At 53.3% G+C, this 563100-nt stretch overlaps 9 protein-coding genes and 2 long non-coding RNA genes across 32 annotated transcripts in view; 6 read left to right on the forward strand and 5 right to left on the reverse strand.

The window, feature by feature from the left end:
- Positions 1–1996: 1996 nt before the first annotated feature.
- MPPED1 (metallophosphoesterase domain containing 1) lies at positions 1997–79953 on the reverse strand. Of its 2 annotated transcripts, none has more exons than XM_027591814.2 (7): positions 79857–79953; positions 67169–67485; positions 59038–59219; positions 30525–30750; positions 8853–8968; positions 6798–6911; positions 1997–4422 (listed from the first exon to the last, which is right to left on the reverse strand). In XM_027591814.2, the coding sequence occupies exons 2-7, from the start codon at positions 67390–67392 to the stop codon at positions 4304–4306; spliced, it is 981 nt and encodes a 326-aa protein (XP_027447615.1). In that variant the 5' UTR covers positions 67393–67485; positions 79857–79953; the 3' UTR covers positions 1997–4303. The 2 variants fall into 2 exon arrangements, with proteins under 2 accessions (XP_027447615.1, XP_027447616.1); XM_027591815.2 differs by lacking the exon at positions 79857–79953 and adding an exon at positions 75038–75264.
- A 41591-nt stretch (positions 79954–121544) lies between these two features.
- LOC113922894 lies at positions 121545–128035 on the forward strand. Its single transcript, XR_003520102.1, has 5 exons — positions 121545–121754; positions 122298–122418; positions 123514–123579; positions 126243–126398; positions 126851–128035. It is a non-coding gene; the product is annotated as an uncharacterized LOC113922894 (long non-coding RNA).
- Positions 128036–136453: 8418 nt separating this feature from the next.
- SCUBE1 (signal peptide, CUB domain and EGF like domain containing 1) lies at positions 136454–279370 on the forward strand. 2 transcript variants are annotated; one of them, XM_027594583.2, is made up of 23 exons: positions 136454–136640; positions 139745–139876; positions 157894–158022; positions 189333–189467; positions 215777–215902; positions 220023–220139; positions 222790–222879; positions 239287–239403; positions 245143–245265; positions 247493–247609; positions 249132–249254; positions 258195–258314; positions 258604–258708; positions 259602–259715; positions 260534–260671; positions 261910–262113; positions 265133–265294; positions 266679–266846; positions 268515–268676; positions 270098–270295; positions 271761–271913; positions 272252–272331; positions 273847–279370. In XM_027594583.2, exons 1-23 carry the CDS (start codon positions 136553–136555, stop codon positions 273997–273999), a joined length of 3054 nt encoding a protein of 1017 aa, XP_027450384.1. In that variant the 5' UTR covers positions 136454–136552; the 3' UTR covers positions 274000–279370. The 2 variants fall into 2 exon arrangements, with proteins under 2 accessions (XP_027450384.1, XP_027450385.1); XM_027594584.2 differs by lacking the exon at positions 222790–222879.
- Positions 279371–291271: 11901 nt separating this feature from the next.
- Positions 291272–309106, forward strand: TTLL12 (tubulin tyrosine ligase like 12). The gene is made up of 14 exons (XM_027594578.2): positions 291272–291607; positions 295411–295583; positions 297487–297685; positions 298450–298609; positions 298696–298829; positions 301156–301232; positions 302509–302625; positions 302718–302912; positions 303269–303380; positions 304184–304335; positions 304743–304824; positions 306611–306679; positions 307267–307405; positions 307743–309106. Exons 1-14 carry the CDS (start codon positions 291431–291433, stop codon positions 307892–307894), a joined length of 1938 nt encoding a protein of 645 aa, XP_027450379.1. The 5' UTR covers positions 291272–291430; the 3' UTR covers positions 307895–309106.
- A 3270-nt stretch (positions 309107–312376) lies between these two features.
- On the reverse strand, positions 312377–322523 carry TSPO (translocator protein). 2 transcript variants are annotated; one of them, XM_027595694.1, is made up of 4 exons: positions 322447–322523; positions 315125–315338; positions 313336–313474; positions 312377–312815 (listed from the first exon to the last, which is right to left on the reverse strand). In XM_027595694.1, the coding sequence occupies exons 2-4, from the start codon at positions 315304–315306 to the stop codon at positions 312627–312629; spliced, it is 510 nt and encodes a 169-aa protein (XP_027451495.1). In that variant the 5' UTR covers positions 315307–315338; positions 322447–322523; the 3' UTR covers positions 312377–312626. The 2 variants fall into 2 exon arrangements, with proteins under 2 accessions (XP_027451495.1, XP_027451494.1); XM_027595693.2 differs by lacking the exon at positions 322447–322523 and adding an exon at positions 320357–320441.
- Positions 322524–327624: 5101 nt separating this feature from the next.
- On the forward strand, positions 327625–338043 carry MCAT (malonyl-CoA-acyl carrier protein transacylase). Of its 2 annotated transcripts, XM_027595530.2 has the most exons (4): positions 327625–328070; positions 329450–329537; positions 332485–332702; positions 336332–338043. In XM_027595530.2, the coding sequence occupies exons 1-4, from the start codon at positions 327651–327653 to the stop codon at positions 336740–336742; spliced, it is 1137 nt and encodes a 378-aa protein (XP_027451331.2). In that variant the 5' UTR covers positions 327625–327650; the 3' UTR covers positions 336743–338043. The 2 variants fall into 2 exon arrangements, with proteins under 2 accessions (XP_027451331.2, XP_027451332.1); XM_027595531.2 differs by lacking the exon at positions 332485–332702 and having other exon boundaries at positions 336332–336548.
- A 3556-nt stretch (positions 338044–341599) lies between these two features.
- On the reverse strand, positions 341600–358209 carry BIK (BCL2 interacting killer). Its single transcript, XM_027594577.2, has 5 exons — positions 358158–358209; positions 345096–345236; positions 343535–343642; positions 342693–342810; positions 341600–342096 (listed from the first exon to the last, which is right to left on the reverse strand). Exons 2-5 carry the CDS (start codon positions 345227–345229, stop codon positions 342010–342012), a joined length of 447 nt encoding a protein of 148 aa, XP_027450378.1. The 5' UTR covers positions 345230–345236; positions 358158–358209; the 3' UTR covers positions 341600–342009.
- A 16953-nt stretch (positions 358210–375162) lies between these two features.
- On the reverse strand, positions 375163–375485 carry LOC113922818 (NADH dehydrogenase [ubiquinone] 1 alpha subcomplex subunit 1-like). The gene has a single exon (XM_035721864.1). The coding sequence runs from the start codon at positions 375464–375466 to the stop codon at positions 375254–375256; it is 213 nt and encodes a 70-aa protein (XP_035577757.1). The 5' UTR covers positions 375467–375485; the 3' UTR covers positions 375163–375253.
- Positions 375486–382961: 7476 nt separating this feature from the next.
- On the forward strand, positions 382962–414749 carry TTLL1 (tubulin tyrosine ligase like 1). Of its 7 annotated transcripts, XM_027593963.2 has the most exons (13): positions 382964–383098; positions 386933–386964; positions 389341–389414; positions 391863–391979; positions 397525–397582; positions 397844–398052; positions 398938–399118; positions 400101–400235; positions 400847–400955; positions 404972–405115; positions 407137–407223; positions 409550–409713; positions 414449–414749. In XM_027593963.2, the coding sequence occupies exons 4-13, from the start codon at positions 391958–391960 to the stop codon at positions 414576–414578; spliced, it is 1239 nt and encodes a 412-aa protein (XP_027449764.1). In that variant the 5' UTR covers positions 382964–383098; positions 386933–386964; positions 389341–389414; positions 391863–391957; the 3' UTR covers positions 414579–414749. The 7 variants fall into 7 exon arrangements, with proteins under 7 accessions (XP_027449763.1, XP_027449759.1, XP_027449764.1 ...); XM_027593960.2 differs by lacking the exon at positions 397525–397582 and having other exon boundaries at positions 389341–389432; positions 414449–414748; XM_027593956.2 differs by lacking the exon at positions 397525–397582 and having other exon boundaries at positions 414449–414748.
- Positions 414750–416018: 1269 nt separating this feature from the next.
- LOC113922726 lies at positions 416019–425332 on the reverse strand. 2 transcript variants are annotated; one of them, XR_003520048.1, is made up of 4 exons: positions 425149–425332; positions 423600–423683; positions 417093–417202; positions 416019–416153 (listed from the first exon to the last, which is right to left on the reverse strand). It is a non-coding gene; the product is annotated as an uncharacterized LOC113922726 (long non-coding RNA). The 2 variants fall into 2 exon arrangements; XR_003520047.1 differs by having other exon boundaries at positions 425035–425332.
- Positions 425333–436260: 10928 nt separating this feature from the next.
- PACSIN2 (protein kinase C and casein kinase substrate in neurons 2) overlaps positions 436261–563100 on the forward strand; it is a 133038-nt gene continuing 6198 nt past the window's right edge. For 2 of the 11 annotated variants that reach the window (XM_027593245.1, XM_027593255.1), the window contains exons 1-9: positions 436261–436388; positions 529825–529962; positions 548613–548769; positions 550635–550870; positions 552118–552273; positions 556355–556530; positions 558208–558328; positions 559779–559784; positions 561090–561211. In XM_027593245.1, the coding sequence (XP_027449046.1) occupies positions 529903–529962; positions 548613–548769; positions 550635–550870; positions 552118–552273; positions 556355–556530; positions 558208–558328; positions 559779–559784; positions 561090–561211 (1034 nt within the window). In that variant the 5' untranslated portion in view covers positions 436261–436388; positions 529825–529902. Of the gene's footprint in view, positions 436389–436848; positions 436869–437661; positions 437683–442541; positions 442601–454592; positions 454614–485974; positions 486091–529824; positions 529963–548387; positions 548521–548612; positions 548770–550634; positions 550871–552117; positions 552274–556354; positions 556531–558207; positions 558329–559778; positions 559785–561089; positions 561212–563100 lie in introns of those variants that run through there. The other 9 variants (XM_027593253.1, XM_027593256.1, XM_027593247.1 and 6 more) reach the window with 8 other exon arrangements.

Here is a 563100-nt window from a genome sequence, read left to right on the forward strand (position 1 = left end):
AAATAAAGCCTATAGTGTAATGGTGTTGTACTGGCGTTCATTTCCCAGTTTCGGTAAAAGCATCTCAGTTATGCAACATGTTCACATCAGGGGAAACTGGGTGAAGGGTATCGAGGAACCCTCCGTACCACCTTGCGACTCTTCTGTGAATCTAAAATTATTTCAAGATAAGAAGGTATTTTTTTTAACCGGAAAATCATGTTCTGTGGTTCAGGGCCCAGCCACGCTCCTTCCTCCGGGAAGCTTTCCCCGATCTCCCCTGTCCACTGGGCTTGCTCTTTCTCAGGGCCCCCAAGCCTGCCCCCTCTGTCACCCTCTAGGCCCCAAGCATGTAAGGCCTGAAGGGTTCCACTTCTTTTCGGGGATTAGATGAGCCTTCCAAAGTACACTGCGAGCTTCCAGACAGCAGAGCCTGACTCTCATGTCTTGGAGACCTTCATAGTCTGTGCCTTCCATGGGAGGGTGGGACTGAGGGCCCCCAGGCAGGCTTGGGCCCAGCTGGGAACTGTGGGTGGCATTAGGGGAGAGCACTGAAGTCCTTGTCCACAGAGCTTGTCACCTCCACTAGTTTATTCCAGGGGCTGGGCAGGGGTCTCTTGTGGAAAGTGAAGTTAAGCAGGGGAGACAGCTCACTAGACTCTCATGGACAATAAGAGGGTTATCTGAGATGCCACCCTATAAGTGTGCATGAGCCCTGAGTCCTGAACCACCAAGAGCTGAGGCACTGGGTGCCCGGGCCCCTTTGCTGTGGGACCCCCTCCACCACTTGTCCAAACCCCAGACAGCCCAGCTACACTGAGGGCGGTAGGAGCATGTGGCTCAGCAGCGGCTGTGTCTGGAGTCTCAGTGAGGACCCAGGCACTACAGGGGGACCCACAGCAGCTGCCCCAGAGGGTCCCTGCCCCCGCCCGGGAGGCCTGCTTGGGCTCACATTGGTCAAGGACAGCAGCCAAGGCTACCTCAAGTCGAGTGGCTCCTCCTCATTGCCCTCTGATGGGGAGCCAAGGCCCAGGGCGAGTTGTAGGCACCTGCAAGGCCCTGGTGGAGGGGCCGGGGACAGGCGGGACAGTCTGAGGACAGGAAAGGGCCCTGGAGAGGCTGACACCCACAGTCTGCCCCAGGCGGCTCCTCCTGCCCTCCATGCACCCCTCTGGGACGTCTCTTCCAGACCCATGGCTTTGGTCATGACCCACAAAAGCAGATCTCGGAGAGGCTCCTCCTCCTCCTCCGGGTCCATTTATCCTTCCAGCCACTGGACCCTTCCCCTGAATATCCCAAGTGCACCTCCAGCTCCAGTCCCAAATAAAACTCAGCATCCCTCCTCAAACCTGTCCTTCCAACTCTCATCCACCCCTCCACGACCGGCAGCCAACAGCCACCGTCATCCTTGGCTCTCCCGCACCTCACCCCCACATCCATCCCTCAGCAATCCTACCTTCTTGATCTATCACCACCTCCCTAGTCCAAGGCAGGCCCATGGAAGTGATCAGTGCACGTGGCGTGGCTGGATGGATCAGTGAATGGGGATGTGGCCGGGTGGATGATGGACGGATGGAAGGACGGATGGAAGGAAACGGTGGGACTTTTGCCGCTTAGGCAGCTTTGAGACTGAAGTCACTATACCCGTCAGTGCTTTTCTTGGGCAACACTCAGACCCTTAGTTTGACAAGGGCTGGGTTCAACATACTGCTTCCGGGAAGGGCCCAGAGCTAAGACCACCTTGAGGTACACTGTTTTGAGGAATCGGGCAGTCGGGATACTTGAACGTCACAGGGCACAGAATAGCCCATGCCAACCACTTCTGAGACTGCCCCACCCCCGGGGAAGCTGGAGCAAGCAAAAGGATGCCAGTTGCTGCCACATGGAAGCTCCTTGGCCTCTGGACTCTGTCCAGGACTCAGGACTGGGCCGGGAGGACACCCTTCCTCCCCCACGTGCCTCACACGACATCCAGAGACATACACAGGAAGAGGCGTCACGTGGACATCTCTTTCTTTTTACAAAGACTTTATTGTCTGACATGCTTGACAAAAAAAAAAAAAAAAAAATTACAGCCACAATCAAGTTATGCCAAAATGATTGAGGAGCACGCCATCATCTTTCGTACCTCAAGGACTTTTAATGAATTTTCTTTCAAAGTAACAGCTGCCTTCATAACTTTTCTTTTCCACATAAAAATACACCATATTCTGAAGGTACCTTAGGAAAAAAAGATTTTAGGTTTATAGTTCTTGGTCCGCATAGAAATTCGGTAGCAGTGACTAAAAGGGCCTGTGTCCTCATCCCACGCGTGCCCACGCGCCACGCATCCGGGCTTCCCCAGAGACCTTGTAAACATCCGCAGCCACCAGGAACCACTGGGCCAAACAGATTCCCGAAGTCCCACACCCCACAGAGCGCAGCTGCCTCCGGTCCGCGTTGCTGCTGCCAGGCTCCCCTCGCCCAGGGTGCCCCTCGCCCCTTGGGGAGCCCTGTGCGAATAGGGAAGGAATCATGGTCTCCCGGGATGCCAGGGTGCTGGGCTCAGAGAACAACATCCCTCAGCACTCCAGGGGCTCTCTCTGAGAGACAAACCAGAGGGGCTCTGAACAGGACCCTTAAAAAAAAAGGAAAAGAAAAGGGCCTTGGGACCATGCATTGCCTTGGCGGGGCGGAGCTTTGAGCCACGGCAAAGCAGAGGTCATGGAGCGAGCCAGAGACCAAGGCTCAAGTGCTGCTTTTGCCCGCTTTGAACAGCGCACCCTCGGGCAAGTCACGTCACCTCTCTTATCTCAATCTCCTCACCTCTAAAATGGGCCAACAGAGCTGACCTTGCATGACCACCTGTGATGAATGGAGATTGTACCTGCAAAGGGGCGTGCTAAGTGCTGGCTCCCAGGGCGGGGCCGAGGGTGAGGGAGTAAGGCCCTCCCCTCAGGCGCCCGATTTAAGGGGCTACCGAAAAGCTCAGCAAGAGAGAGAAAGGGTGCTATTTAATACCATGTCTTTAAAAATCAAAATTGATTCAGAAAAATATCCATGATGAACAAAATATCAAAATTTTCAATAAAGATAGAATCTGACGCTGCACGGCGATCCTGCCTCTCTGGCCTCACTCTGATGAGACCCTGCTGGTTCTCTCTCCCTCACGGATTCAGCCCCAACCACCCCCCCACCCAGCCCAAGTCCTAATTTAAAGAAAAAAAAGAAGCCACCCTGCGTGGAGCTGCCAGAGCCCAGGGCCCACTCTGCCAGGGGGCCACCCTCCCGTTAACGGGACAGACTGGCAAGGACCAGGAACCACTCAGCCCCTTCGGCTGTGGGCCCACCAGACAGAACCCAAATGGTGCGCGGGAAACCGCACTGAGGGATGGAACCCCACTGGAGGACAGCAGGGAGAAACATGGGTCCACTTCATTAAGTTAAGAAGGACGTTGTGTGTGTGCAGGGGCGTGCACGCCCACACGGGCGCATCCACGTGGCAAGGTGGCCTCGGTCTGCAGCCCCTCCAGCCTCCCGAGTTCTGCAGAGCTGCGAAGCCCCCGCAGGAACAGGGCCCATCCGTGACTCAGGAACCTTCCATCTGGTCCTGGGCACTCACATGGCTCGTTCTGTAGAACCACTCCCCCAGATCCAGGCCCCGAGCAAGCACCTGGGATGCTCAGGCCATTGTTCAAGACGGCCAAGAGGCCCACAGGAAGAAAGCAGGGTCACAAGATGAGGCAGACAGCTTGTTGGCCTGGCCAGGTGCAGTCCGAATTCCTGAGACGTCCCTGATCGCTCCCTCGAGGGCCTCAGCTGTGAAGCAGCCCCGTCTCCCCAACCCCGGAGGGAGATGGCGGGCTACTTGCACATGGGCTCTAAAACATCCCACCCACCCCCAACCCTGGGGCTTGCAGCCACACAGACCCTCAGTTAGAGGGAGATTTTTGTGCGAGAACTTCCAAAGTGTGTCCAGGAGCCGCGGCTTCCCAAACCCACGAGGGTGTCCAACTGAGAAGGATGAAGAGTCCGTCAATTCCCAAGCAGGACAGGACCGCAAGCTTGTTAGGTCCCTTGACAAGGTACACGCGGAAATGTACACGCAGAAAACAGTAATGAGCACAGAACCCCTAACAGGGACCCACAGGGTCCTGACTCCAGGTGACGGAGGCTGAAGAGTCAGGGGAGATCTTCTTCATTCCAAAGCCTCAACCCATCTGCTGGGCTGCTCCCCACGGCCAGACGGGTTGTCTGCATGGAAGGAAGGGCGGCTGGGGGTCCGTGCTCTTGGCCAGGCATATGGAGCTGATGTGGGCAGGAAGGGCTGAGACAGCAAGGGCAGTCAGGAGTTCCGGGGTGTGGGGAGGTCAATGACTATGGGTGGATTCACAGGCTGGTAGTTCACGGTGCACACAGACGCGTTCACATAGGTGGTCGTCCCATCTGCCATGACACCGTACCCTGGAAAGTAAGCACACAGCCGTCAGGGCTGAGGGGTAAGGCCGGGACCCAGGGCAGTGAGGTGGCCTAGTGGGCATGGTAGTAGAGCACTCGGCTACAGCAGGCGGAACACATCCGGGGCAAGCTACCAAAACCCTCAACTTAGCCTCTTCATCTATGGAGGTGATGATGACAGAGCTCCTTCCCAGGCTGCGGTAAGGAGCAAATGAGACACTAATCCACATATAGGGTCCAGCCCAGTACCTGGGAAGCACATGGAGAGCACACAGTGAGATATCTTCAGTGATCATTATCACCATCACCACCACCATCATCACCACCATCACCACCACCACCACCACCACCATCACCATCACCACCATAACCATCATCATCACCACTACCACCACCATCACCATCACCACCACCATCATCACCACCATCACCACCACCACCACCACCACCATCACCACCATCACCATCACCATCATCATCACCACCATCACCACCATCACCATCATCATCACCACCAGCACCACTACAACCACAATCATCACCACCATCACCACCATCACTACCATCATCATAACCATCATCACCACCACCACCACCACCATCACCAGCATCATCACCACATCACCACTACCATGCCATCACCATCACCACCATCACCACCATCATCACCATCATCACACCATCACCACCATCATCACCACCATCATCACCATCATCACACCATCACCACCATCACTACCACCATCATCACCATCATCACACCATCACCACCATCATCACCACCATCATCACCACCATCACCACTACCACTGCCATCACCATCACCACCGTCACTACCACCATCATCACCATCATCACACCATCACCACCATCACTACCACCATCACCACCATCACACCATCACCACCATCATCACCACCATCACCACTACCACTGCCATCACCATCACCACCATCACTACCACCATCATCACCATCATCACACCATCACCACCGTCACTACCACCATCATCACCATCATCATGTACTTTCTTCTCTTAGCCTCTGCTGCTATTATACTCTTTTCCTGCCATGCCTACTTGTCCGAATCCTCATCCTCCAGCTCAGATCACCCCCAAGCCAGAAAGGACATTTCCCCTCCTCTTGCAGGTTACCCATTCTTTGGATCCCCCAAATGCAATTGTGCAGGAATGTGGTTTGGATCACACACCACCTGGGATCTGAAGGCATTCCATGCCCATAGTTGGGCTACAGAAAATGACAGCCATATTGCTATCCCACAGCACATGGGTTGTCCCTCCCATGACTTCTCAGATTCTGCCTTTTATTGCCTATCTGCTGCCTCTCTGTGATCTCCTTGGGGCCAGGGGAGCTCTATCTGGTCACTCCTGCCCTCCAACAACACCTGGCAGTGGCCCTCAGGGAAAGGGCTGAGACTTATTTGCTTCTGAGTTGGAAAATGATCTGATGAGGACCAAGCATATGTGAGGCTCAAGAAGCTGGGAGACAACTCTAGGGGAAAACATATAATCAGTCCCCATGGCCCATGGGAGCCCATGTGCTTTCTGGTAGAGTGGGGGATGGGACGGGGAGGCCAGGGGCAGGTGGGAGGAAGGTTCAAACGGAGCAAAAGAGGGGTCTGCCAGATTGATGAATGAAGCTCCAGGGAGGAAACCCAAGGTCTAATAAGGAAAGCCTTGCATGCGGGACGTGGGGCTGTGGGGAGCCAGGGCTGGAGCTGACACCACCCAGCACCATCACGGCCATCCTGCCCGCTGCCCCCCGAGGGGAAGTAAACGCCCCCTACCATTCGAACTATGTGGACACAGCAAGTGGCCCCAGCCCCCCAGGAACGGAGCCAGAACGCCAGGTCTGTTGTGCGTGTGGTGGGGGTGGACATAAGGTACCACCAGAATGTCTCAGGCAAGCAAGTGGCCCTCCACATTTATTAAGCACCTCCACATTTATTAAGCACTGTATGCCAGGCTGTAGGGATGTAGGCGACAAGACCCGGCTGCCAGCCTTAAGGGGCTCACAGCGTGCCTACCCAACCTAACATATCGTCCATGTTCCATCCAGTGTCCCCTCCTCCAGAGAGCTCCCTGCCCACATCCCAAAGACTTCCCAGGCTGGAGGCATGGCAGAGTCGCAGCGCTCCAAGGGGGTAAAACTTACCCCTAAGTCTTGCTAGATTTTACAACTGTCTTCCCATCATTAAACATTTCAGCAGTAGCTAACTGATGGCCAAGTGCAGATAAAGCATTTACAGAGTGAATGTCAGGAAGGGGCTGAGAGCAGGGAGGAGGTGACTGGCTTGAAGGGAGGTGAGGGGGCCCCTCTACAGGGCCCGCAAGCAGCCCCTCCCCCACCCCCCACGCCGACCTTCGTGGATGTGGCCAAAGACATGCAGCCGCGGCTGGACGCGCCTCTGCACCGTGTTGAGCAGCTCCACGCAGCCCACCCGCTGCATCTTCTTGGGGACCCAGTCCAGGAAGCCTGTGTAAGGAGAGGACAGGAGGGCAGTGACGGGGTCCAGGCAGCCAGGCCCCCAGCCCCCGCAGACCCCACGCCACAGCTTTTGCGACTCAGGGACACGAGATCCTGGACTCAGGGATCGGGCAGAACCCGCCCCCCACTTCCCAGCAAGCTCTCCCAAGGCCACCTTGTCCCTGGCCTTCAGGGAGGGAAAGCCCGTGGCTCTACCACGTGCCGCCTGGGGCCTGGTCACCTGGACCCACTCCTCTGCAGGGCCACCCAGAGAGCCATGCTTACAAGAGCCCCGAGTGGGCCAGGCACCTAGGGTGGCAAGTGAGCACCACCCGCCCCACGACCCGTGCTCAGAGCGGCCTCAAGGGTGCCATCCACCCATTGCAGAGACAAGCACACCGAGGCCTGAAAGGGACGGGTGAGGCCCAAGGGCACCCTAGTGGGCTGGCAACAGAGCAGAACCAGGAGCGAGATTTCCACATCGGAAACTTTCAAAACAAACATCACAAAATCACGAAAATGAACTCCATTCACCGCAGCCTGGCTCACGTGGCTATGTCTGGGTCTGCTCACACCGCCAGCCTCCCGGAGCCGCCCCATATGGTGGCGGCTTATTATCCTCACATGGCTACACAAACGAAGAATAATTGATGACTCCAAGCGAGCAGCTAGGGTTCATCGTGGCCCCTCTCTGTTTGGGTGGGTGAAACGGGTTTCTGCATGCTCGGAAGGGGAAGGGGGATCCTCTGAGTCACTGACTCGGGCAGGCTGCTGCTGCCACTGCCTTAGTGATCAGGGAGGGAGGGAGGGAGCGAGCGAGACAGACAGAGGGAAGGAGGGGGGGTGGGAGAGACACAGAGAGAGAGAGGGAGGGAGGGAGAGAAAGGTCCCACCAAGCCTGGCCATTCTGTGCCCCTCTAACCCCGCAGCCTGCAAACCCTGGAGATGAGCATGGCTCAGCTTCGCCCCTTGCCCAGCATCGCCCGCCCTGGCCCCAAATGCTGTGAGAGTGATGGCAGGTTCTGTGGAGGCAGCAGGAGGAGGGGGAGGCTGGAGGGGCTGGGCTGCTGGGAGTTCGGACAGCATTCTAAGGCCTAGGTGAGCCATGAAGGGTTGTAGAGGGATGGCATGGCATAGCTGCCGATTCAGAGAACTCCCTCCTACTGATGTGAGGAGAGTGGAGTGGAAGCGGCAAGACTCGGGGCTGGGGGACCAGTGAGGAGACCATGGCAGTCATCAAAGGGACAGAAGACGTCGGCCTGGACCCAGGTGGGGACAGGCATGGTGGAGAGGAGAGGAAGGAGCTGGGATCCAGTTTGGAGGTGGAATCAGAGGGACGTGCAGATGGACAGGAAGTGTGTGTGAGGACGGGGGGAGGGGAGGCCTGAGAAAGCCGCCCGATGGGACAGCCAGGGGGGCCCAGAGGCAGTTAGATTGTGTGAACAGTGACATCAGCTTGGACCAGGGAGGTGGCAGTGGGGCCTGGGAAGAGAGTTGTTGAGGGTGGAACCCACAGGCCCTAGAGACTGTTGGGATGGGGTGAGGGGTGTGCAGGATGAAGCCCAGAGGGTGACCTTGAAGGTATTGTGCCCCCAGGATGCAGGTCAAGGGCCCAGCCCCGCCTCTCCACGTCCCTGAGCTCCAGTATGCAACGTGTGGAAAATGGGCAGCTGATTCTGACCTCCCTGGGGGGCTGCGAGGAGTCCACGGGTAACAAGCTGAACCCCTAGCACATAGTAGGTGCTCAGGAAATAAGGGGGGCCACGGGGTGAACTGTCCCCAATGCCACAGCAAGTCAGACTCAGAACAGAGCTCATCCGGGCTGATCTTTGTGCTCAGGCGGGGCCAGACCCCGCCCCTCTCAACACCCACACCCTCTGCATCCACTCCCAGCACAAGCAGGCCCACTGGGGGCCGGGCCAGCCAAGGCGGGGGGCAGCTGACTCTTACCCAGTGGTGGTCCATGGGTTATCAGGATGTCTACGCCTTCAGGAATGAGGTTCCATTTCTCTAGCAGTGCTTGGCCTCGAGGCAGGTTAAAGCCCCAGCCATAAAACCAGGGCTGCCTATGGAAGAAGAGCAGGCAGTTCAGAGAGGGCCACTGAGAGAGTGGGGCGGTCACAGGAAGGGGAAGCAAGTTGCAGTGCCGAATGGTCATCAGGACAGGCTTGATGACTAGAAGCTCAAAGTAAAGGTGGAGATCGCCTGGACTTAGCCAGAATCCTGACCAACTTGCGGGCTGTGGGATGTCTCTGGCCTCCTCTTCTCTTTTCCCCTTCTTTCAACACAGTTTCTGTTTTTCTAGGATGAACAAATATTATTTCTGTGATTTTTTTCAAAAGGAAAGTTTAAAAAGAATCAGCTTCAGCCAAAGACCTCTCTTGCTTCAAGCTCCTCTAAGGAAAATCAGAGAAGAACATGCTCACTCGCCTTCCTGCCCACAGTTGGGGCAGGTTGAGACCAAACCCAGAGAGAATGGCTTCCAAGTAGAGGATGCTGATTGCTGCTTTCCCCCGAAGCTCCCAGCCAGGCTCGGTCCACCCCCAGCTCTAAGCGCAGGGCCAGAGCGACCTAGGCCAATTAATGGAATCTCAACTCAGACCTAGACTGAGCAATGCAAGTGATTCCCTTGGATTGGTTCAATGGTGAACATGTAACATAGATCCTTCCCATTGGTGAGGATCCCAAATATTTCTTCGTTTGATGATGAGAGAAGAGGATGCTCTCATCCCTGCATATCAACCAGTGAGCTTCTCGCCTTGGAAGCTGTTAATAGCTATTAAGCTGTCCCAAAGGGCCATGGCTGGACCACATGGCCCAGGGGAGCCCACCGGATCAAAACTGCACCAGTCACCCACCATACCTCTGCACTTCTCAGTTATATGGGCAATATAAAGCCATTTGATTGGGCTTTCATTTCTAACAAGAGCATCCTTACTATGACTCTCCCTTGAGCCTAAGTCATTATAAGATCCCACGTTAACATAGTCCTTTAGTGTTTACAAAGTCATCGTCATCATCACTACCACCATCATCATCACTGCCATCACCATCATCACCACCATCACCACGACCACGATCATCACCACCACCCTCATCACCGCCATCACTATCATCCCCACTATCACTACCATCACCATCACCACCATCACCACCATCATCACCATAACCAACATCATTGCCATTATCACTACCATCATGATCACCACCATCACCATCACCATCACCATCACCATCACCACCACCACAACCACCACCATCACCATCACCATCACCAACATCACTATCGCCACTGTTGTGGGTCAAATTGTGTCCTCCAAAAACATATGTTGAACCCCCAGGACCTGTGAATGTGACCGTATTTAGAAACAGGGTCCTTGCAGATATAATCAAGTTAAGATAAGGTGATACCAGATTAGGGCATGCCCCTAATCCAGTGACTGGTGTCCTTACGAGAGGGTCATGTGAAAACACAGAGACACAGAGAGAAAAGGGCCATCGACAATGGAGGTAGAGATCGGAGTGATGTTGTCTACAAGCCAAGGGGCGCCAAGTACTTCTAGCCACCATAAGAAGCTGGGAGACGGGCATGAAACAGATTCTCCCTCAGGGCCCTCAAAAAGGACAAACACTGGTGACACCTTGATCTCAGACTTCCAGCCTCCAAACTGTGAGAGAATAAATGCCTATTGTTTTAAGCCCCCCAGTCTGAGGTGATCAGTTATCATCACCTTCGTCACCTCTCCACCGGTCACCTCAGGGATCTTCATGCCAGCAGCGAGGGTGGGCAGATGGGTCTCTTTCTTTCTGTTTCATGGATGAGGAGATTGAGAACAGAAATTATCACCTGCATTTCCCACATACCTACTTTCTTGTCAGGTGCCATCTAAGTACATCATAGGGATGGTTTACCTGTTACAAGAACCCTGTGAATTAAGGACTAAGAGTATCCCCATTTTACAGACGAGGAACCAGAGGCTCAAAGAAGTGAGCTAGCCTGGGATTTGGGTGTGCTGACTCCTGGGCTGGGCACCTCATTACCACTCACCTCCAGCACATACCATACAAGTCAGCAGTGGGGCTGGGCTTTCATCTTCAAGGTCTCTCTCACATGCACAAAGCTGCCACTAAAATCCCTCTTATGGCCCATATGCCCTTCGTGGCGAGGCTGAGAGCTCTGGCTATTGACCCAATGGCTCTACCTGTTGGCAGCCACCCAAAGCACCTCTATGGAACCCTGGGCATCTCACGGAACACCATTTGAAAACCCTGATTTAGCCCCACCATGGTACCTTCTGGATAAGAAGACAGAGGTTCAGTGAGGGGCAGTGAGGTGCCCAGGGTGGGGCAAGTCATGTTTGAACCCAGACCTGACTCTCTCCCCTCAGCCTTCATGCCTGCAGTGCCATCTTCTGGAACATGGGTTTGTGAAGGAGGAAGATGGGTGACCAGGGTGGCCGTTTGGGAGTCAAGAGTCCTTCTGCCATTTCAAACACGCGCAGAATCCCCTCCACCGCTAGCCTTGCTCACCCGGGACTCCTGCCAGGAACGCTGGTTCCCTCCTTTTCTCCTCCTACCCACCCCTGACCTCACGCCATGTTTATTCTTCAAAGCCCTGTCTGCCCCAATCTTCCTCTCACCTTGCGTGCCCAGCACCAGCCCGGAGGAGGGGAATAAAGGAACGAATGAATGAATCCATGTGTTAACAGATGTCAAATAGGACTTTTCCTGTTGCCTAGGGATCGCAGCCAAAACTTCAAAGCTGAGAATGATGCCCCATAGTCAAAAGAGAGCCCCCAGCTACTGCCGAGAAAAACTTACTAAAAGTGGGCAAAGCACACCAGGCCACCATCTCCCGAAGCCCTTGCTGGCCTAAGTTTTGGCCTTGAAGAAGAGGGCCGTGGCCCCTGCCTTGTTCTTGTAGGGGGAACCGAGAAGATTGTCTCATACGTAGATATGAGTGGGCCCCAGGAGAACCACCTGTACAGGTGGGGACCTGGGATCTGCACTCTGAGGCTCTGGGAGGAGAAACAGATGGTAAGAAGGTCACAGAGGGGCTGTGAGCACCCCCAGGTTTGGGCTGTCCAAGGGATTCCCAACCGTAGGAAGTACCTGCCAAGTGAGCAGACCAGGTGTTTGGGGCTGGGGAGTAGCATCTGGGTAGGCTGGCCTGGGGACAGTCCCCTCAGAAGACATCTCCTATCACTGGCACACCCACATCGGCCAGCCTGCCTGTGCACAACCACAGAAAATGCAACCCCCCCCAAATATACACAATTTTACACCCAACTTCAAGGCAATCTTGAGGTGAGACAGACCTGGGTGAGAATGGGTCCACCTCTTACTACCTGTGTGACCTATGGCAAGTAACTCAACCTCTCTCTATGCCTCAATTTCCCCATCTGTAAAATAGGGATAAAAATACCATCTCAATAGGGCTGTTTCAATGGATTAAATCCATTAATCCACGTAAAGGGCTTAAACAGTGCCTGGTTCAATGCACTGCAGCCGCCTTCATCATCTCCATCACCATCATCATCCTCCCCGTCTCCTTCATCACCATCACCACCAGCATCACCACCATCACCATCATCACCATTATCAACACCACCTCCACCACCATCACCATCACAACTACCACCATCATCACCATCATCACCACCATCACCACCATCATCATCATCACAACCATCATCACCATCACCATCACCACCACCATCACCATCATCATCGTCACAACCATCATCACCATCACCACCATCACCACCACCATCACTACCATTACCATCACCACCGTCACCATCACCACCATCATCTCACAACCATCATCACCATCACCACCACCATCACCATCACCACCACCATCACCATCATCACCATCACCACCGTCACCACCATCACCATCATCACCATCATCACTGTCACCACCATCATCATCACCACCATCATCACCATCACCATCACCACCATCACCATCACCACCACCATCATCATCATCACCACCATCACCAGCACCATCATCACCATCACCACTATCACTATCGCCATCATTATTGTGGGCCCCTCCTGAAACCCACCCATGGAGCGTTCATGAAAAACCTTTGACCTAGGGCAGAGTTTTTCAAACTGCATTTTGATGGGTCACAACAACATTTTTTTAAAAAAGAAAAGAAAGCATCAAAAAAAAAAAAAGAAGAAGAAGAAGAAGAAGAGAGAGTATCTCCTAGCAGGGAAAGGATACTTCAGTTAAATATATTTATATTTAAATAGATACCCACGTATCTATTTAAGTGTACTGAGTCACAATGTGAAGTGCTTTTCCTACCATGGTTCCTGGTCAGAAACAGTTGACAGTCGTGCTCCAGCAGCCAGCTGGGGCGGCTCCTGCCTTAATAGGCTGAGCTCCCAGCTCTGTAATTTCTGAAGCCCTCAGACTCTGGGCATCCTCAAAGCCCCCCTCTGGCTGAGTCAGGGCAGAGTGACTGCAGGAGAGGCTGCAGCTGTCTGGGAGCTGCTCCGAAAGCCAAGCCTAGTGGTCCTCCCAGGAGCCCAAAGCCCTGTCAGCCTCCAGGGGAAAAAGCAACGTGTTTCTGGCGCTGCCTTCCAAATACAAGATCCATTCTTCAAAAATCTAATCAAATATTTACAAGACAGGATGAGGCCTCATCTGCATGGAGAGAAGGCGTTTGTTAGTTCCTGTGAGCCACAGCAAGGGGTAGCTTCCTGAGAGAGACACTTAGAAATCTATCAGAGACACCACAGACCCCCACGCAAGCCTCCACCTGCCCCAGCTTCCCCTCACCCAGCACTACCGAGCCTTCCCCTTGGGGTGGCGTTTCCCCATAGATACACCTGCCTAGTTCCTGGAAATACACCACCTCCAATCCTGGGAAGGTGGAATCCACCCTGCCCCTGGGGAGACCCTGAAAGCTTGCTCAAGGTACCGAGGTTGGCATCAAACATCTGATTCTGCCCCCGGGCCAGCGACTTCACCTCTACCGGCAGGATAGTTGATGCCTATGCCCCCAGATCTTACCCCATGAGGGCTGGGGGTCCACAGGGGGGAGGGAAAAAATGATAGAGGGAGGAGGTTTAAGAGGCTTAAATTATACTTCCACTATGAAAACTCCTTCTAAATACCCAGGAGCTCCATCAATGGGAAAAGGGGAGGTTCTAGCTTTTATTGAAATTTTAGGAGGAGCAGGAAGAGTCAAGTCATTCATGCAAACATCCAAAGGAGCTATTTGCCAGGATGGCCCGTGGGTTGGGGAACACCCTCGTCAGGCTGGGAGCTTTCTCTGGCACAGCAGGAGAGACAGACTTCACGATGACCTCACCCCTCAGAGGCCGAAAACATCTCGGCCCCTCCTGTGGATGTCCATTCAGGTTTCTGCCATGGGAAGAGGAGACAGAAGTGTGGTGGCAGGCCTTCTTCGAGGTGAAGTGGGCCCCAGATGCTCCCAGCCTTCCGCGTCTGGTCACTTGACCTCCTCATCTAGTAAGGCCCTCTGGGGCCAGAGCTGAAGTCCAAGGCTGTTCTGGTTTCCAGACAGATGACAGGACAGGCAAGGGCTCACAGGGCTACCCAAGCAGCCAGGGTCCAGCCCAGTCCCTAGTGGCCCACCCACCTTGGGGGGGCAGCCGTGGTCTGAGACCATCAAAGCCCAAGACGGGATGCCCAGGCCCTGCGAAAACCCCGTGTCTGTCTCCAACGCGACCTGGCGCCTGGACCCAGGCTCGCCCCACTGAGGGCCAGGAGCCCGATGTCCGCATGCCATCCAGGACATCTCAGATCCCAAGGAGGTCGGATGAATCAGAATTCCAACTGAGCAATGGGAGGCGGCTTTATGTCCTGAATTTCTGTCTTTCTGTTCTAAAGTAACCATTGGAATAATTTTCTTACAGAATGATAGTTGCCATGGCAACCAGAGCAAATTTTCCTTTTCTGAAACAGATGTCTCATTTAGTTGAAAATTAGAATGTGAACAAACCCATGGGAAAAATTAATTCAAACTTTAACAGAGCGCTGAATACAATGTAATCTCTCAGAGATTAACCCCTTAACAGCTTTTTTGTGTGCTTATGGTAACCTTCGAATCCAGTCTCATTAAGCCCGCTTAGCCAATATAAATGACCTCCTCGTGGCCAATCATTAAACGATTTCCCCCTGAAGCGTGAATCCCAGGTCCCCCAACGGCAGACGGGAGGGGGGCGACGCTCGTCTACAGAGAATGCTGAAGCCAAGTGCGCTCTGCTGTGCCAGGTAAGGCGCATGGCCCCTGGGCAGGGGTGTACCCAGGGGTCACCCAGTTAGCATGGGCTCTGGACACCCCATTTCCCGGGGACGCTGGGGTGTGCAGGCGGAGGAGGCCTGGAGTGCCCTGGGGTGGGGCTGGGCCCAGTGGTGCACCCAGGCCATGTCTGAGGGCTGGCATCCGGAATTCCCTTGACCGGATGCCGAGGGGCACTGCGGGGACAGCAAGGGGGGCACCTGCACAGGCACAAATCCAGAGCCTCTCCATGAGCCCCCAGGCCTCACACCCACTCTGGGGGGCAGCTGCCATCACTGCTCCATTTCACAGATGCGGAAACTGAGGTGCGGGGAGGTACAGAGACTTGCGCAGGGTTACCTGGTGACCAAGGGACACAGCCAGGGCTCAAACCCAGAGAGCAGATTCCAGGGCCTGCGCTCTCGGCCTCCAAGTCAGAATTATGCAAATAGGACCAGGAACCCGGCCTCCCCCTACCCAGCAAGCCCCCCTCACCAGCCACTTCCACATCTCAGCTCAGTTAACCCTCAGGACAAAGTCCTGGGAGGCTCCCACTTTAAAAGACAAGGAAATGACAGCACAGAGAGGCCAAGTGGTGTGCCTGAGGACACACAGGAGGTAAGAGGGATGTGGACCAGGCTTCCAGGCTCCTGCATCCTATGCCCAATAGGTGGCTGACCCAGAGAGGACCCTCCTGGGGAGGCCAGGCCTCTTCATTGGCAACTGGCTGCCTGCCCCTCTGAGCAGCTCCTGAATGTCCCCTGCCAGGTCCCAGCCCAGGCCTTGGCTCTGCTAGGCTCCCTCTGAGCCTGGCTGGACAGACAGGAAGCAGCTTGTGACTCTGGTGTCCCACCTCTCAACTGTTCCCTGTAGGTGCCTCCTCTACTCCAAAGCCTTCCATGGCTCCCTGTGCCTGGAAGACAAGCCCAGACCTCACGGCCCCGGGCTCTGTCCCAGCCCACGTCTTGGACCATCCTGCTCAGAGGTCCCACTGAGCTCACCACATGCTGGCCGCAACAGTCCTGTTTGCTGAACACTGCCCAGCCTTTCTGTGCCTCTGGTTTTTGCTCCTGCTGTTCCAGCCATCCTAAAAGCCCTTCTTAGCCTCTCCTCAGAGTACATGACCCATTATTTGTGAAGGCTTGGCTTAAAGGCTCCCTCTTCTGGGAAGCTTCCCCTGATCACCTCTATCCCCCGAGCACAGGTGACCCTCCCTGCTCCGAGTCCCCTCGTGGTGGCTCCCTCAGGGCAGGTTCAGATCAAATCGTCCCTAAATCCCTCTTGTCCAAAAGATGGCTGAGCCTAAGTGGACTCAGGGACGGTTGGCTCACGGTGTGCATGAATGAATGAACGCATGATGGAATTAATGGCCAGGTACTCTACCTGGCCGGCAGGCAAGTGGGAAGAACTAAGCGTTCGCCCTCTCCTCTGTGCACCCTGCCAGCGGGAGCCCCCACCCTGGAGCCCCTGGAGTCATGAAGCCCCAGGACCTATAAGAAGCACAAGCATGAGAACAAACAAGAACTCTCACCACCCACTGAGCACCCCGGTCTCTCCCACCCTCCCATGACCTGCCCAGGGGGACTCATATGCCCATTTCACAGATGAGACCTCAGAGGTAAGGCCAGGCTCACTGTACTCACACCCTCTGCTGCATCCTAGCTCACCTCCTTCAGGGGGACCTTCCCTGCCTCCCCCAGGCAGCCCACTCCCTAGGGTTGGGGGCTGAGGGCGGCTGCCCTGCCAGGTAGAAGGGGACAGCCTCTTACGGCACACCTCGTGGGCCGGGTGTTCTCACTTCCGCTCCTCATTCTACCGGGGTGAAAGCTGTGGTCTGAGCGGGGTGGGGACCCAACTCCCTCAGAGAAGCTTCTCTCAGGGATGGCTAATACTAAGAGCATCTCAGATGAGGGTACCACACGTCACTGGCCCCAGGAGCTGCCCGGGATGCTCTTAGCACCCCAGGGAGGCTGTGCTCCCATTCTGCAGCAGGGGAAACCGAGTCAGTGACACACCAGGGTGGCCCAAGCGAGTTCACCCCCACAAGGGGTCCCCGGACATCTGAGGACATCCCACAGTCCGAGCAGCTACTGCCACCTGCCCAGCTCTGAGGGAGAGAGGTCTGCCTTGTCCCTTGTCCCTGCACCGCCCCGAGGGGGAGCCTGAGGGAGCCGCCTCCGCAGCAGGGCCAGCTCCCCCCCGCCCGGGACCGTGGCCGCCAGTGAGGGGGCAGGGCGCGCAGGCTGGCAGCACGTCCCCAAGGACTGCCAATCACACACCTTGCCCCGCACACAACAGTTCCGGCAAGTCAGCAGCAAGATAAGTGGAACCGAAGAATGGGGTCCTTTGTCATTCCTAATTAATTTCCCCCCCTTCCGAGGTGCGGAACCATTCATCTTTTGTTTCGCTGGGACCGCGCAGAAGGGAGAAGGCAGACAATTCGTTTCAAACATTAATCTCATGTAGAATAGTGTGCATATGTGTTGAGGGGCCCTCTGTAAAGAAGATAACAACAACGTGAAATCAAGAAAGATAAGGACAGGGAAGGGGCAAAGGAGAGAGTCCATGTGAGAGAGAAAGAAGAGTGGATGTGTGTGCGTGTGTGGTGTGCGTGTGTGTGTGTGCATGTGTGGTGTGTGTGTGTAGTCTGCCTGTGTGCGTGTAGATGTGTGTGTGCATGTAGGTGTGCGTGTGTGTGCGTGTGTGTGGTGTGTGTGTGCATGTAGGTGTGTGTGCGTGCGTGTGTGCATGTAGGTGTGTGTGCGTGTGTGGTGTGCGTGTAGATGTGTGTGTGGTGTGCGTGTAGATGTGTGTGCGTGCGCGTGTGTAGGTGTGTGTGCGTGTGTGGTAGGTGTGTGTGCGTGTAGGTGTGTGTGTGCGTGTGTGGTGTGTGTAGATGTGTGCGTGTGGCATGCGTGTAGATATGTGTGTGCGTGTGTATGATATGGGGGTTGTGTGAATAGGCATGTGAGTCTGTGGCTGTGTGTGTACATGTGTGTAGTGTGCAGTGTGGGGGTTGTGGGTGTAGATTTGTGCATGTGTGTAGCTGCATGTGTGTGCCTGTATGTGGGGGGGTGTGGTGTGGGGATTGCGTGTGTAGCTGCGGGTGTGTGTGTGCAGTGTGGAGTGGTGTATGTGCGTGTGTGCATGTATATGTGTATAGTTGCATAGGGGTGTGTGTGTGTGTTGTGTAGTTTTGTGTATATGTGGTGTGTGTGGTATGTGGTGGTATATGTGTACGTGTGCGTATGTGTAGTTTGTGTGTGTACAATGCGGGGCTGGTGTATGTGGGTGTGTGCCTGTGTGTAGTTATGTGGGGGTGGATGGGTGTGTGTGCGTGTGTGTAGCTGCGTGCATGTGTGTGGTGTGTGCGTGTGTGTGTAGTTGCATGTGTGCAGTGTGTGTGTAGTTGTGTGCATGTGTGTGGTGTGTGTGTGCACGTGTGTGTGTAGTTGCATGGGGTGGAGGGGTTTGTGTGTTGTGTAGTTGTGTGCATGTGTGGTGTGTGTGTGGTATATGGTGGTATATGTGTACGAGTGCATGTGTGTAATTGTGTGTGTGTGTGCAGTGTGGGGGTGGTGTATGTGGGTGTGTGCGTGTGTGTAGTTATGTGGGGGTGGATGGGTGTATGTGTGTGTAGTTGTGTGCATGTGTGTGGTGGGTGTGTAGTTATGTGGGGATGGATGTGTGTGTAGTGTGCATGTGTCTGGTGTGTGCATGTGTGTAGTGTGCATGTGTGTAATGTGTGTGTATAGTTGTGTGCATGTGTGTGTGGTTGTATGCATGCGTGGTGTGTGTGCGTGTGTGTAGTTGTGTGCGTGTGTGTGGTGTGTGTGTAGTTGCGTGCATGTGTGTGGTGTGTAGTGTGCATGTGTGTGGTGTGTATAGTGTGCATGTGTGTGGTGTGTAGTGTGCATGTGTGTGGTGTGTGTATGTAGTGTGCATGTGTGTGGTGTGTGCTTGTGTGCGTCGTGTGCATGTGTGTATAGTTGTGTGCATGTGTGTGTAGTGTGATGTGTGTGTAGTTGCATGCATGTGTGGTGTGTGTGTGTAGTTGCGTGCATGTGTGGTGTGTAGTGTGCATGTGTGTGGTGTGTGTGTAGTTGTGTGCATGTGTGTGATGTGTGCTTGTGTGTGTGTGGAGTGTGCGTGTGTATGGGGTGTGTGTAGTTTTGTGCATGTGTGGTGTGTGTGTGTAGTTGCGTGCATGTGCGTGGTGTGTGTGTAACTGTATGCATGTGTGTGGTGTGGGTAGTTGCGTGCATGTGTGTGGTGTGTGTGTAGTTGCGTGCATGTGTGTGGTGTGTGTGTAGTTGCATGCATGGGTGTGGTGTGTGTGTAGTGTTTATGTGTGTGGTGTGTGTGTGTATAGTGTGCATGTGTGTGGGGTGTAGTTGCGTGCATGTGTGGTGTGCGTGTGTGTGGTGTGCGGGTGTAGTTGCGTGAGTGTGTGTGGTGTGTGTAGTTGCGTGCGTGTGCATGTGCGTGTGCGTGGTATGTGTGTGTAGTTGCGTGCGTGTGCGTGGTGTGTGTGTGTAGTTGCGTGCGTGTGTGGTGTGTAGTTGCGTGGGTGTGTGTGGTGTGTGTGTGTCGTTGCGTGCGTGTGTGGTGTGTGTGTAGTTGCATGTGTGTGTGGTTGTGTGTAGTTGCGTGCGTGTGTGGTGTGTGTGTGTAGTTGCGTGCATGTGTGTCGTGTGTGTAGTTGCGTGCATTGTGTGGTGTGTGTGTAGTTGCGTGCATGTGTGTGGTGTGTGTTTAGTTGCCTGCATGTGTGTGGTGTGTGTGTGTGTGGTTGCGTGCGTGTGTGGTGTGTGTGTAGTTGCGTGCATATGTGTAGTGTGTGTGTGTAGTTGCGTGCATGTGTGTGGTGTGTGTGTAGTTGGGTGCATGTGTGTGTAATTGTGTGCATGTGTGGTGTGTGTGTGTGTAGTTGCATGGGTGTGTGTGGTATGTGCTTGTGTGTGTGTAGTTGTGTGCACGATGTGGTGTGTGGTTGCGTGCATGTGTGTGGTGTGTGTGTAGTTGTGTGCATGTGTGTGGTGTGTGTGCAGAGACAGCACAGCGTAGGGCCAGGAACCGTGAGGAATTTCTTCCCGACATCAAAATTCGTCAGCTGCGTGTGGCGTGTGGGGCTGACAACTCTCAGAATCCAGGGAGGAAGGAGAGGGGGTGTGAGCAGCAGCGGCACCCTTGGTGGTGGCCAAGCCGGGTCCCTTGGGGACAGGCTGGGCTGTGCCAGGTGGCTCCCACCCTCCGGTCACTGTCACGCCCGAGGGAGGCGGCAGGCTCAGGTGGGGTGTGCGGCCAGCCCCAGAGGCAGGTTGGCTCCATGGCTTCCACTGAACCCAGGCCATTCCTGACCCCATCTGGGCTCAAGACAGGGGAAGGGGGGGCAATACCACCAAGGTCCCTGGTGCCCCAGCCAACGGCTCTGCGTGCCCCCCTCGACTCACCCTTGCACAGCCCTGCGAGGGGAGAATCCGAGTCTGATTTCCCAGAACAGGACTCAGAGCTCAGGGAGAACTCGCCACTGCCAGGGCCAGGGATCCGGGGAGCCCCGTCTGGGCTCTGCAGCCCACAGGGGCCGCCCGAGGGACGGGGCCAGGGGCCAGCGGGAAAGCGGTGGCCCCTGAGGCCGCCCCGAAGCTGACCAAGTCCACCCACTTGGGCTGGACCCCCGCGCTGCTCTGCTAGGGCTGAGATCTCGGGCCAGTTCCTCGACCTAAGCCTCACCTTTCCCGTCCATAAAGTGGGATGAAAGCAATCCTGTCTGCCCCGTTGCTCGCCAAGTTGAACAGGACGATTCTGCAACAGCTCCCGGGGAGCTTGCGGACCGAGGGGGTCTCAGAGTCTCGGCTACAGAAGAGGAGGGAAAGCCTACCCGTCTGGCCTGAAGGAGGAAGAGGAAGGCCACAGCCTCGCACTAAAACCACCTAGAAACGAATGAGGAACAGTAATAGACACAGCTTTAGAGGCGCAGGACTGGCAGCCTGTGACCCAGGACACGTGGGTCTTCGTGGCCCTGAAGTAAGCAGCAGGGAGCCTCAGGCGGTCAAGGGGAGGGAGCGGGGCCTGCGACCCACCCTCTGTAAAGCCGGGCCCCCAGAGGGCTTCTGGAGACAAGCGGAGAATGGGCCAGAAAAGGCGGCCCACTGACCACAGGGCAGCAGGATGCTGCACCAGACGGAGGAAGATGCCCCTGACCTCCGGCCTCCGCGTGGGTCCGCGAAGCCCAAGAAATGAAAGCAAACCGTCCACGGTTGTGTGCACCCACAGTCGGAGGCGGGCACAATCCTGTCTGAGGGGCTGCCCAGGACGGCCCCAGACAGAGCTTCACAGAACCTGAGCGTGCAATCCAAACGTCCAGCGCCCCGAACACCGTGGACAAGCATTGGAGGGAGACTGAAAAATAAACGTTTTTCGAAAGAATAAAAGTTTTTTCTTAAGAGAAAGAGCGAAGGATTCTGGGTGAGTGGCTGGAGCTGCACCAAGCCAGGATTCCTGGGGGGGGGGGGGGGGTGCCTGAAGCCGGGGGGCTGTATCGAGCAGGGCCGGCGTCCCTGTGGCCCCAGCAGCCTCTGACCGCAGCCGGGCACAGCGGGTGCCGGGCTGCCACAGGACTCGGGCCTGGCCAGGGTCCCAGGCCTCGGCCACGTCCTGGCGAGAGCCTCTGCGGGGCCAGGAAGAAGCCAGGGTTTCACTCTATTCGCCTCTAGTCTGTTTTCTCCAAAAGACCTATTTGATGAAGTTTAAAAAAGAAACCTTTTAGCATCTCTCTGTACCCAGTTCAGGTGAGGGGTGCCCTCCGTCCGGCCACCCAGGCCTAGCCCAGCCCTCAAGCAGTGGGGGACCCTAAGCAAGTCCCTTCACTTCTTGGGTCCCAGGCTCCTCAGCTGTCCAGTGGGGACAAGGGTCTAGAAGATGATAAGCGACGGGAGCACGGGGCCTCGGGGACAGCCTGGGCACAGTTCCTATAATGACTGTCCCACCGGCAAGCAGAGCCTGGCTCCCGCGGGTCCCAGCCTTAAAACTCCCGGGCAGCTCCTTGCGTGCCCCCACCCCACCCAGCGGGGCTGCCCTGTGCACACAGGGAAGGGAACGAAGGACATGGAAGGCTCAACCCCTGCCCATACCCCGTCCCCGGGGCGGATCGGTGGGCAACCCCTGGCTGTGCAGAACACCCTGATCTCACCCCCCCAACCCCTGCTCTCGGCAATCCAGGCAGCGAGCTGCAGAGGGTTAGACGGTGAGTGGGACCACTGTGTGCTGAACGTCTCCTGTGTGCCAAGCAATTTACGCACACGACCCCCAGAATCCTAAGAGCAGCCCTACGGGGTGGGGGGGGGTTATCCCTCCCGTCATTTCACAGAAAGCCAAGATTCTGACCCAAGATCACCAGGCTGGGCCCCGCCCACCAGCAGGAGTGTCGAGCGGGGCCTTACCCAGCCCTGGCGTTTAAAGAGAACTGGTCCCCGAGGCCCCGGGCTCCCTGCGAGAGGGGCAGGGCACCCCCGCACTCCTGCCTGCAGGCAGCGCCAGGCCTCCAAGCTGAGCACCAGGATCCGCGCCCAGACGCCCGGCAACGGCCGGCAGCCTCTTCTCAAAGTTTAATGTCTCAGCAGGTTTATATTCCTTCTTTCAAAATACCAGAAGTAATTAGACCAGATGGACGAGCTGCATGCCAATTTCACTCCCTCCCGCACTCCTGTTTTTTTTTTTTTTTAAATCAAGGCCGTTTTCAGTTAAATGAGAACAAAAAAATGTATCCAAAACCCATAAATGAATACAGCATGTATACAGAATTTTTTTCCAACACTTAAGATTCTGTGACAGCTGAGCTCTTCCTCTTCCTCCGTGGCTGGTTCCCACCCCTTCCTCTAAGCTGCTCTGCCCAAGGCTCAGTGCCGAGTCTGTTCCTGAGGGGACCAGACGTGGCTTTCCTGTGACTAGAAAGTCACAGTGCCCTGGGGGCGGCATCACAAACACACCGCCCCCCACGAGACTCGGGACCGGAGGCCCGCAGTGACGGAGCCTCTGCTGGTGTTGGGGAGGGCACGGGGTCCGGAGACGGGGGGCAGGCCTTCAGCCTGGGGGTGAGGGGCAAGCAGCGTAAGCAGGGAGGTGGCAGGGTCAGGCTCTGCTCTGGAGGGACCGGCACCGAGGAGGAGGAGGAGAAAGGACCCCGGAGGCGAGGAGCTTGGGGGCACTCCTGGAGGAAGGTCCCAGAAAGACACAGGAACACCACGCCAGACCAGGCCTGAATGTTAACTGAGTTCCCACAGCCTGGCATCTGTCACTTGCCCATCCATCCAACCATCCAAAAACGATCGATTCTGATGAGCCAGGCGCGGTCCTAGCACTGGAGTGAAGACCACAAAAACAGAGTCAGGTTCCTGTTCTCGTGGAGCCTCCAACGTTCTAGTAGGAAAAGAGGCTCGACAGAAAGCTCCTGCTAGAGTCATGAAGACCGCACGGTCCGGAGCTAAGTGGACCCAAGGAGGGGAGAGGCCCAGACACAGAGCCCAGGCGCGAGGTGGAAGTGGCTGGTGCAGGGCATGCCCTGCATGGAGACAGACTGTCTCCGCTCAGTGCTGGGCCAAGCAGGCATCCACGTGGAGACACCCAAGATGGGACCCCTCCTGCTCACTGTCGATGCACTCCCTGCTGGCGGGTCCAACCCCCACGCATCAAAGGCTAAATAGCAAAGCTTCCAGAAGACAACATGGAAATATCTTCACAACTCCAGGGAACGGGAGATTTCTTAAACAGAACCCAAAAAACACTTACCACAAAGAAAACCACGAATATGTTGGACTACCCCCACATTAAGAACTTCTGGCCATCTGAAGTCACCACTGAGAGAGAGAGTCACGGAGGATGAAAAGCCACTTGTCACCTTACAACGGACAAAGGGCTCCCATTCGCAATACACAAAGGATCTCTACGAACCAATAAGAAAAAGACAGACACCCATTTTTTTTTCTATTAAATGGGCAAAAGACGTGGGCAATTCACAAAAGAAGACATCCAAGTGGCCGGCAAAAGATGCTTGGCCTCCCTGGCCATCAGGGGAATGCAAGCCACACGGGGAGGCCAGCAAGCAGAACGGACGTAATTTAAAAGCCCTACAATACCAAGCGCTGGCAAGGACGCAAGGCGAGGGGCCGCTGGATGGGGAAAGAAATCGGCATAACCGCTCTGACCAACGGTTTAGCAGTTCCCCTAAAGAACCGCACAGCCCGTGACCTGCCCCCTCCACTCCTAGTGGGTGTGTGGGTGTGAGCGTGTCACGTGCGTCCGTTCAGGAGCACGGATCTCTGTACCCCAAGAGACGTGTTCGAGGATAACAGCCCCAAAGCCAGGGTGGCTGGGTTTACAGAAAATGGATGAATACGTTGCGGTATATTCATAAGATGAAATCCTACGTAGCGGTGAGAAAAGCCCCAATTACACCTGCCCATGCTGACATGTGCAGGAAGAATCTTGAAAATATAACATTGAGTGTAAAAAGCAGATGCAATGCGCATCCTGTTCACTGTGAACTTCAGCTGAACAACAAAGAATTTCTTAGGGTAAGTAAGTCCCGAAGATTGCACGGGACACACTCATACTACAGATTATTCTCTCTGCCTCATTGACTGCTGCAGGATGGGGTTGGTAAGGCACCCTGTCACGGGGGGGGGGGGGCACGGGCGCGGGGGCACGGCAAGGACTGTGGGGGACAGGCATGCAAGCATGGGGCCGGGGACTGCCCTGGGCCAAGGCTGGGTCAGCGCGGGGTGTCAGCCATTACGGACCCCCCAACCACCACCACCCTCATCCTGAGCTCCTGGACGGCAGAGCCAGGCCTGATCCATGTCTGGGTCTCCAGAGCGCTGCAGGGGACCGGGCACAGGACGGCCTTGTGGCCTTTGGAATGCGTGGCCCAAGGAAAATTTGGAAGGATTCTCTCTCCCAAGTGGAGCGTCTCCCGGTGGCACCACTTAGAAGAAAAGCCAATTGTGGTGACCACGAGTTTGCTTTGTTTTCCCTTCCTTGCTTATTCCGGACAGTCCTCCATGTCGAGGCCAGCCTGGTCACAATGCCCCCACCCCTAGTGTAGCACCGAAAGGACTCTCCCCGACCCCCCACCTGTGCCCCCGAGAGCATGCCGGCGCATCCTTCTGAAGGGGAATCATCAGCACAGGCAGAGAAACTGGGGCCCTCTAAGCAGGGAGGGGTTAGGAGGATACCAGGCCCAAACACAGTGGGTCTGTGCTTGCACACCCCTTGTGACAGGCAGCTCACCACTCAGTAAGGTCACATCACCTCTCTTCTGGGCTCCTGCCTGTGGGACAGTCTTCCCGCACTGATGAGAGCCTGCCTTTTGTCACTGTCTTCTGTGCCCCTGCTCTGCCAGCTAGGGTCACACTGAACAGGTCTCCCCCTCAACCTGGGTCAGCCCTGCCCACATGCTCCAGACACCGTTTCTATTTGGACGCTTATGGCTAGAGCTTTATTCAATCCCCGTCCCCCCACTGGTATAATTACACTTCTAAAGCTGGAGAGAACATCTCCTGTATTCTCCGTGTTAGTCAATGTGTGGAGAGCAAGGAAAGGAAAGGGAAACCCGAACATCTGAACTTAGTAATCATCACCACCATCTTGGCCAGGCTATCCTCCTAATGAGCCGCCATATGTCCAGGTGGTCGGTGCCAAGGGGCTGAGCCTTGGCAGACAGTTGGGGGGTGCACAACCCCTGCACCAGGCAGAATCAGCAGCGGGACCAGGAGGTGCTACAGCTGTGAACACCCCCCCAGGGGCAGTGTCACCTGGGAACAGCACAGAGGAGCCTGGCGGGGCAGTGTCCCCTTGTGCATTTGGGACACCGAGGCTCGGAGATGCGTGACTCACCAGGTCAGACATGGAGTGAGAGTCAGAGCCTGGGGACGCCCCTGGTGTGTCTGGGCCCAGGGAGCGAGCACTGGACTGACAGCCTGCACATATGAGCACTATGTCCCTTTTGGACCTCAGCTGTGCTGTGCGGGGTCCCAACCGGTTGATGACACAGGGTGACAGGCAGAGGGACCTGTGACCGAGAGCTGAGCATCGGCCTCCAGAATGCCCACGGCCCTGCCAGCCTCCTGGTCCTTGCCTGAGCTGTTCCCTCGGCCTGTCACACCCTTCCCCAACCCCCCACGCTGCATAGCTGCTTGTGTCCCCTCAGCCGCAGCCCCTCTCCCAGGGGAAGCCTTCCCTGACCCCAGCTCCCAGCCCCTCTCCTCCTGGCCCTTATAGAATCAAGGATTTGGTGGCTGATGTGTCTCCTACGAGGACATGAACCCCGTGAAGGCCGAAGCTGCACCTGTCTGGTTCACAGCATGTCCCCAGGGCCGAGATTAGTGTGTGGCATTCAATACAGCCTTGACAAAGGAACAAAGCAATTAACAGGTGACCACGAAAACACTGACTGGATCCACTGGCCTCAATATCCTCACGGGGCCAGTAAGGCCTAGGGGCATCAGAAGGCTTTTTGGAGAACCAAGGAACCCATACAGAGCCCATTGTTCTGGGCCCGGAACGGAGTAGGTGTTCATACAAGGACACTGGCTTCTATGCTGGAGCAGGAAGAGCCCAGATTAGGAGTCCAGACAACCAGTCATTATGTGGCCCTGGGCAAGCCACAGCCCACCTGCGCCTCTACTTGCCCTTCTGTGAAATGGGATAGAGTCCTGGCCCGGCCTTGGGGGCTGCTGAGGTATCAGCTGGAGTAGAGCTAACCTCATCCCGGCCGCCACCCCAGGAGCTCCCAGTGATAGTAATTACAACCAACCTGCAGGGCCTTGCTCTGGGCCAGGCCTTCATCTGGATGGGCCCACACAGACTTCACAACTGCCTGTAATGTGGTAGTATCATCTCCTCACTCTACAGAGGGACCAGAGAGGCTAAGGCACTTGCCCAACGTCACACAGCTACATATTCATAGTGTCCCAGTTTGAACAGCCCTTCCCTTACCAACCAGCCGCTGGCCATGGTTGTTGCTGTGACACCCACCACCTGCTCCCAGCCCCTGATGGGGCCCGAGGGAAACCAGGGCAGCTGCTGAAACACCAGCCCATGGCCTGCATGGGGAGCACAGACAAGGTACCACTTAGCCCTCGGCATCAACGGCTGCCCAAACCGCATCCAGAGGAGTCTGGGGGAGACTGGCACAGAATGGGACTCAGAAATATGGCTCCTCTCCTGCCCTCTCCACTTGCAGAAACCACAGTTCAAATCCCCCCTCCGACAGGAAGCCCTCCTGGATCTCACCAAGGCCTCCTGGGGTCCCTTCTCTGGCCTGAGCCTCTCACTCCCGCACTCAGTACTGGGCTCCACATGGCATCAGGCAGTGGGTGTGCACCCAGCCAGCCAGGATGACAGGTAAGGGGGTCAAGGAGAAAGCAGTAAGGCCCCAGGAAAATTCTGGAACTAAAGGGTCTAGAACTGTCCAGGCTGGAAACCCCAAAAGCCAAAGTCAGTAGCCATTGGTGGCCCAAGCACAGGGCAGCTGGACCTCACTCAGGCCTCGGGAGCACCAGCACATGGCCTCTAGCTGGCAGAGGGGCAACAGGGCTGGCCCAACACCCTGGCCCTCCACACACCCATGAGCCTGAGAGCAGGCTGTCAAAGGAGTTGCTCAGCCCCCAGCCATAGCGGTGCACACAGCTGCTCTGGGGGAAGGGGGAGGACACTGAGTGACACCTGCCAGTCCCCATCCCCTGCTTGTCCTCCAGCCCACATATTGGGTTCTGGACAAGGCGGTGTTGGAAGGCTGGCCTCTGCAGTAAATTACAGCAATGGGGTCTCCGTTCATGGAGAGCTTGTTGGTACAGGCACCAGGCCCAGCTAAACCCTCCTGACACCTTCACAACCACCCTCTGCAGGACGTGCACTGTCACTTCCATTTTGCAGGGAAGGAAACTGGGGCACAGAGAGGTTAAGTGACTTGCCCAGGGTCACACAGCTCATAAAAGTTGAGGCCAAGACTTGAGCCCAAGCAGTTTGGTTCTAAAACCACACTACCTCCTACAGAATAGAATATTTTTTTAAAGCGTTGTGTATGTATGTGGACGTGGAGGGGTAAAGGGGTGTTCAAAATACTGGGCAAGGAGATGCAGTCCAGGCTGCCTGGTCTGGTACCTGAAGGCCTCCCCCTTGACCCTCCCGACTTCCCTCTTGCACCTCACGCTCCAGTCTTCCAGCATGTTCAGCCAGACTCCTTCTCCAAATCTGGGCTCCAGTGGCCTGCCAGGCAGATTCAACGGCCTCCTCTCCACTCCTGGCCTTGGCACCAAGCTCCTCATGTCCTCAAGCGCCCCCCCTGGTCCTTGATCATCAAGACCCCAGACACGATGAGGACCAGAGAGATGGCAGCAGGCACCTCCTGTTGCTCAGGGGCAGTGGGACAGCCCACATCTTCCCTCTGCCCCATGAGGAGGCCTTGGCAAGATGGAACCAGGTCCTAAACCTGCCAGCAGCCTCTGGCCACCAGGTGTCACCACATGGCATCCACCAGGCAGGCCAGGGTTTTCCCAGACACGCTGTGTTGGTAACATCTCTCCCCCAAAGTCCCTGCACCCATACAGTCCCGTGTGCCCCCAAATCATCCCTCAGCCTCCCTGCATGTACTGTTCTGATGGTGCAGCTTCAGGCCGTTACCCCTCCATAGCTGTGAATGCCCTTCTCCTCCTTCACAGCTCAGGTCACCTCACCTCCTCCAAGGAGCCTTCTGGGATCACGCCACACTTTCAAGGACATGTGATCTCTCCCCACTGTGTATGGTACCCTCCTCACCCTGCCAGCACTTGGCACCCTGTGGCTATTGCCAGCTCTAGGCCCGCTAAGGGCCACTTGGCCTGTCCACCTACAGAATGGGGACAATAAATCAGTCTGCTCAGGGCTGAGTAAGAATTAGAAACAATGCTTATGGAGACTTTAGCACAGGGACCGGCTTACTGAATTTGCTCAAGAATGATTTGCTGCCCACCACCATCACCATCACAACTACCATCATTATCACCATCATCATCACCACCTTCACCATCATCACCATCACCATCATCATCACCATCATCACCACCATCACCACCATCATCACCATCATCATCACCATCACCACCATCACTACCATCATCATAACCATCATCATCACCATCACCACAATCATCATCACCATCATCATCACCACCTCCACCATCATCATCATCATTACCACCTCCACCACCATCACCATCACAACTACCACCATCATCACCATCATCATCACCACCTCCACCATCATCACCATCACCATCATCATCATCACCATCATCATCACCATCACCACCATCACTACCATCATCATAACCATCATCACCATCACCACAATCATCATCACCATCATCATCACCACCTCCACCATCATCACCATCATAATCACCATCATCATCATCATTACCACCTCCACCACCATCACCATCACAACTACCACCATCATCACCATCATCATCACCACCACCACCATCACCACCATAATCATCACCATCAGCACCATCATCACCACCATCACCATCACAACAACCATCATCATCACCACCACCATCATCACCACCACCATCATCATCACCATCATCACCACTACAATGGCCATCACAACCATCATCCCCATCATCATCTGCATCATCCTCACCAGGGCTCTGATGGACACACTGACCATCACACAGAAGAGTCATGACTCTTTCTCACCATGATCCCCACTGAGCCAGGGATGAGGCCTGATTATTCTGTGCACCCAACAGAGAGTAAGAGCTTGATATGTACTCATGATGGAAACAACTGCCATCCGTGACACAGTAAACTAGGTCTTCGGCCTTCCATGAAAATTACAACTGCCTTTCCTCAGCCTGGCTGATCACTCGTCACCCCTCACCCATGCAACTCTGGTGTGTGTCAGGGGACATGGGCAATGGGGAGATTCCTAGTATACACAATAATGGTTGAAAGCAGGGGTTCTGGAACCAGAGTGCCTGGGTTTAATCCCAGCTTTGCCCCTTCCAAGCTGCATGACATTTGGCAAGATCCTCAAGCTCTCTGTGCCTCAGTTTGCTCACCTGGAAACTGGGGATAATAACAGTACCCATCTGTATGTGAGACAAACAGCACAGAGGACACAGCTGATAGAACTACTTGCCAGTTAGATATGGGGGCCTGCCGGGGGCCACACAGGGGTGTGGGAAGAGCTGAGATCTGGAGCTCCCTGGTGCTTCCCCAAGCCCCACTTCCCTCTGCGCCTTCAGCCCCAGCTCCCCCAGCGCCCCTCCCGAGGTCGGGAAGGCACCCAGGGCGCACTCACCATGGCGAGCCGTAGATCCGGAAGCCCCGCACAGTGACCTCCGAGTCCTGCAGGTAGATACAGTTGGTCAGCAGGGACTGCACGTTCTCATAGTTCTCTGGCTTCAGCTTCGACACAGACGGGAAGTAGTAAAAGTCTTGCTTGATGAGGTCAGCCATGAACTCCTGGTCAAAGGTCAGCTCATGGTTGCCGGCAATGACGATCTTGTACTCGTAGGGCAGGCTACCTGCAGGGGTGGACAGAGACACGCAGGACACCGCTGTTGGCCTGCTGAGAGCCACCCCCCAGGCGGGGGAGGGCGGCGGGCAAGAGGCACCGGGATCCCCAGCGGAGCAGCCCCCGCTGCTCGGTCCCCCATGCATGCCCTGGGATCAGAGGCAACGGCAGGTGGCCCCATCCCCCGTGCTCCGGTGGCAGGTAGGTGACAAGCCACCAGACCCAGACCAGCAGGAGGGCCCCTGGCCTCATCCTCAGGACTTACCCGCCTCGGGTTCCTCTGTCTGAGCCACTTTTCCCCTGAAAGGAGACCCCACCCCGGACCTCCAGGCCTGGCCCCCCAGCCTCGCTGTCCCAGGCCACTCACCACGGGGGGGCCTGACTCGGGAGCCACCACCCTCCACCAGGAAGCGCAAGTTCCTTGCAGAGCCTGTGTGAAACCTCTGGAGACCCCACACTCGGGGAAGGGCCAACCCTGACTGTCCAAGCCAAATGCAATCCAAACAAAGCTGTCTATGCAGACCATATGCTGAACCAGTAACAGGTCCTTCCAGCTTGGCTCTGTGCAGAGCCCCGGGCCATTCTTCCACACCTTACTTCCTGCCCTTTCTTCCTCTGGGACCCCACCTTGCAGATGCCCTGAGCAGGTGTGGGTGCTGCCTCCCGCCTGACATGGCTGTGGGCCGGGTTCCGGCACAGCCGCTCCCCCTCCCACTACCACGGCCCCTCGGACTCAGTAAACCACCACCCCCACCCTTGGCCCCCACTGCCCCCCAGAAACCAGCCTGACCCCAGGCTCGGGTCTCTGCCTCCCCATCGCCCACCTGCCTTAGTTGCTGGGCTCCCCGGGCCTGGAGAAAAAGTCATGATAGTACCTGTGGGCCCCGATTTGGATGAAAATGTCATGCTGAAGGTGAGCCAACCTGGAGGCCCAAGTCCTTCTCCTGGACCCTCCAGCCTTCTGTCTGGGGGGGGGGGGGCCTGGTGACATGTCGGGGAACCCTCCCAAGGGGCCTCAACCTCCTGGCTCCCGGCAAATGGAGAAGGAAGAGCAAGAGACCGCCTGGCTGCTGGAGATCCACCCCTCACAGCGCTTCTTCTCTGACCCCGGGTGGCCATGACCCCCACAAGAGCACACACAGCTGCAGTGCTCAGTTCGGGAGCCCGCTGGCTTCAGGTCCAATCCCAGCTCTGTCACCTCTCAAATGAGCAAGTCACTCAACCTCTCTGAGCTTCAGTTTCCCCTGACCACGGAGGGTGTGCCTGGGGAATGCCCCTTCCTGGGAGCTAAGGACCTCTCTGCCCCCACTCCTCAGGAAGAGCAGGGCCTTCGTGAAACTCTGTATCCTCTGCCCTGTGAGTGCTCTGTCAGGAACCCAATTCCAGAAATGGCCCAACTTCTAAGGACCGTTTGCCTCACTGAGAACTGACGCCCACAATATCGGATTGGATGGGACAGACGTGTGGTCAGACTCGGCTCCCGATAGGCGTTCTAGGAAGCAGTGTGCTTTTCCCAGCCCTGTGTGAGCTCCGGGAAGGGGCAGGGCGAGCCTTGTGGCAAACAATCAATCATGAGAATGATAAACAATAATACAACGATGTTTGGGGCACTGTAACTACAACTATCATGTTCTAATTGCAACGGAACAGAAGAGTCCAGAACGTAGTTAGAATCTTATTTCTTCACACCCCTGCCTCACCCCTGAGACCAGGACCTACACATCCTGTCTGGTCTTGAGCTCTGTGGCCATGGCAAACTGCTGCCTGAGGGTCACCTGAGTCCCAGCCTGGCCACGGAGCAGGGAAGGGAGCAAGACAGAAGTTTGCCCAAAAACTGGCAGAAAACCATAATCTTGCTCATCACTGCCTCTCCCGCCGCCCCAGAGTCCTTCATAAGTTTGAGAAAAGAGGGTTTTCTCTTCCTTGGCGTTTATCTACTCTGGGAGCCCCGAGACAACGTCAGGCTCTATGGCCTGGGTCCCAGACCCAGCTCTGCCACTCACCAGCTGTGTGCCTTGGTTTCCCCACCTATAAAGCAGGAAGAAGAACACCCACCCCTCCAAACCGCTCCGGGGTTTCAGAAGACACTGAACAGAGACAAGCAGCACTTGGTATTCACAGTGTCAGCTTCCCCGGGACTCCGTTTGCAGGCCAGACGTGCCCAGAGGCACATTTCGTTTGGCACAACTTTTCTATTTGAATCTGGTTGCCAACATAAAAAATGCAAAAAAGTCCCAATAAAATGCCATCCTTTGTTTTCTAAAAATCAATCAATCAATTTTAAATTTCATGCTCCTGGCCCAGTCAAGTGCTGAGTATCTGTGCCTCCGTTAGACCGGAAGCCAATGTCCGTCTGCCCCAGTCCCCACCTGTCCCTACTACACACACCCCGCCCACGTCACTCATTTTGAGGAACTGCCCACTCCTGGCAGGCCCCTGCCCCTCGGTGCTGCCAGTCAGGTGGGGGGGGCGCTCTCCAGGCCCTCTGCCTCCCCACTGTGCCCACCCTCCTACTTGCATCACAGCCCACCCTGCTGGGCCCAGCTGAGGGGTGCAGAGTATCTGTTTGCTCCCCAAGCCGAGCCGGAGAGCTGCAGGGGCGCAAGACCCGATGTGTTTGCTTCGCTCGTCCCATCCCTGGCAGGTCCCAGCAAAAATCTGGCAAATGAAGCCGCCGACAGCAACACAGGGTGACATGGAGCAGAGAACCCCTCGGTGGCCCTGCTCCGGCTGCCCGCGGGGAGGGAGGAGGTCTGCGGGGGCCTGAGCATCTGGGGGAGGGTGGTGGAGGACACCCCAGAGAAGACCACCATCTCCTGGACCCCATCGTTGGGCCAGCCACCCTCGGTAAAGCCTGGCCCCTGCAATCCGCAAGGAACTTTCTGAGATACGCTGTGCAGCTGGGGAAAATGAGGCTCTCGGGTCAGGAATCTGTCCAGGTCCCACAAAGCGGTGAGCAGGGGAGGGGTCACTGGACATGGGTCCAGGTGATCCCACATCCCTGGGTCAGCGACTCCAACTCCTTCAAGGCCGCCAGGCCACGGAGTCAGCCGGGGGCTCTCGCTGAGCCCCTTCCCACACGGCAATCGGAGGACGAGCGGTGGCCTCTGCCCACCGCCTTGCAGATCTGACTCTACGTTTCGACTTCAAGTCTCCCATCCATCCCACTCTGAGCACCGCCCTGGCTGCGGGAGCCCTGCTCATGTATTTATGTCCTGTCTCCGACTGGGGGTGTTACTTAAACTAATTAGCAAATGACTCCAACTGTACAGTTTCATTTATTTCTGTAGCTCTGGACTACCGGGGACTGGGGAGTGAGCACGAAGCTGTCAGCTCTCCCCTGTTCCTCCCCCGTCCCCAGAGGAGGGAACCGAGGCTTCTTCCCTCCCAGGGAAGAGTGGATGGGGGGTCAAGGCTCCTGTATACAAAGCCAGGTGGGGACAGGAGCCGCAACTTGCTGCCTGATACCCTCAAATACTGTCTGGGCTCTCCCTGCAGAGTGGGTGCCACGGCTTGGAGGCAGGGGGCACGTCCACTGGCACACACATCAATGGTCCAGCACCACGCCCCTCTGAGCTCGAGGTCTAGCCACAGACGTATGTGTCTGGCCACCTGGACCTGGCAACTCCCCAGCTGTGCACGACCGTCACAGACACTGAAGTGTAACTATCCCCATTTTCCGTCTGGGAAAGCAAGGCTCAGAGAGGTTGCCTGAGTTTACACAAGTCACGAACAAAGTGATAACTGCAGATGGCACTGGACACTTGACAGACCTTGGGGCTTGGCCTCATCAAACTCATCCAGAACTGGCACCCCAAACCTTCAAGCCCACTGCCTCCCAGTGAGTGTGTGGGTGGGTGGAGGGATGGAGGATGGACGGACAGAGACGGACAGATTACGGACGAACAGACGGATGGTGAGAGATGGATGAATACATTTATCAGCCCACCCACCCTGAGATAACTCTGCCTGTCTTCTTTATACCAGCCAACCCCCGACCCCTGGGTGCTCTCACCTTTCCTCCAAACTTTTTCTCCAACTGCCCCAGCAGGTCATGTTTTCAGACCCATGTCCCTCCCCCACAACCCTGAACGTCCATCTCTGAATCTTCTCCAATCGGACCTGCTCTCACCCAGGTGGGAGTGGGGGAGCCAGAACTAAAGCTCTGGAATGGCCTGACCATCGTGGAATGGTGTAGAGAAGTCCCCTCCTCTATTCTAGGACTGCTACCTCTGTTGTTACTGCCTAAGGCTGCCTTAGCCTCCAGGTGCTCCCATGACCCTGCAGCTCTTACCAACCTGACTGTGGATAAAATGCCCACTGACCAGTCAGCACAGGCTTTCTTGCTTGGCTTCTGCCTCCCCCGCCTCTATCTAGGCTGTGAAGGTGGGGAGTGTTTGGGGTCCTCAGTGACTCATTAACTGGAAGCGGCTGTATGGGTAAAATAGATGAGATGAACACAAACTCTTCAGCACACAGACGGAATTAATGCTGTTGTCTCTGTCCTTCCCGTCCGCAGGGAAGAGGGCTGGCCTGCAGGGGCGGGAGCACCTGCCTGACAAAGTGCCAGAAGGGCTTGAACCCCAGGAGAGGGAGTGTTCTGCAGGTGGGTGAAGCTAACAGAGGGGAGAGATGGGTCCTAATGCTTTTTCTTACCCACCTCCCCTCATCGGCCCCTCAGAAGCAAGTAATCCAGTCAGCCTGTCCCCAAAGCCCGTCAAGCCAGAAACTTGCTTTTTTCCCGGAGGCTGGGCCCCGCTGTCATACCACCCCCACCCTGGTCAGCTGTCCACAAGCTCGGATGGAGCATGAGTCCTGTTCCGGACCCTAGAGAGACACCATCAGGGACACCTTGATGAACAAGACTCAGTCGTGAGTTCAGTCCCAGAAGTGACACACGGAGGTTCCAGTCCACATCACAGAGGGGACAAAGGAGGAAACTGGAGCTCAGAGAGGGGACGGGCACCGCCTGAGGTCACACAGCAAGACGGCGGAGAGCCGGGACGTGAACCCCTGCTTCCTGCCTCTGGAGTGCTGGACATTGGCCACCCCAGCCTCTCGCGGGACATGCCTGATGAGCTGTGGACCAGAAAGATACGAGGACAGATGAGAGGAGCCGATCATGGACTGGACAGGCTGGTTAGATCCTGGGCCAGGTGGCTGATCTCCCAACCTGATCTCTGAGAAGCCCCAAGTCCTCGTGGAAACCAGCCCTGCTTCCAGAACCGCTGGGCGTTGTCCTACCTTTGTAATCTGCACGACAACGTTCAGACCATCTTCCCCAAATACTTCCTTTCTTCTCGGCCAGATTATCTGGGTTCCTGGCATTTGTAGCCATGGATTTGTTGGTGGTAAAAAGACGATTAGGTACGAATCAGCTGAGCAGTAGAGGATGACCATATTGTTATAACTTTCCATTTGCCGTATACATCCTAATAGATACGCATCCACATACGGATGCCACACGGCAGCAAGTGTGCACGGCGTTCGGGGCTCACAGAGGGACAGAAAAAAAAAAAAACCTCTGCTACTTGCACTTCCAAGATTAATCTCCTTCCAAAAGGTTACAATTCTTCTTCGCTAACACTTACCCGTCCCGTTGAACAGAAAGTGCTGCCCCCAAACTGTGTAATCTGTTAAATTCAACAAGATACGCGCACGCTTCTCGGTAATCTATGCCATTCCCGGAGCAGTGCATTGAGCCCGGCAGAGTTTTAGTGTTCTCTAAATGCAACGACAATCAGGAAAATGCCCACTTATGGCTTTTTCCGCCCATTCCTATCTCACAGAACACAGCAGAGGGGGATGGAATAAAGAGACAGCGTAAGGATCTCTGATTGCATTTTGAGTACATCTTTGACAGTTCTGTGTTTAAACACTTGCCAGTGTCTGGGAGACTCACATTATTAGCAGGCTTCTTGGTATGGTGCACAATCTAGAATAACACTGGGACGGAGCAGGCTCCACGACTCAGCTTTGAGCCCCCAGCGGGTCCCGACACAGCTCGGACGCCTTAATGCCGGCGATGCACAGCCAAGCACACACAGAGGGCGTGGGCCAGCAGTGCAGGGAGATGGGGAATTCTGCCCGAAGCCGGAACAGGCAGGAGAGGTCTGAAGACACAGGCCTGGGTCAGTGGCCAGAGCCCAGCGACAGGAAGACAGGAACACGCTCAGGGGCTATGCCTGCAAAATTTGTTTTCTGCTGCCCTGCTGTGAATATTTCCTGGTGCTAGGCAGTGTCATATAGGCCATTTGCATTTTACATGCAATGCTTCTAGATTTTCCCCACCTGCCAGGTAAGAAGCAATGTAGTGGACGGGTTCGCCATGGAGCCCAAAAAGACTGAATCCGAGGGGCGCCTGAGGGGTGCCTGGGTGGCTCAGTTGTTAAGCAGAGTCTTCTGTTCAGGTCGTGATCCCAAGGTCCTGGGATCAAGCCCCGCATCGGGCTCCCTGCTCCGCGGGGGGCCTGCTTCTCCCTCTCCCACCCCCTCTGCTTGTGTTCCCTCTCTCGCTGTCTCTCTCTGTCAAATAAATAAATAAAATCTTTAAAAAAAAAAAAAAAAGAAGAAGAAGAAGAAGCCTGAATCCGATTTCCACCTACTGGCTGATTGGCTGGGGGTGAAAACTCTCACTTCTCTGAGCCTCAGCGTCTTCATCTATAAGAAGAAGTTAGGGTTCTTGCAAGAAGCACACTAGGCAGATTGTAAAGCGTCTGTGTTGTACTTACCTTGGGGTTTGTTTTAATCAGGTATATATGATAAGTAAGACATGCCAACATGGAAATGACTGTCACAGATAAGGAAGTTTATACTCACAGATCCCTAGACACAGGCGGCATTCAGGGCCATACCGGCCACACAGGGAAGGCAGGGCAGGTCAGGAGGCAGAGGGAGTGAAGAAGAAACCTGGACCAGAGCCTTTGCTGTGGTTTCCAAGGGACAAGAAGCAAGTTTAGGACTGGCTAGGCTAGACCATTCTGGCTGGCTCAGGGGCCCGGGGGCTGCCCCTACCTGTCAGGTGCCTGGCTCTGGGGTGACTGGGGGCCCCGGGTAGGGGCTGAGAGCCAGAGAGCCTATAAAGGGGAGGGTGGTTGATGGAGGCAGGGGCTCTGGGTTGGTCGGTTTGTATAACAAAAGGCATGCTCAAAGGCGGGTCCTCCTTTTACTCTCTCTAGAATGGGTTAACCCTGGGACCGGCAGTGCCTCCAGGCCCAGCAAGGCCCCAAGATGTCAGAGCATCAGAATATGGAAAATTACAGGCATACTGATACAACCTGGATGCCAGCCATTATTGGCGCCTTCCAGGGCTGTTAAGAAGACCAAATGTGTGTTCTATAATGCAATCCAGACATGTTAGCCAGGAAGATAAAGATGAAAAAGGGGGCTAGGGAGGTCGGACCACCTGCCTGGGGTGCTGCTGGCAGGTCAGCCTACCCAGAGTTGGGTGTGGAGACCCCAGGGTGGGAAGGACCCATCCTAGGACGGCAGACCCCGCACCGACCTGCAAGCGGGCCTTGCCCTCCCCCCCCGGCCCGCTGTCCGGCGTGGGAGGGCTCTGGATTCCCAACTCAGTACTGCTGCCCATATTTAAGAGGCAAATGCAATTTTTCTTCTGTTCTATCCTAATAGCCAAAATGTTTAACTTTCAAACATTTGTTTTTCCTGGGAAATGTTTTAAAAACAGGAACATTCAGTCCTAATCATCTTTAAAAGCTTGTTCCAACTGCTACCGCCGAGCACAGTGACTTTAGGCTGAAAGGGACAACCAGAGTCTCTGCGTCCTGCCTCCCAAAAAGAAGGCCAAATGCAGCCAGAAAGATTTAGTATGAACCTCCCCAGAAGCCACAGCCTGGAAGAACATGCCAGGGCAAAGGTGTTCAGGAAAGGCCCTGGGGCCTCAGGTGGGGGCCAAGTTGGTCACATTCAGCACTTGAGGCTATGGCACCCCCTCCGGGCCAGGCCCCTGTTGGTGCTCTGACCTCACCTTGCACAACACGCCCATCCCTGCCCTGCCCTGTCCAGGCGTCCCTCGGCGGCTAAAGGCCTCCTGCCTTTTGCTCCTGCTGTTGCATCCACCCTGGGACCCCTCTCTGCCCTTCTTTCTGGGGCCACTCCAATTCCGCTCACCCTACACAGTCAGCCCAAGTGTCGCTTCCTCCAAGATGCCTGCTATGAACACCCTCCCTCACCCGATCAGGGCTCCCAGCCCTGCCCAGCCAGCGCTTTTTCTTGCTTCCCCTACCAGCGTGGGCACCCTTCCGGGACCTGCCCAAGCCCTCTTCCGTGCCAGGCACAGGGCTGGGCAAAGGTAGGTCATCACACACATTCACTGAGTCCACAAGGTACAGATGATGAGGGTTAGAGGGGTCAATGACTCACCGAAGGTCTCCCAGCCGATCCTCTAAGGACGTCCTGGAAGGTGAAGCTAGTTACCATGAATGGGACTGATGATCATGAAGACGCAGACCAGCCTGGCAGGTGACGGCCTCCAGAAGTTGCGAGCCGTGTTACCTACCCCCTTGCGTTCCATGAGGAGGTGATGTGCAAGACTTGACCTTCTGAGAGCCCTTTTTCAGCTCTCTGAGACCTTCCAGGCAGGTGTGTGAGTAATGCTGGGGTGGGGGCTCCCCGGCGGGGGTGTCATAGGGTAAGACAGTGGGGCCAAAAGGGTACTTTCACAAGAATGGCATCTGAATGCCCACGTTCCTCTACTTGTTGCTAACAGCCCATGCAATCAACAGTAAAGCAATCAAGAAGGCATGACCCTCCAAGGACAAAGGTTTGGGAGTTGGAGGGATGGATGAGTGGACTGGCTTGGCTGAGCAGAAAAAACTGAAAGCAAAGCCTTGGGAGAGGGTTGGGGGAGGGGAAGGGAAAGGTTGGGGGAGGGGGCCACTGGAAGCAAACCCAGCTGTGGCCAGAGGCCCGGTTGGCTCAGAGATGCAGACCCAGGTGTGTGGTCTGACCTAGAACCTGTAGGAGCAGGTGGGTCTGGACCCCTCCCCCATCACAGCCATTCAGGAAACCAGGCCCTCCCTGCCTAGTCTCCACAGAAGAAGGGGGTTTAATTTCAAGGGAAAATAACAGCTCCAAAGAACCCCATTTAGGGACCATCAGACCCAAGGGAGGATGGGCAGCAATGTGGGGACTGAACAAGAGGAAGATACAGTGAAAGCATAAACATGGTGACTTTCGAGACCCCAGGCCACTTCCCCACTCAGCTCGCAAATCCTGGGAGCCAGGCTTGCAAACGGGGACCCCATTTCTGGGGAGAAAGACAGGGCCAGGAGGGAAAACCTACAGACACAGACATAGGGGGTTCTCCCAGAGAGATGGCCAGGTCCCCGTGATGGCAAGCTGCTCCCCTCCCTGCACACACACAGCTTTCAAATGCACAAACACACAGGATCATCAGGCCTCAGAGGAAAACCTCCAGGCTGAACGCGGACTCAGAGACCAAAACAAGCAGAAGAAAGGAAATTGGAGAAAATGGGACTGATGCAGGAGAAATAACTTAATATATAATTAACACCCTCAGTGAGATAACAGAAGATATTGCACCCATGAAATTCTAGCAGGGTGCTCTTCACAAAAGAAATAAAATCTTAGCAGCATTTTAAAAATTTGGTTTAAGAGTGGGAAGATAAAGTCGAGAAAATCTCCCAGAGACTGGAACAAAAAGACGATGACATGAGTACCAAGCGAGAAAAGATACAAAACTCAGTTGTATGAGTTGTGGAAAGAGATGTCACAGATAAAAGAGAAGAGGGAAATTTTTAAAAATATAAGAATATGAGAAAATGTCCCAGGATTAAAGGACAAAGTTTGCGCCATTAAAAACGTTGCCCAAGTACCCAGAAAAATGAATGAAAAAAGGCTCACACCCAAGGCACACTGCCCAGACACAAGACAGCTCCTACACTAAAGATGAGGTATGCAAACAAGAGTGGGGTTCTCACTGGCTATACCAGAAGTGACAAGAACGGTTTTGGAGCAATGCCTTCCAAATCCTGAGGGAAAATCATGTGCTGCCTGGAATTCTAGAGCTAGGCGAGCTATCAGTCAAGACTGAGGACAGAATGAGCACTTTTTCTGACATGCAACTTTGCCAAACATTTATGTCTACTGCATTCTTTCTCAGAAGGCTACTGGAGGGTGTGTTCCACCAAAACGAGGGAGTAAACCAAGAAGAAGGAAGCCACGGGGTGCTGGAATCTGGGGCTCCAGGACGGAAGAAAGGCGGAGACTCTGGGATGATGGCAGTACGCAGGCTCAAGAGTCCAGACTGGGCCAGGGGCCAGAGGTTCAAGGGAAAATGGGAAAAAGGAGCCAGAAGATGGCTTAGCAGGGGCTCATCACACTGCGGGGGGGCATTTAGAGCTCTGCAGGGGGCACCTGGGTGGCTCAGTCGGTTAAGCATCTGCCTTCAGCTCAGGTCACGATCTCAGGGTCCTGGGATCGAGCCCCACATCGGGCTCCCTGCTCAGCAGAGAGCCTGCTTCTCCCTCTCCCTCTGCCTCTCCCCTCCACTCATTCTCTCTCTCTCTAATAAATAAAATCTTAAAAATAAAACAAAAACAAAAACCTCTGCAGGACACAGGAATGAACCACAATGCGTACAAAGAAAAACAAGAAAGCACACAAAACAATTGACTACTTTAGAAAAAACAACAAGTTGCACAACGAATATTTAACCTAAAACTGTCTTAGAACAATATTAAAAGGACAGGAGAAGAGATGTGCGTACATGGGTGGAGAGGTTAAGTCTCTAAATCTTCATTTTTAATTGTAAGAAATTAAAGAGTAACATCTAAAATTGAAAAATAAAAGACAGTCATAGAAGTTTGTTACTTAGAGACACGCTGGTAATAAAAGCTACCAGGATTACATGGACAATGGGAATGGGGACTGAGGAGGGGGATGGGGGGGGACTGCTGGTTTCATCAGAAGCCTCCTAGCACGTTGTGACTATGTATACGTATTACTTTAATGCAGATAAAACTTTAATTAAGTAAGAAGGCAACAGGAGGCCAGGCATTCCTTGCCCACTTCCTAATTCTCTCCAGGGTAGCCTGACCTCTCACTTGCTCTGCCCATTGCTCAAAACCTAGACCCAAATCAAACCAAGGCCCAGTTAAGATAGATTGAAAGATAAAACAGGCAGAAAACTTTAACTGGTTGATTTCTCCGATATTCTGAGCATCTAAGTGCTGGGATTACTCTGGCAGCCAGGTTCAAAGACAGGTGATCTGGCCAAGCAGCTCCTCACCTGGGCAGGTCAGGCAGCCATTAATGACATCACAGGTGTCACCTGCTGAGAGTCTGAGACACGCTCCCTCATGCCCTATTTCTAACTCTCAAAATAACAGTCTCACAAAATGGGCAGCATGTTTGAAAGATATAGATAGAAACTGGGGCTCAGTGAGGTTACACAACTACACAATTGATAAGCAGGGAAGTGGGAGTCTGAACCCAGACCTCTCTGAGTTGAAGCCCAGAACTTCCCCTTCTCTGTCACAACCAACACATATGACAGGTGCCAGAGGTTTTTTTTTTTACTAAACATTCCTCCAAAAAAAAGACTGTTGCCATATATTTAAGTCCTTACACGATCTCTCTTGTTATGAGGAGCTCTGAATGATTTTATTTTAAATAACATAATACTTTGGAGAAGATCTTAAAGCCCCTGTAAACAGCCTATGAAGGCCATTTTTAAAAGTTCTATAGATCTTAGAACAAATTAAATGAATTCACAAAGATACAGGATAAAAAACAATGTGCAAAAAAACTCAGTTGTGTTTCTATATACTAATAATCATAATCAATCTAAAAATAATGCCAATTGCAACAGCATCAAAAAGGACAGAATACTTAGGAATAAATTTAACCAAAGAGGCAAAAAATTTGCATGCTGAAAACTACAAAACATTTGCTGAAATAGATTAAAGAAGACACCAAATGAAAAGACATCCTATGTTCATGGATTGGAAGGATTCATATTGTTAAGATATCAGTACTACCCAAAGCCATCTCCAGATTCAGTGCAATCCCTACCAAAACTCCAATGATGTTTCTTGCAGAAAACCCATGCCAAAACTCATATGGAATCTCAAGGGACCCTAAATAGCCAAAATAATCTCAAAAAAGAAACACAAAGTTGAAGGTCAAACACTTTCCTATTTCAAAACTAACTAAAAAACTATGGTGATTAAACAGTATGGTATGGTCTAAATACAGATGCTGATCAATGGAATAGAATAGAGAGCCCAGAAACAAATCTTCACATATATGGTCAAATTATTTTCTTTTCCCTTTTTTTTTTAAGGGAGAGAGAGGAGGGGGAGCGGCAGAGGGAGAGAGAAAACCTTAAGCAGGCTCCACACCCAGCATGGAACCTGACACAGGGCTTGATCTCATGACCGTAGGGCTTGATCTCACGACCGTGAGATCATGACTTGAGCCAAAATTGTATGGTCAAATGATTTTTAACAAGGGTGCCAAGACCACTCAATGGGGGAAAGGATAATCTTCCTAACATGGGGTTCTGGGAAAACCGACTATCTGCATCCAAAAGAATGAAGTTGAACCATTACCATACACCACATACAAAAATTAACTCAAAATGAACAAAGACCTAAAAGTAAGAGCTAAAACTACAAAATTCTTAAAAGAACACATAGGGGCAAAACTTCATGACATTAGATTTGGCAATTGACTTCTTAAATATGATTCCAAAAGTGCAGGCAACAAGAGAAAAAAAATTTCTAAATTAAAGTCTTCTGTGTATCAAAGGACACTACCAACCGAGTGAAAATGGAGAAAAATACTTGCAAACTGTATTTCTGATATGGGGTTAATATCATAAGAACATATAAAAACTTGCAATTCAACAAGAAAAACGTAGGCAAAGGAGTTGAATAAACGCTTCTCCAAGGAAGACATACAAATAGCCAACGAGCACATAAGATGTTCAAACATTACTCATCATCAGGGAAATGCAAATCAAAACACAGCAAGATACCACCTCACACCTATTAGAATGGCTATTATCAAAAACCCAGAAAACAACAAGTGTTGGCAAGGATGTGGAGAAATGGGAACGCTTTTGCGCTGTTGGTGGAAATGTCAAATAGAACAGCCGCTATGGAAAACAGTATGGCAATTCCTTGAAAAATTAAACATAGAACTAGCATACAACCCAACAATTCCACTTCTGGGTATATGCCCCAAAGAACTGAAAGCAGGGTCTCAAAGAGATATCTGTACACCCATGTTCATAGCAGCATTATTCACAATAGCCAAAAGGTGGAAGCAACTCAAGCATCCATCGACAGAAGACCAGATAAACACAATGCGGTACATCCATACAATGGAATATTATTCAGCCTTAAAAAAGGAAGGACATTCATTCTGACACATGCGTGCACCATGAAGATATGCTCAGTGAAATAAGCCAGTCACCAAAGAACTAATACTGTACAATTCTACTTATATGAGGTCCTTAGATTAATTGAATTCATTGAGACAAGAAGTAGGATGGTGGTTGCCTGAAGCTGGGGGGAGAGGATATGGGGATTTATAGCTTAATAGGTATGGAGCTTTGGTTTTACAAGATGAAACCAATGGTCACACAACACTGTGAATGTGCTTGATGCCATTGAAATGTACATTTTACAAAAAGTTAAAATGATAAATGCTATGTATATTTTACCACAATTTAAATTTTTTTTTAAATCTCAGAAGAAAACCAAGGACCTGAATCCCAGACAACTAGAATTGTGAGCTGGTAGAACCGTAGGTTCCTGGGACCTTAGAATCCTAGAAATGCTGTCTTTAGAATCTCAGAACCCTGGAGGCCAATCATCCTAATTGTGGAGGCAAACAATTTTAGAACTTCACAGATCATCATGGTTTCGAGGTGGAAAGGGAGTAAGTGGCCATCTAGAGCCTCGGCCCCCTCACCACCATCACCCCCCTGACCCCGCATCAAAAAGTCCCAGATGAGAAGCTTCAGGACAGGAAGTCCACACCTGCTTCTACCTTCCCAGAAAACTCCCAGCATGGATTTCTCTTAGGGTTTGACAGCCCTGGATGAAAGGCAGGGTTACAGGGTCAGACACCTAGCCCTTGTGCTACTGAATATTTTTCCAAAAGGTTTCACAGGTGCCTTCTGGCTACAAACAACTCTTTTGAAGAGGAGAAAATACAGCCCAAAGCGATGTTCTTTGCAGTAGCCACTGAAATAAGTACTCCAAAATGATTAAGACTGCGGATTCTTATTTTTTAAATACTTCTTTGTAAAACCCACCACTTTAAAGCTAAAAAGACATTTTGGATGTTAAGATATGCTAAAGTAAAATCATCTTGCCCCTCTATTTACCCATTCCTTTAGTCCACAACCCTTTTAAGGCCCTAATAAGTGCTGGGAACTGGGCACAGAGTGGTCCCCACACAGCCCCTTCTCCTGCCCTCTAGTGTGGGAAAGACACAGGCAAGCAGTTTGGGATCTGTAGTGGGGGTGATACCAAGTCCTACGGAACCATACAGCACTAAGCTTTCCTTTCCCTGACTGGGAGTAAGGGAGGGGCTCTGAAATGGTGGATGAGAGACATAATCATAGAAATAGGTATCAGGGATAATAGCAGCTCCCCAGGCAGACGAGGTAGGGAAGGGCATCGTAGGAGGAGCACCACACACAAGCAAAGGCCTGAAGGTGGGAAAATCCACCTGCTAGGTATCTGGCAATTGCTTAGAAGCCCAGGGCCGGTGAAGGGGGGGTGGAAGCAGGCCTGGGAGGGACAGTTGGGATCACACCCACAGGGGACCCAGCTATCAGGCAAAGGTCTGGACTTCATCCAGGACACAGCAGGGAACCAATGAAGAGTGCTAAGGGGGAGGGGACACAGTTGGATCAATGAACGAAAAATTCTTTAGAACTCCAATATGACAAACGGTAGTCTGGAAAGTGACTATTATGAGAGGTTGGGACATTACCCAAGAAAGTCCCGGTTTGTCAGCTCAATGCTTCCCCTTCAGTGTCGTGGCTGTCAAACCAGCCCAGAATTAGCTCCGAACGGCCTTCACTGAGTCTCAGATCTTCATTTGCATCGTGCACACGCGGAAAGGTGTGAAATTCGTCTTCTTCTTAAGAGAATTCAAAAAAACAAACCTATACGCTTAAAAAAATCTGCTTTCTTTTTAAAACAAATTTCAAAGAACTAAATCCTAACTTTTAAATAACTGTAAAAAAAAAGGAAAGCATCTTTGGATATTAATAATAATAATTAAAGCTGCCATCAGCTTTAGCATCTACTTTGTGGTGGGCACTTCAGATGCATTCATAAAACATCCACAACAGAAACAGTAGCTGAATTTATTATATTTTTATCCCTTGCCAGGTCCCATACTGAGCCCAGATCACCCTTTGCCTCACTGAGCTCTGTCAATATTAGACCCCTTTTATAGATGAGAAAACTGAGGCCAGTCTCTCCAGACCCACGTGCTTAGTTAAGCAGGATCCCAACTGCCATATCTTATGCAATCCTCACAACAGCTCCACAAAGAAAGTGTATTACCCCACTTGGTACCTCACTTGTAGATGAATACACTGAGGCACAAGAGTAATGATTATCTCGAGGCTGCCCAGCAGCCTTAGCATGTGGCCAGGCAGGGCTGGGGAGGGAGTCCACCTGCTGCTCCAAAGGCAGCATCCTTCCCAGTGGCTCCTCTTTCATGTAAGGAATTTGATTTAATTTATAAATAATAAATAAGAGTGCCTAAGGGGGGGGGGGGGGCTGGTGCTGTCCGTGGTGCTGAAGTGCAAACATGCATGAGACCAACAAGATCCCTACCTTGGAAAAGTAGAAATTTGTGGGATATTGGCAATAAAGGAATAAACAATTACATACCAGGTCAGGTGGGGATCATGGATATGGAACAAATAAAGCTGGGTGAGCTGGACAGGAAGCATCAGGGCGGGGGAGCTGACCAATCCAGGGAAGGTCTCTCTGAAAAGGTGACATCTGAAAGCCAGGACCTGGGTGACCTCCAAGAAACCACATCCCTGCACTGGACCTTAGTCTCCTCATCTGTAAATTGGGGACAACATTACAAAGAGCCCAGGCTGCCTGTTGCAAGGGAGAAGCACCTTTAAACTGTAAACTGCCTTTAAACTGTAAAGCGCCAACCAGAGGAAGTCATTATTGTTGTTAAGCTCCTGAGACTTGGAAACTTTGTAGCAAAACGTGTTTTTCGGATATGAAAGGATATGAAACGTAGGGTGTTGGACAAATTCTCCCATCCTGTCAGCAACTTACATATGACTTTGTTTGGTTGGCCCTGATACCATAAAGTGTTGCTCCTGGTCATGAACATCAAAACAGTCTTGAAAAGGAGGGATTTGCTAATCGAAGAAGCTAGGATTTTCTGATACACAGGGGAAGTTCCCTGTGTATCCCACATTAAATGTATTCCCACATTTAAAAAAAATCACCTTAGGTATTAAAAAATAATAAAAATTTAAGAAAGAGCATAGACCTTGGGTTAGAATCCTGATTCCACTTTTATTTACTGTATAATACTGGGCAAGCTCTTCACCAGCCTGAGCTCAGTTTCTTCATCTGCAGAGACATTAACAGCAGACAGCTCAAGGGGTTGTTTAGCTGTGTCATTCTGTACAAGAGCAATTAACCCCCTGTAGCTCTTTAATTTCAAATTAATTAAATTAATTACAATGAAATAAAACACAAAATTCAGCTTCTCGGTCACATTAGCCACATTTTTAAGTGCTCGATACCCTCATGAGGCAGGTGGCTACTGGACTGGACAGCACTGGTCTAGGGCTACTGCTCACCACCTGGAAGCTTGTAAGAAATGTAAAATCTCCAGCCCATCCCAGACCTGCCGAATTGGGATCTGGACTTGAACCAGATTCCCCCTCCAGGGGCTTCTCATGCACCTGAAGACTGAGAAGGACTAGCTGTGAGGATGATGCGAGAGACCAGGTAAGGAGACACCCCACAAGCAGAGGCAGCTCAGTAAAAACAGCAGCAGTGGGACAGGGCAGTTTCCACACCCTCTCTAAGTGGTGATCCCAATCTCCAAACCAAACCAGACACAGAACTTCCGATAAAGTCTGTGCTGAGTCCAGGTGCAGGAGGCAGGCGGGGGAAGGTGTGGACAGGGAAATGGTGGGATCTTCCAGACATTTCAGAAGTTTGTGTGCACACGGGGATAGAATATTTCATTTCTGTGCTAGCCAGGATGTTCTGGCTGTTGACTATTCCTGTTTTGGAATGAGGTCCAGCATGGAAATGACATTTAAAAAAAAACCCACAGGCTTATTTCATATCCGAATACATTTCTCCACGTTGGTAGAAAAAAAGAAGCAGCAGCACACCAGCAAGAAAATCTTGCTTTCCTAACTCTTGAATGATCAAGCCGGTATTTCTCTACCAACCAACCATTTCCTCCAATGATTCCACAGCCTTGAATAAGCACTAACGAGTGAAGATGCTCTGCAGCGGGGAGAGGGTCATGGAGGGAAACCCAGCAAAGGCTCCGGAGCCCATGTGATTATTAACACGACATCCCTCCTCCACATGACCACCAGCCTGGGAGACCCATTGTACAGATGGGGACCTGAGACCCAGGGCAGGTAAGTCACCTGCCCCTGGTCTCACACCTGGGAGGCAGGTGAGTTGTGAGTTAAACCCAGATGGGTCACAGGCTGCCATTTCACCTTGTCTCCGTCCTGCCATGGTGTTTTCTTATGTATATGTCTCCCTAGTAGAAGTCTTGTTTGTTTTGCTACCCACTACATCCTCAGTACCTAGCACAGGATCTAGGACAAGACAGGTGCTCAATAAACGTTTGTTGAGTGAGTGAATGATTGCAAACCAATGGCAAGTCAAAGCTCCAGCCTCAGACCCTTGGTTAGCCTGCCCCTTCCCCTGCCTAAACCCACACTTCCCTTGACCAAACATTGCCCAAATGCCAAGGTCTCCCTCAAGTTCCGCTTCCTACATGAAGCCACCTGACCTTCCCTACCTGGTTCCTATCCCCCATCCAGTCTCTGCTTTCCCCATTCTCTCCCTCAAGCCCTCCATGGCAATCCAGCCATGTGCCTCCCCGGGGGTCTTCAAAGGTGTCCACCAGCACTGCTGACTCAGAGCTGCTGCCTCTGCCCAGAACGCCCTCCCTAACTGGCTCCCCCCATTCAGGTCTTTGCTCAAATGTCACCTCATCAGAAGGTCCTGCCCTGACCCCTTATCCTGAGTCCCCAACACACTAGAGCTCTCTTTAACCATGACCGGTCTTCTGTTTGTTCACTACTGCATCCCCAGCGCCCAGAATCATGCCCAGCACCATAACAAGTGCTCAGCAAGCATACGTTGAATAAACAAGTAAAAACTGGAAACAATTATTATTAATAATCATGATGATGCCTACTCCAGGGCAGGCTTAAAAACAAATTAGAAGTGAGACACCAGACACCAAAGATATGTAAGATGGCAGTGGGTGCGTTCCAGGCACCTTCAGGGAAGAACGGAGGTGTTGATTAATTTTAGACTGAGTTAAGTCAGATGCATATTAAAAATTTATGAGTAACCACTAAGCAAATTGAAAAAGAATGTAAAATTTCCAAACCAGTAGAGGGAAAAAAAGAAACTTCAATCAATCCGAAGGGGGTGGGGCACAAAATGAATGCCAGACATGGACACAATTAATATACTGAGAAACGTCAAACAAAGATTCATTGTTATTGTCTAAATACAAAAATCTTTACCGAGATCCTCCTGCACAGAAATGACAGGGACACAAGTCTGGTTTTCAAGACACTCACAGCTGAATGAGATAGACATCCAACATGACACAGGGGATGGATCAATCAGAGGGCCTTGCACATTTCCTCCTCCCAGTGATCAAAGCCATTTACCAAATGCATCTCCCTTTTCACTTTGGCCCCCAGGAAGCTCAGGCTCTGATTTCCAGCTCAGAGGGTCCATGTAGCCCTGGGCCTGCCTTCTGAACTACTCTAATTTTTTTCTTTTTTTTAATCTTAGCTTTTAATTTATCCTTGATATTCTACCATTTTACTATTCTTACTGTTTTTATAAAAAGCATCTCAAATCTTTTGGCAGAAAATGGGATATAGATAAGCAAGGAAAAAATCCCCCAAAATAACAAAATAAAACAAAGGAAGAACTTTCAGGGAGCCTAAGCCTTCCAGAGATGTGCATCTGTACCTTGTTTAAATATAAATTTTTTGTTGTTGCTCTTAAGGCAGAAATTTTTAGGATGATGATCTTGCAAAACATGTTTGAAATACACACGCATGCGCGTGCGTGCGCGCGCGCACACACACACACACACACACACACACAGTGTGAATGAGACACCAGTAGGTCTCATTCATTTCCAAAGCCATTCTGTTTTGTAAATAAATAATTAGCACTTAAGGGGCGCCTGGGTGGCTCAGTTGGTTGAGCGTCTGACTCTTAATTTTGGCTCAGGTCATAATCTCAGGGTCGTGAGATCCAGACCAGTGCAGAGTCTGCTTGAGATTTTCTCTCTCCCTCTCCCTCACCCTGCCCCTCCCTCTCTCTAAAATAAATAAATAAATAAAATCTTTAAAAAAAAAGATAATTAGCACTTAAACACACCTTTCAAGGGGCTTATACCTTAATATGAATCTGTTGTAATTACAGCTAGTCAAAATCATTAGACCACAACTTAGAATTCTAGACTTTTTTTTCGTCTTTATTAGAAGGTAATTTTCTCTCTTTAGCCCCTAAAACATACTTTGGCTTTGTGAATAATTTTTTTATGAATATAGAAATTTAATTTTTTAAATGAGCACCAAATCTCTGCTCTACCGTTCACCAATTTTTCATCTGAGCATCAATCTTACACCTAGGCAAGCACCTGCTTATCAGCCACGTTGGCCCCTGTGCCACCTGCAACCAAAATCCTCAGACACTGACCAGCTCCTGAGCAGAAAGTTGCCAGAAATGACATGGGGACAGAAGTCCAAGAAAATTTTTGTATTAAATATTCAGTCTTGAGTCTTTGCAAGAATCACATGTTTCTGGAAAGGTCTGAATCAGGCCATGGTGTCCAACTAATGAGCAAATGAATGAGGACCCACTTTAGGTCGACTGGACATACTCAATGAGGACCATTGTAAGATCTTAAAAAAAAATGAAAAACAAAAAAAGCAACAAGAGTTGGCTGAACATTTTGATTGACGTGACCGCATTATAAAAATTTCTCTTTTCTTTTCTTCCTTCGCTTAACCAACACTCGTTGGGTGTCCGCCTCATGCCAGGCAGGGATCCCCTCACCCTCCGCCCATACCTCCCATCAGCAAATCCTGCTGCTGTCACCTCCAAACTGCAGCCAAAGCCTGCACTGCGCTCTGCCCCCAAGGCTGCCCCCAGGTCCAGTCCCAGCTCCCCTGGCCTCTCGCCAACACCTGTGTGGCCTCTCCTGGTACCCGGCGTCCTCCCTGCCTGCCACAGCCCGGCTCCGCCCAGCAGCCAAAGGAGTCTTTCGAAACACTGGGTCGGATCATGTCACTCCCCTGCCTCAGCCCCAGTGGCCTCCTTGACACTTAGAATAAAATCCACGTCCTCGCCCCGGCTGCAGGCTGCCGGTCAGCAGGCCGGGGCCTCCTCCCTGGGCCTCCTCCCTGGGCCTCCATGGCCACTGGGCTCAGCCTTGTGGGCCTCCAGCTGCGAAGGGGGCTTCTGGGGCCACCTTATGTCAGATGAACCCCTGCCCCAGGCACTATCACCTCCCCTATTTGTTGACCTGATTTACTGATTTAATCACCAAAATGATCCTCTTTATTTAATCGTCCCCAGGCCCCCTGGGCAGGGACCGCACCTGTGGTGGTCATCCCTGAACCTCCAAGATCAAGCCAGCGAACGTAGGGGGCTCCTAAGACATGTATGGACTGGGGTGAGCATGGACCCCTCCCCTGTCCTCCCATGGTCACAGCCCAGCAGGAGAGGCAGACCCTCACCCACCCACCCAGGGCCGAGAGGCCAGGAAGAATGCGGACCTGGGGCACCAGGCGGGTCTTACATAACACACGGTCCACGTGACACACTTTCTGGAGTTTGGACACTCAGTGGGGTGAAAGCGAGGTCCCCCGGCGGGTAAGGGGCAGAGCCAGAAGTGGGCCCCGGGAACCCTGACTTCAGTGCTCTGTCCCCTGCTCCGGCGAAGAGGCTGCGGGTCCTGACCACGGATCAGTGTGAGGCCGGTCCCTGCAGAGCCTGAGTGGCTCACAGCCCTGGGGAAGTCAGCCATGGCCAGGAGATCTCCCGCCCCCACTCTGCCCTGCCCCCGTGATGCCGGACAGGGGAAGGCTCTGTCGCCTGGAGGGCACACTGGCAACAGCTGGGGCGACCCCGGCAAGTGTCCCGTTCCCCGCTAGTGGGGCCAGCCAGGCACTGTCTCTGCAGCCTGGTACCGAAAGTGGGGGATGCCCCCCACACCACGCCACGGCAGCGGTCAGGAGGCACGCCGCGTGGCAAGTACGGAGCGTGAAGTAGCGCAAGCGGGGGTGAGGTCCCGGCCCAAGCGTGGCAAGCCGATGATGCACACACAGGTCAAAAGCGCTGGGTGAGGTGAGGCGGGAAGGATGGGCGTCGGAAGGTTACAGCTAAAGGAACAAGACCAGAGGGGGGGGGCCTCGCACACGCTGCTGGGGACAGAGCTGAGGGTGACAGAGAGGGGAGGGTGGCCCCCGACAGGAAGGGTGGACCGAGAGTGGAAAACACCCAGAACTGGGGCTGCCCCTGGAGAAGGAGAGGTGGCTGAGGGGGTGGTCACCTCTGGCTGCCGTGGAACAGTCATTCCCCAAAAATTCTAACAACCCCCCGTGCCTCCGGTTCCTGCCTGGGGAGGGCCAGCGCCCTGCTCCGTCCCGGGTCCCCTCACTCCCCCCGGAGCCCACTCCACGGGCTGCTGGACTGCATCACAGAGAGGCCAAGGGCTGTGGGCAGCCCGTTTCTGCAGCCCTCAGGCCTTCAACACTGTGGCAGACGAAGCAAGAACCAGACTCCGCCTCGGAGTGATTTCCCCATTTCCCTTCCTCTCCCTTCCTCCCTCACCGATTTTAATTAAGGGTTTACTTGCAAAAGACCCAGCTCTATTTAACTAAATCCTTGGACCCCTTTTATATTGTCTTACGTATTGTTTCATGCTAGGGCCCCAGTAAAAAGTTAATTATAACTTCCAAATACTCCATTACCAGGCCCTCATCTTCCTGCCCTGCCTGATTCCGCTAAGGGTAGCATGCCACTTAATTAACTGGTGTGTCATGTGCTTCACAGACCTTGCCACGCGTTACTCAACAAACACCCTCCCGCCGAGCACCCTCCGGGCCAGACAGGGCCCTGTGGTCAGCGCGGGGCACCGTCTCCACCCTCCAGGGGCCCACAGGATCCTCCCGGAGGAAGGCGAGCCCGGCCAGGTGCCCACGGCGGCTCAGCAGGTGACAGAAGCAGGTGGAGGAGACAAGCAGCAGGGTCAGAATAACAGTAAGTGACAGCTGATACCAGCCTCCGAGGGAAGGGAGAGGGCACAGAGGCTGTGGATGGAGGCCGGGGGGTCACGCTGCATAGCCCAATGGGAATGGGTCACAGGTTTGGGACAGAATGAGCCTGAAATCCCGGTGGTCAGCCAGGAGGAGGTATCTTCTGGGAAGAGTGAACAATACATCAGCTGGATCTCAAAGAGAAAGCTGACTGGGGAGAGAGGGGGAGGTGTCTGCGGGTCTGGGCTGGAGCCAGCACCGGGGACCCGCGTGATTATCACCTGGAAAGGCCCAGGGTCGGCCCCCCTGGAGGAGTCGCCTTCAGTGGCAGGAACAAAACAAGGAACAAAGGGGGTTGGACACGGAACAGTGCCAAGAGGACAGGGGTGTGGGCACCGCAGAAGGAGAACCCAAGTTAGACGGGGCGGCGTCCAGCTCCGCAGAGAAGCGAGGAGAGGAGAGAAGAGATGAAGACGAGCCGCCAGTGGCCTCCGGGCAGTCACTCCTGGGGCCCGTGCAGGGGTCTGAGGCCGCGGGAGCTGGGGGGTGGGAGCGGGGTACAGAGGCTGCAGTATTCTCCTGGTGGGAGCTGAGGAGGCCAGCCCGGCACCTGCTGGCCCCAGGGAACAAGCCCGGTGGTGTGCTTTGCGCATCAGCTCAGACACTCAGTTCTCGACGGCATGGCCGGCACTCGGAGCCAACAGCCTGGTGTTCTTGCCTGGGGTCAGATGTGCGTGGTGTCGAGGCCTCGGGTCAGCCGGCATCCTGGGAGGTGGGAGCACTGCGGCTTAGCCTCTCCTCCTGCCCTCAGCAGCCCTGGCCTCCGAGCGGGTCCCCATACGCCCACCTGACATACCTGGCCCACTTTGCTTGGGTCCAGATCCCTGCTGGCCTCACCTCCTGGCCTCATCGTGGAGACCCCATCTCAGCCTCCGACCCTGGGTCTTCTCAGACTCACCCCAAATTCCATGTTGCAACAGCCTATGCCCCTCAGAGCCCCCTCTTATTGCTATTCCCCCCCAACGGCAGCTGGCTGTGCACAGCCTGCTGGGGACACAGTGACGGGCTCACCGTGCACCAGTGCCCCACTCACGCCAGTCCAGCCGGGCCCACAGCCTCTGTCCAGGGCCTCCTGGGGCCGAGCGTTGGCTGCTGCTGGGGATGAGGCTCAGCCCTGCCCTCCAGGGGCTGCCGGTCTAGGTGGGGGACAGGGGTATGAAGGCACAGATAATTCCCTGCCACGAAGTGAGGGCCGCCACCAGGGCCTGAATGGGGAGCTGTGAGTACACAGATACACAGAGGGAAGAGAGACCAATGCTGCCCAATGGGGTGGGGCAGCCTTCACAGGCAGCGACCCCGGAGGGTGGGCAGGACTCCATAGGATGGAGGAGGAATGTTCTCCACTGGGGGGAGAGCATGAGCCAAGACCCAGAGCTGAGAACAAGGCCTGCAGTTCGCCAGTGTGGCTCGGGTGACACTGAGGTCTTTAGGGGTGGAGTAGCAAGGAGCTTCTAGCACATTCTCTTCCATTTTCAGCAAGTTTTGCTGTCCCTTTCTCTCCTTAGAGCTGGAAAGCCTGTCCTTAGCAATTGTTTAGCTGTTCCCTGGAACATTTACAAATCAAGCTGGCATTTCCATTTCACGAATATATTTGGGATATTAATGGCCAACAGGAAAGACATTAATGGTCTTCTCAGGAGAACCCTGTCACCCACCCCCCAATCCCACCCCCTCCAACGAACTCAGACCCAGAAAGAACCCTGTAAATGGGCAGAACATGGTCACCACTCACGGCCAAGGCCAGAGCAATGCACCTGCCAGCAAATTAGAGTCAGCCTGAAATTAGCCACACACCCCCAGTTAGGTGCCTAATCTTGACTTATAAAGAAGGCCTTTATTAACTTCTTAAATCTCCTCTTGTCTGTCTGGAGGTGGCCCCTGGAATATGATTTTAAATGCTTTCCATGACATCAATGAACAGGGAAGAAGCCGGCTGTGAATTTCAAATCTGTAAGCTTCTTATCCGAGAAGAGCCTGGGCCAGTGGGGCTGTGAGGCAGGTGGGGCCCTGCTAGCCTAGGGAAGGGCTCCAGGTGACCTCCTGAGTGGCTGGATGACACTAGTACTGGCCTGAGGCCAGTGCTGCCCTCACCCCCACCCTGTACCAGATACCAGAGAGGCCAGGATTTCTTTAAACGCAATAAGATTTTGGGGCACCTGGGTGGCTCAGTTGGTGAAGCGTCTGCCTTTGGCTCAGGTCATGATCCTGGGGTCCTGAGATCAGGCCCCGCAACGGGCTCCTTGCTCAGTGAGGAGCCTGCTTCTCCCTCTGCCTGCCGCTCCCCCTGTTCATGCTCTCTCTCTCAAATAAATATTTTAAAAAACTAAGATTTTACTGTTCCCTTGATATGATGCCACCAGAATAACACATGCTCCCTACAGAAAATCGAGGTGGAAGAGAGAGAAAACCATAAAGAAGAAAATCCCCCCCCCATGATCCTCCCACTCAGACATCGGTTCTGGAACATTCCAGAGACTTTGCCCTCACTGGTCTCCTTGCTTCCAATCTAACTCTGCAATCCAGGCCTTCAAACACCTTTTTAAAGGTCACTCCCCTAATGAACCTCCCCCAAATCCCCATTGCACTTAGAATCAACCCCAAACTCTGGTCCCTGGCCCACAGGCCTACGTGAACACGAGCCCGCCTCCCTGGATGCACCATGTCCCCATCATCAGAATGCGAGCGTGCCCTGTTCCTCCCGCCCCACTGTCACCCCAGTACCTGAGACACACGTGGCACGTGGTGGGTTCTCAATGAGAAAGACTGAATGGGTGAATGAGTACTTCCTTCTGGTCTTTTCTCCGGGTGCGTGTGTGTGTGTGTGTGTGTGTGTGTGTGTGTGTGTGTAAACTGCTGACGTAGCTAAGATCATACATCAACATTTCTCAGAAACTCCACACACTTTTGCACACAAACTATTCTACCCCTTCTCCCTGCTGCTCAGCCTCATGACCTCATGATCAGATGTCCCCTCCTGTGGGACCCACCCATGACCCCTCCCTCTACCCCAAGGGGAGGCCTGATCTGGCAAATGCCAGCTCGTGGGGGCAATAGTACGAGGTACACAGCACTTCACAGTTTATAAAACTCAGTCAATTCCTCCATCCTAATGGAGCCTGGAAACAACCCACCTGTAAAGAGGGAGGCAGGGCAAAGGGGAGTCTGACCACCTGCCTCGAAAATGAGGCCACTGAAGCTCAGAGAGGTCACGTGGCCTCTGTAATTAGTGGGACAGGAAGCAGACCCAGGACATCCGGCCCCAATTGGCAAAGTCCAGTTACACTGAATCAGAGAGACTTCACCGAAAGGAGATACAGGTCAGCATGAGCTCAGCTCTGGAGTCCAGCTGCCTGCCTTGGAATCCTAGCTCCACCCCTTACTATTTGTGTGGCCTTGGGTGAGTCACTTCACTTCTCTGGGCCTCGGTTTTCTCCTCTGCAAAATGGGGATGACAACAGCTCCCGCCTCATTCTGTTGTCAGGAGGATTAATGATTTGATCACACACACAACGGGCATAGAAGAGTGTCTGGCACGTACTATCGCTCACTAAACACTAGCTGTCTAAAGATGCACATGTGTCCAGATGGATGCACCTACATGGACCTAATGAGCACACTGCCCACCTCTCAGCCATGACCACCACATCCCCGGGGACCTGAACTGCCAGCCCGCGGAGGATGAGTCTTTCTTTCGTACAAGCAGGTTCCCAAAAAGCCAGCTGCAGATGGACTTCTAGAAGCTGCTCCGATTTAAACGTTCACTCACGAGCGAATTCCTTGCCACTCAGTCAAGTACAAGAGGGACTCCTCATTCTTGGGTCTAAAGCCCCCCAACCCCAGCCCACCCTACTTGAATGACGTCTACAAACACTTTGAGGCAGCCAAGGGGAGAAGCCTGGGGGAAAGGAACCTTTTCTAAAAGGGAGACCCCTTTGAAAGCTCACACTCCCCACCCCCAGCAACAACCCAGGCAAATAAATCGATGCAGCTCCAAGTGCAAATTATGAAGACCCCCAAATTCCCTTGGTTGTTCTGACTTCTGTGAAGAGGCAGGTAGAACGATGTCTCTAAAATGCCCAGCTCACCGTGCTGGCCCCCTGTGCCTCCAGTGATCCTGAGGCTCAGAGTCGTGGTCAGCACAGCCCTCTCTTCCAGGACCCTCAATGTCCCAAAGCCGCTTACGCCGGCCACGGCAAACAGTGGCTCCTCTCCAGTGTCCACCAGCACGCACGGCCTCCGCTGTCCCCTCGGCCTGAAACAGCCCCCTTTCCCTGCACCAACAGCACGTGGCCCACCTGTTTGGTCCATTCATCCACTCCACAGGGATGGGACCTCGTCGTGGGCCGGGGGCTCGTCGGAAACAGTCCCCATCCTGGAGAACCTCGGGCTGACATCCTCTACTTCGTAATTAGGACAAAAACAGCACCTGTCCCTAAATTCACCTAGTTTCCAAAAGTCATGTATGCCGGTACCCACAGCCTGCCCCCGGCATCGCCATTCCCAGAGTCATTCATTCATTCATTCATTCACGCAAGTGAACATAAACAATAAAGTGACATACTATCTGGCCCACAGTGGGAGCCTGGCATCTGCCTCAGACATAGGCTCTTGGCTCAGCCAAGTGCAGCCTCACATCCTTGGAGACCCACAGCCAGGGGGATGAGAAGCCAGCGAGGACCCCCTCCTAGGGTGCGGCCAGGGCCAGGAGGCAGCACGGGGCTGGGCAGAAGCCTGCGGCCGACCCACCCTGCAGGAGCTCTCTCCCACCCCGGTCTTCACACGGTCCAGCCCAAGCAGGGCACTTGATCAGAATTTCCCATTCAAAAAATCAATATTTAAAGCTCCAAGACTGCCAAGCGGAGGGGAAGGCCTTGCTTGTAAATATTTGTCTCTACTGGTAGAGCTTGGGCCCCTTGCTCACTGCAGCCTCCCCGCGCCGCTCCTGGCCCTCTGCTCACAGAACTCCCAGCCAAGTGTGCAGCAGGAGGGCCCTGGGGGTGGGACCGGCTGGCAGCCAGGGAGCGGGGCTGGGCCCCAAGGTGGGCCGGCCCTGCACCCACACCTCCAAGACCGGAAGCTTGTAGTGAGGCCACCCAGGGGCCCTCCATCTGTCCCCCAGGCCACAGCAGAAACAACACCCTCGGAGGTTTCTCTGGATTCCAAGCAAGCGGCTTTTCCCAGGGGCGCTCCATATTCATGTTGTTTTTTGTTTGGGAAGAAAGCAAAAAGCTGAAGACAAATCCCTGGGGGTATGCTTATAAATCATCGCCCACCATTGCCCACAGCGCTCAGCTGCCCCTACCCAGAGCTGCCCCCGGGAGGGCCTGCGTGGGTCCCCTGTTGGCAGGTCCCCTCACTGGGGAAGCCATCACAAGGGCAGTGGGTGGTGCTTGCCCAGACATCACCATTCCCAGAGAGGCATTCATTCATTCATTCATTCACTCACCAATTATTTGTTGAACACCTACCTGTACCAGGCACCGGGGGCTGGACACGCCAGTGGACATAAATAGACCTGAGCAAAATCCCTTCGGGAGGGCATCTCCCAGGCCAAAAGAATTGCACAAACAAGTCACGGCTGAGACAGGTGCTGGGGTAGGAGACGTCGAGGTGTGACAGAGAGTGGGAGGTCAGGGAGGGCTTCCCCGGGGAGCAGAGCAAGGCCACCTCCTGCCCAGCACCTACCAAGCCACTCGTTGAACTTCTTGACCTCGCTTGGGAGCCCCAGCTCTGTGAAGTCCCCGGCGTGGATCAGCACGTCGCCGTAGGGCATCTGGATGGGGTCTGTCCTCGAGTGGGTGTCAGACACACAGACGAAGCGGGTGTAGCCAGGCGGCTTTGGGGCATCATGAGGCACGGGGTCCACCCTGCAGGGAGAGAAGAAACTGCAGGTGACCCATGTCCAGCCCGTAGCCAAAGCCACAGCTCACAGCCCCGTCCGCTCGGACCACATCCACCCCAAACACAGACAGTGTGCCCAGCCTTCCCAGTGGGACATCAGGGGTCTGAGTCCTGACTCTCCTGCTCGCCAGCCGGGCAAAAATGTGTGTTCCCCTGGGCCTCAGTTTCCCTTCTATAACACGGGGCCCTCGGAGGGTCCAAGGAGGTAAGGAGTGGGGAGCACCAGTGGGCACAGTGCGAGTGTGGCAGCTAACCCCCCGTTTGGCCACTGCTAACCCTCTCTCCCATCACCCCCGGTGGGGCCTCTTTAGCTGTTTTTTCCCCACTCGCTCCCCTCCCGTGAGATTTTAACACCACAGACAGCTGTATATGTGTTCATGTATGTATGTTTGGCTTTATAATAAGAAGAATAAGCTTTTTTTCACCCCCTACAAACCAGTTTCATCCCCTCAGGCACGCCATCAGCCCCATCAACAATGCAAGGGCTATCGTCTCTGGTCCTAGTGAAAGAGCTGCCCCCCCGCAGCGCCCCTCGGAGCACACACAGCACCCAGGGAGAGCCGCGTGGGAAAGCGGGGATTTCACAGGAGCACATGAAACCAAGGCAGTTTTTCTAAACTCTGAGATGGTCCCATCATTTTTATTTTTATTTTTATTTTTTTTAAAAGATTTTATTTATTTATTTGAGAGAGAGAATGAGAGATAGAGAGCACGAGAGGGAAGAGGGTCGGAGGGAGAAGCAGACTCCCCGCTGAGCAGGGAGCCCGATGCGGGACTCGATCCCGGGACTCCAGGATCATGACCTGAGCCGAAGGCAGTCGCTTAACCAACTGAGCCACCCAGGCGCCCTATTTTTTTTTTTAAGATTTTATTTATTTATTTGACAGAGAGAGACACAGCAAGAGCGGGAACACAAGCAGGGGGAGTGGGAGAGGGTTCAGAAGCAGGCTTCCTGCCGAGCAGGGAGCCCGATGCGGGGCTCGATCCCAGGACCTGGAATCATGACCTGAGCCAAAGGCAGACGCTTAACGACTGAGCCACCCAGGCGCCCCGGTCCCATCATTTTTAAAACAAGGGCTTTCCGGGGCGCCTGGGTGGCTCAGGCGGTTAAGCATCTGACTTCAGCTCGGGTTGCGATCTCAGGGTCCTGGGATCAAGCCTCAGCGGGGAGTCTGCTTGTCCCTCCCCCACTGCCCGCCCCCAGCTCGTGCTCTCCCTCTCTCTCTCTCTCAAATAAATAAATAAAATCTTTAAAAACAAAACAAGCAAAACAAAAACAAGGGTCTCCCAGGGGTGTGTAGGAAAAGAGTCCTGGAATTAGAAGACCAAGATTCGAACCCCAGCTCTGCCCCTTATCACTAATGTATGACCTTCAACTTGGCCTTGCTTTGCTTGCCTGTAAAATGGAGCTACCTCACTAAGCAAAAATTATCAGAAAATTAAAAGAGCTGCCGGAATGTAACTTCTTGTTCCGGGAAGCCCACCACAGCCCTCTGTTTCCGCAGACGATGGCACTGAGAGAGTGGCCCCCGGCGTGCCAGGGAATAAGGGGAGACTGTGGGACACGAACCCAGCTCCGTGCTCCCAGTTCAGTGTTCTCCCTGCCACGTTCAGCCTCCTCAGCTGAATGATTTTGCCAGGCTCAAAACTCTTAAAAACAACGCAATGACATTTCAACAAGCAGCTATCTCCAAATGAGTATGCCGCTCGAGGAGTTGTGTTTAAATCTAATTATGCGGCAAACCAAAAGCAGTACCATATCAGTTACATAAATACTTTTAAAGACATCTTTCTAATTATCCTTTTTTTTTTTTCAGACAATATACTTCGAAGAAATTTAATTAACACCTTACGAGAGACGTGGGTTCAGCATGCTAATGTGCAGGGAGCATTAGAACGCTCTATCCACCACAGTCGGAGGCGCCAAGCCAGCCTCTCTCCATGGCATCCCGGTGCCGGGACCGGAGGGAGCCTGCTTGGCCCTTGAGGGGGGTGGTCAAGCCGAGTTAGACCCCCAGCAGGTCCAAGCGAGGTGGTGTGACCGGGGAGAAGAGGAAGAGTCCCTGAGTCCGATGGCAACCAGCAAGAAGGCACTGGGGCTCTTCCTCTTCCCTCTGCATACAGGCATCCTTTCATTCATTCATTCATTCATTCTGCCCACCCGCTGTGGGCCAGCCCTGAGCTCAATGCTGGGGCCACAGGGATGAACCAGGCCTGATCCCAGGGCCAGAGACTCCAGACTGATGGCAGAGACAGACTTGGCCAGGCAGCTTTGATGGGGCAACAGAAAAGCTGGGGGCCAGGGAAGGCCCTACCCCAGCAAGGGGCTCCACAGAGGCTTCCAGGGGGAGGTAGGACCTGAGCTGGTCTGGGAGCTAAAATCTCCCCTCCCACCCCTCTGTTCTCTGAGTCCCTTCCCTCCTCTGCCTCCTCCCTCCCCCCACACCCTGACAGACAGTCTGGCAGGTGGCAGGCCTGTGGATCACCTGCACATCCTGCTGCCCCAACACAGCTACTGGACCAAGGGAAGCCTATCACGACGGGGCTCTCGTCCTGGCACAGGAACATGAGTGAGCCAGTCAGATTCATTTTTCATTCATTCACTCATTCACCCCTACACACGCTGAGGTCGTGGGCATGCCACAAGGTGACAGAGGACAAGTCAAAGAGACAAGAGAGATGAAGACGGCGGAGACAGGGAGCGAGATGCCACCTCCAGGGCCACCTCTGGTCCCAACAAGCTCTCCCCCCCTGAGTTCCTTAGGAAGGAGCCTGAGCAGGCCTCAGCCCCGCCCGCCACCAGCCAGCCAAGGGCAGTGCGAATTCTGAGGCCTCCAGTGGGACTGGCCTGCCGCTGGAGCCCGGGCTCTTTAATTAACTGTGTGCTTATTTCCCTCCACCCTGAGGCTACTGAGCTCAGTGAGGATGCAAACCTAATAATCCCCAGAGAAAAAAATAAAGACTCTTACTTCCCTGCACCATCCGTCAGCTATTTGGCTTGTATTTTGTATTGAAATAACAACAAACAGTAATGGGATGGGTGCTTGATGCTTCTCCCAGATCAAGAGCTGGTCATCTGCTAAGCGCATGACACTCACTCACTGTCCTTGCGCTCACGATGACCATGTGGGCAGGGTACTATGGGTGTGCCCATTTTACAGACGAGGACAAGAACAAGAAGAGTCCAGATATGGGGCGCCTGTGGCTCAGTCGTTAAGCGTCTGCCTTCGGCTCAGGTCATGATCCCGGGGTCCTGGGATCGAGCCCCACATCGGGCTCCCTGCTCCGCGGGAAGCCTGCTTCTCCCTCTCCCACTCCCCCTGCTGGTGTTCCTGCTCTCGCTGTCTCTCCCTCTGTCAAATAAATAAATAAAGTCTTAAAAAAAAAGAAGAAGAAGAAGAAGAAGAAGAAAAAGAGTCAAGATATGGAGAAAGAGAAAGAAAGGGAGCATACCAGAAGGTGGGACAGCTTGACAGCATAATTTGACCCCTAGATCCAGCTATACCTGAAGCTGGGTCCAAACATGGACTTTCTCACTAACTAGGTGAGCCAATAAGCTCTTCTTTTATCCTTAAGACAATTCACATTGAGTTTCTGACACTTGTAATGCCAAACGCTGGCTAACACCTGAGTCACAGCAGCCCCGGGGAGTTACTGAGGTTGGAAACATTAGTCCCGTATCCAAGGCCTTGGCTAGCAAGTTAAAGAGTAGATTTGAACCTGGGTCTTCACAACAGGAATTTGTCAACACCTTCTGTGACAAGAGAAAACAAAGCAATATGGTTATTTTCCAGTGACATTCTGCAGGGTCCAGAGACAAGGTGACAGTTGCAGCTTTCTCTCCAAGACCTGAAACCTGTCGCCACCTCTCCCCTGCCTAACAAGGGATATTCCCACAGGGATCATGGCGGCAGGAAGGGTGCAGAATAGAGAACATGGCCTCCGGCGCCCGGACTAGGCCTGCACCCCAACTGGGCCACCTCCTCGCTGTGCCCTGGACCCTCCCACCCTCCAGGCCAGCTCTGTAAGGTGGGGACATCCTGCTCACTCTGGGAGAAGGTGGGAAAACTCAAGGACCTCTGAGGCTCAAAGGCTGGATGTGAGTGCCCCCTGCAGCCACTTCCTGGGCCCTGGCGCTCTTCTTGGGGCTCCCCCTCCCATGAGCCACTGGCTCCCTGGAAGTGCAGAAACTCCACAGAGGCCGTCCCCTCCGTCATCTCTACTTCCGGGGAAATGGGGAACTCTGAAGGATGGGGGGGCCGTTGGGGGGGCAGAGGACTCTTCCCTTCAGGGAGGGTCCAACCACATGTCTAGACAAGTGACTGCGCATCAGCCATGGTGTTCCCGAATGGGAGAGCCTTCCAATCCCTTCCCCTCATTCAACAGTGGGGAAACAGACCCAGGCAGTGACTGGTTAGCTCAGTGTCATACAAATGCCCAGTGCTCTTCTCACGAGGCCCTCGTTCTGAGGTGACCCCCACCACGCTGCCCTCCTGAGCCTGCCCTTCCTTCCCACCTCTGGGCCTTTGCTTTTGCTGGTCCTTCAAGCCCAGGGGTTATGCCGCTGCCTCCACGAATCCCTCCTTGACCTCCCTCCACTCTTCTGGGGCCATACTCCCTGCCTTATTCTCACTCCCTTTTCTTTCTTCTTTCTATCTCTCTGTTGTGCTAGGCTCCAGGGCCCAGCCCCAGGCTGGTGGCAGGGAGAGCCCCTAGAGCTGGGGCCGGCTTTGAGGGAAGGGGAGAACTGGTCTGGCGAGCCATCGGGGAGCCTTCCCGAGGAAGTGACGGCTGGGTGAGATCTGAAGAATGAGTCCGTGTTATCAGGGCAAAGCGAGGGGGAGGCAGAAGTGACAGCACTTACAGCACATGCAGGGACCTGAGGCAGGAGGAGGCACGGAATGTTCCAGGCCTCGCCTCTCCTCCTGCCTTGCCCCTCCATCCTCTCTGGGCTCAAGGCTGACCCCCACCGCCTCTGGGGGCCTCTCAGTGTGTGGACGGGCTGGGACCACAGGGCGCCCTCTGAAACCTCAGCGCATCGGAGAGGGTTTGAACTCACTGTCCGGGCACGGCTGGGAGGTCCAGGAGCCTGGCACACAGGGGCAGCTCCAGGCCGGGCTCAGCCATGCTCCAGCCACTTGGCTTCATTCTTTTTTTTTAAGATTTTATTTATTTATTTGATGAGAGAGAGCTAGTGAGAGCAGGAACACAAGCAGGGGGAGTGGGAGAGGGAAATGGAGGCTTCCCGTGGAGCAGGGAGCCCAATGTGGGGCTCGATCCCAGGACCCTGGGATCATGACCTGAGCCGAAGGCAGACGCTTAACGACTGAGCCACCCAGGCGCCTCTCTGCTACATTCTTCAAGATGTGCTTGGAGGGTCTTTAAATGGGATGACTCGAGTCTCCACCAACAGGATTCTTTTTAAAGGTCAGCGAGAAGAGTCACTATGCCTGACACCAGCCCCCAAGGCACCTCTCAGGCAGACCGTCACGACATCCCTGCCCATCAAGACTTCTCACCGGTCATGGGGCCACACATCCACCCATCCCCCCCAGGGTAGAAGGGCTGGCACCTGGAGGGGCTCTCCCTAGGCCACCACAGGGTTTCTAGGCCCTCAGGGTGAGGGATCTTTGGTCTGGGGGCCCTGAACCCAGAGGTCCAGATCCAGAGATTCATTACTCAGGCAAAGGCAGCCTCATCACCCCCAGGGTCTCTGGGGCAACCACATAAATCACACGGCTCAATCGGGGGCCACGTTTGGGTTGTCACTGTTGTTATTGAATATAAATTGTGGATTTATTAAATACGGCCCCCTCGATCCCTCACCCCGGAGAACAAAGCCCAGGGCAGTGATAAATCACGCGTTGGGAAGCGGCATCCATCCTCCCTGTCTCTCCCGCGATGGAGACTCGCCATGGAAACCTGCACAGCCACCATCGGCAGCCCTCACGCTTCCCTTGTGCTGGGGGCCTGCAGTCTGAAAGAAGGGGAGGTGGGAGGAAGCAGCCCCCCAATCCCTGCCTGGCCCTGGCTTCCCCCGGCTTTATGCAAAGTTGCGTCTCAGAGGCGGAGCTGGCCCGAGCAGGCAATGAGGGAGCACTGGACGAGGAGCCCAGAACCAGGGCTCGGTGCATGCTCTTCCCGGGGCACTCACTGCCCAAACCCCTGAGCCCCACTGCCGATGGCAGCCTGGAACCCCTGCCCTGGGAGGTGGCCGCGTGGAGCAGGCCGGGTGCAATGGGCATGGGCGTGGGGCAGGCCTCCTCCCCTCTGACCTCCTGTTCCCCTAGCTCTGTTCCGGGGCTGGGGCCTGCTGGGTGTCTGCAGGGCCCTGTAAGCGACAGCTCTGCACGGTGCCACACGACATTATCTCCGGTGCCCAGGGACCCTTCTAAGTGGGGCAGGGGCACAGGCTACACGAACCCCACCTGCTCTGCCTGCACCAGGTGCTCTTGCCCGTCCCCGCTGGGGCAGGAGTCCAGCCCAACATCCGGGGACCCCAGGCATGGTCACTTCCAGCCCCAGAGGACTAACCCCATGGACAAAAGACAAAACCCGGCGTGGGGAAGGTCTCCCTCCCTGCAGCGGCCCTGCCAGGCCTCAAGGTCCCCACCACTAAGAAATTGAATGCTGCGAACCTGGACCTTCCGTCTTGACCCAACCTGCCAATATGGCCCCCAAAATGGAAATAGGAGGCAGTTAGTTCCCCAAGTAGAAATGTGCCAAAAAATAAAGTAGGCAGCTACTGACAACACCAGGCCCCAGTGCCCACAGAAAGGAGCGTTTTCCCAAGCAAGCACCAAGGGGAGGGTGCATGCCCAGCGCTGGAGCGCACCCCAGGCCTGGTGCCTGCCTGCCTTCCAGAGCCCTTCTTCCCATGAGGAATCTGTCCGCACTCACAATTCCCAACAGAGGGCGGCTCCTGAGGGAGCCACATGGGAACCAGAGGCAGCGACCTGCCCACCCCCAACCTCCTGGCCTGGGAATGGGAACCCCCTGGCCTCCTTCTCCAAAGTGGTCCACGAGCCAGATTCTCCAGTCTCCTCAAAGGGACAGCCACCAGGCCCCCATGTTAACACTGCTCCCTCGAGTTGGTGCTCACAGCCCTGGAAGAAGTCGGGGATAAAGAAGGAGGTGGGTCTTCTAGGAGCTGCCTGGGGCAGAGCCGGAAGTTTAGCCACTTCCTCCCTGGGCTTCCCCTGCCTCTCCAGACCTCAGAAAACCACCCAGGGAGGGGAAAGTTTCCTCCCAGTCCCAGGGGATCCCGAATCTGTGCCCTCGCCTTGGCCTTCCTGCTGGGACATCCCTGGAATTCTGCATCAGCCCTAGCGGGCAGGCGGCAGGACTCCCCAGTCCTTGAGGAAAGCATCTCTGCCTTCTTTATAGAAGCAAAAGGGGTCTGGACAAAAGAAAGAGGTAGAGGTCAGGGAAGACAGCCAGCCCAAAACTAGGGTCCCAACCTGCCTGGAGCCTGGAGCAAGGCCCCTCCCTCTCGGGCCCTCAGTCTCCCCGGTTGTACAATGAGGAACATGAATTAGACCAGGAGTCACCAACCCAAATCCCAAGAGGGGGCATCTGGAGCTCAGCCCCCCAGACATCGCCATGAGGCCTTGTGGGCCCGCAGCTGCCAGGACTTGCGGGTTCCTAAAGCAAAGCCAGAAGTCTGGATTTTTATGTGCCATCACCTCATTGTCAAATATTTGTGAAGCATCTCCTGGCCAACTGAAACAGGACTCGGAGCCAGACCGGCCTCCAGCCCGTCCCAGCCACGTCCCACACATCCCTCCCGACTCGGAGCCTCCAGAATCACACTGGCCAACAAGCACCCTCAGCCGTTGGGCCCAGAGGCCGGGAGGCACCCCGAGTCCGCAAGCCCACCCCAGGCAGCCGGTCCCACCCAGACCTGCCCACTTACATCTGCACATGCGGTGGCTGGAAGCGGCCCTGGTTGATGTTGTAGAAGGTGAAGGCCTGGGTGGGGTTGGAGCTGTATTCGTCCACTTCAATGATGAGCCGGCTGTGCTGGTGTCTCCGAGCGGCTATCACGTGCGACTGGGAGAACGCCATGCCCAGGCCGCAGGGCAGGAGGGCCAGGGCCTCTGCCTTCAGGACACCGGGATCCCACCTAGCGCGCCACATGGACCTCTGCTGGCCACCCAGGCATCTCCCGCCGCCGCCGCCGCCGCCGCCACCGCCGCCGCCGCCCGGCCCCGAGCCAGACCTGGGAACAGACTGAGGAGACGGAGCAGAACCGTACGACAGTTAATCTGTTTGGGATTTGCTTTATTTAATGTCAGATGAAGATTTAGAAAGACGAAGGGGGGAGAGAAAAAAAACACAGTCATACAGCTCAAAAACTCATTACAGATCTTTCCAACTCAGCAGTTTGATGAATATACTTTGGTAAAAAGAAAAGGAGAGGAAGGGGAGGGGGGCACCAAAAAAAAAAAAAAAAGAAAAGAAAAGAAAAGAAAAAAACCCACAACGCCGGGGATGGATGCATGCATGGTCCGACATGTTTAAATACTTAAGACATTTTTTTTTTTGTTGTTCTTCCACAAAATTCTCCAGAGCCCACAGGGTGACCGGGAGCTGGGGCAGGACAATGGCTGGTATTCTGGAAACAGGTAAGGTAAGTTTCACTTATCCGAATGGGGGAATAGGGAAGATTCCCCTGCCACCCAGCCCCCTCCCCACAGACTCCCAAACACACCCCCACACACACCCCTGCAAGCCCCAGCAGGTGGAGAGCACGGGCGGTCGCAAATTCCTTCCTCAACATCAGTGTCGCCTAAAGATATCTTTGAGCAGAGCCTAGAGAAGGGATTTTCCCAGACAGATTGCACTCCACCAACTCAGCTCAGGGGGTGGCCCTGCCGGGGGGGGGGGGGGGGGGGGGGGGGGGGGGGCGGGGGGGGCGGGGGGGGCGGGGGGGCGGAAGAGGATCTACTTAAAAAAAAAAACCTTCCCAAATCCAATCCACACAGAGCCACAGCCTGCAAATGCCATCATTCTCTGCCCTGCATTCCCTTGGAGAGTGCCATCTGCATTTGCAGCGACTGGATTTGAACGTCCCTCTGACCGTTCGACTCAGGCCCGGCTCAGTCTCCATCCTACCCCAACAGGCTCACACCCTGCCCACCACAGCCAATGACTCCTTTCTAAGACCAGCTAGCTTTCTCCTGCGTTCTCATAATCATTTTTTTTTAATTTGTAAAGAGATAAGGCCTTGAAGATGTTTTGTTGTGTTTTGTTTCCATTTTTGATCATTAAGACCCTCCGATTCCATTTGCACTGAATTTAACCGAGGAGAAAACAACATCATGTAAACTCTTCCTGGTCAGTCATATCCCAGTCACGTTAAACGAAGAAAAATCCCCTTTGCTTTGCGCATGGAAGAAGAATCGACACCGTCAGAAAACAAATTAGATTAGGAAAACGACAAAAATTAGAGAGTGGAGAACATTTTAATTACGTGTGAAGTGGATTATTAATTTTTTAAAAATCTCAACAAGCATGCCCATACAAGGTGTAATAAACAGCAATATCCTCCCCCTCCCCCTCCCCCACCCCCGCCCCCAAAAAGCATCCTGATTCGAAACACACTTCTCTCCCTCTTCTCCACTTGGAAGACAAGAAAAAAAAAATCTGCTTTCCCCCAGGATACACTTGCTCCTGTTCTTTGTCCTGTTAATTGTTTCTCTGTGATTCCGCCCTCCCAGCAGAGACGGCCTGGCAGGCCTCTGAGGTGCCCAAGTGGGGGTGTCCTGGCCTCGGGACTCACAAAATCTCTGTGGGAGCTGACCTGCTTCCCTCTGTAACCCTGGGAGAGGCCTGGGGGCCGCAGATGCTGAGGCCCAGACTTCCCAAGGTCCAGATCTGGACAGGGGTTTGAGCCCTAACATTGCACAGACTCACTGTGTGACCTTGGGCCAATGTCCTAACCTCTCTGAGCCTCAGCTGCCTCTTCCTGGAAATCAGTTTCATAACAGTAACACCACCTCCCAGGGCAGCTGTGCAGGTTAAATGAATGGGGATCCTGAGCATAGCGCCTGGCGGGTACCAAGCACCCAGCGAAGACTCCATGTTCCTATTATGATTGCACTTCAGTTCAATGTAACACCTGCAAATCGAGGGCCTGCTGTGAGCAGCTGCTGCCCAGGTACCGGGGCATCTGCGGAACGGGGTGTCGGCTGTGAGCAAAAGGGCCTGGAGAACCCAAACGTTCTCAAATGCCAGCAGACTAGAGCACACCCCTGCCGGAAATTCCAGCCCCAGCGTCTCGAAGCCCTGTACGGCCTGGCCCTGCCCTGGTGGCAGCCATGCAGTCCTGTGCCCCGAGGGCTCCAGCACCCCCCCACCCGCCCCTTGAGCCCATCAGCGACAGGGTGCTGTGTTCCTGTTTGGAGCCGCCCCGTCCCACACTTCGCAGGGGTCTTGTTCTGCGAGCCTCGCCGCCAACCTATGAGATGGACATCCCTACCCTCCCATCCTACAGAGGGGAGAGGCGCACCTCGGAGATGTGAAGACTCTTGCCGGGCACAGCACAGAGGGTGCGGGCTACCGAGGTCGCGCTGCAGGCAGCCCGACGCCAGGGCTCCCGGACCCCTTTTCCTCCTTCTCCAGGGGGCAAAAGTTGATGCGCCCTTTACCCCTCGACAAAGCCAGAATTTCCTCGGAGAACCCTTGATCGGGGTCCTCATTCCAGGGTGCCATGAGGAGCCAGATGTCTCCTGGAGGCAGGGCCTGGGTCTCACTCACTCCCCGCCCACCACGGCGGCTCCAGCGCCGCCCCCCCCGCCCCCCCCCCAAGCTCTGCAACCATGAGCTAGTGGCTTTGCCTCCAGGAGGCTCTGTCTCCTCATCCACGGAATGCAGGGAAAAACAGGAGCTCCCTCATTCAGTCATGGAGATTAAATGAGGGGACACGTGGAAACTGCTTGTCACAGGACCCAGCACGTAGTAAGTGCCCAATAAATGTTAGCGATTGTCCCAACATTATTACTGTCACCCCAGGGCCACTGCAGACCCTTGCATACACCTGGCATTAGTGAATGAATGGCTCCAGGGAGGGAGGTAAGGAGGGAGGGACCCATGAATGGACGGATGGATGGATGAATAGATGGAGGGATGAAAGGGTGCAGGGATGGGTGGAGGAACCGAGTACGTGTCTCGCCAGTCTCCTTCCCTAGTGCCCAGCACAGGCCCGGCGGGGGGGTGGGGGGAGGGAGATGCCAAGAGGCCTCGGCTGGAGGTTGAAGACTCCTGGTCCCTCTCCTGCTCGCCCACCACACAACCCTGCAGGGAGGCTGTCCGGGCCGGGCACAGCCCTCTGAAAGGGGAGGTCTCAGGGGCTTCCACCCGTCCCTGCCCCCGAGGGGCATGAGCCTATGTGCCCTGCCTAAGGGGAGGTCTCAGGGGCTTCCACCCATCCCTGCCCCCAAGGGGCATGAGCTTACATGCCCTGCCTCCGGCCTGCAGCTGGGGGCAGGGGAGGACAGCTCGGCACCAGGGGACTCAGCCAGAAAAGGCGGGCGGCAAGGCGTCCCAGGAGGCGCTCCGCAGTGAAATGCTGCATTTCACATAAAGGGGGTTTGCAATGGGCCCTGCTTGAAGAAATCAGGGAAACTGGGAATGCAGAGCCTTCTTTTAATACCCATTTAATATTTATGGAGCCTCAGCCTCGCGTCAGCCGCTGTGCGGAGAACGCAGCCGACCCACGGAGGGGGAGCAACATTTCCCAAACAAACGGCTTCTAGCTGGGAAGCGTTTACACCTGGTCCACAAAACAACGCAGCACGCAGGCAGTGCAACAGGGCCGCTGGGACCCGCCAGGCCCCGCTGTGCGGAGACCACCTGGGACCCTGTCCCGACTCCCCATCCAGCAGAGTGAGTGACCTTGAGCAAGGCACACATCCTGACCAGGCGGCAGGTGCCTCCTCTGTGCCCGTGGGTGGAAAGAAAATGAAACTGGGGGGGGGGGGATGAATTAATTAATGCATTTATTTATTCAACAAACATTTACCACAGCCCTACATACTGTCACTGTTCCAGGTGCCAGAAAGAGCAGTAAGAAAGCAAAGAAGTCACTGCCCTCAAGGGAAGGGGGTGGGGAGTTTACACTTGTGTGTGTGTAAACGCACAAGTACATAGAAAAGACACTTTCAGATAATAATATGTGCCTGGAAAAAGACAGGGGGATTGTTACTTGAAATTGGCGGGTCAAGAAAGACCTGTCTGAAGAGGTGATGTCACCTCAAAGGTGAGTGCTGAGAGGGAGCCAGCCACACACCCAGACCTGGGGAAAGAGAACCAAGGCAGAAGGAAGTGCAAAGGCCCTGAGGCAGGGGAAGCATCAACAAATGGTCTCTCTCTCAGGGGCACCTGGGCACCCAGATGGCTTAGTTGGTTAAGCATCTGCCTTTGGCTCAGGTCATGATCTCAGGGTCCTGGGATGGAGCCCCACTTCAAGCAGGGAGCCTGCTTCTCCCTCTGCCTCTGCCGGCCACTTGCCCTGCTTGTGCTCTCTCTCTCTCTATCTATCTCTGTCAAATAAATAAATAAGTAATCTTCTTAAAAAATAAAATAAAAAATAAATGGTCTCTCTCTTACTGTTTCTGTTCTTGACCACTGGTGTGTTTCTACAGTGGAGAAGAGCCTAAACTTTGAAGTCAGAGGCAGTGGATTCAAATTCAGTCTCCAGTGCTGCTTGGCTGTGGGGCCCTGGGCAAGTCCCTTAGCCTCTCTGGGCTTCCGCTGCCTCATTAGGCCCCTCTCAGGGTAACAGAGGAGGTGAAGTGAGCCTTGCCCCTGCCTCTTCATCAAAGTCCTATCAGCCCATTTGGATGGGCTGAAAATTCTTGAAATTTCTGGGTTGAAAACTTCCTGTTGAAATATTGCCTCCAATTGGTAGGGCTCGATTTTCAAGTCAGATTCTCTCACAAGGTGATTTGTCTGTTTCCCCCTCAAAGGCATTTACTTGCTGGTCCTCGGATGCCATGAGTCGAGTGAGTGAGGCGAGGCTTCTCTAGAGGAACCTGGTCGTCAGCCGAGGCAGCAAGTGGTAAAGCTGTGATTAGGCGCCAGCTCTATGGAAAGGTCGTATGTGGGAAAGAGGCCAACTCCAGGCCCCGTGCTCTCTGGCTGTCCCCACAACCTTGTCTGGCCTTCTCCTACTGCCAGCACCAAGCCAGCCTCCAGAACAACGGTCCCAAAATGTACTTTGGACTAAGCCACTCCCTCCCACTCACCGAATGTCCGAATGTCCACAGGGCCATCCTGCTGCTCTAGGCTAAAGCCCCAGATCCCTCGATCTGCTCAGGAGGCCACACCAGATGCCCGGCCTCCCTCTCACCACTCAGGCCAAGCTCACGCCTCCGGGGGGTTCCCCCTGCCCCCCCCCCGGCACACCGGCAATCCTGCCTCTGAGCCTTCACGTATGCTGTCCCCTCTGCTGAAAGGCTCTGCACACCACCCACCTCCGGGCGCACACACCTGTTTCCCGGACGTCTCCCCGACCTCCCCAGGCTGGGCCGGGCGCCTCCACCCACAGCCCCCCAGGGCTTCTCTCACCACAGCCCCCGTGTCTGAGCTGAATGAGAAGCCAAAGAATAAAACCACAGGTGAACCAATGAATGAGCGAGAGAAATTGCACAGGCCCTCACAACTCCCAACCTGGATTCAAAAGCAGCTTTAACCTCCCGAAGCTCAGGTGTCTCCTCTGCAAACAAGCAGACGCTCAAACCTCCTTCCCAGAACCACTGGGTGGATTCCAGGACATAGGACCTGCGACAGCACCTGGCTGAGGGCCCAGCACACAGTAGGTGCTCACTAAAGGTCTCTTCTGCTGTGGTTAGAAAGTTCCGGTGAAACCCAGGAGCTCTGCAGGGAGCTTCTGAGAACTGAGCAGAGGTTTTCAGAGAATCAAGGAACCCTCCTGTCCTGCCTGGAAGCCGGACTTCTGGCCTCTTCCCTCCCATCCTGTTACTAGGTGACCCCCCAGTTATTTCACACTTCCCAGGATGTTGTGATTGGACACATCCAGCACAGCCTGCCCTTGGCTAGCTTTTTGAGGCAAGCTCCTCACCACCCGCCTCACCCAGCACACTGCAGGTCAGCCCTGAAACACCCACTGCCCCCACTCCAGGGGAGCCCTGTTCCACGACCCAAATAACTCTGATATGTAACCGACGCGCAAAGGGCTCAGGGACCAGGGAGCAGCCAGGCAGATCAAAAGAGCAGCTCAGAACCTCGTTATGATAAGGGGGAGGGAATGGGGTCTCCGCGCCCTGAAAGGCCCCCACCCAGCTGTGAGTCCAGCCAGCGTGTGCCAAAGGCCCAGAAAGGAGAGACTGTAAGAGGCCTTGGCTTACACGGAGCATCTTAACAGCAGGTGGCTTTTTGCAAAGGAGACACTTGGGTCACTCCAGCAGCCCAAATACGTCCAACAGATACGTGAGGGAAAACCACGAGCATTTGCACCACCGGGGTTGCCAGTGTGAAGATCAAAGATAGACTTCCTTTGCCATGAGGCTTGAGGCACCCACTTTCACCTGACAGGCTCCTCAAAGCCAGGGTGGGCCCAGGACAGTACTGGCTCTTTGTCCCCTGCCAGTCATTGTTGTCAGCATCTTCTCTGGCTCTCCAAAGCATCCCCATTTCGATAGCTGGAAATGTCATAAAGGGTAAAAGTCCCCGTCAACAAAGCCAACCAGGGGCCGTTAAGGCAAGCACCCCCCAAAGGCACCCATGTTTCTCTTCTTGGCATTGGCACGTCTGCAACCAGGACCATGAGGCTAAGATAATACCGGGTTGTCCTGGGTCAGGAACTCAGACAACAATGACCACACGGGATTGCCTATGACATGGAAGAAGCCCCAGAGAAACCACCTGCCCCAACAGTCTACCCAAGGCGGGGTAGTGACGAAGACCAACACCTGGAGAGCTTTCTCCAGGACAGGGCACCTCTGTCCCACGCCTCATCTTCTCTAACGGTGAGCTGGGGGCACCTCCACAGGTCAGCCCAGCGTGCCGGCAACTGTCCCCACCGATCACCCAGAGCAAGGCTGAGAGAAAGCCGGCTCTGCACAAGTCACTGCTCACTGGGGCCCTTGGCGAATACTTACTGCAACGTGACAAAATGTCACAGAGCGTCCATACTAACACCTAAGTAGTCCTCCCTGAGCCAAATGCAGGAGAAATAATATTTAACAGAAAAACACCAAAGCGGGGGGGACTGATTCTTCAAGCCATGTTTCCACTGAAGCTCAAAAATCACTTTTAAATTGTTTGTCTTTCCTTGCTTTGTTCATGCCTGAAAATCTGCAATTGATCAGTCAATAGTTAAAAATGTCATCAAGGGGTAAAAAAAAAAATAAAATAAAGAGAGAAACTCAAAGGAAAGGAAAAAGAACAAATAGCCCAGTGGGGGGAAAAAATCAAGCCCAATCCACCGCACCCCGAAAAGGCCAGCCCTCCTGTGCGCCGGGCCCCGCTCTTCAGCCGTGCGTCCCCAGGACGGAGAGCGCCAACCTGCAGCTGGTGTCGGCAGCCTCGCCGAATGAGTGATGGGCTAAGCCAATGCAGGAGTGCACAAATATCGTGAAAATTAGACATATTCCTTGAAAAAGGATCAACCACGAGTGACTTTAAAGCATTTACCACTTAAAAACCTTTTAGCTGGGCCCATTTTGAATTATGACTACATGATTTTAAATTACACTTTCTAATTCCTCGCCGCCCACCCCCCAAGCGCTGGCTGCCGCTTCATTTTCCAATTACGTACTTTTTATTCCAGAATGATGAAGAGTGCTGCTCATGGATCATGTCCTGTCTGCCACAAATAGCTGCTCACTTATTCCTTTAATTTTAGATACGAATGCAGTCGGTTCACCCGGCTGGTCTTCAAATTCTGAATATTCTCCATTCCCACAGCACCAAACGAGGCCCAACGTGCAAAGAAACCCACAAAGCTCGGGCTGGGAAATATGTTTGTAAACCAGCGCTCCGCTCCATAAATTATTATAATTCTTGGTGCTTTCTCTATCCATCTAGCAGATCAGCAATCACATAAATAATACTGAGTGGAATGATTTTTCTTCTGCAAAGTGCTATGTCCTAGTTTTCAAAATAAAGCATTTGGAGATTCACGTATCTGCGGAGTTGAAATAGGAAGCTGCCCAGATCCGTTTCAAACACGCACACAAACTCACACACAAAAGGAGACGAGAGGTAAATGTGTAAAAAAAAAAAAATCAGCATTTCGAATCTCCTTTCCACATCCACGTCAAGTCACACTCAACAGTCATGGGGGTTTGGGACCCACATGGTTGGGGAGGGGGGGCAGCAAGAGGGTCTGAGCTGCTCAGCATTCAAATACAATTTGCAAAGAAAGTGAATGTGGATTTACCGCTCTCATGGAAATCTATTAAACAGATGTCACTGAAGCATAATCAAATCGGCACTATGGTAAATTCTACACTTAAGTCTGAGATCGAGGTTTTGCCATTTTTACGATCAGCGTAAGTGCATTTTTGGTGATCATGCGGGAATTTGCAACTAAGGATTAAACCTCCAAAGTATGATCAATTATCTAATGTGTCTGAATGACCAAAAAAAAAAAAGAAAAAAAACAACCCAGCAAAACTCAATTCTCCACCCCCCACACTCCCTTTGTGCAGGGAGCCTAGGGTGGGGGAGGGAACTTTGCCTTCTCCACCAACGTTGCAATGCCAAAAGCACTTCATTGTGAAGGGGGAAGACAGGGCGCAGGGAAGGTACTCACACTTCTCAGGTAGCCGGAGCAAGTCGGAAAATGCCAAGGAACGAAATGAAGGGGAAATGACGGGTATGTGAGAAATTGGAAGTAGGCCTCATTTGCTCCTTAAAGTGATGAAATTAGCATGGGCCATGCCAAGAGTCTTTTGATGTGCACCAACGTTAAGTCTCAAATCCTTCTTCGAAGGAGGGGCTGGAAATGTGAAGGCATTCGGTAGAAGCAAACTCTCAGGGGTGCGGATTTGGGTGGTGGAGGGAGGGACCTACTTCATCCCTGGCTCTGAACTCAACAGAGTATCACCATCAACCAGAGGGGAGACTTCTTGTTTGCACTGTAGCTGTTTCTATTTATCACGTGTGACCAGGTTGTGACATCAAGCTGCCCAAGTTCACGTCCAAGAAAACCCCCGAAGACTGATTGATGGAAAGGCCAAAGAATACCTCAAGTTTGCATCTGAGTTCAAAACTAGAACGTATAATCTCAATTTGTTAAGATTTTTTTTTTCATGAGGTTGGGCTGTTCTCCTCCACCATAGATACTTTAAATGGAAATAAGATAGAACTAAATTTTGTCTCATTAGGACCCAATAAAGTCAAAATAAAGTAAAACATTTGTTTTGGCAGCAGAGTGGCCAGATCACCAGGAAGAGCCCCAGTGAATCAAATTAAACCAAGGAACTATTTATACCTTCTCTCCAACACCACCCCCAAAAAAGGGATCTCTCTTTTTTCTTTCCCTTGGGGTTGCTTTTGCTTTAACATTTTCTTCGCTTCTTCAGACTCGAGGCAAACAATCTCAGGAGCAGTCTGGAGAGGATGCTAGCTGGTGGTCTCATTCCACGGGGACATCCACACCCCGGGACCCCCAGCTGCAGGGATCTGCTCTCAGAGTGACCCAGCATAGTCTAAATGGCTCTTCGGGCGTGAAACATGCCCTTTGCCTCTCTCTTCCCTGCCTCCCAAGCGTTTGTCATGTCTGATCCCAGAGGGCGAGACGTTTGGCCGGAAGGGAGACCCCACAAGCAGCCTGTCTCATCCGAGATGCCATTAATTGTGATCTGTGGGGCACAGGGCGAACCTGAGAACCCATTCCCTGGCTCCTGCATCTGGGGAGCCCCTTCCCCCAGGGTCTCTGGTTCCAGAGGTACTGGCAGACAAAGGTACCAATTGCCGAACAGAGAGATCTCAGGAAAAGGAAGAATGCGGAGGGGGGACGCTTGAAAGGACCCTTTTTCTGTTCGCGGCGAGGGAGGGGCGATGGGAGAGACATGTCATGTTGTCACATTAAAGATTTTGACAGACAATTCGGGGATAACGCAGAAATTCCACCCTTATCTGCAGCTCAGCCGCAACTTGAAAGGCATTAACTAACCTCCACTAATTGCATGTTTTTCTGTGCATAATATTTACTTGTTAAAAGTCTTTGCCTGGCCGATTATTTTCCTCTGCCCCGCTATTCATGATCAGTTCACAGGCCTGAAGCTGGAAAAACAAAATCATTTTGATAGATTAAAACATGAGGGCACTTTGTGGGGAGGGGGGGTTGCGTCTTTTTTCCACTAGTCTGGACCCGGAATGCTGATTTTTTTCTTCTTGAATGCTACCCTTGAGTGAAATCCTGCTACCATCCTTAATTCCTCAGTGCAAAAAGATGTGTCCTGGGTTGGGTGAGCACACGAGGGGCCGTCCCTGCCAGGGAATGTAGCAAGTTCAAGGAAAACAAATGAACTTCAATTGCTTTCATCAGATGAAGATTGCATAGTCTTAAGGGTGGTCTGGGAAATTTTTTAAAAGCAGGCTTTTCTTGAAAGGTTATTCTATCTAATGGCCTATGCATTCCTGACACAGTGTAGACACTAGTAGAAAGACCCCGAAGCCTGGGTCTTTTACCTAAACTCAGACCCGTTCCGTCCATCAACACAGTCCACAGGGCCTCAGCTGGGGGAGGGGGCGGGGGGTGAGTGATCCTAAGTGCACACACAGCAGTTACATCAGAGATAGGGCACCCCACATGCAGATGACACTCTGAGCCTACCTATCAACATGAAAGGGATTTACCTCAGTCCAGGTCTTGCGAAATTTCTGGGGTGGAGAAATAAATGGAAAGGCAACCCCACATTGAACCACTTCTGAGTACATGATGAAACCTCAGTGCCTGGATTATCGCCTTTTGACTAGCCAACAGCCAATTAATGTACCTCCACCGAGTGGGTACTCAAACAGATGTAACCATTTCGCAGAAACCCATCTTGAGAAAAAAGATTTTACAAGTGTTGTGGGGCTGCCACTTGGAAAGCCAATTTGCAGGGAGCCGAGCCTCGTGAAGCAGTTTATTATGCATGGTTCCTGTACCATGGTCCCCTGTACGCCGAGCCCAGCTCCAGAATGCCTCCTGATCACCACCGGCTGGCTCTCAAGCCCCGGTGTGCTCTCCATCGCCAGAAGCCTGCTTCGGTCCCGCCAAATCCACCACCCCCTCCCCAAATGGTCTCCAAGTGCCTTGGCTCCCATGGACCAAGGCCTGTCTTCCAACTTGGCAATGCCAGTCAGCTGGTGGCCTCGCCGACATCCCCCAGAGCATTTTAGCCAATGTGACTAATTATTCATGAAGTTGGTGTAATTTTTTTTTTTTTTTTTCCAAAAACCAACCAGGGGTTTGAGGATGGTAGTGCCTGGCCTGAGCTCCCCGCGGGGCTGGCCCCTACTAACAAGTCTCTCTCCACCATTCAAGTCCTGTCCAGCCAGCTGAAATATCCACCAACCCACCCACTTTTGTTCCCCAGTTTAATTTCATAATTTTTGCCATTTAACAAGGCTGCTCTGGGCCTTGGAAATGGGAGGGGGAGGCAACCAAGCTTCTGGAGGGGAACTGGGAGAGGTCTGACCCAGGGCTGGGAGAAGCACATCCCCGAGGGCTCAGTGGGACAGCCTAGGGAGCCAGAACAAGGTCCAGCACCCAGCCTCTGGCCATCTGGCCTGAGTGGAGAGGAGATGGGAGGGAATGCAGGACGGTGGGTCTAGGACCCCAAGCCATGGTCTGCCACAGACTCCTGGACACATCAGCTCTCAGACCTACCCTCTTCTGTCTCCACCGGGACCAGGGGAGGCTGTGAGTGAATCCACTGTCCTATAACAAGTCCCAGAATAAACACACAAGAGACAGGACTGCTCCTTAGCATGGAAATAATACCTGCGAGGGCTGGGACCTGCCTGGTAAGCCACTGAATCCTCTGGGCCGGGCACATAGCAGATAGTAATAAATAACGTGTGGAATGAGTGAGCGGGTGGATGCATGCATGCACGCATGCATGCACACGTGGATGCATGCATGCACGGCTGCATGGATGGATGAAGTTTCCAGCAAAGCCTTCGCAAAAGTGGCCACTAGACCAACATTGGTACTCCCCTCCCTTGTCCCCAAGTACCCGCAGGGGCTTCGCTGCACACAGTAGGCTCTCAGCGACCAGGGGCTGCTATTGTTACGACCGTCATCATCACTTGCGCCCCGCTAGTCCGCTTCTTCCACCAACAACTCCGCCAGCAGCCAGCAAAGACCGGCGAGCCGGGGAAAAGTTTCGCTGACCCTTCGGCCCCAGTCAGAGTCCAGCGCCCGGGCCGAGGCCCCTCCCGGCGTCACCCGCTCGGCGGGCTGGGCGGCGGGGGTACCCGGCCCGGGCGCCGGCACCCGGCAAAGGCGGCCAAAGTAACTTTGCGGGCGCCCCTGCGCCGCGCCGCGGGCGTCACCCGGCGCCTGGAGAGGGTCCCGGCCGCGCCCGCTCCCGCGCCCGCCGCGCCCCGGCCCGCGCCCCGGCCGCCCCCGGCCCTACCTGGCCCCGGGCTCCTCTTCGGCGGCCGCGGCGGCCGCGAGCAGCAGCGCGCACGGAGGGAGGCAGGGGCCCGGCTCCCGGGAGGGAGGCGCGCAGGGGCGGGGGCTCCTCCGGCGGCGGCCGCCTCGCCGCGCGGCCGAGGCAGCAAGTGGGAGCCAGACTCCTCCTTCGGGGGGCGGGGGGGCTCCCCGCCGCCCCCTCCCTTGCCCGCCGCGCGGCTCCGAGCCTCCCCGGCTCCCCCTCCCGCCGCCGCCTTCCTCCCTCGCTCGCTCCCGCCCGCCCGCCTCCCCCGCCCCGGCGCCGGGAGGGCCGCGCTCGCGCCCCGGGTCCCCAGCCCCGCGCGGCCCCCCGCCGGGGCCCCCGCCACGCCGGCCAGGCCTCGGCCCTCGGCCCCCTCCCGGGCCCGGGGCCCGCATCCTGCAGCCGCGGGGAAGGGAGCGGGGAGCGGGCCGGCCGCGGAGAGGAGGAACGGGCCCGCGCTGCGGAAAAGAGCAGGCGGCCGCCCAGCCGCGCCCCGCGCCCCTCTCCGGCCCGCCCCCCAGCCCCGGGCCCGGCCGCGCGCGGGGTGGGCGGGGAGCGGGGCGGGGGCGCTCTCACCTCCGGATCCGTGGCAGCCGCGGCGGGCACCGCGTGCTGGGGCGTGCGCGGCTCCTTCCGGGGCGCCGCGGCCACCGCCTCCGGCCCGGACCCCCTACCCGGGCCGTGAGGGCACCCTGACCCGGACCCCTACCCTCCCATCTTCCGGGGAGACGCGGACCCCAGCTCCGAGGCTGCACAGGCCCAGTTCCGCCTCCTGCGCCCCCATCTCTTGCTCCCCGGGGGTCCCGGGTCCCCAATCCCAGGGTACAGAGGGTGGCCAGCGGAGGCCTGACCCGGAGAGGGGCAGGTAAGCAGGTCAGGGCCACAGAGAACCTGGCCCCTGGTTTGAAGAAGGTCCTGCCTTGTTGAGCAGAGGGGCGAGCGACACCCCCAGAGGCTGTGGTCTCACCCGGGGGAGTTTGAGAGGCTCCTTATGACCTCCAGCCCCCGCCACGGGTGGAGGGCCGCATCCACAGGGTCTGTAGCCAGGGCATGGGTCAGGCCTGGGCCCCCCAGACTGAGAGGGAGGTGAGAAAGGGGTGTGGCCCCTCAGAGGCCCATCTAAGGCACCTCAACAATGTTTCTGGGTCCCCTCCCCCAACACACTCACATCACACGGTGGCTCCCACTCCTGCATTCTTCACGGCTTCAGACTCAGTAGGAGGACACCCGGTGTGGGCGCCTCAGGCCTGGCCTGCCCTTGGGGACAGCCCAGTCTGGTAGGGAGGCAGACAGGGACACAGGAAAATTCCCTGCACAAGTGCTGGAGCAGAAGCAGGGCTGGCTATCTGGTGTGGCTTCTTGGAGGTGGACACACCCCAGCTGAAAAAGTGTGTGCCAAGGACAGAAGGTATGGAAAAGGCATTCGAGGCAGAGGGAACAGTGCATGCAAAGGCCTTGGCATGTTTGGAATGGCAGCTTCAATGGGGCTAGAGAAAGAGGAAGTGGGGGGAGAGGGGAAGATGGGGTGGGGAGGGGGAGGGACAGGGGCCAGCTCAGGAAGAGCCTTGGATGCCTGCCTAAGGGGGTGGACTTTATCAGGGACAGTGGGGAGCCATAGCAGGTTTTGAGCAGGGGCATGCCTTGGTCAGGTTTATCTTTTTAGAGTCTGTTCTGGCAGAGGAGCTGGAGGGGCTCCTCGGGGAGACGAAGGAGGCGTGGGACAGGTCTTGGGCTCAACAGCCCAACAGACTCCATCTACCTGCTGCCTGTTGAACACAGAGCCACAGCTTGGTAGTGGCCTCAGGAGACCCTGGAGGACGTATGGTCTGGGAGCCTGGAGAATTATCAGTCTTGGTCCCTGGGGAGAGAACAGAGAAATTCCTGTGACGCTCATCCTCTAAAACCAGCTTCCTCACCACTTCTGATCCCACCAGCCCTCCCTTCAGCTCCCAGACACCATCTCTTGCCTTCCTGGGACATGCACTTATTGAGCACCTACTGTATGCCTGACACTCAGAACTTCTTTTGGAGCAAAGCATGAGCCCCCCACCTAAAAGGCCTGCAACGCATTACCTGCACCCCCCAGTCCCAGGCACAAGCTCCGAGCGTGACCCACACCTACCCTGGTCCAGGTTGCTTCTTGCTTCACCTCGGGCCCCAGCGCTGCATCCTACAGGGCCTGTAGTGCCATAGGTGTCCAGTGAATGGGCTCTGAAAGACAGATTGAGGAGTACAGGATGGGCAGGGTAGACCCACTCCTAAAAGAGCAACCAACTGGCAAACACAGCAGACATTCTGCTTTTGGAAAAATTTAATAACACAGTGGCACTTGTTCATGGAGACTAATAGAAACACCACAGAATCCCATGCTGCTAAAACAGCCAGGGGATGGCTAGTTTGTCCGGGAAGCATTTCCCAGGAGCCTACTATGTGTTGGGGAGAGAAGAAGATGCCAGGCTGTCTGCCCTCAGAGAGACAGGAGGTTGACAGGTGCTCATGACACTGGGGACAAAAAAGGGCAGCTGAGGACAGGGAGAAGAAGAGCAGGTGCAGCCCAGGGACGTTTCAGAAGGTTGTGTGTGCACATCAGAGGAATAAGATTTTAGGATGAGGATAAATAGGAGACAGAGAGCCCCGCAGAGGGACGAGCCTCAAGAGTCTGGAAAGAGCATGGTAGGAGATCCACTGGCCAAAACATCCACCTTCCAGGAAGGTGCTCCGAGGCAGTAACTGCAATTGCTTATGTATAGTCCCAAATCAGAAACAAGCTAAATGCCCAGCAAGAGGGGATTGGTTTTGAAAAATCACAGTATGCCCAGAGAATCTCAAGCAACCACATGATGCTGCTGAAATGTGATATGGCAGGAAAATCATGTCCCTGCTCAGCACACATCCCATGAGCCAGTGAAGTAGCTGACACCAGAATGCTCCTGATTCTGTTTTGAAAAAAGAAAGAGGGAGGGAAAAAAGAAGGGAGGGAGTATGTCCAGCAAAATAGCCCTGGGGATAAGATGATGGGTGATTTTTAACTTTATTGATGGGACCCTTTGTAGCCTCCAACCTTTCTATGATCATCAGAATATGGTGAAAAATGGAGAGTGGGGGTGGGGCATTCAGAGCAAAGGGTGCACGTAGGGCGGGGGCTGGGATGCGCTGGAGGCATGGGCAAGGCCCGTGCCATGGAGGACCTCTCATGCCTCAGTGACAAAGGAGCTTAGGTTTTTGTGTCCTCCTTAGGTCCTCCATGGTGCCTGGCACACAAGCCAGCGTGCAGGGTATGGTGATTTTTCGGCAGATAGTCACTGGGCTCCTGCAACGTGCCAGAACTGTGTCAGGCCCCAGCAATCACCCTGGCAGGGAAGGCCAGGCGATTTCAGAGAGGGGATATCAGTATGTGCTGGAGGGGTCGGGAGAAGCTCCCTGGGGATGGAAGGATGAAGCCTGGCTTTGCACCCCCACCTGTGCCCCTTTATAACCTCCCTGGTCTCTGCCTGTCAGCCCAGGTCTGTCTGGATCCTGACACAGCCCAAAGGCAGGTCAAGTTCAAGGCAGCTGTCTGACATGGGCCTCACCCAGGACCTTCATCAAGCCCAGGCCCTGCACACCTCCGATCAGGTACAACCCACAATGAGTGCCCCCGACTCCTGAGCCAGGCCCTGACTGTTGGTTCAAATCCTGCCTCTGCCACTTACAGGTATCCTGACTCTGAAACTCGGTCTCTTGATCTTTATTGTTGTAAAGTTGATACAACAATCGCAACCCCAGGGACGGTGCATGTGGACGGCCCGGTACACAGCTGGCTCTCAGCTAGGGCGGCTAGCTAATGCTGTTAGCAAGACCCGTTCTAGATCCTGAGTCTAGGGCTCTGGATTCTAAGCCAGTTCTGCCAACTTGCTTGGGACCTTGGCACATTCTCTTGTTTCCCTGAGCCTCAATTTTCTCAGCTTCGGGAGAAAAATGATGTAATCACTTGCTCCTGTGTTGGGTCAAAGATGAAATGAGAAGACGTGGAAGGACCCCAGAAGCTCCCTCCTCTTGCCACTGACTGAGGTTCCAGCCAAGCTGCCATCCAAATGAGTCCCCGCCCCCGTTCCAGGACACTCCCTCCATATGACCCTTGAGCTGTCACCCAGACAGCCAGGTACAGAGAGGGGCCCAGTCTACAGTGAGCCTCAGAACACTAGCTAGCTGATCATGCCACAGGGGGCGGCTCCAGGCAGACTTTTGTCGCTAGAAAACGGGCCCGAGATATGCCTCAGGACAGGTGTCCTCTGCCCCCTGGTGATGCTGCTCCAGGCTGGAAGTCCCCAGGAGCTGGACAGAGGCCACACCCAGGCAGGGCCAGCCCCCTCTGCAGGCTGCAGAGGAGCATGCTGCAGCTCACAACTCTCCAGGGACAGGGAGGGTGAGGGAGGCACTGGATGTTAGCTCCTGACACCCATGCCAACCCTCTGGTCACCACTGCTGAGCATCCCCCTGTGGGTGGCCCGGGCTGCCAGCACCCATGGCCTGGCCCCTCACATGCTGCCTGTGAGCCTTTTATTGTTTTTAGAGAACTTTTCCAGAATCCTTGTAGCTGGCTTATGTCTCACAACAGCCTGGCTGGGACCTCAGCTAGGGGCAACCTACCCTGTGAAGGAAGACTGTAAAGCCCATTTTACAGATGAAGAAACGGAGCCTCCAAGAGGTCTGGAGACCTGTCCAGCTAGTATATGCTAAAGTTGAGACTGCAAGGCCAATCTTCAGACCTCAGGGCACCTGCTCTCCCCTCCACACACTCTGCTCCCCCCTCAGGTGCCTAGCCAGCTCCTTCCAACTCCTCTAAAGGCCCCAACATATCTCAGGTACCATCCCAACAATGGCAGGGGCTGCTGGGCTCTGCTGAGCTGTCCAGGGTCCTGGCCAGGCCCAGCCCTGCCCCGAAGCCTGCGCTGATCCCTCCCCCGGCTCTCACTTCTTCCCACCTCCTGGATATCAAAGAAGTGAGAACATGTGGAGTTGGGCCTGTCCCAGGGACCCCTGTGAGCCCTGAGATACCACACTCAACTCACAGTTGGTTTCCTTTTCTGAAGAATGGCTGCAACATGGGGCCAGGCCAGGAGGTAGCTCATATTTAATCAACTTCCATAGATAGTAGAGCCCCCTCCTTGGGGCCAGGCAAAGCCAGAGCTGCAGAGAGACTGGACCTGGCCCTGCCCCTGAGCAATGGGTCCAGGGAGTGTGGGTCTTGGAAACTAGCAATGACCACATGCTGAGGAACAGAGTGGGACACGGGCTGGGGGAGCACAAGGGACCTCCCACCCCTCCCAGAGGGCAGAGAAGGGGAGGTACTTGGGGAGTGCCTGGTGACAAGAGTGAAGGGAAGAGGGCATTCTGGGGCAGGGATGGACTAAGCAAAGACCTGAAGGCAGGAGTCCGAAAGGAGCCTGCGGTAGAGGAGGGAGCGACCCAGGATCTCCAAGTCCAGAGGTCAGCCCCAGAGGAAGGTGGGCCTGGTGTACCTGGTCGGATCCCACGGGCAGTAGCTGGTGTGAAGTGGGGACAGAGAGATAGCGGAGAGACCCCCCCAACCCCAGAGGTAGGAAGGCCAGGGCTCCCTGACTTTTGGAGGTAGTAACAATATCTAGTCCCAGTCACTCTACATATGTCTCCTCCTTCAACCCTCATGACCCCACACCAGCTCAGTGTGGAGCGGTGGGCAGGGACTGGGACACAGTGGGGTCCGCAGGCTGCCAACATCCCCTCCAGCTGAGCTTAGGATTTCCTCGACGTTCCTGAGCTCTGTGTCCCCGTCTGAATAATCGGAGAAGGTACCGCCTGGCCCGGTCCCGGTGAGGACTGAGTCAACTGTCAACCAGACCTGAACGTCAGGCTCTCTGTCCTTGGGGATATTTGACTCCACTGCTGGAGCTCACCAGAATTCTCTCAGAGTGGCTCCGGCCACTGCAGGAGCCCCTGTGTCTTTATCTGTCTGGGAGAGCCACCTAGGAGCTGCCCTACCCCAATTACTCTATCCAAAACGGTCGGATTTGTGGGCACCGGGACACAGGGGACCCCATCCCTATGAGGACCTCACAGAGGGCCCGGTTGCCGCAGCCAGTCACAGGAGCACTGGACTGGAGTCAGACCGTCTGACCCCAGAGCCATTGGTGCCGGAGCCAAACACGGAGAAGGGAGCAAATGACTGGGGGACGGGGGGTGCACCTGGGACCCAGGAAAAGGGTGAGTGGGGGGTCTTGGCTCTGGCTGCGGGAGCTCAGACTCAGACCACTGCTGCCCCCAGCCACACCAGGAAGACTGTGGGAGGCTTGGATAAGATGCCCAGGACATGAGCCTGGGTCTCTGCACAGGTACCCCACCAGGACCCCTCAGACAGCAGGGCCCCCAGGGTGGGCCGACCCTGGAACGAACACCCTGGAAAACAGGGAGCTGGGAGGTGAAGACACTAGGTACCAGCTGAGAGCGGGCACCTCCTTCAAATGCAATGAGACCTGGAACCCTGTGCCCCACTTCGTGTCCCTCAGTCCTGAATCAGACAGCACCCCGCCTCCCAAATCCAACCCCTCCCATATCCACGGCCTTCCACGGGCTCCCTGCTCCCCACACTGCAGTCACAGTGCCCCTCCCCTGCGTGGAAACACTTGGTGTCTCCCCACTGCTCCTAAGTCTGCATCCTGCCCATCCCACCCAGGATGCACCTGCCCAGGCAACCCATCCCTCCTGGGCCCACCCTGGGGCCATAACTCCTCTACCTTCTGCTTCGGCCCATGGCCAGCAGTGGGATCAAGAGCCAAGGGGGCAGCCGTGCAGGCAGGCCTGGGGTCCAGGGGATCAAGAGCCAAGGGGGCAGCCGTGCAGGCCTGGGGTCCAGCAGCAAGTGAGGCTGGAGCTTCTTACCACCCAGATACATCCCTGGAGCCAGCCCCTAAGCCACCCCAAAGCCCCACCCCCATTTCTTTGCTGCTGAAAGCTCCCCTCTCCCAGCACACCTCACCTGAGAGAGGCGGGGTAAGGGGGGAGAGCATAGTCTGAGGTGTCCAAAGGCCTGGGCTGGGGCCCTCGGCAAGGCGCTTGACCTATTGCCTCCCTGGTAAAACGAGGGTAAAGCCACCTGCCTTGTTAGGTTGTGCTGACCACATGGGATGAGGATGATAGGCTGCTGAGTGCTGGCTGCGACTCTCAGCAAGTTCAAATCAGTGACAGTCCCCGGGAGCCCCGGCAGGCCCCTGCCCCAGGCCCTCCTTGACCACTGGTGTCCCCGTGCTCGGCTATTCACTGCTGGACCCCAGCTCCGTTCCTACCACCAGCAGCCTCTCAGCAGACACTTAATGCACCAGATGTAGTATACAGAGGAACCCCAGGAAGCACCCCCACTCTTGGTGATGCCTGAAGTCTCCCCGCTGGGGAGCTGTTATCCGTGCTGAAAGGCAGAATCCCAGTGCAGCATTACAATAGGTGGGGGAACAGCAGAGCTGGGGGAGGCCAAGCCAGCCTCCTCATGCAGATGGCCCCCAGCCCCCTCCTTCAGAAAGGAAGCCCCCCACATCCGTGCAGGGAATCTTGGGTCTCTATTTGCCTGTCTCCCATGACCATCCTGCCCTGCTCCCCCGGGGGCCCGTCCCATCTTCAGGGTATTTCCTGTCAGAAGTTCTTCCTTCTGTTGAGCTTGTAGCTTCTTCTGCGCCTTGCTCCCCACCCCACCTCCAGGGCTGCACAGCATCCTTGGCTCCCTCCAAGAGCCATGAGGGGCCCTGAGGCCACCAGCAGAACTCCCTGAGTCTGCTCCTTCCCAGAGCAACAGTCCCTCAGCTAACCTGGCCACACGCCCCCTGCCCATCTTGGTTCTCTCCTCCAGACGAGCCCCAGCTCCTCTCTGGGCTCGAGGTGTGACATCTTGATCAGCACGGTGGAAGTCATTCGCACCCTAGTCTGAATATTTCCAGCCCTTTCCTCATGGCATATTTGAGTCAGAATCATCAAAGGTAGGTGGGGAGAGATCTCGGTGCCCTTCTATTCCAACCTCACCTTAAATTCCCCAGTGTACAAATAGGAAACTGAGGCCCAGATTAGAAAAGAAACATAGGAGAGGGAATGTTCTAGCCCCAGATTAGAGGAAAGGATAAACAGTTCCTGAGGAGGAGGGTCAAGGGTGGGGTGAGGGGGCTGAAGACAGACTTTTGTGATTTCCCCATCCGGGATTGTTGACGCCTGAGGCCATAGGGGCTGCTGATAAACCTTGCTGCTCTAATTCATCAGGATGGTCACCCATTTTACAGATGAGGAAAGTGAGGTCGGAGCCTTTGAGTGACTTACCAAAGGTGCATTGCAGCTGCCCAGATCTTCCTGCCCTTGACCTGCACCTGCTTCCATCCCTGACAGCGCTCTCTGCAGGCAGCCGAGGGGAAGGGAAAGGTGTGTGTCTGTGCCGTCCCCAGGCCACCACCCTGATGAAAAAGCACCCATTCAGCCCCCCTCCTGGCTGCCATTCCCATGCTCCCCTGCATGTCCTGCCGCCGCAGTGCACTCAGAGGGGACAGGAGCTGCTACGTTTGAGCACACACATTATGCTCTTAATCCTCATAGCCACCCAGAAAGGTGGCATTCTTATTTCCAGGTTACAGATGACAAGCTGGGATGGAGACAAGGGACTTGCCCAAGGTCACACGTTGAGTCCCCGGGAGGGCTGGGGTGACACCCAGTTGTGACACCAGTGCATCCCCGGCCGCTGGCTCTCTGCTGCTGCCTGGCCCACCTTCCACTGGGTGCCCAGAGCAGACATCACTACTCACGTGCTCTCACGTGCTCCCAGGGCTATAGCCTCAGAACCTTGCACGGGGCCCCAGGCAGCTACTGTGAAGAACTGGCCCTAGAAACATCTACTTGCCTCTCTCAAAGGACCTGCTGGACCTGCGGATCTCCTACCTGCCTGCAGGGCCTCACCGGGAAGCTCCCTGCCCCGCTGTGTGTAACAGAAGCAGTCACTTCCCTGCTGGGTTGGGTCTGAAGCTGACCAGGGGCTCACGGTGGTGTCCTGGGGCTCCCCAGCCCTGCACAACCCCCTCTCTTCCCAGAGACCAGCCCTTTCCTCGTAGTTCTCCCCCCAACCAAACCCACCTTGAGGATGGCCGTGTTTTTGCACCACTGAGCCGCGAAACCCCAGCCTAAACCCGAAGCCGAAGCCCCCTCGCAGACTGCCCCTCCAGTTTCCGGGCCCCCTATAGCCAATACCCCTTCTCCACTTCGTTGAGCACCCCCGGGGGACCAGCTCCTCTCCACCTGCCTTCTTACCTGCTCACATCTCCTGACCTCAGAAATAAGACTTCTGTCCCTCCCACATCGCCCTCACCAACAGCCGCCTGGTGCCCACGATGGTCCAGCTCATCCCCAGCCGTGTAGGCCTCTCCCCCTGCCATCAGCACAGAGTCCAGCCTCCTGGCCGTGGCCCTCAAATCTACGTGTCCTGGTCCTGGGGACATCTCCAGTGTCGCCCACCCCTCCACCCTATGCTCCAGACGCACTGACCGACTTCCTTCCGGTTGGCGCTGGGACTCCATTCCGGCTCAGTCTTCTTCCCCCATGGTAAATAACCACAGCAGCAGTAACAAAGCGGTCCCTTGTTTAGAACTACTATGCGCCAGGCATCGTGCTAAAACAGATCAGCTAATCCCATCCTCCATCAGCTTGATTTTATTCACTGATTCCAAAAACATATATTGAGCACCTACTGTGTGCCATGCCTTTTGGTGAGCACTAGGGCACAGCAGTGAACTGCAATGTGGGTATCATTGCTCCCAGGGCGCAGCTGTGGCCCCGGAGGCTCAGAGAGGCTAAGAGGCCTGCCCGGGCTCACACAGCCACGAGGTAGACTCTATGCCCGCTCATCCCCCCCATGCCATGGCCTCTCCAGGGGCCACCCACCCCAAATGGGCCCGAGAATCCTGCCCGCCCGCCCCTCCCCCCTCGGTTGCCCTGGAGCCCAGCACCCTCAGCCCTTTGTTCTCCTGCCTGGGAGCCCCCCCCCCACCATCCCCACTGCCAAGCCGCCAGCAACTTTCCTCGGCCCGAGGCAGCCGGAGGGAGGGCCAGCAGCTTCTCTGGCACACACCCGCCTCCGGCCACGTGTTCTCAGGCAGACGTCGGGCCAGCAGGGAGGGCACCCAGCCCCGGGCCCGTGGCTGCAGAAGGAGGAAAGGGTCAGTGCTGGGGGATCCAGGCCTCCCCGTTACAAATCAGGAAACTGAGGCCGGGGATCTGTCTGCCTCTTTCGAAACGGTCTGAATTAGTTAAATCGACCCACCAGGTGACAATCAGAGGTCTGTGGAAGGCACCTCCCCTGTGCTGGGATGCTCTCCATTCAACCCCCCAGCGGCCCCTCGGAGCTCAGCAAGGGTGGGCACTTCCTCAGAGGGTCCTGCCTTTCAACCCGGTCAAAGCTCCCTCCCTCTCGGCGTTCATAGCACACACCCCAGAAGACACCTGGCTGATTGTCAGCCCAAGGGGCACTTGACCGCCGAGGAAGTGGAGTGGGAAGTGGGAAGTTCAGGGGAAGGAAGTTCCAGGGGCTCCACTGTCCATCTGCTGGTGGCCCTGCTTCTCTCCATGTGTAGGCACGTGGCTGGCCTTGCAGGACAGCTGTGCTTGGCTCCTAGAGGCTGGACCTCTGTCCCCATCCTGACTCTGAGGCCCCAGAGGCAGCTGAGGGCTGGGCGGGGACACCTGACCCCACAGAGTTGCCAGTAGCCTTAGGAAACTCTATCCCACACCTTTGGCAGTGAGGTTTGGACGAGAGCCCAGCTCTGGCTCCAGGATCACCCCCTGACACTTCACTTCCTCCTCTGCCAAATGGATTCCTCCTGGTCAGGCTGGTGACAGTTGAAAGGAGGTGACAGATGCAGGGCCCTGCCTTTGCCCGTCTTCCTACCTCCCTCCCTTCAGTGAGAGCTGTGCGGGGTGGAGGGCCCCTGGAAAGAGGCAAAGGACCCCCGTCCTGTCCGGGGTCTCCGTCTGCCACTTCAGGGGTGCCGCAGAGAAGTCCAGGCCAGGACGCGCAGGCCGCATGTCGCCTGTTGGAGGCAGGGGTCTAGGGCTGGCTGCCTGGCCCCACCACAAGGGAGAAGAGCATCTATCTGCAACAGGAGCCGAGGAGTGTAAGGAAAAGGGCTGATCTCTGGAAAGGTAGTGAGTTGACAAAAGGTCGAAAAACAAGTGTCTGAAAGGGAAAGACCCATGCAGCTCTGGCGCCCTGACCCCCGCACCTTCAGCGCCCACCCGCTGGACCACTCCAGGCCCGGGGTCCGCCTGTTCCAGCGGACTCATGAGCGAGCATCCCATTGGGCCGCTCTTGGGTCAGGTGTCCAGCCTGGACCAATCAGCCATGGCGGGGGGCGGGATCCCATAGCGCAGAGTGAGTCTGGCCAATCCCAGAGAGAGGAGAATCTGTGGGCGGGGCAGGCGCGAGCAGGTGGCTCCTCATTTTACCTGGGAGGGTGGCCCGCTCCCAGGTTTAAATGTCCCTCGGTTGTGTGTCCCGGCATTTTGGGACAAATCCAAAGGCCCGGTGATGCGAGGGAGCCAGATATGCTTCAGGTGAAGAGGAGGGAGAAGATGTGGGACATGGCCCCAGTGGAGAGGACGCTGACCGCAGGTGGGTGGACTTCCAGGCATGAGGCAGGAGGGACATGACGAGGTCCCTGTTTTGAGCAATGACGCTAGTTATGAGAGGCCAGGAGGTGATCCAGGAAGAGCAGGTACTGGATGCAGACAGGAATAGGAAAGTAAACTGTGACCCAAGCCACTGGGGGCAGGTGGAGGGAGGGGAACCTGCTGGCCAGGGTTCCAGGATGCGCAGCGTACTTGCTGGGTGAGGTGGGGAATCGAGGGAGGGAAGCCAGGTCGGGGGGAGGATGAAGAGGCCAGTCTGAAACATCTTGAGCCTGAGAGAGAGAGAAGGCAAGAGGGAGGTGGCCACAGGGGAGAGAGGCCTGGGCTGCCATCAGGGATTTGGACAGAGGTAGCCTGAAAGGTCAGGAGTATGGTCCAGATCGCCTGGGGGAATGCCTAGAAAAGGAGAGAGGTCAGGGCCGAGTCTGAGGAGCCCCGCATTCTAGAGAAGCAGGCGGGAAAGAATGGGGAGGGAAGCCGAAGGAGAATAGAAGGAGAATAGGAGGGACGAGCCCCGGTCCCGGAGGGCCTCAGTAAGAGAACTTGGACTTCAGACCCAGAAGGTCATAGGAGACCTTGAGGAAAGGTTCCCCAAGGGGGCTGGAATGGTAGAAGTGAGAAGGGAGACACTCCCTGCAAACAGGACACCTCCCTGTACCCCTGACTCTTCACACTTGGGAGCAACTCTCCATTGGGTTGGGAACAATGACCACAGGGGAAGAGATCTCTTTGGCTAGAAGGAGCCAGTGTCTGAAACGTGTGGGAAATAGCAGCATTCCATTCCCAGGGCCCCCTAGCAAAGCAAGTGTTATCCCCATTTCACAGATGGGAAAACAGGTGGAAGCAGCTCATCCAAAGACACACAGTCCAAGGCGGAACAGGGACCAGAGACCCTGGTGCCCAACCCTGCAGCCCCTCTTCCTGCCCCGTCCTGGCTCCAAGCGACACTATGAGTAGACGTCATGGCGGTGGGATGGGCGTGGGGGGTGGGGCCAGGGTTAGACTTCCTCTCCCTGGGCCTCAGCCCTACCGTCCAGGAGCCTGAACTGAGCCTCTCGAGCCACCAGATGAGGCCAGGAAGAGCTGTCAGAGCCTTAATGTCTTCATTTTTAAAAGAGGGTTTAAAGGCCTGGTCCCTAGGGCCAATATAAGATTGAAGTGAGTTGCCCTTGGGACAGTTACCTGGCCTGGAGAGGGAGGAGCCGTGTTTCTGTTGGGTGTCGACCAACAAGAACCGGAAGGGAGTTAAAGATAAAGGGTCTGCCCCCAGGTAGCTGACGATGCTGGGGGCCCCGCAGAGTCCCAGTATTCCTAGGAATGAAGGGAGTTAAAGATAAAGGGTCTGCCCCCAGGTAGCTGACGGTGCTGGGGGCCCCCGCAGAGTCCCAGTATTCCTAGGAATGAAGGGAGTTAAAGATAAAGGGTCTGCCCCCAGGTAGCTGACGGTGCTGGGGGCCCCGCAGAGTCCCAGTATTCCTAGGAATGAAGGGAGTTAAAGATAAAGGGTCTGCCCCCAGGTAGCTGACGGTGCTGGGGGCCCCGCAGAGTCCCAGTATTCCTAGGAATGTGGTCTCGCACTTCCACTTCCGTGCCTTGGCCTGTACTGCACCTGCATCACGCCCCTCCTTGGAGGCCTCTGGGCTGACATGTCTCAACAGGGAGCCGGTCACGTTGTCCCCGCTGAGTCCTAGCGGAGCTCCTCTCTTTGACAGCGGCCATTGGTGTCACACAGGTGGCCCCTTTGAAGCTCCCGTTCAAAACAACCAGCCACCCATGGGCCCAGGAGGTGTGAGGAGGCCCAGCGGACCCCCCACCACCCTGGCTGGCAGGGAGGGAGGGCCGGTAGGACCAGGCACGCAGGAAGCTAGGTGTTTACGTTGCAAACAGAGGCTTTGGAGATTCAGTGTAGGGGAGGTGCAGACGCCCAGGTGCCTGTCGGGTGTGTTTGCCCGGGTAACACCGGGGCCCCAGGGGTTCTCGCTGCCTCCCTCGTGCCCCAGAGCTTGATTAGCTCCACTGGTCACCCCAGTTGTGGGGTGCGTGCTGTGTGAGGGTGGAGGGATGCGCTTACCCTCACATTGTTGGGGGAGCAGCCTGTCTGTGCTCGCCCTCAGTGAGCTCGCCTCCTCCCAGATCAGCGGCCTGGCCCTGGTGCGCAGGTGAGCACAAACAGCGCGCAGGTGAGCAGAAACACAGGGCCGGCAGCTCCGTGCCCCCTACCCTACCCAGCCTTGTCGGCCCCCGCTCCCTGTCTCTTGTGCTGACTCCCCCACCCTCACCCACGGTCAACACTCTGCCCCGGTGACTCATTTCTGTCCCTCATCCCTTCACCAAGCTGCCCTCACGCTAAGCCCTGGGCTCAAGCCAGCGGGTGAAGGCAAGGAGCCAGGCTCCTGCCCAGAATCGCCCTTCGGCCCATCTCACGTCCCCTTGGATGTCTTGAGCCCCAGGACCTGGGGCGATGATATCTCAGAATAAGCAGAAACCCACACTCCAGGAGGAGCTGGGACGCAGCCTCCCCCAAGGGCCCCCCCAGGGCCCCAACGAACCAACAAACCGCCGTGAGCCTCGTCTGTCAAATGGGGCAGGTGACATGAGGCCCACGATATGGACTGTAGAGAGAAATGCCCAAGATAGGGACCGAGAGGTGACAGTTCATAGTCCATAGTAAGTGCTCCGCTGAAACGCACTGTGCTTGCTATCATCCGTCCCCTGAGCCCTCCCAGGAAGCTGCTTTGTAGAGTGTTACAGTCATGGGGCACAGTCATGGGCAGTGTGTACGGGGGTTACAGAGAAGGGTGGGCGTGGGGACAGAGGCTGGGCAAAGTGGGAGGAGCCCGGGGGAACCCAGCCTGACATGGTTCCATCAGGCAAGAGCTGGGTGACCTTGCTCATGTCATTTAACCTTGCTCGACCTCTCTGCGAGGACTAAATGGGAAAAGGTGGAGAGAGAGGTCTAGGGGGCGCCTGCAAACAGCAGGAGCTAAATGGTTGCCTGTCTTAGTAAGACTTCACTCCTTGAACTTGGAAAAGATGCTCACTCGTCCACCTGCTTGTGCGTTCTCTCTCACACACACCCCTGCACACATAGTCCCTCCACTGCTGGGGAAGACCAAGGTCCCATCAACGAGGCACTGCGAGGCCACATGCGTCTGGATCCACTGAGCGGGAGGGGCCGGGACACACCTGCCCTGTGAGTCCCTGGAGAACCTGAATTCAGAAGGGAAGAGGGTGAGGTGCTCAAATCCTGAAAGAGAAAAGCCTGGGCTCCCAGGGGCACCCCACTGCCAGGGGCCAGGGGGTTAGCACAGTGGATGACCAAGACTACGTCTTCCCGTCTCTGGGCCTCGGTCTTCTTTATGTGCAATGGGCAGAAGCCCCCTGACTGCCCCAGGGGTGGTTATCAGGTTAAATACATGGGAACAAAATCCTGGCTCTCCATGACAATAAAGGGGCCCCTCACACCCACCCCCAGCGGCATGCTGGTGAACCTTTAACAGTGGGTTCCCTGGGGAAGAGCCCTGATTTGCAGCATTTGCTGATTTCCAGGGTGTAAACGCTCCCACTATGGTCCATTTCAAGCTACCAGCCTACACGCTGAGCTGGGAACAGCTGTATGCAGTAGCTCTTGGGAACCAATGAGAGCCAGCTCCAATACCCCACAGCTCCCCACGGCCTCCCTTCTCCCCTCCCCCGACTGCCACCCTGCCCTCCTACCACGTAGGCCATGTGCCTGGCCCCCACACAGCCAAGCGTGCTCCAGACTCAGGGCCTGTGTACTTACGATGTCCTCTGCCTGGAACACTCCTCCTCTGGTTGTGGCATGGCTCACCAGGTCTCAGCTCAAATGTCACCTCCTCCGAGAAGCCTGCCCTGACCACCTCGGCAATACTGCCCCTCACCCACCCGCCTGCTGCTTTCTGTGATCTCAAGCTGTCTTATTTCCGTCATGGCACTAGACTCGTAAACGTGACACACATGTATCTGTCATGTATATTTATGTGTTTCTTGCTTGTCTTGCCTCTACCCCCGTGTCCGCTCCAGTGGAGCCCAGCCTCATCTGCTGGGTCACTGCTGGGTCCCTGTTGTTTATAGCACAGTGCCTAGCACATATAGGTGCCCAGACTATATTAACAGAATGAATGACTGAATGTGTGTGTGCGCGCGTGCGTGTGTGCGTGGATCAATGAATGAATGCACGAATGGGCAAACGACGAGTGCCAGAGCCTACCTGACCTGATCCTCGAGGCCTGCCCGGCCCCCTGCGTCCTCCCCCTCCCCCAGCTCCCTGCAGCAGCTCTAATTGGCAGAGGCCCCCTTGACAGCGCCCCATTGTGGAACCTATAATTGCAGGCTCCTGCCTCTCTCCCCCACCCTGAGTCTCCCTCTTCAGCAGAAAGCAGACCCTGGCCCTATTGTGCTGCTCCCGCTGACACAGGGATGACCTCACCGGGGCCTCCTGAGCTGGGGCCCAGGAGGGGAGAAGGGGTGGGGGTTGGCCAGGCCCAGGTTGGGAAAGCTTGGAGGCTGAGCTCTAGAACAAAGGGCCAGAGGGAGCGAAGCCCTTCCCAAGAGGGAGAGTTTCCAAGGGAAAGACAAGGGTGCTTTTCATTAGAGGGAAGATTGGGGGGTGTGGGGTGAGGGGATTAATCCACAAGAAAGGATCCCAAGGGAAGATTGGACTGGGAGGCCACGTGCCTGAGGGGGACTTTGGAGACACAGAAGACAGACAGATGGACATGGGCCTGAAACGTGCAGCGTTAGACCAGAGACTTCCTTACCCTGAGCCTGTCTTCTCGTGTGTAAAGTTGACAAATTAATAATCGTGCCTTCCCCATGGAATTGTTCTGAGTCTATATATTAGGTAACAGATATCGGTGCCATGCACACAGTAAGTGCTCAATAAACAGTCATTTCTCCCCACCCTCTTGCCTAGACTTCACTCCTTACCCTCCAGTCTCCCAGACTCAGCTGCCCTCCCCAGGGCTGACCCCAGGAGCCCAGAGCATGGCAGGGCCCCCTCCCCCTGTGTCCCCTGGGCCCCGGGCACCAGGATGCCTCCTGCTCTGGGCTCAGGACCAGGGGGACTGAGGAGGACCTTCGTCCTCCAGGGTGAGCCCAGGGCAGGTCCACCTAGTCTCTGCTCCCAAACCTCTGCCTTGGGCGCCTGGTTATTGCTCCAGCCCTGAGCACCACACCCCTGTCCCCCTACCGGAGGGTCGCTGAGGAGGGGCGCACCTGTCCTTGTCATCAGGTCCCTCTCTCGCGGGAGGGGAATAGTGCCTGGTCAACACCACTATTGGATGCAGGAAACAGCCTGCACACAACTCCGTGAGCCCCTCGTGCCAGGGATCCACATGGGGCTTGGTGGGGACACAGTGTGAGCCATGACGGACAACAGGATGCCTGGCCCAGCCTTCTGACCTCTTGTTTCTGAATCAAAACATTTTCAGAATTTCACCGACGTTGCATAATTTTCAAGGGTAAGATTTTCCGGATTGAATCTCCTTACGTCAATTTAGTCTCTTGGTGGATCTTAATCAAGTGTGGCTAAACTGTCTCTAGTTTATTATTTTTATTTTCATTTCCCCTTTCCTGAGCTTATTTTCACAGGGATCGATATTTTGCCCTACGGCATTTTCACTGAGGGTTTCGTCTTTCAGATGTTTTTTCCGCCACGTCAACATCTCGCTCATTGTGGCTTCTGCCACATTGACAATTCCTGTGGTGGCACTTCTTCTGTGCCAAGGCCAATGTTTCAAGTACAGATATTGCAAACTCTAAATTTGGTTGAGAAGGTCTGATTCTTCTTTCAACCCCTAAATGAATAAGGTGTGGGAGTTTGATTTCGGGTGGGTGATTCCCCCAGTGAGATTTCTCCTGCCTCTGGAAAAGACTTGAGGGTTGTGTTGACTCCTGGCCTCAAAGAGCCTTAGAGATCAGGGCACATGGTAGAACGGACACACCCCAGGAGTCCGAGTGCCCTGTGCCTGAAGGTGGCCCAGGACTAGAAAAACATCCAAGGGAAGTGACAACGACCCAGTGCGGCAGTACTGCTAAGAGCCCAGACCCTTTAAGAATGTGGTTTTGGGGGGGGCGCCTGGTGGCTCATTCAGTCAAGCATCTGACTTCGGTTCAGGTCATGGTCTCAGGGTCCTGGGATCAAGCCCCATGGCTGGCTCCCTGCTCTGCGGGGAGTCTGCTTGTCCCTCTCCCTCTTCCTCTGCCCCTCCCCCTGCTCGTGCTCTCTGTTTCTCAAATAAATAAATAAAATCTTAAAAAAAAAAAAAAAAGGAATGTGGGTTTGGGTCATCCCAGAGGCAAGGAACCACAGCCAGCTGAGGTGCCAGCCCTCAGTACCCAAATGTGTGCCGCAGGGCGCTGAGTATTGCTGTGGTGGAGAACTAAGAAGGCTCCCGCCAATTCCCTTGAGTGTGGGCTGGCCCTCTGACTTGATTCTAACCATGGGCTATGAAGGTGATGGATGTCACTTCTGTGATGAGGTTACACAAGATTATGACTTCTGTCTTGCTAGCAGCCTCTCTCCCTTGCTGGCTTTGAGAAGTGTGCTGCCATGTTTTGAGCCGCCGTCTTGGAGAGGCCCACATGGCAAGGAGCCAGAGGGCAGCCACCAGCCAACAGTCAGCAAGGAACTGAATCCCACCAACACCCACGTGTGCTTGGAAGTAAATCCTTCCCTGGTCGGGCCTCCAGGTGAGACTGCAGACGTTGGGTCAACACCTTGATTTTAATCTGTGGGAGCCCCTGAAGCTAGGAGGCCCAGCTACACCCTACCCAGCCTCCTGACCCACAGAAACCACAAGATCATAAATGCATGCTGTTTTCAGCCACTGATTTCACGGTAATTAATTATTGCAGTAACACACAGCAAAGACACAAGGCAAACATCAAAATGATAAAGTAGTAATAGTAGGAAGATACAGTGATGTCATCGAGCACCTACCGTATGCCGCACCATTTTAAGTGCTTCACATGCATTGTCTTCACTTATTCCTGACACTCGCCATAACCATCTGTGGTTACCACACAGAGATGGAAAAAAAAAAAAAAAACAAGCTCAGAAAGACACACCAGAGCAAGGCCCAAATCCCAGAGCAAGGCCCAAATCCCGGAGCCCGGCTGTGTGCTAAGAATTGGCTGGAGAAAGAGGAGGTCGCCCAGGGGTGACCAGCCAGTTCCCATTTTCCCCCCAGATCCGTCCCCTCTCCTCCCTGAGCACAGACACCCTTTGTCTCGTCACAAAAGTGATCGTACGGACACAAATGCACCTGCACCATCATTCTGCAGACATGTTTCCCAGAAATATAATATCAATTTTACCTGCACTTTTAATAAGCATTTAATTCCTTCAATTGTCTGGTGGTCCATTTGCAGGGGAAACAGAACTACCTGATCATTTCTCACTTCACCTGCCGTCCGGGAAATAGATTCAATTAGAAAAATCCATTGCTAATTTGAAAGCTCTGATTCTATAATTTCCTACAGGGAAGACATGTAAATTGCGTGTTATTTAACACCCTTTCATGGCAGGTGAGTTCCGCGGGGGGCAATTATCATCCGCTCTCCACTCTTCTTACAGATTCCTGACAAGGCGGAGGAGAGGGGGGAGGAAGAAAGGAGAAGAGGAAAATATTTTGAAGGCTGGTCGCTAAGTGGCTTTAGGGACCCCGGAATTGGAAGGACCTGGGTGTGGGCGGCTGGCTTGGTGCCCACGTGCCTGCCCATCCCTGGGCCGCTGACTGTCCCAGAGGTCAGAGCCCCCAAGTCCTCTGCCCTTCCCCTCACCACTGTAGCTGGAAAATCGTGGGGGAGGGGGAGGCAGTCAGAACACCCACCTCTGCACTCCAGCTTCTCCGCCACCAGCTGCGTGGCCTGCAGCTGTCCCTTTGCCCTTCTGGCCCTGGTCCCCATTTGTAAAATGGGAAAATTGTAGTACTCCCCGACCGAGCTTTTGGGAGCCCCAAACCCAGTGTGGAGCATAAAACTAAAAGGGGGGGGCGCTCTGCAAACCACAAAGCACTGTCCCCAGGCTTTGGGAGTCAGGCCCTGAACCTGCTTCCGACCCCAAGAAGGTCTTTCTCTAGTCGAACCCAAATCTTTCTAAGGGGTTTTTCGAAATGAGACTATTTCTTCCCACACAGTTGTGGCTCTGTGCGCACACCCCCACACGCATACATACCTACACACACACACACGGGTCTGGGTAGATAGATGCCTCTGGAAAAATGTCCAAGAAGCCAGGGCCCCAGGGGCCCTCTAGGTAGGGAGCTGGGAGGGAGGGGGACAGAGGGACCGAGTTTTTACTTTATGCCCTTTTGTACTGCTTGGATTTCTTCCGTCTCCTCCTTTCTCTCTCCCTCTCCCCTCCTTCCCTCCTTCCTTGTGCACTCATTACCTATTCAAAAACATGACTTCATATATTTATACATCTGTTCATTGTTAACAGATGAAACGTGAGACCTAGGGATCCTCCGTCCTGTCGACCAGAGCCCTGCTTTCTGACTTCCCCAGTCTCGTTCCTTCATTCAGGTCCCACGTGAGCGCCTTCCCCAGACAAACACCAGGCCGGGCTCCGAGTAAGAGTCAACCCCGCTTGCAACTGCCCCTGAGCTAGGCCTTGAAGGAGGAGTAAAAGTCCGCTGCGCTGTCAGGAAGCTGTGAGCAGACATACCCTGTAACACCAACACCCCGGGGTTGGGATGCCCCAACAGGGTGCCCGCTGGCCTGCAGGCAGGGACGGGCGCCACCTGCCGGGCGCAGCGGAGACGCGCATCGGCTTCGGTCCTTGCTGACTGAGGCCCTGCTCAGGACTCTGCAGCCCCAGGCAGGTGTGTCCCGAGCCCCCGCGGGGGTGGGGAGAGGGCGTGCAGCATGCTCCTCTCCAGAAGCTTCTCTCAACAGCTATTTCACATGCCTTTCACAAATGTGACGTCTTTACGTGTCAGAGGTGTGTCACTCTATAGGTGTGTCAATCACCAAATGCGTGCCAAGGTCCAGCCCCCGTGCTAGGCACTGGTGACACGGTGACCGACAAGAGAGCCACGGCCCCGGCGGGCCCTGCAGGCAGGAATCTGTGCTCTTTTCCCATCTAAAGGGACGAGCAGGGGCGCCCTCTGCTCAGGTCACGATCTCGGGGTCCTGGGATAGAGTCCCATGTTGGGCTCCCTGCTCCGTGGGGAGCCTGCTTCTCCCTCTGCCTCTGCGGCTCCCCCTGCTTGTGCTCAATCTTTCTCTCTCTCTATCAAATAAATAACTTTTTTAAAACAGAAAGGGATGAGCAGACAGAACATGAAGTCCCCAAACATGGTCGGCCAGAGACTCCCTTCTGCTCCCCCCCCAATCCCATTTTCACCGAATGAGCCCACCATCCTTCATGAGGGAAGAGGATCTTGCACTCAGATGTGGCAGTCCCTGGGCCAGCGGGGACTTGCCATCTCCTCCGCAGCCTGTTTCCCCTCCTGTCTCGTGAGAGGTCAGGCTGGACGTCCTCAAGACCTCGGTTGACCTGAGTGTTAGAATCCTCTTCCCTCGCCTCGCTTCATCAGCCCGGGCAGAGATGCACAGACCCCCTTAGCAGTGCTGGGCATCCTCAGTTTCCCCGAGGTGGCCCATCTTTGGGAGGCCAAGGCCAAAGTGATTTGGACGGTGAAGGCAAACCAGGATGCAACAGCCGGGACAGCTCGGCCTCCCTTTGGGACACCAGCAGGGCTCTGAAGACCAGACCCCCAGGCCAAGCTCCTTCCCTCTCTGAGTTTTGGCCCCCACGGTTATCTGCGGGCCCTCCTGGAGCGGGTATGCGAAGCCTCCTAGTGGGTAAATTATGCACTTCTCTATAAACGTGGCGGAAGAAGGGGCAGGTTGGAACCCAGCTGCCCATCCTGGCTGGTCTTATCGCCAGCAGCCCCTGGGCAGGTCACCTAACTTGTCCCGTCTCCTCTCTGGCGAAATGAGGGTGATGGGCGCGTGTGCCTCCCAGGTGGTGGGAAGGTCAGACCGCCACACAGAGGGCAGGGCACGCGGGCAAGGTTAGCACTCAGGGAGAGCCAACGCTGACCGGGAGAACCGCCCAGGCCAGCCTGTGGCGGCCTCCCCGAACGCAGAGTGACGCTGGACGGACAAGCGTCGACTGCACACACACCAATCACCCTGCTCGGTACCTGGCACTTTGACATCCGGGTAACCCTCGCAAAACCCCCGCTTCTATCCCCATCTTTCAGGTGGGGACCAGCCCCGGAGAGCAGGAGTGACATTCCTAGCGTCACACTGTGCTGGGCTGCAGCTGGATTCAAGCGGGGCAGCTCCGGAATCAGAGCCTGGTCTAGGGGAATGTCAGCGTCCACTGGTCAGGGGAGCAGCCTGGACCCTGGGTCGTTGCGGAAAGTCCCACACCCCTTTAGCCCCGTCACAGCCGGCACCTCCGCACCGTGGCCACAGGGGGGCAGCAGCATCCCGGCCATCACGGGGCCTTGCGGAGCTCAGCCTGGGACAGGGAGGCCAGCTGGAGGAAGGGAGTCTCGGGTGGTGGCAGGGCCAGGCACAGAGGGAGAAGTCAACAGTTTTGTTCAATCTACGCAGAGTTTTTCAAAAATTATAATTGGCTGCCAGCATTTAAAAACCAGCTTTCATACCCAAATTCAGATTTCTAGGCTTTTTTGGAAAACAAAAAAATCTGGCAACCCTGGGTGCCAAGCCTATCCCTCTGAAGTGACAAGCTGGGCTGGACAGCTCCGTCCCCTTCGGCACCACTGTCCCCCCCCACACACACACACACACACTCATTCCTGTGGCCCTTGGGCTTCAGAAAGCATTAGCGCTTGAGACCCTCCCCAGCAGTGATGTCCTGTAAGGCAGCATTTCTCAACCTCACTAGTGCCCTTTTGGGTCAGATCATTCTTTATTGCTTGAGGGCTGTCCCACACATTGAAGGATGGTCAGCGGCACCCCCAAGTACATAAACACAGACTCTGGGACGGCAGAACAGGGGACACCAGGGAGCAGGGACCGTCTGACCCTCTGGCCCCGGATCCCCTCAAGGGAAGTCGTGGGGGGTGGGTGCTCACGTTAGTCTGAAGCTTTCGAAAGGTCTCCTGGGCCTGGGGCATGCGACCCCAGTGAGGCAGCCCAGGCTCTGGACATCACATCTTCTGCCCGGCGTTTAGACAACACAGACCTTCCCCACCATGGGGTCTGGCTGGGATGGCAGGACAATCAGCGAGCAATCCTTGACCCACCAACTGTTCAAACTTTTCATTTTGTGGGAGGAAGTGGAGGCCTGGTGGGTGTCACTGCCTCCACGATGATGAGCAGATTGGAGAAGGCTGCCGTGACTTGTCCGAGGTCACATGTCGGTGTGAAGTAGAAGCAGAGCCAAGACTGGCAGACCATATTGGTTCCTGACCCTCATTTCCAAAGTCCCACAGTCGTTCAGAGGGAGCTGGGTTGCTTGCTGAGCCGGACCCACCACCAACCGTCTCCAGGATGTCCCACAGCCAATCACAGACGCAACCCAACCAAAGCCCCTTTCCTGCCTGCCCCCACCCCGGGCGAGTGGCCCCACTGTGCAGAGTCCGCAAGCCTGGAACTCAACTTTTCTGTGTCCGCCTAACCCCATACCCAGACTGTCACCATACCCCATCAACTGTCCCCAGGCCCACCTTTTAGGATGACAAAAATTGGCTAGAGCCTTGTCTCACCGACTCCCGGCTGCGTCTCTGAGGTTGGGTCCCCATATCATCTTCGATCGAGCATTGGGTTGCACTCATGTGCTCCTGACAGTGCAGGAAAGAGCGGCTGGGCAGAGAAGGCTGCCTATGTAAAGAAAAAAAAAATCAGAGACACCTTCCTTCATGGGAGAGAAGGCAATTTCTAAGGGTTGGTGTGCAACCAACATACGTTTCTATGATATTTCTTACACTCAGCTCACATTGTCCTTCTTTGGCACCTGCCTGGTCATCTTTGGAGCTTTGGCGACAGGGAGAAGACTCGGAGCAGGCATGGACCTCTAGGACCTGCTTACATTTTGGAGTCCATCCCACCAAAACTCGGGGCTGGCTGTTCCTGCACTTGAAGTTGGCACCTTACAGGTGGAGAGTATTTGTTGTTTGGTCTAAACTCTTAGGAAGAACAAAAGTGTCTGGACCGTGGATTCAATGACCCTCCCGGTTCCCCATTGCCCAGGTTGTACAGGAACTGTGTGAGCTCCCGCCTTCTCTGCTGGGGAATCTTTCAGAATCCCAGAGCTGTATCAACTTTAATGCCACCTCTCTTTGTTATCCATGGAGAGTGGGAGGCTGCATCTAGATTAAATCCTTTGATTCCATGCTCCTCCCGAAATGGGGCATCACTCATACTTAAAGTTCACATCTTATTTTGCCCCTTCTCCACTCCCTAGATCTAGCCCCAGTAGGGACTCCCCTCTGCATGCTTCCCTTTTATTTTTTCCTGAAAGGAATGAGGATGATTGGTTTATATTTGTGATTTTTCGATGTTTAAAATCGTGACTCTATTGCACATACAGAAGAGTATACATATCTTTCAAAACATAAGAATAAAACGCTCATCCATGTACTCACTGCCCAGATCAAGAAATAGAGCATTGCTCTCCCCCAAGGTTATTGCTACCCTGAATTTTGTCGTCTCCTTGCTTTTCTTTCTTTTTTTTTCCCTAAAGATTTTATTTATTTAAGAAAGAGAGTAGCGGGAGGGAGGAGCGGGAGAGGGACAAGCGGACTCTGCGCGCTCAGCGTGGAGTCCGACACGGGGTTCAAGCCCAGGACCCTGAGATCATACCTGAGCTGAAATCAGGAGTAGGACGCTTAACGGACTGAGCCCCCCAGGCGCCCCGCCTTGCTTTTCTTTTCAGGACTTACTACCTATGATGGTCTTGCCTGTTTTTAACTTTATATAAGTGCAATATTTATACTGTACAATATCGTGTATCAATATCGGATACTCCAAGCTATTGATTCGTTCCACTGTTGATGGACATTTTGGATAGCTTCAGTTCAGGGCGTTAAGGAAAACGCTGCTGTGAATATTCTTGTGTGTGTCTTCTGGAACAGAGGTGCAAGGGTTTTCCTACAGCACACCTAGGAGCAGAATTGTTGGATCACAGAGGATTTGTATCTTCAGCTTTTTGAGGTAATAATGCCAAGATGTCCTCCAAAGTGATTGTCCCAGTATTAGCGTATGGGAAAGTTCTCATTATTCCAAATCTCTGCCAGTCCTTGGTTTTGTCACAGGTCTTAAATCGTGTCAGCTGGTGAGCATACAGCGATTCTCCTTAGGCTCTGATTTTCATTTGCCTAATTTCTAATGAAGTCAGTCTTCTTTTCATGTGTTTATAGGCCATCTGGGTTTCTACTTCTGTGAAATGCTTGTTTATTTTTTGACCATTTTTTTTTATCGGATTGTTTACTTTTTCTTATTGGTTCTTGGGAATTCTTGATCCATTCTGGATAATAACCCTTCGTTGGTTATACATGTTGCAGGCATCTCCAACTCCATGGCTTGTCTCTGTCATCTATTTATGGACTTTTGATTTTCAAAAAATCTTAATGTAGTGACATCTTATCAACTCTTCCTTTACCTTTCTACTCAAAGTCATAAAGATATTCTCCTTTATTGTCTTCTTATAGAACTTGTCTGCTATGTGTTAGTATAAGACATCAGATCTGGTCTGGTGTGAGGAAAGGATCTATTTTTTCCATATGGATACCCAGTTGTCCTGTTGCTATTTCTTCAATGATCCGAAATACCAGCTCTGCCATAAGTCAAGTTTCCACGTACGGATGGCTTTGTTTCTGGGCTCTGTATTCAGTCTATTTGTCTATATAACAACATCTTAACTCTCTCAATTTTTATAACTTTATATTATAATATCTCATAGAGCAAGCCTTTCCCCTTGTTTTCTTCTTCACTCAGCTATTCAACACTATAAAAATTTCTCTTGGGATTTTCATTGAAATCGCACTGAATCTGCACACACTAATTTGGGGAGAATTGAGTTTTTAAAATACTGAGTCTTCTTATCCAGGAACAGGGTGTATCTCTGTATTTGTGTAGATTTTCTTTAAAATCTCACCATATAGTTTACACTTTTCTCTATAAGGAGTTCTCACGTTCTTTGTTAGGTTAATTCCTAGGTATTTTATATTTTTGTTAGTTTTGCTAAATGGTATCCTTTCGAAATTATATTTTTAACTAATTGTTAGTGACAGAAGAATATAGTTGACTTTTTGCTTTTTTTACATAGTTAACAAAATTGCTAGAGGCTTGATTCTAATAGTTTATTGGGACATTTTTGGGGGTTTTCTGTGTAGATGATTCTATCGTTTATTTATAGTATTAGTTTAATTTCTGTCTTCCCATCTTTAGGCCTTTTATTCGTTTTTCTTGTATTCCAACCCTGGCCAGAACCTAAGCACAATGTTGAAAAGAAATGGCATCACTGATTTGTTTCTGATTTTAATACTTTTAAGATTTCATTATTATGTGTGATAGCATCTCTCTATCCATCTATCTATCTCTATACATCTAAATAGATATGTTTCTCTTTATCACGTTAGGGATATTCCTCGCAATTCCTGGCTTATATGAAATGTTTATAATGAATGTTGAATTGTATTGAACTTTCTCATCCAATGAGATGATCGTGTTTTTCCTCAAAACTGTTAACGAGACAAATTATGTTACATAATTCCTTAATAATGAGGCAGCCTTGCATTCATAAGATAAACACAGCTTAATCATGATGTACTATATTTTTTCAATTATTATTGTTGAGTTCGCTGTGCTGATATTTTATCTTTTTTAAGTTTTTATTTAAGTTCTAGTTAACTTACAGTGTGATATTAGTTTCAGGCGTGCAATAGAGTGATTCAGCACCTCCATACAACACCTGGTAACACCTAGTGCTCATCACAAATGCACTCCTTAATCCTCATTACCCGTTTAACCCTCCCCCCCCCCCCCCCCAACCATCAGTTTGTTCTCTATAGCTAAGGGTCTGTATCTTGGTTCATTCTGCTAATATGTTAAAAGAATTTTTCGGTCTATGTTCGTGAGTAAAATTAACCTGAAATTTTTCTTTAGTATACTGTCTTCACCTGATGATCAAGATAAAGTAAGTTGACTGACTACATTTCTCCACTCTGGGGTAAAAATTGAGGTAAGCCTGACATGACCTGTGCTTTGAATATTTAGCAGAATTCACCTATGAACCCATCTGGCACTGAAATTTTCTTTATAGGAAAGGAAGATTTTAACCTACTAATTTAATTTATTGAATAATTATAGGACCATTCTGGTTTTCTATTACTTCTTGAGTCGAGTTTGATACACTATATTTTTCTAGGAATCTGACAGTTTCTTTAAGACTTCACATTTATGGCATAAAAGTAATTGACAATATCCTTATGTTATCCATTTAATCTATGCTGAATCTATAATTATGTCCCTTCTTCCATGCCTAGTATTATCGATTTGTGCTCTGTCTTTTAATTAATCTTGTAAGAGATCTGATATTTTTAGTCTTCTCAAAGAATCATCTTTTGCTTCCAGTCATTTTCTTCTCCCTGTTTGTTTTCTATTTCATTAATTTCTGGTTTTATCCTAATTACTTGATTCCTTTGGGTTTGACTGTTCCCACTCTAACTTTGTAAGTTGGATGCTCAGCACATTAATTTCGGGCATTTCTTATTTGCCAATACAAGCGTTTTGGGTTCTAAAGTCTCCTCTAAGTACTGCTTTGGTTACATCTCGCAAGGCTTGACACAAATATTTTTGTTATTGGTCAGTACTAAGTATTTTCTAATTTTGGTTATGAGTTCTTTTTTGGCCTGTGAGTCTGTTTTAGGTGTCTGTTTTCAAGTTCCCAGAAGTCTGAGCTTTTTTAGGTTATCTTTTCGGTTGTCTGCTTCTGACTCTTTTGGACTGTGGTCAGAGAATACAGTCCGCATACAAACTGTGTCAGATGCTGTGATCACTGCCCAGGTGCCCCCGCGGGAGTGAAGGCCTTACTCCCCCAGCTGCTGGGGAGCTACCACAAGGTGGCCCTTCACAGTCAGCCTTTGGAGGTTGCCTGGGCTGAAGTGAGGCCATGCCTCACTCCAAGGGCAGCTGTGATGAGAAAACAGCCTGAGTTGCTACCCAGGCATTTGACAGTGCGACACCCTGCTCTCACCCGGAGTCTGGATGGATATTCAGAGAAAGACCGGGGCTGCCCCAGTTCCCACCTTGCTTCTCTTGGAGCATCTTTTAAAATGACCACTCAGAGCTGAGCCTTGGAAAACTAGTGACCTCCGAGCTCAGATGCCATGGAAGCTACCTGCTGATGCCGCGTGGGCAGCTAGTGCCTCTTCATTCAGCAGGTCATAATCTACATGTTCTTAATGCAACACACCAGTTCAGGGTTTTTCAACATGGCGACCTGCATCTAAGTCAGTGGGACTCTTACCCCAACGGAGGACCAGTCCGAAGGACCACCTCACTGCAGAGCTCTCCACAGAGCTGGCTAAGGCTTCTGTTGGCGTTGCACTGCAGCTCAGAATCTCCTGCTACCCAGCCTGCTTCCTTCCCTGCTCCCAGCATTCTCACTGCTGCCGATCCCGGGACCATTCCCCCACAAATTTCCTGCACCCCAATCTCCATGTCAGTTTCCGGGAGATCCAGTCTGCAACCCTAATCTTTGAAATGTGTTGAGGTCAGCTGTATGGTCCGGCGTGTTTTCTAAATGTTCCATGCAAGCCTCAAAAGAATGTGTTTGGGATTCCATAATCTACATCTGTTTACATTAAACTTGCAATTGTGTTCTTCAAATTTTTCTGTATCTCCATTGAGATGGCCTAAAGATAACCCAGCATGAAGGTGGGTGTGTCCATACTTCTTATTCTTTCTGTTTCTTTTTATATTTCTTGCAGCTATAATGGTAGTCTTATATAAATTCAGAACTGTTACAGCTTCCAGGTTAATTTGAATCTTCCATCATTATCTAATGACCATCTTACTTCTAATAATGCTCTTCTCTCTAAAAGTCTACTTTCACCTTTTTTCCCAAAGATTTTATTTATTTATTTATTTGGGCGGGGAGGCGGTGGGGGGGGGAAGAAGCAGGCTCTGCACTGAGCTCAGACCCAAATGCGGGACTCGATCCCACAACCCTGAGATCATGACCTAAACCGAAATCAAGAGCCGGACGCTCAACCGACTGAGCCACCAGACACAGAAGTCTACTTTTATCTTGCGTGAATACAGCCATAGCGAGTTTCTTTGAGCTAGTATTTGCTTAGGATATTTCTGCGCTTGGACTTTCAACAGCTCTGGGTCCTTGAGATCGAGACATGTCTCTTATAAACAGAACATAACCTAGATTTTACAAACCCAGTCTGACAATCACTTCTTAACTGAAGAGCTTAGTCCTTCGCTGTGTATTACTGATGATTTAAATCTAGACCAATTTCTATGCTTTCATAATGTATTTTCTATTCATTCTAACATTCCCTGCCCCCAGGCCCCTTCCTCGCCTTCCCTTCAATCATTTGCGATTTTTATCTTCTTTTTCTTACGTTCATTTTTCTTTCTGTTTAGAAATTAGACTTCCAATGATTCGTTTTTTGTGCTTCTCCCAGCTGCTTGAACACCGAGCAGTTAGCTAACAAAGTCTAAATTTAATCAGCATAGTTGCCCTCCTCCCAAATAATGGAAAGGGCTTGAAAACTTTAATTTTGACCACTTCCTCCAAAATTATATGGTGTCGCCCAGTATTTTAGTACTAGCCTGTTTTTTCTTCCCATAAATTAGACACTATTATTGTGGAGTCATACCATCCATATTTTTCTTGCTTTTCCTCCAAATATTTGCCAATATCTTTGCCTGTTTTTCCTTACGTATTTGGGCTTTCCTCTGTAATAATTTTTATTCTGCCCAGAGTATAGTCCATTTAGAATTTTCTCTTGGAAGGATCCTTCAGTGGTAAAATCTCACAGTTCTTACTTGTCTGAATATGTCTTTATTGCAGTCTTATTCCCGAAGGACCGTACAGAGCTCTAACTTGACAGCTAACTTTTTTCTCAGCACATTGAAGATACAATTCCACTGTCCCCTGGGTTCCATTGATGACAGGGAGAAATCAGCTGTAAATCTAATTATTGATCCTTTCGAGAGAATCTTGTTTTCTCTGATGCTTTTAACATCTTCCCTTTTTTCCTTGAAATGCCACAATTTTACTGTTGTATGTCTACCTATGAATTTCTCTTTCATCAGTAATACACACCAAAGGACTAAGCTCTTCAGTTAAGAAATGATTGTCAGACTGGGTTTGTAAAATCTAGGTTATGTTCTGTTTATAGGAGACATGTCTCAATCTCAAGGACCCAGAGCTGTTCTGTTTATAAGAGACATGTCTCAATCGCAAGGACCCAGAGCTGTTGAAGGTCCAAGTGCAGAAATATCCTAAGCAAATACTAGCTCAAAGAAACTCGCTATGGCTGTATTCACGCAAGATAAAAGTAGACTTGTGTGTCTGGTGGCTCTCCATGCCCTGCCTGTTCCCCTATTGTATTACCCCTTCTAGAACTCTGAAGAGATATGCATCAGGCCCTCTCTAGTCTTCTGGGTAGTCCCCTTGGCTCTACTAGTTTACTAATCCTCTTTTTGGCTGTATCTCATCTTCTGTTCAATCTGTCCGTTGAGTTTCAAATTCCAAGCATTCTATTTCTCATCTCTGTAAGTTTTCTTTGGTTCTTTTTCCAAATCTGGCTGTTCATTACAGTCTCTTATTCCCGGCTCATATTTTCAAACTTCTCTTTTATTTCTTTAGGAACACAAAAATAGTTCTTTTAAATTTGTTTGTAGTTTGCACACGATAATTTCAAATCTAAAGGCTTTAAGGCTCTATTTCTACTGTCTCTTGTTTCTGCTGTTTTTTTCGTCACCTAGGGAAGTCGACTATCTTTCACTGTGAGCTGTTCCTTTTCTTTGGAGCTTTATTTGTGGATATTCTCCAAGGCTGACTTGTAGTTGAATTCCTCAAGAGAGTTTTAGGGCCCATTTCCACCAGTTGACTGGAGGCCCCAGCAGGCAGGGCCACCCTAAATGAAATTCTCTGCTCGGGTTTGTTTGAACCACACAAGTAGCGTGAATTCAAACTGAAAATCACGGGAGGGCCAGTTTGTGATTACAGATTCTCAAGAGAGCTATTTTTTCTCTCAACCCAAGGTCAAGGTCAGAAGAGGCAGTTTTCTGTTCTGTTCTGTTCTGCAGGATGAGGTTTACTTGTACATTCTTTCCTCTGTTCTGGATGTGGCCCTTCTGGACTCCAGCTCTCTAAGGTCTCCCAGTGGATCCTCCTCTTGGGTGTTGCCTGGTGTTTACCTCGTGTTCTTTGCCTCTCACGTGGCCACAGAGACAGGAGGTAAAGGCTCCCAGCCTCACTGCATTTTGGAGATTTATCATTTACTTATTTTCATATCAACTCAGCAGTGTTTTGAAAAAAAGAAAAAAAGTTAAAAAATATTCTGTGTTGCCTGGGTGGCTCAGTTGGTTAGGCGTCTGCCTTCAGCTCAGGTCATGATCTCAGGGTCCTGGGATCAAGCCCCACGTCGGTCTCCCTGCTCAATGGGAGGCGTGCTTCTCCCTCTCCCTCTGCCCCTCCCACCCCCCACTTGTGCTCTCTCTCTCTCTCTCTCAAATAAATAAATAAAATCTTTTAAAAAGTATTTTATCCAGCATGTTAATTATCATGAGAGGAGTTATAAAAGGTATCTAATCTGGCAGAGGGCCAGAAACAGATGTTCTCTCTGAGAACTTTCCAGAACTAGCCTTTAGTCTGTTCTTCCCTTTTTACACACACAATGGCACACTGTAATTACCGGTGGGTTTGTGGTTGTTGTGTTCCACACAAGCCCATGGGCTCCTCGAGGGCCAGGAAGAAGGGAAGCTCAGAGTTCTCCATCCTGCTGTGGACACGAACCAATGAAGGCTCCTGAGAAATGTGTGCAGATAATTGGACAATGAGTGATTGCATCCTTGTTATGACATCTAACCTGCTCCGGCCGCACAAGTACAACCACGTCTTAGGGTCTCCTGGCGTGCTGGGAGAAAGGATGGTGTTTGTGCGGGCTATCGGCACATGACTCACTGCTAATCACAGCTCCACCTTGGTCCCGAGGCCCACAGTTCAAGCAGGATATGGTCACAGAAAGCTTCAAAACTGACCAGCAAAATCACAAGCTTAATGCCACAAAATGAAAATACTTCTTGCCAGTTGGAATCATACCAGACAAATTTGGGGCCTGTGGACGGCAACAGCCCTAACCAGAAGGCTCGGCTGATGGGCGTCAAGAGCCTGGCAGGGAGTAAGCTGGACTGTCTGATGTGCTCATCTTTCTTAAAATGGAACTAATCCTGGTACCTAAATATACACAGGTCTTTCAAAACCTTGCTCCTTCTCCCACCTACCTTCACACTTCTGACTCAAGGGGGAAAAATAACCCACCAGCAATTCATCTTCTTCAGGGGCTGTTGGCAAGCTTATATATTTTTTTCACAGTTGAGTTATTTCTGATCTTGGTCCTGGCAAAAAGAAATATGGAGCAACAGTGGCTGGGAGACGTTTGGAAGCTGTGCCAAGCCAAACAGTGTCTAAAAGTCTGCCTCAGATCCGCCAACCTTGTGAAAGTGTATTTTAACTTTACAAAAAACACCTTCAAACGCTTGTGATCTAAAACCAGTGAAAATGAGGGTCAGAAAGGAAACTCTCCCGAGTTACAATCCGAGGCAGCCTCTCGGTCCCCAAACACGTGGTCTCAGGGCTTGTGAAGAGTCACAAGACACTGGCGCTAAGCATTCCCCAAAGCCCCCTGTGACAGCGAAGTTCAGAGGAGAGAGGCAAGCCAGTGAGTCAGATAAAACTGTGTCTGAGGCTTTCCCCACCTCTGCCCAGCTCTCTGACCTGGGCCGCTAGTTTACCCGGAGTCTCCACTTTCTGAACATAAAACGGAAGTGATGCCAATAAACCTACCCCATAAGGTTGTTCTAACAATCAAATAAAATCATATGTATCATTATACATAATCATAGTGTTTAGCAAGTTCCTAGAGCGTACTAAGTGCTTCTTGTATGAGAGAACCTGCATTTTTTTTTAAGATTTCATTTTTAAGTAACCCCGCCCCCGCAACGTGTGGCTTGAACTCACGACCCTGAGATCAAGAGTCATACGCTCCACCAGCTGAGCCAGCCAGGCGCCCCTCAGAAACTGCATTTTTTTGTTCTTGCATCAATACTTACCAGATGATGATGATGATGATGATGATGATGATGATGATGATGGAGGAGAAGAAATTGAATGTGAGAAAGGGACATGATTAAAGTCATTAAAAAAAAAAAAGCAGCAATAGAAGCAGAATTACAGCCCAGCTCCCCTGACCTCCAATCCTGGATTCCCTCACTATCGCTCATTTCTAATGCTGTGGCCCTACCTTCAGTCCTACCATTAACTAAACCTCCAAGGTGGTTTGATGCTCATTCAGTGCTCACATACATACCTTCTTGCTTCTCCCTCATATCAATTTCATGAGGTAGTCTAGGTATACCCATTTTGCTGATGGAGAAACTGAGGCAGAGAGAAATAAGATGACTTGTCCGATTCCAGCAAGTCAGTAGTAGAGCTGGGATTTGAACTCGGATCTCCTGGCTTGAGATCTCACAGGGAGGCCAACCTTATTTTTCTCTTCTAAAACATCAAACTATTATGTACTGGGGCTCACTCAGGTACCTGGAAATGAACTGGACCCACTCCTTATCCTGAGGAAACTACTGGGCAAATGGGCCAGACAGACATTCAAAGAAATAACAGGGGCTTTCAGTAGAGGTAGCAAATCCAACAATCCCTACATCTACTTTTTCTCTCCCAAACCCCTATGAAAGAGTGGGAAAAGGACTTATCCAAACAGTGATGAGAAAAATTAAGGTCAACTGGACTTAGTCACAAATCCCCAAAAGCCTTGGGGACAGGCTGTACCAGGAGGTGAATGGGGCTTGCCTAAAATGAGGAGGATTGGCTGGTCATCCACCCAAGGAATAGTTAAAAACCCAGCACCTTCTCCCCAACCCCAGGTAGCCAAGGGGCAAGCCTGGAGGGTAAGACAGAGTCCTTCTGGACGGGTGTATTTGGGATATTGAGAATCCTAGGATTTCCCCACCCATGTCCTAGAACACCAGCTGCCTGGCCTTCACCCTCTAGACAAGAGATTAGAAGAGTTTTCTCTGAGGAATTTGACCAGCCCAAGGGGAAGAATCTTCAGATATAGATGTATTTAAACATTTTCCAAACTAAACAGCCCAGCCAAATGACTCAGAGAAGCTCACATCACCAGGCCCCATGCACACGCTGAGGAAGACCAATCAGCTCTCAGTTCCACTGGGCACACAACCAAAGATGAGCAGACACGGGAGGAAAAGCAAGGCACAGAGCTGTAAAGACCAATGAACAATAATCAGACAAAAGCAACTCGGGAGAAGTAGAGACTTCTCCAAGAGGAGGAAACCTTGAAAAACAAACAAACAAAAAAAAAGCTACCAGTGACATTCTTAGAGAAAGAAGATACAATAGTGGTGAAAAAGAACAGGGCACTACCAAAAAGTGAACGTTCTGAGAATTTAAACAGAGCTCTTGGTGCCTTGGGGTGAGCATGACCTAATGTACAGACCTGTCGAATCACTAGGTGGTATACCTGAAACTCACGTAACATTGAACACGGTACTTCGATAAAACGATAAATAAAAAGAGCGCCTAGATTTAAAAACAGTAGAGATGTAAGCACTTGGTAGAGCTGGATTAGAAATTTGAAGGAATTTTCCAGCAAGTAGAGCAAAAGGACAGAGGTGGAAATAGGAGGTGTGATGGTTAATTTTATGTCAACTTGCTTGGATCACAGGCTAAACATGATTTCTGCGTCTGTGAGGATGTTTCCAGATAAGATTTGCATGGGAATCCGTAGCCTGAGTAGAGCAGATTACCCTCCCCGATGTGGGTGGGTCTCCCCACTCTGTTGAGGGCCCGAATGGAGCAGAAAGATGCAGGAAGGGTGAGGGCACTTTCTCTGGCTGACTGCTTGCACTGGGACAAGGACCTCCTGCCCTCTGACGAGGACTTACCCCGTCAGCCTCTGGAACTACAATATTGGTTTCCCTCGATCTCCAGCGGGAAGACAGCAGGCTGTGGGACTTCTTGGCCTCCATAATTTTGTGAGTAAAGATAGATTAGATAGAGAAGGAACCAATAAGATATAGATAGATAGGCTCTTTCTCAGGAGAATCCAGACTAATAACACAGGAGGGGAAAAAAATGGAGCAAGAGGTATGACATCCAATTAAATGAAGTTCCAGAAAGACAGACCAGAGAAGATGGAGGGAGGGAATTCATCAACAATTTGGGAAACTTTTCAAAATAAAAGAACCTAAATTTATAGATTGCAAGGACCCATCAAGGACTGCTCTGAGCGAAGCATGAAAACAAACCCATGCCAAGGCACATCATCATGAAAACTTGAGACGCTGGGGCAAAGGTCCTTTTCGTCTCCCACAAGCTTCCAGGGAGAGGAAAAGGGCCACCTATGAGGGTCAGGAATAGCCTTGGACTTCTTGACAACACAGGCTTCCGGCAGACACGGGACTACTACCTGCAAAGTGCTGAGCGGTAAATATTTCCAAGCTAGATTTCTTTCCCTAGGCAAATTATCAATCCCATGTGAGGACATAATGAAGATATTTTTAGTATGTGGGGTTTTGAGACATTTACAGTTGATCTTCATTATTCATAGATTCCTTATTTGCAAATTCGCCTACTCACTAAAAATCGTAACCTCAAAATCGATCCTCACGGTGCATCGATGGTCATTTGCAGACGTGTACAGAGTGGCAAAAAAAAGAAGAGCCACCTCCGGTGACTCTCTGTCCCAGTCCTCAGACCATAGGCAAGTGTCCCTTTGCAGTCTGTTTAATGCGGCATGTTTCACGTTTGGGGGCTTCTTGTTGGTGATCTTGCTATTTAAAATGGTCCCAAGCATAGTGCTAAAAAGCTGTCCAGTGTTCCCAAGCACAGGAAGTTAGCAACATGCCTTATAGAGAAAACAGGCGTGTTACACATGCTTCATTCCAAGATGGCTTGTAGCGCTGCTGGCCATGAGTTCAAGGTTAAAGAATTGCAACATATATTGGTCAAGTGGTCTTCAAATATAAAGTACACGTAAAACAAGGTTAGTCATTGATCAGTGGATGAAAATGCTGTGACCACAGACATGTAGGACCCTGACCCTGTATTTCCTCCAGGAGTGTTGGCTCCCTATTGGCGGAGTCAGTTGGCTGGTGACTTTATAGAACATAAACTACTCCGAAAAAGGAGAATCAACGGTACTTCCCTTATACTCTTCCTCAGGAGATTACTTGGGGAGATACTTTCCCAGAATGAGGGGGTAAATCAAGAAAGATAAAAGTATGGGATATAGGAAATCGTTAAAGGCAAGGGGATGACCTTGCTGCTAGGGGAAGGAGACCCCAGGACAAGAGCCGGGCCCAGGCCTGGGGAGCCGCAGGAGAGGAGAGGGCCTGGAGCATCCGAAAGGTCCTGCGAGGAAAGTTCAAGACTGAATTAACTCCTGGAAAGCTCCAGCCCAGAAAGGTGGGGTGCACTGCGGTCAACGCAGAGGTTAAGTAACTTGTCTAAGATCCCACAGCTCGTAAGTGGCGGACGCAGGCGAGCAGGACCCTGAGACTGTATGGACGGGTGCACGGGAAGGTGTGTGGGATGAGGGGTGAGGCAGGGAACAGCAAAATCCTCGCCTTCCGGAGGGAGAAGCCAGCCACCAAGGCTGACAGCTACAAAAATCAACCTGCAGCCCCAGAGATACGGAGGTGAACGCCGAAATAATTAAAGGAGGTGAGACAGTTGCCTCCGGGAGGGCATGTGGGAGAGTGGGGGGACAGAGGCAGGGAACTTGTTTTTCTTAGCAAACCTTGTAGAACCACTTGCCTGTATAAGTTTGATCAAAATAAAAGCTAAAAATAAAGAAGAGAAATAAACAACGTCTCCCTGATCCTAGACAGAGCGGCAAGCCGGGGCGGGGCCTGGGGCGGGATCTCCCTGATCCCAGACCGAGCGGCCCTCCGGGGCGGGGTCTGGGGCGGGGTCTGGGGCGGGGCCTGGGGCGGGAATCGTCCCTTTCTTTCTCGGTTCCCCTGTGACTCTGCCGGTGACCGGGTAGCCGCCCCTCTGGCCCTCCAGCATCATCAGGACCATTTCCCCCCGTGCGTTAATGGCCCCAGATTGGATGAAGATCCTGGCAGGGAATGGCCCGCTGAGACCCCATCTGCATCGACCTTCCGGCTCATTCAGGGACTGCTGGTCAATTGCTAATATATCTATGTCAGTAGTTGCTAATGAGGAAGCCTCCCAGGGATGCTAGGCCTGGCCCCTCATCTCAGAACCCAGATCCCTAAGCCCTGCTGCCAAGGGCTGTCACCACACACGCTAATGACGCGGGCATAGGCTGGTATCAGCTCCGGGCCCTCAAGAGACTCTCCCAGCACCTGAGGTCACAGAGACAAAGTCAAATCCATCCGGGGACTGCCGCAGGCATGCGGGGACCTCATCCCATCTCACGCCCCCACTCCAGCCCAGATGGGGCTCCCTGCCCGCTTCTCTGATGCCCCACACTGACTCACAATTGTGGGTGGCAGCTTTCACTGAAGACTCCCAGGTGACAGGCCCCTGATCATTTGAGGCTGAGGATTGGATGCAGGCTGCACACGCATCCCCACTCTCTTCCTGTTTGTGTCAAACTCAACAATCAAAGTTGCTGCTGACCAGACAAATCCTTTCCTGGGGTGGGGCGGGGGACTTCAGATCCTAAAGGAACACTTTAGTTCCCTGAGAACTATGACAGCCATGTGTCATCTGGTCTGTCCCCTAGCCCCCCAGCCCAGGCGGACCCTCCGCTGGTAGAATTAATGGTTCTTGCTTATTTCATAGGGTTCTTGTGGGGCCAAATGAATCACGCAGGCTGGGGTATTTTGGGAAATAGAAGGGTGAGAAATCCAAAGAATATTTTGAGAAACACAAGCAATCAGCCCTCTCGGATGCTAGCATTGATGATTAAGCCCTGGATTAAATTGCAGAGCAAGCATGGATGGGGGACAGAATGGGGAGCCGAGAAGCCTTCTCACATAAAAGAATTTAATATTCGACTGCGTTGTCTTTGGGAGACAAGGAACCATGAAGGAGCAGCACAGAAAAAAACCAGCTTAGACTCATGCTTCCCATCTTTCACACATGCTGAAAATAGAAATGGCTTATAAAGCAAATCAAATCTTAGGAGGACTGGCCAAAAATATAAGTGAATATTGACCACATCTCTGGAGGAATGGGATGTTTCCAAGCTTTAAAATTTTTAAGATTTTTTTTAAAAGGAAAAGGAGAACAGCATTGACTATATTTTAAAAAAATGGGGGGCGAATAGACAGGGAGAAAAACAGACTGACAACCGAATGAATGGCAAAGGGTTAATAAAAATAATCTATAATAAAACTATGCTCATTAATAAGAAAACCCTTAAACCAACTAGGTTTTTATTTTCTTTTATTTTGTGGAACTTGACAAAATGATACCAAATTTCATCTGGAAAAATAAACATGTGAGACTAGCCGGGGAAATTCTAAGGAAAAACAAAAGTAATGAAGCAGGACTGGCTTTACCGGACGTTAAAACATATTATGAAAGTACAATAATTTTTTTAAAAGTTTAGTACTGGAAAAGAACTAGCTGCCCAGTCCAGCCCGGAGAACAGAAATCTGTGGAAATGTATGTGGGAAGTCAGCACGTGGGGAGAAAAAAAGGAGGCATTTCATATCAGAGAGAAGAGGTGTATTAGTCAAAGCAGGGCATTGAGATAACTGGTAGTGGGCCATCTGGAAAAATTAAGTTGAATCCCTACCTCACCCCTTATACCAAAATAAATTCCAGATGGATCCAAGATTTAAACCACAAAGAAATCAAACCATAAAAACTCTAAAAGAAAACATAGGTGAAGTTATTTATAATCTTAGGGGGGAAAGATCTTTCTAAGCAGGATACCTGGAGGCCATAATAAAATTCATTTGAGGAAACAAATGAGGGAGAAATCCAAAGATTATCTTCAAAAAGACAAGGGTACGCCCTCCCCAATAGGAAAATGCATGATTAATGGAGAACAGAAATGTCTTTCCTACATAAAACTAGCTCAAACCATGATAACACTGTCTTCTCCAGCTAATGACCAATGGAAGGAGTGTTGAATAAAGACAATTGGGAGACCCTGTAAGGGAAAATGTAAGTTTAAACCCATTTTCACATAGACTGATGAATAAATTATCTATAAAGCAAATCAAATCCTCAAAAGCCTGGCCAAAAATATAAGTGAATATTGACCAGCTCTCTGGAGGGATGAGAACCTCCCAGGCTTCAAAATGATTGAAGAAATCAAAAAAGGGGAGGGTGCCTGGGTGGCTCAGTTGGTGAAGCGACTGCCTTCGGCTCAGGTCATGATCCTGGAGTCCCGGGATCGATCGAGTCCCGCGTCGGGCTCCCTGCTCAGCAGGGAGTCTGCTTCTCCCTCTGACCCTCTTCCCTCCCGTGCTCTCTGTCTCTCATTCTTTCTCTTTCAAATAAATAAATAAATAAATAAGGGGAAGGAAAACTGATACAACTATTTTTTTTAAATATCTTCTGTACCCAGAAAATCAAAGTTAAAAGAGTAAGACCACATAAAAAAATTTGAGTTTCTGAGTGAAGAAAAAAAGTATAAACAAAACCACAATGAAAGCCTACACAGGGAGTGACATTCCATGGGATTAATTGCTTTAATTTAGAAAACTCTCATACCAGTGAGGAAAAGACTCAAAACCTAACAGGAAAAGGGGCAAAAGCTGTATATGAAAAGGAAATGCCCAGAAAAAGGATTTAAAATGAGCAACAGCTATATGGAAAATATTCAGCCTCACTCATAATTAAGATACTGAGTGAAAATGAGAGGATGTTCTATTTTTAACCTGTCATATTAGCCAAGACTTTAAAGTCTGAAAATACCCAAGCTTCTGAAGAAATACACATTCTCAAACACTGTTAGTGGAGATGCAAATTGGTCTAGTCCATTCCTTTTGATGACTGTACAATACTTCACGGTTGGACATAGCAAAATTTATTTACCCAGTCCTCATTTATAGACATTTAGAGTTGCTGGGTTTTTTCCCCAAGTTTTAGGTATACAGAACAGGACTGTGATGAACATCCTTGTACATACGTCTTTGTATACATTTGTGAATATATTTGTGGGAACGATTCTCAGCAACGGAATTGCTCAATGGACCTTTGCATTAAAATGTTGATATACATTACCAAATTGCCTTCCCACAAGGTTGCTGCAATTTATACTCTGGCCAATTGTGTGTGCCAATGCCTGTGTCCTGTACCTTCTCCAACACCAAGAATTACAAGATTTACATTGTTTTGTTAAGTGTGTTACTAAAAAAAAAAAAAAAAGAGGAGAGGCACAGGATAGGAATGGGTGGGTATTACCGACTGTGGTATAAATGTAAGAAATTTTTCTCAGTTCTGCCTTTGCCACTTACCTACCAGGATATACTTGGCATGCCCCTTCCCCACTCTGGTCCTCAGTTTCCCCATCTATAAAATAAGAGGACTGAGAGTGCCCTTTTTTTTTTTAAGATTTTATTTATTTATTTGTCAGAGAGAGCGAGCACAAGTAGGGCGAGCAGCAGGCAGAGGGAGAGGGAGAAGCAGACTCCCCGCGGAGCAGGGAGCCCGACGTGGGACTCGATCCCAGGACCCCGGGATCATGACCTGAACTGAAGGCAGACACTCAACCGACTGAGCCACCGAGGCGCCCAAGAGTGACCCTTTTTAAACCTACTCACCAAATGACAAGGAATCAATCTTACCTGCGAGGGTCTGCGGTGGCAGGGGCAGATGAGAGGCAATTTCTGTGCACGCTTCTCTCCTACACACCAGAGACACAGTCACACGAGGGGCTCCAAAATGGCCGTGCCCAGGGAAGACCAGGCTGGGTCGCATTCCCCAGCTGTGGCCAAGGAAGATCGGGAAGCCAATTTCCACCCTGTTGGAGAAGTGGATTTTTTCTGCCAGGAGGCAGGCTGGACCCCAAGGCTGCCTTTCTTGGGGTCTCATACAGCATTGATCTGGTCACAGCCCTTGCTCAGAAACCATCCATGGCTCCCCATTACCTGCAGGAGTAAAGCTAAACCCTTAGACTGATTCTAGCCTTGAGCTTCCAGGTTCCAACCCCATCTCCTTCTACGGTCTGGCCAGATACACAGTCTCCATTCCAAACAACTATGCCTTGAACATGCATCTTACCTGGTACCTTTTCCTCCTCTGTGTTTTGTTCACCTGCGAAGTTCTCCCATCCATCTCTAAAGACTTCCTTTGCATGATTATAAGCCCTTGCACATAATCTACAGTGTGTAATCTGGTCTAAGAATCAAAGGGCATAGGGTCGACAGAGAAAATCGACAAGCCTTCACCAAAGCCTTCTGGCTTGGTGACTCTTGAAGAAAAAAATAAAAGCATACCTATCCAAAGTAGGGTGTAGTGTAATTACAGCCACTATGGGTAGGTATATATGTGTGAAAAATAAGACCGAAGGAAATACAGCAGGCCCAAACCCTCTTCTCTGGAAGTAACTCCATAACGATAACAGGGATAGCGATGATGATGATTGTAGCTCACATTTACAGTGTATGTGTGTGCTTTTCATGATGGGAGAGACAACTGCTGTTTTTAGCACATTAGAGTCAAATCGTGGTAGATGGACAATTGGTTTCATGCAGTTAAAGGCAGGTTCTGGACACAGGCGCTCGAGGTCAGACCCCTCACCCCCACCTTCCCCCGGCCAGTCCAAGCTTCCACGGCTAACTGGCAGCAGGGTGGCGGTTAGGAGTCTGGACCCTGGAAATCAGACTAGCCCTGCCCTTGCTGTATGCCTCTACATGGTTCCTTCCTTTGTGCCTCGGTTTCCCCATCCATAAGATGGCCGTCACAGCAGAGTGCCCACCTCCTCCGCAGACAAGTTTGAGAATGAAATGGGACGCATGAAGAAAAATGTTGAACCCAAGGCCTGGCCCACAGTAGGTGCTCACTAAGTAGGAGCTCTGGCCCTAATGATTATTCTTACTATTTGTTATGAATTTGTTGGGGGATGCTCAAAGGCCGCAGACAGGCAGTCCCCTCAAATAAGTACTTATTTAGAAGTCCTCTGGACGGAGGCCCAGAAAACCAGCATGTTAAACGGATAAATAGTCTCCGAGCGCGCGGACAAAGTCTGGGACGAGGGGGCGGGGACTGGGCACAGGGAAGGGTTAAGCCTCAGACAATGGGCGCCGTCTGAACTAACCAGGGCCGCTCCTTTGAGTCGTGAGAAGAGCTATTTTCTTGTTTAAAGCCTTAAAGAGCTATTAAGTTGGGCAAATCACTGGTAAAACAGCTGGAAACCTAAGTAGCAATTTAAACAGCCCACGGCTCTTCCATCCCAAGGTGGAATCCGCGCGCCCGGGCCCTACATTGTCTGGACTAAGGGGATTGAGCGGACCTCTCCCTCCGCCGGCTCTTTAGTGAGCAAATCCACAGTTTCTTACCCTCCTCCTCCCCTTCTCTCCCCCTTTATTTTCCAGGGAGCAGACGGAACTCTGATTCTCCCTTCTTTCTCCCCCAGCCCCGAGTCCGCCCACTCTTCCTTTATGCCGCAAGCAATGAAGGCCTCGCCTCGCGGAGCCCCCGCGCACCAATGGGCCCGTAAATAAAACATGTTTCATTGATCAACTTCAAAAAGTCTTCGGCGGGGCGGGGGCGGGGGCGGGGGTGGTCTCGGGCCTGCCGGGGAGGGGAGGGCGCGGAGGCTGCGGGGACCACGTGCACCAAGTCTGCTTCTGCCCACCCACCCCCCACCGCCCCGCCCCGGGGCACGAGGTCCCAGGCAGCTGCCTCCGCAGGAGGCCCCCACCATTCACCCTCCGCATTCACCCTCCGCGGAGAGAAAGAAGGGCTGCGTTGCTTTAAATGTTTCATTTTATTTTCCCTTAATCTCCCCACGAATAAAAATTGGGGCCAACCAAACAGAGCTCTGGCCTTAAAGCAAGTCCCCCACCAGGGAAATGTGGCCGCCAGCTTCCACCTTCCATGGTATTCATTCCAGCAGCATCCGAGCCCCCGAGGGGGGTGCATGGGGGACCCAGTCAGGATCATGGGTGGCCGGCCCTCGGTGGACCGCGGCTGAGGGACAAGGCACTGGAGCCCACAGACAGTTGAATCCCTGTCTTCAGCAAAAACTCAGGGAGCACCTACTATGTGCTGGGAATCTCTATTGGTTCGTTTTATTTTTACGGGTTTTGTTGTTGTTGTTGTTGTTGTTTTTAATTGCAAAAGCAGTGAATGCCAATTGCCAGACTAGTCCATGATACACTATGGGTACACGGTAGAAAGTAAAAGTTCCCACCGGGACCCTCCTAGGCCACTCCAGGGAGGGGAGGAAATTGATGTTAACACTCAGATGTCGGTTTTTGAGACTTCTTTATACAAATACAGGCGCACACAAGCAGAGAGCAATTTTTGGTTGTGTTTTTGCAGACACAGCTTCACAAACCCATCCTGTTTTTAAACTTGCTTTTGTCACAATGTAGCGGGAAGTTTTTTTCCAGAAGCTCTTCAGTGGTTGCATATTAATATTCTGTTGTGTCCGTGTCATGATTGGCTCAGCCATTTCCCTGCTGAAAGCTGTTTGGATTGTTTTCCAGTTTTCCTTGTCTATAGCAAGTACCTCTGTAGATTCCTGGGTGGGCAAATGTTGTCTCAAAAGTTGTTGCATTTTAATTTATTTTTCCTTTTTTATAGGACCCGTGGATGAAGTTGCATTATATAGGTTAATCTTCACTCTTCAACGCCATACATTTTATGCAGGTATATATCTGCATAATCCCACCCAGACCAAGATATGGAACACTTCTGGCACCCTCAGAAGTCTCCTTTGTGCACCCTCCCAGTCAATCCCCCAACCCTAGAGGTGAGGGAGGGAGACTTTCAAGTTTTGACAGATAAGCCCTCCATAAGTACTCCTCCAATTTACCTCCCGCAACAGTGTCCCGGACTGCCTGTCTCCCGAAAACCTCTTCAGCACTGGATGTTATTGACCTTTGTCTTTTTGCCAATCCCCTTGACCTAGATGACCCCTTTGATGGGAGTGGAGCCAGACTTCTTTTTCTCCAGCAGTACCCTCTGCTTTAGAAATTCCTCCCCCCGCCTCCCCCCCCCCCCGCCCCCGCCGCCCCAGCCGCCCCAGCCGGTAAATTGCCAATTCACATCCTTTGCGCATTTACTCCAGTCCCTCAAGAATTCATTCTCTTGGCCACCTGGAAGCTTGGGATGCGTCTGAGCTCCTTCCCCTCCCTGCACCGAGCTTCACATTTCCAAATTCTTTACCCTGTTAGTTAAAGAAGAATTTAAGTGTCCTCCTATGTTTGCTTCCAGGTACTCACCTTGTTGTGTTTTTACCCTGAAACACCTTGGAGTGTCACTTAGCCTCCCTGGGCCTCAGTTTCACCATCTGTGAAATGGGGATAGTCACACCTCGCGGCAAGGGTGTTTTGGGAATGAAGGGAGGTTGTAACCAGCTGGGGGTATTGAGAATTGGGTGAGTGGTAGCAGCAGGAAAGGTGACCAGCCTGAGCCTTTACCAGATTCTTCCAGCCCTTTCTCTGGTTTCAAAATGGAGCCCCCAGAATGGGATTCCTGTCGCGAAAGGGCAAGGAATGACTGGGGATCTAGAAGCTCTCGGGTCCACAGTGGTGAGGACCCCAAAGTTTACTTGAAACCAGTTTTTTCAAATCCTTGTGGTCAAAAAGGGTCTAGGCTGTTCTTCAAAGAATGTCCCGGAGAAGCTTAATAGGTGCCTCACGACTAAAATAAAGGAGGTTGGGGAATGTGGTCAAACCAATATGAAGCACATGGGGCCAAGCAAGGGCATAGGACGTCTCTGCTGCACGATCTCCTAGAGCCCTTAGTAAAGGCTCGTAGCTGGGACGATTCCCCAAGAGGACGAGATGTGTACAAAGTGAGGTCATTCCCAAGTGGATTTGACCCTGGACTCCCCAGAGTAGTGGGCTTTTGCTCTGAGAGAGAACCACCTGCAAAGAAGACTCAGGGTAGGGTTAAACAGATGCCTTGACCCTATTCACAGCAGCCCACCCAGGCCAGGGGGATCTTTCTAGAACACAAATTTTCCAGGTCATTCCCTTGCCTAGAGCCCTCTCCTGGCCCCCCACCACCTTCAGGATAAAACCGGAGCTCCTGAGGAACCAGACTGTCCTCCCTTGCCCACGCCTTTTCCTCTTGGCCCGAGGAACCTATGTGCAGCTGTCTCTGTTTCTCAGGATGTTTTGCACCTGTACCTCCACTTGGAAAGCTCTTCAGCTACCAGTCCCCTGTTGAACTCCTATTCATCTGACAAAACCCGACTTACCTCCTCTGTGAAATTTTACGCTCACACATGCCCTCGTCCCCATCCCAGCAGGCCTGCTGCTTTGACCTTAAAACTGCACCTTTACCTTAAAACTTCACCCTGTACAGTCCTCTCTCAGAGGTAACTATTTCTCTCCCTGACTAGACCCTAACTCTAAACTCCTGCAGGACAGAAACTGTGCCAAGAGCAGTGCTCAGCATAGCCCAGCTACACTCAGCTCAGCAAGAACCGTGGGTGCTTGGTAAATGTTTGTTGAATGGCTGATTGCATGTCACTCTAACAGAATGTCACCCCCAAAAAAGCACAGTGGTTTCAGAGTACTGGTTTGATGATGTGACTTTCTTCTCACCAAGCTCTGTGGTTGATAATCCAGTACCAAAAACTCAAAAAGGAAGTTAAAGCCCCGTCACTGGTTTGGCAGGAAAGGGACAGCCAAAAATGCCACTGTCCCTCAGGATCCAGTGAGGTGACATCCTTCAGCAAGTCCTTCCTGAGTATGGTGACAGAGGACAGCATCCCTTTTCCTCTCCCCGACACCCTAGGGGAATGGCATTCTCCCTGCTCTTCAAGGCCTAGTGTCAGTGCCACCTCTTCCCAAAAGCCCTCCAGGAGGCACACAGCAGGCTCTGGGCAGAGGTTTTTTCTTCTTCTTACTTCTCTCCTAGAGCAGATAGATATCTGCTGTGCCCCTTCTGGCTCTGGCACCTCCTTTGGAAAACCCCCAGCCTCCTCTAGCCTGCAGTCTGGTGGGTCCATCAGGCAAGGCTAAGGAATTTCCTTGAGGGCACAGAGCCAGTTACGTAGTTGTGTCCACCCAGGTCTAAAACCAGTTCATGTGGCCCGTCGCAGGAGACCTGCGATATAGCAAAGAGAAACAAGGGTAGATTTGGGGAAACAGGGCCCTCTGGGGGGAGTCTTGGCTGCTTCCTGTCAAATGCATGTGCGAGTCTCCGTCTCCAGCCTGAGCTCATCATGAGCAGAGACCACATCTCTTCCTGTGTCCCTAGCTTCCGTCAACCTTTCTTTCCAAATGAAAGGCATCTTCCTCCATCTCTGTTGGGCGCTAGCATAACTGAGTACCTCTTTTTTCTCTCTAACACTTTAGGTAGGACCAGCACAGCCTGGGGACTGGGGGCTGGTGAGAGGGATGCTTAATTTTCTTGGACTCGGTTTCTCCGTCTGCAAAATGGAGGATATAAAACGCCTGATCTCAGCCTTCGACCATGAGGATCAAACAAGATTATGGGTGTGAATGAGTCTGGTAAGCCGGAAAGTCCCGCACAAACACCCATTGTCACTATCAGCATGGCCTGCTCTGTGAGACTAGTTACCAAAATGCTCAGCTGTCCTTGGGGGCAGAGCCAGAGAGCCCAGGTCCCCTGGTCAAGCCCTCTCAGGCCAGCTTTCTTCACTCCCCCAACATTCCTGAGAGATAAGGCTTGTCAGGCAAGAATCCCATAATGGCTCATTGTACACAGGGAGCCGCGTGGAGCCGCGTCCATCCGCAGCCTGGCGTGGGAGACCTTTATCATGGTCACACAAGCCCCTCCTCCTTTGTGTTAGGGACATTTTCGAATTGAACTAGACCAGGCCTGGGACCCGAGAAGGGCTGGCACCTGCCATTAAATAGCCACCCAGGGCAAGGGCCCCGAGGGTGGGAATGCCACCGTGGGTCTCTGGACACAGAGCCCTTGACTTCTTTTTGGACCCTAGGAGACCCACCCTGGGATGTCGCTGACCAGCACCAGTGCCTCCTGATTGTATATCACCGCTGCCACCAGTCAGCCCAAAGAAAATGTTTGAGGGGATTCCAGAGCCATTCCTACTCTCTGCGCCTCCTTTGCTGGACCACTTGCTGGGCACTGGTGTCAGAAGGCAGGGAAGGGGACTAGTGACCCCTAATTCACTCATGGGGTCCTCTCTCTGTACCAAGTATTAACGCTTCTGCTCTGTCGGAAGCCGTGAGGCCCTTGCCTGGCTTCCTGATGGTTCTGCGTCCTTGGAGGACTGTATGGTCTTGGGTTTTGAGGGTTGCTTGCAACTCAGGCAGGTAGCATCTTGGGCAGCAGCCCAGGGAAGAGTGCCGGGCAGTGACCCCAACAGGCAGAGGAGATCGAGAATATGGAGAGGGGTCCACAAGTTCAAGAAACACTGAGGAAGTGACACTGACAGGTCGTGTTAACAGCTTTCTGACAAGCAGTTTGGCAATAGATATAAGGAGACAAGACCTGTTGACTCCCTTCCACCCAGTTATACCACCTCCAGGTTTATTTCGAAGAGATGAGCAGAGACAGACAAAGATTTAGGTACAAGGATGCTCCACTCAGTGTTGTTTATAACAGCAAAAAATTAGAATCAGCTTAGACTGGTTGAGTAAGTTATGGTGCATCCTTGCAATGAAATACCATATAGCCGGTTTTTAAAATTCCATTTTAAAATAAGATTTAATGCTCATGGTTCTGAATGAAATGAGAGAAAACAAGTTGTAAAACCCCGTGTGTGGAATGAAACTCGAAAAGCACACTGAGCAAAAGAAATCAGAGGAGAGACTGGCTCATTATGCAAGATGCCATTTTTACAAAGTTCTAGAACAGGTGAATTGGATCCGTAGTCCAAGACATCAGACCCATGGTTGCCTGAGTTTGGGGGGTTAGGGTAATTGATGGGAAGGGCAAGCGGAGTTTTGGGGAATATGGTAAATGTTCTTTATTTTGATTGTGATGGAAATTACACAGGTGTGTACGTTCGTCAAAACTCACTGAATGGTGCAGCATCTGCAGAACGTTATGGCAGTTTCTCAAAAATTAAACATAGAATTCCCAGGGAGCCTGGGTGGCTCAGTCGGTAAGCGTCTGCCTTCGGCTCGGGTCATGGTCTCGGGGTCCTGGAATCAAGCCCTGCGCCCCACGTCAGGCTCTCTGCTCAGCGGGGAGCCTGCATCTCCCTCTCCCTCTCCCTGCTTGTGCTCCCTCTCTGTCTCTCTGTCAAATAAGCTATTAAATAAATAAATTACATCTTTAAACGTAGAATTCCCATACGATCCAGCAATTCCACTCCTAGGTGTATATACCCCAAAAGGATTGAAAACAGGGACTCAAACCAATATTTGCACACCCATGTTTGTAACAGCATCATTCACGGTAGTTAAAGGTGGAAACATCCCAAAAGTCCATCCACAGGTGAACAGATAAACAAAACATGCTACTCAGAAAAAAAATATCATTTTGGCCTTAAAAAGGAGTAAAATCCTGATCATGATACAACATGGATGAATCTTGAAAAATTATGCTAGGGGCACCTGGGTGGCTCAGTCGTTGGGCGTCTGCCTTCGGCTCGGGTCGTGATCCCAGGGTCCTGGGATCGAGCCCCGCATCGGGCTCCCTGCTCTGCGGGAAGCCTGCTTCTCCCTCTCCCGCTCCCCCTGCTAGTGTTCCTTCTCTCGCTATCTCTCTCTGTCAAATAAATAAATTAAAAAAAAAGAAAAATTATGCTAAGTGAAATAAGCCAGACACCAAAGGACCAATATTGTATGATTCCATTTATATGAGGCACCAAAATCAGAGAGACAGAAATTAGAATGGTGGGTGCCAAGTTCCGGGGAAAGGGGAGAATGCGGAGTTAGTGTTTAATGGGGACAGGGTTTGGGAAGATGAAAAATTTCTGGAGACAGATGGTGGTGAGGATCGCACAACAACGTAAATGTACTTACTGTCACTGGATTGTACACTTAAAAACAGTTGAGATGGTAAATTTTGTTATGTATATTTTACTACAAAAAAAATTTAACTCAACAAACCATGCACTTAAACTGGTGCATTTTCTTTTACGTAAAGTATGCCTGTATAAAAATAACTTGAATACAAATTTAAAAGAGATAAACACAGAGGTCGGAAAAATATGCTGTATGTGTACCAGGATCTTAATTTGATTTTTTAAATGTATACGCTCACAGAAAAAAGACTGGAAGGAATCTGGGGGGGAAAAAAAAATCTAGGAAAAGGAAGACTAGAAAAAAATCTAGGAAAAGGAATCTTGTCATCCTCTCTGGGTCTTGCCCTTGTTGAGCAGAGAGAACTTTTAATATGGAAAAAGTGTGCATTTTAGGCAAAAGGTGTTCTTGCACAAATCAGCATTTGCAGGGCATGGGATGAGAACATACTCGCGCCCGAATCTGAAGCACACCCAAGCCCACATCTGTCACACAATGCTGTTTAAATATTGTTGGCAGCACAGGTCATCCTGGTGGGGGACTCAGAACAGGCTCCACTCTAGTTTAAAAAAAAAAAAAAGAATTCTAACAGAATTTAAAGATCAAGTCCACTCCATGACCCTCTGAGCCAGACTTCTCATCTTGGCATGGTGGCTCCTTTTGAGATTCAGGTCCTGGTCCAAGTATCAGCTCCTGGGAAAGAGCTTCGTTGACTGCCCTCCACCTACAGTGCCCCGACCCCACCATCAGTGTGTCCCACCACCAGACCTCAGCCCTCCGCATAGCCCTCATCACTATCTTAGGCTTTTCTTGTTTCTGGTTTCTTGTTGTCTGCCTCCATCAAATGGATCGTGAGCTCCAGGAGGGCAGGAATCCAGTCTGACCCGCCCACTGCTGTATCCCCAAGACCTAGAACAGTGTCTGGCACAAAGCAGGTGCTCAATAAACATCCTTTACATGACTGGACTACCTGGCCACCGTGTGTTCAATGCTGACTCTGTACCCGGGGCTTTATAAGTGTGATCTTAGGAGATTCTCAAGCATTCTTGGTTTCACTGATGAAGATGCTGAGTCACAGAAAGCTGCTATGGCTTGCCCAAGGCCACACAGCAGATAAGTGACAGTGCACGGATTCAGGTCCTGATCTGCCAACCCTCTGCTCTTTCCCTCTACTCCACCGCTGACCATCTAAGACTGCAGGTCAGAGGGAGGGTCAAGGGACTCTGGACAGGAAATCAGGAGCCCACAGCTTCCTCTCATCCTGACTCTGATTGGCTGGGTGACCAAGGGCAACATTTCCCATTCATTCATTTATTCATTCATTCATTCCTGTGTGGCCTTGGGCAAGTCACTGAACCTCTCTGGGTTATACTCCACACCCGTAAATGAAGACAATAGCACCTACCTCATCTGGTGATTGTGGAATTACATGAATTAACACATGCCAAGTGTTCAGAACAAGGCCTGGATGTGTCATTTGTCAATGGTGTCAGTTCATGGAGACACCACCCCCAACCCCATGCGTTGATTAAGCAGGACTCTTTTGGTTTCAAGAGACAGAAACCAACACAATTGTCTTAAGAGCAGAAGGGATGACTCAACCAGGGCCTCAACACTGTCAGGTCCCTCCTTGCCCCTCCACTCTCCTTCTCTGCTGTCTCTCTTCTCTTTCCCTCCTCATGTCTCCCCTCTGCTTCTCTCCAACTGGTGGATCCATTCTCTCAGGCCAGCTGTCTACACCGTGGCAGAACCTCATGACCGACAGCTCTGGACACACCCACACTTACTGCTCCATGCCCGCATAGGAAGTAGTCACCCCCACCAGCCCATTTAGAGACTCCCAGGGAAGGCATCTGATTGGCTTGGCTTAGTCACAAATCCTTGCCCTGACCAATCACGTGCCTGGGGGCATGGGATGCAAGGAAAGGCCCATCCTGAGCCACCTGTTCACCACTGGGCCTTGGGGTCTGGAAAGGATACCAGATGACGGGAAGTCTAACCAACCTGCTCGTCTTGACCTAAGGAGGAGACAGATCTATTAACCAATAAGGTCCAGGTTTCAAAGCTGAACCAGTACCCATGGTGGGGGATCATGGAGGGCCAAAAGGCCCCAGATCACCTGCTCTGAGCCCCTGAGGACAGGGGTCTGACTGGCCAGTCCAGCTTCCCTATGGGGCACAGAGGATGAGATGACCAGGAGAAAGTGGGCAGCTGGATTCACTCCCCAAAGCCCCGAGCCAAACAGGGCAGCCTTGAAGACAGGGTATCTGAGCCAAGCCCTGAGTCTGGGTCTGCCAAACACATGGACGGGAAGGGCATTGGGAGAGGAGGGAAGGGAGCAGGCTGCAGCTCAGAGGTGTGAGGCAGCATGGCGTGGAGAGGAAGCATGGGAGTCTACCAGGCAGGGGCTTGAGGATGGACAGGTCTGCAGGGCCCCGTCTCCGGGGGTCTTAGGTGGATTTTGTTCTGTAGGCACAAGGAGTGGAGAGGTCAGGTCAGCCTTTGGAGAGCTGATTCCGCCCAGCCTGGAGGGATGAGTTTGAGCCTCTGTGGAGTCACTCGGGTGAGAGCTGGTGTTGTCTCAACAAAGCCAGTGGCTGAAGGGGTAGAGAGGAGAGGTCGCGAACACAGAGCTGACAAGGCTTGGTGTGGGTGGTGAGGAGAGCAGAGAGAGGTGCTGTCCCAGGGGCAGGGAGCCCTGAGGGGACGTGACCTGGGCAGTGCGGTTAGAGGTGCCTGAGGGGGTGGCAGATCTGTGAGGCTGGGCCTCAGTTTCCGCATCTGTAAAATGAGGAGTGTGGGCTGGGCCACCTCTAGGATTCATTTGCATGGGGTGTGGGGTGTGCAGGTGAGTCATATGATCCCTCACTTTCTACTTCTACTCAACCCCTTCCCAGAGGTTAAGTACCTCTATCCTACATGGGGAAAAATTTTTTGCACCTGTTAGAAAGATGAGAGAGCGTACAGTTCAGCCCCATGAATTAGGAACTGTTACAGTCTGTCTGGCCACTATGTAAAAACCACTTTTCTCAATATCAAAGCCAAAAAAGTAAAACTTTGTGCCTTATAGAGAGGAGTACCCTAATGCCCTTTGAGCCTTTGAGAGGGTTTTATCAACAGGTCGTGGTTAAGAGTGTGTCATCGAGAGTCATGCAGACCTCGGTTCAGATCCCACCTCAACATTTGCTAGCTCTGGGGTCCCAGACAAGTGGCCTGAGTCTCTGTTTTCTTAGGTGTAGAGTAGGGGTGGTGGTAGTCTCAGCCTGTCAGGATGAAATGACACAGTGCACAAGACATTGAGCACAGTGCCAGGTACTCAGGGACACTAGATACACGGTAGCTATTGTAACACATGGGGGAGGAGGCAGCAGGGAGGTCAGGATATGCTGTGTGCCCAAACTCAGGTGGGTTATTTCAGGGGAGTCTCTGGACCGTGAGCTGGAGATGCCCAAGGTCCTGGGGACTGAGACCTTCATTTGACAGCTGGGGGCTCGAGCCAAGAAACCCAACTTGTGGGGCCCAAGGTCATGGAGCGATTGCAAAAGAGATTCCCCTCAAAGGTCTAAAGAAGTGTGCAACATGGGGACACCGGGGTGGGTCAGTTGGTTAAGCGTTTAACTCTTGATTTCAGCTCAGGTCATCTGAGGGTTATGAGATCGAGCCCTGCATCAGGCTCTGTGCTGGGCGTGGAGCCTGCTTAAGATTTTCTCTCTCCCGGGCGCCTGGGTGGCTCAGTTGGTTAAGCGACTGCCTTCGGCTCAGGTCATGATCCTGGAGTCCCGGGATCGAGTCCCACGTCGGGGTCCTTGCTCAGCAGGATGTCTGCTTCTCTCTGACCCTCTTCCCTCTCGTGCTCTCTATCTCTCATTCTCTCTCTCTCTCTCAAATAAATAAATAAAATCTTTAAAATAAAAAAATAAAGATTTTCTCTCTCCCTCTCCTGCTGCCCCCCTTTCCCTTTATTAAAAGAAAGTGTGCAACATGAGGGGGGATTATTATGAAACCCCTTATTTTTACTAAGAAAGAACAACAAAGCCTCTAAAGTCCTGGAATGACATTTTATGCTCGCAGAGAACTTTATTTTCTCAAAGAGCTTTCACAACTGTTATTAATCAAGAGACTTCTTCTTGAGGAAGTTTTCTTTTTAAAGTAAGGTATTCTTTTGCTGAGGACTGGGGTCAGTGGGAACACCCCAGAGGCAGGGGCTGTGTGTGCGCTGGAAGGAAGTCTCCTCTGCCTTCTCTCTTCCTGGGACGTCTATGAGGGGTCACCAGGGGGAGCCAAAGGGCCCTGGAGGAGAGCGCCCCCTGCCCAGCTTCCCCACGGGGCAGAGAGGATGGGGGTGGCCAGGAGGGTGTGGGCAGCTGGATTCACTCCCCCCAAGCCCTATCAAATAGCCGAAAAATCTTTATCCACTCCCTGGAGCGATGTGACTTCTTGGGTTAAGTGATGTCTGTCTTCTTTCTTTGCCCATTCGTTCAACAATAATTTCTTAGGCCCAAGCCGGAGGCTGTGGCCCAGATGCAGATGGGGTGTGAGCTCCGCCTTCAGGAACCCCAGTTTGGGAAGAGGCAGAATTGAAACCCAAGGTGAGCCTGACTCTGATGGGGCAGCCCCCAGGTGTGTAGGAGCCCAGAGGAGGCCCTACACCCAGCTACGGGACAGGAGTTGAGGGTGTGTGCAGAGAAGGGGTGAGCTCTGTGAAGAAGGACATGAAGGGTGCTTCCGGCAGAGGCAAAGGTTCAGGGGTGTGAGAGCAGCATGTCTGCGGGGCCCTGTGGTTACACAAGGCTGGGACTACTACGGGCACCTTGTTAGCTGCACAAAGCGTTCGGGGCTTGCTTGGAAGGTGACGGGGAGCTATGGAGGGTTCCCTCCCAAAGTGACTGTCGGAATCATCCCTGAGCCTCCGCTCTCCTAGCTCAGTTTCCAGAGGCTCCGAGATGCCCCTGGCTGGAGTCCAGGCATACATGTTCTCACCCGGCCAGCCAGGTCCACCACACAGGTGCCGCCGTCTCTGTGGGCAGCTCTCCACCCTGTCACCGTCACACACGTGCGGTGCTTTAGTTTGCAAGGGTACTTCAAGAACACTCGCTCCTTGGTCCCCACCTTCTTCAGTGGACCTTGGCACATTCTCTCAAGCATCAGGAAAATCTCCTTCTCATATTTCGTGCCCAACTCTAGGGTCTAGGGTGCCTCCCTAGCCACCCCAGGAGCAGAAGTAACCACCTGTTTCTCTGCCACGGCCTTTAGCACGTTCACGGAGACTCACACGCGTGTCTCTTCGCCATCCCTGTCCCCTGCCCCCTGGCTCCTCTGCACAGACCACAGTCTCCTCCTGGAAGGAGCCAGGTTCTTTCCATCTGCCCACCTTACAGGGGGCAGGCTGGGCACAAGAACTTGGTATGAGTGAGAGCTGCCCCCAGATTGTGGGGGTCACAGTCTAAACGGCTATCACCTGCATCCATTCCCTCCTTGATCTAGAGGGACTGAGCCTGCTGCCATCAAGCTTGGAAGGCACCTGGCCAGGAGCGAGGTGCCCCTGGTGAACATGTACTTTTTTTTTTTTAAAGATTTTATTTATTTATTTATTTGACACAGAGAGAGAGAGAGAGAGAGACAGCGAGAGAGGGAATACTAGCAGGGGGAGTGGGAGAGGGAGAAGCAGGCTTCCCGCCGAGCAGGGAGCCCGATGCGGGGCTCGATGCGGGGCTCGATGCGGGGCTCGATCCCAGGACCCTGGGATCATGACCTGAGCCGAAGGCAGACGCTTAACTCCTGAGCCACCCAGGCGCCCCTGAAGAGGCCCTTTAAAAGACGTCGTTTCTGGTCAGTTAGAGCCCCCACAAAAGGACCTCGCCCTCAAACTCACACCGCTTGCCCTTGTCACTGATGCACAAGACAATGTGTGTTTCTAAGGGAGCTTTCTCCCCCAGAAACCAAAACCACACAATTGGGAGGAGGGCAAAATAAAGCCTATAAAGATAAGGGGGTCCCCGAAATTAAGCCACCAGCTAGGGGTGACCATGCAGCAGGAAATATCTGGAGTGACAAGGCTAAGGCTTAGAGGGGGCAGAGAGAAGCACCTCCCCTCCCGTCTTATTCCTGGACAGCCACAGCTGGCCATTTCTGGTCCCCCAAGTTGGGGACCCTTTGCCTCAGCCACTAGGCCAGTGTCATGAGCTCTTTGTGATAGGAAGTCAGGTTGGGAGTGAGGGTGGCTGGACACAGATTTAACTTTTCAGAACTGCAGTGATTGTCTACAGAAGACCATGTGAGTGTGTATGCAGGAATGTGTGTCTGTGAGGATGTGTATGAGTGTGTGTGTGAGAGAGAGAGCATGTGTCTGTATGCCTGAGGGTGTGTGTTGGGAGGGGTGTGTGTGTGTGTGTGTGTGTGTGTGTGTGTGTGTGTGTGTGTGTGTGTGTTGGGGGCAGGGAAGGGAACTGGTATGGAAAGGAAAGCTAGGCGCAGACCCAGGCGGGCAGAGTGGACAAAAAGAGGAAGGTCTTGTCTTTGAGTCGGGCCTGGAGAGCAGGAGAAGAAAAAAGGAGCTCTTATTGGTGGTTGTCAAGGAGATGGGCCTTGGGGTTTGCTGAACTTTCTTCCCTTAAAGCGTCCTGCCTGGGGCTGAGAGGGGCCATTTATTTCCAGCTGCGCCTCCTGGGCGGGCGTCTGGGTCCAGCCCCAAAGGCCACCAAGTGTCAGGTGTATTTCCCAGGCCAGGCCAGAGCGGTGCTTGGGTGGAAGGACAGTGATGGTTCCTCCAGCCCCCAGCCCATCACCTGCCTGCCCAGGGCCTGTCACTGCGGAGGCCCCAGGCCCTGAATACTCGGGGCATCAAACTGGGCAGGCTAACGGGTCAGCCCGCAGATGGGCTGGGCCACTGGCAGGGACTGCCTGCAAAGTGGCACTGTCCGTCAGGGAGCTTTCCAGATGCGCATCCCGCAGCTGTCCTATGACAAGCTCGCTTATGAGCCATTGCCCTTTGGGGAGCGTTAAAAAGTTCATTTGTTTTGAACGTCTAATTTTAATCGATCCTCATAATTTTTCCTTTCTGGCTGGTTCACCGCTGCATTGCCCTCGCTGGACGCACAGTAGGTCCTCAATAAACATTTCCCGACTGGACGAGTGCACAATTCTGCTTTGAGCGTTCCCATTTCTTTCACGGCAAATGGATGTCTCCGGGCCTTTCTCGACCTCCGAGGGCCGCTCGTCAGGCTCCCTCCTCTCCCTAGAGCGTGCGTGTTGGGGAGGTGGGAGGGCTGCCCCCGGAGGGACGGTCACCCTCGACGACTAGGGCATGGGGGGATGGGGGCAGGGGTCGGGGAAGGGAGCAGCCTCCGAGCGAGCCCCAGCCCGGCGGAGACCGTGCACCCCAGCGGCCACCGGAGCGGGCCCCGGCCCCCACCCCACAACCTGCCGCCCGCCCCGAGGGGAGGGGGCACCCCCGACGCCCGCCCCTCCCCCCGCGGGCCGGGGGCCGGCGCCCATTGGCCGGCCGCGCGCAGAGCCCCGCCCCCGGCAGCCGCGGGCCAATGAGCGCACGGCTGTCAGCTCGTCAGCCGCGCCGGCTCGGTGGCTGGGAGCCCGAGCGGTGGCCGAGGAGCCAGCAGCGAGGAGCGCTCGCCGAGCGGCCGGTCGGAGGGGTCCCCGCGCCCCGCACGCCCGCACGCCCGGCCGGCCCGGCCAGGCTCGCAGCGAGCATGGGCGCGGCGGCCGTGCGCTGGCACTTGTGCCTGCTGCTCGCCCTGGGCACGCGCGGGCGGCTGGCGGGGGGCAGCGGGCTCCCAGGTAAGCCCTGGGAGCGGGGGCCGGCGGCGGGCTCTGGGCGGCGACGGGGTCCCGGGTGGGCCCCCGCCCCGCGCCGTCGAGGGGGCTGCAGCCCGCGCGGCCCCGCGCCCCGCCCCGCCTCTTTGCAAAGTAACTTCTGGGGCCGACGCCGGGCGCCCCCTCCCCGAAGCCCGGGGGCTCCGGGAGCCCGGCGGGGCCGCAGCAGGGGCGGGACAGGCTGGGGCCCCCCGGGGGAGGGAGCGCGAGGGCGGGAGGAAGAAAGAAAGCGCGACGACCCGCGGAGGGGAGCCCCGGCGCTCGGAGCGCAGGCGGGAGGGAGTGGGGACCCCGGGGCCCGACGGGCGCTCCCCCAGGGGAGAGGGGCGTGCGGGCGGAAGGAGGCCCACAGGGGAGAAGGAGAGGAGGGGAGCCGGGGGAAAGAACTGACCTAGAGAGAAAGGGGTTGGGGGAGGTGGTGGATAGAGGGACGGACGGACAGAAAAAGAGGCACGGAGGGAACACACAAAAGGACACAGAAAGAATCCCAGAGAAAGACACGAAGAGTAGGGAGGAGACCAGAAGACCGGAGGGGAAGGAGGAAACCCAGGGGAGAGAAAAGGAGGCAAATAGGCAGCTGGAAGGAAAAAGACAGAGAAAGGGAGATGTGAGGGACCGGCGAAGGGATGGGAAGGAAGCGAGAGGAGGAGAGGTGGAGGCCGAGGGTGCAGCAGAGAAAGAGACAAGAGGGCTGGGGGGGGGGATGGGGGGGAGCAAGACAGACGGATGGGAAAGACAGAAGTGGACATGGCTGGGAAGCAGTGGGCAGACAGACAGACAGGAAGGGGGGGTGGGCAGAGGGACGGACACAGAGGGAAGGAGACGGATGGGAACCAGAGGGAGGGGAGACCAGACTTGGGACCTCCGGGAGGAGGCCCAGGAGAGGGAGGCAGGAGGCACTGAAGGAGGAAATGGGGGGATCTGGGATCCGGGATCCGAAGCATTTGGGGCATGGGTTGGGGCAGGCAGCAGAGGCTGGGGGCGGGGGGTGCAGGATTTCACAGGGAACTCCCCAGCGCCCTCTCCTTCCCCTCCCACTCTCTTGGTTGTCTGGTAGGGGTGCTCCCACAAAGCTGAAAGCACAGTGTCTCCTCCCACAGCTTTGGAGGAGCTTCCTCCCTCTCTCCTTGAGGGGTGGGGGGGGTGCCCTGCCTGCTTCTGTTCTCCTTGGCTTCCCCCCGCCCCCGCTGCCATGCTGGGCTCCCCGAAGTCTGTGTTTGGTGGCACAGGAATCTATTCCTGGGAGTCGCACCCTGACTAAGGATGCCAGGCCGTTTAAACTATTTCATAGAGGGAGCCCGCGGAGGCTGGGCCCTGTGGCCCACAGCCCCCACCGTGTCTGTACGTATCTCTCTCCGACTTGAGGATCCTTCGCCCCTGTTTGGCTGTTTCTGTATGTGCCTCTCCCCACCTCTCTGTCCCTCCTCTGTGTCCCAGCCCCTGAAAGCCTTGTGCTGTGACATAAACCAAAGTCAAAGCAAGCACGATGGAAGGGCTGGGCTGCCCTCTGGAGGGAGTCCCCAGCCCTGGGCAGGGTGCAGGGGCAGACCATGGGAACAAATGGCCTGTGCCTCCTGTCCTTCTCCCCAGCCCCACCTAAAGTCATGTTTAGGAGATGTGTTGGGAGTTGTCTCACCCTCCCCCCACGAGTCCCGTGGCTAACCTTCATCCGTTCCCCTCCCCATGAGGATACCTGCCTAGGTCAGAGATGAGGGATATGGGGCAAAAGGGGCTCCAGAATCCCAGGCAGTTTCCCTCCCCTCATTCCTGTACACTGACCCTTGGGATGTGCATCCGTGGTCCGTTTCCCTTGCTGGTCCTATCTCAGAAGTGGCCCCAGGCCTCCCCAATGGAAGGATGCAGACTGGCGCTCCCTGGCCTCTGGCTTCCTGCCCTTGAGGCCGTGCTAACCCGGCATGGGGGTCCCTGTGTTGTCACTTCCCCAGAAGGGGATGTTCTGCTGGTCTGATGTTCCTGCTGGCCCCTGGCCATTTGATGGCTGGCTCTGGACTGCTACTCTGACTGCTTCCTGGCTCCCGTTCCCCCTTCCTTTGGGCAGCTGTAGAGGACAGGCTGCTAACCTGAGCAGATACAACCACCCTGAAAAGTGACGCCACCTGCTGGGTGTGTCTGTGTGCGTGTGTGCGCGTGTGTGTGCGCGTGTGTGCGCGTGTGTCGGGAATTTTGCTCTTATGCTTCTGGTTGATGCCTCTCTTCCTTTGGGGGAGGCTGGAGCCCTTAGAGACTTAGAGAGGAGCTCTATTCTCTTAGAGAAGCCCCCCCCCACACAGATTTAGAGCCCTGATGCCAGCCAGGGGAGTAATTCAGAATGGACAGTCTCAGGAACCTGACAGCTTAGGGGAAGACTGGAGTCATGAAGGTGCTAGGTGTCCGAGGTGGAGAGGAGAAAGGATGGGGAGGTCAGAGCCACGGACAAGCCCGGCCAACCCCACTGAGGGTGTAGCTCTACTGCTGGCCGCTGCAGGCGGGGGTGTGGAAGCTAGGTGAAGAATCCTCTATTTCCACAGCCTTGGGGCTGAGTGGGGTCAGATCACCCGGCTGGGCCTCCTGGCGTGGCCTCTGCTCGCTGTCCCATTCTAGCCTTGGTTTCCTGCCCCTGCCCCGCCCCCCACTGTAACCCCAAGGTGATAGATTAAATTCCTCCAAGGCCCTTCTGGCTCTGAATTCTAGAATAAGGAGAGTGGAGGAGGGATGGAGCAGTGCTTGTGGGGAGAGCAAGACACACAGAGAGGCTTTCCTGGCAGGGCTCCTAAGCCTCGGGTTTTGTCATCTCTCCAGCAGGAGTAATAGACCGACTGAACGGGACCGTCTTGAAAATAGATGGGAGCCCGCATTTAGGTAGCATTGTGTCTGGCACAGAGTAGCTGCCCCCAAAATGCTACCAGTCGCCACTCGTCACACCGGCTTGTCGTGTGATGGCTATCACTGTTAATTACCCCAGCGATCGTTGGAAGGTGGGGGGGCAGAAGGAGCTCCCTGCCCCCAGCCATTACTGCCTGCCGCCCAGGCCACACCTCACCAGTGGTTTCCCCCACTCCCCCCGCCAGGGCCAGTCGACGTGGACGAGTGCTCGGAGGGCACGGATGACTGCCACATCGATGCCATCTGCCAGAACACGCCCAAGTCCTACAAATGCCTCTGCAAGCCGGGCTACAAAGGGGAAGGCAGGCAGTGTGAAGGTGAGCCCGGCCCGGCCCTCCCGGCCAGACCCCCGTATGTGGCCAATGCCCGCCCCGTGGCGTGCCAGCAGTATAGGCCTCACTCAGCCTTGGGAGAGAGGCCGGGGGCTTCTTGGGAACTTGAGCTGCTTCCCCGGAGGGAGGAATTTGGAGTCAAAGGGTACTTAACTCATGCTGGAATTGAAACTTTTGTTTCGTTTTGTTTTAAATGAGTTGAAGTGTTGAATGATATGTTCCTCCTTCTGTCCCTGATGGGACACGTGTGGGGTGCAGGCCTGGGGTAACCCTCCCCCCAGGTCCCCAACTTCGAAACCACCCATATCAGGCCGTGTGGCCTTAGCTTTCCCAAAGGACCTGCTTAGTAGCCAGCCACAGCATTTGTGGGCTGGCTCAGGTACGAGAACTTGGGAAAAGACATGGATTTGTGCTGTGTCCGTCTGTCTGTCCAGCCTTTCTTCCCTGCACCTGGGATTTTGGTTTGACTGTTTGGCACTGGAAACTGCCTTTCTGGCAAGCTGGAAGTCAGAAAGAGAAGAGTAGCCTCGGCTGTCTTCGGAGCCAGGACTCTTCAAACTGGATGGAACTCATGGGAGCATCTGTCAGGGAGGGGCTGTGTGGCCATTCTGTGTGGTGCTGGGGAAGCCCATCAACAGGGAGCTGGAAGCCACTCTCTCCATGACCCGTGTGCGCACCCGGCTGAGAATCATTGATCCAAATCTTCCCTGTCTGTCCCCGCCTTACAGGTGAGGAAAGTTGAGGCTCCGAGAGAAATAAGCCCCCAGGTCCTGCAGGGGATGACGAGTACTAAACCCCAGGACCTGAATTTCCACCCCACGGCTCCCTAGCATCTCGTTTGCTTCTCCCCACGTTTTGCCAACTTACTTTTGCAAAGTGTGAGACTCGTATTAGGAAAGCGACCCATGAGAGTACAATGGGTGCCCATCCCTTCTGTGTAAGGCTTTGTAGGAGCTGGAGCTTCGTAGGAGATGCAGCCATGCCTCCTTGGGGTGCTGACATGATTCATCCATCTCACTTGTTGGGCATCTCCTCAAGGCTGAGTGCTGGGCAAACGGCAATGGCCTGGATCGTGCGTGGTTTGGCCACATCTCTGGCCTTGCTTGGGGCCTAGAAGCCTGAGTGCAGAGCTGGCGCCTACCCACAGACCTCTGGAAGGAGGCCAGGCTGGAGACAGGTAGAGGTCATGAGCAAGAAGCCTGGTGGCATGGGCTAGCCCCCTGCTGGCAGGGCCTGGGGGATCCATGCGGCACGTGTGAGACTCTAACGTGATGGTTTTCTACCCTGCTGCTCCCTGCTCCAGTCCCAGTGCTCTGGCAAGGGAGGACCGAGGGCAGCCCTCTGTCTCTGCTTGTTCCAGCCCCTGACCCAGACTGCTCCTCCTCTAGCCCAGCTCCTTAGGTTTCCATCCTGCTGTCCCTGGACCTGGAGGCCCACACTTTATGTCCTGCCTGTCTCCCTGAAGCCCTCTGGAGTCCAGCCTTAGTGCTCCACTCTGCCTGAGCCCGGGTTGGGAGTTAGACTTGCTGGCTCAGTATAAGGTTGAGAGAGGAGGAGGCTTGTAAATGTGCTTCTGGAACTGCCAGGGGCCTCTGTGTCTTGCTCGTCTGTCTCTGGCCTCTGCCTCTCACCTCCTGAAACCCTGAATAGCCCTCGTGTCCTGGCCACACACCCACACACGAGGCCGCGCCACGCTTCTGAGCCCCAGCTCAGGTCTTCCCCCCCTACCGGGAGCTCCTTGTCCACCCTTTGTGTCCTGGCCAATTCCTAATCAGGCTTTAGATTTGCCTCCTCTGGGAAGCCTTCCTTGATACCTCTGCTTCTACACAATTGCACATATACACACCCACACAAAGCTACATTAAGTGCTTTTCTCCATCATAGCACTTCTTTTTGTTTTTTTAAGGATTCTTTGGGGGGAACAGAGGGAGAGAGAATTTCAAGCAGACTCCATGCTGAGTGCAGAGCCGGACGAGGGGGCTCGATCTTATCACCCTGAGATCATGACCTGACCTGAGCCAAAACCAAGAGTCAGACACTTAACTGACTGCACCACCCAGGCACCCCTCCATTATAGCAATCCTTTTGTTATTTATTTTATTTATTTTTTTTTTTATTTTTTAAAGACTTTATTTATTTATCTGACAGAGAGAGACGCAGCGAGAGAGGGAACACAAGCAGGGGGAGTGGGAGAGGGAGAAGCAGGCTTCCCGCCGAGCAGGGAGCCCGATGCGGGGCTCGATCCCAGGACCCCGGGACCATGACCTGAGCCGAAGGCAGACGCTTAACGACTGAGCCACCCAGGCACCCAGAACTCCTTTTTTTAAAAAAAGATTTATTTCTTTATTGCAGAGGGAGAGCACAAGCAGGAGGGGCAGAGGGAGAGGGATAGAGAATCTCAAGCAGACTTGGTGCCAAGTAGAGCCTGACATGGCGCTTGATCTCATGACGCGGAGATCACGACCTGAGCAGAAACCAGGAGTCAGACACTTAACCGACTGTGCCACCCAGGCGCCCCCATCAGAGCACTTCCACCTTTGGATTATAATTATGTGTCTTGCTCTCCTGCTGAACAGTGAGCTCATTTATTGGGGGCTGGCCATGGGCTCAGCTTTGGGGTCCACCACACGGAAGTTGTCCAACTTGGGCTCGCAGTGAGCCCCCAGATTGCCTTTCAGCCTTGTCCCCTATCTTCCCCGCTCCGGGGCCAGAGCCTGGCATGAGCATAGGTGTGCAGAAAATGTTTAGTCTGACTTGGCTGTCTTTTGCCCAGACTGGAGTTCCCAGGAGGTGAGGAGCCACACAGATAGAAGCTGCCCACGGAGGGGCTGTGCGGGCGGCAGGGAAGGGGCATGCTGGGGCCGTGTGAGGAACCGCTCTTGTCATGGTGCCCTCTCCACTCTGTCTAATGGGAGAGGAAAGCACGAACCGACTCAGCCTCTGGATGGGAGTCTGGGTTGCGGCCCTCCGATGTGAAAGTCTAGGTGGTCATTTGCCCTCCTGAGCCTCAGTTTCTTCTTGGGTTATATGGGCCCAAGATACCCCCGGCCATAAGCCATCCTGAAGATGCAATGAAATGCCGTGTGGTGAGCGGCAGGCCTGTCCATCACGGTGCCCAGCTCACAGTAGGCACTCAGGATACAGGTGATGGTTCCGTTACTGTCGTTGCCACCATATCTGTCACCGCGGCTGCAGGCCCTGAGAGGTAGTGTGACCAGACTCGTTTGATGACATCTTCAACGGTGAAGACCTTTGAAGATGGTTCAGTGCTGCCTGCCTCAGAATTGATAATGATAGCACAACCTTGCCCTTCCCCTTCAAGGAGCTCTGGATCTGGGTCGGGCTGCATGAGCTGAAATTATATATCTGTAGAAATTCTTAATCAACAGGGTCAAATGGGTGGCACGTCGGTACCTGTGGAGTTGCCCTGTTAACAGTACGGAGAATGGGGCTCCTGGGTGGCTCAGTCAGTGAAGCGTCTGCCTTCAGCTCAGGTCACAATCTCAGGGTCCCGGGATCGAGTCCCACATCAGGTTCCCTGCTCCACAGGGAGTCTGCTTGTCCCTCTGCTCCTCCCCCTGCTCATGTGCTCTCTCTCTCTCTCTCTCTCTCTCTGAAATAAATTATAAAGTAAAATCTTAAAAAAGAAAAAAAAAAAACACCAGTGGTGGTGGTGGTGTTGATGGTGGTGATGATGATGGTCGTAATGGTGGTGGTGATGATGAGGGTGATGATGAGGGTGAGGACAAGGATGTTGGTGACCACGTGGGTGATGACGATGGTAATAATGATGGTGGTAATGATGATGGTGGCCATGTTGGGCGATACTGATCACGATATTGATCATCATCATCACATTGATGATGTTGATGCTCCACTAGTATGGAGACTAGTGGTCGAGGACTAAGGGGACACCATTTGGCCACTCACTCCCTGGACCCTCCGTGAAGGTTTCGGGGGACCTGAGTGGACACTGTCCCACTTGCACTGAGGTTTTCTACCCGCTGAGGACAGGCATCAGTCAGAATTAATGGAGCCTGCTGGAGTGTTCCCCCACAGGCCATCAGATCCCCCACCAGCTTCCCTAGGAGGACCATGCAGAGATTTCTGGAGGCTTTGAAATCTGGAGGGGCTGGCCAGTCACATGCAGTGGTGGCCTGAGGGAGTGTGGAGATCATCCAGATGTTCATTCACCTCCTTGGTTTACAGATGGGAAAATGGAGGCCTGAGGAGGCAGGGGTCTTGCCTGAGTTGGGACCAGAGCCCAGGTTTGGTAGGCCCATTTCTCACACTGTGTTCTGCAAGCAGTTATTGCTACCTGTGGCTCTCTGCTCCAAGAGGAGGAATAGGCAGTCAATATGCAGTTGGGCACAGTGCTTAAAGCATGGGCTTTGGAGACAGACATGATGGGTTCAGATCCTGTCTGTGGAGCCTGGGCAAGTTACTCAACTCCATTTGTTTGTCTGTATACTAGAGATAACAATAATATCTACTTCACAGAGATAGTGTGAGAATTAAATGAGGTAACGGGCATAAAGCATTTGAACATAGCCTGGTACATAGGACACTCTATGTGAGCTTTACACGCTGTTCCTGTGATGATGGTGGTGATGATGATGATGATGGTGGTGGTGTTGATGGTGGTGATGTTGTTGATGGTGGTGGTGGTGGTGCTGATGGTGGTGATGATAATGGTGGTGATGATGGTGGTAATGGTGGTGATGATGATGATGGTGGTGGTGATGATGATGGTGGTGGTGGTGTTGATGGTGGTGATGATGATGGTGGTAATGGTGGTGATGATGATGGTGATGATGAGGGTGAGGACAAGGATGTTGGTGACCACGTTGGTGATGATGATGGAATGGTAATAATGATGGTGGTAATGATGATGGTGGCAATGTTGGGCGATACTGATCACGATATTGATCATCATCATCATGTTGATGATGTTGATGCTCATGATAATGTCGATGATAATATTGTTGTTCAGTATATGAAAAGGGTGAACTTTTGTCTTTTTCCAGCAGTTGCCAGGATCAAAAGTGGCTGGGAAATGGGGTGTTCTGGCTCACTGACTATTCAGATAAACCATACGCATATGTCCATATCCCCATAGAGATTTACAGACACGTGTGCCACTCACAGATGACCATTCACCAAGAATGCACAATAAAAATTATGAGAGACAGAAGGCTCTCCTTTGTTCCGTGAAACCTACTGCAGGGCTGGCAAAGAGGCTGCCACATTCTGCCAGAGCAGACACCAATAATCGATCACAGCCCCCTCCAGACAGCAATTTCCACTTTAAGTGAAACCCATTTCCCTCGCTGGGCCCTTTCATTGCAGGTGCTGAGCTGGTATGGGGCTGTGCAGAGGCTGGGGTTGGAGTCTTGGGGGAGTGAGCACCCCATCCTACAGATCTGACAGACTTTGTTGTTTACTGTGATAAGCACAGAGGATGGAGTCTCAGCAAAGCATACTCAGAGAACATGGCTTCCACAATCTCACTAGTTCTTCACGGGAAATGGACCCAGGTTATGGGAAGCCCTGCGTGGAGCCGACCGAGCCTCTCATACCCTTAACTGCTTCATCCTGAAGCTGCTGCTGGTTATGAAAAGCCCTTCAGCAAACCCAGCATCTTAGGCAGCCTGTCCCCTTCTCTGCAGCCATACAGAGAGCAACCTTGGATCCCCGTGTGGTCAGCTTAATGCTGGCGGGGGGCTTGCTGTAGCCAGGCTGAGGTGCCTCGGATGGTTCTGAAAGGCTCCGGGCAAGGCTGAGGATAAATCCGTGTTTTCTTGATGATTTGCATCTTGACAGAATCTGAAGTAACTCCAGGTACACTCATGGATGTGCACGGTTAGAAGGGACTCGAAGGGGCCTCCAGGGGAGCCCCCATGCTCTACAGATGACCAGCTCTCTCTGTTGCCCTCCCCCAACCCATACACACCTCCGCTTTGGTCCATGTCGCCCTGCATTTATGTTTCCCAGTGTCTCCTCCTGGAATGTGGGCTCTGCAAGGGCAGTGTCTATGACCTGGTCTGCTCCATTCCCTGGAAGCCAGTGCCGGGCCTGGCACAGAACGTGGAAAACATCTGTTGAGTAAAAGGGTGGATGGATGAGTTCCAGCAGTTACTTCTTCCAGGAAGCCTTCCCTGCTGTCCATGTTACCTGTGAGCATCCCTTCTTCAGAGCGCCTGTGACACTGGGTTGCAATGACCCATGTGACTTCATTTAGGGCTGGGTCCAGAGCTAGTGTTGGTGGGTAGTGAGTGACCATTATAAGTCCCAGGGATACCAGGAAAGGCCTCCCAGAGCCTCCAAATTCTGGGGGGGGGTGGTTTTATAGGTGAGGAAGCTGAGGCCTGACAAGGGAAAAGGCTAGTCTGAGGACATCTGGTGTAGGCCAATGGCAGAGTAAGTTTGGGGCACTTGGACCCAGGGAGGTCAGTCTCTAGCCAGGTCACCCAGCTGAGAAACCGCAGGGCCTGTATCCAACCCCAGGCAGCCATGGGGTCCCGGCCACGGGCCAGGCCCCCAGCAGCCTGTCTGAACAAAGTGGGAAGAGTTCCTTAGCTGGGGAGTCATAGAGGAAGCTGCAGAGACCCTTTCCTTTATTCATATCCCCCACTAGCTGCCACCAGCTCATCTGTGCCAGACCCTGTGAATGCCAGGGGCTCAAAGCACACGGCCCATCCATACAGCTGAGAGAGGACATCCCTCAGGCTGAGCCCAGCACTCCGCTAATCACTTCGAGCTGCTGTCATTCTCAACCCTTCCCCCCCACCCCCGACCACACCACAACATCACTCACTTTTTGGTTCCTCAAACTTGCCAGCTCCTTCCTACCCCAGGGCCTTTGCACAGTCTGTTTCCCCTGCCTCTTTTCATTTAGCTAAGCCTATGCATCCCCCAGCTCACGAGACCCTTATGCTGGCCTCCTGGTCTGAATTACTTGGGCCTGTTTATGCTCCTTCTGCTGAGGGGGCAGACCAGGGGCGAGGAGGGGGCATTTCGTCCCTTTTAAATGCTTCAACTCATTTAGCCTTAATTGCTTTGTTTTCATAGACATTTGCTAAGGAAAAGAACCAAATTATAGCTTGAATTGGGTCTTACTAATTTTAATTAAAAGCTCTCGTTTATAATCAGGACCAGGCCCCAAACGAGGAGCAAACCGCCCTCAAATGGCTTGTTTAAATAACTAAGACCCTCTTGATAATCACTGTTTAGTCTGAACCAGCAGTGCACATCACCCCTTCTATGTGTACTTAATTTTTTAGACTATTTATTCAAGTCGTTTATTCCACTTGCAAGTTCCAACTCGGGCCTTTTCCAGAATGCTATAATTAAAACTCTTGGGGGAAATAACTTTTTTGTTTTGGCCACAGAATATCAAATATATTATTATTTTCTTCCTTTTTTATGCAAAGGAAAAAAATGACAACCTGTGGGCATCGGAGATCACAAATGTATGTAATGAATATAAATAGCCACTTCCTGAATTTTATATCCCCAGCGCCTACTTGTCAGTCACTGAAATCAGGTAGATTACAGGGCACACTATTAGGCATCTTAACAAAACTCCTAATAACACACCCAGCGATCTGTTTAGCTCAACATCAGAAATTAAAAAAAAAAAAAAAAATCTTGAAACCAATTGGCCTTCTTAGGGAATAAAGTCTACAACCTTATTAAATCATTATTGCACACTTTATTGAAACTCCAGATAAAAATCTGCTTTTGGGGAGGCCAGGAAAGGCAGGAGAAGGTGGGCTGGGTGGGGAGGGGAAATTCTTCTTCAAGTCTTAAAACGTGCAATTATGCATGCTAATGTGTGCCTCACTGAAGATGAAAGCCCTCTAGTCTAGCAGACCAGCAGGCAGGAAGAAGTCAGATGTGACTTAAAATTCCAAGTTGCTGTCAGCTAGCAATTAGACAGCATTGCTTGCAACTGGGCCCAGCTCTGCTGCAGAGTTTGGGCTTCTTGGAATTTTCCTTTTTAGATGGAGAAATGAAAATGAAAAGTGAAAATGTCATACCATTGGCTTTTAAGCATCGGAGAGGCAAGTTAGCCTCCCCGAGCCTTAGTGTACCCATCTGTAAAATGGATCCACTGGACTAGATTCAGTTTAGCATTGAGAATGTTCGCTGAGCGCTGACTCTGTGCCAGGCTTGGTGCTGAGGCCAAGACATGTTTTCCTGACCTCTCTGGCCAGTGGGAGAGTCGGACTGGGAAAGATGTGAACATAACACAGCGTGGGAAGTGCAGCAGTGGAAACGCAGACCGCACTGGGGGCAAAGAAGAGAGAGTATAGATCTCTGTCTTGGGAGGGAAGAAATTAGAGAGGCTCCCCCCAGAGAGGTGTCGATCCAGGCTAAGTTAGGAAAGCGGGTGTCCCTCCCAGCCCTGACCGTCCGTGGAGCCATCTACAGCATGGGTGCAGAGGCCTTTTTTGGGCTCAGCCGACTCAGTAAGTCCAGTAAGTGACTTAACCTTCCAGAGGCCTGGTTCCTGATCCAACCAGTCAGAGCAATGGCACCTGCCGGGCAGGGGTGCATTTGAGCGGACAGAGGTGGGTAGGAGGAGGGAGGGCCGTTCTGCCGCGGACGGGAGGGTGTGGAAGGCAGCCCAGGGCCTGCACGTGGTGCTTTCCTTTTCCTCAAAATCCCCATTTCTCCTGGGGTTAGAGGGTCTCTCCCCTGCCCCCACGCCCGTAGCCCCAGCCCCTGCCCCGGGCGATAGGCCCCTCTCTGCCCCTCCCTGTGGGCTCTCCTCCTCTTGGCCGCTTCTTATTACAGTGGCTGTATTTGTTTTTCCATCTGAGGAATGCTAACCAGAAAAAACCATTATTTCTAAGAAAATAAACTGCGGGCCTGTCGGCCTTTGGATGCTACTGAAAGGGATGGTGGCCTTCCCCCAAGGCCTTGAGACAAAGAGGGCCAGAGGGCTTGTGTGTGCGGGCAAGGTCACGGGGCCTTGGAGGGGCTCCGAGGGGGTCCTCCAGATGGGCCAGGGCTACAGTCCTGGGAGGAGAGAGTCTAAGAGCCCAGTCAGCCAGCCGGCTTGGACTCTGGCCTGGCGAATAACAACTCTAATATCAATCACTCCCTACTCCCTTCTGGGGCTCCAGGATGTACTCCTTTCTCCGGGAGCCACCATCCTCCTTTCTGGGCCTCCTGCCCCTTGTGCCAGGGGGCGTAGAGCTAGGCGTAGGTCCGTGGAGGTCTAGGTGCCAGCCCTGTGTGACCTGGGGCAGATCTGTGGGCCTCTCGGGCCCTAGCGGGCTGACTACAGAGCTCAGGGCTAGAGCTAGGAGATCCCAGATCCCTTTGGCTCCCATGGTGGGCAGCTCCTTCTTCAGCATGCTCCTTGCCACAGTGGTGCCTAATGCTGGCTTAGTCTCTGGGGGTGGCAGATGGGCTCAGGCTGGACTATTAGGTGACTTACCTGTCCCTTCCCACTGGCAGCCCCGTAGACGGGCCTGCGCCTGGCTGGTGTGTTGGCAGGGGAGGCTCTCCTCATATGAGATGAGTTCGTCTGTATCTGGGTCATGATCCCCCATCAGGCCTGTCGCTCCTTGTGGCCAGGGTCTGGGCTGAGCATGAGGGGCCAGCCTGGGGAAGGTGTAGGTACCGGAGGGAAGAAGGCAGGGAGGCAGCTTGATCCTCAGCAAGGACTGTGGGCCCTGACTTCCTGGGTCACTGAGACTGGGAAATTCTCCAGAGGATTGTGTCAAATTTAGAAGGGCAGAGTCTGGAACCAGCCTGCCTTCCAGTATCGGCTTTGCCTCTTACTAAATGGGTGATCTCTGAGCTCTCCGAGCACCAGTTTCTTTTTCTGTGGTAAGGGAAGTTCGGCCTTCCCGCTTGGGCCATGGTGAGGGGTAAGCCACCAGCAACTGAGACGCCGTCTGGTGGGGAGTTGTCACTGCCATGGCCGTGTGTGTTGGAGAGAGACTGCACCGGGGATTTGGAGAGAGAAAGAAGAAAAGCAGACTGCACCAGGCCAGCTCAGGCCTGCCCATGGCCTGAGCCCACGGGGCGGCCCCCGAGGTTCGAGTCTTGGGTTCAAGTTGTTGTCTGTCCCTGGCTTGCTGATAAGATTAGCACCTCAGATCCTGTCTCTGGGCTCGGTTACCCCTTATAAAATCCAGTGGGGGCATAGGAGGAGCTCTTGGGGGTGCCAGCTTACCCATTCTGAGTGGCGGCTCAGGCTTTCTGGCAGCTACATGTTTCTGACTGTCCCCCTCTTGAGTTCAGAGGTGGTTGGGCCTGGGCAGCAGCCTCTCGGAGCTCGCAGCTTGGGGGGTCGGGGGGTTTGGGCTTCTCCCCAGCCTTTTGCTAAGGGACTGGAGAATGACCATGCCTCTAATTGGCAGAGGGGAGAGGTGGGGGCCTCAAATCTGAGTTGGCAGCCTGGGGCACCTCCTCACTTCCATCTAGAACATTCTGACAGATCAGCTTTCCCTTGACCAGGTTACTCTGATGTCCTTAAGCTTGATGTCAGAGTCTGGGAACAGCCCCCAGCAAAAGGTTCAGGGTGTTTTTGAGGGAGAAAAGGAATAATCACTGGGTCCTTTTCCTTTGGTTTGCTGGGAAAATTCCACCTGGGGCTTGGGAGGCACACACCCAACCATGAGCCCACACCAGGCAGGTGGCATTTGAGGTCAATTCAGAAGGAGCATCCTGTGGTTTCCCTGCAACCAGGCAGAGGCCCAGTGACCCAGCCAGTGCAACGGATGAGAGCAGTGATGGTATTAACTTTTTAAAAATTGTAAACAACTGGGGAGCCTGGGTGGCTCAGTTGGTGAAGCGTCCGACTCTTGATTTTGGCTCAGGTGATGATCTCAGGATCGTGAGATTGAGCCCAGCGTCGGGCTCTGTGCTGGGCTGGGAGCCTGCTTAAAAGTCTCTCTCTCTCCCTCTCCCAACCCCTGCTTGCACATGCTCACGCGCTCTCTCTCTCTCTCTCTCTCTCAAATATATATGTATATAGTAAACAACTTTATTGAGATATAATTCACATACCATGCAATTCATCTACACGTGGGGAGGGGGGGGGTCAGTCGACAGAGGAGGCTATGCTTATGATGATTATTCATTTGTTCGGTGTTGAGCAGACTCTTGTTGAGCACGCTCTGCTACATCTGAAGCTTACACTGAACAGAACACAGTTCTTGCCCCCACGGAACCCACAGCCCCGAAGGACAGATACATAGCAAACAAGAGTAACGGGTGGTGTCCATTCATGGGGCTCTGGGGCCCAGAGAGTGAGGAGGAGTCTTGTCTGCCAGGGGATCAACAGAGGTTGCAGGTAGGAGACGATGCTGGGGCTCAGCCTGCAGACGGACAGAGGCGTCTATGAAGAGGAAGGAGCCCCAGGCGAGGGAACAGCATGAGCAAAAGTGTGGTGGCCTAAAGTTGCACCAGTCCCTGGGGGAGGTCAGCAAGCAGCTCGGACCCCATGGTCGCTTTGGATCACGAGGTGGGCCGTGGGGAGGGCCGTGGGGAGGGCGTTCTCACCCTCTGGCTGAGCCATGGTCATTGTGCGCGGTTAGGAATGAAAAAGTATATAGATGTGTGTTGGTTTTGCGTGACCTTTGACCTTTCCCATAATTAACTGCTGGGCCTACTTCTGGCATTGTCTCTGCAGAAGGGAAACCTGATCAATGGATGCCAGGGGTCCACAGAGAGCCGGGTCTCATTACTCAATCATTACAAACCCAGAGCTTAACCCTGTGCCACCGGAGACAGGAGGCTTAATCCTTCCTGCTAGGCGGCCCTGCAAAACTACCTTCCCTCGAGCGTAATTAGCCAACAAACCGGATTAAGATTTATTCACCAATAAGGACTCAACTTCCTAAGCCATACATCTCTCCCAGAATGGTTGCCTGATCTGAGGAGTGCACGGTTTTTCCTAAAGCCCCCAGACAAAGGAGAAGACGGGCTAGCGCCCAGCCAGGGAACGGGTCTTTGTTAGAGCATTCGGTCTCTACTGTCTGCAAGGAATGTCAAGAAAAATGCCAATTTCAAGGGGAAATGAGAAGGCGTTTTTCAGTAATGATCTCTGAAAGTGGAGAGCAGGGAGCTTTAAAAAAAAAAAAAAAGTCCTCATTTTGAGAACCTTTGCAGTCAGTCCTGATTTTTAGGAAAGTGCCCTGAGATAGTATGAAAATAAAATGAGAAGGAGCTCTGACACATCGCAATGCAATCTTTTAGAACCTAGGCACCACAGAATAAATATATATTTTATGGTGCAACTAGAATCAATTTTGAATTAAATTAAAAAAAAAACAAAACCAAACTCATCCCGTTCGAGTTCAAAACCACTACTGTTGGCACACAACCACAGCTGGGGGATTGCGTGTGCACGCTGCCTTTAATATAGGAAAAATGAAACTGTGCGTGCTTTTAAAAATCCCATAATGAGCCATTCCTGTGCTGCTTTTCTCTGCTCTGTGAGATGTTAGGAGCTGTTTTCTGTTGAGAACTGAGTTGTCATAACCGAAAAAAAACCATCCAAGCTAGAGAAGGAGCAGGGATGGCGAGGGTGAGCTGTTGGACTTGTCATCCCCGGCACTCTGGTAGAGCGTGCTCCTTCCGCTCGTACGAACCTTCCTGGTCACCATCCCTCAACCTCAAGGGTAGGTAGACACCTTGGAAATAAAAATAATGAGGCATGTGACATCTCCTTCCCACTTTCCTCCTTAATAACTTTTTGGACCATGACACACGTTTATTTTTTTATTTTTGAAAGATTTTATTTATTCATTTGAGACAGAGAGACACAGAGAGAGATAGCATGAGCAGGGGAGAGGGAGAAGCAGGCTCCCCGCCAAGCCAGAAGCCAGACATGGGGCTCGATCCCAGGACCCCAGGATCATGACCGGAGCCGAAGACAGACGCTTAACCATCTGAGCCACCCAGCCGCCCCGCATGACGCATTTTTTAAAGAGTATTCATCTCAGGCGCCTGCGCGGCTCAGTTGGTTAAGCAACTGCCTTCGGCTCAGGTCATGATCCCGGAGTCCCGGGATCGAGTCCCGCATCGGGCTCCCTGCTCAATGGGGAGTCTGCTTCTCCCTCTGACCCTTCCCCCTCTCACGTGCTCTCTCTCTCAAATAAATAAAGTATTCATCTCATGCACCCTAAGAACATGGCTCCAACAGGTATAAAATCTGCCTTTGAACACAACCACTGCCTAGGGGCTGGGAGCCTAGGTGCTCAGCCATGCTGTGCCTCAGCCTTCACATCAGCAAAATGGGAGTAGCACTAACTCTGGTTCTCACACAGCTTCCTCCCTCCAGCCTCTGCCGTGGTCATCACACGGCTGTCTTCTTCTGTGCGTCTGTGTGTTTTGCCATGGTGTTCTCCTCTCAGTTCTAACATTCTCTTCCGTGTGTATCCAAATTTCCGTCTTCTTATAAGGACACCAGTCATTAGATTAGGGCCCATTTTATTCCAGCATGACCTCATCTTAACTTGCTTACATCTGCAAAGATCCTATTTCCAAATCAGGTCACATTCACAGATACCAGGGGTTAGGGCACCAATACATCTTTGGGAATGACACAATTCAACCCACAATAGTCCTTCAAGAATAAATATCCAGAGAGCTTGGCTCTGTCCCCCTCCGTTCCTTCACCCTCTCCCTACCCCATTCGCCTGTTCCTCATTCTCTGGCTTTAACAGTCCTTAAAAAGTGGTCCCAGCCTGCCGGGCATCTCAGAGACGCATGGGGCCTCCTCCAGGACTGGTGGCTCATGGACACGTTTTTTAACAGAAAGAAATCCAGTTGCTTTGGCAGAGACTTTTTTTGGTTGATTTGTTTGTGTGTTTATTTCTTATGTATTAAAGGAGGAGGCTCCCATGATAAAAAACAACAACAACAGCAAAAATTCGACACACAGACACAGAAATCAGGGGAGGGGGGTTAGTTGTGAGCCGATGCTGCAGGCTGGCCTAGGACGCCTGTGGTAGCACGTCAGGCCTGGGGATTGGAGAGGAACTGATGGTTCTTTTTTTTTTTCTTTAAGATTTTATTTATTTATTTGACAGAGAGAGACACAGCGAGAGAGGGAACACAGGCAGGGGGAGTGGGAGAGGGAGAAGCAGGCCTCCCGTGGAGCAGGGAGCCCGATGTGGGACTGGATCCCAGGACCCTGGAACCTGAGCCGAAGGCAGACACCTAACGACTGAGCCACCCAGGCGCCCCAGAACTGATGGTTCTAAGAGATGCTTGGATCTGGGGGAAGTCCTTTGGAGATAAATTAAGGGAAGAGGTATGAGCAGTGAATATTCCTGCACTCTTCTGCCTGCTGGCATTCTACTGTGGCCAACACTATAGGGTGTCACGGGAAGGAAAAGGCTAGAGTTGTTTTATCGATTACTCAGCAATTTCTTTATAATGCCTTCTGGGTATGGTGACCAAATAGGTTATTATTTTGAGAGTGAGAAGTGTGCTGTCAATAATTACACCCAGACAACAGCATAAAGTGGAACTGTGCCAAGCAAATTGGAGCATATGATTATCCGAACCAGGGGAAGAGACATTTTTCTTAGACCTTAGCACCATTGAAACTAGCTTAGTTGCATTTTATGGATGTGGCGACTCTGTATTTCCTTCTTTGCTTTGGCTTCTGGGAAGTTCAGAATCATATTTGTGGCCAACTTTTTGAAATTGTGCTGGAATTACCAAGTGTATTTGTACACTTTCACCAGCTTTCTCTTATTCTTCGATCCTCATTTCTTTTTCTTCTTCCTAACATCTTACTTTTTTTAATCTTATTGTCTGTATTTTGTAAGATGTTTAGATGGATCATGTTTGAAGAAGTTGATGGGTGGATGAATACGTATGTAAATGGAGAGATGGGTGAATGGATGGATAGATGGATGATGAGTGGGTAGGGGTGTGTGTGTGTGTGTGTGTGTGTGTGTGTGTGTGTGTGTGTGTGTGTAGATGGGTGGGTGTTTGAATCAATGAACAGACGGATGGGTGGTTAGACATTTGGATGGATGGATGAGTGAATGGATGTCAGATGGATGGATGTTTAGATGTTTAGATGAATGAAAAGATGAGTGCCTGGCTGAATATTTAGATGGGTGGATGCATATTTAAATACATGGGTAGATATTTGGCTGGATAAATGGACAGATGAATAATAGGTGATTGGATAAATGGAAGGATGGTCAACTGACTGGATATTTAGATGAATAGAGTTTAGCATGAACAGACATATGGAAGGAGAAATTGATAAATGGGTGTTTGGATGATTAGATAATACCTCCTGAGCACACAGCGTAGATGGCCAAGGGTGTAATAATGTGTGTAAAGTAATTTGCCAATGCCTGGCAGGTCATGGGTACTCTAAGTTATTAGAAAGGACACACGTGTTTGAGACTTAAAGACCTCTCTGTTCTGATCCTTGCCCTGCCGTTTACTATATGACCTTGAGCAATTACCTATCCTCTCTGCACTTTAGTTTGTTCACCCATAAAATGAAGTTAAAATACCCACTCCAGAGGGTTGCTGTGAAACTTAAGTCAGCTGGTGTGTGTTTTAGTAAATATCTGCGTAATTCCTTCTGAGGTACAACTCGAGAGAGAGAGAGAGAATTCTTTTACCCAAGCTCGGAGTAAAAGTGCTTCCCCTCAGTATCACAGATCCAACCTAGGTCATGTGCCCACCCTGGGACCAGGAGCTGCTACTACATATGCTGTTTGTGTTAGATGACCAGGCTCCACCCCAGAGTTGGGACCAGGCCATCTTCTCCTGAGCCACGTGTTTACATGAAGAAAAGGAGGGAGGGAATGGTCTGGGGCTGCTGGTTCAGATTGGATGAGAGATGATGGCCATGCTGAGCAGGTGGCGGAATAGGTGACCAATGAGCAGACTGTAACCATGTTAAGGGTGTAGAAAAACCATGCTTTGGTAGCTGATTCGATGTCTGTGGAGAGACGGAAGGATAAGAATATTCACAGGGACAAAGAACCCAAGGCAAGTGCAGGTTGATGAATTAAAGTCAGGCCATGTTGCCTTTGGAGTGTCTGGGAGATTCGGGGGGGAAAGTAGTCAGATTGGTTTATCTGGGGCTTTGGCAAAAGGTCAGGGCTACAGAGAATGAGAAGTAATCAATATCTCGGTCTTCACAGACCTGTGTGCCCTTTCAAACGTAAAATCTTATATCCTCTTTCAGTGTTATTTAAAATGTTTAAGTGTATTAAATATAACGATTAAAAACAATTCAGATGACTTGCAGAACTGAGCCGGCTTCCCAGCTGATGCTGATGGCCACTGCAGGCAGGTTAGGTAGAAGCTTCTGTCTCTTGCACCTTTGGAGAGTCAGGCTACTTTGTTTTTCCCTCATCATGGCTGGATGGGTGGGCACAAGAAGTGGACTGCACAGCCCAGGCTGTTTTTCTGGCATTTTTGTGCTGCTGTTTTCACTGAAGTTATCCCCTCTACTGGCTGCGTCCCTGGCAGGCAGATGTCTAGACAGTGCTTGGTCACCTCCGGAGCTGGGGAGCTCACTACCTCCCGAGAGAGCCTGTTTTTCAGTGGACATTCCTACCTGCGAACTCTAATTGGCCCCCATGGGTTTCCTCCACTGTGTGTAGCTCTGCCCTCAGGACCAGCATGGAAGGAGCATGGAGCTGCGTGTCTCTCTGCCAGCTCCCCAGGCCTTTAAGGGAGCAGCCAGGCTTGCCTTCAGTCCCCCTCTCTTCTTCGGGCCAGCGCTCATAGCTGGAACCGGGCTTCAAACCTCCCTCTTTGACCCCAGAGGGGAGGGACTGATTTTTCCTGTGAGGCACTTCCAGTTGTGCTTAGTTCAGACACTTCCCGTTCCACTGAGTACGGTACTTCCGGTTCCCCCGGGCGGGCACTTCCCCTCCCTCTTCCCGCCCTCCCTGGGTTGTCTGTGGAGGTCAGGGTGGGTGTGGACTGAGACAGCAAGCCCCGGGAGTGGTTGGGCCGGGGTTACCGAGTCCCGAGGCAATGCTGGGGGTTCTCCCTGGGCCCCGGCACCCCCTGCTCACTGCTCCCAGTGATGTGGCGGCCTGGGCCCCCTGGAGCTCCCAAGCTAGGCTGCCTGGTTCAAATCCTCCTCATACCACTTCCGAGGTGTGTGACCTTGGGCAGGGGTCTGGCCTCCCTGTGCCCCGCTTTCTTCAGTGCCCTTGTAAGGTTGGAGTAAGGATGACAGTGCCCACCTCCCTGAGTTCCTGTGGGGTGTGAGGACAGAATGACATACGGGGTTGCCTCCGGACTTGGGTATAGAAGCCGCTCCTTGGATGTTAACTAGGCGCGTTCCTATTACTCTCTGAGGTCTCTCAAATCTTTGGAGCTCAAGAACTGATAGCCCTTTGACCCCTGATGGGAAATGTTTTAAAAAGATTTAAAACAGCAGAAAAGGTGACCTTTACAAAGGCTACTGGCCATTGTTTATGAGACAGAAGCCTTTGTTATAACAAGTCATCTGGAGCCCTAGAAGTTCAGGCTTCAGGCGCTGCTGCGGAAGGAAACTAGGCGGAGTATATGGACTTAGACTTATCTCTCCTTCCAGAGGTTTTGTTTTTCGGTGGTATGCAAGGTTCATTTTGCACAGTACTCCCCACTTCACAAAGTCATGAGCTCTCCACCCCTGGGAGGCTTTCACATAAGCTGAAGAGAGCCGGTTTCGAGGGAGGGGGTTAGACAGGGCCCCCACATGCTGCTATTGTCGAGAGGCTTTTGAGGGAGGCAGAACTGGGTGTGAATCCTGCCTGCTTCGCTGTGGTGAGAGCATCCTGCGCTGCCCCGTAAGAAGGTGGCCGGCCTTATTGCAGCGCCAGGCTCTTCATCTTTGTCATCTTTGGGGCCCCAGCCCCCAGCAAGGACTTCCCTGAACACCTATTGAGTTATCCCCGAAACAGTCATGCCCTAGGGTGGCTTCAGTGGTAGCAGGGAGAGAGGACCCCCAGGCCCCTCCTCTGATCCCTCTCCCGGCCCTCATTTTGCAGACATCGACGAGTGTGAGAATGACTACTACAACGGGGGCTGCGTGCACGAGTGCATCAACATCCCAGGGAACTACAGGTGCACCTGCTTTGACGGCTTCATGCTGGCCCACGACGGACACAACTGCCTGGGTGAGTGATGCGGCCGCGCCCTGCCCGCAGGGCCTCAGCTGCAGCCCACGGTGCTGGGGACGGTGGGAAGGCTCATCCTCTTTCAGTTTCTTGTATTATTTTGCTGGGGCCTCCAGAACAAAATGGCCCAGACTGGCCGGCTTAAACAACGGGAATTTATTTTCTTACAGTTCTGGAGGCTAGAAGGCCGAGGGCAAGATGTTGGTAGGTGTGAGGCCTCTTTCTGAGGCTCTCCCTTTGGCTCACAGCTGGCCACCTTCTAGCTGTGTGCTCACACAGTCCTCTCCCTGGGCCTCCATGGAGCTGGTTTCTCGTGCGCTCTCTTTTTCTCTCTGCGCCTGTGCGTGTGTGTGTGTGTGTGTGTGTGTGTGTGTGTGTCCCCGTCATAATCTCCCCTTCTTATAAGGACACCAGTCTTATTGGAGTGAGCCCCCTCCCAACAACCCATTTTTAACCCAGTTACCACTTGAAAGGCCCTGTCTCCAGATAAGTGATGTTCTGAGGTCCTGGGGGTCAGGGCTTCAACACCTGGATTTGGGGAACACAGTGCAGCCCCTCACAAGGATTCTCATATGCCTCCAGATTCTCATGGTTCAAGTACATAGATTTAAGCCAGTTGTATGAAATTTAGAAGAGTAACGCAAGCTTGCTGGATCAAATTGGGAGCACGCAGGAGAAGAAGGAGAGAAATTGGAAAGCAACGTCATTGTGCTGGTGTGTCTCCTCGCAGCCCCCCCTGCCCCCAGGTGTGGTTTCCTGGGGTGGCAATCAGTGGTCCCCGTCCTCCACCCCCACCCCGCCCCGGTTATCACCATTTTGCCAGCCGTCTCATACTGTGAGAAGTGATTCGTGAGCCAGAGTGACAAACTCAGTGTGACAAACTCAGGGCTATAACGATGTGACAAACTCAGTGGCCGAAACACCAGAAATCTGTTCTCTCCCAGGCTGGAGGCCAGACATCTGAAGTCAAGCTGTCAGCAGAGTCGGTTCCCTCAGAGGGCTTCCAGGGAGAATCTGACCCAGGCCTCTCGCCTGGCTTCTGATAGCTTCCGGCATTCTGTGCTTGTAGATCGTGGGCTCCCCGTGCTTTCATGTGGCCTGTGCTCTGTGCAGGTCTGTGTCTGCGTCCAAATTTCCCTCTTCTACAAGGGCACAGTCCCCTAGTCCTGTGACACCCGTGCAAAGACCCTATCTCCAAGAGAGGTTACAGGTCCACAGAGACTGGGTCTTTAGGACTTCAGCATCTTTGGGGGGACATAATTCATAACAGAGGTGGTTTGCCGTCTGCAGCAGGAGGACCATCTCATGGCGAGAGCACAGGGTCTCAGAGCAGATGTTCCTGTCCCGCAGGCCCTCCTCTGCCGCTGGCTGCTGAGTGACACAGGGCCCAGCAGCTAGAGCCAAGGAGGCAAGACCGTGGACTGGGCGGAAGCGTGGCTGTGGATCCGTTATCCATGTCTCAGGGGCTCAGTCCCTCATTGGTAAAGGGAGGGTACGAAGGGCAGCTTCGTCCCGGGCTCTCGTGAGCAGTGACCAAGACGGTGTCCTGCTGCTGAGAGGTGCGCCTGGCACAGCATTCCCCTCCTAGTGGCCGTCACTCCCGTCACAACCCCTGAGCCTTCTTCGCCCGCTGTCAAAGCCGGGTGATTGTGCTGCCTACTTCACCAACTTGTGCGCGAGGACAGAGTGACACGGTGAGCGAAGTGACTGGCATTTAGCCAGTTGCCAATCGTCACCAAACAGGGCATTCCTGTTACTCTGGGTGACTCAGCCTCCCTTTTGTGGTGGGACATTTAGACTGTTTGTTTATTTTGTTTGTTCTATTCCTACCGTCAGACTCCTGAGGTGTTGATTCTGGGCATAGATTTATTTTTTCTTAATTTCCTAACTGTTTCCTTTAACCATTCTTCCTGGAAGTGGAATGACTGGGGCAGAAGGTCATGGAGATGTTTGTATGGCTTTCGGTGCGGGACTTCGTGAAAGGGCTCGGCAGACCTTGCCTGTCGGGGCCTGGAGTGGCAAGTGCGGCGTCCCGAGTATTCTGGAACTCTTCCCCCCAGCGGTGGATTGGCCTTAGATTTCCCTGCCTGTTTTTGTTTAGTGCACGTTGGATCTCAGACAGACTCGTTATGGGAAACAGACCTGTGAACATGTAATTACACCCAAAATAAGTGCTGAAATGGAGGTCTGGACAGCAGGCTGCAGGACCCCAGAGGGGCCTGTGAAGAGCCGCCCCTGCACCGGCTGAGGGTGGGGCTGGAAGTGGGGTGGCTCCCCAGGGGACTTCAGAGAGGAGGTAGCCTGGAGCAGATTCTGCAAAGGTTGGGGAGCAGCTGGCTGGGACGAGGGCACGGCCTGTGCAGAGAGCCGCGGGGTTGGAGGGGGCTCCTGGGGGCTGGGCTCAGGGCGGATGCAGAGGTGGGCAGGGCATTTGGTTAGATTGTAAAGATTGGGGCTGTGCCGTAGGACCTTTATTGTGCCAGACACCAAGTGAAGTCTCGTCCGAGCGTTATCTCATTTGATCCTCCCAAAGCACAAGCCCTGAGTTTTACCAGTTGTTTGCCACTGTTTCAGATGACATCAGGAGTTCACTTCAGTAACTGATTAGTCTGGGAAGGCAGAGCTGACATCCCCATGAGGCAACAGGCAGTAGCAGCCAGCGGCCCAGGCAGGCCCTGGGAACCGCCCGTTCTGTGCTCCAGTCCTGGCTCTGCCACTTATCAGCTGTGTGACCTTTGGCCAGTCACTTCACCTCCGTGCCTAGTTTCCTCACCTGTAAAATGGAATTCATAGTCCCTATCTCATGAGGATTGAATGAGGTAGTGGCTATAGAGCATCCAGCAGAATGCCTGGCATCGAGCACTCACAGTGTCATGGGCATCGATCTTGCTCACCGACTTTCAGAAAGAAATGCATTGGGGTGGGCCTGTGGAGGCCAGAGCCGGCCCTCAGCACTCCTGGGACTGTGTGCTGACCCACGGGGCTCCCCTCTGCTAATAGCACCCTCACCTGTGTGGAACCACCTGCTCCTAAATACCCTTGTTCTGGATGTTGGCAGGTATACCCAGTGCCTCCTGACTAATGGCAGAGTCTGGCTGGGTTTATTTTTATTTTTACAACGGATTCTTTTTACGCTGATTAATTTGAAGAACTGGGTAAGACTCCCCCCACCCCCACCTCCAAGCACAGATTGCAACTTCATACGGCTCTAACTCACACATATGGCAACAGAGAAAAGGCTTTCTCTGTTGCTCCTCTGCTTTTAGCTGAGGGCAGAACCTTCCCAACAGACTTGTTCTTGTTTGGGCTTTTTCCTTCTCAAGACAAAGCTCTAGCTCTAGAGAAGTCAGCCCTTGGTTCCAACCATTTCCATCCCACCCTGACCACATGACCTCCCGGAGCCTCACACCCCTCCTCCATAACATGCGGTGGGAGATAAGGTGCCTGATAGGGCGTCTGTGTTGGCAGAAACACAGAATGCTGGAAGAGGAAGCCAGGCTTGGAATTTGAAGATTTAGGCTCAAGCTCTGGCACCACTGCTCATGAATCAGTGGTTTGGGACCGGTTCCTCAAACCCTCCAAGCAGGTTCCCCTAACTGCAACATGGGTCAGTAATCCCTGTCTTGGAGGGTCAACGTGATGGTTAAGTAAGAAAGCAGGTACGGGGATCTTCATGGACAGATGTCACATTTTGCTCAGGTGCTGGATACTGTCCTAGTGTTGTGGAGGTTTCACTCAGGCAGCCTGCCGTCCTCATCCAGCCTGCAAACACGTTTGGCTTATTCTCCCAGTGTTTTTGTAATCATCACCATCGTCGTAATCCTCATTGAATGACTTGTCAACGTTTAAAAATCAAGGGAGGCTGGTGATGGGTATTAAAGAGGGCACATTCTGCGTGGAGCACTGGGTGTTATGCACAAACAATGAATCATGGAACACTACATCAAAAACTGATGGTGTAATGTATGGTGATTAACATAACAATAAAAAATTAAAAAAAATAAAAATAAAAATCAAGGGAGGGTTCTAGAGGGGAGGGGGGTGGGGGGAGGGGTTAGCCTGGTGATGGGTATTAAGGAGGGCACGTTCTGGATGGAGCACCGGGTGTTATACGCAAACGATGAATCATGGAACACTACATCACAAACTCATGATGTAATGTATGGTGATTAACATCACATGATAAAAAAAAAATCAAGGGATGTCACAGAATAGATCACATACTAGGCCACAAAACAAGCCTCAACAAATTCTAAAAGTTCGAAGACATACATGCATCTTTTCTGACCACAGTGCTATTAAACTAGAAGTCAACCACAAGGAAAAAAATCTGAAAAGACCACAAATACATGGAGATTAAATAAAATGCTACTACACGGGGCGCCTGGGTGGCTCAGGCGTTAAGTGTCTGCCTTCGGCTCAGGTCATGATCCCAGGGTCCTGGGATCGAGCCCTGCATCAGGCTCCCTGCTCAGCGGGAAGCCTGCTTCTCCCTCTCCCGCTCCCTCTGCTTGTGTTCCCTCTCTTGCTGTGTCTCTCTCTGTCAAATAAATAAAATCTTTTAAAAAATAAATAATTAATTAAAAAAAAATAAAAGGCTACTACACAATGAATGGGTCACCCCGGAAATAAAAGGAGAAATAAAAAAGTACATGGAAACAAATGAAAATGAAAACACAATGGTTCAAAGCCTCTGGGATATCAGCCAAAGCAGTTATAAGAGGGAAGTTTGTAGTACTACAGGCCTCCCTCAAGAAGCAAGAAAAATCTCATATGAGCAACCTAACCTTATACTTAAAGGAGCTAGGGAAAGGACAACAAACAAAACCCAAAACCAGCAGAAGGAAGGAAATAATAAAGATTAGAGCAGAAATAAATGAAATAGAAACTAAAAAAAAAAAACAAAAAAAAAACAGAAAACAATAGAATGGATCAATGAAACCAGGAGCTGGTTCTTTGAAAAGATAATAAAATTGATAAACTTCTAGCCAGACTTATCAAGAGAAAAAGAGAAAGGACCCAAATAAATGAAATCACAAATGAGAGAGGAAAAATGATAACACATACCACAGAATACAAACAATTATAAGAGAATATTAGGAAAACTTATATGCCAACAAATTGGATAACCTGGAAGAAATGGATAAATTCCCAGAAACATATAAATTACCAAAACTGAAGCAGGAAGAAATAGAAAACGTGAACAGACCCATTACCAACAATGAAATTGAATCAGTAATCAAAAAACTGCCGACAAACAAAAGTCCAGGACCAGATAGTCTCACAGGCGAATTCTACCAAACTTTTAAAGAAGATAAAGAATACCTGTTCTTCTCAAACTTTTCCAAAAAATAGAAGAGGAAGGAAAACTTCCAAATTCATTCTGTGAAGCCAGTATTATACTGAAACCCGAACCAGATAAAGACACCACAAAAAAAGATTACTACAGGCCACTATCTCTCATGCACATAGATGCAAAAATCCTCATCAAAATACTAGCAAACCAAATCCAACAATACATTAAAAAATATATCTTTCACCATGATCAAGTGGGATTTATTCCCAAGATGCAAGGGTAGTTCACTATTCATAAATCAATCAACATGATACATCACATCAATAAGAGAAAGTGTAAGAACCGTATGATCATTTCAATAGACACAGAAAAAGCATTTGACAAAGTACAACATCCATTCATGATAAAATCCCTCAACAAAGGCTTAGAGGGAACATACTTCAACATAATAAAGGCTGTGTATGAAAAACCCACAGCTCACGTCATCCTCAGTGGGGAAGAATGGAGAGCCTTTCACCTGAGATCAGGAATAAGAGAAGGATGTCCACTCTCACCACTTTTATTCCACTTAGTACTGGAAATCCTAGCCACAGCAATCAGACAACAAAAAAGAAATAAAAGGAATCCAAACTGATAAGGAAGAAGTAAAACTCACTATTTGCAGATAACGTGATACTCTATATAGAAAACCCTAAAGACTCCACCAAAAAACTGTTAGAATTGGTAAATGAACTGAGTAAAGCCACAGAATACAAAATCAATCGACAGAAATCTGTTGCATTTCTATACACGAATAATGAAGCAGCAGAAAGAGAAATTCAGAAAACAATCCCATTTACAATTGCACCAAAAATAATAAGATACCTAGGAATAAACCTAACCAAAGAGGTGAAAGACCTGTACTCTGAATACTATAAAACACTAATGAAAGAAATTGAAGACAACACAAAGAGATGGAAAGACATCCCATGCTCATGAATTGGAAGAGCAAATATTGTCAAAATGTCTGTACTACCCAAAGCAATCTACAGATTTAATGCAATCCCCTATCGAAACACCAACAGCATTTTTCACAGAATTAGAACAAAAAAAATCCTAAAATTTTACGGAATCATAAAAACCCCTAATAGCCAAAGCAGTCTTGAAAAAGAAAAGCAAACCTGGAGGCATCACAATTCTAGACTTCAAGTTATATTACAAAGCTGTAGGAATCAAAACAGTATGGTACTGGCACAAATATAGACACGTAGATCAAAGGAACAGAATAGAAAATCCAGAAATAAACCCATAATTATGTGGTCAATTAATCTTTGACAAAGCAGGAAAGAATATCCAATGGGGGAAAAAAATGGTGCTGGGAAAACTGGACAGCTACAAGCAAAAAAATGGAACTGGACCACTTTTTACACTGTACACAAAAACAAACTCAAGATGGATTAAAGACCTAAATGTGAGACCTAAAATCATAAAAATCCTAGAAAAGCACAGGCAATAATTTCTCTGACATCAGCCATAGCAACTTTTTTCTGGATAGGTCCCCTCAGGCAAGGGAAACAAAAGCAAAAATAAACTATTGGGACTACATCAAAATAAAAAGCTTCTGCACAGTGAAGGAAACAATCAACAAAACTATAAGGCATCCTACGGAACGGGAGAAGATATTTGCAAATGACATATCTGATAAAGGGTTAGCATCCAAAGTGTATAAAGAACCTGTACAACTCAACACCCAAAAAGCAAATGATCCAATTTAAAAATGGGCAGAAGACATGGATAGGCATTTTTTCCAAAGAAGACACACAGATGGCCAAGAGACGCATGAAAAGATGCTCCACATCACTCATCATCAGGGACATGCAAATCAAAATCACAATGAGACATCACCTCACACCTGTCAGAATGGCTAAAATCAACAACACAAGAAACAACAGGTGTTGGCGAGGATGTGGAAAAAGGGGAGCCCTCATGCACTGTTGGTGGGAAGGCAAACTGGTGCAGCCACTGTGGAAAACAGTATGGAGGTTCATCAAAAAGTTAAAAATAGAACTACCCTACGATCCAGCAATCAGACTACGGGGTATTTACCCAAAGAATATGAAAACACTAATGTTTATAGCACGTCCATGTTTATAGCAGCATTGTTTGCAATAGCCAAAATATGGAAGCAGCCCAAATGTCCGTCAGCTGATGAATGGATAAAGGGGATGTGCTGTATATACACAATGGAATACTACTCAGCCGTTAATAAGAATGATGTCTTGCCATTTGCAATGATATAGATGGAGCTAGAGTATTACGCTAAGTGAAATAAGCCAGTCAGAGGAGGACAAATACCGTATGATTTCACTCATATGTGAAACTTAAGAAACAAAACAAACAAGCAAAGGAAAAGAGAGAGAGAGAGAAACCAAGAAACAGACTCAGAACTATAGAGAACAAACTGATGGTTATCAGCGGGCAGGTGGGTGGCGTGGTGGGCGAAACAGATGACAGGGATTAAGAAGTACATTTGTTGTGATGAGCACCAGGTGATTAAAATAAAAACTTAAATAAATAAATATGACTTGAAAAAAAGCAAGGGATGTCACATAAAGATCAGCATTTCCAGCATTGTTCCCTCTCGGCCACAGTCACCCGGCCCCTGACACGGTGGGCCTTGGCAGGAGTGCAGAATGGGGGCCTATGTACCGCATATTCGTGGCCAAGTATGTAAGAGTGACAAAGCTTCAAAGCTAAAATACATTCCATCTCTTCTGCCTTGACAAATACTCCTTCCTAATGACCTGGAGGGCTAGACTGGAATTTCGAATCTAGGATTCCTTGGAGTTTTGTGTCAGAAAGCAGTCGTGTGGGCAGTGCCCGCTCCCAGGCCTTCTCCGCATGTCTGGCTCTACCCTACACCACAGGGAGCCTGAAGACACCCTAACCTGAATGTTCAAGCTCTGGCCGTTTGCTCCCAAACCGCCTTTCCTTTCTCCAGCCACTTGGTCCTAAGTGTCCTCTGTCCCTCTGAGAACAGACTTGGGGCCGTTTGGACAGAATTTTAGGGTCTCAAGTACCCAGGGTGTGGTCTAGAAGGGCAGGTCTGTGCTCCAGATGTACATGATCCCCTGTGGACTCCTTCCTCCACAGGAGGGCTACAGCCACAGGAGAGGTAGAGCAGGGACCCCCAAAGCATGGCCCCCAGGCAGGGGCACCTCTCACCCACGTCTCAGTGTAGGGCTAGGGCAACTGACAGGAGCTGTGCCGCAGCTGCCCCCTTTGGAGGGGGCATGTACTTCCTGTTGGCTACAATCCTCACCATGCCCTGTTGCTCACAATCAGCAGCTGTGGGCATTTAATTACCTGCTTGGTCTCGGTGGGAATCATGTCCATGCTTCCCAGGGAAGCTTCCGGCACAGGGCCTGCCCCCAGTGGGTGCTTAGTGGCCGTGGAGGCTGACAGAGTTGTTGGAAGGTTCTTTGTTCTCTGCTGCCTTGTGCAGTCCTGACCGTTTCTGGTCCGTCACCGTGAGCCCCACTCACAACCCATCACCCACCGGGGACAGTGAAGCCTGTTCACATCTCCTGTTTTTTGGTCTCCAGGAGTCCAGGTCAGGAGTCTTGTCCAGCTGTAACATTCCTCTCTCAACCACTACTGAATTCCTCGGGGATGATGGCTGGACTAAATCCTGATCAGCAAAGTGGGAAAAGCATTCTAAGTTAATTAGAGAAAGAGGCTGATGGCTTGGGGGTTACTTTCTTGCCCGAGTTTTCACAGTTGAACCTTTTCTTTTGAGCACATGAGGTTATTTTCTTGTGGAGATGGCTTGCCTGGGAGGGTGGCCAAATCTGTCCTCTGGGGAGCAAAACCCTCTCTCTATTTGACATCTTTATTGAGGAATTTCTCAAATATAACAGAAAATGACACCAGAGGGAATTGAAACCATGATGAGATCCTTGCTCAACCCCAAATGACTGCTTTTAGCATTGTAATTACTTGAAATAGCAGTAGTTCTGTTTGAAAAATATTATTCCAAACTCCATGCAATTGGACATAAGAGCAATATTTAGGCTAATAGAATAAGATTTTTTTTCATCTTAAATTAAAACCAGCAGTGGATAATTTTTCCCGTCTCCACAAAGCAAGGGTCCTTTTTCTCTAAAGCCATTAGTTCACTTAGCCAGATGTTTTCTTCGACCCCAGTCTTTACCTTGACTTACTGAAAAATATGTTTCTCAAGTTGCTCACAGTTTGAATTTTGAACTTGCTTCTCAGCACTTTTTTTCCCCGATGAAGAGAAGTCATCTGTAGCCAGGTTCTGCAGAAAAGTTGTTTTACTAACAAGATGGCTACTTTCCCGTTAATGCTCATTAAGCACCTACTGTGCGCCTGGCCTTGTGGTAGGCAGGCAGTTCCACTTGGGCAAGATGAGGGAACTGTGCTGGAGTCTCTGCCACACGCCCAGAGTTGTGCAAGATGCTGTGTTCACGTTCTATCAGTCAGTCCTCACAGCGTCCACAGGCAGAAGCCATTCGGGGCCCCTTTTTATGAATGAGGAAACCAAGGCTCAGAGAGGGAAAGTGGCCTGCACAAGGCCACCCAGCCAGTAAGTGGCAGTGCTGAGACCATTTGCCAGCTCAAGCCTGTAAGTCACTGACCACCCCCCTGCCCCACGGTGCCCAGAACGGCACAAGCTCGGGGAGGCTGGCCAGGTTCAGGGTGGGGCTGGCTTCCTTCCCTGGGGTGTTAGGGATGCACCCCTTGCACATTGGGGAGTCACAGAGGACATCCAGAAATCCCGGCCTCTGCCAAGCCAGGCAGGTGGGTAGCATGCTGGGGGGCAAGAGGGAGCCCCTGGCTCCAGAGAGTTCCCCCCAAGGGCACCTCCTCCCCAAAGCGTGTACTGCCTCCTCTGGCCAAGGCAGGAGCCTGCTGCCCCCATGTAGGAGCTTTGTGTCACCCTTGAACTTCCCTCAGGGTGTGGCCTTACCCCGTGTGACTGTGCAGAGTCTTGTTCTTCCAGAACTCTCTCTCTCATGGCCTCCCAGTGCATCTGCTCACTGGCTCATGACACCCCGTCCCCAGGGCCCTGTCAGCCTTCCCCCCTCACCTCTCACCTGTGCCAACCCGTGCCCTCTGGCCCAGCCTTCCCAACCCATGGAGTCCTTCGGCATGTCCCTGCTGTTCACAGCTACTCCCTTACCCCTCCCCCAGCGAGGACCCGGTGAGGTCCTCCTTGTCACTCACCTGCCTCTGCCCTGGAGTCTTCTGGGAGCACGTCGCATGCACCACTGCTGTGGCTCTCTCTCCTGCCCCTGGAAACAAGTTGCCTTCTTTATGCCCCTGCCTTCCTCCTCGGAGCCTGGTGCAATGTCTGGCGTATCATAAGCGTACGATAAATATTTGTAGGATGAAAATATAAGCAAATCTGTAAGGGTGCCTCATCACCTGGGCCCCGTCCCTCCACAGACCACCGTGCTGAGCTCCTGGCGAAGATCAAGGGGCGTCTCTGTCAGGACTCCTAGGAGCATAGAAAGACAGAAATGTTCCCCACTGGGAGGCCAGGTAGAAGGCTGTGACAGCCATGACACCAAAGCCTTCCACCTCGCGGTCACCTGTTTTTATTCCAAAAAATTGTGCAGAGCGCCTGCCGTGGGCCAGACGCGGTTTCAAGTGCTGAAGAAACCAGGGAGTGGTGACCGAAGGCAACGACGTGCACACGCGTGTGAACCTCCACGGGGTGGGTGGGGACAGTAAACACGCCGACGTGTAACTCAGGAAGGGAAGTGCAGTCGGGGCAGCTCCAGTGGAAAATAATAAAATGACTCGATGGAAAATGACGGGGACAAGGCTGGTGTGCCGGATGGAGTAGTGTTCTAGGCCCTGGCACTGCACGAGAAACCACCCCGCCCTCCGTGACACAAACTCCCATTTTAGTCAGCTTTTGGCTTCCACGGGGCAGGAGTTCAGCTGGGGCATGGCAGGGACAGCTCATCTGCTCCACCGTGTCTGGGGCCCTCGCTGGGAAGACGCCAAGGCTGTGGATGACTTGATGGCCGGGCTGGAATCATCTGGAGGCTTCTCTGCTGATGTCTGGTGGTTGACGCTGGCTGTTGGCCAGCACGTGTGGGGCGACCTCCCCACCACGTGGTCTGTCCACATGGGTCGGTGTGGGCTTCCTCACGGCATGGCCGCTGCATCCGCACAAGGTTTACAGTCTAGCCTCAAGCGGTGACGAAGGTTCGCCCACATGCAAGCAGGGGGACATGGGGCTGGGGCCTCAGTGTGGAGGAGGAGACCACCGTTAGAAAACAGTAGGGAGGAGCTTCCCTCCGGGCAGAAGGGAGAGGACCAACGAGGTGGGGACGCGCTTGGTGAGTTTGGGAGCAGGTCACTGTCCCTGGAGGCCCAGGCGTGAGGGAGAACCACTGGAGATGAGGTTAGGAGGTAGGCAGGGCCTTACAGATTCTAGAAGGGGCTTGGGATTTTATTCTAAATTAGCTGGGAGCCATGGGAGATTCTAACTAAGAATTGACCTAATCTGATTGACATTTTAACTTAAAGGGATTTGCTTGCCGGCCACAAAGTAGGGAATGTGTTACAGGGAGGAAAAAGATAGAGACCACTGTGGTGTCTGGGTCTGGGTCAGAGTTGGTGGTGGCTCAGTCCAGGGTGCCGGTGGTGGAGGTGAAGAGAAGTGGTTGAATTCAGAATATATTTTTGAAAGCAGAGCCCACAGAGATTGCTGATGGGTTCAATGGAAGAGGGAAGAGAAAAAGAGAAACCAACACCAACTGCTAGGTTTTTGCCTGGAGTGTGTGGGTGGCTATGAGCTGTGGCTCAGGTGGGGAAACTGGGGGCAGAACAGACTGGAGTGGGGAGGGGTGGACTGGAGAGTCAGTTTGGCCGTGTTTCCTTTGGGACGACCGACAGCCATCCAGATGGAAATGGTGTACCTGTTCAGAAGTCGGGGGAGTCGTCAGGTCTGGGGGGTGGGGGACTGTGAGAGTCTGGAACTTCTAGATGGCAGTGAAAGCTGGAGCCCTTAACATTCATTCGTTTCATGAGGACTTCACAAGCACCTGCCCTGAGCTTACAACTAGGAGTTAGATGACACAGTCCCAGCCCGCACGAAGGACAGGGAATCAGCCTGCCTAGCTTTGAATCCTGGATCCATCGCTTACTTACTTGCTGGTGACCTTGAGCAAGTAACTTCACTTCTCTGGGCCTCTGCAGCCTCATCTGTAGGGTGGGGCTAATCGCAGAGCTTCTCTGACAGGGGTGATGCAGACACCGAATGAGATAAGCCTTGTAAAGCACATACGAAGGGCTCGACAGATGTGAATTAGCTAATTTCACTCATTCCTAGTGTGTAAAGTCAGAGTACTTTGTGAAGACAATAGATGTGCTTTCTAAGCAGGCAAAGATTCCTGGCCTGTGCGTGAAGCCCCTTGGGAGCAACCCCTCCTGTTCCACATGGTGCTCCTGCCAAATGAGCCACTGCTCTCCGCCCTCCCGGGGTCAGAGAGCTCTCCCCTCGTCTTGCGCTGATTCCGGCCCCTGTCTGTTGATATGGGGTCCTGTGGCATCAGGGCTTCCCGTCCGAGCTCTGCCCCATACTCATTTTGTGACCTTGGATACGTGGCACCTCTTTCTCTACCAAACGGCACAATCCCTGTCCGTTTGGGTTGGAGGAGGACCCGGACGTGCAGGTGACACTGCTCAAGAGGAGAAGGAGAGGAGCTCGGGGGATGCTGAGGGGGCCCAGGAGCCCAGCTGCACACGTGGGGGGACGTCACGGCGGGCGCCAGTGGCTGGGCCATCCCTGGCAGGATGAAAGGGTCGCGCTGCCCGGGCCCTTTTGAAGGCGCCCCCTCTCATCCTGGAGGACAGCTGGAGACAATGTGTTGCTCCTTCAAACCCCTAATGAAGGCTCTAGTTGCCTCTGTTTATTTGTCTTTTTACTTCCAACAGCTCGAACGCGTTTCTTGCTGGGAAAAAAATGCCAACCATTTTAATGTAAAACTAAAGCGCTTCGGACTGCCATATACTCACTCCATAAACGCCAGTGTCTTCTCAGGTAAACTCCAGAGATTTCTTCCTGCTCTCTTTACCTGGGCCCCCACCCCCACTCTCAGCCCACCTTCAGGCAATGCGAACACCCGTGATTGGAGGGATTTGCCGTGTAGGGATGAGCCGGGTCAGGCCCCGCTTTTGCATCCTGTCCAGCTTTTTACAACTGTTCCTCTGGTGGAAATTCTTTGGCCTGAGCAAAAGAAAACCACTGGGCACTTGTGCGTCTTTATAAATGGGCTTCTTGCTTTCCCCAAACCACAACCAGACCAGGGAGATCCTGGAGTGGAAGGGGGGGATTGAATGAGACCCAGGGGCATTTTGGGCGGTAGCGTGACCTTCTGTGGCCTCCCACCTACAGCCAGCACAGGATGGGGTCGGGGAGGGGTGTGAGAGAGCAGAAGGGGCCGGGAGGGGCTGGGGTGGAGACGCAGTACACCAAGTCTGGCCCTTTGGTCCGTGGACTTGTCTGGGGACTTTGGAAAACTCCTGCCTCTCTGTGCCTCAGTTTCCCCATCATATGTGAAATGGAGGGATGGGATGAGACCCGTGGTTTTCAGGTTTCTAGCAGTAGAACCCTTAGTTTCAAGCAGAATCCTGCAGTGGTTGTGCTGCTGGGGCTGAACTGGGAGGCAGGGCTGGCAGGAAACGAGAGTCTGCTCTCCGGGGAGCACCCCCGCCCCCCGCCACTCCGGCCCACCTCTGCAAGGCCCCGGGGCACTAGAGTGCTGTTTGGAACCCCTAGTAGGCTGTGGTGTCGGAGCCCCTCTCCCTCCAGCATCTTGTGATTCGATGAGTTGGTGGCATGACATGTCCTTGAGGACAGAGGCCAAGCCCTTCACTGTGTCCTCCTCGCCCCTGCTAGACACAGTCCCTGTCTGCCTCTCTCTTATTTCTCAGAACTGGCATCTCCAGCAGGCCAAACAGCTTTCATTCCCCTGAACTTACCACCCTGTCCTGCTCTGCAGCTGCTCTTCCTTCTGCCCAAACCACCCCTCCCTCCCTGTGCTCTTCACTAATGCTTTTTTGGCTGACTCCTACTCGTCTGTCAGGACTCAGCTCAGGCGTCAGCCCCTTCCGAAGGCCTTTCTCAAGTTGCACACTCTTCTCCTGGGCACCCATAGCCCCCAGGCTTGTCACTGGACACCTTGAGTCTCCCTTATGGCCTCAGGAGCTCCTGGGGGGCCAGGCTCTGGCATGACTTTGCTCTTTTCCCCAGGCCTAGCCCAGGCTCGTTTGTGTGATGGAGGGATGGCAGGTGGATAGGGCATGGGGCAGAATGTTTCATTCTGACCTTCCAGAGGAGCACGATTTGATAGTGGTGGGCAGGGAAGCCTGCCGGCCACGAGGGCAGAGCATCAGCGCACTCGGCGCTGCAGAGGTCTGCTAGGGAGGTCTCCTAGCACCCTGTGTGACTACGGTGTCCTGTGTCCCCAGCCCCACACCCGGCTCCTGCTAGTCTCCGTTCCAGACCTGGGGAGATGGGGACTTGGCTCCTGGCTCCCTTCCTAGCAGTGTTTTGGGGCCAGCCGTCTGCTCTCTCTCCCCAGGGAGGGGGCTACAGAAATACCGCGAGGTGGTCTTTGTGAAAGCATGGGGGTGCCCAGTCGGCATCCGGAGCGGCGCTGCCCACCTCCTTCCCACGCTCCCTCTGGCTGGATGTTCAGGGCAGTGACCCTATCACCACACAAGGTTGCCCTTCCCATTGGTAGGACTGTGCCGAAGTCTCTCGTCCCTCCACTGTGCCAGCCCCACCGTTGACTAAGTCTTGATTTGGTGGCTTGGGGAAGAAGTTCTGCCCTGTCCCCGGGCAGAGCATGCAAAGTGCATAAACAGCAGAGAAGAACACCCAAGTCGCAGAGGACGGGACAGGCAAGCACGCTCTCCTTCATCTTGTTTGCAGTCTGTGCACCAGGGGCCTGGTCAGAACTCTGAGAAATAAATAAAAAAATAAGTGTCTTGTGAAGACTCTTTAAAAATACCCTACCATCGGGCACCTGGGTGGCTCAGCTGGTTAAGCGACTGCCTTCGGCTCGGGCCGTGATGCTGGAGTCCCGGGATCGAGTCCCGCATCGGGCTCCCTGCTCGGCAGGGAGTCTGCTTCTCCCTCTGACCCTCTTCCCCCTCATGCTCTCTGTCTCTCATTCTCTCTCTCTCAAATAAATAAATAAAATCTTAAAAAAAAAAAAAATACCCTACCACCAAAACATACGTCCCAAAGCAGAGATGAGCCATGTGCCTACAAGGGGGCATTAATCAACAAATGTGAGTGTCCCAGAATCTCTAGGCCAGTACTTCGTCTGCCCGCTAGCTTACTTATTTTGGAGCAGCCTGGGCCCTCGATGGTGTTTGGGGTCACCCTGGCTGCATCTGGACAGATGTTGCAATGACCCCACCTCTCCCAGCACCAGCAGGCCTGGTCCTGGCTGTTTGTCGTGGCCATCAGCCAGCCCCATGCATTGCCCACTGTACCTCTCCTCCCTGTCACCCACCTCGTCCCAACCGCATGCAGCTGGAAATAGACGGGCTGGCAGAGGCGCCTTGTGCCCAGCTGGAACGTCTGTGTGTGGGAAGAGGGTAGCCATGGCAGCCCCCCAGCTGCTTGGTCTGGGGGCGTTAGTAACCTCGCAGGCTGCCTTAAGTGGGGGGGGGAGAGGACCCCACAGGCCGACTTGCCCTCCCCTGGCTCAACCGCTGGCCACCAAGGAGTCAGACGCCAGTGCGGTCATTTGGGACAAGCTTTCGTAGAGGTCCCCCCAAGTGGGATTTCTTGGGGGCCTCCATTGCCATCGGGGAGTCGCCTCCTCAGCCTGGCAGTCAGCCCCTCGTGATCTGGGCTCCGCCTGCCCCGCCAGCCCGGCCTTGGCTTCACGTGTGTATGAAGCCTCTCCTGGGGCGCCTCCCACCCCTGTGCTTCCCGCTGCCTGGAGAGCTCTGTCTCTCTTGCCTGTCGGAGCACTCCCGTTCGTCCTGCTGCATGTCTTCCCCGGCCCTTCCTGGGGACTTGCCGCCCCCCTGCGTCTGGACCGACCGCAGTCACCGTGCTCACCACGCAGAGTCGGAAAGTTCTGTTTACGTATCCATCTTCTACACGCGGAACGATTATACAGAAACGCTCAGGGAAATCACTAGACCAAACAGAAGCTAGCGCCCCAGGTCCGCAGTTTTTCTGTCCCAGTGCTTTTGCCCAGTACCGTCCGCACGCAGCCCTGACTTGACGTGCTCGTGAGCACGCACTCCTGTTCGCGTGCTGCTTTCCCGGTGTTCCGTCAGAACCTTGGCCACTGCTGACCCGTAATCATGTGGCCGAGAGAGGGGACTGGAATCAAAGCCCAGGACTTGGGAGCCGGCAGCCTGTGCGTGCGGAGTGAGTTCTGCTCTTCCTGGGGCGGGCTGGTTGGAAACGCCCGGGAGGGATGATTCGTGCCCTCTGGGTCAGCAGATGTCCCCTGAGTGCCCTTATCTGCCAGGTCAAGGGGTCCTGAGATGATTTCCATGGGACTTGCGCCCCCTTAAGGAGCTCTAGGCTGTGTGCAGAAATGCTCCCGGTATGGTATCCTTGGTGTAATTAATACCACACCCAGTATGGGGGGCAACTCGTCTGCCAGGAATGATTGAAAAGTCACGAGGTGGGGGTGGAGATGGGGTGAGGGGAGGAGGGAGCAGCACATGCAAAGCCTAGAGGTGGGAGAGGCTCAGCCAGGTAGGAGAGTGGGCTCAGGAGTAGAGGGTGGTGGATAAACAGGTGGCTTCTGTCAGCTAAATGCCCTCAAGGCCTGAGACACGGAGCTTCATCCCTGCAGATGCAAGCACGTCGGGGGTCACCGTTGGCTGCATGCTGGGCACAGCATCGACTCAAGCCTGGCCCCCAGCCCCCCTTCCACAGCTACCAGGGCCCCACCTGCTGCCCCAGCCTCACTGCACACAGACATGCACACGCAAGCATCCACCAGCAAACACACCTTTCCCTGCTCTGGTCCTCACGCGGCTGAGGGTGTGTGAGTATGGCCTCTTGAGCCTTCTCACACGCACACTCTCTTTGTCCTGCAGCCCTCTGAGACCCCAGTCAGTGGTTCACCTGCATTGATCGCCCCTCTTCTCTCCCCCGCTGGCCAGCCAGCTCCCCGAGGGCAGGCCTTGACCGCGTGCTCACTGTGTCCTTACTGAGGGAGAGGGCGAATGGACGGACGGGCGTGGCTGAGCACCGGTGGGCCTCTGGGGGGAACGGCGAGGGCACGAGAAAGGTGACTCCAGCGGAGGCAGCTGCTTGTGCAGGCTTACCCCGGGGTGGCAGAACCAGCCGAGGAAGGAGGTCCAGCAGGAAGTCAGTCTCTAACCCGGGACCCTCCCTCCGGGAACCCATCTGAAGGAAAGGGCCCCTACTACGGAAAGGGCTGGAAAGGACACAGCTCCTTAACCGGGCTTGCTGTGAGCTGGCTCATTCCTTCCTGCACTAGGTGGTCCCCTTGTGTCCCCTCACGGGGACCTTTATTAATGGGGCGGAACAGAGAGGAGCGCGCCGAGGGCCGGGGCAGGGGTCCCCTCTCTCCTGGACCAGTGGCAGGGGAGAAGTCCTGCAAAACGGCCTGACTCAGCTTTCAGTGAAGGGTGCAAAGGTCACCTACGGAATGACCCGTTCGCACCAGGAGAAGATCGACACATGAAAAAGACAAACAAAATAGATGCCTGGGATTATGGTTGTAGCTAGAGCGTAGGGCTATTGATCCATTTTTGTCACTGATTTTCAGAATTCCTTGTGAATTCAAAATTCTAAATAAAGCAGTTTTTCTGGACAAGTGTGATAGGGAGCCATGCTAGGTTCTTGAGGGGAGAAATGCCGTGGAAAGGAAGTGGCCACAAGTGGGCTAGAAAGGGTCGGGGTGGCCACGGGAGGCATGGTGGTCTTCCCTGTGTTTCAGCCACCCTCAGTGCCCCCCTTTCCCACAAAGCGCCCTGGTGCCCACACTCACCCCTTCACGTTCACCCACTTCCAGCCTCTCTACCGCTTTCTCAAGTGTGTCAACTCTGTTGGCACAAAACCATTGCTCATCCGGTTGTGGCTGCATGGCCCACCCAGGCCTGTTAGCGAGGGACCACTTAGTGCAGGAAGGAATGAGCCAGTTCACAGCAAGGCCGGTTAAGGAGCCGGGGCAAGGGGGCGCCTGGGTGGCTCAGTCGTTAAGCGTCTGCCTTCGGCTCAGGTCGTGACCCCAGGGTCCTGGGATCGAGCCCCGCATCGGGCTCCCTGCTCGGCGGGAAGCCTGCTTCTCCCTCTCCCACTCCCCCTGCTTGTGTTCCCTCTCTCGCTGTCTCTCTCTCTGTTAAATAAATAAAATCTTAAAAAAAAAAAAAAAAAAGCCTTGGCAGGTTGGGCAGGAGGCCACAGGGGCCTGGGACATGCCGGGGGCCCCACATTCACAGAGAACGCCCGACGGCGCTGACGGACGTGTGGAGGGCACGGGCGGGAAGAAGGAAGAAGCCAACAGCTTTGGAAGGTGGAAGAAAATGTAGAGTTTATTGTAGTGTGTTGTAATGTAGAATCAGCCCCGGATTCCAGGCTGTGCCAAGACGGGGAGGCATATGCTGGGAGTCAGTCATCTGACCTTGCCAGAGTCCAGCAGGAAGGACTGTGTCGGCAGGTGACACGGGGAGCTCCTGCTTCCACGGAGCATCTGCTTCCACGGAGTATCTCCCAAGGAGCTCCTGCTTCCACGGAGCATCTGCTTCCACGGAGTATCTCCCAAGGAGCTCCTGCTTCCACGGAGTATCTCCCAAGGCGGCGCATTCCCTCTGCTCGCCCCACACACGCGCCCGCGGGGCAGTCACATCCAGCGGGGCCTGTTTTCTTTCTGAGGATGTTCACGAAGAATCCTGTCAGAGCATTTCCCCTTTCTTTTCTCAGAGCTTCTCGCTTTGGTTCCAGGATTTGTTTGTTTGGTTTTCCTCCCCTTCCCTCTTTCCAGTCCTCTGTTCTTATCCACATCAAAAGAAATTTTTTAAAATTCCAGTGCCTCCCACAGATGTCCAGCCAGGATCATGTTCACAGCTGTGCTGTTGGAGGCCTGAGGGCGGAGGGCTGAAAGTGTCCTGTTCCCATCCTGGCTCTGTCACTGACGTGTGGTGACCACGGGCAGGCCGCCCGCCCCTCGGAGCTCCTGATGATAACACTGCCGCTGCCTCGGGCTGAGGCTCGGTGACACTGAAATGAGCGTGCCTGGCACAGAGCGGGAGCCCAAGGGATGTGGCTCCCCTTCCCTCCCCTGCAGCCTCCTCTCCTGCCCGTGTGCGTGAGATGAAAGAAAAAGGTGGTCTTGCCAGAAAGGGCAGAGACGGGGGTCAACGAAGTATTGTTCAGGAGGGTGTCCCCCTGCCTCCAAACCCGTACCCACTCTACCTGCTTCCTAAAGCACTGCCCACTTAGAACGGCTTTTCTTCAGCTGAAGACTTTTGTCCTCATACCTATGAAGGCACTGACAAAGCAGGACGACCCTTCAGGCTGGGCTGACCTGCCAAGAGTCCTGCGTGGCTTCACGCATTCGTGGAGCACCAAAGCTCACGGGCTGCCAGGATTTGAGGAACATCCACTCCTCCTCCATGCTGACCTCACCCCCACGATGGGGCTCACTCCCAGGCAGGGCTGAAGCAGGTGAATGAACGAACACAGCTCTGCTCTGATCAGCCCTCCCTCGCCCTCCTGACGGGCCCATGGCCTCCACCCCACCGTCCCGCAGACCAGCACTCACTCCTCATTCACCTGGAGCTGCCTTCCTTGACTGGATCCTGGACCTAGGCCTCACTGGGCAGCCCCTCCAGGGCCACACAGGGCATTCCTCACGGGACAGGCCTAGCGCCAGGGCCTTTGGGCCAGAGCTGCCACCCCCAACCACATTTTGCAGTTGTCAGTCACTCAGCCCACAAACATGGCGTATGTGCCTCATGCACTATTTCAGACCCTGAGATATGGAAACACTCAAGACAGCCATGGTCCCCCTTCTCAAGGACTCTGGATTTTTCTGGGGAGACAGAGAAACAAACAGAGAAGACAGCAAGGAGATGGAAGGGCCGGGCGTGTGGCAGGACAAGGGGATGGAGCAACTCCGCAGCTTTCAGTCGCCACTGAGGGAGGCGATGTGGGCGCTGAGGTTGGAGTAAGGAGGAGCCAGCCCTGCCAAGACCAAGGAAGAACATTCTGGGCAGAGCAGCCGCTCCAGATGGGAACAGGACAGCTGGGGTCAAGGGACAGCAGGGACGCCATATGCAGCAGTTGGGCGAGCAGAGCAGGGAGGAGGCCAGTACGAGGTGTGGACAGTTCTCTTGGGCCTCGTCAGCCAGTGAAGGTAGTTGGTGTTTCATCCAAAGCCAGCAGGGAGTCCTTTGGAGGCTTCCAGGCAGGGGGAAAGCACAGCTGGCCGACACTCTCAGGGGTGGTTGTGTGGGGTGGCGGGACCAGGGCGAAAGGAGGGAGGCCCGTGGGGACGCCACTGCCGTAATCCAGGCCAGAGAGGAGCGGAGCTGGGCCCAGCACCTGAAGGGCGGGGGCGAGGAGATGTATTTGCGGGCAGAGCTGACAGGACTGCACCTGCTAAGGGATTTGATGTGGGGAGTGGGGAAGGGAGGGACCCCCGCTGACTACCAGGTGTCGTGGCTGAAGTGACAGTGAGCCGTGCTGCCATTGGCTGAGATGGGAAGGCTGAGGGCAGGGCCAGGCTTTGCTTGGTTCTGCTCTGTTCTCAGGGGAGGTCGAATTAGGAGCTCAGCAAGGGCCGGGTTAGGTTTGTCATGCCTTTGGACATCTAAGTTCAGGCTAGGGGTCAGCCATTGGTGTCCGAGCCCGAGGGTGGCAGAGCAGGCAGGCCCAGAGGTTTGGGCAGTGTTGGCAGCTAGAGGGCAGGTAAAGCCATGGGACAGGGCGGCCTCTCCCGGGAACAGAGCCTGCAGGTGCACAGCTCCCAGGACACAGTGCTTCCCAAAGCTGTTTTAAAGGAGGTACTGCCCACAGAATGCAAATGTGTTTGCCAACCGTGTATCCGGTAAGAGTCTAATATCTGGGATGTTTGAAGGACTCTCAGAACTCAACAGCAGACAGACGGGTACCCAGTGTAAAAGTGGGCCAGGGATTTGACAGACAGTGCCCCGAAAAGGACGCACAGATGGACAACAAGCACATGGAAGGATGCTCAACACCATTAGTCAGGGAACTGCAAATCAAAACCGTAATGCAGCACCACCTCACACCCCCCAGGATGGCTATAATTTAAAAAAATGGGAAACAACAAGTGTTGGCAAGGGCATGGAGACTCTGGAGCCCTCACGTTTTGCTGATGGGAACGGGAACCGGGGCGGCCGCTGTGGAAAACAGTTTGACATTCCCTCCAAAAGTAACACATGGAACTACCGTGTGACCTGATGCTGCTGCTGGGTCTACGCCCGAGAGGATTTAAGCATGTTCTCACAACAACCTGAACATGCGGTTCACAGCGGCATCACAACAGCTAAAGGGTGGAAGCAAGGCGCGTGTCCATCAGCTGGTGAATGGGTCTCTCCCTACAGCAGAAGATTGTTCGGGCATCCACATGAATGACACATGCTCCAGCATGGGTGGACCTTGAAAACGTCCTGGTATGTGGGAGAAGCCAGACACAACGAACACATGCTGTATGGTTCCATTGACAGAAAGTGTCCAGAAGAGGCCCGTCCATAGAGACAGAAAGTAGGCAAGTGGTTGCCAGGAGCAGCAGGGAAGGGAGAATTGAGATTGACTGATTGTAAGCACAGGGTTTCTTTTTGGGGTGATGGAAACGTTCTGGAATTAGATCGTGGTGGTGTTCGCACCACCTTGTGAATGCACTAAAAACCACTGGCGTGTACCCGTTAAGATGATGAATCTTAAGTACTGTGAATCATATCTCATTAAGGGGAGAGGCGCCTGGATGGTGCAGCCAGTTAAGCGTCTGACTCTTGGTTTCAGCTCAGGTCATGATCTCAGGGCCGTGAGATCGAGCCCTGCGTCAGGCTCTGCGCTCAGCAGGGAGTCTGCTTGAAATTCTCTGCCCCTCCCCACCCCCACCACTCGCTCGCTCTCTCTTTCTGTAAAATAAATAAGTAAATCCTTAAAAAAAAAAAAAAAAAGGAAGTCTTTAAGAATAAGCGGACATATGAGGAGGTAGCATGTGCAGAGAGTGGGGCTTGTCCCATACCCTGAGGAGGCCACACACGTGGCTCTGTATCCAGTTCTGGGCCCACATTAAGTACCTGATAGGCGAGGGTTCCCCAGAGAAGGGTGACAGGGTGGTGAGCCAGCCAGCACCTCTGTCGGGAGGGAGCAGTTCCAGAAGCTGAAGCTGCTCTGCTTGGAGACCAGAAGGCTGAGGCAAGGCCGAGGGCTCCCTTAGGATGTGGCTTGTTGTCACTCTTCCGGTTTGGAAGGGACCTTACCGTCCCCTAGAGCAAGTTCACACCTGTGCTTCTCTGTAGCCCTTGGCAGTGGCTTCGCTCACCAGCTGGTAACATTTATTGGTGGTCTTTGTGTGTGCTAGGCACTGTGCTGAGTGCTTTACCGCGTTATTTTCTTTAATTCCCGAAACAACTTAAGGTACCTATTACACCTGTTTTGTAAAGACGGAGACCAAGGTCCAAAAAGGTTAAGCGACTGGCCCAAGGTCACACGGCAAGTTACTCACTGAATCTCGTACCCCAGCTGGTAAGGCAAGGATAGCACCCGAGGGCAGCGGTCACAGGGAGACCTCAAGGAGACTGACGTCAGGAGGAGGGGTCAGCGGTGTCTCCAGATCCTTAGGGACAATCAGTGCTGCTCCCCCCTCTCTGGAGGACCACCAGGCAGCAGCTAGGATTGAAGGTGGGGCCCGGATGAAGGATGAGGTGACCAGAGCCTCAAGGCCAACAGCTTCAGCGGAGCTGGGTCCTGTCGTGGGCCGGCTCCTCCAGTCTGGATGTGAGCGGAGGGCTTGAAGGTCTGGAAAGCTGACCCCACCACTCATGAGCCTGATCTGCCTGTCCTAAGCTTGGATGCAGGCCCAACCCGAGGGGCTCGGTGTCAGAGCAGGGCCATGGTGGGAGATCCCGTGTCTCCTGCATCTAGCTGACCTGCTGGAGAGTCAGGCACCCCAGAGAAGACCCCAGCTGATGCCCAGACCCAGGAAGCAGAGACAGGTCCTCCCGGGAGACCCCAGTCTTACCTCCCCCCTGCCTATGCCAGCACCTCTGACAGCTCAGGGAGTGTCCTGGATCTGGCAGAACCCAGGCCCCAAAGCTCTAAGACCCATGTGTATTTTACCCGAAATCTAATCCATCTGGTTCTCATTTATTTACACTTAACTCATCAAATGCAATTTTGCAAGAGCCGTTCGATAGCCAAGAGGCTTTTCTGCCTAAGCCTCCCTTCTGAAAGGGGCCAGGGGAGGGCTGGGGCCTCAGCCCTCAGGGACCAGCAGGGAGCTGTCAGGGTTGGAGGTCAAGTTTGGTTCCTAAGATGGGCTGGGGCCTCTACCTCTGTTCTTGGACCCTCAGTGGGGTCTGTGATGCCGGAGCCAGGCACGGGGTCTGACACATAGTAGGCTCTTGGCAGCCAGGAAAACATGGGCGGGGCCCAAGCAGAACACAGAGTCTCTGTTTCAAATCGTGAAATGTTCGTGGGAAACACAAAGCAAGCAAAGCTGGATCCAGAAGTAATTTTTAGTTATTATAAATAACTGCAAACCTGGATTCTTGGTCCAAAGTAGGACAAATAGCCAGCTATTAATAAAAATAAACACTAGCACCTTGGGCCAAAAAGCAAACCTCATGGGCAAACCACAGTCCTGCCTGCAGAGGCCTTCCAGAACCAGATTAACTGACAACCTATTGGTGTCAGCTCTGGAAACCTTCTCGCTGGAAAACAACCATGGCCGTCACAGGGCATGGGCCCATCCCAGACACAACCCTCTGGCTGGCTGGTGGGGGCGGGGGTGGCCTGTGCCCGTGAGTGATGGGCCCACCCAGCAGAGATGGGCAAGAGTCACAGCTGACCCCAGCATCCAGACCTCCTGTCAGGCACTACAGCGTAAGGTGGGGACACCTGACCCCGGAGACTCTGTTTGGACTTGGTCTGTGGTGCCAGGGTGCCATTCCTCTTTGGATTAGAGTGGTCACCGTGGCCACCGGGACTGGGAGGGGTGGCTGGAGGCCCTGAGGTCAAGGAGGAGCATGCGGACTATGCCTTTGGGCGGGAATTGAGGCCCAAGCCAGGGAGGGTGGTGCCTCAGTCGTGGAGGCAAACAAATGGGCAAGGTCGTAAGGAAGCCGAAAGACGGACTTGGTGACTGCTCGGGTGTGGGAGGGGCAGGAGGGGGCTTCTCTAAGCAGAGGCCATGTGTCTTTTCTCCCAGACTGCATCGGGATGATCTGTTTCTGAGGGTGTCCCACAGCCCCACCAGCCAGCGGCCCCCTGAGGCCATGACCAGCCGGCTCAGATTCCCCTTCCCTCCCCTTCTCTCCCTGCACCCCCGCCCGCCGCCCCCACCCCAGCCCAAAAGAGTCAGGGGCTCAACCAGTCGTCATGGCACAAAGATGCGTTTGTGTGTTCAAGAGGGGAGCACGTTCCCCCAGGGAGGGCGGGGAGGGTAGGGAGGCAGCTGCAGGCCGGGGCCTTCCAGGGAATGACCTGGCTGGTCCAGGCGGCCCGTGATAGAGGGCCACACAGGACCCTCACAGAACCAGGGCTTTGGGTCTGGCCTCCACAATACATCCATCAGTTCTTCTGTTGCCAATTAAGAGGGTTTCCCACTATGAGCCCAGAGCCTACCCCAAACCCACAGGGCCTCGGCTCTGCTCTGCAGCTAAGTCCCTGTGCCCAGGAGCTCCCTGACTTCCGGGAATGTTCATTTAGCTGTGGCCATAAAAGAAGATGAAGGACCACGAGCTGCCAGCGGGATTCAGAGACAGAACAGTCCCCGTATCCCTTCCGGAGCCCACTCAGGGAGCCTGAAGCACGGATTGGAAACAGGCTTGCTCAGGGCCCTCCCTGCATACTGGCTCAGCCTCTGCCCAAGGCCGTCATGGTTAATGATGCTCTGACTTCTTCCCCAAGGACTGTCCCTTCTCCCAGCAGCACTGATGGGAATAGGGGCCAGGAGGACCCACACAGAGCCAGGGTTTGTGAGAGCCCTTGAGGTCTCCTCAACAGGGGGTGTGCAGGCCGCAAAGCTTCCAGAACTCCTCTTCTGCCCAAAGGGTCACCAGCTCTTCCCCATCTGTGCCCTGGCATGCCTCTTCCACAAAACTTTGCTTCCACAACACCTCTCCGTCCTCCAGCCTCACATCATGAATCTCCCTGCCCTCCTCGGCCTAGCTCGCCACTGTTCTCTGTGCTCAGGGCCAGTCCAGCAGCAGCTTGGTGAACAGGGACTTAACGAGAGATGTTCACTTTGGCGCCCCGGCAGCTCTTGGGGAGTGTGGCACATAGCAGGTGCTCAGGGTCTGTAGAGGGAATGAATGAGCAAAACCATTTTGGGTGAATTTCGAAGGCAAGGACTTCAGTCTGGACAAGGAGGGTACCCTCCTGGGTACCCCAGGAGGAGGTGCATGTGTGCATATGAAGGCGAGTGTGAACAAGAGGGTATGTTCAGAGAACAGCAGAAGTAGGTGCAGCTGCTAGAGAAGTGGCACACCGTGGAGAGCCTTGAACGTGCCCCCTCTTTGTGCCCAGAAGGAACCAGGACGGCTCTCTGCACCAGGGGACTGACCTTTATAGGTAGTGAGCTCCCCATCACTGGCATGTCCAAGCACACAGGTGCCATTCAGTTTATCCTGCTGACACTTAGCACCTACGCAGTCTGACCATCCACCGGGGGCAGGCGTGTTATGGAGACTTGGATCTCTCCTCAACCCACAGTAGAGACAGGATGACCAAGCCTGAGGTCCAGGGCAGAGCAAGTATGGGCGTAGGGGGTGAGCAAATTCTGCTGGGCACCAGGAAGCCCTCAGAGACGAGGAGTGTTGGAGACACAAGCCCGTAAGGTCAGGGGTGGTGTGTTAAGCAGACACACCCAGGGAACCACTTCTCGTTGCCACGATTGGGCTTGAAGCGTCCTCACTGAGAGAAGCCAGATCACAGAAGAGCAGGGCAAGGCCTTGGATCCACGCTCATCAGGCATCGAACCTCTCTTCTTCCTGTTCTATAGCATTAGGCATACCCCTTCTCCTCCCTAGGCCTCCATTTTCTCATCTGAGCATCTGTCTGGTAGGAATACTGCCCCCAGGGTGGAGCTCTGGCGCAGATCTGTGAGGACAGACCCTGAGCGCCCCGGCTGGCAGCGAGGACTGGCCTCTATGTCCAGGCTGCCAGCCCTGCGCAGCCAACCCTGATGCTCGGCCCTGGTGGGGGCGTGGGGCCGTGGGACTCCCACACCGGGGCCTGTCCGTGCATGGAGCAGTTCCATGGGAGAGAAGGACAAGGGCTGTGTGTGCCTCCAGCGCTCCAGGAGGGCTTCCTGGAGGGCGCAGTCTGCACTTCCTTCTGCTGATAAGACCTGAGCACCTGCCACGGGCCAGAGCCAGAACTCGGGTTGTCCGACTCCCAGGTGTAGGCTCCCTCTTTGCCGTGCGGGGCCTCTCATCACAGAGTTTTGTGAGTCCTGCGCGGGCCAAGGAACAACGTGTGCCAGGCTGCCCACCCTCAGGAGGGCCGGGGGGTTAAGTAGTTCCCATAGTGCTGTGCTCCAGGTCAACCCATCCTGCCCTAGGCCCGTGGGATGCCATCTCGCAGACCCAGCTCCTCCAGCTGGTCGCTCCAGCCTTCACTGTGAGTGCCGTCTGGGGGCCTGAGCCCCGGGGTGTGAGGGGTATGAAGTGGGCATCAGGCCCCTCATCCAGCCCCTAGAGAAGTTGGTAATGCCCACAGGCTGCCCAAAGGGATTCTGAGACTATGGTTTCCTGTCCAGCTTGAGGGAGGCCTGTGTTTGGACCACAGTGGAAAACGGGTACAGAGGGGGCAGCCCCCTCTTCCCTCCTGCTTAATCTCAGGGCTTTGTCGTTTGGGAGTGGGGAAAAGAAATGTTTACACGGCCTTGCGTTTGTTTCAAATTATTCATCAGTGTTTGAGAGTCATTGTTCCCGGCTAGTGTAAACAACGCTGTCCCTCGGCCAGCTCACTGAAGTTCTGTCAATGTGCAGCGTCTACAGCCCTCTGGCTCCTGGCTCCCAGGGAAGTGGGGAGAGGGGCCAGATCGGATGGGTGGCACCGGCAAGCTCCTTCATGGTGGGGTCCGAGTAGCGTTTTCACACCATGAATTCTCGAGGGCCTGTATCTGTTTCAGTTTTTTTTTTTTTTACCAATGGTACCTTTGCTAGAGCTGGGGAAGCCGAGGCACGGAGCAAAGACTCTGAGAACCACGGGAAGAGCAGCAAAGAACATGATTTGAAGGGGGTCTGGACTGAGTCCCAGAGCAGATGTCATCATTACACGCGCATCAGCGCCAGTGCCTCTCTGGGGCGTTCCCGGGAGGGGGACGGGACCAACCCCAGGTGTGCCGGGGCACTCCGTGCGGGACTCGTGGCAGGCTGGCTCTGGCTCTGCATTTGCGTCGGGGCTTCACAGACACGTTCAAGGTGACACCCAGCTCAAGCTCACGTTAGGAGGAGCTGGTTCTTTGTAGCATTAGCCTGAGTGTGCTTGCTGGCACGGCCAGCTTCGTGGTGGGCAAAGGCATGAGCTCAGGAGGCGGACAGCAGGTTTAAGTCCTGCCTTCGCTCCGAGCAGCTGTGTGACTTGGCTCAAGTGACTTCAGTCGTCTGTGCCTTGGTGTCCTCCTCTATACAATGGAGGCGTCCCACAGCCTGTCACTCAGGGCTGCTACAAGGGTGGAGTGAGTTGCTATTTGGGAGGCCCCATGCCTGACACATAATGAACACTCGAGGGACGTTAACTCCACGTTGTTATTGGTAGGATGAACAAGACTTGGCGCCTGGCTTAGAGCCCGTTCATGGTCTAGTGCAGGCAGGGGAGGGATGCCCGGAAGCAGACACTGCAGAGGGGAGGGGAGATGCCCCCAGCAAGGGTGACATTAGCCCTGGGCCCTGAGGGAGCCACCACTAAGTAAGACTCTGTTGAGTGGAGAAAGGTCTTCAAAATAATCCCTCTCTGGCCTTCCCAGCTCCCCTGGGACCCCACTCTGTCTCTTCTCAGCAAGAGCCACCTTTCCCATTTTAACTGTAACGGTTGGTGGCTTTTAGAGTTCAGATCTCTGTCCCCCTCCCGGCCGCCACACAGCTGACATTTGAGCTTGCTGGAGATAATGGCCTGCCTCGGCGCTGGCCTCAGAAGCAGCTATGTGGTCTCTTGGGTGGTGAAGTGGGCCTTTGTCCCTAAGCCTCAGTAGGACCCAGCTGACGTCGTTCCAGAGCTGAGTCCTCTCCTGGTTCAGTGCAGGTCAGTCCACCTGGTTCTTGACATTTTCACATCCTTTAGGTTCCAGTACTGAAAGATGGCTGCGTTAAAAAGAACAGCATAAAAAGCTTAGTGCCAAAGTGTGTGTGTGTGTGTGTGTGTGTGTCTGTGTGTGTCTGTGTGTGTGTTGTGGGTCAGCGGATTGGCTAGAAGCAGCCAGTAGCTCACCTTGCCTTTTGGTTTCATGTTTTTGCCTATCAAAGTGACAATACAGACATGGCACATTAAGGTTTAAGAAGCCCTTCTTTCATTAAACAAACTGACAGCGTAGGGGGTTATGACTTCGGTAATTGAAACATGCTGTTCTGTTCAAGACCAGAACTCCATAAAGCCTCTTTTCAGCCAATAGCACCCTTTGTGCCAGCAGCCTCTGGTCAAAACTGAGTGTCGGCCCTGAGGTCTGTCTCTCCCAGAGAGTGGGAAGACCACTTAGCGACCTTCTGCAGCTGTCTTGGCAGCCGGAGGTTAGGGCCTTTTAAAAACTTCTCCATTCTCTAGACTTTTGAAATCAGTTTGCAAGGCAGAAGGCAGGCCGCCCTGTCCTCTAGCCTCTCCAGGGCTGCCAAGTCTTGTGTTACTGGTTATAAATCTGAGGTGTGATTGAAGAAAGAGGGGACATTAGAGTTTGGTTGGCGAGGCTCTGTGTATTGGGGGGAGACAGTGCAGCTCGCACAATCTTCCTAGAGAGGGAAAATCCAGCAGTATCCGTGAGATCACAATTTGGGAATCACACTACCAGGTGGGACCTCAGACAGGTGACTTTGGCCCTCTGGACCTCAGTTTCCTCATCTCTAAAATGGGCTAATACCTGGATCTGATTTACAGGGTTGCTGTGGGGATTAAAGGAGTTGGTACAGGTCAGACACCTAGAGTGGTGCGGGTCGCACCGGATCTGAGGGGCAGCTAGCATTACAACCGTTGTAACTGTCTACCTCTACGGAGTAATTCTGTGGGGTACTGTTGTGGAGTACCATGTAGAGTATGTCCAGGGAGCACTACCGTAGAGTACCACCGTGGAGTTACCACTATGGAATATCACCATAGTACAGCTCTGTGTGGTGTTACTGTGGAGTACCACATGGAGTACCTTTGTGGAGTATCACTGTAGTATCACTCTGTGCAATACCACCATGGAGTACTACCAAGGAGTACCTCTGTGGAGTATCACTGTTGCGTAGTTCTGTGCAGTACTGCTGTGGAGTATAACATGGAGTATCATGGTAGTATGGCCCTTTATGGTGCCACCATGCAGTACCACATTCAGTAGGTCTGCGAAGTATCACCATAGTATTGCTCTGCGCAGTGTCACCATGGAGTACCACATGGAGTACATCTGTGGAGTATCACCATAGGATAGCTCTCTAAAGCACCACATGGAGGGGCGCCTGGGCGGCTCAGTTGGTTAAGCGTCTGCCTTCGGCTCAGGTCATGATCCCAGGGTCCTGGGATCGAGCCCCGCATCGGGCTCCCTGCTCGGCGGGAAGTCTGCTTCTCCCTCTCCCACTCACCTTGCTTGTGTTCCCTCTCTCGCTGTCTCTCTCTCTCTGTCAAAATAAATAAAATCTTTAAAGTACCACATGGAGCACATCTGTGGAGTATAACTAGTATCATTCTATGCCATACCATAGGGTACTGCCAAGGAGTACCTCTGTGGAGTGTCACTATCGTGTAGTACTATGGAGTACCACATGGAGTATATCTGTGGAATATCACTGTAGTAAAGCCCTGTGCAGTACCACTATGCAGTACCATCATGGAGTACCTCTGTGGAGTGTCACTGTATGATGTAGCTCTGTGGAGTACCACATGGGGTACATCTATGGAGTATCCATAGTTCACTCTGTGCAGCGTTACCATGGAGTACCACATGTAGTACATCTGAGTACTGCTGTAGTATCATTCTGTGCAGTACCACATGGAGTACTTCTGTGGAGTATCACTGCAGTGCGGCCCTGTGCAGTACCACATGGAGTACTTCTGTGGAGTATCACCACAGTGCGGCCCTGTGCAGTACCACATGGAGTACTTCTGTGGAGTATCACCGCAGTGCGGCCCTGTGCAGTACCACATGGAGTACTTCTGTGGAGTATCACCGCAGTGCGGCCCTGTGCAGTACCACTGTGCAGTACCACATGGAGTACTTCTGTGGAGTATCACCGCAGTGCGGCCCTGTGCAGTACCACTGTGCAGTACCACATGGAGTACTTCTGTGGAGTATCACCGCAGTGCGGCCCTGTGCAGTACCACATGGAGTACTTCTGTGGAGTATCACCACAGTGTGGCCCTGTGCAGTACCACATGGAGTACTTCTGTGGAGTATCACTAGTATCACTCTATGCAGCGTCACCATGGAGTACTACCAAGGAGTACTTCTGTGGAGTATCACTGTAGTACCACTCTGTGCAGTGCCTTCTGTGCAGCCTGAGGAAACTGATCCCATCCATGCCCTCCCAGCGGATCACACCCCACTTGCAGCACCAGGTGTGATTTCTCCTGTCGCCTTCTCCCTTCTTGCAGATGTGGACGAGTGTCAGGACAACAATGGCGGCTGCCAGCAGATCTGCGTCAATGCCATGGGCAGCTACGAGTGTCAGTGCCACGGTGGCTTTTTCCTCAGCGACAACCAGCATACCTGCATCCACCGCTCCAACGGTGAGTACTGCCCGTGCTGACCAGGCACGCCTCCCACCCCACGCCCCCAGAAACAGGCGGCCCCTGCAAACTCCCTTCTCCACGTCTTGATTCCAGGGGCCTCAGGGTCCAGGCAGGGAATTTGGGTGGTGGCCTGAATGGCTGTTTTGTGCTTCTGGTGTTGGTTCTGCACAGAACTCCTCCCAGCTCCCGCCCACCGCCCACTACACCAGGGCTGTCGGTGCTCCTGGTGTTTTTATGTGGAGGCGAGGTGGGGCCGCAAATGGGCAGATGTGACCAGAGAAGCTGTTTTCCTTTCTGGGCTGAAGGCCGGCTGTGGCCAGGAAGAGTGGGGCCCCATCCTCCGTGGTCCCCCTTCCCAAGGTGAGCTGGAGGTCTGACCAGGCCGAGTGCCAATTTCTCGGTCTCTGCACGTTAACTGGGTCACCAGCCAGCCGAGGGTCCTTGTGGTCGGGAGCCTGCTGCCCCCTGGATGCTGGGTGGGATGGCAGGCCAGCCGGCGTGCTGGAGTAGCCTGGCACAGCCCCAGGCTGGGACAGAACCTGGCCTCTAGCCAAGCCCAGCAGGTGAAGGGCCCTGGTTTCAGGGGAGGGGTGGTCAGAGTTTAGGCCCAGGGCAGCAGGACCGCGAGGTAGGACAGTGGGCCAGAAGGCAGGACCCCATGCCTAGAGGAGAGGGGCTTCTAGGTAGAGGGAACAGCATTTGCGAAGGCTTAGAGGCGTATCTTGCTTAAGATAATGGCAAGGTCTGGAATCTCGAGGCAGGCTCTGTGCTGCAGCCAAGTGGGCTGTGGACACGGGCGAGAGCCAGCGCTCCTGGGGCCCGGCCAGTGTGTGCGCTCATGAGAGTGGTGGTTTTAAATTATCCGTTTTTTATAAATCAATACTTTCTAATGGAAACAACTTGGCCAGAAATTTGTCACAGAATTTTGAGACCCATTAAAACAAAAGTTTAATAAGGAAAAAAAAAAAAAAAGAGTAGATGGGGAAGGAGGCCAGGAGAGCCACATGGCCCCAGCCTGAGCCCAGCCCCCAAGGAGGAGGTGCGGGAGGGGCCCGGCTTGTGACTGTGGCACCAGCAGGAGACCAGGGAGTGGCTCACACTGAAAGGTGGGGACAAAACCCTGGGCTCAGAGGCCTGGTGGGTATGACTCCAGCTCTGCAGCTCCCTGCCGGGGAAGCCCCTACCGCCCTGAACCCCTCAGCTTCCTCACGCGCAAAGTGGAGATGTGGCACTGACCCACCAGGGTCTTGGGAGGATGGGACGGGACCTCGGGCGTGAGGGCTCCTGCATGCACTAGAGTTACAGAGTTTGCAAGGCGAGGCTTGGGGACGCTGGGTGTGCTTTTTACCGGAAAGCAATTCCTGAGAAAGAAAAGAGGAAAATATTTAAAAGTACAAAGCCCAAGGCAGAGAAGCACAACTGCTTTACTGGACGCCTTTCAGTGCTTGGTGCTTATTTAGGCAGTTTCCTCAGAGACAAGACAGGCCTGATAGCCCCCACGCTGCTGTGTTCCCAGAAGGATGCGAAGGCCAAGCTCTGTGGTCCCCGGACACTCACCGCAGCTGCACCCGTGAGGCCTCCCAGCTGCGGGGCTGTGGGGCTGTGGGGTCGAGCTGCCCAAAATGAGGACCCGGCGCCCAAGTGGAGTTTTATAAGAAGCAGATTTATGGGGAAGTGAGTGAGTGGTGGTGGTGGGAGGGGGGGTCCTGCTTTCATCAAGGAGGGGGTTTTACGGGGTGACTGCTCTGAGCAAGCCATAAAGTCCCCAAGGCCAGGGTGGCCTGAGCCTCTTTTCCAGCCAGTTCGTATGTGCTCTGTTCCTTTGAAGAACAGCTTTCCCACGAGCAGGGCTCCAGGTGAAGTCGTGAGGCCCCTGGTTGAAAGGAGGGTGCACAGAATGGGGAGCCGGCTCAATGTAAGATGCGAGACCACAGCTGTGGCCTGTTTGTAACCGGGGCCTGCTTTGGCCTGGAGGCATTCATTTGGGCTACAGATGCCACAAAACAAATCTCAGCATCAGCCAGAAGAGTAGGTCCGGGGGACATGATAATGGGGGGCAGCAGCACTGGCTGCTGTGGGGTCACGTGCTTACTCTGAGCCAGGCCCTCGCAGCGACCTGGTGAGGTGGGGATATGATGACCCTGTGACAGGTGAGGAAGCCAAAGCAGTCAAGTTAGGAGCCATGCCTGAGGTCATACCCTAGGGAACTGGCGGAGTCAGGACTCCGGCCCGGGCCTTCAGCTGTGATGTGATGAGGCTGGTGAGGAAAGAAGGAGGCTGGAGGAAGACAGAAGTAGGCAGAAGCCACATGTGAGCTGAAACCAGATGACCAACAAGACCAGCCATGGGGAGAGTTGGGGGTGGGTGTGTGCCAGGCAGTGTGTGTGCAAAGGCCCTGAGGTAGGAATGGACCAGGCTTTGGTGAAAAGCAAAATGAAGGGTAGGGTGGTGGGGCACCGCGAGCCAAGGGGAGAGGAGCCCAGGATGAAGGGAGTCTGGCAGGGCCCAGACCCCGTGAGGCTGGTAGGGTGTGGGCAGGAGTTTGAATTTCATGCAGAAGGCAGCCCTGGGAAATGTGCTGGAGGGCAGAGTGGAGGCCTTCAGGGCATCTCAGATACTGGACCTCAAATTACTTGTGTGGTGGAGCCTTGAGGCCGCATGCCTCACCCTTCCCAAAGGCCCTGGCTAGCCAGATCCTGAAGCCAGCAATTGAGATTTAGCCAGAACACAGATCTGGGGGCCTCAACCCTAATCTTTGTTAACCAGCACTAACCAGCACATTGGTTAAAGAAGTCCCTTCTCTTACTAGGATTTTTGTGTGAATCTCCCAATTTTTATTATTTTTTAAAATTTTTTCTAAAGATTCATTTGAGGGAGAGAGAGAGCACAAGCAAGGGGAGCGGCAGGCAGAGGGAGAAGCCGGCTCCCCGCTGAGCAGGGAGCTCGATGTGGGGCTCCATCCCGGGACCCTGAGATCATGACCTGAACCACCCAGGTGCCCCATGAATCTCCCAATTTTTAAATCTGGGCAATGAGTCAGTGAGAAAAGCAGCAGACAGCATCTTGGACCCCTCCTGAGGGACAAGTGGCAGCATTTCCAGGGTCCCCAAAGGCTGTGCGGAAAGTCCGAAGAGGACAGGCCAAGTGCACGGTACCTCTGCCGGCTGCCCTTAACGCCTGCGGGTAAAGACAGCCCGGGTGACTGGGCACGTGGCGTCCCTCCTGAGCCTCCGCCGGTTGTGACAACTGCCCATCATGACTGTGTATCAACTACAGTCATGATGGTTAGAGCTCAAAATCAGAGGGTGTCCGGGGTGCAGGGACCCAGCTTCTTTTGCGCCTAAGTGTCCTCTGATCCCTGTTGCCTCTGGGATGGCCCATGGGTCCAGAGCTGTTTGGCAAATCAGACTCCTCGTGTCACCTGACTCCTCCTAATGCCTGCTTCTCGGAGCCTCCCCCTGAGCAGAGAGAATCGCACGAAGGCTGCTTCTGATTAGAGGGGCCTGGATGCATGAGCAAGGTCAGCCAGGGTCAGTCTAGGCTCCTGGCCGAGAAACAAGGGCCTGGGACTCAGCCCTCCTGAGTGGCCCCACGTCCTAGGCACCAGTGCAAACCCTGGCCCAAGGCACGTGAATCTGGCCAGGCTGGGGCTGGGAGTTCTAGGTTTTCAGCTGTTCTCCATCTCCACCAGCCACGCAGCCTCAGCACAGCCACTCCTGCCTCGCTGGGGCTCCTCGCCTGTAAACTGGGACCAGTGATCCCTCCCAGGCAAGTGAGGGATCCATTAGGGAAATGCTCTGAAGCAGGCAAGTGCAGTGCCCGCCCTAGGGGTGGCCATTCGCAGGCAGCTTCTTCCAGTCTTTAGAACTCAGGCTCGATTTGGGGAGACAGTGGTTCCTGTGTGCCAGCCCTGGGCAGGAGGGGACACAGAGCTGTCGCGACCTGGGGCCCATCTCCTTCTCAGCGCTTCCAGGTGCTGGTTCTGGCACTGTAACAGCCCACGTTTGCCCCAATTTAGGCTCTGGCCCCGCAAGCGATAACAGCCTGGGGCAGCCAGTCCGGGCCAGTCCCAGCCTGCACTGCCCCCTTCATGGTCATGCGCTCTGGGAGCCTGTCCAGTACCAGAGGGGATGGGCCACCGAGGAGCCAGCACCTTCTAGCTCCCTCCCTCTCCCATGCCTGCTCTTTATTCTTAAATTTATGTCATGTCTTTGTTGCAAGAAGGTGTTGCCTCCTGGATGAACTTGTCTCTTTCCTCCTGAAGAATTCCTTCTTTCAGTCTGAGCAGCATTGATTTAGGAGGAGAAGGTGCTCAGAAAGGCGTGGGTCTGACCAGCAGTGTGATTGCGGGCTGTGTTTCATTCATTCGCGTGCCAGGTGTCCGGCTGGTCCCTGGGCATCCCAGGGTGAGCAAAAGCAGACATGGTCCCCTGTGAAGCTTTCAGTCGAGAAAAAGGACTAAATGCTAGGCAAGGGTTGAAGTTGCTGGATAATAGTGAGCTGAGAAAACACGCTCTGGAGAGAAGGATCTAGAGCTCCTAGGGGTCTAGTGTTCTCATCTGAACAGGGGAGGTGGTCATGAGAATGGTTTTCTCACCAGCCCGGTGAAGGAGTGCCACTCTTTTTTTTTTTTTTTTTTTTTAAGATTTTATTTATTTATTTGAGAGAGAGAGAATGGGAGATAGAGAGCACGAGAGGGAAGAGGGTCGGAGGGAGAAGCAGGCTCCCCGCCGAGCAGGGAGCCCGATGCGGGACTCGATCCCGGGACTCCGGGATCATGACCTGAGCCGAAGGCAGTCGCCTCACCAACTGAGCCACCCAGGCGCCCAAGGATTGCCATTCTTAAGAGCGCACGTTCTGGGGCCTGGCTGCCCAGGCCAGAACCCCTGCTCCAACACTCAATATCTGTGTGACCTTGAGCAAGTCACTTGACTCCTCTGTGCCTGCAGGGCCTATGAAATGGGGATAGTCATAGTACCTACCTGATAGGATTGACGAGATGTTGTAAAGAGAACTAAAAAAAAACGTGGGTTCTTGTTATTGTTATTTATCACAGATGAGGAGACAGGCCCAGAGAGGACACGACCTCACCCAGGGCCCCAGAGCCAGCCAGCAGCAGACCCAGCCTGGGTGCATGCTGGGCGCTGGCTGAAGCCTGAGCTTCCGCTGAGGGTGGAGGGGAGACTGGGAGTCAGTCCTCATCCTCAAGAAACTCCCTTCCCAGGAGGGAACTGCTGACCCTGGCACCTGGATTTATCCATGCTCAGGGCAGCCCATGCCAATGCCTGGGGCCAGCCAAGATGACTGGCTTTGCTCGTTCATCCAGCACAAGCTCCCCGGCATCTAGCACCTGTCCCACCTAGGGCTGCAGAGGTCAGACCAGCCCCCTGTCCTGCTGTAGAGCTTTGAGTAGGGTGCCAAGCCCCCGCTGGGCACAGGCAGTCGAGAAAAGGCATGAAGAGGACATCAGGTGTCTGTCACTCACGCTGGGTGCCTCACCCCACTGTCGACTGGCGCTCCCCGTCAGTCCTCAGTGAGAGCACCCATGCACTACACAGCCTGGCCTGAGCCGACCCCGGGGAGGATTGTCAGGCTCTGCGTCTTCTGTGCTCCAGCGGCTGCCACTGTCTCCCACCCCGCCTTGTTGCTGGCTGCAGAAAGCAGTTTTCTGCCTGATGCCTGTGTCCCTGCAGCTGGGGAGCCCCTTGCGGGCAGGAACTGTGTTCCCTCCAGCCCTGGGTGCCAACGTTGGGCCCTTTGGGAAGGACAAGGGGAGAAAGGAGAAAGATGCTCAGCTCTCGATGGCCCCCCAGGCCCAGGCCCTCTTCATCCTCGGGTCATGCAGGCAGATCCCTGGTCGGCATGTGCTAGTGAATGGTGGGGCCTGGGCCGGGCACTGAGCCCAGTGATAGGGACCCAGTGGCTCTGGAGGCTGCCACGTGGCTGAGCACACAGCGAAGCCCTGCTGTGCCGCCGCCTTTCCCGTGTTTGATGCGCGGGGACGGGCCACAGCGCAGCTGAGCATCTGTGCCCCCGGGAGGCTGAGGCCCACGCAGAGCCAGCACCAGGCCGGCACCCTCCCAGCAGAGGCATCACGGGTTTACCTGAGTGCATCTAACATTCTGCGTAATGCCCTTCTGAGCCTGTTTCAGTGCACAGCTAGGAAACCACGGTGCCTGCCCACCCCTCCGCATTCCTCTGGCACTTTCTCACAAAGCTCAAGACCTGGCATCAGGGGTAACACTGGCTCCAGCAAAACTCGGAGGTGGGGCCTGGAATAGGAAAGCTTGGCCTCCTTGATGTTAAATAATGAGGAGGACAGCTCGAGCTGCCGTTTACCGTGTGCTTACTGCGTGCCAGACGTCGATAATGAGCGCTTGTCATGCACTAGCACATAGTGAGCCCATTCTCCGGATTAAGAAACTGAGGCACAGGGAGGTTGGGGAACTTGCCCAAGGTTGCCTAGCCATCGCTCTAGCAGTCTGGCCCCGAAGCCCGGGCAGACTATGCAGAGTGTTCTGACAGGCTCAGAGCCCTCTGCATAGCTGGCCCAGGCTGGGTGAGACCCAGGGGAGGCTCTGAGGGACAGCAGAGACACCTCCTCAATTGGCACCACCCACAGTTCCCCAAACGTGAGCGCTCCCTATACCCAGTGTGCCTCGTGAAGCACCAAGAGTTTCAAAAACATCTGGTGGTGGACATTTCCTGAAATTTCCCACTTCCCTCTTCTGTTCAGGGAAGTAGCCCGAGTCGCCCTGGCCTCTTCTCTCTACAGTTCACAAAACCTTTATGAACTTGAGTTACCGAGGCGACCACTCCCCTCCGGGCGAGGGCGAATGCTCATTAGTGTCCGTCCTCGTGCTGAATGTCCCCAGACACCTGGGCTGACATTGCGGGTGTCAGCCATTCGGTCCCGCTGCCTCGAGCTGGGCCTTGCTGGGAAGGCAGCGGGGGTTCCACGCACTCACATGGGTAGGAGACTGGGGGCTCCGGGCTCGTTGGTGATGTGCTTGGGCTTCGCACCAGCTGTTTGCCTCGTGGGAACCTGCTCGCTTGTTTCAGAGTTTACAGCTATTCTCCGGATGATTCCGTTATGCAAAGATGGCCTCTATTAAGTTAAATTATTTTCTAAGAACTCAACATGAAATAGTGTTGGAGTCTGTTCATTTTATCTATAAGTTTGTGAGGGTAAGTACCCCAGTGTAGCTGGAGACAAAACAATGGGATTTTTTTTTTAACTTTCTATTGTGAAATAATTACGGATTAATAAGAAAATGCAAAAATAGTAGAGAGAGGTCCCATGCACGCCTCACCCAGTCTCCCCCCTCGACAGCATCACTAAAGAACAGTACCAGCCCCGGGAATTGACGTCCGTACTGTGTGTGCACATGGTTCTGTGCCATTCTGCTAGATGTACATTCGTGCAGTCGCCTCGGCAATCAGCAGTTCGCATTGTAGGGGCGCCTGCTGGCTCAGGCACATGTGGGGCATGTGACTCTTAATCTCGGGGTCGTGAGTTCATGCCCCACGCTGGGGGTAGAGATTGCTTAAATAAATACAAAAATCACTAAAAAGAATTCACATTGTCATAGTAATCGAAGAGCTGAATACTCTGCTAGGCACACTGCGAGCACTCTCCCTCTCTTCACTGGGGGCTCTGTGAGTTGGCGTCTAAACCAACACGCTTCCAGAGCGAAGGGAGGTACGATTAACGGTGACAGGGCAGCAGGTATAAACTGGGACTGTCCTGGGCAATCTGAGGCCTAAGGTCACCCTGATATTACCTCATTTAACCACTTGAAACTGTCAAGGGAGGTGCTAGCTACTCCCATGTGCGGCTGTGCCCAGAGTCATGTGGCACACAGGGGTGGTCCCAGGGCTGGCATCTGGGCAGGCTGGCTTCAGATCCTGACCACCTCCTGGGGCTCCCTCCCAGTGCTTAAAGGAACCACGACTATCCCATGGCTCAACTCTTCTTCGGGTAGGCAATGAAAATGGGGTTCTAAAGAGAACAGGGACTTCCTCGCCCACGGTGCCCACCAACCTGGCCTGGGGTTGTGATGCCCAAGCCTGCACCCTGGGCATGACGTGGTGTGGCCTGGCATGCTGGGTGGTCAGCATGGGCCCCAAGCAGCATCAACAGGGCTGTTCGGCTCAGGGGGAACTTCGTTCTGTCTCGGGGCTGGAGCCCGGGGGAGGTAGAGCGGCTGGAAGAAGCCCCTGAGAGCAGGTGGCCCCCGAGGTAGCCAACTGGCAGAGAGTGAGTGGACGGGTAGTCGGCACAGGGAATTGTTGGGGGTCGGGGGGCAGTGGGGGCTGCAGTGGGAGGGAAAGGGTGAGAGGCTGCTGGGACCATCTGGGTCCAGGCCTTGGTTGGAAGAGATGGATCAGAAGCAGCTGACCTTGAAAAACAACTTGAAGTGGGCCATGGAGACAGGCAGAAATCTGAGACAGAGGTGCAGGACACAGCCGCAGGGTCACAAACACAGGGCCCCCTCCTCCCGTCCTGGTCGCCAAGGTCTGGGATGGTCTGGAGCAGGAAGGGCCCTCAGGCACAACCCCCTCAGTGCCATGTGACTGAGCCTGATGGGTTGGGTGCCAGGTTTGCGCTGATGTCAGGTCACGTCTGTACCGTGCAGGGAAGGGGGCTCCCACTGAGCCCCTCCCCCGTGCCTGATACTCCTCATATGTGGTTGCTTTGGATTTTGTTTCCTACCTAGCCTAGACTCTGGGTCTCCACCCCCCCCACCCCCAGCACTTTTGTCCCCTTCCCCCCAGGCTGCCCTTCACAGTCTGGGCCTTCAGGCCGGGTGGCCTGGCCTGGGGTCCTCTGCTAGCCAAGATTTCAGCTCTGCTCCGGCTGGCCGGTCATTCTCGCCTGTTGGAGCGTGAGTCCTGGACCCTGAAACCAGACCCGAAGAGGGTGCAAGCGAGAGGGTCAGGACACTGTGCGCAGTGGGAGTTTGGACTTTGCTGTGAATGTTATGGGCCACCCTGTCAGTCCTGGGGGTTGGTCATGGTCCACCATTTGGGACCATCACTGAGCACCTTGCGGTGGACATGGAGATAAAGCAATTTTCTGGCAAGTGGCACTGGTGGCCATCAGGGTCTGGAACTCCCACAGGGGCAGTGTGGATGGAGAGGAGGGTGCCCAAAGGGAAGAAGACAAGAGGGTGGCCAAGGGGAAGGTGGCAGGAGGATGGAGGGAAGGTGACAGAGGATGCAGGGAAGGTGACAGGAGGGTGGAGGGAAGGTGACAGAGGATGCGAGGAAGGTGACAGGAGGGTGGAGGGAAAGTGAGAAGCAGGGCAGCCAGGACTTTCTCCGGAGCCCGCCTGCCTCGGGTTTGCACTTTGGAGAGGCCTGCTGCCCGCTTCACGTAGGTGCAGAATATTTCAGTGGCAGCTGTCTCTGGACAAGGTGGGGCCTTGTGCTTTTTAACCCAAGGAGCCCTGGAGCGGAGCCAGAACCAGACCAGTGTGTGTCTCCTTCCCTGGAGGCTGAAAATGCAGGTCACGCTCAGCACTCTCCCTCGGGGTCCTGATTCACAGATGCCCAGGAGAGGCTTGTGTGAAGGGCAGGCGCCTGCCCCCCCCCCCCCCCCGTCACCTGGTCAGCTGACTCAGGCCTGCCCCCAGCCTGGGGCCTGAGTAAGTCGCTGGGAGTTGCCTGGTGTGAGAAAAAGCTCAGAAATCTGGGGCTCCGTCAGGGTTTAGGGGCTTGGGATAATTAAGTGGCATTTCTGATCTCCCTGCACGTGTTCTGGGGGCTTGGGGACAGCATTCTGCCATCTGTACTTCACTCAGTGACCTGTGACCAGGCACGTGGGCTCCATCCCGCTTAGTGGGCAGTGCTCAGAAGCCCCACCTTTGAGCCAGGGCATGTCCTCCCAGAACTCACAGACTCGGGGAGGCAGATGGGAAGGCGTGTGCTGTGGCCCCGAGGGTCAGCGTGTGGAGGGCTCTGGCATGGGGGGCCTGGGGCTGTGGGGGAGTGCTGGTGAGCTCACTCAGTCAGCAGAGAAGACTGCCTGCTTGCTGAGTGCTGCCCTTCAGATTCAGTCCTTCCAGCCAGACTGCTAGGAGGGCGGATAGAGGCCCAGCAAGACACAGCCTTCCAGTCGACCACAGCAAGAAGCCTCCAAGGAGGCCAAGCACATCTTGTCGTCAGGACCTGAGCCCGCTACTCAAAGCCCACGTCACCTAGGAACTGACTGGGGAGCTCCCCGGCCAGGGTCACTGGGCAGTTTGGGCAGATCCCTGGGGTTGGACCAGAGCAGAGGGCCACCAAGACCCCAGGAGCAGCCTCTGAGGGCAGCCACCCTCTGCCTATCCCAGCAGCATTTGTCCTGGACCCTCCTTCCACGCTCCTCCAGGGCTGGTCCTTGACCCTCCTCTGGACTTTGTCTTCCACCCTGCCCATCTGCTCTCACTTGCCCTTGGCCTTGGCCTGCAGGCAGATGGTACTCCATCCCTTGACCCCCTTCTCAGCCAGCAGGTGCCCTCCCTTGCGAGGCTCATCCCCGGCTCTCTGCTGCTCAGCTTACGCTCCCAGTCACTCTGACGCTTGCAACCACCCTGGGAGGTACTTTGGGTGAGCATTATCATTCCCCACTGCTGGAGGGAATACTGAGCGGGGCCACCCTGGGAGGCAGGATGGGGCGGGGGGAGGAGGGGGTACAAATTGCTAATGCCAGCTTCTCTTCCCTTCCCCTGCTCCGTCCACCTCCAGATTCCCATAAACAAGCCTATGAGCAGATACACAGTCCCTTCCAAATTACCCCAGCCACAGATAGCAGCTTAGCAGCCTGTCAGTGTGCCTGGCTGGCGGGCTCCCATGGGCTCCCGAGATGTGCCCGCATCACGGGATCCTGGCCGGACCATGACCTGAGGGGCCCCGGCACGGCTCCTGCAGGCCCAGGAACATCCCCTGCCTTGTGCCAGAGGTTCCTGTCGTCGGCTATGGGTGCTGGGGCCCCTGTGGGTGTGTGTTTTCAGTGAGGGGAAATAGCATGGCCACACCGGAGAATCCCACCCTGGTCTCAGGGCTACCCCTTTCAGCTGCTCCTGGGGGTGGACTGGCCATGCTAGAGCAGGGGCCGGGGCATGGGGTGTGCAGGTTCTCCTCGCTCCCCCTGCCTGCTGTGGACCAGGTGGGCAGGAGAATGAACAGCTCTCGCATTTAGTGGGAAGATTTATGGTGCTGCTGGAGAAGGCCTGGTCTGGCCCTGTGCAGTCCGGAACGGCCCTTGAGGTGGGGACAATAAATCCAGCCCATTATTTTTTACGAGCCTCCCACCCCATAAACAACTCCTTTGGCTGGTGAGCCCAGCTTCACGCCCTTCTCCTGGCCTGGCCTCCAGCCAGCCCTGGCCAGGCACCGGGACCCCAGCACTGACGGTGCAAAGTCGGCGAGGGGAAGTCTCCCCTGCTACAGCCCCTCAGGCCTCCCAGAGGGGACAGTGCAGGGCAGACAGGTGAGCACCAAGTGGAGAGGTAGCTGGCCCTGGCCCTGGCTCCCTTCTTGGCCACGAGCCCTGCGGCCTCAGTTTCTTAGTCTGTAAAGTGGGGCAAACATGAGTGAGTATTCATTAAAGAATTGTTTATGAGGACAGCTGTAGACACCCTGTGTCCCCTGATGGCGTGCGTCGACCTGAGCTCGATAGTACCATCCACTGTCACCGGGCATCACTGCGTGCCAAGCACTGGACCTGTACTTGGCCGTGGGCAGTTGGATCCTGAGAACAATCCTGTGCCGTGTGGCTCTTACTGTCCTCAGTTTGCGGGGGAGAAAATAGACACTGAGCAGCAAAGACATCTGTCCGCAGTGAGTAAGGGGCACAGTGAAGATTTGAACCCAGGTCTGACCGACTCCTAAGACCAAAGGTGCTGCCAAGAACAAACGGGTGGAGGGTGGGGACAGAGGAGGCCCGCAGCCTGGAGCCCCTTGTGGCACAGGGCTCCCCCTCTCCATTCCCCACCTGGGGCCAGGCTTCACCCTGATGCTGAGTTAGTGCAGTGGCTGGCTCCGGAGTCTCCCTGTCCCGCTTGGCCTTCTGATGGCAGCTGGAGCCACGGTTCCATCCGCCCTCCGCGTGTCATTCCCCACTCAGGACCTGAGTGTGGCTCCTCTCCGTGTTGTGCACGTTGTGAAGCAGCCACCGCAAACTCTTATCTGTTCTGCTCCAGAACGTCTGCCTGCACTGCCTTCCAAGCCTTCCACATCCCCAGTTCCCCCGCCCACCTGCCTTCTGTTCTCCCTGGAACCAGGGAGCCCTGTTATGTGTGCCCTTTACCCAGGATGGGCCTTGGACTGTGTTATTTCTTCCGCCTCAAATGCCATTCCTCAGCCCCTCACTGCCTGGAGAACTCTTCATCATCCTTCAAAACCCAGCCCGCTTTCACCTCCTCTGTGAAGCCGTCTCTGACTCTTGGCAGGCACAGCTTCCTCTCAGTGTGCGCCACGAGGTCGAGGGGCTCAGCCCTCTCTCAGGGCACCGGTGCGCAGGCTCCTCTAAAGGACACAGATGGCACAGAGGACACGTGCCGAGTGGCAGCGGGGCGGGATGGGGTCCATCTCATGCGGGAGATACGTGTCGGAATTGAGTGCGGCGTCAGTGTCACAGAGCCCTCCCGGGCCCCTCGCGTGAGCACCGTGCATAGCACCCGGCGTGGACTTGCCCAGGGCATGGGGCTGGGCCGTGGTCAGGCCGACCGAGGCCGCTGCGGCAGGACAGCCCGGGCTTACCAGCCCCTCAGAGACTGCCCTGCCGCTGCTGTGTCCACGGCCCTGCTGGAGCGGAGTCCTCCCCGGGCCACTTTGCTCCCCGCTGCCCCAGCACCGTCCTCCTGTTCCTGGGTCACCCATCACAGTGCCAGCGTGGCAGGCACCCGCACGTCCGTGTATCCAGTGAGGCCACGGCTAGGCCGTGGGCTGGAGTCAGAGGAAAGGGCGAGTGTGCAGAGGCTCCCACGGGCTGTGGCCCTGACCTTGCTGCGAGCTCGTGGGAAAGGGAGCGCTACTCAACCTCTATTGAGGTCCTTCTGTGTAGCCTTTACTTCTCAGAGGACACTTGGCAGTGACAGGTGCCACCACAGTGCACAAAGGAGGGGACAGAGGTGCGGGGAGGGCAGCAGCGCTGCTGGTTTGGGCTGGAGCCCCAGAGAGCCCGAGCACCCACGGCCCTCGAGCCCCTGCTCTGCTCCGCTGCACCGTGGCGGGCCCCGTGGCGGGCCCCGTGGCGGGCAGTGGAGGAGAGGCACCGGCCGACGTGCTAGGGAGCTGCTCGCGTCCCCAGAGGCTCTTCTGCTAGCGTATCCCCCGCATTCTTACTGGCTTCTCCTCCTAGGTGCCCAAGGGCTGCTGGGAACACTCTCGAGGCTGGCATGTTGGCCCCTCCTGCACCTACGTCACCTCTCAGGAGAGAGAAACAATTTGTTCCCTGGTCCTGGCCAGGCCATGGTCTGGGGCCCGCATGAGCTGACTGTCCCACCCACCCCTGCCATGGCTACCTTGAGGATCCCTGTGGAGGGAGGGATCTGGTTGCCAGATAACATAGAGGACACCATTTATATTTGGATTTCAAATAAACAGTGAATACATTTTTAGTGTAAGTATGACCCATGCAACATTTGGGACATACTTATACTTGGAAGTATTCGTTGTTTATCTGAAATCCAGATTTAACCAGGCATCTGCTGTGTTTATGTGGCACATGTGGAAGTCTGGCAGCCCTGAGAGGGGAAAGCCGCCTTCAGCCTCCCCGGCCTCAGCGCAGTGAAAAGTCGGCCTGGTCCCCGAACTCGGCCTGAGAGGCTTGGACGTGCTCGTGGTGACGCCTAGTGGTCAGTGGGGGAACTTCAGGGGGTCGGAAGGGGAGGGAGGGGTAGCTGGGAGGTGACCCAGGGGCCAGGGTGAAGAGGGGACAGGCGCTGCAGAGTCAGCCTGTTGGGGGCGCGGGGGAGACCGGCAGCCTTCGCTGAGCACCTGAGTCGCAAGGCCCTTAGAGCAGGAAGCTGCGCCACTTCCAGGGCCACACAGCTTAGAGCGGGCCAGAATGGGAGGTGTGCAGCAGGGCCGGGGAGCCAGGCCCCCCGCACAGGGATGCCACCTCCCGTGGGGCTCTGCAGCTCTGCACGCGTTTGCCCACGCACGTCTGCACGGATGGCCACGTGGTCCTGGCGGCTGTTAGACGGGCTGCCTCCCACCTCATAGACGCGGCTTTCCAGGGGTCCCGGTGTCAGGCCTGGTCAGGGCCCCGGGGTGGGGGGGCCCAAGGAAGGTCGGTATCACCTGGGATGCCAGGAGCCAGCCACCGTCTCAGCAGTGCATTCGGCCGTCTGTCCATCTGTCCACGTACACAGGGCCTGCCACCCAGTGAGCAGCTGCGGCAGTGGGCTTGTGTCAGCTGTGGGTAGGCGGCCCACAGGCCTTGCTCTTGGCTTCCACACAGACCCTCACACAGGTGGCACTTTGCAAAGGCTCATAGAACGTGCAGGTGCCTCACAGGCTGGTTGACAGCCCAAGCCAGCAGTGCCTCGTGAGCCGCCTCCTGATGCGGCAAGAAGAATGCTGAACTTGAGAGCTGGGGCGCTGGGCGCCCCAGGGGATTGAGAGTCGAAAGGTTCTGTGTGGCTCCCATGCTGACTGCCACGTGAGCCAGGGCAGCTCACTATCCCGGAGGCTTCAGCCTCCTCAACGGAAAAGGAAAGGCTTCGTCTAGTTGGTCTCCAGGGTCCCTTCTAGTGCTGGCTTTCCAGAAAACCAGTCCATTCTGGCTGTTTGCTTACATGTAATTCAAAGCAGGCCAGCTTCATTTCAGAGCCATGCCCCTTGGCTGTCAGCAGCGCGCTTTGAACCCACCACCCTGCAGCTGTACATTGAACACCTGTGAGGGGCTCGACTGTGGTCAGCCCCTGGGAGAGCAGCACCAGTGAAAGGCACAGACCAGTAAGCAGGCCGGTCCTGTGGAAAGGCCTGGTATAAAGGAGACACAACCTAAATATTTGTAGAAAGAGACAGCAAGTAGGCAGGTGAGCAGATGAAGGTGCTAGGAGTCCAATCACAGGAGGGTTGGACTTTCGTGGCTGGACCAGAGAAGGAGGCCAGCTCAAAAGGGCCAGTCCTGTCGGGGCCCTGGTGGGGGGCCACTGAGCCTGAAGGAGGGGCGGCGGTAGGAGGACAGAAGGGTCCTGCCTGGGAGTGTGGGGGTGGGGGAGCAGTGAGGGAAGGTCAGGCTAACAGAGGCAGTGAGATGCGGGCAAGGAGAAGGAGGGGAGCAGAGTCCCCTGAGGGCCCCTGAGGCAGCCCAGGGGATCCCAGGGGGCAGTAGGTAGGTCTGTGAGGTGAGGGGCTGGGGACCCCCTTCAGCCTGCTGGCGAGTGGCCAAAGAGGCCCCGGTCCCTGTTCCACCACACAAGTTAGGAGATCTCTTTCTGAGCCTTAGCATCGTCACCTGTCAGGTGGGCCTGCTGACAGAACCTGGCGCTCAGAGCCGTGAGAGACGGTCAGTTAGGGATGCATGTAAGGAGCCTGGCATGGGGCCTGGTCCTGCAGAGCTCGGGGTAAGTGGAGGACCACAGTCTTTATTACTCCCACTCCCCAGGTGGGGCTGCCCCTAGGGATGTGGCCTGCGGTGGGCCGGACTCCTGGTCAGCCGGGGATCTGGTCTGGGGCAGCCAACTGCTGACACCTCGGCCAGGCCTGGCATTGCCCAGGACGATGTAATTTCAGGGACGGAACGTGGGAGGGGGAGGCTTGTGTCCTGGCTCAAGCCCAGGCCTTGTAATGAGAGGCTCCCGGAGCACCATCCAGGCGCAGATATTGTTGGAGTGTAATTAGGGGATCAAGGCAGATCCGGGCAGGCGGGTGGTGCAGGATCAGAGTTGACACCCTACGGTGGGTCGCAGCCAGGGCTGGGCCTGCAGACAGATGCACTCTGTTGCCTGAGCATTGGCCCCTGTTCCGATGCAGAGTCAAAGCCCAGAGGGGTCAAGGCTAGGCCCCTCATGGGTACAGAACATTTCTCAGGCCTTCAGTCCGGGCTAGACCCTGTGCAGAGCATCGGGGCAAAGAGGTGACTTGGGCTCGGGCCCTGCCTCCTCCAGGAGCCACTAGTCTGGTGGGGAAAGCCTAACAGACCCAGCAGTTACAGTTAGTGTGGTGGGTGCTCTGAGAGAGGGTGCTGCGAGGGCTTTGGAGGCCCAGGACAATCCCCTAACAGTCTAGGGACTGGGAAGGAAGCTGGAAACAAGGAAGGCTTCCTCGAAGAGGTGACACCCAAACACGATCTCAAGTAACTGTAGTCGGAGCTGCCAGTCAAAGGAAGAGGGAGTGTGTTCCAGGCAGAAGGCCCTACATTCCCAAAGGCACCAAGGTGAGAAGGGAGGGCAGGATGTGCAGGCTGACAGAGTGTCCCTGTTACCTAGGGCCATGGCAGGCCAGGTGGGGTTGGGAGGACCTTAAGTGCCATACTGAGAACTCTCAGCCTAATCCTGTGGGCACTGGGTTGGGGAGGGGGGTTAGGGAGGGGACCCTGATGACTTTTTAGCAGTGGGAAGACACAGATTTATGCTCTAGAAAGTTCCCTCTGCAGCTGGTGAAGGGCAGGTCTTTGAGTCAAATGGAACAGGTTCAGGTTTCACCTCTGTCCCGTCCTACTTAAGTGGCTGTGGGCAAATTGCTTAATCTCTCTGAACTCTGTAAAATGAGGATAAAGCCACTTGCCTTGCAGGGTGACGTTATAAAGACCTGTAGTCTTGTCTTTGTGTGTGTGCCAGGCCTGGGGCTGGGCCCTGGGGAGCCGGGAATGAACAGGGTGTGCTCAGGCCCTCTGCGGGCTCCGGCAAGGGGTCTGAGGAGCACAGAGATTGGAGGGAGGGTCGGGGGAATAATCAGCTTCTTGGGACTGCTGCCATTTGACATGTCTTGGAGAGACAGGATGGGGGCATGTGGCTGCAGGCAGGGAGGACGGGAGCTGGGTCAGTCCAGTGGCCCAGATCACCGTGGGGCAGGTTAGGGAACAGAAGGGGACAAGCCCGGGCTTCCCTGCCCCTCCCCTCAGCATGACTCTCCATCGCCTCCTGGAAGCGCCCTGGGAGCACAGGTTCCGTGAAACCCAGGTGCCCCTGTCCCGCTCTGTGTCCCTTGGGCAAGGCACCAAGCCTTTCTTCACCCTGTTCTCCTCACTTGCACCGTGGGGATAACAGTGTCTCCTCTGAAGAGTGCCCGCGAGGCTTACGGAAGATGATTCGCGGGAAGTGCTTAGTATACAGTAAGTGCTCAATAACAGTAGCTGTGGCTGACATCAGCCCGCAGCGAGTTTCTGGCGAGCCCCCTAGATCCAGCCCCTCCCCTGACCTCACCTCAGCTGCAAGCTGTCTGCGCCTCGGTGCCCTCCTCTGATAAGTGGGGAGAACACCACGGTGCGTGTGTCGCCCCGATCCCTCCAGCAGGCCTGGCCCTGCTGCCGCTCCCGCGCCTCTCCCCCATGGCAGGACCTTTCCCTGTTTGCTTCATCCCCCTTCAAAGCATGTGGGAGCCCGTGTTTGTTTTTGCCTGCCTCGCTTGGACGGCTTGCCAAGTCTGGGCCGGGTAAGGCAGCAGCCTCTTCCTGCCGCCCCCAAGGCTCCAGCCTCTTTCTGGGCTAAGTTTCGATTGATGAGGTTGAAGGGGAGGAAAATCCCTTCCTGCTGAGGTGGGGGGAAGGGCGGAGCAGGGTGAGTGTTCTTTTCTCCCTGCTCTGCCCTTCCCAGCTTGCCTTCCTTTTCCGTGTGTTTAAGGGACATGGATGCGGAAAATGATGTTATTGATGAAGTTGCCATAGCAACGACCCGTGGGAGGCACACATTCCGGCTTTGTTATCCTGGGCCAGGGCGATTAGAAAGGGCCAGCTCCTAAGTACAAACAGATTGGGCCCGCCTCCCCCAGCCCTGCTTTAGATGCATCCGTGAACTTTGCTTTGCCGAAGACGCGAGGTGCACACTGGTTTGGGGCAGGCGGATTCTGCCATCGTTCACCTCTGTGCACACTCTCATGGGGTCTCCAAAAATGACAGAAGGCCTTTGGGGAAAATGGGCCCTGGTGGGGAAGGGCGGCCGGGGCCTGTCCCAGGGCCCAGAGTAGACAAGAATCTCGGGAGGGGCCCATTGCGAGGAAGCCTCGGGCTCCGGAGAGGTGAAGGCTGGGCCGGGGGACCCTGGCCCTGCTTCTCAGGCATGGTGTGGCCCTCGCCACCCTTCCCCCCCCCCCGGATCCCGCCTCCGTTTGCTTGTCGGTGAAATGGACATGGCGATACTCGCTTCTCAGGCTTGCGATGAGGGTTAAATTAGATGAAAGGGTAGTCAGAGCCCCATTCCCTGTACCGTGTGTTCTGGAAAATTCAGAGAAAGGGGCTCCTAATTGCGTCCCAAACCCAGCCTTCCTCCCTTCCCCACAGCCCCTACCCTCCCTCCAGGCTCCTTTGTCCCTTTCAGGGTGACAGCAGCAGCCTCCCACGTGCTTCCGGCCTGCAGCCTTGCCCCTGCAGCTTGCCTCACGTGCAGCATCCAGAGATCGTTCTGCCACATAAGCGCACCCCCGCCCCATTTACGACCTTCCTGTGGCTCCCCTGGCCTGGGGTGCAGTCCCTGGAGCTCTGACCTGGGCCCTTAGCCTCACTGGCCCCGAGAAGGGGAGGGCAGCTTGAGTGAGCACCTGGGAGGCAGGGCCCCTGACCAGCCCCTATTACACGGGTGGAAACTAAGGCTCAGAGGGAAGTGATTGCCCAAGGTCACGCGGTAAGTGGCAGAGTCTGAAATTGGACCCAGTGTCACAACATCTGTCTCCTCATTGCTCCCTGCCCCGTTCTGGGCACAAGGAGACACTCGATCCGAGTTTGCAGAACATAATTGGATTTGGATGGGTTAGATCAAATTAGATTCGACCTGGCGAGCAGCCTGGCCTGACTGGCACCAGGCCCCTGAAGACCAGGATTTCTGGAAACGACTCTGAAATTTGATCTTATTTCCCCTCTAGGCAAGGAGGTAAACAGGACTTTGTGCTGAACTTGGCACTGCACGGTTACGCCCCATATCAGGACAGGGAGCTAGGCCGAGGGAGGCTGCACCTGGCCCGGGGACAGCCATCTTGTTGTTCAACCCCCAAGAGCAGATGTGGTACAAAGCAGGAGCCACGGGAGGACAGAGTCTGGGCCAGGGCCCTTCAGTTCTGCAGGCTCACAGAAACCCACTCTGTGCCCAGCCCTGGGCCTGGCCCACGCTCTGAAGGAGACTAAGGCCTGGCATCCGCGGAGACGATGTGCCAGCCAGCACTGGCCAGAGTGGTCCAGCCCCCTCAGAGGAGCTGAGGTGGGGCGGAAGCCGAGTGGGTAGAGCAGAGGGCCCCGAGGCTCCTTCTCGGGTGGAGCCAGGACCAGTGCCCTGGAGCAGAAGTGCTTGGTGTCCAGCGCCTCACATGCCTCGGGGTTCCCCTGTTCAAATGCACATACCCTCAGCAGTCACCGTGCTGGTCATACTGCGTGTTAGCTCACTGCTCACAGGACAGCCCTTCCGGGAGAGGGCAGAGGGGGTGCCATCTGCTCCATCCCTGGGGCTGGGGCAGAGGAAGCCACACCAGGCTCCAGCTGGTGGAGCTAGCGGCCCGTCCCCTGCCCAGGCCTGTGCCGCCTCGGTCCCTGAGCCACCACAAGCTCATCTGCAAGGTGAGGAGCTGACGTGGGTCATCCTAGGGTGGGGCTCTGTTAAGGGAGAGGCAAGGGGCTGTCCTGTAAGTGACTGCAGGGCTTCTCAGAGCCTTTAATGTACGCTGGGGGGTTCCTGAGGGGCTGTTTCACGGAACACACAGCTGCAAATGCCACAGAGTGCTCTCACAGTTCTCTGTGAGGTGCCCTGAGGCCGAACGGCCTTCGTCTCTCTCCTTTTCCTCCCTCCTTCTGTCCTACCTCTGCTCTCCTTGTATTTCTGTCAGCCCCCGTGCTGGGCACTGAGGACACAGACAAGGATGAAGGTCCCTTTAAATTCCCAGCAGGGGCAGGGGAGGGTGGCTTAGCAAGGACGTGCAGGTAGCACCAGGCAGAATGAGGCAGGAGCCCGACCTGTGCCACACACATTACACAGTTCTCTCGTTCGAGTTTCACGGCAACCGCTGGAGGTAGAGGTTATGACAGCCCATTTCCCAGCTAAGAAAACAGAGACCCGGAGAAGAAGGTATCCGACCAGAGGCTCAGTCAGGTACAATGCAGGCGGGTTCCAGCCCCAGCCCTGCTTGGGAGTGGCGCACTCTTCCTCCATGTGCCTTGATGGCGGTGAGCACTCGTGCAGGCCACCCTACAGGCCTGGCAGCTCGCCTTTCCCTCCGGAGGGTCTGCATTCACGCCCTCAGTAAGATGGGCTGAGCAGCTGCCGCGTGCCGCCAGGGCCCTAGGCACCAGGACATAGCACGAACAGGACCCCTTCCGTGCCTGTAGGAGCTCTCTGGCTAGGGGGAGAGGTGACGGGGCAGGTAGACAAGCACAGGGGGACATACAGAGCGGCCCCTCCTCCTCCCCTATCTGCACTTGGCCATTTGGAAGGAAGAGACAGCGAGCCAGGAGACTTGGTCTGTGGGGTCGGATCTGGAGCTACACTGGAAGAATAAAGGCCTCAGGTAGCTGGCGAGGGGAGTCCCGAGAAAGCGCGTTTGTGGAGGAGGCCCCGTTCAGCACTGCCTGGCGGCATGGGTCTTGTAGGCTGGCCCATGGATCCCTGCCCTTGCTTAGCTGAGAGCCCGTGACCTGAGCAGTCACGGTGGGCGTGCGCCAGGCCTGCCACAGGCCACCGTGGGTGGTGCCTGAGCCGGTGGGAGGGCCGCCAAGGCTGCCGAGAGACAGCGGATGCAGGGGCCAAGCAGGTGAGGGGTGGGAGGGCCAGGCTGCTCGGGGGGCCCTCGCACTGCTCCCAAAGGCTAAAGGGGTGACACGGGCAGAGTCAGCCGACGGCTCTGGAGGTGAGCCGCGGCTCCACCCTCATGCTCAGTGGCAGCTGCTGCAGGGCCGGAGGAACTGGGGTTATGTGCTTTGTTGAGGGGCTGCCCCATGGAGGAAGAAGCATCTGAACTGGCCTTGAATGTTAATAGGTTCTTAATTCTGAAGAAGTAGTAACAGGCACCACTTACGCCCCTAACTCTGTGCCAGGTCCCCAGTTCTGTTCACCCCAGGAAGTGCTCGCTGCCAGTCAGCCTTCTGGGTCCCACAAGTGTAGCGCAGTGACCCCAAGGTGGAAGAGTGTGGCCAGGAGGCCAGCAGCCTGGGTTATAGTCCTGCCATGGGATCTGAGACAGACGCGTGCCATCCTGGGGCCGCATTTTCCTCACCTGTAAGACGGATGGACAAGACAGTCTGCAAGGATCCATCCAGCCCTGACCACCTGCCGCTCTGCCAGCCATGCCACACATCTCGTGACCCGGAGCGTGCCCCGGAGCCAAGGGGAAGGTAGTGCGGCTCCCGTGTCTGTAGCCGGTGAGGAGCTGAATTACCAGGGCAGAGCAAACCACATCGTTCCAGCCCCGCAGGCCGGGCAGTTCAGCCATCTTTGGAATGGTTGCCGATGGGATGGTGAGGCCCGATGGCCACGAGCTCAGGGAGGAGGTGCCTCCAGAAGCACTCAGGCTGAGAGGACTCCAGTCTCACATGAGGCTGCCTGTGTGGTGGCTACTGGGTTGTGACGCCCAGACCTGTGTCCCAGACCCTCGTGGAAGAGGGGAAAGGTTATTCCATCCCGTCCCAGGCAGGACCTATCTGGACAGTGAGGTGACTGAGAGGCTCAGAGCTCAGCCTGCCCTCAGGGGCTGGTCAGAGAGTCACAGGAAGACCAGGGAGGAGAAACATGGCCACCATATCAGTACTGCAAGTGAGGGCAGCACGGGCGTCCAGAAGGCCGCTGACCGGCCTGGGGACCGAGGAAGGCTTCCTGGAGGAGGGACAGAGCGGCATTCGGCCTTTCAGAGCCAGCGCCTTCCAGAGCGCCACCACGGGTTGACCACTTCCTGTAGCATCCAGTCTGCGGCAGGCATCCCTTAACCCAGTGGAGGCAAGAAGTGACAAGTGCCTGGAGAATGGGGGTGGGGGGCGGGGGGGACATGGCTTCAGGCCCGGCGGCACCCCCAGGGATTCAAACAGCAGGGTCAAGAATCAGCACCCACCCCCACCCCATTCTCCTCTGCAAGGACTCTCCTCTCAGCCAACTCTCCCCTTGTTTTGAAAAATATAGTTTTTAATTTAAAAAAATACTAATGTTAACATGTAACATTTTTAATTTCCATTGTTACAAATTATTAAATATAAACTTCCCCATCTAATTCCTACTATAGTAAACAGTAACTGCAGCATGTCAACACCTAAACAGAAAATCTTCACGCTTCTCGGTAATTGTCAGAAATGTAAAGAGGTCCCAAAGCCCTTTCCGCTGATGACCCAGTGCTGGCCCTGCCCTGGGCTGGAGAAAGAGGGCCCTGTGCTCTGGAGCCTGGGTGGGAACTTCAGTGAGTCACATGAGCTCACTCACGTCTTTAGGTGGAAGATGGGGGACCTCGCCCACCTCTCCCACAGTTGCTAAGACCACTGAAGTGGACACACTCGAGGCCTGGGGCCCACCCTCCCAGCTCCGGGGTTCCATTGCTTGCTTCCAGATCAACTTGGACTGGAACACTGGATTACCGCCCCCCCCCCCCCCCGGCAACCCAATTATGCTTTGCCAGCAAAACAACAACATCTTGGCTCGTTATTAAAGTCTAGATTCTCAGAAAGGAAGATTGCCTGCTGGCAAGTCCATGGTGTGGGAGAAAGATGAGTGACTTCTTTAAAGCATTAGGCTCTGTTTAGCATCCAAAGTTCAGGGCCACATCAGCTCCCCAGTGACAAATTTATGGTTAGTGATGATTAGCAGGGCTTCTCGTAAGTTGTGTTTATTTGGCTGGGAATGGAAATTCAATCTCCCTTTCTTCATCACGTATAAGCCTGAGCTTAAACAAGGGCCCTTGGGCTCTTCCCAGCTTAGGAAGAAAGCACAGATCTGTTTGAGTGGCATCGATCACCTGGGCCAGCCACAGGACAGCCCTGGGAGATTAACGCAGGGTGGTGGCGTGGGGGCAACATGGGGAGCAGTCAGGAAGCCCCGTGGAACTGGTGGAGTTTGAGACAGGCCCAGGATTTTGTCTGTGGAAGACCAGAGAGGCAAGGGCGTGGATGGGGAACACACCCAGGGGGTGTTCAATAGGCCGTGTGGAATAGCAGGCCCGTGGAGTGCGAGTACTTGATGGCAGAAGACAAAGCTGGGAAGAGGCCCGAACAACTCTTTGTACATTTGTGGGCCCCAGGGAGCCAGAAAGACCACTTAAGCAGGGAGTGAAGGGTGATGCCAGACTCAGCCCACCATTAACACAGCCACTGATGATGGTCCGGGAGGCTGCTTGGTGGCCACCACCTGCCGGCCGACCCCTCAGGGCAGCAAGTCTCTCAGAACACCTGATGAGAGGCTGCGTATGTCTCAGTGGCCCAGGAGATCCCCTCAACCGAAAGCCTCCTCTGAGGAGGGGCTGCCTGTCCTAGCCAAGGTCCGCACGAGGAGCTATGCCTTCTCTAGATCTGCAGGAGAAGGCACGAGCCTTCTGAAGTCAGCACCCCCATAGAAAAATCTAGTGTCAGAACACTACCCTGTCTTGTCTGTGAGGCAGAGATGATCATTCCCACTTTACCCGAGAAGTGATTTTCTCTGAGACACACAACTAGTCAGGAGGCCAGACTCCTGACTTTACGGTGACCTAAGAGAGCCATACTTTCTGTGTGAGGCGGGCTCTCGCCGGCTCGCAAGGGCCCATGGTGCCCCTCCTCCCTGCTGCACCTTCAGGCATCTCCCCGGGGAGCTTGGGGTCAGCCTGGATGGAGCATTCACACCACGGAAATGCCACAACCCCGAGCCCCGTCCCCACCCCCAGCAGTCGTTCGGCGGCCCAGCAGCCTGCTGGGTCTCCCATGCCGCCCTACAAGGTGTGCATGGGTGCTGTTGTGGAATTCAGTGAGCGGAAGGGGCGACTCTCCACACGAACCGGAAGCTTCCTGGGAGGAACCCTGGCCCGGGAGTGCTTTGTTTGGTCAGCTGTCGGGTAGTTGGTCCCACTCTGCAATCAGTCCAGCAGTGTGATCTGAAGAAGTGAGAAAATCCAGGTGAGAGCAGAGGTCAGCGCACCCAGCACAATGCAGGTTTCCCTCAGTGCCGTTTCGTTGTTTCGTTTCAATTTAGACTTTTTAAAAAAATCTTTGTTGTAGCCGCTGGGGTGTGTATGTTCTCAAGTGTATGTCAGATCTCAGTTGCCCCACACCCGTGCTTACAGCGGACGGGGTCAAGATGGAGCTGGTCCTGGCCCACAGGTGAGCCACCTTGGGGAAGGGAGGCCGCCGTGTGTCCCCGCCTGCGGCTTCCTCCGCTCTGTCCGGGCCTGGCTCCTCTCTGGCCGGATATGGAAGTAAGGTCTCGGGGCGCCGTGTGGGCCGACAGCAGCTCCTCCTTTCATCTGCCTTTAGCCTCTTGATGGACTTGTGACCTACAACCTCTCACTTGACCCCTGATGACCTCATAAATTCTGGAAACTCCTCACAAATCACCAGGAAGACAAATATCAACTGGGGTCATCTGAAGGGGGTCTGAGCCACTCCGGGCGATCAGGGAGGGAAGATCAAGCCTCTTGGGGTGGGGGGCGGGGTGTCCCAGGAACTAAGAGTGACTGAGGAGAGAGGCACACGGCCCGCCCAGGGGACGCTCATTGTCCCCGTTGTGCCAGAGCCCTCAGAGCACATTTCGGTGTAATCCTCAGCGTGCACTGACTGGAGGCCGGGCCTCTAGAGACTCGACGTGCATGGTCCCCAGTGCCTGCCCTGGAAAGCCAGGGCAGCACCGCTCTGCATTCCACAAGGCCTCTGCGGCAGGAGTGGGACAGAGGTTTACAGTCTGAGGTACTGGTCCAGTGCCTCTCAGTGCCCCATGGGCCTTTGGGCAGGTGTCTTAACCCCGATGTCCTCACCTCTGAAGGGAGTGCTTGCCTTTATAGGATCGAGGGGCCCAGAACGTGCCCAGAACATTGCTGCTGCCTAGGGTTTGGCGCTACAGTAGAGTCTCAGGGAGCCTGGGAGGAGAGGAGACAGGGAACAGCCGGCCTTGTGAGGGACAGGGCTTCTGAACCTGGCCCAAAGAACAAGCTGGAAGGGCCCGCTAAGCAAGGGCAAGATGGGCAGGGCTCCAGATAAAACAGCCCAGTGCAGCTAGAGGGTGGGGACACTAGCAGGCGGTGGGGCAGCCCAGCCCTGGCATCCTGGGGCAGTCTCCCCTTTCTGAGGCCTCCCAAACAGCAAGGAGGGCAGCTAGATGAGTCTTCACAGAACAAGGTACCGGAGGTTGGCAGACATTTTCCTTTAAAAGGAAACCTGCCAACCAGCAGGAATCCCGAACTAAGATGTTGGAAATGGGGATACGTGTGCGCCTGGACCTGGAACAGTCTGCATGGGGCACAGGGGTGTGCGGGTGGAGCTGGAGGCCAGCAGCAGGTCGCGCAGGGCTCTGCATTTGGGAGTGAGGTTCCACGGATCCTGGGAGCACTGCAGTGACCAGGGACAGAAAGAGACCCCCTCGGGCTGCCGGGGGTGGGGGGGTGGCGTGTAGTTCAGGGCATGGCTGTGGGGCTGCTGAGGACGAGCCTCTGTGCAGGGATGCAGTGAGAGGTGGCTGTGCGGGACAGACAGGGCCTCCCAGGAAACAAGTGCAAGCCCGCCAGGGCACATTTGCTTAGGGCTGCTGCGCCCCCCCCCCCCCCCCCCCGCCGACCCCTGACCCGTCAGCGCTCCCCTCTGGGCCCAGCCTGAAACCAAAGTCTCCGCCTGCCTCAGTGGGGCACGTGCCATCCCTGTGCAGCCGGAAAGGTGCCCATGCCGCCCCCACCTGCCCTAGTGAGGAAACGGTCTAAGGCCCTGAGCTGTACTGGGTTCTGTGAGCTGACCTAGGGCAGGGACGCTTCTTCCGTGGGTCCCCTGGAGTCCTTCACGGTTCTCAGAGCGAGGCCTGGTTCTAGACCTGGGCACCGCGTCTTTGGTTTCTCCCCGAGAGCTCCCCCCACGGACGGCTAGATGTGCACCCCGGCGTGTGGGGGTGGTGCACGTGCTAACAGCAGCCCAAGAACAGTGCGTTTGACGGTGACATTTTATGGGCCGCCTCTCTTCGGCCTGAAATGTTCTCTCTCTTCCCTCCCCCTGGCCCCCTACCCCTCTCTCGTCTGTCTCTTCCCAGAGGGTATGAACTGCATGAACAAAGACCACGGCTGTGCCCACATCTGCCGGGAGACGCCCAAAGGTGGGGTGGCCTGTGACTGCAGGCCCGGCTTTGACCTTGCCCAAAACCAGAAGGACTGCACACGTAGGTAGATGGAGGCAAATGGGTCAGACATCCCCACGCGTCTCCTGCCATTGCTTTATGGGGGGTGGGGGAGGCGGTGTGTCCAGTCTGCTGGATGTTGCCCAGGGAGGTCTCTCAGCCCCTGTGGGTGGAGAGAAAGGGCAAGGTCCCCGAAGAAGCCTGGGGAGGCATGAGGGACGGGGGCTGTGAACTCCAGACATGGCGTTAGCCCAACCTGGCATACCAGTACCGACAGCCCCAGAGCAGGACCCTGCTTAATAGCCCTGCGGTGCTTACCATAACCCCCAACCCCAGAACCCCATAGGCCCTGAGCCTGAACTCTCCAGCAGGTATGGAGGGCTGTGGCACAGAAGCCTACAAGCTCGGCCTTCTTGGTGGAGCAGGGCAGCCCTTGGTAAAACAGGGTGGTAGAAAAAAGGAAAGGAGCTGGGGGCGGGGGGCGGGGAGTCCCAGCCCAGCCTGTGCCAACCTTATTTCCAGGATCAAAGATCAGAACTTTACAGTCCGCCCCTGCAGGGCCCACCGTAAATGGTGATGCCCTGTGAGATCTGGGTTGAATGAGGTCTCTGGCCAAAGGTGCCATCCAGGACCAGCCTGAAGGTCAGCCTGCAGGGCTCGGGTGTTAGGCAACCTCTTAATGTGGTCATCCAGCTCCCTAGGAGTGGGAGCCAGCAAACGAAGTAGGACCAGGGCTGAACACACTCACAGTCCTTAAGAGCTTCAGACCCAGCTCCCAGCAGCTGCGTGGGGAGGGGTGGGAGCGGCCCCTGCTCACTGGGCAGCTGGGCTACCTGTACTGGCACCCGGTTGGCTCATGCGTATAAAGAGCTGAGGGAGACCGGTGTGAGCCCTGCCCACGTCTGGCCAGAGACAAGGACATCATTCCAGGCCTGCTTTCTGATGCAGAGAAATGGTGTGGAGGAGTCCGAATCCATCTTCCAGTAGAGAAAGCAGCCCCAACCTCGCCCCTGAAATGAGAGACTGGGCTGCCCAGCTCTCACGAAGAAAAGGGCCTTGCTTTCCATCCTTCATTCTGTGGAGAAGAAACAGCTGGGCCTCACTGGCTCATCCTTAGTCTTTTGATTGTCTCGGTTGTCATCAGCTTCCTCTGGGCGCCTGCCACACCTTTCCCAACCCATGCTGTCCTCAGTCACCAAGATCTTGGGGACCCACATGCACTAGACACATCCCCTGTCTCCACGGAGCTCATGCTGCAGCCCCCACACTCATGATCCGTCCACTCCCCAAAGTGAAGATGTTTCATTCTGGCCAGGTATGTTCTGAGATGTAGGCAGCCTTCCTCTTTGTCCCTGGGCTTTCCCGTGGGATCACACAGATCAACGTGTATGCGGTCACCACGGGCAAGTGCCCAGCTCCAGCCCCAGGACTCCAGCCAGGCCCTCTGGTCCTCTACATCAGACGATTCCTATTGCTACGGAGAAACCTGCTGCCACCTGGCACCCTTCAGAACAGAAAGTGAAGAACCCCAGCTTTCCCAGTCCTCCGGACGACGGCCAAGGACAAGTATGCGTGGGGTGGGCAGGCTTGTTGACAGGCTCAGCCACAAGTAAAGAGTGTTCCTTCACTCAGCAAGACTGGCCAAGCCCTGAGCTGGGTGTAGGCAGTGGCTGGGACTGACCGGCCTGTCTGGGATGAGCACTGCAAGGGGGCAGTTTGCTCAGAGAACATCTCCCGAGGCGCCAACCTGATCTGAGAGGTCAGGGACAAGGCAGGGCTCTCTGTGAGCAGCGAAGCCCCCCCACCGCCCCCGACAGAGAAGAACTAAGCCCTTGCCCCAAATGTTTGCTGGTGAAAAGAAACGGCAGCCCCACCCCCTCGGCTCGGTGGCTGGGTATCGCCGAGCTGTGTGGAGAATCAGATACCAACCCCGGGGCCAAGGAGCGGGTGAGTGCACTGCGGCCCTTCTGTGAAGGGACTGCACAGATAGCTGTCCCTCCCGTCAGCTTTGGTTCCTGCTGTGCGGTCAACACGCAGAGTTCGTGTGACGTTAGCTCTGAGGCTCTCTGTCTAGCCCTGGAGACCAGTTGAGGTTTAGGACATTCTAGATCTGGATTTGGGGTGGGGGCTAAGGCCTGGCCTAGCCAGCCTCTGTGGACCAGCAGGACCACAGGGCCTCTGCACCAAACTCATCTCTCCAGAGTCCAGGACCCACTCCAGGGCCAGAGGAGGTTTTCTCCATCGTTTCTTGGTCGTCCCAGAGCTCAGGACAGCAGTACTATTATCATGCACAAGCCGGAGGCTCTCTAGGTGCTCATGAGCTCAGCCCTTAGGGTCCATGAGATGCGCAAACCCCCGAGTGGGGGGTGTGGGACCCTAAGCATGGCCCTCCCTCGGGTTCTCGGGTTGCCTCAGACAGCCCTGCATCCTCCTTAGAGTCACTTGCAGGACACGGCCCATTGCCAGGAGCCCAGAGCTTGGAAAGAACTTTCTGCAGTGTTCTCATGGCCTCCTCACCACTCCACCCCTGCCCAGTCTGAAGTGGGGCTTTTCTCGGTCTGGAAAGGCACATGAGGTCCAGGCCAAGGCAGGGCTGTGCCCGGGCTCTGCCCTCTCCTGAGATCCATGGCAGTCTTTACCCTTGGCTTCCCTGGGGCTCTTCCTAGGCAGAGAGACAAGCTGTTTCAGAGATGAGAGAATGTGACTGCAGGCCGCTGGGCTCCCCAGGAAAACTGAGAGAAGAGATGCTCCTCTGGAGAAAGGGCCAGAGGGAGCTGTGCATCCTGAAGCAGTTCTGCAGGTCCTTGAAAGGTCGTCCCAGAAGTCAGGCCCCTCCTGCGGATGGGACATTAGCTCCCTGTGGAGGAGGCAACCCACTAGAGCCTCCCTCTGGTTGCGAGGACAGCGTCGGGGACACCGAGCAGGACCACTCTCTTCATGTCCTCCTCAGCTGGCATGTGTCCAGGCTGACAGGGCCACCACCATCACTCGGGATGGTCGCCCCGGAGGCCATGTGCTGTGCCCCCGGTGAGAGCACTACCTGGGAGAGGCAGCTGCGGGACTCAGTTCTGGAATGCTTGGGATCCATCTCCAGGAGCTGCCACCCTGTGGCTTCCCTCTGGCACCAGCCGTACTCCTGGGTCAACCTGATAGAACATCATGAATCCCAACTGCCAATTCGGAATTTTCAACTGCGTTGGTCTGAGATTTGTTTTTGCATCTTTTGAGCATCTTTAGGGTCGTCTTGCAAGCTGAGTAAAGCAGGGGCTGCAAGAACCCCTCCCATAGAGATCTGGGAACTCCTTTAGCAATACCTCTCACCCTAAAATGTGGTAACGAGTAGTTTCCTTTTAAATAAACCTGAATTTATCATTTTTCCTTCTTCAGACCGTCTCCTTTTTGTTCAGCCCCCTTTCAGCCAACCCAGGTCGCTGATGCTATAAAACATTTTAAGATTCTGAGCTGCAGGGCGCCGGCTCCTCCAGGCCTTAGACACTGCAAACTATGTACCATGTTTAAATAAAAAGTCATTTTCCAAAGCGCACGTGAGCTGGCATTAATTCGCACAGGTTCCGTGTGTTTGGACATTGCCTTGGGAGGATCCGGGCTCTGAGGGCACAGAGGCTGAGATGGCTGCTGGAACTAGCACAGACTAGACTTCTGCGGGGGCACCCTTCCACACGCCCAAGACCCAGGCGGGAGAGAGCAAGCGATGCAAGAACTGAAGGAGCGTCCCCCTCAGCACGGGCCCGCCGCCACCCTCCCCCTCGTTGTAGAGGACGCCTGCCATTAACAGACGTCTGTCACATCCAGACAGGCAGTTCCCAAGTGTCTCTGGGACGGAGGAGGGAGAAAATGATCTATCCCATATCCCCGTCTTCACCTGACACCATCTGAGTCTGTCAGCTGGTGCCAGCCCTTTTTGAAGCCCACACGACCCAGGGCCACTCTCCTCTCACCCCAGTTCCCATTTAGAGAGCGAGCCGTTCCATCCGAGACCTCGGAGGGGCTGAAGTCCAGGGAAACGTGCGCCTATTCACTGATTATCTTGTGCCGTCACTTTGCTCCCCGTCCCTTAAGAGAAACAACCAACACCGATAAACTAATCATCTTTGTTGTCATTCCTTTTATACACACGTATGTACACTTTGGGCCTAACTAGTAACCTGTAACTATGGAAACGGAGGCTGCCAGCACAGCTGTGAGGACACGGACACGGGCCCCATGTGTGGCTGCCACCAGAAGTACGCCCTCCACTCAGACGGTCGGACGTGCATCGGTAAGTACGTACCTCTGCGCTGGCACCCTCGCGCCACCCTGCCCCCCCCAGGGTCCCCCCTGCGGCCCTGAGGTTGGTCAGCACCCCAGCACCACCCCACCATGTCCCAGTCTCCAAGAACGAAGCTTAAGGGAACAAGAAAAGGAGGACCCCACGGTACTAATGGGGCTGGCAGACGTCCCCAGGGGAAGCCTTCTGTAGAGACTTATCCAGGGCCATCCGGCCACCCCAGACCAAGCATCTCTGCTTCCTGTCACTGTGGGTTTTCTTCGGGTCCTCATCCTCAACATGGGGGGTGGTCTGTGGGGAGGAGGAGGGGGTGTGTGCCTAAGGAGGGCAGCTTCTGTTTTTAAAGCATAGGGGTTTCTTCCCGATTTGGGGACACATGGCACATCCATTTAACCTGCACATGTGCCCCATTAGCAACATAAGCTGACCACCAGTCTGGAAAACCAAGAGGTTTTCTCAGAAAGCGGCTCTAAGTCTTCATAGTCTACACCAGGGGAGACTGGATAGAAGAATCCCAAGGGGCTCTGGGTATTCCTAACCGCTTTCCACTCCTGAGCTAATGGGGTCTCGCCAGACTTCTTCTTCCAGCTAGAGTCCCTTCTCAGCGATGCCCCTTCTGTCATCTCTCCTGTCTCATGGAGTCTCAGTGTGAGTTCTGGTCACCTCCTTTCTCCTGGTCCTTATTTGCAGGAGGAAGCTAGAATATCTGTGGTTACCTCAGCCATAATCAGTAGTAGCTTCTTCACCCACTCAAAATAATAGCATATCTTTCAACTGAGAAAAAGAAGAATTTCAAAGTTGGTACCCATCCAACTTTGTTCATCCTCTGCTCTCTTTCTCTTCCATGTCGGCCAACTTCAGAAGCCCACAGTCAGTGACCATATTTATTCTTTTTAATGGGGGGGGCCCCCATCTCTTATTACCGACTCTGAAGGTATTTCTGCAGGGACTTTCAAGTAACAAAAAAGGGGTGGCAAGCAAGCAAAGCCGTGAAACCAGAGTTTGCTGTCGCATTCTGTCCCTCGGACTGTGACTGCTCCCTGGTACTTCAGGGAGCAGGGTGGGGGTGCCAGGGCCCAGGCAGGCCACCAGCGTCTCACCCTAGTCCCGGCTCTCGTCCCGGGAGCTGCTGCCCGCGTGGTTCTCCCCTTCCTCTGTGTGGTCTCCTCTCAGACGGCCGTTTTGGTTTCATTTTTATCTCATTCCTCCTGCTTTTCTGGTGATGGTCCCTGATTGCCTGTCTTGTCTGATAACTGACGTTCATTAATTATTTTCAGAGCCAAAAGCCAAACCAAACCAAACAACCAAAAAAAAAAAAATTTTTTTTTTTCAAAGCAAAACCTGGTCTCAGACCAGTGTCTCTATTGCAGCCTGATCCCATCTAGAACCCCCTCTCCCGCCTCTCTCCCTGTCTCCACTGTCCTGCCGGGGGCCTCCCAGGTGCACCGGCCCCTTCCTGTCTCGTCTGGTGGGTCTCCCTCGCTGTTTGTGTCTGCAGTGCAGCCACCCCTACCGGCCACGGAACCAGTGCAAACAGCTGCCGGCCAGACACACACCCAGGCTCGTCTAACACATCTTGTCTTTGTCCACCTGACTCATCCTTTCTCATTTTTTTATCTTTTAGTGTCTGCTGCATGTGAAGGTCCCTGCTTGGATCTACTTTCTAACATAACCTCCCTCACCCCCCGCTTCCCCTCCCCTCCCCTTAGAAACCCTCTTCCAGACCCAGCTCCTGGGCCATTGCCCTCTGCTGGCCAGGAGAACCTTCCTTCTGCCTCTGCTCACTGCTGCTCAGGTTCGCCCCTCGGGAGCGCGCGTCTCCACTGAGCAGAGGGCCGCCAAACAGCTAACCTCACCCGCTCCTCCACGGACGGCATCTTGGCCCAACGTCTTGCCCAGCGGCCAGAATGCTCCCCGGCCGCCCGCCGGCCCGCCTCTCCGCACGCTCCTAAAATGACTGACCCATCTGTGCAGCCCCTTGTCAAGCACTTGAATGTCTCGCTCTAGTTCTCTATAGACAAGCAGGCAACCAGCGCTGCCCAAATCGAGCCCGTTTTTTCTGTCTGTTCGACTGGATCCATTGTTGTGTGTGTGTGTGTGTGTGTTCCTCTGTTGTTTTGTTCTTAACTTTGCATGAGTGTTTGCCACTACTTTCCTGCCCTTGACACAGGGCGTCTGCTGTCCAGGCACAGCCATCACCGGACCTCGTGGCCCTGTCCCTTTGTCTTGTGCCTTGTCCTGTGCCTGCCTCCCCAGCCCGAGCGGGGGGCGTCTGCAATCACTTATGCCTCCCTGCACGCGGAGGCGGTGTGTGCGCTTCTGTGCCCCGCCCCCCTACCCCGCAGCTGGGTCTGTCCACTCTGACCTCCGCTGCCACCTCTGTCTGTTCGCAGCTGGGCCCTGGGTCCCACCTGTGCCCTTGTGTGGTCGTCCCCCGCTCTGCACCCCCCACCCCTGCCGCCTCCTGCCCCGAACACACCACCTTGGAGGCTCCCGGGATTCGCCCCTCGGCGCCGACGCCCGGCCCCGCATGCTGTGTTGGCTGTGTGCGCGCCACGCCGAGAGGCTGACTGTCTTGGGCCGCGGGAAGTGGGCTGTCATTAACCACCGGCTCCGTGTTTGTCCCTTACTTGTGTTTTAGAGAAGGATGAGGCTGCAATTGAGCGCTCTCAGTTCAATGCCACGTCAGTAGCTGATGTGGACAAGCGGGTGAAACGGCGGCTCCTCATGGGTAACACTTTTCTTCCACTTCCTTTGTTGTGCTCGCGCCTTTGTCCGCGTGTGTGCGCATGCGCGTGCTGCTGTGTCGGGCTGTGCGTGCGCGCGTGCGTGTCGGCGCGCGGGTGTACGTGCGAGCGTGTGGGCGCGCGGGTGTGCGGGTGTGCGTGCCGGCACGTGGGTGTGCGTGGGGGGGCTGCCTGGGCGGTGTGCCCGCGTGCGTGGTCACCCGTGACGCGTGTGAGTGGGGGGGGCTCCACTCCAGGTGGGAACTGACTTTTTTACCCTGTTACAGTTTGTGCCCTTCATCAAACACGTGTATCTGTGTGTGTGTGTTTGTAGCGAAGGCCCCGGAGCCAAAGTCTAGTGGCCTCTGCGGGTGAGACGTTTGCGCAGAACCCCTCTACTTACAGTACATGCGCAGGATCAGCGAGGCGACACGGAGGCCCAGAAGCGAAGGGGGTGGGGGGCGTTAGCGTAGAGCAGGGATTCAGGCAGCACGGCCCCTCTCCGGCTCCTTGCGAAGGAGAGAAGCCACATCCAGGTTCAGGACTCGCTTTATAGTTGGGAAACCTACCCAGAGAGGAGAGGCCTGTTAAGGCCATCTGGCAGGCCCCGGGTCAAACAAGGTTCATTCAGCCCCTTCTGGTCCCAAGGCCCCTGACTCGGTGAATGACCCAGCCTGAGGTGGGCGTAAGTGGGCAGCCTTGGCCCACTTTTCCCTGGTCCCACTTCAGGCACCTGCTTGCCCCTGGGCGGGGAGCAGGGGCAGGTGTGCTGTGGGCTGCACTCCAGACACTGGCCCTGGGCTGGATCCAGGTTCTAGGGAGGCTTTCCCAGAAACCCCTGGTGCTGCTCAGGGTGGCTTGGGAGGCCTGCAGGTGTGGCTGACCCTGGGCAGGGTGAGGAAAGAGAAGGAGGGGGAGATAGCTGCTCTCAGTGTGTAGAACCACAGAGCAAGTCTGCCCTAGTTCTTCAGTGCTGCGCTTGCTGGCCCCTGGATGGTGCCAGCTGCCCAGGCCTCCGGAGCACAGCTGTAGGGAGGTTTGGGATTTTCACAACCTTCTTTGTGGCAGTCTGGTAGGTTACACCAGCCTTGGGAGCTGTGGGGCCAGGTGGTACATTTCCCATGTCCTGGAGGAGGGAACAGGCTCATCGGGGTGCCCTGGCTTGTCCACAGTCACATACTACCCTGCACAGCTGAGCTTATCCGTAAAGTCATGGCTGTGTTAGGGTTACAGGACCATGGAAGTCAGAACCACAGGGTCCCGGAGAGGTCGCCTACTTTTGTGGTCCTCATGTGGACCTCAAAGGAGGCCTGGCACCTAGCTAAAAGGGAGATCTAAGTGGGGCCACGGGAGGGGTATGGCCTTTCATGTTGGGGAGTAGGCTTGAAGCCCCATCCTCCCCGGTGGGGCTTTGAGGAGCAAAGGAGATCGGGGCTGGCTGATGGTGCTCTGTGCAGGCTGAAGCCCATGCTGGGCAGGACAGGCATAGCCCTGTTTCTCAAACGAGAACACTACGGTCCAGAGAGTCTGGAAGATTCACCTCTGGTCACACAGGCAGAATGGGACAAGGTTTGTCTGGAAGCCCCCTCTCCACCACGAGTTCTCAGGACAGGGCTGTCATGTTGACTTGGGCTGTCTGGGTTGGCCGGGGAAGGACTGGAAATGGCCAAGGAGTGGGCTTGAAGGCTTCAGCAGGCAGGCGTGCCCACCACCATCCTGGAAGGTGTGAGTCAGGTGGCTGGAGGTGGGTGGTGGGAGCCTAAGAGCTGCCCGCTGGTGCTCTGAGGTCATGCTGAGGTCCCTCAGCCTCACTAACTGGGAGAGGTGGGTACTGGGAGAGGTGGAGCAGAGCTCCAGAGCAGGGCAGGAGCAGGAACTGGGCCCCCAGAGGCCCTGTACCCCTCTTCAGCAGGAGGGTGATGGCAGAAGCGGGCTGAGCTGAACTGGTGTCAAGTGGGTGGGTGGCAAGGTGGAGAAAGAGCTGTGGACTTGCTTTTTCTAATTAGAGTCAGTGGATAAAAGCCTAGAGCGGGGTCAGGGAGGTGAGAAGAGATGAACTGAGAGTACAGGTACCTTCACCCCGGGTTTGGGAGGCAGAGTTGGGGGAGCAGATTGAGGGGCATGGAGGGGGCCAAGGAAAAGGATGATGGTTGGCCTGCCCTGAATTCCCACTTTTCTGATTATAGAAATCCCCTCAAGCACCCCTTTAGAGCCCATCCTGCCCCAGAGGCAGAAAAAAAAAAAAAAAAAAACCTGTGCCTCCTCTGGTCTCTCTACAACACTTACAGCACGGGACAAGGCCCCACACCCAGAGCTAAGCAACCATCCTCAGAGGCTTCCATGAAAGGCACCACCCAGAGCACTGGTGAACCCCTCCCTCAACAGCTCATAATTCTTAGCACCTGCTCCTCGGAGAGCAGCCCGTGTGGTACAGACTTGGGATCCTGTTGGACTTCAGGCTCTAACTAGTAGGCTTTGGTAAGGATGGCTGCTCCCAGGCTACATTAATAGAGGCAAGGTATGGAGAATAAGAGAGGTGACCATCCCCGTTGTGCCCTGTGCTGGTCAGAGCAAAACTGGGGCATCACATTCAGAGCCCAGCCCTGCATGGAGAGAGTAGCCTAGATGGTGTGGGGAACCAGAGTTGGGTCAGCATCAGTGGCCTGTGGGAGCGGGCACAGGCAGTTGATCTCAGTGGATCCTGTGGCTGGTGGGCCACGTGAGCCCTCTTTTGGGTCCTTGGAGGGGATGGGGTAGGACTGGCGGAGGGGGAAGGACCTGGTTCTGGGGCCCAGGAGAGAAGCAGATGAGGAAGGCAAGACCCTGAGGAGTGTGACGGTGAGGTCAGGCCCCGGGCCGGCCAGCTCCAGGGTCTGTGCCCCCCCCCTCCGACTGCTGCACTGGCCAGCTCCTCATCAGAGGGCAGAGACAAGTGACGAGTGAGGGAGGGCAGGGCTTGAATGCCCTGGAACAGTCTACTCTGAGCAGTGCCCGTGGTAGTCACGGTACAGGGTTCCACCAGAGCAGGGCACGTGTGCTGCAGTCACCCGGTGGCTGAGGTGTCCTGGCGGGTGTCTTCCATCCCTGAGATGCCGGTTATCTCCTATGCCAACAGGGCTTGTTTTTAGGCTGGGTAGGATAAGACCGAGTGAGCGCAGGGTGGCGCTTGCTGGCCCCGAGAGGCCCCAGGAGCACACGCCATCCTCGTCGCTCTCCATCGTGACCACATCAGTGACAGACTGGTCCTGCAGGCCCAGGGTGACACCCCCTGTTCCATGTCACAGAGAGGGTGGTGGCCTGTAGCAGAGCAGCTGGGGGCCATTCAGGGCTAAGTGGCCCTGCCCCAGCCTTGGAGTCTCAGCTGCACCCAGCCATTGCCGTTTATAATTACCCCCAGTCACTGAACACAGGCTAAGAACAGGGGCAGTTCCATTTTCTTTAAAGAGGCTCAAACTATGTAACAGATTTTCAATTTACGTTAAAATCAGTTAAAATATTTGGATTTGAGGGTTGGAGTGATAAATTTCAAGTATCTGGCTGACTTGTGCAAAACCCCTGAGTACCCAGCTAAGTTTACCACGGGCCCCTGGGACCCCACTCCTAGCAAGACTGATGAGACGTTGTGGGTCGTTCTTGTCAACCCAAGTGTTCAGTCAGTCCCTTTCCCACAGTGTGGTGGGATGGATGCTGTGTTAGCTTCCTCTTGCTGCTAACAGGGTACCACAATCCTAGTGCCTTACAACAGCAGGAATGCACCATCTTCTGGCAGGTCAGAAGTTGGACTTGGGACTCACGGGGCTAAAATCAAGATGTCAGCAAGGGCTGCATTTTTTCTGGAAGCTCTAGAAGCTTCTAGAACCACCCATATTCCTTGGTTTGGGACTTCTTCCTGTCTTCAAAGCCAGCAGCATGGCATCTCTCTGACCCTGCTTCCATCAGGCTCTCTTTCTCTGACCTCCCTTCTCCACCTTTAGGGAACCTTATGACCACATTGGGGGCCCACCCAGATGATCCAGAACAAGTGCCCATCTCAAGGGTCTTAATTTAGTCACATCTGTTGAGTCCCTTTTGCCACATAGCATCATGGGGGACTAAGACAAGGACATTTTAGGGGGCTGTTAGTCTCTCGACCCCAAATGGTTCAAACTTGGTCTGGAAGGAAACCTCCCAGGCTGGCTGCTGTGAGCTCGAGAGGCGGAGCCCACATCCTCCTCCTTCACTGGCTTGTTCTGGTCCACGCATCTCCAGGCACAGGTGGGGGCTGGCAGTGTGGGATGCGCTGGTCCGTGCGGGAAGTCCCGCCCCCACCTCCGCAGCCCGCCCCCCCCCCCCCCCCCCCCCGCCAAGTGGGCGCCCACCACTTCCTCAGGCAGCCTCGGTGCACATCAGCCTGCTGTTTCTGGAGGACTCTTCCTCCTCACAGTGGTCTGCGCCAGTCTGGGGGCTGTGGACTCCCAAGCCCAGGGCCCTAAGTCAGGAGCCGAGTAGCCTGAGGTGCGTCAGCCCTCCCGACTGGAATCTGTCCTCACAGCCTGCCCACTTAGGGGTCCCCCTGAGCCCAGGGGAGCCAGGTGCTCCAGGTCCGGTGAATACAGCAGTTGTTAGCCTAGAACCCCAGCTTCTCTGGGCCTTGCTCTGTCCCAGTCTTCATTCACCTCCCAGCCACCCTGAGGGTTGGCACTAAAGCAATTCCCATTTTACAGATGAGGACACGGAGGCCCAAAAAGGTACTAGGAACTGCCCCCCACCCTGCATTCCCACAGCTGACACCTGCCCATCTCCCGACATCTCTCCACCTGAGAGCCAGGCTTCCCTTCCTGAGTCAGCATGATCCCGTAACACTCTCACCTAGCGGGGCTCCCAGGGGGTGGTGTGAAAGTGTGGAGGGGCCTGGCAGACAGGGGAGCCACTGAGGAAGTTCCAGGAAGGGGGCCGAGGGGCTGGAGCCCTGGAAGGCCGGGGAGGACCAGGGAAATGCTCCAGCAGTTGTGGTCGTGGCTGACGTTTGGGGGTTGCAGACTGAGCCCCGTGCTTTCCCCAGCCTCATTTAACCATACGACCCCCTGAGAGGTCTGGCTCATGTCCACACCCTCACGCTCCTTCTCCCTGGCTCCCCACTCCTCTGTTCCCCCAGGGGCTGCCCACCTGCCACTTTCTTCTCTACAGCCACCATCTCCAGGGTCCCTGGGCCTCTCCTGATTTCCCCAACCTCCCAGGCCACCCCCCTCCACCAGCCCTGGTTCCAGACCCATGCATCGGTCACCTCCTGAAATCCCCCTCCCAGAAGTCCTGCACGTGCAGCTTCCCATCTGGGCCACGCCCACTCTTCACCAGGTGCCACCCGACACACTTCTACCCGGCCAAGGCTCATCCACACCTAACTAGACTCTCCTTGCCACCCCTACCCCTGCTTCTTGCCCCTCCTCCACCAGCACCCTCTTTTGTCCCAAGCCTGGGACTCCCCGACTTGGGGCAGAGGCCAAGTCTGTGCCAGCTCTGATGGCCCCCGGGGGCACAGCACAGGGCCTGGCCCAGAGCAGGAGCACGGGGAAGACTGGTTGGCACAGAGCATGAACAAAGGCTTCCTGGAGGACGTGCCTGGGGTTGAGTGAGGACTTGCTGCTTGCCATTCCCACAGGCAGGTGGCCAGCTGGGATAGAAAGGGGGCAGACCCAGATCCAGAACCCTGGGCAAGCCTGGCAGTGCGGAGGGGCTCTGGCAGATCTGAGACAAGGGAGGTGATGAGACAGGGCCGTTTCCCAGGCCAGGTGCTCAGCAGGAGGCCGGCCAGAGGCAAAGGCTGGGCAGACCTTCCTCCAAGCTCCAGGCACTGGGCTCTCATGCGGGAAGAACCAGGGTAGTCAGACTTCACCCCGGTCCATGAACTGGTACCAAGTGTGCCTGGCCTATAGTCAGCCGGGGACCCCAGCTGTGGTCCTGAGCTCCTGCCCTCAGTTTAGCCCCCCCGACACACACACACACACACACACACACACACACCACACACTCACCCCACATATGCCCTAAGGCCTGGTGGAAGGAGGTGGGTCATGGTGACTTGGGTAAGTAGTTGAGTGGGAGAGTGTAGCGTGGAGGCAGGATGCTAGGCAGGGCTTGTCAGACAAGAAGGGGCAGGGCATTCATTGGCTGGGCCCAGATGAGAACTTCAGCCTAGTCGGGCATGCTTAGCGGGGCGTGACTCACCCCCAGCCTCCCAGGGAGTCTGGGCAGAACTGGGGTTCCCGGTGCCAAGGGCTGAGCCTGGCTGGAGTCCTGCCCCTGCCCTGAGGGAGCAGTCCTGCCCCTGCCCTAAAGAGGCCCAGAGCACTCCCCCATTAGCCCCTTGGCTTCCCTCGGAGCCTGGGGCCTTACAACTTTCCCCTCTCTCTGGGCCCCAGATGAAATTTGAATCTGCTTCTAGCCAGTCTGTACGCTCATCTCATGAAGTATAAAGCCCAGGCGAGGTGTCCCCTCAGTGGGCACAGCTAACAGAAGGCATACTTCCAAACACCACTTTCTCAGCCCCCAGAATGAGGGCAGCGGGACCGGTACAGGTGATGTGTGTCCTCCCTGCCGCAGACAGGGCAGTGCGGGCAAGCACTCCCCCAGGCCCCGCAGATGGGGAGGGGGGGCCCTGCTGCTGTCTGAGTGGTGGGCTCAGGGAGAACTGAGCAAGAAATGTGGGCTCAGGCCCAGCTGGGTTTCAGAACTTGCAGCAGACGGGGCGGGGGGGGGTTGGGATCACAGCTGCCAGTAGGGAACCCTAAGGCGTGAAGCCGGTGCGTGCTCGTGCAGCCGGAGGCAGAGGCCGGGGGCACAGATGTGTTACAGAGAGCCCGATGTGGTCAGACGGGCAGCTCGGGTGACCCCTGAGGACTGAGGGACGGAGTGCCATCCTCATCGCCTGGCAGAGGTGGCCCAGCTCGGGGAGGTGAGGCGTTAGTCAGGGTCACGTGGCTCTTCAGAGGCGAGTGTTCGTGGCTTCCCTGAGGGAGGCCGTGCTTGGACGAGTGAACTGGGCATGGGGACACCTGGCCTGCCCTGCTCCTCCCTCCCCCCGGATGGCCTTGGTAAGTCCCTTCCCCTGTCAGGACTTATAGAAAGGCAACCCGTGTTTCTCCATCCTCTGGGGCTGTGACAAGGGTCGGCTGGGACAGTGGTCCTTGGGCAAGTGCTTCCTCAATCAGAGCAGCCTATAGAAGCATCATGGGCGATTCTCAGTTGTTGGCCCAGCTCCCAGGCTTTGTTGCAAAATGCCTCCTGGTTTGTGGCAGGGCACCCCCTGCAAGCCTCCTTGTGACTTAGTCCTGGAGCCTGCTCTCCCACACAGCCAGCTCCTGCCCTACACCGCCGTAGAAGCTTCCTACCGACACAGCCTATCTGAGGGGAGCTCCAGCCTGCCCCCACCCCTGCTGCTCATGCCACCCTGTCCCACTGGCAGCTGGGCACACTTGACCCCCACATGCTCCTTCCGGGCCTCAACACCCTGTCGCCAGCCCCTCCCTGTCCTGCCTTCACCCTTCCCTAGGTTTTTTGGCCCCTCAGGATTTGGTCCAGATGGGTCCCACAGCCCTTTGGGATGTGACCCCATGCCCCCTGCCACCTAATGGCCCACTTCCTGATGTGTTTACTGGTTGACGTGGCTCCTTGCCCTGACACACTCAGGAGGGTCCTGGAGCTTAAACTCCAAACCACAGATGGAAGGCACCCCAGAGCCCGGGGCATCTTTATTTTGTTCATCTGCACTCTTCAGAGGAGCTCCCGTGTGCAGAAACAGCAAAAGTGACCAAGAGCCCCAGTCAGCCACCCACGGCTCCCCTCCCGTCCCAGGCACCTAGGCAGGAGATGGTCCAGCCTTCCTTGCTGCCTGCTGGTCCGTTCCTCAGGTCCACCCTTGCCTCCAGGGTGGCTGGGTGGTTCCGACCAAGGGCAGGCCTAGTGCTGGCTGCAGACCAGGTGTCGGCTGACTCTTGACCAAGAAGTAGCCAGAGGTCAGGGCTTCCTGCAGCGAGACGTCCGGGTCTGTCCCAAGGAAGTTGGGGTGGTTCCAGGTTGCTCAGCCAGGCTGTATCTTTGAAGAACTATGCATTTGTTCTTAGAGGCACTTGATTGGAGTTTTGCTAATGGTGATTCTTTGCAGTTTGTTGTCCAGGCCCAGTCTCTGGAGCCAGACCTGGGTTCTGTCCTGACTTCCCCAGTGACTAGCATCATTTCCAGGCTGGGGGCACCTCACGTCTCTGAGCCTTGGTTTTCTCTTTTGCCAAAAGGGGGCCGTAGTCTCTACTCTGAAGCAGCTTGGATGCGATGCTTGATGTGGGGCGCCTGGCCTACATATGGCTCATGGCACTGCCCAGCCACATTCCATTCTTTCTTTCCACCTTCTCCTGCCCAGGCCATTGGAGCTTTCCTAGAGTGCTTGGAATGCTGGGCCCAGGCCATGAGGCGAGAAGCCTGGGGCCTGCCTGACCCTGGTCAGGTCAGAGGTGGTGGTGCCATAGGAAAGGGGGCCTAAAGAACCAGCAAGGTGAACGAGTGCCTTTCAGAGGCCATCCAGGCACGTGCAACCTGGACCCTTCCATGAGGTCTGCCCAACTCACAGGCCAGAGCTCTGAGAGGTAAAGCAGGACCCATGTGCCAGCTTCACTGGCCCCAGGAAGTCATGGGGTAGGAGGGGGAATAGGGGTGTATGGATGCTGGGCATTGCCTCCCTTGGCCCCAAGCTGTCCTCTGACCTACCTTTCCCTGAATCCCAACAGCCGTCAGGAACCCGGAACAAGGCTTCCCTCTGTTGAGCAGCCTCTGGGCTGAGTCTTTTTGTACCTGGACATGGAAATGTTCCCAGCAACTTGCAAGGGTGCCCTTCAGCTTACAGATGAGGAGACTGAGGCCAGGGATGGGCAGCTGACCCAGTGTCACACAGGCCTGCCCTTCCCGTGATGCCACCCCACACTCCCTCTAGGGAAAGGTGGGCAGATGACATACAGCGCCTGGCGTGTGAGTGCTCAGGGAGCGTTAGCTGCTGGTGGTGGGTGTTCTGAGAAGAAGGGTCTGACCCCCAAACCTCCATGGTCCCACGTGGTGGAGGGGGCAAGACAGTGCCGAGGAAGGGTCACTAACTGGGCCTTCATGAGCCTTCTATAGAATGGGCATAATGATCCCACCCCCTCCCTCCTGAGGATGGCCTCAAACAAGAGAGTGCCTGTGAGCCCCACTTTGTCTGCTCTCAGCGCCCCTCTCCTTAGTAGCCAGAGCAAAGGCAGAAGCCAGAGGCCAGGAAAAGGCTCGTTGCCCTGGCTCTGCTCCTGCCACCTGCGTTAATATAAAACCTCGGTTGAAGAAACTTCCCCGAGGTCTGCTCATCTCACTCCTGGCCAGCCTCTTCTCTGCGCTCAGCCCCAATCCCTGTTGCTACAGACTGCCAGGCACCATACCTCAGGTCCAGAAGGGTCCTTCGCTCTGAGCACCAGTGTGGAAATCCCACCCACCAGGCCGGCCCGTGAGAGGGTGTCGCCCCTGGAATCATGTGCCTGCCCAGTGCCTCCAGGAAGACAGTTCCACCGACACAGCAAACTGCCCTGAGCAGGGCCGGGTCCCAGGTAGACGGAGCTGGTGGGCTGGTGCGGGCCTGAGGGCTTCCACACAGCTGGGCCAGAGTGAGCACAGGGCCCAGGGGGGTCTCACAGTCACCCACCTATGTGCTACAAGGGCAGAATCCGGAACCCACCAAGGCTGCCTCCAGGCCAGCCTGGCCCTTTGAGAACCATGGGCCAAGAGGTCTGCTGGCCTCCGATGTGACAGAGCGGTGCCGGGTGCCAAGCGGGGCTTCCAAGGCCTCCTTTCCCACTTCCCCTCGGACCCCGGCTTAGGACCCCTTCCCTGCTGGGGCTGCAGTCCTGGCCTCCACGACTGCCCTGCCCCCTTCCCCGGCGTGCCCCCCAGGTCCCGGCTTTCCTCAGAGCTGCGGCTGCTCCTAGGGCAGAGGCATCCAGCGCCCGGCCCTCGTGGCGCCTCTCCCCTCACGGGCAAGAGCCACACTCTCTGCAGAGCGCTCTCAGGAGTGGGCATCCGCTGGCTGAGGCAGAGCAGGGGTGCCAGGCAGAGGCGGAGAGGCGGCGTGGTTAGGAGCAGGGGGCAGGCAGCAGACAGGGATGAGCCCTGTTCCCCACTCCCTGCTGAGTGACTGGGGAAGCGGCTTCTGCTATCGGCCTGAGGCCTGACTCTTCTCACCTGCCCAAGGCACTTCGAGAAGACCACCAGCCTCACTGTGCCAGACTAGTAAGGGACATCGGCCTGCTGGCAGTGCCCGTGGTGGGCCACAGGGCCACCCAGAGGTCAGTGGGGCCGGCACGAAGAGATGGGCCGTGCAGGAGAGTCGGGCCAGTGTGCAGAGCTCTACCAGGGAGTGTGGCTTTTATCCCAAAGTGATAGGAGCCATGGAAGGCTCAGGAATCAGCTAAGGAAGGAGAGATCAAAGGTCAGAGATCCCACGGATAGGCTGGGAGAGCCAATGGCTCACCCCTCTTCCCAGTGGCTTCTGTCGATCTTAGTGGCAGAAGGGCGGGTGGGCCAGGCCTGACTGAGGCCTCGACAGGCTGCAGCAAGAGCTTTGGGCTGCTCCCACCACCAAGGTGAGGCCTTCACGGGACAGGGCAGATGTCTGGGCTGACAGGGTCTCTGTGGGTCATGGGCCTCACACCTCAGCCACCAGATCAGAGCCTCTGGGGTGAGGCCTGACGCCTGCCCTGGAGACAAGCCTGGGATTCCCAGTCACACCACAGGGGCAAAGCCACAGCCCAGAGACGGGAGGGTGCTTTGCCTGAAGTCCCACAGCGCATCGGGAACTCCTAAGTGTGGCGTTCGGGCCTCTGGACCTGCGTCCAGCTCTCCCCAGGGCGCTCTCAGCCAGGTGACGCCGCTCAGCCTGCCGTCAGCCCGCGTGAGCTTCCACCTCGCCCGGTGCCTGTGCCGCTGGCTGGTGCTGCTAGACTCGCAGGTCCTCTGTGCCATCGGGTTCATCTTAGGCACCCTCCCCCTGCCAGGCCCAGCATGGGGCGGGGGCTTGGTCACCTCGCCCCACCTCATTCCTCCAGAGGCTCGTTTTTTCAGCCCATCGTTGAGCAGAAATCGGTCCTGTGCTGGGCATGGGGTCCCCCTGACACAGCTCTTCCTGGGGAGTGAGTGGTCTCTGGGGGGAGACAACCACCTGAACAGAAGCCTGGGGCCTGGGAGAGCCAGCAGTGCTCAGGAGAACTCAGAGGGGCCTCCGGAGTCTTGAGGGGTGCACGAGCCTAGGCCAAGGGAGCCATCTGTGGAGCCCATGCTTGGATGTGATGGGGTGAGCTGGGGGAGGGGGGCCCGGACTCCTGTGAGAAAGGCAGAGTCCGGGCCCTATTCTGTCTCCCCTGATAAACTGTTAACCCCTGAGACCTGGAGGCCTGGGTCAGTGTCGGACCCATCTCTATCTCTCAGCCACCCAGCGCCAAGGAGTCATTCCCAAACTGATGGTTAGACAGAGCAGTGAACCCATCTGCTGCCCCACCAAGCTGAGGTCTCCAAAAAACCAGGGACTCTCTGAGGCATATCTCCCCACACAGAGCAGGAATTCAGATCAATCAGCAACTGACTGGGTGCTAAGACTCTCCATGCAGAGGTTCGAGAGTGAGCGTGTGGTCACTGTTGTGACAATTCACAAAGCACTGTGATGTCCACACTTGCCTGGGCCTTGCACAAACTCCGTGGTAAATGCCATCACCCCTACGTCGCATGTCAGGAAGCCCAGGCTCAAGGAGTAGAGGGGCTTGCCCGAGGTCCCAGGGCCAGGTATGCATCCCCATTTTCTGACTCCACAGCTCATGTTTCAGCCACTGCCCTGTGACTGAGACTGTCCTTCACAGGCCTTGCCAGACCTTGCCCCAGACCTGGGGCAGAGCAAACAGGCAGCGCCAACTCAAAGAGCAGCCCTCTGTCCGAGCCCAGGGCTGGCCTCCCCTGCTCACATCTGCTCTGTCTCTGTGTCCAGAGCCTCTGGCGGGCCTGGCCCAGAGCAGGAATGCCCCAGGGGAAGGACCAAAGACCGGCCCGGTGACACATCTAGGGTTTTCCCACCTGCTGCAAAGGAGTTTACGCTCAGGCCCCTTCCGACTTTAACCCCCACCCCATGCCCAGGCTGGCCGCGTAGGGTAAGAGTTCTCCCCCCTCGCCCATCTCCGCGGCCCCACTGCGAGCCACTAGGAGGACCCCCAACAAAGACCTGGCTCTCTGGCCTGGTCTGGCTCACTCATCCATCTGGAGTCCCACCACCTTGGGTTCAAATACTGGCTTCTCCAAATAACTGAGGGACCTGAGACACGGGGCTGGCTTCACGGGTGTGTGACCCGTACACGTGCCCCAGGCCCTGCCCTCAGAAGGGCCCCCAGGTGGTTGAGTGTTCAGTTGCCTCTGTCTTGAAATTTTTAATTTTTGAGCAAGGGCCCTTCATTTTTATTTTGCACGGGGTCTCACAATACGTAGTTGATCCTGCCTGGACAAGTTCTTGAACTTCCCTGAGCCTCAGTTTCTCTGGCTGCAGAAGAAGCCAACTTCTGGAGCCGCTGTGAGGCCAGTGGGTGAGAAGATCCTTTGTCCAGCTGTAGAGGCCTGTGCCCTGGGAGGTTCTGTTCCCTCCAGGAGGAGAGGAGAGGCTTTAGAAAGACCCAGTAGCTCTCTTGGATAGACTTGAGGGCTCACAGAGTCCAAAAGGAAAGTCTTCAGCTCCCTGGGACAGCACTCTGGGGTTCGGCTTTGCCCCGTTCCCCCTCACACCCCCGAAGGTATGGCGCCTGGACTCCAGCCGCCCTTGGCAGCGTGGGCCCCTGGATGGGGTGTGGCCTCACAGGGCAACCTGCAGCACCCCCTTTGCATCCCCCACCCTGAGAGCCAGAGACAACACCACTGCAGTCCCCAGCCCATGTTTGCCGTTTGCATTCGGGGTGAGCCTGCAGTCAAAAGAGAGGACAGGCTGTCCGGTTTCTGCATCTGAGACAGTGGTGGCCCAGTACCAGGCCCGGGTGGCCTCTAGTCTTGGGAAACAGAGAGGCAAGGCTGCTTTTTGAGGCGGTCGGAGAGAGCGGTCCAGGGGGAGGGACCCAGGCTGATGCCATCCAAGGCAAGGAGCTCCTTCAACAGCCTCTGCTTGGAAACTCCCGGGGACAAAGCTCTCAGTGCCACCCAGGCTGGCCCATCCTGTAACTGTAGACTTCAGTCCCCAACCCCCGCTTGAGCCCAAAGGACTGGGTAGACTTTGTCATCCTCCCTTCTGTGCATATTGCATCGTGCCGTGTACATCTGCTAACCTCAGAATGACACAGCCACCAACCCTGCGCTGTAGAGGGGATGCTGGAGGCCTGGCAGGTGCAGTGGCCCAGGCAACACAGAGGACAGGCTGGTAGCTGGTTGCTCAGTCCACTGCCCCCTCCCCCGCTCAGCACAGGGCCTGGCCTCAGTAAGTACTGGCGCTTGGCATTATCGCACGAGCCTGGACGCACACCCAGAGTGAGCCGGTGGTCCGGAAGAGAGGGACCGATGGCAAGACTTGAATGTCACTAAGGAGGACTCTGGTCGTCTGACCCAGAATGGCAGCAGTTAGGGGCAGGGGCTAGAATCAGATGCTAAAAAAGTAGCAAGACCAGGCCTGGGGGCCCCAGGCGAAGGGGTGGATGGGGGCAGCATGCTCAGAGGCGGGGAGCCCTGGAACAGGAAGCGTCAGGGCAGAGTACGGAGAGCACAGTACCTGCTGGCGCTGTGGGGTCCTGGGGCTGGGGCTGTCAGGGGGGTTGGAGTCAGACCCAGCAGGTCCCACCGGCTCTGCCACTTATGAGCCGCACAACCCTGGGTGGAGTCCTTGCCCGAGAGGTGGAAGGGGCAGGAGCCGCCTCACAGAGCTGCTAAGAGCCTAGGGGACATGAGGCTTGGAAGGCTGAGTTGGGACTGGAGCGGGTGACCCGCCATAACCAAGTGCTGTGGGATGAAGGGGTCAGCACCCAGAACAGCCCATGGGGCCTTCCCTGGGGGCCCAGAGCCACCCTCTCAGAACCTGAAGTTTAGGCACCAAACATCGTCTAGGGCAACATGGGAGATTAAACATGTGCACAGTGCAGGGGAGAGGCTAGAGAGTGGGTGACTCTCCACGCTGACCCCAGCCCCCTCCTGGCCTCTGCCTGCCCAGTGGGTGCCAAGGCCCCTCAGCTCTGGAAGGCCAAGATTCCGAGACCCACCAGGGCCTCCGGGGATGCGAAGGGCCAACAGGAGCCCCTTTGGCCAGGACACTTCTCAGGGACACAGCCCCCAGTGCCCACCCCACACTCCACCGCCACTACCACAGAGAGGCCCAGTCGACATCACTGTCGCCGAGTAAGGTCACAGCTCTGCCCCAGCCCCAGGTCTTCAGGGCCTGAGGCTTAACTACCTGCACCTGGAGAGCAGGCAGCCCCTCGGGCCCCTCTCCACATAAAAGGCTGAAAAGGCACCTGGGACCTGCGTTGGCTCTTTGATTTGGGTCCGGGAGGCAGGATTTCCTCTCTGGTTAGAAGTCCAGGAGGGAGAAACTACCATTGGCGAAGCAACTCCAACCTGCCAGGACCCAGACCAGGTGCTTCACGTGGGGAGTTTGAGCCTCATCTCAGGCCCGAGAGGGAAGGTTTGTCGTCCTCACCTGCCAGGTGTGGGTGCTGAGGTCCAGCCCAAGGGGTAGCCTGCCTGGGTCACTCAGTGAGCAACAGGGCCAACGCTCACACCCTGGCCTGCCCACCTCCACTGCCCCAAGAGGGCCTGAGCAGGCCATACGCCAGTCAGATCCTGGCTCCCAGTAACAGGCCAGCATAGTGCAGGGAAGGGCGGTGGCCTTCTTTCTGCACCGGGGGCTCGGGAAGCTCCTTGTGGAGGTGGCCTTTGAGCTGGGCCTGGGGATGCTAGCAGGCAGGAGGTCTCCACACCACTGGGCCGGCAGACACAGAGGCAGGAAGGCTCACAGAACTGCCCACACCCAGCTGGAGGGCTAAGATTTGTGGAGACACACAGAGAAGAGTCAGGCTCGGGAGACTCACCTTTCAATCACAGTTACAGCTCATCCTATCATGGTGAGGGCATTAGCCTCGAGAAGTAGGGCCAGTGGCCCTCTGCCACCCATAGCCCCTGTGCTTGGGATGCTCAGGACGACACCTGCTGTGCCCCCCTCCACCCGGCAGGATCACAGAGATGCACCCTCACACACACACACCCAGAAGGGAAAGCCCGATCTCCCCCCCTCCCGGCCCTGCCCACCTCCCCCGCCCCCCACACACACACATACACACAAATTGAAGTTCAAAGGAAAGGCATCATGAATTTGGTATAATTAGCTGCAGGGACTCCTGGGGTATGTATTCAGTGATCACTCCTGTGGGAATGCAGACACCACAGAAGGACAGACGGAATAAACCAGTTAGGGGGAACCTTCAGGGAAAAGGCACACGGCCAGGTGCCCAGAGGAAGCCAAGGTAGGCAGGCAAAGGGTTTCGGGTTATAAAAGATGGGGCCCTTGGCTCTTCGGTTCCCAACATCGAAGAGAAGAGGAAAGCCCACTCAGGCACAGTTCCCACAAGATCAAAGCACACAGATGCTTGGAAAGAAACCCAAGTTGAAAGGCTCAGAGGCCCAGGAACGGGCTCCTCCGTGTGCGGGCCACCTGCGCCCTGGTGACCCAGCTCTGCCAGCCCCTTCTCCAGGCCTGGGGAGGATCATTCTCACCACACGATGGGTTCGGTGACCTAGGCTCTGCCCCAGCCTTTCCAGGCCCTTTGAATTTGCAAAGGGAATAAAAACACTAGACAAGCTTCAAGTGGACAAAAACCAGACGCCTTTAGCTTATGGCTCAGTGAGAACAGATGTTGAGCTGAGTGCCTCATCAAGGTGATGGATGGTGTGCGGGCTCGGGGAACCCCTCCCTGGAAACTCCACAGCCAGGGCCACAAGCCAGTCCATGCTGAGACCAGTTTGGGAGCCCCAGGGACCGCGAGTCTGAGTTTGGAGTCCAAGTCCAGGCAGGACAAGGGTTTAGGAATCTGGCCCTGGGCAGCTAAATACCAGCCAGGCTGATCTCAGCAACGTTGACCTGTTGGCAGTGACCTTTACACCAGCACAGCCCTCTAGTGTGCAGACGTTTACCTATCCGTCACCTTCGTCAAAGTGGGTCCTCCCTGGCAGCCCCACAGGAATGGTGCCATTCTCCCATTTTACAGATGGGGAGCCTGAGGCTCAGGGAAGCCCACAGCTAGAGAGGATCAGCCAGAACTCAAATTCAGGTGTCCTGTCTCAGGTGGTGCCCCCACGGATGGAGAAAGGCGGTGGCTGCCATCGGAGGAGACTGAGCATCTCTGTCTCTCCCCCCCCCCCCCCAGAGACGTGTGCAGTAAACAACGGAGGCTGCGACCGAACCTGCAGGGATACGGCCACTGGCGTGCGGTGCAGCTGCCCAGTGGGATTCACGCTGCAGCCCGACGGAAAGACGTGCAAAGGTCAGCGTGGAGCCGCTCAGGCAGGGGCGGGGGCTGCCTGTGAGGGCGGGGGGGTGCCGCGCCGGGGCTCCCCAGCAGGGTTCAAGGGAACGCTGCCTCGATAGGGTCCTGCTGTCCAAGGAAAGGACTGCCCACTGCGCTAGGCTAACGGTGTCTTCACTGCGGGATCTCCTGGGCCCACAGTGACTCATCGTGGCCCTGGGGGGGGCGGGGGTTGGCCATCTCTTCACCCCTGCCCTCGTGGTCGCACCTGGCGGAGCTGGGGCAACAGCACAACCCAGGGAGGTTTGGGAAGGACAGGTCTCCTTGTACCGGGATGGGACTGTCTTCTTGCCACTGTTAGAAAAATGAGGATGCTGTGTGTCCTTGTCACTGGAGGAGTGGCAGTGACGTGGTGGGGGCTCTCAGCGGGGGACTGGGGAGGCAGAGGGACCTCCATTTGCAATTAGAAACGAGGCTCTTGGGAGGATGGGAGAAGCTGGCAGGAACGGGCCGAGCTCCTGGCCTCTGGAAGTGAGAGCAGGTAGGGCTTGCTCTGTTCCCGCTTGTTCCCTGACTCACCCCACAGAGTTCCTGAGTGCCTCCAGGGGTGCTTAGGGTGTTAGGGGTCCCTCAGGAAACAAGAAGTGAGGGGAGCGGGGAAGTGAGAGCTGGCTGGGCTCTGGAGACTGAAGGGGCCACCCTGCAGCCCTGACAAAGGAGCCCTGAACAGCCACAGCCGTTGGGCAGGGAGTAGAGGGGACCACCAGAGCCCCCTGCAAGGGAGGGGGCTGCAGCCCCGCAGCGCCGCCCGCTCAGCACCAGACTGGCCCTTCAGATCCCTCTGCCCCTGGCCCCCTGCCTCCCACCTTGCCAGGGAGCAGGCCAGGCTGGGGGGCCAGGAGCGGAAGGGAAGAGGACTTGAACTTCCCAAGTCCAGTGGGTGAAGATACGGACAGCGGAGGCTTCTGGTGGTTTTAAGAAGTCCGAGGGGGCCTTTTTTTAAGCCTGTAAAAATAGATAGTATGTGACTTCTCCTTCCTAGCTGCTCTGCTGGGAAGAAACTAGGGATTACTGACAAAAATAACAGTCCTTCCACCTGTTTATTTGGAAATAAAGCCCTTCTGTAGCGCCTGCTCAGCCCACTTGGAGGCGAGTGGCAACATGTGGACTCAGATGCCGGGGGGACCGGCCAGGGCTCCCCGCGGTCCCAGCCGCCCCCATAGCCAGAGGCGACACAGCAGGCCCGGCCCCATGCCCTCAGAGCTGGGGCAGAAGAGTTTCAAGTCAGGCCACGCCGCCTGCCTCCCGGGCACGGGACCACAGGCGGGCACGTCTCAGTTCCTGACGTGAGGCTAGGAGCTGGTGCCAGGAGCCAACCTGTCCGCGCCCACAGCCGTACCCAAGCAGAGCACCTGCGGGGACCTCTGCTGCCCCCCGCCTGGCCTTCGGTGGCCTGGGGGGACACCTGTCCCCGCCTCACCTCCACCTCATGTCTGGGGGAGGGGAGGTGCTGAGGGGAGCTCCCCACAGCCGGAGGCCCATCCTGCCAAGCCTTGGCGAGACCCCCAGACACTCCAGGGCAGGGAAAGCACAGACTCGGGTTTTTCTTTTGAGCCGGTCCCCGACCACGGCTTGGGCGGGGTTCTCTGGGCAGGGGCTGGAAGAGCAGCGAGGCGGCTGCTGTCGTCACCCAGGCTGGGATGACATGGCTTGACCCAGGTGCTGGCCACGGTGGTAGAGACGAGCAGTCCAGATATTGTCCTCAGAGGTAGAATTTTGTTTTTTTTAAGATTTTATTTATTTGACAGAGAGAGAAACAGCAAGAGAGGGAACACAAGCAGGGGGAGTGGGAGAGGGAGAAGCAGGCTTCCCGCGGAGCAGGGAGCCCGATGCGGGGCCCAATCCCAGGACCCTGGGATCATGAACCGAGCCAAAGGCAGACGCTTAACGACTGAGCCACCCAGGCGCCCCTTTCGGAGTTAAAATTTAAGGATTGTGGGACTAGACAAAAACTGCCTAATATCCTCAAATCAGGGAACACTGGAAAATGAAGGCTGACCTCCAGACCCCAGGTTTGGCGTCTCAGAGCCTGGAGCGCACAGCCTGGGCTCCCCAGGCCGGACGGGAGAGGTGCAGGTCAGGGCGCGGGCATTTGGCAGGACAAAGCCCAGCTGGGAACTCCCGGCCCACGGCTTCAGCTCCCCAGTGGGCGTGCACATCCTGGTCCTGGCAAGGGCCCAGAAGGGGATATCAAAGGAGTGATTTCAAAGGTTCAGTGTATTCTGGAAGCCAAAAGCCATTGTGAAGCGAGAAGGCTGGAGGATGAAGGTAACAAAGGTCCTGGAAAATCCAGAGCTGAAAGCCCTGAGCACACAGGGGTCCCACAGGCAGGTGGAGACAGGCATGGGAAAGTAGGGGTTATTCTGCCTGAAACATGGGGGCTGTGGTGCAGGAGGATTTGTCCCAAGCTCTGTTTCAAGAGTGTGGGCAGTGCAGGGGTTCAGCCTCAAGGCACCCTGTTCCCCTGTTCGGTGCTGCACCCGCTTGATATTGATGATTGGCCCTTCTGAGAGGAGGGAGTTCTGGGGCCTTGACTCCCGGAGCTGGAACCTGAATTTCCTCAGAGACACCGGCCCCTCCTCCCAACATCTTCTAGAACAATCTGGGAGAACTCCCACCCACCACCTGTTTCCTCTCCTCCCTCACCTGCCCTCTGCCCAGCAGCGCACCCTCCCCACGAAGCTGCTCCAGGGTGACGCCAGCCCGCTCCCACCCGGAAGCCCCCCACATGGCTCCCGGCTTGCCACGCTGTGCCCCCTCAGCGGGAGTGGGCAGAGGGGGGCAGGAGTATTTGTCCTACAGTGTGTTCCTGTAGCTCCTCCCCCTCCCCCTGAGGCCTGAACTGACTGGCCGATGCCTCCGAAGGTCCTCCTTGGCGGCCCAAGACCCAGCCCTTCTCTCCGATTCCTTCATTCTTCATCCGCTCAGTGAATGCTGCCGGAGTTGGGCTGCCAAGGCAGAAGCCAAGTGTGCGGAAAGAGGAGGGCAGGGCATCCAGGCCCAGGATGCCCAGGGAGGGGCCTACAGAAAGGGGCTGGCCCTTTATCCTGGGATGACCGGGGGCCACGGAAGACTTGCAGACAGGTAGGGGGCTGCTGGCTGTCTGGTGGGGTCGGGGGCAGTGTGAGCACAGTGAGGAAAGAGAGGAGCCTTAGAAGGGCGGGAAGGGGAGAGACTGCACCCCGGGGTTCCAGCAGAATGAAGGTCCAGGGGCTTTGTGACTGGATCCTGGCTGGGGCTGGCGGTGCTTCCCCCACTCTGACCCCCAGGCAGCCGCCACACCAGCCTGGCCTCAAGCAAACATGCCTCCCATGGCCTGTCTGGTTGCCATGACAGCCCTTCCTCCGACAGGCCCAGATGGGGTTGATGATGGGATTTGGGGTTCCAGAAGGCCTGAGGCATTCCTGAGGAGGCAGACCCGCTCTGCACATTTAGTCTGTGAGAGGCACCTGTTCCCAGCCCTGTTCACAGATGGGGAACCTGAGGCTCAGAGAGGTGCCTTTCCCCGCCCAGAATCACACAGCTAGCTGGGACAGAGCGGAGACAGGTCTCCATTCTCCTGCCGGAGGCTTTTAGCTAGAAATTTCCCTGTCTTCTTATAATCCCCAGGGGGAGAGGATGACAGAGGTGCCCAGGCCTCTGCCCAGGATGGGCCCTCAACTGAACTTAATGTCTGCTTTCTCTGGAGGCTGCAGGGCCAGCACGGTGCTGTGTGTAGCTGCAATCCCCTCTATAAAAGGGGGGATCTGGTCCCCCAGTTGTTTTGAAGATCACACAAGACTTAGCCAGAAAGTGCTTGGCCTGGTCACCAGCATGAGGTGGTGCCCAGTAGGAACAGTGAGCACCAGCAGGTCTGACTACCTGCTGTAGGGTCTGGGCTCACCCTTAGGCCTTTTTGTTCCTGGAATACACGCGTGTGCAGAGTTCCCCCGACTTGGGAAGTCATTGTTTTTAGTGATCATCTCGGTGTGCACACATAGAGCACCTACTGTATTCAGAGGCCAGGGTCTGGTTTCGGGGCCAGGTCTGGTGACCCGCAGGCCTCCCTTAGTGGGGACCACCTCAGGTTCCCCTCCTTTGCCACCCTCCTGGTGCCAAAGTCACCAGAGCATGCAAACATGAATGGGTCTCTGGGGTAGAGGTACCTGGGGTTGGGGGGAAGGCAGCCAAGGGCAAGGAGATGCAGGGCATGCCCGCTGGGTGCCCTGCACTCCTCAAAGGCTGGTCCCGCAGGGATCCCCCCAGGAAAGCCGCTCTGGGGCCCGACCCTGGCAGGCTTGCTGCGGCCCTGTGCTATGCTAGATCCCCTCCCTGGAGCTCTGAGAACTGCCCACAGGGGCGTCTCAGCCTTGCTCCGGACCACACACCTAGGGTTTGTTTTGTTGTTGGGGAACATTCTGTGGGAGCACCGCTTTAGGACTTTTCTGCAGGCGTCAGGTCTAGCTCGTTTGGCTTGAGGGAAAAAAAGTGAGGTGCCATCCGGGATTTGGAGTCGCTGGGATGGGCCAGAGTCCCCTCCATGGGGCTCCTCACAAAGGGGGCCGGTGGACCTTGCTTGTTGGGCAGTGCCATTTATACAGGACAGGGAGCCCGGGCCCTCACACTCAGGCCAGGCTCAGCGAGGGCGGGAGTCTGAGTCAGCAGCTCTGCTGAGATGTGGCCGGGGGCCAACTCCAAGAAGTCCTTTCTGGTTTCCTTCACTTCCTTTCACCCCCTCCAAATCAGGGTGAGAACCCCGTTCTGAAAGCTCTGCTAGTACGTGCTGGGTCGTGTCAGCATGGGGAGCCTTGGGGTCAGGGCCCAAGAGGAACTGTGGAGTCAGAAGAGACATCTCAGGGACAAGGTCTCTGACGACACAGTCCAGGCTGGCCTGGAACCCAGAGAGCAAAACCCAGATAAGCAGGGCCGGGGGGGGGGGGGGGGGGGCAGGAAGGAACACACAGGAGTCAGGGGGACGTTTGTGATGCATCAGCCAACAGGCGGTGCTGCGAGGGAGAAAGCCGCCCCGCCACTAGAGATATGTGCCATTGGCCAGGCTGCTTGGGAGGGGTCATTCATTGCATGGGGTTAGGCCAGGTGACCTTCAGGGTCCAGCCACAGCTCGTTCGTTGGATGCTGAGTGAAGAAACAGCTCAAACAAACAGGTGGAATTAGAGGGGGAAGCCAGCTAGCCCGGAAACACCCTTACCTTTCTAAGCCTCCCATCAGTAAAACAGGGGCATTAAACCTACAGATTGTTGACTGAGCACTCACTCAGCACCAGCACCCCGGGACCCGTTAGTTCATCTGCTCCTCTCGCTGTTCTTCCAAGGCGGGCGAGCCAAGGCTCCAGGGGCCCAGGAGCTCGCCCCAGGTCGCAGCCGTGGGGAAGCAGCCAGCCCGCTGCAGGCCGCGCTGCCTCCCCGAGTGTCGTCCTGTCCCGTCCCCCGTCCCGTGGTCTTGCCACGCATGGCAGCCATCGCTTCCCCCCCTTCTTTGCCACGAAAGCCCGCCGGGCTCGCCAACGCGGGGAGGCGGCAGTAACTCAGCCTCCGGCCCCCCGCCGCTGGGAGCCAGGCCCCTGGGCCGCCTGCTCCGATGGGTGTGGGGGACCGGACCCCGCGGCGGGCAGCGGGCGCAGGGAGGGGCGGGGGCGGGCCTCCCCCCACCTGGCAGCCCAGCCCACTCGCCCCGCCCCGCCCGCTGGGCGCCCCGCAGACATCAACGAGTGCCTGGCCAACAACGGGGGCTGCGACCACTTCTGCCGCAACACCGTGGGCAGCTTCGAGTGCGGCTGCCGCAAGGGCTACAAGCTGCTGACCGACGAGCGGACGTGCCAAGGTGAGCCCCCGTGGGCCCCCGGCGGCCTCGCCCCGCCCTTCCCGGGCCTGCGCGGGCTCCTGGGGGGGGGGGGGTGAGGGGGTAGGGCCGGGGTGTGTCGGCCCCCGCTGGCCGGTCCGAGTGTGCACCTGCCCTCCCCGCCTTCTCTGTCCTTCATGACTCTAGGTCCAACCCATCCCTTTTATGGATGGGAAACTGAGGCCCGGAGGCGCATCAGCACGTGGGGGGGGGGGGGCCGGGGGGATGGTTACCACAGTGAGTCGGTGGCAGAGCTGGTCAGCTCCAGCACCCTGTCCTCCCGGTGGCCCCCGGGCCTCCTTCCGAGACTTCGGAGGTGCGCTACCGCCGCCTGGTGGAAGGCGTGGCACATTGCAGGCGCTCTCCTGCAGTGCTTCCTTAGAGTTCCTGGGCGCCTGCGAGGAGCCACCAGGGTGATGTGAGGTCTGGGCAGAAGCCAAGAATCACAGTCCAGCACAAGTCCAGGAGACATCCGGGATGCAGTGAGAGCCCAGAGGATGGGCAGTGGAAAGAGTGGTCAGGGAAGGCTTCCTGGGGAAGGGGTCACTGGTGAATAGGCATTTTCCCAGAGGAGTGACAGACTGCACATGGCTCAGTGAGCCTCTCAGTGCAGCTTAGGGCTGGCCCTGGGGCAGCACGAGGCCCTGAGGGGCACGGGATGTGCTCTCCCAAGGACACAGTGGAAGGCAAGAGCAAGAGGCTGGTAAGGGAGGGTCTAGGGCCAGCCTGTCCTGAGCCCATCCTATGACCCGAGTCAGTCACCTCCCCTCCCCAGCTCAGCCTCTTCGTTCCTTGAGGGGTCTCCTGGCTCTCTCTTCCCCTTAGGGCGTGAGGGCCCACTGGGGGCACTTCACCTGTCCAGACTCCACTACACTTGGACTTAGTTTCTCCATCTGCCTTGCCAAGTTCTGTGGAGGGCTAAGGGAGGGGCCCTTGACTTTGTACTCCCAGCTGCCCCGTGAGACATGTGGGCCACCACTGAGGAGGAGGCCCTGATGTTTTTGCTTCTGGGCTCCAGCCAGTCTTCTCCACTCTTTACCAGGCTCGTCTCTCTGAGGCCCCCCGGGGCTCTGGCCATGTCCCAGCCCTGCTCCAGCACCACCCTGGACTCTAATTTCCTTTGCCTGGCACTCAGGCCCTTGGGATGGGGACCTCAGCCACCTCCCCAAGCCCCCTGAGCTCCACACGTTCCCCTGGAGGCCCTGTGCTGCCCCCTCCCGACCTTTGCTTGTAGTGCCCTTCCCCCACTTCCATTCCTTCCTTCCAAGCTAGTCCCACCCTTCAAGGTCTAGTCCAGGTGCCACAAGTACCAGGAGATCTTCCCAGATCCCCCGCTGGGAGGAATCACATCCTCCTTTGAGCACCCACAGTGTGATTCCTTCCTTGTGCTAGAATTATTACAAACACACGTATATCATCAACGTGTGTGGTCACATGAGCTAATATATTCAAAGAATGATCTCCAACTACAGTGCCCGTGGAAAGGTGGGTCAGTGGCTGTTTTGCCCTCAGGAGCCATCAGCTGTCCTATGAGAGCCATTTTCCTCAGAATTTATGGCCAGGACAGACTTGTCTTCTAGGAGCATGCGATTCATTTCCTCCTTTCCAGTAACATGCACCCTGTGACCCTTTTTCCTTTTTACCTTGGCTGCCAGGAAGCTCAGAATCGAATTTCACATACTGTCAAGGTTTTCTTGTTATCCCTTATGGGTAGAGTATTCCCCCACCCATACCCCTTTCTCTTTGGGCTGTTTTCCTTGTTTTCTCGAGATCTTTTGGAGTGATAGGAAAACACACTGTGGTCGGCATCCAGAAGGCCTGGTTTCATGTTCCAGTTCATTTGTCTCCTCAGGCAAGCCCCCATCAATTTGCTGTAGATGAGGATTAAACATTCATCCTGATCACAACTGAATGTGAGATATTAAAATGGCAGACATAATACTTGTATCCAAAGTACTTACACCCTGCCCACCTCCAGAAAAGATGGGAAATGGCTCCTAACCCAGAAACATAAGGTTAATGGAGACAAACTGGAAAATCAGGCTGTGACCAGAAGCCAACATTCACTGTGGATCAGCTGTGCCATAAGCCTCGGGGGCCCAGGGACTGTCTGTGTGCAGATGCACGTTGAGCGACTGAGTGAGTGCCAGGCCGTGTCCACCCAGCGCCCTGAAACTCCTCCCCGCACTGTCTCCCTGTGGCCACACAGACATCGACGAGTGCTCCTTCGAGCGGACCTGCGACCACATCTGCATCAACTCCCCAGGCAGCTTCCAGTGCCTGTGTCACCGTGGCTACACACTCTATGGGACAACCCACTGCGGAGGTTTGCAGCCCGCCCGCCAGGGCCACCTTCCCCCTGAGGCACGCGCCTGGCCGCATGGCCACCTATGCTGACCCTGACCTTGACTCCAGAGGGCCTGGAAGGGACCTAAGCAAGGCCAGGTTCTGGTGGGCAGAGGGGCTCAGCCAAGAGCAAGGTGGGAAGATGGGGGCAGGGAGCAGCAAGTATCAGCTAGGTGGCAGGCCTCAGGCCAGGCTGTGGGCATAGGCCCCAGAAATGTCAGCTACAAGGGAACCTCGGTCCAGAACGGGGGATGGCCACTACACAGAATCCCACAGACAATTCGTCCCAGTGGGAGAGGGTGACAACAGAGAAGGGCGGCGTATGGAGATGGGGGGGGTCCTAAAGGAGGAGCATCTGGGTCAAGATGAGGGAAAGCATGCCAGAAGGATCAGCATATGCAAAGGCACTGAGGTAGCACGGAGGGACCCAGAAGCAGCTGGGGAAGGAGGATGTGGTGCACGATGCTGACAGGGAGGAAGCAGGGCTTTGTGAGGCCTACAGGTGATTTGGGTTTTCTTCCTCGTGCAATGGGAGACTATTGGAGGGTTTAAGTAGGGGTGTGACATGGGCACGTTCAGGTAATGAGATCACTCTAGCTGCCACGTGTTCAGGAGAGCGGAACCCAGGGCACCAGCAGGGAGAGGGTTCCAGGCATGAGAGCCAGAGCCACTGAGCTCGGGCAGGGGGGCAGGTGTGCAGAGAAGGGGAAGGTTCTGAAGTATTCAGCTACAGATGATGGGACTTGGAGATGTGCAGGCATGGCAAGTGGAGGTGGGGGAGCCAAGAATGGCCCCGACGTCCGAGGGTCTCCTCATTTCCTGACACCACACTCCCTCTGCTGGGCAGCTGGGCAGGTCGGATGTGGTCAGGTGTGAAGTGATCGGGCACAACTGGTGTTGGGGGGCGGGGGGGAATGGGCTCCTGGGGTGGGCTACAGATTCTTCTAGAGGGACCTCAAAAACCTGGGCACTGGCTCCCCTGGGCCTGCCGCTCCGACTGCAGGCCGCCCAGATGCTCAGAGCCAGGCACCCCAGCATGAGTGTGGCCCAGCCCCCTCTCCATCTCCAGCGGGTGCTCTGGTTCCTTGGTGGCCAGGGCAGGAAGGGTTGGAAGTGGCTTCTCTCACCCTGGGGCCCGTTGCATAGAGGGAAACAGCCTGTCCAAAGTCCCAGCAAGAGTGACCGCACGGCCCCTGCCTCGCGAGACCTGCTTGGCACTTGAATTTTCTGCCACCTTCTGCCCTCCCCCCCCAGTCTGGGTGCAGCTGCTGGAGGTCGGCAAACGGCTGGGGTTCCTGGGGGAGGGGGAGGGGTCGGTGTCCGTGTCCATCAGCCTCGTGTGTGTGCACTCCTGTGTGTGACGCGTGCGGCCGCCTGTCTGCATCTGATGCGTGGCCGGCTGCCGGCAGGGTCAGGGGACTCTCGGCCCTCTGGTGCTGGGTGGCCCTGCCCTGCCAGCCAACCTCCTGCCCTGATGCCCTTCCTCCCACCTGTGCTTCCAGATGTGGACGAGTGCAGCATGAACAACGGGAGCTGTGACCAGGGCTGTGTCAACACCAAGGGCAGCTACGAATGCGTCTGCCCCGCGGGGAGGCGGCTCCACTGGAACCGGAAGGACTGTGTGGGTGAGTGCCCTGGGGTGGGCCACCGCTGGGACCCCTGAAGAAGGGCCTGGGCGCTGGCTTCCGCCGCTTCCGCCAGGTGCCTGGATGGGAAGGGCAGTGACCTCTCAGGGCGGGGTGAGCATGGGGTGAACAACGCAGGGCCTACCTCGCCTGGGAGGGGGGTTCTCGGCAGGGAATCTCTGCTGCTGGGATGGGGCTAATGGGAAGGAGGACCTGCAGAAGAAGAGGGGATGCGGGCGGGGGAGCGTGCTGGGTTCCAGCCAGAGGCACAGAAACGGACCCACAGGGGGAGGGGGACACAGAGGTGAAGATCTGGGGGTCAGTGTGTGCAGCTAAGGCTGTGGGCTCAGGAGGAGCTAGAAGCTCGGAGGGCACAGAGGCCTCCACGCCCCCATCTCCCGCTGGTCCTGCCCAGGAAGCTGGGGGAGGAGAGAGGGTGGCCGCTCGGGCTGCAGCAACATCAGAGTCTGGAGGGGAGCCCCTGGGTCTCCGCAGCCCCGCCACCTGCCCAGGCCACCGGCCCCACAAGGTCCAGGATGGGAAGGGGGGGGGCTCCCAGCAAGCGCAGGGTTCCTGCGTCCTCTGCTGGTGGGCTCCGGAGACTTGGGGCAGCTCCAGGCCAAGTTCTGGACAATCCCCCACATTCATTGGTTCTACAAACACATGGTCACCCACTACATGCCAGGCCTGCTGTGGATGCTGGAGCCACAGCCCCGAAATGGCTCTTAGATCCTTGCCCTGCCATGCCCTAACATCCCCAGGGCAGCCAGAGCCAGCCTTTGATTTTATTTTTTAAACTTGTTTTTTTCTCCACGCCCAGCGTGGAGCCCAACACAGAGCTTGAACCCACGACCCTGATATCAAGACCTGAGCTGAGATCAAGAGTCAGACATTTAACCGACTGAGCCACCCAGGCACCCCCAGAGCTGGCCTTTTGAATCTGACTCCGAATGTGTCCGCCTCTGCTCAGAGCTCTCCACGACTCCTCTTCATGTGGAAGCAAAGCCAGAGTTCTTAGAATGGCCCAAAGGCTACTGGACCCTGGCCTAACGGCCTTCGGCCCTCACCCTCGTCCACCCCACGCTAGCCTCAGTGACCTCGAGGTTGCTTCCCACCCCCAACTGACATGGCCGTGCCAGGGCTCCCCTCTCGGCCTGGAGGGCTCCTCGCCCCTCTCACTTTCGCTCTGGGAGGCCTTCCTTGCACCCCACCCACTACCCCCCACCTCCTTGTTTTCTTTTCTCCCATTGTACTTCCCACGGCTAGACATATACATATATGTAATATATGCTTTACACAGCGGAGCACATACTTTTGTCTGTCTCATTCGCTGCTATATCCCCAGCACCTAGAACAGAGCCTGGCAAGTGTAGGCACCGAGTAAGTATTTGTTGAATGAATGAGTGAGAGTATCGAAGAATGGATACCATCACTTAGCATCTGATACCAAAAAGCTGAAAGTATTGCTTACTTCAGTAAGGACCGCTGTGTTGTTCAGGCAGTCCTGGTGAGCAAAGCCAACCGCTGGTCTCGTCTGGAGTTGCAGGGAGGAGGCTGTCTGGGGCTGTGCTGGAGAGGAAGCATTAAGTGGTGTGCATTCCCGGAGCATGGCTTGTGCTGGGAACTAAGGCCGGATGGGTTGACTCCAGCCTGCCTGGGAATCTGCCACCAGTTTGCTGACTTTCCGAGCCTGGAAAGTAATGGTTGGACGGGCTTTCAGAGGCATGTCTGCTGATTGATGAGGGTCGTGCTAGGTCTGGTGTTGACTTGTTCCCAAAGCTGTCGGGCCAGCAGGCTTTCTCTAGGTGTATGGGGAAGGAGCGCTTTTATCCTCAGCACCCTACCAGTTGTCTCTCCCTCTGTCAGAGCTGCAGGAGCGGCCACTGGGGCTTGTCTGGGTCCTCACACGGCCACCGACCCTGCTCCAAGAGTCACTGGTGGAGGTCTGATTGTCAGTCAGGGTGACTTTATCGCACTTCTCCTAAGTCATCTGCTAGGACTGTGGTGACTACATAGAAGCAGTTAGCATTCTGGACACTAGATTTGGGAAGACTGAGACGAACAAGCATAGCTGAAAGTGTTCTTAGAAGGTTCTGGAAGGCCCTCCACACCCGAGACCCAAGAGTTCCCAGGGCTGACCAAGAAAACTGATTCCACCAACTCCCTGAGTCTGCCATCAGTGTGCAAGCTGCTTTCCCTTATAACCTCGACATGGACTGCCCCACCTCACCTGTGCTGTGAATCCAGGTCCAGAGTGAAGGGCTGGCAGTGACGACCCCCCTGATTGGTCAAAAGAAAATCCAAGTTATCACTGTCACCCTGAGTGCTTGCCCTAGGAAGTCAGCCTGGTTCGGCATGCCCCCCACACCACGCCATGGGCTGTCTTATTTACTATAGCGCCCAAGGCGAGGGGCACATTTTTGATGACCACTTGGAGCTGCCCGATTCCTATGGATGGGACTGACAGCCTCCATGGTCTGCTTCAGCAGGTATCATTTGTGTCCCTCGGAAGGGAATTCTGTCCGCAGATGGTTTGCAGATGGCATCGTTCACTGAGGGGTTGGGGGAGCCATGGACTTGGAACAGTCTAGTAGCCCCCCAGAACCATCAGCTGTGGTCCCAGGGGGCACTGATGAGCCAGACCCCATGTACCAGATGGGATCCACTTCAGTGAAGCTGTAGGGGTATTGTCTGGGGTGTTGCTGTGAGAACTAGTCAGCTACATGGCAAGATAGCTGAATCCACCTTTCCCAGCGCGTGGGCATTCTCTTCTTCTATGTATTGCCCACAGAGAATGTCGTAATTAATAAGGTTTGTGTAACGTACTTTATACCAGCTTTCAATACCGATTTCCCCAGCAATAGCTTGGGGGACTGATGTTAAAGATTTAGGATGGTGGCCCTCGCTAGCAAGGCCTAGATCCAGGCCAGTTATCATTGGTGAGGGAAGCATAATAGAGCAGATCCGCAGCGTATAATCTTAAACGTGTAAGGTAGGAGAGCATGACCCGAAGAACCAAGAACAAAGGCCTGCGAAGGAGCATGTGCAAGTCAGTGGTTGCAAACATCAAGGAGAATTTATTCCAGTGGCCTTGGGTGAGAGCCGTCCCTATGTATCATCTTCTGCCTGTCCTGAGAATCTTGAGAAATAGTTGGTTTGTGTGCACTGACTGCTTCCGGGGGTTCTCTTGAGAACCCCAGTTCAAGATCTGTAAGTTGTGACTGCGTAGTAAGTTCTGAAAAATCCACTTCTGTGTTCCCAAAAGATATGGAGTAAAAAGACAGTGAAACTTCTGAGTGATTTATGAACAACCCTCCCAGGAAAAGGTGTCTGCATATTGCTAAATAAATAAGTTGGACTATCCCAAATAAGGAACACGGGATCTAGTAATATTTTAGCTCCTACGAGTGCTCCGTTTTTCCCAACAAGCGACTGCTTTAATTCATCCAGAAAGTAAATATGCTATTATAAGCACACAGTTATAATCCGTCAAATCCATTTGGAGATGCTCAAGGAGTCCTTTAGGGTTTGTTCTGGTTTTTACTCTTTACCCAGGATTCTGCTGACTGCAGGTGAGCCTTGAACTGCTCATCTCCTCTGCTGGCCTGGGAGAGTTTCTCACCTTCTCGTCTACCACCACAGCTGGTTTGTCCCCCCTGGGATGAGTTGTCATAAAGGAAACATTAGCCCATGCCCAAGTGAGGTGGTCTGGTGGGTCCCGGGGGCCATCCTGGTTTCACTGGGATACCATCCTCAGGGGGCTTGCAACGCGATTATTCCACTTGGCTCCTTCTCAGAGTAGGAAGGCAAACACAGTGTGTCTGCGATGGAATCCCCACGCCTTTTCCATGGATCCGTGTCTCTGTGCTGTCTGTCGGAAGTCCTTGCCTAGGGATCACGGTCAGAGCAGCCCATTTAGCGTGATGACCCAGGAGACATTGCCTCTGACTTCCATCCCTCGTACCGTGGTGTCTCGGTTACGGGCAGTAAACCTCTCTGTTTCCAGAGCATCACTAAGTTGAACACTACAGCTGTCAGTATACAGAGCTACCCTTGATCTTCAGCAACGGAACATGCCCTAGAGACGGCCACAGGTTTGGCCACTAGAGCCAACATGAGTCCCTTAGGACATTATTCCAGCCTGGATAGTTCTTGTAAATCCAACCTAGCGTCATCTCTCCTCCTTTTGTTTTTTGTTTTTATTAACAGCTTCATTGAGATATAATTCACATGCCATAGAAGTCCCCCATTTAGTGTGCAGTTCAGTGGTGTTTAGTATAATCACAGAACTGTACAACCCCAATGAATTTTAGAGCATTTTCATTACCCCAGAGAGAAACCCTATGCCCATAGCCGTCATTCCTCATTTTCCCTCAACCCCCAGCCCTAGGCAACCACCATCTACTTTTGTCTCCATGGATTCGCCTGTTCTGGACAATTGGCATAAGTGGAATCGTATAACATGGGGCCCTATTATTCCATGTAGTGTAATATGTTCAAGGTTCACCCACGTCATAGTGCGTGTCACTGCTTCATTTCTCTTGACAACCAAATTATGTCCCGCCGTCTGCTTAGCCCACGTCTTGTTTATCCGCTCATCGGTTGACGGACATGTAAGTTGTTTCCAGTTTGGGGCATGCCATGAAGAACGCTGCTGTGTCCGCATATGTTTTCAGTTTCCTCGGGTGTACGCCCAGGGGTGGAATTACTGGGTCGTGCGCCCATGCTGGGTTTAACTTTTGAGGACCCGCTAGCCTGTTTTCCAAAGAAGCTGCGCCATTGGAGGTCCCACCAGCAGTGTGTGAGGTTCCGATTTCAGCACGTCCTCAGCCACCCTTGCTGTTTCCTGACTTTTTGATTATGGCCATCCTGAGGAGGGAGGGGTGAAATGGTTTCTCATTGTGGTTTTGATTTGTATTTCCCTGATGGCCAGGGGTGTTGAGTACCTTTCCATGCGCTTATTGAGTATTTGTAGATGTTCTTTCAAGAAATGTCTATTCAGATCCTTTGCCCATTTTTTTAATTGTATTATCTGTCTTTATTATTCGGTTATAAGAGTTCTTCCTATACTCTAGATATGACTTTCTTACCAGATACATGATTTGCAAGAGATATTCCCCATTCGGTGAGCTGTCTTTTCATTTTCTTGATGGTGTCTTTTGAAGCCTAAAGGTTTTTAATTCTCATAAAGTCCAATTTATCCATTTTATTTCTTTGGCTGCTTGTGGTTTGGGTGTCATTTTTAAGAAACCACTGCCTAATACAGGGTCCCAAAGATTTACAGCTGTTTTCTTCTAAGAACTTTATAGCTTTAGCTCTTATACCTAGGTCTTCGATCCGTTTCGAATTAATTTGTATATGGTGTGAGACAGGGGTCCACCTTCATTCTTTTGCCTGTGGAAAACCCGTTGTCACAGTGCCATTTGTTGAAAAGACCGTTCTTTTTTTTTTTAAAGATTTTATTTATTTATTTGACAGAGAGGGACACAGCAAGAGAGGGAACACAAGCAGGGGGGAGCGGGAGAGGGAGAAGCAGACTTCCCGCCGAGCAGGGAGCCTGATGCGGGGCTCGATCCCAGGACCCTGGGATCATGACCTGAGCCGAAGGCAGATGCTTAACGAATGAGCCACCCAGGCGCCCTGAAAAGACCATTCTTTTTCCCCGGTGAATTATCCTGCCATCTTCTTGAAATCAATTGGCCATAAATGTGTGGGTTTATTTCTGGGCTCTCTTTTCCATTGATCCGTTTGTCCTGATGCCCGTATCCCACTGTCTTGATTAATGTAGCTTTATAGTAAGTTTTTAAATCATGAAACGAGAGTCTTCCAACTTGGTTTTTTGTGTTCAAGATTGATCTGGCTATTCTTGAACTTACTTTGAGTTTCCATGCGAATTTTTGAAGTCTCTTCATTATTAAGATGCGTGCCATCAACCAACAGTACTGAGTCAGGACTTGGTATGGAATGTCCAAAAGATCTGTTTTGGATATGAGCACGTCTGAAGTACAGACACACAGAGATGAGTTTCTCTGTCAGGAAGGGGTAGGAGTTGCTCGGCGGTAATATGAGAAGGATAAAGGAACCAAATACCATAATTCGTTCAATGACAAGCAGAGAAAATACTGGGTGTTTTCAGTTCTCAGTGGGGGTCATCCTGCATGTGGTACCCTCAGATTAAAGGTGATTCTAGGGGGCGCCTGGGTGGCTCAGTTGGTTAAAGCGACTGCCTTCGGCTCAGGTCGTGATCCTGGAGTCCCGCGATCGAGTCCCGCATTGGCTTCCTGCTCAGCGGGGAGTCTGCTTCTCCCTCTGACCCTCTTCCCTCTCGTGCTTTCTCTCATTCTCTTTCTCTCTCAAATAAATAAATAAAATCTTTAAAAAAATAAAAATAAAAAAATAATAAAGGTGATTCTAGGACGAGATCTGAAGATGCTCCAACTACGTTAGCCAAGGCATTGCCCTGAGGCAGGGAGGACAAGCCTTGGTCATGGATGTTTGCTGTGTTGCTGAGCTTGTATCCTGAGAGCGTGGCCTAACTTTTGCATGTTCATACCAAAAAAAAAAAAAGAAAAAAGAAAAATTTATGGCAGTCTGGACTCTTCCTGGGCTCTGTTCCATTTGTTCTGCTGATGTGGAAGCTTTGCCCCAGGGCTCCTGTTTTTGAATCATACGTAATATGTATATGAAGGCTCCTATCAGCTATAAATTGAATCATGCGTAGGAGAATTTTCTGGGACTTCTAAAAATAACCTCACAGATATATTTTAGGTGTATTTATTTGGAGACATATTTTAGCTGGCGGTTCCATTTGCAGAGGAGATTCTGCCCCACGACATGGGTAGGGGCTTTGACCCACGGAAGGGAGGGTTGCCTTCTGATAATGGCTCCCAAAGAGCAATTACAGGTTGGAACTTGGGAAAGGACCAAGGCTTGTTAGAGTGTCCACTGCCTCAGTGCTTTTAGTAAACCAGAGCAAATCAAGGTCATGGCCTCCCAGCCTTCTGCAACTTCCTGTCTGCGTTCAGGGCCGCCTCTTACTATCTTCATCCATATTCCCCACAACCAGGCATCCTTACTTTAAGGCAAACAGAATTTTTTCTTTTTTTCACTTATCGCCAGTCAATTTGCCTTCCCTCTTGCTTCTTAGGTGACTTTAAACTTTTCTCTGGGCTTTGGTGTTCAGTGGTGGTGGAATTAATGGGTGTATATGGTGGGGTCAGAGATTTTGCCTACATGCAGCTCGTAAGCTAGCCTGCTGCTGTGTCCCAGGTGCCCTGGACGTCCCGGAACCCCGGGGCCAGAGACGAAGGACTTCAGTACTCAGCACAGCAACCAGCATAAAAAGCACATTTGTGTGGGTTCCCCCGCCCCGCCCCCAAGTTCCATTTGCCCCCTCGATGCCGTGCAGGTGGAGAACTTGCATCACAGCCGAGGGACACCCAGCCTGGGAAACTCACCACTTTTATGGCAAACAGAGCCGGGCTGCTCCTTATCTAGAAGGAGATGTTCCCTCATCCCTCGAAGTTGCTCGAGGCAAACATAACCCTGAGAAATGGTCTGGGGAAGGAGCTGCCAATGCTTTGCGTCCTTGGAGTCCCAGTGAAAGCCCCCCAGCGAGAGCCCCCACGCTCAGGGCTGGGATGGTTGCCTCTCCCAATGAGTGGCCCCCATTGGTACCAGAAAGCAATGTTGCTGTCCACCAGTAATCACTGACAATTCCCTTTAGGAATTTGGAGAAAGTCCAAGGAAGTGCCGGGGGCTTAGTCTCCCTTGGAAGTTTGTAGATGGTTGTCCTTCTGCTTCTCAACCAGCGGGAACATTGGTTCTTCCGGTGGCCCTTCTGTCCTGCATTATCTGCAGGTGGTTTTACTTGAAGATTCCTGATTCTTTGGGAACAGAGGACTTTCAGTCCTGTATTTACTTGGGGGCCAGCTGTTTTACCTGGAGGGCCGTGAGTTTGTTTTTATTTCTAGATTATTTACTTTCTAAGACTCCTTGAAACCGTCGAGCCACATGTTGAAGATGACCCACACTGGCAATTTCCCACTTCCATTTATTTTTCTGGCTGAGTCTCCTACTTCAGCCTGCTCACCCGAGCGACTCGACCATTGACAACAGCCTCTGAGGGGCACTTCCAGGGGCGTGCCCATTTCAGCCAGTTGTCACTGACCAGCCAGACGGGGATAAAACCAGTTCTGAGTTCCATGGCTATAGACCTGTCAGTCCTTTTAATCAAAAGATTAAAAAACGTCTGAGAGGGACACCTGGGTGGCTCAGTCGATTGTCTGCCTTCGGCTCCGGTCACGATCCCAGGATGCTGGGATCGAGTCCCGCATCGGGCTCCCTGCTCAGCAGGGCAGTCCGCTTCTCCGGCTGCCTGCCACTCCCTCTGCTTGTGCTCTTTCTTTCTCTCTCTGACAAATAAATAAATAAAATCTTTAAAATAAAATAAAATAAAAAATACATAAATAAAAAACACCCGCAAAACTCTGAAGAGCTTAGTTTGGGATATCTCCGGACACCTAATGGATGTGTCCAGCAGCTGCCCCAGAGAGGGACTCCCAGTGACCCTCACATGCTTAGAAGTCGGTCACTGCCAAGAAGCCCGAGTCACTTCCACCTGCTCCCTTACGCAGAGGAGCATGGACAGCTGCTCTGGAGAATCCAGCTGTGCCCTCTGGTCTGGGCCTGTGACGTGAGGCTTCTCACAGACAGCCTGGACTGGTCAGAGGGAGGAGCGAGCCAGCTCTCTGGGCCCGGCATCCCCACACGTCCAAGTACACGTGGACCCCGCCATCTCCCAGGCCCTTCCCACCAGGGTCTGGCCACGGGATGGGGATGTGGCAGGAGTCCCCCAGTGGTCCACGCTCAGGGGCAGGGCCTCCAGAAGCCTCCACCCTGGCCCCCTCCAGCCCTCTCTTATGTCTTCCCCCTCCTCAGAGACGGGCAAGTGCCTTTCTCGGGCCAAGGCCTCCCCCTGGGCCCAGCTGTCCTGCAGCAAGGTGGGCGGCATGGAGAGCTGCTCCCTTTCCTGCCCAGCCCACTCACTCTTCGTGCCAGGTAACCTGAGGCCATCCCCGGGAAGGGATGAGGGAGTGGGTGGGGGGCTTCCTTCCCTGGGGTCCAGCCCCTCCTCCCTGCCGTTCTCCAGGAAAGAGCCCAATCTAGGAATGAGGCCGCCTGGCCCAGATCACTGAGAGATCCTGGCCCACCGTCTGGTTCCCTATGGGACACAGCATCCCTCTCCACAAGTGCAGTGGGCTCATTCCCTCCCAGCTGCTTACCCACAGCAGCCCTTCTGAGGCCTCCAGGATCTGAGGCCTCCGTCTCACCCCTGGCCTCTCTGCAGACTCGGAAAACAGCTACAGCCTGAGCTGCGGCGTCCCGGGTCTCCAGGGCAAGATGCTGCCGAAGCGCAACAGCACCAGCTCCAGCACTGGGCCCAGCTGCTCAGGTAGCCGCCGGCCTGTCCAGGCTGCCTGCACCCGGTGACCCCTGGACATTGCGTCCAGCCCTAGCCTGGGACGGGAGGGAGGGGCACTACCTAGGGAAGAACTTCCTGGCCTGGGGACCGGCCCAGCATGATCCCCGGTGCTGGCGAGCTGAGAGCAGGACTAGGACCTCTGGGCCACACGCTGGTGCTGCGGTGACTCTGATCTGCTAGGACTCTTCGGGTCTCAGACTCCGTTCCAGTGAAGTGAGTCACCTCCGCTGTGACCATGAGGTCCCAGAAGTCCTGTGCCCTGCGGGACCCGCCAGCCAGGTCCCCGTCCGCACAGCGCAGCCGACTCCCCTGCCTGCAGGCGTGTCTTCAGCCGCTTTTCCCATTCAGGAGGTTGAATCCAATGCCATGGGGACATCTGTGTGCATTTAATGCATACAGGATGTGATGCTGAGTGTCTGTGATTGTCGGTTCTTTATCCAAGCGGCTGGAATTTGCTCTTGGAAGGAATCAGCAGCTCAGGGCATGTGTCTTATTTCAAAGCCCCTTCCCTTCCTTGCTTCCCTCTCTCTTCTGTTCTGCCGCCTTTCCTAACAGCATGAGCCACGTGAACTGGGCAGTGGGGGGGGAGGTGGGAGGCCTGCCTTTCCTCCTCCACAGAAGACCCCCGACCGTGAGGCCCCCCCCCCGGCTTGAGCGTGGCCCCACCATCCATGCTCCCACCTTTTCCAGGCCGTGCAGGGAGAGGAATGAGGCAGCAGGGTCCCCCCAGCCCCAGCCCCCAGTGGATTGGTCCTGCTGGCCGCCCCCTCACACTAAGGCACTCCCTCTGTGGCCCCCCCGGCCCCACCGCCTCCCTGCCCATGAGAGAGGCTGCCACCTGGGGGGATCTGGGCTTTCCCCAGGTGCGCCTGCCCCCATCAGGCAGAAGGCCCGCTTCAAGATCCGAGACGCCAAGTGCCACCTCCGGCCCCACAGCCGGGAGCCAGCAAAGGAGGCCCTGAGGCAGCTGCTGCTGGGTGAGTGGGCTGCCATGGTGCGAACCCACACAAGGGGCGGTGGGGGTCCCCGCGCCTGAGAGCTGGGAGCCCAGGGTCCAGCGGGGCTGGGTTTCCAAGGGCGGGGGGCCTCTCTTCGTCCTCACCATCATGGTCCCTGAGCCCCAGGAGCCAGGACTGGAGCCCTGTAGACGGTGGTGGTGTCCCTTGGGAAGAAGGCCAGCATTGGAGTGGAAAATCTGGGCCCCCCAGCATCCCTGGGGCCCATCGTCCCTGCCTCACCCTGGGTTAGATGAGCTCCCCCACGGCAGGTGCTGTGTGCAGCCTGACTGTGTCCAGAAGGCCTCCCAGGGCTCACTCAGTGGCTCACTCTTGGAATGAGGGAGGCCAAGAAGGGTGTTCCAGGCTGGAGAGTAGCACGGGGAAATCTCGGTGAGAAGGGCCCAGGAGAAGCGCTTCCCAGCTCTGTTTCCACAAAGATTCCTGAACACCTTAGGATTCCTCCCCAAAGCTAACAGAGCGCAGCCCTCAAGCAGACCTAACCTGGGCTGAGCCCCACGGAGCTGAGCTTCCCCGGGGCGTCGCTAAGGAAATATGTGTGAGGGCCTCCGTATGCAGCAGTGTGATGGACTTGGAGGGCTGGTGCAGGGCCTGGCTCAGCCACAAACCCCTCATGAGACCTCGAGCCAGCCTGGCCTCCAGCCTCAGTTTCCCCCTCTGCACCACAGACTATTAGGCAAAGCAGGAGCCTTGCTGATGGTAACCTGTGCGCAGGGCTCTGTAGGACCCCGCTTCCTGCCCTGTGCCACCTTTGCCATGGCGGTCCCTTCTTTGTCCAGAAAACTGCCATCTGACCTTTGTGACCCTCAAATGTGACTCCTCCAAGAAGAGGCGCCGTGGCAAAAAGTCCCCATCCAAGGAGGTGACCCACATCACAGCAGAGTTCGAGGTGGAGACAAAGATGGAAGAGGCGTCAGGTGCGAGAGGCTGCGGAAGGCCTCAGGGAGGACAGGAGCCGGGGAGGGCCGGCAGGGCTGTGCCGGGCGTGAAGCTGGGCGACCACCTGAGCCACGGCTACTGGAGGTGGAGGCCAGCCAGGCAGTGGGGGAGCTGGGGGGTGGGGGTAGGTGCCGGGTAGCCCGGGATGGAAGAGGAGGCCCGGGGCTCAGGGGCCCACAGTGACAGCCACACGGCCTCTCTCCACCCTTCATGCCCTCGCTGGGGCCTGGAAGGGCTCATTGCCCTCGCTGGGGCCTGGAAGGGCTCGTGCCTATGGAGTTTCTGGAACAACTGAGCCAAGGGCCTATCTTTCCCAGGTTCCAGAAGGGGCCTGTAATGCTGGCTTGAGTTTCATCAGTGCTTTCCTCTTGGCTGTAAATGAGTGCTGAGTTGTGACAGAGAAGTTTGAGATCTGTCAGCAGATTTGTGCTGTGTGTGCCCAGCTCCGGGCACTGTTGGAAAGAGGGGACCAGACCGGGTCCTTGTGCTGGCAGCACTCCCAGCCATGGGGACACAGACCCACATACAAACCACCCGGTGCTGAGGGAGACGCTAGGTGGTGGGGGCGTGAGAGCAAACAGGACCCGGAGCTGAGAGGTCTCCCCAAGAGAGGGGCTCAGGAAGTCTTCCCAGAAGACTGATTTGAATCAGGACTTAAAATCAAAGTTCACCAAGTGGGGGAGGTTGGAGGAGGTGGCAGGGAATGACCTTCAGGCAGAGGGAATGCAGTAGGCAAAGGCACAGAGATCAGAGGGAATGGGATGTGCTCAGGAGGCGGTGAGCCGGACAGGGTGGCTAGAAAGCAGAGTTCACAGTGGGTGTCGGAGGCCTGGGGGTGAGGCCTGGCAAGGCAGGCAGGGGCCCCACCACAAGGGGCCTTGGGTCCAAGGCCAGAGAGCTGGGCATTCTGGGAATCGTGGCAGCCCCGAGGGTGTTGAGTGGCAGGGAGGAGTGCCCGTGCGTGAGCTGTGTCCTGGGGAGGTGATGCGTTGCCATGGCGGAGGCCCGGTTTCTCCTCCGATCCGCGGTGTGGCCTTGAGCGGGTCATACCTCTTGGACCCTCAGTCTCCTCATCTGTCAGATGGACGCCACAATGGTGCCTCGGCCCCCGGCTGCCGCATGAACGTGCTGGGGGCCGAGGCCTGGTGGAGGTGGAAGCTCGGGGAAGGGGCCGCTCCCAGGGGGTTGTGAGTCACCGTCCCTCCCGCCCCTGCAGACACCTGTGAGGCGGACTGCATGCGGAAGCGCGCCGAGCAGAGCCTGCAGGCCGCCATCAAGACTCTGCGGAAGTCCATCGGCCGGCAGCACTTCTCCGTCCAGGTCGCAGGCACAGAGTACGCGATGGCCCAGTGGCCGGCCAAGGCCCTGGAGGGCCAGGGGGCGTGCGTCACAGGCCAGGTGTTACAGGACGGGAAATGCGGTGCGTCCCTGCCCGTGGCCACTGGGATGCCCACTCGGCAAACCTTCTCTGCCCTGCCTTCCACGGGGGGCCTGGGTCAGCAGACACACTGGGAGGGGACAGCGAGACAGAAGCCTGCCAGAGAGAAGCAGTCCCATGCTCATCATTATGGCTGTCATTTGAAGAGCACTCCCCTGGTGCCAGGCTCTGGGCAAAGCATTTGCTGGGCAAACATTTGCACGCACGACCCTCACCACAATCCCGAGGACGGGTGGGACAGGGAGAGCGCAGGGCAGCACGGCCACAGCGGAGAGGCAGGAGGGGCAGGGGGACTAGTCTGTGTGGCTAGAGAGGGCCTCCCAGCCGAGGCAGCGTGGGAGCTGAGGGCGGAGGAGGAGCCGAGCGAAGATGCATGCGAGGCTGAGGGCCACCCAGGGCTACAGCACAGGCTGCCGGGAAGCAGGGGAGGCCAGGCGCACGGCAGGAGCTCGGAGAGGGCAGCCAGCCAGGGTCCAGGCCCGGGAGGCAGGGGACTTGACCAGAGCCCCAGGAGCTGGCCTGTTGAGAGGGGTTGGGTCTAGACACAGCTGCAGGAGAGTGGACAGAGCCCTTGTTCTGCTGGGCTTCACGTTTCCCGGGGAAAGAAGGCAGCCAGTGAGCAAGCAAGCGCACCCACAGGCCAGGGGAGGCAGCCGCCTTGCGGGCCTCGCGGGCAGCGGTGCTACTCTGGTGCCGTGGAAACCACAGGAAGGTTCCAAGCAGAGGAGCAGGGAAGGGAGGCCAAGCGGGAGTCGGTGGAGCCTTGAACGGGGAGTGGGGGGCTGGCAGCAGGACAAGAAGGAACGAGACCGATTGAGAGAGCACTTTGGAGGGGCTTCGAGGGCAGCCCCCAAGGGCCACGGGGCAGAGGTGGCATCATTTTCTGATCTGGGGAACCTGGGGAAGACGCGGCTGGTGGCGCCGGAGTGTTCTGTCTGTATTTGCTAGCTCAGACACGTGAGTCGTCCCTGTGAAGACGTTGAATGGTTAGGGTGGTTGGAGCCACAAATCTGGGGCACAAAGCATAGGCTGGGCCAGAGAGATAAACTAGGGATCACTGGAGAAGAGGCGGGATTTAGGGGTGTTGGGGGGGAGGAAGGACTCTGGCTCGAACGATAGAGTGAGCATGGCAGGAGGGCAGGGGCCTTCGTGATGTCATCCTTTTCTCTCTTTTTTTAAGATTTTATTTATTTGAGAGAGAGAGCACACACGAGGAAGGGGAGGGGGAGGGGCCGAGGGAGAAGCAGGCTTCCCACTGAGCAGGGAACCCGCGGCGGGATCCGATCCCAGGAGCCCGGGGTCACGACCTGAGCGGAAGGCAGACACTTTGACTGAGCCACCCAGGCGCTCCCTTCTTCTATTTTAACATTGGGAAATATGGCCAGGCAGAACAAGGAACTTCCATGGTTTCTTCACCCAGGTGCCCCCGTGTGCTGCCTCGAGCAGGTCCAGCCCGCGCGGTCCAGCCCAGTTCCCCCCTGTCCTGCACGTTCAGGGTCCTGTCTCTCCTTCCTTCAGTGTGGAGCAGTCCCTCGCTCTTTCCCTGCGTCTCCTGTCCTCCTGCTGTAGGATGACCCTCACGGGGCCGCATCCCACGTGTCCGTGACGGTCTCAGCAGGAAACCGCGCTGGCCGCCTGCTCTTCAGCGCCCCCGTCAGGAGGCACAGGATACTGACCCAGGCCTCCCCTTCTGCAATTGAGGAGGATTTGCTGGGGATGTAATTCTGAATTTATACCAACATCCTGCTCCCCATCAGACACCCTCCCCGCCAGCAGCACTCAGTGACAACTCCCAAAGCAGCCACGTCTCCCATGGTTGCGGGACGGTATCCTCTATTCCTGCCAGCCCTGGTCCCTGTGTATTAGTTAGCATTCTCCTGTCAGGAACCTTTCCCTTCCCCCTCACTTACGGATGCCTCTGCGCATCTACATGTCCGTGTATTTATATCACTGCGGACTCAGAGACTCCTCTGTTCTTCACCGGGTTGTAATCCAAGCCTGGGATTACTTAGTTCAGTGCTCAGATCATCCCCAGTGTAGCCAGTAAAGTTCCCTGTCAGACCGGTTCCCCCATCCTTTGGACACACCCCACGCCCCCATCACTCGCTGAGGATTCTCGGGCACCAAACCTGTACTTTCCCTGCCCCAGCCTTCGCAATCAGTCAGGAACCCCTGGACCCCTAGAGGAGGAAGATATGCAGATGCCAAAGCTGGGGTCCTCGCTGCTACTGGAGTGTCCTTGCTTCCAGGTTCTCTCATTGGACAGACCTAGAAAGTATGGGTGTATATCGTACATGGGTGTATATGTGTATTTCCATAGCTATAGATGGGTACCTAGGGGTGTGTGTGTGTGCGTGTGTGTGTGTTTGGAAAACCATGCGTTCACACCAATCCCTCCAATTCAATAGCTCAGAGTTCTTTCTAACCTCCCCTCTTTCCATGTTTCTAAATTTCTTCTCCAGAGAAACATGCGGCTCCCTCTCTCGTTTCCTTGGTCAGTCTTCTTACTCATCAGTTTGCTATATGCAGCCGACCACACCAGCCTGGACGACCCTCAGCCACCAGGCCTCCCTGTCCCCACCTCTGTCACTCCTCCCCCCCCCGCACCACCCCCATGTCCCCAGATGGCCGCTACACCCGACAGGGAAGGAAAAAGGAGGGTAGGAGAGCTGGGTTTGGACAAAATGCCCGTAGGATGGCCGGGAAACGGTTAGTACGCAGGCCGAGAGGTCAGGGCTGGAGGGCAGGATGCAGAGCAGAGAGAGAATGAAGGGCTGAGCAGGAGTGGCCAGCACGGGGCAGGAGACCAGGGTCAGGCCTCCGGGCTCTTCACAGATGGCTGCTGTCTTGTTCCTACCGCCAGCTCTCCTTTGAGCCACAGGGACGAGGGATGTGCTCTATCTGGGAGGACAGAGCCTGGGTCTGAGGTACCAGGAGACAGACCACCTGGGCACCACTCCCCACCCCTGCCACCGGCAATCTCTCCACTTTGCCTCTGCAGTGGCCTGCGGGCCTGGCACCTACTTCAGCGGAGAGCCTGGCCAGTGTGTGCCATGCGCGCCGGGGTCCTACCAGGATGGGGACGGCCAACTCAGCTGCACGCCATGCCCCAGCAGCGACGGGCTCGGCCTGGCTGGTGCCCGCAACGTATCCGAATGTGGAGGCGAGTGCGGGTCCCCCCTGGAGGGCGGGGCTGGGGGTTGCGGTGGGGGGAGGGTCCGGGGGCACCTCGTGTCTCTACTGAGGTCCCCGAAGCAAAGGCCCAGTCCCTGGTGATACTCTGTAAAGCTCCCTGCCGTGTGCAGAGCCTGGCATGACTTCAGGCTGCTACGCTCACAGAGGGCACTGGTGCCCTGGAGGATCTGTGTGCCAGCAAGCACTGGGCTGTGCCTAGTGCACCCGAGAACAGCAGCATGCAGTTTGGAAAGGACTTTACAGTTTATAAACACTTGGTCATTTACGGGCAACTTACTGTCTATAATGGAGGTATGTAGTGCCTTACAGTTGACCAAATATGTTACATGGTTTCGAGCACCGCATCATTATCAAAAGGCTTTATGGAGGGTCCCATATACTTGGCAGGAACTGTTCTCTACATGAAGAACTTTACAGTTTGCCCTATTGATGGTTTGGAAAGCCCTTTTTCAGTTTACCAGCACAACTTGGTTTGCAAACAGCTTTTACATTTACCACCTCACTTAACCACATCTGTGATACGGGCTCACACTCCCCCCCATCAGCCTCCCTTCTCCGGCCCTCATGGGGACCACCCAAGACAATGGGTGGGGAAAGGTGTGCCTGCGAGGGTGGGTGGGTAGGATCCTTAGGGCAGTGGAGACCACCAGCCAGCTTTCTCTGGGGTACGGAAGAGGTCGGAGCCCAGCCCTGAGTCCCTGCGGGCTAGCTGGCGGTGCCCTCCACGAGTGTGGTCTCTGCCCTTAGTGGGGCCGGTGACTGAGAGCAGAGAGCAGCCACTGGTGGGAGCAGAGAATTCAGGGTCTGGGCCGAGAGGGCCCTCAACCCACCCCTCACTCAATGCCAAAGCACCCTCTGCATCCCAACTTAATGCTGGGTGTGCTGTCCCCTCCCTTTTTCTCAGCCAGGCCCTCAGGGACCTCACAGACTCCCCTCCCTCTGCCCTGGCCTAGCCCTGCAGACAGACAAGGCCGGTCAGCCTGGACCCCACTTCCTCATGTGGAAGGCACAGTGTGGCCTGCCCCCTTGGGGGAGCCCCTCCGACCTCTCCCCTCCACGTGTGGGGTCCACACTTCCCAGCTTAACAGCAAAGCCCCTTGCTCTTCAACCCATAGCCCTTCTTGCTAGTGGGAGAGGTGAAGCCACGCCTGGCCAAGGCCCCATAGTGCCTGAGCCGTTGGCAGCACCGGACTGGGTGGGGGTGGGCCTTGTGCAGCCCAGGCCCCTTCCCCAAGTCCCCCCTCCCCCCCAGCCGTGGTCCCCTTCCGCCAGGGCAGGTGAGGGTTGAGAACAGGGTCTGGACCGAGGCGCCCCCCGCCCCATCAACCTGAGCCATGACCTCTGACTTTCAGGCCAGTGCTCCCCAGGCTTCTTCTCCCCGGATGGCTTCAGGCCCTGCCAGGCCTGCCCGGTGGGCACGTACCAGCCTGAGCCTGGGCGCACAGGGTGCTTCCCCTGCGGAGGGGGGCTGCTCACCAAGCACGAGGGCACAGTCTCCTTCCAAGACTGTGAGGCCAAAGGTGAGTCGGCAGGGCTGTGCAGGGACGTTTTCCCTCAACACCTCTCATTTCCCGGGTGGCAGATCTCCAAGGGCAGAGGGGCAGCCCAGGGCTGCCAACAGTGGACACGGTGACCAGCACCGTGCCACAGGCCGCCAGGACAGGGACAGCGGGGTTCCACACAAGCCCACCCGAGGGTCTCAGATGGGAGAGCCAGGCAGGCACAGTGGTTACAGACGGGAGCTCTGAGCCTGACTCACAGGAAAGTTTTGGGGGGTGGAGGGGGTGAAGAAATGCAGGGCGGGCAGGGGCAGTGGCGCGAGGTCAGACGTCTCACCTTACCTGGAGACCCTCCCTTCAGGGCCGTGGGGGTCCTGCTATCTAGCCGCACCTTCCCCTCCATGGTCACCGAGTCCCCCTGATGAGCCTGCCTCCTGCCCTGCCAAGGGCCTCTTCCCACCCACTGACCCTGATATTCTTGGGAACAGACAGAATCCTCCCTTCTAGAAGAGAAAACTCCATCTGCCCTCCAGTTCCTGCCAGGATTTCTCCTCCTTACTCTGAACCTTGTAGAAAGAGTGTCTGGACGCCACTTCCTCTCCCCCCACCCTCTCCCAAACCCCACTACTCAGCCTCTCACCGCACTGCCCCCCATCATTGCTCCCATCAAGGCTGGAGCCAAATCGGTTCCCAGCTGGCACCTCCCACAGCCCCGTGGCCCCAGGCCCCACCCAGTCTCACCCACCCACCCCTCACCTGCTAGTGCTGGGGTCCCCGGCCTGGGCACTCACTCTGGAACCTGGAAAGAAAGAGCATCCAGTTGACCCCACTTTCTGTCCCCAGCCCCGCCTCTGTCCTGAACAAGATGCTACACCCTCCTTGCCAGGGGACAGCCGCGGTCATATCTAGCAACCCACCTGTCACCCCACGTGGCCAGAGCCCCTCATCTCTGCCGCAAAGTGCCCCCCGCCCCGGCTCACACCAGCTCTGTCCCGCCAGGTGCCCAAGGAGAACTTGGAGTGCCCCGAGTGCTCTCCCTCTGACCTCACATCCAGTCTGTCCGCAGCCCCAGCCAGCAGCTCTGAGCAATGAGCTCTCAGCGCCCCATTCCTGCCCCCTGAGCCAGGCTACCTGTCCCCCTGCCGCTCCCCCACCCCAACCCTCCCCAGAGCATCAGACAGGACCATGCAGTGGCTCCAGGTGCCCTCCTCCCTCAGCGCAAAGCCTAGCATGACCCCCTGGCCCCAGGAGCTCGTCCCCGTGGCCTGTGGCCTCCCCTCTGGCCACACCCAGCACGCGCACGGCCCACTCCGGGCCCAGCTTGGCCACTGCCTCCGCCCAGATGGCCTCCCAGACAGCTCCACACTACTCAAGCCTCCACTCAAGATCCCTGCGCCCCTTGAGCAGCCCATGCCTGGCCTTACAACATCTCATGCCCCGTTTATTGCCCCCCAACACACGCACCTCAGGGGCGGGCCTCGGTCTGCGGGGCTCACTGCCCAGCTCCCGGCGGCCCACCACACTCCGCACAGCTGTGGACAGGGCCAGGACTGCGTGCGGGTGATGGGAGGCCACTGGGTGGTAAAGAAGGGCCTTGACCTCGGCACCAAGACAGACCTCAAGGGCAGGGAGGCGCCAGGGAGAATGCCCCCTGCCCTTTCCCACCTGTCCCCCGACCCCGGCCCACAGTGCACTGCTCCCCGGGCCACCACTACAACACCACCATCCACCGGTGCATCCGCTGCCCCGTGGGCACCTACCAGCCCGAGTTTGGCCAGAACCACTGCATCACCTGCCCAGGCAACACCAGCACGGACTTCGATGGCTCCACCAACGTCACACACTGCAAAAGTAGGTGCAGCTCTCCCCGCAGCCGGGGGCTGGGAACATGGGGGTGGGCTTGTCGGGGACGGGGTGAGCCCTCACCCCACATGGTGTCCACAGGACCCCGGGGACTCCGCCCGGGGGTCGGAGCCTAGCACATCCGCACGTCTGCTCAGGGTGATGCCCGCACCCCTGTGCCCAGCGGGCTCTGCTCGAGGCTCCGGGTCTGTGGAGGGGAAAGGCAGGCCCACACCGGGGGGTCTGTGGGGCAGCGGCTGAGGGCCAGGCCGTGCTGCTCGGAAGGCACGCATGGCTGGGCTGCCAAGTGGACACAAACCAGCCCGGGGGTCAGGAAGCAAGCGGGAAGTGTGGACAGGTGTGGAGGCGCCGGAGGAAGACCAGAGGCCTCCTCATGTCTGTGAGAAGCTCAGTTTAGCCAAAAGAAATGTGGGCAGCATAAGACAATTTGGGAAACAGATAGCCCAGGCCGTCATTTAGCAGTCATCTGGGCATAACAGACTTTACTTTAGATATTTTTAATTCCTTTTTCGGAGTCCTCTGGGACAGATTTTCTGGTATTGTACCCTTCCCCTAATCAATTTCTAGCCAGTTACCCCTTTCCTGGGCTGCTGGTCATGTCTGGGACAGCCCAAAGGGCCGTGAAGGGGACTTAATCCTAGAGCTGGGAGCTGGGAGCTGCCCACTTCCCCGGGGGCATCCCCTGGGGCTCGTGGCCTCTGGGGACAAAAGAGCAGGCACAGTGGTGGGGCTCCACAGAGACAGGGTTTTAAATGTCCTCGTGAATAAAAGTGGAGAAAGCAAATAGGAGGGAAGCTTCTGGAAGGTAAGGTAAACATGAAATGCTTCCCAGAAATTTTGATGTTAAGTGTTTTATAAATGAAAAGGTGTAAGAAAATTATGTACATTTAGTATTTCCGTTCCGTTCTCTTTGCAGACCTAAGGTGTAAGGGTGAGGGTAGGAGCATTTAGCTCATAAAGATGTCGCGTTTGGCCTCTTGAGGATTACGAAGCTTAGCTACCAAAGGAAAGAAAGGGAAGCATGTCTCTTTTTCCTCACTGTGCTGCCTGTGTGTCCCCGAGCCTTCCTGCTTGGTGTGGAGGGCGACCACACCGGCACCTGGCGGACGCTGAGCGTGGAGTGCGTGGAGGGAAAGAGCGGGTGGGGTTCCACTGAGTGGGGGGCTTTCATGCGGGCCACCTGCAGGAGCAGGGCTGGCAGGGGAGCTGGCACCGGGTGGGCCGGCCCCAGGGCGCCGCCCCCCCCACCACCAGGAAGATGACCCTGTGAGATGAGCGGCCCAGGGCCAAGCTGGCCGGGGGGCGGGGGGACCCTGGGTGGAGGTGGGCCGCGGGGCCGTCGAGGGCCCGCCCTCCACATCCCCCGTGCAGCCGGCCTGAGCAGGCCCGTGGGGCCCCGGTGCCCACAGACCAGCACTGCGGCGGCGAGCTCGGCGACTACACAGGCTACATCGAGTCCCCCAACTACCCCGGCGACTATCCGGCCAACGCCGAGTGCGTGTGGCACATCTCGCCGCCCCCCAAGCGCAGGATCCTCATCGTGGTCCCCGAGATCTTCCTGCCCGTTGAGGACGAGTGTGGCGACGTCCTGGTCATGAGGAAGAGCGGTATGCACGGGTCAAGGCAGGGCAGCAGAGGGGCTGCCCAGGGTCACCCGTGGGGCGGGTTCGCAGCCCACCTCTGTCTGACCCAAAGGGCTCCGTGCCAGGGTGTGGCGAGTGTGGGGTGCACCCTTAGCGTGGAAGCCAGGGCCGGTCTGGTCTGGTCTCCATGCGGACCACAAGCTAGTCTCATCCCAGGGCTCCTGCCTGTCCTGCCATGCCACCCAGGGTGAGGCCCCAGGAGCGACCCCTGCTGCCCACCTCCTGCTACCTCTGAGGCTCGGGGGCACACGCACAAGATGCCCCAGGGTCAGACAGCCTGTCCCTTCCCCTCTGGGAGTTCCAGCCTCCTGGCCTGTCACCCCTGTCCAGGGGCCAAGAGCAGCGGGCCGCGGCCCTCAGCAGTGGGTGAGGACAAGTGTGTGCCCAGATGGCCACAGCAGCGAGAAAGGCGGGAAAGCCCCTGAGCCCCCCAGGAACCAGGTTGAGTCCCTAACAGCATGTGCGCAGGCCAGGACCCCTCTGGGCTGCTGTCAGGTCACAGTGCCCCCAGGGAGCACGCCGCAAGTCCGAACGTCAGGGAAGAAGGAGGCGGATGCACGCGGACGCAGAACACTCCCGCCCACTTGGGTCTGGAATGTGTGTGAGGCACAGAGACTAAGCGGAGGAGAGGAGATTGAGCGAGTTTCTCTCCACTCTATTCCCTTTGTTCTTTGTTACCATATGCGAGCCTCGCCCACTCCCTGTCTCTGATAAGCCAGGAAGCCTGAGGCCAGAAAGGGGAGGGAGCCTGCCCAGGATGCCACAGCCGGGTCAGAGCCCAGCCGGAGACCATCTTCCCCGCCTCCTCTGTCACCAGCCTCCCGAGTCCCCAACATCCTCCCCTCCACTGTCTGCCCACAGGGTTGAGCTCTAGGGGGTCAGCTTCTCCCGCCTCCAGGGCATCTCAGGAAGGCTCCCCAGGGAGCAGTGAGGAGGTGGGGCACCCTTTGGACAGCCCCATGCACCCCAAGGTCAGCACGCTCACCCTTGTTCATCTGCTCATAGGGAGAGGGGACTTCCCAAATGGGGTCCCCCACCCCAGGCCTGGCTTGTGCTGGGTGTGGGCATGAGCCCTATCCTGGAGGAGCAGTTGGCTGGAGAAAGACAGTGACAACTCAGCAGAGAGAAGCAGTGACAAAGGGTTCACCAGGGCAGAGCAGGAACATGGTAGTGCGAGGACGGAGCGGTCGGGGAGGCTTCCTGGAGGAGGAGACACAGAAACCTGCTCTGCAGGCTGAGTAGGAACTGGGGTTGAAGGTGGGGACTGGCATCTGGGGCAGAGACTAGAGCTGGACTGTTTGGGGGACTGGGCATGGGAGCTGGGCGGCTGACCAGGTGGGGGAAAGCACGTGGCCTGAGGAAGGAGGACAGGGGCCAGGTGCAGGGATGTGGGTCAGCCAGCTGCTCAGCCCCCCTGCTCTGTCCCCAGCATCACCCGCATCTATCACCACCTATGAGACCTGCCAGACCTATGAGAGGCCCATCGCCTTCACCTCCCGCTCCCGGAAGCTCTGGATCCAGTTCAAATCCAATGAAGGCAACAGCGGCAAAGGATTCCAAGTGCCCTATGTCACCTATGACGGTCAGTGTGGCTGCACTGTGTCTGGCCCTGCAGACCCAGAGGCAACAAACACATATGGGGTGGGGAGTGGTGCAGATGAGGGAGCCATGAGTGGTGTCTGTGGCCTTCAGCGTGACGTACTGCCCAAACAGGGTTTTGAGGGTTGACTAGGAGTTTCTAGCTAGCCAAACCTCGAGGTCAATTTGGGTGGAGGATACAGGTTTGGAGGCAGAACTGCCTCTGGCCAAGGTCTGAAGTCTGAATGTGGAGCAGGGGAAGGCAGAGGCTGAAGGTGAGGGGGAAGCAGGCAGGGTGTGGCACCTTCACGTTCCTTCCTTCCCTGCTGGTGGGTTTCACAGAGGACTACCAGCAGTTGATAGAAGATATCGTTCGCGATGGACGGCTCTACGCCTCGGAGAATCACCAGGAAATTTTAAAAGTGAGTGAACTTCCTTATGGCAAAGGGTCCATGTGATCCCAGGATGGTGACCTGTGATGATCCAGGGCATCTGTCCTTGCAGACCAGGAGGGCCGAGACAAGCTCCCTGGTGGCGTCTAGCCCAGGACCTGGTGACTGGTCTTTGGGCTCCTCACCAGCTGCCAGCCTCACTTCCCTCATCTGTGAAACATGGTGGGAGCTTAAAATCAGTAGAATCCGCCCCCACCTTTGGGACTGCCTGCCTCGTCATCTTCCTCGTGGCCTTAAGAAGCAGAGCCACCTTGTCATCGAGGGGCACTGTGTCTGTCACGCGGCAGGCACTGGCCAGCTCAGGGCCCCGACCCAGGGTTTTGCTCGGGCTCTGGGGGTCTGGCCCTGGCTCGGCATCTGGGAAGATAGCACTCCCAGCCTGGGAGCTGAGGTGGGCGGGGCTAGAGCAGGGTTGGGTCCCCTGGCTGTCACGTCCCAAGTGGGTGGTCCTGGGCAAGCCCTCTGAGAAACCAGGGGTGGCTCGCCGAGTGTGGGTCTTCCAGCCCCGGGGCTGGCACAGTCCTGCACACAGTAGGCAGTTTGTAAGCAGAGAGCTTCCCCCCCAGTGCTACTGCACCAGGAGCAGAGCTGGAGATTCTAGAGCCCGTCTGTGTAGTGGGAACCGGAAGGTCGTGCTGGCCTCTCCATCGGTCCATCCTGCAGACAATGCCGGCTCCCCTCCTTGCCCCTCCCCTGCCGCCCTGGCCCTCTGCGCACGGCTCCACCCTGCAGCCAGGAGCATCTTTGCAGAACTAGAAGTGTTTCCATCACTTAGGACAAAAACCTTGGCCCTCGAGGCCCGGCTGGGGATGGCCCCCACCTGCCTCTGAAGCTGTTCAGCTTCTCTCCCTCTCCCTCTGCCCCTCCCCCAATCATGTGGGCTCTCTCTAAATATATAAATAAATCTTTAAAAAAAAAAAATCAAGGGCGCCTGGGTGGCTCAGTTGGTTAGGCGACTGCCTTCGGCTCAGGTCATGATCCTGGAGTCGCGGGATCGAGTCCCACATCGGGCTCCCTGCTCAGCAGGGAGTCTGCTTCTCCCTCTGACCCTCTTCCCTCTCGTGCTCTCTATCTCTCATTCTCTCTCTCTCTCTCAAATAAATAAATAAAACCTTTTTTAAAAAAATCAAAAAACAGGGCTCCTGGTTGGCTCAGTCGGTTAAGCGTCTGCCTTCGGCTCAGGTCATGACCCCGGAGTCCTGGGATCGAAACTCGCGTTGGGCTCCCTGCTCTGCGGGGAGCCTGCTTCTCCCTCTCCCTCTGCCTGCCGCTCCCCCTGCTTGTGCTCTCTATCTCTCTGTCAAATAAATAAATAAAATCTTTTTTAAAAAATCAAAAAACAATTCATGGGGAAGAGAGTCTGTGGGGCCTTCCCCCCCTTCCTTGCAGACACCCCACAGGCCCCTCCAGGGCCCCAGATACTGAAGAGGCCCGCAGCCCCGGCCTCCTGCGCGGCCTCACCCCCCACCTCACCGTGTCTTGCAGGACAAGAAGCTCATCAAGGCCCTCTTTGACGTGTTGGCGCATCCCCAGAACTACTTCAAGTACACAGCCCAGGAGTCCAAGGAGATGTTCCCGCGGTCCTTCATCAAACTGCTGCGCTCCAAAGTGTCCCGATTCCTGCGGCCCTACAAATAATGCCCTGCTCGGGGATGGCGGGTGTCCCGACGGGGAGGGGAGCGTGCCTTCCCTCCACAGGAGAGGCTAGAAGGCGGCTCCGCGGGCCTCCACACTCTGCCTTGGGAAGCCACCACGGCGTCTGCCCTTCGGAAACACGGACCAGCCCGTGGGGGTGAGACCACGTCCAGGCCGAGACCCCGGCCCGCCGCACTCCTCGGATGGCCCCACTGGGAAAACACTGCGGCTTTTCTCCCTCGCTCCCTCTGCCTGTTCGATTCCAGGACAGCAGCCTCTCCTGAGCGGCACTAGAGGACCCACCCGGGGCCAGGATACCCTGTGCACAGCCAGGTCCTGGGCAGAGAGCACATTTGGGGGGGGGTGGCACGTGGCCTTACCTGACGCCTCAGGAGGGGGGAGGCGTGGCTGCCTCTGTCCCCAGGCAAGCCCTGGGAGGCATCATCTGAGACAGGAAGCCAGGCTGCAGGGGGAGGGGTGTGGGAAGGCGTCTGGGGAGCTTTGATAAGCCAGTGTCTGCACCTGCAAGGCATCCACACCCCACCCCACTCCTCCGGCCACGGGCCCGGGACACAGGCGCCATGTGGTGAGGCTCTAAGGATTCTGTGGTGGGACAGAAAAGAGCTGCTAGCGGAGGAAACTGTAGATTTGTGCTTTCCCTTGATAGAGCATCTAATTAAGTACTATATATATATATAACTATAAATATAAATATAATATACTTCTATTTGTGGGTATTTTAGGAAAATCCTCTTTAGTAACTATAAATATGAAATGCAACCCCGCCTCTTCCCTCACAGGCTGTTGCCAGCATCCCTGAGTGATTAACCGCCCCGCCAGGTGCTTGCCACCGGTTTATGTGAGGCCAGGAGCCTGCAGGATGGGGAGAAGGCAGGCTGGTTCTGGACACACTCTGGAATACACATTCTTGGGGAACTAGGCTCTGATGCTTTGCTGGAGTGTTGCCCTCAGATAGAATGTGGTAGAAGGCAGTTTCCCCGTGGGCTCTTTCCTGTGGGTACAGGGGCCCAGCAGTAAACTTCGAAAGGGGCCTGTGCTGACCCTGAGGCCATGACCTTGGGGTCTGTGCCGTGGCCTCGTGCCACAGGGAAACAAGGCCTTCCCCACATGAGCACAGGCTGTGCCACTGCGAGAGGCCTCAGAGGGCAGGTGGCCAGCTTCCGGAGGCCGGGCCCTGAGAGTGCTGTCTTCTTTCTGCCGCGCCACGCTGCGCCCCTCGGAGAGTCTGTCTTTAAAGAAGAGAAGTCCAGAGTCTGACCCGGTTGCATGGTGTCCCCCTCAGCCAGGAAGCCCGTGCCAGGATAGAGCCAGAAATCTCCCCGCAGCGCTGAGGCCTCGCCTGCCGGCCACCACCCATGTGACGTGCATAGGAAGCGGTCTGTATCTTTAGGGTTAACAAATGTTCACAATTCCAAGAAACATGGAAGAATCTTAAAATGAAGCCCAGTCACCCGTCCCAGGTGCCCCTAGGCTGTGCCCTCCTCCTGCCCCCGCACCCACGCTGAGCGAAGGGCATGGTTTGAGACCCGTCCATGGCACGCTGCAGATGGTGAAGCCTGGGGCCAGGCAAGTGGGGTCTGGGGGTCGATGACAAGGGAGGCCAGGACAGTTTCACAATCCAGAACAGGGCTGGGAGCTCAGAAATCGTTCCCTGCCGCCGCCCACGTCAGCAACGGCAAGTCCCTAGTTTGAGGAACGCTCTGCCGCCGGCGCCTTTTCTGCCAACATCCAACTCAGGTCGGGAAGGGGCCTGGTGGGCAGGTCAGTGTGAGCCCTGAGCCCTGTCTGGGCCCACACCACCCTTCCCTAGTCTCGGGCCCTGAAGGCCAGCCTCAGCTTCCAGCAAGACGCCTGTCTTCCCTCCCAAGCCATTGCGCATCCCCAGAAATTACACGAGTGTCCTCCAGAACGGCCCAGAACAGCAACCACCCAGGGGAGAGGACAGGGAGGGGTTTTTGAATAATGTTCTCAGAACAGGACCAGAAGGGCTCTAACCTTTCTTGAACGCTTCCTGCTGCCCCTCTGGGTGGTTTCGGGCAGTCGCCACCCACAAACCGCCCTAATCCACTGGCCCTTCCAGTGGGAGCCCACCCATGTTCTGTGGCTCTCCCCACCATTGTGGTCAGACCTGCCCGCTGTTACCCCAACAGAGCAGGACAGATGTGGGGCCCCTCACCCTCACAAGTACCAGGAAGCCACCCCAATTTGCCAGCTGCCGACACATCGCCATCAGCCCCCGCCCCACCATCAGGGGCACTCAGAGTCCAGGAGTGGGGTTTGTCCTTCATCTTGATGTCAGCCCTGAGCCCCACCCTGGGGAACTTGAGGGTCCCACTGTTAAAGCCAGCGCTGTCCTCGGTCGTCGGAGCCCAGTGGCCGTGGGAGAGCTCCCTGGGCAACAAAGCACGTTTGTCCATGTTCCCGTGTTGTGGAAGCTGGTGGCAGGGCTCGAGATGTGGAGGGGCTGAGCCAGAAGGAGCACACCCCCCTCGTGGATGGGACGTTGGCCTCAAGCGGCCCCAGCCCAGCCACTGTCGCCCCTCACCTGGAACGGACCCTCAGCGGCTGGCCAGTCAATAAACTCCAAGGAACAGAGCTAAGGAAGAAGCTTCTGGAAGCAAAATCTTGCCCACTGGGCCGGGACTGAAAGGGGCCAAGGCCTGGAAGTCCTGAGGAGCTTGGCTCTGCTCCTTGCGGGGCAGCCGGGGACGCTCTCTGAGGATGGCAGTGGAAGACCAAGGGGGCCCCCCCACACCGGGTGCCTGACGACGGCAGTCAGGTGGGACCCAGGACTGGCGGACCTGGAAGAAGCCCTCTGCCCCGCACCCCTGGCATCTCCTGGTCTCTGCTTCCGTGGAAACACGCCAAGGAAAAGAAGAGACTCTGCCTCAGTTCCAGTGGCCAGCTGGGCCCTCAGCGAGTGAGCACTGGGGTCACCTCATCTGCCTCCGAATTAGGCTATTTTCCCGGCTACGCTCTTGCCTGAGCCAGGGCCTTGCAGCTACAGTGTTGTGCTGGCCTCTCCCCCCCGCCCCCCCCCCCCACCGGGGCTCTCCACTTAGTCTCGACTGGCCCCAGCAGGTGGCCTGGGCCAGTGGTGGTGACCTCGCTCTGCCCAGCTCTAGCTCCCCAGGGGCAGTCTTTGCCAGTCCCTCCTCACCTCTGTGGTGACAGAATTAAGGGGGGGTGGGGCCCAAGGTGGCGACCTCAAGACAGCTTTCCCTCCTGCCATCCGTTGGTTGGGGACGCGCAGATGAAGTAGAACCGTAACCCGGGCCAGAAAGTCACCAGAGATAAATGGCCCCAAGAGGCCGCTTCTGAGAGCCCAAAGACAGAACTTCTTTCCTTCAACCTCTTAAAACCCATGTTTCCCACCGGAACCTTCGTTCCCCGGGGGACACGGCCAAGATCAGCCATTTTCCACGACAATAGGCCCCAGCCTGCTGGAGCTAGAGTGGGGGTCTGAGTGACATTTGGGGGGTTGGATAATTACGCAAACGTCTCCACCCACCACCTTCAGCAGGAAAATAAGATACTGAGCTAAGTTAGGTCATTTAGCAAACATTTGCTGAGCGCTTACTGTGTGCCAGGCTCCTAGGAAGGAGAGACCACAGCCGTGGGGCTGGCAGAATCCCCGGCAAAGTCCCTCTTGGTCCCAGCGATAAAGGAGATTGAGGCTGGCCTGGGGGTGGACAGAGCCCAGTGCTACTCCGGAGAAGGCACTCCGTCCTTCCAGCGCCTGCCAGCGCCCCAGGTGGGGATGGAGGGCGTCGACAGAGGGCAGAGCCGAGCAGGGGTCGCCGGAGGCGTCCCGAAGTCCATCTCCCAAAGGAGGAACTGCCGCCCGCCCGGCCTCACCCTGTGGCCGCCCTCCCCCCAACCCCCGGCAGAGAGCTACACGGAGAAGAGCGCAGCCACCATGCCAGGACGGCAACCTCCGCCCCGCGCAAGAGGCCCCTTTCTTCACCACGGATCCACATGGTGGCCACTCAGCCCTTCTGACCCGGGTGACAGCGCCGACCTCATTCAGGCCAATGGCAGAAGGACCAGCGTTTGAGAGACACCACCCGTCCACAAGGAGAGTCAAAGCCGCCAGCTCCTCTCCTCCCGTGGCTGCCTCTGGAGGCGCTAGTTCTGAGCACCTGCTGTATGCCAGACACAGGTGTGGGAGCGGAGCTGGAGTCGCCGTATCCAGCTTGCTTCTTGGAGAGGGCGGCAGGAGGGGGCAGGCCATCCCCAGGCCCAGACGCCGCAAGCATGGCCATGCGTTCCCTCCCAGCACCCTGCACAGATGGCCCCCAAAGAGCAGGACCCTCTGTTTCTCTGAGGCCCTAGATGGGCCCCTCAAGTCTCAAGAGGAAGCAGTGAAAGGCCTGAGTCCCCCAGTCGCCAGGCTCTGAGGGGCAATCCCTAGGGCCCTGCGAGGCGGGTGGGGCCTGACGCTCCTCCGACGCGGAGGGCGAGACTCTGGGAGGCCCAGTGGCATGCCCCTGGCGAACAGCTAGTAGTTGGCAGAACGGAGACTCAAACCCAAGCCCATCGAAACCCAAGCTAGGAGATGTCTGTCTGTGGGATGTTGACGACTGGATTGTATGGATTGGGAATGCGCTGGGGAGCTCCGGGGCAGGGATGTGGCAGGTAGGGAGGACGGAGGTGGAAGAGTGTGGACGTAGTGACCTCCCCTCCCTCTGGAACAAGCGCTAAACTCAGAGGAAGGCCGGCTTCTGCCTTCTCCCCTGCGTGGACAGGATGGAAGTGTCCGTTCAGACTCGGGCCTGCAGGCCAAGCACGGCCCTGCGCACCCCCGGAGAGATGCTGTGCGCCCCCCGTCGGCCCCTCTCGCAGGCTCCGGCGCACAAACATGAGACAACGTGGGTGTCCCTCGGCAGACCGTGGGCTGAAAAGTAGGGGCACAAAGAGAGCTCACTGGTGCCCAGGACTTTGTTTTCCAGTTCAGAGGCCATGTAGATCCCCAAGAAATGTCTTAGTCCACTGAGATCAGAACCTTGAACAGTCTGAGCAGACCCAGTCCATACCGCTTGTGAAATGGGATATCTGAACACCACTGGGGGGCCCGGGAGGAGGGGGAGGGGGGCAGGGGAGGCGGGGAGGGGAGCAGAGCGCTGGGCCCTTGTTCCCCCACCCTCCGCTCTGGGTTCTGTGAAGGCGCTGTACAGTCCAGGCATTCTGGCAACCCTTCTGTCTACAAGGTGACAGATATCGGCGCAATCATGTTTTTATTTTGGTTGCCTCGAATATTCAAGGTTTTGTCTTCTCCTTCCTGTTCATACATATGCATGTAATTAAACGTTTGTGGAAATTACTTTAATAATAAACAGGAAACGAACTTAAATGTTGCTCCTTTCTCGCATTCATCAGAGGTCATGATCCGGGGTAGAAAGGGGGAAGAAAGAACTAGAATCAGAAAAAAAAATCTTTTCAAACATTCCTTGGCTATAATTGAGGGCTACAAGTAAAGGAGCTACGGTAAGCTTCTGGAAGGCAAAGCAGTAGGTTTGAGATCCGCGTGATCCACATGTGACGAGCACCCAAAGGTAGGGGACGGACGTGTTCCTAGATGAGCTACAGGGAGATAGAACGTCTGAGGCTGCAAGGCCACCGCTCCTCATGCCTGGCCGTGGGAATCGAGAATGCTCCTCTCCGCTGTGGCTTTCACCTTGGAGTCACGGTCACCGTGAGCCTCGGGGGATCTGGGACTCCTCAAAACTGGTTGCACAGTCAGTGCACGCACATGCCAATGTGTTTCTCTGGGAATACGACCCATGGCTTTCATCACATTCTCAAAGAAACCTAGAACGCCAAAAACGCTGACAACCATTCCTCTCCTCAACAATGCTGAGAAGCCTCTGGCATCATGCACTCAACAGGAGAAAAAACAATTTCATAAATGATATTAATATTCCAAGTGAGTGACAGTAAACGGCAGAGTTGTTTGGCTTGTTTGTTTGATTTTTTTGGTTTAACCCAATGATTTAAAAGTCTAAGGAAATTTCTGGAATATACCCAAAAGAACAGAAAGCCAGGTCTCGAAAATATATTTGTATACCCATGTTCATAGCAACATTACTCACAATAGTCAAAAGATAGAAGCAACCAAAGTGTCCATCAGTGGATGAGTGCATAAACGCCATGGTCCATCCACACCACGAATAGGATTCGGCCTTCAAAAGGAAAGAAGCTCGGACACTAGCTACAACGTGAATAAACCTGGAGGACATGGTGCTGAGTGCGAGAGGTCAGGTCAAAACAGCAGATACTGTGTGATTCCACTTAACGCGAGGTCCCTATGATGTCGTTTTTGAGTGTAGGTGAGGTTCAATGGGGTCCGGAGGCAATGGCCAAGAAAGAATTCTTTATTTTTATTTTTATTTTTTTAAAGATTTTATGTATTTATTTGACAGAGAGAGACACAGCGAGAGAGGGAACACGAGCAGGGGGAGAGGGAGAGGGAGAAGCAGGCTTCCCGCCGAGCAGGGAGCCCGATGCGGGGCTCGATCCCAGGACCCTGGGATCATGACCTGAGCCGAAGGCAGACGCTTAACGACTGAGCCACCCAGGCGCCCCCCCCTTTTTTTTCTTTTTAAAGATTGTATTTTATTTATTTGAGAGAGAGGGAGAGTGAGCATGAGAGAGAACCAGCGAGAACCAGAGGGAGAGGGGGAGGGAGCCCGATGCGGAACTCAATCCCAGGATCCCGGGATCATGACCAGAGCCAAAGTCAGACACTTAACGGACTGAGATATCCAGTCACCCCAAGAAAGAATTCTTGAGACGTCTTTGGTGCAAAATGGTGGTTTTATTAAAGCCCGGGGACAGGTCGTGCGGGCAGAAAGATCTGCTGCCTTCCACCCCCACCACCCCAGGGATTAATGAGGAGCAAGTGATGATATATTTTGGGGTTGGGGCAAGTAAAGACAAGGGAAGTTTCAAAAGGATTTTCATATGCTAAAGAAGACACACAGGATACCGGAGGCCTTGCTTATTATCAAACCAAGGTTGTTTTTCCATCTAGCAAGGTATTAACATTAAGACAGTAGGGAGTTTCCTGGAGGAAGGTTGTAATCTGCCTCCTCGAGGATTTGTCAATGGGCTACAGATTATAAGGACCTTTAATTTTATCTACATTTCCTTCTGCCTTTGTTTCCCAGATCACCTAGAGGAGACAGAAAGCAGAGTGGTGGGGTCAGGGGCTGGGGGAGGGGGAGAGGGGGAGGGGGAGGATGGGGAAAAGGGGAAGTTTAGTGAGGACAGTTTCAATCTAGGAAAGATGAGAAAGTTCTGGGGATGGATGGATGGTGGTGAAGGTTGTAAACAATGTGAATGTGCTTAATGCCATTGAACTGCGTATTTTTTTAATGATTAAAATAGCAAATGTTGTCTTATGTGTATTTTGCTACAATCTTTAAAAGTCTAAGAAGCAAACAGTGACGTCCGCTGAGCACAAAACACACTGGACATTTCTACTGTATTTCCCCCCAAAGCTCCCATGAAAACAGGCTCAGGGGCACCTGGGTGGCTCAGTCGGTTAAGCGTCTGCCTTCAGCTCAGGTCATGATCCCAGGGTCCTGGGATCGACCCCCACATCGGGCTCCCTGCTCTGCGGGGAGCCTGCTTCTCCCTCTCCTGCCTGCCGCTCCCCCTGCTTCTCTCTCTGACAAATAAATAAATAAAATCTTAAAAAAAAAAAAAGATTAGGCCTCTTTTGGGCTGGAAAATGAGCTGAGAAACAGTGCAGTCCAGCTCACAGATACGCGAGAAAGTGGAGTGAAGTGGACTTACTCCCCAGGTCGCCAAGTCCAAGGTGGATTCCAAGCTCCTCAGAGAGCAGAAGGCCCCCATTTCAGCTCCTTCCAGCCTGCTCGGTGGGCTGTGGCACTCCAGAGGAGGGTGGCCCATTAACATTTGAAAAGATGTTCAACCCCATGAATAAAACCAGAAATACAAACGAAGACAACAGAGACACCATTGTGGCGCTAGGTGGGCAAAAACGAAGCCCGATACAGCAAGAGTCAGAGAGGGTGTGGGTGAATTCTGCTGGTGTAAACGGAGAGGCTCTTCCACATACGTGTGCCGGGAAACACACACAGGAATATTCATCGCCTCTCATTTATAAGATGGTAGCATAGTCACACAATCATTCTACAGCAGTGAACATTAGCCAAGCTGTACCTCACACCACAGCAGAGATCTGCCTTAGAAACATAAAGGGCAGCTTGTCCTGATGAGCAGTGGGTGATGTATGGAAATGCAAAATCACTATGATGTGGTTCTGGAATATAGGTAAGGTTTGGTGGGGTGAGGTCCGAAGCCAACGACCAAGAAAGAGTTTGTGAGACGCCTTTGGTGCAGAATGGTGTTTTTATTAAAGCACGCGGAGAAGACCCGTGGGCAGAAAGAGGGATTGCACCGGGGTCTTGAGGAGGGGCTGACTATATTCTCAGGAGGGGGGGCAACTAAGGAAAAGGGAGGTTTCAAGAAGATTTTCATATGTTAAAGAAGACTCACAGCATACGGAGGGCTTCCCATTGTCAAGTTAAGGTTGTTTTTCCCTCTAGCAAGGCATTAACATGAAGATAGTTGGGAGCTTCCCAGAGGAACATTACACTCTGCCCACTTCAAGTATATGTGAATGGGCTCCAGGTTAAAAGGACATTTAATTGTGTCTACATTTCCTCCTGGAAGCTAGGTTACTGATAGAAATGCTTTGTTCTTGGGGCGCCTGGGTGGCTCAGTTGGTTAAGCGACTGCCTTCAGCTCAGGTCATGATCCCAGGGTCCTGGGATCGAGCCCCGCATCGGGCTCCCTGCTCCGCGGGAAGCCTGCTTCTCCCTCTGACCCTCCCCCTGCTTGTGTTCCCTCTCTCGCTGTGTCTCTCTCTGTGTCAATTAAATAAATAAATAAAATCTTAAAAAAAAAATGCTTTGTTCTTGTAGATTGCTAAGACATTAGTAAACTGAGGGAGCCTCGGGTCTTGCAGGACTGTGAGCTCTATTAAGTTAACTATTTGTTTCTCCTCAGCTTTAGGACAGCCAGGAGTGCAAGAGGGATGTCACAAACACCCCATGGGGGGGGGGTTATGGGGCGTCAGCCTCTGCTCAAGGTCTCCGCTTGTCTTCTGCTCCCTCATCAACTGCGTTGTACATGTGAAACTCATGGAACACGGTAGCTTAGCGACACTGGAATTAAATTAAATTTAAAAAAAAGTAATAACATAATGTACAGGAACAAGGCCAGGATGTCTGTTCTCCTAACAGCATGGGAGGTTCTCGCCAGGATGATTAGACAAGAAAGGAAGGAAGACATCCAGGTTGGAAAGGAAGGAAAGCATTCTCTATTCGCAGATGGCCCGTTCTTGTACATAGAAAATCCTAAGGAATCCACAAAAAAGCTATTAGAGCTAATAAATGAGGTCAGCAACTTTACCAGGGATAAGATCAATTTGCAAAAATCAATTACATTTTGGGGCGCCTGAGTGGCTCAGCTGGTTAAGCGGCTGCCTTCAGCTCAGGTCATGATCCCGGGGGCCTGGGATCGAGCCCCATGTGCTCGGGCTCCCCCCTCAGCAGGGAGTCTGCCTCTGGCCCTCCCCCGCGTGTGATGTCTCTCCTACTCTCCCTCTCAAATAAATAAAATCTTTAAAAAATCTATTACATTTCTACATGATGTGGGAAACAAAGGCAGAAGAAAATGTAGATAAAATTAAATGTCCTTATAACCTGCAGTTCATTGACAAATACTTGAGGCAGGCAGAGTATAACCTTCCTCCAGGAAGCTCCCTACTGTCTTAATGTTAATGCCTTGCTAGAGGGAAAAACAACCTTAGTTTGACAATAGCAGGGCCTCCAGTGTCCTCCTGCGCGTCTTCTTTAGCATATGAAAATCCTTTTGAAACCTCCCTTATCTTCACCTCCCCCCAACCCCGAAGTATATAATCAGTTGCTCCTCAGTAATCCCAGGGATGGTGGGGGGGGGTGGGGGTGGGGGTGGGGGGGATTGGGGGTGGGGGTGGGGGGGATTGGGGGGGTGGAGGGGGATTGGGGGGGATTGGGGGGTGGGGGGCATTGGGGGGGCAGCAGCTCTTTCCGCTCATGGGTCCTGTCCCCTTGTTTAATAAAACCACCATTTTGTACTAAAGACGTCTTAAAAATTCTTTCTTGGCCTTTGGCTCCGGACCCTACCAACACACCAAAGTTCAAAACGCTACAGCATATATAACAAACAACGAATAATCTGAAAATGAAATTAAGAAAAAAATCCATTTAGGGGCACCTGGATATCTCTCAGTGGGTTAAGCGTCTGACTCTTGATCTCAGCCCGGGTCTTGATCTCAGGGTTGGGAGTTCAAGCCCCGCATTGGGCTCCACACCTGGCATGGCGCCTAGTTTTAAAAAAAAATCCATTTACAATAGCATCAAAAAAAGGATAACCTACTTAGGAATAAGTTTAACAAAAGAAGTGCAAAAACAATTTGGCAGGTCCTCAAATAGTAAACTTAATCTATGACCCAGCAATTCCAGGCCTAGGTGTGTACATCTAAGAAAACAAATATGTTGACACAAAAATGTGTACATGAATGTTCACAGCAGTGTTACCCATAACAGCCAAAAAGTAAAATTAATTAATTAATTAAATTTTTAAAAAAACAGCCAGAACGTAGAAACAGCCCAAATGTCCATCAACTTCTCTACACACAAACAAAATGTGGGAAACCCACACAATGGGATAGTATTCAGCCATGTAAAGAAATGACATACTGATCCACGCTAAATTATGAATGAACTTTGCAAATAAAATGCTCAATTAAAGAAGCCAGTCTCAAAAAGTCAAATTCTGTGTGGTTCCATTTGTATGAGCATCCAGAACTGGCAAATCCCTAGAGACAAAAGTGGATCAGTGGCTGCCAAAAGCTGGGAGGGGTGGAGAGTTTCATTTTCATGTGATGGATGAGTTCTGGAGCTAGACCATGGTGATGTTTGCATACCACGCAACCTTGCGAATGAACACACTCAAAAAACACGGAATTGTATTCTTTAAAGGGTGAATGTCATGGAATGTGAATTCGTTCTCTGATACAATAAGCAATAGGTATTTGGTCTTTATCCCAGTTCATGGCACACAGCTTCTAAAACCCGTGGAAGTCTCCAGAATGATGTCTTTTGGGTACCAGTGAAGGACTGGGGGCTGGGCGCCCATAGCTCCAGGGTGGGGATGGTTCCCAGAAAGACCAAGGCATAGTTAGAGGATTGGACCTTCTAGCTCCATCCCCTGACCTATGGCCAATGATTAAATCATTGGCGGTTATGTAATGAAATCTCTATGAAACACCCCCACAAAGTGAAGTTCGGAGAGCTTCCAGGTTAGTGAATGCGTGAAGGTGCTGTGAGGATGGCACACACCCCTTTCGCAACAGAGACTCTGCCTTTTTTTTTTTTTAAGATTTTATTCATTTATTTGAGAGAGAGCACAAGCGAGAGTGCAGAAGCAGAAGGAGCAGCAGAGGGAGAGGGAGAGGCAGGCTCCCCGCTGAGCGGGGAACCCGACACGGGACTCGATCCCAGGACCCGGGATCATGACCTGAGCTGAAGGCAGATGCCTAACCGACTGAGCCACCCAGGTACCCTGGACTCTGCCTTATGCATCTCTTCCATCTGGCTGTTCCTGAGTTGCATCCTTTATAATAAGCCAGTAATAGTAAGTAAAACACTTTACTGAGTTCAGTGAGCCATTCTAGCAAATCATCAGACCCAAGGAGGAAGTCATGGGCACCCCCTGAATTTATATCAGGTTGGTGAGAACCACAGCTGACAACCTGGGACATGTCGGGTGTCTCAAGGGGGGTGCCGTCTTGAGGTCTGAGCCCTTAACTTGTGGGATCTGTGCTGATCCCAGGTAGACATTGTCAGAAATCAAATTGAATCACAGAGAGGTGGAGAATTGGTTAGTGTCTAAGATGGGAACAAAAACAGTTCAGATCCAAACAAGACAAAATAAAACATCACAATGTGGAGTGAAATGAAAGCTTCGGGAGAACATCACATTGTATCTTTAATCTCAAAAGCAAGCAGAACTAAATAACCTATTGTGTCTGTAAACATGGACACACGTGAGGAAAGAATTTTCTAAAGCATGGACGGAACCAACATGCCCTCCAGCGCAAGGACTTCCTTCCAGGAGATGGAAGGGACTATGATGCGGAAATGCGCAGCACTGTTGTTGCTTGACCACGTAACTCTCATGGTAGGTGCATTCAGTATTTTAGAGGCTAGCAAAGGGAAAGCGTGGGTTTGAACACATTTCCTTAGGAGGCTGCCAGCCTGGAGACCAGCCTGCAGCCTCCTCAGCCTGCAGCTCTCTCCCCCACTTGGAAGCCAACCGGTGCCTCCTGGGTTGAGCAACAGGTGAAGTTGGGTTTAGGTTCCAGGGTGTATGAAGAACACATTTTCTACTACAAGCAAAAGGTCACCCTGGGCTTGCGATTTTCTGGATAGAAATCCCTTTTTCCTCTCTCTTTCTCTCCTTTTTTCCTGGGGGCGAGGGAAGTAGAGACAGGAGTTGATGTCGATCAAATTGCATATTCAGTGGCTCCTTAAGGGGGCACCACCTCAGCTGAGACCCCAAAAAATGAGTTGGAATTAAGGAGGGGAGCAGAGGGCAAGGGCTGACAGGCAGAAGGAACAGCATAACCCCTGAGACAGAGCCTGTGTGACCCCCTGCAAGGGCTGGAGATGGCCAAGTGGCAGGACTCAAAGAGGGAGGGAGGATGTGCTAAGAGGAGGTTGGAGAGGCCAGCAGGGCCTTGGAGGCCCCATGAAGGGCTAGGCTTTTACTCCTGGGCACTGGGAGATTTCAAGATCTCCCAATGCGAGATTTCAAGTGGAGACCTGATACCATTGGGTTTGCATTTGGGGAAGAGAATGCAAAACAGGCCTGCCCTGTCAGAGGGATGGGTTAGGGATGTTCATAGGACCCAATTATTTTGCAAGAGAAACATAGACACTCAGAATCCCTTTCCCAGTGGGAGTGACCTCTTGAGAGGAAGCAGGCCAGGGCTGTTGCAGCTATTTTGTGACTCCAAGGGGACAGCCTATCAGAGAGGAAAGCCAGTGCACACAAGAGCAGAGCTGGATCCTTGTGATGCTTGTGTGCCCCTCGATCAAGCTGGACCTGAAACCCACATGAACGCCCATCTTAGTAGTAGTTCTGGCTGCCATAACAAAATGCCACAGACCACATAGCGTAAACTACAGAAATTTATGTTCTTGAGGCTGGAAAGTCCAAGATCAAGGGGCCAACCCATTTGGTTCTTAGTGACAGTTCTCTTCCTGGCTTCTTGCTGTGTCTTCACTTGGCAGAGACCGTGTTCTGATATCCATTCCTTTTCTTGTAAAGGCATCAGCCTTATCGGATTAGGACCCAACTCCTATGACCTCATTTAACTTTTATCACCTCCTCACAGGCCCTTTCTCCAAATATGGTCTCACTGGGGGGTTAGGACTAAAACATATGAATTTGGGGAGATATAAACATTCAGTCCATAACATGGTGTGAGCCAGTAAATACCCTTTATCCCTAAGCCAGTCCCGGTTGGATTTACTGTCCCTTGGAGTGGATAAACCCCAGACCGATATAGAGGAGAGGAAGATGGAGGTGTCAGGACAAGTAGGTTTTCAGCTAGTGCAACGTATGGTTGCTCATAATAAAATAATTATTGTAAGTTTGACATATGCTATCTACATAGGCATGACTATAATGCATGATAAATAATATCACAGTTGTTATTCGTGATGATCAAGTCAGTGAAGTAGGTAATAATTCTTACCGAGTTACGATATAATATTCTTATGTACTAAATCTTCACAGTGAGGTCCTGCCAACCCGTCTACCTACCACCTGATTTGTGCACTATTCTTTAGCCTGCAAGGTGCATGAGGCCTTGGGGAAAATTACAGGGTAGGTATACATGAGATGTGTGTGGGAAAGAGAGGCTGAATCGTCCTGCTCTGGGCTATGCAGACAAGTCTGAACACTTTTGCTGCAGTAGATTGGCCCTTGTATGGTAGAAGTTTTTTATTTGTATTTTGTTCTTACTGGACAATACATCTTTTCTGGACCAAGTCACTTACAAAAATGGAGTCCACATTTTATTTAAAATTCAGTTCTGAATCTCCATTTCTCAAAGTGGATTATGAAATTGAAACTTCCACAAGATATTTGTTAGATTTGACCTTCTACCATGGGGGCTGAAGAGGTGTCACGAGCCACAAGTCACACCAGACGACACAATTCTGACTCAGAAGCATCACATCTATTTCAAAAGTTAGTATTTTCAAAGACTGCGTCCAGAAATGGGTTAACAAGTGCAGCTGCTGGGCACCTGGGTGGCTCAGTTGGTTAAGCGACTGCCTTCGGCTCAGGTCATGATCCCGGAGTCCCGGGATCGAGTCCCGCATCGGGCTCCCTGCTCGGCAGAGAGTCTGCTTCTCCCTTTGACCCTCCCCCCTCCCATGCTCTCTCTCTCTCTCTCTCTCTCTCATTCTCGCTCTCAAATAAATAAATAAGATCTTAAAAAAAAAAAGTGCAGCTGCAGAAGTGAGTTGACATGTCACTCAAGTCACTGACTTCGTTTAGATCAAATGACTTTTTCTACACTCATTTCACTCATTTTTCTAACATTTTTTATTAAGATTTTATTTATTTATTTGAGAGACAGAGAGCATGAGCAGTGGGAGGGGGGAGAGGGAGAAGCAGACTCCCCATGGAGCAGGAAGCCGGAAGTGGGGCTCAATCCCAGGACCCCGAAACCATGACTGGAGGCAAAGGTAGCCGCTTAACCGACTGAGCCACGCAGGCGCCCCTGACTCATTTTTCTAATTCCCAGTTTTCTTGTCCTCCTACGGAAAAGCAAAGCCATCACTGTGGGTGTGTTGGCTCTACCGGCTGAGGGACTGGTCCACAGAAGAGGCCAATGTGTATCAATGTTGTGAGATGTTTTTTTTTTTTTATCCAATTAATGGAATCAATATTAAACTTTTGGAAATCTATCCAAAGTGATGAGGAGAACAAAGGCAAAAGAAATGGAAACTTCCTTTATCTCAACTCCCCTCCCAACTTAAAAGTATATAATCAATCGCTCCTCACAACCCCAGTACAGCTCCCTCTGCCCACAGGTCATCCCCATGCTTTAATAAAAACACCTTTTTGCACTGAAAACATCTCAAGTATTTTTTCTTGACCGTTCACTCCCAGCCCATATCACATCACAAAGTAAAAAACCAACCTTATTGTGAATGCCACTCAGCTAAGCGCGTCTGGGTGGCTCAGTTGGTTAAGCGTCTGCCTTCGGCTCAGGTCATGATCCTGGAGTCCTGGGATCCAGCCCCAGGTTGGGCTCCCTGCTCAGTGTGGAGTCTGCTTCTCCCTCTCCCTCTGCCCCTCCACCTGCTTGTGCTCTCTCAAATAAATAAATAAAATCTTTTTTTTTTTTAAAGATTTTATTTATTTATTCATGAGAGACAGAGAGGCAGAGGGAGAAGCAGGCTCCCAAGGAGCAGGGAGCCCGATGCGGGACTCGATCCCAGGACTCTGGGATCGTGACCTGAGCCGAAGGCAGACGCTTAACCATCTGAGCCACCCAGGCGCCCTAAATAAATAAAATCTTTAAAAAAAAAAAAAATACCACTCAGCTAAATTCAGTTAAAAATTTGAACACAAAATGCATTTTTTTTGCAACGATAATACTCATATAAAATTTAATGGGGGGGGGCGCCTGGGTGGCTCAGTCGTTAAGCATCTGCCTTTGGCTCAGGTCATGATCCCAGGGTCCTGGGATCGAGTCCCGCATCGGGCTCCCCGCTCAGCAGGAGTCTGCTTCTCCCTCTCCCCCTCCCCCTGCCTCCCTTCCATCTCTCCCCGTGTCTCCCTCTGTCAAATAAATAAAAAAAATCTTAAAAAAAAAAATAAAGTTCAATGGACTCAGCAAAAAGGGACCAAGGTTCTTAGTAAATTAAGAACCCCAGGGAGCAGAAATGTACTTGGAATTGGATGTGGTTAATAATTTCATCCAAACAAGTTGTAAATTATATCAATTGAATTAGAAATCATAGTCGTCAAAATTCATTTTTTTCATAATTAAGAGTAACTGAACTACAAAATTTCCGTGACAAAGCTGATGGTAGATACAAAAAAGTACTTGAGCATGGCAGGAACTTTTTCCCTGTGCCCCTCACCAACTGCGCTTTGGCAGTGTGAACCCTCGCATAACAACGTTACGTGTCCCAGTGGCATGGAACAAGTCCCCGGAACCGGTGCATTTTATCCAAACACAATTTAAAACTTTTAATCAGGGGCGCCTGGGTGGCTCAGTCGTTCGGCGTCTGCCTTCGGCTCAGGTCATAATCCCAGGATCCTGGGATCGAGCCCCGCATCAGACGCCCTGCTCAGCCAGGAGCCTGCTTCTCCCTCTCGCACTCCCCCTGCTTGTGTTCCCTCTCTCGCTGTGTCTTATCTCTCTCTGTCAAAGTCAAATAAATAAAATCTTTAAAAAAAATAGAAATAAAAAAATAAAACTTTTAATCAAAGTATTCAGTAACGGAAGCACCAAAAAGAAAAAAATCAGCCTTTGCGCTTTCTAGCAAATTACGATCGCACAGTTGCAAACACGACGATGAAACTCGGAAGACCTTGAAAAATAGAACGTTCAAAGCATGGTTTTTTAAATTCTGCTAATCGCACTTAGAAATACCTTTGCAATACCTCCACGTATAAGAAACTCCACCGGGCTTAACTGAGTAAATTTACATCTTGAATCCAAATGTACAGAAATTGACAAGGGCCACTACTCTGCAGCACCTAAATCTGGTGAATCGTTCAAAAGAATGAGAGATCCCCTCCCATCCCCGGGGTCTGAAAGGGGTCAAACGTGAGTCCATGGCGGGAACAACGCTGTCTCTTGGCCTCAGGTTCACAGTGTGTGGAGTACCTTCCGCTTCCGACCGCGTGGACGCTGCACAAACTCGCTCCCGGCATCCCCCGGGGAAGCCGCGGCGCGCGACAGAAAACACCGCCCCCACCCAGCGCGCGTGCGCACATGGCAGCAGCGCCAAGCCCCCGACGCGCCGCACGCCCGCGCACCCCCGCGCACGCCCGCGCGTTCACGCACTCGCGCACGCGTCCCTCGGCCGGCCGGGCCTCCGGGCTCCGGTCCGGCTCTCGGAGCTAGGCCCCCGGCGGCTCGCGCGTTACGGCGCGGGGCGGGCGAACGGTGGGCGGGAGCCGCGGGGAGCTCGGGAGGAGGGCGGGGCGGGCGCGGGCGCGGGCGGGCCGAGCCGTGAAGGCCGGGCCCGCGGGCGGCGGCGGCGGAGTGGGACTCGGCGCTGGCGCTGGTGTGGGCGCCATGGACGCCGACGCGGGGTCGGAGAGCCCGCCTGCCGAGCGCCGCGACCCGGGCCTGACTCCGGAGGAGGACGCGCGGGCCCGGGCAGAGTTCGCGGCGCTGCACGGCTTGGCGCTGCGCGCGTCCGGGGTCCCCGAGCGGTACTGGGGCCGCCTCCTGCACAAGCTGGAGCACGAGGTGCGGGCTAGGGCGACGCGGGAAGGCAAGGCGCCGGCCGGGAGGACCGGGGTGCAGAGCGGGGCCGGGAAAGTTGGGGCGCGGACGGCGCTGGACCCTTCTACCAGGAAGGGTGTGGCTGCGGGCGGGCCCCTGGCCGAGAGCCGCTGGGGTGCGTCGCGGGGAAGACGGGCCAGATGCGCTGTGGGGGAGGCTGGCGGCCCCCCAAGAGGACGCAGGCTCACGGGGTTGGGAGTGTGTCTGGGGGAGAAGTAGAGAAAGCGCGTTCCGGGGCGGGAGAAGCCTCTGCCCAGGTGGGCAGGCTTGGGGGAGATGCGCTGGGGGTGTGTCCGTGTTGGGGCGCGGCGGGAGAAACGGACAGAGGATGGCTGATGAAGAGCATGAAGGCCATGATGACCTACTTAGACGTCGTCTCCTTGGCGGTTTAGGAGCTTCTAGAGTTCGGGGCCTAAGAGTGGCAGCAAGAGCCCAGTACCTGTGGCCCCGATTCTACCAGCGCCTGGGGCTGGGCCGGGGCTGTGTGCGCGCCTCCTGTTGTGTGTCGGGACCTGTACTGAATTCTCCACACATCTGAGCCCCACAGGTTTCTCATCCCCATTATGCGGTTGAAAAAACTGAGTCACAGGAAGAGCAAGTGAGTCTCCCAAAGTCTGTCAGACTTGGGAACCTGTCCCTTGCTCTCAGCCACTGCCTCCTCCAGGGAGAGTAGATGTCCCAGGAGTTTGTGTGGCTTTAGCTGTTCGAGTCATAGAATTCTTTCTTGTGTCAACATTTGATTTTGAGCCCTGGTCACCCTCATTTTGCAGGTCAAAGAAAAGAGGTTGTGGGAGATGGAAAAGATCTAAAGACAAGGTTTACATGCTTCTAGATTCTCTGCCCTTTTGTGGGGACAGCTCCCTTCTGCCCACCAGCCTTCTCTAGCTGGTGGGGCTCTCCACAGGTGCTCACTGATGACTGGGCCCTGGTTTTGGGTCGTTTGCCCAGGTGCTGAAGCCAGAGCACATTCACAAGCCAGATAGAGGAGACTTCTTAGTTGGAAAAAGGCTCTTCTTGGGTGGGGAGCTGCCCCCAGGGCCAAGACAGACCAGGGCAGGTAATGGAGTGGAGCCCCAGAGCCAGGAAGAGGTAGTCACCCAAGCCTAGCCGCTCCACAGACCCCACCTTCTCAGCCAGGTTTTCTGTGTTAAATCGGGGTTCACCAGATACCCTCCTGCTCCAGACACGTAGTTACCATAAAAAAAGACACATCTGTGACACTCACTACATCCCTACCTCTTGTGAATTTCCTTCCCCTTATGACTTGCCCTCCGTTCCACCAGTGTTTCCTGAGCCCTTGGCTCTGGTCCCAGGCATGTGCTGGGGAACCCCCCCCCCCCAGTTTGTTAGGATAAGAGGGTCCTCGTTCTGGGTGAAAGGCTCATGATGTGGGAACACCCTGGCCCTAGCCCAGCCAGCCTCTGTAGGCAGGAAACCGTCATTCGGGCAATACTGGTCCGTCTGAGCTGAAGTCTCCTGTCTGGAAAGACCGACGGTGGAACAGGGCCCCAGCTCCCACCGTCTTAGTGGGGATTGGGTGGGGAAGCCTGAGATGACATCAGCCAGGGCCGGCACATGGTGGGCAGTCACCAGAACGTAGCGTCCCCTCTGCCTTGGCTTCTGTAGCTCTATCAGGGGGCCGCCAGTATTTTTCCATGAGCTTCTCTTGCCGTCAGGGGTTATGGGCAGAGCTGTGAGTCATCACTTTACTAGACCCAAAACCTACATCCATTGTTCCCAGTGAAACCTGCCACTGCTGCTCTAGGCCCAGGTGTAGGGGAGGGCACCTGCCAACAGGAATGGGGCCCCTCCAACTCCCTGCAAGGCCAATGACCCTGGTGCCTTGCCTCAAATCAGTTTCGTTGGAAAGGATGGGGAGTGTTTTCAAATAAATTCCACCTCTCCCTGCTGGCAGGAACTTCCCAGCTGTAAAACCACTTCCCTTCGTTACCTCCTTAGGGGCTTTTCCCATCCCTCCATGAAGGGATTGTGGTCACCCTCATTTCATAGCTGGGGGAAGGCAGGCCTTCTATCCCCAGGCCTTAGGCTACCCCACTGTGCCGCTTCCCTCCATATGATTTGGGGATTTGGGTTCTGGGTTGAAACTCAGGGTGGGAATTCCAGTCCTCTGAGCGGCTCTGTCCTGGCGGGGAGGTAGCACCCCAACACCCTCCCACCCCAGCTCTGACTGCTTAGGGAATCCGGCTAGAGGCGGCTTCCCCTTGTCTTCCAAGGACCCTGGCATGCGCCACCTGTTCCACAGCCTTCCCTACCCACAGCTTCTGTGCTCCTACCTGGGGTCCTTGTACTGCCGCCCCCAGCCACGTGTTCAGATCTTCTCCCGCTTCAACGCTCACCTCCCATCAGGCCCCAGCGCCATTGACCTGGGCCTCCCACGTGGCCCCACCTTACTCCACTGTGCTGCTTGGCTGTCTGCTCCCTAGGCAAGATCATGAGGGGTTCGCCCTCACGCCCCGGAGAGCCCTCCTGCCTGGCACAGAAAAGCTGCATGTGCCTGAATAGGGGGCTGGTTTGCATCTCTGTTGGGGTCCTGAGAAGTGGGTTTTGGGGAACTGGCTTTTGTCCCTGTTCGTGCCAGGGACTTTCTGTACGCTGTTTTATTGATTTACACTCCGCTCTCCTGGAAGGTGGAGGATGCCTTCTTCCCCCCGGGAGAGGCTAGTCTCAGAAGCTTAATGGTGCTGGCAGGTGCTTACACGGCATTTGCCAAGCTTAGGTTCTTCCAAGCTTTTGATGTCTGTTAATCATTTCATCCTTCCCACAACCCTCTGAGGTCGGTTCTGCTGTTCCCATTGTAGGGATGGGGAAACTGAGGCACGGCATGGTTCAGTGACCGGTTCAGTGACCAGTGACAGCCTGGCTCCAGCATCTGCCCTAAAGCCCCCTGCCAACTGGTGGCAGACACGTGGTGCATGAGGGGGGCTTGCTGGCTCGTCTTCACCAGCTGCGTGTGGTTGGCAAGGAAACTCAAAGACCAATGCCCTTATCTTTCTTTTTTTTTTTTTTTTAAAGATTTTGTTTATTTATTTGACAGAGACAGTGAGAGCAGGAACACAAGCAGGGGGAGTGGGAGAGGGAGAAGCAGGCTTCCCGCTGAGCAGGGAGCCCGATGCGGGGCTCGATCCCAGGACCCTGGGATCATGACCTGAGCTGAAGGCAGACACTTAACGACTGAGCCACCCAGGCGCCCCTGCCCTTATCTTTCTGACCCAGCACTTCAGGAGACCAGCCACAGAGCACACATTGTGCAGGCCCGAACCGCTTCTTGCCCTGGCTGGCGTGGCAGCTGTGGGAGGCTTTTGGCCGCCTGCCTTCTTTCTGGGGCGCCTCAGCTTCTGCCCTGGTGTAGGATTGGCTGTTCGGTGAAATTGGAGTTGACCCCAACCTTCAGATTCACCTCTGACCTGACCAGAGTTAGGTTAGATTGGACTCTACCACATGCCTGCAGCCCCACTTTCTAAGCGCAGGTCCCCTGGGCTGCTGGACTTCGGACAATAGCTGGTGACCGTGGTTAGGTTGCAGTTCTGGCTGATCTCTAGGAGCCTCAGTTTCCCCACCTGTAAGATGGGTAGTTGGGTCCTAAATAGGTCCTGCCTCCCCTGAGGGGTTTTGTTGGCCCTTGAGGCCAGGGTGTGGCGCTCCATGGGGCTGGAGTTCAGGCCCCTCCCCCCCCCCCCCCCCCCCCCCCCCCCCCCCCCCCCCCCCCCCCCCCCGGGAGCCTGCCAACACCCCTGCTGTGGCCCCAGGTGTTCGATGCTGGGGAGATGTTCGGGATAATGCAAGTGCAGGAAGTGGAGGAGGAGAGTGAGGGCGAGGAGGCCCGGGAAGCGAGGAAGAAGCAGCCCAACCCCGGCGGCGAGCTCTGCTACAAGGTCATCGTGACCAGCGAGAACGGGCTCCAGGCGGCCGACCCCAACAGGTAGGAGCTGCAGGCCCGACACCCGTGGTCCGTACTGTGGTCGTCAGGGTGGGCTCCCTGTTAGATTTCGCCAGGGATGGCCCCTCTGGGGAGAAGCAGCCGTGGCAGGCCCTCGTGTTTGCTGTGTCCCAAGCACCGGTCCCTTAGCCCCTTGTGAGAGGTGCTCGTGGCCACCAGAGGTTCCAGCTGGGCCCCACAGTCGGGTTGGCCCCGATACCGATGACGCTCCCGTGTGAGTCATGTTTCAGACAGACCTGAGAGCAGCCTCCCCACAGCAGAGGGGTGATGCGTTCCGACTTCGCCGATGAGACAGGAAGGACCTGCCCAGAGTCACACAGCTAGCTGAGAGCCTGGGTGTGGAGCGTCAGTGAGCCCGGGCTATCCTGAGGACCTGCCCCCGGTCCTACTGAATCCCAGTCTCTGAAAACTATGACCGGTTCTCCCAGGGCTTTATGCCTGGCCTGTGAGCAGTGTGGTCTGCTTAATTCCTCAGGGAAGGACACCAGGGCCACAGGGTAGACGGGGCAGAGCTAAGACTGGACCCTGGGATTCCTGCCTCGTAGGGGCCAAGAGGAGCTGCAGGCCCGTCTACCAAACTTTGTGGGACCCTTGAGGAGGAAACTGGCTGGCCTCCTCTTGTGCAGAGCACCCTGTGAGGGGATGGGAGTGGCCACACAGGTAGCCAGCCAGCCGCCTCCACCCACATGCTCTCTGACTCCAAAACTTGCAGGCTCACCTTGCACCATCAGCTCGGTGCACCTGCTCTGGGGCCGTGGGCCCAGCAGCCACCTCAAGGAGCTCACTGCCCCTCTGCAGCCTTCAGCACGTAGCCCTCCACCAGGCAGGCACAGGAAGGGACGCGGGTGGAGTCCTGTGTTTGGAGCCCTGGGCATTGGTTTCATTTCCTCCCGGGCCTTTCTCCCTGTAGAGCTTTGAGTCTCCCCTGATTGCCAGACCCCAACTTCATCCCCTCTCCACACCTATGTACAGCACCCTCCGTGAGCATTTGTCCAGGGTCATGCCCAAGTGTCCCCACCTTGAAGCTCCGCATCCGGCATCCCGTGGTCATAACCTCTAAGCACGAGGGCAGGAATAAATCTGCATTTGTTTTGAGTATGCAAACGTACAGCACTAGAAGCACAGTCGAATAAACGCTGCTGACTTCGCCACCCAGCCCAGGAACTGGAGCATTTGCTGATGCCCAGGGGAACGGAGGTGATGGCCGCTTTGCCCAGCAGGCGAACCACACCCCTGGATGTCCAGAGCCTCCAGTTCCAGAAGGGCTCTGGAAGGTGTCCCAGCAGCTCTGCCCTGGGGGGCAGGAGGGCAGATGCCTGCCTGGCCCTCTGCGGCGGTCCCACCCCCGGGCTCTTCCAGAGGGACTGGGCACGTGGGCTGCAGGGGTCCAAATGTTCAGGGAGTTGCAGCCTCTCCCACAAAGAGGCCTTGCTGTGTCCCAGGAAGTGCCCCGGAGCCCCAGGCCTGCGTAAGTGAGCCCCCAGTGCCAGCTCCTTGCACTTCTCCCTGCTGCTGGCTTCCCGCTGTCTTAACTTTTGCTTTTGCCGAGCGCCTGCTGGGCCTGCAGTAGCAGGGTGGGAGCGTGGGCTGGCCCAGCAGGTCCAAATGCAGTTGAAAGCACTTACTGTGCCAGTGATGGATGATAATTATAAACAAGAACACAAGGACTTGGTGTGTACAGTCAGCATATTGTATGTTTTGTCTTCTCTGATGCTCATACCGGCCCCCTGACAGGAGGTAGGGACCCCGTTGGTTTTTGCAGAAACTGGAAGAGAGGAGTCCCCCCAGGCCGTAGCTGCAGGCCCCCTCTCCCCCCACCCCCCGCATCTCCTGGGGCAGAGCCCCCTGAGGGCCCCTCACACCCGCTCTGGGTCTGTGCCGGCAGCATCTTCCTCATCGACCACGCCTGGACGTGCCGCGTGGAGCGTGCGCGCCAGCAGCTACAGCAGGTGCCCGGGCTGTTGCACCGCATGGCCAACCTGATGGGCATCGAGTTCCACGGTGAGCTGCCCAGCGCCGAGGCCGAGGACCTGGTGCTGGAGGAGATGTGGCGATTCAACCAGACCTACCAGCTGGCCCACGGGGTGAGCGGGGGCAGCCTGGGGGAGCCAAGACCCAGCCCCAGGGGCCTTCCCCCCCAGAAGTGAGCAGACGTCTCTCCTGGGGCCCCCCCTCATTCCCTGTGGCTCCATGATGGGCCTGTTACTCTGCCTCGGGCCAGCCGGTGCCAGGCACTCGGGTGTCTGGGGGCCTTTGAGCTCACAGGACACGACCCTCTCTCAGACCCCTAGACGTGGACCCCATGACTGGCTGCCTATTTCCTGGTGCCTTCATGTTCTGTCATCCCCCAAAAGGCCTCTGGTTCTTCACTGGCCTCCGAAGAGTTGTGTCCCTTTGGAACAAGTCCTCGGTGTCCATCGCCATCCTTCCTGTCAGCCTCCCCAGACCCACCCTCATGCTCCAGCCCCTCACCGCTTTTAGTGTGGGAGAAGACCAAAGTTGTTTCTCATGGTCTCAGCTTAGATGTCACCTCCTCCAGGGAGCCCCCCCTCGCCCTCCCCTGCCAGACACATCCACGTAGCTGCTAGACTGAGGGCTTTAGTCCATGCACCTGTCCCACACAAGCAGTGACACTGCAGTCTGCTGGTCTGTGTCCTGGTCTGCCCAGGATGGTCCCAGGGACCCCAGGTTAAGCGTACTGGGATGTGTGTGGTAGACACTCCAGGCTCTGGGAGTTGGGTGTAGATGGGGCATCATTTGGGTGCATGGACGGATGGGAGGGTGCATGACAAAAGGGGCAGGCAGATGGACTGGTGGAACCGGGTTGCTGTGTGTGCTCTGCCTACAGACGGCCGAGGAGAAAGTGCCGGTGTGGTACATCATGGACGAGTTCGGCTCGCGCATCCAGCACTCGGACACACCTAGCTTTGCCACTGCACCCTTCTTCTACATGCCCCAGCAGGTGGCCTACACGCTGCTGTGGCCCCTGCGGGACCTGGACACGGGCGGTAAGTGCCACGACCACCCACCCTGAAGGATGGGCCCAGGCCCTGCTTTCCTGCTGCCCCCTGATGGGCCACATGTCTTGATGCAGAGGAGGTGACCCGGGACTTTGCCTACGGAGAGGCTGACCCTCTGATCCGGAAGTGCATGCTGCTGCCCTGGGTCCCTGCCGACCTGCTGGACGTCAGCTCCTCCACACCCGAGCCGCCAGATGAGCACTATCAGGTGTGACCGTCTGCCTCCGACCTTGGGGCCTTTTGGCCTGGTGGCTTCTGGAACGTTCTTCAGTCACCACATGTTACTGAATGCCAACTGGCTACTGTAGGAGGGAGCAAAGAGTTTGGGAGCATCTGAGAGACAAGGGCCTCAGAGCTCAGGGAGTGAGCAGGAGCCGCTGGTGGCCGCCCGGCTCGGTTGCCCGCGCCGAGCCTGGACCCCCGGGCCTGAGGCTGGGAACCATGCTGTCGGAGGGTTGGAGCTGGGGTTCCTGGTGGTCAGTGCTGCGCTTCCTCGTTTTGGGGGACTCTTTGCCAAGACTGAGGGGCACAGTGTGGGCCATGAGGCTTGGTAATGAATCCCAACTCAGTACTGTTCCTCCTCATCAGGGATGTGAAGACACTATTCAAGCATCACCCGGTGCATTCTGCAGCACACAGTAGGCCCTCAGCAAGTCACGTCATCATTAGTGTTGCTGTTCTGGCCCAACAAAGGCACTTGCATCTGTGGCAGCCTCTTGGGGGCAAATTAGGGAGCCAGGGTTTGGGAGGCCCCGGGCCAGGGAGATGGTAGAGCTTCTGGGAACATAGTCACTGCCAGACCAGGCAGGGCTGAACAGGGAACACTCCTGGGCCCCCCTCCTCCCTCCTCTGCCTCTGATCTCCTGCTTCTGCTTCCCAATGGCTGGTCCCGGTTTGGAACCAGGCCATGAGTGAGGCCTGTGGTTAGCACCTATGGGCATGCTTGACGGTAGTCCTTTATAACAAAAGGACTTCAGGTCCTATTTCTGTCTTCATTTTACTGAGGATGAGGAAACCACAGAAGGTTAAGTAACTTGCCAAAGGTCACACAGCTGGTAGGCGAGCTGGGGTGCAACACTAGGGGGCCTGACAGCCTGTGGGTGGAGGCTACAAGCTTTACCCCTCCGTGTCAAAATTTCCCTGCCCACATGGGCACATCAGACATTCACTGAGTGCCTCGGAGGGCTGTGGAAAGGAGTGGACAAGTTAGCTCAAGTGAGAATGGGAAGAACCATGGGGTGTTAGCTGTTTCTCTGAGTGCTGTGGTTTGGGAGAGGCTGGGCCGTAGTGGTGGGTCCTCCTGGCCCCTTTCCCGTGAATTCCATCTAAGCCGGTGGCGGTTGAACTATCCATGCAGGAGACTCATCACTCGTCTTGAGTCCGAGGCATGTTTCAGAGCCTTGTAGAGTAGTTGCACCTAGTAGTTGCTTAGTAAATGGGTGACTGCAAAGGAGTCAGGGTTAAGAATGGCTTAGGGGCAAAGGGTTCCTGATCTTGAGGTGGTTCTAGCAGACAGGGCAGGGAGGGCCTGAGCTGGGACAGCTGAGCTGAATTTACACTCAGGAATTCAAGTTAGTTGTTGTTGTTTTCCTCGGGACGTCTCTGCTGTCCAGAAAGAGGAGTTGAGGCCAAATCTAGTTATCCGTAGCATCCTGGTTGCTTTTCCCCATCTGACCCGCCCAGCTTGGGCCCGTGCTCTGGGTCTGGGGGTCGCCGGTATGAGTTAAGCGATCACGGGATAAGAAATGACTCCAAGGCAGCAGCCTAACACAGCAAACATTTATCATCTCACCCACTTGCTGTGGAACAGGAGATAGGGGTGCTTTGGACTCGGAGCCCCTCTCGAAGCGTAGCCAGGCTGTCAGCCGGACCGCATCATCTGAGGCTTGCTGGGGCTGAGGATCGGCTTCCGCCTGGCACGCTCACATGCCTGGCAAGGTGGCACCGGCTATGTCGGCAGGAGGCCTCAGTTCTAACCCACGTGGCCTTTCCGCAGGGCTGCAGACTTCTCTTAGAGCCTGTGAGCTGAGAGAAAGCACGGAGAAAGCCGCAGGGCCTTCCCTGAAGTAGCGGGTTCCCCTGTGTCTGTGCCTTAGAAGCAGCTCCTTCGGTCCAGCCTACACCCAAGGGGAGATGCCTTTCGAAGGGAGTGTCACAGTGTTTGTTGGTGTGTTTTAAACCACCACACGGCTTACGCTTGGAACAGCACTTCAGGGCTCCGCTAGGACCCGCCAGCCCCCTCCCGGGACAGGCTTGACACCTCCTCAGCTGCCTGTGATTTGGAGAGAGTGTTGAGATTTAGAACACTGTTTACATTTTCCTTTTGACACAAACGGGTCGCTCAGCATTTGACGGGCCTTGAGCCCCAGCATCCCGGGGCGGGGTAGTCCGAGGGCTCCGGCCACTGCTGTGACTGTCAGAAGGCTGTACCTGGGGTCTGGGGGTGCCCCCTGATGCGCCAGGACTGGGGAGGTGGGTGTTCCCTTGCTCCCTGTCTTGAAGCTCTGTTTCTACCTGCAGTGCTTTCCTTCTAGGCCATTTTGGAGGAAAATAAGGAGAAGCTGCCTCTTGCCATCAGTCCGGTGGCGTATCCCTGTGACCACATCTTCAAGTGCGTAGCCCCCTTCTCAGCTCATGATGAGCCTCCTTGCTCCCCCCAAATTCCCACGGCTCCGAGAACAGTGCCCAGCACAGGGAGGCGCTCCATAAGCCTGCCGTTGCCCGATGGCATGGCAGTGACAGAAGCCAGGGGCAGAGTCTTAGGATTACAGAGAGAATGCTGTCAGGGCAGGGCGGGGGGGTTCCTCTGGTCCTGGGGTGAAAACATAGCCAGGCCTGCTCCTGAGGTCAGGGAGCCTGGGCCGACCGTGAATGCGCAGGGCGCCTAACGGAGGTGGCTGGGCTGCCAGGAGGGGCCATTCCCAGGCGTCTGCAGCCGGGGGCTGGCGGGTGAGCTAAGGCCAGGCAGGTTGGATGCCAGGTGGAACCAGACGCCCGTTGTGCAGGTGAGGAGGTGGGCGTGCGGTGCTGTGCCCACTGGGTGCAGAGCAGGCTCAGAGGCGGGTCCCAGCCTGGTTTTTGCCTCCATGGGAGTCCTTCTCTGTGGCTACCCAAGCCTGGGCCGGCCACCCAAGCCTGGGCCGGCCCTCCAGCCCAGGGGCCCTCCCTGGTGCCCAGGCCCACTGCCCAGAGTCCGTCCTTCCTCAGGGTCAGAGGCCCCACGGCGGCCCACTCAGTCTTGGCCTCCTGCTCACAGTCCTGCCCCTGGCAGTCGACTTCATCTCCTCCCCTGGACCACTGTCCCAGCCTGGGCCACCCTCCTACCTTCTTCTGCCTCGGCCACCCCCAGCAGATGGGCTCCCGGGCTCTGTCCTCACCTCTGCCCCGGGGCCAGCGAGGGCCAGGCAGGGCAGGCAGCAGTGAGCACGGGTGTGGAACGAGGCCACGTCCAGGGCACTCATCTTGGCCACACGCTCCCCTGCAGGCACCTGGACACCAGCTGCCTTCTCTGAGGGCAGAGTTCTTAGCGTGTCTACGAGAGGCTGGTTCTATCAGTCCCTGTTTCCATGTGGGAGACAGGCCTGCATCTGTGAAACACTCAGGCTATCCGTGTCACCCCAATGACAAGTGTGAGTTGGGCTGTGATCCCATCTTAGAGGTGGGGGCCCTGGGGTCAGAAGAATCCTAGTTGCCTCACACTCAGCAGGCAGGCAGAGAGGGTGAGGTTGACCCTGGCCGTCCAGCCTCGGCCTGAGCCTAGGACTGCAGAATGGAGTTTCTACCTGGCCTCATCCTTTTTCACATCAGCCCAGGATGGGGAGCCCCCGAGTCCCAGGGGTGTGGCGAGCACGGGTGGGGTTCCAGCTCAGCCCGACTTCTTCCTGTAGGGTCTACACAGACATTCAGCTGGTGTTCAGCCACCTCACGCACCCACGCTTCACCTTCACCCAGAACGAGGCGGATGCTGACATTCTCTACAACTTCTCCCACTTCAAGGACTACAGGTGAGTACCCCCCTACCGGGCCGGGGGTCCAGGGACTGGCCCCAGAGCCCCTCGCCACCCCTGAGCCATGTGCACTTGCCTCGGCCCCACAGGAGGCTCAGCCAGGAGAGGCCCGACGTGCTGCTGAACCAGTTCCCCTGCGAGAACCTGCTGACGGTGAAGGACTGCCTGGCCTCCATCGCACGCCGGGCGGGGGGCCCCGAGGGCCCGGCCTGGCTGCCCCGCACCTTCAATCTCCGCACCGAGTTACCCCAGTTTGTTAGCTACTTCCAGCAGCGGGAGAGGCGGTAAGGGCCCCCCTCTCCCCCCTCACCATGGAGCCCTGCGAGGTGGGACTCCTACACCTGTCACCCTCCCACAGCCCGCCCTGCCCCACCCGGCCCGCTCCTCGGCTTTGCACTAACTTGTGCCGGCCGCGGTGCTACGAGCCGTGAGCACAGGGCACTGCCAGGACCACCATGGGCGTCTCCATGTCTGGGCTCAAGCAAGCTCTTCCTTGTTCCCCAAGGTCCAGCCCCTAACATTCCCTCTGCGACACCTCCCACTACTCCCTGGGAGAGGTTGGGTGCCCCTCTTCTAAGACTGCCGTGGTCCCGGGAAGGTGGGCGCAGGGCATAGCCTAGCCAACCTCATGTGCTCTCAGGGGCCAGGACAACCACTGGATCTGCAAGCCCTGGAACCTGGCCCGCAGCCTGGACACCCACATCACCAGGAGCCTCCACAGCATCATCCGGCACCGCGAGAGCACCCCCAAGGTGGGCCTCGTGGCTCTGGGCACACAGGCTGTTTGATGAGACTGGGGGGCAAAAGGGGACTCGGGTGTCTGTCAGGCCCCGTGGGGGTGGGTCCTGGTGTGGGCAGTGAGCAGGGTCACTCGGCTCACGGGTGTCTCTGAAGCCCTGACCCTGACTCCTTCCAGTGTCCTGGCCAGCAGGGGAGGGCTGTGTAACTGTCCAGGGGAGGGGGGGGGCCCTCGTCCTGGGAGCGCTGTGCCAGGTGTGTCTGACCTCAGGGACCCCACCCGCTCCGCCACGCGTGACGGCCCGGCAGGAGGGAGGAGGCCAGGCCCGGGAGCCCCTAGACGGTGCTGTAGTGACACGGGGCACGTCAGGGGTGGTGTTGGGGGATGGGGTATTGTAAGACACACGGCACCTGGGCAGAGGTCAAGGAAAGGGTGCCAGCGGGATGACTGCCGAGCGGATTCCAGGCAGCGGGGGAAGGGTTGATGGGATTACGGCTGAGAACTGGCGTGGAGTTGTCAAAACCTAAAACCTGGTGGGGTCTTTTTCTTCCGCTAAAGTGAAGGTGAAGATACAGAACTTGCCATAGCCTAGACAGGGTTTGAAGAGAACGAGGAAGGAGCCAAGTACAGGGCTCAGGGCTCCTGGGGCCAGGGCAGGAGCGTGCCTGTTTCTCCGGGATGTGGTGACTGTGTTTGGTTGTCCCACAGGTGTGAGCCTGTCACCAGGGAGGACGGATGCAGATGGGGTGAGGTTAGGGTGCCCCCGAGCCACGGCAAGGGGAGGGCCGCCTGCAACCCGGCATCTGTGTCCTCCAGGTCGTGTCCAAATACATTGAAAATCCTGTCTTGTTCCTTCGAGAAGACGTGGGGCCGGTCAAGTTCGACGTCCGCTATGTTGTGCTTCTGCGGTCGGTGAAGCCCCTGAGGCTATTCGTATATGACGTGTTCTGGCTGCGCTTCTCCAACCGGTAACTGGGAGGCTGGCTAGGTGGGGGAGGGGTGGGGGGGGAGTGATGGGGTCCCTCTTTATCTTGGGGTCAGAAAGCCCATCCTGGAGCTCCTTCTCCACCATGCACCCAGCAGGTGGTCCCGCTGAGCCCGGATCTGGTCCCTGGCGGGAACTCGTACCCAGCCGGCATCAGCCATGGGTGGGGACGTGAGCAGCGCTTGTCACTGTCAAATGGGCACCAGCAGTTATGGATCGTGATGACGTTGATGGGCTGTTCAGGTGTCTTCCCAGAGCTAAGCTCTGAGGGGCCGCGGGGCCACCCTCTCCGATGGGGGCACTGGCATCCGGCAGGGTCTCTCGGAGCACCGTCCCTGCTGGGACGCAGCCATGCTCAGGACTCTCCTGTGTCTGGCACTCCTCCTGCAGGCCCTTCGCACTCGATGACTTGGACGACTATGAGAAACATTTCACCGTCATGAACTATGACCCGGAAGTGGTGCTGAAGCAGGTAGGTTCACTTGGAGGCAGTTACAGACCCAGACCCCACACCCATCGGCTTGTCTTCTGGGCAGGCTGTGTAGACCGTCAGAGGAGCTGCCTTCTGGTACCTGTGTTAATCTCAAAGCGGCAGCCCCCGCAGCTCAGAGAGGTACACGCTCTGCTCTGTCTGAGGTGCTCGAGGCCTCCCCAGGTCCTGCAGCAAGTCGGGGCCGGGCAGGTGTCCGCTGGAGGCACAGACCACCTTCCGCCCAGCACCCCCCGAGCACAAGGGCAGGTGGGGGTGGGAGGCACAGGCTGCCGCTGCTGGCCCATGACCCTGCCGGATCCTGGATCCGTGCTCCCCCCTGCAGTCTGGGCACCTTGGGCAAAGGGACATCAGGGCAAAGCTCCTTCCGAGCTGAGGGCCTCGAACCCCAGCTGGCAGCAATGCACCTGCGACAGGTGGGCCTAGCCCGGGCAGGGGCAGAGCCTGCTCTGGGCGGAGGGAGGAGGAGAGGAGGGAGAGGCTGCCTCGTGCGTCGTCCCAAAAGTCCCCCCTGACCTGCTGGCTGGTTGGTGGCTGGTTCAGGCCAGTGGGAAGTAGGGCACAGCCGCTCACCCCCTCACCCACCCTGCTCACCCCAAGGCCTGCAGGTGGCCTTCTGTCCCCTGCCTCCCACAAGGTGGGTGTTCTTCTGAATGTGGTAATTATCCTTTCCAGACATGTTTTGACTCTTTTCGGCTTGATTCTTTTGATCCCAAAGCTATTCAGGTGATGGTTTTATAGGTAGGTAGGTAGGTAGGTAGGTAGGTTAAATACATGTTTTTGTGTGATTGCTATCCAGGTGAGCAAATCCTTCTATGGCTTTCTTTTTTGCTGAGCATCACGTATATAGATTGGTCCTTATTGCTAAATGTGGCTGGGGGCGTCTTTGTCCTGGGATGTTGTTGTCATTCACCTGTTCGTAGACATTTAGGTCACTTCGGGTGCTCACCGTTAGTAAACGAGCTGCATTGACCACCCCTGGGACTACCTCGCTGTGCCCGTGTCTCAGCAGTCCTCGAGGGTGGACTGAGCCATCAGAGTGGCCGCACCCACATGCACGCCCAGCCTGGCTGTTGCTGCTTGTCCTGGGCCACGTTGGAGGCCGGTCCCTAGGATCCTGAGCCATCAGTGGGGCCCTGGGACACGGTTGGAAGTTGTTTCTGAGAGAACTGAATGCCTTCCCCCTATATTGTGAGCATGGCACCCCAAGGGTCGCATTTCCCCGTAAGCTCCTGTGTGTGGGGACGCATCGCCAACAGGATGTGAGCATCAGGCCTCCGTAGGAAGCCCATCCTGGCTCGGCCTTTCCGGAAGAAACCTGAGCTTACTGCCGGCTTGCGCACGTGTGTTTTAGGCGCAGTCTTGGCCCGAGGAGATCTTGCCTGCCGTCCTCAGGCACTTGGAGCCGGTGCTGAGCGTTGAGCTCAGGCCTGGGTCCGGGCTCTGTCTCCAGCACACTGTCCCGGCCTCGGAGTAGCCCCGTAAATAAGTGCCAGGCAGGGAGCATTGTCCCATTTCACAGATGAGCACACTGAAGCTCTGACAAGTAAATCTGCTTGTCCTGAGTCACAGAGTAAGATCCAGAGCTCAGACTCCATCCCCTGCCTCTCATTCGTGCCCAGGGGCGGGGGTGCTGGATAGGCTGAGGGTGCCGACACGTGGCCCCGGTGAGTGCCGGAGCCTCCACGTGAAGGCAGGGCAGGCTTCCCCGCTCCCTGCCCCAAGGAGGCCCCCGGGCAGAGCGTGACGGGCCATGTGTCTGTGGCAGGTGCACTATAATGAGTTCATCCCTGAGTTTGAGAAGCAGTACCCAGAATTTCCTTGGAAGAACGTCCAGGTGAGTCCTGGGCAGAGGCCGGGGCTTCCCTCGTGGGCTGGCGTTGGGCCGGGGGTGGGGGTGGGGGGGGGTCTTGGCCTCCTTGGGACGGTCTCGCTCCTCCCACCGAGGCCGGTGAAGGAGACGGCTTATGCCTCAGCCCTCCTCCCCCTCTGGGCCTCATGGGGTGTTCTGGAGGGCGGTTGGAGCACTGCGGACAGCCAGATGGCAGTAGGCCCTACCTGCCCCACAAATTGCAGACCTGAGGGGACAGCAGGGGCACAGCTGGAGACCCAGGCTGGCCTCCGCATCCTAGAGTGCTTCCGCTGCTGCTCTGGGCACCTTGGTGCAGAGCGGGGAGCTGGGGGCCCCAAGGCAGGAGCCAGGCAGCTCAGCACTAGTCAGACGCCAGGAGCCAGGGGCCGGTGTCAGAGGAGACGGCGAGGGCCGGGGGTGGAGACACGGAGACCGCAGGAGGACGGCTCGTGGGCCGGGGGGGGGGCGGTTCCGCTCACGGAGAGGTGGTGAGGCCGTGGAAGAAGCTGCTCTGGGGGCTGGTCCCAGCCTCAGAGCCGTGCAGCGCCCAACCCTGCCTGCCCCTTCCCCAGGCCGAGATCTTCCAGGCCTTCACGGAGCTGTTCCAAGTGGCGTGTGCCAAGCCACCGCCCCTGGGCCTCTGCGACTATCCCTCGTCCCGGGCTGTGTATGCCATCGACCTCATGCTCAAGTGGGACAACTGTCCAGATGGTGAGGGGGCTCCCCCTGCCCCATAATCCAGACCACACCCCGCTCCACTTACCCAAAGCCCATCATCCAGCCCTCCCCTGCCTCCAGGGGACAGAGAGGGCATCTCCAGTTCCTTGCCCTAAGTGCTGCTGAGATGGTCCTTTGCCTCAGATTCACCGCGAGCCCTGGTGTGGGAGGCACGCCATTAGGGGCAGCGGCCTTCAGGGCGGAGCCAGCAGGAAGGGCAGCGGGCTGCAGCGGCGGCAGGAGGGAGCTCGGGAGGGAAGGGACCAGGGACCTCGTGCCCTGGCCAGTCACCCGGGAGTGAGATGCCCTGTGCTCTTGTGCCGTCAATCAGGGAAGCGAATGATGCAGCCACAGATCCTGGAGGTGAACTTCAACCCGGACTGTGAGCGGGCCTGCAGGTACCACCCGAGCTTCTTCAATGACATCTTCAGCACCCTGTACCTGGACGAGCCCGGCCACTGCCACGTCACCCGCCTGGTCTAGGTGCTCGTGGCTCCGTGGTGCGTGCCAGCCCGTTCCAGCCTCAGCTCGCGGAGCTGCTTCTGCAGAGCCTGCTCCCCTCCTCCCTCAGGCACAGCCTCGCCTTCGAGCTGTCGTCCCCGCGCCACCTCCGGGGGCTCAGGGTCCTCTTCCCCCCGAGGTCAGGAGCAGGGCCAGTCACGGTGTCCCCAGGGCTGAGTGCCAGGCCCCTGTGCACACTCCCCTCACCACCACCTGTGCTCAGCCGAGGGCTTTTCCAGAGAGCCCGGTTCCTGGGCTGCTGTGTTTCCCAGGGTGTTAGCAGTTGCGGGTTCTGGGGAGCACGATGAGGTGTCCCCACAAACAGGATTCCCCAGCAACACCTGTGGGCCCCACACGTGAACCGGGGCCAGGCGGACTGCTTCTCCAGAGTGTCTGCCCATGCGTCGAGTCTGCCCCGTGGCGGGGTGTCAGGGTCCCACCCTGCACCCTTGCCCCCCAGAACCCCTGGGAGCCTGCTTCCCAGACCCAGCCTTCTTGTTACCCAATCTCGACCAAAGCCTTCACCAGCAAGCTTCCTGTGAAGTTCCCAGTCAGGAAGGCCGCGGCCTTTGGCTGCTGTTGCCTTTCCGTTTGGCAGAAGCAGGCCATCCTCCTGTCTGCGGCCCCGACAGAGCTTTTTCCCTCGTCTGCCGTCGGCTGGGGCCTCGGGGACAAGTGGGGTGGCGGAGGCAGCAGGCAGCTGAGGAAGACGCTTCTAGGGAGAACTTGACGTTACCGTCAGATGCTACCTTCCCCCAGAGTCTAGAGTCAAAATGTTGGGTTTTTGTTAGTTTTTCATTGATGGGAAGAAAATATAAAAATTCTTATTATTTCCATAACTTTCTGAAATTTGGAGTCACATGCCGGTGTGTCTCGTGTAGCCGCAGTGCCCCCAAGCCCAGCTGACAGGCTGGTGGGCGAGTTTGCCACCCGGGGTGGGGTGGGGGGGAGCTTGATTTCATTTTGAAGCCAAGAAGCAAAACCGGACTTGACCGTGCCTCCCATCCATGTGTCTGTCCATCTTCTCTGTCGCCCAGAACCTCCGCCTATCGGCTGGGGAGGTGCCCCTTCCCTGCAGCCAAGCTGAGGGGTAGAGAGCAGGGTGCCTTGTCTCTGGTTTGCTCCCTGGGGAGCCGCCGGCGTCCTGTCCGCTCCTCGACGCGATCTGTACCGCAATAAAGTACACCTTCGTGACTTCGGCTTCCCTCTCTGTGTGGAGGCCCCGGAACCACCGGCCCGCGCCATGTGTCAGCTGTCTTCCTGTTTGATTGTTGAAGAAAACCAAAATACCAAGACGTCCCCTTGGAGAAACGGAAGAAGACGGTGGTTCGGCTGCCAGGTGCCCGTCTGGGTCCGTCAGGACCGCAGTAACAGAATACAACTGGGGGGCTTACGCGACAGGAGTTCCTACCTCACGGTTAGGAGGCTGGGGCGACCCGGGATCAGGGGGTGGCAGATTTGGTATCTTTAAGGACCCTCTTCCTGGTTCACAGATGGCCACCCTCTCCCTGTGTCCTCATGTGGGAAGGGGCAAGGGAGCTTTGTGGGGTCTCCTGTACCCCACACTGACCCCATTCGTGAGGGCACCACCCTCATGCCTGATCACCTCCCGAGGTCCCCACCTCCTAGGACCGTCACACTGGGGGTGGGATTCAACATAGGGATTTAAGGAAACACTCAGACCGCAGAAGTTTCCTCCCGCAAAGTGGGATTCCCCTGCACTGGTTCCGTTTCAGAGCAGAACGCAGCGGGGACACATGTGGAGCCAGGGCGCACCTTGGCGTCATGGGCAGTGCCCAGGAGTCTCGTCATGCACCCTGGGGCCTCAGGGAATGGGATTCTCTTCGAGCCTGTTTCCTCGCCCTGGGGATGGGGGTGATGGGAGACCCTAACTGCTCTTAGGGCAGCTGGAGGGTCCACCGGGCGGATGCAGGAGGGGCGTGAGTGCCGTTGGCCAGCACAGTGAGGCCCCCTGGCGGTGGGCAGAGCCCCCCCCAACATGCCATCTGGACATGCCCTGCAAGGGATCTCCTGTGCCCCTCAGGACGAGCACTCACACCACGGTATTCATTCAGATGCCTAACAGGGATAGCGAGCCTGCTCATTCCCAGTTCACTTGAAATCCGGTGACCCAGGATACTCTGAGCAGGCATGGCTGTGATCAGAGGACTACATGATCCAGGCTCTCCTTAATTATAAGCGGGCTTTTCCCCAATTCTAGTCCTCGCACCTCTGATCAGTGAAAATCAGACATCCCCAAGGAAGGGCATCAGGCAGGGCCCCCACTGTCCCTGAAGACCATACTCGCGGTGGAGAGGGCTCTTACCCTTGGAAGTACTTCTTTCTGGTACTATTTTCACTGGAGTCACTTCATGTTGAGATTTTTTTTTTTTAAAGACAGAGAGTGTGAGTCGGGGGAGGAAAGACGGAGAGGGAGAAGCAGACTCTGCTGAGCAGGGAGCCCCACGCGGGGCTCAATCCCAGGACCCCGGGATCACGACCTGAGCCAAAGCCAGACGCCCAACAGACCGAGCCACCCAGGCGCCCGTGTTGAGAATTCCTTAAAGTGCAGATTTGTTAAGAGTTGGACGTCTAGAGTCAACCAGGAGTTACAGCCACAGTATTAATTGTACCAAAGTTCTACAGAACCACACAAAACAAGTCCAAAAGGTAAAACTTGAGATGCTGGTGGTGAAATTTAGAAAGATTCTCAGTGATGATCCGTGGCCACATAAACACCCCCAGACGTGGTGGCCTCTTCCTGGAGAGGCATCAGAGATCCGCAGGGGCCAATGACAACATCAAAGTGCTCGGCACACACCCGAGCATCCCTGCCGATGGCCGGCCAAACCCTCCTGGGCTGTATGAATGACCTTGTCTTGCATCCCTTACGGCCAGTCTGCTACAGAGGGAAGCAAATGCCCAGATTTAGGATTTCAAGGGCAGGAAGGAGCGCAGACCAGAAGGACTTGACAATCCATGAGGTATGGATTTTTCTATTAAACCAACATGGACATTGTCAGAAGCCTGACGTTCCTAGTGGATGCCAAAGCTCAGATAAAAGAATGCGGTCTACTTAGGAAGAACGGGGGCGGGCGGGGAGCATCACAAGAAAGCCAGCCAACACAATGGCAAAGTACATCTGTCTCTCATCCATTTTTGTGGCCGGGGGGGGGGGGGAAGTATGTGGGATATTGCCAGAGATGAATGAAGCCACAAGCGAATGCAAGGGACAAAAGCCTGCATGAGGATCCCAGAAGTCTCAGGTGCACTTAAGTGCTAAGTACAGCACATCTGGGGGGCACACGGGGGGCCTGTGATGACACTTCAGTGCCCCTCCCCCCCAGACCATCTTGGAGAACTTCAGAAATAATTAAAAGGATACTCAAAGTGTCCCCCATCGGAGCCTCTGCTCTGGGGAGCATCAGAGAATCCGCATGAGGAGCTGGCCGAGGTGCACAGGCTTCCAGCAGAGCGTCATCCGCCCGTCATCCAGCTCCAGAGGAGGTCGAGGTGACAGCCCCTGCGAGAGCCGCCCCTTCTCCCAGCTGAATGCGGTCAGCTGTCTCTCCCGGAGCTTTCCTACCATTGTAACTGCGTCCTGTCTGAATGTGAGGAGCAGGCAAGGGGGTGAGGAGCAGGCAAGGGGGCGGGGAGCGCCCAGCAGAACACCCGGCCTGCCCAAATGACAGAGCGAAGCAACACTCTTGCCTGTGTGAGTGATCGACAACCAAAACCAAAACAAGCCGCCAAAGGCCGGCAGGTGCCAGCACCCCGGTGCCAGGCGGCCCGGAATGTGGGAGCATGAAGCTGGAGCCAAGGTGTCACCCCAGCAGGAGGCTGCCTGCGCGACAGGCCTCTGCCAGCCTCCCCCTCCCCAGCAGCTGCCTGCAGAGGACCTGGACAACCCAATTCGAACCTGGGGGTGACACCTCCAAACCTGGGCAGGCCTGGGCCAATGAAGGGCTGCGGTCTCCGGGACCAGGACACAGGCCCTACTGCCGACTGGTGTTTACAGGGCTGCCCCTGGTGGAGTGAGGCTGGCATGAGTCCCAGCACCCGAGGGGCAGGTCAGGCAGTGTCCCCAGCTCCGGGCCCAGCCCCATCCGGGCCGAGGCCAGCTGAGGGCCCTGAGGTGCCAGCCCAGGCCGACTGCGGGCCCACACCCTGCACTAAGCTTCCTGGAGGCTGAGAGAGTGGATAGGACTGAGCTCTGGGCCTGCTGCCCGCCTGTCCTAGCAGCATCAGAGCCAGGGTGTGGGCTCCGGGTCGAACCTGGGCGGCTCCAGTCCGGGGCAGGCCACCTCACCTCTTGGAGGGTCTTGGGAGGGACCCGAGAAGTACAGGTAAGCGCTGACCTGGTCCAGCCTCATCTGGAGGATGCAGCCCAGGCATATCCAGCAGTAGGATGAGTGCCCCCCTTCCCCGTGGCCAGGAGTCCCACCCAAGTAAAAAGGCCACTGCCAGGAGGTTAAAACTTTTATTTGGCTTCTAACCTTCCGTGTTCCGAGAGCATGCTTGGGGCAGTGCAGAAAGCGCAGGACGCCGTTTCTGGGATAGAGGCTCGGCCTGGGGCACTTCTGAAGCTGGTGGTGACCCCCGGGGCTGAGACCCAGACAGACCTGCAGGCCAGGCGGCCATGGAAGTATAAGGGCCACCACCCTGGGCAGCACCTGATCGGCAGCAGCTGTGGTCCTCAGAGGACGGGGCTCTTTCATTCGGCGAGCCGACGGCCACCACGCCAGCCTTGGTTGTCCCGCCATACACAGTAGTTGAGTGTGGCTGCAAAGGCCAGCCAGGCCAGGTACGGGTAGAGCAGGCGGGCGGCTGGTGGGCTCACCCCGTGCCAGGCCACAGCCGTGGCTCCTGCCAGCCCACCCGTCAGCAGGAGGTCCACCAGCGCCTGCAGAGACACAGGGGCGGGGACAGGGAGGCCTGAGACTCCTTGTACTCACCGGGTGCATGTCCCAGCTGGCCGCTCACGGGGTGCACTCAAGGGAACACTCTATTCCATCCCCAAGTGACCCCATCAAGTCCCTCCCTTGGTCTCTGCCTCAGTTTCCCCTCTGTAAAACGGGAACAATCACCCCGGCCTGATCCATGCCGTATGAAGGATGCACGGCACCAGGCGTCATGTTTTCCTATACCATGGCCCCTCAACCAAGCCAGCAAGCCCGTCTGGTTCTGTGAGAACCCTGCAAACTTCCTTCATCGGAGGAGAAGCAGCTGGGGGCTCCATGGGAGGCCGCTGGTCCCCTAAAAGCTTCTGAGAGATGCTGACCACGAGCCGTGTGCCATCCCTGCCCCCGGATCTTTAGACCCTCACCCCATCTAGGATGTGATGCCCTCTGTCCCCCAAGGAAGGGCCGCTCCTCCACAGGCCATCTCCAGGGACCAAGAAGACTGGCCAAGGCCACACTTACCCAACCCATTTGTCGGCTGCCAAAGAAGAGGGGAGGCCATGCCCAGTTCAAGGCCAGCTGCCCGGCATAGAGACCCAGGGGAACCACAGCCTCCTCCGAGAAGCCCCCCAGCTCTTTCCAGACCATGTAGGAGCCATACCTGAAACAGAGGCCACCTAGTCAGGGCACGAGCAGGGAAGAGACCATGTTCACCTACGGGACGACACAGTGGTGGCTCAGGCATGTTCTGCCACCGACTGTTCTGTGACCTCAGGGAACTTGCTTGACTTCTCTGGGCCTTCACTGCTCCCAGGATTGCTGTGCGGATTTGAGTTAACACCCAGGCGGTGCTTAGGTCAGTGCCTGGCACGTGGGACACTCAGTAAATATCTACCATTATTATCATCGGGGCCTGGAGAGGAAAGCATACGAGTGAGAAACAGGCTCCTAACCTAGCCAGGTGCGCCCACACAGAAGACAGGACATTTCGGTTGGGCCTTTGAGGGCGAGTAGGAGTTTGCTAGGGGGGAGAAAACAAGCATCTGCACACACTTAGGAGCAGGTGTGAGCCCCTGAATCAGCCTGTGGGCCTGGAGGTTGAGGTCTGGGGGGGGCAGCAGAGAGGTGAGGCTAAAGAGGCCGATGGGAACCTGGTCATGGGGGTTCTTAGAACCACGAGGGCAGCAGTAACACCACTAACAGGAACAGCTAGTGTCCCCCAGCACTTACACATGCAGGCACTGCTCTGGCTCTTTCCAAGTATCAGCTCATTTCATCTTCATGATAATGCTGTGAGGTGGGCAGTATTATCACCCCTGTGTTACAGGTGGGGAAACTGAGGCACAGAGCGGCTAAGTGACTCAGATCTCTTGGCAGGCAACCGGTAGGTAAAGGCAGGATTTGAACCCAGGTGGCCAGGGCCAGAGCCCAAGCTCTTCACTCCATGAGAGATTTGACCTTATCAGGGTCACAGGGAGCCTCTGCAGGGTCCCACGAAAGAGAGACCAGGGTCACATGTGGGCTTTATCAGGATCTCACTGGTGGAGGAAAGCCAAGAGGGAGTCGGCAGGCCTGGAGGCTGGAGCAGGGAGAGGCAGAAACAGTGGTGCCTGGGCTGGGATCGGGCAGGAGAGAGCAGGACACAGGAAGAGCTGGGAGCCTGGCTGGGCAGGGCCCGGGCCCGGGACTGGCTGGGGGTGGTGCCCACGAGACACCCAGGTTGTACAGACTGTCTTATTCCCATCAGAACCCGGAGGCATCCAGCCTGGCTTCTGCTACCTGCTCCCTGGGCGCCCGGCATCTGCAGCCCCACCCAGTACTGGGCTGGCATAGACCCAGGATGCAGGGAACCTTCCAGAAGGAGGGCAGGGAGCTGGATGCAGTTCCCACTGGGGCCACCAGGGGGTGCCCTCCCCCGCCCAGCTCTTCCTTTCCTCTGGGGCAATCGCAGGGGTGTAGTCCCAAGGCTTCCTGCAGGAGGCCCCTTGTCAAATGGGTGGTCTTGAAAATTAACCAAGATCCTGGCACTGAGCGGATGCTCAACGAGTGGTAGCTACGAGAATTGTTCCTGTTGCTGCCACTATTGGTCTTGGAGGCTGCCCAGGTCTGAACTTGACACGCGGAGCCCGCCTCCCCCTGGAGTTGCGAAAACAGCCAGGGTGCCTCCGCCGGGCTCCGGCCCGCCCCTCCCCCTTCCCGGAGGCCCCGGAGGAGGTGGTTCAGCCCGGAAACGCCTGCTTCCCCAGGAGCACGTGGAGGAGACGCTCTGCCCTGGGGCCTCGAGAGGGGGAGGATGGCCCAGCCCACTTACCCCATGGCCGAGTAGAGGGTGCCCCAGATGGGGCCCAGTGCCCAGCGGGGCGGGTGCCACGTGGGCTTCTGCAGGCTGGCGTACCAGCGGAGGCCCTCCCCACGGACGTAGTATGAGCCTAGGAAGCCCCCCAGGCTGGGCACCAGGGTGAAGCCCACGGCGGGCACCCAAGTTGGGGCCATCGCTGCTGCGGTCACTGCTGCTCTGGAAGGTTCTGCAAGAGAAGACAGGGGTGGGGTAGGGGGGCACTCCAGAACTGGGGTGAGCCTTCCCCAAGCACTGGGCAGGGAGGGGCTGGGTTCACCCCGGCAGCCCCTGCCAGCCCATGCCATGGCTCCAGGGAGCACATTTCCACCCAAAAACTCCTGCCCCCCCCCCGCCCCCACCCGAGGCTGCCCGGACTGGCCGGAGCCTCTGGGCGGCCCTGCCCCCAGAATTGGTCCCGCCTCAGCTCCTGCCCCAGCTGCCAGCGTCCTGTACTCTCTCTCACCCTCACCCTTGACCTTAGGTCTCCTGTCAAGTGACCCCTCTTCTGATTCAAGGCCAGTTTGTGTCCCCTCCACCCGGACGGCTTCCTGGCCCTTCCTCCCCAGGCCAACTGACAGCCCGGCGCTCTGAGAGGCCTGCATCGGTCCACACCCCGTGCTTTATGTTCTACTACTTCTCATTCCCTCTCTCACCATTCATTCACTCATTCACTCATTCACTCATTCACTCATTCAATAACTGGTATCACACAGAGCTTGGCTCAAATCCTGGCTCCCCACTACGTCACTGTGACCTCAGGCAAATCACTTCAACTCTCTGGGCCTCAGTTTCCCCCTCTGTAGAATGGGATATCAACACTGCCTGCCTGGGCCCAGCCCAGTGGGGGAGCATCCAGTTAGTTTACCACCACCCTACAAGCCCACCCTCAAATCACCTTCCCTTCCCTCTGTGTCAGAGAGGGAAAGCTGCCTGCCTGGAGTTACACAGCACCCTGGGGCCAAGCTCTGCCCAGTCAAAAAGCTGCTCCCACCCTGACACCCGGGATCACGGAGGTGGTGGGTGGGAAAGAACAGGAGTTAGCAAGAGTTCAAGGCTAGTGAGGGCCTGTCAGCCACCCTGAGAGTCTGGCAGGGCTCAGGGCAGGGAAGGTCTCTGTGTCAGGCCTGGGTGCTGCCACCCCAAGGGCTGGGGACCCAGTCATCAGGTCTGTCCATTGTGCTCATCAACTATGTCCCCTTCCCCAGCGGCCCCAAGGTCTGCTCGAGGACCTACTAGGCACGAAGCAGTGGGTACGGCCCCCAGCAGGCTGAATTGCTCGTTGGGGCTGAGAGTCCAGAGTGACGGCAAGGGGGTGGGGAGTCCCTGGCTGGTCATCTCACGCCAACTTCTGACTGGACCTGCTGTAGGACCCTCAGCCCATGAGCACCCCAATTGGGACTCAGTTTCCCCACCATAAAATGAGGGGGCTGGGCTCCCACTGCCACACTCTGATCCTAACTGGAGAACCTGGAGGTGTTTGTTTGCTTGAGATAAGAAGCCATCCAGACTTGAGTTCAGCAAACCCGCAGCTTGACCAGCTAGGGTAGGGGCTGGGGACCCAGGGTAGACGGAACAGGAGAGTCCCTGCGAGGGGCACAGACAGAAAGGGTACCCCCGACCCGGGATCAAGGAAAAGATGGTCCTGGCAGGGTGGCGAGCAGTTCCTGCACGGGGACACAGGAAGGGAGAGCAGTCAGGGAATGAAAGGCAAGGGTGAGCTGAGGGCGTCGCCTGCCTGCGGGGGAGCAGATGCAGGGAAAAGGCTGTGCTCGCTCTGGAGGCCCTGGGGAGGTATCAAGGGCCTCAGAGCAAAGGGTGAAGGCTGCCCTGGGGAGAGGGGGGAGCTGCCAGCATGGGGCTCCGTGAAGCCCCATGAGATGCAGAAGCAACCTTCATGCCCAACAAGCGGGGACCATAAAGGCCTGGTCGACCCCCAAATCCAGCTTTTGAGGACTCTAATAATGTGAAAATTGTTCTCAACATAACGTTAAGCGAAGAAAGAGGAATATAAAGTCGACTAGAGAATGATCCCAATTAAAAAAAAAAACAAAACAAAAAAACTGGGGCACCTGGGTGGCTCAGTCGTTAAGCGTCTGCCTTCGGCTCAGGTCTGGATCCCAGGGTCCTGGGATCGAGCCCCGCATCGGGCTCCCTGCTCGGCGGGAAGCCCGCTTCTCCCTCTCCCTCTCCCCCTGCTTGTGTTCCTTCTCTCGCTGTGTCTCTGTCAAATAAATAAAATCTTAAAAAAAAGAAAAAAAAACAGATGACCCAGGCATTTTATTTTATTTTTTTTAAGATTTTATTTCTTTATTTGAGAGAGAGAGAATGAGAGACAGAGAGCATGAAAGGGAAGAGGGTCAGAGGGAGAAGCAGACTCCCCGCTGAGCGGGGAGCCCGATGCGGGACTCGATCCCGGGACTCCAGGATCACCACCTGAGCCGAAGGCAGTCGCTTAACCACCTGAGCCACCCAGGCGCCCCGACACAGGCATTTTAAAAACTAAAGATTCACGAAGGTGTTATAATCTCAGCCATCATAATCACAGAGCTAACGTTGCTGGGCAATGGCTATATGCCCACCACCCATCCATCCTTGCCCTGCGGGGAACTGCCCCATCTTATCCCATCAGCCAGTGAAGACCGGAGGCCGGGAGCAGGGAGGCATCGGCCCAGGGCCCCTCCGCAAGTGGGCAGCTGGGGATTCTAAGGGCTGCCCTTGGTGGGATTTATGATGCTATGTTCCTTCCATCTTTATCGTTTTCCAAAATGTCTATAATGAGCATCACTTAATTTTATTTATTTATTATTTTTTAAGATTTTATTTACTAATTTGACAGAGAGAGACACAGCGAGAGAGGGAACACAAGCAGGGGGAGGGGGAGAGGGAGAAGCAGGCTTCCCGCGGAGCAGGGAGCCCGATGCGGGGCTCGATCCCAGGACCCTGGGATCATGACCTGAGCCGAAGGCAGCCGCTTAAGGACTGAGCCACCCAGGCGCCCCTCCCTACTACTTTTGTACCTTTTCTGTACGTCTAGGATTAGTTCAAAATAGAACATTAAAAAAGAAGTATCCTGGTTTGGCTAACAGTTCGCACTGTCCCTTACTTCTGCCCTGACCCCAGCCCCAGCCCCCGCTCCCCCTGCCCCCAGGGCCCTCAGAGCCTCCCACTTCCACCACATCACTCCTGCTCTGAGATTGTCAGTGGGGTTCCGTCCCCGAGGTTTTCTTCTACTTTTTTTAAATTGAGGTAAAATTTGCATAACATAAAATTAACCATTTAGAGTGCATGATTCAGTGACATTCAGTACACTTCCGATATCAAGTTCCAAAACACTTTTGTCACCCCAAATGAACACCTGTACCCACTGCAGTCACGCCTTGTCCCTCCCTCCCCAAGCCCCTGGTAAGCAGCAATCTGCCCTCTGTCTCTGTGGATTTACCTTTTCTGGACATTTCATGTAAATGGAATTATACAATACGGGGCCTTTGGGGTCTGGCTTCTGTCACGGAACATGTTTCTGAAATTCACTCACATTGCACCACCTGCCCATACTTCTCTGCAAGGTTCTGTGGGCAGGGGCACTCCTGTCCCCCTGCCACAGCACCCAGCCCGTGCCCAGGAAATGCCACACAGGACTTGCCCACGGTGCCCGCCGAGTGGGCCCTAGAGCCCATCAACCAAGCCCCCTGCTGTGCAGAACAAACCACGGCCCCAAGAGGTTGGTGGCTTCCCTAAGGCCTCAGTGACAGAGTAGGGTCTGAGCCTTGTGTTCCTGCCCCCACTCCCGCTGCCCCTTCCAGAGCCTGGCTGTGTTTAATATTTCACTGGGCCTTGGGGATCAGAGAGTTTGCCCAGCTCGAAGGTCAGACCAGAAAGGCCAGATAGAAACAGCCCAGACAGGGAGCTTCCTGTGGCCTCTGGGGGACTGCCCAGCTCCTGAATCACCCGACTGGGGGACCCACCAGGCTGAGTCACACTCGGCTGGGCTGGGCTGGGCTAGCCCAGGCAGGCCTGAGAGAGATGTGCTCTGGGATGGGGTCCCAGGGAGGGCTGGGGAAGGTCAGGGAGCACCCATGACTGGGAAAAGACTTGGGATGCAAGTAGAAGGGCAAAGCCACCCACATACCCTTTACTTCCATCAACATCAGACAGTGACTAAGAACCCAAATGTTGGCTTGCCTCCAGTTTGTTTTGTAATCCCAGGCCAAAGCTCCTCTCTGGGCCTCAGTTTCCCTTACATCAGTATCATCAGGGTATAACCTGTCCTGCCTGCTTCATGGGGTCATCGGGAGGCTCAAGTGAGTACCAGACAAGTGAGGGGCTGTGGCTGTCAGGGCTGGGGCCACTCGCCCCATTTCCTCTGGGGGAAGAAGCGGCCCTGTGGCATAGACCCAAGGCTGAAAGACATCAGCCAGTCAGGCACTGGATGCTAAGTGAGGCAAAAGTCTTCACACACAGCTCCGCCCTCAGGCCTGGGGCCACTCAGGGCCAAGCAATTCTGAAACAGAGGCCAAGAAGGGCCAAAGGCTCAGGACCTGGGATCAGGAGAAGGTTCTAGGCCTCTGGGGTGGTGCTTGGTGGCTCACCCTGGTGCTCATACTTGACTTACTCTTCACAGCAGCTGCAGGGACGGTGACCAGCTGCTTCTCTCTGGGGGCCTCACCCAGGAGCCACGCCCTCCTGGCCTCCACGGTGGACATTACTATTCCCACCGTCCAGATAAGGAAACTGAGGCACAGGGAATCCCAGGATTTTCCAGATCTGTATGACTCTGAGGCCCAGAGCACCCCCATCCCTGAGCGGGGAGTCTGCTGGCCTCAGCTCTGGGCCACACGGCCATTTACCTTGATACCTGTGTCGCCTCCTTCCCTCAGCCTCCTTCTCATTCCCACATGGCACTTAAGGCCTGCCCAGAGGGCCGAGGGGGCTCCCGCCCTACCTCCGCGGTCACACCCTCTGCCCAGTGTCAGAAGAGTCTTTCAGGGCCAGCATGCTCACTCCCTCCAGCCCCAGCACCAGTGTCCCAGCCCCCACGGGGCATCAGACCCCTTCTCAGCTAGGGGCAGCAGTAACAGGACCTGAATGCCCCCTGTCCCCCCAAGGGTGGGACTCAGGACCTCCTGTCCTTAAGGAGGACAGGAGGAGTCCTTAGCTCCTGCTCCCCGCCAAAAGACTCCAGACCCGTTTCTGGCCCTAAGATCTCACCTGCCAGGCCTCTTGCCCCCATCTGTGAAGCGGGGGCTCAGCTAGTGAGTCTCTGGGGCATCCTCCTGTTTCCCGAGGCCTCCCTAGAGAACGTGGCAGAAACTGCCCCCCGGACAGAACAAAGAGTTTGTTTCTCCGATTCTCTCCTCCACCCCGGCTGTACCCCAGCCCTCCTAGGCCTTCTCTCTCACCCAAGCCCCCCCCCGCTGTCCCGGGACTGGTGTTAAGGCCCCTTTCTTTTTTAAAATGACTCACAGCTAATCCTCCCCATTATAACCTCTGTGAATCTTTTTCATTATGCAAGTACCCAGTACAACTGCCAATAGGTCAGGAGGGATCCATATCCAGCTGGTAACCGGGAGGTCTGGGACGGGGTCGGGCTGGGAGTGACAAGGGGGAATTTGCTCCGTGGAGAATGACTACTTTTTTAAACACAAAGAGCATATTCAGACACGGCTTGCACAATCAGAAGTAAGTAAAAGAAAGTACAAATAAAAAAAAAAAAACAAAAAACCACAGATTCCAAAACAAAATAATGAAAATGTAAAAGTGTATATAGTAAAAAGGAGGCTCCCTCCCTTGGAGCCCAAGCCCCTCACCTCACCCCTGAGCAACCCATGGCCAACGGTTTCTGGCTGCTCCGGCCAGCTACTATTCAGTCACTGACACAGAGGGTACAGAGGACGGAGCAGGGCCTTGAACCATATGGCTCCCCAGCTGTATCACTATGTGACCCTGGACACAGGCTCCTGGGTGAGCCTCAGTTTCCCTCAGTTCAAAGGCTCCCCTCTGAGCCTCCCTTTGGGTGTGCTGCGCAGCCATCTGGAAACAGAAGGAGGCAGGCTTCCCCACCACCACCCCGCTCCGTGAAAAGGCTTGCTATCCCCCCACCTCTTGCTCCTTGGGTCCTTTCAAGGCAGCGGACAAACGCCCTCGCTCCATGAGGCAGATATCCGCCCCTGCTGCCCTGCAGGGCTCCCCACTTCACCCCCACAGAGGCACCGGAGGCTCGAGGCCCACATTCTGCCAGCTAAGTCTTTCGGTCAACGGCCTGCTGCGTGCCAGGCACCCTGGCGCCCTTCTTGTACACCAGCCCCCTCTGGCATCCTCGCCAAGCCCCATGACCCTTTGGGATCAGCCCCAGTCAACTGTCCCTAGGGGAGGCCCCAGCCCAGCCTCCCTGCCATTCACTGTAGAGCACATGGCTGGTACCGGGTCCCGCCGCACACTAGCAGGCCAGCCCGGCTCCCAGGCCAGGTCCCGCCAGCGGGGTGGACCCCAGAACTCTGCAGTGTGTTCACAGCTCGAAGCCCCACCACTCCTACCGCTGCAGGAGGGGCAACGGACAGGCAGGTCCCAGGCGATCTTCTGCCCACACCAGACCCCTGTCCAGGCGACAGCGCACCTGAGCACTGAACTGGGACTCTTGGGACCCTGTTCTAAGATCCTCTGGGGCCTTAACTGTCTGTGTGCAAATAACCTCCCCAGGTGGTCTGGGTTTCCCCGCCTAGAAATGAAGAGTCTCAAGTGGACCAGGAGCCTGAGGTCTCCCGGGCACTTTGTGATCCTCTCGGTACCCCGCTCAGCCACTCCCGCCCTCCCCCTGACCCCCCTCCCCCATCCGGCTTGCTCATCTGCGGAATGGGCGGGAGCCGGGAGTGGCGGGTCCCTCTCAGCGGCTCGGCTTCCCGCCAGACCCAAGTGGAGGGGGCGGGGCGCGGAGGGGGCGGGCGCGGAGAGGGGCGGGGCACGGAGGGGCCGGGGGTGGGGCGGGACGGGGCGGGGCGGGGCGGAGCCGGGCCCGATTGCTCCAATTCCCCCCCTTCCGGGCTCCCGCTCGTCGCTGGATTCCCGCCGCACAGGATCCCCGACCGCGGAGGTCAGGGCCCCGGCAGCCCACCGCCCGGTAGCCGAGCCCCCTCGTGCTGCCCCCCGGTCGCCCCCTGGGGTCCCCGCCCCGCAGCTCCGGCCTGCCCCCTCCTGCCTCAGTTTGCCCTCGGGCCCCGCGCCGGCGGGCGGGCGCTGTCGGGGGTCGCACCTGCGCGGGGCCACCCCGCCCGCTGCCCGCTCGGCGCCAGGTCCCCACTCACCAGCGATGAGGACGCGCTCCGGGGAGGCACTGCGCGGTGCGAGGTGGTGGCCTAGGTCCCCCGCCCGCCCCGCCCCGGCCGCGAGGCCCCGCCCGGCCCCGGCCCCGCCCGGCTTGGCTGGAAGCCGCGGCCGCCGGAGAGCTCGCTCCTCGCCTCCTCCCCTCTGCCTCTGCCTCCCCGGCCGCGAGCGTCTCTGTCGGCCCTGGTCCTTCCCGTGGCCACCGTCCCGGCTGTGTCGCTGTCAGGTCGCTGCTCTTCCTGAGCCTCACCTTTCCCGTTTGTAAAATGGGGCAACAGGGACCGACTTCAAAGAGGAGAATTACGTTGCCTGATAGCAAAGCCCTGAACACCCTCCCATACGGTAGCCCTGGCCCCCCATCGCCGGAGGAGCACCCTAGTACCTTTAAGCGGTGCCCCGGGCACGAGGAAGGCCGGACTCTGAGTCCTGGTTCAGAGACTTTGTGACTGTTCTCTCTGCCTCCATCTCCTCATCTGTAAAATGGGCACAACAGCGTGGGCCTAATGAGGATGCCACAGGGTAATGTAGGCAGGGCGCCCTGCAGACGCTTGGCACTCAGTGAGTGGAGACTGCAACCATCAGAGCCCCGAGCTGGCCTCCAGTTGGCCAGAGGCACCCTGATGGGCCCAGCATGTCCAGCCCCAGGCCTTGGACACCTCAGCTCATCTGCGGGTGATGCCTTTTTTTTTTTTTTAAAGATTTTATTTATTTATTTAATTGACAGAGGCAGCGAGAGAGGGAACACAAGCAGGGGCAGAGGGAGAGGGAGAAGCAGGCTTCCCGCGAAGCAGGGAGCCCGATACGGGGCTCGATCCCAGGACCCTGGGGGACCATGACCTGAGCCGAAGGCAGTCGCTTAACCAGGTATTGCTTTATCGCTGCAGCCCGGAGCCTGTCCTGGCCCCCTTGGGCTGACTTGGCCAGTCAGGGCCCCTCAGCCTGCAGGAGCCAAAGTGGCCCAAACTGGTCCTTGGGGGAATCACGCGAACTACAGCTTCTTGTCCCCAGCCATAGCGGCTTAGAGCCTCCTGGGCGGCAGTCCAAATAATTAGGCCATGCCATGTTGGCCTTTGCCAGACCTTCCTCCTTCGACTGCTTTGATATAAAGACAAGTGTAATCCAGGCTGAATTGTGTCTTCTTCTGATTTTAAAAGAAATTAAAATATTTCCCTGGGTCCCTCCACATATTGTGGCCCCAGGCACTGGGCCTGCCCGTCTTGATGAAATGGGTCTGGCCACACCTCCCAGCAAGCTGCCCGGCCCTCACCTTCTTCCTGCAAGGAGATGCCTGTGGCTTGGCCAAGTGGCACACTCACTTCCCCTGGAAGACCCGTGGGGAGGAGACAAGGCAGCTTTCCTCCAGCCTCACCCCTACTACACATGGCGCTCAAGGAAATTTCTGCCCCCAAATATCTGCTGCATGCCAGGGCCAAAGGGAGGGGCTAAGAACAAACACAGGGGCCCCCCCGCCCTCCTGAAGCTCGCAAAACCCTGCAGTGGAGAGGGGGTTCACGGGAGGTCTGCATGCAGATGCAGACATGGCAGTGCTGTGCCTGCTGGGCCTGGAAGCCTCCCGTTACTTCTGCCTCCCTCCTGTCCAACCCCACGGACCCCTCCGGAGCCTGGGCAACGGTCACGGTCCCTCCTCTGAGCAGCAGCTGCAGCCCCTTAGTTGGCCCCCAGCTCCCCTCTTGTTCTTTCCATTCCACTCCTCTGCTGAGGACCCTCCAAGGCTCCCACTGCTTAGGATCCAGTCCAAACTTTTCCCTGGCACTGGAGGCCCTGCCAAACTGGGGTCAAGCTAACTACCCTACCCTTTCCCACCTCTGTGCCCCTGTCTAGGGCACCCCCCACCCCACCCCCACCCTGGGCATCTCCACATGTCCAAGTCTGGCTGCTCTCCAGTGTCATGCCAGCAAGCTCTTCCAGAACCCCAAGTCTGTGCCACCCCCATTCTAAGTGGGCAGTGACTTCTGAACTCCACAGCACTGAGCACGGAGCTTCTCTTGGGCATTTGGCATGTATACTGAGCCCCTCAGGGTGGTCAGCTCTGGGCCGAACCCTAGAGGATTCAACACAAGCAAAGCCCATCTGTAGGCTCAGTTGATCCAGGAAGGAGGCATGGAAACACCCTCCCAAGCCCCAGAGGATTAACCCCACCTCACAGGCTCAGAGAGGTGAAAGAACATCCTGAGGTCACACAGCTGGTCAGCGATGGAGTCAGGATTCCCATCCAGGCGCCCCCAGGATCTGCACTCTTAACCGGTGTGTCATTCAGCTTCCCAATTCCAAGTGTGATACAGTACATCCTTGTATTTTATTTATGTGTTTACTTTATTACACGAGTAATCCACATGTATTGCAAAGCAATCGGAAAACACAGAGGAAAAAAATAAAGCGACCTATTCTCCCATCGCCTAGAGCAAAGCACAGTCCACATTTCGGTGAGTGTTTGCATGACTTTTTCTAAGCATATCACACCTTCCTTTACAAGAATGCCTTCATGCTACAAGTGGTTTTATAATTTTCCTCCCCTTACAATAAATCAGACGCCTCTTTCTACAGTAACAAACATTAGTCTACCTTGGTTTTCTTAATTGTGAAATGTTCCATACAAACAGAAATGTATATAAAACACTGTGTACACTTTAAAATAATAATGAAAAAACACCTGGGTGTCCACCCCCAGGTTAAGAAACAGGAGATTGCCAATGGCCCGGGGGTCTCCTGTATTCTCTCGGAATCCTCCCTTCACCCCAAGGTCACCTCTAACTTGACTTATGAGTTAAACATGACCTTGCTCTCCTTTAGAATTTTTTTAACGGGGCACCTGGGTGGCTCAGTCGTTAAGCGTCTGCCTTCAGCTCAGGTCATGATCCCAGGGTCCTGGGATGGAGCCCTGCATCGGGCTCCCTGCTCAGCAGGAAGCCTGCTTCTCCCTCTCCCACTCCCCCTGCTTGTGTTCCCTCTCTTGCTGTGTCTCTCTCGGTCAAATAAATAAATCTTTAAAAAAAAAAAAAAGAATTTTTTAAAGATTTTATTTATTTATTTGAGAGAGAGAGAGAGAGAGAGAGAGAACGCACACAAGCAGGGGGAGGGGCAGAGGGAGAAGGAGAAGCAGACTCCCTGCTGAGCAGGGAACCTTATGTGGGGCTCAATCCCAAGACCCTGGGAACATGACCTGAGCCAAAAGCAGACGCTTAACCGGCTGAGCCACCCAGGCACCCCACTGCTTTAGTATTTTTAATTTCCAAGGGATTCTTATTTGCTTTCTAAATGTTCTTTTTAAATATAACTTTCTGTTCACTTTTCATGGATTCAGCATCTTCTCTTATCTCTCAACTATCTGTGATAGTTTTCTTAAAACAATTATTTTCTGCTCTCCTAATAGTCTCAGGATCCTATGTGTTGTGGGTTTTTTGTTTTGTTTTGTTTTCTTTCTGTTTGTAAGAGGCTTTCCTCAGATGCTTGGGAATTTTGGCCTGGCTTCTCATGATTAGAAGGAGGGAGGAAAATAAGTCTATGGATGGTATTTGTTGGTTTAGCATCACTGTAAGTTGGAACTTCGGGGGCCATTTGTCTGGAAACTTCCCGGACTGTCAATGTCTTTCAGATTTCCTCTTGGACTGGTCAGATTCCCCAAGGTCCTTCAGTCCCTTGCATGGAGGGTAAGGGTCTAGTTCTGGGTTTCTGGGAGCTGAGTCGGGGAGAACACCAGAGGAGGTCTCCTCATTCAGCATTCAGCATCCACCTGTTTTGACAAAATACCCACATTCACCACTGTCCCTGGCATGTCCAGCCCTTTCCAGAATTAAACCCCAGATGTTTGCCAGAATGAGGGAGGGGCACCACTCAGTGGCTAGAGAGAGGGGTCTAAAGATCTGTTCTTCAAAGATACCTTCAAACAGTCCTCTTTATTTTAACCTTCTTTCACCCTTAGATCTACAAGCAGCTAGTGCTGCCAGTCCCTAAGCTTTTGAGAAGGCTCTTGTATAAATGAGGGTTGGTCAGCTTTCCCCACTGTCCAGAGGAATTTGGCTGTCTGGAGTCAGCTAAGTCAAGTAATACTGGTCTTCCTGCTTTTCAGCTTCCAGGGGTTCTTTTCTTTCCTGCTCTCCCTGTCCTTGTGGATTTAGGTCTTTATAAGATTCCCTTCCTGTGGATTTATGGGCTTCTGGAGGCAGTGTGTGCTCTGTTCATGTCTTAACCTGAAAATCTCCTCCGTATCTTTGATGGCCTCAGCGTTGTATAGATTTGCCGTAACCCATTTAACGAATCTCCTCTCGTCGAATATAGGGCTTTTCCCCACTTTTTCCTTGTCAAAAGCAAGGCTGTATCGGATGTTCTGAGAGTTAGAGCTTTGCTCATTTGAGTCTTAGGACAAACTCACTGAAGTAGATTTGCTGATGTAATTCCACGTACATCTTTCTCATTATGAGGCGTGCGTGCGTGTGGGTGTGCGTGGGTGTCTGTCTGTGTGTCCGTCTGTCTCCCGGGCGCCGTAGAGGAGGCTGGCAGGAAATGAGAGAGGAGCAAGTGGGGGTGAGGTCAGAGTTAGGCTCTCCCCGACCCTGCCTCACACCGCCGCTCAGAAACCTGTAACCCCATTTCCGATCCCCCTTCTGTCTCTAACCACCTGTCACTCAAGTCTTTGAGCCTTTGACCAAAGATGGAGGATAATAGCTCCTACCCATCACAGCGTCGTTGTGCGGAATTAAAGACGCTAATGTCTGACAAACATCCAGGGCTTTGTTCAATGGAGCAGATATGAATCGGATGCCTCTGTGTGCCTGTTCGGTTTACAGGAAAGATTGTGAAAGAGAGCTGTTCTCTTGCTTTCTGCACAGGAGAAACAAGGTGGAAGCTTCTCCGGCGAGGGAGCGTGAGCACGACACTGCGCTCGCGGCTCGTTCAGGAACTCTTGCCGCGGGAGGACGGCTGTGCGGCGCGGGGCGGCGCTTTACTCGCTCCCGCGCGGGTTTCCCTAAGCGCCTGGGTCACTCCAGGCCCCCGGCGCGCAGCCGCGCGGGCTCCGGGGCGGAACTCGTACGCGCGGAACCTTTCTTCCCTGCCCCCCGGTGCCGCGACCCGCCCGGCGGGAAATGCGTCAAGGACCGCGCCGCCCCGCGCCGCCGCCGCTCGGCCTCGGTCGCCCCGGTAACGCGCGGCGGGCGGCAACCTCATCATGAGCGTGCGGGTGGCGCGGGCCGCGTGGGCCCGGGGCTGGGGCGCCGGCTGCCGCCGCGGCGCCGCGGACTTCCCGCTGCCCCCGCCGCGCGCCGTGGACGTGGCGGAGCTGCTGCGAGACGCCACGGCCGCGGAGGAAGGCCCGCGGGAGGTGGCGGCGCGGCGGCCGCCGGGCCAGTGCTCGGTGCTGCTCTTCCCGGGCCAGGGCAGCCAGGTGGTGGGCATGGGCCGGGGGCTGCTCCGCTACCCGCGCGTCCGCGAGCTCTACGCCGCCGCCCGCAGCGTGCTGGGCTACGACCTGCTGGAGCTGAGCCTGCACGGGCCGCAGGAGGCCCTGGACCGCACCGCGCACTGCCAGCCCGCCGTCTTCGTGGCTTCGCTGGCCGCCGTGGAGAAGCTGCATCACCTGCAGCCCGCGGTGAGGCCCGACGCCCCGCGGCCCGCCCGGGGAGGATGGGCTGTGCCCGGGCCCGCATCCGCCAGGCCCGAGTGCTCCCACGTCTGACGCATTGGGCAGAGTCTTACCGAGTTCCCACTGTTGTAGGCGCTGGGGACATGGCCCTAGGCAAGCCTGCCTGTTAGGGAAGGGGGATGATGAAGAATAAATACACTGTGTAAATGACATAGTATGATAAATATGGCGTTACAGAAAGGAAAACAGAGCAGGGAAAGGGGCTGAGGAGTCAGGGCTGGACTGCGATTTTATTTATTTTGCAAAAGGTGATTATTTTTACTATTCTTTACACCCAACACGGGGCTCAAACTCAAGACCCCCAGATCGAGTCGCATGTTCCATCTACTGAGCCTGGGCTGCGATTTTTAAATTTCTGTTTTCTTGTGTGTGTGTTTCTTTTACTTTTTTTAAAATTTCAATTCAATTAATCAACATATAGTGTAGTATTAGTTTCTGAGGGAGAGTTCAGTGGTTCAGCAGTTGTATTTAACATCCTGTGCTCATCCCATCACGTGCTCTCCTTGATGCCCCTCGATGATTTTAAATGACCCTCAGTCATTTGTTAGTTACTAAATGATTTTAAAAGGATTGAACTTCGACCTTAAATGAGGGATCATTAAGAAGATGATGTGTGAGAATGTCACTTCGCTTGAAGGTGTGAATTGATTGCTGTTAACATTTGATAATATCAAAACAGTAAATGTGAAGCTACTGCTTTGAACCCTGTACTCCATTCTCACAACAACCTCGTGAAGTAAATACAGTTACTTTGTGGATGAGGCAAGGAGACCCAGACACATAACAGAATTAGTGAAGTGGTGGTTGTAACATTCATGGAGCCCTTACCCTCGGCCAGGTCTGTGCTTAAGCACTGTAGAGACATTATCTTGGTGTCGTCTCAGTAACCCTGTGAGGTAGGTCCTGCCCTTACCCCATCCCACAGATGGGACAACCAAGGCTTGGAGAAGTTAGGGAACTCTCCCAAACTAAGAATCAAATCCAGAGAGTCACTCTCTTCTCTGCGTAGCTCCCTCCGTCTCCCTCGGCCTAAGAGGCATCTCCAGGGCAGAGGCAGGAGGATGCAGAGCCCTGGGTTGGAGTCACAGCTTCACCAGAGTCAGCCAGCAGGCTTTAACTTGTCTTGCCAGCAAAGTTCCTCATCAGTAAAAGGGCTGGTTCAGGGCTTGTCAATGCCACTTCTGTGTGTACTCTTCTAGCCAGAGCGTCAGGCCAGTGGCTCCTGGTTCCTTGAGCCTCTGAACACCCTGCCGGGTCTCAGTGCAGAGCCCTGGACTGAACCGCTCCTGAGACCTCGGCCTCATGTCCTGCATCTGTCACCACAGGTTATTGAGAACTGTGTTGCTGCTGCCGGATTCAGTGTGGGAGAATTTGCAGCCCTAGTATTTGCTGGAGCCATGGAATTTTCTGAAGGTACACAGGAAGGGGTTTGGTTTTGTGCCGGGGTGTTCTCTTGCTGGGCTCACTGGGGATCAAGGACACTGTCAAAAATAATTCTGGAGCCACTCGGGTGATAAAGAAGGAAGCACATGGATGAGAATGACATGGGGACCCAAGGACCAGACTTCACCTTGGTTCCCTTTTAATCCTGAAGGGTTCATTGGGGATTTTCTTTCTTTTTTGTAATCTCCTGAGCTCTGTTTGCTTGACTGTCCCCCGCGCTGTCCTGGGTGCTCTCAGTCCACTCCCACGGCCCCCGTGCCTGTCACGTGATAGATGGCCAGTAGATAGTCGTGGAATGAAAAAGAGTAAATGTTCGATCTTGAGCATATCAGTTTCACTTAGGATTTTTGCTCATAGTGAAACCCATTAAACTGTTTTGTTTATAGTTAAATATGGGCAAAGGATGTGAACAGACCTTTCTCTAAAGCAGATAAATAGAAACGGCCAACAGGCACGTGAAAAGATGTTCAACATCACTGATCATTAAGGACTTGCAAATCAAAACCACACTGAGATACCACCTTATACCTACTAGGATGATTTCAATTAAAAATATATAATAAAATAATAAAATTTTGGAAATTAAAAATAATAAGTGTTGGCAAGAATGTGAACGAATAGGACCCTCAGACATGGCTGGTGAGAATGTAAAATGGTGCAGCCACTGTGGAAACCAGTCTGACAGTTCCTCAAGACGTTACGCATAGAATCACCATGTGACCCAGTGGTTCTGCCTATAGGTATATACCTAAGAAATGAAAACCTATGTCCACGCGGGAAAACCTGTACACAAACGTTCATAATAGCATTATTCAAAATAGCCCAAAGATGGAAACAATCCAAATGTCTCTCATCAAATGAGTGGATAAACAAATTGCCCTCTGTCCATGCAATGGAATATTCTTCAGCCATAACAAGGGAGGAAGTGCTGATACATGCTACAACACAGATGAGCCTCAAAAGCATGCTCATTGAAAGAAACGATCTCTTTTATGTGAAATGTCCAGAATATGCAAATCCAGAGACAACAGATTAGAGATTATGAGGGTGGAGGGCAGAGGAAAGGAGAAATGGGGAGTGATTACTTGGCAGATACGGGCTATTTTATGGAGGGATGGAAAGTTTTGAAACTAGAGCAAGCAGGTGGTTGCACAACATTCTGAATACAAAAGATACCACCGAACTAAACCCTTGAAACTGGTTATGTTTTATGTGACTTTTACTTCAGTGTTTTAAGAAACAGCATTCTAGCACAGTTAAGGAAACGATAAAAAATGTTGCATATTCACACCTCCTAATAAGACTTTTATTTTTTTTAAGATTTTATTTATTTATTTGTCAGAGAAAGACACGGAGGGAACACAAGCAGGGGGAGCGGGAGAGGGAGAAGCAGGCTCCCGCCGAGCAGGGAGCCCGATGCGGGGCTCGATCCCAGGACCCTGGGATCATGACCTGGGTTGAAGGCAGACGCTTAACAACTGAGCCACCCAGGCGCCCCTATGTTTTATTTTTTTTAAAGATTTTACTTATTTGAGAGAGAACATGAGTCAGGGGAGGGGCAGAGGGACAAGCAGACTCCCTGTTGAACAAGGGAACCCGATGTGGGGCTCGATCCCGGGACCCCGGGATCATGACCTGAGCCGAAGGCAGACACCTAACAACTGAGCCACCCAGGTGCCCCTAATAAAACTATTTTATACACACATAGGTTTTCTGTGCACATAATTTGCAGAGTTATAGTTTATGTATATCCTGTGTTTTTTCACTTGACGTTTTGCATAGTTCTTTAACACCTGCGTGGGAGGACTTCCGTGTGCCCTCTCCACTTTCTGTGGGTTCTTTGCTACTTCCTACCTCAGGCTCTCATTGTATTTGCTCCACAATGTGCTCCCTACCTGTGTAAGGGGCCAACAGTCCAGTACAAACGTATGTAGGTGCTGAGGGAAGGAAGATGTGCTAGGAAGGGTGCAGGGTGTGCTCCTCAGACCCTCTCTGTGGTCCCAGGAAACCCTGGACTCGTCCCTTAACCTCTCCTTGGTCCGGTCATCCCCTCCCCCAGGGAGCAGACCCAGGACCAGGATGACGGATGTCCAGTCGTCACAGGCCGTTCTTACCTCACGATCACGGGCTGCCTGCCCCAGGCACAGCCTGTCCTCTCACCTTGAACTTGAGCCGCCCTGAACCAGGAGCTCTACATTTCCCTTCATTTGTCTTGGCAGTGTCAGCTCCAGCTCCAAGTGAGGGCAGTAAAGCTTGATTTATGAGAATCCTGTTATTGAAATTCTGATGCGCAGTTGTCTCAACAATCCAGGCAGATGAGATAGTATTATCCTCATTTTACTAACTGAAAATTTGAACCTGAAAGGTCATGACTTGCCCAAAACAGTATATGTAGCTCCAAGTCTGTTCCTTTGCACTTGCTCCCTGCACCAGGGTTTCTCACCAGCAGCACTGTTGATGTTTTGGACCAGATAATAACTTGATTTGGGTGGGGCCGTGCATTGTAGGATGTGGAGCAGCATCCCTGACTTCTGCCCACCAGATGCCAGTAACATGCACGCGTACGCCCCCCACGCACACACTCCGCTGTTGTGACAATCACAAGTGTCCCCAGACCCTGCCCCAAGGCAAGATCACCCCTGGTTAAGAACCGCATCCTACAGCAAGCCAGCTTTAAGGCTGGGAGCTCCGTGGTTTCGTTTGTATGGTGCTAAGGACAGCACCCACCTCTCTCATGACGGTGGTGCTGTCTCTGTGTAGTAGAGATACGAAGAACTGTGGCCTTGGGGACTGCTGATAACTACCAGCGTCAGCGTCTCCGGCACGCTGGGTGAACTCGCACTTTGTCTCGCAGGTCTGGGCTTCCCCCGCGTCATAACGTGCCCTGATTGTTCCAAATGCGCTTCTCTCTGGATAGGTTTGTATGCAGTGAAAGTCCGAGCCGAGGCCATGCAGGAAGCCTCGGAAGCTGTCCCCAGCGGGATGTTGTCTGTCCTCGGCCAGCCTCAGTCCAAGTTCACTTTCGCCTGTTTAGAAGCCCGGGAACACTGCAAGACTTTGGGCATAGAGAACCCCGTGTGTGAGGTGGCCAACTACCTGTTTCCTGATTGCAGGGTGATCTCAGGACACCTGGAGGTTGGTACTGATGGGAACAGCCTTCCTAGACCCCAGCCCATACAGAAGGTTAGAATTGTCCCACCCACAGTAGGGAGCCCATGATGGTGTGATGAGTGTTCTGCCAAGCCACAGTCTCTGGGAAGTATCTGAGGGCAAGCAGGGGCAGGGGGGGCAGAGTGACAGGGTGGCGGGGGGGAGGTGGCGTGAGCACTGCAGAGGGAGGCAAGAGGCTGAGATGCTGTCCCCACTCCACCATGCATAGACGAGGACCTTGAGCAAATCACCTAGCCCACCTAGGTAAAGGGGTTGGACCAGATGATCCCCAGGGCCTTCCTGTAGTAAGTTCTGGGGTTCTCACCTCTGATCTGGTTGCTTCCTTAGCGAGAGGAGAAGCCATTCCTGGTAGGTTACTCCGCCCCACTGTACCTTTTAGGTATCTGTTTTTATTTAGCCCAAGTTCATTTTCTTTCCTTCCTTCTGTCCTTCCTTCCATTCACTGCTTCCCTAGACATTTCTCAAGCAGCTCCTCTGTAACAGGCACTGAGGGTAGGTACCTGGACTGATAAGCTGGGAACGGGTGACTGTGGGTTTAGGGCACAGTAAGGGTCAGGCTGGCTGCCCGGAGGCCTGAGGAGGTGACACCAGGAGCGGTGCATGGAGGGTACATTTGCCGGGAAGAGGGGAGGCAGGGAGGCAGGGAGGCAGCGAGCAGCCGACGGCAAAGTGCAGCTGGGCACTGAGGGCCTGGCCCCGGGTTGCTGAGTCCACGCCGGATCCTGCACAAGGGGCTGCAGCTGCAGGGCCAGTGTCTACACAGCTCGTGTCAAGTAGACCTTGCAGCCAGCTTGTGTTCCCCAGAAGGGAGTCCTCTGTGTGCTTAACACACGAGGAAGCTGAGGCAGAGGGAGAGGCCAGTGCTTAGAGATGGTGGAGGCAGAACGGAGTGCCAGTCTGTCTCATTCTGGAACCTTCTTCCTCCACTCGACTGCATGCAGTCCGCCATCCCCTGAGAGGCCTTGCCGGTATGCCAGGAGTCTGTCCATCTCCTCGGAACCAGCGAGAGTCTCTCCTGTGACAGTTCTGAGGGCACAGGAGGATGGGTGACAGTGGCCCCACGTGGATCGTGGAACTGGTTGCTCGTTCCCATTAACAGCCTTGGGACGGCCCCGAAGTGGGTAGGGAGGGGCCCCAAACCAGGGCTGGCGTCTCCTTGCGCAGCTCCCGGACATTTGGGTACACGGGATGACAACTGCTCGGATCCCCAGCGTTAGCCTTTTGGTGCCAAAGCAAAGAGCTCAGGTGAGGGCAGGGCTTTCCTGAGCAGTAGAGTCCCTTTACGACCACTGATTGGTAAAAACCCCTTGACCTCTGCCTCCTGGGCCCTGAGGCTATGGCCTTGACTCCTGTGGCCCCAGCCTGGGATGCGACCTGGACGAGTCCCGAGGCCTTACGTGGAAAGCACTGCGAGATGCTGAAATGAGTAGCCATCCACGCAGACACCACGGACCAGACAGCCCAGGCACGGCGGGAAGGATCCAAAAGGCCGGTGTTCAGAGGGGCTACTGGGTGCCCCTCAGCAAGATGGGGCTGGAGGACGGGTGGCGGTGACGTGAAGCGTCAGGATAGGCTGGACCCTGCTGCAGTGACAGGCAGCCTGGCCCCTCAGTGCTTCCCACAGCTGGGGTCCCACTTCCGTTGCAGTTTGCTTCGCTGTGCTGAGCTCGGCCGCCCTGGGCTCTGGCCGGCGCTCAGGCCGCTGTAGCAGCCTATGTGGGACGCCGACAGCCTCCCGGCCTGGGACAGTGAGACACGGTGAGCCACAGGCTGCGCTGGCCTCTACAGGGAGGGGCCCACAGAGGCGGGTCACCAAGTGCCGTCCAACCAAAAATACGAATCCTTCCTACCCTCCGGGGGCACAAAGAGCCATCCTGTTACATAGTTTTTTCCAGTGTACATGGATGGGCTCGGCAGGCAAGACAGTTGCTAACGGTCACATAGCACTTATGTGCCAAGCAGGGTTCTCCTGGATAGCCTGTGAGTTGGCCAGTGTTGTCCCCCTTTTATAGATGAGGGAACTGAGGCACAGAGAGGTAAGGCAAAATCACCCAAGGTCAGGCAGCTGCTGGGCTCACCTTCTGTCTTCCAGGGAACAGCTGGCCCAGCTTCCGTGCACCTGTGGATGGTGGCAGGATGGTGGCAGGCCAGAGACGGGGCCAGAGAGACTGGTGACAGTTTAGCACACAGGAAACCCTTCGGCAGAGCCCAGGGGAGGACCATCAGGGTGGCAGGCCCCGGACTGTGTCCTCAGGGCCTAGGGTCTCTTAAGAATATCTACTGTTTTTAAATTATTTGCAAATTATGTAGTTTGCAAACAGCTCCAAGTTTGGGCCTGTTAGCCTGGGAGGCCCCTTCTAAGCTGAGACGCCCTTCAGGGGAAGGCTTTTGGCTTCAGGGAGACAGAGCTCTTTTCTCAAGAGAAAGCTCAAGATGATGGGGTTCCGATAGAAATGAGGAGGGCGCCTGGGTGGCTCAGATGGTTAAGCGTCTGCCTTCGGCTCAGGTCATGATCCCAGGGTCCTGGGATCGAGTCCCGCATCGGGCTCCCTGCTCCTTGGGAGCCTTCTTCTCCCTCTCCTTCTCTCTCTCTCTCTCCCTCTGTCTCTCATGAATAAATAAATAAACTCTTTAAAAAAAAAAAAAAAGAAAGAAAGAAATGAGGATTGGAGCCTCCGGAATTTTTATCTTTTTTTTTTTTTAAGATTTTATTTATTTGACAGAGACACAGCGAGAGAGGGAACACAAGCAGGGGGAGTGGGAGAGGGAGAAGCAGGCTTCCCATCGTGCAGGGAGCCCGATGCGGGGCTCGATCCCAGGACCCTGGGATCATGACCTGAGCCGAAGGCAGACACTTAACGACTGAGCCACCCAGGCGCCTCTGGAAGTTTTATCTTGAGGGCTATGGAGTAATAAGAAGACAGGCTTATTAAAAATTGTGAAGGGTAGGGCGCCTGGGTGGCTCAGTTGGTTAAGCGACCGCCTTCGGCTCAGGTCATGATCCTGGAGTCCCGGGACCGAGTCCCACATCGGGCTCCCTGCTCGGCGGGGAGTCTGCTTCTCCCTCTGACCCTCCCCCCTCTCGTGTGCTCGCTCTCTCTCATTCTCACTCTCTCAAAAATAAATAAATAAATCTTTAAAAAAAAAAACTGTGAAGGGTAGCCGGCTTATAATTGCAAACTCACACTAGGTAGGGCGTTCTCATGTTGTCAGACCCTTTCACACCTCCTGTCTGATCGCTTCCCAGCAACCTTGTGAAGCAGCTGAAACTGTGCTCACTGTGTGGATGACAAAAGTTGAGAGGCTGAATGATCTGCCCAGCGCCGCCAGGACAGTGAATGAGGCGCTGGGGTGGACCGCGTTCCCCAGCCTCGATCTCTTTCAGGAGGGCTGTGTGAGTGGTCACAGCCCCAGAGGAGGGCTTCTGGGTCACCGCGTACACGACCGATCTGTACTGGAACAAAGAGGTGAAGGGAGCCTGTCCTCAAAACTGTCTGCAGGATGAAGCATGCCGATGTGCCAGGGGGGGCCGCCTCGCCGTGTTTCCTCCCCTAAGATGTCCTTGGCTTAAACTTCCTTCCTTTTTCATCCAGGCGCTGCAGTTCCTCCAGAAGAATTCCTCCAAGTATCACTTCAGACGCACCAAGATGCTGCCCGTTAGCGGGGGGTTCCATACCCGCCTCATGGAGCCAGCCTTGGAGCCCCTGGCACAAGTTCTAAAGTCGATTGGTGTCAAGAAGCCTCTGGTTTCCGTCCACTCGAACGTCGATGGGAACAGATACATGCATCCCAAACACGTCCAGAAACTGCTGGTGCGGCAGGTGGTCTCCCCGGTGAAGTGGGAGCAGACGATGCATGCCATATACGAGAGGAAGAAAGGCACGGAGTTCCCCCAGACTTTTGAAGTGGGCCCTGGGAATCAGCTGGGGACCATCCTGAAGAGCTGTAACCTGCAGGCTTGGAAGTCCTACAGGCCCGTGGAGGTGCTGGAGGACGGGACCTAGACCATGCCCCCCGGCGGATCTCCTGGTGCCCGGGGCGGCGGCGGCGCAGCTTGGGAGGGAGAAGGGGACCCAGGAGGGGCTGCAGCGGGCCTGGACCTGCCCTGCCTGTCCCCTGGCTTCCTCCTCCGAGTGACTGGGAGGCAGTGTTTGCAAAGTGGTTTGAAGGCCACATAAAAAGCACTGAAAGTGAGTTATTTCTTTACCTGCCAAGGTCCGTTTCTCGCCCCCCTCGCCCCCAGGCCTGTTCCAAGGCTGGGGGGAAAGCTGCGGCCAGGCCAGAAGAGTCTGCCTGGAGGCCGACCTCACACCGCTGGGCTCCGGTGGCTCCTCTGTGGGCTGGGAAGGCTTGGCCCGTGGCCTGTCACTCCACCCACAGCCAAACCTCAGCCCTTTCATCACGGAAAGCAAAGGGCTTTCAAGACACAACTGGCCGGGGCAGCCATCCTGTCCACCCCTCTCTCCGTAGTTGGGAGACTCGGTCCCACATTTGTTTATCTACCCAACAGATGGTATTGAGCACCTGCTGTCTACCTGTAAGCAAGTGGCCTCTGCCCTGGTGGGGAAGAGTCGGTAGAGTCGGTAGCCAGGCGGGAAGGGTCTGGGGAGGCTGGCTGAGGGCCCTGTTTCCTCCCCCACCCCCAGGCATCCCTGCAGACAGTGATCCCTAAGTGTCTACTCTGTGGCCGTGACCTCCCGTGGCACAGGCCACCCCCCCTAGCGCTTCTCTGCCCTCTCCACACCGTAGCAAAGCGCAGCCTCTCGGTGGACGCTGCTCCTGCACTGATACTAAACAGGAGTCATTCTAAGCTCCTCGGTGGCTTTTTCCTTCATCAGTGATAGTGGGAAACCCACTCAGGTACGGGATCTCTGCATTTGTCTGTAATTGTCTGTGTAGACACCCCCCAAATCCCGGGTAGGTTTCTCATTTTTAATTCCGCAGGGTTTCTCAGCAGGGGCCCTGTCCGCCTCTGGGCCGAACTGGCTCACGATGTGAGCCGCTGTCCTGGCTCCCAGCCACTCGGTGCCAGTGACCCTTCCAGATGTCGTGACCCCCGCACATGCCCACGTGTGTCCGCAGCACCGGCTCCGAGCCCCTGTGAATAGGACCACGGAACCCGATCTTCCCCACAGCCTGAGTCTGAGTGTTCTCTGGAGTTCAGTGACGATCTCTTACAACTCCCATTTTAGGGCGCCTGGTGGCTCAGGCGTTAAGCATCTGCCTTCGGCTCAGGTCATGATCCCAGGGTCCTGGGATCGCGCCCCGCATCGGGCTCCCCGCTCAGTGGGAAGCCTGCTTCTCCCGCTCCCACTCCCCCTGCTTGTGCTCCCTCTCTCGCTGTGTCTCTGTCAGATAAATAAAAATCTTAAAAAATAGGGGTGCCTGGGTGGCTCAGTTGGTTAAGCGACTGCCTTCGGCTCGGGTCATGATCCTGGAGTCCCGGGATCGAGTCCCGCATCGGGCTCCCTGCTCAGCAGGGAGTCTGCTTCTCCCTCTGACCCTCTTCCCTCTCGCGCTCTCATTCTCTCTCTCTCTCAAATAAATAAATAAAATCTTAAAAAAAAATCTTAAAAAATAAAAACAAAAAAAAACTCCCATCTTAGAAATTTTCAAACGTTCACAAAGAACCTTGCTGTTATTTTTGGTGGGCAGCAAAGCAAAGTTTATGGAGCAATAGTACAAATCTCCCAAAGAGGGAGGGGACCCAAGAGGGTTGCCCGAAACTTGCTATTATTTTTAAAGAGCGTGGAGTCTGTCTGAACCCCCCCCCCCCGAGCGCCGTGGCAGTGGCCGCCCTGGGAGACTCTCCAGGCCAGGCCTGCGTTCTCTGGCTGTGCTGCCGGCAGGATGGTGTGGCACTTACACTCGGCTCTGAGGAGCACAGTCCCACATGAGGGAGCTGGAGAAGCGGCGGAGGGGGAAGTGTTCCCGCATGGCAGGCCTCCCTGCTTCTCTGGGCACGGCCCTTTTCCTCAGGATCCAGCCAGACTCCAAGCCACAGGAGGGAGAAGGAACAGCAATCAAAGGGCATATGGTGCTGCCTTAAGGAAGGTTCCAGAAAGCTGGCAAAGTCTCTGGCTACACTGCAGGGGCTGCCCAGTAGGGGGAACCCAAAGGTGCGGGCAGGCAGTGCTCACCTCCACAACGTGAGCCCGTGGATGCGCCCTTGCCCCGCCCCCGCCCCCGCCCCCGCAGACTTTTGAGTCTGGATCAATGACAGCAGCATAGGGTGGGGAGGGGAGTCTGGGGGCGGGGGTCGGGGGGCGCGGAGCGCAGGGTCTGGGGTGAGAGCCTGAGGGGCTGTGGTGGATCCTACATCCTGCTTCTTGGCAGGATCTGGGCCAGTGTGTGCCCCCTTGAGAATACCCCACACCATCGTTGGCCCCATGGAGCTGGCCAGCCCCGAGGTAGGCACACCTGCCACCACGTTTGCGTCCCATGCCCGTGGAGACCCTGGGCCTGTTTTCTCGTTTCTCTTTCCAGCAGCTTGCCTCCCTCGGTCCGCCTGGAATTGGGTGCTGCTTCCCTGCCTGGCAGGAACGGGCTTCCCTGGGGACGTTCTAAGAGAATCAGATCTTGCAGCCCCAGAAATCTTGACGGGACCAAGGGCCTCGACCAAAAGCCTCAGAAACAGCAAAGATGACGGAGCCCCTCACACCCCCGCAGCCTTGTCACCTCCTCTGGGCAGGTGCTTCACTGTTTGCAGTGGCCTCCACCCCAGGCCCCCCATGGAATAGGGGTCTGTGTCCACCCCGTGGCAGTGGCCCTGGGACCCGCTGCAGAGGTGCACCAGGAGATTGGAGCATTGTGGGGCGATTCTCTAGGGATCATGAGGCCGCTGGGTAAGCACGTTACCCCTGCTTCCCTTCCTAGTAGGGCTAGGCCTCCAGTCCTCCCTTTTTGGGGTTGGACAGTGATTTCTGGTATCACTGTTGCTAAGCATCTGTTTGCAACTTGTGGAAGTTGCCCCGCAGATCAGCCAGACTGGGTTTGACCATGACCCCTTCCCCATCTGGGCCTCAGCGTCTCACCACCCCCTGCAGGCTGGACTAAGACGGCATCAGTGGGCAAAGACCCCAATCTGGTTGGGATCAGAGGATCCCAGTTGCCACCCTGGTCAAGCCCCTTCTTTCTCTGGGCCTCAGGTTCCCACTTGTAGGCTGGGCTGTCTTGAGCAGACGAGTGAAATGCCGGCTCCAGATGCAGCCGCATCCACCTCGTGTGGGGGTGCAGAAGCTGTGGCACGCTCCTCACAGCCCCACGGTTGGCATGAACTGACGAGACAGCAAGTCAGACACTGGCCCAAGCCACCCCAGGGCCTTTGTATGTGCTGCTCCCCCTCGCTGGGTGACGCCTTCGTTTTCTCCACAGCCAGCGTCTTCCAGGTCTCATCCACCCCAGCCCCATTTTCTCAGCCCTTTATTGCCTCAGAACACAGCCCCCAATCCTTAGCGTCTTTGTGTGCTTTTTAAAGAGAATGTGTGATTTGAGGGACCATGTCTTCACCCCAACCCCAGAACCCGTGCCCAAGCCTAGCGCAGTAGGGGTTCCGCTGACATCCATGGGTGGGAAGAATGTTGCAAACCCTAGAACACCTGGGGAGGGGGTCCCCAAATTCCTGCAGGGAGGAGCCACTGCATCGGCTGCACCTGGGGGCTCCACAAACAGCCATTTGCACTCCCTCCTCTCTCTGAAGAAGCCCAAGCTCCCCAGGAAGCTACAGGCAGCCCTGGCCACATGGAACACCTCAGGTGGGTACATGGCTGGGTGGGCAGTTTTGTCCCAAGAGCTTAGGAGCAAGCTGGTGCTAGGTGAATAGGGAGAACTCCCTAAAGAGGTGCCTCGGGGTTTGGCCTCGCCACATCCCTAGTTAACGGATTCTCCAGTGGGGCCCCGGGGCCCCGGGGTCAATGCAGCCACATAGGGAAAGCCCTGGGTCACTTCCGGGTCTATAAACTTGGTGGGTATCTGTCCAGGGGTGGAGTGTCCTTTGGGTGGAGCAGGATGTCAGGATGGAACATTCCCAGCAAGGACCTGGGAACCGGCAGACTCTGGGCTTGCCTGTGAGGTTTCGGGAGGGGCTGGCACAGCCCCAAGGGACCATTTACAGGAAAGGAGGCGGGAAGTCAGGCTGTGTGAAGGGCCAGACCCTCGAGAGCTGTGACACAAAAAGCCCAGTGGTGGCTGGGAGGGTCCCTTCAGTCATGAGGGTCGGAGGGGGCAGCTGGGAGTGGGTAAAGAAGGCTCTCCAAATCCAGGACCTGAAGGGGACAGAAGAGGAGGCTGCAGAAGATGGGGGGCTCACCCCAGCCCAGGGTTGGCATTTGAAATACGAGGGACTGTGGAGCGGGGGGGGGGGGGGGGGGCGGGGGGCGGAAGCTGGGGGGAGTCAAGAGCGCAAGTTCTGGAGAGAGCACCTAACACAGTCTAGAAACAGCACTAGGCCCAGGTCTGCGGCAGGCTGAGCCCACATGGTGGGTGCCCCTCGTCCAGCCCCTTCTCCCCAGCACACCTATGTGAGTAGCCCCACAGGCTGCACTGCTCCGGCAGGGAGCGCTGGATGAGCCAATGTGGGGAGGGCAGGCAGCCCAATTTTAAGAGGCTGACAGCCCAAAGGAAATAATCCCTAATGGTAGATTTCAGGCACCAGGCATGACAAGAGCAGGAGTAAACATGATTGTGTTGGGCCAAACTTCATGACAGCAGGTGCAGTTAAGAGCCTGCAGGTGTGTGGTCACGCACAGGTGGCTAGGCCCACACCCCGCCCTTACTCTCCCCTCCCCCCTGATTCTCCCGCCAGGGGCAAGATGGAGCCCACACGGCAAACCCCCAGAGAGGACCAGAGACCAGCTGGAAACCAACATTTTATTGAGCTCTCCTCACCCCTCAGAATCTCTTCCAGCAGATTCTCTTTGTCCCGGGCATCACAGACATGGGGGTGTGGCCAGCACTCCCCCCCCACACCCCGCAGGACCCCCCACCTTCCGGCGACAGGCCCCGGCATGGTGGGTTGGGGCCAGGAGAGCAGGTCCACGGGCAGTTAACCAGTAACGACCCCAGAGGTATAATGAATTCATTTCTCTTACAAAAAGGAAAAGAAAAAAACTAGCATGAAACCTCAGTAGTGTCCCAGCACTCAGAGTTTAAATATAAAAAAGGGATCATCAGAAAACAGTTAAAAAGACAACAAAACCAACAAGGCCACCTCCAGGGTGGCAGTCGGGGGGGGGGGGGGCCAGCCCCCACTCCCACCCCCACAGCGGCTGCGTCACTGGAGCTGGGGCCCCCAGCCTAGCAGCAGCACCAGCAGCAGCAGCAGGGACAGCACCAGCCCGCGCCCTGGGTTGGGGGGCACCTGTGGGATGAAGGGGGGGGACAGGTGAGGCCCTCCAGCCAGGCGTGCGTGCTCCATCTGCAGAGCCTCCTATGCCTCTGTGGACACAGGGAAGAGCCTGCACGGCCGAGAGCTGGGGTGGTGAACATGGCAGGGAAGGTGGGGGACACGGGAGCACCTGCACACGGGACCGGTCTGGGACAAAAACCAGGAAGACGGGCACAGGCGCGGTGGGGAAAGAGCTCAGGACACGACTGACAGGAGAAGCTGCCAGTCGGCTGGGGACAGGGGGGCGCGAGGGACCCTCCCCGGGGCCGATGGGAGGGAGGAAGGAGGAGGGGTCAGGAGGGGCACCTGCTGGGCAGAGGAGGGCGGAGCAGGCGGAGGGAAGAGCACGAGCACGGGTGTGCACGCAGGCAAACGCGCGCAAGATTTCAAGCTCGGAGTCCATAAACCAGGGGCCTCCAAGCCGAAGAGGGGAAGCAGAGACAAGACAATAGGGAGCGGAGGGGTCGCAGGCACCCACAGGCTACGCCCTATGGAGGGGCTGCTCCATAGCTGCAGTTATCATGTGCAGGAGGGTAAGGCAAGGTCACCACATCTCAAGGTTTATTTACCCTGTTCCGGAAGGTCAGGAAGCTCCAGATCCGCATGCTCTCCCTGAGGTTGCCGAGACCATCCATGAAACTTCTAAGAACACCTCTCAGGCCTGTCTGGTTGTAGGTAAAAGCCAAGCTGTAAGACAGGAGAGGGGAAGCAGGGCCATTACTGCACGAACAGGGGCACGATGGCCTTTACTTTAGGGGACCCCTGTGGGGAGAAGAGGGCCGTGTCCCCTCCTACCCAGTGCCGCTCTAGCCCCCTTCTCTGGTGGCTCCGTCAACGAGTATCTCTCTCCATGGGCCATTTCTGGTCCCAAATTCATCTGATTTCCCCTTTCCTCCCCCCGCCCACCCACTGGGGGTTTGGTCTTGGGTTCTGGAGCTGGCCGCGTGGAAAAAAGCCTCCACCACCCACAGGCCCATGGAGGCAGGTCCTCCCTCCAGAGGATCTTTGCTCTGAGAGAGGCCCGGGCACCCCAACAGAAGGCTGCCTCTCTGGGGGACCAAGAAACCACAATCGCTGTGGTCTCGATGGTAAGGGTTTTACATCCCCCACCTTGAGAAATTCTGGGAGCATCTGAGAACCCACAGAGATGTGCCAGCAAATCATGAAAGTAGTGTGCTCAGGACAGAGGCCTCCAAGCAGCACACAGCTCCGCTGAGCTCACCATTTCCTGTCAGCCTTTTAAGTCAAGACCCTCTTGGGAAAGTTCGCTCTTGGCTTGATGAAGCAGCAGAGAAGGGCACTTGGGTTCTGCTTTCTTGCCCAGGCGCAGGGGCTGGGGGCTCCTAGTGGGGGGATGCACGGCTGCCTGGGAGGGGGGCTGCCTCCTCCCAGGGCCTGGGGGGCCGCCCACCTGTACATGGCCATCCCGGGCATCTCGCCAACGCGGGGGAGCATCCATCTCACTTCCATCTCGTCCCCGATGAAGGCCAGCCGCATGGCCACCTCGTCGGAGTTGGTGCTGCGGGGAGGGCACGGGCCGTTAGGGGTGTGGCTGTGCGGTGACCCCCACATACCCAGGCCAACCTGGCCAGCGGGGCCCCAGTTTCTGGGAGGCAAGGGGTGACACAGAGCAAGGTGGGAACCTTCACACACCCGTCCTCTGGCTCCCACTTTGGTTCAGAAGAGACCAGCGAGGTCCCATCCCCGGGCGGATTCCCTGAAGCGCGGGCCCCTCCTGTGGGAGGGCAGAGACATTTAGGGCTCGTGTGATCAGCAGGCTGGCCTCCCCCCTGTTACGGCCTTGCCCTCCCCTCCAAGGAAAACTGAAGGCTGGAGGATCCTGGGAGAGGCCACCCACCGGGAGCTTTGCCGGGAAAGGTGGGCAGTGGGGGCTGGGCAGGTCGGGGCTCCTGAACCCCCCCGGGATCTGGGACTGGCTTCCCACAGGGTCTCGATTTACCCTCCTCCTTGTGAGGTTAGATTCTAGGACCTGTTCCCTGCTCCCCAATCCTGAACCCACCTGCTGTCATCACCCCTTTCAGAAAGGAGGGGCCGGCCAGCGCCCGCCATTCACTGACCCAAGTGCTGGACGGAAGGAGGTCAGAGCACTCGCTCCTGAGCTCCAGGTCCAACACCCACCGCTCCCTCCAGGCTGGCTTCAGCCCTGCTCCCAGGGGTTTGCCCACATTCCACCCGGGAATTTCCAGGCAGACAGGCCTCGCAGTGGCTCCCAGCTCAGCCCCAGCCACCTGCCCAGTCTCCCCGGGGTCCATGCTCTCTAGCTGAGGGGTGCCGGAAGCTCGAATGGGAGGCTGGGGAGGTCTGGCTGGCAATCCAGGTGGGGGGGCTGAGGTCCCACCTCACCCCCTGGGACCTCAGGAAGACACTGCCCCAGGCTGAACGTCCCCTACTGTCCTCTCCCAAGTGGAGCAGGGACAGGGCAAGAGGCAGATTTTTCAGGTCCCTCCAGCTCTAAAATCCCAGCCAGCCCCAATGCCCAGGGCTAATGACCCAAAGACTAAGAGAATCCTGAGGCCTGAAGCAGAAGGGAAGCACCTGGAACCCTGGGGCCGGTCCCGGGAAGATCCCCTCTCCACTGCCCGGGAGCCCGGGCCAGGCGTTCCGTGCGAAGGGGCTTCCTCGGGCTGCTTCTCATCTCCTAAATTAGAGCCATCTCACCAAGAGGCCTTGACGAGGTGATCATGGTCAGTGAGGGCCAGGAGATACCCGGTCCTAAAGCCACAGGTTTAAGTCCATCCTGGGAATGTGCTGGACGCCCAGGGCCTCTGTGGGCTGACATCAGAGCGAGGCGGCCGCGCCTGGGGCACAAGCCTCCAGGACCACACCTGGGGACTTTCCGCCCTGGAGGCCTGCCTGCGGGGCCCAGAAGTCCTGCTCTTCTAACCGGACCCTGGGGGTCAACGGCCAGAACTGGGAGTGGGTGGGGCCCGCAGAGTGTTCCCGGGACCTACCTGTTAGGGGAGGGCCCCGGATCATAGTACTCCATGAGATCAGTCATGCCCGGAACCTCCAGCACTTCCGGGCCACGCTCCCGCAGGAAGGTGCTCCAAGAGAGGTTCCTGGAGAGGGGTCCTGTGCGGGACATTTCTTCTCTGGGGGAGAAAGACACAGACTGACTGAACCCTTGTGCGTCGAAGCCAACCGCGGCTCTCCTGCTCCTCAGTTTCCCAGCATGCCTTGCAGCTGGTGGTGGGCATGCAACCCGGTTCCGGGCAATGAGGTCTCCAAGGTCCGACAAGGGGAGGCTGAAAGGGAGCAGCCTCAGCCAGGGCAGCTCCTCTCCCCGCCCCTTGCTGCCTTCAACACAGGAGGGAAGGCGGGAGCTGCAGCAGCCACTTTATGACACCAAGGTGCTCGACACAGGGATAACCAACACGCCGGGAATGCCGACGAGAGAGGGACAGAGCCTGGCTCTCTGATGGCATTCTCGAACGCCTGCAAAAATACAAGCCACAGCCACCCTAATAGTGTAAGAAAAATAAAACCCAACTCGTTCAAGTCACAATTCACTGAGTTTCCAGTCCCTTGCAGCCAAAGGCCCCCCTGTGACAACTGTGGATTCCAACATCGGAAGTGTTTATTTACATCCTCCCCTGAGGCAGCTGGGTAGGAATCTGTGACCCCGTTTCACCACACTTTACCCCACACCACACTGAACAGCCTTAGGGCCAGAGTAAGGGTGAAGAACATGGAACCAAGGGACCCGAGCTCAAATCCCAGCTGTCACCTTGTAGCTGTGTGATGCTGAGGGACCTCGGCACTTCAAGCCACTGTCTTACAAGAATGTCCCCGGTTCTTAAAAATTCTGTAATTCTTCACATTAGCCTGCTCTGAGTGGATAGAACCCTCTCATTATCTTGGACCCCTAACCTTGGACCCCTAACCTTCAAGGTAGCTATTCATTAAGACAGACACTTGGAAAAGTTCACGATTAAGCCAAGAAGGGACAGAGCTGAGTCTCGCTGCTGCCCCTGGCCGGGGTGGACAGCGTTCGTCCCTGAGGTGGATCAACAGTCGGCAGGACATGCACGGGCGCCCGCCGGGGACACAGAGTCTAGGCAAGGGTGCGCACACGACTTGCTCTCAGCATTAAAGGGTGGTGACTGGAGACACAAAGCCAGGGCACAGAGGTAAGTGTGCATCCTCCACGTGTCTCGGCACGAGTCTAGACAAGTTATTCTCAACAGTGAATTCAAAACATGGTCGAAGAGATGGACACGCTGCAATATCATCAAGGGCAGACAGGTATTTGAGGGTCTGGGGCCTTTGAGAAAGGATACCACAGAAGAACAGCATTGTTCTAGAGAGAGTATGTGCCCAGAATCTGTCTCAAGAGGGCTGCTTCAGTTTCCTAAGGGAAAGCCAGTAGAGGCTCAGGTCTGTTCCAGATGAAAGCCCAGCTTGAAAGCCAGCTCTAGCAGGAGTGAGGGCTGGAGAGATCCGACATGTAAACAGAGCCACAACAGCCACAAAGGGCCCATGGCCTGACATATGCCACCCACACCTGTCAGGACAGCACCTTCCCCTGCGGGGTCCTGGTGGTGGAGGGAGGGTGCTACCACCTGCTGAGGGCACCTGCAGGCCCTGTTAAAAAGCATGCAGGCCTGAGGACCCCCCCCCCAAAAAAAAACCCAGCCAGCCAGCACGAACCTGAACCCAACAGGGGGGGATCACGTGGCATTTCTAAAAACCTTAAAATACTGCTAGCAACTTAATAGCACTGCAGGTACAGTTCTGAAGCGCATGATCCTTCTACATCCGTCCAGGGAACGCCAGGCAGCAGTTAAAAGCTATGAGGCGTGGGGGCACCTGGCTGGCTCAGTCGGTAGAACATGCGGCTCTTGATCGCGGAGTCGTTGAGTTCGACCCCCGAGTTGGGCACAGAGCTTACATTAAAAAAAGAAAATCTATGCGCTGAATCTAGATCCCTCTACAATGTAAAGTTCTTCAACAATCCTTTTGAAAAAAGCTAGATCACAAACCAGTATGGTTGGAAGCCCCTGCTGTAGTCGGGGGCGGGGAGGGGGGAGGGGGTTTGCAGACCCCAGTCCCGGGGGGGGGGGGGGGGGGGGATCCACCTCCAGCCACACCCTGGCACTGACACCCTATTCAATCAGCAAATAAATCAATCTAAAAAAGAAAAAGAAAGAAACAGACAGAAAGGAGAACACCGGGAGGCGGGGGACAGCGGCACCAGCACAAAAGGCAACGAAGCTGACTTTGGACACAGCCTCAGCGAGTTAGAGGAAGCTGCTCCAAGAATAAAAGACATTCAAGCCGCTAAAGAAAATGTGATCATTTCAGTAAGACAGGAGAGATTTCTAGCGGACATGAAATAAGGCTTTATGTAGAAAACAAAGAATCACCTTTTGTTTTGTTTTTTTTTTCAGAAGATTTTATCTGACAGAGAGAGAGCACAAGCGGGGGGGGGGGGAGTGGGAGAGGGAGAGGCAGGCCCCCCCGCGGGGCTCCCTCCCAGGACCCTGGGATCACGACCGGAGCTTAACTGACGGAGCCACCCAGGGGCCCCGAGAATCACCTTTTAGAACCACCAAGACTTTCAAGGTTGCCAGATACCAGATCAACATTTAAAAAATCAATACCCACAAGGCAACTAGAAAATACAGAGCAGATAGACACGTATTTACAGACACAGAAGGCTTTTAGTCAGGAACGAAATCTGATTTTAAAAAAATGCTTTAAAACTTATGGAAAAAACGTAAAAACTCCACTGAAAGGCACGAAGGACCCGGACAGCCGGAACCAACTTTCATGTGGAGGAGGTTATTTTACCACTGCATAGGTCGTGAGCACTGTGGGTCCGTGTGCCCTTGAGCTCACAGGAGGGTACTGGAGCCTCCTGCGGCTGCCCCCAGGCCCCAGGGGTCTTGGTGTCTACGCAAATGGCAATTTCCCAGGAAAAGTAGTCCCAGTCCTCCTTTGCATGGGCCCCCGGGCCCCCCTCTTCCCCGCCACACCACACCCCAGCAAGGGGCTGTTCTCTTCCCAGAGGCTGCTGTGTGCTCCCACGGAAACCCCTGCCTCACGGAAGCCGAGGGGCCACAGTGGGACTTCCTTGGGCACGTGGCCTCTGAGCCTCCCCTTGACTCCCTGTCCCAAATTCCTCGGCCTCCAGCAGACATTCTCAGACTCCCCCGGCACCAAGTGGAAATGGGGCCCCGAGGCCTGTGTTCGATGAGCTCTGCTCTGTCTGAGCAGACAGGTGGGGGGATCCTGGGTTAACCTCCTGACCCAACGACTCACTTGAGCTGTGGTGCGATCTGGGGCAAGGCCTCCAGTTTCCTTGTCTGTTAAATGGGGATAATAATCGCAAACTAATGGGGTTCATTTTCCGGGCAAGCACCAGCATCAACTGCCTGTTCTAACCCCGGCTGATGGTTGAGCACCCACTCTCCTCAGGGCCTGATCCAAGCCCTGGGTAAGGATTCTCATGAAAGGCTCACCAGACAGGCCTGGGCTGGCCTTGGGGCTTGAGATCTGAGTGGGCGAAATCAGTGTGGCCAGTGCCGGTCACCTCCGGCCCAGCTCTACCGTAGCCGCGCGGCTGGCGTCCAGTCCCCACTGGACTCTCTCCGGATCTGACCCGGTCATCGCTCCCCTCGGGGCCCGTGCCATGCCGCTACCAGGGCCCTCTTCTCCCCCCGGCCACCTCCCCAGCCCCAACCCTGCCAGCCCCCATCTCAGCGCCTGCTCCCTCCACACTGGACACTGGGCCTCTGTGAGCACTGCTATTGGTCCCCAAAGAACTCAGCCCTAGCCCTGCCTTCCTAGCTCATCGGGGCCAGGCCAGAGGGCTCCGGGAGCTCAGGCAGCCCCCTTCCATCTCCAACCAACCACACGGTGGGTGGCTCTTTCTTCCCCTGTGGCGACTTGGGAGCGTGCACTCTGTGTCTCCAGCTTCTTCCCTTCTAAATGACGGTACCAGGAATGCGTGTCTCCGCGGCCGCTGGGAGGACCCAATGACGGAATCTGTGTTAATGTGTTAATGCTGTGTTAATAAGGCAACAGACCAAGAGCTACCACTGTTACCAGTCTGGTTCCCAGCACACAACACAGAGCACATTCGTCAAATGACCCAACATGGCCCAGTACCGAGGAAGCTGCCAGCCCAGGAGCCCGGACTGCTTTTGAGCATCTGGTTTTTTTCCAGCAGATTCGCAAACAAGCAGTTTCAAACCGTTCTTGGGAGAAAGGAAGGGACACCTAGCCATGTGTCCCCACCCAGGCTGCAGTCTACACTCTCACCCGCCTACACACTCTGTGGAAAAAGCCGTGGGGGGGGGGGGGGGGCGCCTGGGTGGCTCAGGTGGTTAAGCATCTGCCTTTGACTCAGGTCATGATCTCAGGGGCCTGGGATTGAGCCCCGTGTCAGGCTCCCTGCTCAGTGGGGAGCCTGCTTCTCCCTCTCCCTCTGCCCCTCCCCCTGCTCACGCTCCTTCTCCCTCTCAAATAAATAATCATCTTTAAAAAAAAAGCCATCAGGAACATGCTCTTACTCGCAGAGCTCAGGATGCCCGTATCTCCTGCATACCTGGCTGCCAAGCAGGAACAGCTGGTGACACCTCTGGGGCCCTTATGAATACCACCTGGTCACTGGAGTCCTGGGTGCCAGGCCAGTGGTTGCTGGGTGGACCCAGCTGAGCTGAGACCTACTCCGGCCTCAAACCCCACTGGGGTTTCCCACCCACACCTGAGCCCATCACCAGCCCTGCTGCTGCCCAGGAATGGGCAGGGGGTGCGCAGGCTGGTTTATGGAGCACCCAGTGTGCAGAGCATCAGGTGAGCTCAAGCAGAAAAGCCCAGACCTCAGCCAAGACAGACCCCGGTTCCAGTCCCAGCTCTGCCACTGCTGTGTGACCTGATTGAGCCTTGATCAGAGACAGCTCTCCTGCGTGGAAACGGCACAGCCTCCCAGAGCTGAGAGGATTAAGAGACACAGCTGTTGCCCACTTCCTGCCACGGAGCAGGGACTCCTAGGCTGGCTAAGGAGTCAACAAACCCAGAGTGGGAGATTAGGATCCACTAGAGTCACAAGTGCACCTAACCTTTGAATGCTAGGATGCATCCTGCATATACACCCCTGTACGTACCTTGTAGCCCTGAAAACCGTTAAGCAGGGGGTCTGCAGGTGCTGCTGTGCTGGGACCTAGAAGGCACAGGGCTACACACACAGCAGAAACAGAACGTAAGGGCGCCTGGGTGGCTCAGTTGGTTAAGCGACTGCCTTCGGCTCAGGTCATGATCCTGGAGTCCCAGGATCGAGTCCCACATCAGGCTCCCTGCTCAGCAGGGAGTCTGCTTCTCCCTCTGACCCTCTTCCCTCTCGTGCTCTCTATCTCTCAGTCTCTCTCAAATAAATAAATAAAATCTTTAAAAAAAAAAAAAGAAAAAAAAGAAACAGAACGTAACCGTGCAGCCACGCGTGCATATAAAACAAACCTAAACAGATGAATACTTCCATCTGCATAGATCATCCCCTCAAGAGGCAAGGAGATTAGTAAAGAGAGGAAGGGACCTCTCTGGGACAGATGTGGGAAGGGAACTGAATTTTTAACTCTGTGAGCTTGTGTTCTTTAACTTTTACTACCATGCGTGTGCTGGGATCGCGGATTCAAAAACTAAAGCAAAAATCATTGTTTTGAGGCAACAGCTTGAATTTTCCTGAGATGGAAAGGTCTTTCTTTTTTTTTAAAGATTTAATTTATTTTAGAGAGAGTGTGTGAGCGCAGGGGGAGGGGCAGAGGGAGAAGAGAAGAATCTCAGGCGAACTCTGTGCTGAGCCCGGGCCCCGTGCAGGACCCTGAGATCACGACCTGAGCTAAAACTGAGAGTCAGACGCTCAACCGACTGAGCCACCCGGGCACCCCTGGAAAAGGCCTGTCTTAAAGGTCTATTTCAGGAATCAAGCCCCAGCCCTAGCCTCCTCACCTGGTGGTGAAGTCCCACCTCCGGCCTCCGGCCTCCACCATTAGGAACCTGCAGATGCCCAAAACCACTCCTTTGAGGTGGGCACGGCTCCGTTCCCTGGTGATGGAGAAGCAACTGGGGCAAAGAAAGACAGGGAGGGCGCCTGGGTGGCTCAGTTGGTTGAGCGGCTGCCTTCGGCTCGGGTCATGATCCTGGAGTCCCGGGATCGAGCCCCACATCGGGCTCCCTGCTCAGCAGGGAGTCTGCTTCTCCCTCTGACCCTCTTCCCTCTCGTGCTCTCTCTCTCTCATTCTCTCTCTCTCAAATAAATAAAATCTTTAAAAAAAAAAAAAAGACAGGGAGTGAGAGAAAGGAGGGAGAGGAGAGAGAAAGGTGTTTCAGGTAAAAAGTTGGAAATTCACCCATGGTGGGCTGTGGGAGTTATTCAGTAATTTGGAAAGTGGTAACCTGGAATGGGCCCCTGGTGCCACAGACCCTCCCAGTCCTGCCACCCCACCTTCACTGGGTCCTCCCCCCTGAGCCCCAGAGCAGGTGCTGGCCTGAGCCACCCTGGACCCAGGGGTTGCAGGAGGAGCCATCCACGGGAGGGGTGGGCTGGGGCACAAGCCCAATCTCGGCTTGGCCTCTGCAGCCTGGGGCGGGCAAGGACTGTGCTCTCCAGGCCTGCAGCTGTCTGCTCTTGGTGACCCACGTCCTTATTTGCATCGCTTTGAGTCCAGCCTCCCCCAGAAGGAGGAGGTGTCAGCCCCACCTCACAGACAGGGACCCAGGAGGGTGGGGAACGGAAATTCAGAGCCTCCTGACCATGCAATTGTGCTACCCACCCCTGGGCTCCAAAAATACACCGACCCAGCAGCACAGGCTGACACAATAAAAAGGAAGGCCAACCCCCCCCAAAAAGAGGGGGCACCTGGGCGGCTCAGTCGGTTAAGTGTCTCCCTTTGGCTTAGGTCGTGATCCCACGGTCCCAGGGTCCTGGGATGGAGCCCCATGTTGGGCTCCCCATTTCGCGGGGAGTCTGCTTCTCTCTCTCCCTCTGTGTGCTCTCTCTCTCAAATAAAGGAATCAAATTAAAAAAAAAAAAAAAGGAAGCCTGCTTTGACAATCACAAAAAAGTCTTGCTCTAAGGCCTGAAATGCCGAATAGTTTCCATTGATTTCAACAGTGATGGAATGAACGTACTGGGCCTGTATGTAGGGCTCGGCCAGAGCCAGACAATTGGTCATGATTCGCGTCAGGGTCATGCTTTTTGAGCTCCTGAGGCCGGCTCGAAAGCGAACGTAAGCACATTATGTTCGCATACAGCATGGGGCGCTTTGCATGTTGGAGCCCTATGGGAGGGGGGAGCACCATCCACTCTCCACAGAGGAGGCTGAGACCAGCGAAGGGCTGCTCACAAACCAGAGGGGAGGAGCCCCGTGAAACCTGGCCTCCAGCCCCAGGGAGGTGCTCTCTGGGCCTGGCAGCCAGTTCAGGTCAAAGTTTGGTGGGAGCTGCTCAGGACTGATTCAGGCAGGTCCCCAGGGCCCCACGCTGGGCCTGGCTCAGCGCGCTCAGGTTCTTAGTGGAAATGATGCAAAACTAGCGCCCCCCTCCTCCCCGAATCTGCACTTGGGACACCGCAAAAAATGGAAAGAGGTGGGTTCTGCAGTAACAGGTTAAGAAGTCATGGTTAGGGGCGCCTGGGTGGCTCAGTCATTAAGCGTCTGCCTTCGGCTCAGGTCATGGTCCCAGGGTCCTGGGATCAAGCCCCACATCGGGCTCCCTGCTCCGCGGGGAGCCTGCCTCTCCCTCTCCCACTCCCCCTGCTTGGGTTCCCTCTCTCGCTGTGTCTCTCTGTCAAATAAATAAAATTTTAACAAAGAAAAAAAAGTCATGGTTAGCTGCTGAGAGACAAGAAGGAGATGAGGAACCACTGTGATGTCATTTATGCAAATGCCCACGTCTCACTGCTTCTCTTCACTCCCTACGGAGGGAGACACCGCACCAAGGGGCACTCAGGCTACTGGGACACCTGCGTCCTAGTCTGGGCTTGGCCGTTTGGCTTTGGACAAGTTCCTTAGCCCCTCTGGACCCCTAATTCCTTGTCCGTAAAACAAGCATTGGGGAGATTTTCTTTTTAGGTCCTTTCCTGATCAAGTATCTATAAAGACGCCCCAACCTGGATAAAGTAGAACAGATTAATAATTCTCTGGATGACTGATTTTGAAATTGGCTCTACACCAGTTTGCTGTGGCCTAAAGGTTTGTGTCCTCCACTCCCAAATTCATAAAGCCCAGGGTGATGGTATCAGGAGGTGGGGCCTTTAAGAGGCAATCAGATCAGGCAGGCCCCACTAATGGGATTAGTGCTCTTCTAAGAGAGGCCCCGGAGAGCTCCCTTCCGGCCCCCAGTCCCCCACTCAAGGATACAGGAAGTCAGCGGCACCCTGGCCTTGGATTGCCAGCATCCAGAGCCGTGAGAAATAAATTTGTGGTTTACAAGCCACCCAGTCAGTGGTGTTTTGTTACAATACACAGTTCAACGGAGTGAACAGAAAACAGGTTGGGGGCGGGGGGGGGGGAGGGGGCAAGGCAAGGAAAACCCAGGGGTTCTCAAAGTCCTCAGTGCCATCCAAAAGGGGACCGAAGTGGACCCCTCTGCTTTTCCATCACCATTAGAAAGGACAGGGGGCCCAGATACTACCTGGACCTGCAGTTTTTAAGTTTAAGAAGCATGTATTTAAAAGAAGTTCTTGGGCGCCTGCCTGGGTGGCTCAGTTGGTTAAGCAACTGCCTTCGGCTCAGGTCATGATCCTGGAGTCCCGGGATCGAGTCCCACATCGGACTCCCTGCTCGGCAGGGAGTCTGCTTCTCATTCTGACCCTCTTCCCTCTCATGCTATCTCTCATTCTCTCTCTCTCTCTCAAATAAATAAATAAAATCTTTTAAAAAAAATAAAAATAAAAAAATAAAAGAAGTTCTTGGGGCATCTGGATGGCTTAGTTGGTAGAGCGTGTGACTCTTCTATCTCGGGGTTGTGAGTTCGAGCCCCAAGTTGGGTACAGAAATTACTTTAAAATTCATTAAAGAAAAAATAAAAATAAGTTAAAGTGTTTAAAGTTACTTAAAAGATTGTGCCCTACTGGGCCCAATCTCTGAGGTGCCCAGAGAGGCAGATGCAGCCCTCGGGGGTCCTTTATTCCAGAGTTTCGGGTCTCCCCCACCTTTTTAAAGATTTTATTTATTTATTTGACAGAGAGAGCACAAGCAGGGGGAACGGGAGAGGGAGAAACAGGCTCCCTGATGCGGGGCTCGATCCCCAAGACCCCGGGATCATGACCTGAGCCGAAGGCAGATGCTTTGGGGGCTCCCGTTTCCTCCCTGGGCCAAAGTCCTCAGCTCCCCACTGGACTCGTCCTGGCCCAGAACGCAACTCCGCCCCACCCTCCCCAAGACAGAATTAATTGCTCCTCATCTGCACTGTCCCAGCACCTTCGGTAAACAGACTTGGATTGGGCACTTGGCCCACTCTAGTCTCATTAAATGTTTACCTGTCTGTCTGCCCCAGCTCAGAGTGGTGACCTAGTGAACGGGGACAGTCAGGGGGCAGGAGGGGCAGACAATATACTGCAAAACCAAACAAGGGAGCTGGGCTCACAGCGACAGCCAATTCCTGGCTCGGAGACCCTGGACTCACACACCCTCACCAGCAAGAAGTACTGCTGTGAGGAGGCAGAGGCTGCATGGGCGGTACACAGTAAGCGCCCACTAATGGGCAACGATGATTATGAGCCTGGAGCTCAGGAGACGCGCGTGCCACGCTGGCCACCTCAGTCAGAGCTGGGGTTTTCCTGATGCGTCATCCTCCGTACACGGGAAACCTGGCAGACGTCTATCCTCACCTTGATCTAGCTGCTTCTGAGCTCCAAGCCATAGTCACACAAATGCCAACATCTTGGGGGGGGGCGGGGACGACAAGAGCTCTCAATTCTAAACATCTGTATCCCAGTGACAGCCCTCCAGTTGGTAGCCCGGTGGGCTGCCCTTGGCTCGAGAGCGCACACTTCCGCTCAGTCTGGGTGACAGGCTGTCTTCTCCCACCTCCAGCAAAACAGGTTTACCACGCAGTGCCCGGCAAGGCCCAGCGGGTGTTTTGTATTGTCACACCCTAATATTGACACTAGGAAAATCAGCTGTCCTCCCTGAGCCTGCATCAGTGCGCTGACCCCCACCCCGGCCTCTCTGGGGCCGGCCTCAGTGCCAACGAGGAACTGGGGCCCGTGGCCTTATTTGCTTACATTCTGTATTTCTCCCAGGGCCTGGCCCCAGCCAACCAGCGCAGGACAAAGAGACGAGGGAGCGGCTACACGTGTCCCCTCTGGACCCACGGCCGGCTTCCTGGTGGCTGCCAACAACAAAACCCGAGCGTGCCGGGGACTTCCTTGAAACCTCTTGGAATTGTTCTGAGCAGAGAGAAAAAAACAGCCGGACTCTCGTGGGATCCACTATGTTCGGAGGCAGGGGAAGCAAGAAGCCATTAATTGTCTACAAACGTAATAGGTTCACTAAAAACAGGATGCTTTCCAGGGAGAGGGGAAAATACCTCCGAGGTCAGCTTCAAGACTCAACCAGCGGATGGAGCCATTCCCCAAGCACCTCCTTCCACAGATGAGCCGACCAGCAGAGAAAAAATGGGCTCACGTTGCTCTCTGGTTTCTCCGCAGCTCAGTGAATCCAGCTTTCATACCGCCAGAAACTTCGGGTACTTAACATGCAGAAAACCCTCCACCCAGTCTCTTCCCAGTGTGCCCAGGCTGTGCCACGGGCTAGGGATACTCCACTGGGTGTGACTTTTGGTCCTCTCGTTCTGGAGCTGCAGGGTAGGGTCATGCTAAGTGAGCACAAATGGGTAATTTCAATCTATCTTCAGTGGCCTGAAACAGTCCAATAAGGTCCTTGCACAGAGGAACTAGGAGGAATAGGAAGAGAGGAAGGGCCTGCACCTTTATTTTTTTGTATCTTTTTTAGGGCTGCACCTTTAGATGAGGTAGTCAGGGAAGACTTCTCACAGGAGGCAAGCAAGTGAACGGACACAGGGAAAAAGAATGACACCCATGGGGACAGTGCTGAGTGTATCGCTCCATCTGTCTCAGGTCCCCCTCCATCCCAGAGGGCCTCACAGGACCCTTGGTGCTTGGAAAAACATTCTTGTGACCAGAATTCCCACCAAATAAATAAACAAATATTTTATACATACATATATATATATAAACATCACCTGGCAGCCATCTTAGAAGTTTGATTAAATAGGTGCCCCCATCCCAGGGCATTCTGAGACGCTGACTGGAAATCCAATCTCCCCAGATGCTTTGGACAATTTACACCAAAAACAAGCCCAAATAAACATGTACAACATTAACATTGGTAAAGCTTAAGGAGCCACAGGTAAAGCAGTCAGTGACAGCCCTGTGACCTTGAGGTTAAAAGGGTGGGAAATCCCCAGATCCTGGAGCGGGGAGGGAAGGGTGGAGAGCTGAAGCGGTGGGCAAGAGCTGCACCAACAGCCAGGTGGCTACGGCTGGAATCCCAGCCGGCTGAAGGCCTCAGACAGACCATTTAGGGAACTAAGTATAAAACCACACCAATAAACACCTAAACTGCACCACTCCTAAGAATTTACCCCAAAGGCATGCCCAAGATAAGCAGAAAAAAGGTTTTAAAAGTGTTCATTCTAAGGGAAGCCACGCACAGCCACCAACACTTGGGTGGGTGCTCACACCTGCTGAGGAAACCTCAGGGACCCATTCTACAGAATGGGCTAACTGAGGCTCAGAGGTGGAGTAGCCCGTCTAAGACAACACAGCTGGAAGGTGGCTGGGTGGAGAGTTTTGGCGGAACTCCCAGAAAACAGCCCCGGGCTTTGTAGTTTGACAGTCTTTATGTTGCCTCCGGGACCGAAGTCTCAGTTTCTCCACCTGTGAAATGAGGCCTCAGCCTCTGGAGGCCGGCCAGCACAGAGCTCAACTGCCTGCCCCCCCCACCCCACGCGGGAAGGATAACGCTGATAACCCTCCCTTCCTGGGGAGCCCGAGCGGAGCTTCACCAACACCCGATCAAAGGCCCGGGCCACAGTAGGTGCTGGGGGTAGGCGGGGGGAAATGTTACAACGGCGGCAGCAACAACAACGTCCTGCCCCCCGGGGTGGCTCATTCCGGCGAAAATTACAGTAACGATTAACGGTTTACAAAGCGGTTTCGCGCCCAGGAGACCGAAGCTCGGAGCGAAAGCGTACAGAGCCCGGAGCCCCCACCCCACCCCCGGGCTTGCTTTGGCCGCGCGCGGGGCTGGCGGCGGGACCCTTCCCGGTCACCGGACGGAACGCGCCCGCGGCCACCGCAGCGCCGAGCGCGCCCGCGGGGCGCACCTGTGCAGGGCGAGGGCAGGTGCGGGGCGGCGGCCGCGCCCCGCTCGGCGCGCAGTTCCTGTTCCGGACTTCCCCCCGCGGCCCACGACAAAGCCTCTCTCCGGCCCTTCGCAGGTGCGCGGCGACTCGGGGCGCCCCGGGCCCCGGCGGGGGCCAGCGCCCGACGCCATCTTCCAGGTTTCGGTGGACACCCGGCTGTGCGGCCGCGGCCCGTGGCTGGCGGTCCCGCGCTCCCGTCCGGCCCCGCACGGCCCCCCGAGAGCGTGGGAGCCGGACCCCGGGAGGCCGCGCCGGAGGGCGGAGAGGGGCGACGGGGAATCCGGCCCTCCGGGCGGGGCGCAGGGGGGGCCGCCCCATTGCACAGTCGCGGAGACTGAGGCCCGCGGGGGCCGCGGCTGGTACCATCGCCGGCGGGGACCCGGAGACCCGGCCGGAGAGGGGGCGTATCGGAGCCGGGGTCCCGAAACGTCGCCCGAAAGTGACACACCCAACAGCTGCCCGGGACGGAAAAACCTGGCCACAGGTCCCCACGCTTCCAGCCGCTCGGCACCCAGGGCAGCACCCTGAGCGCCTGCCTGCCGGGCTCGGGCTGGGCGCAGGGGCGGAGGGCAGCGGGGTGAGCGAGGGCCGCGGCAGGGAGAGCAGGGGCTCGGACTCACCTCGCGTCGGAGGCGGCGGCGGCGGCGGTGGCGGCCGAAGGGCTTGAGCCGGGAGGCGTCTGGTGTGCGGCGGCCGCCGGGGCGCGAGCTTATAAACCGCCGGGCCCCGCCCCGGCCCGCCCCCGGGGCCGCGGCTCCCGCCCCGCCGCTCTGAATCCCGGACCCCGGGCTTTCGGTTGCTAGTTTGATGTGTTAGCTGTCTGCACCCCGCTGTCAGCGTCCGCAGTTTACCCAGCCCCGCCGTGCACTCGGTAGGCGCCGCGGAGTACTGGTGAACGAATCCACCCGCCGATTTGGGTGAACGATCCAGGATCTTTACACCGCTGTCCCATTCGCCCTCCACGGAGCCCTGAGGGCTCGCTGCTTTTTTCCTTGCCCATTTTACCGATAAGAAAACTGAGCGACGGAGAGGACCAGACGACAGCGGGAACTCCCCCCCTCAAATAGTCAGGCTCTCTGCGCTGGCCTTTTCGGGAGTTAGGTTTGGTTTTGTTTTTCTCAGTTTTCTTTATTGTGGTAAAATACACATAACACAGTTTACCATATTAACCGTTTTTAAGTGTACTGTTCAGTGGTATTAAATACACAACGTGCAATGATCACCACCAGCCATCTCTACAATTCCATCTTGTAGAACAGACTATTACCCATGAGAAACTCTCCATTCGGGGCGCCTGGGTGGCTCAGTCGGTTAAGCGTCTGCCTTCGGCTAGGGTCCTGATCCCAGGGTCGTCGCATTGAGCCCCACATGGGGCTCCCCGCTCAGCGACGAGCCTGCTTCTCCCTCTCCCCCTCTCTGCCTGCCGCTCCCCCTGCTTCTGTGCGCTCTGTCAAATAAATAAGATCTTAAAAAAACAACAACAACAAAGAAAAAAACCCCATTCCTCGGGCTCCTCGCTGGCTCAGTCGGCGGAGCCTGTGACTCTTGATGTTCCCTTCATGGTTTCCAGTCCCACTTTGGGAGTAGAGATTACTTAAAAAAACAAAAACAAAAACAAAAAAAACCCTCCCCATTTCCTTCTGCCTTGGCACCCACCTGGAATTAGGTATTTTTTTTTTTTTAAGATTTTATTTATGGGCGCCTGGGTGGCTCAGTTGGTTGGGCGACTGCCTTTGGCTCAGGTCATGATCCAGGAGTCCCTGGACCGAGTCCCGCATCGGGCTCCCTGACCCTCCCCCCTCTCATGTGCTCTCTCATTCTGTCTCAAATAAATAAATAAATAAAAATCTTTAAAAAAAAAATTTTATTTATTTACTTGACAGAGAGAGGCCAAGCAGGGGGGGCTGCAGAGGAAGAGAGAGAAGCAGACTCCCCGCTGAGCAGGGGGCCCTTTGTGGCGCTGGATCCCAGGACCCCGGGATCATGATCTGAGCCGAAGGCAGGCGCTTAACCATTGAGCCACCCAGACGCCCCAGGAATCAGGTATCTTTGAGAGCCTTTGTCGCGAATGTGAACACTGAGAATGATCCTTTGGTAGAAACAGCAGCAGCAGCAGCACCCCACTCCTTTACCCTACCTCGGCCTTCCACCCGTACCACCCACCATCCCCCCACTCCCCGGCTTTCCCCGTGGGAGCTGTCTGCCTGCCCTGAGCCTCCTGGGCCCTAGAAGAAATGTGGGGCCAAGCCCCTAGGGCGGAAGGAGAATCAGAAAGGTTCTCGGGAGGGTGGGCCCCAGCCCTGGGGAGGGTTAGGGAGGGGAGGATCTCTGCTGAGGGGGAGCGCAGGAGCGGGGCAGAAGCCGAGGAAGGCAGAGACCTGGCTGGGATTACAAAGTAACCACCGCCCCGAGGACACAACAACAAGGCTTGTTTACCTTAGTCCTGCGGTCTCTGAGGGCGGAGGGACAGCAGGTCCAGGGGAGCTCCCCTCCCCCTAGTTCTGCCATTTGCTACCTGTTGGGGCCCCCTGACCCCTTCTTCCCACTTCTGGGGTGACTGGCAGTGATGCCCAGTTTTCCTTCAGTGTTATCGCCGCAACGGGCTGACCCCACCCCCCACCCGCAGGGCTATAGGGAGGATCAGAGGGGATCTTGATCTGTGACCACCAGCAGATAATCCTTAGTAAACACCAGCAGAGTTTAAGCTTCAAGGCCCCTCCCTAGGGGCTCTTCTGGCATCTTCTGATTTTGAAATCCTTTGAGGACCCCCAAATCACATCACCTCTAAGCTCCACAAAGCCTGCACCATCCCAACCGTCTCTGAGAGCCACGGGCTGCCTTGCAGGCAGGAGTGAGGAGCCCTCTAAGATCGGGGCACCTCTCCAAATGCATCCTCGGAGCCTCGTAGAAGCGAAACAATGACACTGGGTCCCGTGGGCCAAAAAGGCCTGACGTCTCTGGGGGAGAATGCCTCCAGAGGGGTCTCAAGGCTGAATGCACAGGGCCAGGCACACAGTAGGTGTTCAAGAAACATTAGTGGAGCGGATGAGGAAGGACAGTTCGGGGACAGATGGGGGATAGAAGTCCCCAAGGGAGGGGTGGGTGAAAATATTTTGTTTTGCAAGGTCCTAAGATAATATGCTGATCCAATAGTTGAGAAGGAGGCAAAAACTTTTGAATAAGAATGGGGCCTGTATCTGGCCTTGGCTTCCTATTAGTCTAAGAAAAAGCCCCGGGCTAGATGTTGAAGGAAAACAACACCACCCCACTTAGGGGAAGGGTGGCAGGCACCACCAGTCCCAGGGCTGACCACTTTGCATTATCTCCTGTAATTCTCACGACCTCCTCTTGCAGCAGGAATGGCCATCCCGGTATCACAGACACCAGAGCACCCACCAAGGGTCCCAGAACAGGCCAGAGAGAACGTATGGTCCCATTTTACAGATCCAGAAACTGAGGCTTTAAAAAAGGAGGCCAGGGCGCCTGGCTGGCTCAGTTGGAGGAGTGTGTGACTCTTGATCTCCGGGTCCTGGGTTCGAGACCCACATGGGGTATAGAGATTACTTAAATAAAATACTTAAAAAAAAAAATAGGGGCACCTGGGTGACTCAGTTGTTTAGGCGTCTTTAGACTTCGGCTCAGGTCCTGATCTCGGGGTCCTGGATGGAGCCCTGTGTCGGGGTCCCCGCTCAGTAGGGCATCTGCTTCCCCTGTCCCTCTCCCTCTGCCCCTGACTCGACTCTTGTCCTCTGTCCTCTCTCTCTCAAATGAATAAATAAAATCTTTAAAAAAAAAAAAAAAAAAAAAAGGATGCCAACTGCTGGAGACCACCCAGCCAGACCGTGGGCAGCAGAGAGAGTTTCAAGCCCAGGTCCTGAAGTGCCCTTTTCACCCCTTTACAGCTGGGCTCAAACCTTCTGGGCCTCAGTTTCCCCTTCTCCATAGGGATTTGCTGGCTTGTCCCAGGGTTATTGGGCTGTGGATCCTGCTCTCTAAGAGAACACCATGAAACGGCGGGACAGGCCCTTCCTTCCCGGGGCGGGGGGGGGGGGGGGCTCATCCCAAGGAGCTGCCTCCAGCGGCCTTGGGATCCTCCAGCACCAGCCGAACCCCTCCTGCTGAGGCTGTGACCCCTTCTCTCAGTGGTTTAGAGATCCACTGTCCAGTTGATCCTCCGGCACCAACTTAGGGTTGAGTTTTGTCCTTGATATGACTTTGTTTTGGATCATTCATTTAACAAATATTGATTGACATCATATGCCAGGCTGGGTGGTAGCTGATGGGGATCTAGAGCTGACACATGCGAGCAGGGAGTCCCCATCCAAATCGAGGAGCCGGTGGAGGGGAAAGCAGCCTCCAGGAAGATAGGGCGTCAGGCAGCTTGGCACATACAGGTGCTCCAGGAGGGACAGTGAGGCCCGGCAGTGGGGGGGGGGGGGGGGGGGGAGGAGCATATCTTCTAGCCAGGATGGCCACGGAAGTCTTCCTGAAAAGACTGAGAACTGAGGGTAGGGCCTTCCGTAGGTGCGGGCATTCCCCTGCCCAAGGCGAGAGAGGGGAGGAGGAGGAGTTGGGAGCAGCCCCAGGGCTGGCCAAGTGTGTCTGCCAAGTGCCAGCCTTGGAGGCCGAGGCCCAGGCCGGGGCCCACCTGGGGGAACCAGGTGCCAGTGAGGCTTTCGATCGTCCCGTCTTTTCCACTCGCCATCCCAGACTCTTATCCTAGCCTTGGGACACCTTATCTGGAAAATCCTCCCGCTTTGAGAGGCTTTGTAGTATCAGGAGGGACCCATTAAAGGGCTTTGCTGTTCTCTCCTGGGTTGTGCCTGAGCTCCTTGCCAGGGGCTTCAGGAGCCTGTCACCCACGCCAGCCCAGTGGATGTTTTGTGGGGGTACCTTTGCGGGGTGAGAGGCTGTCGAGAGAGCTCTGTGGGCTGGGCGTGTTGCCTGGGTGATCTCATATAACCCTCCTGCACCCCTGCCGGGTAGGCGTCCCCATTGCACAGATGAGGAAACTGAGAGGGGTCCTAACAGGTTCAAGGCCACATAGCCAAGAGATTGGAAGGCTGGGGCTTGAACCCAAGTCCCTCTGTCCTGCCTGACTTGGGGTCTATAGCTAGACTTCAGGAAGTCTGTTAACCTCTTCAGATGAAGCAGAATTTCATTTGGGGTATAAAATAAGCCTTTTCTGGAGAGGGAGCCTACAGCCTGGTGAGTGAGAACCAGGACTCTGGGGGTCACTCAGCACTGAGTTTGGATCCTGCCTCCGTAACTTGTGTGGCCACGGACAAATGCCTCTGTGAAGTTTTCCACCTCCCAGGGCTGCTGAGGGACTAAAACTCAGGAAGCCCTTCGTGTGGTGCCTGGCACACAGCAGGTGGTCCGTAAACCCAGAAGCTTTTATTGAAGGAGTCGACTTGACATGTTCGCAGAAGAAACTGTATCTTGGAGGTGCATCTTATATTAAATGAAATAACACACTTTTAGAAATCGGTGTGTCCAGTACAATCCCACATTTTGAAAAATCCACATAGAAAAGTCTGGAAATAAATATAGGACTGCTGGGACGCCTGGGTGGCTCAGTCGTTAAGCGTCTGCCTTCGGCTCAGGTCATGATCCCAGGGTCCTGGGATCGAGCCCCGCATCGGGCTCCCTGCTCCGCGGGAAGCCTGCTTCTCCCTCTCCCACTCCCCCTGCTTGTGTTCCCCCCCTCACTGTGTCTCTCTCTGTCAAATACATAGAATCTTTAAAAAAAAAAAAAGAAAGAAAAGAAAAGAGGGGCGCCTGGGTGGCTCAGTCATTAAGTGTCTGCCTTCAGCTCAGGTCATGATCCCAGGGTCCTGGGATCGAGCCCCACGTTGGGCTCCCCGCTTGGCAGGAAGCCTGCTTCTCCCTCTCCCACTCCTGCTTATGTTCCTGCTCTCACTATCTTTCTCTCTGTCAAATAAATAAATAAAATCTTTAAAAAATAAATAAATAAAATAAAATTTAAAAAAAAGAAAAGAAAGAAATACAGGACTGCAAAACGGGAATAGTGGTCATCTCTGGGCATAAGAGAACTTCATTACGTTCCCATTTTGCAGGCCAGGAGACTGAGGCTCAGAGAGAGCCGCTGAGCTGTAGGACAGAGACGTGTGGATGCACTGGGATGCGGGGAGGGCGGGGGAGGGGGCTTCCCTTCCCAGCTCTCTGAGCAGGAACACAGCCTAAGGCCTGAAAGCCTCAGTTTCTCTCATTTTCCAGGAAGCCAGGACAGGGACACCTAGCTCATAGGGTTGTTGTGAGGAAGGCAGTCGGTGCCTGAAGAGACTGTCATGACTGTCCCAGGTCACTCAGTAGTTGGTGGGGCGACTTGCGTCCCTTGTTACCTGGTTTGCTTTACCTTCCTTCATAGCACCTTCTGCTCTCTCAAACACTCATTTACAAATATATCTGTCTGTTGTCTGACTCCCCGCTCCCCACTGAGGCTAAGCCAGACTTGGTGTGTTTGGGGCTCAGACACGGGGTGCTCAATCAGTACTCGCTGAGCAAACGCCTGCACAGGGTTGGGCACCTCGGGGCTTCTCTATTTTCCGTCTACTTCCTCCCTCTGTCCTTCTGTCACTTCTCCCCCTCGGACCACATTTTAAAATAGTTTCTATGGTAGCTCGAAGCTTCCTTTTCTTCTTTAAGGAAGGTAGGGGGAGGTCCTGCTGCTTTACAACCTGGGGTGAGGGGGAGGTATGTGTGCATATTCACGCTGTTGTCTTTGGAGCTGTGGGGGGGGTAGGTGGGGGCATTCTCAAGAAACCAAGGGGGTTGGTCCCCCTGGGAGTCCAGTGACATGGTGGTCCCAGGTGGGGGAGTCGAACCTTTGTGCGGTGGGGAGATTTCCCCTGGGCACTGGGTTAAGAGACACCCCCCCCACACACACACACACGCACACACATCAGGCCGGCCCTGCCTCGAATTGCTGCTGGGCAGGTGTAGGCAGAGCCTACACAGGTCAGGGTGGGGCTGCGTCACCATGCAGCCATGGGAGCCCCAGGGCACAGGAATCTGGAGTCCAGGCTGGGTGACAGCAGACGGCACTTGGCTTCTTTGGGAATTCCCAGGGAGTTTCAGGGATGGCTGAGATCAAGTTCAACAGCCAGAGCCAAGCATCTGTGGGTCCTCGGCTGGGGAGCTGCTGGAGATTGAGGGGAAGTTGGAGGTGGGGAAGGGTCCCTGGGTGCTCAGAGCCTGGAGCCAGATAGATCCTTCTCTGGGCCGTAGGGAGGCTTTTGGCGGCAAGAGTCAATGGTAGTAAGTTGTTGTTTTTTTAAGGTTTTATTTATTTTACTTGAGAGAGGGAGAGAGCACAAGCAGGGGGAGCAGCAGAGGGAAGGGGAGAAGCAGACTCTCCACTGAGCAGGGAACCCCAACATGGGGCTCAATCCCAGGACCATGGGATTATGACCTGAGCTGAAGGCAGACGCTTAACCAATTGATCCACCCAGGCGCCCCTGTAGGATTATTTTTGAAAGACAAGGCCTGTTCTTAGCTGGTTAAGTTATGTCTTGGATGCCCGGAGAGCTTACTTACCCCAGCTGCCATTTCCCTCAGATCCATCCAAAGATTCTGGCGGGAGCCTCCTCACCCCGGCCTCCCAGAGTCCTCTATTTGTTGCAAACCCCTGGAAATGGGCAGGGCCCAAGGCCTCCTGGCAGCGGAACTCCTGAGCCCCTCCCAGCCTCACGCTGGCTCCGCTCAGCCAGGACCCCTGAGAGTGAGAAGCTGGCGGGGGCATCCAGGACCAGCCCTGGAGCCATGGAGGGGGGCCACAGCGCCAGGCAGGACCATAGTGCCACCAAGAGCTGGGACAAAGTTATCCGAAAACAGAGGGCCAAGGCCCCAAGAAACTCGAGGGAAGAACAGAAGTGGATAACCCATAGACTTCAAGGAGGCTGCTCCATATCCCCACCCAGTAAGAGGCATCACAAGCCAGGGCCGCCAAACTAGTTCATCCCCTCCCACACTCACGTCTGTCACAGTCTTGGATGATGTCAGCCCTGTCCTTCCAGATGCTCAGGCCGAAGACCTCGGAGCTGTCCTCTGCTGTTCTTTCTCTCACACCTCCCTCCTTGAATGTGGGCCAGGTTCAGGGACTCCTTCCTTTCTTCCTTCCTTCCTTTTTTTTTTTTTTTCTAAGTAAACTCTACGTGCAACACAGGGTTCGAGCTCACGATCCCAAGATCAAGAGTTGCGTGCTCTACCGACTGAGCCAGCCAGGCGCCCGTCTTCGGGGACTCATTCCTAATGAATATAACGTAGCAGAAGGGAGGCTATGGGATGTCCAAAGCCAGGTGCTGACAGGATAGCTCTCTCCTGGCTCTTGCCCCCAGGCTCACTGCCCCTGGGGGAAGCCAGGGGCCAAAAGCGGGCATGCCGTGAGTGCCCCGTGAGTGCCCTGCCCTACACATCTGTAGGAGGTGGATCCTCAGACTGCCGTTCTGCATGGCTCACATTTTCCCAGGGCTCTCTTACACAGATTGAATGCCAAAGTCCTCAAGGCCCCACCTAACCCAACCCAATGTTACCTTTCCGGCCTTATTTTCAACTACTCACGTCGTTCATTGCTCATTCTGTTCTGGCCACCCTGGCTTCCTCGCTGTTCCTCAGACACAGGTTCACGGCTGCCTCCGTGACTTCACACCTGCTGACTCTTCCGGCCTGGATGGCTCTCCCGTTAGAAATCTGCAAGTTTGTCCTCTCGCCTCCTTACGTCTTGGCTCAAGCGTCACCTTCGTCAGGGAGGTGTCCCCTGACGCTCCCATTGAACGCGGTGATCCCTTGCCTCCCTGGAGTTCGTTCTAACCCCGTCTTGCATTTATTGCCTCTTCCACGTCACTACAGTTCTTAGTTTTGTTTATTGTATGTCTCCCCCAACTGGTCTATAAGCTCCACAAGGACAGGGACCTTTGTCTATCCTTTTTCCTTTTTTCACTGCTGTATCCTCAGAGCCTAGAACAAGGCTTAACAGATAGTAGGCATTCAAAAAATATGTGCTGGGGGCGCCTGGGTGGCTCAGTTGGTTAAACCGCTGCCTTCAGCTCAGGCCATGGTCCCAGGGTCCTGGAATCGAGCCCCGCATCGGGCTCCCTGCTCAGCGGGGAACCTGCTTCTCCTTCTGACCCTCCTCCCTCTCATGCTCTGTCTCTCTGTCTATCTCTCTCTCTCTCTTGCTCTCAAATAAATACATAAATAATCTTTAAAAAAAATTTTATTTTTAAAATAAATTTATTTATGTATGTATGTATGTATGTATGTATGTATGTATGTATGTATGTATTTGAAAGAGAGAGTGAATGAGTGAGAGAGAGAGCATTGGCCAGGGGAGAAGCAGAGGGAGAGCGAGAAGCAGGCTTCCCGCCGAGCAGGGAGCCTGATGCGGGGCTCGATCCCAGGACCCTGGGATCATGACCTGAGCCGAAGGCAGACGCATATCCGACTGAGCCACCCAGGCGCCCCTAATTTGGCAATTTAGAACAACTACAACAACAAAAAAAACCCCTAAGAATGTGTATTCTTTGCAGGCCAACAATCCCAATTTTAGGAATTTTCTTGCAAATGTAATTAAACTAGTTTTCACAGATGTATGCACAAGTGTGGTCACTGCAACTTGTCCATCTGCTCACAAACCTACTCAGTGTGGGGGAGCCAGCAACGCACAAACAGGTAACTTTTCTGTTCTCACGAAGTGTATTGTCCAGGGAGGGAGAGAGATGGGTAAACAAGAGAAAATCAAATACGGGAGCCGACTTAAATCTCCATCCATGGGAAATGAACAATGTCGTCCTACGCAGCCATGGAAAGGTTGAGGTAGATCTACCTGTGCTAACACAGAAAGACATCTGTACCTCTGCTGTGCTGAACGAGAAAAAATGTTATAGAATCAAATCATATGCATCATATGAGCTGATTTAAGTTGAAGAATGTTTTTCATTTGCCTTGAAAGGTCTATAAGGAACATACCAGAAGGTCAAGAGTGGTTAATAGGTGTGGATGTTGGGGCGCCTGGGTGGCTCAGTCGTTAAGCGTCTGCCTCCTGCTCAGGTCATGATCCCAGGGTCCTGGGATCGAGCCCCGCATCGGGCTCCCTGCTCGGCGGAGAGCCTGCTTCTCCCTCTCCCTCTGTCTGCCGCTCTGCCTGCTTACGCTCTCTACCTCTGTTAAATAAATAAATTTTTAAAAAAATCTAAAAAAAAAATTGGTGTGGATATTATCAAGCAGTTTTTTTTTCTACCTCTTGTACATTATTTGCAAGCTTTCCAATGAACATCGATTATGTTTCTGGCCATGAAACAATAACTTTTTAATAGACATGATGATGAGTGAAAGCCAGACATAAGAGAGAACGTACTGTGCAATTCCATTTCTATGAAGTTCAACAAGAGGTGAAACTAATCTATGGTGATAGAGGTGAGACTAGTAGCTAGGTCTCGAGGTGGGGGCGGGTATTGGCTGGGCAGGGGCATGAGGGAACGTTCTGGGGTGGTACAGATGGTGATCGCGGGACACATACATAGGAAACACGCATCCAGCTGAATGCTTAAGATCCGTACGCTTTCTGGTATGCAAATGAAAACTTGATAGTACAAAATGAGATTAAACAAAACAAAGCCCACTGTATCAGACTCAAAGCAGCCGAGAGGGAGGATTCTAATTAAGCCCCAGATTTTCAGCTGCCAGGAGTACTTGGCAGGCCCAGCTCGTGGTGGAACTGGAGAGGCCAGCTTTGCTGGGGACTTGGATAGCATCACAGTTGAAAACAGGACCGGTGCATTTCAGAGCAGATTACAGAGGCTTAACCAGCCGGGCCACTCAACTCAGTGCCACAAGAATTTAATAGACGCATGTTCGGGCCAAAACACCAACCGGCTCGGCTGACCAAAATAACCTAATCTCATGCAACCTGTCAGAGCGACGGAGAACAGGCCTCCACTCCATCAGACAATTCCAGGAATCCGGGGTCAGGGAGGCGGTGATATGTGCTCCTGAGGCATTGTGGGGGCCTCAGGCAGCAGGCCGTGGGCATCCTGCAGCGCTGGCCACCGCTGTTCCCCGCCAGGGGCAGGTTCAAGGCCCCAGGTTATCACTCAAGTCAGGTCTGGCGGGAGGGCCCAGGCCCACGTGGCTGTGGGCAGGAAGGAGGCCTGGTCCTGCAGAATCTCCTTTCGCCCAGAAATAACATCCCTTCTGACAGCTGAGTTTATCAGTGTGATAGCAGATTTTTTCAAAACAATAACAGTAGGTTCTAGCAGCTCACACCCCATGCATATGCTCCACAAGGATGGGCTGGCCCCGGTGTCGGGGCAGCTGCTGTCCACACCTCTGCTCTGGGGGATGGGGCCCCCTAAGAAGGACCTCTCCCGGTCCGGCTTCCGGTGGTCTATACACTCTGAGAGCGTGGGGCCCAGGTACACTTTCACTCCCTTGCACCCCACTTGGCGGACCCTATATTGCTATCTGGTTCACAGATGGGTGAATGTCCCCCTCCCCAGTTCTTCCCAACCTTATCACAACCTATGGGACAAGTACTGCTGTTCCCATTTTAAAGAGGGGAAAAATGAGATCGGGCAGGTGATGGCCCTCTTCCCGGCCCCCCCGCCCCCCCCCCCCGGAGTCTCGTGTCTCCTTCCAGGCCTGCAGGGTTCCCTACCTCAGGACTGCTAGTCACAGCTGTCTCAAACATCCCTGCTCCAGCCTCAAAAAATGAGGAGGACCCCGGGGGGACCACAGCGTTTTTGGAATCTTTCTTCCATAGAAAAAGAATTTCTTCTTCCTTAAGTTCTGTCATCTTGTCTTCTCTTTTGAGGAACTGTACGTGTTACGATTTCCCCACTAATAATGAAAGAAATGCAAATAAGAGCAACAAAGATACCACCGCCCAACAATCAAGCTTTTGATGACACACGCTGTTGCAAAGGTATGGGGAATGGGGAGCACCATCTTCTGGAGCGCCTGTGCTGGGAATACACATAGATGCAGCTCGGAGGGCAGCCTGGTAAATATCTCAAAACATGGCAAATGTGTATGTCCTAGCCCCCAGATACTTCCCTAAAGGACGGGCTGGGTAGAAGGAATGGTGTGAACAGAGGTATGGAGGCTGGACAGTCAAAGCCAGTCTGGCTCTTTGCCTCAGAAGGAGGGAGCTGCTAGCCAGGCCAGGTGGTAGCACAGACCCTCCCCTCAAGGACTGGGCTGAGCACTGTGTGAGCACTCAATGAGCCAGGCGGAGGCCTGGGCTTGGCACCTGCTGGGGCTTGGAGGCCGACGGCTCAGCCTGCATTTGGCCTGTGAGGGTTTATTTTATTTCTCTTGTGTAATCTGGTGAAATTTGTGTTGTGAGCCCATTTCACAGATGAGAAACCTGACTTCAGAGAGGTTCAGCAACAGGTCTAAAATTATACTGCAAAAGACAAACAAACAAAAAACCCCAAAAAACAAAAACCCCAAACCAAAAACCCCACACAAAAAATTTGACCTCGGATATGTCCAATTCCCAATTTCAAGGTCATTCCTTTATTCCCAAAGCTCCCTCCCTTCCCGCCCCCCCCCCATCCCCCATCCAGTGGCATCTCCATTGAGCAGCGTGATTCTGGGAACAACACAGGGTGCAGAAAGCCCCTGCCTTCAGAGGGGAGGTTGACACTGGGAAAAAGCATCCAGCAAATGGCATAGGGGCCTGAATCCTTCTCTTTTTGGGGGTGGAATTGGAAGTCCAGGGCAGGGGAGAAAAATAAAACCCAGCACAGCCCATTCAGGAGCATGTGCCTATTTCAGAGCATCTGCCCAAGAGAATTTTCTCCAGGGCCCAGCCAGGTCCCTGCTGGCCCCAGACGCACTGCGGGGCCAGGGCCAGCCTCCTCATCTCCACCAGCCTCCCCACCTCCGCCAGCCTCAGTTTCCTTCAGTGCTGAACAGGTGTCAACCTTAGAGGGCCACCGCAGGCCGTTGCAGGTACCGCGGTGTGGACCTGGCCTCCCATTTTCCTGCCTGAGGTCCTGTAGCTTAATTCATTGGCAGCAACTTTAACGCTGGTCTCCTTACCAACACCCCGTCCCTGCCTGCCCCCCCGCAGATGCTTTCCTCCTCACTCCCTTGTCTCGTACAACTGTCTCTGGTACAGTTTGGGGGGTGAGGGGTAAAGTGGGGGTGGGGGGCCGGAGAGAGGAGCGAGGGTTCATTACGTTAGCGTCCATCCGCTCGCACAGGTTTGTTAAATTCCATCTTGTCAAAAGCCCTGCAAGGTGAAGTGTGCAGACCCTTTTGATGGAGAAACCAAGGTCCCGGAGCCCCAGCAACGGAGCCCAGGCCCTGAAGAGATGATCAGGTATCCAGACCTTTTCTTCTGAGAGAGAGGAACCCCAGGGCCGGGGGAAGTCTGGGTGTCTTAGCGGCTCGCTCATACAGGGAGCTGTTCTTTTCTCTGTCTTTCCCAGTCGTGAGGGGCACAGACCCGTCAGCGGCAGGCAGGGGGCCGGGCCGACAGGTGACTGGCCAGCCCCCTACGCGGGCTCCCTGACTCCCTGAGCTGCATCCGCACCTCTCAGCCTTCTCCACGTCCACAGCACTGCCCCACATGCTCTGCCTTCCCCCACTGGTTGTGCGCAGCCTGCTCGTCTTCAGCTGCTACAAAAGAGAGAGTGGCAGGCAACCTCGGAGTCCCCCAGACCTGGGCTCAGAGCCCCTCCGGCACCTGGCGTCCCCCCCCTCCCTCCCGCAGTGCTGCCAGCACGGGCAACACATGGAGGACTGGATCCCCGGGTGGGCAAGGGCTCCATTCCTGAGCCTCACTGGCAACTGGGTGGGGGGGATGGGGGCAGAACCCCAGCTCTTGGGAAGAGCAGCCCCCCATCTCTCTCACTGGCTTTGTGTTAGGGCTGGGGGCCCTTAACACAGGGGGGTGGGGTGGGGTGGGCGATTTCCCATGAATCTGAGATTTTCTGGAGAGAAGGTTTGGACTCTATTGGACTCTAGACCCCCCCTCCAACCCCTCAGCTCCCATCCCAACCCAACCCATCAAACCTCGGTCCTGCCATGGGGTGAACGAACACACACACACACACACACACACACACACACACACACACACACACACACACACACACACACACACACACACACACACACACACACACACACACACACACACACACACACGGTCCTCGTCTGAGTGCTTCTCTTTCATTAATAATGAATAATAACAGTAACACGAATGCTGCTAGAAGCCGCCCTCTGCGCCTGGCTCCTGGCTGAACTGGGTTCCACGTGGCCTGCAACCCCCCAGCTGGTTCTGTGTTAAAGAGGAACTGAGCACGTGGCGAGGCTAAGTATTCAAAACCACACAGCTTGTGGGCGGCTTTCAGGGATATAAATCGATTCTTTTGTCATTGTTTTTCCTCCACTGCTGACTAAACACCTACTCAGCCTTATCTGGTGGCAGGTCTGAACACCTGGGACCCCCCAGGGCGAGGGGACCCCCGGGGGAGCCCAGCATGAGGGCAATGGGGCAGGATCCCTGCAGGCGCAGGAAGGGAAGGGAAGAGAAGGGAAGGAGGGGGCCGGAATTGAAAGCTGGGCCCCCCACAGAAATGGCCCACCCGCTGGCCCTTCACTGAGGAGCAGCAGGCGAGGAGTGGCTTGTCTCCCACCAGCTCCAAGCACTGAGGAGTCTCTCCAGAGGGCCGGGTGGAGTTGGAAGACTGTCAACTCTGAAAGGTCCTCTCAGGCCCACAGCGCTGGTGAACGGTCTCCACCCTCTGCTGTGTCCGTGAGCCGCTGTCCAGTCACCTAGCTAGATGAGGCTGAAGAGGCAGTGTGACCCAGGTGTCCCCAAACCCCTTCCTCATTCAGCTACCCCGTGCCAGCCCTGACCCGGGGATGGGAGGAGGCTGGGCCCAGCTCCCAACAGCCCAGGCTCCTGGACAGGGCCGCGCGGCATTCTAGGCCCTTCCCCGACCACCTCTGGGCTACGTTCCCCGTTGTGTGCCAAGCCTGGGACAAGGGTCATGCGATAGGAAACCGAGGGGCTCAGGGACTGTGTTTTCTTTTTCTTTTTTTTTAAGATTTTATTTATTTATTTGACAGAGAGAGGGACAGCGAGAGAGGGAACACAAGCAGGGGGCATGGGAGAGGGAGAAGCAGGCTTCCCGCGGAGCAGGGAGCCCGATGCGGGGCTCGATCCTAGGACCCTGGGATCACGACCTGAGCCGAAGGCAGACGCTTAACGACTCAGCCACCCAGGCGCCCCAGGGACTGCGTTTTCTGCCCAGGCTTCCACAGTCAGAGAGCTGGCACGACTGAGATTTGAAGGCAAGCTGGTGGGACTCCTAATCCAGTGCTCTTTGCTCCTCAACCACATGGAAGGTGAGGGGGCCTTGGTGTGTGGGAGAGGAGGTAGAGACGCTCTGGGGGAGAGCATGGCAGAAAGCTGGCAGGAAAGGAAAGGTGTGCAAGGGGCCTGGGCCCGAGAAGACACACCATTGATTTTGAAGAAAAGAGGACGTGGCGGAAGAAACTTGTAGACAAGGGGGTGGAATGAAGGCCGCCAGTGGCGGGCCTGGGGAGGTCAGAAGTCGCTGGCCCCTTGGAGCCTCTATTTTCTTTATGCACCACCTGGTCCATTTGCATTTATTCATTGACTCGCTTACCTGGTCCTCTGCCCGCAGGAGTGTGCGCTGTTCCCACCGGAGCCAAGCCTGGAATAGGCGTTCAGTAATTATTTGTTGAATGAATTAGTTTAGGTTTTTTTTTTTTCTTTTAAGATCTTATTTATTTGACAGAGAGAGATACAGCGAGAGAGGGAACACAAGCAGGGGGAGTGGGAGAGGGAGAAGCAGGCTTCCCGCGGAGCAGGGAGCCCGATGTGGGGCCCGATCCCAGGACCCTGGGATCACGACCTGAGCCGAAGGCAGACGCTTAACGACTGAGCCACCCAGGCGCCCCAATTAGTTTGTTTTTTTAATGTTGGTCATGACCCACTAAACAGAGCTCACAGCCCACCGGGGGCTTGTGTCCCACTCCTGGACAAGTACCTAGAAAGGGGCTATTCCCGAGAGGGCTCTTTCCAGAGGGGGATCCCGCTTTCCACCCCCTCCCCATTTCTGTTTTCCCCATTTCGGAGCCCCCAGGGACTCTACTCCTTTGGCCCCCAGGCCAGGCAGCCGGCCCTCCTTCAACCCCTCCCCCTACCCCCTACCCACCACTCCCACCCCACCCCACCTGCCAGAAATGGGCATAACAAAGCCAGAGCTGGGCCCCAGGGGGCAGCCCCTCCCCATGCTTGGTAGATGCTCAGTCTGGATCTGGGTTCTCTCACCACCAAGCCCGGCCTTCTGGCCTCCATTCTGCAAGGTGCTGAGGTGGGGGTGCTAGAAACACAGTTAAGCCAGAGCCTGGGGGTGGCCCTGGGGCTTCTGGAGGCTCTGAAGGTGGGGCAGTGCCTGGGTACCTGGGTCTGTGCCTGCTGCAGGGCAGGGCCTGCTGGTCGGTCAGAGCGTGGGCCTAGGGTGGGTGGGGGCCTGGCTTCCACAGTGGCACTGGGGGTTCACGATGGCCTCAGGGAGCAAGGGGCTGGGCCTCCATCAAAGTTCTTGACTGGACTGTGCTTTTTTATCCCATCCATTAGGATGGCTGCTATTTAAAACAAAACCGAAAACAAACCCAGAAAATATATATAGGCAAGGATATATATCCTTGTGCCCTGTTGGTGAGAATATAAAATGGGGTAGCCACCATGGAAAATGGTACGGCAGTTCCTCAAAGAATTAAAATGGACTTATCACGTGATCTAGCAAAGTCCCTTCTGGGTATATATCCAAAAGGATTAGAAGCAGGGTCTTGAACAGATATTTGCACACCCATGTTCATAGCAGCATTGTTCACAATAATCAAAAGGTGGAAACAACCAAAATGTCCATGGACTGATGAATGGATAAGCAAAATGTGGTTTATACATACAGTGGAGTATTATTTGCCCTTAAAAAAGAAGGAGATCCTGCCACCTGCCACCAACACGGATGAACCTTGAGGACGTTGTGCTAAGTGAAATAAATAAGCCAGTCACAAAAAGACAAATAGTGTATGATTTCACTTACATAAGGTCCCTAGAGTAGTCAAGTTCGAACAGACAGAAAGTACAATGGCAGTTGCCTGGGGTGGAGGGTGGGGAAAGGAACTGGGGAGTCGACGTTTGATGGGTAGAGTTTCAGTTTTGCAAGGTGATAAAGTTCTGGGGATTAGTTATACAACAGTGTGAATATACTTAACACTACTGAACTATACACTTAAAATTGTTAAGATGGTAAATTTTATGTTATATTTATTTTGCCATAATTTTTTTATTTTTTATTTTTTATTACTTTTTTAAAGATTTTATATATTCATCTGAGACACAGAGATACAGAGAGAGAGAGAGCATGAGCAGGGAGAGAGGCAGAGGGAGAGGGAGAAGCAGGCTCCTCGCTGAGCCAGGAGCCCGATGTGGGGCTCCATCCCAGGACCCTGGGATCATGACCTGAGCCAAAGGCAGACGCTTAACCATCTGAGCCACCCAGGCGCCCCTCTCAATACTTTTTTTGTTTTTTTTACTTTTTTGTTGTTTTTGTTATGCACTACATTAATACACCGCATAACCTTCTAGAAGGGTTAGATGAGTATGACTGAGTTATTTTTCATCAATCAGGAAAATGCTTCCTTAATCGATATTCTCCAAACCCTTTGACACATAGTAACGATTAACTCCAGAGACCCGCCTATCTCTTTGCATCAAACTCCACTGATATGGATAATAGGCAACCCTTTTTTCCTTGCCCCCGTTACTGAACCTGTGGATGTACGCCGTGGCTATGCTGGGGATGACCAAGCACACGGCCATGACGCCGATCCCGGGCAGGATCTCGAACCACATCGCAGCGCGGTTGCCAGAGCCAAGACCCTGCCTGCCCCGCCCACTAAAGGTCTCAATACTTTTTGAACGAGAATACCTGCATTTTCATTTTGCACTGGGCCCCTCCAATTGTGTAGTTGGTTCTGACTCTCAGCCAATGTGAAGCTGGTGGTTCTTAGTAAAAAGAACACCTGGACAGACTTTGTCCCCAACTTTGTGCAAGAAGAGCTCAGCGTAGGGCCCTTGCATGGTGGGGGCAGAAAAGGGCATTGGGGCCACATGATGGCGGCTAGGAGCAGCGGGGTCACCTCCGGAGAGGGGAGAGGGCCACAGACGGCGGAGGTTGGGAAGGGGCTGGGGCCAGATGGTCCCAAGAAGGGGCCCTGCCCAAGTCAATATCTCAAGTCTCTCTTGGCGGAACCTACCCCAAGGAATGGAAACCAGCTATTGCCGGTAACGTTGCATCCAGGAGATGATGTTTACTGAGCACCTATAAGCCAGCGGTGCGAGGCCCGAAAACGCATCATCTGCGTGATCTTCCTGTTCTCATTCACCTCCTTGGTTTAAGGTGAGAACACTGAGGCCTGGAGCCCTGGAGAGACCCGGCGTGGAGTGACAGGGGCAGTAGTGGGTGGGAACTCAGCCAGTCAGGCTCCGCTTCGCGCTGGTTCCACTAGATGGCGCTGAATGGAAATGATGACGGCCCTTGGAGAAGCTTGTGGGGAGGTTTCAGGAGTCCTCGGATGCAAAGCTCCGACTTCACCTAGAAGCACCTGTCTCTCCAGAAGGCGGCCCTTTATTTTCCAGGGAGGCAGTAGTGTGAATGGTCAGGTTCTTGGCTTCAAATCCAGGCTCTGACACTTAGAAATTATACAAATTTTCACAACTTTTTAATTGATGAAATTAAAAACATAATTGAATATAAATTTTTTTTTTTTGGTAATACAGGTCTACTAATGAGAGGGAGGGAATTCTTTTTTGGGGGGAGGAGGAGGGGAGATAGATTTCACTTAATTGGGGTTCAAAGTGTGTTTTCTGTTGTCCAATCAATTGCAGATGGTCATAGGTATGAACCATTCTTAGTTTTCTTGAATTGTTTTTGTTTTGTTTTGTTTTTTTAAAGATTTTATTTATTTACTTGACAGAGAGAAACACAGCGAGAGAGGGAACACAAGCAGGGGGATTGGGAGAGGGAGAAGCAGGCTCTCCGCGGAGCAGGGAGCCCGATGCGGGGCTCGATCCCAGGGCTCTGGGATCATGACCTGAGCCGAAGGCAGACGCTTAACAACTGAGCCACCCAGGCGCCCCTAGTTTTCTTGAATTGTAAAAAACGTGGCAGGTTGGATTTGGCCAGTGGTGTGCTGTCTCCTGACCCGGAATATTAACTGTATTAACTCTGTTTCCTTGATATGCAGCTCTCCTTTTGCTGAGTTTTGTGCCTTTGTTGTTGTTCTTTAATATTTTTGTCTGAACTCCCTCTTTCATAAACTATTTATTCTCATGGAGCAATGGACTGAATGCTTACATCCACCCCCAAATTCATGTGCTGCAATTCTAACCCCCAATGTGATGCTGGTCAGAGGTGGGGCCTTTGGGAGGTGATTAGGTCACGAGGGTAGGGCCCTCATGAATGGGATTAGTGCCCATATAAAAAAAAGAGACCTCAGAGAACTCCCTAGCCTCCTCCACCATCGGGGGACATGGCAAGAAGATGATGTCTATGAACCAGGAAGAGGTTTTCTCAGCAGACACCAAACCTGCTAGGGCCTTGATCTTGGACTCCCCAGCCTGCAGAACTTTGAGAAAAAATTTGTGGTGTGTGGAAGGCAACCAGTCTCTGGTGATTTGTTATGGTGGCCTGAGCAGTCATGGCTTTAGCCAAAATGTGAGACTGCTCGCTAGGGAGACAGACCAACCACCCATTAATTCTGTTAGTTAACTTTCTGGCCAACTGTCTGCACGTGTATTTTCTCACACTCTCTCTTGCTTCTAATCTCAGGGGCATTCCAGGGTTTTGTTCAGAAAACGCACCTTTTTTGGAGTGTCTTTCTTTTGCTTGGTGGGGAGTATTTGTTCTCATTTTATGGGGGTTTCCCCATTCAACTGTTCTTATCTCATCTGGGAAGAATTCCTCACTGTTTTGTCTGTCGGGAGTGTCTCTTCTAGTTTTCCAACTATGTCACAGATTTGTAGCAGATGGTCATTTAGGCGGAAACCAAGCCTGGAAACTGATTTTTTCTAAGTAAAGACTATTTCTGTGATTTAAATATCTTAGCACTTAAAGAGAATAATGTCCTTGGAAAGAACTTAACCAATGTGTTCACATTTGCACAATTTCAACTTAGTAGATTATGCAATTATTATCCTTCAAAACATACAGATTGGGATTTGCCATAACCTGGGCTATGACATCACCATGTAATATCCTGTATCACTCTACCCACAGGGACTACCTGATGTGGGCAATGCATCTCGCCCTGTCTGCTGGATCTACCAGCACCAGTGACAATGCGATATAGAGAATCAATCCTCAGCAACTACGGAGGGCATGATTTAGAGACAGATGATTTTTTTTTTTTTAAGATTTTATTTATTTAAGAGAGAGAGAGAGAAAAAAGAGAATGAGCAGGGGGAGAGGGAGAGACAGACTCCCCTTGGAGCAGGGAGCCTGACACAGGGCTGTAGGGGCCAGGGCCCAACACAGAGATCAATCCCAGGACCCTGAGATCTCAATCCCTGAGATCATAACCTGAGCTGAAGGCAGACGCTTAACAGACTGAGCCACCCAGGCACCCTTTAGAGACAGATGATCTTAAGACAAAACCTTTATCCTTTTAGAGCAATTTTTCTTTTGGATGCCTTTGGTATTTAGACTCTTGAATGGTTCATCTTCTATATTTTTCTATTTCTCCTGTCTTTTCAGTGAGATATTGGGGTGTGAAGAGAAGTACGTATGTTCAAACTGCCATTTCAAAATTGAAAAAATTTTGTTTCTTTAACTTTATTTTATTGAAGCTTTAAAAAACTTACAAAATGATACAAAAGTATTATTATTTATTATTATTATTTGTCTACTAAAATTCAGACAAAAAACATAGGCTGTAAAAAGAGAAAGTATCTTCTATCCCAACTTCCAAAGAGGACTCCTAACAGTATTGTGCATATTTTTTCAGACTTTTTTAATGCTTCTTAAATTATATGTGATGCTTATACATACAAATTTTAATTAAGAAAAGTTTTTTTAAAAAGGAATCTCTAGGGTGCCTGGGTGGCTCAGTTGGTTAAGCGACTGCCTTCGGCTCAGGTCATGATCCCGGAGTCCCGGGATGGAGTCCCGCATCGGACTCCCTGCTCAGCGGGGAGTCTACTTCTCCCTCTGACCCTCTTCCCTCTTGTGCTCTCTATCTCTCATTCTCTCTCTCTCAAATAAATAAATAAAATCTTAAAAAAAAAAAAAAGGAATTTCTACCCCCAACGTGGGGCTCAAACTCACAACCCTGAGATCAAGAGTCATATGATCTACCAACCAAGCCAGCCAGGCACGCTATACATCAAAATTTTAAAAGCCATACTATACAAATAGTTGTGTAATTTGCCCTTTTCATGTAATATATCATGTATATATTTCTGGGTTATCATACATAGATCCACCTTATCCCTTTGAATATGTAAAATACTATTTCACTGGGGCTCCTGGGTGGCTCAGTTGGTTAAGCAACTGGCTTCAGTTCAGATCATGATCCCAGGGTCCTGGGATCGAGCCCTGCATCGGGCTCCCTGCTCTGCGGAAAGCCTGCTTTTCCCTCTCCCACTCCCCTGCTTGTGTTCCCTTTCTTGCTCTCTCTCTCTCTGTCAATTAAATAAATAAATAAAATCTTAAAAAAATATAAAAAATAAAATACTATTTCATTAAATTGATGAACCTTAATTTAGCCAACCAAACTTATGCTATCAAACATTTATATTCTTTCCAACTTTCTTTTACAATTTTTCATATTTCTATGTATTTCATGAGAATTTCATATTAATTAACTGCTCAAATCAAGCCAAGGGTCCCCAATCATGACAAGTTTAAATGCCTATACAAAAAATTACTGCACCCCAAAATCCCAAAAGGGTTATCTGAGACATAATCACGTACCAAATCAAAGGGCATGGTTCATCTTCCAAAAGGCACAATCTAATTACTATCAGCCTTAGAAGGTACACATTCTTTCTTTTTTTTTTTTTTAAAGATTTTATTTATTTATTTGACAGAGAGACACAGCGAGAGCAGGAACACAAGCAGGGGGAGTGGGAGAGGGAGAAGCAGGCTTCCTGCCGAGCAGGGAGCCCGATGTGGGACTTAATCCCAGGACCCTGGGACTGTGACCCGAGCCGAAGGCAGACGCTTAACGACTGAGCCACCCAGGCGCCCGGTACACATTATTTCTATACTAACATATAACAATGCTCTAGGGAAGTGACAAACAATCATGTTTTGAGGACAAATATTTTTTGCGTTTCTTTTCTTTCCATCATCTTTATCAGTGCAGATATTTGCATGAAAACAGGACCACTGGTCCTTGGGGATTCATAGTTCCTATTGCTTATTTTTCATTCATGTCGTCTTCTCAGTTACTGCAGGAAAGAGGATTGGGACATCGAAACACCAGATTAGGGTGTCAAGTAAATGTCAACCCCTAGAGTAGATGAATAACACTCATCCAGCCCCAGCTGATAGGCCAAGTTCTGTAGGCCTCGTACCTCTTCCATCACATTAGCTGTGGTGAGGCTCCCTAGTTCTTTCAACATGTCAATGTCATCACGTTCTATTTCAGCCATCCATTTGGGTGGAGAACTAGTAATAGGACTTTTAAAGGAAGCTGCGAATTCAGCGACATCTGGTAATTGTTCTGGCCAAAGATCTGGTGAGGCATGGTCAAGTTTTTCAAAACTTAGCAAAGATGCTTCCAGATCTGTCCCGTCTGTGGGAGACACCATTTTCCAACCCATGTCCTCCAACTTTTTATTATTAGAAAAAATACTGCATTAAATGCTCTTGTACACATATCTTTGTGAGAGAGTTTCTATAGAATAAATTCCTAAAATTTGAATTTTTAGGTCAAAGAGCATATAATAAAATATATTTCATGTTAAAATTTTAATGAATACTGCCAATTTTTTTCCTTTTTTTTGTTTAAAGATTTTATTTATTTATTCATAAGAGACAGAGAGACAGGCAGAGGGAGAAGCAGGCTCCCTGCTGAGCAGGGAGCCCGATGCAGGACTCGATCCCAGGACCCTGGGATCATGACCTGAGCCGAAGGCAGACGCTTAATGACTGAGCCACCCAGGCACCCTGAACACTGCCAAATTGCCAGCCTTCCAAAAGCTGTATTTCTACCAATAGTGGATGCAAGTGCTTTTTCTCCATATCCTTTCTAACATTAGTTGTAACTATATTTTAAATGATTGTCAAGTTGGTCAGCAAAAACCGCATCATTGAGGGGCGCCTGGGTGGCTCAGTCAGTTAAGTGTCTGCCTTTGGCTCAGGTCATGATCCCAGGGTCCTGGGATCAAGCCCCATATTGGCTTCCTGCTCAGTGGGGAGCCTGCTTCTCCCTCTCCCTCTGTCCCTCTACTGGCTCATTCTATCTCTCAAATAAATAAATAAAATGTTAAAAAAAAACCCACCTCATTAAAAATTTCAGTATCATTAATTTTTAGTGATGTGGGCATCTTTCCACATTTTCATTTACCATTTTCGTTTACTTTTTGTTATACGATTTGTGGTTCCATCTCTTCCTCCAAATTAAAAGTTTTTTCTTATTGATTTGTGCAAACTCTTTGTATATTGTGGATATTAACTAATGCTTTGTCATATATGATGCACACGTTTTCAATTTATCACTTAACTTGGTTGATTTTCTCTTTGGCCTCTTATAGGTTATGTTTTTACAGCTTGTGAGGATGGGTCTTTCTAAGCACAACTGAGATGCCAAACTGGAAAAAGGTTAAAATATTTTAACTACTTTAAAAGTAAAAATGCTAAGCAGTCTGGTTTTTATCTTGATGGCAATAGAAAGCCCTTGAAGATTTTTTAAACTGGATTTACAAGATTAGATTAGGACCAAGGATCTCTGTTTCCTGTCTTTTCCTCCTGGGGCTACCTGGCTCCCAGTTAATTCTTCACATTGGTCACAACTCTTTTTTTTTTTTTTTTTTTTTGCTCTTCCCTCTGGGTTGGTCTCTTGGCACTGGCTGTCACCAAGCCTTCTGGTATTTGGGCTGCTGGCGATGCTCTTTGGAAAGCCATGTATGCCGCACAAACTAAGGATATGGTAAAACATACACCTTCCTAGGTGCTAGCCACCAGAAATTTAAAATCTTTTCCGCCCCTGAGAGATGGAGATAATTACTCCCATTTCTCTGGGGAGAAACTGTAATTGAGAGGCTGGGATGTGCGGATACCCAAACAGCTAGAATGGATCAGAGCAGCGATGCAAAATTGTTTCTCCTCTTACATGCTGCTTCTAAGCGCACTTTTGTGGCTGACAAACATCCGGAATACATGCTCTTTATTTTGAATTATTTCAAAAATTTGAGCAACTATTATGTGCTATACCAAGTGCCTTTTTTTTTTTTTTAAGATTCTATTTATTCATTTGACAGAGAGAGAGCGAGAGCACGCACAAGCAGGGGGAGCGGCAGGCAGAGGGAGAGGGAGAAGCGGGCTCCCCGTGGAGCACGGAGCCCGATGCGGGGCTCGATCCCAGGATCCTGGGATCATGACCCTATCCGAAGACAGTAGCCTAACCAACTGAGCCACCCAGGCACCCCGCCTTTTTTTTTTTTTAATAATCTTCCTAACAACCCTTCAATGTAAGTGCTGTTATCCCCAATTTATAGACAAGAAAACTGAGGCTCAGATAAGGGAAGCGACCTGCCTAAAGCGACATAGCTAGTGGATTTTGGAGCGAGGACTCAATCCATGTCTGACTCCAGATTTAAATTTCTCACGAGGCTGAGCTGCCTCTTCCTAACAGAGAGTTTACAAAATACAGTTTGAGAAACTGGATCTGCCCCATGCTCAGGGGACACTTCACAGATGAGGTGACCTTTGAGTACTGATTTTACATTTACTGGTTATTACCAGCTGGGCACAAGATATCACCTAAGGAAACCAAACCCTGCGAGGTCGGCGCTACCGGCAGTCCCAACCTTACAGACATGGAAGCTGAGCAGCAGAGGGGACCAAGGGCGGTCCAGACCCGGGCCCGATTCACCACATGGCTCTGCCTCCCACTGTCAGGCTCAACCTCGAGCCTCGACCTTTCTCGACCTCATTTCTGGGCCCCGAAGGCTGCGAGCCTCCCGGGGATGAACGGCTGGCTCTCCCTAGGAGCTCCGCCCGCTGCTCGATGAGCGGGGGGCTTAGAGACAAACCCGGAAAATGTGACCCCGGAAGCAGTCGCGGCGCCACCGGCCGCGTCTTCGGTTGCCAGAGCACCGCCCCGGAAGTACAGCTCGGCGCGCGGCGGGTCGGTCCGCGGGGCTGCGGGTGGCGTCCTCCTGCAGGCGCCGGAGTGGGGGCTGGAGGCGGGGCCGGGGCGCGGCGCGGGGCCGCCTGCTCCGCGCTGCTCGGCGCAGCTTGGCGCTCTGCGCGCACAGGTGAGGCCCCGCCGCCGAGGCCGCCTCCCCCGACGAGGGTGTGGCCTGTCCTGGGTGGGCGAGTGCGCATGCGCGAGCGAGTGTGAGCGGCCGCGACCGTGTGGTTCAGGTGCTGCTGGCCGGGCCCGCGTCCTCCAGGAAGCCTGCGCTGACCACTGTGCCCCTGCTTTTCCTTCGAGTTCCTGTGACTTTCCCTGTGCTGCCCGCTCGTTGTAATTGCATTCTGATTGATATTGGTTATCCCAGAATTTCATCGTTCCTAGGCTTTTTCCATTCATTTGCAGTCTGTATTGTTTCTAATGGCATCTTTTGCAGGGTGCGGTGTACCTGTGGCGACAGCTCCGGTTAGGAGACAGATTCGTGTCCCCCGCCCTGCTTGCGCTTCTCTGCGGGATTGGACCTGGGCATCTTTCCTGTTTGTCAGCCAAAGGGGGTGGGAGGCGGAGGTAGCCGAGCACCCCATAGAGTAGCCGGGACGTTACAGGGGACTCGTTCTAGAATTAAAAGTATCTTACTGTTGTAAGCAGGTTAGGGTTTGCAGAGAGGTTCTTTGTTCACGAAAACATGTAATGAGCACATCTCAGTGCCGGGTTATGGCAATTACAAAGAGATTGGTCTTGCTCTGCGCCCATGGAATTACAAGCACGGCTAAATAGTTGCTGTAGAGCATGGCACTGTCTCCCAGCGGGGTGCGGAGATAGCTGGTGGGGATCAGCTGTGCGGAAGTCCTCCTTGACACTATTATTTATTTATTTTTCTTTAAAGATGGTACTGTTTCCATTTCAAGGAAGACTAGCTGGAAAGGAACCAAAATGCCCTAGAATCCTGACCTAGCTGGGACTTTGTTTGGAAGTGATAGTGACCAAAGTGTTTGGGGGCAGTGGGGATGGGGACAGAGGGGGCTCTCATTTTCTATGACTGGACCCAGACAAGTGCGTTCACCCTATGAATGTAACTTCTTCCCTCTGCTTGCTGTTTCTCCTGAAAGGTTGTCCTGGCTTTTGTCAGGGAGTAGTCATAACTCCGGGAAGTGAAAAACCTTTTGGCAAAGTTCTGTCCTCCTGAGGTTGTGGGTATGGATATTCCGGAGATGCTCCCTCACTCAGTGGAGATCCGCTAAACTCCAGATCTCCTAACTCAGTCCCCCAGAAAAACCGTGGAAGTCTGGGGGTGTTTGTTTACCGCTTTCTCTCGCCTGCAGCTCTGACAGCCTCTGTAGGGCTGGGCCATGCCTGATTCACTGCTTGGCACAAACAGCGCTTCTTTGCCTGTATGTGGAGGGAATCCACCTCTTTATTTTCGTTAATTCATCAAATATTGATGAGCACCTGCCATTATTAGATGCTATTCTGGATGCTGGGGGTTCAGTAGGCAATAATGCAGAACAACATTTCTGCTCTCCTGACGTGAGATATGTGTGTCAAAGATAGGTAATCACCAGGGAACCAAATACATGAACTAGATCAGTTCTTTCTCAGACTTGAGCAAGGGTAAGAATCTCACCTGAGAGCTTGTTAAGATACAGATTCCTGGGCCCCGCTCCCAAAGAGTCTGAAAGTGTGCGTCTGTGTAGGGGTTGGGGGAAGCGCAAGAGTCTGTATTTTTTTTTTTTTAAGATTTTATTTATTTAGTTGAGAGAGACAGAGACAGGGAGAGAGCAGGAGCAGGGAGGAGAGGGAGAAGCAGGCTCCTCGCTGAGCTGGAAGCCCAGTGTGGGACTTGATCCCAGGACCCTGGGATCATGACTCGAGCAGAAGGCAGGCGCTTAACAGACTGAGCCACCCAGGCACCCAAGAATTTGTATTTCTAACGAGCTCCAGGTGATGCTGGTGCTGTGGGTTGATGGGCCATGCTTTGATTTGGCGCTGGACTAACAGTCGTGTGCAGCCTGGGTGCCTCGGAGAAGTAAAGTGTGATGAGTGGGGAGCAGTGAGCTTGGCATTGGGAAAGCCACTCTGAAGCGTTGACCTTTGAGAAGGGGCCAGATGTGGGGGAGAGCAAAGCCTTAAGACAGGGTGCAGCTTGGTGGGTGTGGGGAGGTGAAAGGCGGCCCGGAGCTGAAGAGGGCTGATGGGTGGGGAGGGTGCTGGAGACAAAGCCCTAAAGATGATGGGGAGCCCACCCATCATCTGGGTGCCACATGTGGGGTCCACACTGTAGGTAATGGGCAGACTGATGGTTTTATTCTGGGGGCAATGGAAGCTCCTGGAGGCTTATGAGCAGGGTGACATGATTTGCTTTGTGCGTGTGAAAGGATCAGTCTGCTTCTAGGCAGAGAATGGGTGCCGTGGGGTGAGGATGGCACTAAGGAAACCAGCGGAGCCTGCTGTGGTCGTCCAGGATTGTGGGGACGCCGGGGAGAAACACAGACAGATCTGGAATCTTCTGGAGTAGACCTGGCACAATCCGCTGCTGGATGAATTAATAGTCACTTCCCCCTCAGAACCACAGTTGAGCTTTGTTGGATTGTTAAGGCACCTTGCTGCCGGGGCTTCCAGCTTGTTAAATGACTGTCTTGTCTCCCTGGATCAAGACTGTCCAGGAACACCTCGTCCCAGGTGGCTTCACGTCTCCTGTCGCCAAGTGGGTGGGTGAGAAGGTAGGCTGTCGAAGCGCAAACACCGAGGGCCGTCCCCATGGAAACCTGTCCTCAGTCTTATGAAGGTCCTGCCCACCGGCCCCGGGAGGGGGATGCACATCACGTTCTGAACCTAGCCAGCTGCCTGCTTTGAGAATGCCTTTCCCCGGCTGACGGACTTCAGGTGGTGACAGCCCACCGGGATTCGAGCAGGGTCAACATGACGGCACACAACTAACTCTGTTTCTCTGGGTTAGGTTTTATGATGCTCAGTTTTGGTTTTTTAACTTTTTTTTTTTCAAATTTGTATTTATTCTAGTTTGTTAACATACAGTCTAATATTGGGTGCAGGAGTAGAATTCAGTGGCTCATCAGTTCCATACAACACCCGGTGCTCATCACCAGTGCCCCCCTTCATCCCCATCACCCATCTAGCCTGTCCCCCACCCACCTCCGGCAACCCTCAGGGTGTCGCCATCGTTAAGAGTCTCTTATGGTTTGTTTCCCTCTCTCTTTTCTCCCCCCTCCTATATGTTCACCTGGTTTGTTATTGTTGTTGTTCGCTTGTTTTGTTTCTTAAATTCCACATATGAGTGAAATCATATAGTATTTGTCCTCTGACTGATTTTGCTTAGCATAACACCCTCCAGTTCCATCCACATTGTTGCAAATGGCAAGCTTTCATTCTTTTTGATGGCTGAGTAATATTCCACTGCATAATATCCCACTTTTTTTTTAAAGAATATTTATTTATTTATTTATTTATTTATTAGAGAGAGAGAGAGAGAGAGAGAGAGATCACAAGCAGGGGGAGGGGCAGGCAGAGGGAGAAGCAGGCTCCCCGCTGAGCGGAGAGCCTGACATGGGGCTTGATCCCAGGACAGGACCCTGGGATCTTGATCTGAGCTGAAAGCAGATGCTTAACCGACTGAGCCACCCAGGCGCCCCATATTCCACATCTTCTTTATTCCTTCGTATAATGCTTAGTTTTGAAAGTAGTTGACTGAGGGCACCTGGGTGGCTCAGTCGGTTAAGCATCTGCCTACGACTCAGGTCATGATCTCAGGGTCCTGGGATGGAGCCCCCGCATCGGGCTCCCTGCTCAGCGGGGCGTCTTCTTCTCCCTCTCCCTCTGTGCACCCCCCCAAATTAATAAATAAAATCTTAAAAAAAAAAGATTTTTTTTTTAAAGCAGTAACCTACCAAGTTCATTACATGGTACTGCTAACCTCACTTTTTCCCCCCCACTGTTTTAGGAGGAAGTAACAGGAGAACAATCTGACATCAGGTATTTCTTTATTGATTTCTCTAAGGGAAAGGGCTTAGTATTTCTTAGGGTTGGGAAGGAGTCAGTCCTGGCTTCTGTGCTGTGGGGATGGGCTAGCTGGTTCCTTTGTCTGTTCTGCAGACCATTTCTGAGCCCCCTCACTGTGCCTGGCTCTGGATGGGTGCTGGGGGGATAGAGACCGATCAGCCCACCCCCTGCCCTGTGGGGTAAACGGACAGTTGACAGAGTGTGGAAGGGAGGCAGTGTGGGTGCCCACTTTGCCTGTTATTGAGCCCCACTTTATCCATGTGTAAATGGGGAGAATACCTGCCTACCAGCAGCATGTGAGCCAAAGGGATGTATGTAGTAGAGAAGAATATGCACAGATTGCCCCGCCCTGTGCCTGACGGATCCTAGTGCTTCATATAAGTGGTAGCTGTTGTTTCGGGTAACAGTAGAAATATGGAATTACTTCCTCCTCGAGGGCGGGGCTGGACTACAGCACGGGGCCAGGAGCCGGGCAGGCCCATTGTAAGTAGGGGCTGAAGTGGAGGAGTGTGCAGGGCTGAATCGGGGAGAGCTGCAGGGCACCTCGGGGAAAGCTGATGTGCTTGTTTCAAGTCCACTGTGGTGCACCATGACCACACCTGCCTGACCTTGCAGTAATCTCAGCCCTACTGCGAAGGCCCTGTGGCTCTCATTCCCATCTTTTTCCATGGGGGAAACGGAGGCCCCAAGAAAACTCACGAGTCCCCATGGGCGTGAGCAGGGGAAATGAACGAGCCTCCAAGCTTCAGGTGCAGAGTAACTGCTGTCCCTCCTTTGGCTCTGCTGAGGCTGCCTTGTTATTGGTTCTCAGTGCTGGTTATCATGCTGGTCTGGTGCTTTTCTGGAAAGAGGTCCTTCGTCTCTTTAAAGGAGAAGTGGCCTTAGTTCATTTCTTTTTCTTCTTCTTTTTAATCATAAATAGCTGTTTTGTCCTTTTGCTCATCACTTTACTGTGCTGTCTCCCACATATATATTTAAAATTCTTTATGGATGTAAATTTCTTCTTTTTCTTCTCATGTTCTATCTTGTGTTAGTTTCCTAGAGCTGTAATATAAAAAGTGCCATGAAGTGGGTGGCTCAGTGAGGCCAGAAGTCTGAAATCAAGGTGTTGGAGGAGCCATGCTCTCTCCGAAGAATCTAGGGAGGAGTCCTTGTCTCCTCTAGCTTGTGGTGGACCCAGACTTTTCTTGGCTTGTGGCTGCATAGCTCTCATCTCTGCCTTCATGTTCACGTGGCCACCTTCCCTGTGTGTCTATGTGTCCCTGCGTCTAGATTTCCTCCTCCTTCTTTTTTTTTTAAGTAGTCTGTATGCCCAATGTAGGACTTGAACTCATGACCCTGAGATCAAGAGTCACCTGCTCTACCAACTGAGCCAGCCAGGCGCCCCTCAACATATCTTTTTTGGGGATATGATTCAACCCATAACATTTACAGGGAAGTGACTCTTGAAAGCAGAGAGTCAGATTCAAAGGACTGACCCTTGGGGCTGTGTGTGTTCCCTCACTTTTGCAAGGAGTAGGCATTGTTTGCCTCCTGTGTCCAGTGGGCTCAGTACTGGAGATAATGGTGCCGGCCAAATGGACTGTGAGCGTTCTTGCAAGTGCTCACACCTAAACCTAGAAAGAGTTGGTGGGATGAGAAGGAAGCAGGTGATGAAGAGAGTCCTCACCTTGCACACTTACAGAAGGAAAGTAGACAAAGAATGAATACGCAAGGTAGGAAGTTCTGTGTGCCGGCAAAGATGGCAGGGGAGGTATTCAGAAGGTTCATTGGAGGGAAAAGGCGATGAGAATGGCTTCCTGGGGGAGGTGGCCTTTGAACTGCACCTTTGTGATTGGCGGAGCTAGGATGAGAAGCAGCAGGGAGAGCACCACAGCTGTGCATGTGTGCAGAACAGCAAGGAGGTGGGGTGTTCGGCTGAAGCAGGGGGCGTGTGAAGTGAAGGAGTGACAGGGAGGCCCCAAAAGTCCAATGGGAGTCAAAAAGTAATAGAATTCAGGGCGCCTGGGTGGCTCAGTTGGTTAAGCGAGTGCCTTCGGCTCAGGTCATGATCCTGGAGTCCCGGGATCGAGTCCCGCATCGGGCTTCCTGCTCAGCAGTGAGTCTGCTTCTCCCTCTGACCCTCCCCTCTCTCATGCTCTCTCTATCTCATTCTCTCTCTCTCAAATAAATAAAATCCTTAAAAAAAAAAGGCAATAGAATTCAGAAGTATTTATCACAATAAGAAAAGAACTCAAGGCATCTCGTGCCACACTCTTGTTCGGCAGAATATGCGGTTTTGCTGTGTTCCCAAACTGTCTCTCGGTCCTGCGTTGTGTACATTTTGCCTGTGTGTTAATTTTGTTTTAGGTACGAACCCGAAGCAGGAGTCCCTGAAGCTGAAGCGAAATTGGCTGTGCCTGTTGGCTCCAGAAGTACCTATGGTGGGTCCAGCCTGAGAGGTTGGTTTTCTTAGCGCCCATGGTCCCAGATGGCAGAAGTGGGGGGGGGGGGCAGCAAGAAAACCTCACCTCGGAGGCTCCATGTCGTGCTCCATAAAGTGAGGATGAGAGTATCTGCCCTTCTCTGCCTTATTGGGTTCAGGGATCATACCCGGGAAGCATTTTCTGACTGTTAAAGCACGGCCCCATTAGTGCCCTTGCTGGGTCACCCCGGGTGGCTCAGCGTCTATGCCAGGTGGCCGTGCACTGAGATGTGGGATTTCAGCCGGGGAGGGCTTGTGGGGGATGATGGTGGTGGTGTGGACATTGCCTGGGGGGTGGTTCTCCCCCCAAATACCCGAGCCTGCAGTTGGACTCTAGGGGGCAGAGTTGGAGCAGGATTGGGCAGGGCTGCCGGGCTGTGGGGGCTGAAGTCAGGTAGAGAACCGGTAAACTCGCTGGGGCTCCGCGGTGGGTTTGGACACTGGCTGGGGTTAGCTCGGTGAGGGCGTTATGGGGAGACAGCGCGTGGGGATTCCGTTCCTGTGATGCTTCTTCCAGCATTTCTGTGAGGCAGCTGCTGACTTTCCACGTTAACAGCCTCATATTGTTACAGGACAACATCTCGTTCTGCAGAGAGCGATTCTGTGTATTCCTTACCTTGGTCGACCCTGTGGGCATGGTCATCATCCTGATGAAGGCCAGGTTCAGAGGGAGGCATTGGACTGTGTGAAAAGAGGTAGCACTTCAGAGTAGGGTCACCCTGGCTCAAATCAGGGCTCCATGACTCCCTTCAGTCTGATTCTTTTTTTTTTTTTTTAAGATTTTATTTATTTATTTGACAGGGAGAGACACAGCCAGAGAGGGAACACAAGCAGGGGGAATGGGAGAGGGAGAAGCAGGCTTCCCGCTGAGCAGAGAGCCCAATGTGGGGCTCGATCCCAGGACCCTAGGATCATGACCTGAGCCAAAGGCAGACGCTTAATGACTGAGCCACCCAGGCACCCCGAGTCTGATTCTTACAGGGGCTCTTAACCTTTGAGCCTCAGCTTCCAAATCCATAAAGGGGGGGTGATTGCAACAGTAATACCAAATATTTTTTGAGTGCTTTCTACGTGCCAGACACTGTTCTCACTCTTCACTCATTTAATCCTCATTGTAACCAGGTGAGATGGGTAGATACTGTTGTTACAAATAAGGAAACAGAAGTTCAGAGAGGTTAAGTAACTTGTCCAGAGTCACACAGCTCATGAGTTTTGGAACTGGGCCTCAAACTCAAGTCCCGCCTCTGCGACACTGCCATTGCTGGGCAGGGTGAGGAGGCAGTGGGCTGATTTTGTGTGAAAGCTCCATGGGAGTGCCTTCTCTCTCCCTCTCCCGAGGCAAGGCAAACCTGGGTCCCCATCTTTTAACTTTCTCTAAGTCACACAGTGGTGCTGACAGGCCCCAGGCCATAGTCAGTCAGTCTGAATGGAGCATCTACCACATGCCGGGCGCAGTGCGAGGCCCTGGGCCCAAAGCAGCGAAGAAAGCCAGCTCCCTGCCTCTGGCAGCGGCAGGGGTTGCAGGAGTACCGAATGGCTGTGTACTGGGTCTGGAGTCAGGGAGGCTTTGTGGAGGAAGTAACGTTCCCTAATGCTGGCAGATGAGTGGGCAGCCGCTTTGCCAGGCCTTGAGGGAGGGGGAGTGCCACAGGCACAGACACCCACCCAGCATGTGCCAAGGCCCTGAGGCGGAGTGTGGGCAGAGAAGTCCAGTGTGGCGAGAACACAGCAGGTGAAGGAGAAGCAGGTGAGGGCCAGGGGTCTGTGTATCTTAAGTGCACTGGGGAGCCACGGAGGCTAGTAAACGGAAGTGATGTGGTCAGATAAACACTTAAAGGTCACCTGCACTTACAGAGAGTGACTTGGAGCAGGGCAGAGGAGGAAGCAGGGAGGTGGCGGCACTGGACGGGAATGAGGCTGCTCATGTTCGGATAGGCTCCCACCCATCCTTTGGGAGCCAGCTCCAGGGCCCTCTGCTGAGGGCGGTCTTCCCCAGCTACCCTGCGTAGGCCACCTCCGGCCTCGGCTCTCACAGTCCAGGTGCCGCCTCTGCCTCGTGGCTCCTGTCACAATGGCGATGCACATCGGGTGGTGACTGTTTGATCGCTGCCTTCCCCCCAGTAGGCCAGGATTTCTTAGTCTTGGCACAGTTGACATTTTGGCCTGGGTGACTTGCTGTGGGGGGGGGGGGGCGTCCCGTATGCTGTAGGGTGCTGGGCAGCATCGTGGCCTCTACTCACTAGATGCTGGAGGCCTCCCCACCCCCAGCTGTGACAACAGATGACATGGCCAGGTATCTCAGCCAGATGGCTGAGAACCACGGCCCAGGCAGGTGGATCTTGGGATACGCAAGGGGAAGTGTCCTGCTGTTGACATTTCCAAGCTCTAACAAGTTGACCTCTTCCAGGATTATGGCAGGAAAAGTGAAATGGGTCACTGATATCGAGAAGTCAGTGCTGATAAATAACTTTGAAAAGAGAGGATGGATCCAAGTGACGGAAAATGAAGATTGGAACTTCTACTGGTAAGTGGAAAAAGCAGGATTTGATTGTTTTTCCCGAAGCCTGCTTGTCAGTCTTGGGAAAGCTGGTAGCCCAGGTGCAGGCTGCGTTCGAGAGGGGCGCCTCCCACTACACATCTTCCACCCCAAGGCTCCTGAGGAGCACACGACGAGAGGGCCCTTTGTTTGTCCACGTTGTGGAGCGTTCCCACACGCCCATTTATCAGCCTGGCATCAGAAGTCCTGGGACGTTTCCGCACAAGCTGGCACGGCTCAGACAGCCAGGGTTTGGGTGAGAAGCCAGAGCCCCTCCGGCTGGCGTTCTTAGTCAGTGCCTTTGCCCAGCGCCGGGGAAGGGGGCTATGGAGCGGGGATCTGTGCCTCCCTTCGCTTCCTCGGGTGCCAGCGGGACTGGTTAACAACAGCTGAAAAGTGAGTGACGTGAGGAATGGGGAGGCAGGGCTCGGCACTGAGTCCCTGGTGGTGCTTCACCCAACTGGAAACACGGGGGGTTGTCCTAGACTCCTGCGCCACCCTGCCTCCCCCCTCCTCATGGGGTGAGGTCCTGTGTCCTCCTTTGTCCAGGCCTGGGCTGCGCCCTGCCTCGGGGCGGCCTCTACCCTCTGGCAGTGTTATATGCCAAAACACAGCCTCCTATGGTTGCCTCTGCCATCCCCAACCCTCTTCGGTTCCTATGCCCGGAACATTGGGTGAATCTTTGAGGGAGGGAGAGCTGGTGGGTCTCTGGAGGCTTTTTTTTTTTTTTTCCTTTTAAGATTTTATTTTTTTGTCAGAGAGAGAGCACAAGCAGGGGGAGCGGCAGGCAGAGGGAGAAGCAGGCTCCCGCTGAGCAAGGAGCCCAGTGTGGAACTCGATTCCAGGACCCCGAGATCATGACCTGAGCTGAAGGCAGACGCTTAACTGACTGAGCCACCCAGGCGTGCCTGGAGGCTTTTTTACCCTATGCATCCGCCCTCCCTGAGATCCGCTCCCTGCTGCTGCCTTGAGAGATGTTACTCGGCCTCTTTCCAGCCACTTCCTTCTCTCTCACGCCCCAGTGCAGCGGTTGGCACTTTTTCCCCAGTTGACCTTCTAAGACATTCTTGCTTCTGCAACTTTGTGAGGCCTGTGCTTTCTGCCCCCTCAGCCCAGGCTTGAGAGGTGCAGTGCATCTGGCGGTTAGATGTGCAGACCCCGGAGCCAGGTCATGTCTGGCTTCCCAGCCTGGCTCTCCCACTGCTGTCTGTGTGGCCATTAGCAAAGGACTTGACCTTTCTCTGCAAATACGGTTGTTTGAAGTTTGAATGAGTCAGTAAAGCACAGAGCGTGGCATGTGACGGGTGCTCCGTAAGCATGTGCCGGCGCTGTCTGCAGGCCCCAGCGCACGAGCTGCCTGCGCCGGAGGCCGCCGTATCTCTCCTGACGCCTAGCCTGCTTTCTCAGCTGTCATGCAGCGAATGCTACGTGCCATGATTTGTGATTTCCCCGCCTCTGCCCTCATTACGTGTGACTGCGAGCCTCTTGACAGTGAGGACCTTGTCTGGCTTACTCCAGCATCCCAGAGCGTGGCGTTGGCTCCGAAGCAGAGTAGACTGGCACCCAGCTTCCATCTCCAGCAGTAATTAGAGGGATGACCCTTTCTTTGCTCCTGTAGCAGTTTAAGGTACCCGTGCTTTAAACCAAAACCTAATTTCTCTTGAGGAGCATGTAATGCTGGCAGAAAGAAATGCAGCACCCGTGTGTGGTTTGGCATCACATTTATATTCTTCTCTAAGGTAGAATAAAATAATACAGCCAGAGCGCTGCTTCCCTAGGAGCTCTGAAAGAAAGGCTGAATAAGAGTGTTTTATCAGGGCGCCCAGGTGGCTCAGTCAGTGAAGCATCTGCCTTCGGCTCAGATCATGATCTTGGGGTCCTGGGATCGAGCCCGGGGTTGGGCTCCCCGCTCAGCGGGGTGTCTGCTTGTCCCTCTGCCCTTCCCCCTCTCGTGCTCGCTCAGGTGCGCTCTCTCTCTCTCAAATAAATAAAATCTTGAAATGTCATTTAAAAAAAGAGTGTTTTTTACTTACTGCTTTGTGTCCCACGGCTCTGTGCCATGGGCTTAGCCAGCCCTCAGTCCTTTTGGCTTCTCTGGTTAATCAATGCTTGGGAGGGTGCAGAGCGCCTCCCTTCTTCATGCCACATGAAGCATTTTGGAGCTAGTCTTAACGAGAGAGAGAGACAGAGTAAAGAGTGGAACTGTATAACTTTGGATATTTGATCTTTTCAGAGCTCCTGTTTTAAGCACTAAGCGTCCCATCAAGTCTTAACAATTGGTTCGGGTAAAAATACTGGCAACAACTAAATATTAAATGGTTATAGGGAAAGGTACCCATGTTAACTGGGTGGATTATGGTATAGCCATTAAAACAACTGTGACAGTTCTAAAGCAATTTGGAAAATTGTATAAGAATAAATATAAAGAAAAACATATTATGAAACTGTATTTGTGTTCTGCTCTCAGCTTGCCTATGGGCAGGAAGTAGGAGCAATGTGAAACACGAAAGCCATTGCTATCTTAGTGTGGGTGTATTAGCTATCTGATGGCCAAACTGATGCCATGTAACAGACACCACAAAACCCTGGGCTCGAAACAACCATTTTCTTTTTCTTTTCTTTCTTTCTTTTTTTTAAAGACTTCTTTATTTGAGAGAGAGAGAGCATGAGCCAGGGGAGGGGCAGAGGGAGAGGGAGAAGCAGGCTCCCCGCTGAGCCGGGAGCCCGATGTGGGGCTCGATCCCAGGACCTTGGGATCACGACCCGAACCAAAGGCAGACACTTAACCAACTGAGCCACCCAGGCACCCCTCGAAACAACTATTTTTATAGCACATGCGTTTTTAGGTTTGGCTCAGTGGTACTTTTAGATCAGCAGGACTTAGCTGATCCTGCCTGGGCTCACCCGTGCATCTGCTGTCACCTAGGGGGGTCAGCAGGGGCTTGTCTGCTCTTGGGTGCCCTTGGCTAGGACCACAGCAGCTTCTCTCCACAAAGCTCTCCCCATCCCTCTGGCCAGCGAGCTTGGGCTCGCCCTCCTGCAGTGGCGAGGGTCCAGGAGGGAGGGCAGAAGCTCTGCAGGCCTTTCAGGGCGGGTCTCCAAGTGGCACACCATCGCTTCTGCCACATTTTTGACCAAAGCGAAGCCAAAGTGAGACGTGTCTGGGCCCAGACCTTAAAAAACTAGCAGCTTCCCCTTCTTTTATGGGAACCCTCTGTGAGAGCCCCAGGCCGCCATGTGAGAAGCCTGACTACTGGGACTGTCTTGCTGGAGGAGCCGTGTATAGGGGTTGTGTGTGGCAGCTGCAGCCAGGCCTGGCCTTCCAGCCATGCCCACCAAGGTGCCAGACATGAACGAAGCCTTCTTGGACCCTCCAGATTGGATCATACACTGAATACTCCCAAGTGGCCTCAGTCAGTGTCACATGGAGCAGAAGCATGCTCCCCTGAGCCCCGGCCCCAGTCTTGATCCACAAAACCATGGGATGTGATTCAGTGGTTGTTGTCTGAAGTTGCTAACATGGGGCAATTTGCTTTGCAGTACTCGATACCCAGAATATATCTCATCACATGACCTGATGATGGTAGGGAACCAGCTCATTATTTTATTTTATTTTATTTTTTATTTTTTTTTAAGATTTTATTTATTTGAGAGAGAAAATGAGAGACAGAGAGAGAGCGCATGAGAGGGGGGAGGGTCAGAGGGAGAAGCAGACTCCCCGCCGAGCAGGGAGCCCGATGCGGGACTCGATCCCGGGCCTCCAGGATCATGACCTGAGCCAAAGGCAGTCGCTTAACCGACTGAGCCACCCAGGCGCCCCCAGCTCATTATTTTAAAACCTGATAAATGGAAAAAATCAAGCATTTCATTAGTCTTTCCTGTATGAACTATGTTTTGGGTATCCAAATTGTTGATGAAGGGAAACTTCTCCTTGTAGAGATACTCCTGCTAATACATGAAGGAGCAATGAAAACGTAGAAATACACCCATTTTGCCTCCATTAATTACATAGGAGTCTAGGCCTGCCCAGTACGAGAGCCACTGACCACAGGGCTGATGAGCACTTAAATGTGGCTGGTCCAAATGTAGATGTGGCCCAAAATCGACCTGTAGCTCCTAGGCCTCGTGGTCTGACTCCTGATTTACTGGCAGCGTGTGGAGGGAGGGTGGGTAGGGTGGGGGCGCCAGCGTAGCCGTGCTAAGTAAGGAACATGTGAGGACCCCTGGAGGACCTGGAGGATGGGTGACCCAGGGTCTTCAACAAATAAATAACATAGAAACAAAAGGAGGGAAAATACAGATTGAAAGAGCCATGGGAGAGAGAACAGCGCATCAGAAGGTCTGGCCTTTATTTGCACAAGCTGTAAAAAATATTTATCAGGGGCGCCTGGGTGGCTCAGTCATTAAGCGTCTGCCTTCGGCTCAGGTCTTGATCTCGGGGTCCTGGAATCGAGCCCCGCGTCAGGTTCTCTGCTCAGTGGAGAGCCTGCTTCTCCCTCTCCCACTCCCCCTGCTTGTGTTCCCTCTCTTGCTACGTGTCTCTCTGTCAAATAAATAAAATCTTAAAAAAAAAACATTGTCAGACAACTTGGGAAATGTGAGCATGGATTAATTTTTGATGATACTCAGAAATGACTACTTTTTTTTTTAGAAAAAAATTTTTAAGATTTTATTTATTTATTTGAAAGACGGAGAATGAGAGAGAGCACATGAGGAGGGGGTGGGTCAGAGGGAGAAGCAGACCCCCCGCTGAGCAGGGAGCCCGATGCGGGACTCGATCCCGGGCCTCCAGGATCATGACCTGAGCCGAAGGCAGTCGCTTAACCAACTGAGCCACCCAGGCGCCCCAGAAATGACTACTTTTTTTTTAGTTGTGATAACAATATAAAGTAGGATATTGTATAACACAAAAAAGAGTCCTTAGCGATTAGAGATTCTGATAGGAATGTTTTGGGTGGGCCGTTGTATCTGGAAATCGCTCCCAAATAAGCCGGTGCTGTGGGGTGTGGGTGGGCTATGATCAAAGCAGCCGCCAACGCCAGTAATGGGGCTCTTGTGCACTTTTCTCTCTGCTTTTGTGTGTGGTCGAGCTCTTTCATAATAAAACATTTTAAAACTCCCATTATTCCAGTGACCATAGAATCAAAAGGAACCCTTTGGGTCCTCGAGGCCGTCCGGGGCGGGTGGCGTGGGTCAGGGCCAGGAGCGAGAAGCCATAGACAGCCCGCCTCGCCTGTGGCCGTGGCTCCCTAGTGAGGACCAGTGCTGTTCTTCCACTCCCTCCCTGCCTCTCTGTGGGCTAGGAGGGCGGGGCTGGGGGTGGCCGGGAGACTGGCTTTCTGAGAGGATTAGAAGGAACCCCTTAAGCTTTCACCCCTCCTCATTTCACTTGAGTGCTAGCCCATCGGAGGTCTCTGCAAGAACATGAAGTACTGACCCAGGGCCCTCAAATCACCCTGTGATTTCGATTTAAAGCGGTCCCTGTCCTTGACTTTGGGTGAAGATATTGTGTAAATGATTTTCCCGATTTCAGAGTCTGGAGGAGGTTCTTTCATTGGCTTGTTATCCACAATCAATGGTACCCTTAATCGGTAAGCATTTATGGAGCATATACTCTGTGTTGGGGAGTGAAACCATCCACTGTAGAGACTCAGAACTGTCCAGAGACCAGAACCCAGCTGGTCACTAGACACCGCCCTGGGCCGCACTCGGCCAGGCAGCTCCTGGCCTGGGTGCTGGGGGTTGGGGGAAATGGGTAAGCCCCTGCGGTCACCAGCTTTTGAGAGAACTGCCACCACGTGGACCTGCTCTGAGCTTTTGCTCTGCACGCCCCTTCTGTGCTTCCCTTTTAGGATGAGTGTGCAAACCATCCGAAACGTTTTTAGTGTCGAAACTGGCTATCGGCTCTCAGACGATCAAATAGTCAACCATTTTCCAAACCACTACGAACTGACCCGGAAGGACCTGATGGTGAAGAATATTAAAAGATACAGGAAGGAGCTGGAGAAGGAAGGGAGTCCTCTAGCAGAAAAAGACGAAAATGGGAAATACCTCTATCTGGGTTTGTGTCTTTCCTTTTTTTTTTTTTAAGATTTTATTTATTTATTTGAGAGAGAGAATGAGAGAGAGAGAGCACGAGAGGGAAGAGGATCAGAGGGAGAAGCAGACTCCCTGCTGAGCAGGGAGCCCGATGCGGGACTCGATCCCGGGACTCCAGGATCATGACCCGAGCCAAAGGCAGTCGCTTAACCAACTGAGCCACCCAGGCGCCCTGGGTTTGTGTCTTTCTCGCTGGCCCCATGTTTCAAACACATCCCTGAGTTCACTAGTGACACCAGGTACTGAGATGGTGACATGCTTGTGCCGGCTGGGCTGGGCACCTCTTTTTCATTCCACGTGTCTCCAGAATGGCAGGGCGGGGGCTCACGTTTGGATCTGAGTTTCTGGGAGCGCTGTGGGAACACAGTGCATGTGAGGAAGAGCACGTCCTCAGTACTCAGAGCTCAGTGCTCGTCCGGAACTGCAAGCTGCATTTTGTCATGCAGGCTCATCACTGCATCTGGCGGTTCCCAGGGAGAAGTGTGTCCCTGATCCGGTCTGGTGGTAGAAGCTGGACTGTCGGATAGTTTCAGAATCCCTCTACATACCCGGGAAAATTAGATAACCAATCTCTCGGGGCCGCAGTTTCCTCATCTGATAAATGGAGATAATAACAGGACCTAGCCCACGGGGTGCCGTGGGGATTAAAGGTTTGCGAAGTGCTCAGCACACAGGTGATAAGGTTATTGTACAAGAATTGAATGGCAGAGGGGCTTGTCCTTTCGATACTGGCTTGGGGAGGGGGGTGGTGTGAAGCAGCCTCAGAAAAAGCAGTGGCCATGTTTTCCTGCCCATGGCCACGTTGGCCTGGCTCACCCACTGCTGTCCTCTCTGTTTCCCCTTTCAGACTTTGTTCCGGTCACCTACATGCTGCCCGCTGACTACAACCTGTTCGTGGAGGAGTTCAGGAAGAGCCCCTCCAGCACCTGGATCATGAAACCTTGTGGCAAAGCCCAGGGGAAGGGCATCTTTCTGATCAACAAGCTCTCACAGATCAAAAAGTGGTCCCGGGACAGCAAGACTTCTTCGTGAGTGCATGGCCCGCCCATCCCGGGGGCTTCCGAGTTAGGAGTTCCAGGCCACCTGTCAGTCTTGGCTGGGGGCTGGGGACCCTTGCTTGCTTTTGTAGTGTATGGCATTTGCCATGTGGCACCACGGCAGGGTTCTGTGTCTGCAGTCGTGTGATTGATTGTAGGATCCCACCTGAGGCAAGTTGCAAAGAAAAGTGGTGTGTGAACCAGCATACGGTCCCAGGAGCGGGGACCCCTGTGGGCCGCTCTTTGTTCTGGAAGTTTCTGTGAGACCCGCTCAGTGCTGGTATTTCTGAGTCAGTGAAGCATCTGCTTAAGATCTGGGCCCAGGGTATGTAGGTTTGAATCCCTGTCTACACTTACTGTCTGAGTACCTTTCGTTTCGGTAGACTTTTAACATGCTTCATCCAGGTAAATGGGGGATGCCAATAGCACCACCCTCACGGGGGCAAGATGGGGATGGAACAGGTGAATCCATGAGAGGCACATGGGAGTGTGTGCGATCAGTGGCACGGGTGGCGCTAGGCGGTGTCATGTCAGCTCTCTGCTGGGGCTTGAGGTCTCCTTGGAATTCAGGATACCAGGCCAGGTGGTTTTGTCTGGGGCTCACCCTGCCTCGGAGGGTCCTGAACCGCTCACAGATGCTGGACTGTGAGTCTCTCCTGGAGGGCTGGTGGCTCACTGTCAGGGTTCCTAGGAGTGACAAGGGTCACCTTTTCCTCATGCAGAGCACTTAAGTCTGAGTGCACACTGCTGACCCCCACGTGGGTCAGGCCCAGGGAGCACGTCCCTGATGGGTTCCCAGAGACTACTGGCACTGTCCTCCGGGGCAGGGGCACAGCTTGGGGGCTTCTCCATGGACCCACCTGACCCCCATTTTCTCCCTGACACACCGGCCTCTCACTTAATGAGAGGCAGAGGGCTTGTTACCAACCTTTGGTCTTTGCCATCTAACTTTGACCTTCTCTGATGTGTTTAGGTTTGTGACGCAGTCTACTAAGGAAGCCTACGTGATCTCTCTCTACATTAACAACCCACTGCTCATTGGCGGGAGGAAGTTTGACCTGCGCTTGTATGTTCTGGTGTCTACGTACCGCCCGCTGCGCTGTTACATGTAAGAGCCGATGGGGTTCTGTCTCGTGCTTTGACACGCCCAGAGTAGGCAGCTCTTCAGAGGCAGAAAGTAGATTAGCGTTTGCCCAGCCCTGGCTGGGGGAGTGACTGCTAATGGTCACAGGCTTTCTCTGTGGGGCGACGAACACGGGAAATCGAGTGTGGTAGTCATTGCACACCTCTGAGGGTACCAAGAACCAGTCAGCTGTGCGCTGTAGGGGGAGGCGTTCTGTGGCATGTGAATTATATCTTAGTACGACTCTTATAAAAAAAAAAACATAAAAAAGCAGCTCTTTTAGAGGCTTAAAACCAAAAAAGGGGCTCTTTAAAGAGGACAAAGTATTATATATATATATATATATATATATATTTTTTTTTTTTTTTTTTTTTTGAGAGAGAGAAAGAGAGCACAAGCAGGGGCAGATGGAGAGGGAGAAGCAGGCTCCCTGCGGAGCAGGGAGCTTGATGTGGGGCTCGATCCCAGGACCCCGGGATCACAACTTGGGCTGAAGGCAGACGCTTTACCGACTGAGCCACCCAGGCGGCCCCTGAGTGTTGTATTTTCTTTATGCTTCTCCTCCAAGTGTTGAAGTAAAGTAACTTCCCACATAGGTATAAGCTCGGATTTTGCCGCTTCTGCACCGTGAAGTACAGCCCGAGCACCAGTGAGCTGGACAACATGTTCGTTCACCTTACCAACGTCGCTATTCAGAAACATGGGGTAAGTGTGTCCCTTCCCTCCAGCAGAAGGAAATGGACCCTTTTGGTGGGCTTCATTCTACTTGTGTGAGAGGGCACGTGGCTACAGGAGTGGAATTCCAGGTGCCCTGGCACTCAGGAGGAGCGCGGGCCTTCAGTCTCTGGCGCGGCTGCCCCAGCACATCCGTGGGGCCGGCCTCAGGTGGGGTGACTTGGGGAGAAAGCAAGCCCCGGGGTCAAGCCCTGCTTTTCTGGCTCTGTGACCCGGGGCAAGTTAATTTGACTCTCCGAGCCCAGCGTGGGTTTCTCACTTGTAAAAGGAGATAATGTCACTCCCTCACGGGAGTGGTGGGAGGGCACATGACTCGCTGAGCACCTGTCTCGGTTGGTCCCCTGCTGGGTGCCGGGGCTACACCGACGGGCAGAAACTAGCTTGGTGTCTCCTCAGGGAGCCTAGGCCTGTCGGGGAATGTGTAATCACAAACCGAGGTGCGTGCTCTGAGGGTAGGGAGTGCACATCTAGAAGAGCATGGGATGAAGGGGTCCCTCGTCCAGGGGGCTGAAGAAGACTTTGGTGCAGAAGTGGAGTGGTGCTCGAGCAGAGACCTGAAGTGTAAGCGGGGGTTACCCAGACCAGGAAAGGATGTTTGGGCAGAGGGTACAGTGTGTGCCGGGGCCCTGTGCAGGAAGGAGCACAGCCCGGGGCTGTGAGCAGGCCAGGGTGGCTAGAACCCCCAGAGCAATGGTGGTGGAGTCAGGCGTACCTGGTGAGGCCAGTGAGGGCCCAGACGCAGGACGTCATAGGCTCTGTGTGGGCTTCGGGGCTTTACTCTGGTCCTAACAAAAATGTTTGGAAGGTCTCATTTCTTTATGAGAGATTCTTCTGTTTGGACCTTGCTTGACTGGAAGCCTTGAGTACCTTGGTCCTTTTTTAAATGTAATTTGAGTGGAGAGAGGGTAAGTGTTGATAGAAAACAAGCTTTTTTTTGAGCAACCTACTGAAGGGTTTGGTCAGACCAGCCTGGGGCTCCATCCCCTGTCCATCCCTTACCCTCCATGTGACTTGGGCAAGTCACCCCGGCCTCCCTGGGCCGCCTCGTCTGCAAACGGGAGCCCTGGTATTACCTTGCTGGTCACCATTTACTGAGGGCCTCGACAGTCTTCTGTGTGAGGCCGACCCTGATTCACTGGCCAGAAGGTTCCCCTGAGAGCAGACCGGCGAGCACCACTGTTACACGTTCAAGGTGGGAGGAGCAAGGATGGCTTGGCCAGAAGCTTATTCATAAGAATTGGGAAAATGAGCTGTCACGGGACGCAGCACCAAACTTACCAGCCATTTGGAGAAAGCTGAGCAGTGACATCAGGCCCTTTGTCGCCAAGTAGCCAAATTAGTGAGGTCTGGGTGTGGGCTGGGAGATGACGGTGCCCACCTGAGTCCACTTGGTGTCCCTGAGCATGTCAGCCTGCCAAGCCACCAGGGGGCGGGGGAGGGCGGGTGCTGGGGAGCCACACTGAAATTGGGAGGGCTCCCTTTGATAGGCCTTCTCAGGACACCAGTCAGCTGAGTCACTATTTCATCAATAAGAAACAGAAACCATTTTTTTTTTTTTTTTTTTTTTAATCCGTGGAAGGAGAGAGCAGAAGGCAGGCCTTTTAGCTTGGCATCTCTGCAATGCACCAGAAGGCTCTCTGCTTTCTTTGGGTTCTATTTGTAAATGCTTCGCCTGTTAATGTGAGAAAGTGCTTACTCTGAGAAACCTAAGTTTCAGTCCCGAGTAGAAGCCTCGCATGGCTCTCATTAGGCTTGCGTGAAGGACAGATGTTGTACTGGACACTGAAATGTTAAAGCTGTCTATTGGGCACATCTACCCAGTGTCCCTGGGCGCAGAGCACAGCCCGGCGCCTGGGTCAGAGACTGCAAAGGGGCATCCCCACCCTCAGGAAACTCAGGGACCAGCAGGGGAGGCAGATGGCAAAGGATTGATGATGAGGGAGGCCTTGGGGCTGGGGTGGGGGTGCAGGTGTGTGGGAGGGGCCCACCAGGAGGCAGATGGATCCAGCAGGCAGAGAAGGGATGGAAAGAGCAGGGGTGCATCCTGATGTGCGCAGTGTTTGCAAAGTGATTGATAAGGTGTTCTGAAATAAATCTGATAAAATAATGTTCCTACAGTCCAAAAAGCAGGAGACATTTCCTGCTGTTTATATCTACACGTGTATTGTTTTTTTTTTTTTTTTTAAAGATTTTATTCATTTATTTGACAGAAAGAGACACAGCGAGAGAGGGAACACAAGCAGGGGGAGTGGGAGAGGGAGAAGCAGGCTTCCCGCCGAGCAGGGAGCCCAATGCGGGGCTCGATCCCAGGACCCTGGGACCATGACCTGAGCCGAAGGCAGACGCTTAACGACTGAGCCACCCAGGCGCCCCTATATCTACACATGTGTAAGGCAGTGTTTTGCTGTGGATACTTTATACCTCTAGAACTTTTTTTTAAAGATTTTATTTATTTATTTATTTATTTATTTATTTATTTGAGAGAGAGAGCACAAGCAGAGGGAAGAGGCAGAGAGAGAAGCAGACTCCCCGCTAAGCAAGGATCCCGATGTGGGACTCGATCCCAGGACTCTGGGATCATGACCTGAGCTGAAGGCAGATGCTTAACCAACTGAGCCACCCAGGCGCCCTAGAACTTCTTTTTTTAAATGAACTTTTCTTGATAGTGAAGACACTCTGTAACAGGAAAAAGGAAGGTAATCGGTGGGTGGCAGCCTGGCTTCCCTGCAACTTCTCCAAGTCCCTGTTTATAAGGATACAAACACTGAGTTACTGAGAGTGCATTTGAGGTGAACACACTTTGGGTACCTCATCTGGTAAGGCATTTTAGTGAAACTGATGTATAAATTTGTCTCTAACCTCAAAAGGTATTTTTTTTAAACCGGGGTTAAAGTGTTGCTAATTCTTTGTTAATATGAAAGCAAAGTCTGTTTTGAGTCAGTGGTGTTTGTCCTTTCTTAGGCTGGTTTGGTTTTAGTTCCCACCTTTTTTTTTAAAAAAAGATTATTTATTTATTTATTGACAGAGAGAGAGAGAGCACAAGCAGTGGGGAGCGGCAGGCTGAGGCAGAGGGAGAAGCAGACTCCCCACTGAGCAGGGAGCCTGATGCGGGACTCGATCCCAGGACCCCGGGGTCATGACCCAAGCCAAAGGCAGACGCTTAACCGACTGAGTGCCCCCGGCGCCCTTTAGTTCCCACTTCTCATCTTTATACTTAGGAAAACAAAGCCTGGTCTCATAACCTCCTGATGTACTTCAGGATTTTCTAGCTTTTTGCCTCCAAAAGAGAGCATTGGGTAGAGAGTCAATGTTTAGGGTCAGAGGACTAGAAGGAGCCGTGGGTGAGGGTGAGAAAGCTGGGCTCGGGTGCCAGCTCCCTCGTGGCCCGGGTAGAAGCTCGGGCAGGTCACGTAACCCCTCTGAGCCCAAGTCTCTTACCCACGGACGGGATGTTGTGAGGAGTTGCGTGTGCAGTGCTCTTGGACTACGGTGCCCAGTACCGCGTGTGGCTTCTCTGAAAGCAGACTCACAGGCAGAGATGAGTGCTCAGGGGGTCTGCTGGGGCAGTGTGGGGGGGGGGGGTCCAGACATTGCAGAGGGAAGGTTGAGCTGGGACGCAACAGCGGCAGGGTGCCTGGAGCTGGGTGGTCCTGCAGAGTCACTCAGGATGGATCAGGGACCGAGGGACCCTGGCATCAGCCTGTGACAGGCTGCAGGCTGCCAGGGTGGGCATGACCTCGGACTGGGCTGCTCCCGTTAGCCAAGGGCAGCTCCCAGAGATGTCTGGGCTGGAAGCTGGGGTCTGGGTGGCACTCCACAGCATGCATTGCAGGCGGTGAATTACTAAGTGTGAATGTTACTACCTGAGGTGAGTATTTTAAACATACCTGTATAGGGGGCCCCCAGCACACATTCTAGGGGGAAAGAGCAGGTGCTAGATTCCTCAGGGTGCATTGCCTGGAGCCCTGTGCCCTTTCTATCACCAGGAAGACTACAACCACATCCACGGGGGCAAGTGGACCGTGAGCAACCTGCGGCTCTACCTGGAGAGCACCCGAGGCAAGGAGGTGACTGGCAAGCTGTTCGACGAGATCCACTGGATCATCGTGCAGTCGCTGAAGGCCGTGGCGGTGAGTGCCTGGGGGTGGGGGGGTGGGGGCGGAGTTGGGCTGGGGCCTGTGAGCAGAGCCACTGAGTGTGGGCGGCGGGGGATGCTTGTTCTTTTGCCACAAATACTTGTCTTTACGGGCTCACCTCCCTCATGTCCACGTGTCTGCCAGAGGCTGGGGCAGTTTCGGGGAGGTAGCGGGGCCAGCTTCCAGCTAGGTGCTGCCCAGGGCGCGCCAGGTGCCAGACGAGTCCTGCTGGGGTCACCACCAGCTCTTCTGTGCCATTGGATGGAGGAGGCCTACTTCGGCATGAGCTGACGGTCAGAGATGGCCTCACGGTGGCCTCCTCGGGTTTAGGCCTCCTGCTCTGTGACATCATGGACATCCGGACACCCACCTCTCTGCTTGTTGCCTCAAGTCTGCTGTTTGTTGGCTGGTTTGCAGTTTTTGCTTGTGTTTTGTTTTACTGTTCCAAAGCAGGAGGGCATCTATTTTTGAGGGAAAGAAAAGAAATAAACACCAGGTCACCAGCATGTGGGCTACTGTGTTCAGAGCTTTCACATGTGGGCTCCCAGATGCTCATTACCCTGTGACTCATAAGCAAAATGGAGGCTCAGCCCTGGCCCGAGGAAGTCCAGGGACAGGCTCTGGGGCCCAGGCCTGCTGAGGGGGCTCCCAACAGACTGGCCCACTGGCTGTGGGACCTGAGGGCACTCGGCCTGGCCCTGGGAGTAGGCAGCAAGTCCCGTGGAGAGTGCATGCCCAGCCTCTCGGAGCCTCGGAGGCCTTCTCTGTGAAATCGGGAGACGGTGGGGTGGGGGGTTGGAGAGTTAGCAACTTCCTGTCCTGCAGAGGCTGCTGGGACAATGGTGTGGGCAGTGGCTGGGGGTAGGACCCCCAGTTCTCCGGGGAGATGCAGTTCCACTGACTCCGCTGGAAAAACAGCCCCTGATTCTTGGCTGCCTCCCCCACCCTTCCACCCCCCAGCCTGGTTTCCCTCCAGCGGGTAAGCCTGGACTGGCCTGTCTCCCCTCAGGAGTTTCAGGTCTAAGTCCAGGGTTTGAAGAGAGCCCACACATCCACTAACGTGTAAAAAGGCCTCACTGTCGTGTCTGTGAGCTTCACTCACTGTGGGGTGCACGAGGGGCCCCAGGGCGCATGTCACGTGGATGCGTGCTGGGCCTTCCCACAGGCTTTGATCCAGGTAGCCTGGGCAGGGCCTGGGAATCTGCGTTGTGAGTGGCTAGGAGGGTTTTTTTTACATACCTGGAGAACAGTTTATGAAGTGGAATTGAACATTAAAAAGAAAATCCAGGGGCGCCTGGGTGGCTCAGTCGTTAAGCGTCTGCCTTCGGCTCAGGTCATGATCCCGGGGTCCTGGGATCGAGCCCCACATCGGGCTCCCTGCTCGGCGGGAAGCCTGCTTCTCCCTCTCCCACTCCCCCTGCTTGTGTTCCCTCTCTTACTGTGTCTCTCTCTGTCAAATAAATAAATAAAATCTTAAAAAAAAAAAAAAAAGAAAAAATCCAAAGATTGTCAGTAAATAGATTGACTCTTGTCACAGAGAACGGAGGTTCATGACCTGGCATCCCGCATCCTTAAGGGCCCGAGAAGGGCCTAGCAGCCTGGTGGACAGCCTCTGTTTGTGATGAGAGGCTGCATAGGCCTTCATTTTGTGTACCGACTGAGGAGCAGGACTTCGGTCTGCTCCAGGGACAGTCCCATGCGGACAGAGATGACGGTGCTCTGATCAGGCCTCGGATGAGTGAGGCCCGGAGACCCCGGTGATTGCTTCGTGATGTCCCCTCGGAGGCTGAGGGAAGTTTCCATGTCTGAGCCGAGGAGGAGGAGGACCCGGGAGGGATGGAGGGAAGCACCAGGGGCGGAGGTGGAGCGTGCTGGTCTTGGCAGTGAGACCCCCGCACGCCAGCACCCAGCACTGCCAGGAGGGCCCGCCACCTGGCTGCCCGCGTCTCCGAGGTGGTGGTGTTGGCCGGGCCCTTCTGAGGCCACTGTATAAGCCGCCACTTACTCTCTTGCAGCCGGTGATGAACAATGACAAACACTGCTTCGAGTGCTATGGGTATGACATCATCATCGACGACAAGCTGAAGCCCTGGCTGATTGAGGTAAACGTGCTGCTGCAGCCCATGGGGCTGCTCGCCCCCCCAGCTGCCTCTGCCCTGCCTCAGGCTCGGCAGGACCGGGGCAGAGTCTGCCGATGAGATGTAACAGGGACAGATAGTCAGGTGCGACAAGCTTGCTGCTGAACAGTGAGCGCACTCCCGATGTCTCACCTGCGAGTCCAACCCACGGAGCCGGCTTCCCTCGTCCAGACGAGCTCGGTGCCCTGGTGCTCCCGGGTGCTTCCAGAAGCATCGTGCCCCGGAGGCCCTGCCCTGTCCTCATGGGGGCATTGTTCCCATTCAGGAAAGGCTCTTCCAGACCCGGAAGCCTGTGGGAGGTGGTAGCATATGGTCCAGAGATAAGGGATGTTATCTTTTTCCGACCAAGGCATAGTCTGGGAGTGGATTCATCTGCCTGTTTCAAGGCATGGACGGGATGTAGCAGTGGCTGGCCTAGGTGCACACACCTTTCCTCTGGTGACAGGCCTGGGTGATGCTTGCCTCAGCCGCAGTGGCGCTGGCATACGCACCTGAGGCCCAGAGCCTGCCTTGCTGGGGTTACTCTGCTTTGCGGCCGGAGAGAGGAGCTCGGGCCTCAGGGGACCCAGGGTTGGACACCCCATGAAAATGTGGGCTGTCTGTTCTGTTGGTTCCTTTCCCTGCGTGTGCCTCTGAGCACTGGTGGAGGTAGACGGCTCAAGCCTTTTAGCTCAGTCCCATTTTGAGCCAGGAAAGCGGAGTCTCAAAAGGAAATTGTGAGTGGTCACAACTTGTAGGGAAATTCACTGGGAGCCCTTACAGGAAGCTGCTGGAAGAGCCAAGTCATAGAGAGCGAACTGTTCCAGAACAGTATTTTCCAGGTTACTTCTTATACTGCCAAAACTGCGTGCGTGCGTGCGTGTGTGCGTGCGTGTGTGTGTGTGTATGTGTGGGTGTATGTGCGTGGGTGTGTGTGCGTGTGCATGCGTGGAGATATATGTAGATATATAGAGAAATCTGCAGATGCATATATAAAATATTTACGCATTCTCTTTTTCCATTTTAGAAGTCCAGTACACTATCCATTGCGCTACAGAGTGTTTTTTTCCATTTTAAACAGAGTAACTTGAGTGGAAGTCAAACTTTCCTTGATGTGCTAGATCTTAATTGTGAATAATACTTCTAACATAATAACAGATCTTAATCTTAGCATATTTATAATAATCCTGGCATTATGATATGCTAGCATAGTAATTCCAAGGGCGCCTGAGGTTCATACAGTACCTTTTACTGCTGAACATTAGCTACCTTGCTAGCAGCACAGAGACAGTCTGGCTGTTTGGGAGAAACCTAAACAACTTGAACACTTGCTGCCTCCACTCTCCCACGGCCTGAGGAAACAGCTAACCAAGATCATTACAACTGTGCCTAAAGTAAGAGTAAATAGGTGGTGACTCAGGGCCTGTGGGACTCTGCACACAGCAAATGACTGCGTTTTAACCTGTGGACATTTGACATTGCTTAGCTCCTCAGGGGCCTTATGGGACTAACTTTCTGTCTTTCAGATGGGTTTCTCATTTGGCAGAATACCGCTTTGTTGGTGAGGTATTACTCTCTTTGCCAAAAAGGGGCCCACTGGGGACGCCTGGCTGGCTCAGTCGGTAGAGCATCCGACTCTTGATCTCGGGGTCGTGAGTTTGAGCCCCATGTTGGGTATAGAGATTACTTAAAGGTGGGGGGCATTACTTTTTACTTCAACCCCATGATGCTGCTTGGTCAGGGTGATTTGGTTCACTGATTCTAGCAAAGCTCGGGGCGGGGGTCTTTCAATACTTTGGACAGAGCTCATCACATAGGTAGACACTGAAGTTATGCTTATGATCTACATTCACTTAACTTTTTTTTCTAAAGATTTTATTTATTTGAGAGAGAGAGAAGACACGAGCGGATGGAGGGGCACAGGGAGAAGCAGACTTCCCGCTGAGCAGGGAGCCCAACGTGGGGCTCGATCCCAGCACCCCGGGATCGCGATCTGAGCCGAAGGCAGACACTTAACCAACCGAGCCACCCAGGCGCCCCTTCACTTAACATTTTTATTTGTATGATAAGTGATTTGCAGGTCATAATCCCAACCTGTTTTCAATACTATTTATATTTCATCTAATATCTAATGAAAGCAGATCCTAAAATGCTTCCTATACAAAGTACCGGACGATATTAGATATGAGCAGTATGAAATGACAGCTTGATCTAAAGTGTGTGGTAGTTGGCGTTTTCCTCAGCAGTGAGTGTGTTCACACCACAGGGATCTGTGATCCAAGTGAACAGCACAGTTCCTTTCCTCTCGTAGGTGAATGCGTCCCCGTCTCTCACCTCCAGCACTGCCAACGACCGAATCCTTAAGTATAACCTGATCAACGACACCCTCAATATTGCGGTCCCTAATGGCGAGATTCCAGACTGTAAATGGAACAAGTCACCCCCGAAGGAAGTCCTCGGCAATTACGAAATTCTGTAAGTTTGTGTGCAGACTGGGCAGCCGCCCTTGTGTGTTTCAGATTGAGGGGAGCCAGGGCCCAACTTGGGTTGTCTGCATGTGTGTGGACTTGCCTTGTTGGGCCGAGTATTTCATTTATTAATGATGTTATGGGATGGATCATGTTGTAGCGGAAAAACAGGTCTTAAACTAGGCCTTTGTCTGGGTCTTTTACTTGATCAATATTGATGATGTGTTTGCCACCTGCTGGGCACCACACGAGCCGCTGGGGCAGGGCGGAGCAGGTGGGAGATCGCTAATGCAAGCGATCTTACGGAGTTGGGAAGACGAGAATGCTCGTGATGATTGCTGACAGCTGAGGGCTGCCCACATGCCCGGAACTGTGCTGAGTGCCTCATTTCCCCAGCGGCCCCTGAGGTTAGTATTGTCATTAGCCCCATCTCACGCAAGCGGAAACAAGGTTTAGAGAGGTACAGTGGCCTGTTGGCGGCGACAGAAAGTGGGAGCAGCGTGAGAGCCTGTTGGGGGGCAGTGGTTGAGCGACGTACCGTTGGTTCAAACCGTGGAATAGAGGGTGGCCCAGGAGCTCTGGTGGGGCCTGGGAGGCTGAGGGAGGAAATCACGTTGCAGAAAAGGGCATGCGAGGGACGCGAGTTAGCTTGTCTGCATGGATGCGGCTACCGTGGGCTCTGAGGTGTGGAAGGGGAGCTGGAGAAAAGAGGGAAATAGCGCCCCAGACTGGAAGAGGGACATGTGTAAGGGTCACGTTAGTCCTTCCATAAAAGTAAAAATGTGCGTTTAACGTCCCAAGAAAACAAAGGAAGAAATTTGTAGTGAAGGTCACGTGCCGCACACAGATCCCAGGCCCACGGCTGGTAGGCATTGCTCACGTGGGGCCTCGGGCTCCAGAGCCCACGGGTGACCACCTCACCGCCTCCGCCGTGCGTGGCCTTGGTGTGTGTGTGCAGCACCGGGGAGGGTGGAGGGTCAACTCAAAAGGGAAGTGTGGGGGCCTCCGGGGGCGGTGGTGGGGAGCTGCAGGCGTGACCACTCGGTGTGGTGGGTGGTTTCCTCCAGCCCACAGTCAGTGGTTAAGTGGGCTAAGTGCAGGGTAAGCATAGGGCGCAAAGTGACGAGCGCTGGGGCTTGTCGGGCACAGAGGAGGGCGAGGGGGTGGGAGGGCCCTGGAGGTCCTGGTGGTTGCGGGCTGTGGGGGTTGGGGCACCAGCAAAGCGAGCTGGGGAGGAGGCAGAGGTCAGAGGGAGTGTCTGCAGTCCGGGCTTTGCAGGGTTGGTGGACGTGACAAGGTCGGGGGCCGTGGGAACGGGCCTGAGCTGGGGCGGAGGACGAGGTCATGAGGGGGGCACGGGGTCAGGGAATTGGGGTCTCCTGTTTGGTCATTGCAGCGGCCAACACTTGGGAGCTGCGGGCCCGAACGGTAAGGAATTAGGTGGCAGCTAACTGCACCCGGCAGGTGGTGGATCCCGCTGACCTGGGAAGGAGGTTTTGGAGAGGGGGGGCTCCCTCCAGGCCCAGGGGCATGATGGGTAGGAGAGAAAGCACCCCCACTGGAGGGGCCGCAGGGAAGCAGTATCTTCAGGGAGAGCAGGGTTTTAGCGCAGGAAGGTGCAGGGGACGTTCCAGGATGAGGTGGAGACTCGGAGGTTTGCTGGCAACAGGCGAGTTCTGAGTGCGCAGAGGAAGAGCTTGGGGGTGATCAGACTGGGGCGTGTCCAGAGCCTCTGGGGGTGGCAGCGGGGGAGGGGCAGGGTGCCGTGCAGGAGACCGGGGCTGAGCCCTGACGGCCTCTGTGGCAGCCAGGGGGGCGGAGTATGTGAAGGAGTCCTGCCTCCTGCCAGGAGCGTGAGGGACTTGGTGGATCTGTCTTCATCCAGCCAAGGTGCTGGCAGGCTGGGCAGTCAGGAGCCCCTGGGGCCCTTGAGGGAGGGCGGCAGACACTCCACTTCCGGTTAAAGACCCAGAGGTCAGGGCCTCACTGCTGTTAGTTGACGAGACAGAAAGGTGACCCCCCCCACCCCTACCCACTCAGCCGCCCTCTGCCCACTCCTGTGAGTCAAGGAAGGCTCCAGCGCAGAGCTTCCAGGCGCTTCCATGCAGGCTTCCTCCCCAGTGCTTCGGATGACCTCACGGTCAGGAATCCCATTGTTGGCTCACAGCCACGGCCTCTTGCAGCAGTAGCCCCTCTTGCAGCAGTAGCCGGCTGCACGGGGAGGGAGAACCCTGACTTTCTACCACGTCAGGTGCTCTGCCTCCCGTGGGGTGCTCACAGTGGTCTCCAGAGTGTGCCAGTAGCAAGAGCAGTGAGCCAGGCTGCCAGTTCGCTGCCCAAGGTCAGCCACTGGTGCTGGCCCCCATAAGTAGGCTCTCTTGTTGCCCTGATCGCTGTGCTGGCCTTCAAGCCACGAGGCCTGGCCTTCTGCACCTGCAGCCTCCAGGGCCCCGGTCTGAAGGTGCTGGGCGTACTCGTCCAGCCTCCAAAACCCTACTGCCCAGGGGCGCCCTGGTGGCAGTCAGTTAAGCATCTGACTCCTGATTTCGGCTCAGGTCATATCTCAGGGTTGTGAGATGGAGCCCCACATCCGGCTCCGTGCTTAGCACAGTCCGCTTGAGATTCTCTCTGTCCCTCTGCCCCTCCCCCCACTCACTCTACCTCTCTAAATAAATCAATTTTTTTTAAAGATTTTTTTATTTATTTGTCAGAGAGTGCACACGAGCAGGGGGAGCGGCAGGCAGAGGGAGAAGCCTAGATACAGAAAGAGAGAGAGAGAGCATGAGCAGGGGAAGAGGCAGAGGGAGAGGGAGAAGCAGGCTCCCCGCTGAGCAAGGAGCCCGATGTGGGACTCGATCCCAGGACTCTGGGGTCATGACCTGAGCCGAAGGCAGATGCCAACTGAGCCACCCAGGCGCCCCGATAGATAAATCTTTAAAATAAATGAATAAATAAAACACTACTGTCTGAACCTGCCAGTTACTGCAATCTGCTTGTCATTCTAGCAGGAGAGAAGCCTGCTAGAATGAGAAGGGGCCCTAGAAGACCATCGGCCTGATTCTCCTCCACATTAGCACCACCCCTGGGAACAGCGTGTCCCAGATGTCAGCTGCTTGGCACATACACAGTGAGACTGGTAACCCCTGTGTGGTCCTTCCCCCCTTGCCCCCCATCATTCCGTAGATTCTCACTGCACACCCACCCAGGAATGAGGTGCTGGGGGCAACTGTGAACCAGACAAATGGGGTCATTGCGGTCCTTAGGTCAGCGATGTAGACACAGAAGCAGCAACAGAGTGCTAATGGGGGCGGTGCTAACATGTGGACAGGGAGTCCAGGGGCTCTAGCAGTCCTTGGGGTGGGGGGGCCCCCACAGGCAGAACCTCCAGTGTCCCTGGGGAGTCCTCCCTCCAGCGTCATCTCTCCTTAAGGAGACGGGGGAGAGGAGGGCCTTACCTTGTTGCCCTGACCCCCATTCTGGCAGAGGGAAACCCTGTAGTGTCTGTCATGTGGGTAGCAGTCAACAAACCAGCCTTCTTCCTCCTTGCCCTTCCCTTTCGGCCCCCCGTTTCCCAGCAGAAGCACAACGCAGAAAATATATTCTTCAGCTTAAGAAGCTTCTCTCCCACACCACTCTCAACCTTCAGCTTCTGAATCTGGGAATAAACATAGAACAGAAATACCCCTTTTCCAGAAGTCAGCAAAACTCAGCTAACGCAATATAACTGAGCATCTTCGTACCTTTTGCATTTGACATGAACATCCACTTATAACAGAGGATCCTCAGTCAGGGCGTGGCCACCAAAGAATACCTAGGAAGGAGGTTTAATAGGGAACAGAAATGCTTCTCACACTCCTGATCCACAGGGTGAAAAGGTCCCAATTAGGAATCTGAAGTCTTGGGTTTTACTTGATCCCACAGCCCTTAGGACACCGAGTAAACCTCTCCCAAGTCTCAGGAAGTAGGGGATCAGTCAGGAGGCTGATGGGAAGTCACCTTGGGAATAGGAGACCCCATCGCCAGAGGTTGTACCTGCCAGGCCCTGCAGGTGGTGCAGTGACATTTCTCCAGCCTCATGGAACCCCCCCCTAAGAGGGGCTCACCGTGGTGGGAGAGGCCAGGGACTACCCAGATGTCCTAATCGGGCAGGGGCGCCCGGGGTTTCAGCTCTGTCCTTTCTGAGGCAAAAGCCCAGGCTCTGTTTCCTACACAGGGTCATGCTTTCACACCGCACAGGCCTGGTGCGTAAATGTTAGCGGGGAGGGGCAGGGCGGGTCTCAGCTGGTGGAGGCTGGATCTGGCCTTTCTTGCGGGGTGAACTGCCCGCCCTGTCCTGGTCCCCTCACCCTGGGGAGGGTCATTCACACCCCGTTCCCCGTCTGAAATGGGGTCAGTCATACCTGCCCACAGATGCTGTGTTATAAAAGTATTTCCAGACGTCAGTCTTCTCCCTCACCCCCCTGGTGTCCCATTCATGTTTCCTTTGGGGTCACTGCCGACTTCCATCTGGTAGGAAGCTTTCATAAAATGTCAACTGCAGGAGCCGGGGCCAGTTCACAGAAGTCATTTAACAAGGCTGTACCTGTATGCTCTGTGGCCTCAGGCAGGGTTTGGTGGGCTGGCAGGCTGGAGACATGCAGGGGGCGGGAGGCAGGCTGCCTCCCTGGGCGACGTGGAATTTGCCACATTACGGCTCTGTGGCCCTGCTTGGCCAAATCCTGAAGATGTTCCTCTGTTTCTAGCTATGATGAAGAGCTGGCGCAGGGTGATGGGGCTGACCGAGAGCTGAGGAGTCGCCAGGGCCAATCACTGGGGCCCAAAGGGGGCCGATCGCGAGACTTGGGGAGAACCGTCCTCACAACCTGGAAGTGAGCACCCGTAGACGCAAAAGACTGCAGCCTGGACCCTGCCAGATACTCACTGCACCTGGGCCTATTTTGAAATTTCCTTTTTTTAGAGCTTTCTCCCCCTTTCCTAAGCCCTGTAAATAAATAAAGGCATTTCTTTGGAAGGTGAAGGAGTCTCTTAAGAGGGAAAGATGCCGTGCTTCTCCTTTCCTCTCACACAGTACTTCTGAGACCAGACACGTGGGGATTTTCCCCACAGCGAGCCATTCTGCGCTCCTCTGGCTGGTGCTGGGTGTCCTACGATTTAGCTCCGTTTTGATAACCATCTGCCTGGAGCTGGCGTCCGATCCCACAGGTGAAGGGCCCAGTCCCCCAAGACGGGCCTTCTGCACCCCCAAAGCCTCAGAAGCCAATCCAGGTTGTCTCCTGTACTTCTGACCTACCTGCTCTAAGTTGGAGGTTCCCAGCACCTCTTTCTCGAGGCCCTCCGAGGGCTTGATTCCTTTGCTAGAGCGGCTAACGGAACTCGGGAAAACCATTTACCTGCTCGATTACCAATTTCTCACAAAGGATGCAACTCAGGTGAGCCAGATGGAAGAGATGCCGAAGGCAAGGTACGGGGGGGAGGGGGGAGGAGCTTCCATGCCCTCCCTGGGTGCACCGCCCTCCCAGCACCTCCATGTGTTGGCCCTCTGAATTCCATATTCAAGGAGATTTATGAAGGTTTCATTACATGGTATTGGTTGATGAAATCATTGGCCATCGGCTATTGATTCAGCCTTTAGCCCCACCTCCTCCCCAGAGGTTAGGGCAGGGGGGCTGGAAGTGCCCACCCTCCGATCCCTGGGTGGTCCCCCTGGCAGCCTGGCAGGCTACCTGTGAGCCCCCAGCCACCTGGTCGGCCATTAGCACCAACTGGCTTGGTTGAAAGGGGCTCATTAGGAATAACAGAAGACGCCCATTTCTCCTTTACTATCTGGAGCTATTTCAGGACCTGGGAACAAAACTAAATATTCTAACATTTAAAGGCTGTCCCTGTCGCTCATGGAAAGGAAACGACAGGGGTTTTAGGAACTGTGTGACAGGAATGGGGATGAAGACCAAATCTCTATAAATCACAATGTCCCATCTCTGTCTCATCAGGGCTGGAAGAACTGATTCACGAATGTCTGAAAGCAGCTCTTTCCGCAGAGAGTAACAGCCTCAGCGTGTGATTTAGTTTATTACGAGGTGTTCACATTTTAAAAATACTGTGCTGACTTACAAACGAAACCTGACTATTTTACAGAGTGAAGCTGCTGTGAGAAAGCAGGATATTTAACCCGACAGCTATTTGGGTATAGTTCCCTTTAACTGGACCGTGATTCTGAGGAAGACTGGCAACTGGAAATGTGTGTCAGTAATTTATCCTTACAGAGGCCTTTGTCTTGGTGCTGTCACTTCGGTTTTGTAGGTGAGTCTGTGAGATGAGCCCAGACAGTCCCCGCCGTGTGGCTCATCTGATGTCAGCATCTGGGTTTGCTGCAGACCAGAGGTAAGCGTCGTTGGCAGCCCACGGCCAGGACCAGCTCCTGGGGTGGTGTGCTGACGTGAAGCCACCCTGGACAAAAATGAGTGAGGTGGAGAAAAATACAGGAAACCCTGAGTCAGTTGGACAGAGTGACTGATGCACGCCAGTAACCTCTGAGACTCGGGCTCCCTATTTAGTAAGAGCCTTTTCCCGTTGGTCATACTTGACACTGTTCACTCATGCTTCAGTCATTGTCTTGAATTTACCTTTAAAACTCCCCACCTGAGGGACGCCTGGGTGGCGGGGTAGGTTAAGCATGCCTTCCGCTTAGGTCATGATCCCAGGGTCCTGGGATCGGCCCCGCATCGGGCTCCCTGCTCAGCACTCTTTCCCTCTGTGTCTCTCTCTCTCTCTCTCTCGCTCTGTGTCAAATAAATAAATAAATTTTTTTAAGATTTTTTTTTTTAGGGCGCCTGGGTGGCTCAGTTGGTTAAGCGACTGCCTTCGGCTCAGGTCATGATCCAGGAGTCCCTGAATCGAGTCCCACATCGGGCTCCTTGCTCAGCAGGGAGTCTGCTTCTCCCTCTGACCCTCTTCCCTCTCGTGATCTCTATCTCTCATTCTCTCTCTCTCTCTCTCAAATAAATAAATAAAATCTTAAAAAAAATTAAAAAAAGATTTTTTTTTTATTTGAGACAGAATGAAAGAGAGAGAGCACATGAGAGGGGGGAGGGTCAGAGGGAGAAGCAGACTCTCCGCCGAGCAGGGAGCCTAATGCGGGGCTCGATCCAGGGACTCCTGGATCATGACCTGAGCCGAAGGCAGTCGCTTAACCAACTGAGCCACCCAGGCGCCCTAAATAAATAAAATCTTAAAAAAAAAAACAAAAAACCAAAACACTCCCCACCTGAAAAAAAAAAACAAAAAGCAAAAAAACTCCCCACCTGTTTGTTGTTACAATGTTAGGAATAGGATTTTGTTCTCCTGATGGTGTGCCGAGGACATAGCAGACAGGGGTCTTTCTCGTACCTGTGTGTGAACACGTCAGGTTTATATGTCCTTTCTCGGGCATCTGTGTGCTCACTTGTGTTTAACGACGTTTCGCTGCCAGTTGGGGAAAAGGGCCTTTTATGCGGTATCTAGGATAGAAAGTGAGAGAGGCATAATGCAAATGGTATTCAGCCAGCATCCGAATGACTTGCGGTTTGAGGGGATTTGTCCGCAGTGTTCACTTTAAGCCTGAGACTGTTCCACCTTAATGACCTGATTTGGATGTGCCTTTTGTGCAGCCCCTAATTTGAGGTCTAATGTTGATGGCGGGTGTGGCTTTGAGTTTGAGTCAGACCTGGGCTTGAAGCCTGGCTCTGCCATTTATTAGTTTGTCCCAAGGCTATCCAGTGGATCTTTGGACCTTGGCTTCCTGGTGTATAGAAGGGGACTAATGATATCTGCTTCGGAAATCACCAGTGCCACAGCACCGGGTCCGGCCTGCCCCGCTCGCACGGTGGCTCCGCCTGCGTCCCCTGACCCAGGAGGGGCGTAATCCACATAATCCACGTGACAGATGGCCCCCACCCCTGGCTCCCACACACGGCTCTTCCACCCACTACGTCCTACAACCCAGCTTCTCAGTCATGTTTTCGTTTTGTTCTCCGTGTGTCTGGGAGCAGGGTGGAGTCCCTGGCTGGGAACGTTGACCTCAGCCTGAGCCCAGAGGACAAGGCTGGCACGTCAGGAGTGAAGTTGTTAGTTTGCCGGCCAGTGGGTTGCTAGGTGAGAACGAGTGTCTGCTAAATAGATTTCTGTCAAATATTGACTATTACATTAGTGATGTCATGTTCTGGGGCAGATGTTTCCTCTGAATACTTCCAGAACACACAGGGGCGGGAAGTGTGCGGTGTCCGAAGCAGGCCGTGGAAATTCGTGGATTACATAAATGCTATTCATCACAGAGTGGTCCCCCTTTGGAATCGTCCAAGATGACACTTTCTGCTTTCTTATCAGCTCCCATTGTTTTTTTTCCCCTTTTGATGGGGGCTGGAAGGGCGGGTTCCCAAAGTCTGAGGGTCATTTTCACAATGGTTCTTTTTTTGTTTGATTTTTTCCAGAGCACATTCCTCCTCATTTGCCTGCTTCTCAAATGGGCTGCTCGCCCAGTATTCCTTGGTGGGTGCTCAAGCTGGGAACCAGAGTGTCTTCCTAAATGTCTCCCCTTCCCCACCCCAGGGTCCCTAAGCCTGTGACAGCCTCCTCACTCAGATCTCCTGCTTCCCTTGGGCCTCCCCCCTGGACCCCTGCCGAGCCCCCACTAGTCTCAGCCTGCAGCCCCTTCCCACCCGGTCAGGCTCCAACCTCAGGTCAGTAGGATTTTTTTTTTGTTTTTTTTTTGACTTGTGGCCATTTCTCCCCAGTGTGCAGTGGTTCTTCAGCGCACTCCCCAAAGGACAAAGCCTCTTTTCCTTGGGAGGATTCAGGAGGCCCTCTGTACATGCTTTGTCAGCCAGCCCCAGACTCACCTGGCTTTTCTCTCCCTGGACTGTCCATCTTCCTCTGAGTACCATTTCCAGCCCCGCTGCCTCTCTCAGCCAACCAGGGGTGGTGCTTTCTCCCAGCCACCTGGCCCTTGGTCTCCCCAGCATCAGGCTGTCAGCCTCCTGTGGGCCAGGGAGGCAGCTGAGGGTCTGCTGCAGGGACCCTGGCCAGCCTGTCTTTGGGCCCAGCACCTGGTTCTGCTCAGCACCTGGTACTGCTCAGCGGCCAGGTACCCACAAGGTGGCCGCTGTGCCATTTAACAGGTGCAGTGCCCCCAGCGGAGTGCCCGCAGGCATTTCAGAATCCTTGGTGAGACAACAGGAGCATCATCCAATTTTATTTCCTGTTTCTCATTTGGGAAGACAATGTATTATTATGTCTTCTGATTTATCCTAGCCTGAACTATATTGTATCTCACATACTTTTAAGTTAAAAATAGCATTTCTATACTTTTGTGCCCGGGAGCGTTCAAAGCGGTCCATTCCCTGCTCACCACCCCCCATGGCTGGTGCTCCTTGAACAGAAACAGAACCTGGGGGACCGCGGTGTCCCCTGTAGGGAGCCACAGGCTTCCCCCGCCTGCCACTTGTCCACATTTTTTTTTTTCCATTTTCAAATTTAGCTCCCTTGATTTTTCTCATGTAAACTTGCTGCCCGGTCGCTCCTGTCGGAGCCCACGTTCTCCTTCTAGGTCCTCGGGTGGATCTTCAGAGACGGCGAACTCCTGAGCAAAGCCTCCTTCCAGGATTCAGGGGCAAGGGAGCTGTAGCTTGGATGGGGCTTCAGAGGTGGCCAGGCAGATGGCCCAGTGGCCGTGTAGCCCCAGCGGAGGTGTAGTGGGCCTCACTGACCCCCACTGGCAGCAGCCTCTTGGGCAGGGGACCAGGTGTGCCCCCCAGAACTATGATGGCAGGGGCCAGGGGGACCCTCATGGCCATCTGCACCCGATACTGGAGGCTTGGCCAGGTTGGTGGCCCTGGGGATGGCAGCGGCCGCTTCCTTGGAGCACCTGACACCCACTGAGTAGCCCCCGGAGCCACATAGGCCTTCGAACCTGGTCCCTGGGTCTACTGCTGCGGGGACATCCTCTTGAGAACCTCGGCCTCAAGGGACGCCCATGACGACACTTCTTGGCGGGTGCAGTGGGTTGGAGAGTGCCCGTCCAAAATTCATGCCAACCCAGCACCTCAGAACGTGACCTTATTTGGAGGTAGGTCTTTGTAGGCGTGAGGAGGTAAGGATCTCAAGGTGAAATCATCTCGGGTTTAGGCTGGACCCTAGGCCTAATGACTGGTGTCCTTATCAGAAGAGAGGACACAGACACAGAGAGAAGGCCACGTGGAAACGGAGGCAGAGACGGGGGTGAGGCAGCCCCTGGCTACGCAGCGCTAAGCAAGCCGGAGGCCCCCAGAAGCTGGAAGAGAGGCAAGAACAGCCTCTCCCCCGGAGTCCTCCCTCAGCAGGAGCCTCCCCTGACAACACCTTGATTTCGGACCCTGGCCCCCCAAACCGTGAGAGAATAAATTTCTGTTGTTTCAGGCCACCTAATTTGTGGTGATTTGTTACAGCAACCCTAGAAAACCAATACAGGGGGTAGGAGAAGCAAGAAGTCCAGGGGACTGGCCCACTCGGGGACCGGTGACCCACCCCGTTCTCTGTCAGGTTTGCCGCCTCCGCCCACCCAGCCTCACGATGAAGGCTCGCACGGGTGTCGTCTGGGGTGTGTCCTTGGAGAAGGGGCACGCCTCCTTGCCTCCTCCTCCGAGGCGTCCACTTCCCCAGCTGGTGGCCCCAGTTCTCTGCTTAGCTCTCACCTCAGTGTCCTGCCAAGTCAGACGCTTTGGAGAAAGCCAGAGTTTTCTGGGGGGTTTTGGCAAAGTGGTCACTCTATGTAAATATGATGGCTGTTACCGGCTGGGGGGACTCCCTGCCTATATGGTGCCCATACCAGTCCGCGCCACTGGTGCTTTGTGCCCCTGGTGTCCGATTCAGGGCCTTTCTCAGTGCCCCCCCCCCCCCCCCCGAGGGAACTTTCAATTCCAGGAGGGAACTGAGTCTTTGTGATTTTTGTCTCCTGCATTTGGTCCCCAGTGTCACCTCTGCCCCTGCTCATTCCCCCACCCCTCACTGCCTCCACCCCCCCCCCCCCCCCCCCCCCCCCCCCCCCCCCCCCCCGCCCCAGCTGCTTCTCCCAAGAGCACACCTGAAGGGTCAACTGCTGGTACCCGGATGCCTCCTGCGGAGAGGGAACCGTGGGGGCTCTCTCCTGCTGGGGGTCTCTCCTGTCATGGCTGAGGAGTGTGGGCAGACCCCAGCCGCCCTCAGCTCACACCTGGGGCCTGATGCCCATTCTGGCTGGAACAGCGAGCCGGACTGGCACTGGGTTCCAGGTGTGCCCCACCCCCACCCCGCACAGAGCAGAGGCCTGCGGCTGTCTCATTTTCGTGCTGTCCCAGGCCTTCTACCCTGCTGGCCTGGGTGGTCCACAGCCAGCCGGCCGGTGGTGAGGAGAAGACATCTTAAAATGCGGGCACCAGGAGCTGTTCCAGCTGGAGAGACCTCTGACATCGTCCCCGAGGAACAGAAAGTGGCCCTGGCAGCCGGGGATGGGCCCGGCCCTCACAGCTTGGTGTCCTCACATGGACACAGAATATCAACACCAGACAAGCCCCCTCTGACTGATAATCAAGAGAAAGACAAGACCCCTCGGTCATCACTGAACACGGACGACAGCATGAACATCGTGCCGGCCACAGAATGACCAAACCCAGTTCTAGCCGGCTGCAGGCCCTGTGGACTAGGGGTTATTATTATTATTATTATTATTATTATTTTATTATTATTTTCAATAAGCTCTATGCCCAGTGTGGGGCCCGAACTCACGACCCCACGATCAAGAGTCGCACGCTGTACCGACTGAACCAGCCAGGGGCCCCTGGACGAGGGTTATTGAGATGCCCCCTTCCTGACAGCACCCAGTCCGGAGCAGAGCCCCGCCTCCTCAGGCCCCCCGTGGCCCCCCAGCACCCGCCCAACACCCCGTAGGTCCTTCCTACCCCCTTGCCGAGCACCCCCCGCTGCTGTGGTGGCTCTCCCTCTAGGCCACGGGCGATGGCCCCTCCAGTGTTGGTGGGGCGAACACGGGACTGTAGAGAATTTTGTGTAAGGCTTTCCTACGGGGGATTTCATTCGTTGCCACGTGGCTAAGGGTTAAGGTTGACTTAGGTCGGCAGAGGCCCTGTTTAATCTTGGAGAACACGTACACCCATTTTTCTCTCAGCCGGTGCGGCACGCGGTGAGTGGTGAGGGAAGAACGGGCGAGGGGCTCGCAGGCCTCGGGCTGCTCTGCGCGGGAGCTCCACACCCCGCTTACTGCGCGGAGGCAGCCGAGTGGCTACTTGGCTTACAGAGCATTTTCTCACAAAGCCTTAAGGGCCTACTAAATAATAATAATAATACCAAATATCCCAGCACCTAATCGGAGGGCCGCGGGATGCTGCCCGGTCCCTCACTGGGGGTGGGGGAGCCTCCCAAGGTCACACAGCTGGTGAAGGGCAGGGGCTCCACTGGGACCTGGCAAATGTGACTTCCAGCTCTTTCCAGCCCAGGGTGCTGTCTGCTGCGGGGGCTGTTTTGATAAAGAAACACCAGGTCACTATAGCAGCGGGACAGTATCTGGCGACGGAAGTGAAAGATTATAATCGAGACATATTGGCTGTCACTCTCCATAGATAAGGTCTGGGATGTGGAAGCGCACAGGGAGTCTGCAGGGGGTAACGGAACAAGGACGGAAGAACCGGCTCTCTCCGGGCCCTCCTGCTCGCTCGCTGTGTGCCTGTGAGGCAGTCACTTAGCTTCTCTGAGCTTTGTTTCCCCATCTGTGCCTGCCTACCTCACGTGGCCATCAGGAGGAAGGGAAGGCTGTGAAAGCGCCAGATCACTAGTGGCTAGCATGTTGGCTACATCTTTTGTTTTAAGACTTGGTGGCTGCCCTTGAGTTCACAGGCTGGTTCTTGTAAAGACAAGGCATACGCAGCATCGGCTCAGGGCTAGAGAAGTGGTATGGGCAACCCATGCTCCAGTAGTGGTGATCTGGGGCGGCTTCCTGGAAGAGGAACAGCTTCAGCTGTACCTTAAAGAATGAGTGGAAACTTCATGGAAAGCAGGGGCATAGTCAGGGGTAATTTCAGAAAGATGCTTCAGGGCCATATTGTGAAGGATGTTGGGGATACCAGGCTGAAGAATTTGGATCTGTTCCGTAGGCACTAGGGAGCCATCGAATGTTTTTGAGGAGTGACCAGTTGGGTGTTCTTAGGGGCGTGAGCCTGGGAGGTGGTTCGGAGGATGACAGAAGTGGGAAGAAGCTGGAGGGAGGAAGCACAGCAGTGAAGAGCTGAGGAAGTGAACTCAGGCTGGGCCCTGAGGGAGGGCAAGTGGGGGGGGGGGAGTGGCTTCCGCACACCGGGGAGGGAGAGCTTCAGAGCCTGGAGCAATTCTCAGTTGCCCAGCAGGGGGTGTATGTGGGGAAAGGGGTTTGAGCCTTGAAAGTAGAATTAAGTAAACATTACAGAGTTAGTGAGTTGTTTTCACTCCTGAGCCATGTGAGTAACACCGCTCTGAGTGTTCATGCATAGTCTACGCAGACCGATGTTTTCATTCCTTGCGGGTGGATATCGAAGAGTAGAATTGCTAGATCACGGGTGAATAAGCTTTTTAAGAAACTGTCGAGCTATTTCGTAAAGCAGATTTGTGCCATTTTGCATTCCCACCAGCAGTGTGTGCAGTTCCCCACGTCCTCACCAGCACTGTCTGTCTGGCTTTTTAATGGCAGCCGTCTTTGTGGATGTGAAGTGGCTTCTCCCTGGGGCTTTGATTTGCATTTCTCTGATGACTAATGGTGTGGAGCATCTTTTCCCGGGGCTTATGGAGCGTGCGTAGGTCTTCTTGAGAGAAGCCATGTGAAAGGGATGCATTTGTCACTGCTGGTAGGAGATGGTGACTTACCTTTAATTCTGTGGTGGAAGGTTTCATTGGCTCTTCCACGAAGCCTTTACTGACAGCTCTTGTCTACACTGGTGTCTCCTTTCTCTGAAAGTGTAAAGCAGAAGTCACATCATATCTGAGGCCTAATGCCTTCCAAAGGAACTGCCCCTGGCACTTAGAATAAACTCAAGCTCCTCGCCTCTCTGGCCTGTCTCCCACCACCCTCTCCCTTCTGCACCTGCTCATTTTGCTGGAGCCACAGCAGCGGCCTCTGAGTGCCTCAGGGCCTTTGCACCGGTGGTCCCCTCTACCTGGAATTCTCTCCCCCTTGCTCGTTGCAGGCTGGCTCCATCTCACCCTTTGGAGCAGCCTGGCCCTCTCCTCTTAGAGAAGCTTTCCTGACCATCCTTCCCTGATGAGCCACGGTCTCTCATCACCTTCTGTTTGCTTCAAAGCGTTGATCACTGTCTGGAATTATCTTAATCAGTTGTTTACTTGCTGCTTTGCTTTCTGCCGCACAAAGCCATCAGCAAGGGCCACCCCAGCCTTCAGCTGGCACTGGCCTGGCAAGAGCAGGCACTGGATAAGTGACACTTGGATGACCGGCCCGAGGAGACTCGGGTGTCGGCTCACCTGTGACTGTCCTCACCCTCCACCCGTGTGGCTCCTCCTGCCCGGGCCTTTGCCATCCATCCCCAGGCTGAGGTGAGGCAGAACTTGAGGTCAGGGTGACATCCCGTCCTGCATGTCCTCGATGGTCACTTGGTCATTTTTGGACAGCGGTCCGAGCAGCAGGCCTTGGGGGCATTGACAAGCCAGAGCAAGGCCAGGCAGTGTCTGAGGAATGGTTTACAATCTGAGGAAATATACTCTTTAAGAAGAGAAGATTTAAGGGTAACACAAAGTATTTGAAGGGCTGTAGGTGAAGAGGAGTCATAGGTGATGGGATATGTCATGGGGGTGTCTCAGAGGGCAGAAGAAATGAGGAGGATGTCGGTTTGGCTTAGGGAGGGCCTTTCTGTTAGCATTGCCTATTCTGGAATGGTTCATCTTACGAGGTAGTGAGCCTCCTGTCCTAGAGAGAGTACCACTCCCCGGGGTGTGGTAGAGAGGATACAGCATTGAGAAGGCTGGAACAGGGGGCTTGTCGGGCCTTTCTCCCTCTGAGCCCCTAGGAATCCCCTCGGCTGAAGGTTCGTGCTGCACTGTCCCAGCGTTCAAAGGTGGCCTAGTATTTTGATCTGGTGCTTCTGGAAAAGAGGAAAGCACCATTTCAGGGCAGGGTGAGGAAGGCGAGCCGCGTGCATGTGCCAGCCTGGGTACTGGCCAGCAGGGAGAGGATAGGCCCTACTCCAAGGCCCCGGGAGTGGATTTTCCGCTCGCTGGCTGAGTTGTGGAATATTCCTCTCCCCCACTGCAGGTCTGCCCCGGGAGGGCAGGGGCTCGTCTCACTCACCACGGCATCCCCAGTGCCCACCACAGCATCCAGCACGTGGTTGGTGCTCAGCAGACCGGACTTCAAAGCCTGGCTCTGGAATCCAAGTCCTTGGGAGAATCCCTGCCCACTCACTTGTCGTCTGCTCTCAGCTCCTTTGCCTCTCAGCATCCGCCTCCTTGTTTGCTCAGTGTGTGTGGTGATGTGAGGGTGACCGTCATCCCTGCCAGCCAGGAGGTTGCTCTCCTGCTCTCCTCGGTGGCAATGATCTTTGTGGCTGGGTCCTGCCTCCTCCATTCCCACTGTCCGTCTGCTGGGCAGGCAGTTTCCAGATCCCACCCACTGGCTCTGGGGAAGAGCACCCTGGCTGGTGGAGCCAGGATGTGGATGGGTGCCAAGGGAGGGTGAACGTGGTGCTGGCTGGGCGCTGGGCTGCGTGAAGGCTGAGTCACAGCCACAAAAACTGAGGGGTGTGTCCTGGTGATACAACACTCACTTCCGGCCAGGAGGGCGCTGTGTCTCATGGCTCAAGGCAAGGGAGCCCAAACAGAAAGGCTTTGAGAAAGAAAGGAAGCAGGACAAATGGAAAATCTGGGAATCCCCTTAGCTTGTGAGGATCTTTGGCGCCTCGGCTCCCCACTGGCGTGCGGCCTGGCCTGTCACGTGGCCTAGAGTGGCTTTCCCGTCTGCAAATACAGGTGAACCTCTAGGCACCGCCTTCCCAGCCATCCATGCCCCCCCGGGGCCCATGCACTGTCTTGTCCCAGGACCACAGCTCAGGCTGTGTTCCCCCAACCTGGCGTGCTCTTCTGCACCCCCCCCTCCACCTGCTGAAATCCTGCCCTTTCCTGAGGCCCAATTAAAACACCGTGTCCTTGAGGCCTCAAGCCATTTTCTGATGCAGCACCTGCCCCCTCCTCTGCCTGCCCTTGACATTTCAGGCTTCGGGGACTATGCCCTGCAAGTCAGTTGATGTTCCACACTTACCTTAGGCTCATCTCTCTCCCCGACACTGGATCATCTTCCCTTCCTGCCTCCCCCCTACCAGCTTGAATATGGTTCTGATGGCCTCAAACATTTTCATATAACTCCACACATATTTAACCAAATTGATCACAGGTGCTTTTTCTGATCTCACAGTTCTATGACACAAGAGTCTGTAAATACAAAATGATTGCCCATTGAAAAAAATATATATATTGCCGCTTCCTGGTACTTACCCAAACGAGCTGACAACTTGGGTCCTCACAAAAACCTGCACATGAATGCTCACAGCAGCTTTACTCATAATTGCCCAAACTTGGAAGCCACCAAGATGTCCTTCAATGGCTGAGTGGATACACTGTGTTGCATCCAGGTAATGGAATATTATCACAGATAATAAGAAATGAGCTATCAGATCACAAAAAGACATAGAGGAAACGTAAACACATATTGCCGAGTGAAAGAAGCAAGTCTGAAAAAGCTACCTACTGTGTGGTTCCACTCCATGACGTTCTGGAAAAGACCGAACTTTGGAGACAGTGAAAGACCGGTGGTTGCCAGGGGTTGGAGGGAGGGCTGGAGGGACAGGTGGAACACAGAGAATTTTGGGGGCAGGGCAACTATTCTGTATGACATGGTAAGATGGACATTATGCCCTGGTCAAAATCCATCAAATGTAGGACAGAATGCGGCCTACTGCGCACTGTGCATTTTTGTGAGTAATAGCATTGGCTCATCAACTATAACAAATGCACTACACCAATATGGATGTAAATAGTGGGGAAATCTCTGGAGGGGGAAAGGTGGCTAGGTGGGAACTCTGTACTTTCTTTTTTCTTTTTTTAAGATTTTATTTATTTTTGGGCGCCTGGGTGGCTCAGTTGGTTAAGCGACTGCCTTCAGCTCAGGTCATGATCCCGGAGTCCCGGGATCGAGTCCCGCATCGGGCTCCTTGCTCGGCAGGGAGTCTTCTTCTCCCTCTGACCCTCTTCCCTCTCGTGCTCTCTGTCTCTCATTCTCTCTCTCTCAAATAAATAAATAAAATCTTTAAAAAAAAGATTTTATTTATTTTTTGACAGAGAGAGACAGCAAGAGAGGGAACACAAGCAGGGGGAGTGGGAGAGGGAGAAGCAGGCCTCCCGCGGAGCAGGGAGCAGGGCTCAATCCCAGGACCCCGGGATCACGACCTGAGCGGAAGGCAGATGCCCAACAACTGAGCCACCCAGGCGCTCCAGGTGGGAACTCTGTACTTTCTGATCAGGTTTTCTGTAAACCTAAAACTGCTCTAAAAAAGTCTATTCATTAAAAATAAAAAAAAAGAAATCACTTTTTTTTCTATGGCACTGAAGATGTTCCTCCCTTGGAGACTGCGTGTCTCCTCTCTGTGTGATTCCTCTTTTCCTCCCTAAAGGCCTGAGCCACAGGAAGAGCTCCAGGGGCTTTGGCTGAGTTTCCTACCATGCCCGGTGGTTTGCACCTCTGCACATCAGGGGTCTGGGCGGCAAACAGTACCTGAGCCCGGGGCAGGGGGCTATGTGGTCCTGAGAGGCCCGGGTTGGGCCCACCACGGAGGAGGGCTCTCGCACTCACAGAGGTTGGGCAGGAATGGCTGCTGCAGATCCTGGCATCACTCCTCCCTGCCCGAGCTAGGTTTGTCACTTCTCTGAACCTCCCTTTTCTCCCCTGTAAATGGGGACGGTAATTCCTACCCCACGGTCGGGAGGATTACATCTATTCCTGGACGGCTTCCTACCGTCGGACATGGGGGTGGCTCCTTGGATCTGGTTGAAAGGCCCACGGGCTTTTTAAAAAAAGTGTCCAACCTGTAATTTGACAAATGAAGACAGCAGGAGAGTTGCAGGAGATGACTTCTGTGTTCTCAGCAAGCGGTTTCCAAAGAGGGAGTGGGCTATGTGGGAGGTCTTCTGGAAGCGTCCAGAGGAGGGCCTCCAAGGAGGAGCGGTATTTGTCTGGGAGGGCACATTAGCCTACCAGCTGGTGAGGAATAGTCAGCAGGAGCCAAAGCAAGAAAGTGGGAGAGAGCACCGCAGAGCAAATGCCCAGAAGCAGCCTCCGACATCTGGCAGGGCTCCAAAGCCAGTGCTCAGGCAGACTCCCAGACCAGGGAGGCAGCCTCTGCTCTCTCTGTGCCCTCTCTTCTGAGAGACTCCGCATGGTCTGGGGAGTATGAAAGGCATGATTTGGGAGCCAGACAAGAGCTGTATGACCTTGGACAAGTCACTTTACCTCTCGAACCTCCGTTTCCCCAAGTGCAAAGTGGGATTGTTGTGAGTGGTTGTATATAAAGCACACTCATGGGGCCTGACACCATGGAAAGGGGTCATTTGGGTGGCAGCCATGATTATTATTGGGGGCTGGGAGAAACCAGGGCCACTTGAAGCACTGGACCCTCCCTGGGTGCCCAGCCCGAGATCTGCCCCAGTAGGTGCTCACTGTAGGCTGATGGACCCATGAATGAGGGAGTGGTGGCTCTCTGCCAAGACCTGGTCCCGGGGAGGGCCTAGCGCTGGGTGCCACTGTGGACACACCGCACGAATGCCGTGACCTGTAATTAACCCAGGCCTGGCTTGCTGGGCGGGTGGACAGGCTCTCCCTGGTGCCCACGTGATACTCTGGTCAGCCTCAATGAGCACACTTGCCACAAATCTGAAATCCCAGCGGCAGGCTGGAAACAGTTGCACAGAGAACGGAATTGTCACAACAGGAAGGACGTGTTTGGAGCCTGCTGGAGGGACGGTGGAGGGAGCCTCGGTCCTGCTCTCCTGCACCCCAGGCCACCCAGGAGCGGCCAGACCCCAGATGCCTAGAACATGGCCACGAGGAGCGTGTGCTTGGCAGGGTGCTGGATTCAGCCCTGGCCAGCCGCCCCTGACCTTGGTCTTGAACTGTAAGGAGGGTTGCTTGCCCCTAGCCTTTAGGAATCTGCCTGCAGTCGACCTCAGGCCGGCCGCCCCTCACTCCCACTGTCCCCATTACCTGCCCCTGATATGTGTCCTCTCAAGGCCTGCCTTTCTCTTCAAGGATCTGCTCAAACTCTGCTTTTCTCAGGAGCTGCCCAGGACTCCAAATATTTGCTTGGGCCCCTCTGGAGCCTTGCTCGCAGCCTGCCTCCTCTGGTCTCCCACCCAGCAGGAGGTGCTCAAAAGTGGGGAATGTGTATTTTTCATTCATGCCCCCCTTGGTCCCCGGTATTATGCGTCTGCTGTGTTAGAGGGAGAGGTAGCGTTAGCGTGGGGAAAGAATGTTGGAGAAGGAACCAGAAGCCCCAAGTTTGAGAAGGACCCCTGGTGCTGATGACTGGAAAACCTGGGCAACTCACCTGACTTCCCTGGGCCTCTGCTTCCTCACCTTAGAAGGAGGGTAGGCCTCACCTGCCGTCCTTTGGGGTCTTCTGGCTTCGATACTCTCTGGTCCCGGTTGCTCTTCCCAGCCTCTTCCAGCCATTCTCCTCCCTGCCCCCTGCCTGCCCCGTGCTGCTAATGCGAAATCATCGACCCCCGTGCCTGTTAACCTGCTGGCTGCTTATTCTGGTCTACCGTCCTTCATTCATGAACCTGGAGAAGAAAAGGAATATTCCTTAGTCACACATACTTCTGAGGCTCTGCCACATGGCGTCGACAGCGCTGGTTCAGTTGATTCAAAACCATGTGTACTCACCCCGGCAGCCTCTAGCTTGAATCTCCCATCTGCCGCCCAAACCCAGAGAGAAGAGAAAGTGGCTGGCGTGGGAGGTCCACCAGGCAGAGGAATGGCTTGAACTTGATATGAAGGGTCTTGACCTCCCCCACCTTCCCACCCCCGGTGCGGTTGTTTGGATTGGAGGGTGGGTTTGTTTGTTTGTTTTAAAGATTTTATTTATTTATTTATTTATTTATTTATTTATTTATTTATTTATTTATTTATTTATTAGAGAGAGAGAGAGAGAGAGAGCACAAGCAGGGGGAGTGGCAGGCAGAGGGAGAGGGAGAAGCAGGCTCCCCCCAGAGCAGGGGGAGCCTGATGTGGGGCTTGATCCCAGGACCCCAGGATCACAACCCTATCTGAAGGCAACTGAGCCACCCAGGCGCCCGGGAGAGTGGGTTCTGATGTGTTGTTCTCAGACTTGCTTGGACAGTCCCACGGAGGGAGAAGGGGGGACGGGGAGATGAGGCGGAGGCAGGAATGAAGCCTGGGAGGAACAGAGGGCCGTGGGAGTGGGAATGCAGGCAGAGGGTGGGGCAGCCTGTGAGAGCGAGATGGTGCCCACATTCCTCCGTGGGTGATAACCTGAGAGCGAGGCCACCTCCCCTGGAACAGTGTCTACTTTCCAAAGCAGCGCCCTTTGGCTCTGCTGCTCTTGGGCCAGGGAGTGTGGGCGAGGGAAAAGGAGCCCGCATGTCCACTGGGGTCTGCCAGGCCCCTCACCTGCTCACTCTTCCCTTCGCAAACCAGGAGGTGGATCTGGCAAGCAGGTGCACGATGGCATGAGCCAATACCAGCATCCATCGGGCTGGTACCGACCGTGTGCTGGGCACTGTGGGAAGGATTTTTCATCTATTACTGCATTTAATTCCTCAACGGCCATCCTGTTAGGTAGGGGCGAGCCATCACTCTCCTGTCCAGATGGGGACACTGAGGCTGAGAAGTGAGGTGACTTGCCCAAAGCTGTACGCTAAAAACAAACAACCCCCCCAAAAAAAGAAAAAGAAAGAAAGAAAGAAAAGGAAAAAAAACTTCAAACAAAACAAAATGAAAAGAATGAAGAACCTCTGAGCCTGTGACTGAGTCCTAGGCTTTTCTAATTGCTGGGGGAAAAAATCTTTTTAGCAAAAGATTAAATAGCCCATGTCGCTTAGGCCCCTCCTCCTCCTTTCTTCTGACACCATGAAGTGACTGGGACCCGGGTAAATATTAACCACAGTGGTGGTGTCTGTGGAAGCCTGACCTCCATCACCTGCTTCTTGTACTCCTGACTTGATGGTGGCATTATGCCACATATAATCCTGGGCCTGAGATCATTCCACCAGGAAGTGACCCACCCACCCCAGGAGAGGTGTGGCTGCCCCTGAGGCAGAGTCCCCCTCCCCCCCATCCAGTATTTCACAGATGGCGATTGAACACGTCAGGTGCAGACACACGGACGCAACAACTGGTCTGGGGGCCGGGAGCAGCCCTTGATGGCTCCCCACTGTCTCTTCAAGTTCTTTTTTTTTTTTTTAAACAAACCTCTTTGGTTTTATTCAAATTGATTTTTTTTAAAGATTTTATTTATTTATTTGAGAAAGAGAGAGAGAGAAACAGCATGAGAGGGGAGACGGTCAGAGGGAGAAGCAGGCTCCCCGCTGAGCCGGGAGCCCGACGTGGGACTCGATCCCAGGACTCCGGGATCATGACCTGAGCCGAAGGCAGTCGCTTAACCAACTGAGCCACCCAGGCGCCCTGTCTTCAAGTTCTTTGTGTCTTTATCTGTAGCACTCTCCATGAAATCTTACATGTGATCAGTAGCAGCATTTGATGGGTGTACATTTATTTTATAATGTAATTATGGTATACAAGTTCTTTTATAAGTTCAAATTTATAACATTCACCTGTGATAAAGCGAATCAATAAGGGCAAAGTCACTTTTTTTTTTGATGAATGCACATTTTGAGGCTGCTGCAATGTTTTAAAAAATTAGGTTTGGTATGCCATTTTATTTTGTATCAAGGAAATCTGGAATCACAGAAGTAGTTGCATATGGTAACATTGTATAACAAAATAAAACAAAATGTTGTTATACAATCACAGGATGCCCTTCTATTTAGCTGATCCAGGAGCCCGCCAAGGGAAAGATGACACTCTGGATTGAGAATACAATCACTCTTGGCATCCAGGACCTTCTCATCCTCCTGAATGGCAGGAACTCAAAGAGGGACCGTGGGAGTGAGCCTGTATGTTCATCAGAGAGTAGAAAATACTTTATACAATGTAGCACAGAAAGTGGGCATTAAGTCCTTCCTTCAAAGTTTCGAAACATTCACTTTCATGCATTGGTTTCCTTGTTGCCACTTGTTACACTTTGGCACAAATGGCAACACTGTAACCCCATGCCACCCCCTCCACACTTTGTAAAATATGAAGAATCCTTCAGGAATAGTGCTTCCAAACCATAGGAGGCATAAGAACCAACTGAGGAACTTGTGGAAAATGGGGCGCTCCTGATGCAGGGTGTCCTGGAGATGCCCACAGTGGGAAATGCTGTCCCATGGATGTGACCACGTCCTGCTGTCTCTGGGTGGGAGTTGGTCTCAGGCCCGAGTGTCCTACCCAGCAGCGTTGAGTTGAACGTGGCCCTCGTCAAGTACAGCTATGTACTTGATGGTACAGGGTTACGTGAGCAGACGTGCACAGGCCAGAATGGAGCGAAACAAAGCGAGGCAAGAAAGGCCGGGATAATTGCCTCCTAATCAATGACACATTTGCAAGGAATCCAGATCTTTCTACAACTTGGCAGGGAAGAGCTTCCTTCTGAGGTATATCCAGAAATGTGCGCCTCTAGTCGCAACACTTAACGCTTAGCTGTCTCTAAAATTTTTTTTTAAGATTTTATTTTTATTTATTAAGAGACAGAGAGAGAGAGTGGCAGAGGGAGAAGCAGGCTCCCCGCTGAGCAGGGAGCCCGGTGCGGGACTCGATCCCGGGACCCTGGGATCATGACCTGAGCCAAAGGCAGACGTCCAACCATCTGAGCCACCCAGGCACCCAGCTGTCTCTAAAATATTAATAGTTGATGCCGAGTACATGTTCTGGCATCTGGCTTATTTGATCACAGTTAAACAAATTTTAAAGTTAAATCTACCCTGAGGCACTCTTATAAAATGTGTGTGTTGGGGGGCAGAGGGGTCCTTGGACACACTCAACAGCGGCCGACTGTGCCAGGATCCGTCCTCAGAGCAGGTATGATCTCATGAATCCCTGAGGTTTCCCTAAGCACTTGATTATATGATTATCCCCATTTTACAGTTGGGAAAATGGAGACCTGGAATGACAAAGTAACTTGCCAGCACCCATAGCTATTTGCGGCTCCGCTGCCTTCCCCACCTTATTTCCCCTTATGGCCTCCAAGGCTCTGGCCAAGCGGAACCCTCCTCTCCTCCTGGAGAGCAGGATTTCTTGCCTCTGGGCCTTTGCTCGCCTCATTTCCATTCACTTTGGATCAGTAAAATGCCACTGCCTTCAATATTGTTGCCCTCCCACTGGAGGGTTTCTGTTTCTTGAGGATCACTGCTGTCCCTTGATGGGGAGGTCTCTTGTAGACTCCGTGTCTTTGCTGGGTCTTCTCAGGAGCAGAAGCAGCAGGACCCAGGTCCATCCCTCCCTGAACTGCCAACTACCCCCTGCCCTGCCCCACACATTGTAAACACTGGAATTATTTATAGAGTGAATGTCTGTAGCGGATTTTGAATTTTTTTAAAGATTTCATTTATTTGTCAGAGAGAGAGAGCATGCACAAGCAGGGGGAGCGGCAGGCAGAGGGAGAAGCAGGCTTCCCACTGGGCAAGGAGCCAGATGCGGGGCTCCATCCCAGGATCCTGAGATCATGACCCGAGCTGAAGGCAGACGCTTAACCAACTGAGCCACCCAAGCTCAGTTTTTTATTTTTTTTCTTGAACAAGGAACATATATCACTGTGTAAGAAGGACTATTTTACCAGCAATACAATTATATCTGGGTTTTTGTTTTTTTGTGAGAATGTTTTGATCTCAATTAAAATACATGTTGACTTGGGTCGTGTGTTTATCCAGACTGCTTAGCGGGAAATGACTAACAAAGGACTGAGTCCGTCTTGGTCCCAGACCCAGGTAATGGGCACATTTTGTGGGGAGGAGGGGACAAAATGGCAGTTGACATGACTACATGTTAACTGCTCAGATACTGAGCACTCATACCTGCATGCCCAGAGCTGCCCTCCATACTTTTACTTTTTTGTCCCACTTACCCCTGACCACAACCCTGTGAGATGCGCTCTGTTATCACCCCCAGGTCACAGGTTGGGACACAGACGTGCAGATTGCTGCAGTGACTTGCCCAGGCCCCTCAGTGGGGAAGGGACAGAGGCAGGTTTGGGCTCCAGGCCAGTATGAGTATGATTGAAGAAGGAGGCTGGGTACACTATTGTGAAATGTTTGCGGGGATCACAGATGGGACGGTCACAGCTGGCCAAGGGGAATTCTCTTTGGAAAAATACCCTGATAAGCTGCCGGGATGGAAGGCAAGACTCCTAAAAGAGTTCAGCAACAGTGTCAAACTGCTGGGGGCAAGAAAATGAGAGGGATTTTGGTTTTGCCCTAATGTTAGGAGTTAAGCAGTCAAGGTCAGGGTCCTCAACAAGAAAATATGAAGTCAGGACAGCTAAAATAAAACAGCACTGACATCCTGTTCTGCAGCTTAGACAGGACCCGCACTAACATTCTGCTCTGCAGCCCTTGCAGAAATGACTTCTGCAAAATGTCCTAAAATAAGATAGTTAACCACAAAAGCATTTGTCAATATCACTGGCAAGGGGCAGTTAAGGCCTAAGCCCCCAGATGTCAGCCAAAAAAGATCATCAGCGCATAAACATTAACCTAACAGCAGACGGATACGTGACCAAAGCCCTGATTGGCACGACTCAGCACAGCCTGGCTGCTTAAAATAGTTCAAGAGAGCTCATAAAACCCCTAAACTTAGAAACTCCAGGGGCAACCCTCTTGGGCCCCCCTCCCTCTCTGGGACTTTTATACTATTGCTCAATAAACTTTGCTTTGCTGCGCACCACTCTTCATCCGGTTTACCTCGTCATTCTTCCAAGTGATCTGACCAAGAACCACGGGCACTAAGGGGACAAAAATCCTGTAACACTAAAAAGGAAAGAAAGAGACAAGAAAGGAGCCAATGTGTAGATGCCGGAGTGCTGCCTGGGTCACATGGCTAGGAAGTGACCTCTAGGGCTAGGAGCCCAGAAAGGCTCAGGAGGTGTCTTGTCGCTGGGCAGTGCCAGGCTCACCGCCTCCCTGTGGTGTCCAGTCTGCAGGAACCCTTTCCAGCCTCACCAGTGCTTGGTGTGAAGGGGGATGTGTGTGAGCATGTGTGTACAGGAGAAGGGGATGGAGGGCAAGAACTGAAGAGCAGGAGGCTGGAGGACCACGCAGGTCACCGGCACCTGTTCAGAAAACTCTAGCCACAATTATCTATTGCAAGCACAATGCTACTTTCCAAACAGTTTGGAAAGTGAGAAACCACTCTATTTCTTTGTGGTCTCTCTCAGTTCCTATCCATAGGTAGTAGAATCATATACTCCCCACCACTTTGTGTCCTGCTTTCCCTTTGACCATTTTAGTTTAAGCATTTTCCAGCATCGCTACACCGTCCCCGGGATTATTCTCCAGGTGGTGATGTGGAAGCAGCACAGGCCTGGGTTGGGGGGGGATCTGGTTTCTAATCCTGGCTCTGCCATTTACTCTCTTTACTCCAGCCATCCGCCCCACCCCCCACCCCCCCAAGTTGCTCAGGCTCCAAACCCTCCCTTGGGCATAGGGTTTTTGTCCTCTCCAGGAGGACCACAGGAAGCAATGCTTGGAAAGTGCTGAGGGTAGTGAGCCGTGAATGCAGCAATGTTTTACTCATTATTCTCTCTTTCTGTAGAATGGGGCTGATAACCCATTAGGCAAGGTCTGGTAAGAACTAGAAATAAAGTGGTCCATTGTGCAGTGCCCGGCTGCTCTCCCTGGACACACACACACCCCCCCACCCACCCACCCCACCCCCGGCTTAAACTAAGCGGCTCAAGAGGGATCTACACCTGTGGCGGGAATCTGAGGAAGCCCTGTTGACACTGGCTTTCCTGAGTGCCTCAGGAGAGGAAACTTTCAGAACGACTACTTCCCTGAACCCCCAGTCAGGTGAGGTGCTGCCCTCCCGCGCCCCCCGCGCCTGGGTACCGGCAAAGCCGCAGGACTCAAGCCCCAGGGAGTGAGCCCCGCGAAGCACAGCCCGGGAGCGACCCCAGGACAGTAACCCCTCCCCGCCCGCCCGGCACCCTATCAGTTGATTAAGTAGGCACTGCCCCCCCTTTGATGGACAGGAGACGCCGCCAATGGCGCCTGGGGGAGGTCCTTTTGTGCCCCCAGGGAGCGTGCCACCTCCTTGCACCCTGGCCCAATCTGGGATGCCGAAGGGGCCGTGGGGCGGGGCCCGGCGCCCAGCAGCCAATGGGACGAACACAGCGGGCGCAGCGGGGGCGGTGCGCTGGTGGCTGGCGGCAGCGGCGGCCGCAGCGGGGCAGGGCAGGACTGAGCAGCGCGGCAGGAGCGAGGGCGGGAGCCGGACCCGGAGACGCTGTCGCGGCCGGAGCTGGGTGAGCGGCGGCCGAGGTGAGGGCCGCGCCGCGACGGTTGGGGCGCCGCGGGCGGACGCGGAGGCGCGGGTGGGCGGCGGGGCCCGCGCCCCGTCAGGCCGCCGCTCCGGGGCCGCGCTCCGCGCCTGGGGGAAGCCTCTGCGGCCGCGCGGCCGACCCGCGGACTTCCTGTCGCCGTGGGAGGGGGCGTGCTCGGGGGCCGCGGCGGGCGCCGGAGGGCTGGGGAGGGCGGGTGGGAGCCGCGGGGGGCGGGCTCGGCGCGGGGCTGCGGGACGCGGGCGGGTGAGTTTTCGGGCGGGGGGTCGCCGGAGAGAGAAGTACCGCGGCGGGGCCCGCGGGCTTGGAGCTGCCGCCGAGGGGCAGGTGGGCGGCTCCAGAGAGACTCGGGGAGGAGCCGCGGGCGCGCTCCAGGGGAACCCGCGAGGCCGAGGGGCGCAGAGGTTCGCCGGGGGACACGCGGGAGGCGAGGGCGGCTGCGGGAGCAGCGGTGTGGCTGGTAAGCGCCAGTTGGAGGGCAGGGCTGGGTCCGAGGGGTGGCGGGGGCAGGCGGGACACAGACGCGGATGAGCTTATTTGGGGCACTTGGACGACAGCCCTTCCTTTCCTTCCTTTCCACCCTCCCCGTGTCTCTCCTGTCTCCACGGGCGGCGAGCCCTTCCTTGCAAGCAGATCCTAGGGCTGGGGGGCACAGGCAGGAGAGGCTGGGGCTGTTTGCCCGTCCACCCTCGGAGTTTCCCAGACTGTCATTGATTCTTAGAAACGTGAGCGCTTTCTCTCTTCTGGGGTTTCCGAGCCTGCTGGCGCATCGGAGGGGTTCCGGGCTGGAGAGGTAGCGATTTCTGCCCCCTAATTTCAGTCGTTCATTGGGGTTTTGGCTCCACCAGAGAAGGGCGATTTTCTTTTCGGATGGAGCTGGTCGGGAGAGCAAGCTGTGCTCTCTCCTTGGGGCCCCGCACAGCTCTAGCCTCTGGGGATGCTGCTCTCCAGTTGGGTGCCCAGGGGAAGGCGGCCTTCAAGGTGGGGTGTGTGTGTAACCATTCCTGGGTCTTTTCTACTCCAACTATCCTGTGTTCTTTTTTGTGGTTAAGGAGGGTAGGCTGCCCAGAGTCTCCGCGGCTACTCTTTACACTGTTTACCAAACACTTCCTGGCTGTCTGATGAAAATCAAGAGAACTTCTGAAAGAATTCAAACCTGAGCTGCTGCCGGTGAGCTCACAGCTTCCTTCCCTCCTCTGCAGTTGTATGCTGAAGTTCTGTTTTAACCCTCCCGGGATTGCCAGCTTGGAGCCCAGGTCGAGGAAACCAACCAGGTGGGCGCAGTTGAACACCAGCCCTCCGGTTCTGGCCCCAGATGTTGTTACTCCACTTGATTCACAAGCCTGCTTGCAGCCTCCACATACAGGCATTGAATAGGAGCCAGTGCAGCTTGGGTTTCTCTTGATTCATTCACATGGGAAATGAAACTCATCTGTGTGCGTTGAAACTTAATTCTAGAGCTCGGCAGTCAATCTCCTTGGTGAGGTTATGCTAGTTGATATATGAGGTCACATCAAAAACTTTTCTGTGGTGTGTGATTTTCTTTTGAGAAGTGTCTTCAAGGTTTTAAAGAAACTGGCCGGTAGGCTGATGATGTTTATTACTTGGGAAAGTAACATAACACAGAGGAATAGAAGAGTGATTACGTCTGTACTCTTGACTGACTTTTTTGGAGAAGAATAAAAACCCATTTGAATGGAAACAGCTCGTGCTGTTTGGGAACTGGAACTTTATTACTTTTAGTCTTAAATATATGAGAGGTCATAATATTTAAATAACCTAAAAGTATGCATATGTAAAAAACAGTGCTTGGGTTTCGGGCAGAGCCTGCTGCTAGGAGATAAGGTTGTCTTTCCCTAGTCCTGGATGCCTAATCCAAATCTCTGATAGCCAGACCAGTGGGGGTGGGAACTGAGGGGCATTTGTCCTTTACCTATTCATTTTCTCCTCTATTCACTTGAAAGTCTGTGTAGACCAAGTTAAGGACACGATGCTCAGGTTTCCTGCTTATGACAGGGTCATCAGTCGATTCCAGGATGTTATGGAATATCAAAAAGATTTCATAGATTCCTTAATAATAGTAATGGTGCCTTGTGTTTAGAGATCGGGTAGCATTTACCAAGGGCTTTCTGGCCACCCTCACCTGAACTTCCCGGCTGACTCGAGCCTGCCTTATCTGCCATCAGATTGTCATGGCCGCTTTGCGGAGGCCACCCTGTAGATTATGGGGGTAATGACCACATTCATGTGAACGGTAGTGCTGGCTCAGTTTTTTTCCCAATTAGGTTGTTTGGAACTGCAGTGGCATACCTGAGAGCAGTGTAGCAATGCCTCAGTTATGAAGTCAGTTTGCATTCCACACGTAGAGACCTTTCTTTATGGCCCTGGCAGTGATCCTTCACACACCTAAACGCATCTCAGTGCCTGAAACCTGACTCCTGATGGGTCCCAGTGGTGGTCTCTGGGATGGCTGTGTAGGAATTCCTTCAAATATTTAGTATTCAGATAATTATGTTCTGCCTGCTGACTGGAGACAGTCTTAAAAGAGGAATTCTCAAAGTATACTCAGAAGTATTCTGCGCCATGCTACATTCTTGGCATATGTGTAGTTCCAAAGATAACTATTTGAAGAACAGTGGCCGTCTAAGACCACACGTGCTGGTAGTTTGATTAAAAGCACATAAAACAACAGTCTCCTTTCTTTATTGATTTCTTTTTGTTCCTATGATTGAACATTTATGTTTGTTTAGTAAAACAGCACCATGTAATCTATTTTTTATTTTCTAGAATAAAATTTTCATTTTGTTTTTAATTATTTTTAAAGATTATTTATTTTAGAGACAGAGTGCACGCATGTGTGTGGGGGTGGGGGGGGTAGGGGTAGGGAAGGGCAGAGAGATAGGGAGAGAGAGAGAGAGAGAATCCCAGGCTGAGTCAGCACTGAGCCTGATGCAGGGCTCTATCCCAGGACCCCGAGATCATGACCTAAGCCAAAACCAAGAGTCAGATGCTCAACCGACTGAGCCACCCAGGTGTCCCTTAATTTTTTTTTAAAGATTTTATTTATCCCCTCCCCTCCCCTCCCCTCCCCTCCCCTTTTCTTTTCTTTTCTTCTCTTTTCTTTTCTCTTTTCTTTTCTTTTCTTTTCTTTTCTTTTCTCTTTTCTTTTCTTTTCTCTTTTCTTTTCTTTTCTTTTCTTTTCTCTTTTCTTTTCTTTTCTTTTCTTTCTTTTCTTCTTTTCTTTTCTTTTCTTTTGTTTTCTTTTCTTTCTCTCCAACTGGGGCTTGGACTCACGACCCTGAGATCAAGACCTAAGCTGAGATCAAGAACTGGATACTTACCTGACTGAGCCACCCAGGTGCTCCTTAAAGATCTTATTTTTAAGTAAACTTTATATCCAATGTGGGGCTCAAAGTCACACCCCAGGTTTAAGAGTCAACACACTCCACTGACTGAGCCATCCAGATGCCCCCAAATCTTTATTTTTTAATTGAGATATGTTTGACATATACTTACGTGTGTTTAATTTCTTTTTTTATTTTTTTTAAGATTGTATTTATGTGACAGAGAACATAAGCAGGGGAAGTGGGAGAGGGAGAAGCAGGCTTCCTGTAGAGCAGGGAGCCTGACACGGGGCTGGATCCCAGGACTTGGGATCATGACCTGAGCCGAAGGTAGACACTTAATGACTGAGCCACCCAGGCGCCCCGTGTATTTAATTTCTTTAGAAAAATTTCAATATCAAAAAATCATTTGTTTCCTGGCTGCAGGCACCGAGCTAGGTAGAGAGGAGAATACAGAAATGAAGGAAAAGCTGTTTCAACCAGCAAAGACCTCAGGAGGAAGCCTTGAGAAGAGAAAACTGAGGATAAAAACTTTGCTATGACTTTAGCAACACATGTGCAGCGGCTTGTGTAACACACTCTGTGGCTGTCAGATTTGTGTGACTTTTGTCCTCCCTAGAAATGTGGCATGGTGGAGTGGGAGGAGCATGGATGGAGTTGAGCCTTGGGCCAGCCTTTTCCCTCACTAACCTTGAGGCCTAGGATAGTCACATATCTTAGGGTCTCAGTTTTTATATTTGTAAGATGAGGGGCTGAGAGGTTCTTAACCTTTTGAGAATATAAAAATTGTGGCCTCCTTCCCAGAAAGCACGCAGCTTCAGAGGCCTGGGCCAGATTGAGGACTCCAGGATCACCCCATCTCTAAGCTCCCTCTCACCGATGATATTCTATAATCCTATTTTCTCAGTCATCTTTAGGCTAATAATAATGATGACTTGTATTTATAGAGGCCACATTCCAAAGCATTTTCACCTCTCTTTTTTTTGTCCTTAAAACGTTTCTGAGTGGTGTGGGTGGTGATGGATATTCATTCTTCTGATGAAGAAAGGGGTACAGGGCTGGCTACCACTCTGGTAGGATCACACAGCCAGAGGCTTGTCGTGGGACCAGAACTGGGGCACCTGGTTGCCAGCTTGGGGTTTTTCCATTAGGTTTTGCTTCCTTGGTGGTTGTCATTACGAGTTATGTTTGGCAGTGTAAATATCCCCGAATGTGTCACTTGCGGAGGAAACTATTTGCTCATCTGCTGAAAGGACTGTTTTTTTGTCTGAATTTGGATCACTAAACACCTTTCTGCCTGACTGTCAAAGGGATACTTATTTTATTTTTGTTATTTTTTTTCTTGCCATATTTTTCATAGGGACACATTTGTAGGACTTAGGTGTTTTGAGCAGACTTGTTTAACGTTTATTGATTAAAGGGTGCATTGAAATGATTACTGCTCAGTTGCTTAGCACTTGAAACACTTGTGAAATAAATGTTAAGTGAAAACTCCAGATGTTTGACTTGTTCCATCCAAATATGTACTTACAGATGAGACATCCCTTCCAGCCTGTGAGCTGCTGGGTGGGTTTGGGAGTTGGGTGTGGATTGTGCCAATGATCATGACTACCCAACAGTGGCTTCTTGTGGCCTTCAGGCCAGATTCTGAATATTGTAGGAACTGATTTTTTTTTCAGTTTATTAACAGAGCACAGTCTCAGCTCTTTAAAGAGCTCATGTATGCCAAAGAAGGTGGAATTTTAAAGACTCACAGATGTTAAGTGGTTTATTACTCATGAAAAGAATCATCGTAATAAAGATTTGAATACTCAGATATGGAGGTATAGGAGGATATACAGTAGGTATCACTCAAAAGTGGTATGAGTCTATGTGTGGTCTTGTCTTCCTGTTATGTCTGGTACTATTATTCATTGTGCAGACATGGAAAAAGGTTATTTGTTCGTTTCACGATGCACTTCTTTAGGATACTCACAAGGATGAGGCAGACATGCACGATCTCCCTGACATTGAACAGAAAGCCTGATGCCATGTGTCATCTTCATTAAATGCATTGCTCCCCAGAGAGAGGGATTGGTGGAGGCTGAAGGCAGAAGTGAATCTGAGCATTTGGAAGTCACCAAAAGTAGAAGCCTGGTCAGGAAATGATGCTGTTGGAGGGCAAGGCCCATGACGAAGGGTAAGCACCAGGCTGCCTACCACCTTTGCAGGGATGGTGTCCAGTTAAACACGTGACCTGCCATAACGCCTCCTTCATTAGCTCTGCTGGTATTTACAGTCCTTACTCTGACCCAGGAAACTTGCATCCATAGGTTGGCCCTTCTCTTCCAGTGGCCTCCTGTCTGTGATTTAAATGTTGATAGAGAGGTGCCTGGGTGGCTTAGTCGTTAGGCGTCTGCCTTCGGCTCAGGTCGTGATCCCAGGGTCCTGGGATCGAGCCCCTCATTGGGCTCCCTGCTCGGCGGGAAGCCTGCTTCTCCCTCTCCCACTCCCCCTGCTTGTGTTCCCTCTCTCTCTGTGTCTCTCTCTGTCAAATAAATAAATAAAATCTTAAAAAAATAAATATTGATAGAGAGGCAGGGCTGTCACTTGTGAACTCCATTAGGCTGCCATGTCAAAGTGCCTGCTTTTTATTTTAATTTCACTCCTGGGGCTGAGAGTGTTTGGGGAAGTGGGCAAGGTTGGCCGAAGTGGGGGAGGGGGCATCCTGGCTGCTATCTGTGCAGTGCACCTGGCTCTTCCCACAGCTCTGGAATCCCAAGATTAAGATGACTCTTGCACTCTGGAGAGGCAACTCAAGTAAGGCGGCGGACCTGGAAGCCATCACATTTCATTGTGACAGTAGCAGGTAGGAGTGTGTACAAGATAGAGGGGACAGAGGTGGGAGGGCCTGACTGCCCTCCGGACACTGCAGAGAGCTGACCTTCAGGGAGGTGTTTTTGGAGTGGTTTCACCAGATCCACAGGTGCTCTCCAGCTGGCCATGCCTGGAAGAAGAATCCCTGGCAGAGGTCCAGAGCTGTGAGCAATGTGGGTGTGTGAGTGGCTTGGTGTGAGAGGAGCCGCTTAAGGTGGAGGGAGGGAAGGCTGGGTGGGCAGGCTTCAGGTTGGGTAACCTGCCTTGCATGCCAGGCTCGGGTTTGGACCTCCTCCTGGAGGATGGAGTTCAACAGGGAGCTGTTTCAGGGCAGTAGACACAGTAGGTTGAAGCTCCGCACAGAAAGGAAATGTCAGTTGAGAAGTCAGGGATGCAGACAGGGAGGGGTGATCCAGGTATAGCTCGTTTTATTATATATATGGGATAGGTCTATGTCTATGTTTGTCTATATCCTATATAAAAATACTTATTTTTAATATTTTATTTATTTATTTGACAGACAGCGAGAGAGGGAACACAAGCAGGGGGAGTGGGAGAGGGAGAAGCAGGCCTCCCGCCGAGCAGGGAGCCCGATGTAGGGCTCCAACCCAGGACCTTGGGGCTCCATCCCAGGACCTTGGGATCATGACCTGAACAGAAGGCTCTGCTTAACAACTGCGCCACCCAGGCGCCCCCAAGTAGCTCATTTTAACAAAGGTCACCGGTGTCACTGGAGGCTCAAAGATTGCCATCAAAGTTTCCAGGAAGCAGTGGCTGCACTCTCCAGTGAGAGAGGCTTCCAGAGCGGGATTGGCAGCAGTCTTGCCTCCATTTCTTTGTCTGCATTTGTGTATTTTGTTGGTTCTGCTGCCTTTTCCGTATGGCTTTTGGTCACAGATCCATGCAGTCAGGAGGTAACTTTCACTGCCAGAAGAAAGGCCCTATTGCAGTGAGGTGTAGGAGGTAACATGGATTCAGAGTCGCACAGCCCCGGGTTCAGCTCTGTCACAAGGTAACTGGGTGGCCTTCCTTAGCCACATGCTTCGACATCTTCAGAACTGGGACGCTGACAGCCTCCTCCTCCTCAGACAACTGAGGGAGGGCAGCGTGGGGTATTGGACCCTGAGAGGTCAGCACCTGTGCCAGGTCCATGGTGCTGGCTCAGTAACTTTGCGATTGCTCAAAGTACAATGTCTACTGAAGTGAATTTGCTAATTAAGCAAAATCTACCATTAAAGTGCTTAATTTGATGTTATGTTATCCAGTTCTATTGAAAATCCTCCTACAGTGTGTTCTTTTCTCCAGCCTAAATGTATTTAGTCTATTTGGACCTTTCCTTGGTGACTTGGGGTTTTAGGGATGATGTTGATGTGGGCGAGGCCTCTGGCTCTGCATGGAATGCCCTCCCTCCCATCCTGGCACTTGCCAGGCCTGGCTCCTGTCTTCCCACCATCTCTCTGCTTCTGTCCGCTCTGCCCTTCCTGTTGGGTTGAGGGCCTGAGGGTGGTCCTATCGTCTCTGGGTTGTGAGGGCAACCCAGCCTCGTCGAAGCCTTGCTCTTTCTGGGTTGGCGATTCTGGGGCTGAGTTGAATGTTCTAGGTTATAGAAATCCTGAGCCTAGGATGACAGGCTGATGCTGTGACTGGAGACGCATGTGTGAGGGTGATGATGGCTCGTGCTGAGGTGACGAAAAATATCAGGACTTGAGAAAGCAAGTTGTCAGGTCTATCATCTGTGTAAAATATTTAAATATAGACAGCAATGGTAGTTAAGGTTGCAGAATTATGGAAAGTTTCTCCTTGTTTCTGAGACTGCACTATTACCCTTTTACTTTTAGAATTAGTATTTAAGTAATAACTTGATTTTATTTTATTTTTTTTAAAGATTTATTTATTTATTTGTAAGAGAGAGAGAGAGAGAGAGAAAGAGAGAGCACATGAGAGGGGGGAGGGTCAGAGGAGAAGCAGACTCCCTGCTGAGCAGGGAGCCCGATGCGGGACTCGATCCCGGGACTCCAGGATCATGACCTGAGCCGAAGGCAGTCGCTTAACCAACTGAGCCACCCAGGCGCCCAGTAATAACTTGATTTTAGAATGAAAATAAATATATATAAAAACAGCTTGGTTGTGTAGGCACTTGCAGTTTACCAGAACTTTCCCATGGCTTGCATTTTGTTTCCAAAGCAGCCGTGTTGGTTGGCTTCCCTCTTGTTCAGAGGAGAAGAAGAGGGAGGACTGGAGGGTTGGTGGTTTTGCCTGAGGCGAGCTGGTCAGGACCCCACACTGGCTTCCACCCTAATTTGGGCTCAGTGGGGCCTCTGCTGGCGCCTGCAGGCAGCCTTTAACATACAGAATAGCCTAGTGTTTTGAAGTTTCCTGTTCAACTGAATGAAATTTATAAGTGATGCCCAAACCATACTTTGTGAACATTTTCATATTTTAAATTATGTTTGTGTTCCATTGTGCCCAATTATGTTGTCGCCAACTGAGCGTGCCAAGTCTGTGAGTTGTGGTCTTCGGAGGAACCACAGAGCAGGCTCTGCCCCCTGCGCGGACCTCCAAGGCCGCTCTTAGTGGGTTTTGTAGCTGACTGGTTGCTGGATGATGGAGGCTGGCCTGCCTGGGTGCTGTTTAGCTTGGACATGACAGTGTTTTAATTAAGGAAGCAATTGTGGTGTCTGTACCAGCAAATGCATCATCAGCTGAGGGGTCTGGGCAGGCTCCAGTGAGGAGGACTGTGACAGCGGGGGTTGGTCAGGGGCGGGGGTCACCGTCTGGGACAGGACCCTGGGTTCTGGGGTTTCTCAGGGATCATATAAGAAGCTTTACATTCCTACTCATTTCATTCTTGTAACAAGATAGCTTTAACTCCATTTTCCACATGAGTAAGTCAGAGCTCTGAGAGATGAAGTGACCCTCACAGGGTCATCATCAGAGCTGGCCTTCCACTTGACTCTGTAGCCGCATTCTTTTTTCTTTTTTTTTAATAAGCTCTATGCCCAACCTGGGGCTTGAACTCATGACCCTGAGATCAAGCGATGCACACTCTACCAGCTGAGCCATCCAGGCACCCTTGAAGCCCCACTCTTGCCATTTATCCTGCTGCCTTGAATAAGTGGATTCTGAGTCATTCGCCCTCATAATCTTCCCTCCCCACCTCTCAGAAACAGAAAAGAGGCAAGTTATGTGGTCTCTTGTTTTAAGATGGGATCTATGCCCGCCACTAACTTGGTTCAGATAACCTGAGTTTGTAGCAATTTACACAGCAGGAAGATAGGGGCAGAAAAGGGAGAGGCTTCTCCACAGCCCCGCTGCTAGGTGTGTGATTAGGGTGGTGGCCATCACCCACCCGTCAGTCGTCTATGCGGCTGCTGTCTACCTGTCCATCTGCTGCCCCTGTCCTGTTCCTGACTGGGAGAGCGGAGGGCAGCATGCCTGGGGATTCCAGAGCTCCTGGCTTAGGTGTGCCCTTTCCTCACCTTCCACTGGCTGTATTATTATTGTTATTTTTTTAAAGATTTTATTTATTTATTTGGCAGAGAGATACAGAGAGAGAACAAGTAGGCAGAGAGGCAGGCAGAGGGAAAGGGAGAAGCAGGCTCCCTGCCAAGCAGGGAGCCCGACATGGGGCTCGATCCCAGGATCCTGGGATCATGACCTGAGCCGAAGGCAGCCGCCTAACCGACTGAGCCGCCCAGGCGCCCCTCCACTGGCTGTATTTTGAAAGGTGTCATAGGCTGTTCAAAAGCAGCGAGTTGAAAGAGAAGAAATGGTGTTTCTGTAGAGCATTCATTTTGCACTATGTAAAATTGTGAAAGATCTTCACATTTTGTTGACTTTGTGATATCAAATGAAGATCAGTTGTTGAGGTAAATTAGAGCAGATGGTGGTTTTTATGCTTGTGATAATTGTCAAAAGGCTTTTTCCTCTCATTCTTGTCTTTTAGTTTTATTTATTTTTTTTTATTTTTTGTTCTTTTAAATATTGAAGGTGCAACATAGAAAATAGAATTTTCTGAATAAAGAACTCTTTTTTGTTTTACCTTCCACAGGCCTGAGGTTTTTAATGTACCTTAGAAGGAGTAGCTGCCACCTACTAGCTGCCTACTTTGTCCCAGGCTTCAGAAGAGGCAAGAGGAGCATCGCATTGCCTCTGTCTACCTCTGAGGTTCCTAGTTTGAATGCAAGGACACTTGAAGGTAGTGAGATCGTGTGCCTAGTCCAAGGTCGTTCAGGTTGTCAATAGAACAGTGGCTCTGAAGCCCACATTGACCACACGTGCCTGCTTCTTTTTCACTAATGTTTCTCTGTTAGGATTGTATTAGTCAGATCCACTTAAGTATTTTATAAGATATTTTCTGGGTTTTTACTGTTTCTTTAACAAGACTTTTAATGATTGCATAATCCTGTGGATGTAATGAGATTAAACCATTTCCCTACTGCTGGCTCTTTTAGGTAATTTCCAACTTTTTTTGCTATTGTAGATGAATTTGTAGTTTACAGTTTTATTTTCCTTTTTTCATTTGTGTGATTAGTTCCTGGGACTAAGTTATCAGAAATAGAAATCCTGGATTAAAGGATATGAGCATCTTAGAGTATTTTGAATGCCGCCTCTGTTGTTTGTGGGTTTATTTTTCTGATCTTTATGGGTGAAAGTATTGAGGGGATTCTTTCTCTTTAAGATGCCTTGGCCTCTGGGACTTCCAAGTATCTGTGAGATAAGACACTTTCGTGAGGTTTTCTCAAATGAGTCACATTTCCTTTCTAGGTTTCTGGATATCATTTTACTTGACTTAGATGCTTTCCTTTCATAAGCAAGAAACAGTCTTTGAAAAAGTCTTTATACTGTATTTATAATCACCCGAGCTAGTGTTCTGCATTCCCAAGGTTGTAAATGTGGTTGCCTGCCTTCCTCAGCCCAGTGGTCCTGATACTCGGAGCCACAGCATCTCTTCGAACTTGTTCTTTTCTTTTCCTCATTTACAGTGTGCATATTGGGAAGGACTCTGCCAGATTGTTGCTGCCAGGGTCATTGGTACAGCAGGACAGCCTGGGGATCAAGTGATCCTGCAGATTTTACCTTGTGTAGCTTCTAGATGCCGCTCTCACAGATGTTCCTGGCTCCGTTAATTGGTAGAGACCAGCATCTCAGAGAATGTTCTGGGAGGTTTATAATGTCGGTGTGCTTACTCTCCTTGTTTTTCTGTTGGGAAGTTGCTGTGTCCTTCCCTGCCCTTCACAGCGTGCCTTCGCCGCGGGCTGGCTGGCTGGCTGGCTTTTTCATCGTCCACTGTCCCTTTTGTACCCACCCTCAGACTGAGCAGGATCCTGTTTTCCTGGTGGCTCCTTTTCCAGGGTCTGCAAAAGAAAACATGAGGGATGAGGAGGGGCTCAGGTGGGGAGGAGTGCTAGGCCTCAGGGCCTGAGCTCTCGCCCTCCAGTCCCCCCTGGACTCCCGCTGGGCCTCCATCACATCCCCCCATCTCCCCCATCTCCGGGGTGGCCAGGGCTTGCTTCCCTTTAGTTCTCTGGCCCCTGGGGGACAAAAACTCTTTTCTTGGTTCCTCTTATCCTAGCTGAGAAAGGCTGACGTCCACAACAAAACAAAAGACCTTACTACACGCTAAGGTAGAAATAAGAGGAAATGATCACAAACAACACAGAGTGTTGCCTCTCAGACACAAGTGGGTTTTTGCTGCGGGCACTGCATGGCTAGCCTAACCTCCTTGGCTGGGCTTGGTGCTGCCTCGATTCCTGCTGCCCCTCCCCACTCGTGTTTATTCTGTCAGTAAACCCACATTTTAGACTCCTGCTTTGCTCTGTGCTTGGCCTTCTGTGGGTTTGTATCACAAGTATGGAAATTGTACTTTGCCCTGGTTTCCACAGATGCGAAAGTGTGCCTAGTTTGGCTGTTGCCTAGCAACTGGCTGAGCCTTTGGTTGTGTGTGTGGTGAAGGCTCTGGCAGGGGCTGGAAGGCTCGGGCATCGTTGTAACTTCTTAGCCAGGCCGAATGGTTACTACCAAGCCTCAGAGGCACACGCTCTTCGCTTCCCGTTGTCTTTTCCACACTTCCTGTTCTATTTCCCGAGAAATGTCTGCTCAGCTGCCCTGACTGGGTGCATGGCATGGCATGGGGCTACTTAATTTCAGGACAGGCTCTTTGGTAACTGACCTTGAGGCATGATTCCTTAGCAGTCTTTGACATAAACTTTATTCAGGGTTCAATAGGGTGCAGGTTGTTGCCCCACCTGAACTGGTTTTTTTACTTCATCATTATCCTCATGATGTTTAAAAATTTAATATTTATGGAGGCTTATCTGGTGGCAGGTGCCCTACTTTTCAGTGCATGATTACATTTATCCTTATGACAGCTTTGTTTTGCAGGTGGGAAGCTGGGCTTCAGTTACGGGGCAGGCGTCATAGGTAGGCTGGGGGTGTGTGTGTGTTCCATCAGTGAGCAGCTTGGGGTTGTGGAATTCAGCAAGCTAGCCCTGAGGGCATCATCAGAAATGCCAACAGAAAATTAAGTGTGCCCATTTTGTCCTGGACACCTCCCTTTTCTGATTGGTTCCCTTAGCAGTCAGAAATGTAATCTTTGCCTGACTGTCACATTAAATTGCCTTGCTCAAGGATGGAAACATGAGTGGAGCCTGCTTTCAGGCCCCTACATGGTAGACAGTGTAGACACTTGAAGTTACCAAATATATATGTATTTACTGTTAGCAAAATTGCATAATCTCTCATCCTTGGTCCCAAACAGTTGCCTTGTGAGTGGCATTTGAAATGCACATTATTTAGTATTTGACTTATGGAGGAGGAGATTTGTGGTGCCTGGGTGGCTCAGATGGTTAAGTGTCTGCCTTTGGCTCAGGTCATGATCTCAGGGTCCTGGGATTGAGCCCTGAGTCGGGGCTCCCGGCTCAGCCGGGAGTCTGCCTCTCTCTCCCCCTCTGCCTCTCTTCCTGCTCATGCGCGCTTGCTCTCTATATCTCTCTGTCTCAAATGAATAAATAAAGTCGTAAAAAAAAAAAAAGAGGAGACGATTTATATGCACACTGGTTTTTTCCACATCAGACAGTTGTTTTCTTATTTTAACTTTTAAGGCACTGCCCAATGGACAGAGTAGGTTGCTTTTAAAGTTTGTATCCTCTGTAGTGGGTGGAATGGAATAGCATCTGTGATCTTGCCTCAGCCCCTGACATAACAGAATCATTATTCTGACTGGAAGTTTGCAAGCTGCCATCCTCTTGGCATCAACAGCTGCTAGTTCCTTAAATATTTACATTTAATAACTTCATAACTCTGCTTCCTTCTCAGGCTTGCCACAACTTCATGCCAAACACAGAACTGCACCTTTAGAGTTATTTTGAAACATGACTACATGCCAGGGTTAAGTTTCTCTGCAGCCAACTCACATTGTGGAGGAACAGTCGGATGGGGTTCCGCTTCGTGCTAACTCAACATTGCAGTGTCCAGTTATTCTTCCTGGTTAGTTGGGTCTGGAGCAGCCCCGAGTCTGGGAGAGGGAAGTCATCCCTTTGTCTGTGTGCCCAAGGGACGACTGTTGGAAGTCAAGTCCTGAGGGAGTCGGGGAGGCATTCTGAAAAGTTTCCAGTCTAAAGGGGTGAGGCAGAGTTGGAGGAGTTTAGATTTGAAGTCCAATAAGATGGTGGTTGGGGAAGTGGCGGGGGTGGGCGGGGTGGTTGAAGAGAGAATATGTAGGATTTTTGAGTCTGGGGGAAGCAGCTGTATGGCTTCTTATCCTGGCTGGGAGGCTGTGGCTGGGGGTGGGGGGCAGATGCTCAGGGGCTGCAGTGGACCCACAAACCTTGTCCTAGACTGGGCACATGGGACTCCTCCCTGGGGCCCACTTCCAATGTGATTCTCCCTACAGGGTGAGGAATCTGAAAGGCCGAGGGTTGTGCCTACCTGGAACCCGTGCCTCCCCTCCCAGACCTTGTGTGGAGACAGAGACCCTGGAATTCCCCCTAGCCCACTTGTAAGAACTGTGTAGGCCTCGTCCCTGGCTGGGTCCACCTGAAGAAGGACTGTGCCTCCGTGTACCCACACTTAAACCTGAGGGGTGACCACATGGTAGTATATGCGTGGAAGGAGCTTGGGTGTGCAGGCTAGAGTGTTCCCATGATCCCATGTGGGGATCTTGTGGTACAGGGCACTGCTCTGGCTTCATTGTATATTTGGTTTCTTGAAGTAACAGAGTCCATGCTTACTTATTGAGTGTGTTTGGCCTTGCCATCTTTGCTGCTCATGGCACCCTGCAGAGCTTGGAGGGCTCCCTCCCTATTTGATAGCTGGGGTTTGGGGAGGTGTTGTCCCGTTCTCAGCTGTTCTTACCACTAAACCAGCCACACGTGGTGAGGATCACTTGTACTGCTCCCATTTTATCTAAAGTCTTCTAGGGTTTGGCTAATTGAGATCTTTTGGATTTTGTTAACATTCTGGTACAATAGCAGAAGATTCCAGTCTATATCGTGGTCTTTTTTAGAGCTCTTATATTTCCACTTTAGCTCAATGGACTTTAGCCTGGAAGATTCCCCAGTGAACAGTTTTCCTTGCCGCAAAACACAGATACTCTGGCTTTGGGGTAAATAGCTCTTCTAGAAACAAGGCATTTCGCTTCTTCGGCAGCACTCTAGGAACGTTTTGGGGCACATGCTTCTTGTGTCTTCTTGTCCTCCGGGAGCGGAGGACACGTTGTCTTGGGTCACTGCCACAGTTGCAGTGTCCCACCGTACACATGATCTTCCCCAGTGCTGCTGGAGCTGGGGTGATTTCCCTCCAGGAGCAGTTGCCAGGTTGGAGATGGAGATGAGCCAGGGAACTGTCTGAGGATTGTGCAGCCTTTAGTATCCCTAGCCCAGTGGGTCACAAAAGCTGGTCTGAAATGGTGGTGTCACCAACGTGAGAAAAAGAAGGACTGTGTTGTTTTTATATGTTAAGATTAGCAATTACCTTTTTTTGGGAAGGCCTCCCTTTTAGTATAAAATTGTGGCCATTCTGTCTTACAGTTTTAAAATGTCCTTTTCATGTTGGTGAAAAGAACTGGTAGTTTTTAAAGAGTATTCTTACTTGACAAAATAAAAAGTAAGCAGTTTATGTTATTCTCCCAAATTTTAATTTTTTAAATTTTAAGTAGGTTCCACATCCAACATGGGGCTTGAACTCATGACCCGGAGATCAAGAGTCGCATTCTCTACCCACTGACCCAGCCAGGTATCCCTACTCCTCCCAAATCTAAATAGTTTTATTGAGTATAATTAAAAAGCAATAAGTTGCATGTGTTTAAAGTTTACAATATCATAAATTTTGACACATGAATACACCCATTAAACCATCACCACGATCAAGATGATGAACCTATCCATCAGCCCCAAAAGTTTTTCTGAGCTATTTTAGTCCTTTCTGCCGGCCCCTTGCCACTCCTGGGCACCTGCTGGTCTGCTTTCCGTCCTTGTACACTAGTTTGTATTTCCTAGAATTTTACAGAAATGGAATCCTACAATAGGTACTTGCTTAAGTCTGGTTTCTTTTTTTTTTTTTAAAGATTTTTTTTTTTAATTTATTTATTCATGAGAGAGAGAGAGAGAGAGAGAGAGAAGCAGAGGGAGAAGCAGGCTCCCAAGGAGCAGGGAGCCCGATGCGGGACTCGATCCCAGGACCCCGGGATCATGACCCGAGCCGAAGGCAGATGCTTAACCATCTGAGCCACCCAGGCGCCCTAAGTCTGGTTTCTTTCAGCAAAATTATTTTAAGATTCACCCATGTTGTGGCATCTATCAGTATTTCATTCTTTTTTAATCTAGTGTGTGGTTTTGCCACAGTTTGTTCACTCATTCACCTGCTGATGGACATTAGGGCTGTTCGTGATTTGGGTCTATTACAAGTAGAGTTTCAGTGAACATTTGTGTACAAGTCTTTGTATATCCATAAGCTTTCATTTCTCTTGGGTAAATACTAGAGTGGAATGGCTGGATGGTATGGTAATGTTTAACTTAACTGTTTAAGACAACGCCAAGCTGTTTTGTGTTTCTAAAGTGCTATACCATGTCAGACTTGCACCAGCAGTGTGTGGGAGTTCCAGTTCTTGAGTGTCCTCACCAACACTTGCTATGGTCTGTCTTTAATTGTTGCCATTCTGGTAGGTCTGTAGTGATGTCTCATTGTGGTTTTAATTTGCATTTCCCTAATGACTAATGATATTGACCATCTTTTCATGTGCTTGTTTGGTGTTTGTATACCTTCCTTGGTGAAGTAGCTATTCAGATCATTTGCCCATTTAAAAAGTTGGTTTGCTTATTTTATTACTTTTTAGATTTCTTTATTCTGGATACAAGTCCTTTATCAAATATGTGATTTGAAAATGTTTTCTCCCTGTGTGTAGCTTGTCTTTTCATTCTCTTAACAGTGTCTTTTGAAGAGCAGAAGTTGAAACAATTTGATGAAGTCTGTTCTACGGTTTGTATCTTTTTGGTTGGTGTCATAGTTAAAATCTTTGCCTAATCCAGGGTCACACATATTTTCTTATATTTTCTGTAGTTTTATAGTTTCAGGTTTTAATTTTGTTCTGTGATCCACCTAGAGTTATTTTTTGTGTATGGTTTATATTTTCACATGTGAATAAATAATCCAGTTGTTTCAGCACTATTTTTTGAAAAGTCCCCCAAATTTTGGGGGAAAATTTTTAGTTAGTGAAATCCAAAGGTCTGGGAATTGTGGTTCTAGACACACAGATCTCCTCCCTTTTGTGACTGTTTATAGTTCTTCTCACCCTCTCACAGCCTTGCTTTTTCTTCATTTCACTTGTGACTTAAGCCCCTTGACAGCAGAGCCCTCTCACGGGGGGTTGGGTGTGAGAGGGACTGGGAGAAGTATGCTGCGGGGGGTGGGGTCTCCTGTGGTCTCCTCCTCTGTTCTGGGTTTTCCAGAGCCCTGGGCACAGAGCCTTGAAGGACTTCCTGGTGGGTAGGTTCCGGGCAGTGTCTCATGTGTAGAGGTGATTGTGGAGGCCTGCCGGCTATAAAATGATGAGGGGACAGTAAAGCCTCTGTGCCTGGGTGGATGAGGTGGGGCCCAGCCTAGAGATGTGGGAAGGCGAATGGGGCCATTCACCATCTGCGTGGGCTGGCAACGATGTGAGCTGCCTCAGACTGAGGGCCCTCTCGGCCCAGCTTTATGACTGTGTGTGCAAGGGCTGGGGTGCTCTTTTTTCTTTTCCATTCAGTCCCAAAGGGGTCCGAGCAGCCGTCTCCTTTGTACTGATATGCAGCAGCTTCACAAGCGGCCAGAAAGTCTTCTTTGTCTGCTTTTTGACCTGTGTGCGGCTATCTTGTGTACTGCTGGTACTTCTGGAGCTACTGGTACTAGCACTGCTTATGCCATCACCAGCACCCAAGAGCAATGGAGCGAAATCTTGGGCTCTGGGTCCTTTGTGTGCATTACCCATGTAATCCTTACAACAGCCCTCTGGGGGGCTACGGCCCATTTTACAGATGAGGAAAGAGGCACAGAGCAGGTGACCAGATGTAAGAGGTCTTTGGGCCATGCTTATCAGTACGTTACTGAATGTTGGAGGAGGGATTTGGTTTAACATTTTTCATTAACTCTTTTCAACCAAAATAGGAAGGGTGATTTATGTTGTTCTTCTGAGTCTTCATTACCTATCAGCAGTGGGAGCAGTTGGGCTGCTGTTTGGCCAGATTAAAATTCTTTTAGTGGCTCCCTGTTGCCATCACAATAAAGTCCAAGCTTGTGATCTGGCCCCTGCTGACCCTTTCAGCCTATCCCTTGCCACACTGAATTTCGTGTGTTTCTCCCTTTCCACAGATCCTGTTACCTCTGCTGCAAATGCCCTTTCTTCCGTCTTTGCCTGCTGAACTCCTACTCATCCTTCAAAACTCAGCACTCACTACTTTTACAGCCCCCCATCCCAATCCTGGTCCTGCAGAGTACAAGGCCCTTACCCGTCCCGGTGCATCTCATATATGGTATGATTGACTTGACTGACTGCTGGCTGGTCTGCTGGGCCAGGAGCTCGGTGAGGTGGAGGCAGGCTCTGCCTTTTATATTGGAATCCACAGTTCTTTGGTCTGTGCTGGCATGTAATCGCCAGGTAGACATTTGTGGGATGAACGAGTGTGGCGTGAGTAATATGTGGACCCTCAGTTTTCAGGGTTGCCTTTAATGGGGGAAGTTACATGGACCGACTGCAGAAATTAGGTATATTTAAAAAGCATCACTCAGTGATTCCTTTAAATCCTGAGGCAGGCTTACATAGATTTTTTTTTTTTCCTCTTTGAGAATAAGTTTTTTTTTAATTTTTAAAAAATATTTTTTTATTTGACAGAGAGAGACACAGTGAGAGAGGGAACACAAGCAGGGGGAGTGGGAGAGGGAGAAGCAGGCTTCCCGCTGAGCAGGGAGCCCGATGCGGGGCTCGATCCCAGGACCCCGGGATCATGACCTGAGCCGAAGGCAGTTGCTTAACCAACTGAGCCACCCAGGCGCCCCTCTTTGACTGTCTTTTAGATCATGGATTTAAATTTGTGCATTTTTTTTCCAAATGTGTGTAATGGCATGATTTTTATGGCAAGCTCAATAAATAATTTGAATTTTTGAAAATGTTTCTTTGGAGCTGTGGAGCCAACATGGATTAAGTGTAGTGTGGTGTCTGTTTTTGAAAGAGAAGGAAGTTTGATGAGAAACATTAACTGTGTTAGTACAGAGAGCTATTTAGAAATGTTTTGCTGCATTTCGGTGTAGTCCACATGCCACGACTACGTGCGTTTACTCCTGAACTGCTGCCGTCCTAGGAGCAGTTAGACTTCTGGCCAGTGGGCCCTGAGGCTGGACTCGTAGGGGTTGGTGAGATAGGAACCTTTGAATTAAATTTTCAGTTCATTGCAGAATGTATTTTCCCCTTGAGTTACTAGGAGGCAGGATTCCTCAAACTCATTTGTCTACTTTTTTATTTTTGGGGGGGGGCAGTGGACGGAGGTAAGGGAAATAGAAGGTTAGGTTATATCTTTATGAAAATGAGTTCAAGTTTTATTTGGCTGTGGTCCACTCCTGTTCTTGGCACGTGCCTGACTTCTTTTTTTTTTTTTTTTTTTAAGATTTTATTTATTTATTTGACAGGGAGAGACCAAGCGAGAGAGGGAACACAAGCTGGGGAGAGTGGGAGAGGGAGAAGCAGGCTTCCTGCTGAAGCAGGGAGCCCGATGCGGGGCTCGATTCCAGGACCCTGGGATCATGACCTGAGCCGAAGGCAGTCGCTTAACGACTGAGCCACCCAGGCGCCCCAACGTGCCTGACTTCTGAACATGGCACTGGGGGTGGGGGGGGTGGTTATCTGTTGTTCCTGAACTCAGAGTGGGTGGTCTTGAACCATATGGTGGGTGGCCAGGGAGGTCCGTGAGGGGAAAGCTGGCTGTATTTAGGGGTATCATCTAGGGGCTTGAGATAGCATCTTTCTCTGTGGAGAGCTAGCCCGCCCCATGATACCAGTAGTAGTCGTGGTGCAGCACCTACCACGTGGCAGGTACTTCACCTGCATTCCATTCAACTCTCACTTAGTGCTTCAAGGCCGATACTGTTAGCTCCTTTTTACATATAAGGGAAACAGAGCTCCAGAGAGGAAAAGGTATGGGTTCGTGGTCCCGTAGCTAGTGAAGCGCAGAGCCGGGATTGAAAGCCAGTCTGTCTTGGTCTTTCACCTATGCTGGGGGCTTGGTAGATGTGCCACACTCTTGAGCTCCTTGGCATAGACCCCTCTGGGTCTGTAGTGAGGATAGCTGGGGATATGGGCGCGTGGCCTCTGCTCACACATAGTTCCACGTTGGGGTGTCAGTGGTGATACGTGTCCTGTGTTCATCTGATGCTGTGAAGTACATGGCTCTGACCTGGGCTGTGGGGGCTGAGGCAGGGGTAGACTTGCCGACACTCCCCAGCCATGGGGCCTTCATGAACGTGTGGTGTGAACGGGCAGTTGAGGTGCAGGATCTGAGATGCCGTGGGAGTGGGAGCGAGTGGCCTTGCGGGGTAGCGCGGCAGAAAGGGGGACTGGGTGCCAAGGTCGCTCTTTTCCAGTTCGTTGAGCTGCATTGATGCTGCCCTTGATTTATACTTGTGGATATTTCAGCTAGGTGGCCACTGCTTTTTCCTAAATAGCTGGGATGTCTGCCAGGCTTGCTGACCACTTCTGTGGCTGAGCTTTGTGGCTTACAACAGCGGCATCGTTTTGCTTAGTTTGGATCGCTTTTCCTTTTCCATTGGGCAAGTTCTCTTTTGCTAGCTATTATTTCCTTCTTCTAAATCTCCCAGTGGAGCTCCTGGTCTTCTTTTCATGTCTCTCTTTTGTCAGATACTTATTTTTCTGTATTAATTCTGGGAAAAGGGAAATTGGCTTGGGGTGGCTTGATCAAGATTACAGAGCAAGATAATCATTGATTTTGAAATGACAGCCCCAACCTCCTGGCTCTGGGCATTTGCAGTGAGCCAGACCCCAAGGCTCAGTCAAGATGACCTCGATGTGTCCTTTGCGCTGGTCTTGCAGTCTTGGAGACAGGCAGTCAGCAGCTCTCTATGTACCCTTAGTGGACAGGTCAGTCCTGCGTTCCTGTGGCGAGGTGGGGCATGGTGGGGATAGGGGTAGGGGTGAGGGTGGGGGTGGAATTGCTTCAAGTGGAGATAGGGCTGTGGAGCCTGGGGCGGGAATCTGGGTTTGCTCAGTGAATCTAGGGTGGGGGTAGGGTGGTGGCACTTCCCAGATTACAAGGGTTTTTTTTTTTTTTCCCCCCCCAATTTGACTCTTCCTCCAGAATATGATGTGGTGCAGAGGCAGACACAGGTTAAAATCAGCTGAAGCTGAATGGCAGGGGTGTCGGGGTGTGTGTGTGTTTCATTGTGCTCATTTGTTTATGTTTGCGAGTGTTTCAAAACCAGGTGGACCCTTCTGAGGGGTTGGCTGAGGGCTGGTGGATGGTGTGCCTGGTTGGGGGTGCTGGTTAGTAAAGGGGGACCCTGATGAGCCCCAGAACTGGGTCTGGATGTGGTCAGGGTTGGGAGAGGAGACCAAGAGTTAGCACCATGGAGCCTCCAAATGCACCCATCTTCAGGCCCTAGTGGGTGGAGTGTGGAGCCCATAGAAGTAGCTCTGGGGGTGAGCATCCTGTTCTGAGAGGTGTGCTGCTGAAAGAGGAGAGGGCTTCTCTCTGGTCATGTTGTTCCCACACACTTCCTGATTTCATTATTTATAGGAAGTAGCCGGCTTTCCTGATTTTTGATTACTTTAACAAACCAACATATATCCATTTTTAGGATTTAATTTAGAATAAGGAAAATGAAGTATTGGCCCCACTTCTGTTTTCCAACTACACCCCCCCCCCCCGCTTTTTTTGGGCAAGCAGTTGCCTCTTTTGGAGTAGGCCATCATAACCACTTGGCTTCACACTCTCATCATCATTAACTTGGTGGCATTGTTGATGTGCCAAGGGGAGAAGACCTGTGTCTCTGTAACGGAGAGGTGTTCAGCCTTTCCCCAGGTTGTAACAGTCAAATTAGGCCACATTTTTGCAACCTCTTGGCACAGGTGAGGTAAGAGACATTTAATTTCCATTTCCTTCTCGTTAACTTTGCTCCTTATTCCCGGATGCCCTGAAGCACTGAGTAAAGGGAGTGGTTTTTCCACTTGGAGCCATCTTTGCATCGGGTGGAGCTACCCAGCTGTCCCGGCTTAGCCATCTTGCTTTTGTCCCTGGCGGGTGAGTTCTCCCTGCATCCCCAGATTCAGTTTGGGGAGATGGCCTCGCGCAAGTTGGGAGCAGAGTTTTCTTAGGCAAACATTGACATTACAGTACCTTCAGGGAAGCCTGGGGCTTTTCTTTCAGATTGGAAATTGTTCTGAATTAGATACTTTTATTAATTTGTCCTGGTCTTTTTAAACAAATTACATAGCTGTTCTGTTTTCATTGGTGGTAGGAAGAATGTTTTTAATGCTTTGCTAAGTGCTGTGCCCCATAGGCTGTGCATGCCTCCTCCAGCCGAGTCTTCTAGTTTATTTCCCGTGAGGCAGCACTGTCCCTAGTATTTGACATGACACCTGACCAGTGGTCACTTGGCATTTGTGTCATGAGACTGGGACAGGCCACCAGTCAGCTAACTGAAGAGGCTGGATAAAGCAGGAATCATACAAAACAATACATAATGTAGGCGTTTTATTTTTAACTTAAAAAAAACAGTGTATCTCATGTGCCAATCTTTTACTGACCTTTTCTTTTACTTTGAATCTGTGGATCAGAATTATCCCTTGTTTTCTTTTTTTTTTTTTTTAAGATTTTATTTATTTATTTGAGAGAGAGAGAATGAGAGATAGCACGAGAGGGAAGAGGGTCAGAGGGAGAAGCAGACTCCCTGCCGAGCAGGGAGCCCGATGCGGGACTCGATCCCAGGACTCCAGGATCATGACCTGAGCCGAAGGCAGTCGCTTAACCAACTGAGCCACCCAGGCGCCCTATCCCTTGTTTTCTTGCATAGACAACACCCATAATCTGTTGTCTTCGTATTCAGGTTTTGCTTGAAGAGGATTGAGAACGAATACGATGGGTGAAGCAACTTGAGTTGCTAAATTCTAGATTTTTACAAATTTTCACCCAGTCCTTTATACTTGTGTTACCTGTCTCACCCACACCTGTAATTTATTTAGGGTTTCTAATTTTCATAGAAACAACTGTGCAGTTATTTCACGGGTTTATATAGTTAAGTGTGTGTGCATACATGTACTCATGACTATATATGTATATCCATATATACTTATTTTTACACATATTTATTTCTAGGTATAATTGGCATAAATAGGTTTGGGGATGTTAACTTTAAAGATTAAAAACTCCCAGTTATTTTACCAACAAAAGATGGGTTTATTCAGGAATAAGAGAATTGCAATTTGGGACAAACGAGCTTTGGCAAAATCATAGGCAAGTCCAGGAATGAAGGAAAGGTAAGCTTTTTTTTAAGGAGAAAGGGGTAAACTGGGAAGGTTGTTACAAATTAGAAGTCCACTGAAGTAACGTGGGAGTTGGAAGTATGGTGGTTTTTCATTGGCTGAGCCCTTGACTGAGGGATAAGGAAAGCATCTCTTCCTCCCACTGGAGTAGTAGAGTAGTATTCGTACAAGGTCAAATCTGTGCAAGGTCAAGTCCATCTCTGAGAGGTAGGGCTTGGGAAGTCCCCCTGCCAAAACTTCCCAGCTCCATTTTAGTGAGCTATCTCGTTAATAATTTTCACAGGGACAAACACTTGTTTAGCACATTGGGCAGCATATGGGTCTCTTTGCCAGGTGCAGTTGATATGCCAAGGGGGTCCTTTAGTAAATTAGATAGGGATTCTGCTCCCAGGAAGCTTCTAGCCTAGTGGGGTCCATGTCTGTATTTCAGTGACTTAAACACAAGTTAAAAAGTGGCAGATGCAGGGGCACCTGGGTGGCTCAGTCGGTTAAGCGTCTGCCTTCGGCCCAAGTCATGATCCCAGGGTCCTGGGATCGAGCCCTGCATCGGGCTCCCTGCCCAGTGGAGAGCCTGCTTCTCCCTCTCCCTCTGCTGCCTTTCTGCCTGCTTGTGCGCGCTCTCTCTCTTTGTCCAAAAAAAGAAAAAAAAAAAAAAGGTGGCAGATGCATTCTGAGAAAGGTGTACTCTCAGCAGGAAGGGATCAGAGATTTCATGGAGAAGTAGGTATTTGACCTGGGCTAATCATTTCTTTCTGTATTTAGTTGAATATTTTTCTCTAAATAGAGATTTAAACAGATGTAACTATCATTGGGTCTTGGGAAGTGGTCAGAAAATCTAAAGTAGTTTTGAAGTTTCTGTGTCTCAAACCTTTGTAAAGGGGCACAGGCTGTTTCTCCTAAGTGACAAAACTTTGTAACACCTCTGTGCTGTGCTTTGGGGAATTGGTCAAGAGGTATGGTGTTCCTTTCAGTCAGGAAACAATGTATACCAGTCACGGTTGGTTCAGTGGTCCTAAGCTAACCTCACAGACGGAAAAGGAGCCAGGGGGAGGGTTGATTGTCTCCAAGGGGCAGAGGGATTTCCCAAAGCTCAGTTGGAATGCTGTTGCCAGAAGGAGACGTGGGTGCTGGGCAAGGAGCAGCCTGTTTGGAAATGCATTGTGGGGTGCCCCGTGAAATGGGATAATACATTAACCAAGCGCCAGGATGCTTCCAGGATGCAAAGACACTTTCGTGTGTGTCTCACATGAGTTCATCCGAACTTCTATAGGCTAAAAAGTATAGCACATCATCCATAGGAACTCAAGAAATACTGTAATATGTAGGAGTTCAAGACATGTTTCCAGACTGCCTCACAAAACTTACTGTTGGTAGGAGAGGTGAAGGCTTCTTGATTGCCCCCTTTGTGGGTGGGTGAATTCAAGTGAGGAGAAACAGAGTCATCTGGATGCAGGGAGCCCAGCTTTGCAGTCATCAGCCTGATAGAAGGTGGACTCTTGGCTCTGCCACCAACCTGATGCGGACCTTATGCCCTTCTTTTGTTGTGTGTCAACGAAAGCTGTTGTAATATTCTTTATTAGATTTCTCAAAGTTACCGGTTATGCCTTTGTTACTCTATGTTCATGCCAAGTGCAACAAGAAGATGTAAACATATGGAGATGGTAGTAAACTTCCAGTCCCAACACTGTTGAGATAAACCAGCACTGATCTGGTGCAGCAGAGCCTTTCACAACTTTCTCTAGGCTCTCACAGGCATCAGTGCATGTTTTAATAAAAGTGAGAACATACTGTAGGCACCACTCAGCAACTGGCTCTTCTCACTTCCCTTAGTTTACTCTGAGAACAAAGATCTAACAGAGTGCGCTGTGTGTTGTAGGTGTTTATTGTTGAATGAGTGAGTACTGCGCTCTGGATGTCTCCACCTGTCAGTGATGTTTGGTAGTTAGGCCAGATTGAATTGCTTCAGCTTTTTTGTAGGATATAATTACACCAACAGTGTGTGAGTTGTGTGCCTTTGCTGGGCATTCCCAGTGGCACTAGACATTGTGTTTTGCTAATCTGATGGGTGAAAATAGTATCCCATTGTTATATTTTCCTGAGTACCGGTGAGGCTGAGCAACATTACACATATTTATTAGCCATTTGTATTTCTTCTGGGAGTTCTTTATCTATATTTCTTTTCCATTTTTTTTCTTTTATTGGATTTTCTTTACAGTTTTTAGGAGCTCTTGTATATTGGGCTATAAATCCTTTGTTGTATGTATTGCAAATATGTCCCTCTGGCTATTGTTTCTATAATTTGTTTTTATTTTGTTTAGATGTCTTTTCTCATAAAGTTTAAAGATTTTTTATGTAGTCATATATGTCTGTCTCTTTATAGTGGTTAGATTTCCTGTTCCTTTAATGGTCTAGAGAAGACTATAGACCAATTTCCTGCGTGTGTGTGTGTGCGCGCACGCACATGTATATTTATATTTACGTGCAACATTTCTAAGTATATTTCTAAATTTATTTCTAAATAGAACAGTTATTTGAATATAGTGGTGTATTAAAAGATTACAGAGGGGAGCTGAAATAAAGGGGATGTGTGGTACACTTATTGTGATGAGCACTGAGAAATGTATAGAATTGTTGAATCATTGTATTGTGCACCTGAAACTGATTTAATAGTGTATGTTATACTTGAATTAAAAAGAAAAGATTTACTCTCCACGACCAAGTAAGGTTTGTTCCAAAGTACAGGGATATTCTCACAGGAGGTATGTCAGCTGGAGAAAACTCTGACTCGGGGCTTAAGAGTATGGCGTGTTCCAGGGGCGCCTGGGTGGCTCAGATCATGATCCCAGGGTCCTGGGATTGAGTTCCGCATCGGGCTCCCTGCTAGGCGGGGAGCCTGTTTCTCCTCTGCCTTTGCCTCTCTCTCTGACTCTCATGAATAAATAAAAACATTAAAAAAAAAAAAAAGCATGGCGTGTTCCAGTCCTGATGTCTGCTCACTCTCTGACTTTGGCTGAATTATTTAAATGTCCTGAACTTCAGTGTCATCTGTAAAATTAGCAGGACAAGAATAGTACCATCATAGAGGTTTGATGTAAGGACTGAACGTGGGATAATATATGCAAAGTGATTAGAGCAGGGCTTGGTGCATAGTATAAGTGCTCATTTAAAGTTAGGCGTAATAATTCAGTACATAACATTAAAAAGAAAACCTATGTTGACTATATCAGCAGATGTTTAAAAGGCATATAATAAAAACCAGCAGCTAATCCTAATAAAAATCTAAGTAAGATGGTCATAGAAGGAATCTACATAAATACGGAAGTATTTTCCGGAACCCAACAGCAAGCACGTTAAGTCGTCATTCCATTAAGCTCCAGCTTGACAGGGAGGCGTGCACGCATCACTGTTCCTCCACATCTGTGAACCCCCAGATGATCCTGTGGATGTGACAGGCTCATGGCGAAGGGGCCAGAGGAGTGGCTTTGGCAGTGTCTGCCCAGTCTGAGCTGATCCTGCCCCTCTCTCCTGTCTGGAGCTTGTGCCCACCTGTCCCTGAGGACTTCCTACGGGCCTTTCCCCACCAGGTGTGGCTCCTGGCCTCACCCTGCAGGAACCAGGAACTAATTCCTGGGGTTGGGCGAGGAAGAGGATTGTTACTGTAACAAACAAGCCAGCTCCCCAGGGCCCAGGGAGCAGTAGTAGGGCAAGTACTGGGAACCAGGTGTGGCATCTAGAGTGCTGAGGGCCAGCTGCAGGCATGGGTAGCCTGGCAAGTACCCATGGTTCTGTTCCTCTTTCTGTGAGGAATCAGCCCAGCCATCATTTCCAACCTCTCCCTTCTTCCACATGCCACATAAGTGGACCAGTGTTCTTGAAATGGGGTGGGGGGTGGGGGGGAGAAGGCCTGAATGCTCTGAACTCTGGAGGGCTTCAGGTCAGAGTGCAGCTCCTAGACTGGCCGGGAAGGCCTTTAGGGGTTGGGGGGTTTGGGGTCTCAGCATTTGGCTTTGGCCTGATATTTGTTGGACACCTGTGTTTCTCTCCTGTGTCTGTCTTATGGCACTTGTCTGGTCTACCTCTAGTTTTTTTTTTTTTTTTTAAAGATTTTATTTATTTATTTGAGAGAGAGAGAATGAGAGATAGAGAGCACGAGAGGGAAGAGGGTCAGAGGGAGAAGCAGACTCCCCGCTGAGCAGGGAGCCCGATGCGGGACTCGATCCCGGGACTCCAGGATCATGACCTGAGCCGAAGGCAGTCGCTTAACCAACTGAGCCACCCAGGCGCCCCTACCTCTAGTTTTGAAATGTGTTATTAGACAATTTAAAGTTCATGTAAAGCAACAGGTGATGGGGCGCTTGGGTGGCTCAGGTGGTTAAGCGACTGCCTTCGGCTCAGGTCATGATCCTGGAGTCCCGGGATCGAGTCCCTGCTCAGCAGGGAGTCTGCTTCTCCCTCTGACTCTCCTCCCCCTCATGCTCTCTGTCTCTCATTCTCTCTCTCAAATAAATAAATAAAATCTTTAAAAAAAAAAATTTAAAACAACAGGTGATGGATGTGTAAGTTTTGAAGCATAATAATAAAGATCTTGAGGCCAGCCTCCCAGCTTGGGAATTTAACCGTCCTGCACCACAGGAAAGCTCCTAGGAGGCATTTCCTGCCAGTGGGTAAAGGTGTTCCGGGATATTTTATCATTCCCTCATTATCTTGCTTTTTTAAAAAAAGAATAGTGGGGCACCTGGGTGGCTCGTTGGTTAAGCATTCAGCTCTTGATTTTGGCTCAGGTCATGATCTCAGGGTCCTGGGATTGAGCCTCGTGGTGGGCTCTGCGCTCAGTGCGGAGTCTTCTTGAGGATTCTGTCTTCCTCTGCCTCTCCCCCTGCTTGCATTTTCTCCCTCTCTCTTTCAAATCTTAAAAACAAACCAAAACAAACAAAAAAATTAAAGGGGCCCCTGGGTGGCTCAGTTGGTTAAGTGTCTGCCTTCAGCTTGGGTCATGATCCCAGAGTCCTGGGATGGAGCCCCACAACGGCCTCCCTGCTCAGCAGGAAGCCTCCTTCTCCCTCTCCCTCTGCCTGCCACTCCCCCGCTAGTGCACACTCTTTCTCTGTGTGTCAAATGAATGAAAAAAATCTTTTTTCTTTTTTTTTTTAAAGATTTTATTTATTTATTTGACAGAGACACAGTGAAAGAGGGAACACAAGCAGGGAGAGTGGGAGAGGAAGAAGCAGGCTCCCCGCTGAGCAGGGAGCCCCATGCGGGCCTCGATCCTAGGACCCTGGGATCATGACCTGAGCCGAAGGCAGACGCTTAATGACTGAGCCACCCAGGCACCCCGAATAAAAAAAAAAACCTTAAAAAAATTTTTTTAAAGTTATATATGTATAAATAACATATTCACTTCTTGTTTATGAGCTTTGTAAAAAGGAATCATAAGTAATCTGCATAGTCATTTTTACTGCTGAATAGTATTCCATTGTGTGGATTGTGTTAGGATTCTCCAGAGAAACAGAACCAATAGAATGTGCGTATCTCTAGAAAGAGAAGGAATTGGCTCACGTGGTTATGCAGACTGACAAGCCCAAATCTATAGTCTGGGCCAGCAGGCCCAAGACCTAGCAGAGACTGTGGTACAGCTCCAGGACCCTCCAAAAGCTGGCAGGTAGAGGATTCCCTCTTATTGGGGGAGGGTTTTTTGTTTTTTGTTTTATTCTGTTCCTATCTTCAGCTGATTAGATTGTGGCCCTCCTACATTGTGGAAGGCAATCTACTGATTAAAATGCTAATCTTGGGGCATCTGGGTGGCTCAGTTGGTTGTGTCCAACTCTTGGTTTCAGCTCAGGTCATGATGATCTCAGGATCATGAGATTGAGCCCTGTCTTGGGCTCTGTGCTCAGCGGGGAGTCTGCTTGTCCCTCTCCCTCTGCTTCTCCCCCTGCTTTTTCTCTCTCTTCCCCCCCCCAGTAAAAAAATAAAATAAGATAAAATGTTAATCTTACTCAAAAACGCCCTTGCAGAAACACCCGGAGTAGTGTTTGATCAAATACCTGGGCACTTTGTGACCCAATTAAATTGACACGTAAAATTAATCACATGGATAAACATCCTCTCCCAAACTGACTATTGTCACACTTTGTTTTAAAAATTATTTTTTATTTTTATTTAACATTCATTTGAGAGCGAGAGAGCATGCTCATGGGGAGGGACAGAGGAAGAGGGAGAAAGAATCCCAAGCAGACTCCCGTGCTCAGCACTGGACCCTGAGATCATGACCTGAGCCTAAATCAAGAGTCAGATGCTTAATGGACTGAACCACCCAGGGGCCTCTATTGTCATGCTTATTAATTGTACCCATCTAGGAGCTGTCAAATGTTCCTTTCATTCTGGCCTTAATTTACCTCTCCCTGGTTACTGATGAGGATGAGCATCTTTTCATATGGGTGTTAGCAATTCACGGGTTCTCTTTGGTGACACGTCCGATGAGTCTTTTCCTGTACTTTTCTTGGGTTGTCTGTACGTCTGTGGCCATACTACCCTGAACGCGCCCAGACTCGTCTGTATTTTTCTTGTTGATTTGTGTTGGTTCTTCATACTGCATAGAAGCCAGTTTGCTGGTTCTGTGAGATACAGATATCACTTCCTACCTTGTCCATGTGTTTCTACTGTCATCGTGCTATCTTTTGTTAAACATTTTTAATTTCAGTGCAGTTCACTATTATTAATCTTCTCTTTAATGATCGGTATTTTTAATGATTTTTTAAAGAAGATTTTATCTATTTATTTGCCAGAGAGAGAGCATGCGTGCACAAGCATGGGGAGCAGCAGGCAGAGGGAGAAGCAGGCTCCCCGCTGAGCAAGGAGCCCGATACGGGGCTCGATCCCAGGGCCCTGGGATCATGACCCGAGCTGAAGGCAGATGCTTAACTGACTGAGCCACCCAGATGTCCCTTTTAATGACTTTTTAAAGGAAATCCTGGGGGCACCTGGGTGGCTCAGTCCGTTAAGTGTTGGACTCTTGGTTTCGGTTCAGGTCGGGTGATCTCGGTCCTGGGATCAAGCCCCACATCGGACTCCAAGCTCAGCATGGAGTCTGCTTTAGATTCTCTCTCTCTTTCTCCCTCTCCCTCTGCCCCTCCTGCTCGTGCTATCTCTTTCTCTCAAATAAATAAAATCTTGAAGAAAAGATAAAGGGAATCCTTCCTTGTCTTGAGGTCATAAAGATATACTTTGTTTTCTTTTAACCACTTTAAAGTTTTACTTTTCACATTAAGCCTTAGTCTGTCTGAAGTTGATTTTTGTAATTGATTTTTGCATGAAGTAGGAATCCAATTTTATTTTCTTCCGTTTGTATGACTGGTTGAATCTGTATCACTACTGAGAGGCCCCGCTGTGCCTTGGGACACCACCTCTGTCATAGAGGAGTTTAGAAATATGTGTGGATCCGTTTCTTTGCTTTTTTTTGTTGTTGTTGTTGTTAAATTTTACTTTTCTTTGCACTAAAGTATGCATAATATAAAATTTACCATTTTAACCATTTTAAATTATGCAGTTCTGTGGCATTAAGTACATTTACACTGCTGTGCAATCACCACCACAATCCATCTCCAGAACTTTTTCATCTTCCCAACCTGAATCTCTGTCCCCATTAAACAACTCCCATTCCTCTCTACCTCTTCTAGCCCTGTGGGTCTGTTTCCGGTCTGTACCTGATCAACATATCACTACTAGGGGCGACCCTCCCTTCTTCCATTCTGACTTACTTATTTTATTTTAAAGATTTATTTATTTATTTATTTCAGAGAGAGAACAAGTGGGGGAGGCAGAGGGAGATGGAGAGAGAATGTCAAGCAGACTCCATGCTGAGTGTAGAGCCCAACTCAGGGCTTGATCCCAGGACCCCAAGATCGTGACCTGATCCAAAACCAAGAGTCGGATGCTCAACTGACTGAGCCACCCAGGCGTCCCCATTCTGCCTCTTAATAAAAGTATTTTGGTTTTAATTTCCTTATGAGTGAACCACAAGGATGGACAGAGACTCTCTAAGTGGATCTCTGTATCCCTTAAAATTAGCATTTTATGGTGAGCATGTGATGAGAGCTTACCAAATGCTAATAATTGAGTACTGGTATTGGGTTTTGAATGAGTTAGTAAGTTAAACTCACTCAGGTTCGGACCTGTGAGAGTGATACAAGAGTGTCGGAATAGGAAGAGATACCCCCTTCATAACAGGCATGGAGGTTATGGCGGAGTGTAGTAGCCAAGTGGATTTGCTGACTCTCCCTCACCCACCTTCTGGTACAGCCTCCTTGAAGGTCAGCTGGGTCTGCAGAACAGATATGTTTGCTCCAGATGGCTGCCTTGCATTGGTCTGCAGTGGAGAGAGAAGGAAAAGAGGCCTAATTTCCATTGCTTATGATCTTTTTTTTTTTCCTTTTTGCTTTGTTCTTGAAGTATAGCTGATGTACAGTGTTATATTAGTTTCAGGTGCACACATAGGGATTTGACAGTTTTACACATTATGCAGTGCTCACCAGGATAAGTGTAGTCACCATCTGTCACCATACAATGTTATAACAGTATTAAATTGATTATATTGCCTATGCTGTATTTTTAGGTCTGTGACTTATTTATTTTATAACTGGAAGTTTGTACCTTTTTAAATATTTTTATTTATTTTAGAGAGCATGGCGGGAAAGGGCAGAGGGAGAGGGGGAGAGGGTCTCAAGCCCGCTGCACTGAATGTGGAGCCCATTGAGCCCATCGCGGGGTTCGATCCCAGGACCCTGAGATCATGATCTGAGCCAAAACCAAGAGCAGGATGCTTAACGGACTGAGCCACCCAGGCGCCCCAGAAGTTTGTACCTCTTAATGTCCTTCACCTGTTTTGCCCATCCCTGCATCTATCTCCCTTCTGGCAACCACCAGTTCTCAGAGTCTATGAGTCTATTTCTATTTTTTGTTTTGTTTTTTAGATTCCACATATAAGTGAAATCATACAGTATTTGTCTTTCTCTGACTTATTTCACTTAGCATAATGCTCTCTGGGTCCATCCATGTTCTTCTTTTTTTTTTTTTTAAAGATTTACTTATTTGCGAGAGAGAATGAGAGCGAGCACGAGAGGGAAGAGGGTCAGAGGGAGAAGCAGACTCCCTGCCGAGCAGGGAGCCCGATGCGGGACTTGATCCCGGGACTCCAGGATCATGACCTGAGCTGAAGGCAGTCGCCTAACCAACTGAGCCACTGAGGCGCCCTCCATCCATGTTCTTGCAAATGGCAAAATCTCATTCTTTTTTATGGCTGTGATATTCCTGTGTGTGTGTGTGTGTCTAGATACAGATACGTACATATATCACATCTTTCTTACCTGTTCATGTATTGATGGACACTTGGATTGCTTCCATATCTTGGCTATTGTAAATAATGCTGCAATAAACATAGGGGTGCATGTATCTTTTTGATTTAGTGTTTTCGTTTTCTTGGGTAAATACCCAGCAGTGGAATTATTGAATCACATAATATATCTATTTTTAATATTTGGAGGAACCTTCATACCATTTCCCACAGTGGTTACACCAGTTTACATTCCTACCAACAGTGCACGAGCGTTCCTTTTTCACTGCATCCTCGCCGACACCTGTTTCTTGTTCTTTTGATTTTAGCCCTTCTGACAGGTGTGTGATATCGCACAGTGATTTTTATTTGCATGTCTCTGATGGTTAGTGATGTTGAACATCTTTTCATGTGTCTGTTGGCCATCTGTATGTCTTATTTGGACAAATGTCCTATTCAGTCCTCTGCTCATTTTTAATTTAATTAATTAATTGGTGGTGTTGTGTAAGTTCTTTATTTTGGATATTGACCCCTTTCCAGATCTATCACTTGCAAATATCTTCTTCCATTCAGTAGGTTGCCTTTCTGCTTTGTTGATGGTTTTTGTTTTTTTGTTTTTCCCTTGCCATGCAGGAGCTTTTTATTTTGGGGTAGTCCCAATAGTTTATTTTTCCTTTTGTTTCCCTTGCCTGAGGAGACAGATCCATAAATATGATGCTAAGGCTGATAGCCAAGAGTTTACTGCCTATGTTTTCTTTTAGGAGTTCTATGGTTCAGGTCTCATATTTAGGTCTTTAATCCATTTGGATTTATTTTTGTGTATTGTGTAAGAAAGTGGTCCGTGTAGCTGTCCAGTTTTCCCGACACCATTTATTGAAGAGACTGTCTTTTCCCCATTGGATATTCTTGCCTCCTTTGTCAAGGATTAACTGACCATATAAGTGTGGGTTTATTTCTGGGCTCTTTATTCTGTTCCATTGATCTGTTTGTTTTGTGCCGGTTCCATACTGTTTTGATTACTACAGCTTTGCAGTGTATCTTAAAACCTGGGATTGTGATGCCTCCAGCTTTGTTCTTGCTTATGATGTTTTAATGATGATCTCCACCCAGGGGCGCTTGGGTGGCTCAGTTAGTTAAGCGACTGCCTTCGGCTTAGGTCATGATCCCAGGGTCCTAGGATGGAGCCCCGCTTCAAGCTCCCTGCTCTGCAGGAGTCTGCTTCTCCCTCTCCCTCTGCTCTCTCCTCCCTGCCTCTCCCCACCCCCTCCCGCCCTGCTTGTGCTAGCTCTCTCTAAGTGAATAAATAAAATCTTTAAAAAAAATGATGATCTCCGCCCAGACAAGAAGCCTGTGTTTGACACTTCCTAGAGTGCCCTCCAGGAAGAGCACTCTACTATTTTTTCCTGGGGAGGAGTTAGGCATTGTGTTAACAGACCAGGAGAATCGAGAGAAAAACCCTTCCGGGGCGCCTGGGTTGCCCAGTCTGTTAAGCATCTGACTCTTGATTTTGGCTCAGGTCATGATTTCAAGTGATCTCAGGGTCATGAGATCAAGCCCCGCATCCAGCTCTGTGCTGGGCATGAAGCCTGCTTAAGATCCACCCCCCCCCCATCACCATGCTCGCTCACTTGCTCTCTCTCTCTCTCTCAGAAAAAGAAAAGAAAATCCTTCCTCATGGAAATCAGTGGAGAGGTAGATGGAATACAAATAAAATTCATATTCGATTAATAGATGAGTATGTTGCATGTGGTACCTGTCATCTGGTGCTCATGGGAAAGAGCTGTGGGGGGGTGGACAATAAAGGCGCTGGCTCCTTGGTGGAATTGGCTTTTTGTTCTCTTATACCTAGGTCTTAGTGGGCCAGATGGAGGGCAACCAGAAGGGGAGTGGATAGAGAGATTTGGAGGCAAGGAGACTTAGATTTTGGGACAAGATGGGCTGTCAGGTATCAGACCAGGTGTTTTGTCTTATTTAATCCTCTCAGCAAGCTGAGAGGTGGGAGGTGCTGGTCCTCTTTTTACAGTCGAGCAACCCACCCCCCTGGGCATCTGGGGTAGGCTGCTATGCCTGGCACTGGTGTGGGGCTTGCCAAACCTGGTGAGCCCGGGCACACGGCCCGAGAGCTTGCCCTTGAAGTCTGAACTATTGAATGTGTAAAGTCCAAGGCGTATTTGGAGAGTTTCTAATTCAATAAAACATTTAAAAAATGAATGGAAAAAGCATATGTGGCCTTTTTCCTCAATGTGAAGTTGAAGAGCGAAGCCTCAGTGGATGGCTGTCGGTCAGTGGCACTATTGTACAGATTCCTGGTTGCATAATTCAGAGCACTGGGGAAGTTTTGACCTGAGTTTTGCAAGACATTCTTCAATTACTGGATAAATAGAAGTAATGAAGCTGCTCATCAGTGGGAAGCATGGCAGATTCTGTCGTTTTCAAACTGTTGTTTCGGAGAACAAATACAACTTTTTTTTAATTCTCTCTTTTTTTTTTAAAGGATTGCTTCAAAAAATCACTGCTGGTTTTCTCTCTTTGTCTTTCAGTAATTTTGTTGCAGGGCATTTGGGCAGGAATATTTCACATAAATTCTTCCTTGAGCTGACCTTCAGGTGCAAGACGTTTGCTCAGGTGCCCAGGCAGACAGCTGGCTGCTCTGACTCTAGCCATAGAAGTTTTCTTAAATCCCGTTCAGAATGAATTAAATCTGCACATGTGATTCATACTTTGAAAACCAGGTGTGTGCTTTTATCTCTAGAATTGTGTCCTGTTTCAAACAAAGGAAGGTACTCTTATAAAGAAGCACACTATTTATATTAAGTGCAAAGCTATTTAAAAGCATGGGTGCATTTTCAGTCATTGTGAGGCGGTGGACTCAGTCCTTCCAAGCGTGGTCTCCTGGTCAGAAAGACCAAGGCAGAATCCTGCTGCTTCCAGCCCATCCCCTGTGCAGGGCCACAGCTCCCGATTTCCTAGTGCTGTTTTGATCACGGCTCATCTTTTCTCTAGATACATAAAAAAACATTTTTTAAACCTGAATTATCATATGGTGGTATGTAATAACCTCCTCCTTTTATTGGTTTCACTCAGTGAGTTCGCAGACCCTCAGAACTTGCGGCATGAATGAAGAGAGGCGCTGTGGGGGAGAGGTAAGGCAGGGTGGGGTGGGGGAGACCAGGCAGGGCAGTTTTGTGGTTTGGAAGTCACTCTGTCGGCCCAGTTCATTATCGCAGCCAGATGCTTCGTGTCCTGTGGTGTGCTCCATCAGCTACCTCGAGTGGCCTTCAGCTTACAGGGGCCCTCCCTTCATTTCAAGGTGCTTCCTTTCTTTGAGGCAGTTTCGCAGATTGTTTCATTTCTTTATATGCTTCATCTTCCCTGGCTGAACTTTGTTTCATTTTATTCATTTATTTTTTAAGTAGGCTCAACACCCAGTGTGGAGCCCAGTGCAGGGCTCGAACTCATGACTCTGAGGCCAAGACCTGAGCTGAGATCAAGAGTCAGACACTTACCCGACTGAGCCACTCAGGCACTGCCTCCCCCTGGCTGCATTTTCAAATGAAGACCTCAGGGCACTTGGGTGGCTTAGTTGGTTAAGCGCCTGACTTGATTTTTGGCCCTGGTAGGCAGGCTCAGTGGGAAGTGTGCTTGAGGTCCTCTCCCTCTGCCCCTCCCCTCAGTTATGCATGCTCTCTTTATCTCTCTCTCTAAAATAAATAAATCTTAAAAAAATAAATGAAGCCCACATTGCCATTGACTCTTTCTTGTGAAGGATAGAATGAATATTTATTAGCCAGTTAAATTTTTTATATTATTTCTGTGATAAACTTTTTATTTTGGAAAAAATTTAGGTATACAGAAAAGTTGCAAAGACAATACAGAGCATTCCCATATACTTTTCACCTAGTTTCCCCTAATGTTAACATCTTATGTAACTGCAGCACAGTTGTCAAAATGAAGAATTTCACATCGGTGCAGTGTTACTAACTAAACTACAGATTTGACTTGGATTTCACTGGTTTTTCCACTGTGATTCTGTCTGTTCCAGGATCCAGTCCAGGATATCACATTGGGTTCAATTGTCCTGTCTCCTTGGTCTCCGTCTGTGACGGTTTCTGTGTTATTTTTTGTGACCTTGACAATTCTGAAGAGTGCTAGTTAGATATTTTGTGGAATGTCCCTCAATTTGGGTTTGCCTCATTTTTTTTCCTTCTTCTTCACATTATTGGACTGGGCTTAATGAGTTTTGGGGAAGAATACTTCAGAGGAGAAGTGCCGTCCTTATCACATGGTATCAGGAAGTGCAGTGATGTCAGCACGACTTACCCCTGGTGAGGCTCATCTTGCGGGCTTGTATTTTTATTCCTTGGGTTTACACATGTTTTACGTGGGCTCTCGTTCCCCATAAAGTTGCCATTCCCTTCAGGTGAGGACCTCTGCTCTGCTTGCTTTGTGTCTCCTCTTCCCAGAATGAGGACTTGTGCTGTTGACCTGCCAGGTCACGTAAAAACACATTTGGGCCGCATGATGCCATGAGCATTTAACAATTTTCACAATCACAGGTGAAACGAGATTGGTCCTCTGTTGATAATTGCTGAAACTAAGCATCATTATTCTAGTCTCTACTTTTTATACATTTGACATTTTCCATAAAAGATGAAGAGGAAAACACTTCCAGCCTACAGATATAATGGATCCCAGATTGTTTTCATAGTGTAGGTGTTATGGTATTGGTTGTTGCCAGAGTTGTTCAGACTGTTACTCCTCTTAAAGGTATTTGGTTCTTCCCCAAGGTCTCCATAGGAAGAAGAACTGTGTGTAAACCATTGTTAAGTGGTACTGCTAAAAATTATATAATAATATTTCTCAACATCTTTGAGGAAGCAAAATAATTGGTGTGCCATCAGAAAATAATTCTGCATAAAATGAGGTTACAAATTAGTTGAAATACATTTGTGGAACAGAAATAAAATCTTTACTATTTATTGTCATTAATTTGTTGGAAAGAGTATCTGAATCTAACAGATTTGGGACACGGCCTATTTCTTGTAAGTGCACTATTTTGACATTACCAAGTGTGAGTCTGGTGTTTCAGTAAGTGTAGCAGAGAGATACTGATAACCATTTAAAGATCCTATTTCCCCCTCCTGAGCCTCAAGACATTTTTTATTTTTTTATTTTTATTATTTATTTATTTTTAAAGATTCTATCCATTTATTTGACAGAGAGAGAGAGCACAAGTAGGCAGAACAGCAGGGAGAGTGAGAGGAAGAAGCATGCTTTCCGCTGAGCAGGGAGCCCGATGTGGGACTCGATCCCAGGACCCTGGGATCATGACCTGAGCCGAAGGCAGCCGCTTAACGACTGAGCCACCCAGGCGCCCCTCAAGACATTTTTTTTAGTAGGTGGGGAATTGTAAGTGAATTTGGAGGGCGTGTACTGGGGGGACAAGCACAAAAGGACCCAGGGTCTGGGTGAGCTCACTCTTGGTGTTCCCCTCCCATTAACCTGCAAACACGCGGTCCCAGAGTGAGGAGTTGTGAAAATGAACACTGTCACAAAGCATAGTAAGCACACTGGGTGCCACATTTTCAGACCACATCTTGGCCCTGGAAGTCAGTACTCTCAGCTGTTTATAAAATTTCCCCCAACCCTAATCCAAGTGCATAGGTCCTGTCACAGGACCTTCTGACCTGTCAGAGGTCTTTTTTTTTTTTAAGATTTTATTTATTTAGGGCGCCTGGGTGGCTCAGTCGGTTAAGCGACCGCCTTTGGCTCAGGTCATGATCCTGGAGTCCCGGGATCGAGTCCCGCATCGGGCTCCCTGCTCGGCAGGGAGTCTGCTTATTTATTTATTTGAGAGAGAGAGAATGAGAGATAGCACGAGAGGGAAGAGGGTCAGAGGGAGAAGCAGACTCCCTGCCGAGCAGGGAGCCCGATGTGGGACTCGATCCCGGGACTCCAGGATCATGACCTGAGCCGAAGGTGGTCGCCTAACCGACTGAGCCACCCAGGCGCCCTGTCAGAGGTCTTTATACAGCTTTGCATGCTTATGTTCATTGCGTTTGGTGGTCACCTGGCTCTGTGGGTCATGTGTGCTGTCAAAAGCACTGGGATATCTGTCTCCTCTTAGTGAGGGGGCTATCTGGCTGCTGACTCCCCTTTCTCAGGTTTATCACTGGGAGGGGTCAAGTTGTGAGAGCTTGAGAAGTTTCCCCTGCCTGTGTGTGGCTGGCACTGGGGATGGGGCCTTTCATTTGGTTCTGTTCACCTGGTAAACTAAGACGTGCTTATTCTGCAGAATGTCTCCCTTACACCTGTCTCAGCATGGGATTAATTTGTGTGACGTTGAGGTCTTAAAGAACCTCTATACTGTGAATGAGATTGGTGGTCTAGAGGCTAGGGCCAGCATCTTCTGCTTTTGAAGATATTTATTTATTTATTTGAGACAGAGAGAATGAGAGAGAGAGCGCACATGAGAGGGGGGAGGGTCAGAGGGAGAAGCAGACTCTCCGCCGAGCAGGGAGCCTAATGCGGGACTCGATCCAGGGACTCCTAGATTATGACCTGAGCCGAAGGCAGTCGCTTAACCAACTGAGACACCCAGGTGCCCCATCTTCTGCTTTTGGTTGCAGCTGGAGAGCCTTGACCCTTCCTGGGACTTAGGTTTATTTACAGAAATGGTTCGTAAAATCTCACACTTTATGGAGTGAATTGTGGGGTACACCCAGGAATCCCATCCTTTGGCTTTCCCACATGAAATATTGCACAGTTGGTGAAGCCAGCTGCAAGGGTGATGCGCCTTCCTCTGGAGGATGAGGAATCAGGCTTTGGGTGCTAGCATCTTGCTCCAGGGTTTATCTGAAACAGGGGAGTTTATGGAAGCCTTGCAGGCAGGGCTCTGCCCTCTGTATCAGTTGGTGCTCAGAGATCGGGAGTGTTGTGGTTCCGAGCGCTCTCTGTGCCTCAGTGGCCTCTCCACAGCCCTGCCAGTCGCCGCCGTGGAGTCGCACATCTGGCTGTAAAATCTAAGGAACTCTGGGTGTTCCTTCATTATGAAACCAATGCATGGACTTTGTAAAATACAAGTACAGAATTCAGAAGGAGAAAATCACTGTCAGTACCTTGATGTACACTTTTCCACCTCGCAAATGTGATTTTTAAAGACAAATAGAATCATATGATTTAAACTATTTTGTAACCTGCCCTTCTTTACCTCACTCTCACAAACGGGAGAAATGTGTTCCTCGTCTCTACTCTGTCTTAAGCTGGGTCATCTGTCACAGATGCAAAGCAACCACTGCCAGGCTGAGCAGCTTGCTTTCTCCCTGTGACTGGTGCCAGGTGGCTCACAGTGTGCCCATGAGACTTGTTCTGGACTCAGCACTCTCTGCGGCTCAGCCCAGTTGGCCTCTTGGCAAAGTCCCTTGACTTTCTTTTCCTTCATAAGACCTTCTGAACCAGCCCCATCCCTGCCCATACTTTGTTCCTTGTGGTCACTGTGGGTTTGCTTCTGTTCAGATTGTCATTGATTCCTTGATTTTTCTGACCTTTATTGGTTGCCTGCTTTCTGACTTTCCTGGGGGTTAAGCTTATGCCCTCCACCTAAGTATGTGCCTACTGTATTTCAACCCTATCCTTAGAGAGGGGCCCTTTGACCCTTCCGTGACTTTAGCTGTGATCAGCGTCATTCAGAGCTTCTGGTTCTGTCGTCAGGGGATGATCTCAGTGGCTAACATTTATTTATTTATTTATTTTATCTTTTTTAAGATTTTATTTATTTATTTTGACAGACAGAGACACAGCGAGAGAGGGAACACAAGCAGGGGGAGTGGGAGAGGGAGAAGCAGGCTTCCCGCCGAGCGGGGAGCCTGATGCGGGGCTCGATTTCAGGACCCTGGGATCATGACCTGAGCCGAAGCAGCTGCTTAACGACTGAGCCACCCAGGCGCCCCAGTGGCTAACATTTAAAAATACACTGTACATTGTCTCACTTAATCTTCCCAAGCCCTGGGTGGTACCTGAGGCTGTCTTCATGTTACAGGTGGAGGAACCTAGAAGCTTGCCAAGGCCCTGTATCTGCTCACCACTGCCCCTCTCTGTTGCTTGACCCCACTCAGCTCTGCCTTTTCCACATAGGTGTGGAGGTCCTGTAGGGGACCAGCCTCTAACCTCCTCACTTGGCAGGATCTCATTCCATGTTGAAGTACAATTGGGAGCCTTGTTTAAGATTAAGTACAGTAGACTTCAATTTTAAATGGTAAAAGTAGAAGAAAAACATAAAATTTGTAAAACAAGATGCACTTTTAAGTTTGTAGTTGGTATTCTATTTATAAGATTATTTATTTGAGAGAGTGTATGTATGAATAGGGGTAGGGGCAGAGGGGGAGAGAGAGAATCTCAGGCAAACTCCATGCTGAGTGTGGAGCCCAATGTGGGGCTTGATCTCACGACCCTGAGATCATGACCTGAGCCGAAACCAAGAGTTGATTGCTTTACCAACTGAGCCATCCAGGCGCCTCAGTTGGTGTTCTTCTTCTTCTTCTTTTTTAATATTTTATTTATTCATTTGAGACACAGAGATAGAGACAGAGAGCATGAGCAGGGGGAGAGGCGGAGGGAGAGGGAGAAGCAGACTCCCCACTGAGCCGGGAGCCCGACGTGGGGCTCGATCCCAGGACCTGGGATCATAACCTCAACCGACTGAGCCACCCAGGCGCCCCTCAGTTGGTGTTCTATTTATAATCACATTTCAGACCTGAGAGTGGAAGCTTTTAGGGGTTAGAGACCATATCTTTTAAATTGAATTTATATAGCACTCAGCACTGCCTACAGGCTTTAGATTCATTCATTAAACTCTAAATGTATACTTATTACATGCCAAACTGAAGTATAGTATTCTTGAGGAAGGGTTTACATGTCTCCTGTTTCTTGGCACATTGGGATTCTTGATTTGATTTGATCTGATTTGATTTATTTTATTTTATTTTATTTTTTAAAGATTTTATTCATTTGAGAGAGAGAGAGAGATCATAATGGGGGGGTGGGGCAGAGGGAGAAGCAGACTCCCAGTTGATCAAGGAGCCTGATGCAGGACTCTATCCCAGGGCCCTGGGATCATGACCTCAGCCAAAGGCAGATGCTTAACCATCTGAGTCACCCAGGTGTTCCTTGATTTTTTTTTTTTTAAGATTTTATTTAGGGGCGCCTGGGTGGCTCAGATGGTTAAGCGTCTGCCTTTGGCTCAGGGTCATGATCCCAGGTCCTGGGATCGAGTCCCGCATCGGGCTCCCTGCTCAGTGGGAGCCTGCTTCTCCCTCTGCCTCTCTCTCTCTCTGTCTCTCATGAATAAATAAATAAAATCTTTAAAAAAAAAGATTTTATTTATTTGTTAGAGAGAGAGCGCGCGCACAAATGGGGATCAGCAGGAAGAGGTAGAAGCAGGCTCCCCACTGAGCAGGGAGTCTGACGTGGGGCTCCATCCCGGGACCCTGGGATCATGACTTGAGCTGAAGGCAGACACTTAACCAACTGAGCCACCCAGGTACCCCGGGATTCTTGATCTTCTCCCATTTTTCCCATCTTCTTTATCCCTAGCACTGGTCCAAATGGAGAAGGAGAATGTAATGGGAGCATTCTGGAATGCTTGGGATCACGATTTCCGTTTATTTACATATTTATACCTCTCTTGGTTTCACAAAGGGTTTGAGTTGGTTGTTTGGGACTACCAAAAAAAAAAAAGGGCAGAACTGAATTCTTCCTTTGCGATCTCCAAAGCAACAACAATAAAACATGTTTATTTCTGATGAGGACCTCAGAGGTCACTCAGAGCTCTTCCACACCACCCCAGCAGGCTTGGGGGACCGGATGGGCTCTGCTGTCAGAGGGAACCATGTGTAGTAGCTCTGCTGTGACTGCTTTGTGACCGTGGGCAGGCCACTTTCCCCAGGGCTCTAGTGTTCTCTTCTGAAAAATGGGGACAGTACTCCCACCTGGCAGGGTTATCATGAAGTATAGATTCATTGTATGTAAAGATCCTCGCAAATGTATATAAAATGTCATAAAATAGTCCGAATTTTAGCCTCTATTTTCAGGGTTTCTAAACACTGGTTCGTGATGGTATTTTTACTGCCATGGGGCTAAAATATCAACATTGTCCTTATTCTTTACAAAGCGAGAGATACTTAGTTTGAGGCTTTTGATATATTCTGAAGTTGTATGACCTGCTTTTTAGTGTTAAAATGCCTTTTTTATTATTAAAATGCTTTTGAAATGAAATAATGGGAGGTGATTGGTTTTTCTTTTTTTTAGTGCCCTTAGTGGACGAAATAAAGTTGGCAGGCTTGTGTTGGGTGCTTCTGCCCTCAGTGGCATACTCTGGTCATTAAAGCTGGGGGAGGAGGAAGCCCCAGCCAGAGAGGCGAGTGAGACGGCGCCTTCTTTACCGGACTCAGCTCAGCGCCCAGCCTCCCTGAGGGTTTCCCACATCTGCCCCACTCTCCTAAGCGGGGCTCCCTGCCTAGGTCTGCTGTGTAGCACTTGTCACACTGTGTGGTCCTCTGGGTGCTTGTCTGTCTACCCTACTAAACTCTCAGTTGCTTAAGGACAAGTGTGGGAAATTATTTAGCTTGTAACTTCCAGAGTCTAGCATAGAGAGGGCACAATAGAAATAAATGAGGGGGAAAATCACACTGGTAAACCTCCAATAAAACATGAATGGAGCAGATCTCTAACTTTATTCCTGAAAATACCCAAAAGCTCACCACAGATCTTGTTCACCACTCCATTTTGAATTCAGACCTTCCTTCAGGGATCATTTTCCATCTTCAGTGAGTTGTCCAAGGAAGGCTTGAGCTAGCCCCAGAACTGTGAGTGACGTCTTAACCACTGAGATGTTGTTGGAAACCCAGGTGTTTCTTCTCATGATGGCATTTTATAAAATGTGTAAGAAAAGAAATTAACATATTTTCCATATAACATTGGTGCTTTGAAGTTTTTCTCAGTTGGGCTTTCTGCTTTAATTAGTTTGGCTTCATTTTTTTCTTTAGCTTTGGGTGAGTGCCAGGGAAGCAAAGAAGCTTATATAAAGGGTTTAAATTTTTTTTTTTTTTTTTTACTTTGCCAAAGATAGAACTGGTACTTAGTTTAGCTTTTCTGGCACCTTCTTCTTTGATGAGAATGTTAGAAATTTGGCTTGGTTCATTCCTTTATATATATATATATATATATATATATATATATATATATATATGGAAAGACTAAAGGCAAGATGGCTCTATTTATGTCTTGTTTCATGAAAAATATGAAAGGTTAACATGTAAGATTTGAACATAGCTGCTATCCTTTTTCCCCAACCAAAAAAAAAAAAAAAGATTGACCTATCAGAATGTTTTATATAACCTATTTAAATTCTAGAATTTAAGATTTACTTACCATTTGAAGAAAAAGAAAAGCTAATACCTGTAATTATCGCATTAGATTTTACTGGTTTACTCACTGTCAAACAGCCATTGGAGCCTGTCACTGAAAGCTGCCATTTCTGAGTCGCTGCCTGACGTTATCACGCTTTTTACTGCAGGAATATTGGAGAGCTGAGTTAACCTGGTTAGAAGGTGGACCATTTAGGTTCATCAGAATCATTTGTGTGTGTTGGAGGATCCGTTGTTCTAAGAACTGAGACCCAGTGCAATGCATGCATGCTGCCACAGCCCAGGGCTCAGCGGCACCTTGCAGGCCAGTCCTTGGTGAAGAGAGTGGACAGCTCCGTTGTTCAGGCTCCGCAGCAGGCTTCTCTCCCTCATCCCCCCCCTTTTCTCTTTATTGAGATATTAATTTACATACAACAGAATGGACCCATTTAGGGGTTTTGACAAATGGATATGCCTGTGTAGCCACTGTCCCAAGCAAGATAGAGAACATTTCCATCACTTCAGAACTTTTCCTTGTGCCCTGTGCAGTCAGCCCCCACCCAACCCCTGGCCACAGGCAAACATTGTTCTGTCACGATGGATTTGTTTGGCCTGGTTTAGAATTTCATGTAAATAGAACACACTTCTATTTTTGCACCCTTTGGCATCTGGCCTCTTTTGCTCACCATGAGGTTTCTGTGATGTACCCGTGCACATCTGTCAAAAGCTCATTCCTCCTCAGTGTTGAGGAGTTTTGTATTGCGTGGCGACGCTTTACAGAGCTATTTCCGTGACCTGTATGCTCTGTGGAAGTATGTGCATGGTCTGTACGTAGATCCCTTTCCCCCAACTCTCCTTAGCTCTTGAGGAAGGCTGGGGGGCGGAGCAGAGGCGGCACCTTTTCCTCCAGGCCGTCAGCAGTCCTGATAATCAATCCTTGAAGAGTTTGGCTTCTCAGAACAACTCTTGTTCTGGTTACCCCCAGCCTATGGTAGCGGATGCCATCCTGGTTTGTCTTTCTGGAGACGGGGAGATGGGCATTCTTAATGGTGTAAGGTCTTGTGACCAGAGGGGCTCTTCTAGAGCTTTTGCATGATTTCCACCATCCTGGCAGCTGCTAGACCGCCTGGCTCTGCTAAGTTCAGGGACATGAGAACCATGGAGCCCATCTAGCGGGGGCGGCCAGATACCGCCACCTCTCACCCCAGCGCCTGCCTCTGAGTTGTCTGGCTTTTCCCTGGTCCTGTCCGGGCTCGGCTGTTAGCCGTAGCCCAGAAGGTAGGACTGAGGCACAGAACTGCAGTTTGCACTGTTTCATTAACGGCCTGATGACCGTGTGCCCATTACTCTTTAAGAACCACCTTGTAAGAGTCACTGGTCGTTTTGGGCTGGGGAAGGGGGAGAAAGAGATGGCGGCTAACGTGCATGAGGTTTCTTTCTGAGATGAGGACAATGTCCTGAAATTGACTGGGGTGATGGTTGCACAGCTCTGTAAAGATCCTAAAAACCATTGAATTGTGTACTTTAAATGGCTGAATTATGTGGTATGTAAATTACATCTCAATAAAGCTGCTTTAGAAAAAGTGTGGCATGAAAGCAAGGACAGACCAGTAGAGGAATGGGGAAAAATCACATGGTGAAAATTTTGTCCTTTACCCCACGTGACATGATCTGTTGCCAGATATCCTCATGTTCCTCACGGGTCTAGTTCCGTGGCAGGCATGAGTGTGGTGGAGAGAGGATGGGCTTTGAAAGTATCAGGTAGACCTGAGTTCGAATCCCATTCTGCCATTATTTGCTGGGTGATACTGGGCAGGTTGCTTAATTGCTCTGTGGTGGTTTTCCTTCCGTAAAACGGGGCTAGTAGTACCTACCTTATGGAGTCTTTTAAAAAAGCTCGGTGAAGGTAGCCATTTTCATCCTGTAACAGGAGAGAGGTGTCAGAGAGAAGAGACAGCGGTCCGGTGCTGCCCTCATGTCTGTACCTGATGCTTGGTTAAGGACTGCTGTGCATGGACTCAGCCATCAGCTGAGGACGGAGGTCATGAAGGCACTGGTAGTCTTCAGCTAACTTGCTGGATTTTGTTTCAGAATTTTTGTCTGCCTTAATCTACATGGTTTGAGTAGGTTGATGGCAGGCTCTTAGCCCGCTCCTGTCCCTCCTTCATGAAGCCTTCCCTGACCCTGCTTCCCATGCTAGCTCACTGCTCCCTTCCCAGTGTTCCCTCAGCCCTTGGTGCATGTTGGTTCTAGCAGTTGTCAGCTCGTGCCATTTTTATTTATTTACACATCTGCCCTGCCCATACACTGAGCAATCCAGGGCAGGGATGTTGGCTTTTTCAACCATGGGACCCTGTGGCCTTAAGCCCTGTGCCTGCCACTACTGTTTGTTGAATGAATGCCCAAAGGTTTCAAGTCTGGTGACAGAAACCAGATTGGAACTGGAAATGCCAGTTTAGGCACCACGTGCGAGAGGTAGCAGGTGGCTTTCCCTGGAGCAGTGTTTCTTTCCCAGTACCACCTTAGGGGCTGGGACAAGCTGCCGGAGCCAGCCTTGTCCTTCGCCAGAGGGTCAGGACAGCTGGTCTCCAGCTAGGAATCCACTGGCCGAGGTTGTGGGGACCAGGAGAGAATGCCCCAGCCACACTGGAAAGCTGGGCTCATTACTTCATAGTGCCACTGCTGTCTGCATTCTTAATTCACTTCAAGTCAGATTTTTATTACGTGGCAGCTGTACCCAAGACCCGCTTCTGATTTATTGAGGGAAGCCAAGAAGGAGAGGCAGTGTAATGGCTAACAGCTGGATTCTGGAAGCTGACTACCTGGGTTGGGATCCTGGCTCCCCCGTGTGCCAGCTTTGGGTTGCAGGGCAGGTAATATAACCTCTCTCTACCTGTACCTCAGTTATCTGAGCTGGAAAATGGAAGAGGGGACAGTCCCCTGATAGGATTATTTTCATCATTAACCATAAAGTAAGCACTATATAAATGTTTACTGAGCAGCTTGTGTTTGTTGAATTACTTAAAAAAAAAAAAAAAGAATGAATCCACCTTGCTGTGCTTGTTGTCCTCTCTCATAACCAAGAGCCCTAAGTGGGGCTCTGAGGCAAAGAAGAGTTTTTGGTCACGCTAGCTGACGAAAAGGAAAAGTAGATAGTCAGCTTGGCCTGCCAGAACTCAGGTGTTTATTCTTTCTTACTGGAAGAAGATACCCCCAGAAAAGGACTTCTGTGACCATATTTTTGTGCTGCTTAAATTTAGTTAAAATGCTTTGGAAGATGACTGCCAGGCCATTAGTTTTAGAAAGCCTGTCTGTGTGTTGTGGTCAAGCACACTGAAGTAGTCTCTAGAAACATTATTTAGCCTTTTCCAGCTTTAGTGTCCCTGGACAAGATGACCTTTAGGGCCGTTAAAGCCCCTGTAAGCCCTGGGCTGAAGTAGCCAGCCTCCCTGCAGACCAGAGAACATGGCTGACCCAGTGCCCCAGCATGTGCCTCCCTGTAAGCGTGCAAGTGATCTAACTGAGCTGCTGGTGCAATACAGCCAAGTTTGCGTTGTATTGGGTCGACTTCTTGTTTTTTGTTGTCGTTGTTTTTCGTTTGTTTTTTTGTTTGTTTGTTTTTTGTCGGGGGAGAGGGTAGTATAATTTTCCAAGTAGTGTGAATTATTATCATATGTCAAATAATTGAGCCTGTGTTGATGTGGTCCTCACTTTATTGGTGTTTTTCCATCAAGGAATTTCTAAACACAGATTTTGGAAAGATATTTTTAACCTGTTTTGTTTTGTGTTACAAGGTCAGACTAGGGGCCCATGTTCCAAGGGAGGGAATAGTCCGGCTCTGTTCTGGCCACCACCATGTAAATGTAGCATCTAGCTTGCCATAGCGGTTGGGGGGGTGCCCATGTATCTTCTGGGAGGGTACTTTGGGGGAAACTGAGCTCTTGAAATATTTGTTTCTTGTGTTTCAATACCTGCTCTTTCTTGTAGTGTTTGTATTTTTTTATATTGTTGCATATGTTTTTCAAGCACTTTTTTTTTTTAAAGATTTTATTTATTTGACAGAGAGACACAGCAAGAGAGGGAACACAAGCAGGGGGAGTGGGAGAGGGAGAAGCAGGCTTCCCGCCAAGCAGGGAGCCCGATGCGGGGCTTGATCCCAGGACCCTGGGATCATGACCTGAGCCAAAGGCAGACGCTTAACGACTGAGCCACCCAGGCGCCCCTCAAGCACTTTTTATTGAGACAGAATACACACACATACATACAAGTGCACATATTATCAGCGTGTACAGCAATGAATTTTCACAAATACAGCACACGGACAGCTCAGGAAACAGAGCCCTGCTCAGAAGCGCCCCCGGGGAGCCTTTCGTGCCCGGTCCCTTTCCCATTCTGCCTTGGCTTCAAGTCCCATAGTGTATTTGTGCCTGCTCTTCACTTTATCTAGAGGGAATTATATTGTATGTATTCTTTTTTTTAAGATTTTTTATTTATTTTTTGACAGAGACACAGCGAGAGAGGGAACACAAGCAGGGGGAGTGGGAGAGGGAGAAGAGACTCCCCACTGAGCAGGGAGCCCGATACGGGACTCGATCCCACGACCCCGGGATCATGACCTGAGCCGAAGGCAGACGCCTAACGACTGAGCCACCCAGGTGCCCCTATATTGTATGTATTCTCATGGGCACATACATTTTAAAATGAGTTAGGACATCTTCCTCTTACCCTAAAGCTATGTTTATTCTTATTTTTCGCTTCACTTTTTTTTTTTTTTAAAGGCAGGTCACCGGTGACCTGAGATGCTGCATTTTTTTTTTTTAAGATTTTATTTATTTATTTGCCAGAGAAAGAGGGAGAGAGCACAGGCAGGGGGAGTGGCAGGCGGAGGGAGAAGCGGGCTCCGTGATGTGGGGCTGGATCCCAGGACCCCGGGATCATGACCTGAGCCGAAGGCAGACGCTTAACTGACTGAGCCACCCAGGCGCCCCTCCCTTCACTTTTAATTCTTTATAAAACTCTAGGAAGAAAGGTGCTTTGTGGTCTGTTTTTACTTCTAGGGAATCACACGTGCACATTTGAGTGCCTTCGGAGGCAGCCTGTGCTGCGGAGAGATGGGTCTCCGGCACTGAGCCTGCATCCGCTTCCTCTGCATCTCCCACTGTTGAGCTGCTTTGCCTTGCTGTGTGGAGTCACAAAGGGAAGTTGAGTTTTATATGTAGGGACCATGTAAGATCATCCCGTGCGAGGAAGTCCCCGTCACATTAACTCCTGTGATGCCTGGCACCTTAGCTCCAGAGCAGGTCTTTTTTTCCCTCCTGAGTGGAAGGATCAAGTACAAGGAGAAATTCTAAGACTGTCATATGCAGTGTAAGCTAGTTCATATACAAGTTGATTTTTGGGGGGTCATATGACTTCTCCGACCTCCTCTCTCTTTCTCTCAAATACCGAGATTTCTGTTTGGCCACTTTCTGAAAAGAAAGCTCTTCTGCGATGTTCCTAGTCGGCCTGGAGCAGAGGTCTGAGGACCTGGTGCCTGGAGGGTTCCTGCAGCAGTGTAGGGGACTGGCCTTATCTTGCTGCAAGGAGTCGGCAGCCAACAGGAAATGATGAAATGTGCTGGGAGAATTCGGCTGGAAGCTGGAGGTCAGACATACCAGCAGGGTCGGAAGGAGGCAGGTACGGAAGCTGATCTGCAAAGGGAGGCAGTCAAAGCTGGCATTTGACAGAAAAACGTGAGTGTGCTATTTAAGGCCTATATTTCCTTTAAGGGAGACCTTTTGCAAAGCAGAGTTTTCATTGATTTTTTTTTTCCTGAGTGCTTGATTGAGAAATCTCGCCTTTTAAACATGCGTAGTTTTAGAGCTTCTTGGTGGATATGTTCACCCAGTTCAATATTAACCGAACAGTGTGGAGTGGAGTGTTTTATTCAAAATGCTTTGAGAAAATGTCAGAGTAAATGTTTGATTTTCTTGGTGAATAGATTTTGGCCTAAACAAATGAAAAATCATGCTTTATAATCTTTACTCTGGTTTTAGAACGTATATGCATGCTTCATTCCTAAATAGATGGAATAAATTAGAAACTTTGGCGTAGCGTAGGCCAGCTTACATACTTCAGCTGTATTGTTTTATTACTGGGGAGCTAAATGAGTTACTTGAGTTAACTATTAATAGAGGGTTGGTTTCTATTCCGACTGTCAGGCATTATGTCTTTCACATGCTGCCATTTCCTTTCTTAACAGCCAGATCTAACCTACAAACACGGAAATGGGACGCGGGAGAAAAAGCGAACAATTAGCTTCTCTGGTTGACACTGATTGCTGTTTCATGGCCGTCTGCTCCAGCCTCCCAGAATGAGCATGTGGCCGGCTCCAAGGCCCCCTCTGCCTTCCTCCTCCATCAGTTCTTTCTTATTTCTCTTCGCAGCTGGACCCGGTGTCCTCCGCTCCATCTGACTGCTGTCACTAGACACTGTGCTTTTATTTTTAGTAGATACCAAAATGTAAAAGTTTTTATTGTTCCAACAACTGAGCAGCCTTACATACATATTTAATTGTTTCTTATTCTGGAATTGAAAGTCATATTCTGGAATTGAAAATTATGGCTCCCCTTCCCTCCTTCTTGTTTATGCAGTACTGCGCTTCTAATTAGAGGGTTGTTTTTTTGTTTTTTAAATCCCGAAACTTGAGTGATCCATCGCCAAATGAATATACTTTTTGGGTTACCTATTGCCATGAACATTAGAAAGGCAAGCGTCAGGGTCTTCTTTCTGGTCTCCAGAAAGTGCCAGGCCGGTACAGTCCGTGCTGCATAGAGAAGCCTGTTTTCTCGTTAGGGTGTTACCCTGAATGATTTGTGTATTTCTGACACTTTTAGGGTTGTGTTTTCCTATTTTTTTTTTAGAAATCTCCCAAACATATATTTCTCTCAGACCTTGATGAGGTCCATAGGTTTTGCCCTTGCTGTTATAATTCTGAGTATCTCCTCAAATTCTTCTTTGCACTAAGATATCTTACTGAATTCTAGATGAACTTTAAATGCTGCATTTGTGAAAATAAGAGGTATCGTAACTTCAGACTGAAACATGTCTTGCAGGTCTGAGATTTATGCCAGTAGTAAAAATAAGCCTCTCCCTCTTACTTTTTATACATTGTTAGTACTCTGTTTTGCCCAGCCACATAATTCTGCTATTCATTTGGTGGCATAGTTAAAAAGATGGGAACGTGATAGTTAGAGTTGTAATGACTCCTCCTGGCAGTATAGTCCGGCCCTTCATTTTTTTTTTTTTTTTTTTAAACAAAGGAATTAAGACCAAGAGGTGACATACCTTGTTGACTTGTCCAAGGTCACACGGCTTTTTGGTAGCTGAGTGAATCTAGACTGACTTCTGGATCACTGGCCTCTCTTCTCCTGCTTTCTTCACATATTATCTCACGATTAATAGGACTTGGCTAGGAATGGCTTTTTTCTTCTGATGAGTCCATTTTCACTTGTTTCATTTTCAAATATTCAGCTTTTATGCAGTAGCTTCCCTAAGTTAGTACCACTGGGCATAGGTATACAGTGAATTACCTGAGGCCCGAAGAGCGTTGACATTTCTTCCCCCAAGAGAGATTTTTTTCTTAAAATAAAGAGCTCTCTATTGTATAAAGTTTTTCTTGCTTCACCCCTAAACCAGGCCTTACTCAGTTGTTACTGTTGTAAGCATACCTCATTATATGATTGCCTGCTAGCTGAGAAATCCAAACTTAATAAATTCACAGCTATTACAAGAGACAGACAAAAGTACTCCGTTCTTTTAAAGAGGATTCTTCAGGATGTGAGAAGAAAACCCTGAAGTCTGGGGGCATTTCAGTCTGTCTGAGGGAGTACTGATGGCTCTAAGTCTGGACTGCCCAGGTTTTAGAATGTGGCAGACTTTAAAACAATGCATTATCATGTTAAAAAAAAAAGAGGGTAATAATTTAATATATAAAAGTGGAATTTATCCACAACTTTCCAGAATCAGTTAAAAAGAGTCTCTTCTAAAAGCTGAATTTGAGTCCCTCTGAAATTCAAGTCTGGGAATTAGATGCGAATAGAGGCCTGAGAGCAGTGGGTAACTCTTCTTAGACCCTGATATGGTGTCACTGTCTGTCCAGAGTCACCTTAAATTACTTGCAGAGGTTCATAGAAAAGTACTTCCTTGTATTTTCTGAAGTATTTAAGAGTATATGCCTTCAAGAATTTCAGAAACAAGTACACTATAGGAAAACAGGTATTTTCATAGACACTTTACTTGTATTTGAAATTGTCAATAACTTTATACCTGTTTTAATTTATAAAAGCTAAGAATGAAGTAGGATATGTGAGCAATGTTTCTATGCGGTAGGTCAGCACTCTGTCTTCCCCTCTGCTGTTCGGGCAGGCACTTCTGTCATTACCCTTAAAGAAGCTGCTGCTTTCAGTTGAAGAGCCAGATGACCACATCCAAGGGCCAAAGAAAGGGCGCGCAGAGAGTGGCTTGGTTCACTTCTCCCATAATTTAGTTACCTTTGTTCCCCAACTAGCATTTTATCTTTACTGTTATATTTTCAGTACATATTAAGTATAATAGTTTAACTGGCTTCCTTTTCTTAATATATAATTGGTCTTCTTAATATATATGCATGTTTATTATACATATATAGGTATGCATAAACATATAATTAATATGCGATTGTCTTAGTAAGTAATGTTTGATATTCTTCCTTGCCCCTAGCTTCTGTTTACTTTAGTGTGAATTCTGGTCTGCCTATGAATTTAAAGATGTGAAGGGGGAATATGGTCCTGGCTTTGTTGCAGACTGTGCAGGGGTTAAGGGCTGCTTTTGGCCCAGAAGTCTGTGAGAGTTTATGCTATTGGTGTCATCTGGGCCTTCCTCATTTTCATCTCTGTTCAGGGCTTCTCTCCAGGACGGCTTCTAGTCGTGGCCTTAGAACCTTCTCTAAGGCTATGAAAAAACTTCTCTCAGTATGCCAGCTAGATCCTAGGGCCTAGAGCCAGGTAAAGAGGAGAGCGAGTGTGTGCGTGCATACGTGTGTGTGTGTGTGTGTGTGTGTGTGAATGAATGAAGGGAAGTAATAGTGGAAAACATGGGCCATTAATTTGAATGAATGAATGAGTTGAAGTGGTCCCCTTTTCATGGAGGTTGCTTTTGAAGGCACTATAGTCCTGTTTCACCAGACTGGCCTAAATGCATTTGCATCTTACAGTTCTGCCTTGATACCAGATGACAGACTAGATGCCTACTTAACATCTCCTTCAGCCCTGGGAATCTGCCCTAAAGTTTTTTCTCATTAGACTCTGTCATTAGTGAATCATAAAGAATTAATTTTTACGTGGACCAATGAAGCATACTGTTCTACTTTTGGTTAACTTAAAGAATCTGGCAGGAAGTATTCTGAATTTGAAATGTGTGCCAATGGCCATCACAGTAGTAAGAGATTACAATTTTCTCTTTCTTTCTTCCTTTCCTTTCCCCCCTTTTTTTTTTAGCATGAAGCCTGTGCTGAATTTCATATTCAGTCTTGTTTCCCATCAGAATTGTACTGCAGTGGAGTCCTTAAGGGAGATTAGGGGAGAATGATTTCGCTTACTTGACAAAATGTTGTTGATATAGTTGAACTTCCCAGTTTGGAATTCTGTCTTTGTTTTCAGTATCGGTAGGGCTAGTAGAGCAAGATAAGTGAAGTACAGGGCAGTTTGGGGATAGCAAAGTGACCTCTTTATGGTTCTTTTCCACTATGAACTGACGCATAAAGAAAAAATAGCACAGTGCACAGTGGTCTGATGACCAAATACCTGTTGACCTGGAAAGCAGAAATGTTTTCTTAATTCACCACCTATGAGTGTGTTCAGCGCAGGTTCCCCGAGGTCTGGCCCGTACCGGCAGGAAGAATATTATATAGCGAGACCCCGAGGCCACGCAGAGAAGCATCAGGCCACTTGTGGAGAAGTCTTTGTATATTTAATGTTGAACGCCAAGATATTACATTTATTCTTAGCCACATCCAGTGGACTGCTAAGATGGAGGAGTGTGAGTTTGGGATGGTAGTTGTTGTCATAATGATGAAGACTCATAGCAGGACTCATGTAGGCTGTGATCATCCTACAGCCTGACTGCTCTCACTGATGGACATGCAGGCACCTGGGCGAGCTCTGTGTTTATTTCCAGCCATCCATAGGTCACCACCTGGAGGGCCAGTTCACCTGGATGATGGGTGGCTGGATCGGGTGATCTGCTCATTTGTGCCTGTGTGCGTTCATACGGTTAGTTTGCCCACTTGGCAGAGTCTCTTGTCCACCAGGTGCACCTCAGGTCTTTCTCCTGAACTGTTTCTCTTTGTGACATTACCCCGTATCTTGCCTCCAGAATGAGGAATTTTTAATCCGTTTCCTCCTCTGCCCCTCATTCGTACCTAGCATAATCGTTCACGGTGTCCTCTGTCCTGGTCTCCTAACCATTTCTCTTGCTTCCTCTCTAACCTCTAGAGCTGCACTGCCCAGTTTAGCAGCCACTAAGCACATGTGGCTATTTATATTAAAATGAATTAAAAGTCAGATTAAAAAAGACTGTTCCTCAGTGGTACTAGCTGTAGTTCAGGCGTTCCACAGCCGGTAGCCGGCCTGTTGGATGGCTCACGTCTAGATGCTCGATGGTCTGTTCTCCACTCTCTGTCGGAGGGAACTCTCCTTCCTGGACCGTGACCAGGTCCCTCCCCATAACCTTCTGGAGGAGCCCAAATCCCTGGTGTGGCCCTCAAGGGGCTTAGCTTGCTGGCACCTGCTTTGCCTCCTGGTATCCAGTTCTTCCCTCTCCTCGCGCCCCACTGCCACATTCTTGGTCTTTCATACATTTTTACCTTGGTGCCTGCTGCATTTCTCCAGAGTATCATTCCCTTCCTGAGCATTCCTGTGCAGGCCGCAGATCTAGTGCCGCCCGGCTCTCTCCTTGGCTTTCTTCAGGTTGATCTCATTTTCTCTTTGTACTCCAGGGTGCTTGTAATCACACGATGGTACTGGCTTCTGAGAGAGCACCGACGGGTGCTTATCCTGTGGTGTTGTGGTTTGTCTCTCTCTGTGGCAGGCATGGTGGTTAGGCTTTGGGGACAGATAGACTTAATTTCAAAAACCAACTCTTTACTTGCCAGGTGGCTTTGGGCAAGATACTTCCTGAGTTTCAGTTTTTGGTGCAAAAAGGTGATTTTATTAAAGCATGAGTACAGGACCGGTGGGCAGAAAGATCTGCTATTTTCCCCATGTTAAATGAATCCAGTGCATAGAGCCCCCACACTGTGCTTAGAGAGCTCCTAAATCGTAGCGGAGAGCCGTCACTCCAAATGTCATTCCAGTACCCTTCAGCCCTGCAAAAGTCACATCTTCTACCAATAATGATGTTTTTTTTTTCTTCTTCTCTAATTCTTGTACCTTTTACTGGTTTTTCTTATGGCATTGGCTAGTATCTCCACTACAGTTTGAATAGAAAAGGTGATAAGCAGCTTTTTCTTGTCCCATGCTTTCTATTTGCTACAGTTCTGGTAGAGGTGTTTTGTTTTATTTTGTTGGTTTTCTTTTGTTTCAATTGAGTTCCATCATGCCTCCCACGTCCATTGCATTTGTTTTTTCTCTCCCTTCCTTTTAGTCTAGAAATTAGGTTCTCTGTTTAGCCCTTTAGTGGTTCTCCCCTACATGTTTTAACACATAACAAATCTAAAGTAACATTTTTTCTCTTGAAAAGCTTTAAAACATTTTAGCTCCACACCCCTTCCAACTTATTCAGCATTTTCTTTCTGAATTTTAGAATCCTATAAATTAGATATTCTGTTTCATATAGTCAATGCTGTTTATATATGTTAGTGTATTTACTTGTATATTTGCTTGCCGTTTCTTCTTGTGCTTCAGGTTTTCCCTCTGAGATAATTTCTTTTTGCCTGAAATAGACCCTTTAGAATTTTCTTTTCTGTGATGTCCCTTTTTGGGGGAAGGGGGGTGGTATCTATTTTATCTGTTTGAAAATATCCAGTTCTTATTAAAACTAGTTTTGCTGGGTTTGGAATTCTGAGTTGGCAAATATTGTTGCTTGGCATGTAGAATATATCACTGCAGTGTCTTCTGCTTTCATTGTTGCTCTTAGTCCAGTTGTCATTTTTTGTGGTCTTTTCTCGCTGGCTGCCTCCATGATCTTTTCTGTGCCTTTGAGGTTCTACAGTTTTACTTTATCTTGGTGTGGCTTTCTCTCCATTTCTAAAATCTGGCTTGATTTCATTGGGCTTCCTTGATCTGTGGTTTAGTGTCTTTCAGCATGCTGAAAAATGGTCTTTAAAGATTGCTTCTTACCCATCCTTAATGTTACCTTCTTCTGGAAGTTTCTTAGATGTAAGTTAGGCTTTACTGTTTTTCCCAAGTCTCTAATCAATCTTTTATATTTTCTTTCTTTCTATTACCTCAGAGAGAAAGCTGACTTATCTACTTATATTTCTTCTTTAAATTTGCCTTTTTGGTGTCTTTAGATTCCTTTATGACAATTTAGAATAGAATAAAGTGATGTAATTATATTTTATTCAGCTTTTAAAATTTTTCAGTGCGAGACTCATTAAGATACCTGGTTTGCCTTGCTGCTAAAAACAAAGTCTGTTCTGTCATAGTGTATGTTTGTGCCAGAGCCTAGCACATTCCTTGACTCATTCGTTCCAGACATGTTTATTTTGCTCCTGTTGTGCATCAGTGCTAAGGATACAGGGGTGAACTTGACAGTTATTGTTCTTCAGGAGCTTGTGTTCTTGTGGGTAGTGAGAGACAGTATATAAATACATAATAATGGCACGGGAAGCTGAGTGTTATTTAAAAAATAAGCAGAGTTTAGGGGCTGATATGTCAAAGGAATGGGGACAGGTTAGGCTTTTTAAAGGTGATAATGTGAGCGGATATGTGATGATGTGAAGCAGCAAGGCCTGCAGACCCTGGAGGGGTGTTCCTGGCAGAGAGGAAGCAGATGTGAAGATAGGTCTAAGCCTGGTGCATTAGGAGGCCCACAGGAAGATCACTGTAGCTGGGGGAGCCAGGGGTAGGGGTTGGAATGAGCCAATACTGGAGCGGGAAGCTGGGACCAGATCGCATGGGACCTTGTAGGTCAGGGTGGGGAGTGTAGATGAGTGATGAGCATTTTTCAGCATACTGAGAGACAAAACTGTTGGTAAGTTTTAAGTTTGGTGGCCTGACCCAGGGTAGCTGAAGCGGAGATGGTGTGAGGTGGCCGCACTCTAGCTCTGTTTCAAGGTGGAGCTGATGGATATAGGGTGTGAGGGAAGGAGAGGTGTCAGGGGTGGCATGGGGGCATTTGTCCTAAGAGGCTGCTTAGATGATGGAGCCCCTTCACTGAAAGAGAAAGACTGGGTAGGAGCCTGTCTGGGGGATGGAGGAGCCAGGGCTGAGTTTTGGGCAGTGCGTCAGAGAAGCCCCATCAGGTGCCAAGGAGTTGATGCTCAGCCAGTGGTTGGGGCTGTGCTGGACTGGAGTTCAGAGGAGAGGTCTGTGCTGGGGAAATAAAGTCAGAAGGCATCAGCGGGGGGCTGGTGTTGAAAGTCACAGGAAGGAGGGATCACCTAGAAACTGGTGTGCAGGGAAGAGGGAAGAGTGCAGAGGCCTGGGCCCTATGGCCTTTCCGGCAGCGAAGGTGCTGCTGGGTGCTTTGTGGGATGGGGCTGGAAGGTAATGTGGGTACTTGTACTGAGTGAATATAAGTGATACACAGGCCAATTATCAGTGACCTGAAGATAAGGGACATGGATGGATTCCTTTACCAGAAATCTTGGGTTTCATGCTTATGGACATTACAGAAGGTGCCTAGGGCACTGCCTTATTTTCCTTTTGAATTCTCAAAAGTGACCCAACCATTATCCTTAGGGCAGAAAAATTAAATACAGATATGCACAAAGAAAACTCCCAAACTCATATATTCTGCCATCCAGAGATGGTGAATAAATGTTAACATTTATTCAAGCATTTGCTCAAATGTCTCCTCAGGAAGACCTTTGCTGACCACCGTCCTGTCTATAGTAGACCCCAACACTCTGTCCCTCACTGGCTTCATGTCCCATCCCAGCCCTCAACACCACCTGCTGTGACATTCCCTCCTGGTGTGTCTGCAAGTCCTCTGGCCTCTGGAGCGTCAGAAGCCCTCAGTACACTTTGCTGAATGAAGCAATTCACATTTTGGTACATAGCCTTCTGGACTGTTTTTCTGCATAATCACCCACTCTTAAACCTAGATTTTTTTAAATAAGCTAAAGTGGTCAGTAATTTAGGCCTAAGGTGCCACAGCAAAGCCACCTGTGCCCTTGTGGGAGTTGGGCGCTGTCTTCAGTCTGTGTCCAACCTCTTCGAGCAGCTCCTGAGCCTGGGCCGTGGTTGGAGCACCCCATCCTCACTCTCACCTGGCTGCAGGCTTCAGGCCTCCCCCTTCCTCTTCCAGACTGCTCTCCCGCTTGCCCCTCCTCCGTCCTCCATCCTCTCTCCTCCCTGTCCCCTAATCAGGTGTGACCTTGGCTCTACCGGGAATTCCTGGGCTGCAGGGCTGGGTCTTATTATGGACTTATTTCACTCCCTTCCCCCAGCTCTTAGCAGGGTTTCTGGCACTCAGAAAGTCAATGTTAAAAAAAAAAAAAAAAAGAAAGAAAACATAAAAAAAAAAAAAGAAAGTCAATGTTTTTTGAAGATTGGGGTAAATATACATAAAATTATAAAAATATTTTGATTTAATATAATTTTACTGAGTTTATCAGAATAAATTATATGTTTTATTGAAAATTAAAAATTTGGAACACAGACTTTTTTTTTTTTTTAAAGATTTTATTTATTTATTTGACAGAGAGACACAGCGAGAGCGGGAACAAAACCGGAGGGAATGGGAGAGGGAGAAACAGGCTTCTCTCGGAGCAGGGAGCCCGATGTGGGGCTCCATCCCAAGGTCCTGGGATCGTGACCTGAGCCGAAGGCAGACACTTAACGACTGAGCCACCCAGGCGCCCCCACAGGCTATTTCTTGAGCTAGCCAAACTGACAAATGTTTTATTAAGGATAGGCTCCTTGAAAGTCCTTTTGGAAACTTCTTATCTCCGCCAGCTCCAAAGTGTATAATCAGTTGTTCCTCATAATCCTGGGGCAGCAGCCCTTTCTGCCCACGGGTCCTGTCCCCATGCTTTAAGAAAACCACCTTTTGCACTGCAAAAAAAAAGAGGAATAGGCTCTTTCTGCATCTGTGTGTGTATGTGAGAGAGAGAGAGAGAGGAGAAAGAGAATGTGTGTGTGTATGGGCGCGTGCTTGGGCATATAGGGCGTGTGCATTTGTGCATGTGTGAAGTATCTGTGCACATGTGTGTGTGTGCATAGGGCGTGTGCATCTGTGCATGTGTGAAGTATCTGTGCACGTGTGTGTGTGCACATGTGAGCATGTATGTGTGCTTGGTAGTATAATTGAAGTTAAGGTAGTAACCAAGGCATTTTCTTCAGAGCTTCTCAGATAATGCTTATTATATATGGCAATTGGGTATTTTATCATAAATGGAAATGTCCTTAATTCTTCTTTGTAATACGGTAACTGGAAATGTTTATTAGGTAGTATCAGGAAAAAAAATATGTAAGAGGCTTGGTTTTTGTTTTGTGTTCCTGGAGTTTTCTGCATGTAAGTCCTGCTTACTCCAGTGACATCTGCCCCGGGGGCCAGAGAAATCAGGAGGAGCTGGACTAGGGACAGGCAGGTAGAGACGAACATTTACTGAGTGCTGGCGAATGCAGCCATTCACATATAACATGTTATTTATTTTTATTTTATTTTATTTTTAAGTAGGCTGCCTCCCAGCGTGGAACCCAACACAGGGCTTGAACTCACGACCCTGAGATCAAGACCTGAGCTGAGATCAGGAGTCGGACGCTTAGCTGACTGAGCCACCTAGGTGCCCCAGTGTGTCATTTAAATGTCTCATAACGTCCCCGTGAAGTAGGTTGGCCGTGTTTGTCCCCATTTTACACGTAAGAAGAATGGAGGTTTAGGAGTTAAAATTTACCGCTGTCGCAGCTAGTTCAGACCTGCTCTTTCTCCCTGTTTAGGGGGAACTTTAGCTTTTAATTTTATGTTTGGTTGTAGCTCATTAGTTTTAGGTTGTTGCTTGATAAGTGTGTTCGCTATTCATTTTTCTTTTCTTTTTTTTTTTTAAGATTTTATTTATTTATTTGACAGAGAGAGAGACAGCGAGAGCGGGAACACAAGCAGGGGGAGCAGGAGAGGGAGAAGCAGGCTTCCCACTGAGCAGGGAGCCCGATGTGGGACTCGATCCCAGGACCCCGGGATCATGACCCGAGCCGAAGGCAGACGCCCAACGACTGAGCCACCCAGGCGCCCCGCTATTCATTTTTCCAAATTACTGGGGAGGCCCTCATGTTACGTGAACTTTTTAAAAAATAAAATCACTGTCAAATTAGAACTCCACTGTCAGTTTGTCACACCAGGTCCACACTGGCCCCGTAGCTTTCTCTGGAGCAGAATGCTTTGGCTCGTGCTTGTACATTTGAATGAAACGGAAGACCGTCTTGAGAAAGTGCCATCATGGTTGAGTGCATAATACTTAAAAATCAAATCCTTTGTGGTTTGCATGACCTTTTTGTTTTTTTTCTCCTTAACTTCAAAGGCACGTATTCACAGCACTGCTTGAGAAGTATTTGAGCAGTTTATTTCCTGACGGCCCTGATGAGCGTGATGTCTACTCGGTGGTTTCCCGCCCGCGCTCGCATCAGCACAGAGTAGCTGCTCGCAGCACGGAGCAGATCTTCTCGCAGTGTAGTGAATGACTCAGGCTGGCGACCTGGATGGCGTGCTCTTCAGCGCCCTGCCACTCTTTGACAATAATTCTCTCTCTCTCTTTAAAAGCCACAGCCACATCCCAGGGCTTGGCCTCAGAACCTGGGTGCCCCTGGGCTGCAGTTCATAGCCCTTCTCTTTGGCCACGCAGTGTCCTCTACCTGGAATGCCCTTCCCTGCCTCTTCAGCTGCTGAATCCCCACTGAAAGTCAGCCCCGTGCACCCTGTCTGGACCCTCCTGTGTGGTCCCACCGCGTTTTGTGCAGAATTCTCTCCTGGTACTTGGCCCTGTGGTGGAAGTTAAGTGTCCGTCAAGCCCGTGAGAAGGCAGATGCCTCCGTGATCGTGCCTGAAGTCTTTGACTGAGGCTGGCCCAGAGTCACCCTCACTCTGGCAGCGCTCTGTCTTCGAGGCCCCCCCCATACTGGCACTGTGCCAGGTCTCAGACAAAGGCCATTTGATCCTCACAACCTCGAAGGCAGATTGGATTCCATGTCACAGAGACACAGTATCAATCACAGACCTCTTAAGTATTTTGCCAGAGGTGACTGGGCCATTAAGGGGTCCTGCCAGCATGTCTCGTGAAGAATCTGAGACGCAGATTTCCGAGGCCTTCTAGATGGATGCGTCCAGGTATGCCGCGTGCTTCTCTCCTGCTGTGCTCAGTTTGCAGGTGGGCTGCGGCCCCTCCAGAGCACGGGTGGTGTGCTGGTGTCAGGAGGCTGACTTGGAGGGAGAGGAGACCAAGTGCCGCTGCTCTGCACAGGAAAAGAGGCAGCGGGGAACTGCCCACAGAGGCCCTTTGTGTGACAGGAAGTCCTGCTTGTAGAAGGGGCTGCTCAAAGTGGAGGGGTTGAAAGAAGCTGAAGTGCTTGACCTGAGGCCACTCTGACTCATGCGTGTTGTTAATAATGCCCTTTGTTGAATCTTGGGAACCTGCTGCAACAGACCTCGGAGGCTGCCTCGTAAGCTGCCTCGTAAGCACCCGCTCCCGGAGGCCAGCGTTCCCCTTCCTCTCTTTCCCTGTCATGTCTGTCCTTGGTGAATGCCCCCATTTTCTTGCCCGAACAAAGGACGACCTCCTGACCCAGTCTATATTTTTTCCTTCTGCCTTTGCCAGAAGCCCCTTTCTGGCTGATCTGGGCCTATGTGACTTTTCTTTTTTAGGGTTTAAGTAGTCTCTTGAGTTGCAAAACTTGCAGCTCAAGGAAGAAGTATCGCACTGGGCAAGTGCTTCTGATTGAGGGAAGGAATTTTCGGGGGGGTGTTTGATGTAGGTCCTCAAAGACTGGCATGGGGAGAGTGGGGCTGCACTCTCCGAGAGTCTCAGCGGTAGAGATGATATGAAGGTGCTTGAATCCACAGCCCAGTTCCCTGGAACTTCATCGCACACGTCTCTTGTATCTGCGGCCCTCTGTCACTTGTTAGGTACTGCCGCTAGGACGTAAGGACACCTTGCAGTGAATGGGGAGCTGGTGGCGGTGAGGAGCTGCTGTGTCCTCCTGTGCTCTCCAGCCCTGACCCTGGCCAGGTGTGAGAGGAGCTGCAGACTTCCAGGAGGGTATGTGTCTGCGTGTGCGTGCATGCGTGTGTGTGTGTGTGTGTGTGTGTGTGTGTGCGTGCGTGTGTAAAATCCCGCTTGTGTCAAGGCATTCTAAGATTATGTTGTAGTAACACCGCTTCAGTTTTGGGCAGGCAGTTCTACGTGCCGTGGCGTAGCTGGGGCTCTTTGCTGGGTTGACATGGTGGCAAATCAATGAGCACTGGTTCTTTAGTCCCTTCAAGTGAGTCTTTGTGGAGTGTGACTGCCTGGACAGTCGGCCCGGAGTGCTTACCTTCGCGGGGTAGGAGCCCCATCTGTTGAATGTGTTTAATCCTGGGTAATGGATGCTTCCTTGAGATTTTGGTGACCATAAGTCATAACGCTTTTCCACATTTAGAGTGGTAGAACTTTGGAACTTCAAAGACCCTTGTCATGTGGCCCACCCGCACCCCCACCGCGGGGGAGGTCGGAGTGGGACAGACCCACAAATGACTGTAGTCTCCTCCCCAGCACGGGCTGCTGCCTGGGGCAGGGGACTCGGTGGCTCAGCCTTTGTCTGACCACATGTGAAATGAGGCCTCCTGCAGGCTTGATGTGAGTGGGAGGGGCCGCGTGTGGAACGGCCCAGAGTGTGGTAGGCACACAGCGTGTTACTCCCATCCCCCAGTCGGGAGGCAGGAGGGACCTGTGATGTGTGCCGAGTTCTGGCGCAGGGAATCCCTTGCCCTGACAGGTCCTCAGGCTTTATTATCTTTCTCCATTCTTCACCCTTGGACTGCCTCAGACTTGGGGCACTTGTACTTTTGGATTATGTTCGATACATTACTTAATGTACTCTACTATGTACTCACACTCGGTTCAAACATTTAAACTCATACTGCAGGTTGTTGGCTGTGGCTGAATGGGCACAATGTGGCTGGAACGCGGTGGGAATGGTGAGGCTGGAGGGGGCGGTGGTTGGAGCTGGGAGGCCCTGCTGGCCAGGCTAGGAAGTTTTGGGGGGGTTCCAAGTTGAAGCATAACCTAATCTTCCAAAAGACATGTCAGCCACCATGGCAGCATCATGGAGGATGAAAGGAAAGCGGACCAGACTTGTATGCTGTTAGTGGTCTAGGCAAAAGAGGGTGGTGGCCTTACCAAAGATAGTTGTGGGGGTGGGTGAAGCAGGAGGATTCAGGAGGGACTCTGTTGTCAGGTCTTGGAAACTGATTGCGTGTGGTCAGGTCAGGAGGGGGTTGGGTGTGGGAGGAGAAGAAGTTTCTGGCTTGTGCAGCTGGGTAAATGGTGGGGCCATTTCCTGATGTGGGAAAACCCAGGACTGCGGTGGGCTTAGGGAAGGTAGGAAACGGTGTGTAGGGGCTTTGTGATGGCCTAGCAGAGGTGTCCAGAAGGCAGTCGGGTGCATGGGTCTGGGCTTTTGGGCCAGAGATGCAGCTCAGGGGGCATGGGGTGAAAAGGATCACTTGGTATGGGGGACTAGAAGAGCTTGCTTAGGGGCCGTGTGCTACTAGAGAGTAGGGCCTGGGTCAGAACCCTGAGGATCGCCAACGTCTAAGGCCTGGGCAGAAGAGAGGGAGAAAAAGCAGGAGGGGCAGTGTTGTGAACGCGGGGGGCGGGATTGTAGGAGGAGAGGAAGGCGGGTGGTAGGGAGGAGAGGGCGGGGGCCCTGAGAAGACCTGAGACTGCCATGTGTTTTACACTAGGAGCCTGGGAAGTATCTGCAGCCTGACACCAGATGCTCTTGCTTTCTAGTCTGATCCGTTTCATCAGAGACGGGAGGGGAAGCTGCAGGCGGAGAGATGAGTGGTCAGCTCTGGTAGGAAGCTTGGCTGTTGTGAGGGGTGGATGGGTGGAGTGAGGTCCTGTGGGGGGGGGGGGAAGCGGGATGAGGGGCCAGCCTTAGACAGGGGTGTGTGTGGCGAGGCCGGCCTGGGGGCGCGGATGCCTCTGAGTGGCAGCAAGAAGCGGAGGGGTTTCTGACTGTCCGCTTGCCTGTGTTCTGTGAGAGGGAAGGGAGATGGCCAGGGAGAAGGTCTGCAGGAGCCTTTGGGGGAGAGCGGGGGAGAGCTGCCTGGACACGAGGCAGAGAGGAGGACCCCCCTGAGGAGGTGTGACTTCTCTGCAGCACCCAGCAGACTGCTTGTAACTGCGGCAGAGGCCCTGTGTTGGGTAGAGGGTGGTGGTTTCACCAGGCAGGTGTGATGGTGTTAGTTCCCGTGATGCCGTGAGGGTCAGAGGGTTGAAGACTGGGCGCTGGCCAGCCCAGGACGGAGGAAAGAAGAGGTGTGGAAATGAGGAGGTTTGTCTGATGAAAGACAACTCAGTATTACTGCCTCTTGAGTTTCTGTTGAATTTTTCCATTAATAGGAATACCAGTCCAAAGGAAGAAACATGATTTTTATAGTTACAGAAGGAGGTTCTGTGGTTACAAATAGGAATCAATTAAAAGTAAATACTGGGGAGTAAACACTGAGAAAGTGTCTGCATGTCTGAATGATGAAAGCTTTACTGTATGTCCACTGCTCTGCTGGGCACGTTGGCACCTACCAAATAAGTGAGGCTGTTGAACAACCTCCCAGGGGCCCGACCTTGTCTCTTCCTCCACACATCACTGACAGGTGGCCTGCCGGCCTCTCCTTGAACTTCAGCGACAGTGCTTACTGAGGATTCCTTCCCGGTATTGGAGAGCTTGAGTTTTAGTAAATTTTGCTTTGTGTAAAGTCATGACCCCATTCCCTTGAAACACGAGTCCAGGTTTGTTGTGTGAAGGAAGAGTATGAGTTCTCTTTCCCCAGTACAAATACATGCCTCTTAAAATGCACATGCTAAAGTTGTTTCACAGAAATAAGGAACACTCAACTGCATTACCACATGGTCTCCTTCAGCCTTTGTCACCCGACTTCATGATTTGTTGGTTTAGACATTCAGTCACTTCTCAAATATTTGAGCATCTACTTCATGCTAAGCAGTGGGGATACAAAGATGAAAGATGAAAACGCAATTCTTGCCTTTGAAGTTTAGGTGTAATAAATGTCTCTGTGCTGTTTTACTCAGCTTTTTCATTTATACCCAGTTTCGAACATAAAATGATTCACCTGCTTGTCCTTTAAAATGGCTGTGTTGTGGCCACTCTGTCCATTCACCATTGTTTTCTCAGTTTATGAGCATTGACTTGTCTCTAGTCTTTGCTGTTATAAATATCACTGGGATGAACATTTTGTTCAAGCTATTTTTTCTTTGAGTTTATTTGCTTGGGGCATATTCCCCAGGGTGGGACTGCTGGGCCAGAGGTCGATAACTCCCTTGTTATTTCCAGATTTTTTCCATGAAGCCTATTAGCAATGTTAGAGTACATTGTTTTTTGCTGTAGCACTACCCAAACTGGCATTGTCCTTTTAATTTTTCTTATTTTTACAAGTTATTTCCATTTTTTCAGGAAGTTTTGCTTTTTTCCCCCCCACACACGGTAATTTGTTGTGTCAGATTTGGCTAAGTTATGCTGCGGTAACAAGCGAACCCCAAATCTCAGGCTTAGCATAATAAAAATGTCTTACACTCTCTCTGCATATCCCTTGTGGGGTGTTGGGCGTGCAGTTCTGTACAGTCACGTCGTGGCCAGGCCGATTCAGGAGAGTTCCCTTTCCTGTAGCTACGACACGATCCCCCAAGCGGATGACAGGCGAGAAAGAGAGGGCCAGGTACTTTGAACAAGCGTTTCACTAGGTGTGTGGCCTGGCTTAGCAGATGGGACCTCTGTGAGCATTCCTGTCCGTGCCCCAGCCATCTTTTCACCTGTGTGTGCATCTCTGACAACTTCTTCGTGCAGTGGATTAGGATCGTTGGTCTTCATCTGAGTCCTTAATATATTCTCAGTAATAAGACCTTTATCAGTTGTGTTGAATTCATTTTTCTTTCTTTGCTTTTCACATTACATTTTATTGTGCACTTTAAGTAATTACATAAGTCTTGGGCACATCCATCTTTTTCTCTATCTTTTGTTTCTTTAATATCACAAGTTTATCATTTTCTCTCTCTCTCTCTTTTTTCTTTATTAGGCTGCAAGCCCAGTGTGGGTCTTGAACTCATGACCCCAACATTCAGAGTCGCACACTATACTAACTGAGCCAGCTATGTGCCCCTACACGTTTATCACTTTCTTAAAGCCAGAGAATAAACTATTTCTTTGAGTTGCTTGAAATAGATTTTTATTTGCCTCCAAATGAGACTTCACCTCCTCCCACTATATGTCAGGTGGTTTTAATCTTGTTAATTTTGGTCCTTGGTGATACCTGTTTGTTCTGGAACATTAAAGAAATCTGAGCACGACAGTGCAACACCTCTTCATGATAAAAACACTCAGCAAAGTGGGACTAGAAGGGAGCTTTGCCGGCTTGATAAAAGGCATGAATGAGAACCCATTGGGCTGGGAAAGGAAACACTGAAAGGACAGGGATGTCGACTCTCACCACCTCTCCAGGGCAGTGAAGCAAGAAAAGGAAATGAAAGGAAAAAATAGAACTATCTCTGTTTGCAGATGGCAAGTCCTTGTATATAGAAAACCCTAAGGAATTCAGTAAAAAACTATCAGAACTAATATCTGTGTTCGGCAGGGTTGCAGGATATTAAGATCAATACATAAAAATAATGGTATTACTATACACTAGCAATGAATATCCAAAGAAGTACAAGACTCATACACTGAAAACCGTAAAACGTTGTTGAGAGAAATTAAAAGTGACCTAAGTAAATGGAAAGCTGTCCCACATCCATGGACTGGAAGACTTGATGTGCTTAAGATGGCACCACTCCCCAAATTGATCTACAGATTCAGTGTAATTCCTACCAAAAATCTCAACTGCCTCCCTCCCCTTTTTTGGTTTGGTAGAAATTGATACACTGATTCTAAAATTCTTATGGAAATGTAAGGTACCCAGAATAGTCAAAATAATTTTGAAAAAGTAGAACAAAATTGGAGTACTCACACTTCCTAATTTCAAAAAATTTCTACAAATCTATAGTATTTAAGACAGTGTGGTATTGGCACATAGGGTAGACATACAGATCAGTGGGATAGAATTGAGAGAACAGAGTTCAACTCTTGTTTTTATGTGGTCACTTGATTTTGGATGAGGGCACGAAGCCAATTCAATGGGGGGAAAGAACAGTCTTTCAACAAATAGTTCCGGGACAACTTGATATCTAGATATAAAGGAATGAATTTGGACCCCTACCTCATACCAAATATAAAATTTAGCTCTAAATGAATCAGAGACCTCAATGGAAGAGCTAAATCCATACAACTCTTAGAGGAAAGCGGGCATAGACCTTCCTCACTTTGGATTAGGCAGTGGTTTCTGAGATATGACACCAAAACACAAGGGAGAAAAACAGATAAATTGGACTTTATCAAAATTAGAAACTTTTATGCTTCAAAGGATGCTGTCAAGAGAATGAAAAGAGGGGTGCCTGGGTGGCTCGGTTGAGCCACTGCCTTGGGCTCAGGTCATGGTCCTAGAGTCCTGGGATCGGGCTCCCTGCTCAGCGGGGAGCCTGCTTCTCCCTCTGACCCTACCCCCTCTCATGGTCTCTCTCTCTATCTCATTCTCTCTCTCAAATAAATAAATAAAGTCTTAATAAATAAAATCTTTAAAAAAATCTTTAAAAAAATAAATACAATCTTAAAAAATCTTAAAAAAAAGTAATATTAAAAAAAAAGTGAAAAGACAGCTCACAGAATAGAAGAAAATGTTTTCAAATCCTGTATCTGGTAAAGGACTTGTACCTAGAACAAACATATAAAGAACTCAATTAACAACTCAGCAACAACGTTGCCTGGGTGGCTCAGTTGGTTAAGTGTGTGCCTTGGGCTCCTGGGATTGAGCCCCGAATCAGGCTCCCTGCTCAGTGGGGAGTCTGCTTCTCCCTCTGCGCCCCCCCGCCCCCCTCCATCCCGCTTGTGCATGCTTGCTCTCTCTTAAAAATAAATAAATAAAATCTTAAAAACAAACAGAAAAACCCCAGCAATGAAAGGACAAATAATTAAAAACTGGGCAAAGGATCTGAATAGACACTTCTCCAAAGATGGTATACGAATGGTCAGAAAGCACATTAGTCATTAGGGAAATGCCAGTCGAAACCACAGTGGGGTATTACTTCACCCCCACTAGGATGGCTATAATAAAAAAAGGCAGCCACTGACTAGCGCTGGTGAGGATGTGGAGACATCAGAACCTCACTCACTGCTGGGGGTTGTACGGAGGTGCAGCTGCCTTGCTGAACAGTCTGGCTGACTGATCGAAATAACTAACTTTCCAAAACAGTTCCTCAAAAAGTTGGAGAGTTGTGATATGACCCTGCAATTCCACTCCTAGATATCTACCTGAAAGAATGAAGACCTGTGTCCACCTAAAGATTACTCATAGCATTTACAACAGCCCCAAAGTGGAAATAACCCAAATGCCCATCAGCTTAGTCCTGGAGAAACACATTGTGCTCCATCTATATGATGGCACAGTATTTTGTGATGAAAAGGAACAGAGTACTGATATGTGCTACGGCATGAGTGGACCTCAAAAACGTGGTGCTGAGTGAAAGAGGCCAGTCACAAGAGATCACACGCTGCAGGATTCCACTGATGGGAAATGTCCAGAATAGGCAAATCCGCAGAGACAGAAAGTAGGTGAGTGGTTTCCTGGGGCTGGAGGTGTGGGGATGGAGTGACTGCCAAAGGGTACAGAGTTTCTTTTTGGGGTGATGGTCTAAAATTGTGGTGATGGTTGCACAACTCTGAACACGCTAAAAAAAATCATTGTGTATCCTTTAAATGGGTGAATTGTATCTCGATTTAAAAAAATAATAAACCAGCAATATTTCAACTACTTAAACCATTGCCCCTCCCACAACCTCTTCTGGCCAAATAATATCATTCCTTTGTATGTTCTTGAGTTGCGTTTGGGTCGTTCTCATTTGTATAAACAAAACATTTTTTTGACCCTCCTAAGTTGTGACTTCAGGATTAAACACAAAGCCCCAAGGTGTGGGAGGAGGAGGCGGAGGCTGGGGTTGCCAGCATGAAGGGAAGGGACTGGGAGGAGAGAAGACCAGGGCCTGGCAGGTGCCCCTCTCCAGGCCCTGCTAATCTCCCTGTCCTCAGTGTGGGGCTCACATTCTGGTGACACCACTTCCTACCTAACCCACTGACCTTGGTGACTCCTCGTCTGTCCCCCCCCCCCCCCCTTCCCGCATCTGTTCAGTGAGGACTGGATATCACAGAGTGCCTGCAGGGCTGTCGGCCCCCTGCATGTCACCTTTATTCTCACCACCAGGAGCCAGTGTCCTTCAGTCAGCAAACGCATGCGCATATTGACTCTCTGCTGTGCGGCATCTGAGTTTCAAGGTGAAGATAGGGCTTGCCCTTGAGCCGCTCACAGTCTGATGACTTAACTCTGCAGTGCGTTTCCTTCTGTGCTTCTTGCATAGAAGATAAAAATCTGTTTTTGGAGTAAGCTGCTATCCGGATTACCAAGCAGTTAAGAAGGAATTTGAGTTTTTATGCCAGCACTCTTTCTTTCCATTTGGTGCTGCTTTTGACTGTATCATAGATGACTGTGTAATAGGTAACATGTGTTGGGCTGATCACAAGAGTCGGCCTCCTGGAGCCTCCTCGCCTCCAGAGGAGCTCCCCTGCTACAGGCTGCACTGGTGCAGGCACCAGGGAGAAAGTCCCACTTGAGAAATCTAGTAATTGTGTCTGGTGGAGCATTCCCACATTCATCAGTTTATCAAACGCCTGGTATCTACAGAGGCCACGAAAAGGCAAGCTCTTAAGAAGTCAGGGGCTTTATCTTGCTCACTGTGATCTCACGTAGGTCTCAAGACGTGTTTATTAGTGAATGAGGGAGTGAGTAGAGGGGCTGACGGCCAGATGCAGTGACACTGTGCAGTGGTCAGTGACAGTCCTTTTGCCCCCCCCCCCCCCCCCCCCCCCGAGCTGGGCAGGGCAGGGAATGGGTCTTTTAGTAGGTGGGGAAGCTGAGGCTGTGCAGGTAAAAGCCACAGTGAGCACTAGACTCAGGGCTCTTGCACCATTGTCTCCTGTACATTCTAGTCCCCCTCCAACCTGGAGAACAAACCGGTTCTGTTTCTCATCAGAGTGCTGCGCCGTGGGAGTGTGTCCCAGACCCGCTGCCAGTTGGCCCTGATGGGAACTGTGGGGAGGGGAGTAACTGGAGTCCGGCTAGGCCTGCCGGAAATAATTTTCAAATCTTGGGACTCTTCCTGTACCTTTTCTTGCACTGCTGTTTGTATTCTCACATTAATATCAGACTTGCAAATGTGTCGTTTTTGTCCTTTTTAAAGTAACTTTTATTTTTAAACCTGTGGAGCATCAAGTCAATATTTAGCTTTGGGAAATGTTCAGCCCAAGCCTCCACGTTCCCAGGGTGCTTGCCAGCAGAGGGAGGTCTCACAAGTACGACTGCAAAAAATCAGTCCCAGGCAGGGACTGTCAGCTGACATGTTTCCGTTACATAAGAAAAATGAGTTTGGGGGACATGGCTAAATGCTTTTTGCTCCAGCTCCTCCTTCAGTTGTGGGGGTGAACTCACAGCTGATGGGCCGGCCGGAGACCAGGTGACTTTGGGTCTTGCCTGCCTTTGCTGCTGATTCTCCATAACCTGAGACTGTTTTTACTCAGAACCGGAAGAGCCAGAGGGGCTGAAAATGACCAGGGAGGGGTGGCCATCCACTTGTTTTCTTTGAGGAATTAGGATGTAAAAGACACCAGGGGTAAAGCATAGTCATTTTAAGAGTTACTACAGGACTCCAAATCTAGTGTTTGGAAATACTAATTTCTCACATAGAAAAGTTTGTCACCCTCTACCCATCAGAATCTAGTTCAGACAGTACCTCCTCTCCCTCCTAGTCTTCCCTTCACCTGTGATCCTGTCTCTTTTCCTTTTTTTTTTTTTTTAAGATTTATTTATTTTAGAGAGTGCGGGAAGGGCAGAGGGAGAGAGAGAGAGAATCTGAAGCAGACTCTGTGCTGAGTGTAGAGCCCAATGTGGGGCTTGATCCTGGGACCCCGAGATCTTGACCTGAGCTGAAACCAAGAGTCAGCCGCTTAACCGACTGCGCCACCCAGGCGCCCCGTACTGTCTCATTCCTTGAGCACTTGTTTTGGGTTTTACATAGATCAAAGGGCAGAACCTTGCCCCGTGGAATTCCTCACAGAGTAGAAAGATCTCTGTGAGCCTCACAGATGGCGTGTGGCGGGAGTGCTGACTCTTAACTTGGCCAGCCTATTGGGAGGAGATGGTGGAGCCTAAAGGGCTGGGGAATTGCCAGGTGGCCTGTCGGGGCCGTGCGTGCCTGTGCACCCTCTGCTCAGTCTGTGCACCCTCTGCTCTCCTTGACACACAGCACATACTCGGGGAGCCCTTCCTAGAGGAAGAACTTCCTTATCCACTTCTGAAGGCTGCTCTGGGACAGAACTGCGGATTTTAAGATTATCTTCACTTCCTGTAAGATAATCGGAAAGGAAAGGTCAAGCCTTTTAACACCTCCTTGCATGTTCCAAAGGTGGAGGCTTTATTAAGCATTTTCGGCATCTGGGGCTTTCCTTTCTTCTTCATGCCAATTTTAAGAATAAAATAAACAGACACACCTTTCTCTGGATCCTTCAGAACCATCTCTGTTTTTGTTCTTAGGCCTTAGGAACGCACTGCTGAGTGTTTGTGCCTCGTATCTTCTGCTCCTTGGTGAGTCCAGGAAACAGGTTAGAAACTAAATCCCTAGTGCAGATCGAGAGTGAGGGATTTCAGGAGACCCTACCTGTGCTCACCTGAAGTGACTGCTTGCCGTGCTTTGAAACCATGTACATCCTGCTTGCATCCTGTGGCATCAGTTCTTAGGGCTGTCAGTTTGATTCTAGCATTTAGCGAGATGATTTCGTTTTACTTTGCGCAAGTGTGGGCAGGGGCTGGTGAGGACGTGATCTGGGGAAGGTCGGCTGGGTGAGAAGAGGGGAGCCTTCTGGAGGTGGGGGTCCAGGCCCACTCAAGCAGGGAGGAGAAGCTGCTCCAGCTTCATGTCTGTGTAGCTGGCCCTAGACAGTGTGGGACCCTTGTTGGTGCTGGACTTTCCTGCCTCTTGGGGCTGCGTGGGGTCAGTGGAAAGGGTTTGGGGCCCCACGTCCCTGCTCCTTACCCACTGTGGACCTTGGACAAGTCTGGGTCGGCGGGGAGAGCTGAGCTTGGGAAATGGCAGGGCGCAGGCGCTGCTGGGTACATGCTTGTGGAACCACGGAGCCCGAGAACCTGGGCAGGGGGGCAGGGACGGACACTGGTGGGATGGAAGTTGAAAGGGTGAGGTCGTTTTGTTTTATGCTCAAGACCCTTGTAGAACGCCTGCGTCTTCGCTTCTGCTCCTGCCTGCCTGCTGGCAGCCACTGTCGCCTCTCACCGGGCAGCACTGTAGTGGCTGAATGGCCACTCCCCAGAGCACCAGGCAGGCCTTCCTGCCTTCAGGCTCGAGCTTCCTTTTGCCATGTGCCTTTCCCCCGGAGGCCCTCATGGCCTTCAGCTTTGTCTCGGATGTCACCTGTTCAATGAGACCTTCTCTAGCCGCTCAGCTTAAAAGCTCAGCCTCCTTTCCACCTTCACCTTCATGCCTCTTCCTTGCTGTGTTTCTCCACATAGCAGCTACTCTGATTGCATCTTTGTCAGTCACTTGCACTAGAACGTAACTCCATGAGGATGGAGCTTTTCTTCTCCATACCCTGTTGGATTCCCCAGCACCCAGAGCATAGTGTGACTGCAGGTACTGAAAGAATGGAAAGCAAACAAGTAGGTGGGTAGTTAACATTGTATTCCCAAGGGGTATGTGCTACTTCAATGAAAAGTAAAACCTCCTTTTGATGACTGCTTTTATTTAATAAAAAAAAGTCCTCTTCATTTCTTGTTTTGACACAAAACACATAATACACATTTTCACGGCAAACTTTGAACCAGTGCCAGCCCCAGTCCATCCTGTGCTGCACTCAGGCTCCCCTTAGCAGCTCCGAGTCTAAATAGAACTTGAAGATCACATACTTTATGAACAAGAAAACTGAAGTCCCAAGGAGTCTTATACTAAGTCATTCTACTCCATCTCATCAGATTTGCACCAGAGCCAGGAAGGGGAACCAGCATTTATTTTTTGCCACATCGGAGACAGGCACATCCTTGTATTATCTAAGCTAATCCTCATTCAGAAGCCTGCAGGGTGCTCATCATCATCCCTGTTTTATGAGTGGTATAGCAGAGGCACAGAGCAGTAACGTGATTTGCTGGGGCACATGGCTAATAAGACTCAGATGGCTGGGTCAGTCCCCTTCCTAGCCAGTGCTCTTGGGGACATCCCTGGAGCCCCTCATGGGATGCACAGGGAATCGCCTCCTTCGCTCTGGTGGTGAGCACGTAGAGCATGCTTTCCAGATCTTCTGTTTGATGCTGCTGTTGGTCAGTCACCTGTTTCCGCTGGCTCAGGGTGTTCCAGTTTTCCTGCTGTGAGCATGTTCTCAGGTTGACCTTTGTCTCTGTGGGCAACACTTTCCCCTGCTCAAAGCTGGTGTGTGTTTGAGAGGTTCTCCTGGGCTTTTGGTAACAAACTGAATTGAAATCTCAGTGATTATGGGGCTTGATGACTAATTTATGTTGCAAAAGATTTTAAAATTAGCCCCAAAGAAGCAAAGTAAATTTTTTTAAGAGATCGCCTAAGTGCAGTTACTTCATTGAAACTGGTCACCAACTGGCAGCAAAGCTCTTTGCAAACAAGTTTTTCTGGTGCTCTGACTCCCGACAAAATTGTAGACGAGCGTGTAGTACGTCCAAAACAGGTCTTTGGGCATGTGGAAGAGTGGCCGTTTGCACAGGAGAGTAATTATTTTCATGTGAAAAAGAGAAGGGCTACAGTGAGTAGGGCGGGGGGCGGGGCGGGGAACAGACTCGGAGGCAAGTCCTGGGCTAAGGAGGAATAACGCAGATAGCACAGGACCGAGGTTCCCTAGAAATTCCCTCCCTGGCTCCATTCTTCCTTCAGCGACTGTCTCTGAGCAGCTAAAGGTACTGTGACAGGCACCAGGGTACCCCCAGGAGCTAACAGCCTGGTTGGGGAGATAGGGATATAACCAAATAATGGCCCCACAGAGAAACTTTACAGGGACACTGGTGGGCAGAGGGTCATTGTTGTGGTTGGCGGTGCTCCTCAGAGGAGGTAACACTCAAACTGGGCCTTGCAGGATGGGTAGGAGTTGACAAGGATGGGCAGTCTCAGGCAGCAGTGTGCTGCACCTGTGGTGATTCCAAGCCTGGTGGCCAGGCGGGTAGGGTAGACCAGTGCAGGGGCCCCCCAGGGCGGAGACCTGTGGGTTGATGCCATGTGCGGTCCCCAAAGGGTCTTGTGTATGCAGCTGCCACATTAAAAGGTGTGTAACTGTAGTTAGGGGACATGCAGTGGGCATGGGACCCAGAAGGAGGTGGGGGCATGCACACAAGTGAAGAAAGGGAAAGGTGGTCACGTATACAAAATGCCTTAAAAGGTTGTACATTAATGTTAGAAATTGTGCTGTAGTTCTTTACCACATTTGCTCGTGTTTGAGCACTCAGTATAGCACACTATGGGGCCTCAGTTACGCTTTTTGAACTCATTAAATAATAAAGCCTTATTAAAAGGCTCAAGACAATTCTCTCATCGTGAATATACATTTCTATGCTCTTATCAGACTCTAAAACATATAAGGTCTTACATCAAGTTGCTGGTAAAATTACAGAAAATTTTCAAAGCTTCTTTTTACTTTCTTTGTTTCACGTTTCTCCAATAGGGAAAAAGACTGGGAGACTGTCAAAGAACTGGCTGTTCTCATAAGTATTTGAGGAGAACAGTGTGAGTCATTGTAGCTTTTTGCTGGTATTTTAGTATCTGGTTTATTTTTAAAGAGTTTTGTGCAACTGGAGTTTCTTCCGTGGTTTCTGTTACCATGGCTCCATAATATTTCCTCAAATCTGCTTGTTCATCCTTTCACACACTTCAGCATCAAATTTACAATTCCTTAGAATCAGAATATCTTATTTATGATATCCAAGAATGTTTCTCCAGCTGCAACAGCATTTTGCTACAAAGTGGAAAAGTTAGTTGTTTTTCCCTATCAGAGAGACATTGGGAAGAGAGAGGGTGTGGTTCTGTGAAGGATAGTGCAGTAAGTGGGCGGTGGGCGAGGGCTCTTAGGAGGCCCCCGCTGGTGGTCTAAGCAGAGGACCAGTGTCATCTGTGTGGAACCACTTCCCCTTTAGATCCCACAGTTGGGGATACAGGATGGGCAAGTTGCCATGTTTGCTTGGGACATGCTGCCATTGGATGTTTTGGCCCAGACATCCAATACACTCTTGGTTCTTGGTTCTCCTTCAGTGTGAGTGTATGTCTTCTCACTCTTATTTATTCATTTATTTTTAGACTTGATTGAGGCTTCCACCCTGGGAAGGGCTCTTGTTTTTAAGAATCCGCAGTCAAGGGGCTCCTGGGTGGCTCAGTTGTTAAGCGTCTGCCTTCGGCCCAGGTCATGATCCCAGGGTCCTGGGATCGAGCCCCGCATCGGGCTCCCCGCTCGGTGGGAAGCCTGCTTCTCCCTCTCCCACCCCCTCCACCTGTGTTCCCTTTCTCGCTGTGTCTCTGTCAAATAAATAATAAAAAAAATCTTAAAAAAAAAAGAGAGAGAGAATCCACAGTCAAAAGAGAAACAGTGCTGGTCCTGGCAGTCAAATGCCCTCTCTTCCTGGCATTGAGGATTATTCAAGGAGACACTTTCCTGCGTTTCATTGCTTTGAGGAATGTCTATTTCTTAAAGGATTGTTCAGGATTTAAAAGAAAGTCCCAGAAAAATATAGAATCGTAGGGATAGTTTGTTTCCAATCTCTTAAAGTCTTTGCCCTCTTTGACTTTTCGGGGCTAGCCAGTTTTCCCCTGACACATAAATGTGGTATCAAACTAGGTTCTGGGTGGGGTGCCTGGGTGGCTCAGTCCGTTAAACGTCTGCCTTTGGCTCAGGTCGTGATCCCAGGGTCCCGGGATTGAGCCCCTCATTGGGCTTCTTGCTCAGTGGGGAGTCTTGCTCCTCACTCTGCCTCTGCTCCCCCTGCTTATGCTCTCTCTCTTTCTCTCTCAAATAAATAAATGAAATCTTTTTTAAAAAAAAACCCAGCTAGGTTCTGGGTGTGTCTTTGAGGTTCATTATAGGGGGCAGTCTGGCCAAATGTTTTGAAATTCTATAAATATAAATGTTGACTCAATGATAGAGCAAGTCCTAATACTTGAGAATTTCAAGTGTGTTGTAACTGACTGGGCCTTTGACTCCTAATGCAGTTGCTTCCTCTGACTCAGAGAGGACCCCTTTACAAACAATAAAAACATACAAAACTGTGGTTCCAGGTACCCCAGAGGCTGCCCAGGAGGCTCCAGGTGGGAAGGTCTTCTAACTGAGTGACTATACAGACTGGCATTGTAGAAGAATTTACTTTTTAAGAATCACTGAAAAATTAAGTTTTGCTGTCAGCTCAAGAAACATTTTGTGGTTAATCATCTGAGTAGTCTTCTTTTCTTTCCCGTGTAATTCAAGAGATGTCAGTATGAGTGGAATTGTTAACAACAGAATGCTCTTGTTAAGATCTTACAGATCTTGTAGGGTGGTGGTGTTGGGAGGTGGGACTGGATGAGAGAGGATGATCAGGGAGACTCTGAGGACCTCTGGGCAGAGGCCCGTATGGTACCAGGGCGCTGGCCATGCAGTTACCTTAGGGAAGAGCATTCTGGGGAGAGGGAACAGCATGTGCAGAAGTCCTGAGGCAGAGATGAGCTCCGTGTGTTTGAGAAATAGTGGGAAGATCACTGTGGCGGGAGCAGAACAGGGCCAGCCAGTGAGGGAGAGTGGAAGAGGGCAGGCAGGGGCCAGGTCGTGATGGGACTTGCAGCAAAGGTGAGGAGTTAGGGTTTAACTCCCAAGTGTGATGGGTGTTGAGCAGGGAAGTGACATGATTTAAGTATTTAAAAAGGTTGCCCCAGGGAGACTAGAAATTGAAAGGGTGGATTTGTTGATCTACCTAACAGTTGGGCTTCCCTAAGAAAACATTAAACTTCTGTTTGCGTTTTAACTTGGAACTTTAGAGTTACTAATACCACCTGCATTCCTTGTATTTGGGATTCTGTGAAGTTTTCTGGGCTCTTCTTGAAGAGAGGTATTGTGTAAGTAAATAACACTCTGGTGGTTAACAGTGGTAATAGCAAAATGATTCTGCATAGTCCTGTCGATTTAAAAATGTCCCTATTAATAGTGTATAACATTGTTCTCAGCCCAGCCAGCAGCTGGAAGATTACAAGTTATGAGAAACTCATCAAGTTTAAACCACATGGGGATTTTTGTATAGAAATGTGACCCCAGTTCCGCCTTCCTCCGTCACTGTTCCTGTTTCAGGGTGGGCACCCGGCCATGCTGTCTGGCCCTCCGAAGCCTGGGAGCTCTCATTGACGCCAACTGGCCTGGGCTCCCTTCCTGCCCCTCCCCGTCCCACCCCCGTCTTTCCCCAAGGATTCTTCTGTCTGGGGCACCTTGCCCTTACCCTTGTGCACCTGCCACATTCCTACGGGCTCCTCGGGACTCCACTTGTGGCCCTGGGCAGCCACTGTGCGGTTCTGGGCTTCCTCAGACCCCAGCGGAGAGCAGCTACGTCCACTCGTGACTGAGGTATTGTGTCCGCCAACAAGGCCAAGGAGTAATCATCAGTATCAGTTTTCCTTTCTGGGTGTGAAGAGACTGAGGCTCGGAGGGTTTACGTAACGTGCTCGTGGTGATCTAGCTGGTGTGTGGCAGAGTTGCGGTCGTGCTCAGTTCATTCCCCCTCTCACATATCTCTGCCCTGCTTGTGCTGGGCTCCATGCCCAGCTCTGGGGCACACCTTTGAGCAAGGCAGGCAGGGGGTATGGGTTTGTCTCCCCCAGCACCCTAAGCTGTTGGAGCAGGCATGCTTCCAGAACAGGACTCCTGCACAGGTGCTCAGTGAATGCCGAATGAGTGAGTGCATGCACGCATGCATGCCTGTTGACATTGTACCCTTATTGGAGTCCCAGCTGCAGTGTTGTCCCTGTTATGCCCCCAGAGTCATGCTCACGTCATTCACCTCTGCCTCTTCTTGGAGTTTTCCATTGCCATGTCTCACCCAGGGAGACGGTGTGGCTTGGCAGCTAAGGGGCAGGCTCTGGGGTACCTGGCCCGGGTTTGAGTCCCAACTTCGCCACCTGCTACCTGTGTGGCTTTGGTCAAGTTATTGGAACACTGTGTATCTCATTTCTTCATCTGTAAAATGGGGATGAGAGGAGTAGCTGCCTCATAGGGCTGTTCTGAGAGTGAATGGTGCCTCGTACCTAGGAAGCGCTGAATGAATATTGACCGTTATTATGAATTCTGCTGTCTGGTGGGGACAAGACCAGTTGAGCCCCACTCAACTCTGAGGGCGCTGTCAACCCCCCACTACTCTTAGCATGGTGCCTGGCACTGGATCCGGGCCTAGTACCTGTCAGATGAGGGAATGTCCCGGGAAGAGTTCCACCCACACGGGGCATCTGGGGGGGCTGTGGGGGCCCTGACCCCACGAGAGCCTTGCAAGGAACAGGACTGCCAGGACTATGGTCAGCTTTTGGTCCCGTTGTCCTGGCCTTTCTCCTGCCTGTCCCAAGTTTGACAGCTTCCCCTGACTTGTGCCCCTCCGCTTTTCCCTTCTACCCATTGTGTCCCTATCAGACTTGATATTATGTCCAGTAAATTATTAAATCAGCTCAAGTGTTGCATTACCCTCAGTAACTGAAATGACCACTCATCACCCCCCCCCCTTTGCTCAAATGCATCTGTTAAGTTCTTTGCTGCATCTACTGTAGCCTCAATAGTGATGTTTCTAAATTTATTAATTTCATTTGCTTAATATTTTCATGCTTTTAATCAAGGAAGTACATGCAAATGCATTTAACTTACAAAGAATATAATATACCAGGAACTTGAGTATTAGTTCACATTAAAGTCTTGGAGCTAATCTAACTTCTCATTAGAAGCCAATATATTGTACATGTGTCTTCTGTCTCTAAGAATAGGAATATCAGTAAAAAAATAAAGTATACTTATTTCAGGGATAAATTTACTTTTGCATTTGAACTGTCAGAAACTTACATTTTGTAATGTTTACATTTTCCCATTGATTCAAACTAAACTGAGAGATTGAATAATCCAAACCATGAAAGTGTTTTGTTTTTTATCAACATGCTGTTTATTCTTTTAAGGTGACCTACTTGCAGACTTCCAAATGCATTTTTGAAACATTTCAGTGAGTTTAAAAGTAAGAAAGACAGTCACTTTCAAAATTAATTCCTTTAATAATGTCTCCCTTTGTTTAGCGAGTATGAACGTGGGCATCCATGTGCTTTTTGGGTCTGGATTGAGGGGGTGTCTCACCTGTGCTGGGCTCTGAGACAGCAGGACACAAAGGCTAACAGAGTGTGCTGGGTCCAGAGACGGGTCTGGGTAGTGAGCCTTGGTGCTGCTCTGTGTTCTGGTTGTGAAATTGGGGGCAGAAGAGAGACGGTTATTTCTCTCATACCTGATGCCCAGGGGCGGCATTCCAGGGGCTGGTGGAACAGACCAGAGTCAGAGACTCCCACTTCCTGTCTTCTTGTATTGAGCAGGGCTCAGCGCCCAAGGACTTTTGTATTCAGTACAACTGACTTTGTGCTATGATTGGGATACAAAAATACACAGCACGTGGCCCTTGCCGTCAGGCACCCTTTGTCTCCTGATTGAGACAGATCCGTGCTTGACTGTGTCCACCTGAGGTTGGATGGAATGAGTACTGGAGGAGAGGAAGGAACATGCTACTTGGGGCAGGCCAGACTGCAAAGCTTACTTTTGACTGGGAATAAAGGAAGGCTTCATGGAAGAGGTGTGACATTTGATCACGACCTTGAAGAATAATTAGTGTCTTGCCAGCCATCCGGGAGGTGGTTTCAGGGAGAAGGAATGTTGTGGGGGAGGTGTGAGGGCCCAAAAGGGCTGGGCTCTGCTGGGCCCTGGGGCTGATGAGAGGGACCCTGAGGCCCAAAGGGTGGGTAACCCTCTTGCGTTGTCACCGTCGGGAGTAGGTCATTCTCTGGAGAGCTCGTCAAAGGATTGGCAAGAGGTCCCCAGCCACGTGGCCAGCGTGCGCTCCATTCTAGAAGGTGGACAGGCCAACCTTGCGAGAAAACCTTGAGGAATCGCTTGTGGGATTCAGAGGTTCTCCCTCTCCGCCTGCAGTTCTGATGCAGGATTAAGCCCTTTGCAGGCACAGTGCTCCCACCTAATGCTCCCTGATCTCCTGACTGCCCCCTCCACCAAGTTGTCACTGTGCCTGATCAGTGGCAGGGGAAGGGGGTCTTCATCGAGGAGCCTGGGACCTAGGGTCAGAGTGCCTGTCGCAGCGTATGTGACAGTCATGCCTCTTTTTACTCATTTTGTAAAATGCACATATAAATTGCTGTCACCTTTCCCTTTATATATAAACTTTGGCATTCCTATGTGCAGACCTCACAGCACAGGTGACATCCTGTGTCCCCAACCCTGTTCAGTAACTCCTGTGATGTGGACATGCTCAGGAAGCAAGGGCTCTGTGTTGACTGAGGCAAGTGAGCCCCTGAGAACAAATGCAAGCTGGACTTTGGGGTCCAGGTGAGAAGGTCCTCACAGGGTGGCCGTGAGGCTCAGATCTGATAAAGTAGGAAAGCACTTTGCAGCCGTGAAGGTCACTGCAAGCGCATACTCTTATAATGATTTGACTAATCCACTTGAGTTCTCCCACAGTCTCTTGCCAGTAGGAGGCTCTTGTGAAACATTTTAAGCTCAGAAAAATTTAAGAGTTGAATTCCACACTCTTTAGTGTGGGTAGTGGGATGCTGAGAAGTTGCCCAAGGTCCCAGCTGTTTAATGGCAAATATGGGCTGAGTCTTCCAAACATTGGCCCCTAGAACCCTCAGTAAGTCTAAATCATCAAAAATTAAGTTTTGTTCCATACAGTTTTGTTGGGTTTATTTGGGGCATGTGAATACGTGTGTGTGTGTGTTTTGGCATTCCTGGCAGGGTGTACCCGGCAATTCCCTGAACCACACCAGTTAACCGCCACTGCCTCCATTCTTGCCTCTTGCGGGGAATTGTGTTCAGACATTCACACTGTCGCACCGGTTTAAGGACACTGATCCACCAGACTATCCATGTGCGGGTAACTGGCGTCCACATCAGTTTGAATAGAGGGAGTCCTGAACCCTCTGAGTATTTTATACATTAAAGGCATTTCCTATTGAAAATTTTGTGTTTCTTTACTTGAAGTTTCTTGAAAAGAAACAAACAAGAACCCCAACTAATCGGATCTCTGTATTCATGCAGTGAGACAGGAGCAGCTCGCGGCTCACCTGTCTCCACCACAGCCAAAGCCTCCTTTCCATGTGATCTTAATCTTCGATTGTCCCTTTTCCGCCCATTTCTTATTCATGTGCAGTACTGTGAAACATTCATGTGCATACCTCCTAAAATACTCTGATTCACCGTGTGAAACAGATAGGACCCCCACAGGCAGCAGCATTTTGCTGCCAAGCTGTGTCTTGGGGTCATCCTTTCTCACTGGCGTGTGATCTGCCCCTGAAATGTAGATGGAGGAGTCCAGATTGAAATCTCGCTTTTTAAACTGTAGCCGGGAGGTTCTCCAGCTGTCCTGAGAGTGCATGAGCCTGATGAAGCAGCAGGACAGAAGTGGGACGTGTCTCCGTCTTGGCTCTGACTAGGAAAGACCCAAACCCCTGAGGACAGGCTGTGAGGGCCTGGGCAGTCGTGTGGGACCACAACGTGACTTTACATGGCCGTCAGGAGCGACAGGAAGACCGCCTGGACAGCCGGGGAAATGCTTGCTATGCAGCTGAGAAGAGCAGACCGCAGGATGGCTCGTGGGCCGTGGTGGCAGTGAAGGCAGACCTCAGATGGCAGGGGAGAGAAGCCCGAGTAATGAGAGCGAGGGTCGGTGGGCCAGGGCCCGGCCATGAGGAGCCCTGGGTGATTCGGACAGCCCTGTGCCAGCCAAGGGAGGGGACGGTGGCGCGGACCCTGGGGTGGGCTCAGCGGTGCGCAGCTAGGGAAGGACCCTCGCAGCGGGGGGCTGTGCTGAACCACAGTGGTGCTGGCTTTCATATTGTGGGAGAGCTTCCCTGTCTTTCTCGACCCTTCCCAACATGACTTTCTCTGTGGGAGGAAAAGGGCTGCTCTGTGGCATTGACTAAAACAAAATAAGATGTGCCTTCCCCCGCTCTGTCTCTCTTCCCAACCGTGATACTCCGGAGGCTGGGCCCTGTTTACTTTGAGTGAAGCGGCTGTGTGTCCCTGGCTGTGTGTCCTAGTGGAGTTGCTAAGATTCCCCTTCTTCTCACCAGCACTCTAGTTTGCAGTGGGTTGGTCGGTGCCCTGAAGGGCTTGGACCCCTCTGCTAGTTTCAGGGACGATTTCCACGGCCTCCCCAAGCTGTCTGCTCACAGATACTGTGTTTTAATCTCTGGAAGCACCTTTCAGTGTGTTCAGCCCACCCTGTTCACCCTGGTGGGTGCTTCTGGAGGACCCTCCCCTCCCTGCCCCAGCCTGTGACTTGCCAAGCCGTGGGCCTCAGTGTCCCTCCCCAGAGGGGACAGCCTTTAAAACCAAGCATCCTGCAATGCACAAGCAGCTTTCTGTTGTTGAAGTCAACACACTACACAGTGTTCCGGAGATATAAGTCACTTTATTTGCTGATCTCTATCTCTTCCTTTGAGGACTGTTCACTTTTCCAGATGAAATCACTGGAAACAAAATAGGCTGTGCCAGATATTTAAGCTATTCATAAAAAGTGTTCCTGCTTTGTTAATGGTGCAAAGCAGTGTGTTCCCTCAGGCCTTGCTCCCTGAGCGCCTGCTACATGGGAGGCGGTCAGAGAGCTAGAGAGAAGCAAGAGACCCTGTCCTTTCTCACAAGGGTCTGACTGGACATACAGGAAAAGCCTGAGCCAAAGCTGGAGGCAGAGAGGACCTAGAAGCCTGTGGTTAGGCCCAGGGGGCTGAGCTGCAGAAGGGCTTCCTGTGTGGCTGGCGGTAGTCAGTTGAGCCACACACACCCCCTCACCCCCTACTATGGTTGTAAACCCATTTGGTAGACACCTAACTTTTTTAATACCAGTGGGATCAGACTCTGTACCACGCTGCACCCACTGTTCCCATTTGATAGGTGGAAACATCTTTTGTGTCTGTACACACAGTTCCCTTCCTTCTCTCTCCTCTGGCTGCCCCCGTTCCCTGGAGAAGTGGACCGGCATCTTTGATTCTTGATGGACAGTGAGTGGTTTTCAGTGTTCTTTCTTTTTGTTGCTATTACAAATAATACCACAGTGAATTACCTACATTTGACTCTTGGATGAATTCATCTGTAGGATAAAGTTTCAGAGGGAACAGTTGGGTCAAAGGCTAGGTGTTTCTCTTTTGTTAAATACACCACACATTGAGAGGTGTGTAAGAACATGGAAGGACAAACCTGAAGTGACCATGCATACATTGAGTGGTTTCCAAAAGCATATCGTATAGGCACTTGAGGCTCAAAGTTTTGAACCAGTAGCTTAGACAGAGGGATCTGAGTTACCATGCAGCTTATCAGTGGTGCCAGGTCATCCCGCCGATTCCTTAGGCAAGCACCTGGGCTCCCACCCTGCCAGGTGCCGGGATGGGCCCAGCACTCATGGCATCTTTGCCTTTGCCCTCCCTCTTCTGGAAAAGCATCTTCCCTGTCCTTCACATGCCCGCTTGCCCTCACACTGCGGCTGTTTGTACTTCACTGTGTGTCAGCCTGCCCTATTAGGATGTCCGTTCCAGGCGGCTGGGACTGCGTCTGTCATTCACTGCTCCATCCTCGGGACCTAGCCACCGTGTTTTAATCTCACACAGTAGGTACTCAGTAGGTACTCAAACATCAGTTTGTAGAATGAACCGGTAAATTTGCCCCCCCCATTTTTTTTTTAAGATTTTATTTATTTGACAAAGAGAGACACAGAGAGGGAACACAAGCAGGGGGAGTGGGAGAGGGAGAAGCAGGCTTCCCCGAGGAGCAGGGAGCCCGATGCGGGGCTCGATCCCAGGACCCTGGGATCATGACCTGAGCCGAAGGCAGACGCTTAACGACTGAGCCACCCAGGCGCCCCAGATTTGCCCCTTACTTAAGGAATGATCCTCCCCTCACTCTGGGCCAGACAGTGGTTTGGAAGAAATTCTGGCCCCTTCCCATTGTGGATAATGAAGAAACCAACCTTAGGTCCAGCATGTGCTCATGGCGAGGCCTGCAGGGCAGCACAGAGCCAGGTCAGTGTTGGGGGGGCGGGGAAGGGGCAGCAGTGAGGACAGCTTCCTTCTGCAGTTACGGAGGACTACAGAGGGCTTTCCCCTCAAGGCTGGCCGACTCTTAGGGGAGACAGCAACATGGTGCCTTCGCTCTGAATGTCCTTGCTTTATAGTAATATAGCCTTTTGGCCTAATGACCCATTCTGTTTTTTCTTTTTGGAACAAATTAAGGGCATTAAGAGGAGCTAGTTGTACTTACGTAGTTTGTACTTTTTGTTTACTTGATACCTGTTATCAGACCCAGAGGGGAAGAACGTTATACCAGTTCCCAGCCAGGGCCAAGGACACCTTGGCAACCTCTGTTCACCTCAGACTCTGCATACCCTTTGAGGAGTAGCTTTGACTCACCAGTGTCTATGTACCTCAGTGGCAGAAGTCACTGGAATCCAGAGATCTGGAAGTCTTTTCCTCTGCCTCATTCCTGGATTCCAGGATTCCCAGATTCCTGTCAAGTGCCTCCTAGAATGTGCGCTCAGCCAACATCTGTTGAGGGCCTACTGTGTACCCAGGACATGCAAGGAGGACCACGACTGTGCGTTTCAGGAGAGTGTGGAGGAAAGGGGGTGATGCTCTGTACACTCAGGATTTCCTAGCTCTCAAGCCTCAAGCTTGCTGCTCATATACCTTTGATGGGCGGGCAAGGTCCCGGGCCGAAGCGTGCTCTCCCTGCTCTTGAGCGTCGGGAGCATCGGGGTCTCCGAGGGGAGCTGGGCTGAGCGACTCTGCACACTGTCTTCCTGACGACCAGCAGCTCACCGAGTGGCCGCAGCAGAGCCGCCTTCCTCCCAGAGCCCTCGGAAGGAGAGCGGGGAAAGGCTGCAAGTGCTGTTCCTTTTGCGCTCCCTCGGGTCTTTGTCGAGCACCTTCTCTGTGCATCACTCGGTGTGCTAGACCTGAGTGGGAAGCCAGCAGCACTCGAGGAGTCTTCCGGCCCCTCCCAGCCCACAGGACCTCTTGGTGGCTCTTTCTGTCCCTTAGCCAGCCTCCTGCTCCATCTTTCTCCCCTCAGTGTTCTGTGATAGGAGATGCCTGTGGTCTTAGCATCCAGGTCACGAGCTTCATCCTTAATCTTGTCATTCTGTTCTATAGACTATCCATCAAAATGTTTACTTTGGTAATAAGGTTCCTAAAAATCAAGAAAAATATCTTTACTTATTTCCTGATTTCTCCTTTTTCATAGCAGCTCATTCCTGTTTTATGGGTAAAATAACCCTCGACTTTCTGGGAGAAGTCTTAAGAGTTTATTAGAATTTATCTCTTGTTCCCTGAAGTATTGTGTTTTCCCTAGAGATCAGCTCCAAATAAAAGTTGCCCTGTTGATCTTGGTCCTTTCATGGTTTGGGTTTTTATTTCATTATTATTTATTTCAGGATTGTGAAGATCCTTGGGTTATCAGTTCATGTTTATCAAAGAAGAACAGGACTGATGTGTAGGAAGCTGTTCTGGGTTCCTAGATTGTATTTCTGTGAGAGGCTGGGCATGGCCCCGGGTGGGCTCCCTGAAGGGAGTCTAGGCTTGCTGGTCACAGATGCAGTTTTAAAAGTGACTGTGATTGCCCCTCAGCAACCCCCCAGCCCTCCTTCCCCTCACCCCTAGCATTTCTCAGCCCCAGGCTTGGCACTCCTACCCCAGGGAGGTTCACTCTCACCCTGGCGTTTAGGACGGTTTTTTTCTTGGTCTTCTCCCGGCCCAGGCCTGTCTGCATGCTTCTGGCGTGTCCACCAGTCTGCTGCTGTACCGCTGAGTTGTTACAGGTTCCTTCTTGCCCGCCCAGTGGACCCCTCGGGGGAGGGAAGGAGAGATGTGTGCCTCTCTTGAACTGGCTGCTCTGTTGTGATTTGGGGGAAGAAAGAAAGCTAGAGGCAATCCATGGTGAACATCCCTTGGCTTTGTTTTTTCCCATCGTGATGGGAAGGAATCGAGAATAACTCAACACACCCTACCTTGTCCTAAAGGTTCATTTCAGAATCTGTTGTTTGGAATTCAGATGGCATTTTCCTGTCGCCAGGTTAGAGACTGTAAAAGCCTGTTCTGGTGTGTTTGGCACACGGCATACCCCATGAGGAAGATGGGGACTGGGAGTATGTACAGCTTTTGTTCAGAGTTAATGGAACTCATTCAGCGTTACAGTTGAGTATTGTAGTTCAGTGTCTTCAGAAAGAAATAATCTGTCAACTACGGGGTGCTAGACAATGTGACATAGACTAAAGCGGCGTTAGCTTCTTTCCCTGTCCTCGGAAAGACAGTCTTAGCTCATTTGTCCGTCACTTTGTACTTTTCCAGAGTTCTCCCACATCTGTGATCTCCCCTGAGCCTCTTCATACCTCAAGAGGTAAGGGCGCCAGTGGTGTGTCCCTGCCTTACAGAGGAGGACGGGGCTCTCAGGGGACAGATGACTGACGTCACAGAGGTGGAGCCGACAGGCGTTTTCCACTCGTTGCCACCTGCCTTCCCAGGAACTTCACCATCTCACTGAGAAGCACCCAGCTAATTAACAAATATGCATTATGTGTTTTTGGCATCGATAGACCTATTTCAGGAATATTCAGTACCATTTGGCATTAGAGACCGGCTTATTCTACAGCATGTCTCCAGGCTTAGCAGTGGTTCAGGCTGGCTCAAGACCCTGAATGAATGAAGGAAGGAAGGAAGCAGAACCAGGAAATTTGCCTGACCTGATCTCCTTTGAAGGAACAGGTTTGTGGGTTCTTTTGTCCTCAGAAGCCTCAATTCCCCTGACTTACACGTTTCTATAGCCCGGAGGGTGCTAAAACCAGATTCATTTTTATGGTTAGAGACGTTTGTGTGTGAAAAAAACTTCTGAGTAATATTCCCTGACAGTCTGAGGACCTTTGGGGATGTTTTGGACATCACTATTGATAAGACAGCCCTGAGACTCAAGCCTCCTTTCTGAGGGAGTGGCCTCCCTTCAAGCGGGGTTTCCAGAGCTGAGATTAACTCGGGGCCGGATGAGCAGTGTCCTGCTGCGGTTGGGTAGCATGGAATCGGATGGTCTGGCTTGCGTCCTGGCCTAGCATTTACAGGCTGTGGGCCCTTGGCCAGTGATTTGAATTGTTGGGATCTCAGTTGCCCTCCTGTTCATCTTTTGCAGAGTTTTTGAGGGATAAAAATCTGTCCGAAGGCCACATAGACCACCTGGTGGTGCTAAGAGGTGCTTGGTGCATGGGAGCAGCAGTGTTACTGGTTTATTCCTACCTGGGCTCTCAGGTGGAGCAGCAGAACCACATCTGATTAAAGGCTTGCTTTATTTGACACAAGCATGGCCGCCTTCAGCCAAGAGGCTACTTTGGGGGTATCGTTCCGTCCTTAGTTATTGAACAGCTGTGTGGTACCATCAGGCAGCTCTTATAGTTCCTTCCTTGGTGTCCTTGGTTTCCCTGTGGGACTGAGCCTGGTTCCTGGGGTATGGCCTGGTCTACAGCTGGTTCCCACTCAGGAGGGGGCACACTCGAGTGAGCGTCCCCACATTAGAACAGAGCACCAGTGTTTGGCTGGACATTAGGGGGCTTTGTGCAGGAAGCTCATTTGCCCTTAGAGCATAGGCCGTACGTACCCTGTGCCCTTTCCTGTTACCTTAGCGTTATTTGTAGCTCTAGGCGCCGCAGTCCGTGTGTGCCCCTCCCCCTGGCGTTAAGGAGGGAATGAAGTGATCCAGGAAAGAAGCATGCCTTGCGCTGTCCGTGAGCGATGGAACTATGGACGGTCCTTCTTCCTGTTCTTCCTTTCTCTGCCAAACTCTCTTCTTGAGTTCTCAATGGAAACATGGGTTATTTTTGTTTTTCTAAGTTGCAAATACGTAAAAAAAAAAAAAAAAAAGATACCCAAGCTGATTGTTTCACTGAGACCCCTTAACATCAGGGTATTGGCACTTTTTCTTGTCTTGTGTGAATATGTAGAGCAGACATTATGAGAATTTATTTTGATTGTCATCAAGCCTTTATTACCAATTGCGCTTTATTTTTTAATTTTAATTTTAATTTTTTTCTTTTTAAAAGATTTTATTCACTTTATTTTTTTAAAAGATTTTAGTTATTTGTCAGAGAGGGCACAAGCAGGGAGAGCAGCAGGCAGAGGGAGAAGCAGGTCCCTTGCTGAGCAGGGAGACCCCCCCCGCCCAACACGGGGCTCCATCCCAGGACCCCGGGATCATGACCTGAGCCGAAGGCAGATTCCTAACCGACGGAGCCACCCAGGGGCCCCCCAATTTCACTGTATTTACAGCACTAAAAAGGCAACAAATGTTTCCTCTGTTTGCATTTGACAAATTTAATATTTGGGTCTTTCCTGAAGATTTTCCCACTAGTCTAGTCCAGTTTAGCTATTTTCAGTTTCATTTAAAAGAAACCGAGGCCTAGTTCATGGGCTGTTTTCATTCCCAGCCCTAGCTCAGTTCTTGAAACTTAGATCTTCGTTGAATGAATGAATCCGGCTCACCATGAGCAGCTGACAATGGCAGGTTGTCCCCTCTTTCCAATTTTAAATTCACAGAAGACCATTGTCACTGAGCCAGTAATTTCTGGGCTCCTTTCTTCCTGTCTCCTCCATCTCTTAGCCTGGGTATGGCTGGTGTGACTCGGGAGGTCATTTGGGCCTAGGAAAAGTGACTGATTGTTGTGCCACATTGAGTCGTGGGGCCAAATTCTGGTCGTAAAAGAACAAATCTCACTGTTTTTCGGGAGGATGTTTCTTGTGTGAGCCTTGGAGGCTGGGAGCTGATTCTGTTACTTTTGTAAAATCACCAGTCATGGATGTCCTTTGTCTCCCTTGACCCGTCTTGACCACCCTCCCCACTTCCAGACAGGAAGCCCTTCGCCTGGGCGCCCATGCAGAGCCCACCTGCCTGTAAGCCCCTTTCTAACTTGTCCCATACCCTGTGGAGGAGAGCACTCTCAATTCTTGCTTTCTTGGTATTTTCATAGCAGTTGACTCATAATACCCACAAACTGCTCATTATGTGTCATGTACTATAATAGGAAGAACTTGCATTTTAGAACCACAGAACCTGGTCTTGAGTCATGATCTTACCATTTGTCATCGTTTAAAACCTTCAACAAGTTACTTCACCTTCAGTTTCTCATCTGTGAAAAGGAAGTGAGAATACCTACCTCATGGGACTCTTATGAAAAATGAATGAGATTGTGGAATATAGCTAAAATTTGCACCTGGAGGGAAATTTATAGCTTTAAATGCACTTATGAGAAAAGAAGACAGGGCAGAAAAGTAATGAGCTGTGTATGCTTCCATGTCCAGAGTTAGAGAAAGAACAACTTGAAGCCAAAGGTGATAAAAGGAAAGAAATTAATAAAGGGAAAAATCAAGGAAAAAGAAGACAAATATTCAATAGACACTTGAAAGAAAGCAAACTAAAGGTGGATTCTTTGAAAAATAAAAATACAAATTGATAAATCTCTGATGAGACTGATCAAGACAAAAGGCACCAAAACCTAATGTCAAGAATGAAAAGGGGGCACGACTACGGGTCTCCCTCAGTCTTTAAAATGATCTTAGGAGAATAGTATGAACAGTTTTATGCCAATAAGTTTGAAAAAAAATCACCTGAATTCCCTGGAAAACCACAACTGTACAAAATCAACACACAAAGAAATAGAAAATACGTGAATGGTCTTTTCCCTTTTAACCAGAATCTGTGATTAAAAGTGCTTAAAGGAGGCTCCAGGCCCAGGTGACTTCACTGACAAATTCTGCCAAACACTTAAGGAAAAATTAAGCCAATCTTAACGTAAACATCCATTTGTGATAAAAGCTCTTAGTAGAATTGTAGTAGAAAGAAACTTTCTAACCTAGGGGGGCGCCTGGGTGGCTCAGTCGTTAAGCGTCTGCCTTCGGCTCAGGTCATGATCCCAGGGTCCTGGGATTGAGCCCTGCATCGAGCTCACTGCTCAGCGGGAAGCCTGCTTTTCCCTCTCCCACTCCCCCTGCTTGTGATCCCTCTCTCGCTCGCTCGCTGTCAAATAAATAAAAATCTTAAAAAGAAACTTTCTAACCTAAAAAGTGATATTTTAAAATACTGTATAGCAAACATCACGCTTCATGGTGAAATGTTGAAAGCTCTGTCCTCGAGGCCCGGGTCAGCTTGGCACTGGTACAGCTGTCACCTTGGGGACTTGTCGCAGTTGCTGAGCACAGTGCTGGGGTGGGTACAGGGCCGCAGACTGAGAGAGCGTTACCACGTAGGGTATGTGCCACCATGGGACTTGGGCGAGGAAAGCTGGACTTTCCTTGTTCCTACTGGTCAGCCAGGAGCATGCCTCACCTCTGAAGCCCTCTGCAGCTCCAGAGTTAACTTGGTTTTGTTACTTGGCGATTCAGGTTCTTTCTCCTAGGAGTTGAGTTTGTCTTTTTGTGCTGAGCGCAGGGACAACCTCTTCTTGGCTCCTGGCACTTAGTGGGCTCTTAATAAATCTTATGCAGAACGGACCATCTATTTGTGTCTAAACCATGGCTGAATCCCGGCAGAAAACGAATCCCTCTGCCTGAAGTCTTCAGGTGTCGAGCTGCTTCTCCGTCCAGAGGAGGCACCCGCTCCTCCCTGCACCTGCTCCCTGCAGCTGTTCCCAGAGCTGACTAGGCAGCCCAGCCAGTGGCTCGATTGGGCCACTTGGAGACTCACCTGAGCCCAAAGCCCAGATATTTCCTGAGGAGCCTGGAGCAGAGACAGCTGCTCTGGGTAGAAGACTTTTTGTCACTGCAAATGTGGGCTGGCGTGCTCCCAGGAGAGCCCTGGACAAGAGCATAGGATTGCTTAGAGAAGGGGCTGCTGTGAAATGTGGCACCAGGGCCCAACCGGAGCGGCCTGTCGGCCTTTGTGATATCCTGGAGTTACAGTGACATGCCTCCCTGTGATGATGGAGCAGAGGTCCAGACAGCATGCTGGCAGGAAGAGTGTGCACGTGGTGCCCGGGCAATTGCCTGGTTATAGTGTGCGTGCCGTTGGGGCACTTGGCTTTGAAGTACTGTCATCCGCTCTTTGAATTTATTGGCCATACAGTGCTGTGTTCAACTTTAGAAGCTGCCACATCCATCAGATTAAACCCTTTTAATAGCAACTAGATCTTAGGTTATAGGACACCAGATTTATTTAAACTTCAGATAGTTTTTAGAAAACCTCTTGGTATGATGGAGAGAACATTACCTTAAAACAAACTTGTCAAATGTTGTCTCTGCCATTCATTACTTGGATGACCATGGGCAAGTTACTTAACCTCCCCGAGCATCAGTTTTCTCAACTAGAGAGATAAAGGGAGTGATAGTGATAATAATTACTATCTAATGACAATTACATTATAATTTACCATGTCCACCCCTGCATGTCTGGCCTCATTTGACCCTCACTATAATTCTGTGATGTGTATTTCAGATTCATCGCTCTTTTATAGATAAGGCCATTGAGGCGCAGAGAGGTTAAGTAACTTGCCCACTGTTGCCCAGCTAGTGAGTAATAGGTCTGGGATTGGAGCCTGTGTTCCTGTTTCTTACCATGCTTCTGGACTGTCTCATAGGGAACTGTGAGAATTAAATGTGATCACATATGGAAAAGTACCTAGAACAAAGTCCTGTACCTTGTAGGTGTTAACAGCGTGGATCACTCTGCCCACCCCACCCTAGCTGGGCAAAGCTGAGGCTTTGGACTCCTGACCATGGTAATAATTAGGGAAGTTCCAGATCTCTGGCTGTGTGACCTGAACACCGGGTGTTGGAAAGGAAGGTGGACTTTTCACCAAGAAGTCAGGGAGTCTCATGTGGCTGTGGATGGGTCATTGTATCACAATGATTTGTGCTCATCAATGTCACAGGGGGTCCTTCAGCTTCCTCCCTCTACAAAGAGATTAATCACCCCTTTACCCTTGCCTGGATTTAGAACATTGCCTCATGACCCAGAAATGATCCCTTTTGCTTATTTGTCTTTACTCTCTCTAGCTGACCCTCACACAGTATCTGAATAAATTGGTCTGAATTTTGGGGCTTCGGTGGCTGAGGTGAATCAGTGATGGGTTGGGGGGAAGACAATGCCCAACACAAGTGAAACATGGGGGAAGCTGGGGGTGGAGCCAGGTGTCCAGAGTGGATCACTTCCTCTCGTGTCTTACCACAGGACCAGGTTCTGCCGGGTGGGTAGGACAGGGAGGGGCCCGGCGAGCCCAGAGATGCAGGGATTCTGCCCGTGTTCGCGTGTTCTCCTCACACGTGCCCTGTCTTCTCTCCACGGGACGAGCAAGATTGTTTAATAAGGTTATCAGTCTTTTGGTCTAAGAACATGCACTGTTCTCCAGAAAGCTCTTTGAGCTCTTCAGTAAGATGTTGAGAAGGTTCACTTGTTAATGTGAAACACACATTCACACGCATGTAACATATGCATATATATACGTTATTATTGACTTTTCTCTCACCTCAAGGGAACATTTGAGACTGCGCTGTACTAAGGCAGTGGTGGGAATGGAAGTTGTAGGATGGGGGTGGCTTGCTCATTACCTTAGGGATTTAAAAACTGCAACAATGTGCTTTTCTTTTATAGGTTTGTCTGCGGATTTTGAGCCTCTGAAGTTGACCTCTGCGTTAAGCGTTCGCTGCTGCTCCCTCACTGCCCGAAGAGATGTCTGTCGCTTACGATGATGCCGTTGGAGTAGAAGTGTCCAGCGATAGCTTCTGGGAGGTACTGCCCACGCTCGCGTCTTCATGAATGCAGAGACCAGGCTGATGGCGCCTGACAGGCCTGGCTTCTCTTGGCCAGAATTGGGGGAGAAGATGAGCAGACCCCAAACAGGCCAGGTCTCTGTGGTCCGATCCAGATGGCGGCAGGTGTGGCTAAGCTGTCAGTGGAGGTGGTGAACTTACCTGGCTAGAAAAGAGTGATAAAGAGGCTAGAGGTACATGTCAGGGTCTTATCAGTCTGTCTGATCTCAGATCTTCCTTCTCATGCTTAGCCGTGACATGACTTGGTGCTGCATACACTTATTACTGGGCTTGGCCGGGGAGGCAGTGTTAGCTTCTGACTTGTGTGCGGAAAAGTGGACAGTGGTGATGTGACATCGTGCTGGACGGTGCGGGCAGCTGGCCAGAGGGCTGAACAACTGCCCTCAAGCCTGTCGGAGCATCTTCCTGCGAGTCTTGGCCCTCAAGGAACTCCTTTCCTGATTAGATATTGGGGGGGGTGGGTTGTGTTTTCTGGAAGTCACTCTTCCTGGGCCCACTTTTTCCTGCCTGCTGCTTAAAGGAAAGTCCATTTTTGTTCTTGTGGCTAAAATCGCTGGGGGCTTAGCGGAAGGAGCACTAGCTTTGCAGTTGGAAAGATCTGGGTTCTGATCCCAGCTGTTCCCTTGCTAGCTGTGTGACTCTGGGCAAGTTGCTTGACTGATCCGAGCCTCAGGTCTTCATCTCTGGGGTGGGGGGGTGATACTGGCCTTCGAGGGAAGCTGCAGGATGAAATGAGAGTATACACATCAGCACCCACATGGGTGCTTTCCCGACCCCAGACGCTCGAGCAGCGCACGAGTTGGGGAGGATTCTCAGGGTTTGCTGGGGACTAGCATGCATTAGTTTTATAGACTTTGATTGATTAGGTGTATAATTTTGTCTGAGAACAAATACCATGTGATACTGTTGTCTAATAGAGACTGTGATCACAGGTGCCCAGTTTTAAAAAAGATGGGCAAGGAACTCAAAATTCTGTTAACACTCTTCGGGGGCCTGGGTGGCTCAGTTTGGTTAGGTGTCCGACTCTTGGCTGAGGTCATGATCTTGGGGTCATGAGATGGAGCCCTGTGTCGGGCTCTGTGCTCAGTGTGGGAGAGATTCTCTTTCTCCCTCTTTCTTTCTCTCAAATAAATAAAAAAATTTTTTAAAGATTTTATTTATTTATTTATTTGACAGAGAGAGAGGAGACAGAGAGAGTGAACACCAGCAGGGGGAGCGGGAGAGGGAGAAGCAGGCTTCCCGCGGAGCAGGGAGCCCGATGTGGGGCTCGATCCCAGGACCCTGGGATCATGACCTGAGCTGAAGGCAGACGCTTAACCGACAGAGCCACCCAGGCGCCCCAGAATTTTTTTGTTTTTAAGATTTTTATTTATTTGAGGGGCACCTGGGGGGGCCCCAGAATTTTTTTGTTTTTAAGATTTTTATTTATTTGAGGGGCACCTGGGGGGGCCCCAGAATTTTTTTGTTTTTAAGATTTTTATTTATTTGAGGGGCGCCTGGGTGGCTCTGTCGGTTAAGCGTCTGCCTTCGGCTCAGGTCGTGATCCCGGGGTCCTGGGATCGAGCCCCACATCGGGCTCCCTGCTCCGCGGGAAGCCTGCTTCTCCCTCTCCCGCTCCCCCTGCTGATGTTCCTCTCTCACTGTCTCTCTCTGTCAAATAAATAAATAAAATCTTAAAAAAAAAAAAATTCTGTTAACACTTTTCTTAAAGTTGGGCAGAAGGTCATTATCGATTTTTAGCTGAATACTTCATTTTATTAAAAGGATGTGTTTCATGAGCAGGTACTATGTGCTAGGTCCTTTTGAGGCTCCAGTGGGACATGTGACAACCCGAGTCCTTACCGCTCGGCTGGTAGTGGCCTTCCTGGTGGGTATCCAGGCCGGAGGTCAAATTTCAGTAGCCAGAGAGATGCATCTGCCCCGGGAAACATTCCACAGAAGGCAGCAAAAGTGACAGGGTGGCGATAGAGTCACGGTTGGGTTCCAGCCACTGCATCAGTGGCTCCCTGGCATTGTTAGGCACATTCTCACGGCACAAGGGTGTTGGGGGGGGGTGCTGGCGGGGTTGGGGGTGAAATACCCGGAGCTGTGTTAGAACTGGCAGTTACAAGATACAGTTTGGAGGTGCCTCTGGGACAGTGCTGAAACTCAGGACTACCCCTCAGCCTCCATGTGCAGGTTCAGGTTCACGGGCCGACGGGCCTAGCTTGCTTGCCCCCAGGGAGGCTGTGGCCTTGCCAGCATTGCAGAAGCATTTGCAGAGCCAGCCATGGCTGTGCAGCTCCTTCCTGTGAGCTCCTGGGAGGCTGACCTTTGGAAAAGCAGGTCCTTGCTAGTTTCAACACTGAACCAAAACCAGCTAAAATCCTTTAGAGTTGTGGGAAAACTTTCTGTTTGTAGCTGCAGTGACATTACCATCTGGTACTAATTGGTACCCGCCTTGAGCTAGATGGTGGTACGGAGGCTGGACACACAGCGGGCCTTGTGAGCGATAGGCCAAGAGAGGCAACCGGACAGGTTCAGATTTGTCCTTTGGAGCCAGATGGCCTGGGCTTGACTCCATGCCAGGGGGTGGGGGTGGGGCACTACTTTGGGCAAGTTACTAATTTTTCTTTGCCTCAATTTCCCAATCTGTAAAGTGGGGGTAAAAAAGGTACCTATATCCTGGTATTGTGAGGATTTCAGGAATGAACACGTGTAAAGTGGTGTAGGGCATCAGAATAGCTCTGTCCCTCTGATGTGGGAGCTGGAGGTCATCAGCACATGCATAGCACATCATCTGTGCCTGCAGGGTGCATTCGGCAGCATCATTTGAATTACCCAGTTGAGGGCAGAAACTGCTCTGGAGAAATTAGGTAGCTAAAAATAGTGCTATTACAGAAGTCTTTAGCTGCTGCTTAAAAAAAAAAAAAAAAAAAAAGTTGCCAACATATATTAAATCAAGTGGCTTTAACAAGTCCTGTCGCTGATTTAAGCTCTCAGGCTCCCTGTTAAATTCTTAGCCGCGAGAATGTCAGTGGACAAGAACATCTCCTTTTGCCTGAGGGATGCTAAGGCCAGTGGTTTATTTTCTAGTCAGGCCCCGCTCATCTTTTGATGCTCTCTGAAATTACTCTTCAGCTTGTAGAAATCAGCAGTGCTGTCATCTTCCTCCTCCCTGATGGCTGTTCATTGAACGGAGGAGCAGTTCCTCAGGGGGAACCCACCCCATTCGGCTGTGAGTGACTTTGGTGCACGCTGCCAGCCGCGCATCTTCTCCATGCTGTCAGCAGGGTCCCTCTTTCCCATGGGAGATGTCTTCTTACTGATGTGACCCACAGACCTGTACAGATCTACAGAAAGCCTTGTGGTCTTGAGCTGGAAAAGTCCTTGGGCTTAGTTTTCCTCCTTTCCACTGAAAGGTACTTACCGGAATGGGTCATCTTTTGCATGCTGGTTATGTGCCTGCACAGGAGGGACATGACCCTGTCCTCCAGGAGCCTTTGGCTGTGACATTTGGAGGTAAGCTCTCATGGGAGGAGACTGACACCAGACAGATCATTGTGTAGAGTGCTGTAAGATTTGCTGGGGTGGGGGCACAGCAGGAAGTGGGGCTCCCGCTTGGGGGTGGGGCAGGCAAGTGCATTGGAAGATGAGCAGGATGTGTTTGCTAGATGAATGAGCGAGCAAGTCCTGGGAGGTGAGATCACCCACAGGAACTAATATCAAATGGAATTGTTTGTAGGTATTTGGAGGGAACACTTTCTGTATTACCCAACACTTAGAGTAAGTAAGCTGTTTAGAAAAGAGAAGTGGGCTCTGATTCCCACAGTGAAGGCTCCTGGAGGAGAGAAGACGATGGCCCCCATGAAGGGGGAGTGGTCAGTGGAGCCAAGCCACAGTCTGCCTCTGAGTGTCATGGCGTTCAGAGGAGAAGGACCAGCTGCCTGGCATCACCAGAGAAGGCGTGTGGCGTAGATAGGGCTGGACTTTGAGATGGGATGGCATTCTGAGTTGGAGCAAAGTCTAGAAACCGGAATGAGCACAGCCTTGCAGAGGGCTGAAGACCTCGAATTCTTTGGAGCCCAGGACTGTTTTGGAGGCCAAAAGTCATGCGGGATTGGGTAGGTTGGGACCGAGGGGAGGCTGCTCCCCAAGTGGGTGACTTCTTCAAGTTGGAGCCTGGCGTGTTCTCGCAGGCTTCCCAGCGTGGGGTAGGGCAGCTCAGTTACTTCTGGCAAGTCTTCTGGCTCACTCCAGGAGCCTGAGGGCCCTCCTACTGTGTCCTCGGCTTCTAGGCCCTGAGTCTGGGTTTTCTCATAGGCCCTGGGGCCTGGTGTACAGAGACAGCTTAGGCTGCAGGTTGTGGGGTTTTTCAGGTGTCACCAGGGCTTCCTAGGAGAGCCTGGCCTCCTCTGCCTTCAGTGGGCTCTGGGCACACACAGTGGGTTTGTCGCCAGCAGGCCTGCTGCTGCGTGAGTCTCCGAGGCCTCCTTGGTGGCCAGGCTGGGAGGGCAAACTGCTAATTTCAGGAACTGGGTCCTGAATCTGCCTCATCCCCGAGGCAGGGGTCCTGCTCAGCTGTCAGCCGTATGTGCAGTTAGAGCTCAGATCTCCCTGGAGAAGCCTGGCTGGGGCTGACCTGTACTGCACTCTCTGTGGGCACAAAGAGCCTTTGAGGAGAAGAGTATTTGGGGGATGAAGAGAACATAAGTATCTTGCTGAAAATGTTCTAAGAATGTTAGCCCTAAAGAGTTAGCATGTGACTCTCGGTATTTAGCATCGCCTTCAGAGAAGGCTCTCCCTGCAAGCTTCCCGTCCGACTGTGAAGACAGAGTATCACAAGAGAACATCTCCACATGGAGCACGGTTTTGTCTGGAAAGCTGTCCACATGGAATGGCATGCACCTTTCCCATCCCTCTAGAACAATTTTGTAGGTAACATATTTAGAAGATGCCCCTGCCCTGTGTGCGTGGGTTCCATGGAGCCTGATTTGGCACCTGCCATGGTCCAGACCCATGGCTGAGTCCTGGGGTTCCAAGATGAGTACCTAATCTGTGTTGGGCAGTTACAGGGCAGCAAGGGTGAGTGGAAGCACAAGGCACACAGAAATAAATTGCCTTGCCCCCACCTCCCCCCACTTTCTCAGACCTGGACCGAGTTCCCTGTATGATGGCCTGTCTGTGGGTGTATCAGCTTCGTTGTAATCCCGCTGTGCTCGGGCAGAGCTCCCAGCAGGGTGGTGGCATGCCTTGATTTCCCTGAAGTTTCTAAAGGAACCATTAATTCATTCTTTCAGGCAAACTAATATCTGTTGTGTCACAACCGAGCATTAGGGCACTGGCCTCCCCTGTGCCGTGTTCAGTCTGTTCTCTACCCTGAAGCCAGGCCAGCTCACCCAGAAAAGCAAACCTGTATGATTCCTTGCCCTGGGTGGGAAGCTCCACTTTTCCGCATCACCTCCAGAGTAAATTCATACTCTGTAGCATAACGAAGGCATAAGCATGTGTTGGCAGCTCCTGGGCCGTCTGGTACTTCCTAAGGAGCGCTGCCCTGGGCTCCTTCTCTAGGTGCCTGTCCACAAAGAGCTGCCTCCCTTCCTGGTTGTCTTTCCTCCAACTGATCTCCATTGCTTTCCCAGCTCCTCCTCCAGGCAGCCTTCCCTCACCCATTCCGGCAGGCTTAGGCAGCCTTCCCGCATGCCCATTCGGTATGTAGTCTCACCTTTTGCTTCTCCCTCTGGGCTCTGAAGAACCTGAGGCAAAGACATGATTCTCACCCGTGTCCCCGGAACTTAGTGTGGCGGTGCCTGACATGCTGAATGCCTGTTGATTTGAATGCACAAGGAAGTCAGGGAAAGGAAGAGGTGTAATGCTAGGTAACAAGACATGCTTTGCTCCTAAGCTTACAATGAAATATTTGGAATGAGAGTATATATGCAAATAACCACAATAGTGAACAGAAATCATTCTTTCCGGAGACATTTGTAGAGCACTACTGTGTGCCAGGCCCTGTTTGAGTCCTTGGGGATACAGCATGAATAAAACAGACAGAAGTGACTTTTATTTATTTTTTTTAAAGATTTTATTTATTTGTCAGAGCGCATGCGCACAAGCAGGGGGAGCGGCAGGCGGAGGGAGAAGCAGGCTCCCCGCTGAGCAAGGAGCCCGATGCGGGCGGGACTCGATCCCAGAACCCTGGGATCGTGACCCGAGCTGAAAGCAGATATGTCCCCAGAAGTGACTTTTAAATGGTCCAGATGAGGCGCTATGAGGATGTGGAAGAGGCTCTCCCTCCTGAGTGGGCACGCCAGAGCTGTGCCAGAGGTGGCTCTAGGCGAGCTGGGACTTTCTGTCCCCCCACCCCTCTATCCCATGCATGGGTGTATGCTCTGATAAGTCATCAGGCTGCATGTGCTAAGCTATATGCATTGTCTGTGTAGTTTTAACACAGTGACAATGGCTAGCATTTATTGCTCTGTACCAGAACCCTGCTCTGGCTTATATGGGTGCTCTCGAGCCTCACGACTGTCTTCTGAGATTGTGATCTCCATTTTACAGGTTGGGAAACTGAGGCTTGGGTGGTTTTCTGGTGCCCAGCTTCACATAAATAGCAGGTGGTGGAGCTGGGATTCGGGCCCAGGCACCTCCCTCTAGAACTGCTCTCTTGCCTCAGGTCTCAGCCTCCCACGAGCTCCTCAGAGAAGAGAAATGTTCTTTTGCTCTGAGTGCCACATACTTAAAGCTTTTGCTAAAGCATGAAGTCACACCCTGTCTGGGGTCAGATCTGGGTACCGCCGTTTGCTAGTGTATGACCCCGAGGGCTCAGAGAAGTGAGATATGTATAGCCTGCCCGGTTTCCTAGGCAGTGACATGACCTTGCAGATTTCTCCTCCCCAGGATGGTTGCAAGAATCAGTAACCCGCACAGGGCCAGGGTCCCACGATTCCTGAGCCTGAGTGGCATGTGGCCTCCTCATTTAGTCTGTTTCTGAGCCCCGCATGCGAATGTTGCTTGCAGGGGAACAGGCAGAGGTGGATGAGTCAGGTGGCCTCTCATCTTGGTGCCAGCTTCTTCCTCCCCTGTCTGAGTGCCATAGAAAGAGCTGTTCCTTGAGAGAATTGTTTTGCTGTCAAGCTTTTCCTCTGAAGATAAATTATTTTCTCATTTGATTTTACTGATGTCAAAGTAACTTGTGTAAGCAGTGTAAGATAAAACGTTTAACCTTTTTACTCAGTAAACAAATTATACAATTTTAGAGCTGGTGGGCTCTTGAGTGCTTAATTAGACTGTGCTCGCTTAGCTCCATAGAGACATTTGTGTACAAATGTTTGGGGCTGGCACTGAGGGACCCAGGTATGGAGATGGGGTAAGGGAGCTCATGGTCTCGTGTATGTGTGTTGTGTGTTTTGGAAGGGGGGCTGGTAACAGAAATCAATGAAGGTAGAACCAGGGATTCGGATGCAGCGGACTCAGGGGGAGATGGGATACTGTGAAACCATCCATTTGGGGAGGGGATGGTCACAGAAGGAAGGGGGCATTACCTAGAGGAAGTGCTATTCCCACTTTTCCAATCTGGCAGTTTCCCCACCAGGTAATTTGGCTTCGTATCCCAGAGGTTTGCCTGATTTCAGACAATTCTCTAACTGTCCCCACCTCCTTTCACTGTTGGAGTTTCTACCAAAAGCTGCCAGGCCTCAGCAAGCCCTTACTTAGAGACCCCGGGGAGGTTAGCGCTGCTCTCATGGCAGGGAGGTGCCACACATCCAGCGCCTACCTGGAGCATGAGGGGGAATCAAAGAGGGTGTGACCTGGTCACTTGCCAGCCGTGTCCTCCGGCTGTTTCCTGGGCACTTGGCCTAAGGACAAGTGTGTGTGAGTGCCCCAGAGACCATGAGCTCCAGGGTGGAGTCTTAGGGGTGACGGCTTGCGGGGAGGGTGTGTGCTGTGCTCATGGACAAGTCCACGGGTGTCGCTGGGCCTTTGTTGATGTCTGAGCAGTATGTGCTGAGGGCACGTAGAGCAACAAACCCAGCTGACCACCCTTGAGGAGGAGTTCAGTTCTGAGATAACTTTGTTTCAACACCTCCTTCCTCTATACTTTATGTGTTCTGCCTTTGGAGTTAAATCTGCGAACTGGGATTTCTGGGTTTCTATGTCTTCCTGTTTTATTTGAATGCTTAAAGATCAATGATGTGGTTGATCTTTCAAGTTGTTGAAGTTTGGGATTTGTGCTTTATTTTATTATTATTTTTTAAAAGATTTTATTTATTTATTTGACGGAGAGCGAGAGAGGGAACACAAGCAGGGGGAGTGGGGGAGGGAGAAGCAGGCTCTCCGCCGAACAGGGAGCCCGATGCGGGGCTCGATCCCAGGACCCTGGGACCATGACCTGAGCCGAAGGCAGACGCCTAACGACTGAGCCACCCGGGCGCCCCGAGGGATTTGTGCTTTAAAGCTACCATGTAGCACAGGGCGCCTTTGCAGGGTGAGGAGCCTCCTTTTCTTCACCCTCCTACTTGATGAGTACAGTGCCAGGATCGGAAGGCAGGGCCGGTCTGCATGGGGAGTGTGAGCTGAACACCGGAGCTGGGCCTGGAGTGAGGCCCCGGGGCAGTGGCAGGACTGGTGCGGGGCAGAGTCAGCCAGAGCACAGATCAGTGAACAGGAGCAGGCCAGCCAGCAATTGGGTCTGTAACCCTTGCAGAGTCCTGCCGGGTAGGTCGCATTGCCCCGTTTTGAGGATGGCGGGCCCAGTGAGGTTAGGGCTAGTCCAGGTGCTGGTTCGGGGGAGCACCAAGGTGAGGAGCTCCTAAGACCCTCTGTTCCAGTGCAGGGCAAGTTGGGAGTCCAGAGGGTGGGTGCACTGAAAGGCAAAGGGGAGAACTAAGTGAAGTGGAACCCTGTAGAAATAAATGAGGACTGCCAGAGCAGTCTGAAAGCAGGGCACAGACGCGATAGTTTTCAGAGATACTCCGTATTCCCCTGTGCTGTCAAGCACACAGCACATTTCACAACCTAAAATCCACAGTGGCCCCGTTTGGAAAGGAAAGTTCAGAGTTGGGGTTGGGATAGGCTGAGGTAGGAGGTCCTGTGCTGGCACCTGGGGGACGCCCTGCCGGTGCATGCAGGCTATGGCCTCTGTCGTGTGCCTCTCAGGGAACATGGCGGGGAAGTGGTGACACGGCAAGGCCCAGGCTGGAAGCACTCCCAGCCTGCCTGGGACACAGGTAGACTCGGGGATAAACTAACTCGGATCCCGGATTTGACTGAAAGCCTTGTCAGCATAAATGAAGCAGCAGTGGGGCTCTCCTGCTGGATTGTGCTTGCATGGCTCTTTCCAGATTGGCAGAAGCGTTAGCTAGCTGCTCATTTGTCATCTGTGGAGTTACTCTCTGATGGTGCTCTAAGAGTCGATTCTTTTTAGCTTTTGTGAGGAGAGCTGGAATGACTCACTGGATTAAAAACTTGGTAGATAAAGGCTCATGAGTTACTTCATTGCCCATGCTGAGCTCTAGCTGAGCACTTAGCAGTTTCTCGGTCCCTTCCTGCGCACCTGGAGTGGGGATTCCCACCCCCAGCACCATTCAGGCATTGAGAAGGTATTACGGGGTGCCCTCTGGGTGCCTGGCACGGACGATGGGGAAGAATGAAGGCTCAGTACTTGCCCTCGAAGCCACTGTTAGCACATTTGGGCATGCAACAGAAGATGTCCGCACAAGAGTAACAAGGGAGGGATGAGCTGAGGGGGAAGACTTCCCAAGGGGATGGGGTCTCGTATAGCTCATGCTCTGTGGGCCTTGACACCCTGCCTCAAGCCTCCAGAAAGCAGCCTTGCCCCTCAGAGTTCCCTTCTGCTCTTACCACAAACATCATTTCCTTCAGGCAGTCCCGACCACCCAGAGTGTTCCTTCCAGAATTTGTGGCCATCTGTAACTGGGTTATTTATCTCACCGTAAGTCCCAGGAAGGTAGGGACTGACAGTTTGTTCACCATTATATCCCTCGTCCCTCACATAGTCCTTGGCACAGAGTTAGGTGTTCATTATACATTGGTGTGTGGCAAGAGGGTGGTGCCAGGCTCTCAAAAACTGAGTTATGAGGGCTTCAGGGGTAGCCAGCCAGTTAGTAGCATTGCCAGACTCTTCAGTTAGAAATCCTGGAATTGCAAAGGGCCCTTGGAGATAGATCATCTAGTCTTGTCCCCCCTCTTCATTTTGTCTCCCAGTGGCCAGGTCTGGTCCATTGATGTCTGAGCCAGGCTAAGAGCACACCAGGCTGGGAAGAAACCCACCCCAGCCCAGTGTGTTTAGCCCTTATGAAATCAGTTCTACCTCCACCCTACAGCAGAAGAAACAGAAAGTTGGGGAGAGAGACCCATACAAGGTAATTTATTTGGGGGCAGGTCCAGATCTTTTCCTCTCCCTGCTGAGAGGTGACCTCATCAGAGAGGGCAGGGGGCTGAGGGACTCAAAACAGGTAACAGAAACTCATTCAGACAGTCTCCCTGCCGTCTGCAGGACCGTCATTAAGGAATCCCAGAAGGGCCGTCTTCCATCCTTGTCTTTCCGAAAAGCTGGTTGAGAATATCCTGGAGCCTCTCAGTGTACTTTGTCAGCTTTGGATAAAACATTGGACTCTGACTCCGTGGACTTGCCGGGGGGGGTGGGGAGGGACAACACCAAGGGCTTTTCCTTCTGTCCGGTCAGCACAGCACAGCTGGCTCACCCTTGAACCCGCCTCTCCAGGATGTAGAAGGAGCAGCCTTTAGGGTCACAGGTTAAAGGGCATGAGCCTTCTGAGGGTGAAATCAAGGTCATCTTTGGCAAGTGGTCTTAATAGTTTACAGGTTTGGGGTTCCTGACGTGAGCCTTGGTGGCACACAGTGGAATTAGGAGCAGGGCCCATGCCTTACTTCTCAGTCTTGAACTCCGCCTGTGGCCTTCCCTGGGACCCGTGGGCCTGGTTGGAAGCACACATATCACCTGACGACCCATTAAGTCTTAAATTTACCCTCTCTGGAAGGTGGGCTCTGCCTTTTCTGGCTGCATGATCATGGGTGACTTTGCCTCTTTAAACCTCAGTTTCCTTTTCTGTAAAATGGGAACACTAATAGTACCCACTGCCAAGGATTGTCACAGGATTAAATGAGGTGGCACATGCCGAGCTGTTAGCACACTGCCTTGAAAATTGTAAACATGCTCTATTATGATGCTCCTGCTGATAAAAAACAGTGTGTGGTGCCTGTGGCCAGAGGCTTGCAGTCCAGCTAGGGCAGAGAGGCTAACATGCACGGCTGTGACCCATGTGGGACACGCTGTGGCTGCAGGCCATGGGGACAGTTGTGGAAGGGTCCTCGTGGCTCCCAGGTGGACCAGCAAGCAGGAGCCTGTGGTGGGGAATTGGTCTCGACTGTCTGCAGGTGCAGGTGATGCAGGCGCTCCTTCTTGGTGGTCCGGCAGGGACAGCGGGTGTCAGGGAAGCCTCCGTGGGGAAGACAAGCTGAGCCTTAATAGAAAGCTGGAACTGGGGCAGGTAGAGGCTGGGACTCCACACCCACACCCTTCGCCGGCTCTCTCCCTGCCTTTGACAGTAGTCCCTTTCCTAGTGATAGGACGGTGTTAGCCGGCTCTTGTGAAGCCTCTCGCCTGGCTTTGTGTGCAGCTATTTTTAATTCCCATCGAGGACATCATGCTGTCACTTTGTTTCTCTTTCTCCACTGCTGGTGAGGTCTGTGCGGGTTGCAGTGTCTACACCTAGTCCTGCACTTCTTGCTGCTTGCCTCCACGTTGGTATGCGCCCCCCCCCCCTTCACCCACACATCCCCCAGGTAGAAGATCCAACGTGCCTGTGGCCCAAAAGAACATTTCTGTGGGGATATGATGCAGGGACAAAATTGCTAGGTCCTCATGGGGCATGTGTATGCTTAATGACTTAATTACTGCCTGCTTGTTCTCAGGCCTGCCCCAGTCTGTTTTCCACCGGTGTGTATAATAAGGGTCCTGTGTGCGCCCTCTGTCCCACACTTGGCGTTTCCCACCCTTGGGTCTGCCCTTCTGTAGGAGTGAAGAGCTTTGTGATCATGGGCATCCCCCCAAGTTGTACAAGGGTGAGCCCCTTGCTGCTGTGAGCCCCTTGGACTTTGCTTCTCTCTGAAGGTGCCCTAGTCATACCCTTTGCCCAACTTCCCTCAGGGCCTGTCTTTTTCATGTTGATATATAGGACTTCCTGGGATATTGCCTTTTAGTCTCTTGTCAATTTAGACATAGCAAATTGGGAAACAGTGTTTGCAGTCTGTTAACTTTGTCCATGGTGTTGGTTTCTGAAAAGAAATCCTTAATTTTTGATGTAATAAAATTTATTTATACACATAGGCACATGTGTATGTAAGTATTTGTTCAGCTTTGACTTTGGAAATTTTGTTTAAGGGTCTTGCCTGGCCCTAAGTCACACAGATGGTCACCTGCATTTTCTAATACTCACTTCCGGTCCTACCTTACATTTTTGTTGAGTGCCAGCCGTGTGGCAGAGCCGCTGGAAGGCAGGGGAGAGTGGTGGATGAGGAAGGCAAAGGTCCACACCCTCTTAGGGCAAAGAGTTGGACGTATTTGGGCTTGATGTCCTGTATGCCACAGGCTCTGGTCCACACAGCTTGGGACACGTGAAGGAAGGCCGTGCTGGGATTGAGCCCTGCCTCGGGCTCCCAGCTCAGTGGGGAGTCTGCTTCTCCCTCTCTCTCTGCCTCCCCGCCCCCCCCCCCCCCCCCGCTTGTGCTCTCTCTCTCGAAATCTTTAAAAAAAGAAAAGAATAAACTGGGGGGCTGATGGGTGGGAGGCTCAGAGAAGCTGCAGGTCGGCATTCACTTTCCCTGTCCCCGACTTGGGATCCCCAGAGGTCTCGCTGGGTTACTTCCAAATCCTCCAGCCTTCCTGTTGCCTTCGGCCACGGCGATCCACAGAAGGGAGCTGGCCAAGCTAAAGTCAGAGAAGCAGGCATTCTCCTGTGTCCTTGTGAAAGGCAGTTCCAGACTGTTTACATGTAGAGAGGATGAAGGAGGAGCTGGTGCGACCTGTTTGAGCAGTCCCTCCGGGCCCCCCTGTAATTACAGTCCTGCTGGGTTTTGGACAGAGCCCGCTGTCTCTCCCCTGCTTGCCTATTATGCAGATGTTTCTGCACAAGGATTGCTGCAACTCCATCCCCAGACTCACCTTAGCCGACTATAAACCCATGGTGCGTCTGACGCTGGGTCCTCAGTGCCTGGGGTGGAGGAAGACTAGAGGAATGACTGGGGCCAGACTTGGAGGGGGGGGGGGGTAGGGGGCCTTGAGGGGGGCAGGCTGCTGGGGGGCCCTAGGCCCGGGTGGGGAATTGTGGGTGGAGAGAGGATAGAGTGATTCGGGATTCACGGGAGGACAGCAGAGCTTGGGGGTTGGGCCCACACATTGGCCCCCCAGTTTATTCTTTCCTTTATTCCACTCCCCGGGGAAGAGGGCGGTGGGAGAGTGACTTCTGGAGGACTCTGGAGAGGTGGTGGTTCTGCTTTTTCCCAAGCCCAGCCTGCATAGACTACAGCCCCTGGGGTGCCTGGGCACTGACTGGACCCTGCTACCTCCGTCTGGCTCCCGCCTGCCACCTGGAGGACAGAGCCGCCCCCTTTCCTGCTTTCCTGCTCTCTGTCCTCCCTGCTGTGGCCCCAGCCTGGGGAGGCCACTCTCCCACCTTCCCCCAGGAGCTTCACCCTCCTGAACCCCACCAGTCCCCCGAACACGGAACCCTTCAGGATGATCATCTGACACCCCCTACCCCCAGCTGCACCCAACCCTAAGTTGCTAGTCATTCCCTTGCATCCTGTGTTCCATGCTCCATGCCTCATGGACAGCACGCCTGAGTCCCCGTGCTGGTACATCTTTTCACCAACACTGTTCTTTTCCTGGAGACCTCTCTCTCTCTCTCTCTCTCTCTCTCTCTCTCTCTCTCTCTCTCTCTCTCTCTCTCTCCTCACCTTTAACCTGGTCAGCTTCCTACTTGTCCTTGAAAATTCAGTTTGGATGTTGTCTCCAGTATACCTTCCCCACCTCTCACTCCTCCCTCTGACCGGGCAGTTCCCGAGGGAGAGGAGAGTGTCCCAGCCCCGCATCCAGGCAGGGTTGTGTGTTGAGGTCTGTCTTTAGTATCTTGGTATCTGAGGGAGTGAGCCTGAATTTCAAGGAAGTTAGGAACATAGATAGCTTCTGACCTAGTTTTTAAAACGGGCATTCTGTGAGTAAATCAATTGATAATAAGGTTTGGAAGACATCTCGTTTATTTTTTAAATTTCTACATAAAGTTCTTTGCCATTTGGCCACCTCAAAACAAACTAGTGTTTTAAAAAGCAAGAGAGAAACTTTTAAATTACAAAACTGATAAAATAGAAATAGCTAACCATATAGATCCTCACTTTAACATAGGATCAGTTTGTCATGTGTTTGAAAATTAACTCACCTTGCATTTTATAAAAACCGGTCATCATTATACCTCAATTTTAAAAGTGTATTAAAAAAAAAGAACACACTCCACCAAAGAAGACATATGGGTGGCAGACAGGAACAAGAAAAGACACTCAGCATCACTAGACATTAGGAAAGTGCAAATGAAAATCACAATGAGATAATTGCTACATACTAAAGTGGCAAAATATTGAACAAACAAACCTGACGCAGTTCCAAGTGCTAGTGAGAATGTGAAGCCGTTGAAACCCTCGTACATTGCAGTGAGGAATGCAAAATGTACAGCCACTTGGGGTAACAGTTTGGCGATTTCTTACAAAGTTAGACATATACTGATTGTATAAGAATTCCATTCCTAGGTATTTACCCAGGAGAAATGAAGACATATGTCCACACAAAGACCTGTCAGTGAATGTTCATAGCTTTTTTTAATAATTGCCCCAAGCTGAAAACAACCCCAGTGTCCTTCAACAGGATGAAAAGGCAAACAAGTGATGGTGTGTCCATACAATAGAATACCTCTTAGCAATAAAAAGGAGTAAACTACGGACATAGACAATAATATGGATCAGTCTCAAAAGTCAGACCACATACTGTGTGATTCCATTTATCCCGGACAGCTTGGTAAAGGGTGTTGGAGAGGAAGACTCTCCTGTCCTCTTCAGGGTCCTTCTAGTTGGACTAAGAATCAAATTGACACGAGCCAGATTAACAGGAGAAAATAAAATTTAGTATATATGGGGAATTCACACAGGCATGGCAGATTCCAAAGACAGGCAAAATGAGGCATCTATGTCATCCTGAACTAAGGAGAAGTGGGTACGGGTCTAGTACTTCAAAAGGAAGGAATGTGATTGAGAGGAAGATGATAAAGAAAAAGAGTAAATGTTTAGAAAACAAATGTTTGCTGGGCCACTCAGAAACAATGGCACACAGAGGACTTTGATCAGATAGGCCTTGCTGGGTTCCTCCCTGTCCACCAAGCCTAGTTCAGAGTATAATGTAGTTATCTATGGTGGTAGCTCTCTTCCTGGAGCAGGTTGTCTATCTAAATTCTTTGTAGACAGCTGTGGGGGAGGTAAAGAGCTTTTCCCGAATCTGCTGGGGAATGATTGCTTTTTAACTCAAAATAATCTTTATGTCAAAGCGACCTATTTGGGGGAGGCCTGCCCCTGGCCCCTACGAGGGACACAGATCAGATCAGTGTTGCCAGGGCTGTGTGGGGCAGAGATTGACTGCCCGAGGGCACAGGGAACGTGGTGGGGAGATGGAAGTTTCTGCACCTGGATATGGTGATGGTTATACATGGCACACATTCATCCGAACTCGGTTAAGCATAGACCTGTGAAGGGTGAGTGTTACCGTATGTAGATTATATTTCAGTTTCAAGAAACAGCGGTCAGTAGGTCTGCTCTTAGGACAACCACCAGTGCCTTGCTCAGGGGAGCAGGCACACTGCTCTGCACTGGGCAGTTTATGGAGAGGAAACAGTGGTACCTGATGTATGTCCCTGTGTGTGCATTAAAGGGATGGCCGGCCCGCACCCACATGGAGCCTTTTCACCCAGCAAAGGCCAGCAGGGCAGACGTTGCTGGAGCGTCATGAGCACTCCCTTCTCCCCTTGCCTCAGCAGTGATCACAGTGCCAGCATTTAGACCTAAACTCATGCTTCTGGAGACATCCTGCCAGTATTCCTTGTTGCTTCTAGATTTTAAGAGTTTGTCCTTTAAATATGAACAGCAGCTAAGGTACGCACTGAAGAAGAGTCGTACCAACAGGTGCCTTTTTAGGAGATACTCTTTTCTTTTCCCTAAATCTTTTTACAGGGTTTTGAAAAGCAGAGAAGAGCCAACATACTGTGATCTTGATTACCCGTGTGAGTATTATTGGTGGGAGTGAGATGAAAGCCAGCTCTGCCTCATGGTTTCCTGTCGACTGTCAAGTCTCAATCAAGCTATGATGAGCTTAGCTCTTCTTGGCACCAGCTCAGCAACAGAGTTGTGTTTTGTTGGTTACTTGTTTTCATCCTGCTGTAAATTTCAAAATGACAGCAAGGCCCTATTTTAAGGGAAGTGAGCATGCAGTGTCACTTCCAACTGGTTGTGAAATGCTTGCTTTTAGGGGCGCCTGCGTGGCTCAGTCGCTTAAGCCGCTGACTGTGATTTCCGCTCAGGTCATGATCTCAGGGTGGTGAGATTGAGATTGAGATTGAGCCCCATGTTGTCAGGGCCCACGCCCAGCGGGGTGTCTGCTTGAGGGAGTCTCTCTCCCTCGCCCTCGGCCCCTCCCCCCACTTGTGCTCTCTGTCGTGCTCAAAAATAAATAAAAATCGAAAAAAAGAGAAAGAGATGCTTGCTTTTGCCTTGCTAAGAAAGGGGCTGCTGAAGGGTAGAGTTGAAAGGTCTGTGTGTTGGTGAGGAGCAGCAGCCTGGCCACGCCCCAGGCCAGGGCAACGGCTCACGTGGGCTCCCAGAGCTCTCCAGCACGCCTGCTGGAGAAGGCTGCCCCGGCCGCTTCGCTCCCGGGGGTCCTTGCTGTTCCCAGAGGAGCGGGGTTCTCTCTGGCCTCAGGGACAGCCCTTTCTGAAGTGGCCAGAACCCCTTCTCCCCCACTGCCCATCTCCCTTTGGGACCCCTGGGTTCTGTCCCTCTGTGAGGTCTTCCCTACCACTACCCCCTTCACCTGGTTAGCTCAGGATAGGCGAAACTAGGGTAGTGTGAACTGTTCGTAAGTCGGAGTTAGCGGGCTGTGCCGCTGGTCCCGCAGCCTTCCCGGGAGACAGAGGACTGTCCCCTTCTCTGTAGAAGTGGAAACTAGTCCTCCCTGTCCTCCAGGAGCTTCCCAACTGAGCCCAAACAGAGATGAAATAGGAGAGTGATTAGCCAGGCAGAGACCTTTGGAAATGGTAAAACTGGTAAAAGTTGATTAAGATTTTTGAAGACAGGGGAAGACAAGGTTGAAATAGAACAGATCATTTTGCTGCCACATTTCCTCCAGTGCTCCAGCGTCAGCCGTAGGCTCTTCTTTCAAATCAACTGCTGAAAGAGTGAAACATATTAAACACTTTGAGTCTCACTCCAAACTAGCCACTAATATTTTGTCAATTGTTCTTTATATATTTGATAAGTTAGTCTCTTTTCACATGTGAGAGAAAGTAGTCAAAACTCACCATAACCCTCGTCAAAGCAGGTAAGAGTCTGAGCTTTGCCGTCAAGACGGTCCTACCTGGAGCCATTTGAACCCGTGCTGCTGCAGGATCCGGGGACTGATGTCATTCTCCAAGCCTTGCTCTTCTCCTCTTAAGAGGGGGACAGTTAGTCCTACTCATTAGGGCAGGGCAGTATTTGGAGGTGTAAAACACCCACTCTGGTGCCTGGCACACACTGGGTGCTCAGTAAGTTGGAAATAGTATTTATTGCTCTAATCGGGAAGTAATAACCCAGCATGGGATGACATTTAAGCGGAAGGCACCTGAAACCTGTTTATACCAATGATGATCAAAAGGTCTTTTGCCAATTCTATAATATTAATTATAGAATCATTTTAGGGACGCCTGGATGGCTCAGTTCCTTCGGCTCGGGTCATGATCCCAGGGTCCTGGATCAAGTCCCGCATTGGGCTCCCTGCTCGACAGGGAGCCTGCTTCTCCCTCTGCCTGCAGCTCCCCCTGCTTGTGCCCCCCCCCTCTGGCAAATAAATAAATAGATAAAATCATTTAAATCTGAGTTACTGAATTCTTTTTCTTTCTTTTTTTCTTTTTCTTAAGTCTCTCTGGTCAGACTTCACTTGCTCTGGGTAGCTGTCCCTGACTCCTCAGTTTGCACGAGATGCCCTTCTGGGTACCCTCAGCCCTTCACTTCCCTCTGTCAGAGCCCTTCCTGTGCTGGTCTGTCTCCTTCCCTGACCCACGGGTCAGAGCGTGGACACTGGCCATGTGGTTATTGAGAAGGTCCACATTTTAATGTTGCTGCTAGTAATACAAATGGGGAACTTGTCACCAACAGTGCAGGATGCCTTTCGAGTGGGAGAGGGGATGAACTCCCAGGAGCCCAGGTAGCACGGAGGCTCCTTGTGCAGCCGTGAGGATTCGGCTGCCCCACTCCCAGGAGGGGCCCCCAGCCTCACGGTGTGGTTCTGTCTCCTAGGTTGGGAACTACAAGCGGACCGTGAAGCGGATAGACGATGGCCACCGTCTGTGCAGCGACCTCATGAACTGCCTACACGAACGGGCGCGCATTGAGAAGGCGTACGCACAGCAGCTCACCGAGTGGGCACGGCGCTGGAGGCAGCTCGTGGAGAAGGGTAGGGGGCCGCCCGGGCGCTCCAGGCAGATCTCACAAGATCAGCGCAGGAGTGCATGTTCAGTTCTGGGGGGCTGTGCTTCATAGTGGGGAGCAGCAGGGAGCCGTCACCCAGCCACCCGGGCTGTTGTGGGCTTTCTTCCCTTTTCTCTGTGGCACGGGACTTCCCTGCAGACAGTGCCAGTCTCCCGCCGCAGCCCTTGTCGTCCATAGGACGTGCTACGCTTGCCAGTCTAACTCAGAACAGCTCCTACAGGGCCCAGATCTGAGTAAAGCACCTGTCACATCAGAGGCCTTGTGGCTCTACACTGTGCGCTCCAGCACGGAGAGTTGTTGATCTGTAAGCTTGGCTGTGTAGCACATCAGGCAAGACTAGATGGTGACATGTGGCAGGCTTTCTAATTTCGAATTTTAACAGGAATAACTAGAGGTGTTACATGGTACAGGTTTTGCTCCCGCTCCCTCCCTAGCAAAACACTCAGAAGATTCAGGAGTTTAGTAACAGAATGCTGCTATGGATATGGATTGTGCTCAGAATCCACTTCCCAGCAGTAGAGGGAGAGCTGGGTGGATTACGGGGTTTCCCGGGACAGAAGCCAGATAGTGGGACTTTCTCAGGGTGTGCTGTTTGGCCAGGCTCTTCTACTGGCTGACCTCAGAAGATGGGGAGGCCAGGCCACTGGCTGAGTGGCCTTGGACAGGCAGGGCCCCATGCAGCTACAGCTGGGTCTGGACCAGCTGTTCATCTTTCCCCTGTTGCTGAAACAAGTCATTTGTGGGGCTTAGCACGGTGCCTTGGTTCAGAGTAGGTGTCAGGAAGCGAGGTGGCCATGCACGAGTGAGGAGTAGCCAGGGAAGGGGCAGCTCCTTCAGTAAACCGTAACTGTTGTTTTATTTCCACCTCTTAGGATCCAGCTGTCAGCGCTGTCCCTTGTGTTTATTCAGAACTTGAGGTTCACAAAGCACCCTTGCCCCCGCTTACCTTGTGGATCCCGCCACTGTGTTCAGACCAAGACTGGAGAGGGAGCTGCTCATTTTGTAGACACAAGGGATTCAAAGTTCGGAAGGGCTCACCCTCCACGGTTATGCCCCCTCATTACCCAGCTCAAACAGTGACTGTCACCGGGGAGAGCCTTGAGGACAGGACCTGGATCTTCCCATTTTCATCCTCAGATTCTGTCATAGCCTCTTCCTCCCTTACCTGATGCCATGCTACCCCACAGCCTCAACAAAATGACAGGCCGGATTACGAGCTTCCTTCCTGAGCAGTGTGCGAGGTGACCACTATCTAGAGATTTCCATCTGGCCAGAGCGGTTTCCTGCCTCCAACTGCCCTTCCTCTCTGCAAGACAGGGCTTCCATTCTGCTGAGAGACAGTCCTCCGTTTGACAGGCAGCTAGCTCTTGAGTTTCTGCTCTGAGCCAGGGCTCCATTCTCCTTGTGGGAGTGAATAAAAGAGGTGCTTCCCACTGCAGGGAAGGGAGAGGGTGGGCCGCAAGAGCGCCCCAGCAGCTGGGGGGAGAGAGGTCAGCTCACTTCAGGGGCTCCTCCTCCTCCTGCCGGCCTTAAGCAAATTAAAACTTCCAAGATGCAGAAATTGAAGTCTTTAAAAGCTTAGTGATTTTAAAAAAAAGGAAATGTGTGTAATCCCCGAATTTCCCTAACAAAAGAATGGTTGAGTAGATCCGGCTTCAGTTCCTTATTCTTCATCCCGGACTGAAAGAACCGAAAGGAAACCTCCCAGCCCCTGCAGCCAGGCTGCTGGCCTGGAATCCCGTCCTCACAGCTGAGAGAGGTTAACGGCCGAAATCCCCACGCAGGGCCTGTCTGGGAGCCCAGTAACCACCAGCTTCTCTCCTGTGCCAGGGCCCCAGTATGGAACGCTGGAGAAGGCCTGGACGGCAGTCACGTCCGAGGCGGAGAAGGTGAGCGAGCTGCACCTGGAGGTGAAGGCCTCGCTGATGAGTGAGGACTTCGAGAAGATCAAAAACTGGCAGAAGGAAGTCTTTCACAAGCAGATGATGGGAGGCTTCAAGGAGACCAAAGAAGCCGAGGATGGCTTTCGGAAGGCACAGAAGCCCTGGGCCAAGAAGCTGAAAGAGGTGCCTCCCTCCTGCAGGCTGCTCCTGCGCGGCCTGACCCCATGCTTCTTGGCTAGACCCCCTCTGACTGCTTTAGGCCCAGGATGCTAACAGCAGTAGAGACGAGGCCCCCTCTTTGGGTTAGCAGAAGGGATTAATTTAGAATTTTTCTTTCTTTTGTATGTGTTTTTCTTTGAAATTTGCAAATAATAGTGATACCAGTTTTTCTAAAAGTAGCCAAAGCCGCTGAGTCTCCTTTGGCCTTGGCTAGCTGGAGGCTCTCCTACATGGACCCCATGCCCACAAGCAGACCCCCCACCACCGCAGCTTGGCCAGCCCCTTCCCTCAGGGGCCCACTTGCTGCTTCCTTCTGTCTCCACCGGCTGGCTTTTCTCAGGAGCTGCACCGCCTTCCTCCTCCTCAGAGTCCTCCTCAGAATCTCCCAGAACAGACTTCCATCTTCGGGTTGTAATGACAGTCTTTCCTTCTTTTTTCCGTGTCTTGGCTTTTGCCACGTTTCCTTTCTCTTCTTGTCCGTGGCCTCATTGATAATGACTGCCCCCACCCCCTCACGAGGCCGTGGTTACAAAACTCATCTTTCCCCTCTAGAATGAACTCTGTGACTTTGGCTCAAGGAAGGAAGCCTCTGAAATGAAGATACAGTGGCGTGTGTGTGCACTTGTGTGTGTGTACATGTTCTCCCTGAGTTAGCCGGGGAGCCTGTGGCCTCTCGCTCTGCCTGCCAACATTACCCCTCCTGGTAGCTCTGGAACTTTGGAATGTTCTTCGTATTCGCTGTTCCAGCTGCCTGGCATGCTCTTCCCACAGACAGCCACACCTCCTGTACAGTCTTGCTCCCTGTGATCTTGGCTGGCTCTCTCCAGCCGCTCTGGATGTGGTTCGACCCGCACCGCCCCAGCGCAGCGCCCCACCTCTCTTCCCTGCTTTCCTCTCCTCCTTGGCACTCATCGCCCTCTTGTTCACTCTGCTCTTCAGCTGTCTTTTGTAGTTGCCTCCCTGGCTAGACAGAGAGCTCCCCGAAAGCCAGGCACCCCTGCTGCCTAGGACAGCGCCCGGCCCAAAGCAGGCACTCCATCCCTTTCTGCTGAATGAACTCCTCCCTCGTAACTCGTTGTAATTATAGCACGCACAGCTTTGTACCTGCTCTTCCCCTCTCCTCTGGGGGGTGAAAGCAGAGTCTGTGAAGCCTCTGGTCAGGATTTTGAACTTGCAGACACGTGGCACTTAGGAGCTCATTCTCCCTGTAGGTAGAAGCAGCAAAGAAGGCCTACCACGCGGCTTGCAAAGAGGAGAAGTTGGCCACATCACGAGAAACCAATAGCAAAGCGGACCCATCCCTCAACCCCGAGCAGCTTAAGAAGTTGCAAGACAAAGTAGAAAAATGCAAGCAAGACGTTCTGAAGGTAACTGGGGCACGTCTTTCTCCGTGTTGAATGCACGTGCCTCACCCGGTCACCTCTCTGGCCCACAGTGATCCTTTGTTGCTGCTTGATGGGACGGGTGGAAAGATGGCACACCAGTAAGACCTACTCCTGCGCTCAGGAGGGCCCTGCAGTGAGCACTCACCTTACCACAGCCTCCTGTGCCCTGCTCAGTGAACAGGGCCCGTGTGCAGCAGGCCCAGTGCAGCGCCCTGGGTGCCATGGGGGAGGCATCCTACTGCCATGGATTAGAGAGATCGTATGGGAAGATGGTATAAGCTGTTGGGCTCCATGGATGCAGGTAGTGATTCTGCCTGGAAGGCCTGAGTCACGGGATGCAAACACTAGACAGATTCAGATAATTTAAAAGTTCCCAGTAAGTGAGAGCAGACGCGAGTAAGGCCCAGGCCACTGCCTCTGTGGCGTGGTGAGGGGTGCGGGGCTGGGGCTGGGGCTGCGGCTGTCAGGAGCCCTCCTGCGGCAGTGCTGAGGAGATGCCACCTGCATTTGGAGAGAGAGGGGCAGCCGATTGAGAAGGGCTGCGTCCTGGGAACAGGATGTGAGGCCAGAAAGGAAAGAGGAGCCCCAAGCTGCTCTGTTAACACCCACTGCCTTCTCAGGCTTGGATGGGCACCACTGAGCCCAGGGAATTAGGTGGTGGCATCTCTGTTGTGTGACGCAGGAAACTTAAGTTCAGAGAGGCTCAGTCTTGTGCCACCTGGTAGTGTGAGTGGGGGAGGGCCCGTATCCTCTCTCCCTGCCCCTCACCACTCTGTCATCAGCATAGTGACAGAGGGCGGTTGTTGGCAATGTCTGCAGAAGAGCTCATCGCTCAGAGTGAGGACCAGAGTCCCTTGGGGAGCAGCCCCCACTCCCCACACCTGGCTCTGGGACTGGGGCCGGGGCCAGGCGGGTAGGGTTTAGAGCAGCCGGCTGCCTCCACTGTGGGATCAGGTGAGGAGCCTGGGGCTACGTGCTGAATGGGGAGGGCACCCGGGCTCAAGGGACAGAAGGCTGGGGGGCTGCTGAGGGTTGCCTTTGCCAGGTGTCCAGGACGGTGCCTGGAGGAGAGATGAGGCATCTCTGCTCCTGGGTATGGGGCTACGTAGGGGTGGGGGTGAGGGACATAGACACATACCTTTCATGTTTCCCAGTCACTCACAACAGAGTCCACCAAATTGATCCGGGGTCCGAGGTCAGACATAAGGCACCTGTTAGGATGACTGGGCCACTTTGTAGAGGTTTCCTTCCTGACTCTGCGGTCTAGCCAGTGACCTTGGGGCATGATGGTCCTTGTAGGCCAAGAGCTGACCCGGACAGGAGGGCAACCCCACCCTCTACTCCCCTTTTTGAAGCAGTTTCTAAAAGCCAGCACTGACTGGCTACACACTTCCTTCTGTGTTTCCTTCAGGCAGTGATTGCGTCTTGCAGTATCCATCAGAAAGGAACTTCTCATGTTCAGTGCTAAATGTCCAGTCCACAGGAGAGCAAAGGCTGTCTCTCATTTCATTCCATGGATGTTTACTAGGAACTTTCTATGTGCTCTGTGCTAGGAATTCCCCAGCAGCGATGATCCTGCTCTGTATCTGGCTTTGCTGGGGCAGGGCTGTTTGTGAGCACAGGCCAGGGACCTGGGGAGCATCTTGTTGCCACTGGGCACCTCGGGAGCTCCGGGGAGGTTGCTGTGTTGTTGAAGAATCCCAGAGAAGTGGTTGCTCTCCAGGCGCTGGGTGTTTAAACCACAGCTGCATGTCTTGAGGCCTCTGAGCTCGTGATCTCACGCAGGGCCTCACACATATAGACACAGGGCAGTTGATGATGATGATGAGTAATCAGAGGAGTTGGTGGCACTCTGTTCCTGCTGGGAATGTCCAAATTCTGGAAAGGATAATCTTTTCCTGGGGTCACAGAGGACCCAAGGCAGCCAGGAGGCTCAGAAGCAGAACAAGGAACAGCATATAAGGGGGGGCCGGGGAGGGGAGGCTCCAGGCAGTGGATGGGGCCTGTTAGGGAAGTCTTTGAGAAGAGGGGTCTCTGGAGCATAAAGGGGTTTTCCAGGGCATGAGTCACAGAAGGGTGTCTGGGAGGGAAGCAGTGTAGACAGTAGATTTGGAGTCTCGAGGGAGGGCAGAGCTGCTTCAGAGATGTGGCAGGGGCTGGGGTCCCGAGACATGGCCTTGATCCTGAAGGCGGGAGGCTCAGTCCTTCCTCAGAAGTCCACCGTGTCGTCAGAGACAGAAAAGCGAAGTTCCTGGGTGGCCAGCCCATCTGCCCATGATCCCCCCATTTCTCAGGGTCTCCATAGCGGGAAGGCTTACAGTAAATATGGCCCTAGCCCTGCCATCCCTCATTTTGCCCCAGGAGGCTCCTATGGTCCTACCCTATTTCCTTTCTCGTAAAACCCCTTCTAGAGGCCAGTCTTGGGCTGAATGGCTGTGTAGGGGGGTGTGGTGGGCTGGAAGACAGGAGGACAAGGACTTTTTGGAATGCCTACTTCGTGCAGCTTGGTGCCCTTTGTGTGTCACCTCATTTAAATACCAGACTGCTGTGAAGTAGAGGTATGGCACGGTAGGCTCAGTTCCAGAGCCTAATGAGCCTAACTCACCTCCAAGAAAGTGAGTCAAATGACTGTTTTTGGTCTCCTGGTGCACATAAAAGCTATCTTTATGCAATAGTGTAATTTATTAAGTGTTCAATAGCATTACATCTAAAAACAATATACACACCTTAATTAAAAAATACTTTATGGGGCACCTGGGTGGCTCAGTCGGTTAAGCTGCTGCCTTTGGCTCGGGTCATGATCCTGGGGTCCTGGGATCGAGCCCCATGTCCAGCTCCCTGCTCAGCGGAGAGCCTGCTTCTCCCTCTCCCTCTGCCTACTTGTGCGCTTTATTTCTCTGTCAAATAAATACATAAAATCTTTAAAAAACTAAAAAATACTTTAGTGCTAAAAAATGCTGACCACCATCTGAGATTTCAGCAAGTCATAATCACTAATCACAGATCACTGTGACAAATGTAATAATAATGATGAAAACTTGAGATACTGAATTACCAAAACATGACCAGAGACGCGAAGCGAGCAAGTGCTGTTGGAGAAATGGCACTGGGAGACGTGCTCCACACAGGGTTGCCCCAGACCTTCAGTCCGTAAAACACACAATACTGTGGAGCTCCATGAAACGGGGTTTGCCTGTACCTCATTTTCTGCGGAGGGAAGTGAGGCTGTCAGAAACTCAGGTGCCAGGACTCGCCCCCCGCGCCCCCCCCAGGTCTGTCTGGTGCTCAGACCCTGAGATCTTGCCCAGAGGTATCTGCTGAGTCACTACTGCTGAGGGCAAGGTCCAAGGCTTGAGGGGGACCCAGCACAGCCCTTCCCCAGGTAGAGGACACGGATGGATGCTGTGGGCAGGAGTCAGCGGGGCAGTGGTGCTCGAGACCATGCACCCTGGGCTCCAGAGTGACCGCCCCTTCCCCAGCATCTGCCTGTTTGGGCCTGGTACTAGCTGAGAGGCCTGGCAGGTGCCAGGAGTGTGGTTTGCAGTTCAGAAGTGGAGGGGCTGGGACTTGAATTTGAAAGTGGAGTCTATCAGACTCCAGTGCTTGTGCTCTTTGTGCTTTGGAATCTGTGGAGGCCTGAGAAGCTTTCCCCAAGGATGACTTCAGTGGTGGAGGTGGCATCCGAGATGAGCCTAGAGGGCCTGGCCATGTGGGGTGGGAAGGGCATCTTTCTGAGTATTTTCCCAGCCCACATTGGGTGGGAGCACCCTTTGGGAGTAGAGGTAGAGCGTGAGTCTTCTGCGCTGGAACCTGAGGAAGGAAGTAGATCCTTGGATATCAGTCACAGCTCCTCATCCTGCTTATAAAATCACTCAAAGTGTCTGCTTTAATATTGTCACCTGATAAGTGGGTCTAGATGCTGATGAATTCAAAAGTGGCAGAAAGGGACAAAGGCAGGTAAGGAACAGGGTGGTGTAGAGCCTGGCTCGCTTTCTCTCCGTCAGAGGGAACTAGGGTGAATGGAAATGAACCTTCATCCTGTTGTGCCCGGATTCTCTTGTAGACCAGAGAGAAGTACGAGAAGTCCCTGAAGGAGCTTGACCAGGGCACGCCGCAGTACATGGAGAACATGGAGCAGGTGTTTGAGCAGTGCCAGCACTTTGAGGAAAAGCGTCTGCGCTTCTTCCGGGAAGTTCTGCTGGAGGTTCAGAAGCACCTAGACCTGTCAAACGTGGCCAGGTGAGTTTCCATTTAGAGAAAGAGCACATCACCATGAGGTCAGTGGAAAGTTGCTTCTGAATAAAGTTCAATCACTGCTCTCCAGACTTGGGATGGCAGTGTTTGTCAGAAGATCTTCTCTCTGGGGGCTCCGGCATGGCTTAGTCAGTTAAGCGTCTGACTCTGGGTTTCAGCTCAGGTCACGATCTCAGGGTCATGAGATCAAGCGCTGTGTCAGGCTCCGTGCTCAGTGGGGAGTCCCCTTGGGATTCTCTTTCTCTCCCTCTACCCCCCACCACTCTCTCTCTCAAAGAAAATAAATAAATCTTTAAAAAAAAAAAAAAGTTAAGGGCGCCTGGGTGGCTTAGTTGTTAAGCATCTGCCTTTGGCTCAGGTCATGATCCCAGGATCCTGGGATTGAGTCCCGCATCGGTCTCCCTGCTCGGCAGGAAGCCTGCTTCTCCCTCTCCCACTCCCCCTGCTTGTGTTCCCTGTCTTGCTCTCTCTCTCTGTCAAATAAATAAATAAAATCTTAAAAAAAAAAAAAAAAAAAAAAAAGTTAAGTCCCTGGTTAAGTCCTCCTGCCCAGGGAGGGACCTTGTGCTGAGCCTGTCTGCAGCTGTGTGGTCGGCCTGTGCCAGGCACCCCACCGCCTGGGACGGCTGATTGCTGGCCTGAGCTGGGCGGCCTTGGGCCACGCAGTAAGGTGGGCCATGCGCTGCCGGCTCTGTGTACAACAGTCTAGGTCCCGGTAGGAAGGGAGGGCCACAGTTGGTGTATTTGAAATGAAGCCAGGAACACCTCTCTGTGTTTCCTGGGCTGGCTGGTGTGCCCTGTCCTCAAGGCTGTCTTACTTCGAAGCCCTTCCAGAGGCCCCTCCTTTTAGAGCAGCTACCTGCTCAGCCCTTGACTACTCAGGGGTCCCTTGGACAGCACAGGCCCTCGGACTCAGCTCTGGATCATGACGTGGAGGCTGTGGTATTTCTCTTGCATTTGCCTTGTCTGTGGTCCTGTGATGCCTTCATAGGGGCAGAGGTCTGGGCTAACCATGGATGTGGACTTCAGTCATCTGTATCGCAGAGCCATGTAGAAAGGACTCATGAGCTAAGGCTTCTCGTTCGTAGGAAATTACATTCTCTTTGTCTCCTGCACAGTCCAGCGGGAAGGAACAATTATCGTACAGCCACTCTGCCAGGATTTAATTAATGCTTCTGACAGTCTATAAAGTGGGTGGCATTCCCCGTCTTACTGACGGGGAAACTGAGGCCGGTTGTAGTGGATTGACTTGCCTGGGGCTACACGGCTGGCTGGGGTGGGGTGTACACGCCCATCCTTGGCTGGCGTGCCTGGCCTGAGTCCTCGAAGCCACAGCCTGGGGAGTAGACAGCAGGGTAGTGTCCGAGGTTTGCCAGAACAAAGTACCAAAACCCAGTGGCTTATAACAGCAGAAATGTATTCTCTCTCTCAGTTTGGAGGTGGGAAATGGGAAATCAAGGTGTTGGCAGGGCCGTGTTCCCTCTGAGGCTCTCGGGGAGGATCATTGCAGCTGTCTGTCTGCTGTCAATCCTTGGCTTGTAGACACGTTGCCCCCGTCACACGGCCACCTTCTCTCTCTGTCTTCACCTGCCTTTCCCTCCGAGTGAACAGTGCCCATCCCTGCCTTCCAGGAGAGTCATGCATCTCCTCTGTCTGATTTAGCTACAAGAACATTTACCGTGACCTGGAGCAGAGCATCAAAGCTGCCGACGCGGTGGAGGACCTGAGGTGGTTCAGAGCCAACCATGGGCCAGGCATGTCCATGAACTGGCCACAGTTTGAGGTAAGAGGAGGCTGTGCCCGTGACCCCCTGGGCCCACAGGATTGACACATAATGCTGACTTTTTCCTTCCAACTCGGTGTTGGCCTTCGCCCTGTTCATGAGGCAGCCTGTAAGCATGGCTACTCTGGGATCCAGGTCGCTGTTGAGAGTCCCAAGGGCACTCCTGAAGGGCCTTCTGAATCTCAGTGAAGGTGCGATTATGTTCTTTCTTGTTAAGAACTTGGATGGTCTCCTGTTGACCATTGACGTTCCCTTCTCAGGGTGAGTCCCAGGAGCCGACGGTTCCCTGCCGCAGCCTGCAGGGTGGCTGCGAAGCCGGCTGCCACAGGGGACCCCGGGCCTGGCGGGCCTCGGGTCCGGGGCAGGGGGGGCGGGTTATGTGTCCCTCTTACCCTTCACACGAGGGACTTTTCCTTGTTTCAGGCAGTACATTCAGCCAATTTTGGTTCAGGATTAACTTTTCTCTTTTCCTGATTTCTTGGGCCTGAGCCTTCCAGTATCTTCACATGCAAAATGTGAGGGTCTGGGGATCTCGGGTCCCTTCCAGCCCCTCTGCCTCTCCCACCCCCACCAGGTCCTGCCACCTGGTTCTCTGAGGGCAGGGGTCTCCCCACCTTGTGGTAAAGCCGGGGGCCAGGAAAGGCTTGGCAGCTGCCTTCCACGGAGGGTACCTTGTGCGGGGGCCAAGGGGCTTCCCGTGCCTCAGTGGCCGCCAGGGCACTGGCTGCACTCACGTCTGATCTCACCACTTGGCAGCTGTGGGACACTGAGCAGGTCGTTTCCGTGTATAAAATGGAGGTGACAACAGCACCCATGTCCTCCAGCAGCTGAGGGTCCATGCTGGCCGTTAGCGCCATCTTAGTCCACAGTTGTGTCTGTCCTCACCATGTGCCTCTGTCTTCTGGAGCTTCTCAAGAAAGCTGCTCCGATGGCAGCATAGGTCCCTGCAGCTGAGCACGCCCCCTGCTCAGCAGATGTCTTTAGGACATCTGCTCCCAACAGGACTGTGCCCCTTCCACGGGGGCGCTGGGACAAAGTAGTGAAAGTGTCCCAGAGGGGAGAGCACAGAGCCGCCCCCACCCCCAGCAGTGGTGCCCTGGAGGAAGTGAGTTGGTGTGTCCTGTGCACAGAGCAGGATTTCACCCGGCACGTGGTGTGTGCTGCTCCGGAGGGCCTCAGGAAGCCACCTGCAAAACGTCGTGCCCCCCCCCCCCCCCCAGGCCCTTAGGGTTGTCCACCAATACCCAGAGAATGGAATGGTCTGGGAAGGAAGACCTGACAGGCTGTCTCACTGGGATGGGCATCCCAGCCAGAGCCCATCGTGGCCCTTCTCTCGTGGATCCTGCAGGCTGGAAAGCAGCGCCCACATGTGGCCCGTGCTTAGGGTTCTTAGAGGATCATGCTTGACTTTCTCTAATAAAATTATTTGTTTTTATTTTCCATGCTGCAGGATGAAGTAAGTTCCTATTTTCTGGCTAATGTATAATCCCAAACCTCCTGCAGTGTGTGTCCGGCCCGCATGGGTCTGTGGGGGGGGGGTGCAGTCCACAGCGTGGTTCTGACACCGCAGGCCAGTGAAAGAACCGCGGCAGCCATGCTGCCCTGCTGTTCCTTGTCCACACTAACAGCCAGCCCCTCCTTCCCAGGCTGGCCAGGGCTAGATCACATGGGCCCTGGGGTGCCGCCCAGTCAGGACAGGTTTATATTCACACGGTCTTTCTGAGTCAATTTATGTCAGTTGAGAAAACAGTTAATAAACAAATAGGTGACCAGGGTCTGGAATCAGGGGCCCAGGTCTGCCACCAACTCTGGGCAAGTCACCTTTTTCTTTTTGGGCCTCAGTTTTCTTGTCTCACAAGTTGGCAGGTTAGGCTTGATGTTTCTAAGATGGCTTTAACCCGGGCCAAGCTGTGGACTCAGTCACACCAAGGGTTAATTCAGTTAAGGTTGTTTGATGAAGGGTGGGGTCGGGAGGGAGAATTCATTAACCATGTGCATGCACGCATACACCTTTCTGGGAGATGATATCATAGCCCCTTCTTTCTTTAACCCACTTCCACTGTTTCTCAGTGCAGTTGATAAAAGCTGTTAACATGCTGGGAACCTGGGAACCTTTGGGGAGGTCAGCGCTTTACTTTGCTCTGTTAGTCCCGCAGCCATTGCTGCCAGTGAGGGCCCTCATCCCTGGAGACCCGCATGGTGGGCTAGCTTCCCTGTGCCCCCGGTCATGTGACACCCTGCCCCTGTCGTGTGTGCACCCCATGGTGCGGTCCCCATGGCGCGGTCCCCATGGCGCAGGCTTGCTCAGGCCCTGTGGCCTGCTCTCCTGCCCTCCTGCCCCGCCGGAGCCAGAAACAGTTTAGGGAAAGCTGGGAACTAGCTCTTGTCTACTTTGGAAGGCTCAGGGACAGCTGGTGAGGCCTCTGGCGACCCCTGCTGGCCAGAGGGGGCTGGAGGCTTAGTGCCCTGGGGGCCCCGGGCAGGATGGGGCAGTTCCTGGACGTCAGAGTGCTGGCTGCTCAGACTCTCCTGGAGACTGGGCCTCCACAGGCTGGACTCCCCGCCTGTGGCAGTGAGGAGGGGGTGGCAGGAGGGTGCCAGGAACCTGAGGTCGGCTGGGGAGCAAGGCAAACTGAGGCCATGGGGCTACGTGTCACAAACTGTGCAGGGCAGGCCACTGGCCGGCTGGCCAGTGTGTTAGACTGATGTGGCCTCAAACAAACGAACTTCCCATTTCTCTCCCTCGGTGCCTGCTGCCCAGGAATGGTCCGCAGACCTGAATCGAACCCTCAGCCGGAGAGAGAAGAAGAAGGCTGCTGATGGCGTCACCCTGACAGGCATCAACCAGACAGGTGACCAGGCTCTGCAGAACAAGCCCAGCAGGTGGGTGCTGGGGCAGCTTCCGTCCCCTGGGATAGGTCCCCCGGGTCCTCTGTGTGGGCCAGACGCTCCTAGTCCAGATACCTGGGAGTCTCCCCAGTGAGGCCTTGCAGCGAACCCCACAGGTGTCTTTCCAGATGATGCTCCTTGGGCGTCCAAATTCCGCTGGGCAGTGGCCTCTCTGGGGAGGATCACTTAATACTAGAGCTGTGGAACGATCCAGAGAAGGGAGCCTTTGCCACAAACATGCTTTGGGCCCCAAGTGAGGGCAAGAGGTGATGTCAGGTACTGGTCATTGTGTGTCCCCAGTAGTGCACACCGGCAGGCGGATGTCACTGTCAATGACGTCCTTTGGGCAGGTTCAGGTATCCCGGCCAGGTTTGTACTTCCCTGTCCTGTATGCACGTGCCTGATTTGGGAGGTGGGGGGGCGGGGAGCAGTGCAGGAGATCAAAGTGTCCCCCCTTTCAAGTCACCTCTTTGATGAGAGTGTTGGTTATTTTACTTCTGACTTAATTGTTTGCTGAAACCAAGTTTGGGTAGAAAAAGTGGCACTGAGGTCATCAGACCCTTCTGGAAAGTGTGTGCTAGATGAGGCCTGCCCCCAGGCTCCGAATCCCAGCTGATAGGTGTTACTCTCCTCTGCAGAGCTGAGACTGCCAGCTGGCCCCCTGGAAGCACTTCAGCCCCGCAGGCTCTGGGCCCAGAGGCTTCCATGCCACAAGTAATAATAGCAGTTCACGGTTGCCGTTTCCTAGGAGGGTCAGCGCAGGTTCTGGAGGCCTCTCTGGAGCCCCGGGCCCTGAAGTCCCTACCTGGGCTCCCTGGCCAGACATGGCCAGTTGTCATTCAGCTGCCGTGTCTCCGTCTGGGCAGGTGTGCTTGGTGAAGTGACCAGCGCAGTAAGCACTGTCCCAGGGATGAGGCTAGTACCTGTGCAATGCATGAGTGGGGCAGGGCTGGGGGCGGGGGGGCACGAAGCACCACCGCAGGGGCCAGGGAGGAGGGTCTAGGAGAGTCTAGGCCGGCCAGGGCTGCTGCACAAGTTCGGCTTCCCAGCACCAGAAAGGGAAAGGTGTCAGGGAGGGAGGAGGGCCTAGTGGTCTCAGACATGCGGCTCAGGCGTAGGCGGTGGGCAGCCTTGGGTCCCGTGCCCCTCGCCTGAAGCCATGAGGCAGTTGCCGGCCACTTGGGGTAGCATTTGAGGCATTTTCTCTCCTGTCCCCGCCCCTCCCACCCCCAGCTCTGTCTGAGCCGCCCATGCAGTGCTCTGAGTGTCAGCAGCTTGCCGCCCGACTCGGGGTCCCGGAGGTGGTGTGGGCCCCGCAAGCCCTGCCTTGCAACTGAATCCATGGTGTGGTGCCAGGGCTTGTAGGGGCCCGTCTTTCTTCTTTACCGTCCTGTTCCGCACCTGGCACCTCTGGTCACTGTGTCCTGGCTGTCAGTCCGCGGCCTGGGCCTGAGTCCGAGTTCTGCCCAGTCCGTCCCCTCTGCGCCTGGCACACAGTAGGTGGCTGACACGGTCATGCGGCTGGATGTTCTCTCTCTGGAGCACGAAAGGGGTCCTTCTGTCTTACAAAGGGCTGTTCAGTGGGCTTTGGTGCTGATTTTGGAAGCTCTGGCCCCAGAAGAAGCAGGGAAGAGGGCCGCTGGAGCCTTTGTAGTCAGAAGGAGGGGACTGCTGTGCTGTGGGGTCTGGAGAGCTCCAGGAGCCTCCCTCCCGCTCTCGACAGCGGCTCCGAGCCTCCCGGCCTCTGAGCCCGGCGGGCCTGCTGCCAGCTCCCGGCATCAGGAATAGCGGCCGGGTGGGGGGCCGGCGGGGAGAAGCGGCAAGCCCGGACGTCACTTGTGCTCCGGGAGCCCCCTGTCCGCGCCCCGGGTCTCTAGGTCAGG

This window comes from Zalophus californianus, chromosome 9, assembly GCF_009762305.2.
Source record: "Zalophus californianus isolate mZalCal1 chromosome 9, mZalCal1.pri.v2, whole genome shotgun sequence".
Classification (NCBI taxonomy): Eukaryota; Metazoa; Chordata; class Mammalia; order Carnivora; family Otariidae; genus Zalophus; species Zalophus californianus.

Excerpts from the sequence above, each read along its gene's own strand:
- MPPED1 (XM_027591814.2), bottom strand. The coding sequence starts at position 67,392 with ATGTGGCGCGCTAGGTGGGATCCCGGTGTCCTGAAGGCAGAGGCCCTG. Across the intron at positions 59,220-67,168 it reads CAGCCACCGCATGTGCAGAT|GGTGGACCCCGTGCCTCATG; the intron begins GTAAGTGGGCAG and ends CTCTCCCTGCAG. Across the intron at positions 6,912-8,852 it reads AACCCATGGACCACCACTGG|GCTTCCTGGACTGGGTCCCC; the intron begins GTAAGAGTCAGC and ends CTCCTTACACAG.
- SCUBE1 (XM_027594583.2), top strand. The coding sequence starts at position 136,553 with ATGGGCGCGGCGGCCGTGCGCTGGCACTTGTGCCTGCTGCTCGCCCTG. Across the intron at positions 158,023-189,332 it reads CGACGGACACAACTGCCTGG|ATGTGGACGAGTGTCAGGAC; the intron begins GTGAGTGATGCG and ends CCCTTCTTGCAG. Across the intron at positions 239,404-245,142 it reads CGACGGAAAGACGTGCAAAG|ACATCAACGAGTGCCTGGCC; the intron begins GTCAGCGTGGAG and ends GGCGCCCCGCAG.
- TTLL12 (XM_027594578.2), top strand. The coding sequence starts at position 291,431 with ATGGACGCCGACGCGGGGTCGGAGAGCCCGCCTGCCGAGCGCCGCGAC. Across the intron at positions 301,233-302,508 it reads CCCTGTGACCACATCTTCAA|GGTCTACACAGACATTCAGC; the intron begins GTGCGTAGCCCC and ends TTCTTCCTGTAG. Across the intron at positions 306,680-307,266 it reads TTCCTTGGAAGAACGTCCAG|GCCGAGATCTTCCAGGCCTT; the intron begins GTGAGTCCTGGG and ends CCCCTTCCCCAG.
- TSPO (XM_027595693.2), bottom strand. The coding sequence starts at position 320,378 with ATGGGGGCAAGAGGCCTGGCAG. Across the intron at positions 315,339-320,356 it reads GGGGGCAAGAGGCCTGGCAG|AACCTTCCAGAGCAGCAGTG; the intron begins GTGAGATCTTAG and ends CTTCTCTTGCAG. Across the intron at positions 312,816-313,335 it reads GCAGCCGACAAATGGGTTGG|GCGCTGGTGGACCTCCTGCT; the intron begins GTAAGTGTGGCC and ends GTGTCTCTGCAG.
- MCAT (XM_027595530.2), top strand. The coding sequence starts at position 327,651 with ATGAGCGTGCGGGTGGCGCGGGCCGCGTGGGCCCGGGGCTGGGGCGCC. Across the intron at positions 328,071-329,449 it reads TGCATCACCTGCAGCCCGCG|GTTATTGAGAACTGTGTTGC; the intron begins GTGAGGCCCGAC and ends CTGTCACCACAG. Across the intron at positions 332,703-336,331 it reads TGATCTCAGGACACCTGGAG|GCGCTGCAGTTCCTCCAGAA; the intron begins GTTGGTACTGAT and ends TTTTTCATCCAG.
- BIK (XM_027594577.2), bottom strand. The coding sequence starts at position 345,229 with ATGTCCCGCACAGGACCCCTCTCCAGGAACCTCTCTTGGAGCACCTTC. Across the intron at positions 343,643-345,095 it reads CCGGGGCCCTCCCCTAACAG|CACCAACTCCGACGAGGTGG; the intron begins GTAGGTCCCGGG and ends CCCTCCCCGCAG. Across the intron at positions 342,811-343,534 it reads CCCGGGATGGCCATGTACAG|CTTGGCTTTTACCTACAACC; the intron begins GTGGGCGGCCCC and ends CCTGTCTTACAG.
- LOC113922818 (XM_035721864.1), bottom strand. The coding sequence starts at position 375,466 with ATGTGGTTCGAGATCCTGCCCGGGATCGGCGTCATGGCCGTGTGCTTG.
- TTLL1 (XM_027593962.2), top strand. The coding sequence starts at position 391,867 with ATGGCAGGAAAAGTGAAATGGGTCACTGATATCGAGAAGTCAGTGCTG. Across the intron at positions 391,980-397,843 it reads GAAGATTGGAACTTCTACTG|GATGAGTGTGCAAACCATCC; the intron begins GTAAGTGGAAAA and ends CTTCCCTTTTAG. Across the intron at positions 399,119-400,100 it reads CGGGACAGCAAGACTTCTTC|GTTTGTGACGCAGTCTACTA; the intron begins GTGAGTGCATGG and ends TGATGTGTTTAG.